Source organism: Equus caballus, chromosome 8, assembly GCF_041296265.1.
Source record: "Equus caballus isolate H_3958 breed thoroughbred chromosome 8, TB-T2T, whole genome shotgun sequence".
In the NCBI taxonomy this organism is placed as follows: Eukaryota; Metazoa; Chordata; class Mammalia; order Perissodactyla; family Equidae; genus Equus; species Equus caballus.
In genome coordinates this window covers 23,768,299-24,229,125 of record NC_091691.1, presented here as the reverse complement: position 1 = coordinate 24,229,125, position 460,827 = coordinate 23,768,299, and the positions used below count along the sequence as shown (strand labels likewise).

Here is a 460,827-nt window from a genome sequence, read left to right as displayed (position 1 = left end):
TACACACCACTCATCAAGCCGTGCTATGGAGGCATCCCACATACAAAATAGAGGAAGATTGGCACACATGTTAGCTCAGAGAGAATTTTCCTCAACAAAAAAGGAAGAAAGAAAGAAATGAATTCACTATGATAATTGGAGACTTCAAGACCCCTCTCTCAGAAATGAACAGATCCAGCAGGCAGAAAATCAACATGGACAGAGCTGAACTCAACAACACCATCAGACAACTGGATATAGTTGACGTCTATAGACTGCTTCATCCAACAACAGCAGAATACACATTTTTCTCAAGCTCACATGGAACATTCACCAAGACAGACCACAGTCCAGGCCATAAAACACACCTTAACAAATTTAAAGAATGGAAATCATACAATATTTGTCCTCCAAACCACAATGGAATTAAACTAGAAATCAGTAAAAGAAAGATAACTGAAAAATCCCAAAATATATAACTATATAAGGTGAATGCTCATGTATCACTCAATAATTTATTAAAAGAGATGAACTGATTGTTGATACAAAAGGAAATACAGACTGTATTGATGAGAGACAATAGAATGTCATGGGAGTCCAGAATCTGAAACCAGGGGGCTCGGATTTGAATTTTAGCTTTCCCACTTATGAGATATGTAACCTTGGGCAAGTTACTTAAATGCTATTTTCTCATCTGAAAAATGGGCACAATAATAGTACCCACTTCCTACGGTTGTGAAGATTAAATGAATGAACATAATGTGCTTAGAACAGTGCCTCACATACTAGTAAATTATATGTTTGTTTTTAAAAGTGCTTTAAACAGTACCTAACACAATTTACATTGATAACTACTATCATACGTGGAAATACGATTTGGAATTAATTCTATGCGTAGCATTATACTAAGTAGGAAAAAATGTGAACATTTAAACCAGAGTGTCTCAACTTCAGCAGCATTGACGTTTTGGACTGGATAACTTTTTGCGGGGAAGAAAGTCTCTCCTACTCACTGTAGGATGTTTAACAGCATCCCTGGCTTCTAACAACTAGATGCCAGTAGGCCCCCCCCCAGCTGTGACAATCAAAAGTGTCTCCAGGGGACTCGCCTGGTGGCTCAGTGGTTAAGTGCGCACGTTCTGCTTCAGCCACCTGGGGTTCGCCTGTTCAGATCCTGGATGCGGACCCAGCACCGCTTGGCAAGCCATGCTGTGGTAGGTGTCCCACATATAAAGTAGAGGAAGACGGGCATGGATGTTAGCTCAGGGCCAGTCTTCCTCAGCAAAAAGAGGAGGATTGGCAGTAGTTAGCTCAGGGCTAATCTTCCTCAAAAAAAAGTGTCTCTGGACATTGCCAAAAGTCCCTTGCTAGACAAAATCACCCAGTTGAGCAGTGCTGATGTCAAAGTCTCGTGTGGACCACAACTCTCTTCCCTTGGATAATTGTCCCCCACTCCCAGGTTTCCCTTCTACCTCTTTGAGCTGTTTCTTTTCAGTCTCCTCTGCCCACCTTCGCACTTTGGTATTCATAAAAATATTGTGAATCTCTTCACTTCTCACTCTACAGATTCTCAATGGATGGCATTGCCCAGCCCAGTGTCTCCCTATATCATAGTCATTCTAAGGAATCCCATGTCTAGAGCTGCACAGCGTTCTCCTGAGCCCCAGACCGCGTGCATCTTCACCTGTTGATCAGATCTGTCCCCTCATTACCCTCTTCCCTACCCCTTCTGCTCCTTTCCCTGGGTCCCCATCTTGCTTTGTGGCACTACACCAGAGACCTGGGAGTCATCCTTGACTTTGACTTCTTCCTAAATCCCAAAGCCAGTCAGTTCTGTCCCCTACTTTCTGCTCAACTCCATCTACTTCTCCAATCCCTCAGCCATGGCCGGTGCTCAGGCCACATCTTCTCTTACTTTATTGCAGCTGCCTCCTAACTGCCTCCCTGCTGTCAGTCTTGCCCACTTTCAATCTATTCTCCACCCTGGAGACAAATTGCCTTTCTGTATCATAAGTTTGACCTTGTCTTTTCCTGTTTAAAATCCTTTAGGGCTTCCCAGTGGCTTCATGATAACCTCCAAACTCATTAAATTATCTATACAGGGCCTTTCCTGTTTTGTTCCCTGCTCATCCCTCCAGCCTCATCTGCCACCAACCTCACCTCACAACTTCCTCTCTAACCATAGTGAACTGCTTGCAATGCCCCAAATGGGTCACACTCTCTCCTGCCTCTGGGCCTTTGCATATGCAATTTCTCTATTGGAAAGAGCTCTTCACTGGCTTCTTCACCTGGTTATCTTCAATCAACCTTCAGGTACCAGCTCTGCATAGTTTTTCGGGGAGAATTTCTCTGAACCCCCAACACTGTGCCAGGTACCCTGATATATGTGCACATCACACCTACACTTACTCTGTCATAGCATTTGTCACACAGTATTGTAATCGCTTTTTGGGGAGGTTTTTTGGCTTCTGCTTCTTTAAAATTGAGGTGCAATTAAGATATAATAAAATGCATAATCTTAAGTGTTCAGTCCAGTGTTTTGGTGATTGTATATGCCCATGTAATCACCACCTAAAATAAGATATGGAACATTCTCATCACCCCAGAAAGTTCTCTTGTGTTCCTCTCTAGTCAACACCCCCTCCTGCCAGCAAAGGCAATCCACTGTGTAACTGTTTATTTGTCTGGGTAGACCATAAGTTTCACGAGGGCAGTGACCATGTTTACCTTCTTTATACATTTCAAAACCTAGCACACAATAGACAACTGGTAAAAATGGGTGCATGAATGAATGCTTGGAACATTGATAGAATGGATAGAAAATTGGAGTGATTGCATTAATTTATTTGGGCATTTTGAGGGTTAACATTGCTAATTTTACGAGCAATAGTACCTGAGACAATTTTCTTTGAATAATATTTCCTTTCTGTTCTATAGCTAGCTTTAGCTATTCTCTTGATCTGACCATACTTTTTGCTTCTGCTAAACACCCACACACTTAGTGAGAACCATCCTTCCAGTTTACAATTTAGAGGGACTCAAAATCAAGGGTCTCTGCCTACTTTCATAGATTTTTTAAAAACTTTTTTATTATCAAATGCTTTTGTAGATGTTTGTTAAACCTCATACAGCAGTTATTAACATATGGGATCAGGTGAAACGAAGGAGAACTAAGTGTTATTTACCAAGTCAGTAACGAATGGAGCAGAAAATAGAAGTGCTCTCTCTCCCTGGGCCTTTGTCCAGGTTCTACACCTGTGCTGGTAATGAGACCTTTCTCTTGTTTAGGTTAAAACTCAAGGGTTAAGCATTCCATCCCCAGTAACAGTTATTAAAGTCAAAATAAAGCTTTGTAATTCTTCATTTATTTGAAAGCACTTTGAATTCCACAAAATTCAAATTTCACACTAAAGTGAATCAAATTTTAAAACATATTTATTTCAAGTTGCCAAGTATATATAATAATATCACATCAAACAGCTACAGAAATGTGAAAATATAACATTTCAGACTGGATTGTTTTCCAACACCACCAAACCACTCTCCAATTCTCAGTGGACCTTGAACTGGGTGCCCTAAAAATTTAACTCAATTCTGGCACTGTCTCCCTGGAAATAGCATCGGATCCCACAACTTAAAGGCTCAGTTCCACAAGACTGCCCCCACTTCAGATGCCCATTGGAAGTCCAGGTTGTCACCTGGACTTCTGACTGACCGGCTATAAATCGGGGTTCCCATGATCCCCTCCTCTGGTCTGATAATTTGCTAGAATAGCTCACAAAGCTCGGGGAAACATTTATTTACATTCGCCAGTTTATTATAAAGGATATTATAAAGGATACAGGTGAAGAGGTAAATAGGGCGAAGTCTGGAAGAATCCTGAGCACAGCAGCTTCTGTCTCCATGGAACTAGGGTTCCACCCTCCCAGCTCTGCCCACGGATGTGTTCACCAGCCCAGAAGCTCATAAAATCTTGTTCAAGAATTTGTATAGAGTTTAATCTCCAGCCCTCAAGTCACTTGGTCTTCTGTTGACCAGTCCCATCCTAAGTCACCTCCTTAGCATAAACACAGGTGTGCTCAAAAAGGGCTCCTATGAGTAACAAAGCCACCCCCATCACTCAGGAAATTCCAAAGGTTTCAGGGGCTCTGTGCCAGGAACCCAGGGACAAAGACCAAACATACTTATTATACCACACAGACATTCACCAATAGATACCACTGGTAGGCCTCAGTTGTTATATTCTGCATGGGCTTCCAGGCTAACCATGTGGGAAAAGTAGATCAGGTCAACTTTCCCCACTCTTGAGAAGTGCTGGCACTACCAAGAAGGCAGTAAAGGGGACTAAGCCTGCTTCCAAGGTCATAATAAATACATTTATTAAATCCCTAATTGCGTGTGGTGCTGTGCCATGCTAGATGATTCACAGAGAGAATTAGCTAAACCTTGTCTCTTCTAATACTTTACAATCCAAGGCAGACAGGCTGATGCTCATTCACATTTACCGACAAATTGGACAGACGCAAACATTAAGTCAACTCATAAATGAACAGGGTAAACATTCAGAGATGGGGGGATTCAGATGGTTGAAATAGGCAGAGTTGTCTTGAAAAATTCCAATTTCAGGCTATGCAAGATAAAAAGCTTGGTACTTTTCTCTCCTCTCCACCACCACATTCATTTACAACCGTATAGTATATGTAAGTGCCTCATAATTGTTCTCTAAAATGTCAGTCTTTCGCCCATCATCCCAAAAGGAAATCTCATACCCATTAAGCAATTTCTCCCCATTCCTCCCTCCTCTCAGTCCCTGGAAACCACCAATCTGCTTTCTGTCTCTGTAAATTTACCTGTTCTGGACGTTTCATATAGACTCAGACAATGTAACCTTTTGTATCTGGCTTCTTTCACTTAGCATAATGTTTTTAAAGTTCAGCCATGTTGTAACACATATCAGTACCTTATTCCTTTTCATACCTGAATAATATTTCATTGTGGATACATAGCACAATTTATTTGTCCATTCATCAATTGACAGACATTTGGGTTATATAGATTTTGGCTGTTGTGAATAGTGCTGCTGTGAACACTCATGTACAAGCATTTGTTTGAGTACCTGTTTTCAATTCTTTTGAGAATATCCCTAGGAGTGGAATTGCTCGTTCTTTAAACTTTTCCAACTGCCTATAGAATTCAGCATAACCCAGCTCTGAGCTGCTTGCTGAGGGTGACTGTTTTCTGGGAGAAGCAAATGCCATTATTAGGGCAGAGGAATTCTATATATTAAGAACTAGACTCTTATATATTCATCAGACAGTAAAAAGAAAAAAAAATCTTAGGAGATGTACATACACTATATTTTAGAAGGTATTTGAAAATATAGTTATTTAAAATTTGGCAGGTATAGGAGCTATCTTTTTATATTCAAGAGTCAGTTCCAAACCAGTCAACTTTGAAAGCCTGTTTATCCATTACAAGATTCATTTGCCCCTAAAATATATAGAGACTAAAATGTTTGGCTTGATGAAAAAAATGTTCAACTCTACCAGAAATAAAAGAAATGCAATAAAAACAAGAAAGATACCATTATTTAGATACAATATTAGCAAAGATTTAATAAATTGATAAATAAATACTAGTCAAGGTGCATGGAATCAGGGCCTTTCTTTACAAGACTAACCCGTCACCATTCATGTGTGCCCTTTACCCCTTTTGCCCACCCCAGCTTCCCCTCTGGTAACCACTAATCTGTTCTCTTTATCCTTGTGTTTATTTATCTTCCACATATGAGTGAAATCATACAGTGTTAGTCTCTCTCTGGCTTATTTCACTTAACATAATACCCTCGAGATCCATCTATGCTGTTGCAAATGGGATGATTTTGTCTTTTATTATGGCTTTGGAAAAATATCTGTTCATATCCTCTGCCCATTTTTTTTCTTTTTGTGAGGAAGATTGGCCCTGAGTTAACATCTGTTGCCAATCTTCCTCTTTTTGCTTGAGGAAGATTGTTTCTGAGCTAACAACTGTGCCAATCTTCCTCTATTTTATGTGGGATGCCGCCACAGTATGGCTTGACGAGTGGTCCTACGTCAGCGCCTGGGATCTGAACCTGCAAACCCCAGGTCACCAAAGCGGAGAACATGAACTTAACCACTATGCCACTGGACTGGCTCCCTTAGCCATTTTTTGATCAGGTTGTTTGTCTTTTTGTTGTTGAGTTGTACGAGTTCTTTATATATTTTGGAAATTAACCTCTTGTTGGATATGCGATTTGCAAATATTTTCTCCAAGTTGATGAGTTGTCTTTTTGTTATGTTCATGATTTCCTTTGCCTTGCAGAAGATTTTTAATCTGATGTAGTCCCATTTGTTTATTTTTTCTTTTGTTTTCCCTTGCTTGAGTAGACATGATATTCAAAAAGATGCCGCTAAGACCAATGTCAAAGAGTGTACTGCTTGTGTTATCTTCTAGGAGTTTTATGATTTCAGGTCTTATGTTCAAGTCTTTAATCCATTTTCAGTTAATTTTTGTGTATGGTGTAAGACACTAGTCTATTTTCACTCTTTTGCGTATGGCTGTCCAGTTTTCCCAGCACCGTTTATTGAAGAGACTTTCCTTTCTCCATTGTATAATCTTGGCTCCTTTGTCAAAGATTAGCTGTCCATAGATGTGTGGTTTGGCTTCTAGCTTTCGATTCTGTTCCATTGATCTATGTGTCTGTTTTTGTGCCAATACCATGCTGTTTTGATTACTATAGCTTTGTAATATATTTTGAAGTCAGGGATTGTGATGCCTCCAGCTTTGTTCTTTTTTCTCAAGATTGCTTTGGCTATTTGCGGTCTTTCATTGTTCCATATAAGTTTCAGAATTCTTTCTTCTATTTCTGTGAAGAATGTCATTGGGATTCTGATTGGGATTGCATTGAATCTGTAGACTGCTTTAGGTAATATGGACATTTTATTTTATTTTATTTTTGAAGACTAGTCCTTAGCTAACTACTGCCAATCCTCCTCTTTTTGCTGAGGAAGACTGGCCCTGAGCTAACATCCATGCCCATCTTCCTCTACTTTATATGTGGGATGCCTACCACAGCATGGCTTATTGCCAAGTGGTGCTGTGTCTGCACCTGGGATCCCAACCAGCGAACCCCAGGCCACCGAGAAGTGAAACATGCGAATTTAACCACTGTGCCACCAGGCTGGCTCCCTATTTGTTTTTTTTTAAGAGTTTTGATCTCTTTGGTGAAATATTCCTTCTGCTCACTAATTTTATTCCTGAGCTCATTGAACTGTCTTTCTGAGTTATCTTGTAACTAATTCAGTTTCTTTATGATACGTATTTTGAATTCTCTGTCATTGAGATTGTAAGTTTCTGTGAGTTCAGGATTGGTTTCTGGAGACTTGTTATTTTCCTTCCGCTCTGAGGTGTTAATGTAGTTCTTCATGGCGTTTGATGAAGTGATCCTTTGCCAGTGCATTTATGGTAGTATTAGGTCACAGATTCCACCTGCCTCCTCTGGAGGGTTGGCAGGAGCTGTGTTTTTTGATCCCATCCCATCTGATGGAAGTTGTGTTGGTAGGGCTGCTGTGTGTTTGCCCAGACTGACTGCAGCCAGTCTGTGGTTTTTGCTCATGTGGGTAAGGTCTCTGGGCTAGGTGGGTGGGTCTGGCACCATAGGTTGGGCCACTGTTCTTGGCAGGGGACTGGCTGAGCTGCCGCATGCTAGGTAAGAGGGGCACCTACACAGGGGCTGAGCCATCACTTGGTGGGTCCCATGGTCTGCTGTGCTCTGCAGGGGGTGCAGGGGTACCTTCTTGCCTGCACTGCACTAGTAGGGTTGGGTGCCCACATAGTGTCTGAGCCACTCTCACTCAGTGTAGAGTGTTCCCATAGGTGAGGCCACCATGGCACATTGCACACTCCTGCAGCCAGGCTGCAACTCTGAAAGTGTTCGTGTGGGCTGGGCTGTCCCCACCTCCTCTTACAGTCGCACACGAGGCTGTTGTGTGAGGATCCGCCAACTGGCTTGCTGCCGCCAGGGAGAGGGAGGAGTGTGCTTACTTAGTTTCACTGCTTCCCAGGGATGAAGCCCACCCACCCTCAGATGTCTAGCTGTGTGGATCTCTCAGAAGTCCTGTTGTGCCGTGCAGGGAGTCCTTTGCTGGTTAACAAATCTCCATTTAGTTGTAACTTAAATGAGAGAGACAGAGGGAACAACTCACTCTGCCATAATGCTGACATCACTCACTCTACAAGGCCAAGTTTTATAAAATGGATCTATATGCATAGAAAAAAGTCAGTTTCTTTCCTCTATAAAATGAGAATAATAATGTCATGCACCTATCCTGACATCTGTAGGGGGAAGCCCCAGGTTTGATCTTAGTCTCCACTCCCTGCTCATTCCTCAAATCTGGTCTACTCTCTTCTCAGCCTGAGTGATACTGAACAAAGAGCATTCAGAAAATATTTTGGAATGAATGAATAAATGAATGCAGACGTGACAAATGAGTGTTGAAGACTGTTGCTCCATCAACTCCGAGAAGGAAGAAATCATTCCAGCGGGAATGTCAGGCACGGTTCCAGCTCTGGCAAGTCTAGGCCTCTGGAGGAGAACCTCATATAACCTGAGCTATCGTGTGCCTCCAGGCCTATCTTTACAGTTGTCCTCATGGCTTCTCTTGTAGACACTGGGATAGAATCACACTTCAGGTAAAACCAAAGAAACTCACAACATTATCCTTCAAACTGGCGTCCTTCCTAAGTTGCACATCACAGCTGATGAAAGGGCTGGCTGACCCCTAGGCTTAAGTTTGGGGGTAATTTAACATTTTTCTTGATCCTCACTAACTGCTTTATAATATCTTCCTTCAAAATACCTCCAAGAGATCTCCCATTCCTTCTATTTCTGTCTTTTAAAGACAAATTATATAAATAATGCATTGTGTTTGCAGAAACTTGGAAAATGAAAAAAATATATATCCTCATGATGTGGACTGAATGTGTCCTCCAAAATCCACATATTAAAGACTTAAACCCCAATGTGACGGTATTTGGGATAGAGCTTTTAGCAGGTAATTAAGGTTAGAGGTCATAAGAGTGACCCCCAATCTGATATGACTTGTGACCTGATAAGAAGAGGAAGAGAGATCTCCCCATCCCCCTCCCTGGTCAGGTGAGGCCTCAGCAAGGAGGCAGCCATCTGCAAGCCAGGAAGAGAGCTCTCAGCAGACACTGGATGGGCTGGCCCCTTGATCGTGGACTTTCCAGCGTCTGGAACGCTGGAAAGTAAATTTCTGTTGTTTAAGCCCCTGAGTCTGTGGTATTTTCTTATTCCAGAATCTTTTAACACAGAAGACAAGTACTGTTAACACCATTTCCTTCCAGATTTTCTTTTTCTTTCTCATCCAACAACTATCTTTGCAGTCTTGTATACTTTCCTTCTCATGTTTCCCTCTTCTTCCCAAATTACAGCTCTTTTACTGGACTTAAAATGTTTTCACTGATCAAATTCACCAGACTCTGCCTACGCTTGAGGCCTTTTTAGTCTGGATTCCTTCAGCGTGAGGCATGAGGTTGAAAAAGATGCTAGAAATCTTCTTGTTCAAATCCTTGCAAGAGCATAAATCCACACTAGTATTTTTTTATTTTTTATAAAGAACATTCACATCTATCACTTTATTTAGTTATCAATAAATTCCATGAAGTAGGTATTGTTATTTTCTTTCTTTTCTTTTCTTTTTTTTTTGAGGAAGATTAGCCCTGAGCTAACATCCACCATGAATTCTCCCCTTTTTGCTAAGGAAGATTAGCCCTGAGCTAACATCACACTAGTATTTTTTGACGTAAAATGAAATTATGACAATTTGTGTGGATTTGGAAAATGGCTGTCTGAATTAGTGAAAAGTCTGAATTATGATAATTTTGAAAGAGATGTGATTTTAGCACACTCAAGTATGTGCAATAAATTTGAATAGGCCAAACAAAATTTAGCAAAATTGAAACTCTTGGAAATTTGCTTTTATGAATAGATAAAGATGATTTCCCGTGCATTCAATAACAAGTTTATGTTTTTATAGTACTTTATCACTTTCAAAACACTTTGCCTTTATTATGTATTTTGATCCTCAGTCTCAGAAGTAGAGGAAGCAAGTATTATATTTTCCATTTTAGAGATAAAAAGAAAGCTAGTGACTGACTTGGAATGGGTCAAAAATCCTCTAGCTTATCAGTATTTTTAATGCAATAAAAATAACAGCTAACATTTATTGTGGTTTATTAAGTCCTGGGCACTATTCTAAGCACTTTAAGTGTATCTTCTTATTTAATGCTTATTATTTCCGTTTTCTACCAAAGATGCATCGCAGCATGATGACCTGCTTAGCAAGTTCCCACTAGGCTTTCATTAGCACTCTCCCCTAAGGCACTGGAAAATTTATCCAACATCAAAAGACTTACCCATCACTTTTGATGAACTCTGCTTTGGGGAAGAATAAGAGTCTTGACAATCCAAATCACATACCAGAGGCTAGAAAACGTTAATGCAGCTTCCAAATCAGCAAGGGAAATTGCCTTCATATGTGAGATGTGGCCGAGTATATTCAAGTAATGAAATGTTTTAGAGTACCACTTCTGAAGTGGATTCTAAGTGGATGGTTTAAAAGAGGCCGCTCCTTGGCTTGGAGTCCCCTGCCTCTTCTCTGTGATTTGGATCTGTCTGTAGTACTTCCTCAGAATTCTGAACTAGAAAATTGAAAGATACTAAGTCAATACAGTGATACTCATAGTCTCACTAATTTTATGGTAAAATTTGCTTGGTTTAACTCAACAGAGAATATCATTAATGTCCTTAATGAATATTTATCATATGCTAATTATATGTCAGGTGCTGCTATATGTGTGGAGATTCAGCAGTGACCAAAGATAAGGGAAACATACCAAAGTGACACAGAAGTTATCACTGGGTTGTGATGTGATAGTCAGTTTTGCTTTTTCTGCTTTATCCTTTCCTATATTTTTCAAGTTTTCTACAATGAGCATGTATTACTTCCATAGTCTGAAAAAATATATAGTTATGTAAAGTTTTTTTTGCGGAGGAAGATTCTTCCTGAGCTAACGTCTGTGCTAATCCTCCTCTATTTTGTATGTGGGTTGCCACCACAGCATGGCCACTGAGGAGTGGTGTGGGTCCATGCCTGGGAACCAAACCCAGGCCACTGAAGCCAAGCACGCTGAACTTAACCACTAGGCCATGGGACCAGCTCTGTAAACAGTTCTTAATAAATATAGTGTCATGTCAGTGTTCAGTATAAGTTTAATCTGAAGGTGGAATAGTGATTTTTAAAGCTGTTAAACTATTATGCTTTTATTACAGTTTTTCTACTGCAAAAACTGCTTAAGAACTATATCTCAATCAGGATAACAAGGTTAAGCATTAACATGTACCTTATAAAACCAATTAAAAAGTGGAAATTGACCTATGGCTCTTCCTTGTGTGTGCAACAAGGAACTAAAGGGACAGATTGTTTGTGTGTCCCTTATAGAACCCAGCCTGGTTAATTTGCAATAACACTACACACGTATAAATACACAGATATGCAGTCATAATGATTGCAAAATGAAATAAAATATACTCCTGAAAACTTTAACTTTTGAGTCTTTTTTTAACCTTTTTAAAAGTGTAACCTAGAGTAAAGTGTATAATCTTAAGTGTACAGCACAGTTTTTTTTGTTTTTTTGTTTTTTTTTTTAAAAGATTTTATTTTTTCCTTTTTCTCCCCAAAGCCCCCCGGTACATAGTTGTATATTCTTCATTGTGGGTCCTTCTAGTTGTGGCATGTGGGACGCTGCCTCAGCGTGGTTTGATGAGCAGTGCCATGTCTGCGCCCAGGATTTGAACTAACGAAACACTGGGCCGCCTGCAGCGGAGCGTGTGAACTTAACCACTCGGCCACAGGGCCAGCCCCCTACAGCACAGTTTTTTAAACCGAGGTAAAATACACATAAAATTTACCACTTTATTTTTTAATTTTTAATTTTTAATTTTTAAAATATTTTATTTTTCCTTTTTCTCCGCAAAGTCCCCCCAGTACATAGTTGTATATTCTTCGTTGTGGATCCCTCTAGTTGTGGCATGTGGGACACTGCCTTAGCGTGGTTTGATGAGCAGTGCCATGTCTGCGCCCAGGATGAAACACTGGGCCGCCTGCAGCGGAACGCGCGAACTTAACCACTCAGCCACAGGGCCAGCCCCAAAATTTACCACTTTAAAGTGTACAATTCAGTCGCATTTAGCACATCCACAATGTTGTGCAACCATCACCTCTATCTAACTTCCAAAACATTTTCAACACCCCAGAAGAGATCCTGTACCCGTTAAGCAAGTACTTCCTTTTCTCCCTCCCCCCAGCCCCTGGAAACACCAATCTGCTTTCATTTCTGTGAGTTTGTCTATTCTGGACGTTTCCTGTAAATGGAATCACACAACATGCGGCCTTTTGTGACTGGCTTCTTTCACTTAGCATAATGTTTTCAAAGTTCATCCATGTTGTAACGTGTATCAGTGCTCCATTCCTTTTTACGGATGAATAATATTCCATTACATGGATACACCACATTTTGTTCATCCATTCATCAGCTGATGGACATTTGGGTTGTGTCTATCTTTGGGGTCTTGTGAATAGTGCTATTTTACGTGGACATGTTTTAATTTTATTAGGTTCATACCTAGGAGCGGAATTGCTGTGCCCCATAGTAACTCCGTTTAGCTTCTTGAGGAACTGCCACAATTTTCCGTTCACACCAGCAGTGAATGAGTGTTTCAGTTTCTCCGCATCCTTGCCAACATTTGTCACGAACCATCTTTTTGATTATAGCCATCCTAGTGGGTGTGAAGTGGAGTCTCACTGAGGTTGTCCCTGTCTATGGCTTGTCTGTGTCTGAACTAGACTGTGACCTCAGTGTGGGCCTGAGCTGAATTTGTCTCACTCACCACCATTTTACCGCGTCTAGCTAAGTACCTCACACAAAGTAAATGATAACAACATATTTGGTGAATAAAAGAATTGATAGACACTGCTAGTTTTGTGCAATCCTCCTAACATTTCCTCTCGTATACATTTTGCCAGGGCTCACCAGAAACAGCTTTAAACATAAAGCAGTTGATAAAAGGAATGAATTTTTGTGTTAAAGTCCCCAAATCTAGTTTTTATTTCATAAATTCCTCATATAGTGATATTAACATTGGTTTTGGAAGAATTCTAAAATTTGTTTTGCTGATTGAAGATTTATTGATAATCTTGTTGTCATAGATATTGACTAAGTTAAACAGCTTTCTCGAATGCCCATTTCAAGGGTTACACCTATCCAGGTGTTGGGTAGTCAGGCCAGAAACATATCATAAATATATTAGTCTATTTTTAACACACTGTCTAAACAAATTAAGCTCATCTTTTCTCTGGGATAATACTTTTTTTCTCTGAAACTTTTCCCTCTTCTTAAAGATGCTCACTCTTTTATTCATTAATTCATACAAACTAAGATCCTGAAGAAGAATTTCCTTCTTTTCTCTCCCACACACACAATGAATAAAATACCTGTTCAAAAACTTAAAATGAACAAGATATTAGAGAAGTTCTCTGGCAACTTAATTGTTTTTGTGGTTCATGGCCATTAAGAGCCTGAATATAAAGAATGAAAGAATCATACAGTTTCTAAGACTGAATAATAACGCTCAGAAGTTCCAGAAGCTTATGGGAAAGATGACCTCTAGTGCTTTGGCTGGGAAGCATGAAGCCACTTTTAATTTTCCAGTAAATCTGGCTTGACAAGAACTGGCTATCATTCCCTCAAGCTTTAAGTCAAGTGAAGCTTTAGATCAAGGATATATTATATCCTGAACTCTAGTAGAAATAGATTGTTTCTAAAAACTAAATAAGAAATGCTGTGGGTACGTTTCCAATTTATTCTGATCAATCTCTGAGACTCCAAAGTTAAGTTCTGACTTTGATTTCTAATATTAGGAAGTTTTATTCACAGCTGGCCTCAATATGAAGTGAGAGATGTATGTGGGGGAAAGAATTAAAAAGGAAGGAAGATACTAAATCTGAAATTATTAAATTTAGCTCATGCTATGGACTAAATTTTGTCTCTCCTCCAAATTCACATGTTGAAGCCTAACCTCCAACATGATAGTATTTGGAGAAGGGCCCCTGGGAGGTAGTTAGGGTTAAATGAGGTCTTGAGAGTGGGGGCTTCATGATGGAATAAGTGTCCTTATAAGAAGAGACATCAGAGAGTTCGCTCTCTCTTTCTGCCGCATGAGGACATAGTGAGAAGGTGGCCATCTACAAGCCAAGAAGAGAGCTCTCACCAGAAACTGAATGGACCTGCACCTTGATCTCGGACTTCCCAGCCTCCAGGACTGTGAGAAAATAAATTCCTGTTGTTTAAGCCACTCATCCATGGTATTTTGTTATGGCAGCCTGAACAAACCAAGACAGCCCATACATCTATTTATATAATTGTTTGGTGAGATTAAAAACACAAAAATCAGTAAAATCTATTCCTCTTGCACCAAATCTTCCCTTTGTATAAACAAACTGAGGTTTAAGAATGGACTGCACAGGGGACGAGAAGGGACTGCCTTTAGTAGATTGCACTTTTGGCCTCGAGTCTTCACCTCTCCCTGTGTCCACACTTGTTGCCATGCGACTCTGCAGTTCCTCTTGCTAAAGAGGCAGAGTCTATTTCCTGACTCTTGGATCTGGGCTGGTCTTATGCTTTAGCTAACGGAATGTGACAGAAGTACTGATGTGTGCCACCATTGAGCTTAGGACTCTAGGACCTATTTGTTTCCACTTTCTCTCTTGCACCTCTGGCTTCACTGCAAGAACATTCTCTGGGGCAGCCTGCTAGAGGAGGAGAGATACATAGATAGAGCCACTCCAGTTGTCCCCAGTCACATCTGTTTTAGATCATCCAGTCAGCCAGCACTCAGATGATCTGTGATGGAACCTCAACAAGATTAGCAGAGCTCCCCAGCCTTTCACCTCAGATGTGTGAGCAAACACACTTCTTGATCTAGTTCTGATGTTCTGTATTTATGAAACAGTGTTGTTGTTGCAGTGGAGAACTATACATTGCCATTATTAGGCACTAGATGTTCATCAAACATTACAGATCCAGAAACTCTTGCAAACTGAAATGTATGCAATTTTTACAAACCAAGGAATTAACATCCTGCAAAGAAGGAAAAGCAATGAGCAAATGTAGTTTCTGCTTCTATTACTGATATTGGCCACTTCTACTGGAAACTGCCATTAAGTATTGAGAGTGAGTCAGTGTATCCATAAAGAAATGAAAATGGTGAGTGTAAGATGTACTCATATACTTGTGAAAATTACGTAATGTATATTATCTTTCGCTTACTAGCACTAAGAGATATATGAAGTGGGTTCAAGCAAACAAATGATGAGAGTTGACAATAGAAATGTAAACTCGATCCCAATTAATTAATTTGTTCATTGATCCTTCCAGCTACAGACAGTGATGTCTACTTGGGATGAAATAGAAGGTCCAGAGACAATGAGAGTTTCTTTCCCCAGGGAGCGAGGTCACTTTAGTTCATGAGCTTTGAGAAGCTGGAATGTTACCTTGAGTCTGGAAATACTTAGTGATGCTTGTCAGGCTAGAGATCAAGTTTCCCCAGCAGCTCAGTTAACTACCCAGAACTTTTCGTATTGATTGGGCCCCGAGACTCTGCATGACTCTCTCAAAGTCAGCGCTCATTTTACTCAATAGGAGATATTTTCTTCTCTCTCAGCTGGATTTTCTCAAATTATCAAAAGAGAGTGTTTATGCACGCACACTGGAGAACTGGTTCACACATTACATTTTCCTTTTTCAGAGCAATCAGCGCTATTATCTATTTCCTCTAACATGATGTCTTAGAATTGGACAAAAACCAGTTAGGTTTTTCATTTTCACAAGTTTTGCATCTGATTAGCAGGTAAAGCATGCATTCTGTGACACTCCTGTGACACTTTCCCATCTGTGGTGGGAGCTGCAGATGATGTGCCAGCACTTAGCTGCTGGTGAGCTACTGTCTAATGAGCAATGCGGAAAATTGGTTGTACTTGGCACAATTCTACTTAGGTTGTACAGTGTTCAGAGATACATAAAATCATGAATGCCATCATCCATTACTCAGAATAACTTAAACATCTTTGATAATTATTCAGTTTTTTTAATAATCATGACATTGCTAATCATGATTCATAATGAAATAGCAAGCTGGGTTCCTGATCCTTGTTAAAACGTAGAGGCTACCCTCATGCATTGCTGATGGGAATGTAAAATGGTGCAGCCACTGTGGAAAAGAGACTGGCAGTTCCTCAAAAAGTTAAATATAGAGTCAATATGACCCAGAAATTCCACTCCTAGGTATATACCCAACAGAACTGAAAACATATGTTCACACAAAAATGTGTATACGAATGTTCACAGAAGCATGATTCACAACAGCCAAAAGGTGGAGACAACCCAATGTCCACTGACAGACGAACAGATAAACAAAATGTAGTCTACGCATACAGTGGAATATTATTAACCCATGAAAAGGAATGAAGTACTGATACATACTACAACATGGATGAACGCTGGAAACATCACACAAAATGAACACAGAAGACCACACATTGTATGAATCATTTATACGAACTATCCAGAAGATGTAAACCTACAGAGACAGAAAATAGATTAGTAGTTACCACAGGGTGGTGGGATCGGGAATAGGGAGTGACTGCTAATGGGTGTGGGGTTTCTTTTTGGGGTGATGAAAATGTTCTGGAATTAGATAGTGGTGATGCTTGCAGCCTTCCTTTCCAAGCGCCTGAGTCAATTGGCGGGGTTGAACTAATAGGAGCCTCTGGAGGGAGGTTGGAGGGTGAGAGAAACAGAGAAGCCACGGTACTTCTTGCCCTCTCTCTCAGGCAACATCCTCCTGCAGTGGCTGTGTCATTCCTGCAGCTCCACTTCCCACCCAGTGACTTCAGCTTCTGGGCTCTGGTCACCACCTCTTTTCTTTGTCCCTTCTGTCCTGGGAGTGGTAGCATCTTCTTGTTGCTAATCTCTGTCCCACTTGGCTTCTCAGGTCTTCTATCACCTGTAGAGCCAATTCTCTGTATTAATTTCCCTCTTTTTGAAACATCTAGAGCGGCATCTATTTCCTGCCTGGATCCTTCTAAGGGCTACATCAGCTTACATGCCTTCCAGTAGTATGTCACCTGCCAGTTTCCTCCAAACCTTACTAATACCGCATAATATCATTCTAGGATGAATGGGGAGTTATTGCTAACGTACATGGGTTTTCTTTTTGAGGTGACGAAAAAGTTCTCGTAGTAGATAGTAGTGAAGGTTGCACATCATTGTGAATGTACTTAATGCCACTGAATTGTACACTTTAAATGGTTAAAATGATAAATTTTATGTTTTTTACCAGAATAAAAATTTTTAAAAATAAAAGTAAAAATAACAAGTCATAAAATTGTAGCACAGTAGAGGACTTAATGGGTCGTCCAGTTTAAACTTTTCATTGCTACTGTGCCTGATCCAAGTTCAAGGGAAGCCTTAGTGGCTGCCTAAACCACAGAGCTGATTAGGCAGATCACTATTAATAATAATTCAGGCTATGAGAAGTAAGTGTCTTGGGAAAGGTACAGATGAATGGAAGGGAAGTTGTGAAAAATCGGATTGAAAATATTGTCTAGGAATTGATTTTGGAGGGCTATGAATGCCAGACTATGGATTTTGTAGTTTATTAGGTAGGAAACAGAGACTCACCACAGGGAGGTGATACTATCTTCTTTTCCACGTTGGGATACGTGGCCACTTGCAACCTGATCTGGTTATCTGCAAACGGCATTTGTGAAATCCTGAGAAAAAAATGTTTATTATTTAAAGAACTTACTGAAACTCCCAAACCTCGAGGTTAAAACTTAACATAATGGGCTAAAAACTTTAAAGGTGTAAATTTAGTTTCGTTGCTTCTAAATACAATCATTTTAAAATTCAATTTTAATTGCTTTCAAATTAAATGAACAAACGGACAGCCCCCGGGACCCTTCAGCCCTGGCCCCCAAGCGTCGACTCCTTTTCAACCCATGCCAGTCCACGTCGCCCGGGAACCTGCTCTCCTTCCGCAACAGTTTCTGTGGGGACGCAGTCTTTAGGTGCACCGCCTTTGCCCCACCCTCCACAGTGCCCCTGGACATTCTAATTGGCTGTAGCCCTCCCAGGTGCTCAGCTCTGGTTCTCTGATTGGCCCACGGCGTGCCGCGAGCGCGAAGAGCCCGGTTTCCTGGGATACGGCGCTGGCGAGTGGAGGCGTAGGGGCGGCGGTTGTGTGCCCTGACCAGGAACCCGGTGGGCGGCTGGGGGCCGGCTCGGGGGCTTCGTCGGGCGCGCCATGGCCAGCGTGCACGAGAGCCTCTACTTCAATCCCATGATGACCAATGGCGTGGTGCACGCCAACGTGTTCGGCATCAAGGACTGGGTGACGCCGTATAAGATCGCGGTGCTCGTGCTGCTCAACGAGATGGGCCGCACGGGCGAGGGCGCCGTCAGCCTCATGGAGCGGCGGAGGCTCAACCAGCTGCTCCTGCCGCTGCTGCAGGTGAGGGGCCCCCGCCAGCGCCCGCTCCTCCAGCGAACCCCGCCCGAGCACCTGCGCTGTGCCGGACGGCTCCCTGGGCCTGGGGGCAGGCGGTTCATCAGATAGTCTCCGCTGCAGGACCGCGAAAAAATAAAGATTCTGAATATCACCAGCGGACGCTCAATGAGTGCTTAAGGCGGGCCAGGCGCTTCACGTGCGTTTTTGTTTGCAAGTTCATATCTGGCCCCAGCCTGCGACTGGGGGAAGTGTTATTTTCTCAGATCCTCCGTCTCCTGTAGAGTGGGGCTACACGTACTCTTGAGCGTGGGAGACACAGATGGATCATAGAGGCCCCGTACCCTGGAGGACTGTAATAAATACTAGTAATGACATAAAAGTAACAGCGAACATTGAACCCCTACTGTGTGCTAAGCACTTTACGTGTTTTATTTCATTTTGCAGACTGAGGTTGTAGCTCTGCCACTTACCAGCTGTATGGGGCTTACAAGCCCCGTAACTTATTTAGGTCTCTGTTTTCTCTCTAAAATGGGAACAATAATAGAAACTGGCATGAAATGGCTGTATTAAATTAGAAGATCCATGGAAGCACTTAACAGTATGTGGCACATAGTAAATTCTCAATCAGTGTCAGCAGTTTTCATTTTAATGTGTTCTCGTAGGGCATGTACCTCCCCTTATATCAGTTGTGGTTTGTCCACTTATTTGCGTGATTATATGGCTGATGTCTCTCTCCCCTACTAGACTAACCTCCATGAGGGCAGTACTTTGTCCTATTTTTGTTCACCCTTGTATTCCTCAAAGCCTAGTACAGTGCCTGTACTGTACATTCATATGTGGAATGAGTGAAATGTGACATGCCCTCCTTCTGGTGGATGGATGTACTCAGGTGAATGGGGAGGACTTCTTAGGGGAAGAGTAGTGTTAATCTGGGGCTTGAAAGATGAGCAAGTGTCTATTGAGGAACAGTGGGGGCAGAAACAAAGGTCAGGGGTCTTGGGCCCCCAAATTATGGGATATGAAGAGGTAAACCTAATAAAATTGTACCCAGTGTTGCACATCTGCAACTCAGTATAGTTTATAAAGGGCTTTTTAAAAATCCATCACCTGTATTTGTTGGGAGGAGAAGGGGTACTGAGGACACAGGTTAAGTGGCTTCCCCAATTAGTTAAATAAAAGGAATGAGGTCTCTCACTTGGAGCTCCTGGTCCTGTGTACATTGCTATTATTATAAGTGCCTTTCCCCCGTTATTCAAATGAAAGTTATAACACTGAAAAATTTGATGAGTAGAGAAAAGGAACAAAACAGTAATTCTGGTGTCTTCACTCACACACTGTTCTCCCTTTGCTCATGTTGTTTTTCTGTCTTGGATTCTCCTGTCTGGTTCTTTGCCTGGCTGACTACTATATGGTTGTAATCAATGTGCATACAGAATTTGTCTAGTGAAGTTTCAACCAGACCTCAATGTCTTTACTTACTGTTTGGCTTTAAAAATTAGCTGATTTCTAACTACTCAACTAATACACAGAGATTCATTGTAAAAACTTCAAATCGATGAAGTGAAAAGTTATGGTTCTTCTGCATGCTCTCCAGTCCTGTTCCCTGAACAGTTAACCTCTGGTTATCACTGTTAATGTTCGTTTGTTCAACTATTTGTTAATAGTTCAGAATGGATCTTTCTAGATCTTTTACTATATTTTTGTGTCTAGAGATAGGTAGATGCGTATAATTATAAGTATATATACATGTATCCTTCTACTTTAATTTTGCCTTTTTTTAAACGTAAGTTCTGCTTCTGTTCTACACTTACTCCTGTCACTTAATGAGTCTTGAAATCTTTCCATGTTGGCACTTTTGAATAGCTATACCTTATTCTTTTTAACAGCTGCATTATATTCCACAGTAAGAAAAGAAATGTAATTTAGCTCATCATTTTAACTAATGTTAAAATTTATAATTTATTAAAAACTCTTTATTGACAAATTTATAGGTTCCTTTCAGCTTTTCTTCATTTCAAACAATGCATGCTGAACATCCTTTTCCAGAAGTGTAATTGCTGGGTTATCCACATCAGAAATTGGCATATATACTGTCAACTTACTCTCCAAAAAAGATTCAGTTTTTAATTTTAAGCCTCAACTAGGTGTAATCTTCTTGATGGCTGAGGTTGCATACTCTCTGTCTCTAATGGTACCTCTTATGGACTTAGGCACGTAGTGTGTCTGCCTACCTTACAAGGTTTTGGGAAGGATCAAATGGAATTATGTTTATGAAAAATAGGACACCTGTGTTTGTATAATGTTTTCCAGTTTACAAAGCACTTTTCATTATCTTACTTAATCTTTGCCACAAACAAGAGAGATAGTCATTATTATCTCCATTTTACTGATGAAGGAAACTAAGGCCCAGGGAGGCTACAACTTTGCCGTGATTATAAAACTAAGAAGGAAGGAACAGTGGATCCCCAGACTACAGATTCTATACCTTTTTTTTTTTTTTTTTCAATTTTAAACCATTCTGCCAATGAAGGGAAATACTATGCAAATGTAAAATATTACTTTAGCATTTTATGTAGATAGATTTTTTTCCTTTCCTGATTTGAGATTTCATGTTTGGAATGGTTGTTAAAGCAGTGGGGTTGATAAGTGAATTCATGTTTGCAGCTGTTTATCAATCTCCAACTCTTTAAAATTTATCTGTAACCTTCCTCTCTCTCCTTTACCCAGGGCCCGGATATCACACTGTCTAAACTATACAAGTTAATTGAAGAATCTTGTCCTCAGCTGGCAAATTCTGTACAGATCAGGTAAACTTCATTTTCTTCTGTATATATGAGAAGATGTCAAAGTAGTTGAAAATTAGAAAAGAGTACCCAGTAATTCCTTAAAAAAGATATCTTTATTATTCTAGGTTGTTTTCCAAAGTACCTTTGTTTGTTTGTTTTTAAAAATAGAGAACATTAAATATACTGCTTCAAAATTTAGTGTTCTATGTGGGTCTACCTCATTATTTTTACTTGTTGCGGAGAATTCCATTTTTACTGGCTGATGTGTTGCTTTGAGAAATGTTTTGATCAAGAAAACGTCGTCAATGATACTTTTCAGAATATAGGAGTGACATTTTGGATTATCAAGTTTGTTTTATGTGCTGCCATTTTATGAATCTCTGAATTGCTTTTAAAATAATTTTAGATAATTGTGGAATGTGAAATGTGGCAAGATGTTCAAAGGGCCTTCCTAAAATACACATCTCAATTTTCTCATTTAGAATCAAACTGATGGCTGAAGGCGAACTGAAGGACATGGAACAATTTTTTGATGACCTTTCAGATTCTTTTTCTGGAACTGAACCAGAGGTTCACAAAACAAGTGTAGTAGGTATGAAGCTCTTCTGAGGAGAGCAGACAATGTTTTCATCAAAGTGAGCAGCTTTCTAAATCACATCTATCCTTACTCTGCTATATCTGAACAAACACAATGGGGATGTTGGACGTGTTTTAGTTTGTATTTATTGCCTTGCCAATTTGATCTATGTTTAAATAGTTGTCTTGTGGAGAAGCATCTTCTGTTCCGTCTACAATCGTCACAGTATTAGCGTGGTTCTTGAGGCTTTTAGGGCTTCTCAGCTCTTTCTCACAGTCCTCTGGATCACTTGTCTGCTTCGTACAGCTCTAAGTCAGGGTCACCAACTAAGCTTTTATGAAAAGAGGTAAGTAGGAGTATCTCATTGATACGGTTTATAAGACGAGGGCATACCTGAAATTTCTTGACGCTTTTCTGTTATCTTTACATCCATGCTCCATCCATATGGCTTTTTTCACATGATAGTTTTATGTTATTCAACATCCATTATTTATTGATCTCCTCTGTGCCAGGCTCTGGACTTACAAGATAAACACAGACCTTCGTCCTGTGGGGATTACACTCTGGTAGTGGGAGCCCAGACGATAAAAAGTAAACAAGATAATTTCAGATAGTTACAACAGCCATGAAAAAATAGATTGGATGGATAAAGAGTGGTTATGCAGGTGATAGGACTGAACCTTGAATAAAAAGAGGAAATCAGCTTTGTAAAGGATGGGGGAAGAGCATTCTAGATAGAGGGAACAGCAACCACAAGTGTCTCTTTTTGATTCTTTTGAAGAAAGAATTGTGACAAATAGTCATCAACTTTGTATAGCTTGGATCTCAGTTAATGCCTTCACCTTGTCTGTGTCATATCTTGTAGGTTTATTTCTGCGTCACATGATCTTGGCCTACAGTAAGCTTTCTTTCAGTCAAGTGTTTAAACTGTACACCGCCCTTCAACAGTACTTCCAAAATGGTGAGAAAAAGACAGTGGAGGATGCTGATATGGAACTGACCAGCAGAGAGGAGGGCGAAAGAAAAATGGAAAAAGAAGAGCTCGATGTATCTATAAGGTAACTTGAGTTTTTCTGACAGGGATCCCTTTCCTGCAAAATAGCATCAGTGTGGGCACAGTAAATCCTCATTGGTTCAGAGTTCGTGTGCTGGCCGTCATCGTTTTGCCCCTCCAGATCTGGGAAGTTGACTTATACAGGCTGCGTCAGTGGGCTCCTTGCCCTCTGACTTCTGATTGGGAGGCACTGGTGGGAAATCCAGAGGGCCAAAGAGAGTGAGGTCAGCGTGCTGATTCGCTGGCTCCCTTCCTTTGGGGTCATGTTGGGCTGACTGTAGGATCACAGCTTCTGTCAGGTGATCCTCTCTGTGCTCCTCTGAGGTATAGTAACTAGGAACATTTCCCAGGCCTGGTATGTTAAGGTGCCCCACTGTTACCAGCCCTGGGGGACTGTGTTGTCCCTTGGGGCTTCTCTATCCTCTGCTCCTATTTTTGTAAGTGGTCCTTTATTAAACTCTTCTCAAATTACCCCATTTGAATGTGCCATTTGTTTTCTGCTGGGACCCTGACACATAGCATTTATTACATCTGAGTGAATTAACAGTTGATTAATTCAGGGAAAATGTATTAAATCCCTACTAAAGTTCAAGCACTGGGGATGTGGTGCCACTCTCACCTCGTTGTTCAGGCTCAAAACCTAGGAGTGTCCTTGGTTCCTCCTTCTCCTTCACCCCGACAGGCAGTCCTTCCTCCACAGTCTGTTTGGAGTTAGTGCAATTCTCTCCATCGCCACTGCTCCCCCCGTAGTCTAAGCACCGAATCTCTTTACTGGATGACTGCTCCAGCCTCCAGCCAGCTGGTCTCCTTGCCTCCACTCTTGTCTCCCTACAGTCTGTTTTTCATGCAGCATCCAGGGGAACCTTCACATATGTAAATCACGCACTCTTCTGCCCCAAGCCTCATTGACTGTCCTTGGAATTTAGACAGAAATCCAGGCTTACCATGGTCTTGGTGCCTATGTGGCCGGGCTCCTGTCGTCTGCCCTGCCTGCTTCTCCCTGCTCTGCCTTCACTCTCAGTAGTCTGACTGCTCTGGCTCACTTTCAGTTTCTTGAATACTCCAAGCTGATTTCTGCCTCAGGTTGCCTGGAATTCTCTTGCCTAGCTCCTCGCTTGCTCTCTTTCGCCATTCAGATCTCAGCTCCCATGTCCTCATACAGGCCTTCCTTGAAGTAACCTCCATCCCAAATACTTCTAGCTTCTTTATTTCCTTCATAGCTCTCCTCGCTATTTGCTTATTCATTTATATCTGCTTCCTCTGCCTTCACACCCCTTCAGAGCTAAGACCCTTCTCTGACTTGTTTCACCAGATTTTTGTCGGTGCTTACTATAGTGCCTGACTCTTAGAACGTGTCTGTGAAATGTGTTGGATGAATGAATGCAGAGAATGAAAATATGTAGTCCATTGCCCACACTGGTAACTGGACTCCTAACACACTTTTTACTGACTTCCTCCCCTTTGCTGTCTCATTTCTCCCCTCCCCAACTGTTACCTGGGATCACCTCCCAAATAAACTACTGTTACTTGGAGGGAAAAACATGTATGTGTGTATTTCATATTCCCTGATCTCAAGGAGCCCAGTGTGGTGAGGAAGACTGACACGTGAACAGACCATTACAGTACACTGCGTTCAGAGCTCTAAGAGAAGGAAGCCCTGCCTGCCCTTAGACTGCCTGACCCCCTGGGAGGTGGGGGACGACTGTGTAGACTGAGTGCCTCCATGCACTTCCTGTGAGTGGCCTTTGTACTGTTGCTGGATTTGTTCAGCACTTCCTGGGAGCAAGAAGGTTGTAGTACCATTCGGTAACACTTAGAGCTGCTTACAAATGCTTCTCATCTAGTGGAAAGACAGTACCGTGCAGGGTTAGGAGTCTGGCTCTGGAGTCAGACCACTGGGTTTGAATTCTGGCTCCTCCACTTATTCCCTCTGAGACCTTGGGCAAGTCACTTATCCTCTCTGTGCTGCAAAATGGGGCTCATATCACCTCCTCAGAGGGCTGTTGTGAAATTAAGTGATAAATCCATGTCATATAGAGGGTTTGGTGCCTGGTGTGTAGTAGACATTCAACAAATATTTGCTCTTATTCTTCTATTATTTCTCTTTTAGGCAACAGTGTAGTCTTTGTTCTAGTTACTTTATATACTTAAAGTAGCAGAATGATACTTGTTCAGAAATGTTAAAATTCAGACTTTACTTATTTTGGTTTGACTTTCTCCTAAGTTAATCTGGTTTAATTAGGTCTAATGGCATCTTTTTGTTTTTATCCTCTTCTAAGAATTCAGTTGTCTGTAATCTGGTATTTACTGTTCAGGTGTATGATTTCAGAAAATAGTGTATATTTAGTAAACTGAATTTTATCACTGTATTGAAAGAAATGTATTATTCAAGTGTAGTTCTAGTTAAGTATTATAATTCTTTGTTCAAAAAGAAAGGATTTTACTTGTTATAGGATTTTTAAAGTTTTATGACATGTATATATATTTCTTGATTCTTTTAAAAAGGAAGATTTAATTTTTTTCTTTTTGTGATCTTTTCTAGTGTTTTATTGTGTTATAAGTGTCTCGCTTTAGTTCTTTGTCTTTTTGTTTTTTGTGTTTTTTTGGTCATTGGAATGTTTTTAGGTCTCTTTTCTTCAGGGAAATTATTTTTCTTGCCTTAGGAATTTGTATTAAAATTAGAAAGGGGAAAGTCACGTTGAATAGCTTGCAAACCCCCCTCCTACAATGAAATTATTCCTATTTGAAAATGGGAACCCACCTGTTAATTTAGAAGAGAGGAAGTAAATATTTGGTTAAAAAATGTTTATCAGATGTTTTTTAAAATCCAATTACAGAAGAAAGTGCAAACTGAAATGTAGCTTCAGCTTTTCACCTGCTCCTTGTTGCTAAGTGGCATCGTTTGTGTCCTGCGGAAAGAGAGCAGGCCTATAGGGTTATATCACGTGAGTTTCCAGTGGGGACTGCTAGTCTGCAAGCGGCTGGAACTGCATCTTCTCTTTGCTTCTAAAAAGACCTAGCATGAGTAGAAATTCTCTGGTATTTCTTCACTTGCCTGTGATTTAATGTAAATTTCTCAAATTCATTAATTTGGTCAACAGTACTTACTGAGTGCTTCCTGTGTGCCAGGCGCTATGTTAGGGGCTGTGCTGTCAGCGAAAAGGGGACAGTCCCTGTCCTCATAGAATTATGTGGGGACAGTCAGATAATAGGGAGGAGCTAAATAAATAAGTAATGTAGTTTCAGAGAGTGTCAGTGCAGTGAAGAAATGAAGTGGGATACAAGGATAGCGAATGACTGTGGGGTGCTGTCAGGGAAGGCCTCTGTAAGCCTGGGAGCTAGGCGATGCAGGAGCCAGCCCGGAAGAGGTGCCAGAGTGCATTGCAGACGCAGGGCGCCCAAGACAGTTCAAGCTGACACGTTGGAGGGGCAGACGGAGCACAGTGTGGCTTGAGCACATGAGGTCGGAGAGGAGGGCCTATCATGCCCTCTGGTTGCATACCTCCAAAGGGCTCAGGTCCTCGTGGCCTCCTTGGATGTTTAATAACTGTTCCCTGTCTCAGTCCCTCCCCTCCCCTGCTGTTGTCCTCTCACTGCCCTGCTCAGAAATCTCCAGATTCCACAAAGTCTCCCAGCCTGGGTTTGAGGCCATCCATAGTTGACCTCTCTGACCTTGTCTTCTGTCTCTCTGCTTGGATCCTTTACGCCAGCCAGTCAGGTCTGCTTGTATCGCTCTTTTCCCAGGCCTTTCCCCATTCTGTCTTTTGTTTTCTTTTCCTGGAGTGCCACCTTCCTTCCTCATCATTTTCTCCACTGCTTCCCAGCTTTCAAGTTCCCTATGTCTCCAGCTGGAGTGATTCTCCCTTTTCTAAGTGCAGAGATCATATTCGTAATTGATATTTATTGTTTACTGCCATCTTTCCACCTGGGCTGGGCTTAGCCCTCACCAAGGCCATAAGCCTGTTAAGACATTGCATTTTCCTCCAGGACCTAGACTTGTGTTTTATGCATTACAAGTGCTAAAAAAAATAAAAAAGTTGTTGATTGATTAATCCTATATCATATTTTTAAAATTTCAAATATAGTGATTTAAGCCCTTTAGAGTTCCCAGACTCCTTTTGGGGATGTGATGAATGCCATGCTCTGCCTCCATGTTAAAAAGCGTATCCATGCAAGCTTTTGATGCAGTTTTGCAAGGTTCCTGGACTCCTTAAAGTCCTTCCATGGACCCAGGGGAAATGCCCTTTCAATATAGCACTAGTAAGTCTAAAATTCTGTCTCAGCTGATAATTAGATTCATAAATAAGGTATACTTGAGCCCTGTTCCTAAATTGAATACCTCTGACTTCTTAAGAGTTACTTTCTCTCCAGGTATTTATGAGGACCTGAGGAAGGAAAGGAGAAATGAGTAAAGGGTGGTTTGGGCCATGGCATTTTTACTTGCTCTTCCCAAGCTTGTTCATATCGGTTGCCACCATGGAAGCCAGAGCCAAATTTAATCTTCATTTATAGTAACTGTATTTCTCTTCATTTGTAACAATTCCACTTTGGGTGATTATGATTTTCTCTTTCTATTTTATTAACTTTATTGCTTTTGTGTCCTTTATCATAAGATACCTCAAGTCTTTTTTTAGGAAAAGGTGTAAGTAAATAAAGCATTGGTAACAGTGAGCGTCATGGAGTTTAGAGGAGGATAGGGCCAGCAGAGGCGCATCCAGTTTCATTCCGATTCTCATCCGTCTCTCTCCTGTTTGTGTGCAGCCGTATTTCTTTCAAGCCTTGGGCTTACTTTCTTTAAGTGCTGTGTTAGGAGAAAAGGGCTTTTATTGCCTTAACTGTTTTCCATTTGAGAACTTGGCCTGTGCATTTTTTTTCCATTTCCCTCTAGGTCACTCAGGGCTGGTCCTTGGCAGCTGTGATAGTTGCAGAATCTGATACACTGCCTTGTATCAGCAGTGAAACCAAGAGAATATTAGAGCAGCTCTTCCCGAAGTGTGTTCTGTGGAACACTGGTGCTTCTTGAGAGATGTGAGGAAAGGATTCTTTGTTCTAATGAGTTTAGTAAATGGTACATTAAACAAAAGTGAATAAAGTTTCTTTCTATTGGATTTCTCTACTGTGCATCATGACTCTCCAAGCAAAATAGAGTATACAGCTTTCGCTAAATAATTTAACTTCAGAAGCATTTTTTTTCTTTTAGACTACCCATTTATATACTGTTTGCACGAAACAGTTTGAGAACTGCTGTATTAGACAAGGAATGCTTATAAAAATATTATTGATGAGTAAATTGATATTATGCTTATCATAATCCTATATAGAGAAGCCATTTCTTTAGAGTCATGTGACAAAAGGATATTATTCATGCTTTGCTCCCAAAATAAGTGTTTTGTATTGTGCATGTATAGATTTCTCAAGTCTCAATTTATATCAGCGCATTTCTTTTTTATTGATTCTGCGTAATCTAAACTTCTAGGCAAGTGGTTTTTTCTTAGGTAAAGCCCCTTTTTCCTGCTCTCTACATGCTCTATACAGCACCATCTTATATCTGTAGCAAGGAGTTAGAACCTCTTCATTCATTCATTTCCCAAACGCTGAGTGCTGTGTGCCTGGGCATGGACTGGGTATTCATGTACAAATACAAGTGAGAACCACCAAATGTGGCAAGGCCTAGGTGCTGTTAGAAGCATCTCTAGGAGACAGTGGGAGGTCAAATGAGAAATGCCAGGAGAGATTCGTGGAGGATATGCCACTTGAGGTAATCCTGTATGGTGGAGGGTGTACAACAGCCCAACAGTGGGTGGGACCATGGGCTCTGCAGGCCGAGGAAGCAGCGGGGGGTATCTTGGCATGACAGGAGACCTGTACGTAGTTCATCAGGGCTGGAGTGTGGCTAAGAAAGACGGCAGAGGAGAGCGTGAAAGGTAGGACGACCATGAAGCGTCACAGCTGTCCTGCTAAACAGTAGGGGCTTTATTCTAGAAGGTGATGGGATACCACTGAAGGGCTTTAAATCAGGGCTGGCATGATAGATTTGCATTTTAGAAAGATTACGCTGGGAGCTGTGTAGAATTGAGATCTGTGTCTGTCCGTAATTATATTGCATGAACTTTGGCAGGTCATTCAACATCACTTTTTAAGTATGTTTTTTCTATTCCTGTGAAGAGAGAATTTCGTTTTGAACTGCTCTGATGAAGAATGTATTTGACTTTGTAAGCGTTACCATTTTCACTATTGTGTAATTCTTTATTATTTTAATTTTATTTTTTCTAGAGAAGAGGAGGTGTCTTGCAGTGGGCCTCTGTCCCAAAAACAAGCAGAATTTTTTCTTTCTCAACAGGTATGTTTTGTAATTTATCATGAACTTTTTTTAATCCTTTTAAAAATTTTCTATAATGATATAAGGAATTAAAATAGAATTTATTAGTGATAAAGAAAAATTTAGGTAAAATTGAAGGATCTAAAACCCAGTTAAGTACTAATATTAATTTGGAACTAGTTTTCTACATATTTTCTGTGACATTACATGTCATGACATATGCCTGTTACGTTAGTAGGCTTATTAGTGAATCTGCATTATTCCTTACTCTCGGTCCTCTTTTCTTCACTAACAATGCAGTTGTAGTTGTGTTCCTTCCTATTTTGTGTGTGATTGTATTTTTCAGTTAGAGTTATAATGGAGGTTCATTTAGTAGTGGTGTGTGACTGACAGCCCAAAAACATGATTTAGAAGACCGACTTCCCTTCTCCCAGCATCTTATTGTGGACATTTTCAAACAGAAAGAAAGGGGCTGGTCCCTTGGTGTAGTGGTTAAGTTCTCATGCTCTGCTTCAGCAGCCCAGGGTTTTGGTGGTTGGGATCCTGGGCACAGACATGGCACTGCTCATTAGGCCGTGCTGAAGTGGCATCCCACATGCCACAACTAGAAGGACCCACAACTAAAATATACAACTGTGTACTGGGGGGGTTTGGGGAGAAAAGGCAGAAAAAAAAAAAAGATTGGCAACAGTCGTTAGCTCAGGTGCCAATCTTAAAAAAAAACACAAAAAGAAAAATTGAAAAGCATTCTACAGTGAATACCCATCACCTGGATTCTATAATATTTTGCTCTGTTTTTATCATATATCTGTGCATCTAGCCACTGTTTCATTTTATTTTATTATTTTTTTTTTGAGGAAGATCAGCCCTGAGCCAACATCTGTCAATCCTCCTGTTTTTGCTGAGGAAGACTGGCTCTGAGCTAACATCTCTGCCCATCTTCCTCTACTTTATATGTGGGACGCCTGCCACAGCATGGCGTGCCAAGCAGTGCCATGTCCGCACCCGGGATCCGAACCGGCGAACCCTGGGCCGCAGAGAAGCAGAATGTGTGAACTTAACCTCTGCGCCACCGGGCCAGCCCCTCATTTTATTTTTTGATGCATTTCAAGTTGCAGACATCAGTACACTTCACCCCATACATTTCCTGCTCGTGCTTTTGAGCCTTGCTTTTTCCTTTTCTTGGTGACATAAGGTGAACGTTTTTCTCTCATGTTTTCAGCATAGAATTTGGATTTTTGCTCTACTTTTCTAGTTTTCTCTAATTTTGTCATTAATTTTCTTTCTACAGAAAGTTGTAATGTTTAAACCTAGATAAAAGTGATAGAATCGCCCCTGCAGATGAATTTCAGATTAGAAAGACCCGTGTAGACAATTGGTTAACTATTGAGGAGAAAATATACCTGGGTCCTCACCTCATCCTCACACCTTGGAGCATTACAGATAGATTAAAGGATTAAATGTAAATATTGAAAGCTGTAATTAGACTGGAAGGAGCTACGTATTAACTTTTAACAGATCTCTATGTGAGGAAAGACTTTCTAAACATAAAAGCTGTGGGAGAAAACACGTAGGAGAAGATCATTTGATTTTTCAGCATAAAAATTAAAAACGTCTGCATGTCAGAACCTGTTTTAACAAAATTAAAAGGCATACAACAAAAGGTGAAAAAGTATTTGCAATAAAAACGACAAAGGGTTAATAGTTTTGCTTTAAAAATCATATTTTCAAAGACTTTGAGAGAAAGTTTATATTAAAAGAGCAGCAAGTAAAATTACATATCATATTCTAGTTTTATTAAAAATATAGTAAATATATATATATATACACACATATACATATCTGTATACACACACGTAGAAGAAAGGCTGGAATAAGATACACTAATGTATTAATAGTGTTATTTCTGGGTGGAGGTTTACAGATGATTTTTTTTCTTCTGTATACTTTTCCATGTTTTTGGAATCTTCTTCTAATGATATAATTAATTAAAATAAAATTGGAACTTGGGGCTGGCCCCGTGCCCAAGTGGTTAAGTTTGCATGTTCTACTTCGGTGGGCTGGGGTTTCACCAGTTTGGATCCTGAGCGTGCACCTAGCACTGCTCATCAAGCCATGCTGAGGTGGCATCCCACGTAGCAGAGCCAGAAGGATCTACAACTAGAATATACAACTGTTTACTGGGGGGCTTTGGGGAGAAAAAGAAGAAAAAGATTGGCAGCAGATGTTAGCTCAGGTGCCAGTCTTAAAAAAAAAAAAAGAATTAGAACTTATTACTTATAAAGAAAAATGTGTCTAGGTAAAATTGAAGGGTTGAAAACCCAGTTAAGTACTTATATTAATTTGGAACTAGTTTTCTATGTATTTTATATAGTTGTTGCTGGCATCATCCATAGGAAACATATAACCAAGAATAGGGCAACTGTGTGCTGCCTGGCTCTTCGCAGTGCTGGACGTACACACTGCCTGCCCTGAGGGTGCTTACAGTCTGGCATGGGGTCAGACTGGCACTTTTTTTTTTTTTTTTTTGGTGAGGAAGATTTGCCCTGAGCTAACATCTCTGCCAGTCTTCCTCAGTTTTGTATGTGGGATGCCTCCACAGCATGGCTGATGAGTGGAGGAGGTGTGTGCCAGGGATTCAAACCTGCCAACCCAGGCCACTGAAGCAGAGCTCACAGAGCTTTAACTGCTTGGCCATGGGGCCGGCCCCTAGACTAGCACTTTTAGTATAGTTTGATAAGTACTCCAGGAAGGGTTAGTGCAAGGGGCCTATGGGAGCATGTAGGCATTTATATGGGACCCAGTCTACAAGGTGGTAGAAGCAGGTGGCTGAAGTCTAAATTGGGGCCTGAAGGATGAGCAGGAGTTTGCATGGGGGAAGTGTGTGGTGGTTGGGAGGCTTGTGTTTCAGGAAGAGGGAAAAGTGTTCTGTATGGTCAAGAGGAGAGTAGCTATGGAAAAGAAAATAATCAGGTGATGCTATTTAGAATTCATTTCCACATGTTTATTGGCCCTTTCTTTCTACTGAATTGTCATTTTTAAATTTTAGGCTTCTTTGTTAAAGAATGATGAAACTAAAGCCCTCACTCCAGCTTCTTTGCAGAAAGAATTGAACAACTTGTTGAAATTTAATCCTGATTTTGCCGAAGCGGTGAGTTTTTCCCAGAATTTATTGTGGAGTTGGAAAGCAACGATGAGACTCCTCTTCATATTGAGCAGCCCTGCAAATGAGGACTGGTCCATTGGCTCAGGTTCTTGGAGGGAAATCACGTTGTTGGCAAGTCAACAACTCAGCCTAGGTTGCAAAGCTTTTTCCCTCCCCCCCCTCATCCCCGGGCCAATGGGAATTTCTTCAATCCATTGATGTTCCCTTTATTCATCATCTGTCTGATGTGAACTTTGGGTGGGAAGTACTAGAATAGACTGATTTTTTTTTGTTTTGGGGCTAAAATTTCTTTTCCTTTCTTCAGTCAGTTTTTATTTTTTAAATTTAAGTAATTTCATTATTCAATAAGAATTCAAAAATCCTTATTGGATTTTTACCCTGAAAACTTTTTTTTTTTTTTTTGAGGAAGATCAGCCCTGAGCTAACATCTGCCAATCCTCCTTTTCTTGCTGAGGAGGACTAGCTCTGAGCTAACATCCGTGCCCATCTTCCTCTACTTTCTATGTGGGATGCCTGCCACAGCATGGCTTGATGATCGGTGCCATGTCCCCACCTGGGATCTGAACCGCTGAACCCCGGGCCGCCAAAGCGGAACATGCGCACTTAACCGTCGCGCCACTGGGCCGGCCCCTTGAAAACTTCCTTAATAGTACCTGGATTTGACGTCTGACTTTGTTCACCTCTAGAAATGTGTCTGTTTTGCTTCTTAGTAACTGTGATCTGCCTTCTGGAGGGAAGTTTAACAGTGAATCAAACAAAATGAAAAGAGTGTCAAAGTAACAAGATAACTCAGTAAACTGGTAAAAGTCTCACTGTTTCTTAACTTGGACATTCAGAAAAATTAATTTTGTAATTTTTATGTGATTCAGGTTTTAAAATCTTTACTTCTGAACTCGCAATATTCCTTAATAGCTGAGCTAGCTGAGTTTCCCCCTCCACCCTTTCTCACCCATGGGTCTGAACATCATTAGTGGCATAGCGGATGTATATTTAGGATAAACACTGGCACAAATGCTGATGGAACTCCCGTTTTTCATTTGGGGACTCCCTGGCGAGGGGACAAACCAGTGTATCCTGAACCTGTTGTATTCTGCCTGGGGAGAAGAGATTAAGCTAAACTATGACCATCCTGCTAGAAGGGTGGGGGATGCACGGGGGTTTGCAGCCCGTGGAATTCTCTGCATTAGTCTTAGCACGACACTTGAAGTACGGTGCTTGTTTCTGTTTTAGCACTACCTCAGCTACTTAAACAACCTCCGGGTCCAAGATGTTTTCAGTTCAACACACAGCCTCCTTCATTATTTCGACCGCCTGATTCTTACTGGAGCCGAAAGCAAAAGTAACGGGGAAGAGGGCTACGGCAGGAGCTTGAGATACGCCGCCCTGAACCTGGCCGCCCTGCACTGCCGCTTCGGCCACTAGTGAGTTTATGTTTCACTCTCAAATGGTAATTGAGATGCATTTTTTAAAAAATGCTGTTTTAAGAAAAAGAAGAAGAAAAGAAAGAAAGAGACTGTTCAAGCTGGGCTTGTCCATAACTTCCAAAGAGGGAAGCTTTTCTGCACTGGATGAGAGTTCGTGAAAACCTTCTGCCTGAGTGGTCTGCCCCCTGCTGTCTCGAGCTAGCATTGCTCTCTTAGTTCGCGGCCTCTTTCTTTCATTACTTCTAAGAACAACAGCCATTGAATTAAAAGGAAATTAGGTCATTAGGGCAGAGATTCCCAGAAGGATTTTTCTGAGGTAATAATGGGGATGTAAAAGCTGTTTTGAGTATTTTGAAAAGCCAGAAGGAAGTTGTGCCTTTACTGGGTGAAAGACCAAACAGTTTACTGAAAGTCACGTGTTTGCACTTGTGGACAGAATTCAGGCGGCTCCGTGAGGTGATGCTGGCTTCTCCCGTCGCTGAGATATGCCTATGATTTTAATGACTCAAAATAGGAAAATTGACCAATTATTGTTTAGAAAGTAAAGCTAAGTGGATAAAAACTTTCAAAATATGGAGGCTATTTTGAAAACAATGAAGTAATATGAATAATGATGAAAAGGTAGGAAATTCTAATTGAAAGAGTCTCTCTCCCCCTCCCCCAGTGGCTTTTTCCCATTTGAGAGAAATGTGGCTGCTACAGGCATCTTTGAATAGACTCTGGCGTGTATTAGTGGAAGCATAGCGTCTAAAGTTCGAGAATTGGGACTTCTGCCCCTTGCTGTCTGGGCCGAGCAACACCTGGTTGTCACATTTTGAAAGAGACGTGGACAAGCTGGCGCTTGTGTGGGAAACAGTGTTGTTGGAGGCACTCACAGCCAGGTCACATGGATAGTGTGGGAAGGACGTGAGCACGCTTAGCCTAGAGAATAAATGATTTAGCACAGCATGTGTTTGACATCTTCCTGAGGTCAAAGGTCATGTGAAAAGTGCTTGGATTAGTGGAGGATGTGACTACTAGAGAAGGTGGAGAGCTCGTGAGTGCAAGTTAAAGGGCAAAACATTTTTGTTCTTTACAAGGAAGAAGTTTCCTTGTATAGACCTATCGGAGGACGGGGTCAGTGGAGTGCTCAAGCCTACAGCAGGGGCATCATTAAAGGAATTCAAGGGTCAGATTGATGCTTGTGACAAAAAATGTTTAAGGCTACTCTAAAACTCCATGATTTTGTGAGATTCTGTATTATCTCTCTCTCTCTCTCTTTTTTTTTTTTTTTGCTGAGGAAGGTTTGCCCTGAGCTAACATCTGTTGCCCGTCTTCCGCTTTTCTGTATGTGAGCCACTGCCACAGCTTGGTCACTGACAGGCGAGTTGTCTAGGTCCGAGCCCAAGAACCAAACCTGGGCCGCTGAAGCAGAGTGCACCGAACTTAACCACTAGGCTACCGGGGCTAACCCCCCGTGTTATCTTTTAATAGTCAACTTCTTTTTGTCTGCCCAGCTTTAATAACCCCTTTGATCATGGCCTTTCATTTTTTATGTACTCATAATGAGTAGCAAAGCCATTTGTAATATTTACTAATAACCTATTTCTGTGTTACAAACAGCTTGTTCTAGGGTTTGGAAATTTGTATACAGCCTTCTAGATACAAATAATCTGTTGATGTACAGAATTTCTTTATGTTTACAACGTTATCAATAGATAGGCAGCTAACTGTATGGAATTAATTACTAATTAATTCCTGATTTACTCAGGTCCAGGCTTCTTTTTTTAGTCCTGAAGCTATGGGCCTGTGTAAATCTCTGTCACTTAGCTAGCAAAATTGTAGAGGGTTCTTAAAAATCTTTATAGCTGTTTATTGAATATCTACTGTGTACTAGGTACTCTTCTAGGTTCTGGGGATACAGTAGTGAAAAAAGAAGAAAAAAACCCTGTTCTCATGGATCTCACAGCCGAGGAGATAAACAATAAACAGCACTCAACACAGTTGTCTCAGGTGGTGACAGGTTGGGATGGGGGCTTAGAGAGTGATGATGGGGAGTGCTGTTGTTTTCATAAGTAGCATGCTTCCTCCAGCTTTGCGCATAGATCACTCACTCCTCAATTGGTAAATCTCTTTAACATTGAAATTGGTTTCAATGTTAAGGGGGCAGTTCAGCCCTCCCTAACCTCTGCCATCTTAATATTTGAATGGAGATTTTAAGGATTTGAGGGAGTGAGTAGTCTCTGTGTGTATGTGGAGGAAGAATGTTCTAATCCGCTAGAACAACAAGTGCAAAGGCCCTGAGGCAGGGATTTACTTGCTATATATGAGGAGGAGCAAGTGTTGTGGTTAGAGTGCTATAAGTAAGGGGGGAATAGAAGAGAATGAGGTCATAGAGGTGGCAGGGGTCAGCATTTAGGGTCCTGTAGGCCTAGTTAAGGACTTTGGCTTTTACCCTGAATGATATAGGTAAGCCATTGTTTAGAGGGTACAGACCTTTCTACTCTGGCATTTTGAAAAGAGTAGATAGCCAGTGCATTCCAGATATGACAATCATTTTGCCTCCTGCTCTTGTACTGAAAATTTTTCTCAGAGGCTTTTCCAGTTAGCAGTAATGGAAAACCATAAGGTCCTTCAAAGATTTGCCTGACTTTCTTGAAGTTTCTGTGTTGGTAGTCTACCATTTCTTCCTACCTTGGAAAAATAATCTCTTTAGTCCTGTTTTGGCATACTATCTGTACAACTATCCTAAAAGCCTTTTTTCTAAACATAAGATTATCTATTTGGTCATCAGATTTTTAATAAAGTTAAATCAACTGATATTTATTGAAGGCCTGTGTGTGAAGATATTTTTCCTGCCCTCAAGTGGCTTATGTTCTGGTGCATCTCAGCATTAAAAGAAATGTAAAATAGGTAAAATATCTTGTTTCTTTATTCAAACAATTAGTTACTGAGGAACAGTTCAGCTCTCCCCAATTAAAATTAATTGTGTGAGGGGACCAGCCCAGTGGCATAGTGGTTAAGTTCATGTGTTCCGCTGCAGGAGCCTGGGGTTCACCAGTTCAGATCCCAGGCGTGGACCTACACGCCACTTATCAAGCCATGCTGTGACAGGCGTCCCACATACAAAATAGAGGAAGATGGGCACCGGTGTTAGCTCAGGGCCAGTCTTCCTCAGCAAAAAAGAGGAGGATTGACAGCAAATGTTAGCTCAGGGCTAATCTTCCTAAAAAAGAGAAAATTGTGTGAGGCTGTTGCTTGTATTGAAAGAAAATTTGTTATGTAAATTTTTCCCTAAATAAGTGATACCCGTAGAATTTCTGATTCTATTTGAGATTCTCAGTGACCCAGCATTAATAGGACTACTATTCTCTAACTTGCCACTGGGAAACCCAAAGTTTCAGGCATCGCCCGTGACCTCTACAGGTTTATAAACTAGTTGAAGAAATAAAATTAACACAGATTAAATAAATAGGAGGTGATACACAGTAGTATTTGAGCACCATAAGGTGGGGTACACATAGCATTTCTGGGGCATTTGCGGAAGTGAGGGCTAAGTGGGGCCAAGAATAGTTGGCTGAATTTCCATGGAAGTTGAGAGGCTGGGGGAGACATTCCAGATGGAGGGGAACCACATGAGCAGAAAAAAAATCTTAGAAATGGATATCCTCAAGCTACTTTATACAACTAGTTTTGAAAAAATTATAAAAGTGTCAAATGCCACAGTTAAAAGAAATTTAAATAATGCAGAAAGGAATGCAATGAAAAGTAAAATACGGTCTCCTCTCCTTGCCCTTCCCCTCAGTGATAGACAACTAAAATAAAAATCTTAGGGGCTGAGATCAAGGAGAGCCGTTACTGCATGCCCCTTTCAGTAGAAACGCACCTTAGAAGGGACATGTTCTCTGTCTCCACTGTTGATGTTTCTCGCTGCTGGGGAGGGGAGTGCCTCTGAGGGAATAAGCCCACAGTTACAACTTCCAACCCAGAGGCCTACACCCTGGTGAATTACGCTACCGATGACTCCCTGTTACCGTCGCTTGCGCGTGTTTGTGGTTGTTAATGAGAGATTAATGTTCCGTCTGTCGTTAGTCAACAGGCAGAGCTCGCCCTGCAGGAGGCTATTAGGATTGCCCAGGAGTCCAACGATCACGTGTGTCTCCAGCATTGCTTGGTGAGGCCACCCTCCTGTCTTGGAAATTGTGCCTATGGGTTGAATTGGCCTTTGGAAGGCCCCATTTGTACTGAGTTATTTTGCAGGTGGAAGCTTCTTAGCAGTGATGGCAAATTAGTTAAATGGTCATGGGAATTAAGGAAAAGCAACCCATATTTATTTATCTTTCTTAATTCTTTTTATTTTATTTTATTTTTCCTTTTTCTCCCAACAACCCCCTGGTACATAGTTGTGTATTTTTAGTTGTGGGTCCTTCCAGTTGTGGCATGTTGGATGCTGCCTCAGTGTGGCCCGATGAGCAGTGCCATGTCGGTGTCCAGGATTTGAACCGGTGAAACCCTGGGCCGCTGTAGTGGAGCGCACAAACTTAACCACTTGGCTACGGGGCCGGCCCCTACCTTTCTTCATTCTTGACATCTGTTTTGCACTGGGGGCATTTCTTCTCTACAAATTTTAAAGCAACTTGCCACGCAAAACTACCGCATTAAACATTAGCACTAACAGAAGGGGTATCCAACACCTAGTAACTGCATGAGATGTTGTTCTGTAGAGGCATAAACACCAAGCACAAGCAGAACACAACTCAATCATCACCTGAGAATCTCGCTTTCTCAATTACAAGCCATATGGGGGCTTCGTGCTTTTTTTCTGGAACCCTTGCCACTCACTGCTGTCAGAGGTGAAGATCAATGGCTTGTTTATTTCAGTCTGATAGTTTTAATGTTTGATGGGTTTCATTTAGGTTCATAATTTGTGAAAGCATATTTCAGAGGATTTATTTTGTCCCTTGTTAATTCCTCCTTACAACCACACTGATATTTCAGTAGAACATTAGCCATCATCATGGAATACTTTGATGCTTTCTCTTGCCAGAGCTGGCTTTATGTGCTGGGGCAGAAGAGATCCGATAGCTATGTTCTGCTAGAGCATTCTGTGAAGAAAGCAGTCCATTTTGGGTTACCGGTAAGGCTCATCTTTCTGTGAGATTGTTTAAATAAATGGTGTGGTTTTTAATTCTTGGTAGTTGCATGTGACCTTAATTATTAATCAAACCACTGAATTCCTTTGATAGGTTTCTCCCTGTTCCCTTTATCCTATAACATCTGTGAAAGTTGCATTTATCATTTTAATGAGATCTTTGTTTAGTTTATTGATCAACATTAACTTCCACATAGTCACTTAGAAAAATTTAAGAAAGGCTCATTTTTAAACCAGGGATTGGCAAACTCTACAGCCCGTGGGCCAGATCTGGCTCACTCCCGCTCGTGTATGGCCCTCAAGCTAAGAAGGGGCTTTACATTTTTAAATAGTTGGGGGACAAAAACAACAAAGAGGAATATGCAACAGAGACCAAATGTGACCCTGCTAACCTAAATTATTTACTGTCTGGCCCTTTATAGAACAAGTTTGCTGATCCTTGTTTTAAACAATAAACAAAGCCAGGAACCAGTAAACCTGATGGGCAGATTCGTCCTTTCTCATTTGAGTGACAGGGAAGGACCTGAATTATAATCCTCAGTGACACGTACTGGGGGGCATTGAAAGGGCATAGTCTCCACACATGAAGTAGTAATGACTGTTGGAATCTGGATTATTGTTGCTCAAAGAACCTTGTTCTGTCTCAAAAACGTCTGCTGAAAACTTAACCATTGACAGTGAAACTGCTTAAGCATTCTGTCTCATAAAGTTTGCAACAGAGTCCAGTAAGATCGAAAGTAATGTGTCTAATAATTTAATGTATATGCTTTTTAAATCTGTAAATTGTCCATTTGACTCATTTCTGGGAAAGGAAACTTACATGTACAGAATTGATCATAACAACAAAAGTAAGTGGCTCCTTAAAATAAATGATAGATTTCTTAAGGACAATTTTTATTATGGATTTAAGCTGACTTTTTTTAATTGAGCTTTCATCCTTGAAAATTATACCAGAAGTTAATGAAAAGATAACTATGCTCATAACAGGCATCGTTTTAAAATCTCCTACTACATAATGTGCCCAGCACTGTTTGCCATATACAATTTCATTTTAATCCTTACAGTAATTCTTTACGATAGGTTTGATGCCCATTTTACAGATGAGCAAGCTGAAGCTTGGCTAAGAAGCTAAGTGACACAGTAGCAGCAGAGGCAGTGTGTAAGTCCAGGTCCATCAATGTCGAAGCCCTGGCTCTTCTCGGTGTACCATTAGCCTCTCCCACCCCTAGTTTTTCAGGAACATGCCTCATATGGGGCAGGGGCAGGGGCAGGCGGTTGGTACTTTCCTTGTAGATAGTGCTGTCACTGTACATGTGCTGGAATGTGAACTAGGCCAGATTTCTGAAGAGCACAACAAATTCCGTCATGTAATCTCTGTCTTGAGTGGATATGTCTGTCCCCTTAGTACCTCGCCTCCCTGGGAATACAGTCCCTGGTTCAGCAGAGGGCTTTTGCTGGGAAGACAGCAAACAAACTTATGGATGCCCTAAAGGACTCCGACCTCCTACACTGGAAACACAGCCTGTCAGAGCTCATCGATATCAGTATCGCACAGAAAACGGCCATCTGGAGGCTCTACGGCCGCAGGTGGGTCTTCAAGCAGACTGTGAAGGCTGTGGGGGCGTGAATCCTTGTAGAGATGAGCAGAAGCTAATAAACTGGTTCTATGAAGGCCAAACAGACAGTCTTTCCTCCTTTGATGGAAGTTGTTTGTGCAGGGGATTAAAGACAATGCTTTCTAGTTTAAAGTCATTCTGTACTTTGCTCAGACTTTACAAAGTTTTTTCCTGTGCCCATTCTTATTTACTCCTCCCAACTGCTCTGTGTGGTGACTGGTGGCTGATGTCCATTCTAAGATTCGTAAACCAGGGCGCAGACTGGTGGCTGATGTCCATTCTAAGATTCGTAAACCAGGGCGCACACATCTGATCTGCCCAAGATCACAAATGAGTTAACAGTGACAGAACCAGGATGCAAACCCAGGTCCTCTGACTCCAGGCGCTGTGCCTGAGTGCTCTCAGACAGGAACCTCTTCTCGTTTGCAGGAGGCATGGGCCATGGTCGCTCAAGTGGAGCACCCCCTGAACCCCAAAGCTATTATGTAAAGAAAGTCGCTCCCAGTTAGCCAAGGTGTGTTCTAGGGGATATCTGCAGCCTCATGTTTAATTTCCATTTAGCCTCCTTTAGCTTGGAAGTAAGCTTCTGAACCAGAGTTTTAATCCTGGAGCCCTGTCACTACCTGACCTCTCACCTAGACAGTCTGCTGTTCCTAGGAATTCAATAATGAAAGGAAATGCCTATTTTACAAGTCTTGTTTTTGTACTTGAGATAATTTTTTGGCATTATTTGGTCTGAAACAGCTGCAGACCCTGGCTGCTGCTTACACTGCCAGAGCATCTGGTGCCAGGATGGCATCCGGTCTGAATTTACCCATGAAAACTAATTTACCCATGACCACAGGGAGAATTAGAGGCAGCGGGGGGCGTCTGGAGCTTGGAGCTCCTGGTTGTGCTGTAGCTGCTACATTTCCCTTAAGGCTGCACACCCAGGATCTTTTCCACCCTGCTTGTTCTGAGGGTGGGGAACCAGCGCTGGGAGGCAGCTTTCTGACAAAGCCGGAGCCTAACTTCCGTCAGTTTCCACTCAAGATAGCTGTAGGGCGTGGCTGAGGGTAGCCTGGGTCTGTGGACTGAAGGGGATTCCTGTTCCGTCTCCTCACCCAGCACCATGGCACTGCAGCAAGCCCAGATGTTGCTGAGCATGAACAGCCTGGAATCGGTGAATGCGGGCGTGCAGCAGAACAACACCGAGTCATTTGCCGTTGCGCTCTGCCACCTTGCAGAGCTGCACGCGGAGCAGGTAGGCGGGTGGCCGGGCCAGTGTGCTTCTGGAGCAATGGAGGCTCCACCATTTCTTCCCTCTAGAGCTTGAGAAAAGCACTGGACATGTCTGGGACAGGTCTGATTGGATGCAGGTGGCTGAAGAGGTGCAATCCCGCCAGTGGAAATGGACTGGGTGTAGAGTCTGCAAAGTTTGTTGAACTTGGATCCCTTTGGGCATCAGTGAAGGGAATAAGAGGCTAGCTGTTTCCATGTAACATGTAGAATAAAGAAGGATCTTTGAAATTTAAGGTAATAGAGCTGTGTATGTTTATAGGAAAAGGGAGAACATAATAAAAGTACAGCTAAAATGATCGTAGCTCATGCTCGTTGTACATTTATTCTGGGCCAGGCCCTGTGCTCAGTGTTTTACGTGTATTATCTTACTGAATCCTCACCATAGCCCCTGAGGTCACCTTCATCATTATCCCTGTTTTACAGAGCAAGAAACGGAGATCCAGGTAGCTAAGTCCTATACCCATAAGCAGTAAATGCCACTTAGGTCTCCAGCCCGAGTCTGATTGACTCCAAAGAAGGACAGTGGAATTGGACATAACTTTGATTTATAGCCCAAGTAATTTTACCTGATTCTCTTTGGAGGGGATTGATTAAAACAGCTCTCAGGGGCCAGCCCGGTGGCACAGTGGTTAAGTGCGCACATTCTGCTTTGGCAGCCTGGGGTTCGCTTGTTCAGATCCTGGGTGCGGACGTGGCACCGCTTGGCAAGCCATGCTGTCATAGGCGTCCAGCATATAAAGTGGAGGAAAATGGGCACGGATGTTAGCTCAGGGCCAGTCTTCCTCAGCAAAAAGAGGAGGATTGGCAGAGATGTTAGCTCAGGGCTAGCCTTCCTCAAAAAATAAAACGAAAAACCACAGCTCTCATGCTGCTCTAGTCTTTCTTCTTCGCTCAGAATTATCTCCTTTCATGGAAAGAGGTCAGGGAAACCTCTTACCTAAAGCCCTCTGTCTCACTACAGCTTTGGCTGTAAGTACATTTCCTTGATCAAATTATTTCTCTCCACCTTTTTGTGGTACAATGATGATTGTTAGGTTGTGTCATAACACTCAATATTCCGTAATCTGCAGCCTAAAGATCTTTGGGTGGTTTCTACCCCTCTCAGAAGTCTATAAATACCTCCCTCTGCTAACCCTATTTTAGCATTTTACAGTCCGCTAGGTAGCTGTGTAAACCAAGGGGATGGCTGGCTCTAGCTGCTGGGTTCTGTGTGCGCCATCATCAGCCGCTTTCTTCCTGTACCTGGGAAGCATGGCCAAGCTTTCTGACGTCGAACAGTAGGCCAGCTGCACTTGCTGTTTGCTTTCCTCCAGAAATGTTGCATGCTCATCACTTTCTTGTTTTTTTCCCCTCTTAACGGCACTGGAACCTCTTTAACATTGCTTCTTTCCCTCTTCTGGCTCCGTGGTTAAGTGGAGCAGTTGATAACAAAAGAGTCAGTGAACACTCAGTTGGATATTTGATGTGAGCCCCATGTGACTTTTTTACCCCAATAAGTTTATTGAGATACAATGCACACTCCATACAGTTCACCCATTTAAAGTGTCTCCGTGTGGCTTTTTGAAGTAGGATTCTCCCAACTGACCCCACCCTTAAACAGTGGAATGACTTTCCTTTAGTTCTCTTTGAGTTATGTAGGATAGAATTGATTTTCTTTTCTACTGGCATGGAAAACTACTTGACAGAAATCTTGTCTTGGCTCAATTCTTTTTTTTTTCTTTAATCTTATGGTTTTTTTTTTTTTTCTTCTTCTTCTTCTCCCCAAAGCCCCAGTACATAGTTGTGTATTCTAGTTGCACGTCATTCTAGTTCCTCCTTGTGGGATGCCTCCACAGCGTGGCTTGATGAGCGGTGCTAGGTCCACATCTGGGATCCAAACTGGTGAACCCTGGGCTGCCAAAGTGGAGCACATGAACTTAACCACTCAGCCACGGGGCTGGCCTGTTGGCTCAATTCTTTAGCCTTGAAATTTTTTACAAGGTCAGTTGTTAAGAGTTCTGTGATTTTTCCTGGGAGTAAGACCCTGAAAGTTAACCATGCTTTGGATCTATGTTAATATTTCCATCTTCATCCACTTTTCATCTCTGGGCTCATGTGAAAAACCTGCTGTCCCCATCATTGCCTGGCTCGATGGCCAGGATGTGTCAGGAAGCCTTTTAATTGCACAGCTGGAAGATGGTCAGTGGCCTCTTTATTTCAGTTCAATCCCTTCCCCCCTTTCCTCAACCTGCCTTCGAAAGACCTAGCTTCTAGTGTTAGAACATCCACCATGTAGATATACTCACTGGGCTGGTGACGGTCACCTTTTAATTACACAGAAAGCAGCTTTATCATGAGTTTCCATTTGCCCTTTGATTTCCCTTGTATGTGCTTCACATTGTGTTCTGAAATGGATCTCCAGATAAACTGGATGCTGCAGTTTGGCGTGGCAGTGACGGGGGCTCTGGAGAACCTATGAGGGAGTCAGGGGCTCTGAACTGCTGTGTCTGAGCTTCCTCCTGCGTCCCAGAGGAAGTACTGAGATAGCCAGCCGCCTTTGCTCTTTCTGCGTAATTCTGGGCTGTCATGTATCATTCCGCTCCCAGCCTCAGGACTGGCAGGTCACAGTGGGAATGGTTTGGGGAGTACTGCAGCGTGTGCACTTTTCTCGCTAGTTGGCCGGAATGTTTGACGACAACCCATGTAGGTCCACGTGCCCATCTCCCTATGGCAGTGATGAAAATAATTGGCAAGATTGGCCAGTTAAAATCACAAGAATAAAAACATTAGTGACCTTTTATTGTAATTCAATGTAATTTCCACTTATGTTAGATGAAATTCACTTGCACTCTGAGCAATACAGACAGAAGGTATATTACCTAATCAAAGGAGTGGGACAAATTGAAAAGCTTTTGGAGTCAATAAGATAAAGATAAACATTCCGACAATATAAGAGTATAAAAAAGACATGAACATTTATTCACAGAAAAAACATAAATGGCCAAAAATCATGAAAAAACTCCAATCTAGTCATTAAAGAAGTTCAAGTCAGTGTAATGAAATAGCAGTTTCACCAGTCAGATAGGCAAAGATGCTTAAATTTGGGGGAGGAGAAAGGCATGGAGTGCTGGTGTGAAAGTACTTGGTACGTTTCTGGAGGGTAGTTTAGTAATATATATCAAAGGGCTTAAAAGTGCCTCCCATTTGGCCCGGCAATTCTAGTTGTAATGTTTTATCCTAAGGAAATAATAAGACAAGTATGCAAAGATATATGCACCAAGATATTCATTGTAGCATTTTTTTAAATGGAAAAAATAGGAAACAACCAAAATATCTCAAACTAGGAGATTATTTTGATGTAAAACATTATAATGATATAGATTTGTATTTGTCGACACTGCAAGTTGAATTCGCTTAAAAAATATTTATTGAGAGCCTACCATGTAGTAAACAGTGTTATAATCAATTTACAAAAATAGTATATGTAGACCTGTTTTCGGAATATTTATATGTTTTATATTTATGTGGATAAAAGAAGTGTAGAAGGATGCGTGCCAAAACATTACTGTAATTATCTTTGGTGGGTTAAAAAGTAATTTGTCTTTTTCTTGTTTACATATATTTTGTAAGTTTTTTTCTAGAGTGAACACGTATTACATGTATGATTAAAAATATTTTTTTAAATAAGCAAATAAAATGTATTAGAACTTAAAAAAATGGCCCTTGGATATTTGACAGTCTTTGCCTGGTGTCTTCCAGGTTGCCGCACCAAGGACACGTGAATCATATCACATCTGGTGTGCGGTGCAGCAGGTGTGGTTTCAACACAGGTGTGCTAATCAGATCGCATCTTTCTATTTAGGGCTGTTTCGCTGCAGCTTCGGAAGTGTTAAAGCACTTGAAGGAACGCTTCCCGCCTAATAGTCAGCATGCTCAGGTAACTGCCTTTTGCGTGGCATTGGATGTATCTCTGAAAAGAGTGTTTTTACTGTATTGTTGTCAAAATGGAATATTTTAGAGTCCCCTCAGTTTGTTGTGTCTTGGTTCCTTTCTATGACATCTGTGCAGTGAGGTCAACATAGGTCCATATGAGACTCTGAGAGCTCTGTTCAAGAAGGCTGAGAGGGGCCGGCCTGGTGGCATAGTTGTTAAGTTCGCATGCTCTGGTTCAGCAGCCCAGGATTTGTAGGTTTGGATCCCAGGCATGGACCTATACACTGCTCATCAAGCCATGTTGTAGCAGTGTCCCACATGCAAAACAGAGGAAGATTGGCACAGATGTTAGCTCAGGGCCAATCTTCCTCACCAAAAAAAGAAAGAAAGAAACTAAATAACATCAAAAAAAAAGAAGGCTGAGAAATAAACTCTAAGATTTAAAGTAGGGTACAGGCATACCTTGGAGAGATTGCAGGTTCGATTCCAGACCACTGCAATAAAGCGAAGTTCGAAATAAAGTGAGTCACACAAATTTTTTGGTTGCCCAGCACATACAAAACTTATGTTTACACTATACTGCAGTTTATTAATGTGCATTAGCATTATATCTAAAAAAACTATGTACCTTAATTAAAAAATACTTTATTGCTTAAAAATGCTAATCATGATCCAAGCCTTCGGTGAGTCTCATCTTTTCGCTGGTGGAGGGTCTTGTGAAAAATGCATTATCTGCAAAGCACAATAAAGCAAAGTGCAATACAATGAGCAATGCCTCTACTTCTTTTCTTCCTGTCTTCCTGGCTTAAGTTAGTACTCCTTGTATCTCTGACTATATGGGAATAAGGAAATAAATCATCAATGTCCTTGGATAGATCAAGAATTAGGTTTCAGTTTTGTTGTTTTGTCTCTTACTTGGCAACTCTAATCTTTTCCTCCCAGAATTGAATAACTTCTTGGGAAGATGTTGTACCCAGAAGGAGTAAACTTTATAAAAGAGTCCTAGGCCCTCTGTTCCTTATTGTACCAATTTCCAGCCCTGATGAGACCAAGAAAATTGTTGTAAGACCCTCTTTCTCTTCCTTCCCTTACCAAGTTTAGTCTTCACTGGATTAGGGAATTTGATATTGGAAGAGACCAGGGCCTGGGACTCTGCCACTGCTGGTCCCTGAGGCTGCCATTCCCCTGGGGTGTTGGCCCTGCCTCATTAGGTTTATTTCTCAGCCTTCTTTTTTTTTGATGTTATTTAGTTTCTTTCTTTCTTTTTTTGGTGAGGAAGATTGGCCCTGAGCTAACATCTGTGCCAATCTTCCTCTGTTTTGCATGTGGGACACTGCTACAGCATGGCTTGATGAGCAGTGTATAGGTCCATGCCTGGGATCCAAACCTACAAATCCTGGGCATGCGAACTTAAGAACTATGCCGCCAGGCCGGCCCCTCTCAGCCTTCTGAGCCCATGGGCATGGGAGCCGAGCTGGGGTCTCATTGTTGCTTTTCAGCAGGCTGCGATCTGAATTCCAAGTACCCAGGTAGCAAGGTGGTTAGCAAACAAAGTAAAAGAAGATAGCACCCAGGGATGCTGTGGGGAAGAAAGAATTAGGTGTGGTTCTGTGGTAGTTCTAATACGATGGGACATTTTTGGTTACAGTTCTAGCCATTTTTTTTAAAAGGTGCACAGTAAAAAAAAAAATTTAATTCGCAGTTCACAACAAAAACATGTATGGCCCATAAATATATGACAAGATGGTCAACCTAACTAGTGATCGGGGAATTGAAAATTAAAACAACGGTGAGATATTTCCTACCCATCAGATTGGCCAAAAATAAAATATCTGGGAGCTGGCCCCGTGGCCGAGTGGTTAAGTTTGCGCGCTCCGCTGCAGGCAGCCCAGTGTTTTGTTGGTTCGAATCCTGGGCGCGGACATGGCACTGCTCATCAAACCACGCTGAGGCAGCATCCCACATGCCACAACTAGAAGGACCCACAATGAAGAATATACAACTATGTACCAGGGGGCTTTGGGGAGAAAAAGGAAAAAATAAAATCTTTAAAAAAAAAATAAAATAAAAAATAAAATATCTGACAATACCAGTTGTTGGTGAGGGTGTGGATCAAAGAGTAATCCGTTACTGGTGGGAAGTGTAAATTGGTATAACCTGTTTGAAGAACAAATGGGCACTATATTAACGTGAAGGTGCATATGTCCTACAACCCAGCATTTCCACTGCTTGCTGTATAACTGAGATAAACTCTTGTACAAGGAGAGATGTATAAGAATGCTTGTTGCAGCACTGTTCCAGAAGAGTGAAAAACCAGTGCTACCTAAATACCCATCAACACAAGAATAGATAAGTTGTAGCATATTTATATAATTGAAAACTATATTCATTGTGAAAAGGAATGAACTAGAACTACTTGTATGAACATGTGTAAGTCCCAGAAAAATAATCTTGAGCTTAAAATCAAGTTGTGAAAGGATGTGTACAGTATGATACTATTTATTTATACAAAGTTTAAAAACATACAAGATCATACTTTATATTGTTTAAGTATGCATGTTGTAAAAGTTAAAAACATGAATGGGAAAGGTAAACACCAAATCCAATGCTTACTTTGGAAAAAGAGGGGAATGGAATTTGCAAAGGACTTCAATAGCATGTAATAGTATCTGAAGCAAATAAAGCAAAATGTTGTGATTTGACAAAGTTGTTGATTGGCACACATGTTTGTTATTTTATTCTCACTGCTTGTTCATATACTTGAAATATTTTTTTAAATGTTTTAATCTCAAAAAAAAGGATATGTGTGAATTGTTATAAGGATGTTTGCTAAGCAAGCCAAAATACTTTTATATCCCTGTTGAATAATGAGAACATTTGCCTTTTTGTCCCTAATCGTTTTTTTTCTCATTAGTTATGGATGCTGTGTGATCAAAAAATACAGTTTGACAGAGCAATGAATGATGGCAAATATCATTTGGCTGATTCACTTGTTACAGGAATCACCGCTCTTAACAGCATAGAGGGTGTCTATAGGTAAGAAGCTTTGAGAACTTCAACCCCAGAATGAAGTCATTCTCAAATGGGTTTATTCTTATTTGTTTTATGTGTGAATTAATTTATTAACTTTAGCTTAGGAAAAATACTTTTTTTCTATTTATTATCTGTCTATTATAGGAAATTAGAAAATACAGATAAGCAAAATGGAGAAAATAAGTATCACCCAGAGATAATCACTAACATTCTGATGTCTGTAATTCCAGGTTTTTTTCTTGCATGTGTGTGTGTATGTTGGTGTATACATGTCTGGGCTTACACACACAGACACACACACACACACACCCTTTTCTTTCTTTTAACGAAAATTATATCAGGCACGGTTCCTCCTCTTGGGAGGTTTACAGTCTAATTGAGGGAATAGAGATTCTAACCCTGAAAGTGACTATACTTATAACGCTTGCAAAACATCAACATAACCAGTTGTCTTTCTTTTGTTTCTGTACCAGAAAAGCCGTTGTACTACAAGCTCAGAACCAAATGTCAGAGGCACACCAGCTTTTACAAAAATTGTTGATTCATTGTCAGAAAATTAGGAATACAGAAATGGTGATCAGGTAAGGGGTCTCTCGTGCGTCTCTCATGGATGGTCCTCTGTGCTGGACGTTCTCATCCCGTCTTTTCCTCTTCGGGCAGCGTCCTGCTGTCCGTGGCAGAGCTGTACTGGCGCTCTTCCTCCCCCACCATCGCGCTGCCCGTGCTCCTGCAGGCTCTGGCGCTCTCCAAGGAGTACCGGCTACAGTACTTGGCCTCCGAAACGGTGCTGAACTTGGCTTTTGCCCAGGTAAGCTGATCTGTTTTTGTAGCACAGGTTTGTGCTCAAGAACTGGCGAGTCTGTTAGTACTTTTTGGTTTTTGAAAGGATAATAATGAGCTTTCACTTCTTAATATTGAAGTCTGGGGACGTAGTGTCCTTGTGAGAGCCCTCCACGGAAGTCCGGAGTTGTGTACTTGGTGACACATGACACCTCCCAGTGGCATTGGCTTTACTGAGCTGTGTTTAGTAAGGGGGACTCGCCACTCCATTGAGGACATCTGCATCATATTAGTGACTAGCTGGGCTGGAGCTAGGCTCGATTGAACAAGGGGATGAGTAAAGAAATGAGGGAGCTGTGTTTGTTGAACGGTTTTGGAAATTGAATTGTATTTTATGTGGTTTTCTGTCTCCTCTTGCAGAATGTAAAGGCATGAGAGAAGGGACTCTGTTTTTTCCCTGCTGTATCCTGTGGTGCCTAGTAGGACCCATACATAGTAGGCTTTTAATAAATGCTAATTGAATGAATGAATTTTGAACTCACTAGAGGAATTTCCTAGCTAAAGCAGAGGTTCCCCAAACTGTGCATGAGAATTGTTGGGAAGATTTAAAAAATATCCATATATCTGGCCTTGCCTTGAACCTGTCAGTCAGAATCTCTAGAGGAGGAGCCTAGGAATCTGTTTTCCTTATCAGCTTCCTCAGTTTCTTTTTCCTCTTTTTTTCTTAATTAAGATAAAATTCACATAACCTAAAATTCACTATTTTAGCCATTTTAAAGTGTACAATTCAGGGGTTTTTAGAATATTTACAATGTTTTTGCAGCTATCACCACTGTCTAATTCCAGAATATTTTCATCACATCGAAAAGAAACCCCATACCCATTAAGCAGTCACTCCCCCTCTCTGCCGCCCTCCTTCCCCTGGCAGCCACGAATCTAGTGTCTGTCTGTATAGATTTGCCTGTTCTGGATATTTCATATAAATGGAAACATACAATATCTGGCCTTTTATGTCTGGCTTCTTCACTTAGTGTAATATTTTCAGGGTTCATTCATGTTGTAGCAAGTGTCATTACTTCATTCCTTTTAATGGCTGAATAATATTCCAGCAGATGGATGTACTGCATGTCATTTATCCCTTCATCAGTTAATGGACAATTGGGTTGTTTTCATCCTTTGGCTATTATGAATAGATGCTCCTATTATTATTCCTGTACAAGTTTTTGTGTGGATATATATTTTCATTTCTCTTGAGTATACTTAGGAGTAGAATTACTAACATGATAATTCTGTGTTTATCTTTTTGAGGAACTGCCAAACTGTTTTCTACATTGTAGAAAATCTTATATTCCCACCAGCAATGCATGAAGGTTCCAATTTCTTTACATCCTTGCCAACACTTGTTATTTTGCCTTTCTTTTTTTTATTGCACACATCCTAGTGTGAAGTAGTACCTCATTGTGGTTTTGACTGGCATTTCTCTAGTGACTAATGATATTGAGAATCTTTTCATGTATTTATTGGCCATTGGTGTAGTTAGAGAAATGTCTATTTAAGTCCTTTGCCCGTTTTTCAGTTGAGTCATTTGTCTTTTTGATGTTCACTTGTAAGAATTCTTTATATATTCTGGATACTAGACCCTTATCAGATGATTTGCAGTATTTTCTCCCATTCTGTGGGTTGTCTTTTCACTTTCTGTTTCTTTTTTCTTTTTTTTTAAAGATTGGCACCTGAGCTAACAGCTATTGCCAACTGTTGCCAATCTTTTTTTTTTTCCTTCTTCTTCTTCCCAAAGCCTCCCATACAACAGAAAATAGTTTTATATTCTAGTTTCAGGTCCCTCTAGTTGTGGCGTGTGGGACGCTGCCTCAGCATGGCTTGATGAGCTGTGCTTGGTCCACGCCCAGGATCCGAACTGGCGAAACCCTGGGCTGCCAAAGCAGAGCGTGTGAACTTAACCACTCGGTCACAGGGCCAGCCCCTTCACTTTCTTGATAGTGTTCTTTGATGCACAAAAGTTTTTAATTTTGATGAAGTCCAATTTATCCATTATTTTTGTTGCTTGTACATTTGGTAGCCTATTTAAGAAACTGTTGCCTAATCCAAGGTCATGAAGATTTACGCCCATGTTTCCTTCTAAGGATTTTATAGTTTTAGCTCTTACATTTAGGTCTTTGACCCATTTTGAGTTGTTTTGAATATGGTGTGAGGTAGGAGTTCAACTTCGTTTTTTCACATATGGATATCCAATTGTCCTAGTGCCATTTGTTGAAAAGACTATTCTCATTGAAGGGTCTTGGCACCCTTGTCGAAAACCAGTTGATCATAGATGTACAGGTTTATTTCTGGACTGAGTTCCATTGATCTATGTATCTGTCCTTATGCCAGTACCACACTGTTTTGATTACTGTTGCTTTGTATTCAGTTTTGAAATCATGAAGTAAGAGTCCTCCAACTTTGTTCTTCTTTTTCAAGATCGTTTTGGGTATGAGTGTTCTCTTGCAATTCCATATGAATTTTAGAATCAGCTTGCCCATTTCTGCAAAAATGGTAGTTGAATTTTGATAGGGATTGCTTAATCTGTAGATCAGTTTGGAGTATTGCCATCTTAACAATATTATAGTCTTCCAACCCAGTAACACAGGATGTCTTTTATTTAGGTCTTCTTTAATTTCTTTCATCAGTGTTTTATAGTTTTCAGTGTACAATTCTTGCAGTTTCTTAAACTTATTCCTAAGTATTTTATTCTTCTTGATCTATTGTAAATGGAATTTTGAAAATTAGTTTCATTTTTGGATTGTGCATTAGTAGTGTATGCTGATCTTATATCCTGCAACTTTGCTGAACTTGTTTATTACCTTTTACAGTTTTTTGGGAATTCTTTAGAGTTTTCTGTATATAAGATCATGGCATCTGCAAATAGAGGTAGTTTTATTTCTTCCATTTCAATTTGAATGCCTTTTACCTCTTTTTCTTGCCTAATTGCCCTGGGTAGAACTTCCAGTCCAGTGTTGAATAGAAGTGGCAAAAGTGTACATCCTTGTTTTGCTCTTGATCTTAGGGGGAAAGATTTCAGTCTTTCATCATTAAATATGGTGTTAGGGCCAGCCCCGGTGGCCTAGTGGTTAAGTTCAACGTGTTCCGCCTTGGTGGCCCGGGTTCAGTTCCTGGGTGCAGACCTACACCACTCGTCTCTCAGTGGCCATGCTGTGGCAGCGGCTCACATACAGAAAAAAGAGGAAGTTTGCCAGCAGACGTTAGCTCAGGGCAAATCTTCCTCAGCAAAAAAAAAAGAAATATGATCTTAGTTGTGAGTTTTTCATAGATGCCTCATTATTAGTTCAAGGACATTCCCCTCAATTCCTAGTTCATTAAGTGTTTTTATCATGAAAGATGTTGGATTTTTGTCAAACGCTTTTTCTGTATTAATTGAGATGATCATGTTGGGTTTTTCCTTCATTTTATTAGTATAGTGTATTATGTTGATTGATTTTTGTATATTGAACTACTGTTGCATTCCTGGGATAAATCCCACTTGGTTGTGGTATATGATCCTTTTAATGTGCTGCTGGATTTGGTTTCTAGTGTTTGTTGAAGATTTTTGCTTCTGTATTCATAAGGGATAGTGGTCTGTAGTTTTCTTGTGATAGCTTATTTTGCTTTGGTGTTAGGGTAATAGTAGCCTCAAAAATAGTGGCCTCTTGTATTTTTTGTAAGAATATGAGAAGGATTGATGCTAATTCTTTAAATGTTTAGTAGAATTCACCTGTGAAGCCATCTGGTCCTGGGCTTTTCGTTGTTGGAAGTTTTTTGGTTCCTGATTCAGCCTCTTTACTTGTTACAGGTCTATTCAGATTTTCTCTTTCTTCTTGAGTCAGTTTTGGTAGTTTGTGTCTTTCTAGAAATTGTTCATTTCATCTAAGGTGTTGGCATACGATTGTTCATCGTGTTCTCATTAATCCTCTTCGTTTCTGTCAGGTTAGTTAAGTACCCACTTTCATTCCAGATTTTAGTCATTTGTGTCCTCTCTCTTTTTTTTTCTTGGTCAGTGTAGCTAACAGTTTGTTAATTTTCTTGGTCTTTTCAAAGAACCAACTTTTAGTTTCATTGATTCTCTCTGTCATTTTTCTGTTCTCTATTTTGTTTATCTTCATTCTAATCTTTATTATTTCTTTGCCTCTGTTAGCTTTGGGTTTATCTTCTAGTTTCTTAAGGTGGAAGTTTGGCTTATTGATTTGAGATCTTCTTTCTTTTATAATATATGTCTTTACAGCTATAAATTTGCTTCACTGCATCCCATAGGTTTTCACTGAATCTCATTGGTTTTGGCATGTTGTAGTTTTGTTCATCTCAAAGTATTTTCTAACTTCCCTTGTGATTTCTTCTTTGACCCATTGGTTATTTAAGGGTTTGTTGTTTAATTTTCCTCTGTTTCTGAATTTTCCGGGTTCCTTTCTGTTATTGATTTCTAATTTCATTCCATGTGGCCAGAGAAGACACTTTGTATGATTTCACTCTTTTTAAGTTTATTGAGTATTATTTTGTGGCCTAACATATGGTCTATCCTGGAAAATGTTCCACGTGCACTTGAGAAGAATGTGTATTCTGCTGCTGTTGGGCGGAGTGTGCTATAGATGACTATTAGGGCTGGTTGGTTTATGATGTTGTTGAAGTCTACTATTTCCTTGCTCATCTTCTGTCTGGTTGTTCTATCCTTGATTGAAAGGAGAGTATTGAACTCTCAAACTTTTATTGTTGAACCGTCTATTTTTCCTTCAATTCTGTCAGTTTTTGCTTCATATATTTTGGGGTTCTGTTTTTTGGTGTATATATATTTATAATTATATCTTCTTGATGACTTGACCCTTTTATTGGTATATAATGTCCTTTGTCTCTTGTGACAGTTTTCAACTTAAAGTCTATTTTGTCTGATACTAGTATAGTTACTCCAGTTCTCTTTTGATGACTGTTTGCATGGAATATCTTTTTCTGTCCTTTTGCTTTCAGCCTATTTGTGTCGTTTAATCTAAAGTGAGCCTCTTGTAGACAGCATATAGTTGGATCATGGTTTTTTTTTAAAATTTTTTTCATCTATTCTGCCAATCTCTGCCTTTATTGAAGTTTAATCCATTTACATTTAATGTAATTATGGATAAGAAAAGACTTTTTCTACTTTGCTATTTTTTCCATGTCTTACTTTTTTTTTGTTCCTCCATTACTACTTTCTTTTGTGTTAAACAGATGTTTTCTAGTGTACCATTTTAATTCCCTTGTTGTTTCTTTTACTATATACTTTTGAGTTATTTTCTTAGTGGTTCCCCTTCCCACAATGATTCTTACATGGCTAATTCAATTCTTGAGAATCACCAATTGAAAGAATTTTGATGCTGAATCTTTTGGTAAAGATAAAAATCTTGGGGCCGGCTCTGTGGCCGAGTGGTTAAGTTCGTACTCCGCTGTGGTGGCCCAGGGTTCGGATCCTGGGTGCGGACATGGCACCGCTCGTCAGGCCACGTTGAGGTGGCGTCCCACATCCCACAACTAGAATGACCCGCAACTAAGATATACAACTATGTACAGGGGGGGTTTGGGGAGATAAAGCAGGGAAAAAAAAAAGAGAGAGAGAGAGGGATTGGCAACTGTTGTTAGCCCAGGTGCCAATCTTTAAAAAAAAAAAAAAAGATAAAAATCTTTCCATAGTGTGAATAACTACTCCCTACTGTATCTATCATAGTCTGAAATCAGATTGTCACACATTCTATTTTCTAGGAGTGTGGTGCATATTATTATGTAGTACATGTCGGGGACAAGGCAAGCCAGACATGCCGTTCAGCAGAGAAGAGCCAGAATGAAGGCCTTCCTTTGTGGGCAGCGGGTGTGGGTGTGTGCAGTGCCACGATGTTTCTTTTTCAGCTCATCCTTGGAATCCCAGAACAGGCCTTAAGTCTTCTCCACATGGCCATTGAGCCCATCTTGGCTGATGGGGCTGTCCTGGACAAAGGCCGGGCCATGTTCTTGGTGGCCAAGTGCCAAGTGGCTTCAGCAGCTTCCTATGATCCACTGAAGAAAGCAGAAGGTAGGAATCAATAGAAAGATTGTTACTGTTACAGAAAACTTCTAAAACTTCGGACCCAGAAGATTTAGAAAAGACTTTAAATTGGGGACAGTATTTAAGTTCTTAGTGTTCACAGATATATGTTAAAATTTCATGCAGCATTTAAAGTGCTTTCACATGCATGCTTGGCATGAAGGTTGAGGACAAATGATGGCTATTTTAACTCTGTAGAATCAGGTTCCAGGCTAGAAATCAGGACTAAAGACCTTTTAAAAACCTCACCCTAGTATATATATGTTTTTCCTCTCAAAGAGTAGAATATAAACGTATCTGGTTCATGTCAAATTAATAAAAGTAGATATTAAGTTTTGAAAACTGTATGTGAAGTGTTCAGTTAAAAATGTGTGGTATTTTCCCCACTTTCCATCAGCTCTGGAGGCCGCCATTGAGAACCTCAATGAAGCCAAGAACTATTTTGCAAAGGTTGACTGCAAAGAGCAAATCAGAGATGTCGTTTACTTCCAGGCCAGACTCTACCATACCCTGGGGAGGACCCAAGAGAGGAATCGGTGTGCAATGCTCTTCCGGCAGCTACACCAGGAACTGCCCTCCCATGGGGTGCCCTTGATAAATCACCTCTAGTGACAACAGCCCTGCTGGGCTGCTGTGCAGAGTATAAGACTTTGGACTTGTTCACACCCCCTCCCTCCACATAAACGATGGACTTGATGTCTGTCCTGTCAATAAAATTGCATTCTGATTAGTTTGTCGTATTTCGTTGCTAGAATATACATATTTGTTTTGTTCTCCCTTTTTTTTTTCTTTTGATAGCAAAAGACATTAACTTTTTGTTAATAAACAGTTTATAAATAAGTTAGTGCAAGTGTTAAAGATTATTTTTTCTCTGGACAAAATTGCCAGTATCTTTTTAGAAATTATGCACACTCTCTATCATTATGTGAATTCGTTTAACACCTATGCTCAGACAAGAGCTATTTAGGGTGTTGGTAGGTCTCTCTGGGAGGTCAGCACCGGTTTTTCTGAGGCTTGGATTTTCCTTCTGGAGCTCCCCTGCTTTGTTGGACTGAACTGGTGTTTGTGGTGGGGCTGTGCGTGCTTGCAAGTACATGTTGGTTCCTGACTGGAGATTAAGAAGGAAAAGATCTTTTTATCGTTTTTGGACCAATGACAAGAAGCATATTTCAATCACTTTCTGGATGTTGGCTTTCTTATATCTCTTGCGTGGGTGTATATTTTCTATATTTAACTATATAAATGAGGGATGATGATAACTTAAGTCTAAGGATTCATCATGAATAAGGTGATTATAAATTAAGAAAGAGTCCGGAGCTCAAGGGTATGGATGCCGTCACTCAAGTAGACAGTGTATGTTTAATGACATCTCACCCCTGCAGTCAAACAGAAGCCAGTTATTGCTTTGTCTTCATGAATTTATCTTACCCTTGAGTATTCACAGAAAAATCCCTATGTTTCGAGTCTAAAAGAGCAACAAGGAACCAACCAAATTTTGCAGCTTCTATCATTGGCTCTTTTTCCGTTAAATTTAAACCCTCTGATGGGAAATAATTTATCTCCAGAGCTCTTTGAAACAGTGTAAAACAACTCCCACTCATTAGGATGGGTTTGCTGGCCAAAGACAGCTGCTCTGGAAACAAGAGACTCAGTGTAGAGATAGAGATGCTAATTGGTATGTTGATATTTAAAAATCTTTCCTTAAATTTATTTGAAAGGTTATATAAGTAGAGGGTAAAAATTAAATATTCTTTTTTTTTCTTTTGAGGAAGATTAGCCCTGAACTAACATCTGCCGCCAATCCACCTCTTTTTGCTGAGGAAGACTCGCCCTGAGCTAACATCCATGCCCAGCTTCCTCCACTTTATATGTGGGACACCTGCCACAACATGGCTTGACAAGCAGTACATAGGTCCACACCCGTGATCTGAACCAGTGAACGCTGGGCCGCTGAAGTGGAATGTACGAACTTAACCACTGCACCGGGCCAGCCCCCAAATTAAATATTCTTAAAGGCTGTATAGTAAAAAGTAATTCCTCCTCCCAGAAAGTAACCACTATTATCAGTTTCTTTTTATTCTTCCAAATATATTCTTTCATCTGATGTCAGTTTTGATCAATGTGTTTAAACTAAGATCCTTCCAATCGAAGAAGTGATCTTAATCATTCTGCCTTATTAAGGTCCAAGAGATGGGGCAAGCTTGCGCAGCTGATCCCACAGGTATCAACATAAAAACCAGACATTAAACCTGACCAGGACTGGCTACATAAATTGTGGGGCCCAGTACAAATTAAAACCATGAGGCCTATGTTAAGCAGAGCATTAGACCAGGTACGAGGCCCTTATGAGCATACAGCTCTGTGCGACTGCAGTTTGCATGCCTGTGGAGCCAGCCTGCCTGACCCTGCTCTCAGCCTGCACATTCACCTTGGGAGGACTGAATCCCAAGCTAATATAGTCTGTGGCCCCCCTGCCATCTGTGACTTAGATTTGTTGGCTGGGGCCCATCTCCTCCAGGAAGGAATAGTGGGTCAAATGGAAAGTTGGAAACATCAGAGTGACCCCAAAACTCAGAAATGTCTGGGTCACAGCTAATTGGGTTTTTTCCTGGTGGAGCATTTGGTGGGGGGAGGAAGAGTCAGGCTGGTGTAGTTACGGGTGGTTTAATTCAGGGGTGTAAGTATTCATGAATGGTTAAATGGAGAAAGGGTTTGGTGAGGAAGGAATTGAAGCGAAATAGCCAGTGCGCATTCAGGCCTATCCCAGAGACCTTAGGATCTATCCTCAAAGGGGAAGAGAAAAACAGTGTAGTGACCTGAGCCAGTGGCTTGGCGTGGTGGGAACTCTGTACCTAGTGGATTTGGTGTGGGTGTTTCCAACTGTGGGGCAAGGGGACAAACAGCTAACACAGAGTGCCCTGTGGTAAGTTATTTATGTATATTAACACATTTAAGCTTCATAACAATTCTAAGAGTTAGGCAATAGCATTAATCCCATTTAACAGAAGAGAAACTGAGGCATAAGGAGGTTAAGCCATTCACCCAAGGTCACACAGCTAGTAGGTTGCAGAGCTGGGAATCCAGCCTAGTTGGTGCATTACCCTAAAGCAGCCTGTTCTCAGTTTTGAAAAGTACTGTACTGTCGTTGTGAATATTCTTCTTCAGTTTGTTGAATGCATAATTGATAATATGAGTCGTCATTTATCTAGTGCCCAATATAGGCCAGCCACTGTGCTAGGTCCTTTCACACATACCATCTCTAATGCCTGGAAGCCAAATACCATTTTATAGGTGAGGAAACAAAGCCCCAGAGATCCAGCCTGATGGAGCCCCCTCACTAGTAAGGACCAACGTCAGGGTTCAGTTCTGGGTGTGACCGGCTCCTCACCTACAGGCTCTCGCATCACCAGACCACGTTGTGTTCCTCTGTTACCCCGAATCTTTCTACTGGTTCAGAGCGTATGAATTTTGTCCTGACGCGTTTTGGTGGTTACACTGACTTTTTTCTTTCTTGTAGTACATCTAAGACAAATGAAGAACTTTATCTACACCCCAGCTGCCTTCTTTTATGTTGTTAGTTATTTTGGGGACTCACAAACATATTAATCTCGTTGGTTGAAGGGAAACTTCTCAGGGTCTTTTTTTTTTTTTGGCCAGCATTTTTCTACTGTTTTGTTGAATGGGAAAGAATTCAACAAATAAAATAATCAGTGTGATCAATCCTGCTGTCTCTATCCGGATGCTCAAGTTTTGGGAGGTGGAACATTCCAGTGAACAACATGAGTAGAACACAGAACAGTTCAAAGACGAAGCGCTGGCAGGAGCTTGTGGCGCCATCCTAGTGGGCGGGATAATTTCAAAGTCTTACCTTTCAGCCCTTCCCTTGTACTGTTCAAGTTTCCTTTAAAAATAAGATTCAGATGCTTTGTTTACTTATTTTCTTGGCAATCTGTGTTGTCAAGACAACAAGATCTGTTTGCCTAGAATAGGGTTTTCTGGTGTTCTTGGAGGAGAAAACTCAAAAAACAAAGCCAATTCTTAGTTTCCTATCTCTAAGACGAAAATGGTTTCCTAAAGTGGGATAATTCCTATCATAAGAGGGGCTGAATGACAAGGAAAGACAATTGTGATGTTCTCTGCTTTGTTCTAATTCCCCTTAATAAGACAAGCACATAATTGATGGGGTTTTTAGCTCTGTGCTAAGTATATTCATAGTTAGCTCCATTGAACGTTTATGTGCCAGGTACCAAGCCATTATCTTTATACACATTATTGTATTTAAACCTCAAGCGCAGCCTGTGAGCTCGAGTGCCATTACTGACGACATTTGACAGCTGATGAAACCAAACCAGGAGAGATCAAGTCACTTGTCCAAAGCCACAGGGCTGGTAACAAGCAAAGGTGGGATTTGAACTAGGTCTCCCTGACTCCAGAGTCACTGCTTTCAGCCCCAATGCTGACAGTATACAAATGTTTCAGATGTGGTACCTACCTATACTCCAGGAATTTACAGCTCTATTGGCAAATCAAAGCACATGAGTGAAAAAAGTAAAGATTAGGAAGACATGGTGGCTGAGCATCAAATAAGCTGCAGTCTTTGCTATAAGAGATCAGAGAGGAGAGACGTCAAGGAGGGTCTGGGTCATAGCATTTCAGGAAATTCTTCCAGAAAGAAGAGAATCTCAGGCTAGGGTTTCAATGGGCTCCTTCTAACCTTTCTTACACAATTGGTTTCTAACTTTACACAGCCATCTGTATATCTAAGTTTCTGCCTGTGTTAGCTACAGCGTTCTAATAAAACAGGCAATTTAGTAACATGATGTAAACATATAGAATTGTATATTTTAACAAGTAACAGGAAAAGACATCAACTAATATCTGTTTTGGTTTCCTTAGTAAAGCAGGGGTTGCCAAACTATTGCCCCATGGGCCAAATCTGGCATGCCACCTGTTTTTATATGGCCTGCCAGCTAAGAATCAGTTATTCATTTTTAAATGGTTGAAGACAAATCAAAATTCCTATTTTGTAGCATGTGAAAGTTACATGAAATTCAACTTTCAGCATCTGTAAATAAAGTTTTATTGGAACACAGCTATGTCCATTCATTTACTTTGGTCTATGCTGCTAGAACGGCAGAGTTGAGTGGTTGCAACATACACGGTACGGCCTGCAAAGCCTAAAATATTTACTATCTGGCCCTTTACAGAAAAAGTTTGCTGACCCCTATCCTAGAGTCATAAATGTCCAAAATGCTCCCCATCAGCCCCACTATGTATTTTTGGGGAGAAAATAGAAAAATACAGAACTACGCATCCACCATTCAGAATTGACTGTTAACATTTCGCCATTTGCTTCAAATCCATTTATAAGTAAAAGGCATAAAACTTGACAACATTGCTTATGCTCCTCCCTCTCTGTTCTCTGTCCCTACTTCCTTTTTTGGGACAGACTGTCATGAATTTAATTTGCACCCTTCCCCTTTGACTTTTAAAACACATATGTAAACACGTGTCCGTGAACAATATAGACTGTGTGGGATTTAAAAACAGTACACACAAGTTGTGCATCATATTGTCTTCCGCAACTTACTCTTCAGCATTTCCTTTTTGGGAATCTCTTCATGTCTGTACACACAGATCTAACGTATTCCTTTGAACTGTTGCATGGTATTCCACCAAACGACACATCTCATTTATCCATTCCTCTAATGAACATTTAGGACGCTCGTTCCCAGGTCCTTGCTGTTACCAACAAATGCGTGCATGTTGAACAACATCAGAGAGGCGAGGAGAGCTGTGAACCTTTCATTAATATGGCCCTTGACTCTCTCAACTCTTGATTCCCTTTTGGCTGCTTGGCAAGGTCGGCGAGACATCTCCTGGATGACTTTCGGTTCAGGACTGGGTTTCGAGACCACCCAAGGACCGCGTCCGGCAGCCCTTGAGGTCTTCTCCCCCGCCCCCTCCCTCGCAGTGCTCTTGCCCAGTTGGGAGACTAAACACACACTTAAGGCTCCAGCAAAGCAGGGCGCCAAAAGGAGTAGAATGTTCGGGAAGAATATGATGTTATCTCACAAAAAGCATGTAAGCAGTCTTCGGGAAAAGCCAGAACTTCACTGGGATTCGTGTAGTTTGGTATATCCTGGTGGAGTCGGGGTGGGAGAGGAACACCGGCCCCCAGCCTTTAGGGCGGGCCCCGAGCAATGGTCACTGGGGAGGGGTGTGCGGAAGGGGTTTCTCCAAACCGGTGGTGACCCGAAATCCAGGTCACGTCCACCGCCGGGCAGGGGTTGCAGCCCCAGGGCGGGAGTCGGGGAGCGGGGCGGGATCCCGGTGTCCCGCAGGCTTGGGGAACTTTCAGCCGCCGCCCTGCAGTCCCCGCCTTTGGCTAAAACAAAGCGAGCGCTGCCGGCGCGTCCGGCCGGCCCGAGGGCGCCGCGGCCGCCGCGCAACGAACGGGCCAGGTGCGCGTCGCGGCGCCAGCGAAGTTGCAGCGCGGCCTCCGGGGCTCGTGCGCCCGGCAGGCCCCCCTCCCCGCGGGTCGGCCACCTCCTGGCCCCCCCGCGCCGGGCCGCACTTCCCCTCCCCGCCGCCTCGCCCCCCCTCCCCGCCCTCCCCTGCCTCCGCCCCCCGTTACTTTCGTCTCCGGCGGCTCCCCTCCCCTCGCTCCCGGCGCGCGCCCGAGCCGGCGGGGACGCGCCCGGGGTTCCAGCGGCCGCGGCCAATCCCCGCGCAGCCCGCGGCGGCGGCGCGCCCGAGCCGGGCCCGGCGGCTCCTCCCGCCCCGCCCGCCGCGCCCGCCGGGGCCGCGGAGAGAGCGCGCCGCCGCCGAGCCGGGCCGAGCCGAGCCGGGGGCGCCGAGCGCGGGACGCGGCGGCGGCGCGGAGCCCAGGTGAGCGGCGGGAGCCGGGCGGCGGGCGGGGACTGCAGCCTCCGCAGCTCCCGGCGGCCTCGCGCTCTCGGGCGGGGACCCCTGCCGGGATGCAGACAAAGCCCCGAGGCCGGCTCCGGGCTCCCCCACCCCGGGGACCCCACGTGCGCCGCCAGCACGCCCCGCCACGTGGGGAGACGCGGCCCCCCGGCGCCCCTTCCCCGCGTGCTCGGGCCTGGGGGTGGCCTTCTTGGCTGGGCCGCGCCCGGCCCGGGGTGGCAGGGGCGGTCCCGGAGTTTGGAACCGTTGTCGCCGGGGGCGGGGGCAGTGAAGGATGTTGGAGGCGGCCTAGGCCCACCCCCACGTTTGACAGGTGGGGAAACTGGAGCGCGCAGGGGTGAGGGCCACGGGACTTTGAGCTGTCCACCCCCGCACCCCGCCTGTCTTGGGGGCTAACCCAGGCCCTATGGGTTGGACACCAGGCGGCAGGACCCCAGAACAGCAGTTGTGGGGCGGGGGGACTTTGCCCCCGCCCCGCTTCTGGCAGCCGGAACCTCACGGGCTTGGTCCTTTTGACCTAAATTCACCTCGGGGCCGCAGCACGCTGTGAACGCAGCGGTGCCTTCCCTGGCACCCTGCGCCTGACTCTTGGGGACGCGGGGTGCTGGGCCCAGCCCCGCTCTGCATGCCTGGGGTTCCACTCGCTCCAGCCTCGAGCTTTTCCTGGCTTCCCCCACCCCCTGCACTGCCCAGTTTGGGAAGCCGGGTGTTTTCACAGCTCTGCCAGCCGCCCTGCTGCTCTCACTTGGCGCTGAAGAGGTTGCACCTCCGCCCCTCCTGTCTCCCCCAGAAGGTGGGGGCAGACGGAGGGTGCTGGGGGCGGGGATCTTAGTGCCGGTCAGCAGGAGAGGGGCGCGCTGGCTTCGGGGTGGGACATGCAGTGTCCACCTCCTGAGAGGCAACTTTTACCTTCCTCGGTCTGGAAGTGCCCACAATCCTAGAGATAGAAACTTCTTGCGCCCTAGAGCTGCGCTGTCATTCACCACTCCCCCGCCCCTGGCCCTGCCCCCAGGGGAGAGAGAAGAGGATGGATCTAGGTCCCCATAGGCTCCCTTGCTCCTGGGGGGAGGCAGGGGCAGCAGCAGGGGGACGGCTTTGGGGGAGTTAGACCCCTTCTCCCAAGCCACCCCACAAAAATGTGCAGTTTGAGAGTAAACAGTGTGCATGCTATGCAAATACAGCTTCCTAGTGAGTCTGGAACCCCCTTCCATATTGCTGCTCATACCCCTTCCTGTAGAGAAGCAGCCATTCACAGCGAGAACGCGCAAGATATTTTTGTAGTAAGAAGTGACAGCCATCATTCGATGAGCCGTAACTTGGATAATAATGCTGATAATGTTAATAACTCATATTTGTTGAGTTCTTGCTGTGTGCCAGATACTGTGCTATGTGTTGCATGCGTTATCTCATTTAGTGCCTACCAAAATCCTATGAGGCAGATTTTTGTCCCTATTGTAGAGATGAGGAGATTGAGGCTTGAAACAATCCTGCAGTGTTGCTAGGAATTAGCCCCATTTTATAAAAGGGCTCAGAGAGGTTAAGTAACTTGCCAGGGTCACTCAGCCGACCCAGGCATGTCAGGCTCTAGAACCTTTGCGCTTTACCACCTGTTTTAGAGTAGGGGCCCTTGCAGGCTGCCCTCAGCTTCTTGAGGGGCCCAGATTTGTTTACTAGAGTAGCCTATGAAGACACAGATCTCCGCAGGCATCGTGGTGATGCTGATCAGCTTGGGCTTATCTTTCCTCCCAGGTTGTTAGGAGGCTGGTAGCCAAATGTATTCACTCATCACTATGCAGTGGCCCTCATCAGGGGCTGTCTCGCCTTCCTGGTGAGCATTTGGAAAAGTCTGGAGGCAACTTTTGGTTGTCACAATGATGCTGAGCACCCCTGGCTTTTGGTGGGCAGGAGCCAGGATGCCAAATATCCTGCAAGCAGGCCAGATCCTCAAGCAGACATCCACAGTAGGCATGAAGAATTGCCCTGTCCTAAATGCCAGGAGTGCCTCTGCTGAGAAATACCAGGAGGGATGAGTGCTGTGGGATGAAGGAGGCAGAGGTCAGTGGGGGTTCTGGAGAAGTCCCTTCTGGGTGGTATGAATCCAGGAGGCTCCCTGAAGGAGGTGTCATTTGTGCTGAGCCTTGAAGGATGGGCTAAAACGTGGAGATTGGATGGGAGTAGGAGGAAGGGAGATAGGACGGGATGACCTGGCAGAGGGAACTTTCTGCAGGAACCCAGAGTTCCCTCCTTGAGAACCTCAGTCTGGATCCAAGATGAGCTGGTGGGTGGGGGGCACCTCCCTCCGGAGGAAGGGGTGGGCTGCGTGGGACAGGCACTTTGGCTCAGATTTTAACATGGACCACAGCGTCGCCCTTACCTCTCCATGAACCCGTTTGATGTAAGGGCTCAGAGAGGCTAAGTAACTGTTCGGCGTCACCTGTGACCTTCTCCCCAGTGTTCCTTCTTCTGGTGGCTGCGGGAAGCACATGGTTCCCATTTCTTTTCCTGATCCTGGAGATTTGGGGCAAATGCTATTTCAGATTTTCCTTTGGGTCAGAGGGCCTTCATTGCTATTTTCTCCAGATGCTTTGCTTTTCCAGTGGCTCCTCCTCTTTGGACCGGGTTGAAGAACCCGGATGTGGGGTGCGGGGTGGCCTGGCTCGGTGGTGCCGCAGCTGCTGTCACCCAGCTTCTGTGCCTTCTTTCCTCGAAGTTGAGGCATCTGCGCTTCCCTTTTGGAATGGACTTTTCTTCTTTCAGGCTGTGCTTGTTACCTTACTGACCTGCTAATAATATGTGACCTGTTGTGTCTGGCTTCTTTCATTGAGCCTGATATGTTCAGGGTTCGTCAGAGTTGTAGAATGTATCAGCGCTTCCTTTCTGTGGCTGAATAGTATTCCCTTGTGTGGATACACCATGTTTTGTTTATCCATTCATCCGTTGATGGACATTTGGGTTGTTTCCTTCATAAGGGCTTCTTAAGGCCAGTGTGTCCATTCCTCTGCCTTGGCAGCCCCCAATTAATAACCCTCTGGGCATAAGACATTATTTGTCACTCTGTTTGCAGAGAGGGTGATGGAAGGATGGTTCTGTGAAATCAACTGGGGACCAGCTTCCCGGAGCAAGGTTTTCAGGACTCCCTTAATTTCACCGCCACCTGCCCCTCCACAAGAACCCTAGCTCCCTTTCTAAGCCCACTGCCTCCCGGGTCGAGTCACAGGTATCATGTGTGATTTTCAGAGACAGTCTGGATTTCATTCAGTTCCATTCTTTTCAGTGATGACGATTTGTTAAATGTAGGTCCCCGTGTGATTTTATTTTACGTATTTTGTGAGACTTTTTCCAGGTAAGTAAATCCACAAAGTAGAGAGAGCCTCACCAGACAGATGGTGCCCTAACTCCGTGCCTGGGCGTGGAGTCAGCTCCGTCTCTCCCGATAGCTTTGCCAGAAATGCCCACATGGACCGGACATGGAGCAGCGGGAAAATGGAGCCAGGAGGGGGACCCAGAAACGACCAGACCCTCAGCCCCTTCTGATTGACCAGGGGATGGTGGAGCTCAGAGAGGAAGGGAAAACGTGGTCTTTTCAGAGCGTTGACTAGGAGGTGAGCTGTGTGCTGGGCACCGTCATACAGAAGACGGACCTTGGGGACCACCCGCTAGGTGAGCTGAGGTGGCTCCATTTTACAGAAGGGAAAACCGGCGCTCAGGTCCCCTGGGGTCCTGACATACCTTCGGGTCCTGCACCCTGTGTTTCCCTTGGCCTCCTTATGCTGGCCGGGAAGCCCATTTTCTCATGCGGTAGAACCCACGTTCTCCAGGATGTTGTGGCGCAGAAATAATTTCCAAATGGTTTTGCTCTCTGAAAAATAAGATTTTGAATGATTCTTTTTTCTTTCTTCTCTGATTGGATCGCTTCCTCAAGAAAACCAAGAAACAGAGCCTATCGAAAAGGAGGTGGGTGCCCCTTGACCTCGTAGGGAAGCCCTCTGGCCCTGGCCTTCCCCGGCGGGGGATGTCACTGACCAAAATGGGGACGGGATTATTTTAGCCGCCAGTGTTTTCCGTTTCAGTCATGTTTGTAGTGTTGCCACCAAATTTTTTTCTCCAATTATGAAACATTTTAAGCATAGAGAAAAGCCAAAGTTCTGTTTTGTTTTATGTTGTTTGACTGGCTGGTTTTTTTGGAAGGCTGGAAGGAGGCCCAGGAGGTGACGGAAACAGGGCAGAGCAGGGCGCTGCGTTGTACTTAGCGATGGCCCTGGAACCGTCATGATCTTTCACTGAACCCATACTTCTCGGGGGGGCTGGTGACAAGCCCTGCCCTGGGAACTGAGGAACGCTGGGACTTGATCCCTGTCCCCAAGAAGCTCCCAGCAAGTGGTTTGTGAACTGTCGGGGTGCGCTTTGGAAGAGGTAAACAATTCTAGCCATTTTTTCCTTTTGAAAAGGAGAGAAAGAAAACTGGAAGTGTCTGTGTTGCGCCCCCACCCCCATCCCATCCTGAAAGCTGCTGAGCAACTATTTTTGTGTTGTCTCTTTTTATCCTGTTGCCTTCTGTAAATAGTTGAGAGATGGCAGTTGCAGAGATAAAAATGCTAATTCTAACCTGGCGAGGAGAGACGATGGTCCCCCAAGAAAATGCCCCTCTCCCCAGGCCAAAGTCTTGCCCCGCTGCCCACATGGCTTGGGCATGAGACAGGAAGTGAGTGAGTGGGGAAGAGGACTTGTGGGTGGTGCCCAAGAGAAGCCTCTGCTGGAGAAGTTTAAATGGGGAACCAGTGGTTGGGGTAGGGGCAGGGTGTGGAGGAAAGGACGCCTCCCTTATGGGTCTTTTTAGGTTTTTATTCGGATTTTGCCTTCAAGGCCTCTGGGGCAAAGAGATTTTATTTAGATTCATTTCAACGGTTCTCTCGCCCTCTGGGTCCAGGAGTGGGGCACAGGGTTGGACCCGCAGAGCCGGCTCCCAGCCCCTCCTTGCCCCTGGCTGGGGGTGCTTTGTGCTGGAGGCTGGGGAGGGAGGGAGCGAGAGTTAGCATCTCCTCCAAGTGGCAGGGAAGAAGGAGGGAGAAGGGCTGTGGGTGGGCAAGGCCCGGATGCCTGTGGAGGCCGAGCCAGCCCCCTCTATCTCTGACGTGCCAAGCTGCAGAATGTCGAAGTCAAAGTCTTTTTCTTTTCATTATAAATTGAAAATTCCAGTTGTTTCTCTACCTCTTCCTTCGGTTCAGTGAAAGACTGGGGGGGGGATTCAGTGGGAGAAGAGGAAGGAAGCAAGATGGTTCCGACCTCCCTTTTCTAGATAACCCCCCACACCCACACCCACACCTTCACACTTCCTTGCTCTTCAAGTCAGGGCCACCAGTGCACACCTGGCCTTTGATACCTGGCTGCTCTCTCTGCCATCCTTCACTACTGACGGACTCGAGACCCTAAAGATGTGGAGTTTCTTGCTCCGTAAGCATCCAGGGCGGCAGGGGACACTATTGGGCTGCAGGGGTCAGGACGCCTGCTTCTCGCCCTGGCCTTGCCTCGAACTTGCTGGACTGCCTCCGAGAGGTCCTCTCACCTCCCTGGGTCCGAGCGACTCCCTCTGCAGCCCTGGTGCATGGCTTATGGAAGCCATGTGAGAGCATGCACGAGCTCTTACGACACAAGTGAGGCAGCGTGCAAAATTATATGCATGCTGTTTTTAATTTTATAAAAAGTGTTGCACGTGGACGGGGGTTAGAGAGGAAGATGAAAAGAGTTAAGTTAGTGTGGTCAGATTAGAGATGAAAAAATTTTGTTTTCATGGAAATTAAAGCCAGTCAAGGAGCATGAACTTGACAGGTGCTGAAGTGCTTTCTTGGCAACAGCTTCCATTTGGGGAGCACTCGCTGCGTGCAGGGGCCTGTGTGGTAGGCAGCATTGTTATCCCCAAGGTCACATGCTAAGGAGAAGGGGGGGTGCCCCTGATCACGTGTTCCACCTCTTTGGAGCCTGTGATTTCACACCTGTGCCCTCCCAAACTGTGTGATTGTGCACGAGTCCCTCGCACTCCCTGTGCCTCAGTTTCCTCACGGTGAAATAAGCGTGATGATGGTGCCTAACTCATAAGGTTATTAGGATGATAGAATGAGGCAATACACGCACAGTGCTTGGGATAGTGCCTGGCACTTGGTGAGCACTGAGGATGGCGAGCCGGCAGCCATTCCTGCGTCTGCGGCTACTCTGGCTGCTGCAACTATGAGGCAATCCTTGTGTCGAAAGTGCTGGTCAGTTTCTTCCCTTTACTCTGTCCTATTCCTCAGCCCTGCCCTTGCTTGATTTTTTTCTTTAAAAAAACAAAAGGACTTTGGAAGTTCTGGTCTCTGCCTGACTGTCAAGGTGAAGGCTGTGCAGGTTGCCAGAGGACTTGCAGCTGCCTAATAATTTTGCCTGGTTGGGAGCCTTACGGTGTAGAGAGCTTAGGGAAGAAGTTTTTCTGTTACTCAGCTCTGTGATTCTGTCAGTCAGGACCCTTGGGTGTAAGTGACAGAAAAGCAGTCGCAAACTAAGTTAAGCAAAAATGGGAATTTATTAGGTCATGTAGTTAAAAATTCCTGGGGTATGTGGGCTTCAGGCGTGGCTGCATCCAGGTACCCAAACAATGTCTCCAGCCTCAGTTCTTCTCCATCTGTTGTCTCTCTTCTCTCTCTCTGTCAACTTCATTTTAAGGCAGTATTCTCCCCAGCCCCTGGTAACTCTAGAAGTAGATACTCATTGCTGTGCATTTCACAGAAAGAGACATTCTTCTCAATACTTCCGCAAAATCCTAGAATAGGACTTGGTAGACTGACTTGGGTCACACATCTACTCTTGAATGAGTCAATTGACCAGAGCAATTGATGTCCAGTTGACCAGGCTTGATTCATATGGTAACCCCTGAAGCTGGTGGTGTGGACATCTCCGTGGAGTCACCTTTCGCACAGAAGGTTAGGTTCCCAGACATAAATTGGGCTGCTGTTCTCAAACTGAAGGAACATAGATTCTAGGTAAGCTAAAGAAAGCATCTGACCTTCTGAGCAGCCTTGGGAATAGTGAAATAAAGTGACCTCTATCCAATATTTATTGAGGGCCAGCAGTGTTCCAGAAAGTTCTAGGTCCTGGAGTTCAGCAGTAAACAAGAAAGGCAAAGGCATAGCTTTCACAAGTTTGGTCAAGTTGATATCACTGTGCCTGAATCCTCTGCATTTCTTTTCTGAGCACCATAAGGCACCGTGCCTTCACACTGTCCCCCTAACACAGGAAGATTAGCCCTGAGCTAACTACTGCCAATCCCCCTCTTTTTGCTGAGGAAGACTGGCCCTGAGCTAACATCCATGCCCATCTTCCTCTACTTTTTTTAATATGTGGGACGCCTACCACAACATGGCTTTTGCCAAGTGGTACCATGTCTGTACCTGGGATCCAAACCCCGGTGAACCCCAGGCCACCGAGAAGCAGAACATGTGAACTTAACTGCTGCGCCACCAGGCCGGCCCCGAGCCTTTGTTTCCATATTGGTGAAATAAAATGGTTGGAGCAGGTGACCACTGATGTGTGCCCTTTTTAGCACTAACATTTGATGAGTCTCAAAGGAGGGCCCGTAGGGGTATAGTAGGTCCTGGGATGTGGAAAAGGGAGGGCATGTAATGCCGCACTCAGCCTGCCCTTGGCATTGGGGAGGCAGTGGGGAATGGTGAGGACTGTGGCATGCTGGCGAGTGTATCTCATGTTCAGAGCTGCCCAAGTTGCTGCCAGGAGAGAACACAGGCCCAGTGCCATCAGAGTGTCCAGTTCTTCAAGACACTCTGGAAATTTTTATTTTTATCTGAAATCTCCCAGCTCTAAAATGTTGGCATGTCATTCAAATGGTTTTAAACACAATGTAGGCCAAGCAAAATACATCAGTGGCCGGATGTCACCCAAGAGTCACCATTTGCCACCTTTTTGCTTGAGGGCCTGTGATGGGGTGGGTCTGTGCACTCTAAAGGGAGAGCCTTTGTCTCTGAGGAGACAGTCAGTTTCAGTGACTCCAAACTGGTTCAAGGAGAGACAGTCCTAAGAGTTGATGTCACTCAATCTGATAAGACTGCTTGGCTGGGCCACGGCCCCGAGTCTGGAATATTCCAACTGGCGTCCAGCCTCAGTGCTGCGTCGGCTGGTACAGCTGAGCCTCCCGGGTCTCCCACTCAGGCCTTGGGGGCTCCTCCGAATCCCTGGCCTCCGAGGCAGCAGCCTCTCTGGTTGGGTGGGGAGCTGTGTTCCTTTGCCAGGACTGGCGTGATGACATCCCACAAAACGGGCGACTTCAACCACGGAAGTGTATTCTCTGACAGTTCTGGAGGCCAGGAGTCCCCGAGCGAGGTGCGGGCAGGGCTGGTTCCTTCTGAGGGCCCTGAGGGAGAACCTGTGCCCTGCCTGTCTCCCGGCGTTGGTGGCTTGCTGGCCATCTTTGGCGTTCCTTGGCCCATAGGTGCGGTACCTGGATCTCTGCCTTCGTGTTCTCTTGGCGTTCTCCCTGTGTGCGGCTCTGTCTCTGGGTCCAAGTTTCCCCTTTTTATAAGGATACCAGTCACATTGGATCAGGGCCCATCGTAGTGACCTCGTTGTGCTTATAGAGTCACTTGTGTGCCTATTTTTAAGAAATCACATCTGTTTATCCCGCACATAGTAGGTCCTCAGCAATTACTTGTTGAAGAACAAATGGGTGAGTGAATTTCCTTTAGGACCTCCCTGGGCCTCAGTTTCCCCACATGAGAGAGGAGGCGGCTGGCTAAGCCTATCATCTCAGGGAGGACATTGTCCCTGTCCCTGGCAGGATCCTCACAGCTATTTTGGGCGATTTTGGCCCCTTTGTTGTCTCATGGTGCCTGGGACCTCAGGGGACCCTTTGCAGGGTGTGTCTCGGTGTGGGCATGTCCCTGGCATGCTGCAGCTCCCGCGGTGGCTCTGCATTTGGTGAGCAGGCGCCGGCTGGAACCTGCCCCCAGGAAATGGGAACGCGCGTTTCCTAGAGGCCTGTGCCACTTGGCTTCCTGGCAGAGGAAGGAGCGCTTCCCTTCATCCTGGCCCCAGCCGGTCCATCTGCTCCAGGAAGGGTCTGGTGGGTCAGCTGAGCCACCCTGCGAGAGGGGATGGGGGGGAGCCCGGGCTGCTGGCCAGGGTGTGGGGGAGGCCTCGGGGCAGGGGAGGGACCCCGGGTGGAGGCAGGAGGCTCAGAGGAAAAGGCTCTTGACATTTTGTCAAACCCACGCAGCTCTGCAGAAAGGTCTTCTTACTCTGGGGCCCCCTGAAATCAAATGCTTAGCTGTCCCTCCCTCTCGGAGGGCCTGTGAGTCTCAAATGACCAGGGCAGAGCAGTTAGCCATGCTTGGTGCATGGTACATGCTCAGTTGGATGCTAGCTATTGCTGTTATGCAAACCATTGTCCCTCTGTGTGATTTTTTTTATTCCTGGGATGAATGTTGGTAACTTTCATCAGACCCTTAAAGGGCCTGTGACCTCATAGGGTCTGTGACCCCAAAACTGTTCAGAATGCTGGCTCAGACTCTGTAGGGGTCAATGGTGGAAGATCTTCCATCAGGCTGAATGGCTGAGACCTTGCCTGCCAGGCCTCGCTGCAGACCTGGGGCATCCAGGTAGCTTTGAGGCGCTGAGGTCTGTGTCCCAGGGGGCTGTCTTTCTTGAGACCTGGACACACCTGCCCCTCCAGCACAGAGGCCCCCTCGGTCCCAGCTGGCGCATTTCTCCTCTCCGCCCTCCTCCAGACCTCAAGGGCCAAGGCCCAGGCCAGATGCCAGCTTGTCAAGGAGACTGATTAAAAACAGCTTTGCTGGGGGCGGATGGCTTGATGTCCTTGGCCTGGAGTGGGGATCGATAAGCAATTGTTTTTCTGTTGGCAACAAAGAAAATTCTCCATTAACTTTCTCGGATGCTGCCAGACTACTTTTCTTTTCAGGAACTCTGTAGCCCTGTCAGAGGTGGCTCTGGGAGGGAGGACGGGCCGCTGGAGCCGCTCCCTGGCCCTGGGGAAGGCAGGCCCACACCACCGGGGCTGGTGGAACACACACAAGAAGAGGAACATTCTGGAATACAACCCGGCAGGTAGCCGGCATTCAGTAGGTATTTGTTGAAAGAATAGCTTTCTGAGCACTTAACCATGAGCCAGACATGATATTGAGTGCTTAGCTCATTCAATCCTCATGGCTACCTGGTGAGTGTCCATTTTGTAGATGAGAAAACCGAGGCTGAGAGAGGCTGAGTCACTTGTCCACTGAGGGCCCAAGCAGTCATCCTTCAGGGGCCCTGCCTATCCCCTCCTGGGAGATGAGGATCATAAAAAGGCTATGCAAAGTCACAGAGAACGCTGAACTTGGGTCGTGTATTCTTTCACTGACGGGGAGGGCAAGACAGGAACACAGTTTAGGATTTCTTTCTCAGACGCAGTAAGGGGGGATAGAGGATTAGGAGATGGGACCGCCTCTGACTTCTATCATGGTTACAGTTATTTTCTTTCTTTTAAAAATTCATCTCTGGGGCCTAGCCCAGTGGCTGAGTGGTTAAAGTTCCATGCATTCCTCTTCAGTGGCCCGGGATTGCGGGTTCAGATCCCAGGCGTGGCCCTACTCCACTCACCAGCCATGCCGCAAAGAAAATAGATAAAAATATAGGAAGATTGGCACAGATGTTAGCTCAGGGCTAATCTTCCTCACCAAAAGAAAAAAGAAAAGAAAAGAAAAGAAAAAATTCATTTCTGAATGGTTACTGTTTGCACATGGTACAAAAATAAAAGTAAATACAGTAAAAGTAGGTTCCTCCCACCCTGTCCTCCCACTTCCAGTTGTTTTGTCATGAGGCCATTGTTACCATTTTCTTGAGTACCTTTCCAGAAATATGCTATCCATGTGCAACTATGTATACATGTTTGGCTCCCGCCCCCCTCCCCCCCCCCCCCCCCCCCCCCCCCCCCCCCCCGCCCATGGGCAGCACACTAATGCTTAAATTATTTTCCATGTAACAATGTGTCTTGGAGGTAATTCACATTAGTATGTGTAGAGTCATCTCTTTTCAAATAGAGGCATGGTTTTCTCCTGGGATACGTGTACCTCATTTTATTTACTCAGTCCCCTTGGATGATCATTTCAGACCACACTACCAAAATGATCTTGTACATACATCATTTTTTACGTATAAAATTGTTTGTAGAATAAACACTCAGGCGTGGAACTGCTAAGTCAAAAGTATGTGCATTTGGAATTTTGTTAGATATTTGTGAATTTCCCTACATAAGGATGGTACCATTCGTACTCCCCATGGCCTCACCAAAATAGTGCTATTATTATATATTTTTGTCTTTGCCAATCTGATAGTTGAAAAAAAGTTTCATGGTAGTTTTATTATTATTATTTTCTTAATTTTGGTAAAATATATATAACATAAAATTGGCCATTGTAACCATTTTTAGGTGTACAATTCAGTGGCATTAACTAAATTCACAATGTTGTGTAGCCGTCACCACTATCTATTTCCAGAACTCTTCATCACCCCAAACAGAAACTCTGTACCCCTTAAACAGCGACTCCCCTCTCCCCCAGCCCCTGCTAACTTCTACTTTAACCTTCCGTCTCTATGAATAAGTGGAATCATACATTTGTCCTTTAATATCTAGCTTGTTTCGCTTAGCGTGTTTTCAAGGCTCATCCGTGTTGTAGCATGTGTCAGAGGTGAATAACATCCTATCGTATGGCTAGACCACATTCTGTTTATCCCTTCATCTGTTGATGGACACGTGGTTGTTTCCAGTTTTTGGCTCTTGTGAATAGGCTGCTGTGGACATGGGTGTCTGAGTATCTGTTTGAATCACTGCTGTCAGTTCTTTCGGATAAATACCTGAGAGAGCAATTGCTGGGTCAAACTTAAATTCTACGTTTACGTTTCTGAGGACCTGCCAAACCATTTCATTGTAGTTTGAATTTGCACTTTTCTTACTATACTCGAGGCTGGGCATCTCGTCACATGACTAGGTTCTTTGTCATCCCTTTACAGTGAACTCTGTGTTCATAAACGGTGCCCGTGTCCAGGCTGGGACACTGTGCTTATTTCCTTAGTGCCTTTCCCATTGGTCTCTCTCTGCTCCACAAGAGCAAGGACCCCATCAGCCTACGTCACTGTGCGAATTGCCTGACGTAGAAGCTGTGCCATAAATACTTCTTGCAGGACTGTCCCAAAAGGGCAAGTGGAATTTGTCTGTCCCTCAGCCAGGTTCCCTGGGGAGCACAGGCTTTCTGCTCCCATCTGTACCCGCCTCTCTTCTCCCTCACTGCCACCCAGTGTCATTGAGAGATATAACTTTATTCATTCATAAAATCTCTCTACTCGGCACTCACGGCTTTCCTGGCACCTTCGTGATGTGGGTGATCAGCATGGAGCCGCCACCATCCACATCCTCAGATGTACTCCCTGAATTCCAGCGGCACCTGTGACATTTGTCCAGTAGAATTTGTCAAACACATGAACCAAAGGTTAATATTCTGTCCCAGAGACGGAAGGAATTGACAGTCTAAGGGACTGAGTCAGTTATTTTTTCTTTTAAATTCACATAACATAAAATTAACGATTTAAAAATGTACAATTCGTGGGGTGGCCCAGTGGCGCACTGGTTAAGTTCCCACGTTCCGCTTCGGCAGCCTGGGGTTCGCCGGTTCGGATCCTGGGTGCGGACATGGCACCACTTGGCAGGCCATGCTGTGATAGGCGTCCCACGTATAAAGTAGAGGAAGATGGGCATGGGATGTCAGCTCAGGGCCAGTCTTCCTCAACAAAAAGAGGAGGATTGGCAGAAGATGTTAGCTCAGGGCTAATCTTCCTTAAAAAAAAAAAAATTCAGTGTCATTTGGTACATTTCCAGTGTTGTGCAACCACCACTTTCATCTAGTTCCACAACATTTTCATCACCCCAAAGGGGAACTCTATACCCATTAGCGGTCACTCCCCCATGCCCCCAACACCTCCCCAGTCTTAGGCAACAACTAAGCTACTTTCTGCCTCTATAGATTTGCCTATTCTAGAAACTGCATATAAATAAAATCACACATATGTGACCTTCTGGCTCTGGCTTCCTTCACTTAGCATGTAGTTTTGAGGTTCATCCAGATTGTAGCAGGTGTCAGTACCTCATTCCTTTTTATGGCTGAATCATATTCCATTGTGTGGATGGACCACATTTTGCTCCTCCGTTCCCGTGGTAGACGTGGAGGTTGTTTCCCCTTTTGGCTTTCGTGAATAGTGCTGTTTGGGTGTATACCTAGGAAGAGAATTGCTGGGTCATATGGTGATCATCTGTTTAATTTTTTGAGGAACCACCAAGCTGTTTGACGTCAGCCTTTTTGACCTCATGTTTGCCTCATGTCTGGCGACACCAGCTGGGGGCTGAACTAGGAAAACTTTCGATAATAGATATGTCGAGCCCGGCTCCTCAGACAGCGCAGACTGCCCTCACTCACGCTCTCGGGCGCCTGCCTGTCCTTTCTCTGTGTGACCCCGACCCGACCCCCCTCCTCGGTTGAGAACCATTGGCCTGAGGCCAGGCCAGGAGACCGGACTGCTGTGCGCGGGCTTTGCTGTAGGAGTCCTTGGACAAATTCCTTTGTTTCTTTCAAGCCTTGGTTTCGCCATTTACAAAAGGGGGGGTATAATAGCCAACCGATAACCTAGGGTGCTTGTGAGATTATGTCGACGTGTGGAAGATGTTTTGTAAAGTGCTGTCTGGGTCATTGCCATTGTGAAGCAATGTAGGCCAGAGGTTGCCATGTGGAACTATTTCATTTGGCCTGCCCAGCACTTAAAAATATTTGAAATAATTGCTAATTAAAAAAAAAAATGAAGCCATCTCACCTAACATCTTGGATTTAGGGCTTCTCTTGGAAAAAAAAAAAAAAAGGGAAAGCCAGGCAATAGCAGGCCGGGATCCCTGCTGAGCAGCAGTCGGCTTGAGCTGAGCAGCTGCTGTGGCTTAGCCAGCGTAGGGCTCTGTTTGGGGTGTTTTGTTTAAAAAAAATTTTTAATTGCTTTTTCTCTCCAAATCCCCCCAGTACGTAGTTGTATATTTTAGTTGTGGGTCCTTCCACTTGTGGCCTGTGGGACACCACCTCAGCACAGCCTGATGAGCCGTGCCATGTCCGCACCCAGGATCCGAACCCAGGATCCAAACCCGTGAAACCCTAGGCGGCAGAAGCAGAGCCCACAAACTTAGCCACGGGACTGGCCCCTGTTTTGGGGTTTTCTCCTACTTGGTTCCTACAGGAATTGAGTTTGGACTCTAGTTAAGAGTGTGAGGAGGGGCTTTTAAAATAAGGAAACGTAGAGGATGCTCTTCTGTACGACTGAGAGCAGATCCCATATTTGGCAAGATTGTTTTGAGGACTCAGCCCGAGGGCAGCAGGAGAGGCCCCTTCGCTGGCCCTGCCCGCAGGCTGGGGCGGCTGACCCCCCCTCTCTCTGCAGGTGTCCGCTGCCGGATGGGACTGCCCCGGTGTGTCCGCGAGGGGTGAGGCCCGCACCGCACCATGTCATCATGCGTCTCTAGCCAGCTGAGCAGCGACCGGGCCGCCCCCCAGGATGAGCTGGGGGGCGGGGGCGGCAGCAGCAGCGAAGGCCAGAAGCCCTGTGAAGCCCTGCGGGGCCTCTCGTCCCTGAGCATCCGCCTGGGCATGGAGTCCTTCATCGTGGTCACCGAGTGTGAGCCGGGCTGTGCTGTGGACCGTGGCTTGGCCCGGGACCGGCCACTGGAGGCTGATGGCCGAGAGGTCCCCCTCGATGCCTCCGGGTCCCAGTCCCGGCCCCACTTCTCCGGTCGCAAGCTCTCCCTGCAGGAGCGGTCCCAGCTGGACGCGAACGGCCGCTGCGTGCACCCGGGCCTGCCCCCGTCACCCGTCGGCTCCCCGCAGTTGTCCCCGCGGCTGCCCCGGCGGCCCACGGTGGAGTCCCACCACGTCTCCATCACCGGCATGCAGGTGCGTGAGCCGGCGCCCCCGGGGCCCGCGCGTCTCCGCGTGGGGTCGGCCCGGAAGGATTGCAGTGCACCCAGTTGATCTGGGAGGTGACCCCAGGAAGTCTGGGAAGAAGTCGGCAAAGGGCGTGCGATGGTGCGGGTTCCCACCGTGGGCAGCTGGGCTTCATCTCTGGGACCCCGTGAGACAGCGGAGAGCCTGAGCCCCAGAGTTATCCCACCCGGGGCCGAGGGAGCGCGGCCCTTCACCCCTCCTCCCGCAGTCACTGGGAGGCCCGGGTGGGCGGGGCGGCTGCGGAGCCAGAGTGAGCCCCCAGCGGGGAGACGCAGGTGCCGGCGGCTCTGGAACGGGGATGGCCGGTCAGCGAGAGGCCCCCGGCCTGAGAGCTGGCCCCCTGGCTGGGTGCGCACCGGACACTGCACTCAGGGCGCTGTGTGCGTTCTCATCCCATCCGCACCGTAACCTTAAGGGAGGGAGGGAGGTTAGAACTCACCTCCCCGCCAGGGTTCCCAGGGCCCCGAGTGACCCCGCGTGACCTGCTTCTTTTCCCGCCTTCCTGTGACTCTCAGGGCTGAGTCCACACCCACTTCCGTAGGCTTCTCAGATATCCGAGCTCCCTCCCTCCCTTAGCCTTGACTCTTGCTGTCCAGTCTCCCTGGAACCTCCCCCATCTTTGCAAGGCCACCTCCATCTGATGCCCAGGTCTCAACTCAGATGTCGTCTCCTCTGAAAGGCCTCTGGGACCACCCTCTAAGCAGCCCTGGGTCCCCAGCCCCTCTCTGGCCTGTTACCCTGTTGACTTTTCTTCCCAGTGCTCACCACCATCTGATTATGTGTGTGTGTAAGTTGTGTGCTGCCTGTCTCCCCCAGCTGGGATGGAAGCTCTGTGGGAATAGTCTATTCCACCACCATCCCCAGCTCCTAGCAGGGTGCCTGGTGCATAGTAGGAGCTTGAAAATATTTGTTGAAAGAATGAACGAATTGAATTGGGAGCAGCCTGGAAATCAGGAATGGCTTTCTTAGGAGACTGATGTTTCGCTGAATTTTCAGGGCTAGGTAGAATTTTCAGGGCTAGGTAGAATTTTCATAATTGGAGATGGGTACACAGAGAATTCACTGCAGGGGGAGTACACAGCATGAACAAAGGCCCAGAGGTAGAAGGCATGATACGGGGGAAAGGGCAGTCAGGGATTCAGTTAGCTAGAGTATGGGGCCCATAATGGGAGCTACTGTGGCAACAGGGCTAGAGGGAGAGATTGGGTTTATATCAATCAATATCAATAGAGAAACAAAGGAGCCCCTCCCCGCCCCCCTGACAACAGTGGCTTTAACACAATAGGGCTTATTTATCATGTAAAATAAATCTGGAGCTAGGCATTTGAGACTGGTTAGCCTCATGGTCTCAAGATGGCTGCTGTGGCTCTAGTCTTCACAGCTCCATTCCAGGCAGAAAGAAGGAGCAGGGAAGAAGCGCAAAATGTGTCTGGCTCCTAAGTCAGTCTTCTTTCTTGGAAGCTCTACCCAACAACTTCTACCTACCTCCCACTAGCCAGAACTCAGTCACGTGGCCACCCCAAGCTGTAAGAGAGGCTGTGAAATGCAGTCTTCTAGCCCAGAACATTGCCCCCAGAGTTCCGTTAAAAGGAAGGAAGGGGAGACTGGTATTTGATGGGCAACTAGGTGCTCTGCGAAGGTCAGAGCTTTAGAGGGCCTCGAAGGCCAGGCTTGGAGTCAGGATTTGCCCCTGGAAGCCGCAGGGAGCTGGGGCTGACATGGTCAGAGTGGACCCTTGAAAGCTGAATTTAGCAGTGTGTAGGGGTTGGATTAGAAGGCAGTGAGAGCCCCCAGGACAGCTCCACAGTGTCCCCTTCTGCCTGTCATTTCCCTCCAGGACTCAGGGGGATAAAAGCGACACTGGAGAGAAACATTTGAAACAACCTAAAATGTCCACCAGTGAGGGGCGGGCTCTGCGTGCCGTGGAGACACACGGACAGCAGAGACACGCGGACCTGCTCTGTGTGTACGTTCTGACACGGAGCTGTCTCCAGGGACACTGTTGAGTGAGAAAAGGAAGTTGAGAAATGATGTAGTGTGACACCATTTATGTCTCTCCAAACCCCATCCCCAAACAGTGCCCTGTATTTTCCCCGGGTGCGTGTGTGTGCATCTGCACAGAAAAGGGCCTGGGTGTGTATACGCCAAGCTGACAGCAAGGTCTGGGGAGAGGGTTAGAATTGGGAGAGGCAGTTAAGGGAAGTTTTGGGCTTATCTGTCACACTTGAAGTTTTCTCTCGTGTTTCTTTTCCCAGTTTTACTTCTTGTGATATTCTCCCCCTAACTATATTGAGGTATAATTCATTTCAAATGTATGATAATATGGTCAGCTTTGATGTATGTATATCTGCAAAACCATCACCCCAGTCAAGGTCGCGGGCATTTCCAGCACATGCAATGATGCAGCCCTCTCCCCGCTTTCCCTTTCCCAAGTACCCACTGACCTGCTTTTTAATAGATTAATTTGCAAGTTTTAGAATTTTGTATAAGCGGAATCATTTAGTGTGCACACTTTTTTAGCTCAGCTCCTTTCACAGCACAATGATTTTGACCTTTATTCATGTTGTTGCATCTGCTAGTAATTCATTCCTTTTTACTGCTAGATAGTATTCCATTGTATGGGTGTGCCACGGTTTGTTTATCCATTTACATGTTGATTTGTTTCTAGCTTTTGACTGTTACAAATAAAGCTATTATGAGCTTTTGTATACAAGTCTTTGCTGGACACGTGTTTTCATTTCTCTTGGGTAAATACCTAGGAGTAGAGTGGCTGGGTCGTATGGTAAGAAACTGCCAAACTCTTTTCTAAAGAGGCTGCACCATTTTAAATTCCTCCCAGCAGTGTATGAATGTTTTATCTGCCCTACATTCTGACAACACTTGGTTTGGTCAGTCTTCTTGGTTTTACCAATTAATGGGTGTGGTTTTAATTTACATTTCCCCTCGATTAATGATGTTGAGCTTCTTTTCATGTGCTTATTGATCATTTGTATATCTTCTTTGGAGAAATGTCTTTTCAAATCTTTTGCCTATTTTTTAATTGGGTTGTCTTCTTAATTTGTTGTAAGAGTTCTTTATATATTCTGGATACCAGTCTTTTCTCTGATATATGTGTTACAAATAGTTTTTTTCAGTCTGTAGTTTGCCTTTCATTTTCTTAATAGTGTCTTGAAGAGAAAAATTTTAATTTTCTTGAAGTTCAGTTTATCGTTTGTTTCCTTTTATGTTTTATACTTTTTGTGTATTGTCTCAGAAACCTTTGTCTGTCTCAAGGTCACACAGATTTTCTCTTGTGTCACTTTATGTTTTCACAGAAGAACATAGTCATAGATTACTTGTTTAATTTAAAATTAACTTCTAGGAGCCCGCCCGGTGGCGTAGTAGTTAAGTTCATGTGCTCCGCTTCTGTGGCCTGGGGTTCACAGGTTCAGATCCTGGCCTGGACCTAGCACTGCTCATCAAGCCACGCTGTGGTGGCATCCCACACACAAAATAGAGGAAGATTGGCACAGATGTTAGCTCAGTGACAATCTTCCTCAGCAAAAAGAAGAAGATTGGCAATAGATGTTAGCTCAGGGCCAATCTTCCTCACACACACACACACACACACAAATAAAATTAAATTAACTTTTAAAAGTGGGCACAACCTTTTAAAAAGTGGGCATTAAAAGAGTACATACTATTTGATTACGTTTTTACAGAGTACAAAAGCTGAGGTGTTAGGAGTCAGGATGGTGGTTGCTGTGGAGAGGAGCCAGTGACTGGGAGATGCTTCTGGGCAGCTGGGAATGCTCTCTTTCTTGACTTGGGTCCTGGTTGCATGTTTGTTTAGTTTGTGAAAAATGTATCTGGCTGCAAACTGACAATTTGTGTTCTGTGTGTTTCTACTTACTTTCCAGGATTGTGTACAGCTGAACCAGTACACACTGAAGGATGAAATTGGAAAGGTAAATATGCCAGGAGCCAGGCTGGTTTTCCATGCCTATCAAGGATGTCTGAGATACTATGGAGGGAACCCACTAGAGGTGGGAGTGGGAGGTGAGGCTTTGGAGACAAGGCTATAGGGGAGAGTTTTGCCATTCATGGTCCATTTATTTTGTTTTATTTTTATACTGTCATATTAATACGTTTCTGCAAAAGCTCAGAAAGTTTAGAGAAATCACGTATCATCATGGTGATGGTTACATCCTCCCTAATTAGTGTTAGTTTTTCCCCCTCTCAGGTATTCTCACTTCTATTTTTGCTATTGTTTCAGCCAATGAGCAGTGTCATTGCAGGGGTCAGAAACTCAAATGCCAATAGAGAAGAAGTGAGTAATAGAAATGACTAATGCAGGATAGGTGTATAGTAGGGAGTGGTGAGGACTGTGGCAAACTGTTCACATACAGAAATGAGGGCTCCATATCTTCTCATTTTTTCAAAAGAAGCTGGGAATCTGGATTTTTATATTCAATCTTTCTGTTTTTAAATGTTGGCAACTAATTCAAACTTTGTGAAAACTGCAGGTCCGACAGAATACTATTTCAGGGCAAATTCGGCCAATGAGCTATTGGTTTGCAACCTCTGTATGAGGGTCCTCATTTTACCAATCATAATTTCTGGATAGTATGTCATGGGCATCTCCCTTTATCCAGGGCTCCTATGGCGTGGTCAAGTTGGCCTACAATGAAAATGACAATACCTACTATGTAAGTATCCACATCCCCCTCCCACCCCCATCCTTGTCCCTTGTCCAGAGGAAAAGCCTCCTGTCCAGCACTTGGCTTCCTGGACGGTTTTCTTAGCTGTTGTCTCATTTTGTTCTTGGATCATGTCCAATTTGTGCACTAGGAAGGAAGTAGTGTTCCCATTTTACAGATGGGGAAATGGGGAAGCAAAGTGATTGGCTCAGGAGGAAAATGAGTAAATCCAGCAATGTCTCATATCCTTGCTCCGGCTGCCATTTCTGCATCCTCCATAGCACCGGTAGCAGGTGGAAGTGAGACAAATTGCCCTTATAGCTGAGGCTCCAGCCTCAGTCCAATGTGGGTTCAAATCCTGGCTGTCCCATGTGAGAACTGTGCGTTCTTGGGCAAGTGACATAACTGCTGAACCTCAGTTTCCCCATGGGCAAAATAGCCAGTCATACCCCTTCCTGCCCATCACTCCAGCTCACTCATGTCTTGATTCAGTGGTAGTGAGTCCTAAGGCTCGTGATCCCCCAGCTTGGAGAGCTGACCTGGAACCTTGGAAGCACCCTTAGGGCTGGAGGGGCCCCGGGAGTTCAGCCTCCACACGACCTGTAGCTTCTTGACCCACTCTGATGACGAAGTGCTCACTACGTTGTCCTCAGGCGGCCAGCGCACCAAGAGCTGGGGCAGGCCTATGCGTGGAGCGAGCTCTCCCTCCACCCTCCTCTCCATTTTAATCAGGATGTGGGGTCTTTTCTCCCACAGGCGATGAAGGTGCTGTCCAAAAAGAAGCTGATAAGACAGGCGGGCTTTCCACGTGAGTTTGGTGGGCCAGGGCTTTGCTCTTAGGTGCAGGGGCTGGGGCAAGACAGAAGATTCCACTGAATGGTGTCTCCTACAAAGAGTGCCCTGGGTGGATGACCCAAAGACAGCACTGGGCCTCCTGCTGAGGTTTTTAATTCATTTTCATTAAAAAAAATTTATTGAAGTAATATAGGTATCAAGTCAAAAAATCCATTAAAGGAAAACAGTTTGACAGTTCCTCAAAATGTTAAACATGGAGTTACCATATGACCTAGCAAATCTACTTGTAGGTCTATATACCCAAGAGAATTGAAAACATCTGTTCACACAAAAGCTGGTACACAAGTGTTCAAAGCAGCACTATTCATAATAGGCAAAAAGTGGAAACCACCTAAATGTCAGTGGATGAGTGGATAAATAAAAGGTGGTCTGTCTATCCAATGGAATATTATTCAGCCACAAAAAGGAATGGAGTATTGATATAAGACCTTGAAACATTATGCTAAGTGAAAGAAACCGGACATAAAAGATCACATCTTGTATGATTCTGCTTATATGAAATGTCCAGAATAGATAAATCCATTGAGACAGCAGATTAGTGGTTTCCCGGGGGCTGGGAGTAAGAGGGAGTGGGAGGTGACTGTTAATAGGTATGGGTTTTTTTTGGGAAGCCATGAAAATGTTCTAGAATTATATAGTGGTGATGGTTGTGCAACCTTGTGAATGTACTAAAAACCATTGAATTATACATTTTAAAATGATGAATTAAAGAAATTTAAATACCACAAGGCATTACACTTGTATCTACAAAAAAAAAAAAGGCAAAAGACCAGGAGGACTTAGAAAGGAAGACAAATTCCTTGCTATACTCCTCCCTCTCCCTACAGGCAGCCCCCACTGTTAGCTCTTTTTGTGGCTGGTAATTACTCTGTGTGGTCAGATGATAGACCTGTGGGTGAGCATATCTGAGGCTGCTCCAGCATGAGCTCCCTGTCAGCAGTGCAGGGAAAAATGTATTCTTGGACCAAAAAGAGAAAGTCAATAAGGAAAAACATAAACCCCATCTTAGCACCCAACCCTGGTTTATCCTGCTTATCCGAACTCTGAGCCAGATAATATCCTTGTGCTGTTATTTGTTATCTATTTTTGACATTTTCTTCTGACTTCCTTTGAGGACAGCTTAACCCACTCCTTACCTCCCTTTCCCCAATCAGGCAATGTTGTGTTACTACACTTGTCACTTTCTTCCTTGTTCCAGCAGGTGTAGCGAGTGGCAAGTATCCTTTCCTTGAACTTATCTTTCCTCTTTTTCTATCCCACTTATGACACCTGATCTTGCTTTTACTTTTCCAAGGCTGACACATCTACGTTCAGTTCTGTTCATCACGGTTAGATCCTTACATGTAGTGTGTGACGTGAGTGTCTTGACTGTGGGCCTCTCCATCCCCGACCTGTTGACTCTTAGTCACTGCAGGGCCAAGCTGGGAATTGATTACGTCTCCCTTTTGTCATAGTCTTTTGTATTTTTCTCTCATTGGCTTTTCCTTCTTTTCCTATCTCTGACCTCATTTGATATCTCTACTATTTCCATGAGTTAAGGAGATGAGGGGAAATGTTTTTGTCTATCTTATGGAGTGGGAAACCTGAGCCCCAGAGAGGGGAAGTGATTCATGCTCCCTGGGATGTTGAGATTGCCACACAGACCGCAGACTTCTTTTTCTCACATCTCAATGTATTCCTGATTTTCACTGAGGCCTGGGGCATGCGATGGGAAGGAGGGGATTAACAGAGGGCTGAGCAAGGGGCTGGGTCTCTGGTCTCACTGATTTCCAGCAGCAGAGGAGACAGATGAGAAAAAGGATGTGTAAAGCCCCTGGTAGCATCAGCTACTCTAGCCCTGCTGAGACCCTTCCCTTTCAGTTGTCCTACCTGTAGCTGCGATCTGCAGGGGAAAATCTCTTTGCCCTGACCCTGGATGGTTCATGTCTCCTTCAGGTCGCCCTCCACCCCGAGGCACCCGGCCAGCCCCAGGGGGCTGCATCCAGCCCAGGGGCCCCATTGAGCAGGTATACCAGGAAATCGCCATCCTCAAGAAGTTGGACCACCCCAACGTGGTGAAGCTGGTGGAGGTGAGGTGGGGGGACATGGAGGAAGGTGGGAAGAAGGGTCCAGCCCTGCCTCTGTTATTAATGAAATGTCATACCACTAGTCTCCAGGGACAGCCATGTCACCTCAAACAGCTCATTGCAGGGCTGAGTAGTAATTGCTGCAGGCTCCTTCCTCCCTGTTATTTCATGTAATCCTCACTCTTCTCTAAGACTATTTATTACTCTCATTTTACAGATGAAGAAATTGAGAGTCAGAGGGATACTGAGGGTGCACTTCACCCATTTCTGTCTCTTTGGAGCTGGTTCACTTTCTACTACACCTATGTGTAATAACACAAAAGCAGCCATACACAAGTAAACAAATGGGCTGTGCTGTGTTCAAATAAAACTTTATTTACAAAAACAGGCAGAGGGCCGTATTTGGCCTCCACACTGTGGTTTGCCAACCCCTGCTCTAGAAGAGCAGTTCTCATACTTTTTGGTCTCAGGACCCTTTATGCTCTTAAAAATTATTGAAGACCCCAAGAAGCTTTTGTTTGTTTGGGTTACATTTGTTAATATTTACCGCATTAGAATTTAAAACTGAGAAATCTAAATGTTATTTATTAGTCCATTTAAAAACAACAATAATCGTACTACATATTAACATAAGTGGTATGTTTTTATGAAAAATAACTTTTCTGAAACAAAAAATATAGTGAGAAGGATGGCATAGAATTTACCTTTTTGCAAATTTGTTATTGTTGTTAATGTCTGTCTTAATGGAAGACGGCTGAATTCTCGGATCTGCTTCTGCATTCAACCTATTGTGAAATCCCATGTCGTGGTTTCTGGAACACCTCTGTATAGTAGCAGAGAATGGGAGTGAAAAAGGAAAATATTGTCTTAGTGTTAAAGGGAAAATAGTTTTGATCTTATGGACTCTTTCAAAGCATCTTGGGGACCCCCAGAAGTCCCCAGACTTCGTTTGGCGCACCTCTGGTCTAGATGACAAGGGTTTGTAAACTGTGTATGATAAAGTACTTTATTGGTTGTGTGTTCAAAGTGCTGTGGGCGTGCGGAATGGGAGCAACCAGCCCAGCCTGACGGGGCGGGAGAAGGCCTCTCAGGGGAGGTGATGTTTGAGATGACCTTGGTTGTTCCTTGGATGGAGAAGACAGGGAAGGAATAGGGAAGGGCATCACAGGGGAAGGAACAGCATGTGCAAAGGGCTGGAGGCCGCTATTTGGGGGTTACATCCCTGCCTTTGGTAGATATGAGGGTTAGCAGCCATGACTTGCCTAGGGCCCATCAGGTGGAGAACTCTAGGTGGGCCAGGCCTTGGGTCTGATTCTACTCCGCAGAGCAGGGCTTTGGGCACAGGGCTCCAGGTTGGCTGCCCTGGGCCTCTGCCTAGAGTGCATCCCTTTCTCATGGCTCTTGTTCCGTGGATCTTGGGTGGCTGGGGAAGGCAAATTTGATGTGGGAAGAGGTGAGAGGGCCAGTCTACCTGAGAAGCCTGCCTTTGTTTCTCCCCAAACAAGAGAGATGGTGGCTGCAGGCCATCTCCACCTGTCACGCTGAGTTTCACACTCTCAACTCACTGCTGCTTGAGTTGGCCATCTTGGAGGAAGCCCAAGAGCGCTTGGTTAGCCAGCGGCTCTGGATCCTGGCGGGATCTCCCTTCTCCCCGCTGCCCTGTGGCCTGTGACCTCTCCACCCAACAAGACCGTTTGCCGGCCTGCCTGTCTGTGCATTCATCAGACATTTCCTGAGCTCCTGCCATGTGCCTAGTCCTGTGCAGGGCACCATGGAGGCAACTGAGGTGGATCCGCCTGCCACCTGCCCTTGGGAGAGAGGGAGAAAGTGTGATAAAGCGAAAGCAGGAGGGCCGTGAGAGAGGGCGAGAGAGGAAGTGCTGGGGCGATTCCAGGCAGGGAGACGTCATTTCCTGGGCAGCAGGGAATGGGGGCACTTCATGGAGGAGTCCATAGAGCCCAGACAGGGTTTGAATTTTCACCCTGAGGATCAGTCCATTGTCTCCTAGGAGACAGGCGGGATTCTTAGTAAAGCTGAGACATTTCCCAGGGGAGGAATTTTTGTAACCTTCCCTTTTGTAACCTCCTTTCTGGGTGTTTTGGACCCTTGAGGATTGGGCTAGAAGGTGCCTATTTTCCAGATGGCCATTTGGATCACACCCTCTGGGTTCTCTCCAGTGCCCTTCATCTTAACTGGGAAAAACAGCGGAAAGCACAGCCCTCCCCTCGGCGATGCAGGCATGCGGATGCTGCTTCCTCTCTGCTCATATCTGTTCTCTCTCTTCCTCTCCCCTGCTCCTTATCGCCTGCCTGTTCCGTGGGGCTGCGCCAACAGGTCCTGGATGACCCCAATGAGGACCATCTGTACATGGGTAAGAGAGCCCTTGCCTTCCGCTGCCCTCGCTCTGGCAGCTGCCAAAGCCCAGGGGCCCTCTCGAGGCACCCTCTGTCCCTGGCCTCTCGCACCAAGGACAGCTTCCCCTTTTGCGCTCTAGCTGGGCCCCACAGGGAGCCACAGAGAAGGCCATACCCCTGGTTTGAAGCAGGAGGTGGAAGCGTGTTCTTGCTGGGCCTTTATCTGGATGGCCTATTCATTCATTTGTGAACGCTTATTGAGCACCTACTGTATGTTGGGCACGTTCTAGACACTAAGGATGCAGTGATGAGTAGGAAAGACAAGGCCCCTGCTCTTATGAAGCTGTTATTCTAGTCGGGCAAGACAGATAGTCAACAACTAAATAAACTGGATCATCAACTTCGGATAGATGTTCTGAAGATGATTAAACCGAGCAATGTGAGAGAGAGAGATGGAGGGGCCATTTCAGATAAGAGGTGACCATTCGGCACCTGAGTGGTAAGGACACAGCCCGGTTACATCTGGGGAAGAGCATTCCAGGCAGAGGGAACAGCAGGTGCAAAGACCCTGAGGCTGGTGAGAGCTTAGCATGTTTGAGAAAAATATGGCTGGAGCAGAGTAAACTAAGGAAGTGAGTGGGGATGAGGATGGACCTGAGAGGTCATGGTGGGGCATTTGAGTCTTAGGGGGCCATTGAAGGATCTGGGCACTGCACATGGAAATGGAAGGACTCAGGTGTGTCCTCAGACACATCATTTTTTTTAAATGGTGAGGACATGAGGCAGCCCTCAGTCAGCTCTCAGCATAAGTGCTGATGAGGGAAGGAAGGGCAGGACTAATTCAAAACTGGACAGCGGACTGTCAGGCCCAGGAATGTCTGATTGACAGGTCACATGTCCCGGTAACGTCTGGCTTCGGTGGGTGTTCAGACGAGCCTGCGCATTCGAGCGAGTACAAACGACAGCAGAGAGGGGTATCAAGGAGATGAGGGAAGTGGACATGGCCAAGCTCAGTCTAGAATCCAGAAGTCTCCTGGATGAGCAAAGGGATGATCCTTTGCTGCACAAGGACTGATTGATCATAAAGGAATGGGTCTGGTTTGAAAATAGAGCTCAGAGCTCAATTTCCCCTAAAATAGTTGCTGTGGTTCTGTTCTGAGGATGCTGTTGTTGTGCAGGACATTTTATTTCCCCCCAGGGTATTATTGTGAAAAATGCTAAGCCTACAGAAAAGTCGAAAGAACAGTACAGTAAATCCCTGTATACCTACCACCCGTATCCAACAGTTAGTAACTTTTTGTCATATTTGCTTTATCAGTCTAGCTGCCCACCCATCCATTTCTCTGTTTTTTTATTGCTGAACCGTCCAAAAGGAGCAGACGTCTTGACATGTCAGCCCCTAACCCCTCAGCGTGCATCTCATAATAAGGACATTCTCCTATAGGACCGCAGGACATTGTCACATCTGAAAAAGTTACTGCCGCTTCCTCGAGAGCATCTAGTGTGCAGTCCAAATTCAAATTTTAGAACTTTTAAAACCTTCCCTTAGAAACAATTTAGAAGCGACACAGTAAATAACATCAGGTATGTTAACTTAAAAAAATTTTGAGACAAGGAAACATTGTAAAAATGTGAACATTACAGAATCACAGTATTTCTCAAAATGCGGTACCACCCCCACTTTGCATCTGCGAGATGATGTTAGGTGAGATATGGACAAACATTAAAAAAAAAATTTTAGATTTGATTTACCATTGTATAGGAAAAACTGTCACCAGCACAACACTCAACTCATGATTTCATGGATATCATTACCTACAATAAGGCTAAAAACTTGAGTTGATTTCAAGAAAAATATGAGACAAATAATACTTTACCTGGTTTATAGATATGGCCAGATTATAAACATGGCAGGCAAATGAGAGAAGTTTGGGGAAATACAGCAGAAGTCACAAAATGTAGATCGTTTTGGGCACAGAATGGCATCCCCCGCATAATTACCACCCTTGGGGCCCCGGACCTGACTCTGCATGGCTTTGTTTCTGAGGTGGTTGTTTGTTCATTCGACAAACATCACAGTTTGTTGGGCCCTGTTGTAGCTTCTTCAGGGAACAAAACTCAAAGCTCCCTGCCCTCAGGGTACTTTCTTGCTGTGGTGAGGACAGACAGACACACTCAGCGATGTGTCTGCTTGGGTCTTAAGCGTAGGCCTCAAGGGGACGACACCATGGGGAAAAGCAAACCTGAGCAGGCTGAGGGGAGCCAGGAGTTCCGAGTCAGGGGATTGGGAAATGGAGTGGCTCCTCGAGATGCCTCACTGAGGGGACGTTTGTGCAGGACGGTGGGAGCCGGGTGGCAGAGGGACTTTGCCTTGTGCTGAGCGGGAAGGCAGCCATTGGAGGGCTTTGAGCAGAGGAGTCAAATGCGTATGGAAAGAACATGCCCCAAGCTCCGAGGGGGAGGTGCCGAAGCCCTTTGAACCAGGCAGTTGCAGGGCCAGAGTTGTCCCTTCTCAGGCGGCCGTGTGGAAGGGAGCCGTGCTGACTTTCGGTCTGCAACTCCAGTGGTTTTGAAAATCTTTCCAGCCGCAGCCGTGTGTGGTGAGCCTGACCCTCAAACGGTCATGAACATGATCAGTATTTCTAGAGGTTACGACCTTCCTACCCACCGCTCAGCCCCGGGAGTGGTTAAGCTGTTAGTGACTGAAAACAGACCTGTTTCAACAGGCCGGCTTCTCTGGGCGGTGCTTGGGTGGGTGGGAGGAAGGTGCAGAAAGTCGGGAGGCAGCTCTTGAGAGACTGGAGGGGCTGGAGGGGCTGGAGGGGCTGGAGGGGCTGGAGCAGAGGCAGCCTGCGTGCCTGTCTGGGGAAGCCTTTCCCTTGGTGCTGCCGCCTTGGCTTCTGACCACAGGCTGAGGCCGTGGCGGATCTGCTCTGCCGCAGTCTTGCCCGAGCTGGTTGATGAACCTGAGGACAGGGAGGGGCCCCGGGGGAGTCAAGTTCCTTTTCTGGTCAGAACCTTTAAGTTTTCTTTTTGTCTGAGCAGGCGGCTCTTTGTCCTTGGGCACCTCAGCCCTTGGAGAGTTTTGAAACAACACTTTGGTTTCTTCCTTAAGAAACTCCAGTGTGGGGAGATGATTCCAGAACCACAGACAACTCCAAAGTTATTCTCCACTGGATTTTGAAATCCACTGTGCTATTTTCTCACTCCCTAAAGTGCAGCCTCATATTCCCAGTTATGTTTGTCTGAGCAGAACAAAATTAGAAGAACTATATCCCACGACCCAGCAGGTCCACTCCTAGCCATATACCCAGAAGAACTGAAAGCAGATATCCACACAAATACGCGCACGTGAATGCTGTCCACGCGTGCTCACAGCAGCAGTGCTCACAAGAGCCAGACTGTGGAGACACCCAAGTGTCCGTCAGCTGATGAATGGATAGTCAAAATGTGGCACATCCACACAGTGGAGTATGTTTCAGCCGTAAAAAGGAATAAAGTACTGATCCGTGATGCCACGCAGATGAACCTTGAAAACGTTATGCTAAGTGAAAAAAAGCCAGTCACAAAAGGTCACGTGTTGTGTCATTCCGTTTATATGAAATGTCCAGAAAAGGCAAATCCGTTGCAACAGCACTCAGAGGAGTGGTGGCCAGGGGCTGGGGAGGAGTTACGGGGAGTGACTGCTAATGGGGTTTCTTTTGGGGGGATGAAAATGTTCTGGAACTAGATAGAGGCGATGGTTGCACACACAATATTGTAAATACTAAACGCCACTGAATTATACACTTTAAAATAGTTAATTTTATGTTACAAAAATTTCACCTCAATTTTCCAAAAATGCAAAAAACAAACAAAAACACCCCAGCAACAACAAAATACTGCATTCCCTGAACATAGTTTATCTACTACTTGGTGGGTGGGTTCCCCACACGCAGGGCTGGCAGGAAGCTGGCGGGCAGTGGGGCATGTGCGTGTTGGGTGGGCATGTGGGTCAAAAAGGGCCCTGTTTCAGAGGAATGGGACGAATTGTTCTTTGAGGCGATGAGGAAACCTCCAGCCCCGCCTCTAGGTCCAAGTCTTATTTTGGATTGAGAGTCACAGGAAAGTGTCTGAGGGCCAGCTGACCACAGAGCATTGAGGAGTTGTAACAAAATTATCCAACCTTTCTTGGTCTGTAGCCTGACACCTCCTGGCAGCTTGGAGAATGCGGGAGGCATTGTCAAAACCTGTTCTTGCTGTTTCTTGAATTGCAACTTCCCTAGGATTCCGAAGACCGCTAGGGCTACTTTGTCCCTAAGTAAGATGATGTTTGGGTTGTGTCCCCTTAGACCTGTCCTTTGGCATAAGATGGCTCAGGAGCTAGGTGTGACTAAGAGGACATAGGTGAGCATCAGTCACATCCCTGGCACCTCCAAGGTATGAGTGGAGAGATGAAAGGAGCCCATGAGCTTTCCCGCCTGTCTGTCTCCCTGCTTTGTTTTCTCTGGCCAGATGGGCCTCAGCTGTTTTAAGGACCAGAAGTACGGCTGGGCTAGGATCCCAGGGACACCGGAAATCTCTGACCCCTAGCCTCGTGATAGGAACTTAGAAAAGCAGGACCGTGAGCGGCTTTGGTTTGGTGGGCTGTTCCTCGCCCCAGCCCAGTCCCAATTTTAGTTTCTGTGCTTCCCGGTATTCCTAGGGGTGGTCGTGAGGTGGGGCGGATCAGGAGGAAGACAGATTTCCCAGTGTAACCATTTACCCCCTTCTCTTCCCTGCAGTGTTTGAACTGGTCAACCAAGGGTGAGTGTCCCAGCTTCCGGTGGGCGTGATGCCCAAGGCTTCTAGAGCTGCAAAGCCAAGCCAGGCGGCACTGGGCTCTGCTGGCGAGAGAGGGCAAAGGCCGGTGTGTCTGGTTTGCTTTTCATACCTGTGTCGACCTTTCAGGCCTGTGATGGAGGTGCCCACCCTCAAACCGCTGTCTGAGGACCAGGCCCGTTTCTACTTCCAGGATCTGATCAAAGGCATCGAGTACTGTGAGCGGGGCCTGTGGGAGGACTTGTGCCCCGGGGGGTTAGCATTCCCTGGTAGTGGGTGGAAAGTTTCTCATTTTCCTCCTGGAGCTCAAGAAGGTGGGAGGGAAACAGAATTGTCTGAGATGCAGAGTCACGGACAGCCGCAGAGAGCCCTGCTGGGGCCGCCGTGCCCCTGGTGAGCAGAAACCCTTCTTCCGGCCACACACAAAAATGAAAAGCAATAACTATAGTGACTAATTATCCAGCATTTTCTATGTGTACCAGGCACTGACAGGCGCTTTATTTGCATTGTCCCTTATTCCTCCCAGCAGCCCTGAGAGGGGATCTTGTTAACCTCCTGGAACCTTAGTTTCCTCTCCTGTAAAGTGGGAATAAAGAATCTGTCACCAGGGCTGAGATCAGCTGCTGCCCATCGGTAGTTCTGACTGGCGGGTGTCCTTTCTTCTGCTGGTTGTTAAGCATCTTGACTCTTACCCTTGCCGATCACATCGGATTGTTGTGAGATTTAAATGGGAAGCACTTAACACAGGGCCTAGGGCCCAGGACTGGACACTCAGCAATGGGCGCTACTCCTCATCTCCATCATCATCCTCATCATCACCACGGGAATGCAGTTGGGTCTTCCACACCATAGGATTGTCCCCTGCCATGGCCTGACATCTGGGCAGAAGAGTTAGCCAAGTCCCCAGTCCTGCTGTGTGGGTCACACTTCACGTCAGCCTGCTCCAGTCCTTGTTGGTTTGGTGAACAGGTTGAGGGTTGGCATTAGTAAGTGAAAATATGTTTGACTGTCACAAGTCTTGAGGCTTCTAGCTGGGAGCCAAGCTTAACGAGAACTCTCTATACACTGTCACACCTACTGTAGCAGGCGGTTACTAATTGCTATTGGCGTTTGATTTTTCACTCCTCTTTTTTTTTTTTTTGTGAGGAATATTGGCCCTGAGCTAACATCTGTGCCAATCTTCCTCTATTTTTGATGTGGGACACCGCCACAGCATGGCTTGATGAGCAGTGTGTGGGTCCATACCCAGGATCCGAACCCGTAAACTCTGGGCCTAAGTGGAGCACACTAACTTAACCACTATGCCACCAGGCTGGCCCCTTACTCATTTTTGAAGACTGGAGAACTTCCTTAAAGACACTCTTTTCCCCTCATCCTTCAGAGCTGTGGGTGTTCCGTGGGTTTGGGAAGGGAGGGCTGGGAAGGGCCTGGGCTGTGGGAGAACAGTATGGTCCATGCTTGTGTCTCCGGGCTGTGCGGGCCATGTGGAGCTCCTCACATGGTCTTCCTGTCCCCTCTCTCCCATCTGGTGTCTACCCCACCCCCAGTGCACTACCAGAAGATCATCCACCGAGACATCAAACCTTCCAACCTGCTGGTTGGAGAAGATGGGCACATCAAGATTGCCGACTTTGGTGTGAGCAATGAGTTCAAGGGCAGCGACGCGCTCCTCTCTAACACTGTGGGCACGCCCGCCTTCATGGCACCCGAGTCGCTCTCGGAGACCCGCAAGATCTTCTCTGGGAAGGTGGGTTTGGACCTGCCTGAGGTGCTGAGTTCTGTGCCTGTGTTAAGGTCCTTTTAGTTGAAAGCAGCAAAAGTCCAGTTTAGACAGGCTTAAACAGTAAATCCATTGGATCGTGTACATCAGGAGTGGGGCACCTTTGGCTTCAGGCTTGGCTAGGTACAGGGATTCAAATAGGAGTCTGTCTTTCCATCCCTCAGCTATTTTCCTGAATTGGTTTCCTCCCCAAGGGAGGATGGGTTGTGTGCCCATCCTGAACCAATCACTGTGACTGGGGGAAGTCGTGCTCTCAGTGGCCAGGTCTGGGTCATGTGCCCATCCTTGAACCGATCACTGTGGCTGGGGGAAGTGGTGCTCTCAGTGGCTGGGTCTGGGTCACGTGCCCACCCAGAGGCCAAGGGGCAGGATCAGCCCCACCCCAACTCTATAAACCAAGAGTCAAAAAGAGGTGGTTCCCCAAAGGATAGCTGGAGGATTGGTTGCTGGACAGGCAAAAACAGTAGAAGCCCTTCACTGCCCTGTGTCCCCTCACGTGAAGCTCTCTTTTTCTTGCAGGCCTTGGATGTTTGGGCCATGGGTGTGACGCTGTACTGCTTTGTGTTTGGCCAGGTAACAGGGTGGGCTGTCCTGTCTCCTGAGTGATGCTGGGTGGTCCCCTTGGATTAATAGTTACCCTTGCAGGGAGACAGTATTTATTCATTTAAAAGTCATATCATTTTATTTCCACAGCTAGATCTGAATATGAAAAAGGGTGCCTTCCCAAATGTATATATCTGTATATGGTAGTCATATCTGTGAAAAAATGCTGTGATAAAACAGAAGGATTGACAGAGGCTCAAAAAGGTTATAAATAGTTGATGCATTTAAGGCAAGGACAGCAAATGTGCCACCTCTTCCCACTCCTAACTCCAAGACAGACATCACTAATCAATAACTGCACTCTTTCCTCTTGAGCCCAATACTGCTTTGATGTTCTCGCCGGAGCGTTCCTAGAAGCTGTTGCTGGAGGGATGGAATTGGAATGCAAGTTAAAGTCCATGTGGCGTTATTGATTTAGGGGTGCCGTTTCGTCTTTTCTTAATTGTTGTTCTTTTGTTGTTGTTTTTATATTATCGATATTTAGGGGCTTCTATTTTTAACTCTGAAGTTCTGATTGATTATGCGAGCAATAAGAGCATGAATTTTTCCTCTTCATGAGCTTGTGCTCCTCTTAGCGAAAACTTAAGAAACTGGTCCTGTGAGGCAGTAAAGGAGTTTATAATCTCCTCCCCCACAATGTTTGATTAGGACATTTTCACTCATATAGCAAAGCTGAAAGAATTATACAAAAAACACCCATGCAGCAACCACCTGGATTCTACCGTAAATGTTTCACTGTACTTGCGTTATCACATGTCCATCCATCCTCGATCTGTCTTATTTTGTTACACGTTTCAGAGTGAGTTGCCGACACTGCTACACTTCCTTCCAAATGCTTCAGAATGCGGTCATTAGTTACAGCTCACTATTTGTTTATGGTTCTTTTTTTTTCTTTTGGGGTGGAATTTACATAAAATGAAATGCCCAGATCTTCAGTGACTATTTAGTGAGCTCTGTCAGTTGGATCCACCTGGGCAATCCAGACTCCCATCTCAAGTTACTGCTCTCATTGAAACCATTTTCTTTGGACAGGAGTGGACCAGGTCACTTTCTGCGACCTTTTCCAACCTTCTGAGCACCCCACATAAAGATTCTTTTTTCCGGCACAATACCTGAGCTCCTCCTGGTCAGGCTCTCTGCTGGGCGAGAGCATCACTTTGTCACCTGGGAGGTGGCTTCAGAGTCAGCCTAGTCTAGGCTCAAATCCCATCTTTGCACTTCCCGGTACACATCACCTGTCTTAGCTTCTGTTTCTCTCTTCCGTAAAAGGAGAAGAATACTTAATTATCTCTTACGGCTTCTGAGAAGATCGACAGAAATAATTCAAACATTCATTAATTCCACAAGTATTTATCAAGCCCCTCCTATGTGCCAGGGATGCTCCTGGCTCTGGGGAGTCAGCAGTGAGCAAGACGGACGAAAATCCCTGCCCTCTTGGGGCTGACCTTCCAGTGCAGGAGTTAAACAGTGAACAAATGCACGTGTAACATAACGTCAAGAATTGGTGCTCCGAGGAGAAGTCACAGGGTGGTGGGAGGGACTGTCTGTCTGAGACAGAAGCTCAGGAAGGCCTCCCTGAGAAGCTGGGCTGTGATCAGACACCTCAATGATATTGTGCAGATGCTGGTGGGAAGAACATTCCGGGCAGAGGGACCAGCCAATGAAATGTTGGTCCTGAGCGACCTCAGTCCAGGGCCTAGCCCAGGCTCGGTCCTCACGAATCATCGCTGTTGCCACTGTGTCTTTTGTGTTGTTCTTAGCGTTATTGTTGTTCACCTGACAGGTGAGCGAGGAAGAGTGCTCGCTTTCGTATAAGCAGATAAATTACAGCACAGCTACAGAGGAAGGCTGCTGTGTGTTTGAGAAGGGCTCTAGCCCTTCTAGAAGGACGTGCCTGGGCCTTCTAGAACTTAGGAGGATGGGAACTGCTTCCTCCCTAGACCAGGCCCCTGGGCTGTTTATTTCTCGGCTGTAACCCATGCAGAGTGACACCAGCACAGGGCCGCCCTTGCAGGACGCGTGTGTCAGCCGCTGACAGCCATCTGTCCTTGACCTCTCTCTGCAGTGCCCGTTCATGGACGAGCGGATCATGTGTTTACACAGTAAGATCAAGAGTCAGGCCCTGGAATTTCCAGATCAGTGAGTATCGCCTGTCTATCCCAAGGCACCTCCCTCTCCAAGCCCTCGGTGGTCCTGTGTATGTCTCCCACCCCTGATGTGTCTCCTACCCCCAGGCCCGACATAGCTGAGGACTTGAAGGACTTGATCACCCGCATGTTGGACAAGAACCCTGAGTCCAGGATTGTGGTGCCGGAGATCAAGGTACCTGGGGGTCACCACTGCCCCATGGGGCGTGCACCAGGGGCTCAGCCTGCATCCTCTGCTTGGAATTGTTTGGCTCAACCCTGCCTTGGCCAGGCCCCACACCCCTCCGCCCACAGTGCTGTGCCCTTCTTGGCACCACTGCCCTCCCATGCCCTGGGGCCTCTGGGCTGCTGGGGCTGCTGGGGGGCTTGGAGGAGGATTTAGGACTTGTGTTCACTCTGGTTGTAGAAGTGGGATCTGTTGCCAGCCAGGCAGCCCACACTCACTCGGATTGGCTTGGGCTGATGCATCCACCCTCCCTGGACCAGACCAGACTGGGGCCTCTGTGTGCTCCACGGCCTGGCTGCTGAAGTCCTGGGTCCTTTCCTTGACCCTGCCTGTCCCTTTGAGAGATTGTAATGAAGGTGGGAGGAAGTTAGTGCACAGTTTGACCCCCTCCCACTCCAGCCTGCTGAATTCCACCTAGTTGCAGAAAGCACTGTTAGGAGAGACCCTCGTCCACCGCCATACCCCACCAGTGCCACACTGCCAATGCCACATGCACACATCTGGCCCTTTAAGAAACCTAGAGATTTGCTGTGGGAGCTCCTAGGCACCTAGATAACTAGCATTTGAAGAGGCAGCAGCCCCAAAGGTTACAAATAAGGAGTGGGTAGTGGGGGACAGACCCCTGCTGGGTCTTCTCCTGATTGTCCTTCTGACTGGTCAAACTGAGCCTCCAATTCCCCTTCTGTGGAATGGCGAGGATGCCGCCTGCTCTGAGCTGAGCCTTCTGGGCATCAGGGAGAGTTGCTGAGGAGTGATGGGTGCTCCTCAGGCAACCGTGTGAGGCAGATGCCAAATTCCAGTTACTTCTGCCAAGACCGGGAGCCAGATGGAGAATCCGGTCCAGTGTACATCCCGGCCTTGTAGCTCCCTCCCATTCTCTGTCTCTCGGCCTTTTCCACGTTTCCTCCCATCTTGCTCACCCCTACCCTCTCCTGGCTTGCCAGCTCTCTTGCATGCCTGACCTCAGGTCACTGCCTCTCCCCTCCCGCATTCCCTCCCTGGCTCTGCTCGCTGGCAGGGCCTTGGTGTTGCTCTCTGGCCTCTGAGAACCAGCTGTGCCCACCCCTCACCCCTCCTGTCATTCGTTGAAGCTGCACCCCTGGGTCACGAGGCACGGGGCGGAGCCGTTGCCATCGGAGGACGAGAACTGCACGCTGGTCGAAGTGACTGAAGAGGAGGTCGAGAATTCGGTCAAACACATTCCCAGCCTGGCAACCGTGGTAAGGCGGGACGAACCGCTGGCCGAGATAGAGCTGAGCTCAGCCTGGCGAGGACAGGCTGGGACCCAGGCGGGTGTCTCAGAAGCAGACATTGGGCCTGAGAGTCAGAGGATGGCTGGGTCTGCCCCTAACCCATAGCCACCAGCCTCTGGGCCTTGGTCACACATCCGGCCAGGTTGCCCCTGCATCTTCCAGCTTTATTTCTGTCTACAGCCAGGTCCCATGTTACCGTAGAGAGGGCTGGTCCCTCTCTAAGGATCCCATTGCCTCTTTTGGAATCCCTGCTTTCAGAGCATGTCACGGGGAGCAAGGGGCGGAGAAGGACCAGGGCAGCTGCCAGGGATGGGAGCTGGAGCCAAGGTCTCTACCATGGGATTCCCACCTGGCTGGATCTTAGTCTCCAGAGAGGACGGCTTAGCTCGTCTCACATCTGCCATGTGGGCAGCTTCCAGGGCTAGGGGCAGGGGCTCCCACTTCACATGCCTCAGAAAGTTCTTCCTGACACCTGAGGGTGAGAGTTTGCTCAGGAGCCACCAGGCCCCCTTCTGTGGCCTTACATTTGGGTCCTGACCCCAGAAGAAGGAGCCAGAATGTGGAGTCCCCAGGCCTAACCTCGGAGACTCTGGGAATCACCCAATTGCCAAGCCTCTGCCCAAAAGAGTATCTGGTTCAAGGAGGGAAACCAGGACCCTCAGGGGCCCAGGCTCCAGGCAGCAGTCTGAGGGGCAGAATCCAGCTGGCCGCCCCACCATAAGCACCTGTAAAGCCCCAGGGTGCATTAGGCCAGCCCCAGCACTAGCAGACAGGCAGGGCCTGACTCTGGGAGGGGATCAGTGGGACTGTCTACAAAGGCACAGTGTCCGGCCTCGAGTGACTGCCCTTTTAGGAGCCCAAATGCTGGCTCCTTCTCCCCCAGCTTTGCACTTCTCCCTCCTGCTTCCCCACATACCTTCTCTCCTCCTTCCAAACCCTGAGCCCCGGGGTGGGGCATCCATTTACATCTTCCTCCTCCTCCCCGACCTGGGGCCTCTGCATGACCTTCTCTATTAAAAACTCACCCGCACCAATTCACTCTTTCTCATCCACCAACTGCACCCATGTCCTGTGTCTACCATGGGGGCAGCTGGCGTTGGACCCTGGTGCCCACCATGGGTTATTCTGTTCCAGGCTGGATATGTTCTTGGGAGAAGGCAATTGACCCTAGAGGTCGGTATTAATCATTGATTATTCAGGAAGCACTTCTTGAACACTGAGTGGTTTCTGAGGCCTGTGCTGGGAGCAGGGGGTCCAGTGATGAATAAAACCAACGTGGCACCTGCTATCCTGGAGAGGCAGATGCTGGGCAAACAGCCAACAAATAAATGTACAGTATAACGGGCTGCGAGGTGTACCCCGGCCCTAAAGGAGGGGCGCGGCCCAGGTGAGGGGTTGGAGAAGGCTTCCTGGAAGAGGTGGACGTGCACTGAGAGGATGGCAGGGTGTTAACCGGGCCGAGAGAGAGTGGAGGGCGGAGGGTGTTCCCGGCAGAAGGAACAGCACCTGCAGTGATGCTCTGGTGGGAGGGAGCTAGGCCAACACGAAGCCTCGAGGAAGCCAGGGCCACTAAAGCAGAGCAAGGAAGGAGGAGGGAGGGTGGCATGAGGCTGGGCAGGAGGTGGGGCAGTGGCAAACATTTAAATCTTGGTCCCAAGAGGTGTGGGAAGCACCTGCAGGGTTTGAATTGGGGCAGCAGCACGGTCAGAGTTGGCTTTGGAAAGATCCCACAGGGAGGATGGACTGTGGGGGCCAGGAGGAAAGCAGGGGCTACTGCAGCCATCTGGGGGGGGACGGGGCTGGAATAGGGAGGTCCAGGCCCACTCCTGACACCCAACATGCACTGGGCACAGGGTTACAGAGATGAACTAGGTACAGCGCCAGCTCTCATGGGGCTCCAGCCTCATAAGAAAGATGGACTCAGAAAGAATCACCCTCTTGTGCCATCACACGGCGACAGGCCAGCGCAGAGAGGAGTAAGAGTGGAGGCTTCACAGAGGAGGAGCTCCTTCCGCTGGGTCCTGAGGGCTGGAAAGTGTTGTCTGGCTTGACAAGGCCCCAGGGGAGGGGCAGGGCAGTCTCCTGAGGGAGAGCGACACCTGCAAAGGCCCACAGGCAAGGGGCTGGTGTGTTCCAGGAACCCGGAGCACGGGCCTTGCATCATTCTCTAAGTCAGTGTTTTTCTTTTCCTTCTTTTTTATTGAGATAGAATTCATGTAACATAAAATTAACCATTTTAAAGTGAACAATAAAGTGGCACTTATTACCTTTACAATGTTGTACAACCATCATCTCTGTCGTTCTGAAACATTTTCATCCCCCCAAAAGAAACCCTGTATCCATTAGTAGTCACACTCCATTCCCTGACCACCCCCACCACCTCCACCCCAGCAACCACCAATCTGCTCTCTGTCTCTCTGGATTTGCCTGTTCTGGACATTTCACATCAATGGAATGGTATAGGATGTGGCCTTTGTGGCCGGCTTCTTTCATTTAACATCATATTTCTGAGGTTCATCCATGGTGTAGCATGTCATTCCTTTTTATGGCTGAATATTATTCCATTGTATGGATAGACGACATTTTGTTTATCTAGTCTGCAATTGATGGACATTTGGGTGTTTCCACCTTTTGATAAATCAGTTTTTTTTTAAACACTTTTCTTCTTAGCAGCACACCCTTAAAAAAAAAATTCAGAAGCTCAGTTAGTACATGAAACAGCTTGAAGAGGCACCACACTCTGCTCGAAGTGGGTGGGAGCCCAAGTTTGGCTTCTCAGTGACTCTTTCTCAGGTGTTGAGACCATTTCTTTGAAAATTCCTTCCCAAGATACAGCAGCCAAAAGCACTCCCATGCTCTAGAACCTTCCATGGCTCCCTAGCTGGCAAGAGGATAAGTTCCAAACTCCTATGAGTAAAGGATTTTTGAGTCATAGAGGGAGTGGAGTCTGGGTTTCCGAAACCGGCCTTGTCCACTGCCAGGGGTGGGAACTCTCTGTTGCCCACCCCACCCCTGGGGTGGATTGAGGGGGTGAGGCAGGGAGAGAAGCTGAGCAGTGGCTGAGGAATGTGGTCATGGATATTACCTTTCCCGAAGGATCCTCTCCTCAGGCAGGTGTTTCCCAACCAAGCTGCGGACCTGGTCTTTGTTAGAGTGGGTGGGGGGGTGGGCAACAGAGAGTTCCCACCCCCGGCAGTGGACAAGGCCGGCCCCCAGGGTCTCTCAGACCTAGAATGACCTTCAGGACCTCTGAGCTCCCTTGCCCTCACACCACCCCAGCCTGTGGACTGGCCATCCTCAGTGTCCTGGGATGTTTCCTCTGCTCCTTAGACTTGGACATGTGTTCCCCTCCTCCATCGAAATGCAGCCCCCTGAGAAACTGGTACCCTTGTATGTTGCTTGTGGGAATGTAAAATGGTTCAGCCACTGTAGGAAACAATCTAGCAGCTCCTTAAAATGTTAAACATAGAGTTAACAATATGATCCAGAAATTCCACTCCTGGGTATATACCCGAGAGAAATGAAAACATTTTGTGTGGAAAACGTACATCCACGTAAAAACTTACACACGTGTTCATAGCAGCATTATTCATAATAGCGAAAAAGTGGAAACAACCCAAATATTCACCAGTGGATGAATGGGTAAACAAAATGTGGTATATCCATACAAAGGAATATTATTCAGCCGTGAAAAGAAATGAAGTACTGATACAACATGGACAAACTTTGAAAACATTATGCTGAGTGAAAGAAGCCAGACAAAAGATCGCATACTATGTGATTCCATTTATATGAAATGTCCAGAATAGACAAATCCACAGAGATAGAAGGCAGATTGGTGATTGCCAGGGGCTGAGGGGAGGGAGAATGGGGAATGACTGTTAATGGGTACCAGCTTTCTTTTTGGGGTGATGTAAGTGTTCTGAAATTAGATAGTGGTGATGTGAATATACTAAGAGTCATTGAATTGTACACTTTAAAATGGTGAATTTTATGCTATATGAATTATATTTCGATAAAAAATGTGTAGCTCCCCCCTCTCCCCAGTTATACCTGGGAAGCAATAATTAGTTTCTTGTTGGGGTGGCCGTAGATGGCTTTCATTGAAAATAAAGGCCTGGGCTTGAAGACAAGACAGGTTGATGGGCCAGGAGGACATGTCTCAGAGGAGACAGATGGTACCAGGTGTGCTTAAGGGAGAGTACAGGCCAGCTCTCCTGGAGCACAGGGTCCCTTGGTGTCAGATAGGCTGAAACTAGATTATGACAGGCCTTGAATGTCAGACGAAGGAGTTTAGTCTTGTCTTGTTGGCAGTCAGGGAGCCATGGAGGGTTTGGGAGCAAAGGAACAGACCAGTCAGACTTGGTGATGGCTTCGGCTGCTGTATCCCGGGTGGGAAGGATGCTGTCCAGTGTCTCTCAAAGACCTGCCATCAGCCACAAGTCCTGGGAGCTGGCAGGGGCTGGGGGGAGAGGAAGAAGGAGATGGTACAAGGGAGGACGTTGCCCGGAATGTCCCCCAGGTGGCCGAGCCTCCTCTTCTCTCCTTCAGATCCTGGTGAAGACCATGATACGAAAACGCTCCTTTGGGAACCCGTTTGAGGGCAGCCGGCGGGAGGAGCGCTCGTTGTCAGCACCTGGGAACCTGCTCACGTGAGTGTCCACCTGCCTTCTTCCTGGCCGGGAGCTGGAGGCTGCCTACAGGGCAGCCCTGCCTAGCCCACCCTGCCTGGGCCCATCCCTGGAGCGGTACCGTCTGGGAAGTCTCAGACCAGACCCGCCGGGCACACTGGGAAAATCAGAGCAGCTGCTGGCTTTGGTTTTGCCCCACCCTGTGCGCAGCATGCCTCCTTTTGCTGACAGCTAATCCACACTGAAGGTTTACCTTTCTCAGGGGATTTGCACTTTAACTGGGAGGGCTCTTGACAACCACAGAGCGCTTTTGTGGTACAGAAGCATGCGTGCTCGATAGTGGAATTTTCAGCCCTGTGATGGGTGAGCAAGGCCAGTCTCACTCCCAGGACCCTACGTGTCACAGCAGAGAGGTGTTCTCCTCATTATTTCCCTGGCAACAGCTCTGTGAAGCTGGTGTTTGGGGTCTGAGTGTCTCTGGGGTGGGGGACAGGCATCCCATGGATCCCATGTGTCCCTTCTCACTTCCCTTTTCCCTCCCCTCTGGCCATTCCAGCAAAAAACCAACCAGGGAATGTGAGCCCCTGTCTGAGCCCAAGGTAACGCCTGCCTGCCTGCATAGCCTCTGCTGGGGCCTGGGGGCGGGGGCAGCTGCAGAGCACGGGGCATCCCCACCCAGGCGGAGGTTCCTTCCAGCCTGTGCTGCTGTGCCCAGGCTCTTGGGCCTCTGGACCCAGGGTGAAAATGAGGGGCATCTAGGGGCTTGGACCCAATGGCGGGTCGTGCATGTGGGCTGGGGCTGCGGGTGCATGGCGCTCCACCTGGAATGCCTGTGAATTCACCCAGGTCCTATGGCCCAGTCTGGCACCCACATATGCTCCGTGCACGTCAGTGGCCTTGAAGCTCTGTCACAGGGCCCCGTGGCTGTCCCTGCTCTGGGTCCGCGTGGTCAGAGCATAGATCAGGCATGCTGCACTTGGTGGCTCTACCCTACCCAGCATCTACCCTTTCTTCTCTGATGGATTAAGACCTAGAAAATAAGTCCCCTTCCAGCCTCTGTCCCTGCGGAGGATCTGGACCTTTTCCTTGAGACCACCCCTCTTTCAAACATATACCCAGGTCAGTGTTACCAGCACCTCCCAGGACAGATGAGAATTTTTGTCACTATAAGACCAAGATGACAAATACTTGGCACCCCTGTGCCACTCATCACCCCAGTGCCTGTGGCAGAGTGGAAATGCCAGTACTCTTCCCACTGAGCCCGACCTACCACGTCTTCCTCAACTGGGAGCTCCAGGGAGCTTTTTCTATGTGTTAGGAGCAGCTTTATTGAGAGATAATTCACATACCATACATTTCACCCATTTGGAGTGTATAATTCATTGGTTTTTAATATATTCACAGAGTTGTGCAACCATCACCACAATCAGTTGCAGTACGTTTTCATTAGCCTGAGAAGAAACCCTGCACCCTTAGCTATCACCACCAATCCCCTATTCCTGGAAATCACTAATCTACTTTCAGTTTCTATAGATTTGCCTATTCTGGACATTTCATATGAATGGAATCATACACTGTATGACCTTTTGTGTCTGGCTTCTTTCACTCAGTGTCATGTTTTCAAGGTTCGTCCATGGTATAGCATGTGTCAGTGCTTCTTTTCTTTTTATGGCTGAGCTATATTCCATTGTATGGATAGACCACTTTTTCTTCATCCATCCATCAGGTGATGGACGTCGTTTCTACTTTTTGGCTATCATGAACAAATAATGCTGCTGTGAACATTTGTGTGCAAGCGGCAGCCATTTCTATTTGTTAGGAGTTGGCTTATGAGATGAAATTTACTGGCCACCCATATGTAGGAATCAAGGGCATATATGGTAATGTAGGAGGAACACTTGTTTGGGGGTTATTTATGCTTTTCTGGAGCAGAGAAAGCAGCAATTAGCAATCAGAGCCAGTCCACAGCTGGAGAAGCCTGCCGGGTTGTTCCCAGATCCACTGCAGCCAGGTGACGGGGTGGCCCCACCTAGCATTTGAGTCTCACAGGGTGACAGGTAGTGGAAGCCTAATGGGCTGGCCTTTGCTCCACCTTTCTCATCTCAATCTCAAGTTTTAGGGTTTGTCTCCTGTCTGTGTGCAAGTCTGTCGTTTGTTTCTTTTCTTATTTTCAATGAGATCAAAATTGCAAGACACTGACAGACTGAGATTGGGCCAGAGGGCTTTTATTGCCCCTTTATTCCCTCACCTGTAGTCCCAGCAACGCCTGAGGGTTCCTGCACTTCCTTTAGCCTGCACGTGAGATGCTCTGGTTGTCCAAATGGTCCAGCACTTGGGAGCTCATGGGGCTTGTTTAGTCGCAGGTCTTGAGTCCACGGCTCGCCAGCTGTCTGCTGTGAGAGCCAGCTGGTACGAGCAGGCAGCTGCTAGGGCAGAAATCGAGGGCCTGATTCCACATCTAGTTACAGCTGTCGTCCCTGGGAGATTTGACGCCCCTTGTTCTTTGGCAGAAACATAAAAAGCCAATGAGCTAGTGATTTTTAAACAGAGGGATTTCTTCCTAGGAATGTACAGACATGGTGCTTTCTCTTCCTTTGTGTAGGTGAGTTTTCCTTATGGACATGAGTCCTCTGTGGCAACCCCAGTGGCTTCCCTTAGAAGGGGCAATCTTTGCTTGATGGTGGCAAGGGGTTTGGACCTTTCCTCTCTCATCACTCTCCCTCACATCTCCCATCACTCTGCCTATGTCTGTCACCTCAGGCAGCTCTAGCTGGGGGTGCTTCAGGATATGGCCTCTCGGGGACACAAGGACACTTCCTCCCACTTCCTCAGTCTCTTCTGCTCTGATCACTCACATGGCCAAGAGGAGGGCCCTTCTCTCTGTGCGAGGTGTCCCTTGGGCCTGTGTGCTGGGGCCAGTTCTGTTAACAACCGTTTCTGGAAGGCTATGTGCCAGACCAAGCCCAGGTGGTCCTGCTCGTTGCCCCCAAGAAGCTCACCTTCAGGTGACTGAAGAATCTTCAGTCTCAGCCTATAGTTCTTTCCATTTTTGGCAAATGATGCTGGTTTTCCATTTACAGAGGGGCTACAAAGTCTCCTTTGAAACTTTTGTATAAGCAAGAAAAAAGGGGAAAGAATCTAGAAGAAGTGGTTAAGTAAATAACGTCCCAGGCAGTGCGGGAACGGGAGACGCTGGTTCAGGCTGTGCCCGCATGGCCCCGGTCTTAATGCTGGTTTTCTGTTCGGCGAGCAGGAAGCAAGGCAGCGAAGACAGCCTCCGGGGCCCCGACCCGCCCCCCGTGGGGGAGGAGGAAGTGCTCTTGTGAAAGGCGGTCCCCGCGTGGAGAGCTGGGGGGCCCCGGCCCCGGGCTCCCGCGCACGCATGCCTCCTCTGCGGCCCGACGAGGCGATGGACTAGCTGCCCGACCGCGCGACCTCGCATGCAGGCGGCTCACCTGCCCCCCTGCGTTTCCATAGCAGCATGTCCTACGGAAACCGAGCACGTGTGGAGAGCCTTGACCGTCATCTATGGTTTTTTTTTCCTTTGTTGTTTTAAAGGGGACGAAAAAAAAAAAACTTGACTCCATGACGTCGACCTTGGCCGCTGGCTGGCTGAATAGGCGGGTGTGAGGAGTTGGCAGACCCAAACCTACGTGCATTTTGGGACAGTTGCTTTTTAAAAACGTTTTTATGCCAAAAATCCTTCATTGTGAACTCAGAACCATGTCGGATATACCAAGTGAATGTGTGTGGGGTTTGAAAATCGTGAAAAACTGGCAGAAAACTCCGGCGACGTGGTCTGAGACCACAGTTAGTTACTGCATTTGAAAGGGACAGAAAGAGAGTGACTCCTCGTGCAAACCCTAAACCTTAGCACCTTCCAGAACCGTGGACTCAAGGAGTCGGGAGAGGGTTAGCCCTCAGTAGCTGCAGGGAGCTTCAACACAACTTATTCGTAAGAAAGACTTTTCCATTTTTTTTATGGGTAGAGTTGTTGTCAGGAAAACGGAAAGGGCTTGAAGTTTAATCGCTTCGCAAAGGGGTTTTGCAACCCTAGAAGGGCATTTAGTGGTTTGGTGGGAGAAGTTTCGCCTAAAGGACCGATCGGGTTTCTTAATGACAGCCGCTCAAAGCCGGTTTCTGAAATAGTTAAATCTCTTGTTCAGTGAGAAAAACTTCAGGGTGAAATCCTACACTTCCATGTACATTACATGGCTCAAGAGTAAACAAAAAAACCATTTTCAGTTCTCTAGGCTGAACTCTAGAGGGGTTCAGAAATCATTTAGAGCTTCCAGGATATATTCCACGGCTTCAGGTATGTGATTGGAGTTAGAGCCAATGAAATCTATGCCTGTATATTAGCAGCTTAGCTTGTTTATAACCTGTGTATTCTAGAGACTGCTAAGGTTTGTGTTCTTCTTAAATACTAGCTGATTGTTGTAGTCAGTGAAACTTACCCAGTTTCTGGAGGGCCAGTTTGGAAATACTTTCATTCAACAGAGACAGAAATGCTTGTCCTTAACTGGCAAAGCTCTGTTAGGATCTACAGAGTAACTTTGGGGCAACTCCCCCCTTTTTTTTTTTAAAGATTGGCACCTGAGCTAACATCTGTTGCCAATCTTCCTTTTCTTTTCTTCTTCTTCTTCTTCTCCTCCCCATAAGCGCCCCAGTACGTAGTTGGATATTCTAGTTGTAGGTCCCTCTGGTTGTGCTGTGTGGGACGCCACCTCAGCACGGCCTGACGAGCGGTGCCATGTCCACGCCTAGGATCTGAATCAGTGAAACCCTGGGCCGCCAAAGCAGAGTGCACAAACCCAACCACTTGGCCACGGGGCCAATGGGACACCCTTTTAGAGAAGATTGTTGGAACCCAGAGCATCCTCAGGTTCCAGAAGAACTAGGGTCTGGCACAGGAAGTTCTCCTTTGTGGCCGAAAGTCCAGAAAGAAAAGGTTTACCCTTTTGACTTCCAACTAGTATTGAGAAGTTTGGTTGCAGTTCAAGTGGGACATCTTCCAGAGCCACACGCGTGTGAACGTGAAGTTCAAGGAGGAGGAAAATGGGACGGACTTTGCCCCGGGAGATTCCCAGTGCTTTTTGGAGTCTGGCTTGGGGGAAATAGTGTTGGTAACTGGGCTCAGAAGGACATGCTGTCCTATAGTTTCGCCTGATTAGCGTTGATCTGAGGACTTTTTGCAGAGAGAGAGAGAAGCAAGGCCTTGTGCCCCCCTGCTCGGCACTTTCACAGAGCCTGAGCGTTCTTGGCTTCCACAGATCTTCATAAGCTCTTGACTGTCGTTTACCTAGCCTTTTCTCACTATCCTATAAACAGTACAGAATTAGGGAATGCTGGTTTCCAAGAGCAGAGGACATCTGTCTGATGGAGGGTCATGTGGCCTGCTCTCTTTCTTTTTGTAACCCAGTACTTCCTCTTGCCCTCCTGTGCTTGTTTACATTTATGGGTTCCACCCCTCTGGGAAGAGATGGGGTCTGGTTAGTTTGCAATAAGCACCTTGCAGTGGTTAAAGTCAATGGGTCTTTAGTCTTAGTCCCAGCCTGTCTGTGTGGACTCCAGCCTGGCTGAGTGGCTCACGTGGCTTGCCTGGGGAGGGCAGGCAGCATGTGGAGCTTTGGCAAAACAACTCGTGTTTACACTGCTGCATTGGACAACGCCATTTCTCCCACCACCAGACTCTCCGTGTAAGATTTCGTATGTGGAATGCCAGCGATCAGGCAGCACCCAGCTGCTTAGGTGGGTGGGTTAGGGGAGGCCCAAGTTCATAACATTTTTTTTTTTTTTTTTTTACAAAGAAACACCAAAGAAAGCTATAGAAAGGAACTGCCACCCCCGAAGTATAAGCAGAGGGCTAAAATGTAAAGCATTAGAGCTACCACTCTCTTGGAGCACATACTGATTTTTTCAAAAGCCAGTTCTGTCAGGAAAGGGGAGCTGTCAGGAGCGGCTTTTCCAGGCGAGCAAAAAGGATGGCCATCAGTTTCTTCCGTCGCTGGCTCATCTGTGGGACCAATGTGGTGTAAGCAGCCTGTGGCTTGCACGAGTTCTCTACCCATCTTTCCTCCATCCTGTTCCAGTTCCCTCATCTATTCCGCAGCCTTGCCAGTGGCTGCTATAAAGCCTTATCTAGCCCCTTGTTGGCACTTGGGGCCAGAGAGGCCATGCCCCCACTGGTCTGGCCTTTCCCTTTGAGTTAGGGCTCCTGTCCTCAAAGCCTTTCTGAAACAAGGAGGCCAAAACCTGTGCATTTAGACACATAGGTCAACCTGTTGCTCTCACCCATCTTCCAAAAGGGAGCTTCATGTTACGGGGGGAAGAACCATGACCTCCACTTGCTTCCAAGGTGCTAGGGAAGGTTTCAAGGTTGTCGGTTCCCATCTTCTCTCCAGCTTTATGGGCCAAGTTTCGTGGGACTGCTGACTTTTCTATTCTGTGATTGATTTAATGCCGGATGCTTCTGTTTTATTCCTGATCCTTTCTACTATGCATTTTCCTTTTATCAGGTGTATAAAGTTAAATACTGTGTATTTATCACTTAAAAGTACATGAACTTAAGAGAAAAATAAGACTTTGGTGTTTTCCACAGATGTTTAAGCTTCTCTGTAAACTTGAAATAAACGGACAGCAAAATGGTGCAAAGCCTGGCCTCTTTGGGAGTTTTTGTTGGTCATTGTTTGAGTCAGTGCTCTGCAGGTGGTCTGTCCTTATGTCTGTTTTCCTTCCTTAGGCTGACAGCAAGATCAGGTGTCCAAGTCGGGGCTAGTGTCTTCAGCATTACATTATTCATCCCTAATTTAAGCATGTGCTAGTACCTCACTACTCAAAGTGTGGTCCCCAGATCCACAGCATCGGCATCACCTGGGGAATGGGTTAAAATGCAGATCCCCAGGCCCCGCTTAAACAAGATCCCCAGGTGACTCGTCTGCACGCTGAAGTTTGAGAAGCACTGCTCCAACAGGCAGGTCCTTGCGAGATTCTTCTGGTGGAGAGCAAACAGGTGAACAGCTACAGGAGCAGTTTTCATCACACATGGAACACATCCTACATGACATTTCACCCCATGAAGTAGGTATTAACCCCATTTTATGGATCATCACCTGTAAACTGAGACTCAGAAAAGTTACGTCAGTTGTCCAAGGGCTCTGAATTTGTCAGCAAATTCAGTGTTCTACAGAACCTTGATGGTTGCCGGTTTTCATGGCGTCTGGAAACTGTTTCAGAACTGATGCTTTCTCCAGACTAGAGGCTGGGGTCCCCTGAGCTCCATATGCGAATCCAGCCCATGCCATTGCTTTACTGGCTTTGCACTTCATTTTTCTGTTATCAAAGGACAGTGGATGAAGTCTGAAAGATTCCTGTTGTAATGCTGCAGAAATACAACATTGAGATACTGCCTTTTGAGAGTCAAGAGCAGGTGTTCTTATTCAAGGATCCACTGAGAATCTGATGACAGCTACAAGAAATGCACACAGGTGCATCACTTTGCAGAGTTTTAGGGGTTTTGGAGCCTCCTGGAAGCCCATCCATGGACGCAAGGTTGAAGGACCCCTCCTTAGGAGGCAGCACCAGGCAGTGCCAACCAGTGGGGATGGAGCTGAATGCAAGATGACTCTGGTGAGTAAAATAAGCAGTGCCACCCCCAGCCCCCATCCCTCACCCCAGCTGGCCTTAGCATCTATGTTAGAAAAAGGGAGGCCAAGGAAGTCTCCCCCACTCCAGGAACCGATACTCCTTAGCCTGAAAGCTAACAAGCCATTCCTAAAAATTCCAGCTCCATTTAACCCATGGGTTCAAGCAGGCATTTTTCAAAGAGGCAGCATGAACCAGAGCTTTTTCAAAGGGGTTCAGTAATTTTATTTCCCCCAAAGAAAGAAAAGCCCAGGTTTGTCGTTTATCCAGCAGAAGCAGAGCACTTCTAAAATAAACATTTCCTTCAGTACTTGGAAATGAATTCATGACAAGCGGGAGGGGCAAGCTGCTTTCTTTCTTTCTTTTTTTTTTTTTGAGGAAGGGTTTGCCCTGAGCTAACATTCACTGCCAGTCCTCCCTTTTCTGCTGAGGAAGACTGGCCCTGAGCTAACATCTGTGCCCATCTTCCTCTACTTTATATGTGGGATGCCTGCCACAGCATGGCTCGCCAAGTGGTGCCATGTCCACACCCGGATTTGAACTGGCGAACCCCGGGCTGCCGAAGCGGAATGTGCGAACTTAACCACTGTGCCACTGGGCCAGCCCGACAAGCTGCTTTCTTTAGGGAGATCCTGAACACCTGATGCAGAATTAAGTCGGTGTGAAGGCTAAGCTAGAAACAGCTTCCTTGACATTTCAGTCCGCGGCAAGGTGGGTGAAGTGGTGCTGCTCTTGTTGGAGACTTCTGGGAAGCAGATGGGGAGGAGGGAGGAAAAGCCATTTTCACGTTACCTAAGTTTGTGTTCCCTATAGCGTAGAATCACAATTTAATGTAAAATCTAAGCACAGGTAAGGCAACTAGTCACCACAGGAAAAAATCTGGTAAACTTTATAGGAATACAGTCTAATGAAGATCAAAATTCCTAGGCCTTTAAGAGATGGTTAAAGTAGAAAAAAAAATGCCTAAGTTTCAGCAACAGACTGCTTCGGGAACCTTTTCTGGAGCACAGTGAGCTGGGACAACAAATGCATTTACTGGATGAAGGAAATCTAGCACACGCTATGAAACGACACCCACAAAGATTAAGAAAATCATTTGTTTTAATGTTTGGTCCTCAATCATCTGAACATAGCTCTTCTCAGAGGAGAAACACTGACTGCCTCACGATTGCAGGGACGGACGAAATCTCTGGTTGGGGAAGAGGAGCAGCAGCCCAGGCACGCTAAAAGTCTAGCGACCACGCCCAGGGTCCTTCCTTTCGTTATAAAGAGCTTGAACAGAGCTGCTGGGCCTCAGAGGACTGGACCTGCCTCGACCGGGGCTGGAGATGGCAGTTTCTGAGGAAAGCCAGCCCTAGAGAAGACTCCAGGCCTGTAAGCCACTGTGGCGTCACTGCCCTTGGGCCAGAGCTCACCCCAGTGACCCCAAGTTGAAGGAAGAGCAGAGGTAACCCAGCCAAGGACAGGGGGTCACCTCTGTGCAGAGTGGTTTACTGTGCAAACCCCCCACACAAAACACAGGAGCAGCTGGGCAACTCCGAAGTGCTTAGGGACTGGAGACTGACTCAGAATCTGGAACTTTCTCTAGACATAGCAGCCTTTTCTCCCTCCTTGCTTTGCTTTGATGAGGGCTGTGGGGAGCCCAGGTGTGAGGCAGGCATCACTGGTCTGACTCACTGCCAAGACCCTGCAAAGAACAATATGTTTATCATTAATCGATATGCTTATGGGTAAGTGTACACCTACCTCGCGCCTGGACCATTTGGAGTAGGCAAGAACCAGGCACTTCTCCTGAAGACTTTGGACAGCTCTTCACAACAGAGCACACTCAAGTTGGTCTTAGTGCGGGGGTCTCAAAGCATGGTACCCAAACCCTCTTGCTACGCAAGGCGTGTGTGTACATAGACTTTGTCATAATATCCATTATCATAACTAACTCAAATGGGACTAGTTAAAATAAGACTAGATTTTAAAAAGTGAGTCCATTTGAAGAAAAGTATGAAATAAATACTAGTACAGATGGTCTAGAAGTGGAACAGATGACGAAAATGGCGTGTGCCTGCCTAGGTTGATGACACACCCAAACGGTGCCCACCTTTCTATCAGGGCCTTTCCCAGACAGGCTTACCGCCCAGGGTTCTCCCCACTGGTACGAGGTCTGAGCACCTTACCTCAGGCAGATGCCTGCTGGAGCTCAGGGGGTGGCATACCTGATCGTAATCTGCCACATATTTATATTTCTTCTCCCGATAGTAGTATTTTTTCTTCATGCAGTAGAGGACTATGACGTCACACAGCACTGTTGCCTGAGTGGAGCACAGGGCGAGAAAGAACGAGCCAGGATGCTTTCTCCCTGTTACTCTGTGTGTGCCCCTTCCCACGAAGCCTGGAACCTTTCACTGGAAAGGAAAGGCTCTTCCATCTCTCCAGAGAAGGCCGGGCCCTGAGGGTTGTGGTCTTGGGGAAGGGGTCAAGGGAAACAAGCCCAGAGGGTCAAGTCTAGAAACAGTCTAGGGTCAAGGGGAAGGACCAGGCCATCAGCTGAGGATCTCACCTCGCTGTACTAACTACCGCTGAGGAAGGCGCCAGCCCTGGGGGGACGGAGAGGTCTGAGTCACTCACCACCCCTAAGAGCGCCAAGCCAGAGCCAATGTTGATCATGGTAGGGATGATGTCAAACTTCCCAGCCTGCAAATAACAGAAGAAAAAGAAAAAAGAATTGTGATAGGGGTGGGGTAAGAGGAGAGAGCAGATACAGGGTCGGGTGAGGGCCCCTTGTCCCGGCCAACCCAGAAGAGGACTAGTCGGGTCTGACGAGAGGAGCCAGCAGCTAGCGGCCAGGCTACCTTTCCAAACACGATGATGTCGAAGCGGATGCCGTAGGCCTTGATGAGTGTGCGGTGCTCTGTGCCTGTCAGGTCATTGTAGTACTTGGCAAACCTGGGGGAAGGAGGACGGGTTAGAGGGAGACAGCACAGGGCAGCGAGTGACAGTGGCTGGATCTACCACTCTGGGTCTGGGTGAGGGATGTTAGAGCAGAACTCCCCAAAGGCCCTGGAAGAGTTGGCACTGGCTAAAGATTTGCTCTGCCTGCTGAACAGACCACACTTGAGCACTTCAGGGCCTCTCCTGGCTACTGTGGGCTGTGCAGCAGGAGGACTGGCCTGGTGACGAGGACGGCCCAGGGCCCACAGAGGCAGAGGGTCTGGAATGCTGGCAGAAGGCACAGGAAGCATTCCTTTCTCCATCATCACTGTTGCCTCCTACAGCTTAAACCGGAACTTCTTGCTCTGAAAGTCTTTCTTGATATAGCTGAGCCACCTGCCTCTCTCAAGGAGACCCTGGCCACTAACAGAATGTGGCCAGCCAGCAGCAATCTCCAATACTGCTTTGTGAGTAAGGGGACCGAGCCGGCCATGACACTCACAGCATCAGCATTGGACTTTTTTTTTTTAAAGAACCATTGATCTGTCACTGGATGAGTGGATGAACAAAATGTGGTATGTACACACAATGGCATATTCTTTGGCCATAAAGAGATGAAGGACCGATAAATGCTACTACATGGATGAACCTTGAAAAGAACAGGATGCTAAATGAAAGAAGCCAGTCACAGAATGCCACATATTGTATGATTCCACTCATCTGCATGTCCAGGATAGGCAAATCTGTAGAGACAGTAGATTAGTGGCTGCGAGGGGCGGTGGTAGATGGGAGGACAGAGAGGTGACAGTGAAGGGTACGGGATTTCTTTTTGAGGCAATGAAAATGTTCTAAAATTGACTGTGATAATAGTTGCACAGCTCTGTGAATATGCTGAAAAAGATTGAATCCTATACTTTAAATGCATGAGCTGTGTGGTATGAAAATTCTATCTCAGTAATGCCATTAAAAAAAAAACACGAGGGGGAGTGAGAACACAGTAGGATGAGAACTGCTGAGACACGACACCATTTGCAGCCCTGTGTTATACAGGGGATCTACCAGGAGCCTCAACTCTCAGCCCCTGATCTATCTGGCTCACGACTGGTCCAGGCCAGGGGAACTGAGGCAGGCCTGATGCTGGTGGAGCTCGGGGGATGGGTTCCATCAGCTTTTCTCTGTTCTGAGGTTCCAACCCACGCTTGAGGTTTCCTACAGTGGTTTCTACAAGAACTCTGTAACAGCAGAGAAAGAGCAACACAAATCTAACTCCCTTACTAGGAAAAAGTTCAAATATCTGCCCTCCTATCAGCGGGTTAGATGGTTCAAAAGGATAGCAGAGCCACGTGCATTTGATTCCACACGCCACCACTAGAGGGAGACAGGTGCAACAGAAAGCGCCATTGGCCTACTCAGCAGGTCCCCGTGGGGCCTAATTTTAAGAGTGGCTAAGTGTGAAAGATGCAATAAAGGACACATGAAAATGTACCTGGTTATAGATTTTACTGCCTTGAGAAAGTGGAAAACAACCCTAACCCTAACCCTAACCCTAACCCTAAACCCCTAACCCTAACCCCCGAACCCTAAACCCTAAACCCTAACCCTAAACCCTAACCCTAACCCGCACCTCAGCCCTTGCATCAGATTACCAGCTGCTACTAGGTTGAATACTGTCCCCTAAAATTAACGTCCACCTAGAACCTGAGAATGTGACCTTACTTGGAAATAGGCTGTTTGCAGATGTAATTGGTTAAGATGAGGTCATACTGGATTAGGGTGAGCCCTGAATCCAAGATGACTGGTTCCCTTATCAGAAGAGGTGAAGACACACAGTGACACAGACACACAGGGCTAACGCCATGTGACGACAGAGACTAGAGGGATGTGTCTACCAGCCAAGGAACACCAAGGATGGCTGGAGCCACCAGAAGTTGGAAGAGGCCAGGAAGGAGCCTGGCCTTGCTGACACAGTGATTTCAGGCTTCTAGGCTTCAGAACTGTGAGAGAATAAGTTCCTGTTGTTTCAAGCCACCTACTTTGTGGTAATTTGTTATGGCAGCCCTAGTAAACGAAAACACAGCACTTCATCAGGGAAATAACAGCAAAGGCTTTCCTGGAGGCTAACACCTGTATCCCCTGCACCTCGGAGATTCCAGGAGCAGGACCTGGCTTTGAGAAACCAATTGCTGTGTCAGGGCCCAGAGGCCTTTGGACTGGAGGATCATGAGCTCATCCACTCCTCAGAACTCGTGAGTGGACGTCCTGCCTGAGGCTGGCCTGAGAAAGCTCAAGCAGCCAGCCTCTCTTGGCTCCTCTGAAAACTGTCTCAGCACGTTTCTTGAGGCAGGAAAGGGCAAGGGAGGCTCTTATGGGCCAGGATGCCACAGGGCAAAGCCCTCCCTGGGACACTGTCCCTGGTGCACGGCCTTCCCACCTGCTCTTGGGGTGCTGCCCGACTGGCTGTGGAGCCCTACTGGGAAGTGATCCAGCCACCATCACCCCCAACACATGAGAAATGGGGCCCAAGCTCATGCCCACCTGAAGTTGTAGCCGGGGGACACATTGTGGTCCACATCCCGGGTATCCAGGCGGCGGAAGGAGTACTTGGGCAAGCAGAGGGAGGCAGCTCTATCCAGGTTGCAGTTCCACTTGATCTGGATGCCCATGATGCCTCCCTGTGGGTTGCAAGCAGAGACAGAGCACGCTTTCCTCAGAGCCCATTCTAGAACAAGATGTCAAAGACTGTGCTAGAAAAGCCAGGATCTGTGCATGAGACAGGAACCAGCCTAACGAGACAGGGCCATCTGCAAGGCCCCTGCCATAACAAGATAAGGCCCCTAACCAATTGGAAGCTAGGAGAATCAGACAGAGGCCACCAAGACCCACATTCCGCAGCCTCCAGACCTTCCTGGGCTCACGCATGTGCCCTAGCACCCAGACGTCCACTGAAGGTGACCCCAGCCCCATTAGCATAATAAGAATCACATCCAGAGGTGGAGAGCTAGGCTGCTAATGATACATGCATTGCATATGGTAACATGCTACGAGACAGCATAGGCACAAGCACAACCCCACCTCTACATGCCATGACAAGGCCCTCCTCCCCAGCCTTTGCCTAATAAAAGCCCCACAATCCTACTCCCTAATGAGCTGGTCACCGGTCCCTTTCCTTTCTGCACTGGCTCCCTTGTGCCTCTCCTTTGCACAAGCTAATGAACTTTTACTTTTCTACTCCCATTTGTTGTCTTTCTCGATTTTCATCCTGGAGGACAATAAGAACCAATGTGCCGGTAACACACGTACCTCGACAGCCATGTCCTGGAAGCTGTGCCCTGCGTTCGCCACTATGTTGCCAAGACGGAATATGGGGCAGAAGGGATCTGTTATGGCATCATAAATGCACGATTTGAGGTAGGTCGTGGTGATGTTGGATAGGATATTCCTCCTAAAGTCGGGAGGAAGCAGAAAACAGGAGCGAAGAAAACTTCAAAGAGCCAGAAATTTCTTCAAGACATTGATGAACTCACACGGCTGGCCACCACTTACTTGCTGAAATTAAATTTGGGATACCAGATGTTGTTCTTAACCAAAAGAGTGAAGTTTTCTGCAGCCTTTAAAAGAGCAGGTCTGAAAAAAATTATAACATATTGTTAATAAAAGTACAAATACATGTAAACTTGCATACTTATGTAATATTTTTTAAAAGCATATACACATCTTACAATGTCATTTGTCAAGAAGTGAAACATTTCTAGCATTTTCTACTCTGCTCTGCATGAACTCTAGGTCAAGAGAGGAGACGGTAAGCAAGCCTTCCGGGTTCTTCCTCTCATGGCCTCTTGCCCAAGGCAGCAGGAATTTCAGAGCCCAAGGAATAGCTAATAAAGGGTGGTGCCTGGTGGCCTCACTGGAAATCATTCAGCCGGCAGCTGTTGGGTTTCAGGGCCTGCCTCCCTCAGGTGGTCTCAGGGGAGTGCTCAGCAGATCTGGTTTGACAAGTGAAAGCAAAGGGAAATCCACCTACAGGCTGGATCCTGACCTGTCTCAAAAGTACACAAATAGTGCTGGCCTGCTGGTGCACAGTCTCTGCTTGGAAGTGCCATGTCAGCTCCTGGCTAACAATGCGAGTGGAATCTGTCCCCAAAGGGACTCCATTTCTTTGGTGGATTTCTACAGGAGAATCTGGCACTGTAGGCAGGCCCCTCCCTGGGGGAAGCTTTGAAGTTATAAACAATATCAGCAGTTTTCCCAACCCTGAGACAGGAACAAGGCCGATGACAAGGCCACACAATGAAGTGAGCTGAGCCTGATGACAAGCACAGGCCTTGACCAACACACTTCTCTCGGGGCTTCAAATTCCCTCATCCCTGTTTCAAGAGGGATGGATTATATCAGGGTTTTTCAAACTTTTGTCATTCCCTATACCATGACCTTTCCCCCACATCTGTGTATTTCATATGCAATACTCTTAACTCACCTTTTTAAAAAATTGAGGTGAAATTCACATAACAAAGTTAACCATTTTGCAGTGTACCATTGTGTCATTTAGTACATTCACAATGCTATGGTTACAATGCTATGTAACCATCACCTCTATCTAGTTCCAGAACATTTTCATCATCCCAAAAGGAAACTATGTACCTATTAAGCAATTACTATCTATTCTTTCCTCTCAGCCCTTAGGAACTACTAATCTGCTTTCTGTCTCTACTGATTTGTCTATTCTTGATATTTCATATGAATGGATGTTTCATACATGGTCTTTGTGTCTGCCTTCTTTTGCTTAGCATAATATTTTCGAGGTTCGAGGTAGCATATATCAGAACTTCATTCCTTCTTTATGGCTGAATCATATTCCATTGTAGGGACATACCACAGTCTCCCTCTTCACCTGTTGATGGGCATTGTTTCCACCTTTAGGATCAACTCACTTTTCTATTGACATTCATTTTGAAATGAAACTTTCCATCATGGCCATAAAAAATATCATTTACTACAAGTCAGAGGTGGTTATTCAAATAAATGTAACCAAGTCAAAACAATGTTACTGAAAGTTGTGGTTAATATTATTGTCTGCCCAAGGTGCTGAATCTAGGGCTTGTCCTTTGTGAGAAATGGAAATCAGCAAGTGACAGAAGCGTATTAAAGACACTCCAAACCAGGAATTCTTCCATGATATCAGCTAAGGGGCTGAATAAGAATGGCAATGAGTATGTCTTTCTCTCCATGTGACTCAATGTTATTTCATGTATCAGTGTACACTTAAAAATCATCTTATATTAGATTATATCTTTAATCACACTGTCCAATGAAAATATACTGCAAGACATAAACCATATTGTAACTTAAAACTTCCTAGTAGACATATTAAAAAGTAAAAAGAAACAAGTGAAATTAACTTTTCTATAATCACCCAATATATCTAAAATATTACTTCAACATGTAAACAGCATAAATATTATTGAGATATTAATATATATTTTTTTCATAACAAGTCTTTGCAATCTGGAGTGCGTTTTACACTGATGGCACATCTCATTTTGGACCCAGCCATACTTCAAATGCTCGACAGCGACACATGGTCAGGTCAGTAGCTCGTGTTGGAGCTACTGTGTTGGAATATTGGAGAAAACAGCTCCATGAGATCTTTTCCAGCTCTAAAATATTAGGACTCCCTTTCTTTTAGTATTTCCTTCCCTAGCCTGAGCTACTGCCCTCAGCAATCTCTAAATCAGTGGTTCTCAACCTTTTCTTCTGTTGCAATGCACCCTGGATAAGGTTCACGTGGCTGCCTGCTCCCCCAGGACTTATCTAGGTTTCAGTCTTCTGAACTCTGGGTAAGACAGGCTGAGGTTGCAAGCAATTCTGAGAGCTTACCTCTAACTCCACCCACTCAAAGCACAGCAAATTACAATGGAGAAGAATGTTATTCTAGGGCAACCTGCTCTAGTTGATAAAACACACTTTATAGTGGGCTTTAATTATTTTCCAGCCCAGAATTTGTTCCCCCTTTTTCTGGTAACAGAATCCCAATTTTCCTTTAGAAGCCACACCTCCCCTACTCTCAGCCCGTGTCATTTGGATGGGCTGACTCCGCCTCTAGCTCCAGAAGTGGGCATGTGACCCAGGCCCAAGATGATAAGCAAAATCCATCACCCAGTCACAGTGATGGGTTGGCCTCAGGTGTGATGACAGACAGGTCTAGAATCTCAGTGGACAACTGGGCAAGGAGACCCGGCCTTGGGGGGATGTAAGCCCAGAGCCGCCTCCTGGGACTACGCCAGGTCCTGCAAATGATGCCAACGTGAAGGCAGCAGAGCCAAGAGACGGAGGCTCTGATGTTGTCCTTTGAGCTCCAGATCTAGCCATGCTGGGATCTCTGTGGTTAGTTAAATAAGAAACTGTCTCCATGGCATGTGCACACGCACATGCACACACACACTTAAGGCATTGGGAACAGTTTCCTGTCAGTTACTTGCAACTGACAGAGTCCTAACAGAAATAAGTCATCTGCACTCTTATCATGAGTGACGAATACTGTGGCTCACCTCACCGCTGATGGTTGCTGACTTGTGGTTGAGAACCGTCACCCTAGAGAAGCCTGACTACACAGACACCAAGAGCACAAAGCCACAGCACACAGGCTTAAGTCCCCTGCAGCCTTCTCTCAGGCCCGAGAATCAGAGTTTAGGGCACTTCCTTCCCTCGGTCAGGACTCACTCTGGCGCACGTGCATCATACTCCACAGGGCACCAGGCTGCCACCTCGCACGTCTTCACAGTCTCATTGAACAGCACACATCTTCCTGTTGCGACTCCTACAGGGGTGAGGAGGACCCAGGCCCACAGGGATCTCTTATTTTCTATTTTTGTGAGGAAGAGAATGGAAGCCCCACCACAGCATCCTATGTGATCCATCTTGAGCTATTCCGATTCTGGGATTTAGACAGTGTCCAGAAATAGGAATTGGAGGAAAACAGTTGCCTGAGCTCTAGCCATGTCTCTGTTTTGCCAGTTGCAGGGCTAGGGTGATGCCAAGCCACAGCACAGGGCAAGATCTGGGATGGCTTCTGGATGCAGATGACAGGTGTGTGTCAAGAGGGTCCTGCGACCCCAATCTGGACATCAGGCTCACCCAGGGTCATGCAAGGGCACTGGGGGATGTGCGAGATTTCTTTATCCTGGAGACTTTGCTATCAGAGGAGCCCCACAGGGGGCACAATCTGGCCAGGGGCTGCCCTCCCCAGGCTAAGCGTCTACTGTGGGGTCACAGCTGTGCATTCGTACCGCTGCTATGGGTGCCTGTGGAGCCAGCAACACAGTCGGCATCTGACTTACACACATTCGTCTTATCTGGAATCTGGAAAAAGAAGAACGAGTGAAAACAAGGTCCATGTGGTCCGGGTCCACATCCAGCTGATAGGCATGGACGCAGGGGACGTGAGGTCCAAGGCTCTTTCCAGGAGAAGCTGCCTACCTCAGGACAGAGGCCCTGGGTCTGGTTCATGGTGATGATCATGTTGGTCATGACGAAGAGGGAGTTTTCCTCCTGTAGAGTGGGCAGAGGGGAGAGAGTACTGCTCTGTTACCTTCAGAGGAGTCACGCAGAACCACAAGGAAGGCCAATGTTCATTTAATAGGACAGCACCTTTCACTTCTCCCACATGCCACACAGAAAACAATTTAAAAAACTGATCTTATGGTCTCCCATTCTCTTCTATGAGAGTTTATAACCTAATCGAAAACAGGAACTCAAACAAATACTTGTATATGCGTGTTAATAGCAGCATTATTCACAATAGCCCAAAGGGAGAGACAGCCCAAGTGTCCGTCAACAGATGAATGGATACACAAACTGTGGACTATACCTATAATGGAATATGATTCAGCCATGAAAAGGAATGAAGCACCGACACATGCTACAATGTTGACGAACCTCAAAAACATGATGCTAAGTCAAAGAAGCCAGACAAAAGGCCACATGTTGTATGATTCCATTGATATGAAATTTCCAGAATAGGCAAATCCATAGAGACAGAAAGTACATGTGTGGCTGCCAGGGGATGTGAAGGAGGGTGGAAACCAGAGTGCTTAATGAGCATGGGGTTTCCTTTTAGGGTGATGAAAATGTTCTGGAACTAGTTAAGGTGATGGTTGCGTAATATCATGAATGCACTCAATGCCACTGAATTTTTCATTTTGAAATGATTAATATTATGATATGTGAATTTCACTCCAATTAAAAAATGTCTATAACCTGAAATGGTTCCTTAATAAAGTTTGATTTGTTGAGGGAAAAGAGCCAAATGCTCTAAAGTTCTCTGCCGACCAGATTGCCTCAGAGGTAGAAAAACACGAGGCCCTAAAGGGCTCATATTTGGCTGTCTTCTCTCCTAGCTGGAATTAAAATAAAACATTTTGGAAAAGACTCAATCAGGGTCAGCAATTGACACTTCTCCCTTTGTGAAGGTTCAGTTTTCTCTTTGTGAGTATGAAGGTGCGACATGGTTGACGTGAGTTCTGGAGAGCAATTCGCTGGGGATGAGACTGAAGAATTGCTAATAATGACCTCCTGATATAAAGACAAAGACCTCAAAAGACTCTAGCTGGACCTCCCGTTCACTGGGTGCTGGCATTCTAAAATGAAACGCCAGAAGCTTTCTCTCAGCGTTTCATACTCCTTGGAAGAGCGGAATCAGCGCTGTGAGCCATCTGGGGGATGGACTCCGGGTAACTCGGGGATCAAAGGTGAAGATATCTCCACCTCCAGGTCTGACAAGGTGGTGGAAGCTCAGGGAATAGCTGGCATCTTTCAAAGAAAGGCCTAGAACAAATCATGTTGGGAGACGAGGAAATGGCCACAACACAGGTCACAAGGCTGTGGCATGACGCCCGAGTCTCTCCCAGCACGGGTGTTTCATATATAAACGCACTGCTTCCTCAGTGTTCACACAAGGCTGCTCCCGTGACTCTCTGGAGTCAGAAGGGAACATTCCGTACGGTCTACTTTTGGTTGCCTATTTCTTATCTATAGTCAGGCGCTGCACAACTTACGACGACACACCACATATACGACGACCGTGGTCCCAAGAGATTAGTACCGTGGAGCCTAGGTGTGTAGCAGGCTATACCATCTAGGTTTGTGTAAGCACACTCTATGATGTTCACACAATGACAAAACTGCCTAACAATGCATTTCGCAGAACGTATCCCCAAAGTTAAGCAATGTAAGACTGAATTTTAAGTTTAGGGAACTTTCAGTCTGGAGATGAGCCAAGTAGATGTGGTGCAAACAGATGTTTGATTCTCATCTTCAGAGAAGCAGAAGGACACCATGAAATCTCATGAAGAGAGCCCTGTGGATCTCATACAGCCCCCTGTCCAGATCCATGATGGAAGGCAGAGTTGCTGCATGTTCCCTCCACTGAGGGACAGAAGCAGGTGGCCCGTACCCTTCCTTGGTTCCAGTAAACAGACTGAGTGTGATATTCCCAGAGCCTGCCAGGACGAGGCCGTGCCATCCCAGGAAGCAGAGGTCTCTCTGTCCAGACAGGTGCATGCCTACAGGACCACCCACCTCCCACAAACTATGAATCCTCTGTTCCATTTGATGTTTACAGCTCATTCGCTCTGTCTTCTCCCTGGGCACCCCTCAAGACCCTCCTCTGGGGAAGGCAGGGAGAAAATGAATAGACTTGAAAAAAGAGAGAGATTCCGAAGTCCTTGCTTTCCCTTGCAGAGCTGTGAGCCAAGACTTGGCAGCTTATCTGCATTTGGCCACCCCTAGTCACCCTCGCACGTAAGCCATCTGGAGGGATATGTCGGGGTTTGGCTGCGTAAGTCAATATTTAACTTGGAGTTTTGTGGATTAAGAGACTGGAGACTAGGATGCTGCGCCAATTTTTTCCCTTACCTTTGTTCCTGAAGGAATCCTATGTGGGTATGTCTGTTTCGTTCTTGTTTTTGGTCTCTAATTGCTGTTAAAGTTTTTACACTGTCTGAAAAGATTAACCTTGTGAGTTTACAACAATAAAGCAAATACAAAATGTGGAAAGACAATATTTCCACCTGAATTTTTCCCAGGATTTAAAACATTTGCTTTTTTTCACCTTTCAGGGTTTGAGACAGACTCAGATGTGCACATGGAAAGCTTCCTGTGTTTAAGCCAGCCATGTTTCAGATCTGAAGAAATATAGCTGATTGAATATTACCTGTTAGACCCTGAGCACTGATTTCTTGACTAAGATGATCAGTGTGGGCCCTGGTGATGTTAGAACTCTGCCTGTGCCATTCGTTAATCAAGTGTGCCAGGTCAGGAATGGGAAAGGAGCTAATCAGAAGCTTTACTGCTGGACAGATGTCACAGGTGAAGCCTACCTGAGCTGGAATCACATAATCAGCCACATCCCAGATCCGGAATCCAAGTGCAGAAGTGTTGGTGACAGTCACACCCTTGGCTTTGGCAGTAACTGAGCTGACCACTGAGTCCGTTTCCTGGTATCCTTTTTCCCACACAAACACCCACCTACAAAATAAAACAGGCCTCTTAAATTGCCATTAGGATTCCATGAATCTGAAACGATGCTAGGGAGCCTCTGATAGCCAGAGGCTGAAAGTATGACACTTAGTAATTAAGTGACTTTACAAAAGTAGCTTAACATATGGGGGCTCCATTTCCATTTCTGGAAAATGGGGATAATAACACCTAAACCACCGAGTGGTTTCTGGGAAATAAATGAGATGATGCAGGTAAAGTACTTAGCACAGTGAATAACATAAAGAAAATACTCGGTGAGTGCTGTCTATGTTACTAGATATTTGAGCACTTTTAAGGAACTATGACTTGTGGAATCACCAAGAGATAATAAAAATTATGATAACAATGGTTACCATTTGAGTGTTTTTAGGTGCCAGGTACTGATCTAAGCTCTTTATATGTATTAACTAATTTAATACTGACCATTTTGTAAGGCAAGCATCATAAGTATTCTCCATTTCACAGAGGAGAAAACTGAGAAACAGAGAGGTTAAGTCACTTGCCCAAGGTAACACAGCTAGTAAGTGACAGAGTCAGGATTTGAACTCAAGCCTTTTGCCTCTGAAGCCTCTTCTCTTGCCCTCTATGCTGTCCCTCTAGAATGGAGAATCTCACCACTTAAGTAACATTTTATAGTAGTTTCTTACTTTTTCCCCAAGAATTCAGGTCACATTAATGCTTCTCTCCTCTGAAGTAGGGGCATTACTACCAGCCTGAATAATTAAAAATCTAAAAGCAATAGTGCATAGTGGTTAGGACACTGGAACACAGACTGAAGCCATGAACACAAGTTCATGTCTCAGCTCCACCACTCACTAGGCATAACTTTGGCCAAGTTGCTTAACTTCTCTGTGCTTCAGTTTATCCCATCTATAAGATGGGAACGATGACAGGACGTCACAGGATTGTTGTGAGGTTAAATGAGTTAGTGGATGTCAAACGCCTAGAACAACGTTTGTGAATCGCCATCCGTAGGCTGAAATTGGCCATGATGGGAGTATTTACACTATGGAAGTTGGCCCATACTGCAGATCAGAACTCCTCCCCACCAGAGCTGTTGTTAAACATCTCCCAACAACTTATTATTTCCAGAACCAAGGAATGCTAGCAGCCCTCTCCCCTCCTTATAAGCCCTGGATGCTGAGACTTCAGAAATTCACTGGTTTTGGTTACTTATTCATGGGTTTGTCTGGTCTGAGCAGTTTCCAAATGCATTGCCCATCCCAGAGATGGGCTTTCCCGCTAACAAGTCCTCTTCTTCAGGGGTTCTAGGAATTCAGCTGCAATAGAAGCTTCCATTCAATTCTAGTTGGACGCACAGAAGCTTAGGGCAGGAAGATCATTCTCATTTTACCACCGAGGACAGTGAGTTGCTAAATCAGAGACACATGGTTTCACAGGAATCACTATGAGATTAACCGTTTCCTCATCATGTGATGATAATGGAAATAAACGAGAAATACGTCTTCAGTCTCTTTTTTTCAGGAAGGACTGCTGTAGGTCACTATGGGAAGAGACCACAATTTCACCAAAATGAACTGGGTCAGGAAGTTAAGAGAAAAGTTAAAAAAAAAAAAAAGTCCTTAATTCAGATCCTGAGTCAGTTTTGATCATAGTAAGATGGATAAAAGCAAAAAGCAAAGCATTTACAGCTTTAAAAATCCACCTGATCAAGGTAGAGAACACTCGTAGGAACCCTAGAAAGCTCGCTGCCCAACAGAAATATAACACGAGCCATATATGTAGTTTAAACATTTGTAGTAGCCATATTAAAAAGTAAAAAGAAACAGGTAAAATTAATTTTAATGATATATTTTATGTAACCCAATATGATCAAAACATTTTAACATGTTACCAATGTAAGATGTATTAATATGATATTTTACTTTGTTTTTGTACCATGTCTTTGACATCTGGTGTGTATTTTAGTGACAGCACATCTGAACTTGGAGTAGGAACATTACAAGGGCTCGACAGCCACATGTGACTACTGGCTACCATATCGTGCAGCACAGATATACATACTTTCTGCAGTCTAGAACTTTACAGACAGCTACCCTAAGGTAGATGTAAACTGATCCTTCCACGAGCATCAAAAGCCGAGAGGGAAAATCTGAGAGAGTGCTCCTGATTCCAAATGCTTCAGGTCTGACCAAGCAATGTGAGTTTAGTTAACCCGCTAGCAGTGGGTCTCAAAATTTAGGATGCATCACAATCACTGGGGGCAAAAAGTTGGTAGTAGTGGTACTTAATGAGTCCAAACCTGGGGGAGATCCAGGTGGTTCTGATGTAAAGTCCATGCCTGGAAAGCCATTTTATTGAATACTGTCAGAACCTACTGCTGCTGGGCAGATAGAAGCCAAACCCACCAGAGCATGCAAATTCCCTGGGGCAGTGTTAACAGATTCCAGTCCCATCCCAGGGTGGGGGAATCTGATACTTTTAAACAATTCCTGAAGTAAGTCATGATCAGGTAGGTTTGGGAAACTCTAGGACACTGGTTCCCAGACTTTGGTGCACATCAGAATCTCCTGGAGAGGGGCTGGCCCAGTGGCACAGCGGTTAAGTTTGCACGTTCCGTTTCTTGGCGGCCTGGGGTTCACTGGTTGGGATCCCGGGTGTGGACATGGCATCACTTGGCAAAAGCCATGCTGTGGCAGGCATCCCACATATAAAGTAGAGGAAGATGGGCATGGATTTTCAGCTTAGGGCCAGTCTTCCTCAGCAAAACGAGGAGGATTGGCAGTAGTTAGCTCAGGGCTAATCTTCCTCAAACAAACAAACAAACAAACAAAAAGAATCTCCAGGAGAGCTAGTCATACTCCACAGCAATCAAATCAGAAGGTCTGGGGATGGGTGCCAGCAATCAGTAGTTTTTAAAGATTCCAAAATGGTTCTAATGCGTAGTTGGGGACCACTGCATTAGGCCTTTTAAGAAAAGGAATGACCAAGCAGATAACATCTGTCAGCTTAACAGGTGTAAATACCAGAACACTCCAGGTGGACCTTACCTCAGCTGCTAAGTTAATGTCCACCTCCTCTCGTAAGTTTTACTAAATTGCAATGCATGCATTCAATTAAAATTAAGCACTTGGTGAGGACTGAAGGTGGCAGGGCACACAGAAGCGTAAGAGGGCAGCATGGGGAATGATGAGGCTAAGGCAGGTACCTATACAAAGAACCTCAACGACCCGACAAAACGAAGCGAACTTTAAATGCTTTTTGGAAGCGTAACCTCTGTATTATCCTGGGTTACCAAATGGTGCTGAAAGCACCAGAAGCCACAAACCCAAAATGAACCATGTGGAAATTCGAAATCTTGGTTTCTGTCAGCAGATAGATCAGAATGGGAAGTGAGGAGCAAAGATTAAGATGTTTAGGGCACAGCCGCACCGCCCCCGCCCCTCGCCCCCGCCCCATTGCCAAAGGACATCATGGAGCACGTCGGAAGAAAAGCAGCAGGAAGGGCGAGGATAAAGGTCTAGCCAGGCTTTATCCTTAAAACACAACGTCAAAGCACCCTTCTGCCCCGGAGCCCGGCACAGAGCCCATTCCCCCCGTGGCTAGGGTCCGGAGAGGGGTGTGTCACCGGCCTCGGGTCGCCACCCGCGGGACCCCACCTGGAGGGCGCCCGCGGGGCTCATCCGACGACCTCGGCCAGGAGGAGCAGGTGCACGGCCGGGTCCCAGAAGGAGGAGCTCCCAGGCCTCGGGTCGCCCCCAGGCCCGGGGGTCACCGGGCCGGCGCGACCGCGCTCACCCGATGACGTAGGCCAGGATGAGCAGCTGCACGGCCCGGTTCATGAGCCCCACTTTACGGCTGCGGATGAGCACGATGCGCGGCGTGTCGTACTCGAACAGGAAGGCGGCCAGCCCTGCGCAGCAGCCCGCCATGGCCCGCGCCCCGCCGCCGCCGCCGCGCCGCCCCGCTCCGCGCTCTGGCCTAGGCCCGCGCACCCGTCGCCTCGTCCCCGCTCGGGAGCCCCGCCCAGGCGGCCCGGCCAGCCCGCGGCGACGCCATTCACGGGGGAGGGCCCGGAAGGAGGTGGTGCTAGCCCTCGGGGGAGGGGGCCAGGCGGAAGGCGTGACCTCCCCCTCGGGTACGAGCGACGCCTGGGAGGGCCGGGGGAGCGACCCCTTCAAGTGGGATGGGCTCTACGGGCAAGGAGTGACCTCCCCTTTGGGAACGAATGACCCCCTCAGAGGAGCCGGGGCCAGGGGAGTGGGGTGTGAGTGACTTCGTCAGGAGTGGCAAGGAGAGGGAATGACCCCTTCAGGAGGGCCCGGGAGAACGAGTGACCCTCTTAGGGGACATAGCGCCCTCCGGGAGTTACCTCCTCAGGGGGGCCCTGGAGGAGGGGTAATGAGCGACCTCCTTAGGGGGTCTAGGAAGTACGAGTGACTTTGTAGGGGGGCAGCCTAGGAGAAAGAGCAATCCCTCGGGAGCTCCAAACTTGTGCAGGCTCTAATGAGGGGGAGCTGGGGGCAGCCTGCCTTCTCGACCTCTGGGGGGGAAAGCCTACATATCAGGTGCCCTAGGAGCCTTTGGCTGGAGCGACACATCCTAGAAAAGGCCCCTCTTGGAATCGAAGCCAGGCCACATCCCTGCTCTAATTCAGATGCTTCCTTAGCTGCAGGACAGGGGAGGAAGCAGCCAGAGGCAGGTGAGGGGTTTCCGTGGCCATCCTTTCAACTGAGAAAGTTTTATCACAACTTTAGGGAAACTTGGAAAATAGAGGGAAAGTGGAGGAAACACCCAGAGTTCCACTACTTGAACGTAATTTTCCACGTTTGTTCATTCTCTTCAGGTATGTTTTCATAGATACGTTTTATATTTAGTTTCATTAATTCATTCAACAAGTATTAGTCAGCACCTTTGTATGCCAGGCACTGTCCAGTGAACAGAACAAGCCCAAACATCCTGCCTTCGTGGGGTATAAATTCTAGCAGATAACTGAGTATAAAATTTTAGTTTGTAGTCGTAGTCAATGATGGTGCTTTTCATTTCCTGACTCACACTAGTTATTTTCCATGTTACTGCAGACTCATCATAATGATCCTTTTTAATCTATGGATTACTTCTTCCAGAGGGTTTGCCCTGATTTCCCTAACTGTTCTCATCTGATTGCTTCTAGTTGGTGGATCCTATGCATAATCTTTGATACAACATTTTAGTTCATTTCCTGGGGGTGAGATTCCTAAGCCACTTTGTTTTTCCAAATATAGAAAGGTGAATAATAAGACAATTTGAAAAAAAACAGACAGTATCTGTCTCTAGAGATGGAATTATTGAGTTAGAGGGAGGACCAGAGCTGCCACCTGCCTCAGTCCAAAATGGTCCCAGGAAAAGGTGATGACAAATTAAGTGGATTTTATTCATTCATTAGACAGATATTTACCAAGTGCCTGTTTTGTGCTTGGCGGTGTTCTTGATGCTGGGGATATAAGGGTGGACAGAGAGATGAACTCTCTACCACAGTGGGGCTTGGTGCGGTTGGGAAGGTTTAACTTCTATTTAGAAAAGGAAAACCTAGTCACTAAATTCTCATTGGAAGGGGACTTAGAAGTGCTTTTCCTTAAGAGTCAAAACACATTTCTGGCTCTGTTTAATATTAATCCCATAGTCATGAGATGGTCCTAGCCTTAGAAATCTTGAATTTAAATGGTCTGCTTGCACTTTGGAACAAAGTCAATTAAGAGAAATGTAGAAATACAAGTTTTCCTAAATTACTAATTGATACCATATCCTTAGGCCCAACCAAAGAAACTGGTCCTGAAAAATGATCAGGAAAAGAAAACTGTTTCATTTACACTTTTACCCCTGGTTTATCTCTTTAAAAACAGCTTTCTTGGGGTATAATTGACATAAAATAATCTGCACCTATTTAAACTGTACAGTTTTATAAGTGTGACATGTGTACACCCATGGGTCTGTCACCACAGTCAAGATAGTGAATATATCCAACGTCCGAGCCAGAGTAATCTTAGTTTATGTAAAGTAAAAGTAACTGCTGATTACAGTTGGGACTTTTCACACACATATGTCTTAATTACATTCGGTTGCATATTTGTTTTATAGCTTGATTGAGTATAGTCAGTTATTGAGTAACCTTGGGAATTTAGTTTAAAAAGAAAAGATTTTCAGTAAAGATGCCAATTCAATGAGGAAAGAATAGTCTTTTCAACAAATGGTGCTGAAACAACTGGATATCCACATGAAATGATGACATTTGACCCCTACCTCTTACCATATATAAAGATTAACTCAAAATGGATCAAAGACCTAAATGTAAGAGCTAAAACTAGAAGAGTCAGATGAAAAGATAGGTGTAAATCTTTGTGACCTTGGATTAGGCAGTGGTTTTTTTGATATGACACTTAAAGTACAGGAGACACAAGAGAAAATAGATAAATTGAACTTACAATTTAAAACTTTTGTGCTTCAAAGGACACCAAGAAAATGAAAAAGACAACCCACAAAATGGAAAAAATATTTACAAATCATGTATCAGATAAGGGTCTAGTATCTTAGACATCTTCACTAAGAATTCTTGAACTCTTATAATTCATCAATAAAATGACAACCTAATTAAAAATGGGCAAAAGATTTGAATAGATGTTCTACAAAGAAGATACACAAACGGTCAATAAGGACGTGAAAAGATGTTCAATGTCACTAGTCATTAGGGAAATGCAAATCAAAATCACGAGATACCCCTTCATCCTACTAGCATGACTATAATCAAAATGATAGACGCTTAAAAGATGGCAAGGCTGTGGAGAAACTGGAAAACCCATACGCTGTTGGTGGGAAAGTAAAATGGTGTAGCCGCTTTGGAAAACAGTTTGGCAGCTCCTCAAAATGTTAAACAATTACCACATGACCTAACAATTCCATTCCTACATATATACCCACGAGAACTGAAAGGATATGTTCGTGCAAAAACTTGTGCATGAATGTTCAGAGCATTATTCATAATAGCCAAAAATGTGGAGATAACCTGAATGTATCAGCTGATGAATGGATAAATAAAATGTGGTATATCCATACAATGGGATATTATTTAGCCATAAAAAGGAAACTGATACATGCTGCAATGTGCATGAACCTTGAAAATATTATCCTAAGTGAAAGAAGCCAGGTACAAAAGGACACTTATTATATGATTCTGTTTATATGAAATGTCCAAGATAGGCGAATCCATAGAGACAGAAAGTACATTAGTGGTTGCCTAGGGCTGGAGGAAAGCAAGAATGAGGAGTGATTGCTAATGAGTACAGCATTTCTATTTGGGGGGATGAATATGTTCTGGAAAATAGATAATGGTGATAGTTGCTGAACCCTTGTGAATGTACTAAAAGTCACTGAACTATGCATTTTAAATGGGTGGATTTTATGGTATATGAGTTATATCAAATTAAAAAAAGAGAAGAAACAGGGAGTAGACAACGAAGGCCTCAGAAAAAACAAGCTACATACCTCACAATAATGGGGCCAAACCTCATGTTCTTACTTCATGGGGAGCACCTCAGGCCCTTTGTTTTAGACAAAGTTCTAACAGTCTGGGTTATCTGACTCCTTCTTTGCGTATTAAGCCAGTTTGCCACAAAGTTCTTCCTCTGAAAACTGCCCTTCCTCACAGAGGTGCCTCAGCAGCCATTTTTGTACTGTGTGACCTTGTCAATTGGAGCACAAGGGGGAACCGAACCCAAAAGGGCCCATCTAGTTCTGTCCTCTGGGACTGTGGCACTGGGAGAGAGGCAGCCTTTTGTTTTCTGCAAGTGACTGGAACTGAGTTGATGTAACCTCAGGGTTTGCGGCAGAGTTGTGCTCAGGGAGAAGCCGGGAAGGGGAGTCTGCAGAAGCAAAAGAAAGAAACAGACGTGCAAAGGGACCCAAAGGTGAGAGAGACTAAGAAAATGGCCTCTTTGGTTTCTGCTGAGTTCCTGGTTCTGCCCCCTTGGTTCACTTTTGCCCTTAAGGTACCCCTATAACTGTATAATAAATGTTCATTTTTTTTTCCTGTAAGCTAGTAGGCTTTTGAAACTTGGAATTGAAAGGACTTTGGCTGTGGTGCTAGGTTCTGAGAGATGAAAAATGTTCTGTCACCAGTAATGTGGGCATTAAAATAAATATTTGTATGAATAAACATTTAGAATTAGATTAGAGGTGGGAGGCACTGCCTGAGGCCACCAATACTAAGATCAGCAATAAATAAATTAACAGCCTATAAAAAGGAAAAGTCCCTGTGGAAAGCAGAGCCAAGAACTCCTAAAAACTCATCAGTCTGGGACCATTTAGTTGACAGGCCAGCAGTGGCTGACCTCGGTGCACCTTAGGGTGTCATTTGGTTATAGCATGGTAAGAATGATGTTTGTTACAATGGCCTCAAGCCGCAAAAGGTCAATCAGATAAGTTCGGGAGTCTCTTCTGTGAAAAAATGTTTAAACTTTCAAGCATTTAAAGATGTAGGATTCACTTACTTGGCACATAGACATTGTGAAATACGTCATTGTATAACATAATGATAGATACATGTGGTCCAAATGTTTAATTATATATACCTCCAGAAATAGCACATCCTCTAAATAAAGAACAGCTTGGTAGCAAAAGTGAGGAGTAATTTATTTTATAATTTTGCTGTTGCTTTCTCCGTGGAGTCCTTGAGACTGAAGCTGCATTGGAACATAGAAGAAAAGAAAACCTGACTTAGCTAAGAGGCCGTGTGCTGATCACAGATAATCCTCTGTGCTATCTCCTAGATCGGTGGATCTCAACCCTATCAGATGCAATGTCCCTTCAAAAAGAAATATTTTCTAATATCCTGTTAGGAGCCCTGAAAGAAATTAATATGGAATATAAACTACCTACACTCCATTAAATGTGTATGTATATGTAAATGTGTGTATATATACGTTTGGTTTGTGTTTTTGTAATGATTAATGATGTTGAGCTTTTCATGTGTTTATTGGCCATTTGTACATTTTTGAAGATCCTTTGCCCATTTTTTAATTGAGTTATCTCTTTATTTATGTTCTAAGAGTTCTTTATATATTCTAGATACAATTCCTTATCAGGTATATGATCTGCAAGTGTTTTCTCCCATTCAGTGAGTGGGGGATAAATTCCAGATTATTGAAATGGAGAAATTCTGGAATAAGTCCCAGATTATTGAAATGGAGAAAATGAGGGCCAGCCCGGTAGTGCAGTGGTTAAGTTCACACGTTCCACTTCCGTGGCCTGGGGTTTGCCAGTTCAGATCCTGAGTGCGGACATGTCACCACTTGGCAAGCCGTACTGTGGCAGCTGTCCCACGTATAAAGTAGAGGAAGATGGGCACAGATGTTAGCTCAGGGCCAGTCTTCCTCAGCAAAAAGAGGAGGATTGGCAGCAGTTAGCTCAGGGCTAATCTTCCTCAAAAAATAAATAAAAAATTTTAAAAATGGAGAAAATGGGAAGTATGATATTCTTGCAGATGAACTGGACCTATTCCTGGAACTGTTGTCTTGAAATCCCAGCACATTTGACATTTGGTCTCTAGGATATAAAAAGACCTTGGAGACTGCATCTTTTGATAGGCAACAGAGAATAGAGGATGGATAGGGAAAAAAAGCTATGAATACAAGAGGTGGGGGCCAGCCTGGTGGCATAGTGGTTAAGTTTGTGCCCTCTGCTTCCATGGCTCTGCGGTTAGCAGGTTTGGATCCCAGGTGCAGACCTATATACCGCTCATCAAACCATGCTGTGGCGGCATCCCACATACAAAAAAGTAGAGGAAGATTAGCACAGATGTTAGCTCAGGGACAGTCTTCCACAAGCAAAAAAAAAAGAAAGATGATGGAGCAGTTATGAGGTCAGCCTGTGGGGATTGTGTCTGCTATTACTGAAAACAAAGGTGTTCAGGAGTAGATACTGTGGGTGCCAGGCACTGGGATATATATAAGATTATTTACTAGTTGTGCATCCTTAGACGAGCTATTTACTTTTTGGGAGTCTGTTTCTTTATACGTGTTATTGTGTCAAGTATGAAATCGTCTTTAGGATAGTAAAAACAGCAGCTAAGACACTGCTAAATGCGTTATAGGCTTCATTTCATTCACTTGCACATGAACCGTGAGGTAGACACCAAGGAGTAAAACTGAGGCTTAGATGATACAAGCGGTTGGGTCAGGATTTGAATCCATGTCTGTCTGATTCCAGAATCTTTGCTCTTAACTGTTTCATTATGTAGCCTTAAAATGCTATGAAATCATTTGTCCACTCTAAATCATTGTGTAGTATTATGTGGGACGATTTTTATGGTTTCATTGCTTGGAGTGTACCAAGATTAAGAGATAATGAGGATTGTCGGGGTCACCTTGAAATGGGAGAAATCTTGTTGGTGGAGATGATAGTTACTGGAACTCCCATACATTTCATCATGTTTCCTGTTAACGTTGTTAACATACAATGTAATCAAATATCTTTTCAAATTTACTTAGAAATTATTAGATACCTAAATATTTGGAAGGATACCCAACAGACTCAGAAAAATAAGACCTAAAGATACAGTCCCATTAGTGTCACATCTGAGAACTTTCTAAGATGGCATCTTTCCTCAGCGTGGCCTGATGAGCAGTGCCATGTCCTCGCCCAGGATCCGAACCCTGGGCCGCCTGCAGCGGTGCGCGCGAACTTAACCCCTAAGATGGCATCTTAACTACTGTGGGAGGCAGAATAATGACCCCACCCCCAGGTATCCAGGTCCTAATCCCCGGACCTGTGAATGTGTTACCTTATATGGCAAAAGGGACCTTGCAGATTGGTTGAGTTAAGGATTTTGAGACGGGGAGGTTGTCCTGGATGATCCTGGTGAGTTTAATCACAAGGCTCCTTAAAAAGTGAAGAAAGGGGCTGAAGAATCAGAGTTGGAAAAGGCCTGAGACAACAGAAGCATGGGTCAAAGTGATGAGATTGCCAGCTGGAGGCCGTCAGCCAAGGAATGAAGCTGGGAAAGGAAGAATTGGATTCCCCCCCTGGACCCTCCCGAAGGAATGCAGCCCTGCCGACACCTTGATTTTAGCCCGTGAGACCCATTGTGGATCTCTGACCTCCAGAACTGCGGGATAGTATATTTGTGATGTCTTAAGCCGCTAAATTTGTGGTAGTTTGTTAAGCATCAATAGGAAACTAATACAGTTACTAACTCCATGGAAACAGTATAAACATAAGATTCTTAATTCAGATTAAGCTCCAGAGAACTTCATTTACTGTCTCTAGTCTTTAATCTTGGGACAGTTTGATTTCTTTTCTTTTGGGAGGGTTTTGGTGTATGTTTTTCTGTGTACGCTCAGTTACTTGGCAAGGGGCCAGGGCTTGAGAGAGAAATACAAAGCTAACTCATTAGGTAAATAATTATTCCATCACAAAATAATTTCTGTAAGTACAGAAAATAAATCACCCCAACAAAACAAGACCTTCAAAAAAATTCATGGCCATTCATGTGAATTTAGATTTTTTTCCCTTAAAGAATATGTGGAAAAATAAAGATTTGTAACAGTAGAAACATTTGCCTCATTTGATGTTCTTAATGCTGCTTTTGTGGTAACTGGGTGGGAATCCTATGTAGTGGTAGAAAAACATTGATGCTGTGCTAGGTGGTGCAAAGAGACAAAGGCTGCAGAGCACATGGATTTAACTTGAAAAGTTTATAGCCATTTGAGTCCCACTCAGGATGTCTTGTTTGTATACGGTACAGCTTCAAGCAAAGGAGGTAAATCTTTAGGTGATAACTATCCTGCTTGCCGGGAACCAAGAAGTTTCCCAGCATGTGGGACTTTCAGTGCTAAAACTCGGAAAGTCCCTGGCCAATAGGATGAGTTGGTGACCTTGGAGGGATTAAGTCAGCTAGCTGCTGGAAGGCTCACGGTTGCATGGATTCTGAGCCAGGCCCCTACAGGCCATTGACACCGCTTACCCTACTCTCCTTGTCCACCCCACCCCAAGCGGACCCCTTGTCTGCTTCACTCTGGAGACTTGCACCGGTTAGACTTGAAGCAGATCTGTTAGAAAAGACAAGGGCTGTTGCAAGAAGCAGGGAGGCTTTCCAAGAGGTGTAGCCTCTAAACCGCACTTCTCCTCATCTTACATCAGACAACTTCAAGCTTGCTTGGAAGTCTGAATAAAAACTAAACAAAACAACAACAAGAAGCATCAAAGGTGTACTTTTTTTTTTTTTTGGTGGAAGATTAGCCCTGAGCTAACATCTGCCGCCAATCCGCCTATTTTTGCTGAAGAAGACTGGCCCTGAGCTAACATCTGTGCCCATCTTCCTCTGCTTTATATGTGGGACGCCTACCACAGCGTGGCTTACCAAGCGGTGCCATGTGTGCACCCGGATCCGAACCAGTGAACCCCGGGCCACCGAAGTGCAACGTGCACACTTAACTGCTGCGCCACTGGGCTGGCCCCCAAAGGGTGTACTTTTATGTGACTTGTCTTGTAATGAAAAACCCATCTGCTTTGTTCTCTAGTGAAGACAGAGTTTTCTGGAATACACAGACTGTGTGTTAATCTTTCCCAGCCCCCAGCAGTTACTGGATTATAAGCCAAACAGTCTCTAGTAGATCTAAATCCAGCACAGTGGGAATCCAGGAGTTTTGGCTTTGCATAGCCATTTCTATTTTGAAAACCACCTTCACATGAGTGATACTCAAAATCCCATTTTATAGTTGAGTAAAAGCTCAGCCTCATCAGTGTTTGCTAAAACATTCTGGAGGTCTTGCCTCTCTGTCATAAGAGATTTCTGTTAATAATAATTGGTGGCTAAGAGCGAACGAAAGCACAAGGGGAAGGACGCGTCAGACTCCAAAACCATCACCCTAATAATAATAACAGTTTGAATTTCCGTTATCTGGAATAAGAATAACCTCTAAGGGGCCGGCCCAGTGACCTAGCGTTTAGGTTCACGTGCTCCGCTTTGGCAGCCCAGGGTTCACTTGTTCGGATCCTGGGCGCGGACCTATGTGCTGCTCATCAAGCCATGCTGTGGCAGGTGTCCCACATATAAAGTGGAGGAAGATGGGCACAGATGTTAGCTCAGGGCCAATTTTCCTCAAACAAACAAAAAAAAGGAATAACCTTTTAAATTCATGTAAGCAAATCACAAAGCATTCTCGGGATTTTCCCAATTCTTTTCTATCCTTAAGTGTAGCCCCAAAAACTCAGCGAACACTGTGCGTCTTAGGTTTGTAACTTTCAAGTGCCAGGTGTGTGTGAGACATAGGCTATGCTGAGATATGAGATGTGTGGCATGCAGTTAGAAGTTAGCACAACCAACAGGAAGTGTTTGTGGAGGGTAGCATCTTGTCTCTTCCATAGCTTCCCTTTTCCTGGGTTTTCCATTTCTCACTCAGTAGGAAATTCCACAGGAAGTGGGATGACAAACTGAAGTCACTTTCTTTGGGTCAGTTGAGGGTAAAGGTTGCCTCTTTCCTGCCTTGAGAATTATCCAGAATGCTCATCTCCTCCTGCTCCCTATGTCTAGCCTCTTTACCAGGGGTGGATGCCATCAGCCTCAGCCTTCCATTTGGCCCAAGTCTGCCATTTGGCTTTGGTTTGGGTCTCAGCCTTTGGAAGGCCACGTAGTCAAATGACTACTTCAACATCATTTCTGGCCTCTCTGAACTTGTACACGATCCTTGAATGTGGGATCACATAAGTAACCATCATCTCAAATTGGAGTATCTCTGTCAGTGATACGAATGAGGCCTGTCTTTGGGATATGTCGTTTATATGTGAATATCCACTTTCGAATGTAAGTGAGCATTCTAGTTGCAACTGGAGTGAAAGAAATTTCCTTAGGTACAGTATGTTGAAATTTTGTCAGTAGTTTATATATTTAGATATATTATTGCTAAAATAAAATAATGATTGGAAGCCTTTATTTTCAAAAATAAGTTTCAAATAGTTTAATAGAAAAATCGATGGACAGACTATTAGGAAACATTTTTCTTGGCTAGATAATCTGAATAACAATAAAGGTCTAAAAATATTAGAAATTTAAAATATGAGTGAAGAAATAATCTTAATTGTGCTCTTGAAAATGCTCAGAACGTATCTTCAAGCAGTGCACAAAGCTTGTTTATGAGGTTGTTTCAGTGAAATTACATCATTATCATTGACCCGGTTTTCAAGTACAGAAGCTGAAAAGGACATTACTCTTTACTATGGTTGTGTAGTATCTAGGAGGAAGGAAAATTTAATGATCTGGTGGCAACATCACTATCAACAGTGTCCTGTTCTGGCAGAGCAGCCAAAAAATATCTTAGCTCCCCCTTGAACAGTTGGAAGTGAACGTCTGTCTAATCAATGTCCAAATGTTCAATGGAGTAATCGCAGGAGCAGTCCTAAGGAATTAATGCCCTTGTATTATAAAAATCAAACTTTAAAATTTGATTAGTAAATGTAGTAAAATTGAAATAATAATTAAACTTTTGGAAATTTTTCAAATTTACTCTTGTGCTATGGCAGTAATATTAGGCTTTGGTTATTGATTTTAATACGCTGCTGTTTGGCCAAATGTGTATTTGGTACTACTCCTTTACTCTTTTTATTAATTAATTTATTTTAATTGATGTTAAATTCACATAACATAACCTTAACCATTTTAAAGTGAACAATTCAGTGACATTTAGTAAATTCACAATGTTGTGCAACTACCCCCTCTGTCTAGTTCCAAAACATTTTCATCACCCGAAAAAGAAACTTGGTACCCATTAAGCAGTAGCTCTCCATTTCCCCTCCCCCCAGCCACTGGCAACCACCAATCTGCTCTCTGTCTCTATGGATTCACCTAGTCTGCATATTTCATGTAAATAGAATCATATAACACGTGACCTTTTGTGTCTGGCTGCTTTCATCTAGCATAATGTTTGTAGCATGCATCAGTACTTCATTCTGTTTTATGGCTGAATTATATTCTGCTGTTTAGATATATCACATTTTGCTTATCCTCTCCTCAGTTTAGGCATTTGAGTTGGTTCTACCTTTTGGCTATTGTGAATAGTGCTGCTATGAACATGTGTGTACCAGTATTAATTTGAGGCCCTGTTTTCAATGTTTTGGGTTATATACCTAAGAGTGGAGTTTCTGGGTCATATCTTAATTCTATATTTAACTTTGTGAGGGGCCACCAAACTGTTTTCCTCCTTTACTCTTCCTACTCAGGATATGTGGACAATTGTAGCCCGCTGAGCCAGCAATTCATAGTTTCTTTGAGTGGCTCCAGAAGTAACCAAGGTATGGTAACACTGTGCCCGTAACACTGTGCCATTGGTATGATCGGATCCCAGAGACCTTTACTGGGATTCCTTTGCAGTTGTCCTTGTACCTGGGCAGATCTGTGGAAGACAAACCAAAACACCTGTATTGGGAAGAACTTATCTGACCTCATTGTGCTGGCTTACTGGGGACGTTCATCTGTGCCTTCATCAAATAGTTATTCGATGTTTGGTGTTTATCTAGAACCAAACAGACAAAAATCTCTGCCTCCAGGAAGTTACATTCCAGTGACAGGAGACAAACAATAGACAATAAAAATAATAAGTAGACGGGGCGAGAGGTTAAGTTTGTGCACTCTGCTTCAGTGGCCCAATGTTCCCTAGTTCGGATCCTGGGTGCGGACCTATGCACCACTCACCAAGCCATGCTGTGGCCGCATCCCACATCGGAGAACTAGAATGACCTACAACTAGGATACACAGTTATGTGCTGGGGCTTTGGGGAGGAAAAAAAAAGAGTAAGATTGGCAATAGATGTTAGCTCAGGGCCAATCTTTCTCACCAAGAATAATAATAATAATAATAATAATAATAATAAGTAGAAACAGTCAGAGAGATCCCTGGAAATTTACTAGCAGAAGATTGTTTGTAATAGTCTTAATATTTTAAAAAATCTATGTTGTGACCATCGTTGTGTTCTATGTTTTATTTTGTAGTTTATTTGCTTTTTTGTTTTTCTTAGATATACCTCTGGCAAGACTTCTGTCTTATTATTAATCTTTCCGTAGAACTAGCTTTTAGTTTTGTTAGTTGTCTCAGTTCTGTACTTCATAGATTTCTGCCCTAATAGTTATTTCCTTCTTTTTTCTTTCAATTGGTTCTGCTACTCTTTTCCCAATGTTTTGAGTTGAATGCTTAGCCCATGTCTTTTTTAACCTTTCTTGTTTCCTGATAAATGTATATAAAGCTATAAATTGCCCTTTAAAGTGGTCTTCTTGCTGTATCCCACTATTTTGACATATGGTGTTTTCATTATCATCCAGTGTTAAATATTTCTAAGAGGCATTTAGCAGTATTTTATTTAGTTTCCAAATATTTTTTAAATTTATCTTTTAAAAATTAATTTCTAATTTCATTGAAACGTGGTTGGAGAACCTGGTTTGTATCATATTGATCATTGGGAATGTATTGTAGGAAATACATGCTCTAATGCATGTCTGTTTTTGTAACTATTCCATGTGTGCCCTAAAATAATATTCATTCTCAGTTGGATGTTGAATTCTCTATGTATCTATTAGCTTGAGGGAGGCCCAGTCTAAGGAAGCACATTTGAGCTGAGATCTGAATATCAGGAAGGAGCCAACTCTCTGAAAATCTTGGGGGAAAGGATCCCAGGCAGAGGGATAAGCAAGTGCAAAGGCCCTGAGATAGGAATGAGCTTGGTGTGTTCCAAGAACAGAAAGAAAGCCAATATGAATGGAGCATAGTAGGCAAGGAGGGAGTTGGGTGAGCTAAGGTCCTGAGAAGTAGTCAAGAGCCAGATCAGGTAGGGCCTCAGAGGCCATGGTGTGGACTTTTGATTTTAACTAGCACAGTACATTCGTTGACCACTTAGCAGCTGATATGCCAGGCACTTTATATAAGCATAATGCCAAGTACAAACCGACCTCATTTTATACAATGGAGGGAGCATTTTGAGATTAAAAGTACCTTAGAGATCATATTTAGCCCAGACCTTTCCTTTTGCAGATAAGAAAACTAAGATGAGGTCTGGAGGGGTCTCACAGCCGGTCAGTCAAAGCCTAGGCTCTGGACAGCCTGCTCTTTCTTTGGTAGATAAGCTCCTAAAAAGGCTCCGTTTTTATATAACTTCATTCAAATGTTGTTGAAAGGAATCTTACCTTGTTATGAACCCGTTTATAAAACAAAACTCATTCTCACCCATCATATTTACTTATTTTGTGAATCTAGATTTTTATAGATTGGGTTTATTTAAAGTGAGTTTCCTACAGGGACTCCTTCCCCCCCTGAATGTTCTGCTCACTCTAATTTTATCCGTCGCTGCTTCACTTCGACATTTGGATCTGTTTCTATGAGGCAGCAGCTTCGGCCCACTCTGTATTCTCCTGGGCGTCACCTTCACTTCCAGGATGACCTGTCCCAGCCCTTTTTGATGAGGCTTCTGTGGCACGTTTGCCTCCACCTCGCAAAGACACACACAGTAATTACCCTTGGGCACGGCCTGGCTGCATGTGAGTTTTCTCACCTCACCCACCGTGGAGGCCGAGCCACTTTGCTCTCCCGGTGGCACAGGAGCTAATGCGGACAGACACTGAGCTGGAGAAAGCTGATTCCAGGCATTGGGTCAGGCAGTCTTCAAGCTGAATGGGCACGGTGCACATTCGGTGTTTGCTTGCAGAAGAGCCTGGCTCAACACAGGGGTCAGCAAGTGCCTTTGAGAGCCTCGTCTGTTGCTGCTTTATCTGAAGTTGGAGCAGACTTATTCCCATCAGAGCAGTAGAAATAGTAGTGGATGACAAAATCCATGCCTCAGGCAAGGTCTCTACCTTAAATTCTACCCTACGAAAGCCAAAGGTAAGATTTATATCCACCGACCACTGGCTTATCCCTGCTTCCTTGCAAATCCTTCCAAATAGCTGTTCTCCTGGCTTGCTGGCCGTGCTGGAGATCTCCACTGGAATATTTTCTTACAAGACATATTTATATGCATTCGGAGGGCACAAGGAAATATGAACAGCAAGCTGCCCCAAGCCTCCAAATGAGACTCCGACTGTCTAGACACTGCAAAAAAAAGTATGTATTGTTTAATAATACAAAGAAATCTCCACAAAATATAAAAATCCCACGGTTGCCTAAGTGTTAGTTTTAGTTTTGGGCAATTTAAAAAATTTTGGTAAATAAACATAAATTTATGATTTTAAGTATATGTGTACAATTTAGTGGCATTAAGTACACAGTGTTGTGCAACCATCATTATTATCCATTTCCAGAACTTTCTCATCATCCCAAACAGAAGCTCTGTACCCGTTTAAACACTAACCTCCCATTTCCTTCTCCCCCCAGTCTCTGGTAACCTTTATTCTACTTTCTGGCTCTATAGATTTGCCTGTTCTGGATATTTCATATAAATGGAATCATAAGGTATGTAGCCTTTTGTCAGGTCTGGCTTATTCACTTAGCATAAGTTTTTCAAGCTTCATTCATGTTGTAACATGTATCAGAACTTCTTCTCCTTCTTCTTCTTTTTTTTTTTTTTTGATGAGGAAGATTGGCCCTGATCTAACCTCTGTTGCCAGTCTTCCTCTTTTTGCTTAAGGAAGATGGTTGCTGAGCTAACATCTGTACTAATCTTCCTCTATTTTGTATATGGGATGCCACCACAGCATGGCTTGATGAACAGTATGTAGGTCTGTGCCCTAGATCTGAACTGGTGAACCCCAGGCCACCGAAGCAGAGTACGCAAACTTAACCACTGCATCACTGGGCTGGCCCCAGGACTTCTTCTTCTTCTTTTCTTTTTCGCTAAGGAAGATTAGCCCTGAGCTAACATCTGTGCCAATCTTCCTCCATATTTTTATATGTGGGACACCACCACAGCATGGCTGGTGAGTGGAGTAGTTCTGTGCCCTGGATCTGAACCTATGAACCTGGGCCACTGAAGCAGCGCACGTGGAACATTAACCAGAGGGCCAGGCCCAGAGCTTCATTTTTTTAGTGGCCAAATAATATTCCATTGTATAGATATACCCCATTTTATTTAGCCATTGACCTGCTGATGGACACTTGGATTGTTTCCATCCTTTGGCTATTGTCAATAATGCTGCTATGAATATTTGCATACAGGAATCTATTTGAGTCCCTGCTTTCACTTCTTTTGGGTATATACCTAGGAATGGAATAGCTGGATCATATGGTAGTTCTGTGTTTAAATATTTGAGGAACTGCCAAGCCCAGTGTTAGATTTCCTATTCAAAATATATTTGTCACAATTAAAAAGAAGAGGTGTATTTGGTAGGGCTGCCACAACAAAGCACCCCGACAAAGATGGGATGACTTAAATAATAGGAATTTTTCTTCTCACAATTCTGGAGGCTAGAAGTCCAAGATGAAGGTGTTGGCAGGGTTGGTTTCCTCTGAGGCTTCTCGCCATCTTCTCCCTGTATCTTCACGTGATCTTCCCTCTGTGCCTGTGTCCTAATCTCTTTATAAGGCCACCGGCAGATTGGATTAGGGCCTACCTGTGTGATCTCACTTTACCTTCGTTGCCTCATTAGAGGCTGCATCTCCCAATACAGTCGTATCCTGAGATAATGGAGTTGGGACTTCAACATATGCGTTGGAGGAGGGGGACAAAATTCAGCCCATCACAAGAGGCACAGAGCCAGCCGCATTCCGAACAAGTCATGGTAGGAGAAAACCCAAAAGCAAGTTTTTAAGCTTGGTTTCTGGATTTCAGGAAATGCCGGTTACCTTTTCTGATGTCTCTGGATAGTTACAGTTGTCGTTATCCGTGATATATTCCAGTGATGTGGTTCTTCTTTGTCTCCACAAATGTACATTCAGGGCTAAAGGTTTTTAATAAGTACTGTCTTTGCAGAAAAAAAAAGTGCTAATTAAAGGCTCACATTCTCCTTAAGCAAGAAATATCATGCAGATTGTGTTCTGCCTTGAACATCTTTCAGTGTCATTTGCCATCCTTCTATGGCGTCATTTAAAATAGCTGCATACCGTTCTAATTTATTTAACCAGTCCTCTATTGTTGGACTTAAAGGAATTTAAAAAATTCTTTCTCAGATTCTTCCTTTTCTTTTTATCACGACCATTCAATTAGTCCAGGTTGCTTATTGAGTCACTCTTATGTGATCCTTGCAGACATCTAAGTAATCTCCCTTCCCAGGGTTTCCCCCTCCACCCAACATCCTCATGGCTGTCTGAGAGGTGTTCTCTTTTGTTTTTTTTTAAAGATTGGCTCCGAGCTAACAACTGTTGCCGACTTTCCTTTTTCTTCTTCTCCCCAAAGCCCCACAGTACATAGTTATATATTCTAGTTGTAAGTCCTTCTGGTTGTGCTCTGTGGGATGCTGCCTCAGTGTGGCTTGATCAGCAGTGCCATGTCCATGACCAGGATCTGAACCTGTGAAACCCCCGGCCGCCAACTCAGAGCAAGAACTTAACCACTCGGCCGTGGGGCCAGCCCCATGTCTGAAGGATATTCTTTTTTTTCGTTTTTTTAAGATTTTATTTTTCCTTTTTCTCCCAAATCTCCCCAGTACATAGTTGTGTATTTTTAGCTGTGGGTCCTTCTAGTTGTGGCATGTGGGATGCCGCCTCATGTGGCCTGATGAGCGGTGCCATGTCCGTGCCCAGGATTCTACCCGGCGAAACCCTGGGCCACCAAAGCAGAGCGTGTGAACTTAACCCCTCAGCCACGGGGCTGGCCCCTGAAGGATATTCTTAAGTCACTGCTTTCCTTGTGTCCCCTATCAGCCCAAGAATGCTTCATCTTGACTTTGCAATTGGTCCAAACATCTCAGCCTTTTTTTTTTTTTTTTAAGATTTTCCCAGATCAGTCTCTATTTAATCTTTGTCTACTTCCTTCCCAATCTGGGGAGCCAGCCAAATCTACTTATCTCAGCACATACCATATTCATTTCTTTCTGGACCTAGCTCGTGCTACTGGTCCTGTTGGGAATGTCTCTTCTCATCCCACTGAATGTTTCTAGTTTCTTCATCCGGGAGGGCCAGCTCACGTCTCATGAACTTCATAAAGCCCTATGTGGTTACTCTTGCCTGTATGGATTTTATTTTGCCTTTCTTTGAGCTTCTGTTTCACTGAGATGGGACCAAACAGTTTATGAAGCAGTAAGAAAACAACTAAGCCTGTATCCTTTCCTGGCTAGACTTAGAAGGTAGGGACCTTGTCATAAATGTCCCAGTCACACTGGCAATCTGACCATTCTTGGAACACACTCATTTCTTTTCTACTTCAGTGCTTTGTGCTTGCTGTGCCTCTGCCTGGAGTGCCCTTCCTCCAACTCGTCACAGCTGGCTCCTTGACATTTAGATCTACTTAAATGTCGCTTCCTTGGATAGGCCACTCCTGACCCGTCAGAGGTAACGCTATTGTTTCTATCACAGCATGCAGCTTGTTTCTTTCAGACCCTTTATCACAAGTGATTCTCACCTCATTTCTTTACACATTGCTTCCCTGCCCGAACCCCCCCACCCCCACCCCAACACACACCTACCCTCCTGGAGAGCCTGTCTTGTTCACTTGTTTATACTGGCACCTGCACAGCCAGGGTGCTCGATAAATGTTCGCTGAATGAATTGGTGAGATTGGATGGATTGGGGAAGGAGAAGGGAGATGTGAGACATTGAGGCTATCTTTTGGATTTCTGGCTTAGGAAATTGAACTGATGGCAGGTGGTGCTACTAAGGGAGCTTGGGAGTTCTAGAAGAACATGTGGGTGGGGTGGAGGGAGCAGAGATATGATTTCTGCTTTGTACCTCTTTGCATTGTCTCTAACCTATTTAAGTAAAATATCTTCAGGTGGTTAACTATATGGGCCTGGAGCTTAGGAGTGATGCTTGGGCACCGTGCAAATAACAGTAATACCCAGCATTGTTAGACCTATGGTTAACAGTTTAAATAATAATAATATCTGACAATTATTGAGTGCTTACTCTGTGCCAGGCAGTGTGCTAAGTGCTTACATACGTTTAACACTTATATCATGTGATAATTAATACAACTCTGGGACACAAAGATACAGCTGAGGTTTCTAAGGATTGGGTAAACTGCCTGAGGCCACTGAGCTAGTGGGTGAGCTAGGATTTGAACCTGGATGGTCTGTTTCCAGTGTGCCAGCTCTTCCCCACTGCACCTCTGCTGGAACAGGCGTGTAGGGACACAAACCCAAGATGAGGCTTTTGCCTTGGAGGAGCTTATTGTTTGCTTTGGGAAATATAATGTAACTCATAACTTACTATACTCAGCAGGCTTGCATAAGGCCCCTATCCAAGCCTGTCAAGTTTGGCAATTATTTGGTGAGAATGGCCAGTCAGAGTTGACCACCTCCTCCTCCGATTCCTGAAGACTCAGGCTCATGTGACTTTCATAATACAGTGATCATTAAGAGCAACTAAGGATGTCGGAAACACAAAATCATCATTCATTTTGGAAACATGTTTCGTAATCCTTCTGGGCCTGGAAAAGAGGAAACTGAAAGATCACAGTAAAAGTGAAAGAGGATAGTGTGTCTAAATCTGTCCATGAGAGAGCAGAAGGTGTTCAGTCGGAGCTCAGAGATTCCCAGAATGTGGACTGCCTGGGGATAGAATATGGGCTGAGAAACGTACAAGCAGCAGAAAGTGAAACCACTCCCAGTGCACTCTAGCGGCTAATTTGAATAAGTGGGGGAGTCGTCCCAGTTTCTTGTGGGCCCTAGGAGGCAGTGCTTTGTGCAGACAGTGACTCTGTGCAGAAGCCAAGCCTCTAGTTTTTGAGGACTGAAGGAATTAGGACCTTCATCACCTTCTCTGCACCCCGTTGGTGAGGGAGGGGTTCCCACTCCAGGGTTATGGGGTTGGCCAAACACATGACACCCAACACTAGACAAATGAAATTGACAGCAATTTATTAGTCACATATACTCACAGCTTGGGGGAGAAGGACACTACATGCCTTGCAGTGTCACAAGGGGATAGCATTTAGGAACAGAGTGAATAAGCAGCAGCAGTGGAAGGCAAGCTTGCTCTGTGGTGTCAAGAGAGTGAGCTGCCCTGTGGTTCCCACAGGAGGATGTGATTGGCTCTTTTGGATAATTCCATGGCCTGGCAGGAAACTCAAACCCACTACTTAGTGATAAGCAGGAAGTGCATCTGGTCCGTTTGATGAGGAAGATTTTATTTATTTATTTATTTTATTTATTTTTTTATTAAGATTGTGATAGTTAACAACCTTGTGAAATTTCAGTTGTACTTATTTATTTATTTTTTAAAGCGTGGCTCCTGAGCTAACAACTGTTGCCAATCTTCTTTTTTTTTTCCCCTGCTTTTTTTCTCCCCATATCCCCCCAGTACACAGTTGTATATTTTAGTTGTGGGTCCTTTTAGTTGTGGCATGTGAGACACTACCTCAACATGGCCTAGTGAGCAGTGCCATGTCTGCGCCCAGGATCCGAACCCTGTGCCGCCGAAGCAGAGCATGCCAACTTGACCACTCAGCCACAGGGCCGGCCCCGAGGACGATTTTTTTTTAACTAGGCTACCTTTTCCATGGGAGCAGACTGGGGAGAGGAACTTGCAGTTAAGCCATTCTCGGCCCTCCTGATTTCACCAGGTGTCAAGGCAGCATGTAATATTAGACCTCACTTTTAGGCCTTGGATCACAGGATGGAATGCATCAGTAGGCTCTGTTGACTGACTGCCCTTTCTCTCTAGATTCGGCACATTCCTGCCCCTGACTCAAACCTCAACAAGTGGTCTCATCCCCACCAACTTGGGATGGGGAGATATTCTAAAATTCAAGGCACACTGAGCATTTCCTCTTTTTTTTTTTTTTCAACTTCCCAAGGAGAAGAGGAGAGAAAAGAGGATCAGTCCATTTTGCTGCGTATTTGGGGCAAATGTTTCATGGAGTAGGGAAAGACTGAAAAATGAAAACTATATCTACCACCTCTCCTAGTTCATTCTTCACACAGTGATCAGAATGATCTAAAAATCAAATATAATCTCGCCAGGCTCCTACTTAAAACCCTTCAGGGGGCCGGCCCCATGGCCGAGTCGTTAAGTTCGTGCACTCCGCTTCCGTGGCCCAGAGTTTCGATGGTTCGGATCCTGGGCGTGGACATGGCACTGCTCGTTAAGCTATACTGAGGCAGCGTCCCACATGCCACAACTAGAAGGACCCACAACTAAAATATACAACTATGTACTGGAGGAATTTGGGGAGAAAATGCAGGGGAAAAAAAAAGATTGGCAACAGTTGTTAGCTCAGGTGCCAATCTTAAAAAAAAAAAAAAAAACCTTCAGTAGCTCTCTGTTGGTCTTTCTTAGGATAAAGACAAAACTCCTTGCCATTACCTATAAGGTTCTATGCAGTCCAGCCCCTGGCTCCCTGTCCAGTCTTTTCTCGTGTCTTACTTCCCCTTACTGTTTATGGAACAGTCATACAGGTCTCCTTTAAGTTCTGCAAACCTGCTATGCTTTTTCTGCCCCAGGGACTTTGTATGTGCTATTCTCTCTGCCTAGAATGCTGTTTCCTCCCCTATTCACCTAGTTATCCAGTACTTATCCTTCAGATTTCAGCTAACTGGCTGTTTCCTCAGGGAGGACTTTTCTGATCCCCCCAAATTCCCTTATTGTAGGCTCTCAGACCATCATTTACCTTCTTCATTATGATACTTATCACAAAGTGCAAGTTTACATTTGTTTGAATTATTTAATATCCGTCTCCTCACATCTCCATGACAGCAGCAACTTTATCTATCATTGGTCTCTTATGAATGCATTAAAAAAACCCTCCTGTTTTCCTATACTCTACTCACTTTTGATACACACACCACAATTCTCCAAGTCTCCAGACACCAACTGGGTGTCCTACAATTCAGTTATGACATTAACTACCTGGAGTTAGCCGCACAGATTAAAGGCTCAGTCCCACAAGATTGTCCCCTACTTCAAATGCCAGTCACAAGTCCCAGGTTGTCACCTGTACTTCTGAGCAACTGGCTATAAATTGGGGGTTCCCATAATCCCCTCCTCCGTTCAGTCATTTGCTGTAACAGTTCATAGAACTCAGGGAAACCCTTACTTGTATTTACCGGTTTATTATAAAGGATATTATAAAAGATACACATGAACAGCCAGATGAAGAGGTACATAGAGCAACGTCTAGATGGGTCCCAAACACAGAAGCTTCTGTCCCTGTGAAGTTGGGGTGCACCACCCTCACAGCATGTAGGTGTGTTCATCAATCCAGAAGCCCTCTAAATGTCATAGTTTAGAGATTTATATAGCTTCATCATGTCAGCACAATCCATGATTAACTCAGATTCCAACCCCTTCCCATTCTGGAGGATGAGGGAGTGGGGCCAAAAGTTTCAAGCTTCTTATCATCGGTTGATCTTTCTGGTGACCAGCCCCCATCCTGAAGTTATCCAGGAGCCACCAAGAATCGCCTCATTAGAACACAAGACATTCACATCACCCAGGAAATTCCAAGGGATTTAGGAGCTCTGTGTCAGGAACTGGGAGCGGAAACAAAATATATATTTTATTATATCATAGTGCCTCAATGAATATGTTGAATGAATGTATCAGTGAAGGAGCTAACTGTGATTTGAGGATCTTCTGAGGTAAGAAGTAAAAGGAGCACTTCAATAATCATGAATTACACATTATTTTTTATTATCATAGTAGTGAAGTTAAGATGTATACATTGCCAAGCTAGAATTAGAAGGGTTTAAAACATGGTTCCCTCTAAAGAGAGAAATGCAAGTCCATTACCAGTTCTATGTGAAATCAGCCAACGTTAAAAGAAAGCAGATGTCCGATACAGAGGGGAAGCGGTGAATACTGTGCAATTACCATAACAGAAGAATTGACTTAAGTACAAGAAAACAGATCCTACAAAATGTGATTCTCCTTGGGATGCCTTTGGCAATGACATTATTTTATGCAGTAGACTAAAAATAAGAATACAAATATGATGCATGTTATTGTAGGAAGTGTCAGACATTTTGCACAGTTGGCATAACACATCACTCTCTCACCCTCTCACCCTCAGCATCTGTGGGGAAGGTGAAGGAAAACAGTAGGTGGATCCAGTGATATTTGTCATCCCAGATTCTATCTGGGGCCTCCACGAGGTGATAGAGACACACTAGGAATAAGGCACCAAAAAAATAAAGATATAAAGGCTCAGGCCATCAGAATGGAAATCTGTAGCAATTACATAGAATTCTAGGAGTATAAATTTTCATTTCCGAAGAAGTCACATATAATCCACTTTTCAAAAATATCTCTGGATGGTAGTAAAAATGAAAGTTGAATCTGGCCTAATTAACTTGTTTCCTGAGTTTAAAGCCAGATAAAATCCTGAGTCAAAAAAATATTTTTGTTCACACTATTTTGCATTAATACAGTAGAAAGCTGCTGGTTTTAAAAAGTATCAAAATGGTAAGTCTTAGCGTATGTATAAAAAAACTCATAGATCCTTCATCAGTCACAGTTTTGAATAGTGGTCTCTATTTATTCTTTGAAATAGCTGTTGTTTAGAAATAGATGACTAGTCAATTCTATTGCCAAAACTATCAAAAGGAAATTCTGCAGGAGGATCCTAACACCTAACACATCCATTTTCATATTCTTAGCAGTTGATGTATAGACATGGTAAAGGTTTGGGTGGGAGTTGCTTTTTAGGTAGCATCCAGACTACATCCATTATAATTGGCTGCAAAGTACAGGATGTTAAAGGCATAAAGGTGGCTTTTTCCGGTTTTTAACAGCAGTAGTTACTTCCAGTCATAGAAACATGAGGTGGATTGGATTGTATTGAGTAACTTGGCAGTTAGATTGGATGGATTCCAGGGCTGGTCTGCTGAGTTACCTGATTCGGTCTGCAGCCCTCCTAGAACTGCCGAATAGAAACCTAAGCCCTGAGGGGGTCCAGGGGTTGTCCAGGCTCCCTGAGAATCTTAGAACCAGGGAGGTTACGGGCTGAGTCTGTGTCCCCATGAGTCAGGGTTGCTCTCTGTCCCAGTTATTTGTTGCTGTGTAACAAACAACCCAAAACTTAGTGGCTTACAACAATTTTGTTCCGTGGGTTCACTGGGCAGCTCTCACTTGGGGTGTGTCATGCAGTTGCAGCTTTATGTTAGCAGGCTCTGGAATTATCTGAAGGCTTCTCTCCCATGTCTGGTGACTGGGCTTGGATGGCTTGAAAGCTGGGGGCTGGTCAGGGGTCTCACCTCTCCACGTGGCTGCTTGGGCTTCCTCGGGCAGGCAGGTCTCAGGATAGTCAGACTTTTACCTGAGGGCTGACTTTCTTCACAGCAAGAGTGTCAAGGGACAGGAGGTGGAAGCTGCCAACCTCTTAAAACCAAGACCCTGAAGCTGACAAAGTGTAACTTCCACTATTGGATAAAGCAGTTAGAGCTGCCCAGATGCAAGGGGAGGAGAGACACAACCCTCAGGTCCTGAGGGACAAGTGCCAAAGAATTTGTGGCCACTTTTAATCTTCCACATTCTCCAGCTAGAACCCAAAGGTTTGTTCATAGCTGGACATTATCCTAGTGTGACCTCATAATGAGCTGCTTTGCATTCATGTAGCTGTTCACGCATTAACGAGAAAGTTCATGTACACTGTCTCAATTTGTCCTCCCAATATCTCTGTGAGATAGTACATTGGATAATAAGGTGACTGAGGTACAGAGGTTAAAGGCATAGGATCATACCACTTCCTAGGGACAGAATTAGGACATAAATTTGAATCTCTTGACTCTTAGTCCATGCTGAGGGACTCTGGTTTGTTTGTTTGTTTACCCAGGTCACTCCGCTCTCTGACACATATAGAGCTGTAGGAGAGGAAAGCACATTTCCCTTTGGCTGAAAATCTGGCCACAGATCTTTGCAGGTGAAGCTCAAGGTGCAAGCAAAGGTGATGTTCATATGCCTGGTCAGCCCCGTGCCATCAGTAAGGACTCTTGAAGCCACTGTACTGGCCTTCACTCCTGGGAAACTCTCTGCGGATCCTCCAGCGGCAGCAGCTGGGCAGGATAGCAAAATCAGCCAGGTCCTGGGAGCCAAAGCGCCAGGTAGCATAGCACCTATAGGCACAGTGCCGCAGCTGGCTGTTGGTGGAATCTGCATCCAGCACCAGCAAGGGCTCCCGGTAGAGCAGGAGGAACTGCAGGACACGTCTGGACAGGACGAGCTTCCTGAACGGCTCTGAGGTGGTGATGCAGGCACCCATCTTTTTCCGACAGCACAGCTCCTCCAGGCATCTGTGGCTCTCGGGAAGCTGGGACGGGAGGCAATTTCCACACTGGCACCAGTGCGGGCTGTCTTTATGTCTAGGAGTCACCTCTTCACTAAGCAGCTGGATGTCCTCTGGTTGTCCAGGAGTGACGTGTGGGTCTTGGAGAGACAGGGGCAGCCTGGACAAGTCTGTGAAGTCCATCGAGGGCCTCTGAAAAAGTCAAGTTTCCAAACGAATCAGCAATGACAATCCGTAGAATTCTAGGTTCTTTAATTTTATTAATTTATAAGATTACATTTAATATATTATCAGTAGTAGCTATCATTTATTAAGTGTATGTATCAGGACCGTACTAGTGTTTTACAAGCATTGCCTCATTTAAGCCTTCAAAGAACCTCATGAGATATGTGTCCTTATGTCCATTTTACACATTTAGAAAGTAAAGTTCAGAGAAGTCAGGCCTCCATGCAGATAACACCTCTTCAAAGAGACTTTCTTGCCCTGACCACCTGATTTAGGTAGTTCCCCTCCTCCCAGGTCATTCTCTTAGCCCATCATGAGATTCTATGTTCTTCATAGTATCTATCACCATCTGAAATGATCTTATTAATCGATATGTGTACTTGATGATTCTTCTTCTTCCACTGGAAAGCAGGTCCCTGTCTGCTTTGTTTATTCCTTATCCTCTTTACCTAGGACGGTGCCAAGCACATAGTAGGCAGTAAATATTTGTTGACTTAGCTTCACTCTCTCCTTTCCCACCAGTCTCCCTCTTCTGGCAAATCTGTTTGTTATCCTTCAAGAGAAGTTGCTGTAATTGCCATCACTTATGTCTATTCTTTGTGACAAATACCTTCATTCACCAAAGAAAGTGTGAGTCAAGTACATTAAAACTGAATAGTTCAGGGCCGGCCCCGTGGCCGAATGGTTGGGTTCACGTGCTCTGCTTCAGCAGCCCGGGTTTTCACTGGTTCAGATCCTGGGCACGGACATGGCACTGCTCATTAGGCCATGCTGAGGTGGCGTCCCACATGCCACAACTAAAAGGACCCACAACTAAAATATGCAACTATGTACTAGGGGGATTTAGGGAGAAAAAGCAGGAAAAAAAACCCTGAATAGTTCTTGTATGTGAATGTTCACAACAGCACTATTTACAATAGCCAAAGGGTGAAAAGAACCCAAGTGTCTATCAATGGATGAATGGATAAAAAAATGTTATGTCCATACAGTAGAGTATTATTCAGCCACAAAATAGGAATGAAGTACTGACACATGCTACAACATGGATGAACCTTGAAGACATTATGCTAAGTGAAAGAAGCCAGACAAAAAAGGTCAAATATTGTATGATTCCATTTATACAAGAGGTCCAAAATAGGCAAATCCATGGAGACAGAAAACAGATTAGTGGTTGCCAGGGGCTAGGTGGGAATGGGGAATGGGTGCTGAATAGGTACAGGGTTTCCATTTTGGGTAATGAAAAAGTTCTGGAACTAGATAGTGGTGATGGTTGCACAGCATTGTGGATGTACTAAATGTCACTGAATTGTACACTTTAAAATGGTTAAAATGATAAATTTTATGTTATATGTATTTTACCATACATGCACACATACACACACAAGAATTCACTTTCTACCTAAACTCAACAAGGACATTATAGTCATGTGTTGCTTAATGATGGGGATACATCCTGAGAAATGTGTTGTTAGGCAATTTTGTCATTGTCTGAACATCACAGAGTGTACTTACACAAACCTAGATGGTATAGCCTACTACACACCTGGGCTATATCGTACTAATCTTATGGGACCACTGTTGAATATGCAGTCCATTGTCGACAGAAATTCTATTATGCGGCACTTGACTGCAAGAATGGAAAAATTTTGGCCAGTCTCTCAAGAAGAGATGTAAAAATCTTAGATGTTAGTGAATTGAATCCAGAAATAAATACAAAGAATAATAATACATCACATTCAAATTGATTTTATTGCAGGAATGCAAGGTTGGCTTAATATTTGAAAACCAATCTAATTCACTACATACCAGAAAAAAGAAAACTCATTATTTCAAAAGAAGCAGGAAAAAAACCCATTATTTAAGAATTCAATATCCATTCATGATAAAAATTCTTAGTAAACTAGGAACAGAAAGGAGTTTTCGTAATCCGTTAGAGCGTTCTTGAAAAACCTACAGCAAATAGTATAATTAATAGTGAAATATAAAAAGCTTTCTTCCTGAGCTAGGAAGTGAGACAAAGATGCCTGCTATTACTGCTTCTACTCAGTGTTGTACTGGAAGTCCTAGCAGATGTAAGTCTTAGCAGCTGTAGTAAACACCTAGAACTGGAAGAGGCAGGGAAGAATCCTCTCCTAGAGCTTTCAGAGGGAGCACAGCCCTGCCCACACCTTGATTTCAGACTTCTAGACTCCAGAGCTGTGAGAGGATAAATTTCTGTTGTTTTAAGCTACTTAGTTTGTGGTGATTTCTTATGGCCACTGTAGAATACTAAAACAGTTTAGTGAAGATGTCCAGAAATCAGAACTGCTGGGGAGAGTGTGAATTAGAACACCCACTTTGGAGAACAGTTAGGTAGTATCTACTCAAGCTGAACATATGCCTGTCTTATGACTCAGCAGTTCCACTTTTAGGTGCCATATGTTTACCATGGCAGCATTGTTGGCATGAGCCCTGAACTAGAAACTACCCAAATGTCCGTCAACAATAGAATGGATAAATTGCATGTTTATAAAATGAAAATTATTTAACAATGAGGACGAACTATTGCTATATGCAACGTTGTGAATGACTCTCTCAAAAATAATGAAAGAAGCCAGACACTCAACAGAGTATTACTAAGTATATACTTTAGGATTCATTTTTTTTTTTTTTGGAGATTGGCACCTGAGCTAACAACTGTTGCCAATCTTTTTTTTTTCCTGCTTTTTCTCCCCAAGTCCCCCAGTACATAGTTGTATATTTTAGTTGTGGGTCCTTTTAGTTGTGGCATGTGGGATGCTGCCTCAGCACAGCTTGATAAGTGGTGCCATGTCCGCACCCAGGATCCGAACCAGCAAAACCCTGGGCTGCCGAAGCGGAGCACACGAACTCAACCACTCGGCCACAGGCTGGCCCCAGGATTCAAATTTTATAAAATTCTGGAAGAGGTAAAACTAACCTTTGGATACAGGATAATGACAAATTTTAAGCAAGGGTAGTGATTGGGTGGAGGCATGAAAGGACTTCTGCTAGCTAATCTTCGCTTTTTTAATCTAGGTGCTGGTTACATGTGTTTGCTTTGTTAAAATTCATCAGTTGTGATTTGCACAAATTTCTAGAGGTATTTATATTTACATTTTATTTTTATTTTTTACTTTTATTTTTTTGGAGGAAAGTTAGCCCTGAGCTAACATTTGCCACCAATCCTCCTCTTTTTGCTGAGGAGGACTGGCCCTGAGCTAACATCCATGCCCATCTGCCTCTACTTTATATGTGCGACACCTGCCACAGCATGGCTTGACAAGTGGTGCGTAGCTCTGCGCCCGGGATCCAAACTGGCGAACCCCAGGCCGCTGAAGCAGAACATGTGAACTTAACCACTGCGCCACCAGGCCGGCCCCAGAGAGGTATTTACATTTAATAGTAAGCTTAAAAAAAAAAAGACTAAATGTCTTAACTTACTGGGACTTTTTCACCCTTGACATCTTGTAGGCTTCTCCCAAGTAGCTGCTGGTCCACCATCCTAATGTGGGATTCATCCACAAAGGACACATATTTTAATGTCTAGGAAAATAAAGTTAAAAGCTTACCCATTTTTGTATAGAATTATCAAGAATTGCATATCGGAACATATCTAAAGGCAGCTGTTACTCCCATTTACCAAATGACAAACTGTTAAACAAGCTAATCAAAACCTCTTGCTAATCAAGAATGAATGATTTTGAGTCTAAAGGTAAATCCGAAATGGAACCCTAAGCACTTTGTTGGTAGACTCAGAGTATCCACAGCTTACTGCCTAACAGTTTTAGGTCCCCCAGGAGCTATGTAAAATTCCTATATTGTGTTTCCTCAATTTCAGTTATTCTAGATTGAACATCTCCAGAAAGTTATATTATTGCAACTTAAATTATTTACATTTTCATTAAATTTCATCCCATCTTGGGCCATGAAATGGTGATTATTTTTAGTTGCAAAGATGAACTTTTATTTTAAATTGCAAATACGTGTACGACGAACAATGAATTGTGCATTCAGCTGCTAGAAAAGGACAGTAATGTTCTTGTATGAGGAAAAGACAAAGAAGCCCTCTTTGTTGTTTTTAAGTACTAGAGATTTCTCTTTGATTGAGGGAAATCATGGAAACAAGTGCAGAGGACCTGCTTAGGAAAGTCCAAATTAATCGAATCAAAGCCATACAGATGAGCTAAAATTTCCTTTGACTAATCCTGCCTCCTAGACTCCTTTCCAGAAGCAATCACTCGTATCACTTTTGTGTATATCCAATAGCTCTTTGTATACATATATTACCCCCCATACACACATATATGTGTGTGCATGTGTGCATATAATACATGTAAAAAATGTATAGAATATAAAAATATAGAATATATGTGTATATATACACATATATAATATACATGTAGAAAATACATGGAATTAATTTATATGTGCAGTTGTTTTTTAACCTATAAATCATACCATATATATTGGTCTAGAGTTTTCTTTTTTTCCTCTTGACCAATATCTTGGATATCTGCTCCTCCAGTACCCATAACATAGTAGTTGGGAATATGGATTCTGAACCAGCCTGCCTAAATTGGAATTTCAGCTCTGCCACTTCCTAGCTGTATGATGACTTTGGGCAAATTATTTAACTTCCTTGTACCTCAATTTCCTCATCTATAGAATGAGGTAATAGTAACACCTACCTATAATGCTGCTAATAATCACATAATCACATAAACCTATCAATAGAGTTGTTGTGAAAATTCAATGAGTTAATGTATACAAAGTGCTTCAAGTGCTATATAAACCTTTGCTATTTTTATTATCTACCTCATTCTTTTAAACTGGCGGCTGGCATTCCTTACTCTGGGTTTATCATAGTTTATTTCACCATTTACCTATTGGACATTTGGGTAGGCGCTCTTTCTTCCCTCTTACAAACAGTGCTGTGATGGGCGTCTTGTACACATGTGCCACTTGAGTACCCATGTGGATGTTTCTCTAGGGCAGGTATGGAGAAGTGGAAATGCCAGGCTGTAAAGTATGCCCTGTTTAAATGTTATTAGATACTGCCAAATTGTTGTCTAAAGTCATTATACTATCTGGTTTTTGGCTGTATCAATTTAATAAGTCTGTCAAAATTGAACATAAAAGTTTGTTTTCCCTATATCTTCCTCTCTATTCTTGTTTCTATTCTTCCGTAAGGCCAAAGAATTCGTCTGAGAGATGGTAGATTGGAGTCCAGAAACTTGTCTACCATGGGATTACACTTGTGGTTTTGGCCTTGTTTTTGCACATTTCTCAGTGATCTAGCAGACTCTCTGGGTGTTTTGACGGCCTGTAGACACCTTGAGCCTTACCGGCTTTGGCTCCACAATGGACTCACACTTCTTCCTGTAGTAGTATTCATTGACTGAGCAGGGTTCGCAGTACTTGCAACAGGGATAAATACTGGATCGACAGAATTTACTCGAGTAAGTGTTGATGAGAAAGTCGATGAACAAGGTGGCCTGGGAAAAACCCAGACAAGTGCCATGTTAGTGGAACTTCTTTTTGCCAAATTGTTTTCATCAAGCGTGGGAAAGAGAATCCCTTACCAAACCAAAGTAGGAGAGAGTTGAGCCGACGAACACGATCAGCTGGATAATGTCAAATTTTCCTCCCTAAAAACAGAATGGGAAAGGTTACTCAGCTGAAATTCAGAGCAATGCTCTTTTGCTCTAACATGTAATTGTTGGTTCAGGCAGAGGAGGGAGCCCAGTGCCATGACTTTGATAGATGCATGTAAGGTGTTCACACAGCAACAGACACTGTGGAGACTGGAAATACGACTCCCACTCGTCCTGTTTGTGCCTTGGATGTGCTTGAAAACACGAGTGTTTTAAACAAAGAAGCACTGGAACACACACATTCGGAGGAGAACCCTTGAAGGTTTGTTGTTATTCCACTCAAGGTGAGGGTTTCAGACAAGCTTTCCCTAAAGTGAGTTGAGATTACTTTGGAAGCAGAGGGCTGGAATGTCTGCACAAATTCTTCCCTTAGGTGTCCTTGTGGTTTTTATTCTCAATGGTCTTTCTATCCTTGCAGCTTATCTCATTGACTCTTGTGCTGCTTATCACCATGTTACATAAGTAATACCTGTTGGACAAGGTGGTGTGGGCGTCTATTGATTTTTGCATGCCCAGCATCCCCTCCTTCTTTCTTCTGGAGACAGCACCCAAGTTTTCCTTTGGAGCACCATCTCTATCCATACTCAGTCTATGTAGTTTGAGGGTGAGGGGCTGGTCCAGGGCTGGTCCAAGACCAGCCATTGGGAGTACGGCATGACCTTGATCACAGTGATTAGTTCAGCACTGGGCATGTGGCCCAGATTGGGCCAATCAAAGCTAATGACATCTGCCTGAGGCCTTTGCTGAAACTTCCAGCAGAGATGTTCTCTTTTCACTGAGGTTGCTAAACTGGTGAGATATAAGGAGCTACCTGACACCACCATGTAGAGATGGCCAACTGAGAATGAAACCAAAACAGAGGAGAACAGATGGAAAAGATGGAGGGAGGCAGATTCCTGATGATGTTGTTTGAACATCTGGATCCAGTCATGCCTGAAGCCTGAAAATTGCCCCTGGGTTTTTCAGCTATATGAATTAAAAAAGAAAAGACTTTTCTTCTTAAGCCAATTTAAGTTGGATTCTGTTACTTACAACCTATTTTTCAGAGGGATTTCGTCATCCTTTTTTTCCCCAAACATCAGAGTATTTTTAAAGTTGAGTATTGGATTTTTTTCCCAGTCCCATTCTTGTACTCCTCAGATGACTTATTCATGGACAGAACCCCCAAGGACATTTCTTCTCCCTTTCTTATCCTACATACAAGATGCACAATGCCAGCTAACAACTGTGACCAAAACACTCACCCCTTGAGGCGCTACAGCAGTAATTAGGACACAGTCAGAGGAGTAGAGGTGCCAGTGGCTGGGAGAAGAGACTTACGGTGCCAAAAACCAGGATGTCAAAACGGATCCCAAAGACTTTTATCAGAGTCCGTTTTTCAACATTGTTTTCCTTATAGTACTTGGCATATCTGTAGGAGGAAAAGGATCCGTATTTATAAAGCTCTATCTGAAAGTGCTGTTACTTTATGAAAAGAGAAACCAAAACAGCAGCCGATCTAGTCTTCCTTGTCCGTCTTCTAATTCTGCTGTGGTTCGCAGAGGCAAGAACACAATCCAAACCCATGAATTACTCTCTCTGCCTGCCTGGAACTGAAGCACCACTTTCCCACGTCATCTCCTCTACTGCCACCAACACCGAGCGATGGAAAATCTGCTTTTCATTTAAGATTGAAATGAACAATTTTTAACCAATACAGGATTAACGACAAGCAGAGACATTTTTAAAAATAGCTTCAAGCAATCCAATTATTCCTTAAGAGGGAAAAATAGATTTGGCTTCTAGGACAAATGGAGGGGAGGTGAATCTTAGATTCCAATTATTGGATTGGGGACAGATACTCCTCAGCAATCTGTTCTCATTGTATTTTCTTAGATTCTGTATTTGTCTATTTGGCATCTGTTATCACAGGACCAAACTAACAGCCAAAGTTGTTTGCAGCCCCCCTGTGATCCAGCTTTTGTCAGTGTGTAAAAATCATGTTACAAACCATCCAACCGATCCTGAGTCCGTATCCCCAGCCACCTCCTTTATCTAACTGTCACACAGCCAGCCAATATTTCCTCTGAGCTGAATCACGCAGGGCCCAGTGCCAAAGAGGCAGAGACCACCCTATAGCCCAGAGCCTGCCGACATTGCTCAAACTGACCAGTCCTAAGCTGTTTCCCCTGTCCTGCCTTGCCTGTCCCACAAAAAAACACAATAAAGGTTCTGAGCCATGCTTTTCTCTCTATCCTTCTACCTCCTGACCAAACCTAGTGCTTCTGCCTGTGGCCCTGTGTGGCGTGGCCTGCCCCCTCCTCTTAGGAATGTAAGTAATAAAATATTTTCAATGGCATTGACCTCTTCATGTCGTTGCTCAGTCACCTTTATAAATTAAGACTCAGGCACAAATCATAATCAGCCCAAATATGCGACTTTCACCAGGGCTGCAGTCAGGAAGGTGGTATGTTTTGCTTTTTATGAATAATTAGGAAGGTTTAAATAACATGTCTCAAGAAACTTTTAAATCTGTCCCTCCCTCTTACCGCCTTTTGGTGGTTGTTTTTAGGTAAGGGTATATATTTTCTTTCTGAGTTATTAATTCACAGTCTATTTATAGGTGTGAGGAAAGAAGAAAACAGAAGACAGACGCTCTGCCAGAATATACTATGGAACATCTGAAACTCTTTTTTAACTCTGAAAATCTGACGTTAGGATTGGTTAGATATTCTCAGGTGCTTCGATGCCTGTTTTTGGCCAGAGGGGTTTTGATTTCTTTGCAACTGATTGTTCTCATTTCATGACAGTTCCTTCTTCTGCTGCTCTATCGAATGATTTTTTTTTTTTTTTGAGGAAGATTAGTCCTGAGCTGACTGCTGTCAATCCTCCTCTTCTTGCTGAGGAAGACTGGCCCTGAGCTAACATCCGTGCCCATCTTCCTCTACTCTTTTTTTATATGTGGGACGCCTACCACAGCATGGCTTGCTAAGCGGTGCCATGTCCGAACTGGTGAACCCTGGGGCCACCGAAGCAGATTTGTGAACTTAACTGCTGTGCCACCGGGCCGCCCTGGATTTCTTTCTTAATACCCAAAGCAAGCATGCATCCCCACTCCATGCCCTGGGGCTGGCGTTCTCTATGAAGCTGGTTTGCCTGGGAAGGTTAACATAGAGTAAATACTTGAGTTCCTGCTTTCAGGGTCTTGGTACAGTGGTTCTCAAAATGAGGGCAAGAATCACTTGGGAAGCTGTTCAAAAGGCAGTTTCTGGGCCTCAGCCCCAAAGGGTAGTTTCAGAAGCTCTGAAATGTTTCTAGGAATCTGTATCTCCAGGAAAGGTACTAGGTGTTTTTCTGCAGGTGGACAGTGGGCCACACTCTGAGAAACACCAGGCCCTGGACAAGGATGTTTTTGTACACTATAATGGGTTGAATAGTGGCCCCTAAAAGATACATCCAAGTGCCTAACCCCAGTACCTGTGAATGTGGCCTTATTTGCAAATAGAGTCTTTGCAGATGTAATTAAGGGTCTCAAGACAAGATCATCGTGGATTTAGGGTGGGCCTAAAAAAATCCAATGACTGGGGACCTTATAGAGAAAGGAGAGGGAGAGTTGAAAGAGAAACACAGAGGAGGAGGCCATATGAAGATGGAGGCAGATACTGCAGTGTTGCAGCCACAAGTTAAGGAATGCCTAGAGCCACCAGAAGCTGGAAGAGGCAGGGAAGAATCCTCCCCTAGAGCCTTTGGAGGGAGCATGTCCCTGTTGACACCTTGGTTTGGGGCTTCTGGCCTCCAGAACTGTGAGAGAATAAATTTTTATTGTTTTAAGCCACCAAATTTGTGGTAATTTGTTTTCGCAGCCTCAGGAAATGAATACACACATATACCCGTTCTGAACAAGATAAGTGCATCGGGCTTTCTGTGTGGGTCTGCCCTCCTTTACACGTGCTGTAAATAAACTGAATCGTATGTTCACTGAATAAGGACCTTTTGCCATGGATCTTTCGGTAAAGGATGAAATTTTGTAATGTGATCAACTTCTTCAATTCCTATGTTTTAGAAAGTTATATTTTCTCATATAGCTATTATAACCTGTAATTTCCTTCTCTTTTGTGCAGCTATTTGAAAATAACTTGTCCAGTTACCCATCAGATTTCAACAATTTATTTTTGGCCAAAGATTTCTTATGGTGCTCATTACAGACAACAAATGATCTAACACTTTGTTCTAAAAGAATATTAACATCATAACCACCTCAGTTCTTCAGAAAGCTCAGATCTCTCCAAGAGCCAATGTTCTTAGGCTTAGCTGAACAACTCGAAGGGGGTTTGCTAATGTCTGGTTGGTACATTGCCCTGCATGCTTCTGCTGCTGGCTAAAAAAACAACCTGCAAGGGCAGTCAGGGGACCACTGATCTGGTCCTCTCTTCTTGCTAATGGCCGTGAACTTATTCAGCAGAGCAGCAGGGGATGATCTAAAAGTTCCCTAAACTAGGAGCTGGTTTCAGGGCCCTGGATGAAACTCCAGTGATACAAGAGGCAAAAAGCCTCTTGTGTTTTGATCTCAGCCAGCTTTTTGTCAAGGATTTCAAACTCAAATGCCTACAGGGGCCAGGCAGATAGCACAAATGAGTGATTTGAGCCAGGTATAAGACAGTAAGGAGTGGTGAGGACAGTGGCAAACCAAAAAACACATAACTTTTCTTTTTTCTTTTTGCTGAGAAAGATTCGCCCTGAGCTAACAACTGTTGCCAGTCTTCTTCTTTTTTTCTTTTATGTGAGCCACCCCCACAGCATGGCCACTAACAGATCAGTGGTGTAGGTCCACACCCAGGAACCAAACCTAGGCCACCGAAGCGGAGAATGCTCAACTTAACCACTAAGCCACTGGGGTTGGCCTGACATGTAACTTTTCTAAAGGGAACCACTGATGTTCAGCTCTAGCCGAGTGCTGCCATGTGAGATATGAACCCAGAGTTGTCACATGGCTTAATTTTTTTTCAAATAGTTTAACTTTTCAAGAAAAATAGAAGTCCAGATTTTTATGTAGAATGTCTCAACTTTCAAAACATTGTGTAGGCCCAAAACAAAAATAAAAATATAGTTGAAAGCTGCTTGCCAGTTTATGATGCTGCTTTAAATAAAATATAACTAGACCCAATTGCTTGAGCAGACCCCTCCAGAAATCAGTAAGAATGCTAGCAGCAGGGTTAGGAAGCAGTCGATATATGTGTGTGCATACGTGCACTTTTACATGCATTCACATGCACAGATTAAGTAGACACATCATTTTATTCTGAATCGGCATGATGTGGGAACTCATCAGAAATGCAAATTCTCAGGCTCTACCTGGACCTACTGAATCAGACACTCTAGGGACTAGCCCAGCTACTTGTTCTTCACAAGCCCTCCAGGTGATTCTGATGCACACTCAAGTTTGAGAACTGCTGATCTAGAACCTCGATACTCAAAGTATCTGCATCACTCATTTCTGTTACAACCTGGCTGTAGAGACGAAATGTAGTCAGGTGAAGCATCTAAGAAGGAAGTACATTTGGGATGCTAGATGATGTAGTATAGACCACGCTTCTCAAACTTTAATGTGCACATGAATCTTCTAGGCATCTTAAAATGCGGGTTTTGATTCAGTAAATCTTGAGTGGGGCCTGAGATTCTGCATTATAACAGGCTCCCAGGTGAGGCCCATGGTGCTGGTAGTATTTTATTACATAAATATACCACAATTTATTTCTCCAATCATCTGTTGTTGGGCATTTGGATTTTTTCAGGATTTGGGCTCTGTGAACATTCATATACAAATCTTTGTGTGGACATTTTTTTCTTTCTTTACCGAAGAGTGGGATTTCTGGACTATAGGGTAGATATATGTTTAACTTTATAAGAAACTTCCCAACAGTTCTCTAATGCAGTTGTACCATTTTACACTTCCACCGGAAATCAGGAGAGTTCTAGTTGCTGTTCCTCTCTGCCAACATTTGGAATTGCCAGTCTTTTTTAATTTTAGCCATTCTGGTAGATAAATAGTTATATCTCATTGTGGCTTAAATTTGCATTTCCCAGATGACTAATGATGTTGACTTGTCGGAGTTTTTTATTTACTTATATTTTTGTCTTATATGTTATACTTGTAATATATTCATGTCCTACTAGGATATAGCTAAGTAGTAACTTTGTCTATCCTGTTTACCAACATATAGCCAATTGGCACAACAATATTTTTTCTTCATTATATATTTGATGAATGAATGAATGAGGGATGCCAATATCAGTTTCCTACTGGCTTCATAGGCAAATTGTATAGCCATTATTCTAGGGATATCCCTGGCAACTCTTTCTGAAAGGGGAACAGCATATGCCTACTTTGTGTCTGGAACCAGGGTGCAGAATGCCCATAACCACAGTCACAGAAACCTGCCTGGCTCCCACAGGCAACGATAGGTCATGGAGACTGTGTGGTAAGCCTCAAACTGAAGGGCCAGGTTAATGTTGGGACAGAGTTGTAGGAAAAGGCAGAAAAAATGATCCAGACGTAGGAGGTAATGTGGAAACTAGATCAGGATGGCACAGGACCACCAGCAGGCAACAAGAGCAGAGGAGTAAACCGTGCAGAGGTCAAAACAAGAGTAGATCAACAGCACAAAACCAGCCCCAGCCAGCTTAAGAATGGAAATGAACCAAGATTCTAGTAAGTTTGTAGGGTTGAAGTCCAGAAGCCAAAAGCATACACGACACACTACAAAGAACTTTAAAAGTCAAGACTGCAGTGTGGCCCAAGGGATCAAGAGTCTGTAAGCTGTTCTTACTAAACGGACTTCCAATCAAAATGGCAGCCTAAGCCAGTACAGGAAGCCCCACCACCTCCACTACCACCCCCAACTGCATACGTCTAGAAATCTAAGATAAAATTTTTTTTTAAGTCGTATCAATATATTAGTGAGCTCAGAACAGGGAAGAGCGTATTCTAGGTGCTAGAGATGAGTGGTGAGTGGGGGCTGAAGCCATGTGACCCCTAGGAGTACTCAAGCCAGATCTGTATCTGAGGAGTTGGAGTCTTACACTTCTAGGGAAGGGAGCTGAGGCTGCAGAAGCCCTTTATCGCGAGTGAGCTGGGGTGGGATAGTTTTAGCAGAGTGAAATAATCCAGCACCCAGAAATTAAACCAAAAACTGGTTCATAATGGATAGATGTCATACAGACCCAGCAGGCTACAAAATTACATAATCATCCCAGAGGAATATCTCCATATCCCATGGCACACACAGAGCTTTGCACAAGATCATTCCTGATGAAGCCCACCAACAAAGCCTCACAAGGAGAAATTCCATCCAAGTTACTGCAGATAACAGGTCAGTGTGAAAGGAGTTATACTTCTACTGTATAACTTGTACATATATGGACAAAAGAAGTAGGATCCATATGGTAAGAATGGAATTCATTCAAACAACTATAGATGGCCTTGAAAAAGAACTGACTATAAATCCAAGAAATGAAAAATAGAGCCATAGAAATTTCCTTTTAAACCTGAAAGCATATGGTAAAATGATCATAACCTTTGATCCAATAATTCTGCTTCTACAAATTTATCATAAGGAAATAATTCCAACAAAGATTTATGTACAGAGATGTACGCTGCAGAGTTATTTATAGTAGAAAAACTGGAAACACCCCAAATGTCCAAGAATGGAGGGATGGGTGAGAAAATCATGAGATGGAGGGAAAAGGGTGTGAGTGTTGGGCACAGAGGGACCTAGGTTAGGAGTATGGAGCTTCTTGGGCAAATCATGTCACCTTTCTCAGCTCTCCCCTGGAACACTAGTATCTTCCTTCCAGGGTCATTGTGAGGTGTAGAGGTGATGACTAGAATGCCTGGTTTATAGAAGTCCCTCCCTAATCTGTAGCTATTGTTAGCATTACACTCACACAAGGGGATCATTAATGTGATGGTCACAAAGAATTCTGAGTGACCAGGGCATGAAAAAAACCTCACAGAATACCAAATTGTAAGTGTGATATGGTCTCATGTAAACCTCAGGAAAGAATTGGTTAGGCAAAGGAAAATTCACCACAGGGTTATCCCGATTATCTCAGGGTAGAGGAATTATGGGTGATTTTTATCCTCTTTTCTGTGTTTTTCTCTGTTTCCCATTTCGTTTTTGTTTTACAAAGAGTGTGCATCTCATTAATAAGTAAAAAGAAAAAGAAATGCTTACAAAAATCCAGTCACTGCCTAGTTCTTAGAGAAAGTCTTTTACACTCATCTTGTTGCCTTGGGAACCAAAACTAGTCTTACTGGCTGCTGGAGATGCAATTCAGCCAGGTGGGAAGGTACCTGGGGAGCCAATGGTGGCCAGTCTGACCTGGGGCACTGTTACCTGAAGTTGTAGCCAGGGTACGAGGACTCACTGGCGGTCTTGTCGTCAAGGCGACGGAAACTGTATTTTGGACGGCAATGATGGAACCACCTGTCCAGATTACAGTCCCAGTAGATCTCAATGCCCATGATTCCTCCCTGGGGAAGACAATGAGAGACAATCTCTAAGTCCTGCTGGACGCGGGTTACACAGCCACCAGACATCTCCCTGCATAGTGATGATCACTGAAGGAAAGGTTTTCTTTTTAGGGGAAAAATGCCTATTAAAGTTTTCGGAACCATAAGCACAGTGCTATCTAACTCACATATATCTAATATCTAATGTGGCAGCTGCAAACGCATCTTCCTGCTCCTCCTCCCATGTGGGACACACCGCCATTAGACTTCCTAAAATATAATTTTCTACAAACCATTACCATAATCAAACACCATAAATACTCCCCTCATTAAAGATTAAGTTGAAACTTGTTAGACTGGAATTCAGGGCGCTCCATCACATATCTTCTCTCCATCACATATCTCCCAATATTACCCTAGAGAAAGCTCTTATTCCAAACTCTCTACACTTTTTCCTAAACACATTTGGCACTTGGCATTTCTTTTTTTTTTTTAAACAGCTTTATCGGGATATAGTTCACCTACAATTCACTCACTTGAAGTGTACGATTCAACAGTGTTTAGTATATTCACATATACATGCAACTGTCACCACAATCAATTTTACATCATTTTCATTACCTCCAAAAGAAAATCTGTAATCTTTAGTTATCACCCCCTTATCCCCTCTCAGCCCTAAGTAACCACTAATCTGCTTTTTGTCTCTGTAGAGTTCCTTTCATATGAGTGAAATCATATAACAATGTGATCTTTTGTGTCTGGCTTCTTTCGCTTAGCATAGTGTCTTTAAAGTCCATCCCCATAGCATGTCTCAGTACTTCAGTCCTTTTTGTAGTGGAAGAATATTCCACTGTATGGATATACTGCATGTTGTTTATCCATTCATTATTTGATGGGCATTTGGGTTGTTTCCACCTTTGGGCTATTATGAATAATGCTGCTATGAACATTTATGTGCAAGTTTTTGTGTGAACATATGTTGTCATTTCTCTTGGGAATATACTTAGCAGTGGAATTGCTGGGTACTTTGAACTTTTAAATCTTGGCCCTTGACCTTTCTTCCAGTAAAATGTTTCTCCCATCCACCTGTCTAGCTAAATTTTCCTCATCCTTCAAGACCAAGTTTACATCCTTCCTCATCCACTCAGCCAGTCCTATCCTCCTCAATTCAAGGTGAGCTTTCTCTCTTCTAAACTTCTAAGGAATCTCTTAATCTCTTACCTGTACTTGGTACTTCTTTCTTTCTACCAACATTCTTTGAGCATTGACTATCATATTTCATTGAATCTTAGACACCATTGCTTATAAGACATATATATTTTTTATGTTCCTCTAAGAAAAAATGCTGTCAAACTGTGAGACGCTATCAATTGAAAGCATTTCCTGACTTCAAAACTATTAGAATGTGGAAAAAAATATATATCTTTGAATCAATGAAATATGGCATTTTAAGACAGTATGCTAGATGCAGGGGATACAGAGATGAATAACAAGCAGGCTCTGACTTGGATAAAGGGGAAATAATACAGAATAATCACAACTGTTATTTATTGTCAGGCATTAAGCCAAGCACTCTACATACTATAGTGAATATCTAATGTTTTTGTCACTCAGTATCCAATTCTCCTTCTTCTGGTAAAAGCACCTGGAATTTTTTGGAGGAAAAACCCCTCCCCACTCTCTGTGGTTTGAATGGGACTGTCTCCTCTCTCAGGTCCAGGAGTGTGCACATGAATCGGGATAGTGAATCAATCTGGACCTGATGATTGGTTCAGGGATAGGTCTATGGCCCAAGGTAGACCAATCAGAGCCCTCCCTGCAACTTCTGCCAACTATAGAGTGTGAAAGTCCAGAGCAGCATTGTCCAGTATAATTTTCTGCGATGATGGAAATACTTTATATTCATGCTGCACGATATAAGAGCCACTGGCTACATGTGGCTCATGAACACTTGAAATGTGGCTGGTATGACCAAATAAATAAATTTTTAATTTCATTTGATTTTAATTAATTTAAGTTTAAATAGCTGCCTGTGACTAGTGGCTACCATATTGGACAGCACAGTTCTAGAGCTTTGATGGCTTTGCCTCAATGTGTGGAGCATCTGCCTGAGAATGACATAATCCTTGAAGAAACAACCAAGAGTCAGATTCCTGAAGACATCATTTGAATTCCTGGATGCAGCTATGCCTAAAGCTCTCATACCCTTCATTCAGACAACAAATATTTGTTGAGTGTCCATTATGCGTTGAGTGTTACACAAAAATTAACCAAAAAAAGCCAAAGATCCCTGCCTCATGGAATTTACATTCTAGTCAGGGATGACAGACAACAAACAAATAAATAGATATATATTTTAAATGGATATTTAAAATATATAGTGTGTCAGATAATGCTAGGTGCCAAGGATAAAAATAAACCTGGGAAAGGCCATAGGACATGATGGGATAGGGGTGGAAATTATCATTTTAAATGTAGCGGTAAAGGAAAGCTCCACTGAGCTTGTATGGAGCAAACGTTGGAAGTAGGCAAGGGAGAGAGCTAATGCTTTGTCTGGGGCAAGACTGTTCCAGGCAGAGGGAACAGCAGGAGAAAACACTCGAGCTAAAAAGATGCTTTGGGTGGATTAGAAGGTCTGTGCCCCCGGTCGTTTTATACAAGCTGATATGGTTCCTTTGTTGCTTAAGCCAGTTGAGTTTGGTTTCTGTTATTTGCCCTCAAAATTACTTTATTTATTTTTTGCTTACTCATTTGAGTTGCATTTCTATAACTTGCAACTAGAAGAATCCCAATTAATCCAAGTATGGTAGTCTGAATAATGGCCCCCAAAGATATTCCTAACCCCTGGAATCTCTGAATATGTTACCTTATATGGCAAAAGAGACTTTGCAGCTGCAATTAAATTAAGGATTTTGAGATGGGGAGATTATCCAGGTGGGCCCTAAACGTTCCCTGTTTATAAGAGGGACGCAGAGGAAGATTTGATGCAGAACAAGAAGTCAATGTGACCACTGAGGCAAGATGCTCTGCTGCTGGCTTCGAAGCTGGAAGAAGGGGCTGTGAGCCAAGAAATGCAATGAATGAAGCTCTAGAAGGGAGAAGAGGCAGGGAAATGGATTTTCCCCTAGAGCCTCTGGAGGGAGCATGGGCCTGCTGATACCTTTTTTTTGGGGGGTGGGGGGTATTTTATTAACATGTTTTAATATTTTAGGTTGGAATTTATGGATTTTTGCTGAGATTTATTTTTTATTTTGCCCCCAGTTTTATTAAAAATTGACATACATCACTGTATAGATTTAAGGTGGATACCTGCTGATATCTTGATTTTGGCCCAGTGAAACTGATTTTGAACTTCTCACCTCCAGAAGTGTGAAAAAAATGTGTGTTGTTTTAAGCCATTAAGTTTGTGGTAATTTGTTCCAGCAGCCACAGGAAGCTAATACACCAAGTATCTCACTCATAGGGTTGTTATAGGATTAGATGAGGTAATGCAGGGAAAGTCTTTGGCATCGGCCGTGGATTTAGTACATGCTCAATAAAGGGAGCCACTTTATCAAGACCCAGGGGTCCAGCCTCTTGCCTGTTTGACGTCTTCCATCTCCCAGCACACACCCCCACACCTCATGGTACAAAGGCACCACCAACCTGAATTGCCACATCTGAAAAATGATCTCCTGTTTCTCGGAAGATATCTCCTAGTCGGAAAATGGGACATTGTGGATTCTGAGTCTTGTGAAAGGTGCAAGTGATGTTTAAACCTGGCAAGAAGTTTCTCCTGCACATAATGAAAAGCAAACAAACATCTCTGTTGAAAACTAGGATCCATCTCTTTCATAGGTGTGAGGCAGTGTGGTAGCTGGGCTCCATGAGGTGCCCTAATGATCCGCCCCCACCTGGGATTCACACCCGTGTGTAGTCCCCTACCACATTGTACCAGGGTTGGTCTTTGTAACCAATAGCTTATGGCAGAAGTGGTGATGTGTCACTTCCAAGATTAGGTTGTAAAAGACTGTGGCTTCTATCATGATTCTTGTCTTGCTTGCTTGTTCTCTGTCCCTCTTGGGTCATTTGCTCTGGGGGAAGCCAGGCACCATGTCCTAAGGACACTCAAGCACTCCTAGGGAGAGGTCCCCGTGGTAAGGAACAGAGCCCACCTGCAGACAACTGCATGAGCGAGCTCAGAATAGGATTCTCCAGGCCCAGTCAAGCCCAGAGATGACGGTCGCTCCGGCTGACAGCTTACGTGCAGCCTGAGAAACCCTGAGCCAGAACCACCCAGCGAAGTCATTCCCAGATTCCTGATCCTCAGAAACTGAGAGATGATAATTGTTTGTAGTTTTAAGCTTCTAAATTTGGGGGTTATTTGTCCAACAGCAGTAGACATCTAATACAGCCAGACATTCTAGGCACTTACGTGGTATAATTGTGGCCAGGGAAGTCGATGTTATTCTTGATGAGCACAGTGAAGTTTTCAGCACTGTTCAAGAGCGCAGGCCTGAGAGAGAGAACAGTGGGCCAGTGGGACCAGAGGCTTCTGGTTTCTTGTCTGGGTCATTGTGATGAGTGAAGAGAAATGCAATCTAGTTGGCCAAACCATCTAAAATTCTCCAGCTTCTCCAGGAATAATTTCTCCCTTCTTGAGACCTCACGGTATTTATTATAACACTTCTCTGATGTAATTATATGTTTATATGTTTAGATATATGCAGCGGTGTGCTGGTAAATATGTAATAACCAGCTCTCCAGGAATAAAAAACAAGCCCTGAGATGTAGCATTTACTGATTATTGTGATATAAATACTCCCATCACGCCGATTTCAAGCTACTAATGGGACATCACTGAACTTGGAGTTGTGAAGGGATGAGCATAATTGGCTCAGAGCTGGTACAAGCCAGCTCCAGCACAGCCCTGTTTGTATTTTTCCTAACAGGCGTGGTATTCCTTCAGGGCCGGGACAGTAATTTTCTTATTTTGGCATCCCCAGCCTTTAGCACAGGGCCACACACACGTAGTTGACTCTATCAGTCATTCTCTAGAGGCTCCGAGTAGTGTAAAATTCTCCATGAGTTAGAGGAGCACAAATTCTAGACTGCAGGAAGGTTCACTCACCATCCATCCATCCCTTCATTCAATAAATATTTATTGTACTGAGGATGGGGCGGGGCACTGGGGATGTAAAGTGGTGATGGGTGTGTTGAATGAACGATTAAATCCCTTCATGTAAGACATGAGAAAACTGCAGTTCAGGGCGTTGCTTGCCCAAGGTTGTGACCAGCACAATGGAGATGCACAGTATTTATTGAATAAGTTTGTGGCAGAACCTGGACTGAAAACCACAGGCAATCAAGAGGCCCCTGGCCTTGAAACAGACTACTTGAGTGTAGGTCGAGGTCCCAACCAGGCCTTGGGCAATTCCTTCTGCGACAAAGAAACTTCCCTGACCTAGAAATGAACCTGGGTGGTGCCCTTAATGACGGAGGGCCAGACAAGCTGACACTGCCTAGTGCTTCCCACCCTGACGTGGGGAACCTTTGCCTGAACCTTCTAAAAAGTCAGCTTTTTGGGTGGTCTTCTCTTTGCCCCATAGATGCTGATAGTGTGGTCCTGAGTCACATTCATCTAGAGCTGGACTCTCCAATTTGCATCCCCTAGGCATGTATGGCTGTTTAAATTGAAATTTAAGTGAATTAAAAATTCAGTTGCTGTGTTGCAGTAGCCACATTTCAAGTGCTCAACAGCCACATGTGGCAAGTGGCTACTGTATTGGACAGGACAGGTACAGGTGGACAGTGCTGGTCTAGAACCACCACACTTCTGGGGGCAGATCATTTGTGTGCACGTCTGTGCGTGTGTGTGTATCTGTCAGTGTGTCTCTGCGTGTATGTGTGTGTTACTGAGCACTTTACTATAAGCCAAGCACATGGCTCACTTTACAATCACTGTACAAGTATCATTTTATTAAATTCTCACAAGAGCTCCGTGTGGTCAGTGCAGTTATTATCCTCATTTCACAGATGAGGAAACTGAAACTCACAGAGGTTATGCCACTTGCCCAAGGTCACACAGCAAGGATGTGTTAGAGCCAGGATTTGAATCTAGGTCTTTTTGTCCTCTTCAGAAATGCAGCAGTCCCTATGGTTTCTGTGATTTAACAGTAATTTCTGCCTTCTGAGCCCGACCTTGTGTGGTAAAGAAAATAATCAATACAGGGGACCACCCAATCTGTATGTCACTGTGGCCATTTAATTTAAGCAGACTTCCCTTCCTGCCCTCCTTCCTTTCTCTTCCTTTTCCTTCTCTTTCCTTCCCATCCCCTTCCTTCCTTTTCCCTTTCCTCCCTCCCACCTTCCTATTCTTAATCACTCAGTATGGACACTGACCAGTCAGAATGGACGCCACTGTAGCACCAGAGGTGCCCTGGAAGGTGCTAGGACAGCCAGGGGGGCAGGAGCACCCAATAGTGCTTTGGGTGATAGCTATTTCCCAGCTGGTACAGAAATATTTCAATATTTTTACAACTGGCATGGCCCTCCCAGAGACCATCACTGGTGTGGCTGGCAGTGAGTCACCAAGCTATTAGGACCCAGGACTTTGCAGGAGTTTGCTGAGAAAGGAATCCAGAGCAACACCTGGCAAGGCCTCATCTGTGCACTGCTGAGGGCCACCGTGTCTGTCCCCAGCCTGCAACTCACCGGGGGGCCTCTTCCACTGCCTCGATGGGACACCAGGCAGAGACTTCACAGGTCTTCTGGTTCCCTTTATACACTATACACCTTCCGGTCTGGATTCCTGTGAGGGTCAAGGGGTGGTAGAAGCACTTGATGTGTGAAAGAACTGTGGGGAGGAAACTCTCCAGGAGGCATGTCATTAACCCAACCCAAGCACAAGACTATTTATGCTTTTCAACCTAAGTAATGTCCGTTTCCAGGAAACCCCATCTGAACCACAAACTTACATAAGGCAAACCAAGCAAGCAACACATCAAATGGTAAGCTTCTAGAACTTGGTTTCTAAATGGTTATCCGAGTCCCTCTAGGGGTGTACAGTATGTACCAAGGAGGTGCAAAGCCACGGAATAAATGTAGCACCTTGTCCTGGAGCATCAATGTCATTAACAGATTTCCGGGTGGGACTGTAATGTTAAATAGTAAGTAATGTTAAAATGATCTCTATACCAACTCAGACACACGTGTTATGGAACAGAATGTCACATTCATGTGCCTTTTTGTGTGTGTGTATGTTATAAGCACTGATGGTTTTTTCTTTTCTGTGGTAATTTTTTAATTGTCATGTGCCTCTTCAAGTTAAAACAAGAGATATGGAAATTCTGCAGGTTAATACGAGTATTGCACCCACGTGACCTCAGGGTACAATTCATGTTCCTCAACCTTTGGGGAAATTCAAGAGGGAAAGTTTAGAATACTGAGATGAGTATTTTTTATCAATTAGATTTTCGATTACCATGTGGTTTTTCTATCGGTTAGAACCCTGTAGGTGCTAATTCTTGGAGGTTTTCAGGAGCTGCCCTCAATGGGGAATTAGAGTCACATTCATTGCAGCTGGTCCTCTGGGGGCAGAGCCGAGTCATGCAGGGGACACACGCTCTCCCGTGGCCTGATGATGGTGGAAGAAGGCAGCTGAGAGCCAGAGCTAAAGATCTGAACTTTAGGGCATTGCGAATGTCACCAAGATGCCAGACAGTCCACCCCTGGGATCACAGAAAAGAAACAGAACATACCTTTGCTCTGCGGGTCCATCCATCCCTTTTTACAACCCCGGTCAGAGGAACAGAGCGTCCTGCGGGTGGGATACTGCAGGGAGAAGGACAGGATAGTGGGGAGTAAGCAACGTGTGTCCCTAAGATATGGACAAGTGGGCGTCTATGTCCACACAAAAACCTGTACTCAGGTGTTCATAGCAGCACTATTCACAGTAGCCACAAAGTGGCAACAGCCCAAATATCCATCAACTGATGAATGGACAAATAAAAAGTAGTACGTTTATACAATGGAATATTATTCAGCCATAAAAAGGAATAAAGAACTGACCCATGCTACAGTATGAATGAACCTTGAAAACATGATGCTAAGTGAAGAAAGTTAGACACAAAAGGCTACATACTGTATGATTCCATTTATATGAAATGTCCAGAATAGGGAAATCCATAGAGACAGGAAGTAGATCAGTGGTCGCCAGGGGCTGTGGCAAGAGGGGATGGGGAGTGACTGCTAATGGGTACGGGATTTCTTTTTGGGGTGATGCTAATGTTCTGGAATTAGACAGTGATGCACACAACATTGTGAATATACACTAAAAACTACTGAATTGTACACTTTAAATGGTGGATTTTATGGTATGTGAATTATATCCCGATAAAAAAGAAGAAGAAATAAAAATCTAAAAAGCAGATGTCAGGGCAGCCAGGGACCACTTTCAGGGAGGGCCCTTGGGGTGGTGAGCAGGGGGCCTGCTCCGAGCAACCCTGTGGCTGCAGAACTGAGTGAAGCAGACAAGCACAGAGGCTCCGCAGGAAACATGGAAATAAGGGATGCCAGTTACTCTGTCCTGGCCTGAGAAAACGAGGTCAGTCAGGTCTCAGTGCTGAGGACAGAATAAGGAGAAGAGAAACGAGATGACTTGGTTTATGCATATTCAACTGCCCATTTTCACGGGAGCGGGTTAATGGCAAGTCTTAGGAAACCAGAACATGACATAGGTGTGAAAATAGCCTCTACTCATGATCTTCCTCTGACCCGTGCCTCCTCCAGGAACTCTTGTCACCTGTCCAACCACTCTGGGTCCCCTCCTTACCTCAGGACACAACCCCTGCTCTTGGCCTTCTGTCTTGAGAAAGTTTGTCATCACAAAGAAGGAGTTCCCCTGCAGAGAAAAGGAGAGAAGGCAAATGCAAGGCTTTGAGAACAGAACTACTTAATCATAATAATCCACTTTGCTGAGTGCCTGGGGACGAACCTTCCCACTCTTCTGAGCTTCAGTGTAGAAATCAGGGTCCAGGAGCAACTCGGACTACGCCAAGGGCTTAATATGAAAGCTGGACTAGCCGCCCTGCTGAGCCGAGGGAGAGAAAGGAACGTTCAAACTGATTGACTATTCATTTTCCATTCCAGCCTCAAAAGCAGCCTTTTCATTTTTTTGGACACAGTAAAATCCTGTTAAATTGCAACTCAAGAGACCTGGGGAGGCGGAGGTGGGGTGTGGGCTTCCATCAGAACGCTGTTCAGATTATCCAGGACTTTAATTAAAGGGCAATAGGGCATCTCGCCACCTGGGAAATAGCTGGAGATTTTAATGACCCACTGTTAGAAACAAACAGATAGCAGCTTGGGTTTTATGGTTTTGCAAAGCATTCCAGCTCCCAGGGGCTGCACATGTGCCCTCTTTTCCCTCCCGCCCCACATCTGTTCTCGGGTGTTCTCAGTCCCACTTCCATTTTTCCTCTTTGACAATTCGACTTTCATTTTCTCCCTTTGCAAATTTAGACAGTCACATGCCCTTTCTCTGTGATCCATACCCTTCCTTTCTTTGTCATCTATATCCTTCCTTTGTGCAAAATCTTATCCAAAGTGTTTTCCTAGAGACATTTTTTGTTGATGAAATGCCGCGCAAATGATATAGAATGGCTGGTTCTGTCTAGGCAGAAAGTTCTTTGCCCTTCTGAATCCAGGCAGACTTGATGGCCCTGCTTCTAAAAAGCTGTGCATAAATCAAGCGTGAGTGAATCAAATCATGTTTTAAATGCACTAGGGCACACTGCTATTTTGAGAAACCCTGTAGGACTTGATAAAGCAAGGAATCATCTCCTTTGAGCTGCTGGATCTGACCCAATTTTGCAATTTTTAGGTTTTCTCAGTTGGGATTTTCACAGAGCTTTTTAAATAGGGCCAATGTTTTTCTGGAGTGAGGCTCTAGGTCCCAGGGGAAGGGGGCGAGTCCTGGGAGGATGCTGACAGGTGCTCACCTGCAGGGGGAAGGTGTAGTCTGCGGTGTCGAAGACGCTCTGCACCACCTTCTTCGCTCCGCTCTCTATAATCTCCTCTCTCACCTCTGCTATTCCTTTCACCTTGGTGTGCACAGAGCTGATTAGAGGCTCTTTCCGCTGGTACCGCTTGTCACTCACCAAGGCAAAGCTAAATGGCAGACACAAAAAAGCATCAATGGTTTTCTCCAGGGAGGCACAATGCAGTGGTTTTGGATGCAGGTGCTGAAGACTTCCTCTAGTCAAATCCTAGCTTGGCATGCTGTATTTTATTGAAGTATAATTGACGTACAATATCCTATTAGTTTCAGGTGTACATCATAATGATTAGATATCTATATACATTACGAAATGATTACCACGATAAGTCGTTACCATCTGTCACCATGCAGTTATTACAATATTATTGGCCATATTCCCTATGCTGTGTGTTGCGTCTCCACGGGTCATTCCCTTTATAACTGGTGGTTTGTACCTGTTAATGTCCTTCCCCTATTTCACCTCCGCACCGCTTCCCCACTCTGGTAACCCCGGGTTGTTTTCCGATTCTATGAGTGAGTCTGTTTCTGTTTTGTTTGTTCATTTGTTTTGTTTTTCAGATTCCACATATAAGTGAAATCATATGGTAATTGTCTTTCTCTGTCTGCCTTATTTCACTTTGCGTGAGTGGACTCTGTGTCCATCCATGTTGTCACAAATGGCAAGATCTCCGTTTGTTTTTGATTTCAACAGACTCCAACTGAACTCTCCCCGTTTACATTCCCTGCCCATAAGTGCAGCCTACCCCAAACCCTCAACGGACTCGCCTGTAGCTTCCTACAGTTTGCATGTCCCAAATTGCAGTTCCTCTGTTATTTACAAATAAACTCAGCTCTTTGACAATTTCAAGCTTGCCTCAGTTTACCTCTTTATTTAGGTCGACAGCATGCAAACTCCTTAGCACTGAATGCTCACTACATGGAAACTACTGCCCCCAATACCAACTTCTAATATTGCCTAATACAGATCCTAATTCACAGGACAGCTTCTGAAATACCGAAGTCCAGCCCCAGGTTGGTCCACCAGTGTTGTTCTGGGGTCCCAGCAGAACATCAGCACCTATCTAAGAGTGTGTCCAGCAGGTCAGCCACCTGTTTTCCAAGAACACCCACCAGTATATAAATAATTGATAATAGCAGTTACCCTTTATTGAACACTTAGTCTGTGCCAAGTGCTCTACATGCATCATCTCCTTTAATCCTCACAACAACAAGAGGAGATAGTTCCTGTAATCATGGCTCTTTTGTAGATGAGGGAATGGGCTCAGAGAGGTAAAGGAACTTGCCCAAGGTTACACAGATAGTCAATGGCAGAACTGAGACGCTCCACTGGTTTACCTTATAGCCCAGAGCCAGACCTTGTAACCATGTGCTATACTTATTCATGCATAATATAGGGCTCTGCCTCTGGTTTCCTGCCTTTCGGTCAGTTCATTAGCTGTTAATACCTTCTTTAGAATATGATTCTAAATTATTATGGTAGAGGGAAGAAAGAGAGAAAGTGAAATTAATAATTAAAAATGGTAGATTGCACCCCAATTTATCTGTTTTCCCTGTCTCCTATTTCCCTGAATAATTAAGAGTTTATTTGGCAAGATGAAGTACATTCGAAGAAGAGCAGTCCGTATGACCCAGCAGTTCCACTCTTAGATGTACGCCCTAGAGAAATCCCATACATGTGCCCAAGGAGTTAGATACAAGAATGTTTATGGCAGCATTTTTTGTAAGAGGGAAAACTGAGTAACCTAAATGTCCTCAAACACTGAGTGGCTAAATAAATTGTTGGATTCATACAATGGGACACTCTATAGCAGTGAAAATGAAAGAAGAGCTATTTATATCAACATGGAAATAACATAATGTTGAGCAGACAAAGCATGCTGCAGTATGATATACAGTTTAAAGAAATCCAAAACAATATTATATACTCAGACAAATACCTGTCCATGCATGTTCATAGCAGCACTCTTCACAATAGCCGAAAGGTGGAAACAACCCAAATGTCCATTGGTAGATGGATGGATAAACGAAATGTGATCTATCCATACAATGGAGTATTATTCAGTCATAAAAAGGAATGAAGTACTGAGATGTGCTGTGCTGTGGATGAACCTCAAAACATGATGTTAAGTGAAAGAAGAGACACATTCAATATCACATAGTCTATGATTCCATTCACATGAAATGTCCAGAATGGGTAAATCCATAGAGACAGAGAGTAGACTGATGGTTGACAGGGGCTGAAGGAAGGGGAAAATGGGAAGTAGCTGCATTATGGGTGTGGGGTTTCCTTTTGGGGTGACGAAATTGTTCTGGAATTAGACAGAGGTGGTGGTTGCACAACATTCTGAAGGCACTAAATGCCAGTGACTTGTTCACTTTAAAATGGCTAATTTTATGTTATATGAATTTCATCTCAATAAAAAAAGGAAAAATATTTTTTATAGATACAGACATATTATAGAAAACAAACATAGAATGACAAACACCAAATTCAGGATGGTGTTTATAGGGGGCGAAGAAAGGGAATAGGATAAATGCTGGGTTTGCTGGGAGCTAAAACTGGATTAGTAGTGTTTTGTTTCTTAAGTCGGATGGTGGTACTTGAGTGTTTACTATAGTATTCTCAACATATTTTAGTATTTCTGTAACATTCACTAACCAATAAAGCTCATGAAGAAAGACATTAAGGCTGGAGATCCAGATCTGAGATCCAATCAGCATATATGAGACAGAGTTATTAAATATGATTCCATAGACAAACATGCAACAATATCTTTCAGCCTAGCCTCACAACATGTTCATGGTATGCGCAATGTTTCTTCATGTTAGATATTGCAACATTCTCCCAGAATAACACTGGGTCAGTTTGGCCCACCATTTGGGAAGCTCAATTCTGATCTCTCTTATTCATTCCAGAATGCACAACATGTTATAGGTCAGTCTTAATGGAATCCAACCCTCTTATAAATCAGAAAACTTGTCTTTGTGTAGTAATGAATATATCATTTTAAGAATGAAAATGCTTCAGAGCTGCATCAAAGGAAAGAAGAGGAAAAGAAACAGAGTTTGCAGTATCCTGCCCCATGGAAAGAACATTCTAATGACCATCCCAGCAGCTCTCTCCCAACTCGCTTGGTGACTCAAACAAGCCATGCCATCCCTCTGGGCTGTGGGTTTAGTCCCTGAACGAGAGGATAACTGCCTGGCTCCCTAATCTCTACGACCTTTCGGCTCCAAGAAGCTACAATTCTGTGTGTTCAGAAGATGCAAAACCACTGGTGCCTGGAGCAAACGGGCATGAAGGAGTTGGGGTTTGGCTGGGCCCTGTAGCATGAGTAGGTTAAGCTGGCGGAGAGGAACGCTGCAGAGAGTCTGGGAAGGTGGAAGAGGGCTAACATGAGAGAAGCCTGGGCACTCACAGGGAGTCTGGCTGTGGGGGGCCAGGGGAGGAGGGAAGGAGGGAGAGCGAGATCAGCCCTGGAGCCCTCAGGCTGGCACACTGCACTCAACTCACCAGATGCAGACGAAGGAGCCCACCATAAAGAGGTTCTTCAGAGTCCCGAGCCACGTGTTCTGACTATGAATGGCTTTCACAGTCTTGTAATGGCACCTCAGGGGGGGTTGGCTGCATGCCAGCATGGCGGGAGGGTCCTCAAAGCACCGTGGGGAGGAAGTCCCCTCAGCAAAGCCCGGCTCTCCCTCACAGCGCCTGGGCTCACGGAGCAAAGGTAACACTGAAGTGGAAGGACGGGACCTGAGAATGAACTGCCCTCGCATCTGGTTAACTCACGCCCAACCCAGGGCCAATAGACATTTTCGTGAGCCCCTAGAAGAACTGTGGGCCCTGGGCACTGTGCCCGCTGTGCTTCTTGGAGAAGTGGGGCCTGCAGCCTCTGCTTCTTGTATTTAAAATCCCAGGAGGTGAATCTGATTATGTCCCTCCCTGGTCCACTCAGCTGTGGTGGGAGGCCAGCAAAGGGCCAAGGGCAACAAGACGCATGCTGAGAAGAAAGCACAGCACCCCCCGTGGAAAGTTAAATACCAATTGTATTAGTTTCCTATTGCTGTCGTAGCAAATTACCGTGACTTCAGTGGCTTAAAACACCATGAATTTATTCTCTTACAGTTCTGGGCATCAGATGCCTAAAATCAGTCTTACAGGGCTAAAACCAAGCTCACGACAAGGCTGCTTCCTTCTAGAGGCTCCATAACAGAATCTGTTCCTTGCCTATTCCAGCTTCTAGAGGCTGCCTTGGCACTCCTCAGCTCATAGCCACGTCACTCCAACCTCAGCTCCTGTTGTCACATCTCCTTTTTCTAACTTTGACCCTCTTGCCTCCCTCTTATAAAGACTCTTGTCCTTATTATTACACTGGGGCCACTCAGATCATCAATCTCCTCATCTCAAGACCTTGAACTTAATCTTATCTGCAAAGTGGCTTCTGCCATGTAAGATAACCTATTCACCGGCAATTAGGTGCCAGGAATTAGGACACAGAGATTTTGGGGGAGCCATTCTTCAGCCAACCACAATATAGTAAGCCTGCTGTAGCTGTATAAGAGCCCCCATTCCACCCTACCCCAGCTTTCCTTGAGCTCACCTGAGGGGGTTTCAGTTTCTTGTCACCCACGGCTTGACTAAGACATCGTCTTCACTTCTAATTCCCTTTAGCTCTCGTCCTTCTCCGTCATCTAGCACATACTTCCCAAACTCTCTTTCCATACTTCCCAAACTCTGTCTCTGTCTCGTTCGAAAAACTCCCACTCCGGAACACAATACTTTCTACACATTCTACTATATGGAGAGTAGGGAGTGAGTCCTAATCTATTGGTTAATGTTTACCAATTAGAGGAAATATAATGGATACATGTAAAGTCCTGGCCTTGAGCTCAAAAGCTCAATTATGCACATACAAACTATGGACCACGCAAATTGGCAGAGGTTTATGTTAAAGAGGCTGGAAAATTTTAGAAAACCTTAAGCTTGTATGAAGTGACGGTTGTGTTATATCATCCAGATTAAAAAAAAACACAACAAACTAGTGTTGTCTTAAGCTTCAGTGAGAGTAGAATATTCCGCTCTGGGTAGTGCTAGGCCCAGTGACCTATGCCCTGATCAGGCAGCAATAGGAGCCCCGTGTTCAGGTTTTATGAGCCACATTTTTAAAGAAAATCCCTTTTGTTGTTGTAAAGGTGTAAATTTCACAGAAAAGCACAAAGAACATGAAAAGCTTCCAACATTTTCCCTCTGAGAGGTTAAACTTGAAACTTTGAGAGTAACTTCTAGAGAGCTGGACACACAAACATGGCCACACTCTACATGCTTTTTTATAACTTGCTATTTCTACTGAATCATATGTTATTAATTCTTCTACAACTGTAATGATAAATTCATGATAGAGATAGATTTATGATAGGTAATCATTTTTAATGGTTACAGAGTATTCTAGTGTTTAGATTGGAATGTAAGAAATTACCCACTTTGTGGCGCTAAACAGTAGGATATTGGCAGGTCTATATGGTTCAAGCTAAGAGGTAAGTTGTGATAATTCACCAGCCAGGCTCTTACTGATGGATACTTAACTGGAACTTTTGTTTGGTTTTTCCCTATCGTAAACATTTTTTCAGTAATTCTGATATCGCTTTTACTATGTGTCAAGCACTCCTCTAAGCGTAGTTTAGTAACATATTAACTCTTCCAATCCTCACCTCCCCAAAACAAACCTGTAAGGAAGGCACTGGTATTACACCCACCTTTTAGCTGAGCAAACTGTGGCTTAGAGGAATGAGCCTAAGTTCACAGAATGCTATAGCCTGGATGTTTGTGACCCCCAGCATTCATATGCTGAAACCCAGCCCTCAATGTGATGGTGTTTGGAGGTGAGGCCTTTGGGAGGTGATTAGGTCATGAGGGTGGAGCCCTCATGAATGGATTAATGCCCTTATATAAGAGGCCCCAGAAACCCCTCACCCCTTCCACCATGTGAGGACACAGCAAAAAGACAGCCGTCTGTGAACCAGGAAGCAAGTTCTCGCCAGACAGTGAATCTGCCAGTGCCTTCATCTTGGACTTCCAGACTCCAGAAGTGGGAGAAATAAATTTCTGTTGTTTATAAGCCGCTCAGTCTGTGATATTTTGTTATAGCAGCCCGAACAGACTAAGACACACAGTAAGTAGCAACACTGGCTCCACAGCCTATGCTCTTTTGGATGCTATTGTAAATGGAATTGTTTTCTTAATTTCTTTTTTGGATTGCTCATTGCTGGTGTATGGAAACACAACTGATTTTTGTGTGTTGATCTTGTACCTTGAAACTTTACTGAATTGGTTTATTAACTTTAACAAGTTTTAAAAAAAAAAATTTATTTTTTAATATTTTTTTGAGGAAGATTAACCCTGCACTAATGTCCGCTGCCAATCCTCCTCTCGGCAAACCCTGGGCGACCAAAGCTGAGCGCACAAACTTAACCGCTACGCCACCACAGGGCTGGCCCCATCTTTAACAATTTTTTTGTGAATTCTTTGGGATTCTCCATAAATAGGATCATATCACCTGAGTATAAAGATAGTTTTACTTCTTCTTTTCCAATTTGGATGCCTTTTATTTCTTTTTCAAGCCTAACTGCCCTCCCTGGCTAGAATTTTCAGTACAATGTTGAATAGCAGTGGTGAAAAGAGGCACCCTTGTCTTCTTCCTGATCTGTGGGGGAAGCATTCAGTCTTTCCTCACTGAGGCTCAGTTTATTCTCTTAAGCACTATACTTCGTTGCCTCTCGGCCCTCCTCTTCTATGTTGTCGGGCATGTACTTGCACAAGAATCTTTTTACGTCTAAGGTGTTAAATCCTTAAGATGAATTTCGAGGCACAGGATGTGCACATTCTATATCTCAGTTCATTTTGCCAAACCGCAAAAGGTCAAAGCATTTCATGCTTCCACCAGCAAAGCAAGAGTGCACACACTGCCTTTTAAGAGGGCCTTGACAAACAAGAGTGGCTGTGTGGGCTTGGCTGAGAAAGCAAAGGGTCTGGACACAGTGTTGGAGGCACATGGCTGGAGGGATCAGAGTTATTATTTTGAAGAGGAGAAATGCAGTAGGAGGGTATAGTTATTTGAAGAGTGTCAAGTAGAAGAGGGACCACAGAACAGAACTCTAACCAAAGGGGAAAATTACAGGGAGACAGATTTTCACTTAGTATAAGGAGGAAATGTCTAACAATTAGAGCAATCCCAGAACAGAACAGGCTTTCCTTGTGGTTGTTAGTGACAGTGATGACGATGACTATGATGATAATTTCTATTTATCTCATCATCTCTTGCTCTCTGGTCTTCTCTCCATCTGCATTTTAACATCACTTCCCATCTTAAAAATAAACCCTCCCTGAACCCCGACATTCTTCTCCTACCACCACTGGATGCCTCTCTTCTCCTTTGTAGCCAAGTCCTTTGAAAGAGTGAGTCACCACATCCGTTTCCGCATCTGCATTCACTCCTCTGCCCACTCCAGTCTGGTTCCCGCCCCCATCACTTCTCTAAAGCCTCTCTTGCCAAGTAAACAACAACGTCATCATCACTAAATCCAATAGACATGCCACAGACCTGATCTTCCTGGAACTCTCAGCAGCATTTGACGCCAATGACCATGCACCACCTCCCTCCCTTTCTTCCCGTAGCTTCCTGGAATCCACTTCTCCTGACTTTCTTTGGATCTCTATGACCATCCCTTCTCATAATCCTTCGGGGACTTCTGTGCTTCCCATCACTTAAAGGTTAGCATTCCTCAGGGTCTATTCAAAGCCCTCTTGCCTTCTCACCTACATCGTCTCTTTTTTTTTTTTTAAAGATTTTATTTTTTTCCTTTTTCTCCCCAAAGCCGCCCGGTACATGTTGTATACTCTTGTATACTCTTCGTTGTGGGTCCTTCTAGTTGTGGCATATGGGATGCTGCCTCAGCGTGGTTTGATGAGCAGTGCCATGTCCGCGCCCAGGATTCGAACCAACGAAACACTGAGCCGCTTGCAGCAGAGCGCGCGAACTTAACCACTCGGCCACAGGGCCAGCCCTAGATCTACATTGTCTCTTGCTGATCAGTTGCAGCTACGTCCATAGTTCTAGTTGCCATGTATATGCTGGTGATATATAAATCTATATCTCCAGCTCCAGATCCATATATCCAACTACCCACTAAGCATCTAGATTTGTGTGTCCCATAAATATGTCAAACTCAATGCCTTCAGTTCTGACTTCATCTTCCACTCCAAATGGGCTTTTTCTCCCACATTTCCTATGCCAATAAGTTCTTCCACCACCCACCAATTGCCCAAGCCAGAGACATGGCATACTCCTTAACTCATCCTTTCCCTCATTCCCCCTCATCCATTCAATTTGTCAAATCCTATTGTTTTATCTTCCTAGTGTTATTCAGATCCATCTACTTCTCTACCACTGTCACCTGCTCAGTCCAGGTCACCATCAACTCTCACCTGGACTACCCCATAGCCTCCTAAATGGTCTATCTCCCTCCACTTGCACTCCTATCGCCTCCATTCTCTACATTACTTCAGTAAGAGCTTGGACTCTGGAGTGACATGCTTGGGTTGTGTGTTACTACTACCACTCTACCACTCTCCCTCTTACTAGCGACACGACCTTTTGTCAGTCACTTAACCTTTCTGGGTCATCATGTCTTCTTCTATCATAAGGGGATATTAATATTCTATTGGACAGGATTTCTGGTTCTAAACAACAGAAATCATTCTGCCAAGTTTAAGAAGAAAGATTGTCTAGAAAAGGCAGATCTGTAGAGGTAGAGAGTAGATTAGTGGTTGACTGGGTCTGGGGAGTGGGATGGGGAATGACTGAAAATGGGAATAAGGCATCTTCCTGGGGTGATATAATATTCAAAAACTGGATTGTGGTGATGGTTGCATAACTTGGCAAATTTATTAAAAATCATTGAAGTGTATGCTTAAAGTGGGTGATTTTACAATATACAAATTATACCTCAAAAAAGTTGTTAAAAAATAAAGGAAGAAGGAGATTTTGAAAGGATGTTAGGCAGTTCATACAATCTCATGGAGGACCAAAAACCAGGCTCACTTAGACACCACACAGTCAGGAATAACACCCAGGGAACAGGAACTATTCCAGAGAAAAGACTGTCAGCCACTGCTAAGCCCTAAAGTGGGAACTCAAACATGGGACAGCTCATGCCAATAATGTTTGGGAATGAGAGCCAGGACCTCAGTCACTGCCATTCTCCAATGAGCTGGATGCTACTGGGGCCTCCCCTCTGATAATAGGCTGAATGATGGCCCCAGAGCTATCAGGCCCTAATCCCTGGGACCTGTAAATGGTACCCTATTTGGGAAAAGGGTCTTTGCAGATGTGATTGAGGATTTGAGATGATGAGATTATCCTGGATTATCCACGTGGGTGATCACATGTGTCCTTAGAGAGACAGAGGGGGCTTTCACACACACACATACACACAGGAGAGAGCTTTGTGAAGATGGAGCAGAGACAAAGATACTGGCCTCCAAGATCAGGGTGAGGCAACCACAAGCCATGGAACACCAGCAACCACCAGAAGCTGGAAGAGGCAAGGAAGGCTTCTTTCCTAGAGCCTCTGGAGGGAAGGTGGCCCTGCTGACACCTTGATTTTGGCCCAGTGGTACTGATTTTAGATGTCTGGCTTCCAGAACTGTGAGAGAATAAATTGGGTTTTTTTGTTTGTTTGTTTGGTGAGGAAGGTTGGCCCTGAGCTAACATCTGTTGCCAATCTTCCTCTTTTTGCTTGAGGAAGATTGGCCCTGAGCTAACATCTGTGCCGGTCTTCCTCTATTTTGTATGTGGGTTGCCGCTACAGCATGGCTGCCAACGAGTGGTATAGGTCCGCACATGGGGACTGAACCCAGGCCACTGAAGAGGAGCACATGAAACCTAACCACTAGGCAACAGCGCCAGCCTGTTGTTTGAAGTCACCAAGTTTGTGGTTATTTGTCATAGCAGCCACAGGAAACTAACACCTGGGCAAGAGAACAAGTGGAGGCCCATATACCACGTTAAACATTTAAAAGCATAACTGACTTAAAATAAAATGTGCCCTCTTGTCTACTTTGACATACCTTCATTACAACCTGATTCAAATTTAGAATTCTTAGACTCCTCAGGATTCTGAGCTGGAACGTGGAAGCACTGGCTGAAGGGACCCCGGCCCATAGCCCACACCCCTTCTCATCTCACTTCTGGTTCCTTCCAGCTCTGTGAGGGGCCTCATGTACGTGTGTGTGGATGCCCTGCACTGCATGGCCAAACTCCCTCCATACCCTCCACCTGCATACAGCATCCCCTTGGACACCCCTTGGTCTTAGAAGCATGCCCACGGGTGCTATGGTCATCTCTCAAGAGGATAAATCCACAAAGAGGTTCAGGGCCATTTGGAAAGTGAATTCTGGGGTCCTGCATACCCAGAGCTTGGTGGGATGTGGGGAGTGCAGCTCTGGATGAGCACATTCTGCCCTTATGGCAGGCAGACTTCTAAGATGACCCCAACATTTCCTGTATCATAGCATTCACATCCTACCTAATCCCCCAAACTTTGAGTATGATGGATATACTTCCAACATTAGGTTATATTATACAATTGACCTTAAGATAGGAAGATCATCTGGGTAGGCCTGACCCAATCACATGAGCCCTTCAAGAGCAGAGAGTTTTCTTTGGCTGATCCCAGAAGAGAAGTCAGAGATTTGAAGCATGAAAACAATTCATTGTGTCATTGCTGGCTTGAAGATGGAAAGGGCCACAGGGCAAAGAATGCAAGTGGCCTCTAGGATCTGAGAGCAGCCCCTGGCTCACAGCCAGCAAGGAAACAGAACTCTCAGTCCTATAATTGCAAGGAATTGAATTCTGCTAACAAGAATGAGCTTCGAAGTGAATTTTTCCCCAGAGCCCCAAGGTTAGAACTCAGTCCAGCTGACACTTTGATTTCAATCATGCCCACTACTGACCTATAGAACTGTGAGCTGATACACGGGTGTTGTTTTATGCAGCTAGATGTATGGTAATTTCTTACACAGCAATAGAAACAAACACAGCCCCTCTTCCTCCAGGGGAAGCTTGCAGCCAGCAGAGGGCCCAAGAGGGGTCTCTGAAGCATGGGGTCCAGGGAACTGGTCCCTATTGTGTAAGTCAAGGCTGGTCCTGCCTCCATACATTCCTAAAGATGAATTCTGCTCACACTCACTACCTCATGTTATTCCCTGTGTACCAAAGTGTTGCATGGTGCATATGTTTGAAAAGCTTGGGTCTCATGCCTATGTCCTAGCTGCAAGGGAGGCTGGGAAATTAAGCTGTGACATATAGTTGAGAGGTGGAGCCCATAACACAGGAATTTCCCTATAGTTACGCTGTTCAAATCATGATTTCCCACTATAAGAACCAGTCTTGTAGGATTATTTATGATGATGAAACAGGCTAATACATGTCACAAGCTAAGAACAGAACCTGGCCCATGCTAAGCGCTCAAAAGTACTCAGTAGGCGTTACCGTATTGAAAGCAGAAAGCTCTCTCTCAAACAAAAATATGAGCAAAAAACCCTTAATGTTTTCTGGCTGGTTGAAATTTTTCATAATAAAATGTTGATGGTGGGCTGGGGAAGACTCTTCATGCTTTCTCAGTGTCCTCAAGATGAAGTTCAAGGTTGTTCACAATCTGATCCCTGCTGGCTTCTCCAGTCCCACCTTTGCCTCCCTTTCTCTGGCATTTGGCACACCAGCCAGGTGACACACATGCAGTCCTGTGAATAATCCATATAATCTGGTCCTTGCTCTTCCCAGCACTGTGCTAAGAACCCAGGAGATTCCTGCCCCAGGTGAGAGGCTGAGCTGGAGCCCTGGCACCCAGAAGCCTATGGGTGCATGAGAGCTGGTGCTTAGAGAAGCCTCCACCATCCCACAGGGAAATGAGAAAACCAGGACAACAAGGCAAGCTCTTCATAAAGCAAAATTCAGTTGTCTGAAAGGATCGTGCTTGTATTTTTAGAGTATGTGCATCCATCTTTTTTAACATTTTGGTTTAGACATTGATGAAGGGATGCTGATAGATGGTATAGTTGGGGTATTTTAATAGCTTGCTTGACATAATTAACAATGCTATGTTAGCCAGCAAGCTTGCCTCTTCTTGTTCTTCCTCCTCTCAGTAAAAGGCGTCATCATCCACCGAGAAAGCTAGAGTCATTTTCCACCTCCTATCAAATCCATCAGTTCTGCCTCCAAAACATATCCCAGCTTTGCCCGCTTCTCTCCAGCTGCACCGTCCCATTCTGGTCCTATTCTCCATCTTCTCTCATCTGAGTGACTCCAGCAGCCTTCTCACTGGTTCCCTCACTGTCACTCCCACCCCCTACAGTTTATATTCTTCACGGTGGCCTGAGAGCGCTTTTAGAAACGTGAATCAAATGGCTTCACTTCCCAGTGTAACACTTTTCAGTGACTTCACATGGCATTGAGAAACAAACTCTAACTCTTCCTGTGGTCTGGCCCCCGCCTACTTGTCTGCCCTGGGCTCCTGTTCCTCCCTTCTCCCTCACCAGATTCTGGAACATGCTGTCTTTCTGGCTCTTCCCTTCTTTTGCTTCCAGACCTTTGCATTTGCTATTCCCTGAGTCTCCGTCCCGTGTGTCAGGTGGCTGGATTCTTCCCCTTCTAGAGGGGATCGCCTCCTGAAGTGGGTCTTCTCTGGACCCTGCCGTCTTTATCACGTCACCCGGGGGCCCAGAGTGGGATGAGAATGTGGCACCGAAGTGCAGGGGCCACAGGGAACATGCCTGGGATGGATTTGCCCCTCCCCGGCCTCTGGTGCCTCCCTCCACCTCTGTGAACTCACTTCCACTCAGCTGGAGGAGGCCCAGCCTCACAGGTGTGTGGCTGTCCTCCCAGGAAACAGGCAACCAGCCATTTTAAGGATTACAAACTAGCCCAGCAGCACCGTGTCCATGGTGACAGACAGCCTGCGGCTGTGCAGGACAATATTGAGCTTGCCGCTGGGCCAGGTGGGGGTTGACTGCGTGGCAGAGAAGCAGTTGTGAGTGGAGTTTGTTCTTCTGTTTCTCTCTCAACCTTCCCTACTCTTCTGTATTCATTAGAAAAAGCTTCTGAGAGGTCTAGCCTCCAGGAAGAGGGAAATCTTCACAAGAGAATGCAAATATCTTTTACTTCTCTGCATAAAATCCTCCTATGGCTTCTCAACTCATTCCGAATAAAATCTGAAGAACTTAGAGTGGCCTTCAAGGGCCTGAATGATCTGCCCTCCCTCCCCGACTCATGTTACCTCTCCAACCCGCCTACTACTACTTCTCATTCTCTACCTAGTCCACTCTGCTCCAGCCACATACCTCCTTGCTTTTCCTTGAACAGCCTGTCAAATCCCTACCTCAGGGCCTTTGCACTTGCTGTTCCCTCCACCAGAAACACTCTTCTAGATACTTCATGGTTTGTTCCCTCTCTTCGTACAGATCTCAACCCAAATGTCTCTATCACACATATGCTTACATATGCCCTTCATCATTCTCTATCCTCTACCCTGCTTTATTATTCTTCATACCACTTATCACCATCAGACATTTTATTATGTCTCTTTGCATTTTTGTATCATGTCTCTCTCCTCCATTTGGATATAACCCCATGAGTTTCAGGAACTTTGTTTTGCTCACTGTTATAGTCTCTAGCTTCATTGAATGGTGCTTGACTCATAGCAGATACTCTAAAATTTATTTGAGGAATGAATGAATAATGGAGGACAAGCTCATGGGATGCTCATCCCAGCCTCCCTCCTTGTTCACTTGCCCTGGCCAACCCAGAAGGACAAGATCATAGTGAAGAAGGAAGAATGATGGGCCAAGGAGTGGCGAGGCCCAGTGGCTGGCCTTTTACAGTCTGACAGGTAACCACTTCAGCAGAGTGATTTGTGGGTTAAGAACATTGGCTTTGACTCAAGTCCCTTTCAAAACCCGCTTTCTAACTGGATGATCTTTTAGAATTTAGCTCCATCTTTCATAGCTTCTGTTTCCTTATCTGGGAAATAATGAAAAGAATACCTAAGTCCCAGCATATCAAATGAGATGATAGAAATAAAGCCAACAATAAAAGGAAGTTATCTTTATTGTCATTTAGGTTTTCGAATCTCAGGTTCCTGGGAGTATAATCATCATTATCCCATTCTTCCCATCTCATTGAGGCCAGAGAATAAAACAGAATCATGGGATGGAAAACTCTATGGAATTCCAGGAACTGATTCTCAGAGGAAATTTCTGTTGAGAATACAAGGGCCTGGCCTTGGCAATAACCTGGGGCAGAGTCTTCACAGCCCAGGTACAGGGCTGAGACAAGCCAGGGGCAGAGGAGTAACCTTCAGAAGTCCCTGGAATTTCTGGCTTTTGTAAAGACTTTGTAACAGATGCTTGTTTTTTGTCTGTCTCTCCCACCCCACCCCTCACTTTCTTTTCCCATTTCTTCTGGCAATCGAATTCTTCTTTCTTAAAGAAAAGCCACTGGATGTGGTTCAGATCAGGCTCATTCAGCTCTGCCACCCTCTCCCTACTTCCTGCCATAAGAGTGAGCACATGACCAGGGTTGGCCAATCAGGTGACACCATGCCTGTAGCCCCAGCGATTTGCTCAGAGATGGATATGTAACTCAAGCCCATCCAATCAGAGTCTTTCCTGCCAGAGCTATCAGGAGAGGCTCGTTTTTTCCTCTGGGATTGCTAAAGTGGAGGATGTGAGGATACGAGTGTGCTGTCTTGCTACATAGCCTATTCAAGAAGAAAGCCAAATAGAGCCAAGATGTGGGGAGAGAGACTCAGCCCTGATGACACAGTTTGAACCTTTCTAACCATCCATGTCTGATCTCTTCCACTGCCAAATTATGTGGTGGCAAATTCCCCTGTGTGGTTTCGTGGCTATCTTGAGTTAGGTTTCTGTCACTTACTATCCAAACAATTCTAACTAACACAGACCTAGTCAGCATCCTGTCCATACGCTCCTGCAACCCTGGAAGCTGGAGCCACTTGATCCCACCTGTAGCTGCAGCGTCTGCCTTTGACTCCAGATCTGAAGTTGGCTGTGAGGGACTGTGAGAAGCTAATCAGCCCCTCGTTTTATTTCCTCTGTTGCCAGCCCCTGTCTTGTACTCCAGTCTCAATAACTGAGGCCCTGTCTTACTTCATTATCCTGGATCTTTGCTTTTTCACCTCTAGAATGGACAGCATCTGAACCCAGAACCCCATGGCCAGAACCTCTCACCTGCTGCAGTGTATCCTGAATATTACCTGAGCCTGTCTGGACTTCTACCTATGGTCCGTACCAGTCCTATTTGATGCAAACTATGGGTCTACCCATTTCACGGGTGGCCAAGTTGCAGTTACATCAGCATGAGGCCTCACAGTACAACTTAAGGCAGCATTTCCCAAGCTGTGTTCTGTGGGACTCCATTCAGTGAGATGCAAATAGACGTTCCATTAACATAGAGGAAAAAAGCAGAGTTGGCAATATTGTTTCTTCAGTTTTGTATTTTAAGATATAAACAATGGAGAAGCATTTTACATGGCAGTTATCTTCTAAAGTCAGCGCTTAGGGTGAAAATTGTGTCTGGTCAAAACTGCCTTTGGTAAACCCTGAAATTTTCCACAAGCCATAGCAAACAGACCTTCCACCTCTCAGTGATTTCATCAGAACCAATTTTTCCTCCAGCTCTGGAACAAGTTGCTGTTTTTCCAGTTTTGCACCAGGTGAAAGTCAAGGAGTTGGATTATTTTAGGGGATATGTTAGGTGGAAAACATGTATCTAGATTCTCAGGTAGGGCTGCAAGATTCTCATTCTGTGAGAAGCATGTGAGAACAGAGACTGACTGAGGGAACCGCAATTCAAGCATCCATCTCATGCTTACACCCAATCACTGAATCACTGCATTGTTTAAATTGTGCTCTCGCTCGATGCCCTTGTGGAACCCGTGTAACTGAATTTGAGGGAATTAAATGCATGTAAGATAAGAGAAGATAAGATCCCACCATATGAAAGAAAAACATTTATCATTTTATAGATAAGGAAACCAAGGCTCAAAGAGGTGAAGAATTTTTGAATCCACGTTTCCAGATCTCAAATCCCAAGATTGGGCGCAGTTACTTTGACAGTCAAAGGAGAGGGTATATATGAAAGTACCCATGATATTCAAAAAGATTATTTTTATAAATAGCTACCATTTGTGGAGCTCTTACTCTATGCCAGGCATCGATAGGGCTTGTCATGCCTTTTCTTGTTTGATTATCACAACAACTCTATGAACAGATGCAGAAGCTGAGGCTCAGAGAGGTTAAGTGACTTGGCCAAGGAAATTTAGGCAGGATTATAAAATAGGTTGCTCTAATCCTTAGCTAGTAGACTACACCATCTTCCTATATAGATGCAAGTTATCATCATCATCATCATCATCACAAAGAGTAAGGGGGCATTAGCTATTAGGGAAATGTGAATCAAAAGCACAATGGAATAGCACTCAAAACTCACTAGGATGCCCATAATCCAACAGGCAGACAACAACAAGTGTTAGTGAGGATGTGGAGAAATGGGAACATATGTTGCTGGTGGGAATATGAAATGGTGCAGCTGCAGTGAAAAACAGTTGGATGGTTCTTCAAAAGGTTGGAAATAGAGTTATCAAATGATCCACCAATTCCACTCGTAGGTGCATACCCAAGAAAACTGAAAACATGTTTATGCAAAAATGTGTACACAGATGTTCATAGCAGAATTATTTGTAATAGCGGAAAATTGGAAACAACTCAGATGTCTACCAAAAAGTAGTATATTCATACAATGGAATATTACTCAGCCATAAAAAGGAATGAAGTAGAGATACATGTTCCAACATGGATAAACTTTGAAAACATGATGCTAAGTGGAAGGAGCCAGTCACAAAGGACCACATATTGCATGATTTCATTTATATGAAATACCCAGAATAGACAAATCCATAGAGACAGGAAGTAGATCAGTGGGTGCCTGGAGCTGTGGGGGAATAGGAGGGTTGGGAGTGATGGCATGATGGCTAAGGATGTGGGGTTTCTTTTTGAGGTGATGAAAATATTCTAAAATTGATTATGGTGATGATTGCACAACTCGGTGAATGTACTAAAAACCACTAAATTGTACACTTTAAATGGGTGAATTGTACACTATGCAAATTATCTCTCTCTTTTTTTTTTTTTTGAGGAAGACTAGCCCTGAGCTAACATCTGCTGCCAATCCTCCTCTTTTTGCTGAGGAAGACTGGCCCTGGGCTAATATCTGTGCCCATCTTTCTCTACTTTATATGCCTATGTGAGATGCCTAGCACAGCATGGCTTGCCAAGCAGTGCCACATCTGCACCTAGGATCCAAACCGGTGAACCCTCGGGCCACCGAAGCGGAATGTGCACACTTAACCGCTGCACCGCCAGGCGGGCCCTGCAAATTAAATCTCAATAAACAATAAAAAAAAAAAAAAAAAAAAGAGCAAGGGGAGGCTTCCTGACACTGGAGAGCACCTAAAGTTACATTTACAAGTCCAGTCCTATTCCTCCCCCTAAGTGGTGATGACTCAGACAGATGCCAGCATTACCACCAGGCGTGCCCTGAATCCTTGCCTCCTCCCTGGGAATCCAGGGTGTTGCCCTGCATTTCCCACCTTTCCCAGCCTGCTCTGCCTGGCTTGCCTCAGCAGGCCAGGATAGAACCCAAAGTGTCACACTCACCTCCCGTGGCTTCTTTCTGCAGCAGACTGGTACTGCTTCCTCCTGCCTGCTCCTTCCTCCCCCCGCAACCCACCCCGACCTTGCTATGAGGTGCACAGCTCAGATTTTAAAACCACATGGAATTCAGGATGTGCACCAGAAGCTGCGCCTTGGGATTTTCCGTGCCATCAACCACTGCAGAGATTTGGGGTCATCCCCACACCCCACTTACATAACGTAGGAAAAGACGATCAGGTGGCAGATCCACTTAATGGTGCCATAATTCATGCTCTGGATCCGGGTGACTTTGTTTGTCTCATACTGGAAAACATCGTTCCAGCTGCAGCAGGCTGGCATGGTGAGATGCTTGCTCTGCTCACTCGGGGCTGGACCAGGGCTCAACCCTCACAGATGGGCCACAGTGGTCCCCCCAGTAAGAAGAAAATGAAACCACTTGATTCTTAGCAGGAGCCTTTTAAGTTTGAGCTCCTCCAATGACAGCAGAGTGGGGGCGGGCCCTGGCAACTTCCCCAGATGTGGCTGGAGATAAACAAGAAAAGCCAAGTCTTACAGTCCTGGCTGGCAGATTACCCCGCCCCAGCCGGCCTCCCCCGGTTGCCTGCACAAAGATGGTGTTCAAAGGGGGGCATTTTTAGAATTCTGTCTCTCCCCTTTTTCCTTTCACTTTTTTTTTTTAACTCATTTCAGTGGGAGGAAGGGGCAGCCCTTCACATGTCAGGAGACCCAGTGCCTCCATCGTGCCTCAGTTAAGGGCCTCGATTTTTTCCATTGCCTCAAGCCCCACTCAAGAGACTGATTGATTCATTTCTACAACCCTTTATTTAGACCCAGCTGTGTAAGAACACTGGGTGAATGAAGGTTTCTCCCTCTCCGACTTCCTAACAACACTCCAGTCTGTAGATGGTGGGGGATTCAGGTTTATCGGGGGAGTGGGAGGGGAGGAGGACTTTATTTCTATGCTGGATATTTCCTGCGTGACCCTCTAGATCCGCTCTCCATCCTGCTCTGTGCCCCAGGAGGTCCACCCATGACCTGGGCCAATCAGCCTAAGACTGCCAGAAACAAACCTGCTGTCCAACAAAATGAGGTTTACTGACCCATTCAGTGAGAGAGAGTATGTGCCAGAGGGGCCATGGGGCCTCATCAAACAAAGGGTCCTCGGGGATGTGGAGTTTAGGTTAAATTGAAATGAAAGTGGGTTTTAATAGGTTCAAAGCAAAGCAGGTTTGTGTAAAACAGTCAACTTCAGATCTGGATTGCAGAAAGGACCCAGGGCCTTGTTTCCCTGGAAGCAATAAAACTGTAAGAGATGTTGAATGCTATGTCCAGAAATCCTTTATCTGAAGCTCCACACACAAGGTGCATGCAGATCGAAGCTGCTTCTCTGTGTCAGGGACTTAGATCCTCCAGGCAAAAATGGAGTATTTTATTCCTACTGATGCAATTTCAAAAGCAAAGTTTCTGATAGCCTCTGATTTTAGAGGATGACATTTCTCAGAAAGTAAGAAAGCAGCAGCCCCTCACTCAAAGATGGGGGTGCGTTATCATTTTACAGCTACAGAGAAATATCGTTTCCTGTTCTCTTTGTGGCGACCTTTATCCATTTCTGTTCTTCCAGCCTAAGTGGCCAGGCCTATTTTTGCTTTTCCAGTCTAAGCTAAATTTTACTTTCCCATCCATGTGAGCTGTGTCAGGGGCTCCCATACCTCCTGGCTGCCAGGTCAGGAGACTGGAGGGCAGGAGGGCAGTGAGGTTGGATGTGAATTTTCCTGGCTCTTTCCTGCCAGGTGCATGTGGTAGGGTTTCTGGGCACCACTCCCTCCTTCAGGCTTATGGGTGGTAAGGGCTCCCTGCTGTTGGTCAGCCCCAGGTGGCTCATCATCCCTTACTGCTTTTTCTTAACACTGCCCATACCTTTGTAAATGGCTCCATCATTAGTTACCCCACTGGAGTACACTATCACTTTCCTACCAGGCCTCTGAGTGATACAGTAATCTTCATCTGGATCACAGAAGAGATCCACAGGGCAGTAAAGTCTGATGGTTAGAACATCGGTGCTGAGGAACTAGTTGCCTGGCTTCCAATTCTGGTGTCACATCTTACCACCTCTGTGACCTTGGACAGCATTGTGCATGATGTTCATTCCCAAAAGCACCAGCCACTAGCAGATGTAGGAGTGAATAGGCAGACAACCCAAATGTTCATCAACAGGTGAATGGATAAATAGAATGTGGTATATCCACACAGTGGAATATTATTCAGCCATTAAAAGGAATGAACTACTGACGCATGCTGCAACATAGATGAACCTTGAAAAGATTATGCTAAGTGAGAGAAGCCAGACACAAAGGGCCACATATTATATGACTCCATTTATAGGGAATGTCCAGAATAGGCAAATAGCTTCAGTACTGGCCTTGCCACCACCTGAAGACACATATTTCCTCCTAGTCTTTCTGCTGAGCTCTTACACTGATCCCTCATGCTCTTTCCTCTCTGCTTCCTCAGCCCTACTCTTTCCCCACCACCACCACTGCATGGATACTGTTATCAATAAGCTTGCCAATGAATTCTCAATTGCCAGATTTAGTGGATATGTTTTATTCATTATTTTACTTGACCTCTTGGATGCATCCAACACCATCGACTAGTCTCTACTTCTTGGAGCAGTTTCTTCCCTTGATTTCCATGACCCCTCTGAGTCTCATCATCTCCTAGTTTTTCATTTCTACCTCTCTGACTCTTTATCTTATCATTCTCTGGTTCTCTTCTCCCCTTAAATTTCAGTTCCCATGAATTCTGTCTCAGCATTTTTTATATTTCTATCAGTCAGGTTATGCTGAAATAACTCCCCAAATATCATAGCTTAAAACAATGACAATTTATTTCTCATCCACACTAAATATCCATCATGGGTCACCCAGAAGGCTCTGCTTATTCTAGTCTCTCACAACCAAGACTAATGGAACAGCCACTATCTTGAACTCTTGAATGAGAAATCTGGAAGTTCCCACAGCAGCAATTAAATGCTCTGACCTAGAAATGATGCACTCACTTCTACTCCTAACTCAGTCAAAACTAGTCACTTGGCCTCATCTAACCACAAGGGAACCATGAAATGCAATCCCACCATATGTCCCCCATGTCCCCAGAAACAGAAGAAGCAGAAATTTTTGGTGAATAGCACTAATGACTTTTACATCTTCTCCCTGGGAAATTTCATCCACAGACATTATTTGAAGAATTACCAAATGCTAAAAGAAAACGGAGTGGGAGGAGGGGCACATGTGTATATTATGTGTTTAACTCTGCATGGAATACAGCTGGAAACAGGACCTACTACATAATTTGTGGGACCCAGAGCAAAATTAACATGTAGGGTCCCTTATTCAAAAATAAAGAATTTGAAGATGGCGACAGCAGAGCATTAAACCAAGCTCAGGTCCCTTCTAAGCGTAGCTCCCTGTGTGACTGTGCAGGTCCCATGTCCAGGAGGCTGGCTGTGTCTGGAAAGATGATCTCTGGGGCAGGAACTGGGGGTTAGTCAATGTTTGTCGAGACACTTATTTATCACCTTTCTATAAAGTTTTTTCTTCCATATGCAAGCATTATTATTTTTTTTAAATCACTGATAGAGTTTAAAAATCTGTATCTCCAGACCAAACCTGCCTTCAGGTCTCCATACCTGTAGTCTATGAACCTCCAGACTTAAATATCCCACAGACACTTTAAATCACTTCTTCAAAATGAAACACCTTCCTACAGAATAATAGCGCAAGTAAGGAGCAACTAATAAGAGGGAGAGAGTGGAGACAGCAGATGCGGACTACTTTTCCTGCAGGCTTGGCTATGAGGCGAGAGAGATAAGGCTGGTTTTTAATGGAGACATAGAGTCAAGGGAAGATGGGGGTGCTGGTAGTTAACCTGGAAACATTTGAGCCATTCAAAGATGTTCAAAGTGGAATGTCAAGATTGGTGCTCTCTGTTTGTGAAGTAGGAAGCCAGGTCAGGATGGAATGGGACTGGGGGGCTTGGGTGAATTTCTCTTAGTCAAGGTTTTCTCTGTGTGTGTGTGTGTTTCTGGTTAGAGGTCAGAAAATCAAGTGACTTTCTTGGGCAGGAATGGGAGTTTTTTAAGGAAACGCTGGATCTCACAGAACTTAAGCATAGGAAATGTCGGCAGCCTGGCAAGAACTTAATAGAAATGGAAACTAAAATGTCCTGCGCCGAGGTTGCTCTTTCAGTTTGCCTGAAGCTGTGCGGTGCCACCTCTGCTTGTCTCTCTGCGCACCCACTGTGTCTCTCTAAACACTGGGCTTCTCCGCTGCCCTGAGGGCGTGAGCCAAACTAGGTTCAAGCGAAAGCCCAAATCAACTACCCCAATTCCAAGATCCCAGAGGAATGAATCTGATTGGTCTAGCTATTTATCTCTGGTCCACTATGGCTGTGGTTGGGGCCACAGGACACACATGGCGTCAGGGCCCTCCCCACCCCCACCCCCCCACGCCTGCCCTCAGTTTCCCGAAGGAGAGGGAGGAGGAAGGAGGGAGGGCTGGGAAGAAGGAAGGAAGGGATGGAAGGAAAGACAGAGGTGGTGTGGCTCTCAGAGAATAGAGGCTCCTAAGCTGGGAGACTCTGGTTAGAGCTCCTCTCTCTCAGGCGGCACAACTCTGAGGCACGGTTAGGTAGTCTCCCAGGGGTCCCTAGTGGAATTGAAGCCCGGATGCCCACAGCAGTGACCTGCTCTTGAATGCTTCCTGTATTGGCTGCCTTCCCTCCCTGTCCCACTTTCCCTTCCTGGCCTCACCTCCCAAACAAACTACTTGCTCCCAAATCCTTGTTTCAGGATCTGCTTCCGCGAAACCCAATCTATTTCAGCTTTCTGTGCTGTTGTTAAGGAGTCTGGAATTTATCCTCAGAGCAATAGGTGGATTCACAAACAGAGTCGGGGCATGATCTCTTTTGCACTTTAGTGAAATCACTCTGGCTGCTCTGTGGAAAATGGATAGAAAGGGCAAGGCTGGAAGCAGGGGCTCTGCCTGGGGAGGGGGTATAGTGACATGGAGGAGGGCTGAGGATGGATGCCTGAAGGATCTGACACCAAGGAGACTAAGCTAGGCACCAGGGAAGGAGAGGAAAACCAGGAGGGAGTGTCTACCCAGAAGCTATCGGTTCACAAAGAAGCCAATGGCCATAGCAGATATTAAGAGCAATTACAAAGCTGTGTGATTAAAGGGCGCTAGTGAGGGAACTGACAGATACACTAATGGAACAGGATAGAGTCCAGTATTAAACACAAAGATAAGTGGGAACTTAGCATATGATAAAAACATTTAACATCAGGGGAGATAGAAATTACTTCCAGTATGATCTCAGAGCAATTGGCTTAGCCATTTAGAGAAGGGCAGTGGAGGGAGGGGGATATGGTATTCTAACTTGTCATATTTAAAAAGATGTGTAAATGTTTGAAATGTGATAGAATCATCCACAGTGAGCAAAATCAGGGCCGGCCCAGTGGCGTAGCGTTAAATTCACGCACTGGGCCTTGGCGGCCTGGGGTTCGCAGGTTCTGATGCGGACCTAGCACCGCTTGTCAAGCCATGCTGTGGCAGCATCCCACATTAAATAGAGGAAGATTGGCACAAGTGTTAGCTCAGTGACAAATCTTCCTCAAGCAAAAAGAGGAAGATTGGCAACAGATGTTAGCTCAGGGCCAATCTTCCTCACATACACAAAAAAGTGAGCAAAATCAGCTACACAAAACAGGACATGCAACTTACTGATATATTTGTGTTGTGCACATTTTGCATTATGGTGGAAAGTGCGAACAGAGATAATGGATTGTTATTTGAAATACCTCAGCTGATAAGGACACTGTCACCTGGCTGGTGTTTGGTTCTTCCTCCCACTCAGACTCTGTTGGTGTCAATACCAGAGTGGATTTGCACAGTGACACAATTATACCAGCCTTACTCTCCTTCAGGAGTGCGATATTTCAGCCAGGATTCACTGTAGTTTCTTTCTTGGGAACCAGAGCTACTAAAAAAGCATGTCACAGTGATATTTTTTCCTATTTCTCCATAGCAATTCCTCATTAACGTGCCTTTCTAACCCTCTCTTCTTTCCTTCTCATCACCTAATTCAGAATCCTTATAAAAAATTCACTGAGTCTACTGCTTAGGGATGTCACTGAATTAGGAGAAAGCCCAGTGCCCTGATATTCAAAAAATGTTTTTGGGGGGCCTGCCCCACGGCCAAGTGGTTAAGTTAGCGCGCTCCACTTCAGTGGCCCAGGGTTTCACCAGTTTGGATCCTGGGTGCGGACATGCCACTGCTTGTCAGGCCATGTTGAGGTGGCGTCCCACATGCCACAACTAGAGGGACCCACAACTAAAATATACAACTATGTACTGGGGGGATTTGGGGAGAAAAAGCGAAAAAAAAAAAAAAAGATTGGTAACAGTTATTAGCTCAGGTGCCAATCTTTAAAAAAGAAACCCACATTTTTCTTGGAGTTACACTGAACCAGTGTTGTCTATCATGGTGGGCACTAACCACATACGGCTATTTAAATTTAAATTAAATGAAATTTAAAATTCAGTTATTCAGCCACACTTCCCTAGTTTCAAGTGCTCAATAGCCACATGTGGGTAATGGCTACCACAATGGACAGTGAAGATATAGAACATTTCCACCATCATAGAAAGTTCTATTGGACAGCGCTGCTGATAAATCTGTGGGATAGAGGAAAAGGTGAGTACGGTTGCAGATGAGGAAGGTGAGGGTGGGCCCGGTCAGATGGCATCTATTTTCTGTGTGAAATAGGAGGAAGTTCCCTGATGAGAGAGAAAGGGAAGGCAGAGGGGTAGGAGGTTTGATGAGAGTGAAGAAAATTCAAAACAGTTGCCATGGTGAACAGGAGACGAGAGCCAATAGAGAAAACAGGAATTCCAGGGTGGTGTTGAGAATTAAAGATCATCAATTTGTTTTTGCAACAGTCTGCGTGACTAAGATTATGAAAGAGGCTGGGGCCTTCCCACCTCCAGAATCTACCTCCCACGTCCACACCCAGAGACCCACCAGGTCTTGCCAAGTGATTCAAATAGTTTTAGAATTTGTATCATTGATATCTACTACGTTTATTCTGGTCTTCTACATTTGTTCCTGAAACAGTGTGAGCAAAGCTCTATCTCTTGCCCTCCTTCCTCCTAAGTCACCCTTCCCTGGGGCTTGTATCCTTTACAAACAGGGCAAGAGTCTTCCCTTTGTCCCCTAATGCAACCCAGGCACTAGGGAATGACTTGGTTCACTCAATTTATTCTGGGTATAATGGTTCTATCCTTCTTATGGATGCTAGATTTCTTTGAATCTTGGGGTCTCCCCTCCACTTCACTTCACCCAAGCCCAATACACATATTCTTCTTGGGAACTTTTCAAATCCATTTCCAGGCCAGCCATGGTGGCCTAGTGGTTAAGTTCGGCATGTTCCACTTCAGTGGCCTGGGTTCCAGTGGGCGTGGACATACACCACTCATGTGTCAGTGGCCATGCTGTGGTGGTGGCTCACATACAAAAAGAGGAAGATTGGCAGTGGATGTTAGCTCAGGGTGAGTCTTCCTCAACAAAAACAAGATAAAATAGAATCCATTTCCTAGTCAAGACAGCTGGCCACTTTAGGTAGTAACTGAGGCCTTCTGCAGCCCTAAACACAGAGGCTGGGGATGGGTGGGGAAACTGGGGTTCTCCTTCTAATGACAGACGGTAGCAAGGTGTCTGAGATTTCTAGGGGACCAGGACCCGTTGTTTTCTCCATCAGTCTCAGCAGGACAGATATGAAAACTGAATAGAAGGAAATTTACATTGATTGAGGGCTGCTTTTGCTGGGGGCTGAGAATTATGTCATTTAAGGTGCTTTTGTCTGAATGTAACAGAATGCCTGACTCAAAGTGGCTTGAATATGAAAGAAATTATTATCTCATTTATAGGATATGCAGAGAGAGGACAAACTTCAAAAGGGGTTGATTTAGTGGCTTGACGACATCATCAAAGGTCCAGGTTCTTTCTGTCTCTCTGGACTGCCACCCTTGTTGTTGAGTTCATCCTCAGAAAGAAAGACCATCAATTCTTTTGTCTCTTTCATGGAAAAATCTTGCCCAGAGCCCCCCTCTCTTCACCTCACCCTACCGTCTAGTTCTGGAAATGAATCACATGCCTATTCATCCCCTGACAAGAGAGAGGGAATCACCATGACTGGTTTGGACCAATCGTCTGAGTTGGAGTGGATGTTGGGGTGTCATCCACAATGTCCACTACTTGGGCACTGGCAAGAAAGTGGCTAAAATGAGGACCAAGGAATCTATCCTGGATAGGGAAGGAAGTGGAGGAAAGAGGGTCCTAAGAGGGAGAAAGTAGAAGGGTCAAGGGATTCTGGAGTTCAGAGAACTGCTAAGCCTGGAATAACTGAAAGAACAGAGCCTGTAATGAGAGGAGTTGCAGACTTCAGAGGAAGATTAGTTCCAGCAGCAACTGAGGTCCCGGACACAGTCTAGGGAGGCAGTGGCTGAAGTAGAGTGAAGATCACGGAATGAGGAGGGAGAAGAGCCAAGGGGCCCGGAGGCTGGCCAGGTCTTAGGTCATCCTAATAGTCATTAAAGTCATCGATATGGTGGTAGGAACTGGGGTGGGTAGGAAGGATGAGCCAGATGCCCAAGTCCTCTGAGAATAAGGGTTGACTGTTTTAGTAGACACCAGCAATGAGAAGGCATAGAAGGTGGCACGGCTAGATGCAATGAACCTCAGAGTTTACTCAAAATGGAGGACCATTGATCTGGAAATAGAGTTGGGGAGCATGGAGGACACTGTGAGAGTGGAAGAAAGATTAGCATCCTCTGGGGAGGACCTCCAGGATTCTCAGAGGAGAGCCAGGTTTTACTTGGGCCAAGGAGTAGAAAGAACTCTGTGTACTGAGGTCATGACCTAGAAAAGAAAAGAGAATGCCCTCCACTCTTCTCTTTCTCCTTCCCACAAGCTGGAATGAAATCTGGAGGTGAGCCATCTCTGACCCAGAGTATAGGAACTCATACTCTCACCCACTAGTTCATGAGAAAAGCAAGTCCAAAACAACCCCTCCCAAGTGCCCATTAAGCCCCAGAGCTTATTGTATCCGAGGGTGTAGCAGACATTTTTGGTTGCCCATCCAAAATCCATTCTCCTTTTCTTTGCTAACAGAATCTCCAATTTTGTTCAGGTTTCAAACCCTCAGGCAAGATAACTCTATCCCCTGCTCAGGGGTATCATGTTAATCCTGCTCTACCAATGGGTGACTACTTTAGGTAGGAATGGGTATGAAAACCCATTTTGGCCACTGAAGCACGAGGGAAAGTTTGTTAGGGTCTTCAAAAGAAAGATTTCATTCCTAAGAAAGAAGCATGAGAAGAAATGGTCTTTCTAATGTGACATGCTCAGGATGGCAGAGCAGAATGAAGGAAAGAATTTGTTGGAACTGCTGAGTTAACTAACTCTTGATCCATCCTTCCTGGGACTTATTCATTCACCCCGTTGTTTAAGCCATTTTAACTGGGCTTTCTTTTACTCATGGCCAAAGCATTGTGATTTAAGCATTGCTGGGGAACCCTTATAAAGTTCATCAGGAGGCTGGCAGACAACATCTCTGAAGCACAGAACGGACAGAGATAGAATTTCTGTGGTAATCAAAGATATTGGACAGCATCCCTGAAGCAGAGACAGGCGGGGACCCAAGTGCCAAGAGGCAGACTGCTTGGGTGCTGGGATGCATTTTAGGTCCAGCACCTCGGCAGGCCACCCCCTTTGTCATCTTTTCCTTGGTGTCCTTTCCCTGGCATCTCCTGGTCATACCCTGAACCATAATATTGGAATGTGGCTCAGTATCTGCGACCTTGTATACCCAAGTCTCAATTCCCTTCCCTTTCCTCATTCCCTGTGCGAGTTCTGCCAACTTCTCCTTTAGACCAGTTAACACAAGAGATGCTCTCACTTGAATAACGGATGGGTTGACTACCTCTAACTTTCCAAAACCCAAAAGCTTTTCTAAAAAACTGTGGTAAAATATACATAACAAATTTTACTATTTTAACCATTTTTAAGTGGCATCAAGTACATTCACATTGTACAACCATAAGCCCCGTCCATCTCCAGAACTTTTTCATCATCTCACACAGAAACTCTGTAGCCATTAAACAGTACCCCTCCATTCCTTCCCTCCCAGCCCCTGGCAAACACCATTCTACTTTCTGTCTCTATGAGTTTGACTACTCTGGGTGCCTCATAGAAGGAAATCAGACCATATTTGTCCTCTTATGTCTGGCTTATTTCACTTGGCATAATATCTTCCAGGTTCATCCATTTTTGTAACGTGTCAGAATTTCATTCCTTTTTAAAGCTGAATAATATTCCATTTTGTATATACCATTTTGTTTATCCATTCACCCACTGATGGAGATTTAGATAGCTTCCACCTTTTTGGCTATTGGAAATAATGCTGCTATGAACATGGGTGTACAAATTTCTGTTCATCCTGTTTTCAATTCTTTTGGGTATATAACCTGAAATGAAATTGCTAGATCACATGGTAATTTTATGTTTAATTTTTTGAGGAACCAAGTTGTTGGGTGTTTTTTGTTGTTGTTTTTTTTTTAACCTACCAGGCTATCCACATGTGCTTGATAGCTTCTTCTTTTTTAAGGCAAAATCTGAATTCGTTACCCTTGGGAAAGGAAATACCTTCCTTATATCAGTGAGTTACCATCTCTCTCATTAAAGTAGAGATAAAAGCCATTAGTTTAATTTCAACAGGGCATTCTGTTACAGAGAACAGAGGGGGAAAACAGAATAAACTTATGCCAAGGGGCTGGCCTGGTGGTGCAGTGGTTAAGTTCGTACATTCGGCTTCGGCGGCCCAGGGTTGGCCGGCTCGGATCCCGGGTGCGGACATAGCACTGCTTGGAAAACCATGCTGTGGCAGGCATCCCACATATAAAAAGTAGAGGAAGTGGGCACGGATGTTAGCTCAGGGCCAGTCTTCCTCAGCAAAAAGAGAAGGACTGGCAGCAGATGTTACCTCAGGGCTAATCTTCCTCAAAAAAAATTAAAAGATAAAAATAAAATTATGCTGAATAGATGGGAATTTAGCACATGAGACAAAAAGCAGAAGCAGAGAGAGAGAGCAGACAGAGTGGAGCTGAGGGTGGGGCTGTGGCATGAAGACCCACCGGCTCCAAGGTCCCTAGAGTGATTCTGAATAAAGAATTCCTCCCTCGTTCTGGACTCCAAGAAGACTGACCCAATTACATTTCTGGCTTTTTTTTCCCCGTGAAATCCTATTTTCCATATTTCTCTCTGAGCGTGTGCATAACGAACCCTTGTGCGACTAAAAGGAGAAAGCTCCGTCTCCCTCAACGCTCACACCACTTCTGACACCAAATGTGTGGGTTTTCCACATCAACCAATTCTCCAACTCTCTGGACACCAACTGGGTGTCCTACTATTCAATTATGACACTAACTTCCTGGAGTTAGCACAGACCCCACAGGTTAAGGGCTCAGTCCCACAAGATTGTGCCCACTTCAAATGCCAATCCCAAGTACTGGGTCCCCAGGTTACCCACATTTCTGTCTGACTGGACTACAAATCGGGAGTTCCCACAACCCCTTCCTCAGGTTCAAGAATTTGCTGTAATGGCTCACAGAACTCAGGGAAACACACTTACTGGTTTATTATAAAGGATATAATACAGGATACAGAAGAACAGCCAGATGAAGAGGTACATAGGGCGAGATCTGGAAGGGTCCCGAGCACAGGAGCTTCTGTCCCTATGGAGTTGAGGGGTGCTACCCTCCCAGCATATGCATGTGTTCACCAACCCCGAAGCTCTCTGAACTCCACAGTTTAGGGATTTTTATGGAAGCTTCATCATGTAGGCATGACCAATTATTAACTTAATATCCAGCCCCTCTTCCCTACCCAGAGGATGGGGGATGGGACTGAAAGTTCCAAGCCTCTAATCATGGCTTGGTCTTTTTGGTAACCACCCCTCATTTTGAAGCTATCCAGAAGACCACCAAGAGTCGCCTCATTAGGACAAAAGATGCTCCTGTCACTCAGAAAATTCCAAAGGATTTAGGAGCTCTGTGTCAGGAACCAGGCGCTGCGACCAAATATATATTTCCTACTATATCATGGTGACAATGTGACTGAGTATTTATTACTCACAATCAAACAAACTTAACCAAAACACAGCCTCATTGTCTTGGCCTCCACCAAACTGATATCACCTTCATGTCAAAGATGTTGACTCACTTTGGCCCTTTTTGTTGAGCCAGTGACGTGGCATTCATCAGGGTAGTCTCAATCCAGCTCAAGGGCTCCAAGCCAAATGAAGAAGCCAATGGAAGGGGCAGGAACAGGGGTCAGGTCACCAGGCTGAAGCTAGACACATGGACATGGGATAGAGCAGTACAGGAAACAGGAAGTGAGAGCCAGAGCCCAGGGGCAGGCCAGGAGGCTGAGCTCAGGGTCTCTGGAGGCCCTGGAAGAGGGTAGGGAGAGCACCCTTGTTCTGCTCACTTGCTGGAAGAAGGAGCGGGTGGTGGTAGAGTCCATGATTTGAAGATCTCTGTACTTGTCCCTGCCCATTTCATTGCTCTTACCAAAACTCACTGTCCATTTTATCCAGTCAAACCAGATTTCCCTTGGCTCTCTCTCTCTCTTGCTTTTTTTCATACCCACCCCCATTTCCCTTATGCCTGGAACAGTCTCCCACTTAGCATCTGCCTGCCCAGGGCCTTGCCTTCCTTTACAACTCCACCTACCACTTAGTGTCTCTGATTAAGTGAAAGTTGAATAGTTATACTTCTTTCCCCAGAGCACACCTCTTAAATCCCCAATGCCCCTAAGGCTGCCATATATGATGAAAAGTGTCTGACTGACTGATTTTCTTTAAGGGAATTAAATGAGATTACTCATTAAAAGCTCCATCCTTGGTACATAAAATACTGTCCAGTGAGTTGCCACTATTAATTAATAATGAAATGTTATTAGTAATAGTATCAAGAAGAAGAAGAGGATATAAGCTCTTAGAAGACAAGGAGAGTGGTTACTCTATACCCAGGTTCAATAACCCAATATTCAAATATTTAATTATAGCAGAGATTAATAGACTTTTCTGCCATGCCTAACTTCTCCTTTTAGCTCAACCTGAAATCAGCAGGCCTTTATATCCCTAACCATGGCTGATTGGACCAGGACCTGCATCTGCCCAGGAGAGCCAGACCATTGGCTGGCAAGTGGCCAACTGGGATCTCTCTATCAGGAATATTAATTAAGAGACAAAGACACTAAAGGATCAAGTAAAAAGAAGAGGACTAGAGTGAAAGTTCTCTTCTCCAGCTCTAAATGATGTGGTCCCTGGAACCACTCTGATTCTTGCCCTTCCTGAGGCCATAGCTTTTCTAGAAGATTCCATGAGAGCTACATCCTTATTGTGAAAATTATTCTCTGGAGTTAATTTAAATAAGTGGTTCTGAGCTCATATCACAACTCTGCCACTTCTATGTGACTTGGAGAAAGGTATTTAACTTCCCGGAGCCTCACTTTCCCTATCTGTAAAAGGGGCTGATAATGCCTATTTTATGTTTTCCTGATGATTAAATGAGGTAGTGCTCTCTTGTACTAGCATTTATCAAGGGTGTAGCATCTTTATTTCTTCCCTTTCTCTTCCCTAAGGACATTCGCAATGTCCAGATACAGGCATTATATCAGTTAGGATATGAGTTCAACTGCATGCAATAGAGATCCCAAATAACAGTGACCTAAATAACATAGAAATTGATTTCTTTCTCACATACAGTCTGGATGAAGATGGTCTTAGAGCTGGTATGGCAGCTCTGAGCAATGAATTCATCCAGGGACCCAGATCTGCCATCTCTAGAGTCTTGCCCCTATTGGCATGGTCCAAAATGGCTCCCCACTAGGATCAAATTCCAAACAGAAGTCTGGCAAAAGAAGGAAAGGAGAAAGAAAGGGCATGTTCCTCCCTTCAAGGACATGACCTGTCACTGCCACTTGCAGCACATTGGTCAGAATTTAGTCACATGGCCATACCTACTTGCAAAGGGAGGTGGGAAATGTAGTCCTTATTTCTGTTCAACCATGTTCCTTGCTTAAAAACAAGGATCCTCTTACTTTTATTGAGAAAGGAGAATGGATATTGAAGGGCAAACAAGAGTTCATGCCACTGGTACCGATGAAACAGTCCTCTGACCTGGAACCTCTCCCAAACGTGAAAGGAAATCTTTGTGTTCACAGGGAACCTGGACAGCTATAAGGCAGATGAAACAGCCCAGCCAGGGAAGAGCTCCATAGAAAAGAATTTATTTTCCCAGGGATATACAGATAAAATGATCTGTTTGTGTTTTTCCAGAGGGAATGGGCCCATACAATTTGGTCTATCTAGCTTGGCACTGATGAGGGCATCTGAAGATCAGAGTCTCAAGGATGGAGTATTGCTCTGACAATCTCCTAGGCTATGTGTCCTGGAAATGTGCTGGGTCTCTAGATATCCTCAAAGGTCACTGATTTCACAAGATCCACAAAGCCTTCCCTGATCCACTAGCTAAAAGAAATTGCTCTCCCCTTTAAATTCCCATTATACCTGGCGTAGACATCTGTTGGTTTTGATGTCTGGCTTTACTTTCTCTTCTGGTTTTCCTTTGGCAGAACTATGCCTTCTACATTCTCAGTTGATTTGGTTCACATTGAGCTGTCCCCATCCAAAGACCCCAGGGGTGGACCCAGGACCCAGTTCTGGACAATCAGAGCACCACTTCACCATGGCTGCTGTGCTGTGTTCAGGAGTGGATACATGAATCCAGCTGGTCTGATAAGAGTCCTGCAACTTTGGTTAAAATTATTGAAAAAGTGGTGCTCTCTTTAGGCTGGAGTTGCTAAGTTGGTAGGATAGAGGCTTAAAGCTGTTGGCGGCCATCTTGCCAGCAGGGAGTAAAGTTAACTCAGAGAAATCCAGAGGTAAATGACGGAGTGATTCCTGATGATGACATCATTTGAACATCTTGATCAAGCCATGCATGTAGCCTTGACTAGTTTCAGAAGCCACTAACTTCCCTTTTTGGCTTACGCCAGTTTAAGTAGACATTCCTATCACTTTCAACCAAAAGAGTCTTGACTAGTACAGCATCTAGGTGCATCTTCATGACAAAGATATTACCTTGTATGTGATGTTGCAGTTGTGTCTGAATGCATCCCGTGTCTCCTGCTCGACTATGAGATCTTGAAACCAGAATCTCTCCTAGGTGCCAGGCACAACCTATGTGTTCGGGGAATGTTTGGTGAATGAATGGATGGATCAGTGGAGAGATCAATGTATCAATGGCTGGATGAATAATGGAAAGAAGTAAGATAATACATGTCCTTCCTGAACATCAAGCTCCAAAGAAGCAGCCTATGCTTCTCCAGGCCTTTCTCACAATCCTTTCCCCATTATTTTGTTCATTCATTTAGACAACAAATATTTATTGATCAGATCACCTAGTATGTGCAAGGCTCTGTGCCAGGGGCTGGGAATATGTAGTTTGGTGGTGAGGAGCTCATGCTCTTGAGTCATATGGAGCTGAAATTGAACCCCAGCTCTGCCCACATATGTTCAGTGTGGCCTTAGACAAGTTAACATCTCTGAACCTCGATTTCTTCATCTGTAAAATGGGCATTAATGGTTTCTTCTTCAGAGGGTTGTTGTGAGAGTATTTAAGATGAGAGACTTAAAGTGTTGACCATGGTACTGCTTCATAATAATTATTATTATAACTAAAATTAACACTATGTGCCTTTACAAATGTTAGCTGTCATTGTGCTCTCCCTTTCCAATTTAACTAGCAAGAGAAAGTATATATATATAAAGAGAGACAGAGAGAGACAAAGAGAGAGACAGAAAGAGGGAGACAGAGACACAGAGAGAAAGACAGGGACAGGAAAGATCAAACAGCAAAAATAATTTTGAATGCATTTTTTCTCTCTGATAATTGTGGTTCTATCTGCGTTTGGGAAAAATATACATACTTATCTGGACCAGTGGTTCAAACAGGAGTGACGGTGCAGCTCCAGGGACATTTGGCAACATCTGGAGACATTTTTAGTTGTCATGACTGAGGGAATGCTAACGGCTTCTAATGGCCATGGATGCTGCTAAACATCCTACAACACACAGCTCAACCCCACCATGACAAAGAATTGTCTAGTCTGAAATGTCAGTGGTGCTGATCTGAGAAACCTGGGTTTACACAGTGTTGGCACCTAAACTAGAAATTCAATTGTAAACTGTGAAATCAAGGGCAACAGTGCAAGGCACAGAGTCTGGCACACAGTAGGTGGTCAACAGATGTTTGATAACCACATGAATGAATGAATGATTATATCTTTCATTTGTAATTTGGCCATGTGCCTGGTACAGTGCTATGCCAGAAGAGCTGTTCAGTAAATGGTTATTGACTCCTTCCTCCCCTCTGAAGAGCCACCATGCAGCGGCTGGGATGATGTCCTCCTGGCTGGGGGATAGGATGGCCTCGGAGCAGTGGTTTGAGGTTACGATAAGTTTCTGTGGGAAGCCACAGAGCAGCAGAGCAGTGCTTCTCCACATCGTGATGGATTCATTGTCTTCTCTCCTGCCCCTCTGCTCTCCAACTCTCCACAGAGAGCTCAGAGGGCTGAGCCGAGTGAGAACCTGTGGATTCTGCTCCTTAGGAAAAAAAGAGCCCAGGTTGAGGATTATTGTTAACATGCTTGATGATCAAGAGCCCATTAGATTAGAGCCAGGGGTGGAAGACTCGGGGGTGAGACTCTCCTTCATCACCACACTCTGTCTAATTCACTTATCCAACAAATATTTACTGAGCACCAGGGACTTTTTGGGGATTTGTGAGTGAACAAAAGAGACCAAAATCCCTACCCTCTTGGAGCTTATATCCTAAAGAAACAGGATGAACAGTAGGTAAGTAAGTTGTATAGACAGTGTGTGAGAGGGCCATATGTCCTACAGAGAGAAATCAAGCAGGAAAGGAAGATAAGATGTGTTTGGAGTTGAACTTTACTGGTTAAATTGAGGTGAAATTCCCACAACACACAATTAACCATTTGAAAGTGAACAATTCAGTCGCATTTCATGCATTCACGATGTTGTGCAACCAACACCTCTCTCTAGTTCCAAAACATTCTCATCACCCCAAAAGGAGAACCCATTCCCATTAGCAGTCACCCCCCCGTTTTCTCCTCCCTTGCAACCCCTGGCAACCACCAACCTGCTTTCTGTTTCTATGGATTTACAAGTCCCTGGTAACCACCAGTTTTCTTTCTGTCTTTGTGGATTTACCTATTCTGGGCATTTCACATAAATGGAATCATATACTATGTGGTCTTTTGTGACTGGCCTCTTTCACAATATGTTTTTGAGGTTCATCCACATTTTAGCATGTATTAGTAGTTCATTCCTTTTTATGGCTGAATAGTATTCTGTTGGATGGATATATTACATTTCATATGTCTATTCATCAGTTGATGGACACTTGAGTTGTTTCCACCTTTGGCTACTGTGAATAATGTTACTGTGAACATTCTGGTACAAGTATTTGAGTTCCTGTTTTCAATTCTTTTGAGTAAAAACCTAAGTGTGGAATTGCTAGGTCATATGTTTAACTTTTTGAGGAACTGACAAACTGTTTTTCACAGTGGCCGCACCATTTTACATTCCACCAGAAGTGTACAAGGGTTCCAATTTCTCCACATCCTTGCTGACAGCTATTTTCCGTTTTGTAAATAATAGCCATCCTAGTGGTAAGAAGTAGGATCTTATATGGTTTTGGTTTGCATTTCCCTAATGCAAATCATTAGGTGTTGAGCATTTTTTTATGTGCTCATTGGCCATTTGTATATCTACTCAGAGAAATGGCTAAGTCCCTTGCCCACTTTTGAATTGAGTCTTCTTGTCATTGAGATATAAGAGTGGGGGTTGAACTTTTAAATAGCGTGATCAGAAAAGGCCTCCCTGAGAAGATGACTTTTAAGTGAAGACCTTAAGAAGATGAGGGAGCAAGGCACTGGGATGTCTGGGAAGAGCATGGCAGGCAGAGGGAACAGCAAGTGCAAAGGCCCTGAGGCAAGTCATTTTCACTTGTCTGTAACTGTTTTCCTGTCTGCAAATGGGGGAAAATATGACCGTGAAGACAATATCACATAGAATGTTAGCAAACTATCAACACCTGGGCTCGCCTGCACACTTGAGCAAGATAACTTCTCGGAGCTTCAGTTTGCTCATCTGAAAATGGGGATAATAATCACTATCTACCTCACAGCGTTCTCGCAAGAATTAAATGAAATAACATACCCAGCCAGGGCCTGGCACATGGTAGTGCTCAGGAATGTGGGGTTGGAACCCAGAGCAAGAAGGCTTCAAATCCTGAGGCATCCAGGAGGGAAACGGCTTACAGGAGAGTTTGAGGGGTGGCATAGCTGGGAGCCTGCAGGCCAGCCTGACCCAGACTACCATATACTTTCCTCTATTTGTGGATTTGAGAGCATAATTTATTTGTATACTAATAGCAAACAGGAAGATTCGAGAGTCTGAATGCTGGCTTTCGCTGAGTGACCTCAGGCAAATTTTTTAACCTCTTTGAAGTCAGTTTCCTCATTCGTGCCTCAATATTGTGGACGGGATTCAAGATCATATAATTGTCAATAGAAGAATTAGCAGCTAGTGTACGTGAATGTCACTGGCATGTGGTAGGTTCTCAAAAGATTTCCCTCTCTCATTGTTTCATCATGTGTCTGCTCAGTATTCAAAAAACCAACATTACCTTTAATCCTATCTTCAACACAAGTTGCCATGACATTTTGCTTTGTTTTGTTTTTTGGTGGCAGGTAGAATGTGGGCTTTGGGGTCCCGGGCAAGAGTTCAGATCCCGACTCCCATGCTTACCAGCTATTGGACCTTGGGTAAGTGTCTTACCTCTTTGAGCTTTAGTTTCCTGGGCCACCTTAGAAAGCAGTTGTAAGAATCTGAGATCGTTTTTGTAAAGCACCCAGACCAGAACTCTTGGTCTCAGGGCCAACGATGGCTGGCTTGGTATGAAGAAAAGGACAGGAGGTCCATGCAGGTTGGGTGGCAAGGGAAGAACAGGAGAGGAAAAACCCTAATCAGACTATCTAGTAAAGCTCCTGAAAGCCTAGCAAGCGTGAAACCATAATAGGTGAGTTTCCAGTCCTCGTTTTTCTCCCTCTGGAAAGAGCTAAAATTCAGGAGTCCCAAATGCTCTGTCCAAGGCTAGCTCCACACCCTCAGGCAAGTCCCTTCCCCTCTCTGACCTCAGTTTCCCAGGGGTCCCTCTCCAAGGACCCTCTTCTCTCTATAACCATCTGTGGCACCACTACTGACCAGCAGAGGGCAGCGATGCACCAGCATCCGCTATGGAGTCTGTGCCTCCAAGTCGGGTTTGCTGAGTTGCTATTGTCCGACCTGGAGCCAGAAAACTGTAGTGAATTAACAATAGTGGTATGTTTCTCTTTTTCAAGGAGCCTTATTTCATCGTCAATGCACAGTCAGAATGAGGCCTTGCCACAGTATACAGATGAGGAAGCAGAGCCTCAGAGGCATAAGAAACTTAAGGCCACATATAAACAATAGACTGACAATTTTGGTCACACCAATCCTCAATTCATTCCCCACACTGCTGTATATCTGGTCTGCTTAGTATTGATAACCCATTACCTGCTTTATGATTCAGGAAGTATTTTCTGATCCTCAACATCAGAAGATTCTCATCTTGTTCTCCCCAGCTTACAGATAAGCAAATTGAGGCTTCTAGAGGTTATGCCACTTGGCTCAGCATTTTCTTTTCTTTTTTTTTTTTTAAAGATTGGCACCCGAGCTAATATCTGTTGCCATTGCCAATCTTCTTCTTTTTTTAATTCTTCTTTTCCCCAAAGCCCCCCGGTTCATAATTGTATATTCTAGTTGTGAGTGCCTCTGGTTGTGATATGTGGGACACCACCTCACATGGCCTGATGCCATATCCGCGCCCAGGATCCGAACTGGCAAAACCCTGGGCCACCAAAGCAGAGCACACAAACTTAGCCACTCGGCCATGGAGCCGGCCCCAGAATTTTCTTAATCAGCTCCGTCTTAGAGGCTGTTTGGTGAACTCCAAGAAATATTAGCCTAAAAACTACAGAACTTGGTGTTTTGCGGCAATTTTCATGTGATAGGACATAGTGGGTTCTAGGCCAAATATTGCTCCTTGTTTTGCAGAAGGAATTAAGCCCCCCTCTCTGCCTCAGCATCTGCACAGGTTATTAGCAGTTATTCCTGGAATTGGAATAGCTTTTGATCAGTAGTGATACTCAAAAGGGACTCTCAAATGATACACCTGTCCCCAGCTCTAGATTCTGATATCCACCCCCAACCACCCAGCAAATCACTGTTTTTAATGGTCGTTTTATTCATATGTGTATGCAAGGCCTTTTTACAGACCCCTGGGTTGGTTAACACACTGTAATAGAACGGCATGACTCAAATTAGCTTGAACACTTAAACATTAAGGAAAATTTTACTTCATATATCAAATAAACTCCAAGGTGGCTCATGCAGCAACTCAACGTCTGCAGAATTATCCTGCCCCAAATGTCAGTAGTGCCGAGGTTGAGAAACCCTGGCTTAGACCCAACAGGATTTAGGATTTACCCTCTAGTGCAGGGGTTGGGGCTGGGTTTGCTTCGATGAAGCACATTGCAGTGAGGAGGAGGTGGGAGGACACTGCACGAAACCGGGGTTTGGAGCATCTGAAAGAGGAAAGGGGGACTGGCTTCTGGGAAGGGAATCAACAGTCTCTGTTATAAGCCTGGATTGCTGTTAATTTAGCTCCCAATGAGCTCTAACTGGCTCTTACACTGTGTGTGCCCCGCTGTTGGGAGTTAGGGGGCTATAACAGGATCAACACTTGGTCCTTACCCCCACCTTGCTTATAATCTAGCTGTTTAAACCAGACTCACATTACTTCCATCTCACTATTATCATTTTGTTGTCGTTGTTGTTTAATTGTAGAAAATACTGAAAGGAATAAACCCAGAATTACCCATAACCCGTCAGGATAGCTACCACTAACATTTTTGTTTCTTTCCTTCTCGCCTCTTTTTTCTAATTATTGCAGTTGGTGCGGATTATCTCCTCATTCATTCATTCAACAGCTATGGAGCTGAGTGCTGCTGTATATGGTTCAGATTCTCTCTGTACTAGGAGTTCCCAGAAAAACGATTTCATTGTAGCCTTGAACGGTTGAATAGGGGAGGCTTAACCTGGGTCTTGAAATCGATTTGAATGAGGAGAGAGGATACAAGGACAGCCTTCCAATGAGAGGAAGGGCAGGTCCCAGGAACAAAGGCAGGGCAGGTTGGGGTCGAGGAGAAGACTAGTGTATACTGGAAGGCTAGAGAGAAGGAGTGAGAAGTAGGGAAGATTCTGGGTGTAATGGATATCTGTTTTTTTGGCCTGTCCATCATTGTCCCCCCTTCTAATAACAATACCTGCTTTTTGTTTGGGGAGTCACCCCTTCTCCATTCCAGCTCCTATTTGGGTGTAGCTAATCCCACCTTCTTATTTAGAGGTGATCACATGACTGAGTCTGACCAATCAGAACACCACATTGCTCTGGCCAGTGATTGGCTCATGGGCGGGCACATGACTAGATCAGGCCAATCAGGACCAGTGAGACGCAATTCTGCTTGTTGGGACTGTCTGGAAGGAGAACTTTTCTTTCCAGTTGGATTGGAAGCTACTAGGATGAAGTCTAGAGCTGCAAGTAGCTGTCTTGCCATCATGAGGGGAGAGGCTGCCTTAGAACAAAGCCAACAGAGTAAAGAGTAGAACAGAGAGATGGAGAAGGATTGACAGAGTCCTGAGGACAACGTTTGAGCTCCTAGATCCAGTTGTTCTTGAAGCCCATGGCTCCTTTTGGTCGCCCAGTTGCATAAGCTAATAAGTTGCATTTTTTGTTTAAGCAAGTCTCAGTTAACTTTTTGTCTTTTGTAACTAAAAGTTGTAATACACTTTAGAACCTAGGGTAATGAAAAAAGTATTGGACTTAATGTCAGAAGGACTTTCCTCTGCCATCTATGTCCTTGGCAAACCACTTCATTTCTCCAGGACTCAGCTCTTCTCTAAAATGGAGGCAATAATATGTGCCTCTTGGGTTGTTGGAAGAAGTGAATGACAGTGCTTTGTGAACTGAAGGGAAATAAAAATATGAAGGATTCTTATGAAACCACAGGGATAATTTTAGGCAGGGGATTCCAGAAAGGCTTAAAAGAATGACAAGCTTAAAGGTAAACTTGGATGCTGCTGATGCCAGGCAGCAATGTAAGAGGGTGAAGTGGGACAGGTACAAGAAAGATCATAGGCGTCGTTGTCTACCTTTCCCATTTGATAAATAAATAAGACAAAGGAATATTATTCCAAGAAAAATGACAGCATGACTATGATGATAATCAGTAACTGACACTGGTTGCAGGATCACATATGATAGGGAGTGGTGGGGACTGTGGCAAACTGGACAGTAACGTGTCCATCTGAAGCAGGCAGCCTCTTCTCAGCTCCAGCCAATCTGCCACACAGTATATCCAGATTTCCTAAATTTTCAAGGGAACCCAGAAATCCAGACAGTCCCAACAAATGGAATTGAATCTCATTGGTTTTGATTGGCCTCATCTTGAAATATCTCAGTTTTCAAATGGTTCACCCTATTTGTTTGTTTGTTTAGCACCCTGTGAGCCAAAGACAGCTTGTCTATCTGTCGAACTTAGTCGTGGGGATGCTGGTTTGTTGTCCCCGTGTGGGTGCCAAGATGAATCTTAGTTTGAAGGATGAGAGGCTAGCAGGGAGAGATTCATACAAAATCAAGGGATGGGCAGAAAGTTTGTGCAGGAGGACTTCCATCTTCTCCTGAAAAGCAGTTCCATAAATATTCATTCAATCCTCACATCAGCCCTATGAGATAAGGCAGGTTAATTCCATTATGCAGAGCGGGGAAACCAAGGCTCAGAGAGTGCCCACATCCACAAGCTACACGGTAGCCCCTCAAGGCTGTGCTCTTTGCCTCCTTGCTGGTTGTACCCAAGTGAGAGCTGACTTTGAAGATCACCAAGAAACTTGAGACATTGCAAGGAAAATGGACCCTTTTGCTTAAAAGATGCCAGCCTGGCTTTTTTACCCGCTGCATCTCTGGTGCTTTTTGTGTCTTCTTGCCTTAAGGCTAATGTAACTACTGGGCAGCACTTCTCTGATGATGTGGCAGCCATGGGGTGCACCGCTCAGAACTCCTTTGAGAGATTCTGCTGTGAAGAGCATGGTTGACTGACAGCCCTAGTTCCTACCACTCTCGATCCACCAAGTTCATGCCAAGGCCCAGGCTGCTCCCAACCAATGAGTGAGCACAGTGCGGGTGCTAGTGCAGCCCCACGGCTGCCTGACCTGGGATTCCTCTTACGGCTGACTTTGGCTCAGGAACTCCCGGTGAGTATGGCCGAAACCTTCTCAGGACTGCACTGCTCTTCAAGGTCTTCCTGCCCACTCCTTCCCTCCCCCTCTCCTTCCACAGGCATCAGACCAGCATTGCAGTCTGAATTCTCTCCTGCCTGCTCTCACTCCCTTCCCCCTTATGCTTCATAGGCATAAATAAAAAAATCCTCAGTAAATGTCTTGCAAGTCTAAGCCCACCTTGGTGTCTCCTCCTCAGAGGATCTGAACCAGCACAGATGACTTCCATTTTGTGGAATGAGCTAATGAAGTCTACAACCATCCAAAACCACAGTCATCTGTTGTCAAGGAAACAGGGTTTCACATTGTAATGGTTAGGCCCACGGGCCTTGGAATCAGAATGACTAGGGTATAAGTCCTATTTGTCAGTAGTACGACCTTTAGGAAGTTTCTTAACCCACCCAGAGCCTTGACTTCCTTGTCTGTTGAATCAGTGGTTCTCAACCAGGAGTGATTTTGTCCCCTGGGGACATTTGGCAATGTCTGGGGATGTTTTTTGGTTGTCACAGCTGGAGGAACCTGAGGGAGAAAGGGTCATTGCTACTGATGCTTAGTGGGTGGAGGCCAGGGACGTTGCTAAATATCCTACAGCGCATGGTGCAGCAGCCCCAACACACACACACACACACACACACACACACAAACACATACACGCACAATAAAGAATGATCCAGCCCAAAATGTCCATAGTGCTGCGGTTGAAAAACCCTGTATTAAATGGAGATAGTGATGGTAGCTAATTCAAAAAGCTGTTGTGAAGGTCCAATGGGATCACTTGTTCAACATTTGTCATTTCTAGTCTCCTCCACACCACTTGCAATCTCCACAAGGGCAGGGACCAGATGATTCTAGATCAATGTTCTGTATTGCCAACGAGTAGAAAGTGAAACATATTAGTAAACTGTTATGAATTGAAATATTTATCAGATGAGTGCAAATCAACAAATAGTAACTATTGTCATCATCATCATCAATAACAACACTGTCTTCCCAGCGTCTGGCTCAGAGCCTGGGGCATAATTGGTCCTCACTGTTTGTTGAATGAATGAATGAGAAATGAAGGGGTATTTACTCATTAACTACTAATTTATGTGCTTTGGAGAAATATTGGAAAATCTTGGGAAAGAGGCCCCAGTCTTTTCCTTGTTAATTCCAGAGACGAATCTTGTTCGTCAAAGAAATGACTTTAAAGGATTGAGACCTCTGCCAAGCCAGACTTGGGGGCCCACCTCAAAGTCATGGAGAGCTCAGGACGCACATCTTGCTCCACTTAGGCAAAAAAGGAAAGCGGGCCAGGCTTTGTGCGAACTCGCCGTGAAACAAGAGCTGTTTTCAGGGCCCAGGAACACGCTCTGTCCCATGTTTAATTTCTTCCATCTGTCTGGTATCTGACCTCTGCTGCCCTCTAAGCCATTGCCACACATTGTCTGCGCACGCTCCCATATAAGGTGATCTCTCTCTCTCTTTCTCTTCCTCTCTTCCCCTCTCCCTCTCTTTCTCGGGGTTGGACTGCAGCAGCACCAGCTTCCTCCTCCCTGCTCTCCCTCTCTCCGCCTTCCCTGGCAGACTCTGCTGTGAGGATGGATGGCTGGAGAGCGGGAAGGGGCAGGGGGCTGCCAAGGAATGTGGCAGGTTTATTTTTGTTCGAGCTGCATTCTTTGCCAGGCCTGCAAGCCCCAGCCACTTGGGGATGTCACATGCTGATAAGACAGTGGGGGGTGACTGAGACCTGTGGCTCAAATCTGCAACACCCCAGGTGTGAGCCGTCGTCACAGAGTCGGGGGCTGGGGGTGGGGCCAGGCAGGGATTCTGAGGTCATGGGACTTGCCTCTTCCCACTGCCGTGTGTCTGATTCCCAAAAGAGAAGTTCGATCCTTCAGGGAAGCAATTGCAGGAACTGAGATTTGTAACCAGTCAGGCCCATCTCTGGGTAAAACCCAACATCTGTGGCAGAGTGGAAAAGAGCCAGGTATCAGGGTGAAATTATTAGCTGTGTGACCTTGGGCAAATTGCCTGACCTCTCTGACCCTCAGCGTCCTTATCTGTCAAAAAAGTATCAACAAATCTGCTTGGTACTGTTCTAGCATCATAGCAAAATGTAAACTCTGTGAGGGCAGAAATTATGGTCTATTCTGTTCATTGTTATTTCACCAGCACACAGTAGGAGCTCAACTGTGTATGTGTGGAATAAGTTTAATGAGATAATGCTTTTAAGTGCTCTGCACTCATAAATGATAGCTATTATTTCCTATTCAACAACACAGATGTTTATTCAGCACCCATTAAATGCCAGGCCCTATTAGGTGCTGAGGATACAGCCATGAACAGGACAGACAAGGTCCCTGCCCTCAGAGAGGTTATATTCTTTATTTTTTTTGAGGAAGATTGGCCCTAAGCTAACATCTGTTGCCAATCTTCCTCTTTTTGCTTGAAGAAGATTGTTGCTGAGCTAATATCTGTGCCGATCTTCCTCCATTTTATGTGGGATGCCACCACAGCATGGCTTGACAAGTGGTACTAGGTCCTCGCTGGGGATCTGAACCTTTGAACCCTGGGCCATGGAAGCCGAGCACGTGAACTTAACCACTATGCCACGGGGCTGGCCCCGAGAACTTATATTCTAATGGGGGAGATGTATAATAAATTAGGTTCAGAGAGTACTAAGTGCTATGGAAGAAATTTTAAAAGGGATGTGAAAGAAGCGTGTTTTTCAGATCTTTTGACTGTGACTCAGCAAGAAATATGTTCGCTGCGTGGCCCAGTGAACACACGTGCATGGTTATTAAACTGAAGTAAAACTTTCAAAAAACAGTTGTGGTAGATTGTCTGCAAAGATGTCTGCCAACAATTTGGCAAACATCATTCTTGTTATGCACATGCCACTCCTCAATCAAGAGGTAGAGTCTATTTCTTCTTTCTTTGAACTTGGGAGTGTCTTATGACTTGCTTTGACCAAGAGAACACGATGGAAATGACACTGTGCTTGTTCTGGGCCTCAGCTTTTTTTTTTTTTTAAAAGATTGGCACCTGAGCTAACATCTGTTGCCAATCTTCTCTTTCTTTCTTCTTCTTCTTCTCTCCAAAGCCCCCCAACACATAGTTGTCTATTCTAGTTGTGAGTGCCTCTAGTTGTGCATGTGGGATGCCATCTCAGCATGGCCTGATGAGCGGTACCACGTCCGCACCCAGGGTCTAAACCAGCTGAAACCCTGGGCCGCCGAAGCGGAGCACGCGAACTCAACCACTGGGCCATGGGGCCGGCCCCTGGGCCTCAGCCTTAAGAGACCTGGTGGCTTTCACCTCTGTGCTCTTGGTACAGTAATCATCCCTTTATCCGCGGTTTCACTCTTCCCTGTTTTAGTTACCTGTGGTCAACAGAGGTCTGAAAATATTAAATGGAAAATTCCAGAAATAAAGAATTCATAAGTTTTAAACTGTGTGCAGTTCTGAGTAGCATGACGAAATCTCACGCTGTCCTGCTCCATCCTGCCCAGGATGTGAATCATCCCTTTGTCCAGCGCATCCATGCTGTATACGCTACCCACCCGTCAATCACTTAGCAGCCGCCTCGGTTATCAGATTGACTATCATGGTATCGCAGTGCTTGTGTTCAACTCACCCTTATTTTATTTAATAATGGCCTCAAAGCACGAGTAGTGATGCTGGCAATTCAGATGCGCCAAAGAGAAGCCGTCAAGTGCTCCCTTAAAGTGAAAAGGTGAAAGTTCTCAACTTAATAAGGAAAGAAAAACAATCATACGCTGAAGTTGCTAAGATCTACGGTAACTTTTAATACAGTATATTGTTATAATTTTTATATTTTATTATTAGTTATTGTTTATCTCTTACTGTGCCTGATTGGTAAATTAAACTATATCATGGTATGTGTGTATAGGAAAAAACAGTCTATATAGGGTTCAGTACTATCCGTGGTTTCAGGCATCCACAGGCAGTCTTGGAACATATCCCCTCAGATATGGGGGGACGACCATACTGTTAAATTACTTTAAAAAGAAAGCCATTAGACTGATGTGACTGTAATGCCGTGGTGGCCTATGTAAGCAAACCAAAATCTAACCCTGTAAATGCCTCAAGGTTACGAAATCAAAACACTAAGGACAACCAATCAGAAACAGCCAACCAGGCTTTTAGCTCTAGCCCATCCAATAATTTCCTTTCTTTGCTTCTGCGCTTTCCTCTATGTGAGCCTTTCCTGTGGCTCCTGTCCACAGAGGCTCCTGCCACTTCTGGTTTGGCACTGCCCGACTGGAATCGATTTTTGCTCAAATAAACTCTTAAAATTTTGGGGCCTGGGGCCGGCCCCGTGGCCGAGTGGTTAAGTTCACGTGCTCCACTGCAGTGGCCCAGGGTTTCACTAGTTCGGATCCTGGGCGCAGACATGGCACCGCTTGTCAAACCAGCTGAGGCGGCATCCCACATGCCACAACTAGAAGGACCCACAACGAAGATATACAACTATACCTGGGGGGATTTGGGGAGATAAAGCAGAAAGAAAAAAAAAGAAGATTGGCAACAGTTGTTAGCTCAGGTGCCAATCTTTAAAAAAAAAAAGAAAAAAAATATTTGGGGGCTGGCCCGGTGGTGCAGCCATTAAGTGTGCACGTTCCACTTCAGCAGCCCAGGGTTCACCAGTTCAGATCCCAGGTGCAGACATGGCACCGCTTGGCACACCATGCTGTGGTAGGCATCCCACATATAAAGTAGAGGAAGATGGGCATGGATGTTAGCTCAGGGCCAGTCTTCCTCAGCAAAAAGAGGAAGATTGGCGGCAGTTAGCTCAGGGCTAATCTTCCTCAAAAAAAAAATAAATTTTAATGTGTCTCAGTTTATCTTTTAACAGAACCAGCTGCCAATGAACGACGAGAGACCACAAGGAGAAACAGAGAGTTCACATGAAGGAGAAATGGCAGCCAGCACTGAGGGCCAGAAAGGAGGGAAGCCATCTTGGATGTTCTAGCCCAAGAGAAGCTCCCAGCCGAAGTCAGCCACGTGGTGACCCCAGCAGATACCACGTGGAGCAGAAGGACTGCCCAGCTGAGCCCAGATAACCCACAGACTTGTGGAAGAAAGGTATTGTTTTTAAGCCAATAAACTTGGACTAGTTTGTGACACAGCAAAAAACAGTTCTGACATAGAATATTTACCCTTATTCTGTGAGATATTTTCTGTTCCATTTCATTTCAGCTTCTTCAAATGTTAATGAAGACCCACTAAACTGATTTCAATACTCACTAAGAGGCCATAGCTAATAGTCTGAAGAATATGGTGACGGAGAATGACTGGTAGGTGGGTTACGTTAAGTAAGAGATTCAGCTAAGGTCTCCCTGAGGAAGTAGCATGTGAGCTGTGGCCTGAGTGAGGAGAGGAGCCAGGCTGGGGAGGATCTGGGAAAAGAACAGCCAGGCAGAAGAAACAGCAGTGCAAAGGTCTTGAGGCTGAGATGGGTTTGGTGTGTTTGAGCAACAGAAAGGAAGCCAGTGGTGGGGGAGTGGAGAGAGAAGGGAAGCCTGGAATGAAATTAGGCCTCACACCAAGCAGCGCCTGGGATGTCAGCTGTGGAGAGCAACGACAGCTCGGGAGACTTGGGGCGGACAATTGACCTCCCAGGGCCCTGACTACCCATCATTTTTTTAAAAAATTGAGGTGAGATTCACATAATATAAAATTAACTGTATTAAAGGGAACAACCTGGGGCCGGCCCCATGGCCAAGTGGTTGAGTTCGCATGCTCCACTTCGCCGGCCCAGGGTTTCACTGGTTCAGATCCTGGGCATGGACTTGGCACTGCTCGTCAGGCCACGCTGAGGTGGCGTCCCACAGGCCATAGCTAGAAAGACCCACAACTAAAAATATACAACTGTGTACTGGGGAACTTTGGGGAGAAAAAGGAAAAATAAAATATTAAAAAATAAAAGGGAACAACTTAGTGGCATTTGGTACATTCACAATATTGTGCAACCACTACCTCCGTCTGTTTCCAGAAGATTTTCATCTCCCCAAAAGGAAACCCCTACCCATGAACCAGTTGCTCCACATTCTCCCCTTCCCCAAGCCCCTGGCAATCAGCAATCTGCATTCTTCTCTATGGATTTACCTTTTCTGGATATTTCTTATAAGCGGAATCATACATTATGTAGTCTTTTGAGTCTGGCTTCTTTCACTTAATGTTTTCAAGGTTCATCCATGTTGTAACATGTATCAGTGCTTCATTTCTTTTTATGGCTGAATAATATTCTGCTGTATGTTTATACCACAATTTGTTTAGCCACTCATCTGTTTGTCCGTAATTTTGATTCTATAATTCCATCTATAGCACACTTAGAGACCTTGATTTGACGTCATCAGCCCAGGAGGGAGAAAAGGCCTTGGCGACATGAAAGAGAAGGACAGTTTGTGCGTGCTGATCTTGGCCTTTTCTTGTTCCCTCCCATGAACCTTTTCCTCTGTGATTCTGAGCTTCCTGATGGCCCAAAATGCAGCTCCACTGCTGGTTACCCTTAAATACTCCCCCTGAATTCTATAAATACACCAGCACTCAGCTGGGAAAAAAGGAACTTGAAAGGCATCTGAAATGAAAATACACTTTTTTCCCATCATCGGCCAAGTGTTTTCTCCCTGCCTTCCCTCCCTGTGATTCTGGGGTAAGCACTTGGATTTCAAACCGTCATCCCTACCTGGGTAAGAGAAGAGTTTCCTTGGCAAAGCCGTTGTAGGCAGAGAAAGCCAGACAGTGTGTTAACACTGGCCCTCCCACACAGAAAATCCCTCTGCCTGCCACCTCAGCGGCCTGATTTATAGTCCTTCTTCCAGACTCGGCTGAGCCGGTTTTGAGCCAGTTTAGTAGGTTGGTGAAAATGACTTTGGGATCAGGCAGACCTGTGTTTGAATCTTGGCTCAGCAGGCTGCCAGCTGTGTGAACTTGGGCCCTCTATTCACTCTCCAGGCCTCAATTTCCTTAATTATAAAATGGAAAAAACAATACCTTCCTTGCAGTCTCGTTGTGAAGATTAAATGAGATGGTGTGAGTGTGGGCAGTGTGCTGAAATGAAATTAGGCCTAACTCCATGTGATGCCTGGAACTTCAGTTAGGGAAGCCAGGGCAGCTTGGAGATGTGGGTGTGGTTTAGTTGACCTCACAAGGCCTTTCTGCCCGGCATTTTGATTGTATAATTCAACATATAATTCAATTTATAATTCATTCCATCTGTCTGAATCCTCCAGATCCCCACCCCACCATTTTCTTCCTTGCTCTGTGTCTTGGGAATCCAATCTACATGGATGATCTCAAGGTGTTGCCTGCCCCTTTGGTGCTCTGTTGGGTTTAGCCAATGGGAGGCCCAGGCAGGAGATCAGAGGGTGGGAGGAGAGTGAGGTCAAGACTGGCTGCATCTAAAGGCTCCCGTTGGGCAGCGTTCTCTGTACAGTTGCTCTGTTGGGCTTCTGGTGCCTGTTCCCTTCTCTTGCTGCTTCAGGCTTAGGGCAGTAATGGCTGCCTTTGTCGCTGGACCCGTGCTGGTTTCCCTAAACCCTGCCCACACCTTTATAAATAGTCTTTTATTAAGTCTCCTCAATTGCCCAGAGTGTGCCATCTGTATTCTGCCAGGAAGCTGACTAATACAGAGGGTATTCATTTTAGTCCACGACTCAGATTTGCCAGAGGAAGGACATTATTTTATAATCAACTGACATCCAACTCGGAGCCCCTATCCTGTCCTTATTGGGCATCTCCCCCTCACACACACCTTGGGGGATGCCAAGTCCCTGGGCTCTTTTGCAGTGACAAAGCTTCGGAGAGTCATTTGCACTCTTCTGTCAATAGCCCATCCTGGTGACTGCTTGGTCACCCACCTATCACCCCAGGCTGCCTGGTCCTTTTCTGTCCAATGGCATTGCTGCGTCCATGTTAGGCCTAGGACAAGGAAAGCTTTGGCTACACTGAAAGCCACTGGATTAATGATGTGGCCTCCCCAGCGTATTTCCCCCTTCTCAGGAGCTGCCCCAGAATTATCAACTTGTGATCCTTTCCCAGTCTTCTTAGCATCTCTCTTCTCTCTTCTTACTTTGGAAGGAAATCCTCTCTCCACTCCCTCTTTGAGGACAACGGGTATAATCTCCCCCAAAGACCTCTACAGAAGACAAGAATTATAGCTTCTGATTTCAACCTGCAAAACTTCAAGCAATGCAAATTATTTCAAGAGGAGGGGAAATGGAAGGAGTACACACATAAATTAATGTTTTAATAAATTCTGACATATAGGTGGTGTATTTAACAAAGTTCCTGACATACACTAAGCACTCAGTAAGTGATAACATAATTATTAGTTGAGCCCAGTAAAAATGTTAGGTACATTCTCTATTTCAATCCATACTTATAACCAAGGAATTAACATGGATTGCATGTTATTTTGACTCCTCTACATTGCCCATTAATCTCAAAAACACATTAAAAAACTATTTGACAAAGATGTAGTACAAGGCACACATTTAATAAGACCTCTGGAATCTCATCCATTCAGTTGAATGTTTCGCGTATTATTTATCTTTTCACCTTTTAGAAAAGCCCATTCTGCTACTAAACATACCCACAAGATTAAATTGCCAGAGCAGAGACAATTTAGGATATCTGCAAAACTCAATTCAGGCTTCCATTTAAATTTAATTTCTTTCATCTCCAAGTAACCTAGATGGCAAAAGCATTAAATGACAATTAATGGCTAACAGAATAACCCACTTCCGAATTTGTTCCTGCGTCTGGGTTGTTTTTCCCAGGTTTAAAAGAATGAGATAAAGTGGGCAGTGTTAAGAGTGGCCCCAGATGGGATAGCATCTTGAAAACTGGCATGCACTGAATACTCATGCAGAATCCAGAAATATCTCATGGTCAGGATGAAAGGTCTAAATTTAATACCAAAAACAGAAAATTGGCGTGGCTTCCCTGTACTCTGCACAGGAAAGTTCTTGTTCGGAAGTTCTGAAAAGAGAAGGGGCTGGAGACGTTATGTTCACGGCATACTGAGATTTTTGGGGGGATCTGGAGGGTCTGATGTTATCCCAAGACATCATATGGCCCATGATGGAAGCCTGCATTGCAGAAAGATAATTCATTGGAAAGAAATTAGGGAGAAAGTTTTCATTGATACAGATACTCCCTAAAATAAGTATAGGCTTATTTCTTCCTCTTCTGGTTTTGCTTAGCCAGCTTTCAAGATTTAACTACCTTCCCTGACCACCTGTATGAGACATCTGTTGTTCTTGTTGGCATTACATCTCTGCCTCTGGTAAGAAAATGCAGCCCTTTGTTTTGGGGAGCCACTCTCACCCAGTCTGTTACTATGTCCATCAGAGTCCTAGCAATTGATTCAAGAATGGTCTGACACCTTTCAGACCATTGAGAGTCAGCTGTGGGAATTTGCTGGAACTATTGGAGAAAAGATTTTACTTTTACTGAGGTTGCTAGGCTGGCAGAATGTAAGGCTGTTGCTACTAGCAGCTCATTCTGGGGAAAGTAGGGATGGGAGACGGAGAGATGGAGGGAGAAAGCATGTCAAGATGACATCATTGAGCTTTTAGATCAAGCTATACCTGAAGGTAATAATATCCTTGGATTTCACAACTGCATGAAATAATGACCCCTCTCCTTATTTTTTATCTTGTACTAAACTGAGTCTTGAAAAATACACCTGACGAGGAGTGATTGTTTTCCCCTCTGAATAACCAGAGCAGAGGTTCACAACTGTGGCTCGTCCTTTCAGTATCTACAAGGTTAGGTAAGGGAAAATCTTCCAGTTTCTCTCCCACCTCCTCCATTCCCTTCCATCCTCTCCTCCACTAGAGGCTGGTGAACACTGAAAGGACGATTCCATATAGCAGCATCTTCTCATCAGAGGGCTCATCAGAGAAGCAGACTGGGAATTTTAATGGTTTGGTAGCAAGGGACACGTAGGTTTCAACAGCTGTCTGTTGTTACAGTCGAAAACTGCTAAGGAATCCACATCTTGGGTCCTGTAGTCTACAACCAGGGGCCCCCAAGAGGCCAAACTTAATAAGAACTGCAAAGAAAAGACAAACTCAGGAATGCATGGCCACCCTCCCGCCGCTTACCCGTGTTCCTGATGTGCATACCATGTTCACCTGACTTAGCCAATGGAAGTGCTTTATATAAAGTGGAGGAATGTACATGAATGTTCATGGCAGCATTGTTCATTACAGCCCCAAAGTGGAAACAATCCAGATGTCCATCAACAGATAAATGGATGAACAAAAATCCGTACAATGGAATATCATTCTGCCATAAAATGGAATGAGGTACTGATAAATGCCCCAACATGGATGAACTTTGAAAACATTATACCAAATTAAAGGAGCCAAACACAAAGAGCCACGTATTTTATGATTCCATTTATGTATATGAAATGGCCAGAAAAGGCAAATCCATAAAGAAGGAAAGTAGATTAGTGGTTGACAAGGGCTGGGAAGTAGTGGGGTTTTTTAATTGCAAATTGGGAGATGATGGCTAAAGGGAATAGGGTTTGTTTTTGGGGTAATGAAAATGTTCTGGGATTAGATAGTGGTGAGGTCGCATAACTTTATGAATATGCTAAAAGCAATTGAATTGTACACTTTAAGTAGGTGAATTGTATGTATGTGATTTATATCTTTTTTTTTATGAGGAAGATTGGCCCTGAGCTATCATCTGTTGCCAATCTTCCTCTTTTTTTTTCTCCCCAAAGTCTCAGTACATAGCTGTGTATCCTAGTTGTAGGTCCTTCTAGTTCTTCTATGTGGGATGCCACTACAGCATGGCTTGATGAATGATGTAGAGGTCCAGGCCCAGGATCCAAACCCACAGACCCAGGGCCGCCAAAGTGGAACATGCGAACTTAACCTCTGGGCCACCGGGCCAGCCCCCGAGTGATTTACATCTTAATAAAGCTATTTTTTTGGAAAAAGAGAAAGAGTCAGGGTAGGAGTGGGAGTCTTTCAGAAAGGCTGTCTCATACAAATGGGACTTCCCTTCACCTAGTAAAGATGTCAAATATAGTCCAGCCAAGAGGTATCTATCTTGAGGGGTTTACAAGGAAGACTCAGCATAGCATCTAAGGAAAAAAAGTCTTCAAGTAGGTGGTTTGACTTGGGATGTAATCAGCAATGCCTTCACTGTGGTGAAACTGTGCTGAGAAATTCCTCTCGGATCCCTCCACGAATCCATCCACGGTTTTATCATAAATGAATCAGGGAGTGGTAGCAAATCTTCCTTTGGCCTGTGTCTGGGCCCTGTAGATAGGCAGGGACCCAATAAGTGCAGGCCTCTCTACGTCTCTCTTTTTTGCTTCAAGTTGGAACATAAGCTTCTCAGTATATGGATCCCAGGAAGCATAGTGACTGGCCTCAGATTCTTCCCTGTGTTCCAGAGCAATCACAATAAGCATAAGATCCCTTCAAGTTTGAGCACAAAGAGCAGATTCCACTGCTTACTTGAATTTACATAGTTTGCAGTCTCATAACGGAAAAGTACAGTGTTTCTATAACAGCTGCAACAGGCAGAAGAGGAACTAAAAACTGTTAGATAAGCCACTCTTCTCTTTCCATAAGTTACATCTGTAGACCCTACAGAAGGAATAAATCTAATCATCTCATTTTTTTAAAAAGAAGAAAGTGGTAAAATGTCCTTAGCTCTTCCAGTGTCAGACACTGTTCTAGTCATTTTATCTGTATCAACTCAATCCTCACATCAACTCTTTTGGGGAAGGTATTATTACAGCCACATTTTACGGGTAAGGATACAAAAGCTCAGAGAGGTGAGGCCACACAATGGCAGACCTAGGATTCGAATCTGGGCAGCCAGGAGAATCTCCCAATACACTAAACAGGATCAATTAATTATTGTAGTCCCTTATACGAATCTTTTATTGTTTTTCCCAGAATTATTTAAATTATTTAACTTTTCAAGGTTTTAAGTGTTTCCTCCTCCAACTGGTTGTGAGCATCTATGATCTGGTATCGGTCTTCATTTTTCACCAAGTGTCTCGCAGAGTGCCTTCGCTTGACAGTTCAATAGTCAGAATGCAGAATGTTCTGTTCCCTCTGACCAGAAAACTCTCCCCTTTCCTATTTGGCTAAAATTTTTACCGATACATAAACATCACTTTGTCCAGTGGAACTTCTCCTCATGGTACGGTCCCTTCAGCCCCAAATAAGCTTGGGATCCTTACTCTGGGCTCCCTCATCATCGGATCCTTTTATGATAGCATTTATCACAGTTGTCTTAGTGTTGCCCATTCAATTGTCTCTCTTCCTGCACTAGACTGTCAGCTCCATGAGGACAGGGGCCAGGTAATTCCTGCCCTCCACTGCATCCCCAGCAGCCAGCATAGTGCAGGGCATAGAGGAGATGTCCACTATGGAATTTGTTGCTATTATTCTTATTTTTGTAAACCTGATGCTAAATCTGTAGTTGGTTTCTTCCAAGATGTTTGAGCAGACAACAAAGTTTTCAAGGTGCGAGGAATTTCGTGTTTTTCTTCTTTTTATTGCCAGCTGCCATCACCAAGTACAGTGGTCTCCAGTCTAACAGAAGTGGGTTCAAAATACCATTCACTAACTAAGGTCTCCCTTAAGTCAGCTAGTGCAATCCTGGGGTCTCTAGTTCCCTAGACTTCCGATCCTCGTCTGTGATCTGGGCACGAAAATCTTCCTCCTGCCCACCTCATAAGATATGAACTCCAAGACGACGACAAGGAGGACTTCATTTCTGCTGGTGCCTAAAGACACTTTCAAAAGGAGTCTTAGGCCATTTACTTTTTTTTTTCCCCCAGGCTCTCAGCATATTAAAAAAATTACCGGATTTAAAGAAATTTAATTCCCAGTACAGGCTACGTGGCCCAATAACGTGAGAAAGAAGCTGAAATCTCTGTGATGAATGTGTCTTCTTTTAATCCTGCCGGAGACTCTCCAGCTGTTCCCACCTATAACCTAATTTGTAGATATTTATGTCAAAAACTTAAATTTGAAGCTCAGGCCAAATGCTTCCTCAACCCAAATCCCACTGGCCCTCAAAGAAGTCATCACCGATGCTTGGTGAATGAATGAAAGGGCACACTCACTTCAATGGGTTAATAATGAAGAGAGTATTTTGTAAACTGCAGAACGTCCGGGAAAGTTTATTGCCAGGGTGATAACCGCGCATTCCGCAGGCTGCCCGCAGGGGCTCGGAGGCCCTGAACCCGCTTTGCAGGGGGCGCGGCGCCGGCTCTGCGCTTCGCCCTCCCGGGCCTCGGCCCAGCGCGCGCCCAGGGGCCCAGCGGAAACGCGCCCGCCCTCCCCGCCGGAAGTGAGCGAACGCCACGGCCTAGCAACCGTTGCCAAGGAGCTCGTCTCTAGAAACCCGCTGGAGCCCGGATGCCTCCTGGGGGGGGGTGGGGGGTGGGGGGTGGGAGGAGTGGTTTCGTGAGGAGAATTTGAGGTAACCTCCCCAGCCCGCGGTCGGAAACTCCCCCGAACCCCGAAATAGAGGAGAACTCCCGCCCCCTCCTTCCCAGGGCAGCGCCTCGCAAGTGGAGGGGTCGCAGCAGGGAAGCCCTCAAATTGGGGGTCGGCCCGTGTGGGGCCGCGCGGTGATCCAGGCCGCTCCCCGGCGGGGTGAGCCGTCGGGGAGCCCAGATCAGCCCCCGCTAGGTGCCCGGGGCGGATGTGGGGTCCCCTGTCCCTCTCCCGAGCTCCGGGGTGGGGAGGTGGGGACACTATTCTGGGGACTCTCAGGAGGCTGCTGGTCCAGCGCTCGTGCCAGCCTGGGACCAGAGCGGCGTCGTTTCTGTCCCGAGTTGTGCCAGATAAACGCACGTCCTGGTTTTCGCCCCCTCCCCCCCCGGGTTCTTACGTGGGTAAGTGCTTGTGAATCAGTGGGGCGACTTTCCGCTGCAGGAGGGAGAGTAATTGCTTTTGCTAATTTTAGAGCGCAGAGCCCACTGGGCATAGACAACCTACCTGTTCAGAACATCTTTGTCCTTCGCGGGTGACCGTCTGAAAGCTGGTGGGCCGCTAGGGGGGACGTCTCCTAGTTTCTTTTCCTCTCCTGGCAACGTTGTACTTTTTATCCAAGTGTTCTGTTTTTGTTTTTTTGAAAAAAAGAATATGTATGTGTGTGTGTATACATGTTAAATATTATATATATTAAAATTTTAAATCGTTGAAGATTAGATACATGTGCGAAGATTGTGACGTGGACTTTTACTTAAAATACTTTTAACTGGAAAATTTGCATCTCCAATGTGAATTTGTACTTAATTTATGTAAAGATTTCCCTTTAATAGTTTGAAGGAAACTTCAAATTTTAAAACCACATTGGTTATCCTTTCTACCGTCTTTTGACTTATATGTTTAACAATAATAATCATTTACTCATAGTTTTATCATGATTATGGAGAAAGGATAATATCTTCACATTTTTATGTTTTCTAAATATCTGGCTCCACCCACCCAATTTTAAAAACCTATTACAGAGCAAGATGCATGCAACCCCACAAATGTCTTTGGGTAAAATAGCATCTGTCCATTTCATGGTTAAAAACTACTGGAGCACTGAAGTAATTTTTTTCTTTGTTTCTTTTTTAGCATTTAATTTTTAACTCATTTTTTAAATTGCTAGTTTAAAACATTGCCTGCCTGCAAAATTTATACTGCTTCTTCCCATACTAAACAAGTGACATCTGCATGGAGAAAACACTTGGAACCTTAGTAAAGCTGTTTCAGCAATTAAATAATGAGATAGTTTTTTAAAAAGTTATGGTCTTTTTCACTGCCAGCCTGCTTAGGCTTACGTTTTTTCTGGCCTTGATCCTGTGAACAAATTCATTCATTCTAGTGGAAGAAGTCACTGTTTGAGATGCAGTGGATGTTCAGAGATGGAATTAGGCACAGGTGTGTCCTGGTGGAATTTACAGTTTTGTAGGGAAGACAAAAATGTACATTAGTAACTAGTACAAAATACAAAAGTAACTGTAGGAGAGCAGTGCAGATAAAGCGTGGTCAACTTGGAGGAGCAGGGGCTGTTACTCTTGCAGAATGTGGGGACTAGCTTGAGAAAGATTCCCCTGGAGGGACTTGCATTTGGAGGGCTCCAAGGACAGTTAGGATTTGCACCTCTGGTGACCTGGAAAGGGAGAACAGTCCTTCTAGGCAGAGAAAACAGCATTAATTGAAGGCAAAGGTGGAAACACTATTGAAAGTCAACTGAAGTTTGAAAAGGTGAAAGGTAACAATTTGGAAATAAACTTGGGAAAGGCTAAATTCAGCTAGATCTTAAACAGTCTCAAAATCCAAGAAGTTTTGACTTTATTTTGTATGCAATGAGAAGCCTACAAATGATTTGGAATGGGAGAGTCAGAAACTAGAAAACATGAGGCTGTTTCCATGTTGAAGGCAAAGGAAATGGAGGTCTGAATTACTCTAGGGTGGTGGAGGCGATGCCTCCAGGGCTAAGCTGACAACACAAATGGATGGAGAAGGCTTGGTGGAGGAAGCCAAAACAAAACCGAAGAGCGCATACCCAGGCTGAAGCTTGCAGCCTACGCTCTGCTTCACTTGGATGTGGCCCGGTACCAAGTGGGCCCAGGGTTGCCAGATCTGATTTTCAAGAGAAATTGGTAATCTAGATTAACATGGGTTACTAATAAAAAAAATTAGAAGTATGTCTGCCGGTTAACAAGTTTTTACCCCTAGATAGAAGTTGTGGAGATGAATGGGAGAGATGTTAATGTAGGTGGGATTTATTATTCATTTGTTCATGTTAATTCAGATGATTGCTATCACAGCAGTTGCATATGTAAAAACATTTGGCATTAAATATTAACAGTATGTACAGTAGGATCCATAATAAAGTCTTCATACTCTGATTTCTTTCAACAAAAGAACCCTTCTCACAGCATTTTGTATGCCATGTGGAGTTATACTTTTCATGCCTACTTCCTATCAACTTAATGCTAATTTTTTCCGGAACTTTTGTTACCAACATTGAGGAATTTTTCTGTTTTTTACTTTTTAGTTTATTTTATAAGACCTAATTATGAGTGATCAAATCAAATTCATCGTGGACAATCTCAATAAGGAGCCTTTTAGGAAGAACTATAATTTAATCACATTTGATTCCCTGGAGCCAATGCAACTATTACAGGTTCTCAATGATGTTCTGTCTGAGATTGACCCAAAGGTAAGAGTTTTCTTTTTTTCTGTGATGAAAAGGGTGTCAGGAAAGCCAGTTTCTACCTCTAAATATTTGTCAGTCTGGGGCAAAGTATTTAACTTCTCTGGGCCTTATTTTCCATGCCTGAAAAGTAATAGTAAATGATCTTTAAGGTTTCTCTGTTGGCTCAAAAATTAAATTTTCTACTTATACCTTATTTAGAAATTATTTCTCTACTTCCAAACATAAATAGAATGAAAATGCTTTTACAAAAGGTTTTATTGTGTTGCAAGTTACCTCATATCTCTCATACACTTGTCTTTTTCATAAGACTTTTAAGCTTGATGTTCTTAATAAGAATCCTGATCTGACTTGTATGTACCCTCACTTGGAACCTAGGAGCCTTCATACTTAATCTATTTTATGAAGAGACCATTGTGCCTGTTGTGTTCTAGCAGAACAATTTTGTCAGTGAGTTTAAATATTGTCTTTGTTAGATATACAATAATAACGTATTTTTTCCAATTTCTTTATTTGTTAGCAAGTTGTTGACATCAGAGAGGAGATGCCAGAGCAGACAGCCAAACGGATGTTGAGCCTTCTTGGTATTCTTAAATACAAACCTCCAGGAAATGCCACAGACATGTAAGAATCTGAGAGTGTGTTGCTTTATTAAAACTGTGCTTTAATATCTAAGCCTTCATAGGCTACAGTCAATCTTTCTAGGCAATACCTGGTCTCCCTAAGCCAGTGGCCTCAGAACATCACTAAATTTCAAAATAATCTTGAACTTTTAATGTTATTTGGTCATGCACAAGTCTTAAGTGAGTCAGTTCTTTCTCCTAATCAAAACAGTCAGATAAAGCCACTATTCCGTTTTATCATTTGTCTGTCATCCTAGATAAAAACAATAACTTAAACTTGCCTAATTAGTGAAGTATTAAAGCTGACTGTACCAATTAATGGTTCCAATACAACCTCCCCCTATATTCCAGTGATATATTGAGGGCCTAATTTTATGTTTATTGTTAATATACAGATTTACTTTAGAATAGCCTTGGTTTTATCTTTTTTAAATAGTCATGGAAAGCAGTCATGAAATTGTAAGTAGGATTTTGAACAAATGTTTCAAGGTTTACTTATAAGCCTGTGTGTATGTGTGTGTTCTTTTCATAGGAGCATCTTTCGTCAGGGTCTCGTGATTGGAAGTAAACCTGTAATTTACCCAGTGCTCCACTGGCTTCTTCAGAGAACTAATGAATTGAAAAAAAGAGCATATTTAGCTCGTTTCTTAATAAAGCTTGATGTACCAAGTGAGTTTCTTCAGGATGAAACGGTTGCTGATACCAATAAACAGGTATACAATACATAAATGGTAATTTAAACTGTCTGTAATGGATTACAAGGTGCACATGTTCAAATACGTTTTAATCTCTCTCTAGTTTATTTGCTGTCTCTCTATTTCCAGGTGACACCAAAAGGTAAAACAGTTATCAGCAAATGTTCAGCTGTAATCATGTATGAAAATATTGACTTTTGCACACAAATACCATTTCAGTGATAGTGGTACGTGGATAGAAAAAAACTCTGAAATTAGGATTTTAGAATAATTTAATACTTAAGAATTGTGTATAGAAAGGATACTGGGCTTGGGACTGCAGAGCACTTTGGCGATCAGTTAGGTCTATACAATTTGTCATCCAAATCAGAGGGAAAGGGATTGTCATCATAATTACATTAGGACACAAGGTATAAATTGACACTATCCCAGGCAAATCTGGACATGTGAGCCCCTGTGAGGGTTGTGTGTAGGCAAAGAAGCTTGGCTTTGCATTTCAAAGGACTTCTCAATCAGGCAGAAGATAGAGAAAGGGCCTGGAGTTTGAAATATCAGTATACTTTTCTCACCAGAATTCTGGGTAATATTAGGCTTTGGCCTTAAGATCCTAAAGCTCTTAACTACTGAGGATTCTGGATGATCGGGCTCCTGGTCCTGGGATTTCAAAGCACATTGCTGATCAAAGACTATGAAAAGAGAGGATTCGCTTGGCACGCCATGCTGTGGTAGGCGTCCCACATATAAAGTAGAGGAAGATGGGCATGGATGTTAGCTCAGGGCCAGGCTTCCTCAGCAAAAAGAAGAGGACTGGCAGTAGTTAGCTCAGGGCTAATCTTCCTCAAAAACAAAAAAAAGAGGATTCAGGCTTAAGATTTCAAAGGACTTTGATTAAAAAACACAAAAAGTACCTCTGTTTAGCACTTTATGCTTTTATTCCATAGTAGGTACATAGACTGATTTGTGCCAGTTTGTTGTGAATGGCTTGTCAATCTGTCTCTCTCTCTAGATTGTGAAGTTTATGAAGATAGGTATCATGTCTTATCCATCTTTTTTTTCTTCTAGAGTTTTGTAGAGTTGCTTCTATATGGTATGTGCTCAAAATTTGGATTGAGTCAAAACAACCAACTAAATGTTTTTTCATAGATTTTGTTATTTTGGGTAGCAATAGCAGGCGCTCAGAGTCAATATTGATCTCTTAAGACATTTCTGCAGTTGAAAGGTTTCTGCAAATAATTATGTCAAATGTCACAGAAGATGCCATGGGAGAAGTACAGCAGAATGAGACCACACCAGCCCCTACTTTTGAAGGCTTTATATAATGTAGGAAATAGGGAAGTGTAACTGTGAAATATTTTCTCCTCCCTACCCTCCTCCATCAATAAATTTGATAAATACTAATTCTTCTGAAGGAAGTTTATTAATAGTTTTTACTAAATATGCCCAGTTAACTAATGGAAGAATTAATGATAATAAAGACATATTTGTTCTCGAAGTATATTTGAGGTGTGTATATATAAAATGACTTACATGTTTAGCCAGTCATTTAGCAGAGAACCTAATAAAAAATTCACCTTGTCTTTCTGAATAAAGAGTCTTTGAATGAATGATTTACAGATTTGTAGGATATGATCAGTCAAGAAAAATATTATTAATTTCCTGTCATTGCTCACAAAAAATACTGTTTTTTAAAAATTTTGGGTAAGAGTTGTGATTTTTTCCATTCATTCAACTACTTTTTATTGAACACCTAAATGGGTTATGCGCTGTGCTAGGCTCCAGGGATGCAAAAGTGTACACGATCAATATGATTTTTGTCCTCTTGGCTCTCACTGTCTAGAGGAGGGAGACAGGCAAATAACTAGGCAATTATAATTTTACATGATATCTACTCTGATATCATGATACTCTGATATAGGATAGGTACAGGGCTGGAGAAGCTTTCTCTGAGGATAGTGGTATCTATGCTGAGACCTGAAGGATGAATAGGAGTTATCCAGGTTAGAGATGAGGGCGTCAATAGAGTATTCTTGGAGGGAATAAGGTGCGTAAACTGGAGATGAGAGTATGGAATGTTCCAGGAAGTGAAAGAAGATCAGTGTAGCTGGAATATAGACTGTAAGGTAGAAAAGTAACCAGAGGGGCCAGCCCCGTGGCTGAGTGGTTAAGTTCACGCGCTCTGCTTTGGTGGCCCAGGGTTTCGCCAGTTTGAATCCTGGGTGTGGACATGGCACCGCTCATCAAGCCATGCTGAGGCAGCATCCCACGTGCCACAACTAGAGGGACCCACAACTAAAAATACACAACTATGTACCAGGGGCCTTTGGGGAGAAAAAGGAAAAATAAAATCTTTAATAATAGATGGAGTAGGATGAGGGGAAGAGAAAGAAGAGGAGGAACAGATAGAGAGAAAAATCCAAATTACTGCAATTAAGAGCCTAGATGAGATGGGAGTTTTTTTTAAATAAAAAAGGAAAGAAAAGTAACCAGAGAGGAAGCTGGAGAAGTATTTAGTGACCAGATTATACACACTTACCTTGTTGTGTCCCATATAAATGTTTAGGATATGTTTTTAATACTGTTCTATAATGATTTAAGTAATCACCATAAGTTAATTGATAACCTGATTAAGAAAAGCCTACTGGACCTAGTCATTAGTTTATAATTTTTTAACTTGTTCTTTTAGTATGAAGAATTGATAGAAGCCTTTAAAACTTTGCATAAAGAATGTGAGCAGCTCAAGACATCTGGATTTTCGGCAGCAGAAATAAGAAGGGTAAAGAAAATAAAGCATAATAATATTTTTTGAATGATATTAGATTTAGTATCTTTGTTAGTTAATTGAGTATAAGTCTTAAGACTATATAGAAACTAGTGACAGCAGTTGACAGATTTTCTTTTGTAGGACCTTTGCTAGTTCTTTACTGAAGAAATTAATGAGGCCAGAGTAAATTCATAGTGAGTTCTCATAGACCACTATCATAGATTAAAAAGATTACGTTTTGGGTCTTTATCTAATATATATACATCAGTTATATATTATAGAAAATAGAGAAAAGGACAAAAAAGAAAAAAATCATCCAGTTGTTAATGTGTTGTATATCCTTCTAGGCTTTTTTTTGTATGTATGTGTGGATTTGGGCTCACGCCATACATAGTAATTTGTATCTTGGTTTTTTAATTATTACATTGTGAATATATTCTCATTATCTTTCTATAGTATGAATTTTAATGACTAATATTCCGTAGTATGGATAGGTAAATCATTTTTTGTTTTTATTTTTTGCTATTAGAGATAATGCTATGATTATCTTCTACGTGAATTTATTTTTGTGTAGCTGTGATTGTTTCCTTAGAATAAATTCCTAGAAATGCAATTGCTCATTAAAGCGTCTGGAAATTTTTAGGATTTTTAATGCATGTTACTTAATGTTCTCCCAAAAATATTTGTACATTGTCATCAGTCGTATAAGTTCCTTCTCTAAACACTTGGTAATTTTCACTTTCATGGATTTTGTGTTTTTAGAATTCCTGAGTTATCAACACCGTCTTTATCTTATTCAGTCAGGAGACATTGGAAGCTGCTTCCTTGGGGAGGCCTTTCCTGATTCTCTAGATAGATTAGTTTCCCAATTCTTTTTGTCTAATAACACTCATTACACTTATAATTACTTTAATGTCTATCTTCCCAACTACCCTGAAGCCCTATGAGGGCAAGAACTATGTCTGTATATCTTGTTCACCACTGTATCCCCAGTGCCTGTCACAGTGCCCTGCACATGGCACGTTCTTAATAAGAGTTTGTTGAATGTATTAGGAATGAAAGATGAATTCACATCTAGTGGGGGAGAAAGACCCATAAGTTGATACCTATAACATAGTTTGGAATAAGAATGATAAATGTCCGTCTGCTGTTCCTCCATTATGTCATGTGAGTAAACTGAAAGATAAAATAACCTAGAGTCTATAATTTTAATTTCATTAATTATTACCAAAGTATTTTTGAGCGTATTCTTTGTAGAAAATATGATTAAGCAAGATATAGAAACTAATTCACTCATAAACCCATTCTCTAGAGATAATTACTATTGACATTTTAGTGAATATAGTTAAATCTTGATATTATACTGTAAATAAATGTAATCTGCTTCTTTCAAGTAATGTCATATCATGACTTTTTCTCATGTTATTAAACATTCTTCTGCATAATTTTTAATGACTTTCATTGTATTGTGCCATAATTTATTTAATAATCCTCAGACATTTGGGTCATTTCCAAATTTTAGATATACTTAGCATTTATGAGAATCCTTATAGAGAAGTCTGTGACCTTTCATGAGTATTTTTTTAGGACAAATTCCCAGAGGTGGAATTACTGGGCTAGAGGGTATCAACATTTATTTTAAGACTTTTGATATTGTCCTTCAATTCAATGCCACCAGTAATGAGTAAGAGTGCCTGTTCCCTCAAATCCTATCAATACTGACTACTATGTATATTTTTACCTTTAGTATTACTATGCTGGATAGGCTATTCGTTTTTTAGGTTTAGGAAGGAGTTTTTACTTGTTTGTTTTCATTAGAAAATATGGAGCTGGTTAAAAGGAAGGTGGCTTATTTTTGAAGTCCTTATTTTTAGGAAGGGAATTGGTTAATTGACAAAACCAGATACAAATTTATGTCTTGAAAACACCATAGCCTTAAAAATAATTTTGATGGAAAATTGGCAGAATATATAGTTTGGTATTTAACAGAGCAGATGAGATGTCAGCAGCTGTTGTTCATGTTTTTAGACCTGCATACTTTCCATTATAGAAGATTTTTGAAAAATCGTGTGGCCATATTTGGAAGCAGAACACAAATGTGCTGGTTGGCAGCTTTACCTTGCTACGTTATAACCTGTCCTAGTTGCTTTTCTAGATGAACACCAAGCTGCCAGATAAATTACCCTGCATATAAAGAAAGAAAAAGAAAGAACCCTGGGGGGGGAATAGAAATGCCCTTCACGCAAAAGAGGATCTTTGTTCCTTAATACTCTGGTTTAAGTGATAAAAATGATAGATGCATAATCATATAAAACCTTATCTGAAGTGTACAGACAAAGAATACTTTTTCTTATAATAATTTCTTGACTAATTTTTAGGATATCAGTGCAATGGAAGAAGAAAAGGATCAACTCATTAAGAGAGTCGAACGTTTGAAGAAAAGGGTAAGGAAAGAATTAGCACTGTTAGACTTTGGCCCTAAGTCTCAACGACTTGGAAAGGTTTAGGAATGCAAATGAAGATTAAGCAAAGCATGGGTATACATCTGAGGATAGACTCAAGTAACACTGATGGAAAGAGAATCTCCCTAAGCAGTAGCCCAACACTTTTAAGGACCTGTAGTCTAGAGCTTTACTGTCATCTCTAGGGAGTACTGTTTACCAAAAGGAAATGATGAGTGGATGTCTGAGTCACGTGACTTGCTGATTTCTTTCTTAAATTTGACAGTAACATGTACTACTTATTCCCTTACTGTAGGTGGAGACAGTTCAGAATCATCAACGGATGCTTAAAATAGCAAGGCAACTTCGGGTTGAAAAAGAGAGAGAAGAATTTCTTGCACAGCAGAAACAGGAACAAAAGAATCAGGTATCCACATAAAAGTTTATATTCTCATGATGAAAGAAATAATTCCTTCTGATAATTCAAATGTAAAGAAAGAGAATTTTAGAATTGTAGAAGTTCATATTTCCCTTTCTTAACACTTTGGAATACTCTTTTAAGAGTACTTTGTGGTGCCAGTAGCAACAACAATACCACCTTCGGGTTCTGAACTCTGTGTGTATCTATACGATATCTTTTGACCTTTGTTTAACTCATGTTGTTCCAACATTACAGAACATTCATTGTAATGCTAAGCAGCACGGTCAACTGCTGATAAAACTTCTAGAATCTCTCAAGGGTGTCCTGAGATTCTGTGGCTATGAGAACCTCCTTTCTATTCCACTGACCACAGTACCCTCTACACTTTACTCCAGTGGCAAATAAGCAAATCATGAAAAGGCTCAAAATCACCCACACTCCACATTTTTAGACTTTGTCTTAAAGAAAAAATAATTTGTCCAGAAAGTATTACTTTTATTTTGTTAAAAGTCTATCTTAAAACTAAGTAGACTTAATACATTAAAAATATAGTTCCTGAGCTGGCCTGGTGGCGTAGTGGTTAAGTTCGTGTGCTCCACCTTAGTGGCCCGGGTTCATAGGTTCAGATCCCAGGCATGGACCTAGCACTGCTCCTCAGGCCACACTGTGGTGGCGTCCCACATAAAATAGAGGAAGATTGGCATAGATGTTAGCTCAGCGACAGTCTTCCTCACACACGCTCAAGTATTTATATATATAGTTCCAGTCGGTGCCATTTCCTACAAAATAGGCAGTTTAGATGTTTGGCTCTTTTGGAACTTGAGTTGGCATCATAGGAGTTCCACTGCAGCAGTAAGCTGCATTGCCCAGGCCCGGAGTGGTTACTTCGCATCAGTTTCTGATTCTGAGACATCATTTGTGAGGATGCTTGCAATCCTTATAATTAAGAAAACTATGTTATGACAAGAAAAGCCTGGTACATATATTTTTTTGACAAGTATTTTTCCTTGATCACCAAATTCAACAAATAACTAAAAAAATTTCTTAAAACTTTTTTTTAAGTTTTACGTGAAAGCGTATTGAGTTACATTTTGGGTTTAATATAGTAATTTTCTTATTTGTTCCTTCTGAACAATAAGTAACAAATTTTATTATTTGTTCCTTCTATATCACAACAATTATGTGCAACTTGTGTTTTTCATTGCTTGTCTATATGAGTGGTAAGTTTCAATAGACTAAGCAAGTAATGAATCTAATTGTATTTTAAAGCTATTTCATGCAGTGCAGAGACTGCAAAGAGTACAAAACCAGCTGAAAAGTATGCGCCATGCAGCAGCAGATGCAAAGCCTGAAAGTAAGTAGAAGTTGTTATATCATATAGGTGACCAGAAAATATTAGTTTAAATCACTTGTCTTCCTTAAAGTAATCGACTAATGAAAATTAATTATCATCAAGTGATATCTCAGCATATTGGAGCCTCATTTCCTAGCTAGTAAGTGAGAGTCCTAATGAAGACATCCTTAAGTTTTCACCTGGGGTTTTATATTCCCCTTCAGTGTTTCATCAGAAGGTGAGGGTAGTGGAAAGCACCATGGGGGCTGGCCTGGTGGCGCAGTGGTTAAGTTCACATGTTCCACTTTGGCGGCCTGGGGTTTGCTGGTTTGGATCCCAGGTACGGACCTACGTACCACTTGTCAAGCCATGCTGTGGCAGGCATCCCACATATAAAGTACAGGAAGATGGGCACGGATGTTAGCTGAGGGCCAGTCTTCCTCAGCAAAAAGAGGAGGATTGGCAGCAGGTATTAGCTCAGGGCTAATCGTCCTCAAAAAAAAAAAAAAGAAAAAGAAAGGAAAGCACCATGGAGGGAGGAGGAAGGTCTCCTGTGTGTGAGTATATAAAGTACTTAGGATGGATGAAAAAGGTGGATGGAAAAAATGTGAATCATTATTTTAGAACCAGGACTACAAAGAAAAAGACTAAAATACTGAACCCTTAAAACTGAGTGTTTTTACATATTTTTGGTTGTGCTGATGGCATGGATATCCCTGACTCTGTTGTCCCATTAGCTTTCTATAGAGGATAAATTGTTCTGATATCCCAGATTACACCACCAAATCCATCCTAGGCATTTTTAAAGTGTTTTTGCTCATCAGAAGGGACCACGTAAATTAGAAGAACAGTGCAAAGCTCTCATTGGTATTGGAGAAATATTCCAATGTAAATTTCCAGCTGTTAGAGGGGTAATTCATCTTTCTGTAGTATTCTTTGGAATCTACTCTAAGGTATAATATATAGAATGACTATAATAAAGAGAAACAATAACAAGTATTGGCAAGTATATGGGGAAATTGGAATTCTCATATGTTGCTGGTGGGAATGTAGAATGGTGCAACTCCTTTGGAAAACAGTTTGGCCTCAAACGTTAAACATAAAATTATATTTCTCAGTATCTGCCCAAGAGAATTGAAGACATATGTCCACACAAAAACTTGTACATAAATGTTCATAGCAGCATTATTTAGAAACAACCCAGTGTCCCTAAACAGATGAATAAGTAAGCAAAGTGTGGTGTATCCATACAATGGAATATTATTCAGAATAAAAGGAATGAAGTATTAATGGATGCTACAGTATGTATGAACCTCAGAAACATGTTAAGTGAAAAAAACTGGTCACAGAAGACCACATATTATATGATCCCATTTGTATGAAATGTCCACAAAAAGCAAATCCATAGAGATAAAAATCAAACTAGTGATTGCCTTAGAGTTAGGGGGTCAGCTGTTGGGGTGGGTGGGGGGAGGAAGTGATTGCTGATGGATATAGAGGCTTCTTTTGGAGCTGATAAAAATGTTGTAAAGTTGATTGTGGTAATAGTTGCATAAATCTTGGAATAGACTAAAAACCATTGAATTGTATACTTTAAATGGATGAATTTTATGGCATATAAATTATATCTCAATAAAGCTGTTAAGAGATAATACAGTATTTCCTTAATTCTAGACATATATTCTTTCCCATTTTAGTTGTTTTTATAATCAGGATGTATCTTACATTCTATATGTTCATTTAACGTGGTATTTGTAATTTAGTTAATGGCACATTAACTAAAATTGTTGGCATCTTAAAATCAAGGAAATATGGTATATTTAATTGATATTTAAGAAGCCAGTACAGTACTCCCTACAAGATGTATGATTAATACGTTAACTAGTAGCTTTCCATACAATTTCTCACTCCTCTCAGTCATTATAAATTCAGATTCAAGCAATACCTGGGAGCTGCTATGCATTTAGTTATTGGTGTTATTTGATTCTTTATTTGCTAAGTTTTCACTTTTTAGGAGAAAGTTAATTTTCAGGACAAAATAAAATAATTTTTTAATGATTTTTTCCCCTTAGTATAATATGTATCTTTTCAGTGTATGTTCTTTGGATTGGATGTAGATTCCTTCACCACATCTTTGTTATAAAAAATTAAGATGAATCTTCAAAAGAAATTCATTAAATTATAGCCATTTAAAAATTAATATCAGTAAGCAATTTTTAGGCCTACTCTTGTTAAGAAATTATTAGAACTTATTATTAATAGTGAATTTTTGGAAATGAAGATAATGAATATAAGAATTGAAAGATTTGGTATGCAGAAAAATAATTGATTGATCAGTACAGTTTAATACCATTTAAAATGTTAGCCTGAACATATATTTCTGCAATATCTATTATCCTTAATTTTATTAGGTTAAATATTTCTTGCTATTATGTTTTAGTTCTGGCAACTAAACAGAATAACCAGAGATATTTGTAGTATTAGTAATATTTCATTTTTTATTTGAGTTAAGAGTCTTTATTTTGCTTTGGCTTTCTAGCCTAAATAGAAATTGTTTGGGCCAGGAAATATGTAATTATTTAGTAATAAAATAGACAAATAAAGTTCTGTTTGGGGCATGTCTTGGAATGTTGGTTTAAAATATTAATGTAAGTAATATGTTAGTAGATGCTGCAAAACAAAATCTATTGCATTGTTTAGTAATAAAAATAATCGGCTCAAAACCAATAGTCCGTTAACTCAATATTTATTGAACATCTTCCACATATCAGGTACTATGCTAAGTTCTAGGATTAGAAAGAAAGATATTTCTATTAAAGTACTCACAGTCTAATGGAGGAATGACAAACAGCGGACAATTGTAACACAGCACGACGATGGAGCTCAGGATAAGGTTCTGTGAGAAAGAAGAGATAAAACAAACCCTAACAGTGTCAGATGGCTTCCTGCACATGGTGGCAACTGAGCTAAGTTAAAGTTGGAAAGATGAAGGAGTAGAAGACATCCCATACCAAGGCACGGTGATCTGAAAGAATGTAAATACAGTATAGTGGGCTGAGCAAATGATAGATGAAGTAGAGATAATAGAGTAGGCTTCTTCTGACTGCTTGTTTTTGAAAAGAGGGTAAGAGAGGGAGTGTGCAAATGAATGAGAAAGACAGTACTGTGCCTAGGTTGAGGGAGGGTAGTAGTGTAGTGGTCTTTATATGCTGGAAGAAAGAGTTAGACAAATGGAAATTTGAAGATTCAGAAGGAAAAGGTGAGAACTGATAGCCTTTCCTGTGTGCTCCCATTGTACTCCATGCATTGCATTGAATGTTCTACAGCAATTACCATGATATGTTAATTGTTGGCATATCTGACTCTGACTCAACTAAATTCCAGGCTAGTCACCAAGTCATAATTGGTCTATTTCCAGGCCCTAGCACACTAGGTTACACATGGCAGGTATTCAATAAATATTCTGTTAAATTGTTGGGAGGTGAGAGTAGAGACCTTAACCCTGGATAGGAAGAAAATTATCTTTTCTACAGGTAGGAAGGGAATCAAGTAAGAAAAAATGGCCGAAAATATAAAAATAAGCCATTATGTGTGCAATATGTGTTTTTTTCTGGGTAGAACGGGAGTAGGGAGCAAGAAGTTAAGGAGTTCTTGCCTTGTTGACATCTTTCTGGGAAACAGAGTCTCAAGGGTTGTATTCAGCAGCCTAGGAAAAGAGTAGATTAAACAGATGTTTAATTGATCTAGGTTTTTAGTTTAATAAGGTCTACCTAAATTTTTTACTAAGAAAGAATGTTACAAAAAGTTTCTTTCTATTTACTTAAATGACAAAAAGTGTTTTTAGTGTAACGATGTAATTTGTATTTTTTCAGAATAATGACCATATTATAAAGCATTCATTGAAGTTAATTCATCTTTATACTCTACACATTCAGGACATTTATTATATAAAAGGACTCTGCATTCAGTTATAGTAGGATCAGTGAGATGTTTTCAGAGGGTTTTTAATCAAAAAGTTTGATGAGATCTTAGTGACCTTATTTTTAATTTCATCAGGATTTTGAAAGATATTTTTTAAAAAACTTTAGAAACATATGACTACTTTTCAAGGTCTAAGTTGATAGTTTTTTTATTTTATTGAGGTTGTATTGGTTTACAACATTGTGTAGTTTCAAGTGTATGTTATTTTGTATCAGTTTCTACATAGGCTGCATTGTGCTCACCGCCAATAGCCGAGTTTTTATCCATCAGCATACATGTGCCCCTTTACCCCTTTCACCCACTCCCGCACTCCTCTCCCCTCTGGTAACCACTAATCTGTTTTCTTCATCCATGTATTTGTTTGTCTTCCACATAGGAATCAAATCATATGGTGTTTGTCTTTCTCTGTCTGGCTTATTTTGCTTAATATAATACCCTCAAGGTCCATCCATGTTGTTGCAAATGGAAGGATTTTCTCTTCTTTTATGGCCAAGTAGTATTCCATTGTGTGTGTGTATATATATATACACCACATCTTCTTTATCCATTCATCAGTTGATGTGACTTAGGTTGCTTCCACGTCTTGGCCATTGTGAATAATGCTGCATTGAACATACGGGGTGCATAGATCTCTTTGTATTGTTGATTTCATGTTCTTTGGATAAATAACTAATAGTAGGATAGCTGGATTGTATGGTATTTCTATTTTTAATTTTTCTGAGAAATCTCCGTACTGTTTTCCATAGTGGCTAAGTGAGTTTGCATTCCCACCAGCAGTGTATGTGGGTTCCCTTTTCTCCACAACCTCTCCAATGTTTGTTGTTTTTTATCTTGGTAGTTATAGCCATTCTGATGGATATGAGGTGATATCTCATTGTCGTTTTGGTTTGCATTTCCCTAATAATTAGTGATGTTGAACGTCTTTTCATGTGCCTGTTGGCTATCTGTGTATCTTCTTTGGAAAAATGTCTGTTCATATCCTCTGCCCATTTTTTGATCAGGTTGTTTGTTTTTTTGTTGTTGAGTTGTGTGAGTTCTTTACGTATTTTGGAAATTAACCCCTTGTTGGATATATGATTTGTAAATATTTTCTCCCAATTGGTGTGTTGTCTTTTCATTTTGTTCATGGTTTCCTTTGCCTTGCAGAAGCTTTTTAGTCTGATGTAGTCCCATTTGTTTATTTTTTCTTTTGTTTCCCTTGCCTGAGTAGACATGGTGTTCAAAAAGATACTGCTAAGATCCATGTCAAAGAGTGTACTGCCTATGTTTTCTTCTAGGAGTTTTATGGTTTCAGGTCTTACATTCAAGTCTTTAATCCATTTCGAGTTAATTTTTGTATATGGTGTAAGATAATGGTCTACTTTCACTGTTTTGCATGTGGCTGTCCAGTTTTCCCAACACCATTTATTGGAGAGACTTTCCTTTCTCTATTTTATGTTCTTGGCTCCTTTGTTGAAGATCAGCTGTCCGTAGATGTGTGGTTTTATTTCTGGGCTTTCAGTTCTGTTCCATTGATCTGTGCATCTGTTTTTGTGCCAATACCATGTTGTTTTGGTTACTATAGCTTTGTAGTATATTTTGAAGTTAGGCATTGTGATGCCTCCAGTTTTGTTCTTTTTTCTCAGGATTGCTTTGGCTATTTGGAATCTTTTGTTCCATATAAATTTTAGGATTCTTTGTTCTGTTCCCATGAAGAATGTCATTGGGATTCTGATTGGGATTGCATTAAATCTGTATATTGCTTTAGATAATATGGACATTTTAACTGTGTTTATTCTTCCAATCCATGAGCATGAATATCTTTCTATTTCTTTGTGTCTTCTTCAATTTCTCTCAATAATGTCTTATAGGTTTCATTGTATAGGTCTTTCACCTCCTAGGTTAAATTTGTTCCTAGATATTTTATTCTTTTTGTTGAGATTGTAAATGGGATTGTATTCTTGACTTCCCTTTCTGTTAGTTCATTATTAGTGTATAGAAATGCTGCCACAACTCGAAGGACCCACAACTAAAAAAAAACATGCAACTGTGTACCAGGGGGCTGTGGGGAGAAGAAGGAAAAATAAAATCTTTGGAAAAAAAAAAAGAAATGCAACTGGTTTTTGTAAGTTGACTTTATACCCTGCCACTTTCCTGTAGTTGTTGCTTATGTCTGATAGCTTTCTGGTGGATTCTTTAGGGTTTTTTATATATAGAATCATGTCATTATTCTGGCTATTTATTTCCTTGCTCGAGGTTTTCTAAACCTTTCCCTTTTTGTTACAGGTAGGAGGGCTTCCTTCCTCATTTCTTGTGAGGGAAGTCTAGTGGTGATGAACTCCCTCAGCTTTTGTTTATCTGGGAAAGTTTTTATTTCTTCATCATATCTGAAGGATAGTTTCAGTGACTAGAGTATTCTTGGCTGAAAGTTTTTGTCTTTCAGTATTTTGATTATATCATTCCATTCTCCCCTAGCATGTAAGGTTTCTGCTGAGAAATCCTCTGAAAGTGTGATAGGGGTTCCTTTGTAGATTATTTTCTTCTGCCTTGCTGCCCTTAATATTTTTATTTGTCATTGACTTTTGCCAGTTTTAATAGTATATGCCGTGGAGTGGGTCTTTGTGCATTGATGTAATTAGGAGTTCTATAGGCTTCAAGTACTTGTAAGTCCAGTTTCTTCCCCAGGTTTTAGAAGTTCTCGGCTTTTATTTCTTTGAACAAGTTCTCTGCTCCTTTCCTCCTCCCCTCTCCCTCTGGAATACCTATAATCCTTATGTTGCTTTTCCTAATTGAGTCAGATCTTTCTCAAAGAATACCTGCATTTTTTAAGAATCTTAGTTCTCTCCCCTCCTCCACCTGAAACATTTCTATATTTCTATCCTCCAAATCTCTAATTCTGTCCTCCATAATGTCAGGTCTATTTTTTATGAATTCTAGATTATTTTTTATCTCATTAATTGTGTTCTTCATATCCAGAATTTCTGTTTGGTTTTTTTTTTAGAGTTTCAATCTCTTTGGTGAAGTATTCCTTCTGCTCATTAATTTTATTCCTGAGTTCACTGAACTGTCTTTCTGAGTTTTCTTGTGACCTGTTGAGTTTCTTTATGATAGCTGTTTTGAATTCTCTGTCATTTAGATTGTAAATTTCTGTGAATTCAGGATTGGTTTCTGGAGACTTGTCATTTCCCTTCTGCTCTGAAGTGTTAATGTAGTTCTTCATGGTGTTTGATGAAGTGATCCTTTGCCAGTACATTTGTGGTAGTGTCAGGTCACAGATTCCACCTGCCACCACTGCGGGTAGAGGGTGCAGGCAGGAGCTGTGTTTTCTGATCCCACGCTGTCTGCTGGAATTTGTGTGGGTAGGGCTACTCTGTGTTTTCCCAGGCTGGCTGCAGCCACTCTGCAGGTTGCACTCACGTGGGCAGGGCCTTTGTGCTGGGTGGGCACATTGGGTACCATAGACAGGGCCTCTGGGTTTGGCAGGGGACTCACTGAGCTGCTGCATGCTAGGCAGGAGGGGCACCTATGTGGGGTCTGAGCCGCCACTTGGTTGGTCCCGTGGGCTGCTGTGCTCCATGGGCGAGGCGCTTTCTTGCCTGTGCTGCTCTAAGTGTGAGGGGTACCCACAAGGGGGCTGAACTGCAACTTGGTGGATCCCTGGGGCTGCTGTGCCCCATCGGTGGGGGCATCTTCTTACCTGTGCTGCACTGCGGGGAGGAACACCCATGCAGTGGCTGAGCTTCCATCACTCGGTGTAGAATGTTCCCACGGGTGGGGTCACAGCAGCACATTGGACACTCCCGTGGGCCAGGCTGCAACTCCAAAAGCATTGGCTCAGGCTGGGCTGTCCCCACCTCCTCTTATGGTCATGCATGGCTGCTATGTGAGGATCTGTGAACTGACTCACCACCGCTGGGCAGGGAAAGGGGTGTGCTTACTTAGTTCCACTGCCCCATCCACCTGCCTTCAGATGTATAGCTGCACGGATCTCTCAGAAGTGTTGTGCTGTGCAAGGCATCCTATGCTGGTTAATTAATGTCCATTTAGTTATAACTTAAAGGGGAGAGCCTGAGGAAACAACTCATTCTGCCATGATGCTGATGTCACTCCTAAGTCAAAATTTTTAAGAGAGGAATTGAAAATGTGATGGAAATCTGTTTTTTAACAGCTTTATTGAGGTAAAGTGGATATAAAATAAACTGCACATATTTAAAGTATGTACCTGATAAATTTTGACATATGTATGCACTGGTGAAACCATCAGCCTTAATCAAGATAACAGATATGTCCATCACCCTCAAACATTTCCTTATGCCCCTTTGTAATGTCTCACTCCTGCCCTCTCTGCCCCTCTACCCATCCCCAGGCAACCACTGATCTGCTTTCTGTCACTATAGACTAGTTGGTATTTTCTAGAATTAGCAACTTTTTTTTAAATAGGAAAAATAATATTTAAAACTTTAAATCTTTAAAAACATTTTAGATTTTGGTTCCTCATACCTCTGATTACATGCAGTATGTTTAAGAACTTGAAGATGGAAAAACTAGTCATGTAATAGCCCAAGAAGCCAGGATGTAGATTTAATCAGAAACTACAGAGGAATGACTGCCTAATTATAGTGTGATTCATTAAGCGTTTTCTCTTGCCTCCCCTTCTCCAGTCCCTGAAAAGGGGGGAATATTGTAGGGATGAATGGAGAACTTGTGAATTTGCCATTAATAAATTTTTACATGTTAATATATGGCTAGCACAACAGAACTAAAAATAATTTTAAGGCTTTGGTCCAGATTTATTATGCAATCTACGCACGCAGATTACTTAAACCGGAAATCCAGTGTTTTAAAAAGTCAAGCCAGAATTTGTAAATGTGTAATGGAAAGATCTGAAATAAACTTTGTAAAGCTCTCTAGGCTGGGAATTTATAACAAAGCCATTATTCACTGAAAATCTGTGTGTGTGTATATTTGTGCACTCTGCCAAAATAAAACTATTAAGTCTTAAAAATACAGTTTAAGTTGCCACATAACTTTAAACGAATACTTTGCAAAAGCAAAACGACCAAACATGGAAAACTGCAAACATTTATGAATGTAGATAATTTCTCTTTTTTGGATTTTTAACTTGTACTTTTAGTAATGTCTTCATTGGTTTGAAGCTGACAAATTATAATGTATTACCATTTGTGGAGTATTAAAATAGATATAAATTGCTTCAGAAGTATTGCCAAAGAAAAAGAATAAATGACTGCTTATAGAAGAAAGAATCTGGGTTAGATTTCATTTTTGTTGTCATTTGGTTTGTGGATTTCTTAAATACTTACAAGGCAAAATGTGACCCGACAATATATCTGGCTCTGCAAATGTTATTTTTGCATATTGTAGAGTATGAAAGAATTAGGTGGTAATTTAGAAGATCATAATATAACTTTTTCTGTAATTATTTAAATATTCTTCTTTGTAAATTGTCCTCCTTCATTATCGTTCTAATTAACCTCAAAAGATTTCAATGGCCAATCTTTTTTTGTACTATGCTAGATATTATACAGAATGCTTTAGACAGATATGCCCTACTACCCAGGTCTTATATTTTCAAGTGTACAAAGTATCAATATACCTACTCTCTTGAGCTGAGTATACATTTATTTTATTTTTAAAGGTTTAATGAAGAGACTAGAGGAGGAGATAAAGTTTAATTCATATATGGTAACTGAAAAATTTCCTAAAGAATTAGAAAGCAAGAAAAAAGAATTGCATTTTTTACAAAAAGTGGTTTCAGAGCCTGCTATGGGCCATTCTGATCTTCTTGAACTTGAATCTAAAGTAAGTGACAATCATCTTCTTTTTATAGATCCCAATTTTATCTCATCCACAGTTCTGTGAAAATTATGTGAACTGCTTTCTATAGTGTTCTACTCTTGACTCTTAAGTTGACAGCTCTTATGAACAGTTGTTCTTTATGAGAAATTATAGCATATAATTCTTTTACTTAATCCACATGATGTTGTAAGAACCTAGTCAAATGATTAGGTAACTAAATAACTTGGATATATAAATTAATGCATATGATTGGCTCATAGGTTTATGTATTCATAATGGGATCATTTAGAAGACAAATTTTAAAATATTTTAAATATCATTAATTTTTATTTCTAAGAATAATATTATAGCAATTTTATATTTAAAGCTAATATTTTTTATTAGCCTTTTATACTTGCTTTGCAATTACTAAACTTTCTTGTAATGGTCATTGAAACCTGGTAACATAACATTTTTGTTCCCTAGAAGTAAAATGCTAATCAGATGTATATTTCTTAAAAGTAATTAAATATCATGAAAATTGATTGGAAGGTTTTGACTTGCAAATCCTTTAATGTGCTTACTATGTGTTTAATAGCCACTACAATTAAATATATAATTCTGACCATTTTATTCTTGTAATTTACTTATAGAAATTAGATGTACAAGTCATATTTGGCTCAATTTTAATGTCATAGAATTGACAGGAGAACTCTAGTCTTTTCAAAGGAAGGATATACTGAAAGCCATGTAATTTTTTTTATTTTTTGAGGGACTATATGCTTCTCTTGGCTTTATTCAGTTTTATTTTATTACGTTTGGGAAAGGTTTAGATTAATGAGTATGATAAATGACAGCTATGATAGAATCACAGATCATTAGAACAGGAAGAGTTTTTAGATGTCATCCATGTCACCTCCCAGCTGGGTTCATGAATTCCTTGTACTAAATCCCTGGGGAATGTTAGTCCAGATTTGCTTTATCACTTGCAGTGACTTGAAAGTCACAACCAAGGTGAGCGGATAACTTCAGATTGTTAGAAATCATCTTTTTTATAATAATGCATAAATATTTCACATAGAATATTTTAGGATAATTTAGACATGGATGGTTGAATCCATATAAGTAATCAAATTGTGTGAATATGTATCCTGAGCTGTGAAATGTAAATTGTTTTTAAAAGTAATTGTTACAACCCACATTAATGGAACTGTTCCTCCCATGAAATCACTGATAAGAACTGTAAATTCAAAGCTTGGTTTGGCCAGATGTCCCTTAGTTTATATAATCATAGGAAGAGTTTTAACCTTTTCTACTTTCATACTGTTTTAGATAAATGAAATGAACACACAGATCAATCAGCTGATTGAAAAGAAAATGATGAGAAATGAGCCAATTGAAGGCAAACTCTCACTATATAGGCAACAGGTAAGACCACTCTTTTGGCCCACATAGTTAGATCTGTATTCTTATTGGTGAACACCTTCATAAACACCAGGGGCTGTATTATTGATAGTCTTAAAGGGAGAAGGCAATAAAGAATAAATGTTCTTCTGTCATTGCTAGTCTCCAGGTTATAACGGAATTTGTGGAAAAGCCACAAAAGATGCCTGTGTAAGTTTGAAATTCAATATACCTGATAATGCTTAGTTTCTTTAGTGTCTGCCAACTGTGGTGACAGAGCTGTTGGTGTTTATATCTGTGAGTGTGGAATTTGATTTTTAAATGAAAGCTTACCTTAAGTGATATAAATCAAAATATTCGTGATCTTTAATGAATTAAGGTAATATAACTTTTTCAGATTTCAAGTTAGTTTGCAAGTATAGAATAAAGTAAATTTTAGTACTAAGGCGTTTATCATTTTATCCACAACTATTAGATTATGAGAGTATATATGTTATTATGTATTTCTAGACCAAAGATTCAAATGAAAGCCATGGATTATCTGAAAAGAACCCAGGTTGGGGGAGTTTAGTGTGAAGAGAATTCTATGATCTCAGAAAATACTGAGCTACATGACAAAGCATTAGTCAAGGATGCTAGAATTTTTAAAAACCTTTTTATAATGGAAAATTTCAACCATATACAAAGGTAGAAAAAATAGTTCAATAAACCCTCATGTGTCTCTAAACTATAGCAATCATGGCCATTCTTGTTTCATATGTACCCTTGGCCCTGACTGGATTATTTTGAAGCAAATCTTAGACTTCATATCATTTCATCTGTAAATATTTTATAACGTATTTCTAAAAAAATAAAGGCTTTTAAAAAACTTAGCAACATACCACATCTGAAAAATTTAATAGTTCCTTAATATTGGCAAGTATCTAGTCAGTGTTCAGATTTCCTTGATTGCCTCTTTCTTTCTTTTTTTAGTTGCTTTATTTTAATTAGAATCCAGACAGGATTCATACACTGCATTTGGTTGATATGTTCAAGTCTCTGTCTTTCTTTTTTTTTTTTAAGATTTTATTTTCCTTTTTCTCCCAAAAGCTCCCCTGGTACATAGTTGTATATTTTTAGTTGTGGGTCTTTCTAGTTGTGGCATGTGGGACGCCACCTCAACGTGGCCCCTGATGAGCGGTGCCATGTCCGTGCCCAGGATCCGAACTGGTGAAACCCTGGGCTGCCAAAGCAGAGTGCACAAACTTGACCACTCGGCCATGGGGCTGGCCCTATTCAAGTCTCTTTTTATCTATAGGTTCTCTTTCCCAGTTAGTTATTTGTTTATTTAATAATTTTCTTGCAATTTATTTATTGAAGAAACTTGTTTATTTATCCTATTTCGTTTCCTATAGTTTGTAGTTTACTGATTGTGACCTTATGGTTTCCTTTTAACATGTTCCTCTGTTTCCTGTATTTCCTATATATTAGAACAAGAAGCTTGAACAGATTCTAGTTTGATTTTTTTTTTTGGCAAGAATATTTTCTAGGTGGAATTATGTACTTTGATTTAGAGGTAATAATGTCTGGTTGTCTCTCTATGATGTTAGCAGCCATTGATTATCATTGCCTATCCATTAATTTCATTAGAGATTACGAAATGTTGGTGCTGTGATTCCTTCTTCGTTTATTAGGTGGACTACTTCTGCAAAGAGAAACCTCCTCTCGTCAACTATGTGGTTATCCTGCTCTCTAGTTCATATAGGAAAGGCAGGGTACTTGCTTGATTCTTATTTTTATCAATTTTCAAAATAAATTGGTTTTCTCCAACTCGTTTTCTTCCTCCAACAGTAAGTGTGATCAATAAGGGTTAGTTTTTTATTTTTTGTTTGCTTGTTTATTTAATGTCATTTTGAATCATAGATGTAATCATATTTGATAAGTTTCAAACATTTTCTTTAATGATGCTCAAATTGTCCCATTTTGGGCTAGTAGGAGGCTTTTCAAGTTAACTTCTCAGTTCTTTTAAGATTCTATTTGTCTTTGATGATGTTCTTGCTTTCTGATATGATTAAAATATTTCTAAGCTCGTTTTTTACATTTCCTACCCTAGACCTGGAATTAGACTTTCTTCTATGAGTGTGATTTGTTTTAGTAGGAAATTATACTTAGAGACCACAATCTGGGCTTTGCAGGACCTTTAGTCCTGTCCAAACGTCCATAAGACGTGTGGTCCGTAAGACATTTGGTCTACGCCAAAAGGTCCTTGATATCTGGTCATATTTGGTCCTGTCCAAAACGTCCATGGAGAAATTGGGTCTACACCAATAGGTCCTTGGTAGTTGGTCCTGTCCAAAACCGTTTGGCACGGACCAAATGTCAAGGACCTTTTGACATGGACCAAATGTCTGCTAATCCAATCTGGGTAGTATTAGGATTTCTCCTTGCTACTGGGGTGGCCAGTTGTTTTTAGGTCTTTTCAGTGGACAGAGCTAGGAAGTAGTTTTTCTCTTTTTTTTCTCATGAAGTACACTGTGTACATCAAAATGTACTAAAGTACACCATGTACTAAAGTACATCATACTAATCCTTCCAGTTCAGATTCAAGACTACTGGGTTTTTACTTAACCTCATCAATCTCACATCTTTCTCCTTATGCCACAATGAAAATTCTGGTTCTCAGTAACACCAGCATAATTTAATTTGTTCTCTGCTTTAGTCCTTTGGCACTGTCATAATTTGTCATTTGCTTTAATCCATACTTTACAGATAATAGTTTCAAAATAGAAGTACCAGTACTACCACCAAAAATATGATTACTGCTGAAAATTGTTCTTTAGTTTGTTTTTTCTTTAGCGTATATCCCACTAGGGACATAGAGTCGAAATACTGTTTTAAAGTCATTTAGAATAGTTCTTCTGTGTGGTTATGCCAAAAATTAAACTGGATACATAGATGTGTTTTTTTATATTTTTAGGCATTATTTTTTAGGGATTAATTTGTTTTATAATTATTTAAAATATTTACATGATTCCAAGTCAAATCTACAAAGCAAGAAATATTCAAAGAAGTTCCTAGCATCTACCCCTGTGCTATCCACCCTATTCTTTCCTTTCCCCATAGGTAATTATTTTTTTAACTTTATAGTTTATTATTCCATTAAGAAATAATGTTATATATTCATGTATCTCCCTTCTTAGGGAAAGAAGAATATATTATACACACTTTTATTCTCCATGCTTTGTTTATTCTTAACAATATATGCTGGTGAATAGTAGAATAATCCTTATTCCTGTTTTTTATAACTTTATTGAGATACAATTCACATACCATACAATTCACCCATTAAGGTGTACAATTCAATGATTTTTAATATATTCACAGAGTTGTGCAACATCACCACAATCAATTGTGGAACATTTTTATCACCCCAGAAAGAAACCCTAAACCCATTAGCAGTCACTTCCCCTTACCGCCTGAACCTCCAGCCCTAGACAACTACCAGAGGCCAAACTGTCTCAATAGATTTGCCTGTCAGGGACAGTTCATATAAATGGAATCATGCAGCATGTGGTCCTTTGTGACTGACTTCTCTCACTTAGCGTGCTGATTTTGTAGTTCATTCAAGTTGTAGCATGTGTCAGTACTTCATTCTTTGTTTATTACTGACTCATATTCCATTGTATGTATATATCACATTTTGTTCATCCTTTCATCAGTTAATGGGCATTTGGGTTGTTTCTACTTTTTGGCTATTATGAGTAATGCTACTATGAACATTCTTGTATAGGTTTTTTTATGGAAATATGTTTTCATTTCTCTTGAGTATATTCCTAGGAGTGGAATTGCTGGTTCATGTGATAATTCCTTATTCAAAATTTTGAGGAAATGTGTGACTGCTTTCCAAAGCGGCTGTACCGTTTTACATTTCCACCAACAGTGTAGGAAGCTTTTGATTTTTCCACGTTCTCGCCAGCACTTGTTATTATATGTCTTTTTCATTAGAGCCAAAGTAGTGGGTATGCTTATTCCTGTTCACAGTCACGTAGTACTCCACTGAGTGGGTTTTCCACAGTTCATTCAACCAATCCCCAGTTGGTGGACATTTGGGTTGTTGCCATTCTTTTGCTATTACAAATCGTGCTTCCATGAATAGCTTTTTGTTTATGTCTTTCATGTTTTTTGCTAGTGTATCTTTAGGATATAGTACCAGAAGTGAGATTGCTACATCAAAGGGTAAATGTATATGTAAGTTTGCTAAATATTGCCACATTCCTCTCCATAAGGGTTAGAGCATTTTACATTCCCACCTGCAATGGAGGAGAATGCCTGTTTCCTCACAGCCTTGCCAATAGAATATGTTGTTGAACTTTTAGAGTTTTGTAACCAGAAATGATATCTTATGATAGTTTTAATTTTCATTTATCTTACTATAAACAAGGTTGAGCATCTTTTCACATGAGCAACAGTCATTTTAACTTCTTTTTATGTGAATTGTACCTTCATATATATATATCCATTTTTCTATAGGGTTCTTGGCCTTTTATTCTAGTTTTAGAAACTCTTTATGTATTAGGAATATTTACTTTTTGCCTAGCTAATAAGTGTAGCATTTTTCCCCAGTTTAGTATTTGCCTTTTTACTTTGCTTATGGTGTTACTTTGCCATGAAAAAGTTCTTCATATTTATGAAATCAAATTTATCAATTCTTTCTCTTATTACTTCAGATTTTGAGTCGTATTTAGGATCATTTTTTCTTCTTGCAAGTAAAAAAATTTACTCATATTTTCTTTTCAGACTTCTACAATTTAATTTTTTATATCTCTGATCTGTTTAAAATTTTTTCTGATGTATGGTATTTATCGTCTGTGGCTATCCAATTATCCAGTTGTCCCAACACCTATTAGTAAAAAGTCCATTTTTTCCCCTGTGGATTTGAGATTCTACCTTTGTTTTATTTTAAATGTAAAAATGCTATTGGATTTATTTCTAGATTTTCTATTGTTCTACTGGCCTGTCTGTTTATGTACTCATATTAACTGTTTTATTTAAAGAAGCTTTATAATAAAGTTGTAATATGTAATAAAAGTAGCCACCTTCACCCCAACTGCTTTACTTTTTCAGGGTTATTCTGAGAATTCTTGTTAGTATGTTTTTCCAAATAAGCTTTATTATCAACTTGTCTAGCTCTGTTAAAAAGCCATAATTTTTTAATTATTGGATTTGCTTTATATTTATTAATTACCTCAGGACTTACATCTTTATGATATTGAGTCTTCCTGTCTAAGAATATGGTGTGTCTCTCCATTTGTTTATTTTTGTGTCTTTCAGGAGTGTTTAATAGTTTTCCTCATAATGTTTTGGAACTTCTCTTGTTAAATTTATGGTTACATACTTTATTTTATTTTTTGCTTTTATAAGTAAAGAGTTTTTCTTTCCTTATGTCTTCTGACTGATTTGTTTGTCTATGAAAGCTATTGATTTGTTTATTGTAGTTTTTACATAGATTCATTTGTTTTTTTAGGTACGTAATCTCATATATACTATGAAAATTCCAATTTTTCTTTTCAAATTCTTATACTTCTTATTGCTTTCTCTTGTCTAATGGTATGAGTAAATACCTTCAACATGATATTAAATTGTAGTGGAGGGGCTGGCCCAGTGGCATAGGGGTTAAGTTTGTGTGCTCCACTTTGGCGGCCCAGGTTTCTTGGGTTCAGATCCCAGGCACGGAGCTACACACTGCTCATCAAGCCATGCTGTGGAGGCATCCCACATACAAAATAGAGGAAGATTGGCACAGATGTTAGTTAGCTCAGGGACAGTCTTCCTCAAGCTTGGCAGCAGATGTTAGCTCAGGGCCAATCTTCCTCAAAAAAAAAAAAAAAAAGAAAGTAGTGGAGATAGTGGGCATTTTTATTTTGTTCCAGACTTTAGTGGGAGATAACCTCATGTTTCCCTATTAAAGAAGATCCTGGTTTGGACTGAGGTTTATATTTATTTATTCTCTCATGTTAAGGAAATATATCATCAATTCCTATACAATTCCAGTACTCTTATCATTTCTTCTCTCCCTTTTTTTTGGTGGAATAATTCTATAGAGAGAAATATTCCTTCCTCACCTGTCTTTTCATTTTTTAAACACAAAGGACAATGGAATTTTTTAAAGGATTTGTATTAGAGATTTCCCCTCTCCCATCAAATCTTTTTGAAGAAAATATTTGTACTATTTCACCTAAGAAGGCACTTTGGTTAATGTTTTTGTTAAATTAGTATAGCCATGATTCATTTAAGGAAATCCCCCAAGAGTTGCTAACTAATACAAAATGCGGCATTCATGGGTAAGAGCAGCCATTTGGGTTTGTAAACATTTGCATAATTCTGATGAGTCAGATGTTTGGTTTTAAACCTGCATTTTGTTCACTAGAATGCCCCAAATATAATAGATGTTTTAATATTTCATTTTAAAAGTATAGATGTTGAACTTAGATAAGATGACCTGTGTTGTAGTTGTGAGAATAAACCATTCTTGTTTTCTTTCAATAAAAAGAAACCCACCAGGCAGAAAAACAATAGACTTAGTGATAGCTTCTATTTACTTACCTAGAAGGTATTTTCATTAGCATTTGAGTGTTACTTGACAAGATCTTAATATTTTTATTACTATTGCGTTTTTGTTTCTCTGCTGATGTGCCCTATATTTCCAGTGCTTTTGTCTTCCAAAATGTTTTTAGGTTAATGTTTAACATATATTGCATGCTCATTCCTAAAAATATAACTGGTGATGATAGATGGTAGGACAAGAAGTATTGGTCAGGGGAAGCCAAACTGATATTAAAAATTTAGCTCAGTAAAATCTAAAAAACAGATAATTTCACAAGATAATAGAAAGTTAATTGTATCTTATTTTACATTCATTTTAATGCTCAATTAGGCATCCATCATTTCTCGTAAAAAAGAAGCCAAAGCTGAGGAACTTCAGGAAGCAAAGGAGAAGTCAGCCAGCTTGGAGAGAGAGGTGTCGGTGAAGACAAATCAGACCCGTGAATTTGGTGGCGCTGAAGTTTTGAAGGGAGATGAGGTAAGTTGGGCTAACGGGACAGAGATATAAATATGGTTTTTGTTTGAAACAGTTAATGTTTTTGACTTTTTTAGTTTTAATATCAATAATGGGAAGTTAATCTTATTTTATAAAACCTTTTTATTTAAAACTGAAAACTCTTTGCAATAATATTGAGATATTCTTGATGTATAATGAAAGAGATCATAGTGATTTTTTGAGATAATGTCCCAGATTTTCACTTTTTAATTAAGTGGATTTATATATTATAAGTATTAAGTTATAAAAGTGAAACAAAGTGAGTAGGAACTAACAAATAAGACAAATTTTTTTTTTTGAGGAAGATTAGCCCTGAGCTAACTGCTGCCAATCCTCCTCTTTTTTCTGAGGAAGACTGGCCCTGAGCTAACATCTGTGCCCATCTTCCTCTACTTTATATGTGGGACGCCTGCCACAGCGTGGCTTGGCAAGCAGTGCCATGTCTGCACCCGGGATCCGAACCAGCGAACCCCGGGCCACCGAAGCAGAGCGTGCGAACTTAACTGCTGTGCCACCGGGCTGGCCCCAAAAGAAAAATTTTTATTTGTTGATAATTGTAATTCCATAAAGGGCTGAGAAAATATCACTGCTAAGTTACTTGTCAAGAGTGTGTATTTGGCCAGTGGGACTGGCATCATTAAAATGACTTCATTGTAGATGCTTACAAATTGTAAAAATACAGTTATATCTTATGTTGCTATACACTTTAAATTTTGAACAATGCTTTAGCAGCTGTTATTTCATTTAGGCTTCTGTTAGACTCATGAGGTTACTAGGGCAAGTAATATTGTTTATAGATGGCTAAACTTAAGCACCAAAAATATAATTTCCCATCTCCTTTTCATAAAGTTAGCTCAAGAAAGAGTAAATGAATGAAGCAAAATATCTTGTCTTTAGCTCAATACGTTTTTTTAGCAATTCAACTAATAGGTCTTATTTTAATTCCTAGACATTGCCTGTACTTTACCACCTCTTAATGGCTTTTTAATTTTATATTAGCTGCTAGGCCTCAGCAAAAGCTACTTGGAAAATCTGTTCATGTCCAAACCTCATTTTTGGCTTTGAACAGTTATCGAATTCATACTGTTACAAATTGGTAGTGAACCTTGCCTGTGCCAAAAACAAATGAATTGTTCCCACAGCACCACTTTTCTCTGTGGTGCTTCTGATTGTAGCCTCGCAACATGCCTTTTAGCTGATCGAGGAAGTAGTAGATTTCAGAAGTCAAGACTTGATTGAAAAATTCCTTTGGCTTTCAGCATCTACTTCCAGATTGCTTTAAGACATGGGAATATTTTTAAATGATACTTGGAAGCCAACAGGATGTGCTTCGTGACATCCTTGCTATCCAAGGAAAAAAAGATTAATTATATAGCAGTTTTGATTTATGATCGATCATGCTACCTCCTAGCATTTTATATTTTCTTAAGAAAATGCTGCCCAATTGACAAGAAATACTAATTGCTATGGCTGCATTTAGCATGAATAGTGCTTAGAATTCAGTATTAGATATTTCCTCCATGAAAATGTGAGGGAAAAGAACCTAGTGCCAAGCTATTACCTTTTATTTTTGATAAATTATGGTGAATAGGAGAAGTGTCTGATGACAGAAAAAGTAATGATTTTTTTTAAAGGGTAAAAGATAACTTTGGAAATGCTAAGGTCAACTTAATTTTTAAACAATGTCTGATCAGAAACTAGAACAAATCAAGTAAATCATTTGGCAGTTACCTAAAAGAACAGAAGGTATTGGGGAACATTTAGCATAATTTTATAAAGAACAAATCTTGGTAGACTAATTTTATTTTTTACTTTGATAAAAGTGATAGACCATATGGACAAAAGGGAGGAAGTTTATTATACTTAAAATTATATAATATCGCTGGACTTCACTGAGGTTTTATTTGGTGTCACATGGTAACCACCAAAAAATAATGTTCTTTGCCACCCAACTGTTAACATAGTTGGTAAGAGGGTATCAAGAAGTAGTAGCATGGTGTTTGGAAAGATTACTATGTGACGAGTCACAAATAGGAGAGTGAGGTGGGGGGGGCTGACATTTACTGAGCACTTTATATGCAAGGCTCTGTGCTAGATGCTTTGCAAACAGATGCTTCTTTACCTCTTGTAAGAGATGTTATTGTTATGTACGTTTTACACTTGAATGAAGCTCAGGGAGATTATAGATTCACACAGCTAATAAGTGGCCAAGATGGGATCCACGTCTCTCTTATGTGTTCCTATTGACCTTAAGTAAAATGGGGGATGTCACAGCTTCCAAGAAACTCACAGGTTCAGTCAACATATAGTATCTGGCATCTGAAAGTAATTATTCCTGTGGGCTACATGTTACTACATGTGTGAGAGGCAGTATAATGGAATGGTTAAGAGCACAGATTCTAGAACTTGGTTAAGTGTAAATCCTGGTTTTTGTCAAGTTAACAGCTGGGTGACTTGGGCAGGTTCCTTACCTTTTTGTACTCAGCTGTAAAATGTGACTTGTTACTAGTATATACCTCCTAGAATTCTTATATATATATATATGCATATATATATATCACATATATATGATACATATGTATATATATATACACACACACATACATATGTATATTAGAAAATATCCTAATTCGTCTTCTCAAAAAGCCTGTGAGGTAAATATTATCTCCGTTTTTTAGTTGACGAAACAGGCTTAGAGAAACTTAGGTAACTTGCCTAAAGCTACACCGTTAGTGATTTGCAGAGCAAGGCTCTGACCCCAGTTCTGAAAGTCTCTGCGGCTGTGCTCCTAAGTGAATACTGTTGCTATTCTCCAAGTCACTATTAGAATGAATTAATTTCAAGATTCACATTTGACTCTAAACAAGACTACATTGTAGAGTCATTAATTGGAAATGTTAGCTTGCTGGAAACTGTATGACAGCCATTTGTTTGCATGTAAACCTTATTTCTTTGATTATCCATATGTAGTTGTTTGATTAATCTTTTGGAAAAATTTAGGGATATAACTGTGTTAATAAGGATAAATGTAACCAATACTATGCATATAGTAATTTTTATTACTTTGTCATTTTCTTTTTAGAGGTCAGATAGCAGTTTTTAAAGTTCAGTGTTGAAATATGCTTTTTTTTTTTTTTAAAGATTTTATTTTTTCCTTTTTCTCCCCAAAGCCCCCCAGTACATAGTTGTATATTCTTCATTGTGGGTCCTTCTAGTTGTGGCATGTGGGATGCTGCCTCAGCATGGTTTGATGAGCAGTGTCACGTCCGCGCCCAGGATTCGAACCAACGAAACGCTGGGCCGCCTGCAGCGGAGCGCGCGAACTTAACCGCTCGGCCACGGGGCCAGCCCCTGAAATATGCTTTTTGATGCTTTTTGATGCTTCTGCTGCCATTAAAGTTAATATTCTAGATGTTTAATTTTATCTAAGAATTTTAGCTCTTCTGATTGCAGATGACAAGTGCTACAGGCATTTGTTCTTCACTAGACTTTTTCATTAGTATTCCCTTGGTTTTTCTTATTAATAAAAGATAAAGTATCTAAAAATGCTCTTTTTCATTATACTTTGGTTATCATTTTAGCATTTTATTTTCATTGTGTTACTTTGTTTAAGGCAATGCACAGTAATAATCACAGGAATGTGTTTCTCTTATTCTGCCAGACTTCTGATATAAGTAGGAATTTCTTGAAGAGTTGAAATTCTCTTCTCAGTGATAGAAACTTTCTTGCCAGTCTAGGCTATCTTCATTTCTTTCTCTTCACACCAGTATTTGGTAGGTGATAAAAAGGTTAAGTTTAGAGACTGCAGTCTCTTAACATAATTAAAAATTGATTATAATGAATATCTTTTTTTTATATCTTGAAGTTTCTTATATTGGGTTTAAGTATATTATAAAGTATAAATCTGGTTGAATTGATATTCTCAAAGAATTTTGGTTGCTGTCATCTCTGAGAGAAGTCACCCAAAAAATGCCATAAATCTTCGCCCTTGATCCTGACCTGTTTATTATTCTTATCAATAATTTAGATAAGTAATAATAATTGTTTATTATATAATTACAATGTGCCAGATACCATACTAGACTTATTATATACATTATCTCATTTATTTCATTGAATGACTCTGTGAGATAGATATGATTATTATTCTTAGTTTTTATAGATAAGGGAACTGTGGCACACAGAGGATTTATGCTAACTTGCCCGAGATCACATTGTTATAAGTAGTAGTACTATGATTTGAATTGAGGTAGTCTGGCTCCAGAACCCTGAATAATTTTCACACGACAGGAAACTAGAAGGAATAGTCAACCTGAGACAGACGATAGAATTACGATTCAAAATGATCTTGGTCAGTAGGAGCATTGTGCTTAAACTTACAAAATGCCTAATGGGACTATAAATATAATGTCATAGAACTCGAGTTTTGTCTGCCAGCTCAACATATCACCCATTAGTAATGCAGCTTTAAAAAACAAAATATTAAACTCCATTAGTAAAAATGTAATATCCTATTTATGGTGAAATTATGCCTGGAATATTAGTTTACATTTTTGGCTTCGTGTTTTAAGAGGGACGTAGTCAAGCCAGAGTGCAGATGAGGGTGACCAAAACAGATGAAAAGTCTGGAAACTTTCATAGAAGGAGTTGATTATATATTAACTGAGAACAAAAAACTGAAGAAAGACATAATAGAATTTCATTTAAATATCAAAAGGATTATGCAAAGGATGCTGTGCAGAAAAGAATTAACATAGCAGGCCTGAACTGCTATTCTTAGAAAAGCTTGCTTGCAGGGTTGGCCCTTGACTGGCATCTGAGGACTTGGATTTTAGAAGGATTCCCACCATTCCCCAATTAGAATGGCTCACTGTGCCTAAATTGAATGCACAAAGAGTGTGGTTTATATTGAACGTCTGCTTTCCTTTTGGGAGTCTGGAATTTTAGTATGGGCTAGACAAGTGTGCCTATGTGACCAGCCCCCAGTAAAAACCCTGGGTGTTGAGTCTAATGAGCTTCCCTGTTTGGCAACATTTCACACGTATTGTTACAACTCGTTGCTGGAGGAATTAAGGGAGAAGATTCTTGGAAGCTTGCCTCTGGTTTCTTCTGGGCTTCACCCCATGTGCCTTTTCCCTTTGCTGGTTTTGCTTTGTATCTTTTCACTGTAATAAAGCGTAGCCAAGAGTGTGACTGTATGCTAAGTCCTGTAAGTCCTCCTAGGAAATCATTGAGCCTGGAGATGGTCTTGCAGACTCCCAATACAGATGGATTAGTATTATTCATTCTTGTTTGCTTGACAGAGGGCAGAATTAGGACCAATGGATGGTGGTTAAAAAGAAGCATTTGATTGACTATAAGGAAAATCTACCATTTAAGCTTTTTTTCAGTAATAAAGCAGGGTGAAGTAGAGTGCTCTACCATTTAAAATATTCTAACAGAAGCTGGATAAGGGACATTTTAGGAGTAAAGTGTGCATTGAGTAGAAAAAGATTTTACTGGATCAGTGTTTCGAGTTTTTTAATCTTAAAAAAATGTGATTATACAAGGAATACCTGATTACATTCTTGTGGTGTGAAAATCAAACATACACATAAAACCAAAGTCCCCCTTGATTGCCTCCCACCCCCAATCCCAGTCCCTCAGTCCTTTTTCCAAAGAGAAACCACTGCTACTAGTTTTGTATATCTTTTCAGTCCTTTCTCTGGAGATAAATACAGATATAGATAATATGTTTTGGTTTTTTTAAAAATAGGAATGGTATTATACTGTGTACATTGTGCAATTTGCTTTTAATAATGTATCTTGGAGATTTTTCCATGTCAGTAAATAAAGAGGCTTTTCTGTAGAGGTTAAGAAAATCAGCTTTGGAGCCAGAACCCCTGTGTGCAGATTGCTGTTCTGCCACCTGTTAGCTGTTCAACCTCCACGTGTTACCTAACTCCTCTGTGTCTCAATTTCCTAGTCTATAAAGTGGGGATAATAACAGTACTCACCTCATATGGTAGTTGTGAGGGCTAATGAGTTAATATAAGTAAGCAATATACAACAGTGCCTGGCTTATAGGAAACAATAAATATTACCTGCAGTCATAATAATAATTATTGTCATGTACTTCTTTTCATTTAACTGCTATACTGTGTTCCATGGAATGGATATACCAAATTTATTCCAAGAGTGTACAAGAGTATCTGTCTCCTCTGTTAAACTCTTTACCAGCACTTGATCCTCAATCTTTTCATTTTTTGCCATTCTGACAGTATTTTTTTTCTTCTTTTTTTTTTTGGTGAGGAAGATTAGCCCTGAGCTAACATCTGTGCCCATCTTCCTCTACTTTATATGTGGGATGCCTGCTACAGCATGGCTTGACAGGCGGTGCATAGGTCTGTGCCCGGGATCTGAACCTGCGAATTCCGGGCCACCAAAGCGGAGCACACAAACTTAACCACTACACCACTGGGCCAGCCCCATCCATTCTGACAGTATTTTGTTTTTATTTTCATTTTTCTCGATTAGGAGTGAGATCAAGCATCTGTCCACATATATGTTTGGTCGTTTATATTTCTTCTGTCATGTGCCTGTTTCTTTTCTTTCTCCATTTTTTTCTAATGGATTGAATGTTTTTTCTTATCTGTCATATTTTTACATATATTCTGGATATTAATCTGGGTAATTGTTTTCTTCTAGTCTGTCATTTGTCTCTTATCCTTGTGTACGGTGTCTTTTGTCACAGAGTTTTCTTTCTTTTTCAAACAGCTTTCTTGAGATGTAATTAACATACAATAAACTGCATTTATTTAAAGTGTAAATTATTGCTATTATTCCAAGTTATGATAATATTAAAATCCTGTCCCAATGTTTGAAGTTAAGTGACCTTAGTGTTCCATAATTTGGAGTGTTTTAAAAATGTTTACGTAGAAATATCTTACTTTATGCAGGATTCAGTGTGAGAGGAGATGGAAAAACAGAGTATTATAGCATAGTATAATAGTTATGGTCATAATTATGACTCTGAGTTGTCAATAAAAGGTTGCTGTGATCATTATGATCTTTTTAAGATAAAAGAAAGAGGTTAAGTAGCATCTCTTCCAGGAAACATACCCTGTTCTTTTCCCAGCTCACACCTACAATCTGAAATGTGTTCCCATAGCACTGTTTGTGTGTGTCGTAACATACAGCATGCTTAAGATCGCTTGTTCAGTTTCTGCCTCCCCTGAGAAACCGGTAAGTTCCATGATGGCAGGAGCATATCCCTTGTTCACCACTATTTACTTAAAAGCTGGCATGTAATAGGCATTTGGTAAATGTTTAGAAAACCTGAATGAAAGTGTATAATCTAATCTAGATTTTTTTCCGTTAGAAAAGTGATAACGTTAAAAATGTCTTGGCGCTTCAGTTGATAAGAAGAATTGTTTATTTGTAACTCTTCGTCCTATAGTTGTTTATTTTATTGTGTAAAGTTATTTTTAAATGCCTGACCACAAACCTATTTGCCATTTAATATATAGCCTCTGGTCAATCCTTTTGGTAAGTTTGATTTTTGCCCTTTCATAAACAGCGATCTGAGTTTGATGACTTTGTCTCACTTAATGGAAGAGCAAAGAATAGAGCCTATGCTTCCTGTGGTGGTGCCACATAGCTGCTGTTCTTTACGGTCCGGGTCACCTTGATATCTCTGAATCTCTGCTTTAATTATTTGAAAAGCAAACAAAAAGTCATTCCTAATGATACAGTGCTAGTACCCTTCCCAGAGCTGTCATTCAAATGAATGCATGCTTTTTGGGTCTGAACTTTTTAATAGCAACAAGTGAACCTCTGGTTAAGGTTCCACTGGCACTTCATACGTTGAAAGGTCACTCCAGGTTTATGGTGTATGGGAACAAGGTCCATTGTGTTTTCTTCCCTAACCATTACAAGAAGCTCAGCTGTTTTTCAGTTAATGGCTACTTTAAAAATGTGCTGGGTCAAATAATATTTATAAGCAGCTTTAGAAAGGGCCAACCAATTCATTCTACAGCTACCGAGAGAAATCCTAGAGCTAAATTGCAAAGATTATGAAATCTTCTTTAAATACTTCAAAGAGAAGCACAATGAAGATAAGGGAATCCTGGCAAGATTTGCTGCAGCTGTCAGATACTGAAAAATTAGGAATCAAATTTTGACACTTGTAATTGAATCATCCACCCTTCTAAGTGAGCCCAGACAAACCTGTGGTATTTTTAGAACCTTTCAAATCACATTACACTTTTCAGAGTTCATAGCAGGACCTGAGGCCTCTAACATTTCCCAAGAGATGGAACAAAACAGAATCAAGTAAATTTGGCTCAAATTCTATTCACTGTAATAGAAGTAGTGTATTCTGCATGCAATCTAAGTAATGCCACAATTTTAACCCAAAATTTGAAAACTTTTCATAGACCTTTTTTTGAGAGGTAACTGCTTGGACAGTAGTTGAAAACCCACTGGAGATATAGTGACAGCTGTGCGGTGGTGACTTGATTTATAATAGAAGCACAGAGACCTTGGATGGTGTGATTAACTGTTTCACAGATGGATGTTCCTGTGCCACAAGTTTGTGTTGAGACAGATTCGTACCACATATATCATAGCGCTTATTATAGACCCCTCAAAAGGATTAGCAGGTAACCATTCTCTACCATGTGTAGGTAATTACATTGCTTATGCTTGACTTAGTGAGATTTTCCACTTTAAAGTTAAAAATGTAATGCTAACAGGTTGTAAAAGGTTAGAATAGGACTTGTACGTGTGTTTATATATATGGTACTAGTTATAATGGGTAATTTGAAAAGACTGTCATTTTAGCAGAAAACAAAGGTTGCTTTGAAACATTTTTTCCTGCTTTAAAACAAATAGCAGCTCTGAGACCAGGCTTCAGGGAGTTCAAATGATTTATGACATGAAGCGTGACATAAAAAGATGGCCTTTTCAGGTTTTTTGCAAGTCTGAATTCAGACAGAATACGAGCCACTGACAAATGGGCAAAAAAATTGTGACCATTTGAGCATATTCATGCTACTCTTGAATAGTTGGTGTTCTCTCTTCTTACACCTAACTCCCTTGGGCCTATTTCTATAGTTTTCTATGCTTAAAAATCATTTCATGAAATACTTGACAAAGATGTGATTTAATTAAGAAATGGAAAATAGCATGGATATTGGACTAACAGGATTTGAGGACAAAAGTACTCAGTCTAGTCCTGTTTTTCTAACTTGCTGAACTTTGGTGAGTTGCATTAATTTCTTTGTAAGTAATTAATTGCTCTGTAAAAGGGGAATAGTACTTTTTTTAAAAAGGAGCTCTTTCTGATTCTTCACAACATGAAGTACTTATCATATGGTTGTCTTGTAAATTCTTCACAGCTAATTGCTGTGGACGTAGTTTTCATGTCAGATACTGAGGTGGAAAATTTGCAACAGGAGCAGAGATTCTTGTTTCCACGTACGTATCCAGAATGAGGTCTGGAATCCAATAATAGTTTTGAGTTCCAGATAAGCTTGAAAAGCATTTGTAAATGGTTACATACTTAGGGAGAGAAGCTGCCTTGTGTGTTTAAAAAGCTAGCCCAGATTTTGATCATTACTATTAAAGGTTCTAAAACATGGTAAATGGATAAAAGGAGAAAGGACATCTGTCAAGTTCCATTTTGATCACAAAGGACCCTGAGTTTGTAAAATTGGTCCCTAAACCAGAAGCTAGCACTATAAAGCATTAAGATCTCAGCATCTAAAATGATGGCTGCTCTTTCATAAATGACCAATTTAGATTACAAATGTATATTGGTCCAAATGATTAGTAATAGTGGCTGTAATGGGCCTTCCTGCACAGTGGCAAGCTTTATAGTTCACTTTAATTTGCTTGATTGACCTGCTATTGTGCACTATAGAAAGCTTTTTCCTTAATGTTCCGAGGATTTATTGCTTATCTCCTGTGCTATAGTTCCTTTAAAAATGTTTTTTGTTCCACTCTCGCTGTTTGCAGACGACATGATCTTATATATAGAAAACCCCAAAGAATCCACTGGAAAACTCTTAGAAGTAATCAACAACTACAGCAAAGTTGCAGGGTATAAAATCAATTTGCATAAATCAGTAACATTTCTATACTCCAATAATGAACTAACAGAAAAAGAACTCAAGAACACAATACCGTTCACAATCGCAACAAAAAGAATAAAATACCTTGGGGTAAATTTAACTAAGGAAGTGAAGGACCTATATAATGAAAATTACAAGGCCTTTCTGAGAGAATTGGATGACAACATAAGGAGATGGAAAGACATTCCATGTACATGGATTGGAAGAATAAACATAGTTAAAATGTCCGTTCTACCTAAAGCAATCTACAGATTCAATGCCATCCCAGTCAGAATCCCAATGACATTCTTTACAGAATTAGAACAAAGAATCCTAAAATTCATATGGGGCAACAAAAGACCCCGAATTTCTAAAGCAATCCTGAGAAAAAGGAACAAAACGGGAGGCATCACAATCCCTGACTTCAAAATATACTACAAAGCTACAGTAATCAAAACAGCATGGTACTGGTACAAAAACAGGTGCACAGATCAATGGAACAGAATTGAAAGCCCAGAAATAAAACCACACATATATGGACAGCTTATCTTTGACAAAGGAGCTAAGGGCATACAATGGAGAAAAGGAAGTCTTTTCAACAAATGGTGCTGGGAAAACTGGAAAGCCACATGTAAAAGAATGAAAATTGACCATTCTTTTTCACCATTCACCAAAATAAACTCAAAATGGATCAAAGACCTAAAGGTGAGACCTGAAACCATAAGGCTTCTGGAAGAAAACATAGGCAGTACACTCTTTGACATCAGTATTAAAAGGATCTTTTCAGACACCATGCCTTCTCAGAGAAGGGAAACAATAGAAATAATAAACAAATGGGACTTCATCAGACTAAAGAGCTTCTTCAAGGCAAATGAAAACAGGATTGAAACAAACAACCCACTAACTGGGAAAAAATATTTGCAAGTCATATATCTGACAAAGGCTTAATATCCATAATATATAAAGAACTCTCACAACTCAACAACAGAACATCAAACAACCCAATCAAAAAATGGGCTGGAGACATGAACAGACATTTCTCCAAAGAAGATATACGGATGGCCAATAGGCACATGAAAAGATGCTCATCATCGCTGATCATCAGGGAAATGCAAATCAAAACTACACTAAGATATCACCTTACACCCATTAGAATGACAAAAATATCTAAAACTAATAGTAACAAATGTTGGAGAGGTTGTGGAGAAAAAGGAACCCTCATACACTGCTGGTGGGAATGCAAACTGGTGCAGCCACTATGGAAAACAGTATGGAGATTCCTCAAAAAATTAAAAATAGAACTACCATACGATCCAGCCATCCCACTACTGGGTATTTATCCAAAGAGCTTGAAGTCAGCAATCCCAAAAGTCCTATGCACCCCAATGTTCATTGCAGCATTATTTACAATAGCCAAGACATTGAAGCAACCTAAGTGCCCATCAACAGACGAATGGATGAAGAAGATGTGGTACATAGATAGAATGGAATACTACTCAGCTGTAAAACAGAACAAAATCATTCCATTTGCAATAACATGGATGGACCTTGAGGGAATTATGTTAAGTGAAATAAGCCAGCGAGAGAAGGATAATCTGTGTATGACTCCACTCATATGAGGAATTTAAAATTATGGACTAAGAACAGTTTAGTGGATACCAGGGGAAAGGTGGGGTGGGGGGTGGGCACAAAGGGTGAAGTGGTGCACCTACAGCACGACTGACAAACATTAATGTACAACTGAAATTTCGCAAGATTGTAACCTATCATTAACTCAATAAAAAAAAAAAAAGAAAAAAAAAAGTTTTTTGTTCCAAGGATTTGTTGCTTATCTCCTATGCTAGAATTCCTTTAAAAATGTTTTTAGGGGCTGGCCCAGTGGCACAGTAGTTAAGTTCGAACGTCCTGCTTTGGCAGCCCGGGGTTCGCTGGTTCAAATCCCGGGTGTGAACCTATGCACCACTTGTCAAGCCATGCTGTGGTAGGCATCCTACATATAAAGTAGAGGAAGATGGGCACGGATGTTAGCTCAGGGCTAGTCTTCCTCAGTAAAAAGAGGAGAATTGGCAGCAGATGTTAGCTCAGGGCTAATCTTCCTCAAAAAAATATATATTTTTTTAAAGATTTTATTTATTTTTTCCTTTTTCTCCCCAAAGCCCCCCAGTACATAGTTGTATATTCTTCGTTGTGGGTCCTTTTAGTTGTGGCATGTGGGACACTGCCTCAGCGTGGCTTGACGAGCAGTGCCATGTCCACGCCCAGGATTCAAACCAACGAAACACTGGGCCGCCTGCAGCGGAGCACGTGAACTTAACCACTCAGCCATGGGGCCAGCCCCACGTCCTAGTGGTTAAATTCTTCGTCACACTCTGCTTTGGTGGCCTGGGTTTGGTTCCCGTGGACAGACCTACACCACTCGTCAGTGACTATGCTGTGGTGGCGACCCACATACAAAATACAGGAAGATTGGCACGGATGTTAGCTCGGGGCACATCTTCCTCAAGCATAAAGAGGAAGATTGGCAACAGGTGTTAGCTAAGGGTGAATCTTCTTCAGCAAAAAAATATATGTTTTTTAAATTTTTTAAATACTTAAGAAATAAATCTCAAAGAATTCACTCATACCCTACCTGCCCAACACAATAATTAAGAATTATTTCTTAATTCTCTCCCAGTATTGGTTTATAGACTTATATACAAAAGTTTTACATAGTTGTACTCAGAGTATGTAGATCTGTAGTTGCTTACAGTAGTAATTATTCTGTTTTAGTTTTAAAGAGCATCCATCACACCTAGATCTTTACTTTTCTGTTCATTCTAGTTACTTGACATTTCTTTATTTCTTTAGTATTTAGAAGGAACAGTAATTATCTCTTATTTTCTAGGTACTCTTTAACTGTATTCAAACATAATGACAGACATTATTAATCATTATCCATTAGTCAATTTTTATAGAATTTTAGTACATTCTATAGATCTTATTTTAAAACTACCTAGTTTTATTTTAGGAAAATAATCATTCATTTTATGATGTTTAATATTGTATGTTTTGATCCTCAAATGTTATTTAAAAAACCCTTTACACAGTAATAAAGTATAATGAAGAATTGGCTACTAAACAGTGGCGGTTATGATTATTAATAATTGCAGACATTTAAGTCAAGAATTTGCTTCATTTTATTAAAACATTATAGCATAATTAATTATAACAATGAGAGCTTCTATTTATTGTATGCCACACTAGGCATTGCCTAATTGCCTTACATACATTTTCATGTCTGAGGTAAGTATTGTTAGCTCCCTTTTTGTTGTTGATGTTGAAGAAATTGATATATAAAGACAAACGTAACTTGCCCAAGTTCACTTTACGTGGTGGAGCCAGGATTTGAAATTACTTTTCTGTGACTCCAAAGCCCTTGATCTTAACAACTCTCTGGACAGTTTCTGTGACCTCGTTGTACTGTTGCTAGGACCTTTAATGACTAAGATCTAAATGAAATTATTTGTGAATTTTTGCTCATATAAGTTATTATAACACAGAATTATGAGTAAATTTCTTTTTTAATACTCAAAGTCTATTCAAAATAAAATCTATCAGCTATTAGGTTTTTGTTGGTGCTGAGCTTTTTTAGTTGGGTTGTTCTTTTAGTTTAATTATAATTTTTTAAGATTAATACAAATATGTAGTTTAAAAAGTAAAACAGTACTACAGAATTCATAATGAAAATAATGATCCTGTTCTATACTCTGAAGTCATGCTTCCTTGAGGCAACCAATCTTAATGCTTTTAGTTATTTCTTCTAATATTTACTTCTGTATTTCTTTTTTTTCTTTTTGTTTTTTTTCATTGCAGTAACATTGGTTTATAATTTACTTCTGTATTTCTAAATAACATGTTTATACCAAAATTTCTTGATTTTTTTCAATCTTGGACATACTACCATGGGAAATGAGGATTTAGCTCTACACTCCACATTCCCTGCCTACTCCCCCATTCCCATCATTCCATTCTTTATAGCATCTCAATACAATTATAATTTTTGGTTAAATCATTATTTAGTATATTCATTATGATGATTGTATAAACCTATTATTTACAGCTGAGCCACATAGTATACTATGATTATATATCCTTTCCTGTACACTTTTTTCCTTAAATTGATACCTCACTTTTTTTCATTTTTGTTTAGTTAGGTTTTTTATGTACTTTTCACTCACTCAGCTCCAGCCCTTCTGATAGAACTGTACAGTTTCTCTTAACATGGCATGTGGTCATACACAGTAATCTTTTAATTATGTTTTTTAAACCTTGGATTCGTTGTTTCTGGAGCCCTTGTCATTCTTCTGTTCCAGTCTGGGAAGATTAATTTCTAGGCTTGTTGTACAGCTGTAATCTGGGGCTTCACAATCATCATCCTGGGAGTTTCTCTCACTACTCCCCTACTTTAGATCCCCTGTTTCCTGCATCCCAAGTCTTCTCTTTCTTGCTTTATTTCCTTGTTGTAATAGAGAATATTCCTGAAAAGGGGGACTTGGAAGATAAATTTTTGAGACTCTTGCTTGTTGGAAACTGTCTTCGGTCCATTCTCATATATGATTGATAGTTTGACTGGATAATAATTCAGGTTGAAAACTTTTTTCCCTGAGAATTTTGCAGGCTGTTCTGCTGTCTTGCAGTGTTCGCTGTCGCTGTCTGAGGCTGTTCTGATCCCCAGCCTTTGATGTGACCTTTGATTGTTGTTATTGTTGTTATTTTACCTCTTCTTGAAACTTTTGTAATCCTCTCTCTACCTCTGATTTTCTAAATTTTTAACATTATGGGCTTAATTATAAGTCTTTTTTTCATTCATTGACCTCGGTATTCCGTCGGCCATTTTAATTTAGAATCTTATGTCCTTCAGTTATGGGAAATTTTCTTGTATTCTCTCTACGTTTTTTTTTTCTCTTCAGACTCACTGGTTAGATTTGGGACTTTCTAGATTGATTCTTTAATGTTTATTTACTTTTCAGAATGCTTAATTTTTTAAAATTGTGTTAAGTAAGAGTAGGTGAAAATGCGTTTTTATACGTGTGTGTGTTATATGTGAGGAGTAAAGAATAATGAGGTCATGAATATGTATATACTTATCACTCAGCTTAAAAAAATAACCTTTGAGGTTCCGTGTGTGCGTCTCCTCTATCCCATCCAATTTCTACCCCTCTCAAAGGTAGCTACCATCTTGAGTTAGATATTTATCATTCTCTGACTTTTATTTACTGCTTGACCACATATTTGTATCCCTAAACAATATATTATTTAGTTTTCATAAGCAATACTCACGGGAGCATACTCTGTGTGTTCTGTAACATACTTTTTTTGCTCTACGTTATTTCTTGAGCCTATAATTATCTATTTTAATTATATATATTGTATGAATATACAACAATTTGTTGTGGCTTGTTTTCCAATTTTTTGCTATTGCAGTGTTTCTGTCAATGTTCTTATATATATTTCCCAGTGACCATGAACAAGAATTTTCCCAGGGCAGTGTTTCCTAACTTTTTTCATGGTATGACACTTAAAGAAAATGATCATTGTTTAGCATATGAGGTAAAAGGACAAGGCTGCTTATAGCTGAGAGTGACTGGCTTGAGAATTCTTTATACTATCTTGCCCAGCTGCTGCAAAGTCTAAATGGATTAATATCTTGGCACACCTGTAGTATTTGTGCCATCTGAGTGTTCTGGAGCATATCCCATTTAGGAAACTCTGCTCTCAAGCAGTGCTACTCAGAAGGGTGGTCTGAAGACCACTTCTAGTCCACAAACGGTTAGTTACTAATCCACAACCTTCTAAGTTGAAAAGAAGCATTTAGAAACATTTATAGTAATTTGCCTAACCATTTTTATTATTTTATAAAAGTATCCAGTCTACAAATGATCAGAAATTTTTAAAAACTCCCCCATCACCATAGATAAGTTTGTTGAAGCGGAGTTGGTGAGACATAGAGTAAGCACAATGTCAACTTCAGTTGATACGCTAAGTTGTTTTTCAAACTTGTTCTAAATTGTATATCCCACACTCCCAGTGGTGCGTAGCTGTTCCACTTCCTCCACATCTTCATCAACACCTAGTATTGAAGGATGTTTTATTTTTGCTAATTGGGTGGGTATTAAAATCGTACCTTATTGTGGTTTTAATTTATATTACTAATTTGATTACTAATGAGATTGAGCATCTTTTATATGTTTATTAGCCATTTGGGGTTTTCTGTTCTATGAAGTGCCTATTCAAGTATTTCATCCATTTTTCTGTTGGATTATTTGCCTTTCTCTCACTGATTTGTAGGTTGGTTTATATGTTTTGGATACAGATTCTTTATTGGCTTAATGTGTTTCAAATATGTTCTCCCAATGTGTGATTTATATTCTTTAAATTTTTTTTTTTAAATATTGGTCCTGAGCTAATATCTGTTGCCAATCTTCCTCTTTTTTTTTTCCCTTCTCCCCCAAACCCCCAGTACATAGTTGTATATTCTAGTTGTGGGTCCTTCTAGTTCTGCTATTTGGGATTCCGCCTCAGCATGGCCTGATGAGCGGTGCCATGTCTGCGCCCAGGATCCGAACTGGTGAAACCCTGGGCTGCCAAAGCGGAGCGCGCGAACTTAACCTCTCAGCCACGGGGCCAGCCCCTGTGATTTATATTCTTAATCTCTTAGTATGTATTTTGATGAATGAAAGTTCTTAATTTTAGCAAAATTAAGTTTATCAGTCATCTATTTTCAGTTTGTGCTTTTTTTGCCTTTTTTTAAGAAATCATTTCCTATCTAAAAATCATAGTATTTTCCTATGTTCTAAAAAATTTTTAGGTTTATCTTTCACTTCTAAGTCTATAATGCAGTTAGAATTGATTTTTTATTGTTATGAAGTAAGAGATCCACTAAATGAAAATTCTATTCTTTTCTCTCAAATTTACTCTGCCAGCAGTCTACATAAACAAAATCCCTTTGAGATCTTCAATAGTTTTTTTTAATGATTTTGTTTACTTTTTTTTTGCAAGGAAAGATTCACCCTGAACTAACATCTGTTGCCAATCTTCCTCTTTTTTTTTTCCTCCCCAAAGCCCCGATGCATGGTCGTATATCCTAATTGTAAGTCTTTCTGTTTCTTCTCTGTGAGCCATTGTCACAGCATGACAACTGACAGATGGGTGGTGTGGTTCTGCGACCAGGAAATGAACCCAGGCTGCCAAAGCAGTGAGAACACTGAGCTTTAACTACTAGGTCATCAGGGCTGGCTCTTCAATAGTTTTAAAAATGTATAAAGGGTTCCTGAGGGGTTGGCCCAGTGGCGTAGTGGTTGGGTTCGTTCATTCTGCTTTGGCAGCCCGGGGTTCACTGGTTTGGATCCTGGGTGTAGACCTGTGCACCACTCATCGAGCCATGCTGGGGTAGGTGTCCCACATATAGAGTGGAGGAAGATGGGCACAGATGTTAGCTCAGGGCCAGTCTTCCTCAGCAAAAAGAGGAGGATTGGCAGCAGATGTTAGCTCAGGGCTAATCTTCCTCAAAAAAAAAAAAAAAAGTAAAGGGTTCCTGAGATCAAAAAGTTTGAGAATCACTGTTAGAGATCCACAGGAAAAAGTCAAAGGCTCCAATAAACTTGGACCAAAGACAGGCAAGTCATTAAAAAAAAAATCCCCACAGATGTACAATGAGCATGACAAAAAAGTGATGACCCCTAATAAAGAAATGCAAATAAAAAGTAAATATGCTATTTTACTTATCAAATTGACAATTATAAAAATACTTATAAGTAGCCTTTGAAAGGCAGTTTGGCAGAATGTATCAAAACCCTGTTTCCTTCCAGCTATTTCTGGAAATATGTCCTATAGAAATTATTAAGAATGTATCTGAAGATTTAGCTTCAGTATGTTCATCATGGTTTTTTTTTTTAATTTGAAAATTCAGAAATAATCTAAAATCCAAGTGATAGAAGAAACTTCCAGTGGAAGAAAAATATTGATAATGGGTTTTCTTTCCTCTAATTCATTTGAGGTAGTAAAGCCCCTGGAGTGCTTTGATGGCCACCTGCTGCTTTGTTGTGTGGAACCGTCATTAATCTGACCCTGACTACCCTCCCCTTTAGAAGTTTGTCCAGTAAATGTCAAATAATAACCAATCAGCATAGAGCACATTAAGTAATTGGTGGGTTTGTTCTTTCACCAAAAACATTTATAGCTTTTAGCTTTTAAAAATAGTTTTGGAGTGCAGCAAGACAGAGAAGGGGAACATTGGCCTAGATGATACAGAGGATAGCAGATGAACAGGGTTGATTTCATTTTGGGCACTTTGCCCAGGACACTTTTAATAGAACATATAGTTACTCTAGGGATTCTGAGTCTGTGGTTATGTCAGGCTTACACATTTATTCTTTAAAAGGAAAAATTGCACCTTATGAGACTCTAGGTACACCCATATGACTTAAAATCTTAAAACTGTTTCTACCTGGTGGCACAGCGGTTAAGTGCTCACATTCCACTTCAGTGGCCCGGGGTTCCCCGGTTCAGATCCCAGACATGGCACCACTTGGCAAGCCATGCTGTGGTAGGCGTCCCGGATATATAGTAGAGGAAGATGGGCACAGATCTTAGCTCAGGGCCAGTCTTCCTCAGCAAAAAGAGGAGGATTGGCAGCAGATGTCAGCTCAGGGCTAATCTTCCTCAAAAAAAAAAAAGTTTCTATAATCCGGCCATTAATAATTTGCTGTGTGTAGGCTGGATTCCTTAATATTAAAACTATCTTAATCATGGGTAGAAAATATTTTGAACTTCCTTCCTCTAAAACACAATGTGTTCATTTCTTTCAAAGTTTAAGTTCAAAAAGATGTCTAAACTAGGAATTGGAAGGTTATTTTTATGTGAAGAATTTTTAATCTTACTATATTTTTAAGGAATTTTTGTATACTCAAGAATCAATCAATTTAGAATTGCTGATCTTAGATTTAGACCTAAAAATTAGAAGGAAAAATACCAACATGGTAATAGAGCTTGTGTTGGGATAGTGGCTTTGAGTGAATTTCTCCTTTTTGCTGTTTTCCAAAATTTTAGTAATATGTTCATTACTTTTATTATTTATAGAATTATTTATAATCCTCTCCCCAAAAAATTAGCCTTAAAAAGGATGTGACATTAAAAAGGCTAAGATTTTCAAAGAATTATCTCATATTAGGTAATATGGAAGTCTACTTTTGTTTTGAAGTGATGTGTTTAAATATAATGGGCCAGATTCTTACCATGGAAATATTCTTATAATTTGGTTAATAAAAGGATAGTTAGAGTAGAAAAAAATTATTGTATGTGGTAAAAAACATCTGGGAATTATTAGTTCTAATGATACATAAGAGGAAGTGACTTTTTATTTATTTATTTTTTTATTTCTTAATAAATTCTTTAGTTTGTTTTTTTCTTCTTCTTCTTCTCCTCCCCCAAACCTCCCAGTACCTAGTTGTATATTCTAGTTGTAGGTTCTTCTAGTTGTGCTATGTGGGACACCACTTCAGCATGGCCTGATGAGCAGTGCCATGTCTGTGCCCAGGATCCGAACCAGTAAAGCCCTGGGCCGCCGAAGCAGAGCATGCGAACTTAACCACTCGGCCATGGGGCCAGCCCCAGGAAGTGACTTTAAAAAGTACTATGTTTTGTTTCAGAAATACCAGAAATTTCTCACATTTGCTTCTCATATTGAGCAGTACAATACTTTTAATGAGCCAGTGCCTCAGGACCTTTATACCTGCTGTTTCTTCTACCTGAAATACTCTTCCCTGCTTCTTCCTCCTTCCTCTAACACACTCCTCCTTCTTCAGTCTTGGTTTAAATATAATTATTTTGACAAGCTTACCATCACCCACCTCCCCTAAATCCCAACCCCACCTTTTCTATCTCCCTCAACCCAGGTTAAACTATTCTTTGTTTTCAGGCCACTCCACTTTTTCACAGTGTTCACTGTGGTTGTAAACATCAGTTCAGTTTGTTTGTTTTCCCCACTATTCCTTAAGCTTGATGAGGGCAGGACCTGTGAATTTCTTATTTAGAGTTGTGTTTTCAGTGTCTGGCACAGTGCCTAGTACATAATAGTTAATAAATAGTACTTATGAAATGAATTCCTTTAAATATTCATTTCATTTCCTTTTCTAAACTCTAGTTGGTATTACTTAATAATGGAGTCTTTCCATTAGAGTAGAGTAGTTATAACTTTAATTAATCATTAGTAAGTAAATAGCTGAAATAAGCAGCTGTGAGTTCCCACTAACTTGGAATATTCTTAGCTTTTTAACTTTAGGGATAAGTTTCATCCCAATGTCTCCGATGCTTCTTAGGGTACACGGTCACAGTACATTTCTTAAATGATAGATCGTAGCTACAAGTGTTGACTCTTCTGATTAGCTGTATTAATCCGAGTAGATCCAGTGCTGCCCAGATAGTACAGTACATAAGAAATACAATACCCCAGCCAGAACTGGTCTCTTGCTTTTTCTTCTTCCCCCTTTTCTTTTTTTTAACCTTTTTACTTTTATAGGGTTGAGTTTCTGTTTTCCTAATCCTTATTTGTAAAGCCCAAAATGAATAGCTTTTATATAAGGATTTACAATATTTAGATAAAATAAAAACATACACAAAGTATTTTAATTGAGCTGTTAGTCTTTTCAAGTTTTCTGATAAAACTAAGTTATTGTATTCTTGTGACACACGTGTTGGACAGTATAAAAGAAAATTTTTTCTAATGTTTTTATATGTGATCTTTAGCAATTACTTTTCTACTCATTAGGTTACATATTGTTTTCTTTTACAGTTCAAACGATATGTCAGTAAACTTCGAAGCAAGAGTACAGTTTTCAAAAAGAAGCATCAAATAATAGCTGAATTTAAAGCTGAATTCGGTCTCTTGCAGAGGACAGAAGAACTTCTTAAGCAGCGTCACGAAAATATTCAACATCAACTGGTAATACAATATTATCTTGGGGTGCTAGAAATACAAATGCCAGGAGGTTTATGGGTTCCAGCTTTATCCTGAGGTCATTATTTTTACTGAAAAAAACATAAAATTATTAATTTTCTCTGATTAATTACAGAGATGTCATATAAGCTGATTCATTTATTTTTAATGTAGCAGTAAACACTAACTTATTTTTATGTGTGCTGACTTTGGGTTAATTAATAGAAGTTGAATTCCAAGTAGGTTTTTCTTTTGTTTAGCTATTAATATGAGCAAAATTATCATACCAATAACTGTAAAGTATTTATTTTTCCTGGGCTGGTGGGCAGAAATTTCTAAGCAGTCACTTCTGTGGAGCTTTGGAAAGAAATATCAGGGGAAGGTGCTGTACGGGAGTTTGCCTGCAGGCTCGTTCCGCATGTGTCTGCGCCTTCACTGTCAGAGAAGAGTTAAGCCCAGAGCGGTCCCTCTGACAGCAAAGCTCTTCTCATTGTGGATGCCAGTCCTCTGACTTCTCTTGGTTTCGCTTTTTTTTTTCTTTTACCCTGGGGCAATTATTTCATTAGGATGTTGGTTTCCCAGCTAGTAATAATTTGGAGAGGTAAAGAAAGTTTCAACCAGTTGTGGTTAGCTGGCAATATAACTCTTTCTGTCTCGTGCTGTTGAATACTGTTTGCTTCTAGGGAACTTAAGATTGAAAATTTACCTGCATCAAACATAGATTCTAATGGCAGTTCTAAAATATGTAGTAACTGCATTATTGTTCACTTCAAAATATTTTCCAATTTCCATTGTGATTTCTTTGACCTATGGGTTATTGCTTAAAACCAAGCATTTGGGGATTTTCTAGTTGCCTTTTTGTTGTTGATTTCTACTTATTTCCGCTGTGACCAGAGAACATGCTCTGTGATTTCCGTCCTTTGAGATTTGTTGGGTGTTGCGTTACGGCCCAGCATATGGTCTGTTTTGGTAATTGCTCCATGGGCAGTTGAGAAGAATGTATACTCTGCAGTTGTTGGGGATGGCATTCTATATGTGTCAATTCTGTCAAGTGTGTTAACCATGACATTCAAATCTTCAATATTCCTATTGATATTTTTGTCTGCTTGTCCCATCAGTTATTGACAGAGATGTGTTAAAATCTCTAAATATGAATATTGTTTTGTTTGTTTCTCCTTTTAGTTCTATCAGTTTTTGCTTTCTACTTTTTCTTAAGTTGGGTTCCCTAGAAGCAGAGCCTGAGAAGGGAATACTTTGTACAAGTGATTTATTGAAAGAGGGAGAGCCTTCAGAAGAAGCAGACTGAGGGAAGCAGAGGGGACAGCAGAAAAAAACAAGCAAGAACATAGCTCTGACTGAAGACAGCTTCATTTTGAGCCCATGAGGAACTTTAGAACACAAATTGCACGATGGAGTTGATTCCATCTTGAGGCAGGAGGCTGGCCTTTTATACTCCCATATTAGTCAGTCATTGGCTGTGGCAGGGTGTAACCTCCTAGATGAGGCAGCTCCCAGTGGGCTGAGGGCATTCTCTGGAGAAGCAGCAACTGTGAGACATTAGCAGTCAACACTCATAGCAGCTTGCAGATGAGGTCTGAGTGGGGCACCAACCTGCTTGTTTATCATGTTAATTCACTCCATCCAAGTATAGCTTCTATAGGATTCTGGTTGGTCACAATTTCTAGGAAAACTTAAAGGAGGAGGGTTAGTGGGACAAATTAAAACTCTCATTGCTACATTTGGTCCCAAGGATATAACTGATACTCAACATCCCCTTCTTCTGCATTCTAGATTTCCGTCACCTTTGGCTAGCACCTCCACTGGTCTTGATGACTTACTTGGTGGGATGACCCAGTCCCTCATCTTTAAGAGGTCTGAGTTTCTAATAATCATACCCTTATTAGGCTGAGGTTGCTGTATTTACCCGTATACTGATAAAACTGGGCATAGGAATACCAAGATACATCCTCGTGGCACCTGAGTGCCAAACATATTCCTATCTGCCCTCATTATATAGCAGCATCTGTATCGTCTTATGATGTCCTGCCAATATAATAACTCTTTTCTTTGCCCACTTGTCCACATGCATGACAAGCCCAAGTGACAAGATGATAGCCAGAGCTTAAGTTTAGAGGACCTCTTAATGTACCTTCTAGTGGAAGCATGCCCACTCTGGAAACCAGAACATCTGTACCTACAGAGCATAAAGTTATCAAGAAGGGAGGTGTAGGGGCCAGCCCAGAGGCACAGTGGTTAAGTTCATGCGTTCCACTTCAGTGGCCCGGGATTTGCTGGTTCGGATCCCTGGTGCAGACCTATGCACTGCTTGTCAAGTCACATTGTGGCAGGCATCCCACATATAAAGTAGAGGAAGATGGGCATGGATGTTGGCTTGGGGCCAGTCTTCCTCAGCAAAAAGAGGAGGATTGACAGCAGATGTTAGCTCAGGGCTAATCTTCCTCAAAAAAAAAAAAAAGGAAGTATAATTCCCTAAGTGGATAAGTGGGAATCCTGGTGAGTAGTGACACTGACACTTTTATCTCCAAAACCCACGTGTTCTGTCTTTTTGGAACACAGCACCATAGAATGGGTATTGGTTTAAGATGTACACTCCATCTTGAAGAATAGAACCCATTCTCATAGGCGATCAGTTCCAGGCTGACACCTTAGCTGTGCCTTCATGAGGCTCTTCCACTATTCTGTCAGGCCGTTAGCTTTCTGGATGGTGTGGTATGTGGTACAGTGACTGAATCCCATGGTCATATGTGAACTACCATACCTCCTTTGCCATAAAGTAGATCTCTTGGGCTGAAGTGATATGATGTGGAATTCCACATCCGTTGACCAGGCACTCTGATCCCTTGTTTAGTAGTGCGGGCTGAAGCACGTTGGGCAGGAAAAAGTCAGAATATGAGTCAGTCCTAGTCAGGATGAAATGTTACCCTCTTCAGAATGGAAAGGATCTGATGTTATCAAATTGCCACTAAGTAGATGATTGGTTTCCTCAAGGGATGATTCCATACCCGGAGCTCAAGATTGGTCTCTGTTGCTGCCAGGTCAGATGTTTGGTGATGCCAGTAGCTAGATGCATATTGGTGAGGGAGAGCCCGTGCTGTCTGGCCTATTCTTGGCCTTCATCTCTGCCAACATAGCCATTCTGTCCATGAGCCCATTGTCCAGGCACTAGGTGGCCAAGACAGAGGCTGGCTGACATCTACTGGCGAAATCATCCTTTCTACTTGGTTGTTTGGTGCCTCTTCTGCTGTGGACATTCTCTGGTGGCCATTAACATGTGATGAAAAGAACTTCATACTTAGTGCCTACTCCTATAGGTCCATTCACATACCTCTTCTGCAGACCTCCTTGTCTCCAATCTTCCAATCTTGCTATCCTGCTTTTTCTAGGCCCTGACCAACAAGCTAAGCCACTTGCCACTGCCCAGAGAATACAGGATGATCTGAGGGTTCAGCGTTCTCAAGTGAATCTATCTAGATATCCCCACCCCAGACTCAGCACCCTTTCTCTTCCCTATCAGAGCTCTGACTTTGACATAGAATATATTCAGCCTTCTGTGAAGTTTTACTAATCTTACATTTAAGTCCTCTGCTTGGTTTCTAGCTCTCTCTGCCCCTGAGCCATAGGAAATGAGAGTTTCTTTAAAGCTCCTAAGGAGGTTCTCTGACCTTATCACTTTGTTTTAAATTACTGATTAATGGATTTGAGCCTGTTATTTTCCCTCTTCAACTATCAGTGGAGCTTAGCAACAGCCACCTCAATTCCATAGTGCTTATAATTATTATTTCTCCGTACTTCTCAAACACCAGCAACATTGCACCAGCTAGTGCATTAGCCTGTGACAATTCAAGTTCCCCAAGAAGCAGATACCAAGATAGGATTAGATGTACAAGAGAATTATTGGAGGAAACACTTGTGAATGATAAAGGGAAGGGAGCAGAGAAGGCAGAGAAAGCCTTTAGGCTCTAATGCAAGTCTGACATCTGTAAAGGGAGAAGGAGAAGGAAGGAGGATTGGACAGGAAGACCTCAGACTACAGCACAGTTTTCAGAAAGTTTTGGTTGGGATGATGGGAGTTCCTGACACAGTCGCCAATTAAGGGAGTCCTCTTTCAGGCAGGAATGGGCTAGCACTAGTACTACTGCCATGCTCGGTCATTGGCTGGGAACAGCCCAGGGGAAGCATGGCCTTGGAGCAAACATGATTGAGCCAGAGAGGCAGCACTTATGGCTGTCAGTCAACTCTGTTCCTCTCAGCAGGCTCTCTTGAAGGAGATCTGAGCAGTCCATTTTCATAGCCACCACAATCCCCTCCCACTTATATTGTGCCCCAGTTCACCACAAATCTTAGCAATTGCATTGCTAAAACATGCCTCAGACTAACAATACTCTTAAGTGCCACCAGTGGTGAAGCCCTCAGTTCAGTCATCCAGTAAGTGACCCCACTCTAGAAGTCCATCCTTATAGTTTGGTCAGATTCTCTAGAAGCAGAACCTGAAACAAGAATTCTTATTCCTCCTCACATGGTTAATTCAGGCAGTGCTCTTAGGAGAAAGGAAGTGAAGGAAGCAGATGAAGCAGCGGGGAAATGGATTCAGTTGGAGTCCAGTTTCAGTCTGATCCCATGAGGATCTCTGGAGTACAAATTGCATCACCGAGTTACTCTCATCTTCAGACAAGAGGGCTACCCTTCTGCACCCCTGTGTCAGTCAGTCATTTGCTATGGACATTCTCAGTACCACCCAGAAGGTGGTGTGATACAGTTTGTGTTTAGCCCACAGCACACTTTGAAGAAAGGGCAACTGTAAGCCATTAATAGCCTATTCTCATAACAGCAGAGGGGATGAGTATATTGGCTCAGTAAGTAGATCAGGGCAGAGGACCCACGATATTGCCTGCAAATATCCTGAGATTATGTTATTCATCCATACAAATTTAGTATTATTATCTTACTGTTAAATTAGCCCTTTGATAATTATGAAATGTCCTTTTTTATTTTTTTGAGGAAGATTAGCCCTGAGCTAACTGCTGCCAATCCTCCTCATTTTGCTGAGGAAGACTGGCCCTGAGCTAACATCCACGCCCATCTTCCTCTACTTTTTTTATATGTGGGATGCCTACCACAGGATGGCTTGCCAAGTGGTGCCATGTCCACACCCAGGATCCGAACCAGCGAACCCCAAGCCACTGAAGCGGAACGTGTGAATTTAACCACTGCACCACTGGGCCGGCCCCTGAAATGTCCTTTTTAATCTCTAGTAATATCTCTTGCCTTAAAATATACTTATCTATTATTAATACAGCCACACAGCTTTCTTTTAGTTAATGTTTAAATGACGTATATCTTTTGCATCCTTTCAACCTTTCTCCATCCTTATATTTATTGTGTATATCTTGTAAGAAACATATAGTTAGGCTTTATATTTTTATACAGTGTGGTAGTCTTTGTCTTTTAATTGAAGTATTTAATCCATTTATACTTAACGTAATTACTGATTTTTCAAAGTTTTCTATTTGTCCCATCTGTTCTTCATTCCTTTTTTCTCCTTTCTTCCCTTTTCTTGTATTAGTCAAGTATTTTTGTCTTCCATGTGTTTCTTCCTTTTAGCTTACTGGTTATAGCTTCTTTTTGTTATCCCTGTTAGTTTTTTAGTGCTTATGCCAGAGATTACAACATGCACCTGTGACTGATTACAGTCTTCCCTAAATTTTTCATTTTGCTCTATCCTGGGCAATGCAAGAACCTTACAACACTTTAGCTCCATTTACCACCTCCTCATATTTTGTGCTATTGTGGATATATATATTTTAAATTCTGTATATGACTTAAATTCCACATATTATTATATTTAGTGTTATTCTAGATTTATCTATATATTTACTCTTTTCATGCCTCTTCTTTCCTTCCTGCACCATCATTATTCTATTGGGATCATTTTTCTTCTGTAAAATGAGCTCATTTTCAGTATTTCATTTAGTGTAGGTCTGCTGGTGATAAATCCTTTCGGTTTTTGTTTTTCTTGAAATATCTTTACTCCACCTTCATTTTGAAGCACATTTTCACTGAATATAAAATTTTTGGTTGGCAGCTATTTTCTTTCAGTACTTCAAAGATTTAGTTCCATTGTCCTCTGGCTTCCATTATTTCTTTTGTAAATCTTGTTGTTTTCTAAGGTAGTGTGTTATTCCCTGGTTGCTTTTAAGATTCTCTTTCTGTCTTTGGCTTCTCAGCAGTTTTACTATGATTTTCCTAAGTGTGATTTTCTTTTTTGTTTATCTGGCTTGGAGTCTGTAAAGCTTCTCAAATTTGTGGCTTAATGTCTTTTGTCAGTTTTTGGAACGTTCTCAGCCAATATTTCTTTGAATATATTATTGTCTCATTCTTTCCTCCCTTACTTGAACTACTGTTACAGTTAGATGTATGTTAAACTTTTTCACCATTTACCATGTTTCTTATGGGTTTTGTGTTTTGCTCTTTTAACTTTTTTGGTTTTTTCATTTTCCTTTTTTTGTCCTTACTGTGATTTAATCTGGATTTTTTTTCGTCCGTGCAATCTTCCAGTTCATTAATCCTCCTTTTTTGTTGTGTCTAGTCTGCTATATAATCCATGTATTGACTTCTCAATATCAGTTATTATGTTTCTCAGTTCTAGACTTTCCATTTGATTCTATTTTATAGATTTCAGTTATTTATAACATTCTCCAACTTTTCGTTTATTTTCTTGAATATATTAATCACAGCTATTTTAAATGTCCTGTCTGATAATATTCATCTGAGTGTCTATTTCTCTTGTCTATATTTTTTCTCCTGATTTTCAGACATTTGTTCCCATTACTTTGCCTACCTAGTAATTTTTTATTGAATGTCAGGCTCTGGATGTATTTGTCTTCCTTGAAAGAGCATTTGGATTTTTTTTCTTGTAGATTACCTTGATCCAGTTTTGTTAGAGCTGGCACTTTTCCAATCTTCTTTTACTCCTAAGATGCAGCCCTTATTACTGTGGCAGAAACATTACTCCTGGAAAGTAATCATTCCTAGGGCCTAACTCTTCCTCCTAGGATATGGCCCTTACTCCTAAGGAGTAGCCCTTCTGAGGTTTTAGATGATAGTCTGGGGCATTTACCAAGGCCCCTAAAGTTTGACAAGTTTTGAATTCCTACGTCTATCTATCTCCCTGGCACTATGAGACTGCTGAAATCTTTGCTCAGCTCTTTAGCAACCTGTCTGCTGATTTCCACTTATCTTTTGGGAATTTTACCCTGCTTCTACACAGCTTAGGATTTACTAGTGCCTAAAGAGGAAATTGCATACAAACTTTGGGCTAATACTCTTTAGTCCCCTCTATTTCTTTCTTAGGAATCCCAATGTTGTTGGCAGCCCTAAATTCCAACTCTGCTTCCATTCCCTCTCTCCTTGTCTTTCTTTCCATTTGGTTCTTCCATCCTCTTTTAAACCCTCTCCAATCAGGTTTTCATGCCTACATTCCACTGAAATTTCCCTTGTCAATGTCACCAATACATTCATGTTGCTAAATCCAATAGTCAATTCTTAGTCCTTTTCCTCCTTGACCTGTTAGCAGTATTTGACATAGTTGATCACTCCCTCTTCCTGTAAAATTTTTGTTTACTTGTTTTCCTGGGGTTTTTTTTCCCTTATTAACACTCCTGTTCCCACTCCATGGCTGATTTCTTCTCATTTCTCCAAGGTCTAAATGTTGGAGTTTTCTAGGCTTAACCTTTGGATCTCTTCTCTACCCTCACTCTTTTGATGATCTTATCCTGTCTCATGGCTTTAAAGACCTTCTATATGCAGACAACTCATGAATTTATATCTCCAGCCTAGATTTCTTCTCAGATTCCAATCTTGTACATATAACATCTTGACCTCTTTATTGGATATCTGCTAGACATTTGAGATTTTTTTCCTGAGGAAGATTAGCCTTGAACTAACACCCGTGCCAATCTTCTTCCACTGTATATGTGGGTTGCCACCATGGCATGGCTGATGAGTGGTGTAGGTCTGCACTTGGGATCTGAACCTGTGAACCCAGGCTGCCAAAGCAGAGCATGCTGAACTTAACCACTATGCCGTGGAACCAGCCCCATTTCAGATTTTTAGCATGTCCAAAACTAAGCTTCTGATCCGTACTACTCCCTCAAACCTGGTCTTCTCAAGTCTTCTTCATTTCAAAAAATGGCAACTCCATCCTCTCAGTTCTTCAGGCCAGAAACTTTGGAGTCATTTTTTACCCCTCACTTTCCCTCACACCCTACATCTAATCTGTCATGATTTCTTATTTGATCTATCTTCAAAATGTATACAGAACTCCTCACTACCTCTGCCGTCACCACTGGGTTCACACTACCATCGTCTCTATCTTGAATTATTGTAATAGTCTTCTACTGACTTCCCTGCCCTGACCATTGCCCCTCTATAGTTTGATCTCTGCACAGATGTTCGAGTGATCATTGAAAAATTCCTTTATTCTGAACCTTCCAGCAAGCATCCCATCTCATTTAAAATAAGTCCAAGCTCTTTCATTGGCCTAAAAATAAGGTAACGGTATAATTTATATGTAATTTATCATCTAAACTAGGATACTTGAAAATGCAAGGACAATAGACATAAACTGTGACTATGCCAGCAAACTAGCTGTGTTCTGTATGATTCCTCCCCCACTCCTACCTCATTCTTAGTTCATTTTTAGCTCTACCAATCTCCTAGCTGTTTCTGGAAAAGGCCAGGTGTGCTCCTGCCTCGTGACTTTTGCACTTGCTGTTCCCCAGGTGTCTGTGTGGCTTGCTCGCTCACTTCCTGCGGTGCTTTGCTCAGGTGTCATCTTCTCAAGAAGACCTTTTCTAACCAGCCTGTTACTTAAGATTCCAACCCCACTCTCACCTCACACTATATGTATTTTACTTGTTTACATATTGTTTATTTACTCTCACTAGAAGTAAGCTCTTTGAGGGAGGGATTTTTTTTTTTTACACTCAACATCACCAAATAATTTAAGAACATTTGACAGTTGTGAAATTTATATTTATTCTGATACTTCCCATCAGCAGTACAACTAATCTAGAGCAAATTACCAGGTAAATTTTAAATTATTTCTTCAGGACTGGGTTTTGTCAAAGACTTCAAATTTGAGAGATCTTCAAATTTGAAGTTAGGGAACGTGTTCATGTCTGCTTTACCGTACATTTGCTTAAGCTTAAAAAGCTCCCTCTCCAGATCTTGCTGATACTCTGGGCCAACATCAACAGGTGAGGGAGGGGATTTTTTTCCCCTATTTTGTTCACTGCTGTATATTTTGTGCCTGTAGCTGTGCTTGGCACATTTATGTATATAATAAATTTTAGATAAGTGAGTGAACACAAGTGCAATTGATCACCTGAGAATTAATTCATTCACCAAACATTTATTGAGTACATCCTATGTTTTTGACTCTGTGCTCAGTACATAACATTATTCTAAAGTCTAAGATTAGATATGTACCTGAAGATACCATAGTAAAATTTAGTGTAAGTTTATAACATATAAAGGTATGTAATTATTGTTGAAGTCAATAAAGATTGTCCTTTAGGATTTTAAACTGATTTATTTTATTTACAACTTTATTGTTACATATTAAATCTGGATACTTCTTATGGAATCATTGAGGTTTTGACACCCATTTTCTGGACCCCTCCCCCCCTTTTTTTTTTTAAGATTTTATTTTTTTCCTCTTTCTCCCCAAAGCCCCCCGGTACATAATTGTATATTCTTAGCTGTGGGTCCTTCTATTTGTGGCATGTGGGATGCCACCTCAGCATGGCTTGATGAGTGGTGACATGTCTGTGCCCAGGATTCAAACCAGCAAAAACCCTGGGCCGCCGCAGCGGTGCGCACAAACTTAACCACTTGGCCACAGGGTTGGGCCACTGGACTCCATTTTTTACACCTATTTTTTATCTTTACTTTTAGCAAGCTATTGAGGAAAAAAAGGGTATATCTGGATATAGTTACACCCAAGAAGAGCTAGAAAGAGTATCCGCATTGAAGAGTGAAATCGATGAAATGAAAGGACAAACACTGGATGACATGTCTGAAATGGTGATTACATATTTTTTCTTAGTTTTGTTTATTGTGTAGCTAAGAGGCAAATGCTTTTGTGTTTGTTCTGTTTCCAGTGAAACATTCAAATTTTCATTTCTGCAAATTGTTTACTTTATATTCTTTCATCTATCTTTATCAACATCTTTTGAATTTTTCCATTTAGTAAGATTATTCAACTTGTAATCGTTTATGCATTTTGTGGTTTTCGAAGTGTGTAAAAGTTATATAAAATTAAAGAAATACTTAAGATAAAAAGTAAGTTTTCCCAAATCATATCACTCTAACTAATAAAATTACTTCATTTTTGTGTACATCCTTAGTATCTTACCATATTCAGGACTGCTTTTCAGCCAGAATGCACTGATCCAGCTTCATTAGGCATTAAAATGTTGAAATCTTTCCTTACTTTTTCGTAAATAGCTGCTGCCCCAAACTCTCAGAGTACCCATCTCCACCTGTCGTGTCCACATTGGCCCAGAACCTTCTGGATCTCACCACAATCTAACTCCTAGAAAAATTAACATTTAGCACAGCAGAGGCCTCCAAGACCCTTTTCATCTCTATAGCTGGTGTCCATTCATCTCTATGGCTGGGTCATTACTTATGCCATTTGGATTATTAAGTGTTTTGACTATCACTTCATCCATTTTATATGATCTACATAATTTTTTATATAATACAACATGATTGTAGTTGTATGCAGGCAACTTTGTAATTTGTTTTAGTCATTCAGTGTTAGATTATATTTTCCCATAATGGTTTGCAATATTAATAATTGACATTCTGAATAGCTAAGTGTATTCCATCTTACTGAGGAATCAAGATTTACTAAATCACTTCCCCAATGTTTGACTGAAGTAATTTATAGTTTTTTTACTCTCATGTGTAGCATTTCAATAAATGTCTTTATGCATATAGTACTTTTGTTCTTTTGAATTCTTTTTTTAAATTTCATTTATTTTGTTTAAATGATAGGTAAAAAAACTGAATTCACTGGTATCTGAAAAGAAGTCAGCTCTAGCCCCAGTTATAAAAGAACTACGACAGTTGCGTCAGAAATGTCAAGTAAGTAAATTTGATTTTGTGATACTTCTGGTATTCTATCTTGTTCATTTGTACTAGTTATAATCCTGAATATTTTACTTGGACAATTTTAAAAAATTATTATTATTATATTGACGTGATTCTGCAAAAGACAGTAGTAATGTGACCTACAAAGGTTTTTGTTTGATTTATGCTATTTGTGTTGTCATAAATTATTGGGGAGAGGAGAGAAGGAGAAGACAGAGTTTAAGCTGGAATCACAAGTGCAGCCAGATGAGATTTTTTTGCTTTAAATCTATGCATGTCAGAGCTATAAATGTGAAGTCACATTCTTCGGTGGCCAGGTAAAAGCTCAGAGTCTCCCAATGAGTGGTGACAAATTAACTTTAGATTAATGAATTTGCTTTGCTGGTGAGCAGGGTGGGGGGCAAACTCTGATATCTTATGATAAGTGATGAAATACCATCACTTGGGAGCTAATTCTAACCACTACTTTAAAGTTAAACTGTTAGAAGGTAAATGCCCTCCACAAATACAGATCAGGTGGCCTCTGCGATTTGACGTTAGAAGTTGTTATTTTATCACTCTCCATGTAGTAATTTTAGGTTTGAATGTGAGCTGTACTGCATGTGCCTGAGGTTGGAACTATAAAATTCTTCTGAATGCCATCCATCAGAGTCAGAGAAGCAGAGTGAAAAACCATATGAACTTTGAAATCAGATAAATATCATTTCCTTTTTATAGAAAATGCCATGGAGTCTGAGACAGGTTTAGTGACTCATCCAAATAGACAAGCAGGAAATCAGAGAGTTGGGGCTTGACTCTAGCATCTATATCATCTTATTTCAAATCTCCTGCCTGTTCCATTACACACCACTGCGATCACAAAGAAATGGAAGAGACAAGTCGTTGTTCTCTGAAGTTCATACTGTAATAGGTCAGACGGGATACACACATGAAGAGATTCAAGAAAAACTAAGATAACCCAACTTAAGAACAATGTAGAAAAAACTATAATCATAACCACATACTTAAATCATGAGGAAAGAAGACGCAAATGAAGAGATTGTTAGGAAGGAAAGGTTTCAGAAAGGAGATTTTTAAGCAAGGTTTTCAGACTGAGGACATCAAGAATTGTTTTTGTGAATACTTTCTAATTCATTGATTTTCTTAATGCTTTTCTTAAGTAAACAACTTGCAGACAAAAGGGACTGGTCTATCTAGTGATGAAAAATTTTTCCCTAATAGTAAGCTAATAAATCTGTTTGTATTTAGTTCTTTTATTAAATCCATTTACATTTTAAATGAGTTTTATTGAAAGGATATTTTGGACAATAAAGGAAATGTTCTGTCATGGAAATCCAAGACCAGAACCATAGTCTACTGTAAGCAGAGAGCATTTTGGTTCAGGGAAGCTTCAGGAAGCTTAGCATCAGGAGCTTATGGATCATGATGATGAATGTGATAGTAACAACATTTATTAAGTGATTCCTATGTACCAGGCACTATTACATTACTCAATTAAGGCTCACAACCACCCAATAAGATAGGGACTGCTCTTTACACAAATAAGCAAATAAAGGCACAGAGAGGTAAGGTACTTGCCCAAGGTTACACAGCCAGTAAATGGCAGAGCCCAGTTCTTTATACTAAATACTATATCAATAACGTGATTCAGTGAATCTCTTTGTATTGACTTCTCACTCTCTTCCTGCCACCAGCCAGGTTTTTCACCCCTGTTCTTTCCTTCTGTCCTCTGTCTTATAGTTTCTCCTTACTCTTTGGATTAGCATCCTCATAACCTCGGCTTGCTTATGGCTCCTCATTGTTCATGTCTCACGTTATGGCCTTTATATATACTTTGTGTTGAATTTTTCACTACCAACTGCCCTATTTTCTCTGCATTTTCTAATTCAAATTCCTGGTGCATCTCCTCTCTTTTTTGGGCAGTTCTTCATGCCAGACTACCTCAGAGACTATTGGCTATCCTCAGGTCAGGTCAGGGGTCCATCGTTAGTTCAACCAGCTATGCTGGTAGGTAAGGGTGGGAAGAAAGGAGAGTGAATATGGTACCAAGTATGGCCGCCTAGAGAATTTTTCCCTCTGCAAAGGCTATGGGTATATCAGGTATTTCAATTGACATTTTTAGTACACCACCCATTATCCTATTACTAACAGCTGAACAGCATTCATCTTTGCATTTTATCCTTATCCTTTCATTTATACTTTTTTACATGGTTGCAATTGTAGTATCCATTGCATTTATAGTCACGCATCGCTTAATGACGGAGCTACGTTCTGAGAAATGTGTTGTTAGGCTATTTCGTTGTTGTGCAAACATCGTAGAGTGTGCTTACACAAAGGTAGATGGTATAGTGTTTAATGGGTATGAGTTTCAGTTTCAGTCTTCAGCTTTCAAGCTGAAGAGTTCTGGAGATGGCTGGTGTTGATAGTTGCACAACAAGGTAAATGTGCTTAATGCCCCTGAACTGTACACTTGAAAATGGTTTGTCTTAATTTTTGTTTTATGTCTATTTTGCCATAATAAAAAGAATCTTAAAAAACAGTTCAGGGCTTGCCTACATTTGCATTAACTGGTTCTGAGTTCAATGCAGTTGGTGAGTACCTGATACTCATTTTGCTTATCTCCATATGCCAATCTCCTACATTCCTGTATAGTTTTATTTTTACCCAGAAACCTTTTGTAATAAAAAGTATACTGGAAAAAAAAGCCACTTCGTTGACTTTAAGCTGTTTCCAAATATTAACTGAAATTCTTAATTGTTCTCTACTTTGAATATTATTTTTTTAACTTAAGTATATTTAATACTCAAAACTACATACATGTATTATCATATTGTTAAAGTGCAGCAGTACTTAAAAAGACTTTATGCTTCTTGCTTTAATGAGTAACTCTCAAATATTTAGAAATTTTATAGTGAAGTGCTAGTACGTTTCCTTTCTATTGTATTTGCGCTGTTCTAAATTTGAATATTAACAACTATTTTAAAATTAAAGACTCACAACTCGAGATGTGTAACTTATATTTATCTAAATCTTTTGTAATTATCTAAAATTAGAATAGCATCTTGAAAAGTTTCATGTTTATCATCCTAGGAGCAGTTCTGTAAATTGTGTGTAATTAAATGGCATAATACATATAATTGCTAATATATGGGGAAAGGCTAAAATACTCATTTTGGAGTATACAATCTGATAATTATTGATTTCACTGAAATATTTCTTATTCATTACTTTTTCTCATAAAATTAAAATCATGCTCTTAGCAAGAATTCAAACTGTAAAGAATTGTTTAAGGGAAAGAATAGAAATTATTTGTCTCTGCACACCCCCAGCACACTCCCCAGAGGTAATAACTATTAAGAGTTCCTTATGTATTTTCTAGAAATTTTCTGAGAATTAATGAATGGATAATTATTTATTGGCTACCTAAAGTTTGTTCTCCACATCTTTGTTCTACTCTGAAAAAACAGGCTTTCTTTAATTTTTGGTCAGAATTCAACTCTGATACTAAGATCAAAATGCTTCCTTTTGTTTGCATTTGCCTGCTATGCTTTTGCCCATCCTTTGCTTTCAAATTTTTAAAAATTACCTTCTTTTACATGTGTCTCTGAATAGATCTTGAATTGGGTTTTGTTATGTGATACCATCTGAAAAGTTTGTTTTAATAGATAAGTTGAGCCCATTTATATTTATTCATATGCAGACATATTTGGTCTTAGTGCATTTTATGTTTTGCTTTCGATTTTAAAGCCTGTAAAAAATCCTCTGTTCTTCTCTGCACATGTGTGTGTGTTTTGGAGCTTGTGGTTTTGCTCTAGCGGTTATATTTGTAACTCCAACATTAACCATCCATTTCTGTAGATAGTATCTATTAATCCCCACTGTGAGCAGTGATAAAAGTAGCATATTTCCTCTGACTTCTCGCCCCCTTCCCGCTCCTTTAGCACCTGATTTTAGTCAATTGTATTGTCTTTCTTTCTGCTTGCCTTTATACTTTGAATTTGCTTTTACTATGACTTGATTCGTCAGCTTTAGATTATATCCTTTGACGTTCCCCCACCCATTCCTAGCAATTAAAAATTGAAGAAACCAGCTTACTTATTCTACCTTCCACCTTCTTTTCTCCTTCCCCTCCCTGCAGGTCCTCTTGTATCACTTCTACGTTGTCAGGGCATGTAACATTTACCTTCTGTTTTGTTGCCCTAGTTCCCACTTTTGTTTTAGTGGTAGGCTTGTAATTATTAGATTCAATGCTCATTACCAATCCTTTCACTGCCCTTTTTCCTACCTTTTTTATTGTCTGTGATTTGTCCTATAGTAGAGTTCTCAAAAAAGGCTAGGAACAATATTCTCCGAGTTCTTGCACGTTGTAAAGTTTGTTGCCTTAAGTATTTCAACAACAGCTTGACTGAGCATAAAATTCTTACCTCATGCTTTCTTTCCTTGAGAATTTTTTTTTTCAAGATTGGCTCCTGAGCTAACATCTGTTGCCAATCTTTTTTTTTTTTTTCCTTCTTCTTCTCCCCAATGCCCCCCAGTACATAGTTGTATATTCTTGTTGTAGATCCTTCTGGTTGTGCTATGTGGGATGTCTCCCCAGCATGGCTTGATGAGTGGTGCTAGGTCCACACCCAGGATCCGAACCAGCAAAACCCTGGGCCACTGAAGTGGAGTGCATGAACTTAACCACTCTGCCATGGGGCCAGGTCTCCTTGAGAATTTTTAAAGTACAGCTCCACAGTCTTCCAGGGTTAAGTGTGGTCATGGAGAGATCTGAGGCCAACCTAATTTTTTTAGTAACTTGATCTGGAAGAGAATGTGTGTTTTCCAGTTCTTGAGTACTGGGTTCTCCATGTGTTCATGAGATCAAGCTGCTTAAATGTGTTGTTCAAAACTTCCTGGTAAATGGAGGAGTTATCGTGTAATGGGTACAGAGTTTCAGTTTTGCAAGATGAAAAGAGTTCTGGAGATTGGTTGTATAGCAATGTGAATGTACTTAACACTACTGAACTTTACGCTTAAAAATGGTTAAAATGGTAAATTTTATGTTATGTGTATTTTACCACAATTTTTACAAGATTCCTGGTTTAAAAAACAAAATTCCCTTGTAAATTATTTGTTTATCATTATTTTTTGACTCTTTTAAAAAATTCTTGGTAACATTTTTTTGTCTAGGGGTCTTATCCTGTCTGCTATTAACGTAGGTATACCAGCTTTCTTGTGATTAGTATTGCTTGGTATATCTTTTTATTTCTGTTGCTTTCAGCTTTCTGTATCCTTATTTCTGTCGTGTATACATATGTCTCATAAATAGTATGTAGCTGGACTTTGTGTTAAGTATAGTTTCTTACACCTAGTTTGAGAATCTGTCTTTTAATTGGTGAGATTAGTCTCATTACATTTACTCTTATTATTGGAATTTATTTCTATTTTGTATATCCTATTTACTATGCTTTTTCTTGGCTGTTTTTCTTCTTTCCTACCTCCATTACACCAATTCTCTTTTCTTTTATCTTCTTTTTTCCCTTTATTTCCTTTTCAATCTTTTTCTATTCTGATATTGTTTACTCTTAAATTTTTAACATATTTTCCTGAATTAACAAAGTCTAAAGTTAGTCAGCATCTCCTGAACAATACAGGGGCCTTAGAATATTTTAACACTGTCTCCTGCCTTACATGTGTGATTTTTATGCTCTGGTATTTTATTTCCACTTTCTTTCTTTCTTTTTTTTTTTAATTGTTTTTGAAGGTTGGCACCTGAGCTAACTAACATCTGTTGCCAATCTTTTTTTTTTCTTTTCTTCTTCTTCTCCCCAAAGCCCCCAGTACATAGTTGTACATTCTAGTTGTAGGTCCTTCTGGTCGTGCTATGTGGGACACCACCTCAGCATGGCCTGATGAGTGGTGCCATGTCTGCACCCGGGATCCAAACCAGTAAAACCCAGGGCTGCCAAAGCGGAGTGCGCAAACTCAACCCCTCAGCCATGGGGCTGGCCCCTCCACTTTATTTCTTTATCTCTAAAAGTAGTTGTTATGGTGGTCATTACTGTTATAATTACTACATTATACAGTCATTTCCTGTTTGGATTTATCCACATATTTAGCAATTCTAAGCATTGCTTCTTGTCTTTTAATCCTTCCTTCTAGATTCAGTTTCCTTCTTCCTGAAATTAAATGTCTGTGTTTTGTTTTATTTTAGTATATCTCTCAGTAAAGAATTATTATGATAAGTAAACCATCTTTTCTTTTCTTCTTGAATAATGGTTTGGTCAGAAAAAAATTATTTTCATTGCTTTCTAGTTTCTCTTGTGTTGAAGGGTCTGCTATCAGTTAATTATCATTTCTTTTTAGGTAATATCTCCCCTAGATAGTCATGGGCTACATAAGGACATTTCGGACGATGACACACCACACATACAATGGTGGTCTCATAAGATTAGTACCATATATCCTAGATGTATAGTAGGCTATACGATCTAGGTTTGTCTAAGTACACTCTATGGTATTCGCACAACAGCAAAATCACCTAACAACACATTCTCAGAACATATACCTCCTTGTTAACTGACCATGACTGTAATTGATTTTAATATTTTTATCTTTGTCTTTGGTGTTGTCTAGTTTTACTACTGTGTTCTAAGCATGAATTTAGTTTTATTTGCTCTGCTGGAATTTGTGCTTTTTGTCTTTCATTAATTCTGGAAAAATTCTACATAATATCTTCAAATATTCTCTCCCATTTTTTTTCTAGCCTGTTCTCTAGCAACTCCTATTAGATATATGTTAGACATATTTATTCTCTTCCCTATTGCATAACCTCACTTTCATATTTTCATGTTTTTTCTGTCTGTGATGAATTTTAAATAATTTCTTCATCTCTATTTGCTAGTTCATTCTTTTATCTCCTGAGCTGTGTCTAATCTTACTGCCGTCTACTCATTTTTCAATTTCAGTGACTGTTTTTTTTTTTCATTTTTGTGTGTTTTTACTCACTGCACCTTTTTTTTTAATCTTTTGTTTTCAGTTCTTCCTTCATCACTTTAAGTATTTTAAGCATACTTATTCAGTAGGCTTATTTCTAGTATCCAAAGTTCCTGGAGGTATAGTCTTACTGTTTTTTATATCTTCCGGTTCTCACTCAATGGATCAATCATTTCCTCATCTCTTTATACTTTGGGATTGTGAGCTTCTCTTTAGTACAGTGTTGTCTCTTCTGTCCTGGTAGCTAGGATGGAGAGTGTGTCCCTTTAGAGTGGTTTTGCAGTTGTTCTGCCAGGTGTTTTAGGAATACCACAAGCTTGGAGCTAATTTTGAGTTAATGTCTCAGCTTGGGAGTTCTTCCACCATTTAGTAAGATAAATTCAAACCCAGACCTGCCTGGGGACAGGCTCCCTTTTCCCATCTGCCTCTGCAGCAGCATGGCTACATTTACTAATCAGTTTGGCCATCAGACTTACAGACCAAAAAAAGGCTTTCATCTACTCTAATGCCTTCATCTCACTGAGAGGCCCAGCAGCTACCTAAGTATACAGCCTCTGTTGCCCCTTCTCCCACTTAGGGAGTGTATCACTGTCACCCATGGGAGCCTTAGGTGTCTATAGGTCATTTTGATACTTAAAAGCCACAGCTCCTTTTTCCCACCAATCTTTTATACTGTGCTTGTCACCCCAAACCAGATGCAGTCTCACACAACGAAGGAAGCACACACAACATTACCCATTTATGTTAACTCTCAAGTTCCCGAGAAAATGGTGCTATGTGAAACCAAGGTCCTTCTGAGGCTGGCCTACATCAGTCCAGGCCTGGTGTTAACCCTTTGCTCGCAGGTTCCCAAGTTAAAAAACAGCTTGGATTCTGTGGGGTTCTCACTTCTAATTTCCCACTCTGCCTTTTGTCCTGCCTGGACATTATAATCATTCTGTCACCAAGATTGACTGTTCCCGACTCCCTTCACCAAAGGGTAGCCACAGGGGGTCATCCTTTGTTTCTGATCCATAATACCTCTTACTTCCTTGAGAATTCAGGTTAGCTCTGGATTGGAAAGGATGTTTGGTCCACCTTATCAGGCGTTTGAAGATACTTGTAGCATTTCTAGGTATTTGTAGTTGAAGATTTTCAGATTACTTAATTCAAAATGTTATGTTAGAAGAAAGTTTGAAACTACTCAAACAGCCTGAATTAAAATTCTGACACCCTTTTCCATCAGTGTATTTTTGGTGAGGTACCTGGCCTCCCTGAACTTTGTCCAAGCATGATATGAGGATATTAACACATACCTCAGGGGGTTGTCATGAGATTTAGTTACTGTCAAGAGGAAAGCTCAGACACCCTAACATGGTTTACAGAGTTCTGATCAGGACCCTTCCGAAGTCTTCAGCCTCTTCTCATACTTCCCAGACACACTTCAGCATAATAAACTACTTGTACGTCCTAAATTGTTCTTCTTCTCTCCAGCTTCCAGCCTTTATACATAGTGTTCCTTTTTTCTGAACATTCTCCTCCCCTGTCCACCTTCCCCCTGGCTATTCTTACTAATCCTTCGTACCTCAACTGAGATATCAGTTTCTCCAGGAAGTTGTCCCCGCTGATCCCCAAGCCTGGGTTAGGTCCGGTGAAAGTCCCATGTGCTCCCATAACACTTGTATTTTCCCATGATAGCATTCTGCAGCCTGTTTACTTGTCTGAACATTACTTGAGGAGAAGGGTTTTTGGCTGTTTTGTTCACTCTTGTATCCCTAGCTCCTAATAAAGAGCCTGGCACACAGCTCATTACATGGTAGCTATTATTTTTATCAGCACCTTCATCTGTCATAATTCTCAAATGTCTGATTGTTGTATAAATAACTCTTAAGTATGGCAGGAAGCTTAGAGTTAAGTTACAAGACTGACAAGGGCATGCATTGTTTCAGAGCCACATTTTAGACCTTTGTTTTTCACTTATTCAATCATTTACCCTTTTCATATTAGGAACTAACCCAGGAGTGTGATGAAAAGAAATCCCAGTATGATAGCTGTGCAGCAGGCCTCGAAAGCAATCGGTCCAAATTAGAACAGGTAAGAAGACAGTTTTTATTTTAATAATTTAGCAGAAACTGCCTGTGTGTGTGCATATTTTCACTACACCGATGTCAAAAGATTCCCAAATCTTTACCCTCATCTTCTGAGTCTGCCTCCTAAGCTCCAGAGATCTTTATTTCTTCACACTGGATGTGTACACACCGAATTCTCCATTTGTACCACTACTGCAAAGTCCAGGCCGGCATCATGTCTTTCCTAGACTCCCACAGTTACCACCACATGCTTCCCACCTCTACTTTTGCTATCCTAAGGTTTTTTCCTCCATAGAGCAGACAAAGAAATCTGTATAAAACTTAGGCGACCCTTCATTGGCTTCCCGTTCCTCTTAAAATCAACTTCCAAACTGTGGTGTACAAGGCCCCACCTGCCTTATGAGCTTCACATCCATGTGCTCCACTCCTCATCCATGGGGCTCCAGCCACACTGCCTTCTTCTTGTACTTCAAACAGGCCAAGCTTGTTTCACCTCAGGGCTTTTGTTTGTGCCCTTCTCTCTCTGGGACACTCTGCCCCCATCTCTTTGCCTTGATCTCTCCTTTTCATCTTTCAGATCTCAGCCTAAATGTCACCTCTTCCTAGAAGTCTTCTCTGATCACCCTATCTAATGTTGCCCATGCAGTCACCCCATCACACTCTACTGCTGAATTTTCTTCATAGTCCTTATTCCCGTCTGAAACTATCTTCATTATGTGTTTCCTTGTTTATGTCTGTTTTCTCTACTTGAATGAGAGTGGAGACTTGTCTCTTATTCACTGCTGTGTCCCCAGCACCTAGCACAGAGCTGGGCACACAATGGGTACTTAATAAATCAATAACTGAACCTGTAGGTTTTAGAATGGTATGAGCGTTCTCTAGAAAAGATTGCAGCCTAGGCTATTATAGTAAAGAAAGTTACAATTGCAGAGGCGGAAATGACCCTGATGGTATTTCTTTTGTTGTACGTTTAAAGTCATCCTCTCCACATCTGATTATTCTTTCAATAATATTTCCCATTTAAAATTATGTTGTAGGAAGTCAGAGGACTCCGTGAAGAATGTCTTCAAGAAGAAAGTAGATACCATTATACGAATTGCATGATTAAAGTAAGACAAAGGAAATGAATCAAAAACTTTTCTGAGATTCCTCTGTATTAAGGACATAACCTAAAACTTCGTCTTTCCACTTAGAACCTGGAAGTACAGCTTCGTCGCGCTACTGATGAAATGAAGGCATATGTCTCTTCTGACCAACAAGAAAAAAGAAAGGCAATTCGGCAAGTAATTTTGTTGTTTTTATATTGTTACTTAAAATTTTCCCCTATATAAGATTTGTAAATAAGATAGAATTATAAAATTTGGAGTACTTAAATGAGCAAGACACTAAGATATTATTATTTAGGGTTAAATCTTGTTAAGCATCATCTAGATAGTCCAGCTCTGCTAACTAAGTCGGAATACATATAATTTTTTTTCTTGCTTGCTTAATTTTTTTATTGTGGCAAAAGATATATATGTAACATAAAATTTGCCATTTTAACCATTTTTAAGTGTACAGTTCAGAGCATTGATTACATTCACAATATTGTGCAACCATCACCACTATATTTGACCAAAACTTTTCATCACCTCAAACAGAAACTCTTGTAATCATTACCCAATAGCTCTCCATTCCCCCCTCCCCAAGAATACATATAATTTCATAGTTGCTTTTTTATAAGCACTAAGGGTGGTCTATTTTTAGTCCCACATAGCCCGGACTCTAATCATCTGCCTACTTATTGTGCAGTGTGAGTGACTGCATTTCAGCTAGAAACTGTGTCGTTGCAGAGTGCCAGCCTTCAAAATGAGGCAGGGTGTGTAAATACCACTAGTCCTTATATGGTGAATTTTTTTATAATCCTAGCTTGCAGCCTACAAGTAATATATCAAATGCTGCCTTAGAAAATACATTTATATTTGAATTGATAGCTGTGATAAAATGCAGTAATTGAACAAGAGAGCTTTTTTTGTCCCTTATGATAATTCAAATATTTTGCTTTTATCATACAGTAACACCTCAAAGTGTTAGAATTCACATTTATTTTATATTGCAGTTGAGATTTTTAGTGTCATTATACATTAATGTTACAAAAAGGAATCTAAGAAATACAATGTCTTGCAGAGTCTAAATTTTTTTATATATAGTGCATTGGAATGCAAGCCAGACTGAAAATATCCTATAAATAGAACAATATTTTTTAATATGCTAACATCAAATGTGTTTATTCAGATTCTTTCATTGAATGTAAATTTTGCTCAAATAAATCTATATTGTCAATAAAAAAACTATATGATCAATGCTAATATTTCACAAATATGAGAAGTTAATTTTGTTCTTGAAAAGTAAAACGTTTTAGAAATTGTTTCATTTCTTCCAAAGTTATCAATATAAATAGTAAAGAAGGAACTATTGCTCCTAAACTATTGGTTTTCTGATCATTTTTCAAGCTGGATATTCTTATTCTTCATTTTAAAAGTTATAAATTTTACCATTCCTTAGTTTTCCTGTAGACAAATATTGTGCCCTGACTAGAGTAGTACATGATAAGAATATTTTGAATAAAATAGAGTTAATTGTACTCTAAACTCACTGATACATGTTTAAAATATTATTACTATAGACATAATATTTTACTCTTATTCCATTTTCTACTTTTATGATACTTTCTGGTAAGGCCAAAGGTCTAAGAAATTAGCTTGATTTGAAAGATTGTCTGAAAATTTTAATTTTGTTTGAAAAGGCATCATGTTTTATTTCAGAGTACTAGAGAAGGACTCATAAAATTTTGTTTCTAACCTGGTTTTTCCAATTCCTAGTTTTGTGACCTTGAGCAAATCACTTGCTCATCTATAAAATAAGGAGAACAATATATACCACAGAAGATGAAGTTAAATATGATGTATGCAGCAGTGTTTTGGAAATTATATAGCATGAGTTCCTGGAGGGCAAGGACCCTGTCCTGTTTTCTTCTTGAAACCCCAGGGCATGCTTAGTACATAACAGGTGCTCTGTAATTATTTCTTAAATAAAGTTCATTGAATAAATTAAAATTACATATTAGTGTTATATAGAAAAAGAGCGCGAGCCTGTTGATTTCTTGAGAAAATATAAATGAAATTCTAAAATAATTTGGATGTTTCTCAGGCCTACGGTAATAAATGAATTATTTAAAGCCATCTGAACTATGACCATGTGTTCTTCTTGAGCACTATGTCATTTACATCCTCCTAGCTGTTTTTCATTGGCGAGCTGGAGAGGCAAACAGTTTGACTCAGTGTCTTATAAACTTTAAGGGCACAATGAAGATTTGTCAGGACTGTGTTTGTTCCCTTCCACCCTGTTCCTGTGCATACGTTCTGCCTTCACTTCAGCTCTGTAAGGACTTTGGATACTTTTGATTGTCATTTTCTCTATTCTAATCACTTCTACCTCCCTTTTTGCATAAATGCGACTCTTCCTTCACTTAGGCTGCTAGAGTTTCTCTTTGTGGTTTATAACTAAGATCCCCAAATTTGTGTTGTTTAATTTCTCCTTAAATACTACAGTTTAGCTTTACGTGGAAACATAGGCTGTTTCCATCCAAATTTGAGGTCTAAATTCTCTCGTATCTTCTTTGTCATTGGTTCTTTTGTCTTCATCTTTGTCCTTAACACTTTAAGTCTCACTTTTTCTCTTACGTAGTGTTAAAATGTAATTATACTTTTGTTTAAAAGTGCAATATGGTGTTATCTGTGCTTTTTATTTTTACATTAAAAACTTTTAGGTTTTTTTACCTTGCATAAGAAATACTTGTAAAAACAAAAAGGTAACCATTATGAAGTATAGTACAAAAAAATTGAATGTTGTCCACATTGGCATGCCTCAGAAATGTCTACTGTTAATATTTTGATGTACCTTATTCCATATTCTTTTCCCATGCATTTGCTAATATGTCTGTATATGTATGTGTGTGTGTTAGCAAATGCATGGGAAAATTTTATGTGTGTGTATAACAAAAATAAGATTAAACTACATATACAATTTTTCTCTTAATAATTTATCTAGAATTCTTTCCACTTCAGTATTTATAGATCTACCTCATTTTTTCTTTTTACTATTCTATATTATTCCTTTGAATGGATGTACTATAATTTATTTAAGCATTTCCCCATCTATCAACATTTAATTTGTTTGCAAATGTTCACTATTACAAGCAATCTTGAATTAAATAGTCTTTGCTTTTGTCTTTATTAACTTATGAGAGTTTTTGTGTAGGATGACTTCCTAGAAGTGGAATTGCAGGGTTAAGTGCTGTTAACTGTTTATTTAAAATGTGTATCCAAGGGCCAGCCCTGTGGCATACTGGTTAAGTTCACACACTCCACTGTGGCACCCCAGGGTTTGCGGGTTTGCATCTTGGGCGCAGACCTACACACCACTCATCAGGCCATGCTGAGGCAGCCTCCCACGTAAAAATAGAGGAAGATTGGGGGCCAGCCCTGTGGCACAGCAGTTAAGTTTGCACGTTCCGCTTCAGCTGCCTGAGGTTTGCCAGTTTGGATCCCAGGTATGGACGTAGCACCGCTTGTCAAGCTATGCTGTGGCAGGCATCCCACATATAAAGTTGAGGAAGATGGGCATGGATGTTAGCTCAGGGCCAGTCTTCCTCAGCAAAAAGAGGAGGATTGGCAGCAGATGTTAGCTCAGGGCTAATCTTCCTCAGAAAATAAAAAATAAAAAATAGAGGAGGATTGGCACAGATATTAGCTCAGGGCCAATCTTCGTCACAAAAAAATAAATAAAGTAAAATGTGTATCCTTTCTCCTGTCTGCAAACCTCTTCAAAAACAAAGTGTAATTTAAGCAAATGAGTTGCCATTGTTTTAAGGGTAGATTAAGTAGAAATAGTACTTAACATTTTAAGTCTCTTAATTTATTATGCAATCTTTTGCCTTTTTTCCCCTTAAATTACTATTTACCAGAACAACTGACTAAAGATGGGGAAAGAAAGTATTTGCTAATGAGTTTCATTCTGACTCCAGTACTCTAAACTATATTGTCTAACATCTTTAGAGAACTATGTTAATTTATAATTTAGTTGTGTGGTGAAATCAATTGAAGTGAATTGAAACTAAATCATTATGTTGACTCCCTAGGGAACAGTATACCAAAAATATTGCTGAACAGGAAAACCTTGGAAAGGTAAGAATGTATTTGTTATTTTTAAAAATTTGTCCAATATAGGTTTTCAGTACGTGGTTATAATATTGTCATTCTTTTTAAAATGTTATGGTACAGTTTTCAAGGGGAAATTGGATCCTTAATCCCTTTTAAAGATAAAAACTCCTCTTTAGGAATTTAGTTTTATAAAAGTAAAGGCACATGGATTTTTGAAAAAAATCTAGTTTTAAATAACAAAGAGCTCATGAGAAGGTTCTGCATAACAAACAGAAATATTATGTGTAATGCACTACAAGTTTTCAGATTATTCTCAGGTATCTCTGTGTATGAGATAAGCATAAATGTATTCATTTATTTTATTTGATAAATACAAAACTCTTACCATGAGCCAGGCACTGGTCTAAGCCTTTTACAAATATTGATTCATTTAATACAAATAATCGAAAAACCTTACTGGAGATATTCAGCTCCCTCCCTGCCAATTTTATATGAGGGCTACTGAAAATAGGAGTGTGTGATGGAGTGTTGTTTTCTCAGTTCTCTGAGCCACTCCTAGTAGAAGACATGGCAAATAGTAAGGGCCTTGACCATCAAGCCCAACTAATGACCAACTGGTTAATTACTCTAATTGATTTCAGAAAGCAACACATTTTGACAGTCATTTTAAAGACACTGGCTCTGTCATTCTTTTTTTTTAAAAAATACCTGCATTTATCAACAACTCAGGACCAGTCGTCAAGTACACTGACTTCAGTCCTAAGTTTGTGATTCTGGACAAACCCCTTAACCACTTTGGAGTTTACTTCCTCATATTTAAACTGAAATAGGTAGATTAGAAATTTAAAAGTTAAATTGCCTAAATGAGTTCTAAGATCATCTTTGGTGATTTTAGGTCCATGTTGCATAGTGAGGGCTAACCATGCTTCACTATACACCTTTTTATCCATTTCTTATTTAGTTTTACCAGTGAAAATTGAGGTTTCTTATTACTTTTTATAATAAGAGTGTCAAGTTTGTAGCATCATAGTTAGGGATTGTTTAGCTGCAATTTTTCTTTTAAAATATCGACTATATATAGGTGTCTGACTTCACTGTTCAAATATTCTTGAGTCTACAACCTGGAAATGGTTTTATATATACTGTATTAAAGCTTGTCCATTCTCAAAGGACAAATGAAAAATATGGCTTTGTTTCAGTCTAATGCATTGTACAGTTTAGCTATTGGTCTGACTAAATAAATTGATGATAATGAAATTATTCATCTTCATTTATATTTTCTGATTTGAATCATTATTTAAAACATACATGTATCTATGCTTTTATATGAAAGCTGAATTAGCTCCCATAAACCTAAGTAGTAATATTCTAAAGGTGAACCTCAGAAAAACAAATCGTATAGAAAATAATGGAGGGACCGGCCCTGTGGTGCAGTGGTTAAGTGTGCACGTTCCACTTTAGTGGCCCTGGGTTCACTGGTTCAGATCCTGCGTGTGGACATGGCACTGCTTGTGGTAGGCGTCCTACATAGAATAGAGGAAGATGGGCACCGATGTTAGCTCAGGGCCAGTCTTCCTCAGCAAAAAGAGGAGGATTGGTGGCAGATGTTAGCTCAGGGCTAACCTGCCTCAGAAAAAACAGAAAGAAAGAACATAATGGAATAATTGCTAAATAAAGTGGATATGTTCTCTGCTCTATCAAAACAAAACTTTTTATTATGTAAAATTTCAAGCCTATATAAAAAGTAGAGAAAACAATGGAATGAACTCATGTGTAACCACCACCCAACTCCAATAATTAAACTCATGAACAGTCTTGTTTTATCCATGGTTCCACCCCTTTCCCTCTCCACATCATTTTTAGGCAAATCTCTGGTCATAGTTCAGTGTGTATCATAAAGATTCTTTTTCAACATAACCACAATACCGTTATCATGCCAAAAATAATTTAATAATTGCGTAATACCCAGTTCCCAGTCAATGTTCAGACTTCACTAGTTGTCTCATAATTTCTTAGTGGTTTATTTGTTTGAATCAGCATCCTACTGAGTCCATACATTGCTATTAGTTAACATATCTCTTCTCTCTTTTTCTCTAGAATTTTTTCTTTACAATTTATTTGTTGAAAGAAAAAGAAAAAAGAAAGTCTGATCATTTGTCCTGATGGATTTCTAAATTCCTGAACTTTGCTTATGGCATCCCTGTGGTATCAGTTAGTGTGTTCTTCTGTGCCCAGTATGTCCTGTGAATTGGTAGTTAGATCTAGAGGCTTGATTAAATATGATTTGATATTTGGGAAGCACACTTCATAGGTGGTAATATATACTTTTATCAGGAGGTTCTTCTTGTAATGTAGGCAGCCATTGATAATCACTTCCTAGATACATTAATTCATTAGAGGTTGCAAAATGGTGACATTCTAATTATGTTGTTCCTTCTTCGTTGGCCTGGAATAAGTCTGTAAAGAGCAACTTCTTATCAAATAGTTAACCCTGTGATACAGTTTGTATAAGAAAGGCAGAATAACAACTTGATTTGCTTATTTACTTGTTCTCAAAATGATGAGTTGGTTCTTTATCACTCTTCAAAAGTATGTTTATGACTCCCAGATTTAACATATTTGTTATGTTTTGATCTATTACAATTATTGTACCCATCAGTGCTCAAATTGCCTCATGTTTGGCCAGTGGAAACTTCTTGAAGTCAGCTTCCGAATCCTTTTGAAACAATCCCGCTAGACTTTGATGCCTTCTTTATTTTCTGGCATGACAAAATGTTCTAGGCTCATCCGATACATTTCCTGTCCAAAACCTAGAATCAGCTATTTCTCTAAAAAGTGTTCATCTGTTCCTTCTGTATGATTTGTGAATAAATGTCCATCATATTAACGATAGTAAGTGAAAAATAAAAGGAAACCTTCTTAAAGATGATTTCTCCATTTTATCAGAGAGATTGTGAATTCTCTGCACATTATTCCATTGGTGAGATGACATGCCATACTCAAAAAGGAAAAAAATAATTTTTATGTTTGAAAGCATATATTTGAATCAAGTTGTAAACATTCATTTGTACAATATTTTAATTGGAGATTTTTGGGTTTTTAGGATTTAGTATGAATATCAGTAATTGGCTTTCATCCAGACATTTCATATGTTAAGTAATGTAATTTTTCACATGAAAACATTTCTGTTTCTTTTGTTTTGAAAAGTATCTGGATGGATGCTGTGTGTCCCTCTGTATCTGTGGGTTCTGCATCCGTAGATTCAACCAACATAGATTGTGTCCTATGTCCATGATCTGTGGTTGGTTGACTCCTCGGATTTTGGTATGTGCAGGGGGTCCTGGAACCAATCCGCTTTGGATACTGAGGGTTGACTGTATTTATAACCTTGAATCCTTTCAAAAACGCAAACTTTCTTGTTAAATCTAATTCAAGATTATTATTTTCCCTTCCAGTGTGGTGTTTTACTGCAGAGTCTTTGGGAAAAGCGGTAGCAGCAATCTGACATCAAGTATATTTCAGAGAAATGAGCTGTTGACTGGCTCATTCCTCAATGCAGGCAGAATCATTTAAGCTCCTCGATCTTCACACTTCTGGAGTAGATCTAAATTTTCAAGACAGAGAACAAACCTAGACTTTCAAAGTAGTGATAGCCTGAGCCTTCCAAACTAGCATAGACTGGACATCCACAGACCTCCTCACACCAACTGAGTTTCTGAAATTACATCAACCTATAGGGCTACAATTCACACTACCGTATGCTAGATGTTGCCTTACCAAGTACTCTGGAATATCGATCGTACTGAAAGTTGCAACCTTCCCCCCTACTATACTGCTTCCTCCTTTAAAGAACACTGAAATCTGTGACAAGTATTTTCTGTACCTTGAAACTATCAGCAAAATAAATCTGTATTAAGTGACAGTAACCTTAAAAATAAATTTATACTCAAGTCAGTTGTATTCATAAATATTTTAAACACACGTGGTTGTGAAGCAAATTAAATTTAATATTCCTGACACAGACAGTGCCTACATTGTATCTTTGATTCTTTAAATAACTTTTATAGGTTGTTAGGATTTTGACAAGGAAACTGTTCCAGTAATATAAGAAAAGTTACAGTTTAAGTGGGACCTTAATCTTAAAATCATGCTCAGAACTCTTAAAATTCTTGATCTGACTTACTATTTTTGTTTTAGGTTATGAGGATAAAAATATTTGTTCTAAGATACTTTATTTGTAACATAGACTTAAACAGATGTATTTGCCTGCCAGGTATTGTCTTAAAACTGTGCTGATTATATTTCAATCGTATTTTCTTCATTGTGTTTTGCTTCCTGTTGCTGTTTGCTGTCTGCTGTGCTTTCATTGGCCATCGCTGGGGAGGGCGGTCTTCAGAAAGTGGTTTGAATCTGGTCCTCAGCTCAGTTTAGTCTCTTATTTGGGCAAGTATCAGCGACCAGCTTTCTCATTTGTGTGCTTAGATCGACTATTAGATCAACCATATACTAAAAGAGGAAAAGCTGAGGATGTTCCTGTGTAATCTGTTTCTGGGTCTTAGCTTGTTTTTCTGTCCTTATTGGTGATTTCTCACACTCAGTGTCAGTGTGTGAATTTCTGTCACACTGTTTCCTTATGTGGGCACTATCATGTTCTCTGTTTCCCTCTTCTTTGCTTCCTTCTTTTCTTTCTTTCCTCTCATTGTCTCTGACTTTGTGCTACACCTCCATTCAGTCACCCTTCCTCAGTTTGCCATAATTTAGAACCAAAGTATATTTTTGCAATTTATTGAAAGTTTTTCTTATTCCTGTTTATAATTTTAGAGTCAATGAGTAGAACAGTTTTGGCAGGTGGAACCATATAGCCTATTAGTAAGAAAAACAATTCTGATAAGGATTTGGGCCTATTTAATAATGTACTTTTTAAAAAATCACTAGACTTTCTTCCTGAGGATTATCTGCATACAATTTGATTTATTTGGATATACATAGAGCATACACTGATTCAGGAAATAATACAGTATTTAACAATAACATATGTAATGCATGATAGTTTATCAACTTTTCCCATGTCTATTAGGTCATGTGAAAAAAATCTTATGAGGCAGATACGTTTATAATTATCCCCTATTATTAGCCTTAATTGACAATTGAGAAAACTGAGGTCCAGAGAAATAGTGTCTGTCTTATAGCTAGTCACAAAGCTGAAGTTGAGACTCAAGTCTTCTGACTTCCAAAATCTGCATTTTTTTCTACACCGTGATACTGTTCCACTTTCCTGATTCCCTTTAGTTTTTCCCCCTCGTTTTCTTTTATATTTTTTCTGTTCTTTTTAACTTCAGGTTGTCCTATGCCTATCATAAGTTTAATTAACTCTTAGTTTTCATACATCGTAGGAGAACCTGGTTTAGTTTACGTTACTCATCAAGTGTACATAGCATACCATGTTCTTCTGATTATACCAATAGGAGTAAATCCCTATACCTGAGATTTAATTATTCTTGATTTTTTTTTTTTACGATAGAAACTCCGGGAAAAACAAAAAGCTGTACGAGAAAGTCATGGTCCAAATATGAAACAAGCAAAAATGTGGCGTGATTTTGAACAATTGATGGAATGTAAGAAACAGTGCTTTCTGAAACAACAAAGCCAAACTTCCATTGGTCAGGTAATTCAGGAGGGAGGAGAGGACCGGCTGATCCTCTGAATTCATGTGCCATCATTTGGGGTTTCAGTTGATACTACTAGCTATAAGCATAATCCCATGTGTCTTTCTTTTCTTGAAAGTGATTTGTACAACATTTTGCTTTCGGATTAGCCATTCCTGTTAAGTTTTCTTGGAAAATAATGTTAAAGGAGATTTAGGTTTTAAAGTTTTTAATATGAAAAAGAGACTTTTATGGTTTTGCTTAGTTTAAACATCATTGGTGTCTTCTGACTTTTATGAGAGAAGAGACTAAGTTTGCTATCTGTAAACATAAACCTATGTCCATTAAGAAATGTAGTTTTTTTTAAATGTAATAACCCAATGTCTTAATGTTTTTCTTAATCTTTTTTTAACTTTAGAGGAATCTTTTAGGAGCTAGTATCTCTTGTTTTGAAGAAACATTTATCTGAAGTTCAGCAGTTCCTACAGTTTCACTTCAGTTTCTTTTTCTTCTGTAAAACTCAAGAAAAATTAATATTTTGAATAACATATTTGTTCTATTTGTATTATTTAAAGACAAATAAAACTTGATGTGCATATTATGGCTATTTAAAAATTATATAGTGCGTCAAAATTGATTATTTTTTAAGTAAAGTATTAATGTTATTATATTATATTAAATTTAAGAATTATTACTTATTTTCACCAAAAATCTAATATAGTGTTTAGGTCTTGGGGACTATTATTTTAAATATAAAAAATTGTCATGGAATATAGATGTTATCATGTGCTGAAAAGTCAAGCACAAGATTCCAAGTGAAATTTGAAAGAGTTCAAAGTGCTTCCAATCTCTACTTCATCTGAACAAGATACTTGAAGATGTCTTTGAATTTGTCCTTAAAGAAAGAAATTAAATTCATATGCTACCCTTTACTTCATTTCAGTTTCAGTATACTTTTCAAAATGTCTTTCCTTTAGATTTGAAAGCCAAGATTTCACATTGTTAGCATGTCCATCTTGAGTTAGTTCTTTCTACCTTTCCTGGGGAAAAAAATTTTAATGAAGAAAATTGTTTTTACCCTGTGTGAAATATACAAACAATCTCGATTATGGCTTTGGATCTCTTTGTTTCCAAGTATGTTCTACTCTTATTTTTTGTTTAAAAGCTGCTTTTTTGATAATCAGAGAACCTTACCAGCATTGAGATATGTTGCAAGAAGAGATGGGATCAATCAGAGCAAGGAAGGACTGGACTTACCAGGAAAGTGTAGAAAGAAATTTCTTTTAACAAAGGTTAAGAAAAAAGAAGCATCTCAGTGTTATTATTGGTTTGAATCTGGTCCTCAGCATACTTTAGTCTCTTATTATTAGTCAAGTATTAGCTACCAGCCTTCTCATTTGTGCCTTTAGATTAACTATTGGATCAACCATATGCTAAAAGAGGAAAGGCTGTGTTTCAGTGTGGAAACAAACCCTTAGTAATTCAATAATCTGTTTGTGAACATTGAGGTAGATATATTTGTTGAGTGTTGGATACTGGCTTGTTATTTTTTTTTTTTTTAAGATTTTATTTTTTCCTTTTTCTCCCCAAAGCCCCCAGTACATAGTTGTATATTCTTCGTTGTGGGTGCTTCTAGTTGTGGCATGTGGGATGCTGCGTCAGTGTGGTCTGATGAGCAGTGCCATGTCTGCGCCCAGGATTCGAACCAACGAAACACTGGGCCGCCTGCAGCGGAGCGGGCGAACTTAACCACTCGGCCACGGGGCCAGCCCCGTGGCTTGTTATTTTTAAGACAATAGTAAATGATGTTTCTTTAACCAGAGTATTAATTCCTTTGCAAATATTTGAAAAAGACTAGATGCCCTTCAGAGAAATATTGTATTCCCAAAGAAAAGTCAACTTGCAAGATTAGTAAGCCTAGTGATTCATTTTTTTAGCCTTCACCATCTTTGGTGCTCTTCTCTCAATTTTTGAAATTGTTAACGACAGATACTCCAAGGAATGCTTGTGATTCTGATTTGATTATTGCTTGCCATCCATATTCCACACAGAAAGAGTATGTGGATTAAACCCTAAGGCAGCTCCAAAATGACTTTATTAACTAAAGCAGAACATCATTAGTACTTCAAGAAAAGCAAATTGGAAAAAAAAAATAACCTAAAAGTACAAAGTTATTTATAGTTTTTATGTAACGTTGGACATTTATTAGTGCAGCTTAGTGGGTTTTGTGCAGTGAGTTTCCACTCATTTCATGATTTGATTGGAACATTAAAAAGCTTTGACTAACTCTAACAGTTTTTGACAGCTGGCACTTACAGAACAAGAGCTTACGACATTTTTCCTTCAGGATTGATACTCTAGCTGGCTAATTGATGAGAGTACTTAATCATTTTGGAAAATAATCTGTCTTCCCTGTAGCCCAAATAAAGGAGAACGATGCAGCCTGTGAGATCTGCTTCTGTGCCCGTGGAGCTCCTCCTCCTGGGGCTCAGGGCTGCCGGCTGTTGCACGGGACTGACTGTACGAACTGTAAATTTCAAAAGGCTGCTGCTTATCTCGCGTTCGGTATTAGTTCGGGAAATAATCCAACGTTAAAGGTTGTCCTTTAAGAAGGATCTTGTAATAGGATAATGGCTTTTCTGTTTTAAATCTGTTAACAACTGAATCCAAGATCATGTGTTTTCTCAGTTCAGAGAGTGTACCAGAGGGTCTTAGGACATCATTCAGAGGCATGTGGAATTCAAACCAGATCTCAGGAATTTGCGGAACACTTAACTTTCTTCTTTAGATTAATACTTTCTGTCATTTTACTTTAATTCAGCAGGCAGGAATAATAAAAGAAGCCATTTCCAAATGTATTATTTATTCCAAATAAATCCAGATGTATTATTCTGCCTAATTCATTTGTATAACATATGTAATTTTTTTGGAAAATGTTAAGCTCTGTGCATTTTCCATGTATATTTGTTTCTTAAGATTTTAGGCTAACATGATAGAGAGCACTTTTTGATAATTTGAGTAAAATAAGAGACTGAATATGTTGCTAAAACTAAAAATACATAAATTTGCAGAATTCTTCTGAATTAAATTTGAAAATATGCACAAATGGGTAACTTGCCAAAGCTACCTTTACAAAGGCAAAATCAAGGTTTGTATTGAAAAGTGACTTCGTATGAATGTGTGTGTCTTATAGAAAGCTTCTTGTCTTATGTAGGCTTTCACCTAATGTTAGTGACTAATGAGTATGAATCAAAGACTTGTTTCTACGAAGGGTGCTAGGCGCTTACATCATTCCTCTTGCTTGTCCTCAAGGAGTGTTTAGCCCTAGGGAGTGGGTAAGTTAGCACCCAATGATTAACTTCCATTAAACTTGGTTATAACAATAGCTTCTCCATTGTTGTAGTGCGGGTGAGATCTAGATTGCATATATGATGAATCCTTCTTTTTAAAAATCCATGGCAGACAGGAGAGAAATAAAGTTAAATATGTCATTGTTTTTCTGCTCAGGAGGAGCTACTGCCATAGCTCCTCCTCCCTTTCCTTTTAATAAGAGCAGTTTAATTAGAGCTGTTTGACGTGTGGCAGCCAGGCATGAGGCGAGCATTTTATCTCGAGAGGATAGAGAAGGAGCATTCCAAGTTATCTGTGTATTTTCAATCTTTGACCCTCCTGTCTTAAGACAATCTTAAAAAAAGAGAAAGCTGGTGTTATGTCGTTTAGTCCCATCCTAACCTTGCAAAAGAAATGAAACCAACATTCTCTTGGATACAGAATCAAACAAGGCTTTTTTTAAAGACTTGGACAAACATGCTTTCTGCTCCCATGCTCCCTCTTATGGCAAACTGGAAGTACTTTCTCAGCAAACCATGAAATTTCAGTTTCCTTTCTAGAATTGCTGAGAGACTTGAGTCATCAAACTTGGTTTGCTGCTGTGGAAATTCACTATTCAGAACTCAGGAGGAAATTAAAGATTTCTGTTTTTCAGTGAAAGTATTAGTTTCCACCTCAGTTCAGAGTTTAACAGCAGATTCCTGGCAAGGCTGCTGCTTAGCACTGCACGTGATTTACCTGGTAAATAGTCATAGCATTTTGGAGCTTGAAAGGAACCTCAGAATGATTCGTGTAATCATTTGTTAGATTGGGACCTTTGAGGGGTCTCTTTCCACTTCTCTTCAGGGCAGACATCAGTACTGTAGTGCTCATAGCAGATTGCTTTCCAGCATCAGGAGAGTGACCGCAATGCAGTTCACTCCTCAGGAGGGAGCCTGTTCCATTGTTAAAGAGCACAGCCTAATTAGTTTCTTGGTTCTAAAGGTAAAGCAAACTTAGAGGAAGGAAATTCTTTTAAAGCAGCAGCTAGGCAAAGCAAAATTGAACAAATTTTGCTCCCTGAAATTCTATAGTCATAATAATCATAATCATATGATGATGATGCCAGCGACTAACCCATTATTGAGCACTTGTTATGAACCAGACACTGTTCTAAGTGCTTTATGTGTAGGAACTAATGTAACTCTCACCATAACCCTATGAGGTAGGTACTATTATCCTCATTTTATAGATGAGGAAACTGAGGCACAGAGAGGCTTCCATGGCTAATAACTGGCAGAGCCAGGGTCCAAGACCTGTGCTCTTAACTACTGTACTGTACTGCATTGTGATTCATTTATATACTAGTTGTATGTATGCAGACAGGACATGTACATATATGATGTCCATTTATGAGCTGTAATATATATATGCAATTATTTTTAATGCTTCTTCTAATTCTTTTTTTTAATGTATTTGCTTACTGTACCTGAAGAACAAACTTTACTAAGTGATTAAAAATAAGCTCTAGCAACAAGATCAGGGAATTATACTAAAAATGGATGTCAAGTAAATGCATAAAAGGAATGAGTAGTAGTTTTAAATACAGAGCAAAATTGGAAGCTTTACAGGTTATAATTAAATCTTTCTCTGTGAAAGTATTAAAATCGTATACATCTCCTGTTGCTGGACATTTAAATTGATTCCAGTTTTTACTTTATGAACAATGCCGCACTGAAATAAAGATTGAAATGTAATAGAATAGTAAGCAAAACCACAAAATTTATTTAGTCAATTCTGGAATCTACTGCGTCCTCTGTGAAAATGCCAGGGCTAAACCAAAGAAATTAGCAAGATATTACTTGATTAATTGGAGAATGAAATTGTAAGTTCATTCATTTATTTACATATGAATATTTATTGAGCCTCTTCTGTATGCCTGACACTGTGCTAAGTGCTAAAATATAAAATGAACATGACCTGGTTTTTGCTCTCAAAGAGCTCATAGCCTAGAAAACTAATGTTATGTAGCAAAAATAAAAAAGGACTATGTATAAAAAGAACAAGGAGCTCAGAGGAATAAGCAATTAATTCTGACATGGGGGATTGAGGAAAGATTAATGGAACAAGTGGGACTTAAGTTGGATTTATAAGGATAAGTAAAGGTTTTGATGGGCATAGGAAAAGTGGAAGACAAAGGCATTGGAGAACATGGCATGTTCAGGAAATGACAAGAATTGTAGTATGGCGCAATAAGTTGCCCAGTTGTGTGGAGGAGGGCAAAGAGTTTCTTTTATGTGCCAAGCTCTTATGCTCTATAAGTTAGTGTGCAGGGCACTTAGCTAGACTCCATGAAAAGGGACAGTAAAGTATAAGACACGGCCCCTGTCCCTAACTGGCCTACCAATATGTTAAACAACAGTAAACGCACCAAAACCTAATAACCAGGTGCTGAATTTTGTCGTGCTAAGTTCAAACAGAACAGGGATCTAGGGAAGACCAAAGAGTCAAAGGAGAGTCCAGGAGACTTTGTTGAAAAGGGCCTGGGAAGATGAGTGAGATTTGGATAGATGAACGGGAGAGCATGAAACTGGCAAGTATTCATTAGCCCTCTCCTGCCTCCAGCTCTGTATTGAGCATATCAAGCAGGAAAAGGCATGACTCCTCCTTTCAGGGAGCTTAAGTCTAGTTACCAAGACGAGAAGTGTAACCAACAGTTGGAGCAGTTTGTAGGCAAGCAGATGCACCCTGAATTTTCTGAAAGTATCTGATATTTCAGAAATCAAAGAAGTTTTCATTAGAAAAATCGGAACTCAGACTTCTTTACACTCTTTTTAGGATTTAGGATCTCTAAAAGTTTCAATTCAGTTTTTTGGAATGGGATCAAGAGTTAATAGTCCTAAGGAAATTCAAAGGAAAAAAAAACACTTTGGACTGAAGCAATCTGGGCAGGCTAGAGAAGGAGATGATACAAAGTTAAAACCCTTCTGGAAGCATGGGTAGAATTTGGCTCAGGGAGAGAGCAAGAGCTCCATGGGGAAGAGGAAGCCCCAAGGAAGGAATGCCCTAGGGAACAAGCCAGACAAGTCTGGAGGGAATAAGGGAGTTGAAGCTCAAAAGGGAGTTGGAAACCAAATTGCTGAAGGTTTTGAGTTGATGCAATTGCGAATCATTGTCTGTTTGATGTGTAATGGTCGGAGTTGTTCTTAATATCCCTGCTTCCTTTTAGACCCTTGATGAAATGATAGATTGACACCTTTGTAGAGAATGACAAATGATCATCTCCACGAGAGACTGCTATCATGGACTAAGTTTGGTTTGCTTTTTATGACAAAGGAGAGCAATAGGCAATAAGCTAGTTATTTGTTTCATTGTATTTTGGGAGATACTTTTTACACCAACTCAAAGATTCAGCATTTTGTTCTTTGATTCAGTTTACAATTCTATATCATCTATACCATCACTTTTTTATTACATGCACCATCTTCAGATATGTGAAAAAGATTTGATAATTCCAAGGCATTTAGCTGAGAAACAGAATATTTAAAAGTTATATTTTTGTTGGGAGACATTTTTATAAGTTTATATGATTTCCTATATATCAAAAAATGTGATAAAAAATTCAGAGGCGGTGGTTAACTGTGCTTAATTTCTTTTTCTTGAGCATAGGAAAAAGAACTCCTTTTTGTTGTAATAATTGCTGAGTTGCCAAGGAGAGCCTCAGCCCTTGAAGAGACCCACTTGCTAGTGACTTGGCAGTGTCAAACAAATGTTCAACTTTTATTCTGACACTTCTTGAAGAATTTGATTGAAACTATATATGTCCAGATAACACTCAGCAAAGTGCCCTTCTTGCATTTGTTTCAAGATATATTTGGAAACAAGAGAGATGACCTTGGACTCAGCTGCTTTTCCAATTTAGGACTTCTCTCTGGGTCTACTGAATAATATTCCCCAACGTTGAAAATCCAACGAATGGAAAAACATTTTAGTTACTATATGCTATAAGTCATATGATAGAGGATTTTTTTCCCCCAGCAATATGTTCTGCCTCTAAAAGAACGATAAATTTAGACCACAAACTCTATATTAGCTTTCTAACCATCTACTTCAAAATATATTTAGGGACACATTTGCTTTTCATCAGAGTGCCTTTTTGTAATTTAAATTGAGCTGTCTTTGCTTTTTAAAATATTTTACCACGTAAGAAATAAAAAATAAAGAGGAGTTAACCCTTTACTTTTGCTTTCTGGCATTCAAAATTTGTTTCTAAGCCAGGGTTCATTGTAGCTTGATGTAAGATCTAAAAGAAGACTTTGGAGGCTCTGACATCCCCGTCTAAGGTTATTGCCACCTGTCCAGATGACAATAGAAGTCCTACTAGTCTAACCTCAAGCCTGAAAGCCAAGGTTAGCTTCCACTTGTATCTACATTTAGCCCATGGAGATGGATGGTTTTAACTGTCATTAAAGTGATGTTCTTTCAGTTACCATTTTGCATATTTTGGAGATTTAAGCAGTTCCATTTTTAATTTGTTCTCACAGTCAAAGGACAAGACTTAGGTAACCTTTTTAATAAAGCAATTTTACTTTTAAACAAATAAATAACTAGTAATTATAGTCTGATCATTATCCTACATGGCACATTACCAGGGATAGTAAAGTTTTCTATTTTCATGTGGTTTCCTAAGATGTTATAGTCAGTCAGAGCATTTATAGAGATGATTATGTTGTTGGCAACAGTCCCAGCATGCGCAATACATTAATTCCCAATAAAATGTTGTGTTACACACGTGCACACACACACATGTACATGTAGCAATAGAAAAACACACCATATTCTAAAACCTCAAAGGCTAGCTTGTTCTCGAGGATTCCTTATTGCTTGATTTGGTATCAAGTGTTACGTCAGCTGTTAGCCATGGGGTGAGTGGTTTTTAACAGTCAACAGGTTTTAAAGCTGTTACCACTTAAGATACTTTTAAAGATGATCCGTCCCATCAGATAACAGACTGATCTTGAATCTTTAATTGTTATAAATTATTGCACCAGTGTTACTTTGCAGTTTCCTAGTTTAAAAACTGGTGACTTTTATTTTTAATCTGACATTTACTCCTCTGTAAAAACAGGTTTTGCATGGGTGTGACTATACTGTGTACATTTCCATTATTTTATTGATGTTGAACTTGACCAATTGCTGCAGTCACCACATTGCCCTAATTAAGTAAATAAGAATTTGTAGTATCCAAGCTAATTGATTTTGTAGGATAAGCAGTGAAGTTTGCTTTTCCTGGTGCCAGAGACTCCTCCAACTGCATAATTTTGAACTGTGCTTTTTAAAGATATGAAAAAGGAAAATAAGGTGATCTTCTACAAAATGTTCCTAAGATCTGTAGTGCTCAAGGAAGATTTTAATGAGGGAAAAGTCTCAGAGAAAAGTTAATTTTCTTTTAAGTAATACAGAGATTAAATATGAGTTTTGCTGAGTGTTTTCATAAACCTTTAGCTTTCAAGTGTATGTTTTCTCATCTTTCTAAATACATACACAAAACTTTGAGTCAAAGAGTCAGACCAGGGGCCAGCCCTGTGGCTGAGTGGCTAAGTTCACAGGTTCAGATCCTGGGCGCGGACATCACACCACTCATCAAGCCATGCTGAGGCAGCGTCCCACATGCCACAACTAAGAGGACCTACAACTAAAAATATACGACTATGTACCAGGGGGCTTTGGGGGGAAAAAGGAAAAATAAAATCTTAAAAAAAAAAAAGCAGCAGACTATTCATGCATGGTTTGTGCTTATTAATTTTGTCAGTATGTTTCAGGAGCCCTTTTCTCTCTTATCGGCTCTCCTTCTCAGAGACTCTTAACCAAATCAGAGCATCATTGATGTTAATGAGTATTCATTGCTTGAAGATGAGTCTCTCTCTGTCAGCCTTCCTAAGACAGGAGAGATTTCTAACAACTACAAAGTAAATATATTTCTTTCTTTCTTTTTTTTTGAGGAAAATTAGCCCTGAGCTAACATCTGCCGCCAATCCTCCTCTTTTTGCTGAGGAAGATTGGCCCTTAGCTAACATCCATGCCCATCTTCCTCCACTTTACATGTGGGACGCCTGCCACAGCACGGCTTGCTAAGGTCCACACCCAGGATCCAAACTGGCAAACCCTGGGCCACCAAAGTGCGAACTTAACCGCTGCATCACCAGGCTGGCCCCTAAATATATTTCTTTAAACTCTTTTTATCTGTGTCTTCCGTAGATAGAATTCATATCCAGCTGTCTGTAGATTTATATAGAATCTGATTTATCTAAATATTTGCAGTACCATCAAGTCAAGGGTTTCTTTCTTTTCTTTTTCTTATCATGCCCAAATATCTTACCTTGATCTTTGTGTTACAAAATCCAGATGTGTTTATTTGATGAAGGCAGATCTAATATGTTTCTAGTTAAAACTCATTTTAACATATTCCTTTTGTTCTGTCTCTGACCCTCTCCATCTTTTTTTGTTCTCATATTTTTTTCTTCCTGTTTATGTGTATCATTCCCTTACTATTCAAACTTTTTCTGACCATGTCTCAAACAGACATTCTCTTGCCACTGGTAAGTTCACTTTTGGAGCATCTTTCAAAAATATTTTTCATTTAAAAAAATACATGCTGTCATGATGATTGTACAACTCTGTGAATATACTGAAAAACATTGAAAAGGTGAATACACTGAAAACCACTCTAAATTGGTGAATTGTATGTTATGTGAACTATGTCCCAAGAAAGCTGTTAAAAATAAAAATACATGCTCAATGTAACAAAATTCAAAGAATATCAAAGAATATAAGTTTAAAAAAATAAAAAGCCCTCACCTACCTCAGTCTTCTCACTTCTCAGAGGTATTTCCAAGTTAGGTTTAGAACATTCTTCCAGACATTTTAATTGTATTCACAAGCACATATATGTATTTATAGCCTTTTAAAGTTGTCTACAAAAGGAGTTATATCGCTTTTCTGCAACTTGCTTTTTGCACTAAACAGTAAATTATAATCATGTACATACAGAGTTACCTTATTCTTAACAGTTTCAGAATATTCCACTATATGGATATAGTATAATTTAATTAACAAGTTCTGTATTGAAAATTCTTCTATACATATCTTAGCACCCTTATGCAAGTATATCTATAAGAAAAAAATCTTACAGGCTGGCCCAGTGGTACAGCGGTTAAGGTCAGACGTTCTGCTTTGGCGGCCCGGGGTTCGCTGGTTTGGATCCTGGGTGCAGACATGGCACCGTTTGGCAAGCCATGATGTGGCAGGCATCCTACTTATAAAGTAGAGGAAGACAGGCACAGATGTTAGCTCAGGGCCAGTCTTCCTCAGCAAAAAGAGGAGGATTGGCGGCAGATGTTAGCTCAGGGCTATCTTCCTAAAAATAAAAAAATCTTAGAACTGTTGGATTCAGAAGTGTGTGCATTTAAAATTTTGATAGATATTGCCAAATTGCCCTCCAAAGAGCTGGTGACAGGGGCTGGCCCCGTGGCCGAGTGGTTAAGTTCACATGCTCCGCTGCAGGCGGCCCAGTGTTTCATTGGTTTGAATCCTGGGCGCAGACTTGGCACTGCTCATCAAACCACGCTGAGGCAGCATCCCGCATTCCACAACTAGAAGGACCCACAATGAAGAATATACAGCTGTGTACCGGGGGGGCTTTGGGGAGAAAAAGGGAAAAAATAAAAATAAATAAAAAATCTAAAAAAAAAAAGTCAACATTAAAAAAAAAAAAAAAGAGCTGGTGACAGTTTGTAATCCCATCAGTGTGTGACGGTGCCTAGCTTGCTCTTCCCTCACCAATACTAGGTATACTAGGATCTTTTTCAATATGATAGGTTTAAAGAATTATTTTAATTTGTATTTTTAAAATTATGGGTGAGGTTGAGTTTTTTATGGCCTATTTTTAATTCTTATGTAATATTTTTTCTAATTGAAAAGTCTATAATATTAATTATAGAAATTTTGAGTAATATATAAAATAATTAAAATCACCTATAATCTCACTACCCAGAGATTATTGCTGTTTACATTTTTACTTCTAGTCTTCTTTCTATGAAATTTATCTTGTGATATTTTTCAACAAATAATGAGAGTTGGTAAAGGAGCTTATTTTTGTATTTAAAATACTCCATTTACAAAATGAAGTTATAATTCATCCAGTTAGAATATTGCTTTGAGCTCTTTTAATCAAGGTGCTGTATAAATATTCAGTGGACTGAGCTCCTCTCTGCCAAGCTTTTGGGATCAGCTAGTGGAAAAATCATTAGCATTCTTTCCTTGACGCTGTCCTATCACTAGCAGGGCTCAAACTGGATGAGATTTCCTGGGAGCTAATAGGTCTCTTAGCAGAGGAGATGGAGCTCTTATGATCCCTTAATGCCATGGAAGATAGGGGAATCCTGTACTTTAAAAAATGAACACACGTATTTCCTTTAAATATATCTATATGTATGTGTGTGTATATATATATATATATATACACATATATATTCGTTATTCTCACACACACACACATAAAACAGGAGCTGAGATTAGTGAACCAGGATAGGAACATGCAGAATGTGTGGTGGACACCTGGGGAACAGTAAGGGTCAGACATTCAAAGACAAAAGTCCTGTATGATAATCCCATGTTTCCTTATCTGATTCTCCTTTTGGACTGTAAGAGCATGGGATGCAGGATTGGTTTCTGTTCACCTTTGTGTTCCCTGTGCCTACTTAGGCAAATAGGCAGCTTTGATCAGTAAATACTAGTTAAATGAATGAATGAATGAGAGTGAAAGAATGTGACCTGGAGTAAATCACTTAATTGCTTTGGACCTCAGTTTCTTTCTCTGACAACTTCAAAGAATTATTGAAAGAGTCAAATAAGGTACTGTATGAAGGTGGTGGGTGAGACTGGGAGCCCTCTCCAAGCTGTCTCCTCATTATTTTTACAGAGCTATATACAGTTGCCATTCAGACCCTAATCAAGGAGGCCCTACCGTAGCAATGCCTGAGTATCATCTTCTTGGTTAACCAGACAGAGAAAAAAGTAAATATAACACAGGTTTTTTGGGGGGTTTTTTTTGAGGAATATTATCCCTGAGCTAACATCTGCTGCCAATCCTCCTCTTTTTGCTAAGGAAGATTGGCCCCGAGCTAACATCCGTGCCCATCTTCCTCTATTTTATATGTGGGACGCCTGCCACAGCATGGCTTGATAAGCGGTGCATAGGTCCACATCCAGGCTCCAAACCAGCAAACACTGGGCTGCTGAAGTGGAGTGTGCAAACTTAACTGCTGTGCCACCGGGCGAGCCTCATAATGCAGCTTTATAATTAGAAATAATCACCAGTATGTCCTGGAAACTTTGACATCTTAACCACTGCCTCATTCTCAGTATCCAAGAGTATCTTACATAAATCTAATACTAGAACATTCATCAAGCTTAGGATAAAGTTTATAGACAACAGATGCTATCATGCCTTTAACATGCTTAGAAACGCAGCTGTGTAATTATTGTTTAAAAGCAGAGATGATAACTCAGGAAAGCACGTGGTATATGTATGAAATAGTAGCTGCTCTCAGAGTTGACCTGTTGTACGTGATTATAATGAACATCTGTCCTTTTTGGCTTATCTTGTATCAAATTATCAGAGGTAGTTCCAAGCAATGGTTACATTTTGGAGTTAATGTGATGAAATCAAAAAAATTTATGAAAGATTTTGTGTATTACTCAAGATAGAGTCTGTGACCTTTTAAGTTTGTTGAAAGAGGAAGCTAGTGTGTTATAAAACCAGTTAACAAGAATACACTGGAAATATAAAATAACATCAGCTTGTAGACCTTAGGGGAGATACCTTTCCTAATGGCCCAGCCCCCGAAATTCCAATTTATTTAGAAATAAGTTTTTATAAATCTTGATATAATAGAAATATTTCCCAGTCCAATTCTCTTTAATGTTAACACCATAAAAATAATAGACTAGCACATAAACTTTCCTTTTTTTCTATTTGTAACCAAAAGCATTGCATAATCAGGCAGGAACCAGGAAGTAAAAATAATCACAAAATTAAACCAAGTGATCTGTTTTCATTACGCCAACAGAAATAAAAAGTAAAGATAAACACAGCCAGCAAGTTTCTTTATCAAATTCGAAAATTCTTTCCATGTCAGTTATACCTTAATAGCAGAATAAAAATGAAATTTATATTGACTTTTAATTCAATACTGTCTTTTAAAAAAATTTTTTTAAATTGTGGTGAAAAACATAACCTAAAATTACCATCTTAACCATCTTTAGGTTTACAGTTTAGTAATGTCAAGTATATTCACACTGTTGTGCAATAGAGCTCCAAACGTTTTCATCTTGCACAACTGAAACTCTGCACCATTAGATGACCCCCATTCCCCTTCCCCTTGACCCTGGCAACCACCGTTCAACTTTCTGTCTCTATGAATTTGACTCCTCTAAGTTCCTCATGTAAGTGGAATCATACAGTATTAATCTTTTTGTGACTGGCTTATTTCACTTAACATAACGTCCTCAAGGTTCATCCACGCTGTAGGATGTTACAGGATTTCCTTCCTTTTTAAGACTGAACACTATCCTTTTTAATATCACTTTTATGGTACAGTCTATTCTGCTCTTAAACGTGTTTGCAAGTATTGTCTATTTTAACGTCCCAGAGCATGATCAAATAGAGAATGATGAGGAGGAAGTTGAAATGCGCGTTTGACCGTCCAAAGTCTCTCGTCAAGAATTCAAAAGAGGTCATAAAGTAATTAAACAACGTAGTACTTCCTCGGTGTGAGAAAAACTATTTGATGCTAAATTAGCAATCAGGCCTTAAAGACCTTTTGTAAGTCCCTTTTATTGAAGGTTTTTAGTTGTTTTCTTTTTCCAGAGTTGTATTTGACCTATTACAACTTTTTTTGAAGTACCTTCTAATATATCTCTACTGCTGGGTTATTTCTTTCCTTCAAGTCTGCAGACATTCTTTCTCACTTCTTCAGATTGAGTCAGCTGGATTCCTGTTTGTGAATTACACTCCTCACTGTTCTGTCTTGTCAACAGCCTCATGTTCCACAGTTCAGTAAGAGAATGCAGTCGTCAACTGTAGATCACAGAATCTAACAGTAGTAATTTTTAAAAAGAAGCAGAGTTCATTCATTTTCAGTCTTCCTACCTTAATTTCTTAACAGCTTTATTGAGATAAAATTCACATGCCGTACAGTTCACCCATTTAAAAATTCAATGGTTTTTAGTATATTCCCAGAGTTGTACAACCACAACTACATTCACTTTGAGAACACTTCATCACCCCCAAAGAAACCCTGTACCCATAAGCAGCCACTCCACAATTCCCCAAGATTCCCCAGCCTAAGGCAACAACTAATCTACTTTCTATCTCTATAGACTTGCCTATTCTGAAATTTCATCTAAATGGAACCATACAATATGGGATCTTTTGTGTCTGGCTTCTTTCCCTTAGCATAATGTTTTCAAGGTTTCAATGTTTTAGTATCCATCATTACTTCATTCTTTTTTTAAAAAATTGTGTAAAAATACACAAAACATAAAATTTATCATCTTATTTTTAAGTGTACACTTCAATATTTTAAGTACATTCATATTGTTAGGCAACCAATCTCCAGAACTCTCTTCTTGTAAAACTAGACTCTATTCCCATTAAACAACAATTGGCCCATTGTCCCCTTCTCCCAGCCTTTGGCAACCACCATTCTACTTTGTCTCTATGAACTTGACTATTTTAGGTACTTCATATAAGTGGAATCATACAGTATTTGTCCTTTTGTGAGTGGTTTGCTTCACTTAGCATAATATCCTCAAGAGCTTTGTCATTCATGTTGTAGCATGTGTCAGAATTTCCTTCCTTCTTCATCTTTTTTTTTTTTAAGTTTTATTTTTTTCGGATGTACATCGTATTTCGAATTCTGTATACATTACATCATGTTCACCACCCGAACACTAATTAGAGTGCATCCCCTCACATGTGACCCTAATCACCCCTTTTGCCTTTCCCCCTCCCCCCTCCCCCCTTCCCCAATGGTAACCACCAGTCCAATCTCCAATGCTATGTGTTTTGTTTTGTTTTTTTTTGTCGTTTTTATCTTCTAGTTATGAGTGAGGTCATATGGTATTTGACTTTCTCTCTCTGACTTATTTCGCTCAGCATAATACCCTCAAGGTCCATCCATGTTGTCACAAATGGCCGGATTTCGTCATTTCTTGTGGCTGAGTAGTAGTCCATCGTGTATAAATACCACATCTTCTTTATCCATTCGTCCCTTGATGGGCACCTAGGTTTCTTCCACGTCTCGGCTATTGTGCATAATGCTGCAATGAACATAGGGGTGCAAGTATCTTTATGCCTTTGTGTTTTCAAGTTCTTTGGATAAATACCCAGCAGTGAAATAGCTGGATCATATGGTAGATCTATCCTTAATTTTCTGAGGATACTGCAAACTGCTTTCCATAGTGGCTGCACCAGTTTGCACTGTCACCAGCAGTGAACAAGGGTTCCCTTCTCTCCACACCCTCTCCAACATTTATTGTTTCCTGTTTTGTTAATTACAGCCATTCTGACTGGAGTGAGGTGATACCTCATTGTAGGTTTGATTTGCATTTCCCTGATAGCTAATGATGTTGAGCATCTTTTCATATGCCTGTTGGCCATCTGTATATCTTCTTTGGAGAAATCTCTGTTCAGATCTTTTGCCCATTTTCTAATTGGATTGTTGTTGTTTTTCTGTTGTTGAGCTTATCCTTTTTTGTGTGTGGTTTTCTTTTTTTTTTTTTGGTGAGAAAGATTAGCCCTGAGCTAATATCTGTGCTAATCTTCCTCTACTTTGTATGTGGGATGACTCCACAGCATGGCTGATGAGTAGAGTAGGTCTGCGCCCAGGATCCGAACCCACAAACCTAGGCTGCCGAAGTGGAGCACACAGAACTTTAACCACTTGGCCAGGGAGCCAGCCCCTACTTCATTATTTTTTTTTTTTAAGATTTTATTTTTCCTTTTTCTCCTCAAAGCCCCCTGGTACACAGTTGTATATTTTTAGTTGTGGGTCCTTCTAGTCGTGGCATGTGGGATGCCACCTCATCATGGCTTGGTGAGTAGTGCCATGTCCACGCCCAGGATCCGAACAAATGAAACCCTGGGCCGCCGAAGCAGAGCACACGAACTTAACCACTCAGCCACAGGGACTGCCCCTACTTTGTTCTTTTTTATGACTGAATAAAATTCCATTGTATGGACATACCACATTTGTTTACCCATTGATCAGTTGATAACATTTGGGTTATTTCCACTTTTTGATTATTAATAATGCTACTATAAACATTCACATACAAGTTTTTGTGTAGACATGTTTTCAGCTCTCTTGGGCACATACCTTGGAGTAGAATTGCTGAGTCATATGGTAATTCTATGTTTAACATTTTTGTGGAACTTCGAAACTTTTCAAAGCAACTGCACTATTTTACATTCCCACCAGCAAAGTAGGAAGGTTCCAGTTTCTCCACATCCTCACCAAGGATCTTAGAGGAAAAGATATTGTCATTGTCCATCTTTCTTATAGCCAACCTAGTGAGTGTGAAGTAGTATCTCATTGTAGTTTTGTTTGCCTTTCCCTGATAGCTAATTTTCATGTATTTATTGGCTATTTGCATATCTTCTTTGGAGAAACATCTGTTCAGATCCTTTGTTTTTTATTTGGGTTATTTGTCTTTTTGTTGAGTTGTAAGAATTCTTTATATATTCTGAATACAAGTCCCTTATCAGACATGTGATTTATAAATATTTTCTCCTATTCTTTGGGTTGCCTTTTCACTTCTTGATGGTGTCCTTTGAACCACAAAGGTTTTTAATTTTGATGAAGTCAAATTTATCTGTTTTTCCTTTTGACACTTTTACTTTTAGTGTTGTATCTAAGAAGGCTTTGCCTAACCAAAGTGCACAAAGATTTACTCCTGTTTTCTTCTAAGAGTTTTTAATAGTTTTAACTCTTATATTTAGGTCTATGATCCATTTTTAGCTAATTTTTGTGTATGATGTAAGAAAGAGATCCAACTTCATTATTTTGCATGTGGATGTCCATTTGCCCCAGCATCTTTTGTTGAAAGACTATTCCTTCCTCATTGAATTTTCTTAGCACCATTGTTGAAAATTAATTGACCATAATTGTGACAGTTTATTTCTGGAATTTCAGTTCTAGTCCATTGATCTATCTGTCTATATGTATCCTTATGCCAGTACCACACTGTCTTGATTACTATAGCTTTGGAGTAAGTTGAAATCAAGAACTTTGAGTCTTCTAACTTTGTTCTTCCTTTTCAAGATTATTTCAGCCATTCTGAGTCCTGTGCATTTCCATATGAATTTTAAGATTGGCTTCTCAATTTCTACAAAATGATAGGGATTGTATTGAATCTGTAAGTCAGTCTGAGTAGCATTGCCTTCTTAACAATACTAAGTCTTCTAATCCAATAATATGGGATGTCTTCATTTGTTGCTTTCAACAATTTTTGTAGTTTTCAATGTTCAAGTCTCTCACTTCTTGTATTAAATTTATTTCTAAATATTTTATTCCTTTTGATGCTATTGTAAATGGAGTTGTTTTCTTAATTTCATTTTCAGATTGGTCATTGCTAACAAACAAAAAAAATGGTTTTTGTATATTGACCTTGTACCCTGAAACCTTGCAGAATTCTTTTATTAGTTCTAACAGTTTTTAAACGGATTCCGTAGGATTTTCTGTATACAAGACCATGTCATCTGCCAATAGAAATAGTTTTACTTCTTCCTTTCCAATCTTTTATGCCTTTTATTTCTTTTTCTTGCCTAATTGTCCTGGCTAGAACTTCCAGAGCAACGTTAAATAGAAGTAACAAGGGAGGGCATCCTTGTCTTATTCCTGATCTTAGGGAGAAAACATTGTCTTCCACCATTAAGTATGATCTTAGTTGTGGGTTTTTAGTCGATGCCCTTTATCAGATTTAATTTATCAGATTAAGGAAGTTCCTTTCTATTCCTTTTATTATAACAATGGTGTCAGATTTTGTCCAATGCTTTTTCTGTATCTATTGAGAATAACATGTGGGTTTTGTCTTTCATTCTATTATGATGTATATGTTAATTGATTTTCAGATGATAAACCAACCTTTCATTCCTGGGAGAAATCCTACTTGTTTATAGTGTATAACCATTTTTATATCTTGCTAGATTCAGTTTGCTAGGTTTTTGCCGAGGATTTTTTGCTTTGAGACTTTTTGCTTTGTAAGTGATACTGGCCTATAGTTTCTTTTCTTGTGATGTCTTTGTCTGGTTTCCTCTCTTACTTTTGTTCCTTGCTGTTCCTTTTAAACATATGTTACATGGGATGATTATACTTTTGACTTGTTCATTCATTTATTTTATTTATTTTTCTCTCCTCAAAGACCCAGAACATGATTGTATGTCCTAGCTGTAAGTTGTTCTAGTTCTTCTATGTGAGCCATCACCAACGCATGGCAACTGACAGACAAGTGGTGTGGTTCCGCAACTGGGAAATGACCTGGGCCACCAAAGCAGTGAGAGCATGGAACTTTAACCACTAGGCCATCAGGGCTGGCTCCATTCAGTTATTTTGTTGAATACCTGTTCTGTGCCAGACACTATTTTAGGCACTGGGATCCCTTATAGAAAAGACAAAGTCCTCTGCTTTTGTGAAGCTTATACACTAGTGGGATAAGACACTAAAATGTTAAATAAGCCAAGAAAAAATCGCATAGTAATAAATTACCTCATGCCCACTTTAGATTAGATGTGCAGGGAAAGTTTCTCTGAAGATGTGTCATTTGAGCTGAGATATAAATAAGAAGCCAGCCATAGACGAATATGTGGAATGTGCATTCCAAACAGAGTATACTACCAGTGCAGAGGCTACAAGATAGGAAGAAGCTCTGTGTGTTTGAGGACCAATAAGATGGCCAGTGTTGCTAGGACAAAGTTGGGGAAGAAAGATACAAGATGAGATGGGAGAAACATACAAAGTCCAGATTATGAAGTGCTTTGAAGCTAGGGTAAGAAGATTGTATTTTATTCTTAAAGTACTGAGAAGACCTTGGAAGCTATTAAGCAAGAAAGGAAATGATCTGATTTGAATTTTAAAAGATCGCTAACTGAACCATCCCAGTGGCATAGTAGTTAAGTTCACCAGCTCCACTTTGGTGGCCCAGGATTCACAGGTTCGGACCCTGGGCCTGGACCTACGCACTGCTCATCAAGCCATGCTGTGGCAGCATCCCACATACCAAATAGAGGGAGGTTAGTACAGATGTTACCTCAGTGACAGTCTTCCTCAAGCAAAAAGAGGAAGATTAGCAACAGATGGTAGGTCAGGGCCAATCTTCCTCACACACACACACAAAAATCACTAACTACTAGGTAGAAAGTGGATTAAAGGGGTTGTGTAATAGAAGTAAGGAGGTCAATCGAGGAGGCCATTGTAATATCCCAGATGAGAGAGAATGATGGCTTCAACTAGGACAATGGTAGTATACATGGAGAAAAGTAGACAAATACAGGACGTGTTTTGGAGATAGAGGCAATAAGATTTTCTGGGGCCTACCCGGTGGCACAGCAGCTAAGTTTGCACGTTCTGCTTCTCAGTGGTCCTGGGTTCACTGTCCAGATCCCAGGTGCGGACATGGCACTGCTTGGCACGCCACTGCTGTGGTAGGTGTCCCACGTATAAAGTAGAGGAAGATGGGCATGGATGTTAGCTCAGGGCTAGTCTTCCTCAGCAAAAAGAGGAGGACTGGCAGTAGTTAGCTCAGGGATAATCTTCCTCGGAAAAAAAAAGATTTTCTGCAGGTAGGGGATGAGGGAAAAGGGGTATCAAGGATGACTTTGAGATTTTTGTCGTGTACTGAGTTAGAAAGATTAAGAGAGAAGCAGATTTAGGTAAGGTGGGTCAAATGAAGAGTTATACTCTGTCCATGTTAAGTTTGAGGTGCCTATTGGACATACAAGAGGAATTGTCAGGTAGGAGCTACATTTAGGAGTCTGATATTCCAAGGAGAGGTCAGAGCTGGAAATCAAGATAAAGACTTGAAATTATAAACATATAGGTCTCATCACTCCTTCCCATGCACTTCTCCATCCCTCTGTGCTCTCTTGGGTTCCCCCCAACAGTCTTTCTCAAATTATTTTCTTACAGCTTCATAGGTGCTCCAGACCACAGAGTTTCTCCCCATGTTGTCATTCTCTGGAAACCTTTCTGTTATGGAACTGCCTACACCAAGGCTGAAAATCTTTACCCCTCAACCTTTCAATTGTGCCTTTTCATTTAGATATTAAAATATTCGATTACCCAGGGAAACCAAAAGGGATGAGTAGGTTTGGGGAAGGGGAACTTTGGAAAGAGAGGTGTTTATGAAACTGATTCAGATTTGGATTGGCCCAGAAATCATTGCTAAGTAGTAGGGATGGTGGAGCCTGAAACGAAAGTGGAATGGGGAGTCAGTATTGCATTACTACTCTCCAGCTTGATATTTCCAACTCTTCCAGCTCAAAAGGACTTTTGGTACCTTTTAGGAGGCTTATTATAGTTTAAGAGAGAAAGACGTCACAAAAGAAGGCCAGGAAGGGCCTTCCCAGGGAAATCAACACCTTGCTGAGATCATCACTTTGCAGAGTCCGAGTAAAAGTTTTGTAGATCTAGGACAGTGGTGATGGTTGCACAACAGTGAGAATGCACTTAACGCCACTGAACTTATGTTTAAAAATGGTTAAAATGGTAAATTTTATGTTATGCGTATTTTACCACAATTTAAATGTTTTGCAGCTCTGGAAGACCAATCCTTTTCTTTTTTATTATCTATTATGGAAACTTCTTTTCTGTTATCAAGGGATCTAAGACACCTAGTTGGTAATCAGAAGCTCTTATAGGGAGACTAGAAAGTAGCTGAAGACTCTGAAGTATTTTTACTTCCAAGGATGTAAGTGTAGTTCTGCAGTGGCTGGAAAACTGACCAGGAGACTGTGTCTCTGCCCTGGACTGCACAATGCTATATAAACAGTGTCAAATTCTTGTTGTGGATGGAGGTCTCCTTTTGTCAACATCCTGTAGGCCATCCTTCCATTTGTTGGTACACATCCTTGAGTCTAATTAGAGGATAGATGAATAAGGTGCAGTTTCCTTGGGTTATCCATGGTGGGGAGGCCCCAGCTGTCATGTATAAAATGACCTAAAGGATGGATAGAAGTCAGCCTAGTAATTGGAAGTTCACAGTCACTTCAGCTACACATCTTTTATGATGTGTCTGCCTTTAAATGGCAGACATTATTATTTTTGGATTCTTAGTAGTTTTCTTCTGAGAAGTTAACCTTATAAAGAGGTTCTGAGGGCTCTCTCCTATCTGATCCTTTGCTCTGGGTCCCAGTCTTCCTTTCTGACTTCTTCTCACCAATAAAACCCATTTCTCTATCTTTTCATGCCTGTGTGTGCATATATCTAGCATATGGGAAGGGGATTCGGGAGCACTGGGCTGTTTTTATTTTTTTTTAATTTTTATTTTTTTTTAATTTTTTCTTAAAAGATTTTATTTTTCCTTTTTCTCCCCAAAGGCCCCTGGTACATAGTTGTATAGTTTAGTTGTGGGTCCTTCTAGTTGTGGCATGTGGGATGCTGCCTCAGCGTGGCCTGATGAGGGGTGCCATGTCCGTGCCCAGGATCCGAACTGGCGAAACCCTGGGCCGCCGAAGCTGAGCACACGAACTTAACCACTCAGCCAGGGGCCAGCCCCAGCATTGGTTATTTTAAGTTTAAGGCTAGAATAAGGTTGAAGGATAGTCAACCAAACCCAAACCTGAGTCCACTAATGGCTCAGACTTTACAAAGCACTAACCAGCCTTTCCAAGTGCCACGTCCCGCCAGTCCTTCCTTCTGTCTTGTCTTGACATCTTTGGACCTCCATGGTGTTGTTTTGTCACATTCCTGCATTCAGATTTTGAGGGTCATTGACTTTGCCTTTGTCAGCTGCCATTTTCTGCCCTCTAGCTAACATGACACAGGGTCCATGTTGTGGTTCTGTCTGCTCTGGGCCCTTAGGAAAGGCACCTGACAATATCAGCTTAATTTCTACATTAAAAGATTTTAAGTCTGAAATACTTAAACCAAATCACTCCATTTTCCTTTCTTTATAGCTTAAAGAAAAGAGAGGGGAATCCTTTCATAGTCTTTGAGAGTCACAAAATGTGGGCAGCAAGAAATGAGGGTGGCTCTGCAGAGCGCTGTGTGTGTGAAGGGGCAGTAGAAATGGCAGACAATGTGCAGAGCTTCTCAGCATTCATGCTGAGCTGTGGGCATTGACAGTTCTGGCTCCTGAAGCCTCAGCAGCTATTCAGTATAAGCCAACTCAGTCCCCTTGCCGTGAGTTGGGGGAATCAATCAGCTTTGCTCCTAAAGTTAGATTCTAGGCTGTCTCAGAAGAATTGTAGATAGAGGAAGAGGAGGAAGGATGAATGAGAGAGAAGCTAGAAAAAGATTTGTATTGATGGCAAGAAAAAAATGAAAGCTCTTCATAGGTTTACTTACCCAAGGTAGAGTGCAATGCCTTGACCTGTCAGTTGTTTCACACCCCTGACTACCTTCCAAATTCACACACACACACACACACCCCAGACACACAGAGCAATTCAGAGCTCTGATCTGGAAAATCTTCCCAGTGGGGCATCAATAGTTTGCCTTGTGATGACAGGTTTAGTGGTTTTATATCTCTGCATTCCACTGAGACCACCTACCCAGAGGCTCCACCCTACTGACCTGGTTAGCCAGGGCCTGAGACAAAGCATAAGAGCACAAGGGCAGTGCCAATCTGGGAGTCAGGAGAGCTGAGTTCTGGTTTGGTGAATCGCTCTGACTTGCTCTGTGACTGCATCCATGTTGCTTGCCCTTTCTGTAATTCAGGGTCCCAAATTATATAATGGGCCTGATGGTTCTTGTCTTCTAGAAGTATGAGACAGAGTAAATTATGATATTCAAGTGCTTATGCTTGTTGAGATAAGGTTTGCTAGACTCTCTTATGCAATCCCTTAGAAGACATTTAATCAGATAATAGTCTGAAAAAAAGTAAACCTGCTCACAAAAGAAAAGAGCCTTGAGTCTCTTTAGCTTCTTCCAGACAGACGTCCAAGAAGTTCTTCAGTAGTTTCTGGCCAGCAAACTGGAGTAGGGGGATAGAGGTGATTTATTTTTCTTTCTTCCCGTTTGCCTTTCTGGTTAGATCTCTCTTTGAGTGACGCTGGTTGCGGGGGCAGGGGCGGAGGAGCACAGATTATGCGAGAAAACAATATCCCAGCTGTCAAGTCTACCTATTGGATAATACATTGATCAGCCTGCCCTGTCAGTGGGTTTAAAAAGAAAAAGCAGTCTTTTTATTGTTTTGTATTTATTTGATTTGTTGTTTAAAGGAAGCCATGATATACGAGAGTGAATCAGCCCAGCTGATTCAGTGCCCCCTGATGGTCTGGTCATCCGTGGTCAAGTGCATCAAGAAGGAAACACCTTGGTTTCCCTGTCATCTGCCTGCAGTGCTAGAATACAGAGTGCCCAAGAACTACCATAGGTTTCTTGTCCTTATAAGAGATCCTTGCGTTCTCAGTTGCTGTATCAGTCTCCTATTGTTGCTTTAACAAATTACCACAAACTTAAAACAACACAAGTGTATTTTCTTACATTTCTGGAGGTCAGCAGTCTTATGAGGCTGAAATCAAGGTATCAGCAAGGCTGTGTTCCTTTTGGAGACTCCAGGAGAGAATCTGATTCCTTGTCTTTTCCATCGTCTGGAGCCACCTGCATTCCTTGGCTTGTGGTCCCTTTGTCTGTCTTCCAAGTACATCACTCCAACCTCTGTTTCTGTCATCACATTCCTCTCTAACTCTGATCCTTCTGCCTTCCTAGTACAGGGACCCCTGTGATTAAGTTGGGCCCCAGCCCTCTTTTGTCTTGGGTTTCTAAGGACTTCTCAGGAATAGGAGTTCTAGTCATTGTCAGGGCTGGGAGCCAGGGGGCAGTATATTGATTAGAATCTTTAGAACTTTCCTTAGGATGAGAGGCAGCCTGACATCGCAGGACCTTTGAGCCTCCTGCCTCCATAAAGGTGTTGATGACCATGGAAAGAAATTAAGAGTCTAGGAATAAAGAGAAGAAGGGCCCAGGGTCAGCCCAGTGGCATAGTGGTTAAATACACGCACTGCACTCCAGCAGCCCAAGGTTTGCAGGTTCGGATCCTGGGTGCAGACCTATGTACCACTCATCAAGCCATGCTGTGGTGGCGTCCCACGTATAAAATAGAGGAAGATGGAATGGACATAGATGTTAGCTCAGGGCCGATCTTCCTCAGCAAAAACAGGAGGATTGATGGTGAATGTTAGCTCAGGGCTAATCTTCCTCACAGAAAAAAAGAGGGGCCCAATATGTCTGGATTATAAGAAACTTGGTAAATAAGCATGAAATCAGGCAAATGGGCTGATGCAACAGGAAAACAGCCTCGTTGATACCATTCTCCTCCCCAATTTTGGAATTACTTCACCAAAGCACCACCACACTTTCCATCCTTTAATGCCTTTATTTTTAGTTTGGGGTATTTTCTATTGTTTGAAGGTTGCCTTGCAACCCATTTGCCTGAGGGTTTAAACAATATAGAGTTTCTTTGCTGAGCAGCAACGGTAGCCAAGAGAGACTGAATATAAACTTTTAAGTCTATTTTCTCAGAGTTTGTGCATCAGCAATGGCTTTAAACAGAATAGCTCACGCCCCCTGGCTTGCCTCTCCCTGGGGGAGGGGAGGAGGGTGGCTGGTGGAGAACATTTTGTGTTCTCTTATCTTTCATGCTAGTGGAAGGGGATAAGCACCAGAATAGGAAAACAAAATATCTGGCTATTAATATACCCTAAGTCCTCTAGCACATGGATTGGATTTGTTTATTTGTGAAAGAGAAGGATGCTTCTCTCTGACCGTGGGCTCCCCTGCCAGCTGGAAGGAAACTGGCAGGCATAGTGCTCTCCATAAGGTTAAGGGGATAGAGAAGCAGGGCCTAACTCCTTACTTAAAAGAGAAAACCCTCAGACTTTTCTCAAGAAAAGGTGCTTTTCTGGCCCAACCTTTCTCAAGCCCTAGCAGCATCATTCAGGGAAATTAAGAAAAGAAGAAAGAAAGAGGAAAAAAAGCAGGAGGATTTACCATGAGAGAGCCAAAGAGTGCCCACACCTCCTCAGCAGATATGTGTGTCCATCACCCTCCTTGTGTCCAATCTGGGGAACCAAAGCACTGGAGAACCTTTCCGGAAGAAAGAACACACAGGTTCCTCAGGATGACACTTAATTGGCAACCAGAGGACAAGCAGTGCAAAGAGGAAAGCAACCTGCTGAGCTCAGATTGGGGATGCTGTTCTTTACTATGATCCCTTGGACCCCTAGTGGGTTTGAATGAAGGAGTGCCCCAAAGGAGATAAAGAGTTTTCTAGAGGAGCAGATAGCTAGTTAATGATAAGCCTTCCAGCTGGAAAAAAGCCAGAGAGGAAGAGATTTCTTTTGGAGACAGGAGGGCACACACACCTGTGAGCTGTGCCCCTGCCGTGTCTTGAAGGAGGTTCAGAGCGCCCTTTGACTGCCTGAAGAGGTCTCTGCTTGCCACCCACCAGGGTCAGGCCCTCTCTGGTCCCCAAGAACATTTTGATTAGCCAGGAATCCCAGGCAGACACCGAGTGAGGAGAGCAGCATTGGCAAGGCCTGCCCTCCCCAAGAGCAAACAGGGACAAAGGTCAGTGTACTTATGGCTACCTCTCCCAGCCTGCCTGCCAGCCTGCCAGGCCAGATGCCCCAGGTTGTCCCGGCGTTGCTACATGATGCAGGAATCTGTCATCTCTGTGCCTGCTGGGTCACCCATTACCCCAGATCCAATTCCCTGGCAGGGAAGGTTAGGACACCTGAGCAGAAGTAAAGGTTTTGGCCTTCAGTAGCTTTAGAACAGAGATGCTATCGTGTCTTTACCTGTTCAGTTGGAAGCCAAACGTGTTTGTTACGCATGTTATGACGCTATCGTGGAAGTATGTTTGAGAGGAAAGAAGTTGTAAGCCAGCTGCCCTGCCTGTGTGCAGAAGGGGGCTCTCTGTGTAAACCACAGCTCTTCAGGCACTCTTAGAATTTGAGCAAACTTTCTTTGCGATGATTTCTTATACTACATTTCACTGCCACCCTAGCGCATTTAAATTTGTCTCTGCTCCAGCAGGTCTAAGATCTGTTGGGATTCTCTGTGAGAATAAACAAGTTGGAAGTCACAGAAGTTGCCAAGTATAACCAGGTCTGGCACAGATTTGGCATGAGAGTGAGCAGGAGAAAGAAGCTTTGTTGAGTTATGAAATCATTGAGGCTCTGGCCCACAGCCCTTACTGTTTGGGACTAGAATTAGAAGTGGTATTGTTTGTTTGTTTGTTTGTTTTCCTTCTTTGTACCTGGGAATGGCCTTCAGCCAATAAGATGATGATGATATGGCAGCTAACAGTCATCGAGGTATTAGCCTAAGCACTCTCCTTGAATTACCTCATGTAATCTTCACCTCAAACCCAGTAGGTGGACATGACACGATCCCCATTTGTAGGTGAGGATTGAGGGTCAGAGAAGTTGAGTAATATACTTAAGGTGATCTGCTATATTCATCTGCAGTTGTGACTTGCTAGCACGCTATTCTGAACATAGAGGAGGAAAGAATATGAGAACAAGTATTTCTGAGGGCTGCGGTTGTATACAAGTTTCTTGGAAGCTAGGGCCCTCTTGATTTATATTCCATGGGGCCATCTGAGGAAGTTGTTTAGCTTCTGAGGTGATAGATGAGGGCTGGGTCACTTCTGTTTGCGGAGCGTGGGTTGAAGGGTAAGTCAGGACAACATTTCTTCTCTGGTCCTCATCAGGGACTCCACAGGCTGACTTCTGTGGCTATGTTTATATCATTATTTTTAAGGCACCAGCACAGCAGCTCTAATCTCTCTCTTCCTTTAGCCATCCTCCATATGGAAAGAAGCCAAATGGGAGAATTTCCCCAACCATTTCCCCTCAGTGCAGCTGGTACCAACTTGAAACCTAAGACATATAACACTGCAGCCCAACTGAAGCCTGGCTAAGCCGTTTTTCTTTAGACACAGCAGGAAGCCATTCCGTGCACTAGCATCAAGAACCATCTCAGGCCCAGCGGGGCTCTGCTTCCTTGGTTTGACCCCAAGGGCTCAGCTGGCTGGTGAAGCCCGTCAACAGTGATTTTGTAGACGGGGACCGTCAGCAGCAGCTTACTGGGAGAGAGGGAAGAGGATGCCCAGAATTTGCGTATTTAATTTAGGGCCTCTTCGTGAAAAATAGTCTCTTTGGAAAGGAGAGATGATAGAAGAGTTCCTGTAGTGTGAAGAGATTTGTTGCTCTGAGAGGAGAGTGTGGATCCAATGCCTTGTCCCACCCCAACTAGGATTCCTCCAGCAGCCTTCAGAGCCATTCATTATCCTTTGTCCTGGCTGATGGAACTCTATTACGGACAGACAATGTTGGTAGTGAGCCCCTGGCTCCCTTGGCTGCCCCCACAGGTCACAGGACCCTCCAATCTGATGCTTCAGCATGGTGACGAGAGTCTGGTTCCGTCCTGCCAGGCTACCTCTGTCACGTAGACTGCACGTGTCAGCTTTGCTTCCCTCTCTGTTTCTGAATTACTCTCGCTGGCAACTGGTACCAGCTCTCCCCTCCCAGTGTCTTGATATCCTCTGGTTAATAAGCAGCTCACATAAAGACACCAAGAACTGTTGCAAGATGGGGAGAAAGGCTGAGGCTCACTGAATACAGGCCAGCAAGCCCTGGACTTGGCCCAGTAGCTCGGTACTCGGCCAGTAACTCGTAACAGTAACTCGGTAGCTGTTTCCATTCTCTGCCTTTTAGTAGCCTTCCTCAGGGGTTGTAGAAAGAAGAGAAGCATGAATGCTTCACCTAAAGCTGTAGTGGACCATAAGGCAACAAGGTATCTGTTAATCAATGAGAGACGCTGAAGCCTGAGGTCCCTTCCTGGAGGTATTAGTCCTCTCTAGAAGAGACCAAATTTCTGCCCTTTATTCTTTCAAACCTATTTCTAGAAGAGTCTTAGGCCCCTGTTAATTAAAGCACTGGTCTCCCCCATTTCCTTCTCTCCTGTCTGCCCAGATGGCACGCTTCTCGCCAACAATCCCCATCCTCTGTCTCCTATACTGTGTTTTATCCTCCAGGGTTTAGAGATGTCCTTGAGATGTCTCTGTGGAAGGAACCAGTGGGGAGTGTGTGCCAGACTCCACCCCCCTTGTTGTCACTTTGGTCTGAATACAACCCCACAAGGGGAGCTAGAGCCCTCTCCCTGGGCCTGCCCGTTGTCAAGGTCCTGGTCACCTTTAAAGCCTTCTGCAGGGATCCCCATTGCCAGCGGAGCCTTTCTGTAGCACGGCACCATGACATTTTAGACTTGGAAATCCCTAGACAAATATGTCTCACTTAATCCTCACCCCTAGGCTGGCCCCCAGCAGAGACTCTCGCTTGGCCAAACTTATCAAGTACCACTAGTTCTTGCAACAGACGTTCCCTTTGTTCCACGCATTGTGTTCGGGGCCAGGAATACAGGATAAACAAGGTAAGGTCCCTGTCCTTGAGGAGCAACCAGACTATCAGAAGAGACACACATAAATCAGGGGCTCCTCTCGTTCGGAATGCCTCATACCCAACGTTTCTTTACTTTCCAAGACTCTCCAAGGCCCTACTCTCTGGCCTTTTACCAACTCTGTAACTTTAGCTTAATTGCTTATTCTAAGCCTCAGGTTGCTCATCTGTAAAATGGGGTTATTAATAGTATCTACCTTGTAGAGACACTGTGAGGATTAAGTAAAACCACTTAATTTGTAAGGCACATAGGGCTGAGTAAATGCTGGCTGTTATTATTTTCCTCCTGAGGATAACGTTGGCCAGGGAAAGTGGTGGAAGCAGGCAGAGCCGGATTTGAACCCCAGTTTTACCACCCACTGACAACTGTGTGCTGACAGGCAAAATCACTGTTCTCTCAGAGCATCAGCTTGGTGGGTGGTAATAACTTACTTAATTAGAGTAAATTAGTTGATATATGTCAAAGTACCTAACATATAGCAGGAGTTCAACATGTTGGCCTCTTTAAACTTTTTAAAGATCTGAAGACCCTCAAGCTCCAGGAAGCCAGAGGAGACTCAGGAAGATACTAGCGCCTCCTTTAGGAAATAGCCCCCATTCTCCTGGCTTGACCCTCCCTGATTTGGTTCTCATTCTCCCAGAGGGGCGTGCTCCGTGATCGACTGTGTTCCCTCCCTCTGTCCTCTGTGCTTCTGCAATAAGTACCTGGAGGCCCTTGTCCTGTCCACACTCAGGCATCACTTGGCCCAAGATATCCATTCAGCTCCTCTAATCTTTCCCCACAACTCAGCCTCCCTCTCTCCTCACCCCCCACTTCATCCCTTGTTCCCCTAGCTCCTTAATCAAATTAAGGGAAAGAAGAGGATTTAGATAGGGTTACTAAATATATTTCTGTTCAGGGGAGGGAGAGAAAGAGAAGAGCTTGGAGGAGGAGGCAGAGTGTGAAATTCCTTAATGGAATGTGCTCTGAGAGCCTCCTTTCTCTAGAATAAGCCCCAGAATCACCTATCTGGATAGAGTTTTCTCTTTGGCAAAGTGCTTTCACAAACATTATCTCATTATGATACAGGCCTGGGTGGCAGAGTGCCCACTCCCCGGAAAGGTCTGCCGAGGCCATCGTGCCTCACGAGCTGGTCTGACCCTGGTCTATATATTTCACAGGACACCCTGGCCCCACAGGGGTGACTCGGCTTTCTGTAGAGCATGACACCAACAGAGGGGCCACTCACAGCTGGAGGTCACAGTTTTCCCTTCTGTATTCTTCCCACACCAGATTTGGAATCTTGAAAATTTTTACTTTTTAAGAACTATAAAGTGCTTATCGTAGAAACCTTTGAAAATACACCTTGTATAAAGGAGAAAACAGAAATCACCCATAATCCACAACTTAACTACTGTTAATATTTTGAGGTAGCTCCTTTAAGTGTTTTTGAAATGCATGCATATATATGTGTACGTGTGTGTGCATTTGCAAAAGTAGGATTATATGCACACATGTTGTCTGTATTCTGCTTTTATATTTAATGTTATTTTTGTGTTCCATTTTATCAAAAATTCTTCTGAAATGTTATTTTAAAATAACGTGAATTAGGATTTTTTTCTTATTAAAAAATTATATGTGTCCATCATGAAATAATCATTGCTCATGTTGACTGAGTCTTATAATAAGCTGGGAACCCTGCTACGCACTTTCCATACAGTATCATATTTAATTCTCACAGCAACTCTCCCAGGTAGATACTGATAAACTCATTTTACAGTAAAGAGAATGAGGCCTCAGACAGGTGAAGGAACTTATCCTAGCCAGCAAAGACTTAAAATGCCACAGGATTTCACACACATTTTTGGATCAAGTTGCCTATACCAATGACCATTTTTAATTACTACATAATATTCTCCAACATGGGTTTATCATGATTAACCGTTCTCTTTTGCTAGACATTTAAATTGTTTCCTTTTTCTTTTTTGCTATTACAACAAAGCAGTGATCGTCTCTGCATAAAATCATCCTTATTCACTTCTCTTGTTATTTCTTTAGAACCATTTCCTAGAAGTGGAATTACTGAGTCATCATGTCTCAAGTCTTGTTACTTATTACCAAGTGACGCTTCAGAAAGCCAGTATGTGCTCCCACCAGCACGTGTAAGAGAAGGCCCTTTTAAAAACAGTTCAGTTTGGTAGGTGGAAATTGTATCTCTTAATTTGATTTACATTTCCTTGATTAGTAGGGAGGTTGAACTTCTCTTTCATGCTTTTATTAGTTGTAAATCTGTGAGTAATTAGGACTTGTCCCCATTTTGCCCCCTCTCTCCCTCCTCCCACTCTCAGCCACACTGTGTAGCTCCCTCAGAATTGCCCCACCTCAGAGGCAAGGTCAGAGTTCAGGATTGCCCTTCAGACAAACTGAAGTTCAATCTGCAATCTCAGACCATTCTGGAGGCGGTATAGTTTTATTCAGGGTGTAACTGAGCTAGAGCCAGGAGCCCCATGCACTCTGCTTTCTCTTTCCAAGAAACTTCAATTCCTTTTGTTCTCAGGGGAGGTGAGAAAAGGATGGGAGCCAGAAGCAACTGGCTTTCTCATGAACCCCATGGCTGAGGCTGCCTAAGTGCCCCCTACTGAGCTTTTTGTTTGGGACCTCCATCTTTGAAGAACCCCTGCAGTCCTTTGAGCTAGACAGGAATGCACTGTCATCTCCAACAGATTGTATAGTCCCCTTCTGCCTGGAGCATGAGGAGGACAGAAGTGCAGCCCGGCACTGAGGAGAGGCAGGTAGTAGCTGGTAAGTCATGTGCACCTTCAAAGTCCAGAAGGAGTTTGCACAAGAGTTCCTTGCTTCAGGCTCTAGCGTGTTCCCTTTGGGTGGGGCTCCTGCACTGCAGTCACCCTGTCCTGCCCGCTTCTCCAGGACCCCCTAGTGCTGCCTCTCAGGCTTCACATGGAGTTGTTCTCTCGCTGTGATTGGAGAACTTGGGAATCTCCCCTCTATGGACTCTCTCCTCTGCCAGCCTCCAGTTTTTAGCCCCCATTTCCTTCCTTGTCACCTCCACTTAGGAACTTTGGCTCAGGTTGTTGGACATGCAATTCTGTCAGGTTTTCCCTGCATTGAGCCAGAGGGGACTTCAAATCCCTGCAGGTAGAGGAATTGGAAAAAGTGAAACTCTGGCCTGAAGACAGAGCAGCAAGACCTTTCCTCAGCCTCTTTACATAACTCCTATGTGTTTCTACATCAAAATCAGGTCTTTGGCTCTATTCCCTATTTGAATCATGTTTCAAAGGGCCCCCTTCTGTTATTCTAGCGTACCTGAGCCCCAGAAGATGGGTGGGGATGCTCCACACCCTTAAAAAGGTTGGCACCTGTGAAGGGACAGGAATTATGAAATGCATCAGAAAGCTAAAGAGGGCCCTCTGCTTATGCTGGTAGAGCTTCAGTAATGTCTGAGTATATTCTTTGGGTAGAGCAGCAGTTAGGATTAGGGAAACAAAGATGTAGAAGTCATGGTTCTGGGGGGCAGGCCCCATGGCCAAGCGGTTAAGTTCACATGCTGTGCTTTGGTGGCCCAGGGTTTCACGGGTTCGGATCCTGGGGGCGGACATGGCACTGCTCATCAAGCCATGCTGAGGCGGCATCCCACATGCCACAACTAGAAGGACCCACAACTAAAAATACACAACTATGTACCAGGGGGCTTTGGGAGAAAAAGGAAAAATAAAGTCTTTCAAAAAAAAAAAAGAAGTCATGGTTCTGACCCTTCTAGGGTTATAGCAAGATAAAGTCGGTCTGCGGGCCAAATGAGTGGTCACCCGCAATGCTGTATGAATTCAGAAGAGGGAGCACTGACAGATCTGAGGCAGCCAGGAAGGCTTCACAGAGGCAGCTCTTCAAACTGGTCCTTGAAGGCAAGATGTGAGACTTGAAAAGTGGCCTTGTGGAAGAGGACATTCCAGCAGCGTGTAAGGAACAAGCTGCAACACAGAGGTGGAAATGCCGTTGGCACATTTGAGGACTATGAGATCATTCTAGCTGCTCCAGAACACGCATGCAGGGTACTGTGTCAGCCAGGGTTCTACCAGAGAAACAGAACCAGCAGGGGACATGTAGTAAGAGATTTATTGCAAGGACTTGGCTTATGTAATTCTGGGGGCTGGCCAGGAAAATCTGAAATCCATAGGGAGGGCATCAGGAAGGGCAGGTTGGAAGGAAGCTCTTCAGCAGAAACTGAAGCCGCTCGCCACAGGCAGAATTGCTTTTTCCTCAAGGAAGTCTCAGTGCTCTTAAGGTCTTTCAACTGATTGGATCAGATTATCCAAAATAAATTCACTTTCTTAAAGTCAACTGATTTTTTTTCAGCTTTATTGAGGTATAATTGACAAAATTGTTAGATATTTAAAGTATACATCATGATGATTTGATTTACGTATACATTGTGAAAAGATTCCTCCCGTCTAGTTAATTAACGCATCCATCGCCTCACATATCTAGCTATCTATATGAACATTTAAGTTCTACTCTCTTAGCAGACTTCACTCATACAGTGCAGTGTTATCAACTATAATCACTGTGTCTTACATTAGGTGCTCAGACCTTATTCATCACATAGCTGAAAGTTTGTACCCTTTTACCAACCTCTCCCTGTTTCTCCCACCTCCAGCCTCTGGGAACCACTTTTCTACTCTCTGCTTCTATGATTTTAACTTTGATTTTTTTTTTTTAGATATAAGTGATACCATGCAGTATTTGTCTTTCTCTATCTAGCTTATTTCACTTAGCATAATGCCCTTGAGGTTCATCCATGTTGTTGCAAATGGCAGGATATCCTTCTTTCTCATAGCTGAATAATATTCCGTTGTGTGTATATATATATATACACCAAATTCATCCATTGACAGACAGGTTGTTTCCATATCTTGGCTATTATAAATAATGCTGCAATGACCATGGAAGGGCAGATATCTCTTCGATATCCTGTTTTCATTTCCTTTGGATGTATACCCAAAAGTGGGATTGCTGGATCACATAGTTGTTCTACTTTTAATTTTTTGAGCAACCTCCATACTGTTTTCCATAGTGGCTGCACCAAGTTACATTCTCACCAACAGTGCCTAAGGGTTCCCTTTGCTCCACATCCTCGCCAACACTTGTTATCTCTTGTCCTTTTTATGACAGCCATTCTAACGGTGTGAGGTGATATCTCATTGTGGTTTTAATCTGCATTTCCCTTATGATTAATGATGTTGAACACGTTTTCATGTATCTTTTGGCCATTTGTATGTCTTCTTTGGAAAAATGTCTCTTCAGTTCCTCTGCCCATTTTTTAATCAGATCCTTTTTTTGTTGTTGAGTTGTGTGAGTTCTTTACATATTTTGGGTATTAATCCCTTATCAGATATATGATTTGCAAATATTTTCTCCCATCCCCTAAATTGCCTTTTCATTTTGTTGATTATTTCCTTTGCTGTGCAAAAGCTTTTTAGTTTGATATAGTTCCACTTGTTTATTTTTACTTTTGTTGCCTTTGCTTTTGGTGTCAAATCCAAAAAATCGTTACCAAGACTGATGTTGAGGAGCTTACCCCCTATGTTTTCTTCTAGATGTTTTACAGTTTCAGATCTTAAATTTAAATATTTAATCCATTTTGAGCTGACATTTGTGTATGCTGTAAGATGGGGGTCCAGTTTCATTCTTCTGCATGTGGCTGTTCAGTTTTCCCAATACTATTTATCGAAGAGACTATCCTTTCCACATTGTATAGTCTTAGCTCTTTTGTCATAAATTAATTGACCATAAATGCATGGGTTTATTTCTGGCCTCTCTATTCTATTTCATTGATCTATGCGTCTTTTTATTCCAATAGCATACTTGTTTGATTACTGTAGCTTTGTAATATAATTTGAAATCAGGAAGTGTGCTGCCTCCAGTAGAGTCAATTGATTATGAATATAAATCACATCTACGAAATATCTTCACAGCAACAACTAGATTAGTGTTTGATTGAATCACTGGGAACTGTAGTCTAGCCAAGTTGACGCTTAAAACTGACCATCACGGGTACCAATCAGAAATGAGAATGGAAAAAGAGAATGGGGTTAACATGGTTTTTAAAAGCATGAGACTTACCTCCCCCTGGAGTCAGATTCCCATTATCTTTCCCTATTCCCAAATTCTCCAACAGGATGTCTCTTTAGTGGAACCTTAGGATCCAGAGAGGGAAATTAGATTCATCATGAACCCCCTTTAGAGATGAAACCTCATTTTTCCAGGGCTAAATCAAATAGGTCAATTAATTGATACAGGTTCCAGCCTACCCATGTTTCCAGAAGACATAGCGTCAATAAGTACTCGGCCCAAGAATTCATGAGCTGAGAAGGAAGACCATTTTGAACCTTTTCTCTCTTCTCTCTTTTCAACTTTCTCCATCACTGAAACTAGAAAGTACAGTTCCAGAGGGCAAGAATAATGTTTGAAGGTTTTTGTGTCTCCTTCCATACCTGCCACCCTTCCCCACAAGTCTAATGTGGACCTCTGAACACCAACAGGTCAAATCTACAGCTGAAGCCAAATGAATTAGGCGCAAGTGGGAAGCTGCCAGTGCTAGACTGACCCTGGTTAGAAGATGATTCAGGACTCAGAGCTCAGGACTAGCAGTGAGCCAGACTGTCCACTGGTGGGGTGGTTGTACAGAAGAAGAAATAGCCTGTAATTTTCTTGTCTGATATAGAGCTTAAGGGGATGATCTGAGCAAGGACTCCATCCTTCTGTGACTTGGGAATTGAATCATTCATGACTCTGAGCCTTTCCCTTTAAGAGCTCAGTGCTATCAAACCCTTAGAGCCACAGGTGACCCTGAGGAGCAAGAGAACTGGGAGGAAGGTTCTACTAAATGTTTAGATTCTATGTACCTGGGCTTCTGAGAGCCCGTTTCATCCACTTCAACGGCCTCAAGAGCACAAAAACAACAGAATGAGGCCGACAGACTCCCTCTGACAGTTACATCTTCCGTCCTAGAAGAAAGAGGAGGAAAATAAGAGACAAATGTCAATGCTTCCCAGATTTAGAAAGAAAATAGCCCATAGATGGTTTGGTCGCTGGGACCTCAGGTCCTGCGCCTGAGCCCTGCTCCATCTGGAATCACTCTCGGAGGCCTAACCAAGGGAGCTGAACAGAGTGGAGCTGCCGGAGCTGCCGGAGCCCCGAGCAGCTAGTGTAACCAGAGTTGAATTAGCAGAATAGAGAGCACGGGTAAAAGCTGAGCTCAACAAACTAGGGGGCAAAGCAGGACAATATAGCAAGGATCAGAAGAAGGTAGGGCACTACTGTTGGTGGGAATGGAAAATGGAGCAGCCTCCATGGGAAACAGTATGGAGATTCCTCAAAAAAGTTAAAAATAGAGTTACCATGTGATCCAGCAATCCCACTTCTGGGTAGAGACCCAAAAGAATTGAAAACAGGATCTCGAGGAGATATTTGCACACCCGTGTTCATCGCAGCATTATTCACAATAGCCAAGAAGTGGAAGCCACCCAAGTACCCATCAACAAATGAATGGACAAAGAAAATGTGGTATATACGTACAATGGAATATTTTTCAGCCTTAAAAAAATAAGGAAATGCTGTCATGCTACAATGTGGATGAACCTTGAGGACATTATGCTAAGTGAAATAAGCCAATCGTAAAAAGACAAATACTGCATGATTCCACTTATATGAGGTATCCAAAGTAGTCAGATGCTTAGCAACAGAAACTAGAATGGTAGTTGCCAGGGACTGGGGGGAGGAGGGGAAAGGGAAGTTGTTGTTCAGTGGGTATAGAGTTTCAGTTTTTCAGGATGAAAAAGTTCTAGAGATATGTTGCACAAAAATGTGCATATAGATAATACTATACTGTACACTTAAAAATGTTAAGATGGTAAATTTTGTGTTATTCACCATAATAATTTAAAAAAAGGAAGCTGGGCACTATAAAATCCAATTGTGTGTATGCCAAAGGTTAGCTCAGTAACAATTCTTGGGGTGGAAGCCTGTCCGCTGTGTGGGTATACTCCACCTCAGCAGCCCGCCTGTCCACCCCGGAACACATTATCTGAAGACCCAAGCATCATCTTTGTAAGCATTGACCGTTTTCCATGACGCCTCAAACGGATTTTCTTCTTCCAGAATTCTTGCAAATCAGTTATATACTTCACCTCTCTAATAATAGCAACAATAATAACTAGCATTTACTGAAAACTTAAAGGAATGACAGCATATGTGATGAGTAAGGTGAAAATTAACTATAGTCAAAACAACCTCTGAAAGTTCCTTAAATTGCCAACAAAGTACAATATATATGATTTAGGGTGAACAACCCTCCCATACAGTAATTCTCAGGCAAACTGAAGAGTCTGAATTATTGAGGTGAGTTCCTATGCAGATGTCTGGGTTACGCATCATTTGTCCTTAAAATTACTCTGAAATATTCCTAATGGAGAATTGGGGCGAGGGGAGTGACAAATTCATGCTGACCTGCAGGTTTTACTCAATTCTCTTTTAATATTAAGGCTGTATCAAAAGTCTGACAATTGAGAAATTGCCATCAGCCAGTACCCTCACAGTGCCAGACCCCACGGCAATGCTGGCTTCAGCTTTCTTCAAGGTAGGAGCAGCCTTCACAGTCTGAGAGAGGGGGTGGGACCTGACTGTCACGCGAACATAAATTCTCTACAGTGCAAACTAGTCTATTTACAGGCACCTGCAGTGTAAGATTTGACAGCCTTAAATGAAGTTTCATCAATTTTGGAAGCCAGGGGAAAAACAGAGCTAAGTGTTTTAGGGAAGAGAGAGAAAGTGAAATCCTCATCTTTGATTTTATCTGGGAAACCAAACGTTATAAACTACTTATAATATGGACTACAAGGAAAGGCAACAATGAGACTTTCAGCTTTTCCTGTGTTGTTTTGTTTATTTAAAAAATATATAACAACAAAAATGAAGGAGTGGATCTACATATATCTATGTGGATAAACCTACAAAAGAAAAAACCATAATGATGAGTAAAAAAAATGCAAGATATGCACAGAATTGGTGAGATTTATGTACAATTTGAAAAATGCAAAACAGCACAGTTTGAAAAATAGTTGGTGGTTCTATATATCTGTAGTGAAAATATAAAAATATGCATGAGAATGACAAACTCCAAGTTCAGGATAGAGGTTACCACTGGTAAGGCGAGGAGGACAATGAATTCAAGGAGCACACAAGGAACTCCCACTGTACCAATCACAGATTTCTTAAACTGGATGGTGGGTATACAGGTGTTTATTGTTATTATTATTTTTTATATGTCTGTCATGTTTCTTACTGAAAAAAGGAAAAATATGAAGCCTCTATATCCTCAATAATGTTAATGAATGTGTTTGCTCTTATGAGATTGAACCAAATGAATTATTTTCAGAGGGCTGGATCTTAAGATGAGCCTAAGATAAGGTCTGTCTCTCTACGAGCTCTGAGAGGCACTGTGCGACGCGCTTCACATGCCTTCTCTCATTTCACCTTTGCAAAAGCTGCATGAGCTAGATTCTGCTATCCACATTTGAGCAATGAGGAACTAGGGACTCGGGTTAAGTACTTTCCCTAAGATCACACATTCACACGTGCAGGTGGCTGCAGTTCTCTGAATTTGTTTCCCTACAATTCCCAAAAGGTGATATTCAGAAGACCTATGATAACATCAAATCATGTAAGTGGAAGAACAGAACAAATCATGTTAAAACATACCTAACGTCTGACATGTAGCGAGTACCCTCTGAGAGTATCATTAGCCTGAAGTCTGGATCTAATGCACTAAGCCCTTTCAATTCTCTCCCCATCTCATCATCTTTTTAATTGACATTTATGCCTGCGGTTAGATCTCTTTCAATTCCAGTGCCTAAGGCCCCTCATTTTGAGGGACTGGGAGAGCTGGACCTATCTTTTCTTAGATTTCCACTGACTTCTCAAGTTATTATTCCTGGTTACAATGGGCAGCTCCATGTGCACATCTTGCTTTATTTCCCTTGTTTGTGAGCATACTGCTTCAATTGGGCAATCATAATGCCTTTCTCCCATTATCGTTGGTGGGAAAGTGAGTAATCAAGCTCTCGATTTTAAACTTCGGTAAGATAAGGTCAGCAAGATGTGTGGTGTGGAGATGGCACCCCGCAAGGGAAAATGACTCTCGGTGGCTCATATTGTTTTGGGGCTTGTTTGCGTTGCTGTGCAGTTGTAATGGAAAACGAATAAAAATAAAAATGCCGGGGCCCGTTTTGGCTAGCGCTTGGGAAGTTAATCCCACTGTCCTGGCAGAATTCCAGCTCAGGTCACTGCATTCTGCTGGCAGAAACTTCGTGCGTTTTTAGTGGACGTAACTCTCTGCTTCGCCTCTCTCTCAGCTCCCTGTGCAGTGAATTACACAGCTGTCTCTTCCCCACCCTGGGGAGACTGCAGTTCTGCTGGACTCAGAATGATCCCCTCCCCTTACCACAGTGGAGTAGGGACTAATCTGGGACCAGGAAATTAACCTGGTCAGAGGACCAGCTGCAGAGATACTTGCTACATTCAAGATCTATGTGCATGTGTCTTTCTCTGAGCGCTGTAACACAGTCATGCAATCGCAGATCCTTGCATTAAAAGATTTTTGCAGGAATCATCTAGTTTCTTTCCAAAACTCTGTGCATGTATTTCCTCCATTTGTTTTGTAACATTTTGTTATGCAAATTTAAAATGTTTCTTTATCTGAAGTACTTAGAAATTTATCTCCCTTCCACACATTTATGCTTTTGTTGCTTCTTTTCATTGTTTTACAGATTTTTTTCCCCTAAAATTTAACTCTTTCCCATAAGAAATTGATGCATTTCATGGTGTGAGGAATGGGTCCTCTCTAACTCTTTTCCATACAAATAATCTTCTATTCCCAACACTGTTTATTGAATAGTGATTTCTAATTGTATGACTTCAGCAAATGACAACATCTCTGAGAATCAGCTTTCGGTATCTAGGAAAATAGGAACGATAATGATACCTACCAGACAGGCTTGTCCTAAGCATGGAGTGAGACAACCTGTGAAAATTCCTAACATATCGCAGGCATGGCAAGTACATGTTTAATAAATGATGGCTTCATTTTTGTCTCCTTTCCTTCCTTTTTATCTGCATCTGACTTTTTTTTTCTGGAACCCTTTTATGTACCACTGAAATCAAGCCTAGCTGGAAGGATGCAAAGGTTGTCTGTCTCAGGTTTTATATTAGGAAGCTACTAAGTAGGAAGGTTGGGGGAAGGGAGTGGGGGTGAAGGCACTTTTCTTGAAAAGAAAGCGACACATGCGCTTTCTTTGCTTGTGAATGATCCTGCTGTTTCTGTAGCACCCTCTTCTCCCAGGTCAGAGAAGACCCTTGGAGGCTGTTCTGAGGCCTCAAAATGCTCCCCTCCCCAAGTTGCCATGTCAGATCTTTGAGGGAAATCTCAATTTGAGGACAAGGCTCTATATGTGGGTTGTTTTATTTTGGGGTGGGGTGGGGGTAGGAGTTGGCCATGGGTTTGCTGCATTCCAGGAAGAGGGAGGACTCTGATCTCCTCCGATGAGTCATGGAAGAGAAACGTCTAATGTTTGCAAACATCTCCAGCCAAGCTTCTGCTTTCTTGTACGCCACCCATCCCCCATCTATTGGACCCACCTGAGAAGATTCAAATATTGAGCTTGAAAGCTAAAGCAGAGGCCAGGGGTTCTACCACCATTTGAGATGGAAAGCAGCTAAGAGAAGGGGAGGCAGTTGTCTTGTACCTCTGGACTCCAGCATATAAGACACAGGACCTTACAATGGGTGTATCTGTTTCCAAATCAGGACATGATCTGGGTGGTGCAGGAGGACTGAGTGAATGAACAGGGCTGTCCCGAGGGCCGTGCGTGAGAGCATTTCCAATCAACCCCACATCTGCAGAGGGGTGGGAGATGGAGAGAAGCCCTGGCTGAGAGAAAGGAGCAAAAGGAATTGCAGAAAAGAAGGCAAGGGCTTAGGAAGAGAGGGGAAGTCTTGCAACTGAGAGATGCCAGAGCTGCTGCTTTCAGGGGAAGATGAAGGCTGGAGAGGGACGGGAGCAGACGAGGGTGTGCTGGGAGAGGACCGTTGCCTCAGCCTCAGCAGACTGCTGGAGCCAGATGGGGCTCATGATGCATCCTCTCAGATGGAATGGATCAGGCTTGTCAGACATGCTTCCCTCAGGATACACAGTGTCCCCCTGCCTCCCCCTCCAAAATCAGGAGAGAATCACAAGGTGACTTGGGAGGGCAGCCAACCTCCTGGGATCTTTTGTGAACTATCAGGTAACTACAGCAGGATCACAATAGGAGACCTAAACATGCCCCTGCCACCACCGCCCCCTTTTTTTCTATTGTGGGACATCAAGGGATTGAGCTGGTCAGCTTGGGAACAAAGATCCTATTCTAGGAATTTGTCCACTGCAACTCTATCCACTGCATTCACAGTCCTTGGATTTCTGCCCGACGGAAACTCTACCTGCTCACTGTGCTACCACTACTGCTAGAGCAACGCCCTGGCACCCGGTGGGGAAGGGAGAATCTGAGTAAGTCATCATTGAAAATTTAAATTGCATTTAATCACTGTGCATTTTTCTACAGGCTCAGGAGGCTGTATCATCTCTGCATTTTAAGCATTTTGCTGTTTAAGGTCTGAGCACCTTGGGGGTGAGGAAGGAGGGCAGTGGAGGAGAACTTTTGAAATCTTTCCACAAAAATCAAAGAACAAACTGACTGGAGGGAAAAATAGCTGCTATATTTAAACTACATTATCCCATCAGGGAGCTATGGTTTTGAAAACCATTCCACAGTACTTTGTTTGGCACTGCTGTATGGGTTTCTTTAATTTTTTTTTTAAAGGCAACTTTTTTTCCCAGAGCAGTAGTTGCAAAGGAAGTGAAGGGCCTCATTAGTTAATTTAGTAGATATGTACTGAATACATGTCCCACACTGTGCTAGGCACTGGGGACAGAAAGCAAATAAGGGAACAGAGTCCTCAAAGCAAATAATTATCATGCATTCCTTCATTACTGTGTGTCTTCTGAGTGCACAGGATCCCTGTTCGTCTGGAGTTTATAATCTGGTGGAAGAAGATGAACAGTAGACAAATGATGAGCACCATGAAAGAGGACTCTCCATATGTGTGTTTGCCTCTTTGCTTGTCCTTCTGCCCCAAATGCTGTTCTTCTCAGGTCTGAATATACAAATGGTGTATATTATTCTTGGCTCACTTCTCAGAGGAAGGTGTTCATCATACTGCCCCGCCCCCCACCTGTCACTCTCGCATGAGTCCAAGTGGCGAGGCCAGGTAGACAGTTGGGTATAGGAGTCTGGACATACAAGTGTGTATGTTATCAATATTTAGGTGGGGTTTAAAGCACTGGGCCTAAGGAAAGATTGCAGATAGGGAAGAATGTCAAGTCCTAAGTCCTGAGACACTCCACAGTTCAAGTTGAGTAGAAGATGGGGAGGCATGTGAGAAAAAGGCTGGAAAGGAGGCAGACCTGAGTTACTATACTATAGTTGAGTGATGTACAAAGTGCCGTGTGGGACACAGAAGAAGTAGCAACTAATTCTGGGTGGTGAGGATGGAAGTGATAGAAAGGGGCATTATAGGGGAGACTTCCAAGCTGGGATGGGATTTGAGCCTTTTGAAGGATGATTAGGGGTTCACCATGCAGATCCAAGTAGCAGGAACAGCCTGAGCAATGGGATGGAGGGACGGCTAATGGTTTATTCTGGCGGAAGCTTAGAATGGGAGGGGAGGTCGTGGTGGATATATGTCAGATGGGACTGAAAACTGCAACGGAACAATCCATGGCCTCTCCAAACAAGGTTTCCAGTGTCCTGTGCTGGTTACTTCTGCTTCCTCCATACCAGTTAGAGCTTTGACTTTCCTCAGTGAAGTGGCCACCTTTTGTTTTGCCAACCCAACGTTCATTCCCCTCCTTCTGGTAACGGCACTACTATCCTTTGGGACATCGTTTTCCAGGGTGTGGGTCCTGAAATAACAGCATCAACATTACTTGGGGACTTGTTAGAAATGCAAAGTCTGGGCCTACCAGGTGGCGCAGTGGTTAAGTTTGCACATTCCTCTTCAGTGGCCCAGGGTTCGCCAGTTCTGATCCTGGGTGCAGACCTACGCACAGCTTGTCAAGCCATGCTGTGGCAGGCATCCCACATATAAAGTAGAGGAGGATCAGCAGCAGATGTTAGCTCAGGGCTAATCTTCCTTAAAAAAAAAAGAAAGAAATGCAAATTCTTAGGCTCTATCTCAGACCTACTGAATGAGAATTCTGGAGGCAGCGCCCAGCAGTCTGTATTTTCACGAGCCCTCCAGGTGATGTTGATGCACGCCAAAGTTTGAAAACCACTGCCTCAGGGAACCACTTCTTCCCCACTCTCAGTCCATGTAATTCAGGTGGGGCTGACCACAGTCTTTGCGTCCAGGGTGGGCACGTGACCCAGAGAAAATATTAGGCCTTTCTCTCCATTGAAATTGTTAAACTTGGTGCATTGTAAACTGGAGATGCTGGTGGCCATGTCTGCTCCCACCTGGAGAGAGCCCACATGAGACTAAAGAGCAAAGGAAAGTAGCAGAGCCAAGAAACAGAGATTCTCAGTGACTTTGTTTGAGCACCTAGATTAAGCTGTTCTGAATTTGGAGTCTACTCCCAATAAGTCCCTTTTTTATAAGCAGAAGCTAGTCAGTGGCTTTTTGACACTGAGCCATCAAAAGAGTGCTTATTAGTGGAGGCAGGGAGGCGAATTCTGGAAAAGACATTTTGTGAAGTTTGGTTAATTCTCAGATATTAAAGTTATGCAGTAGTCCCCCCTTATTTGTAGTTTCAGCTACCCACGGTCCGCCACGGTCCAAAAATATTAAATGGAAAAATTCCAGAAATAAACAATTCACAAGTTTTAAATTGTGCATGTTTTTTGTTTGTTTTGGGGGTTTTTTTAGATTTTATTTTTTAATTTTTCCCTTTTCTCCCCAAAGCCCTCCAGTACATAGTTGTGTATATTTAGTTGTGGGTCCTTCCAGTTGTGACACGTGGGATGCCACCCCAGCATGCCCTGATGAGCGGATTCGAATGGGTGAAACCCCGGGCCGCTAAAGCAGAGCGCGCAAAGCCAACTACTCGGCCACGGGGCCGGCCCCAAATTGTGCACTGTTTTGAGTAGCATGATGAGATCTCTGCCAACCCCTCTTCTTCCCACCTGGAGCATATCGTCAGAGGGTCAATAGGAGCCTAATGCTATGTTGCAACGCCTACAACACTCACCTCACTTCATCTCATCATGTAGGCATTGAATCAGCTCACATCATCACAAGACGAAGGGTGAGTACAGTACAATAAGATTTTGAGAGACATTCACATAACTTTTATTACAGTATATTATACTTGTTCTATTTTATTATTAATTATTGTGACTCTCTTACTGTGCCTGATTTTTAAATTAAACTTTATCGTGTGTATATATATATATATATAGGAAAAAACATAGTATATATAGGGTTTGGTACTATCCATGGTTTCAGGCATCCACTGGGGGTCTTGGAATGTATTCCCCATGGATAAGGGGGGACTACTGTAGTTTGTGGACTTGTAGAAAAAGTGGTGGTCACTCAGCACTGGCATGTGTTCAGTAACACAAGCCATGCCAAACTGGACACATTTCCATGAAAAGATCACTAGAATGTGGACTTGGAGATTGTTGTAGACATTGTACCTAGATCTTAGCAACATGTTTGACAGTCTTCTCGTTAAGTGCTCATGGACAAGTAGAGAAATGTGGCCTAGATCATAATGCAGTGGACTGACATCCCATAATCACCTTAAATGATTCAACTTATATTAAATAATTATTTATATTAAATAAATTATTATTATATCTATTAAATAAATAAAAACAAAGAATTGAAATAGTGCAGACAATTCTACCCATCATTTCAGAGTCAGTAAGAGATGGCAGATGTGACTAGGTTGGACGGACTTAGTGCCCACCTGCCTCTCAATATAAAATCTTACTGTGCTAGTTCTGAGTCTAGTATGTAAATATGTATTTTTCACCTAACATGATTCTTAAGTCAAGCTGACTACATCAGGTGCTCGACTAAAAGAATGATCTGTTCCAATGCTGTATAATCAAGTATTATGGGAGATAAGGAGGCAGGAGAATGCATTATAAGACTTTCACTTTCCTGACTTTGGAACCTGTAGTCAAGTTGATTTATAGCAGTTGAACAACTAAATCCAGTTGATTGGTTATTTTCTAATCTGGAATGAATGTCTAGAAGTTCTGTTGTATAAAGACATAGAAGTCATAAGTCATGCTTATCAAATATGTGTGTAACCCAAGCGGAGGCATATAGCTAAAACATCACTTAAAGATGAAGACTCCAAAAGACCATAACAGACTGCAAAGATGGGCCAAAATGAACATAAGAACATCCCATCATAGTCAGAGTTCAGTGATTGGGTTAAAAAGAATCAACAGTGCAAGTACACGATGGGAAGATTTAACATGGCTATGGTTTATACATACAGGCCTCAGACTTGAGTTGATTGTTAACACCAATCAGCCATGCGTGGGGGAAAGCATCCACAACCAAGGTGGGCAGTGATAACTCCACTGTGAGACTGTGCCAAGACTTTTGTGTTCACTATTGGGTGTCTCCAGGACTGGACAATGAGGATGCCAAGGGGTTGCAGACTCCTGCTGTAGGAGGAACATCCAGGGACTAAACGGTTCTTTTCCATTGAGAAAATAGACTTTTATAAGATATCCTGAAATACTCAAAGCGATCTCACACAGAGGAGGGATAAAACTTATTCAAAGTTGTTCCAGAGGGTAAAACAAGAATCAATGTATAGGAGAAGTTAGTTAGTGGAAGGTGGATTCAGTCCAGAATGAGACTACTTTAATGATTAGAGCTGTCCAAATATGGAACAGACTGCCTCTTGCAATCTCCATGGCTTTACAGAAGGGCTGTAGAGGGCTGGGAAGTTGGCCGGGGCCTCTTTCAAAAGTCACTCTTTTCTATTGGGACTTTTCTGTCTGCCTAGCTTCTTAAACTAGCCTGCTTATTACCAGCTAATGTCCTCCTTTATTAATTCCTTTGTGGTTCTTTGATCAAATCATCCATCTTTCTGAATCACAGTTTCTCTTCTTTTTCCTCTCCCTGTCCTCAACTGATTGAGTGTAGCTGCAATCCTTGGTGAAAAATAGGGTATTTCTAAAAGCCATTCTTACTTTGTTTAACCTTGTTAATAGGAAGCATGTATACTTCATAAAATAAATTGAGCATAAGTTTCTTTTTACATAAGAGTGACTAGATCTTTCTGCTTTTGGGAGGTTGTGTTTATGCTAAATTTTGGCAACCTTTAAACAATAGTTTTCAGAGACACCAACAGGTTGAGGAACCAAGGGCATAATTGGTATGTGATGTAGAAGGGGCCAACTCCAGGCTAAAAATCACACTGTCTCAGGTTAAGGAGTATTCCAACCTCCAATAAATGGGAGACTTGCAAAGAACAGTCTAGGAGAGTGATGACACTGTGGCAACAGTACCAAAGAACTTACGCAGTACTCGTCTCTGAGAAATCTATAATACTGCCTAGCTTTGTATTTGTTTATTTGTTTTAAATCTGACTCACCTTCACAGCCATTCTCATGAAGCAACAGTTCAGAGGCCCTCCTGTTTATTTCACAAATTGCAAATCAGTGAACTTGAGTTCAGCAAAAATTTGCTGAGGCTTTCCCATGGCGAGGCCCTTTCCAAGTCCCTGATAGATGAGGGATCCTGGGACTCTTTCATTCACTCAAACAGTAGGCATTCAATAAATGACAAGTGTATAACAGGGACTGTTCTGCATCCTGAGGATGGACAAGCTAGACAAGCTCCTGTTCTCACGGAGCTTATAGCATAGTAACGGGAGACAAGGAGTAAACAGCTAAACAAAAATACAGTATCAGAGATAAGTGCTGTAAAGAAAATAAGACAACATTATAGCGAGGGTGACTTGGGAGGATAGCCACTTTAAGTAGTCAACCAAGACATCTCCGAGGAGGTGACACGTAAGCTGAGATCTAAATGATAAAATGGAATTAGGCACTCGAAGATGTGGGGAAGGACACTCAGTACAAAAGCTGAGGTAGGGAAGTCCTCAAGAAGCTCATAATCACACCAGAGGTGCTTAAAACCCCCAGCAGAGAGCGCACCATGGAACAGAGACCCAAAGCCAAACGCCCAAGATAATTTCCATGCTGAGAAAGGTAACAATCCTTCTGCCCATAGTGCTTCTATCATTGCTGAAAGAGACGAGGTGAGGCAGAAGACTTGGTTGGAAATGGTGCAGACCTGTCTCAGAGAGAAAAGAACCACCAGCCTTCCATTACCAGATCCCCACCGTGCAGCCACGTGTCCCTCCTGGAAGAGGCTCTAATCTTGTGACCTAACCAGTTTCCACCTTGTTTCTCTTCGTGCATTGCCATACACTAGAATTCGTTTCGTGTAGGGTTTTGTTGGTCCTTTTCCAAGTATCAATCAAACCTGCAAGCCTGCCTCCGCTCCTTGGAAATAATTAAAGAAATGACGTGCCTGATTTTTTTCAGCTGGGTAATACACTGTGCTTTGCATCTGTTGAAGAAATGCATCTCAAGTCCTGAGGCTGAACCATCTGGGACAACTGAGGCGATTTTTGCTCTGTTTTGGCTCATGTGGATGGTACACTGTTGCCAAATACAAAAGTGGACTAAATGGTCATTCTGCGACATACTCCCTTAAGAATGCTGCTCTTTGTGATGCGAATACGTTCACCTTTTGTTCATGAATTCAACGCAAAGTTCCCTTCCCCTGTTAAGTAGTCTAATTTCTTTATATTGGCAAAATTCCCTTTACCTTGCTGTTACCTAGGTTTTGTACAGACCTCACAAGCAAATTCTGTGTGGCTCAAGAATAGGTTTTTGATTAAAGTCTTTTTCTATTGAGAAAAGTGGGAATCTAGAAAATAGCCTTGATCTTAACGTCCAAGTGAAGCACCTTCTAGCACAATTGTCGCTGCTACTTAGCAGTTACAGTAGCATAACCTGTGACTTCTATGGAGACATGCATTAAAGGCTGTGTGGGCTCTTAAAAATAAAATAAACCCCTCCTCCTCCCCCGCAGTGGGATTTCCTCAGGCAGGGAACAGAACCCGCTGGGGAAGGGCTGATATTTGCATGCGGTGGCGCGCTCGGCTGGGGGTGTGGGATGCGGTGTTCTCGAGGCAACAGATGAGGGATTTTGGCCGTGTGGGAAGTGAACTGCGGAATTCCTCCCCTTGGCTCCTGAGGGGAGCTCTGAAGGAGACAGATTAGGATGCAGAGAGCGGCCTGGAGGCGGAAGGCGAGGGGGCGAGCCAAGGACACGAGCCCGAGCGCGCTTCGGGGAGGCTCGCGCGGACCCAGTTCCCAGGCTCCTCGGCCTCGCCCTCCCAGCCACCCGCCCCGGCCCGAGGCCGACCCCAAAGGGCCGGCGGTTCCCTAGGGACGGCGAGCGCAGGGAGCCCAGCGTGAGACCTTCACCCCCGGGTTTGCCGTCTGCGGGTGGGTGGGGATTGAGAACTGCACGAGCGGAACAGGGACCCGGGGCTCGCCCTCCCAGCGCCCGCCGAACCTCCAGCCGCACGAGCGCTACGCGGGCGCGGCGTGGGACGCGCCGGCCTCGATCCGGGTTCCTGGAGGCGGCGCGCGGGAGGGGGCGGGGCCTGCGCGGCCGCGAGGGCGCGAGTCGCGCGGGAGGGAGGGAGGGAGGGAGGGAGCGGGAGGGGGCGGAGCCGCGCCGCCCGCGCCGCGCTGGGCCCTCTCGGCCAATGAGCGGCGTCCACATGCCGCGGCGGCGGCGAGAGGGGAGGCAGCGGCCGATAAATGCTATTAGAGCAGCCGCCGCGGAGCCGTCCCCGACGCCACCTCCTTCTTCTCCGCCGCAGTTTCCTCCGCCGCTGTCGGGGGTGCGGAGCTGGGGGAACAGGGCGAGCGCGCCACGCGCCACCCAGCCGGCTCGCCTCCCTCGCTCGGTTCCGCCCTCAGGGTCGGCCGGGCGCCCCCTCCTCCGGCCGGGCGGGGCCGCGAATCACCTCAGGAGAGCGAGGAGGGGGCTCGGGGGCCGCGGCCTGCGCTCCGGGCGGGCGGTTGAGGGCGAAGGAGGGCCTCCCTTCTGACGAGGGGAGGGAGAGTTGGTAGCCCCCCGCCGCCCACCGCAGCCCGGGCGGGCGCCGGCAGCTGGAGGGGCGGTTGTCTGGGGGAGGGGGCGCGGGGTGATTCAGCGCCCGGGGAGGCGGAAGCGGCCGGAGGCGGAGGGGAGAGGCCCGGTCCGCGCCTGGGCGCCCGGGGTGGCACGAGCCCGCGGCCCGAGTGCGAGGCGGAGGCCAGGAGGCCGCGGGCACGGGAGGCGAGGCCGGCCGGGCCCCCGCAGCCATGGAGAACGCGCACACAAAGACGGTGGAGGAGGTGCTGGGCCACTTCGGCGTCAACGAGAGCACGGGGCTGAGCCTGGAGCAGGTCAAGAAGCTCAAGGAGAGATGGGGCTCCAACGGTAGGTGCCCGGCGCCGGGCTGCGGGGCCCCGCGCGGCCGGGCGCGGGCCTGAGAGCCAGGGAAGATGGCTGACCGGGCTCCACCTCGTGGGGCTCGGCTCCGCGCCCGCCGGGGCTGCAGGCGGCGGGGAGCCCGCGCCGGCCCCGCGGGAGAGGGGCTGCAGGCGGGGGCGTCGGGCCGGGGCCGCCCCCTTCTCGGCCCCCGCGGGGGCCCCCTGGACGGGACCGGGGACCCCGCTCGCCTCCGCCTCGACGGCTTCGCACCGGCAGCCGCCGGCCGGGGAGGGAGGGACGCGTCTCCGCGGCCGGGTCGTCGCCCGCCGGTTTACGAGGCGTCGCTGCAGTTGAGAATGCCGCCGAGCGCGCCCGTGCTGCCCGGAGCTACGGTGGCAGGAGTGACAGGCCTGGGACGACTCCTAGTTCCGGAGCCCCGTTTGCGTGGCCATGACACCTTACGCTTCGGGGTAGACCTGAGGCCGTGGGTTACGACGAGTATTGCATATTTTCTCGGGGTACCATTTTAGCATGGTTTCCATTAAAAATGGTTGAAAGTCATCTGTCTAGGTGTGTCTTTCAAAGACAGCGATGATTTTAGGAATTCTTTTTAGAAAGATAGAGTGCTAACGTGTTTTTTTCCCCCCCCTCTGGACACGTTGCCTGGCGAATTTCTACATCCTGCAGAGTTACCGGCTGAAGAAGGTGAGCGATCTGAACGTGTTCTTCCCCCGCTTTGTGCTGATGTTAAGATGACGTTTACAACAGATGTTTGTTTCTAACAGGGAAAACCTTGCTGGAACTTGTGATTGAGCAGTTTGAAGACTTACTAGTTAGAATTTTATTGCTGGCAGCATGTATATCTTTTGTAAGTATAAAGAAATTTATTTTGTCTCCAAAAAGTTGGGACCGTTCCATAGATGAAAAGCGGGGAAAGTAATGTCTATTGGATGAGAACATTGTATTTGCAGGTTTAAGCCGGGTCTCCATGCTTTTTTTCTTTTTAAACTTAAGTATTTTAAAATTATAAATAAAACACTTGAAGCCGTTCGTGTACAGAAGATAAATGGATGCCTGACGTTTACGGTGCAGTTGGAAACAGTTCCTGAAGGCAGCAGGGTCTTCTAAATTCTTGTGGTTTATCAGGTTTTAATATCAAAAAGTTCTTTATCGGAAGGCCTTTTCTGTTTTGGGTTCTTCCATTGTGTAAGATCCTACTGACATGATGTTAGGCTCTTCGTAGTCTGTAAATAGAACTTACAAAAGGAATATTGCAGTTGCTCTCCCTTCCTGGTAATGGCAAGGTGACAGTTGTTTCTGACAGTGACAAGAATGATGACAGCAGTGATGGCACCACTGTTGACCAAATTTGGTCACTGACCTTTAGGGTGGTATATTTATCTAAATTAGACCCCTGTCTTGAGTGACTCCTAGCTTGAGAGAATAAGGTTCAGTATGTTGGTTCTAGATCTTAAAAGAAAAAAAAAACCTATAGTGTTTTTCTTGTTTTGTATGTGCTTACCTGCTTGAGTCCTATATGGTTGCTAAGAAACTGGTGAAATGCAAAGAGCTATGGAAGAAAGGTGAATGGGGGTTGATGAGGATATTTCCACGGTATTAATATTTTTTTGTTGTTCCATATTAATTTTTTATGGCATTTTTTGTTGGGCAGTGGATTTCTTGGTAGTTTTTCTTAAAGTGGTCATGAATAGGACACAGATGTTCCTAATCCTAACAGTGTGAGATGCCTTTTGTTCTTAAATTATCTTTTGTTCTTAAATTACAGCATATTATTATAAAACCATTCTGGGAAGTGAAATTCACCCAGTGCAGTACTTTTTTCAGGCCTGGCAAAGTTGACATAGCTTCAAGGTTTCGTTTTTCTATGTTTGTACGTATACAAGCCCCAGGGCTTGCGTCAGTCTTTATGACCACCATGGAGGGCTCTTTTGACGACTAACTATTCGAAGCAGTGGGCATTTCTTTAGGTGAGGGGAAAAAAATTGGCAACAGACGAACTTTTTTGGAGTAATTTTTGGAGTAATTTACACAAATTACGCTTGAGACTTTAATATATTGTGCCATGTTAGCCAAATGATGTGCAGCCATTAATAATTCAGTCCACAAATCTTTTGTATGGTTTTCGTTGCATAAAATTAAGAGAGTGTCATAGCAAACCATTCAGCATCCTGGATTAATCACTCCATATCTCTTACATGTCTCTTTTCTTGATTTACACCCCACCCCCAACTTCCCAACCCCCCCGGAAATGGCTGCTGCTTTACCAATTAAGAGTAGAGCCGCCGTTGGGTTAACTAGTTTCAATAGATTGTCATGGGGCCAAACAAATGATATATTTGGGCTAGTATGTTTAAGCTGGCTATGTAATTCTGAAATAGTCTCAGCTTTAGTAGTTAAAATAACTGGGGTTCATTAAGGTCATCAGGGACCTCCTAGAAGTTAATCAGCTGATGAGTACAAGTCAGAGATAAAATAAATTTTTGAGTTATTCTGTGTGTGTTGTGACATCAGTGCATTATTTCCAATAAACAAGCTATTGACTGCTTGAGTTGTATAGGATCTCTTGAGGGGCCAGTTTGACTTTATATTAATATTTTGAATTAATGATGCGTGTGATTTTTACTTTGAAGTAAGGAGTTAGTTTCTAGGCATTTTCAAATGGGTTTTGAATGCTTTCGTTTTGTTAGAAGGTAGGATGTTGGTTTTCTGTAGTTTTTATAGAGCTGTATTTTGGAGTTGCAGTTTGAGATACCTTTTTGGTGCAACTACTTGGAGTTATTATTTGGGAAATGAACTATGTTACATTTTTACTCTATGGGTTGCTAAACAGAAAAATAATAAATGTTTAGAAATACTGTTACTTAATTTGCTTGAGTTGTTTGATCAAGAGTGCGGATATAAAACCTGTTGATTTTCTTCACCTGGGCTTGGCACTGCTCCTACTGTGTACTTGACCTTTTCATTTCTTTATCTTTTGAAAGAGCACTGAGTCTTTTGGTGTAGTCAATTTATTTCTATTAGTTTAACCAGAGAAATATGGGGGAATATTCATGTTATTTTGGAGAAGTGAGTAGGCAGTTCTTATATGTACATGATATATCATCAAGTTTTGCTCAAGTTAAAAAGAAATATTAGGCTTTAGTGATTTAGTTCAAATGTCAAACTAAGTAGTAAACTGTTAACCACAGTTAATATTTTGCAGTGGCAGAAAGTAGGAAACTGCATTAATGTTTTACACTTGTGGCCTGTGGGGATAAAGTTTAATTAACTTGTAATTAAATATTGTAATATTCACCCAAATAGGTTTTTTTAATTGAGGTAACATTGGTTTATAACATTATGTAGATTTCAGGCGTGCGTCGTTAGAATTCAGCTTCTTTGTACAGTACATCATGTTTACCCCCAAAACTCTAGTTTCCATCCTTCACTGTAAAATGTCCCCCTTTACGTCTTTCACCCTCCCCTCACCCCTCTTCCCCTGTGGTAACCACAAATCTGTTCTCTGTATGTGTTTGTCTGGGTTTTTTTTTTTTTTTAATCCTCTACATATGAATGAAATCATAAGATATTTGTCTTTCTCCATCTGACTTATTTCACTTAGCATAATACCCCCAAGATCCATCCATGTCGCAGTGGCAAGATTTCCTCTTTTTTTAAGGCTGAGTAGTAGTCCTGTCTGTGTGTGTGCGCACGCGCGTGCGTGTGTGTTTATACATCTTTATCCATTCATCCATCACTGGGCACCTAGGTTGTTTCCATGTCTTGGCTATTGTGAATGATGTTGCAATGAACATAGTGGTGCATATACCTATTTGAATTAGTATTCTCATATTCTTTGGATAAATACCCAGAAGTGGAATAGCTTGATCATATGGTAGTTCTATTCTCAATTTTTTGAGGAACCTCCATACTCCTTCCCATAGTGGCTGCATCAGTTTACATTACCACCAGTGGTGTACAAGGGGTCTGTTTTCTCCATATCCTCTCCGACACTTATTTCTTGTCTCTTTAATAGTAGCCATTCTGATGGGTATGAGGTAATGTTTCACTGTGGTTTTGATTTGCACTTCCCTAATAATTTAATGATGTTGAACATCTTTTCATGTGCCTGTTGCCCATCTGTATATCTTCTTTGGAAAAATGTCTGTTCAGATCTTCTGCACATTTAAAAAAAATTTTTTTTTTTTTTTTAAGTCATCTGGTTTGGAAGAAGTGTCTCCCTTCACTTATGAAGTAACATTAGAAATTCCTTAATTTGACCTTCAGGAGCTTCTTTCCTTTTGCGTTGTCTTCCTATCCTCCTTGCTCACCAAATTTGCTCTTCGTATAACACATCATGTACTTGCTTAACTGGAATGCTTGTCCTTTCCTCTTTTTCATTGCTTCATTAGGTACTTATTGAGCACTTGGTACATGGCACAGACACTGGGGATACTGCATCCAGCAAAATAAATAAAATCTCTTACCTGGAGCCGACATTCTAGTGGAGACAGATAATAAACAAGCAAAATATATAATAATCTGTTGGACGGTGATGCACTGTGGAGAAAAATAAAGTGGAGGAGAGTGGTGGTTGGTGGTGGAATAAGGGAGTATGGGGAGGGGAGTACAGTTTTCAAATAGAGTCAGAAAGGCCTCTAAGAAGGTGACATTTGACAAAAGACCTTGAGGAGGTGAGCATGAGGACCATATTTCTCTTCTCTGTCTGAATCGTGAAGTCCTCTGGTATCACAATTTGGATAAGTTTCTCTACCCTCCACCCCCATTTCCCTACCTCAGCTACTTAAGTTGACTGTAAAATGCTAATAAAACTTTCTTAGACCAAGGCACTTCTCAACTATTCACTTCCATGTAAATAATTTGTCTTTTCTTATTGGACCTTTTAAAGGGATTCTTAATTGCTTTAGGAGCCTAGGTTATTGCGTTTGATATAACAGATATTTGGATGAGTTTGTGTTGGTAGCATTTTCAAAATATGAGCTCCATTTACTTTGGTTTTCTCAGAAGAATATATTCAAGAAGTATTTGGTAACGTGTTATGTAGTGACTTAATTTCGTATTTTAAAAAAAGGATAGGGGGCTGGCCCCGTGGCCGAGTGGTTAAGTTCGCGCGCTCTGCTGCAGGCGGCCCAGTGTTTCGTTGGTTCAAATCCTGGGCACGGACATGGCACTGCTCATCAAACCACGCTGAGGCAGTGTCCTGCATGCCACAACTAGAAGGACCCACAACAAAGAATATACAGCTATGTACTGGGGGGCTTTGGGGAGAAAAAGGAAAAAAATAAAATCTTTAAAAAAAAATAAAAATAAAAAATAAGAAAAGGATAAAATGGGGCCTGGCCCCAGAGCTGAGTGGTTAAAGTTCTGCGCGTTCCACTTCAGCGGCCTGTGTTTGTGGGTTCAGATCCTGGGTGTGGACCTTCCCCCCTCACCAGCTGTGCTGTGGAGGTGTCCCACATGGAAAAAAATGGAGGAAGATTGGCACAGATGTTAGCTCAGGGCAAATCTTCCTCAGCAAAAAACAAACAAAAGGAGGGGGTGGCCTAGTGGTTAAATTTGGCACACTCTTGTTCAGTGGCCTGGGTTTGATTCCTGGGCACAGACCTACATCACTCCTCTCAGCAGCTGTGCTCAGCTGTGCTTGTGGCGGCTCACATAGAAAACAGAGGAAGATTGGCAACAGATGTTAGCTAAGGGCAAATCTTTCTCAGCAAAAAAAAAAGGGGGGGAGTTGCATAAAATGGGTAGTTTACTGATTGGTTTAACTGATTTATTTAGAGTCTTTAAAATATGGCTTGAGAGGAGAAGACAGGTGCCGGGGTTTTTTGTTGTTGTTTTGAGGAAGATTAGCCCTGAGCTAACTACTGCCAGTCCTCCTCTTTTTTTGCTGAGGAAGCCTGGCCCTAGCTCACATCCGTGCCCATCTTCCTCTACTTTATATGTGGGACGCCTACCACAGCATAGGGTGCCAAGTGGTGCCATGTCCGCACCCGGGATCCGAACCAGCGAGCCCCAGGCCGCCGAGAAGCGAAACGTGCAAGCTTAACCGCTGCGCCACCGGGCCAGCCCCTTGTTTTAAAGAAGATTGTATTCTCAAATCTGAAAACATTGAAAAATGTTTCTACATAAGCTTTGTGTCTGAATCAGAAAAGAATGTAGTCTAATTCATAGAATTTTTTTTAATGGTTGTATTTGTTTCCCACCCCAGAAAATTGCCGTAACACTTGTGATGCTTTTTTCATTCTTGCGAAAAGCCTAATTTCCATTTCCTCTTTAAAAAAATTTTTTTGATGTAAATTTCTTCATTCATTATTGAACAAGTGTTTGAGTGCCCAAAGGCATCGCAAGTTTCTAAGGATACAAGGAGGACTGCAGCCCAGGCCCTGTGTCTTAAAAATGTGCTTGTGATTGCTCTCATTTTCTTTTTATTCTCTCAGTAATAGCTCAGCACATTATCCCAACATGTAGATAAGATAACTGACTCACAGTACCAGGATTGTCTCCCAGTTTATACCGGAACATGCCTTTTTACCTTGGATTAAAATTTACTTTATTCATTAAACTCTGCTTTCCAGCATCTTTTGGCTGTCCTGTCAGAATTTTTACTGTGCTGAACCAGAGACCAGTCTTACAGATAGAAATTAGAAGATAAACTGCTACCTTGTTTAAGCAGTTTAAATTGTAGTTGAGGGTTCGTTAGCAAGTGATTACTTTGAATAGGATTGGCAAGTTTGAAACTTTGAACTTGCTGGAGAATATAAGCCCCGGAAGACAAGTAATGTTAATAGATTAATATTGCAAAGTAATGGGAAGAAGAAACACTGTTATCCCCAAATTATACTGCAGTAGCCTTTTCTTCCACTTTCCTTTGATGTTGATGCGCAGTTGGTTACCTTTTTGCTGTCTTAATGTTTAAATTCATGTACTGCCACTTAGGGTCTTGTACCGTGTATGAGATTTTGTTTCATTCATTCATGATCTATTCAATAAATATGTAGTGAGCATCAACTGTGTACCAGAGACTCTTCTAGGCCCTTGAGGATACCACAGTGAACAAAAGGCAATCCAAACATAATCCTTTGTGTTCAACCTATTCTCTATTTTAGAAACATTTCCCCCCTCTCCTGTGTGAATATATTTTGTATAACTTCTGGTAAACCATAATTATGAACTGACTGCACTATAATGCCAATAAGGCATCTTGCTTTTCAGTAATAATGTGTCACTCATCTAATTTTCCTCTGTCCCCTTCCCCATCTTGTGGAGTCTTTGATTTGTCAGCATCATCTTCCTCCCTTCACAGGAGAGGTTTTCTTTTCGGTAGAACAAAACCATGAAGGACTGCACAGTGTGATTTGAACATGATTGGCTGGGTTGGTTCTTACCAGTTAATGAAATATGATTGATCTTTATTTTGGGCTGTAGCATTCAGTTCTTTGGGTTTTTTGTGGTTTCAAAATAGACATTTTTCAGAAGTGTTCAGGAAATTGTTGGTTGTTAATTTTAAACAGGTTCAGCACCATCCTTCCGTGCTAAGAGATTTGCCCCTGGTTTCTCTTCAGGCAGTAATTGGTATATCGGTAGAAACTTCAAATAACTATGAATGCTTGCTTGTTACACCTAAACATTTAAAGTCATGTAGTGGAAGGAATGGCGACTGCATTGTACAGATTAGGATTACTACATTATTAACGAATACCACTTGTGCAAAGAGACCACACATTTCTTAAAAAGTAGAGGTTTACTCTGATAATCCTGTCACTGCTTGCCTTAGCCTTTTCCTTTGCTCCAGCTGTTAGGGGATATTGCGTTGTTTGTTCCTCAGGCCTAGCTGCCAAGAGGGAAATTCATACCCCCTTTAACAAGGTGTGAAGCTTATCTTAAATTGCTAATGCCTCACTGACCTTTTGGAAAGGTCCTAGTTACTCTTCAGTTGAGCATTTTTTCTCCCCCAAGAGCTAATTAAGTTTCTTATTTCTGATATGCTCTCTTTGGCAAATGTTTGAAAGTCTAGTATCAAAACAGCTGTGATCTTGCATCTATCAAAATTTATAACTTCCTAGAGAAGTTTTTATTCTGGCATTAGGCCTGACCTTAACACCAGGAATTCCCTGTTGAAAGCTTGCAGCAACATTTATATTCATTCTGGTTTTCTGCCTACCCAGACTTATTAGCTGTCAGTGGTGATTGGCATCTATCAGGACCTGCTCCTGGTGTCTCCTGGGTCTTTCCTGCTCAAATTGCTATTTCTTGTTAATTCATCATTACCTTCTTTTACTTGGAAAATTTATCTTGGGCCTTGCCTTAAGCATCTTTCTGGTTATTTGCTATTTGTGTAAAAGCTCACTTTATAATATTCCACTGAGTACAAACAGTATTTATATAGTATTCCACTAAGTACAAAAGTCGATGGTTTCATTATTAACAGAAATCATATCTGACAATATTAAAAAGTATCAAAAACAGTTCTTTCATTGTTTGCCAAATAGATCTTTTAAAGGAAAGGTTCTGTTGTGAAATATGCAAACATTTTAGGCAATGTGAAAAAACAAAGGCAAATCTTAACTGTAAGATTGACTCATTAGATATGTTTAACGTCTTTTCTGGATTGGCAGTTTTCCACAAAAATTGGTTGTTACATTTTTAACCATTTAGATGACTCTCTTACTATATTCTTGATTATTATTTTGAGATTCATTGTGTTGGATTCTCTCTTACCACCTTAGGGTTGCTTATTTAGGAAGTACAGTGTGGCTCTCTTAACTTGCAGCTTTTAAATCTTAAAGATAGGGTTGTCTGAGCCAGGATTTCTCTGCTCATTTTTCTTGGGGCAGTGTTCTGTGTCCAGTTATAACATTTTTGGACTTATGTCATCTCTAAAGTTCTGTATTACTGTACTAGATGTCATATGGAGGATCACCTTCAAGATACATTCCTGATTGTGGAACAACCTTGCAGTAGTTCTGAGATGACCTTCAGCAATGCTGCTGAAAATAAGTGGTGCATTAAGTTTATATACTCTAAAATTTTGAGTCAGTGATCGTTATTTTTACTATGAATTTGTGCCACATGGATATTGTTTGATACAGGTATTAACCAAATCATCCAAGTTGTTGATGATCACCTTTAACAAAATCAAGAATTTAAGTTTTCTTTCTTCTGAATATATACATATAAAATGAATGGGATTTATTTCCCCAAAAGTATTTTATTTGAATTTTGAAACGGAATTGTTACATGAAAAAATAAATTAGCTCTTAAGGGTATTGTTAAGAAGTTGTATAGTTTTGATTCTGAAGAATTATTATGAACAAGACATAAGCTGGTTATTTATGTTGTTACATTTTGCCACCATTTGTTTCCAGGGATGGTAAGAAAAGAGATTTTTTATATCATAATTCCTTTAGTGCAAGCCACTTCTGTTATAGTAACACTGAGCCTAAAAACAAATTACAATTCTAACACATGCCATTTCTCTTTTAGGTTTTGGCTTGGTTTGAAGAAGGTGAAGAAACAATTACAGCCTTTGTAGAACCCTTTGTAATTTTACTTATATTAGTAGCAAATGCAATTGTGGGTGTATGGCAGGTAAGCAAAAATTCCTACAGTGCTAAATTTAGTAGTTTATGTAAATGATTTAAACTAAGTTAACCTTTCTGTTACCTATTTTTCCCGATGTGTTGACTAAAAGTATCTCTAGAATGTCTATGTGTGTTTTGGGGGGTTTTCCCGTTAGTTTATTTAATGGCAAAATTTTAGACTTCTCATGCATATATACTCTGCTGTTAAAATTGCTCATCCTTCATGGTAGCAAGGAGTTAAGAACATTGAATGAGAGAAGCTACTTAAGGAAAACCAGAAAATTTGAGAGCCAGTATCTGTCTTGATGTTTCCTAGCTGCTTCCTGTGAAAAACTTTGTGAACTCAATGTCATTTTTATTCTCCTTAGATTTTTTCCTGTGGGTGGATGGGTTTAACTATAGAAATTGTTTAAATCCTAAATTGTTTTCCCTTTAGACATATTCCTGGCTGTCTTCCCTCAATTGTCCAGGCCTCTCTTACTTACAGAATGGAAGCTAATTTACTACAGAAACATAATGGAATTCCTCCCTCCCACTGCCCATTCACATATCTGCAGATACCCAGAACTTTTCTAGGACTGTTGATCTATTTGATTTTTTTGAAAATGTTTTAACAGACTTTGAGACTATACTTCAGATTCATTTTAAGTACTGATCTTTTAGGTTTCTGATGGATATAGTTACCCCTTTGAGGACTAAAATTGAGTGCATCTATCGTTCTTAATGTGGAAACATCTTATAAACATAATCCTGTTGAAATTGTTATCTTCTGACCTTATTAATAAACCCTGAAGATCTTCGTGGTGGGCTTATATGGAAAAATGGCCTACTTAGAAGAAAATTTTAATTGTGCTGTATTCCTATTTTGATTTTTTTGTAAGAAATTTGCTTATATTTAATTAGAAATGGTCCTCTTGTGAATAATTTAGGCAAAAGAAACAATACACAGCAGTAGATTGTTCTTTTCAAACTAGTCTTATGTATTTTTTAATTAAATTTATGCTAGTTATGTGGTAGATACTTCATGTACATTCCCATTTCATCTTTACAGTGATCTTATAAGGCAGGTGATATTCCCATTTGACAGATGGTGACATTGAGCTTCAGAGTGATTAAGTGACTTATCAAAGGTCATACAGGTAGCTCATAGAGTATCTGAGTTTTGAATCCAGGCCTAGGCTGATCTGAATTCCAAAGTAAAATTTTACAGCAGTTTTCGCAGGACTTTTATAATGTCTTAATTTAAAAAAAAAAATTCTTAGGTTTTAATCCTATTTATGTAGTATACAGAATAGAATGGACAATACTGAAAGGTTCTTGCCTTCTGGAAGTAAGGGAAATGATAGTTATTTTGTAAGGTAGTATTGGGAGTGGGGTGGGCACATGTTTATGATCAGTGTTATCAAGTAAAGATTTTAAAAGAAGGTGACAAGCCGTTGGGAACTATAGAGAAATAGAGTTTTGTGTGTGAAGGCTGGGGAGAATATTCCAGAGAGGGAGTGGCATGAGTGGAAAGGTACAAGGTGAGCAATTTTGGTTTGAGTGGAGGAGGTGGAAGTTTCGAACTGTTAGAACAAAGGAAACCTTAGAAGGTCCTCTAAGTTATGCTTTTGTTGATAGTAAGTTAGGCATACTTATATTTCCCTGAGTTGACGTATTTTTGATGTAACCTATTGGAATCTATGATCGTTCGCTTCCCTTTCCCACCCCCTACACTCTTAATGTTCCTTTTGATAGTTTGAGTTAGAGGGAGGGCTGTTAAGTGATTTTAATTGGCATCCTTGTCCTTGGTATCTGAGAGAATTTATCTTGTAAGTTTGTGCTTCTAATTTAAATGGACCGTTGTTAGTTTTTAGTAGGAGCCAAATAGACTGCTCCTGGGATGTCTCCTTAACCTTGAGCATCCAGTTATGAACTGTCTGACATGACTTGAAGGAGAAAGGAAATAAGACTGCCATAATTCATAAATTGGGCGGGGGAGGGGGAGTCCTGTGCAGAAAGTGGTTTCAAATTTGATTAACTGAATGGCAACAACACTCAGAATTTGTTCTTTCCACAATCAGTAACATTTGAACTTAATATGAAGGACCTTTAGGAGTAACATTAATTAAGGTTAAATATCCTAACATTGCTGTTAATTATAAAGTGATGCAGATATGCTCATTCTTTCAGCAGATCTGATAGGGGATTAAAATTACTATTATGAATTTCCAAAATTTAAGGTTTCCTAGACTCTTTCAGGGATGCATACACAAAACGTGAGACACACATGCTGTTAGCTTTCAGGTTTGTGTCATCTAAGTTCTCTTTAAGCAGGTCTAGAGATTTTTCACAACAGACTAATACTCTTACAACAAGGTGAGAAATGAGATCACATGGTACTGCGTTTGTATTCTGTTCAAGTAGAGGTTAAATTGAAGAGCTTCAGATTGGAAGGCAAAAATGTGAGAAATAAAAGAATCCTTTCCTTTGTCCATTGAGTAACCTCACCTGGGCGTGCACTTCGTAGATTCACCCCTTGACATCTTTTTTCTTCTTCTTTTTGTTCTCTGCAAAGCCCCCCAGTATCACAGTTGTGTATATTCTAGTTGTAGGTCCTTCTGGTTCTGTTATGTGGGACGCCACCTCAACATGGCTTGATGAGAGGTGCCATGTCCATGCCCAGGATCCGAGCTGGTGAAACCCTGGGCCACCAAAGTGGAGTGTGCAAACTTAACCACTTCGCCATAGGGCCAGCCCCCGCTCCTTGACTTCTAATTGTTTACTCTCTAAAAGGAGAGAAGACAAATTTGTCATATGAGCTTTTCTTTGTTTCTTGTTTTCCTTAAAAGAACTTTGCTATAGCTTCCCCCTCCCCGCAACATGACTCATTTGGGTTCTACATCTTTCATCTTGAAATTAGGAAAGAAAACCTGTGTGGCTGAGTCTTGATATGTTTGTATATCGTATTATGGTAAACATGGCATGTGACTGGCAGTCCTGTGATGATATTCCAGCTATTTGTTGGTCATTACCACTGGAGAGAGATTTCTTAGAGTTTGTGAGATTAACCTGATTTTAATTCATCACTCGCAGCATTTACTATGTGCCAGAACAGTCTAAGCATTTTACATATAGCTTGTAAATCTTCACAACACTTGAAGTTTAGGTGCTATTACTGTCCTGGTTTTGTAGGCAGTAAACTTGGTTTTGTAAGCAGTAACTTATCCACGATCACGTAGCTGATGAGTGGAAAAGCCTAAATGAACCCAGGCAGCAGGCCCAGGCCATCGTCTTTCACATGAGACAGGATCGATTTAAATGGTATGGGTGTGGCTGGAGGTGATGGCATGTTTCACAGCGTGCTTAAGGACAGCAGATTCTGTAACTGCTTTTTCCCATTACGATTTTATCCCCTTACCCTTCTTAGGGTGCTTATTTTTTAGTTTTTAATAAAAAATCATGAGAGCTTAGTGTTTATCAACAAAGATGTGAATTGTTTACTATAAATGCCATTGACCTGCTTCTCTTTTGTCTTTTTTATTTATTTATTTATTTATTTATTTATTTAGATTAGAACTCTACGGTTTAATTCCTTGGGCTAGAAATACTTGCAGTGGCAGGCATATGTTAACTACTTTTACCTTCTTTTTTCTTTTTTACAGGAAAGAAATGCTGAAAATGCAATCGAAGCCCTTAAGGAGTATGAGCCTGAAATGGGCAAGGTATATCGACAGGACAGAAAGAGTGTACAGCGGATTAAAGCTAAGGACATAGTTCCTGGTGATATTGTAGAAATTGCTGGTGAGTTGAGTTTATCATTTTCTTTTATTCTAGATTGTATATCTGAATACAGTTCTTTTCTCAAGGCTCATAAATAAATGTTTTAAAAATTGTGCTCATGTATATCAATTATAGTAACAGATTTTCATGCCATCCAAACAAATATGGTTTTCCGTAAAATTATTTCTTAAAGTGTTTGGCACCTCCATGTCATTGAGGTTTTTTTTTTTTTAAAACGAGATGTTTTGAATTATTGTGCCTATTACTTTTGGTACATTGTAGAACACTAATGCTGGTGAAATAATGAACTTAATCTTGATTTGACAGTTAGTTGTAGTGAGCAGTTTGTTAGAATACTAGTTAATGACTATGTAGTTTTTCCTGTTTCAGTTCTTGTCGCAAATGTTGTCATCCTTGTAACCGTCAAACTAAGTTGTTGAAGGGTAATTTTGTGCATCTAAATCTGCTTAAAAATACTTTTACGTAACACTGAGCCAGGGGTCTTAGCCTGGGCTCTTTGGATGGGCTTCAAAGAGTTTGTAAATCCACTGCAAGGCCAGAGCTCTCCACAGATCTCCAAGGGGTCTGTATTTTCATTGCTCTAGATCAGTGCCATGTTTCAGGCCGCCCCAAATGTCTCTGCAACCAGTCAGAACAGTCTAGTCTTTTTGCTGGAGAGTCGTTACATTGGGCAATTCGAATCAGCATGGTTTTTCTTTTTCACACCCTCCTAAGCTCAGCATACTTTTTACTTGTTTTCTTTTTGTGAATTGTTTTACACTGACTTGTGGGGAAAGTATGCTTTGTCTTTATTGTCTTACTCATTTTAATGGTGAGAATTCAGAGCGCTTCTCTTGGCCTATCCCCTACAGTGTTGACCTCTGATAGGAAATTGCCTTGTTATAGGTATTCTCTCATCCATAATTTTTGTTATTATTCGTCCAGAAAAAGAATGTTGTTGCCTGTGTATCCACACGTTTATTACTTAGGACTGCAAACTGTGTGTAATTGACCCAATAGCTTACTTAATAGTGTTAACAAAAGTACAACTCTCAATGAAGTATTTTGGCCATTTGATTTTTTTTTTAACTTATTTTGACATAATTTCAGACTTAAAAGTTGCAAAAAATTGTGAGAGTTCTCATATAGCCTTTACCCAGATTCTCCAAATGTTAACATTTTATCACATGTGCATTATCCCCTTTAAGTCTGTATCTGTACATTCACACATTTTTGTCTGAACTGTTTGAGGTTAAGTTGCAGGCATAGTGCCACTTTACTCCTAAATACTTGAGTGTTTATTTTATAAAATCAAGGGCATTCTCTTAATATAACTCCAGTATAATTATCAAAATCAAGAAATTGATACAATACTGTTATCTAATATACAGACCTTATTCAGATTTTACCATTTGTCACAATGGATTTTTATAGCAAAATATGAGTTAGAAAGGGAATTCTGGGGGCCAGCCCCGTGGCTGAGTGGTTAAGTTCTCGCACTCTGCTGTGGTGGCCCAGGGTTTCACTGGTTCGAATCCTGGGCGCAGACATGGCACCGCTCATCAGGCCACACTGAGGCAGCGTCCCACTTGCCACAACTAGAAGGACCCACAACTAAAAATACACAACTGTGTACCGGGGGGCTTTGGGAAAAAAAGGAAAAATAAATCTTTTAAAAAGAAGAATGAGAGAAAAATTTTGAGTTTATAAAGAGTGGTTCTTAAGCAGGGTGCACATCAGAATTATCTGGGGGCACTCTTTAAAAAGTTTTTACCAGGTCTCAACCCAAAATCTTAACTCTGAATCTCCCTTGGGCTTGGAATTGTGGTCATGTATAGTTTGAAAAGGGAGCTTCAGATTTAGATGCAAAGCATGAGTTTTGATCACCGAATGTATATGGGAATGGTTAGGAGTAGGATGTAGAATCAGAGATACTGGTGGGATTTCAAGTGGAGGTGAGTGATGGTGGTGCTGGTAACTGAGGAAGGAAACATCACAGGAAGATAGCTTGTCTTTCCACAAATACATACATGGTAGGTGTGGTTGCAGATAATGTTGCCTAAATATGTGTACAAGATCCTGTTGGACTTTGCATGTTTTCTATTTCCACCTTAATCTGGTGATATACTCTTCAGCTTCTCAAATTAAGAATTTTTATGCTAGTTAGGCTTTCAATGTATTGAGTCTGTTTGAAAACCTTGAGAAATTACCCCCAAAGTGTTGATCCTTAGTTTGCATCAGTAGATGGCAGTGGTAAACAGTGTCGGAGGAAACTAGTCTTTATCCTGAAGGCATCTTCCCTTTGGGAGAAATAAACTAAGGCCAGCTTCTCCTCAGTGCTAGTAGTTTTGATTTCTCTTTTCCTCTGAATCTTGGATCTCCCCAGTCTCTCCTATCTCAGTAAGTCACTCTAACCACCTACATAACTAGAGAAACTTGAGAGTCATCTTGATTCTTCCCTCTCTCATTGTCTAAGACCAGTTGATTCTGTCTCCAAAACACACCAAATTTGTGAACTTCTGTTTCCGCAGTCCCCACACAAGTTCCACCATCACCTCAACACGCACTGTCATTGTGTTCTAACCAGGCTGTGGCTTCTTTTGTCGTCATCTTCCAGTCTGTTCTCTGCACAGCAGCTAGAGTGATTTCCTCAAAGTCATGTTGTTAGTCACCTGCTAAAAACCTACGGTGGCTTTCCCATTACACCTGAAATATAAAAAAGACCTTGAGTAGTGTAGCTCCTGCTTGCTTCTGTGATTTCATCATATGCCACTCCCTGTGCTCTAGCCATACAGCCCTCTTTTCAGTTTTCAATACTGCCAAACTTTCCTGCCCTTTTTTAGGATGTTAGGCAAATTTTATATAATTTGTTAATTTGCCCAGTACATAGATCTCACAGTGGCAATGTTTGGTTATAACCCTGATCTGATTTTTCTTGCCCACTGTGAAATTCTATTCCCTGTATGTAGTGTTTTGTACATTGCATTTGATAGTTTAGGAAGGACAAATAACGATTGATCGATAGTGTATGTGACCTAAGATTTCCAGTCTTCTGGAGTATCCCTTTCTTATTTTATTTGTTTATATTGTGGTAAAATACACATAATATAAAGTTTACCATTTTAACCACTTAAGTGTACAGTTCCATGACATTAGTACATTCACATTGTTGTGCAACCGTCCTCACCATCCGTCTCCAGACTTTTTCATCTTCTCATACTGAAACTGTCCCCATTAAACGGTAACTTCCTTTACCCACTTCCTCCAGCTCCTAGCAACCGTTCCCTTTCTTTTAATGTTCAAAAAACAGTGACTTTAATATTAAAAGAGGAGTTTAAATCCCTCATCTTAGGTAAATATACTTATTACTAATAGTAACTATTCTAAGCAATATGCACATTTAAACTTGTTCCAGCTTCACCTGTTCTGAATCCTTTGTGGGGAGTACTAACAGGTCTGATAGTTAACACTTTTTGCTCTAACTCTTCCCCCATTGTATCCAAATTGCTAAAAGCGTATGCAGTACTTGGACACTGGGTTCTTGTATACTATTTCTTCTTGAATTTTGACCATTCCAAGGGATGCAGAACAGAGGTGGTTAACTAGTTTTAGGTAGATGGGAACATTTTATTAAATACTGTTGTCATACCACTAGGCAGTGAGCACCTTAAGGGCGGAACTATGTCATGCTGACCGTTGTAATCTTGCTGAGCATGTAACAAGCTCTCAGTGAATAATAAGTGAAACTTGAAATCAAAAGTATGGGGTTAGGTTCAGCTAATGTAGACATGCTTATTATGCAACTTCTGTGCAGAACAGATAATTTGAAGTCTATATGCATGTGTTTGATAATAGCTGAACTTAAGATTGTGTGCCAGATACTGTGGTAAACTTGCAAGTGCTTGGTTTTTAACCGTCCACCACTCTAGATATTGTGTACTGTTATTCACATTTTACAATTGAGGAAACTGAGTCTTTGTGATTTGTTGCTTTTGTCTTCAACTGCAGCTAATTTGCTAGAGATGACAGGATATTCAGCAAATGTATAGATAGTATGTGTATCAGTCATTGCAATTTGTCGGAGGCCCAGGTCACAATTTTTTTTAAACAGTTTTATTGAGATATAATTCACATGCCATAACATTCACTCTTTTCAAGTGTATGATTAAGTAATTTTTAGTATATTCAGAGTTGTTCGATCATCATCACTATCTAATTTCAGAACGTTTTCATCCTCTAAAAAGGAAACCCCATGCTCATTAACAATCACTTTCCCTGTCCCCCTTCTCCCAGTCCCTGGCAACCACAATTTACTTTGTTTTTATGGATTTACCTACTCTGGACATTGCATATAAATGGAATCATACAATATATGGCCTTTTGAGACTGGCTTCTTTGACTTAGCATACTGTTCAGGATTCATCCATGTAGTAGCATGTATCATATTTCATTCATATATATGCATGTATATATATATAATGTGTTTCATTTCTTTTTATGACTGAAGAATCCGTTATTTGGATGTACCATATTTTGTTTATCCTTTCATCAGTTCATCAACACTTAGGTGGTTTCCCCTTTCTGGCTGTTACAGATAGTGCTGCTGTGAACATTGGTGTACAGGTTTTTGTGTGACTATATGCTTTCACTCTCAAGTATATACTTAGGCATGGAATTGCTGGGACTTATGGTGACTCTATGTTTAACATTTTGAGGAACTTCCAAACTATTTTCCAAAGTGGTTGTATCATTTTTCATTCCCACTAGCAACAGATGTATGTTCCAATTTCTTGACATTCTTGTGAATACTCATTATTGTCTTCTTTTATTTTAGCCATGAAGTAGTATCTCATTGTGATTTTGATCTGCACTTCCTTCATTTCCTAATGATGTTGAGCATCTTTTTATGTACTTACTTTCTATTAGTATGTCATTTTTTGAGAAATGTCTATTCACATTCTTTGTCTATTTTAATTGGGCTGTTTGTCTTTTTATTGTTGAGTTGTAAGAGTTCTTGATGTATCCTGGCTATCAGATATGATTTGGAAAAAATTTTTCCCATTCTGAAGGTTTTCTTTTTACTTTTTTTTTTTCTTTCCTCTCCAAAGTCCCAGTGCTTGGTTGTATATCCTAGTTGTAAGTCCTTCTAGTTCTTCTGTGTGAGCTGATCCCACGGCATGGCATCAGACAGATGGGTGGGTGGTATGGTTCCATACCTGGGAAATGAACCTGGGCTGCCAAAGCAGTGAGAGTGCTGAAATTTAACCACTGGGCTATCAGGGCTGGCTCTCTTTTTACTTTCTTGATGGTGTCCTTTGTGGCATAAAGGTTTTTAATTTTGATAAAGTCCCATTTGTCTGTTTTTTCCTTTTGTTGCTTACACTTTTGCTGTCACATCTAAGAAAATCTTGCCTTAATCTAAGGTCACAAAGATTTTGTATATGGTGTGAGGTGGGGGTCCAGCTTCATTCTTTTGCATTTGGATATCCAGTTGTCTCAGCACCATTTGTTGAAGAGACTTCTCCATTCTGTTGATCTGGCATCCTTGTCAAAAATCAATTAACTACATTTTCCACTACAAATTAACTTGTTCCATTGAGATCTGTATGTCTTTCCTTATGCCAGTACCACACTGTCTTGATTACTGTAGCTTTGTAGTAAGTTTTGATATCATTAAGTTTGAGTCTTCCAGCCTTGCTGTTCTTCTAGATTATTTCGGGTATTCTGAGTCCTTTGCATTTTATATAAATTTTAAGATTAGCTTGTTAATTACTACAAAAAAGGCTGTTGGATTTTGATAAGAATTATATTGATTCTATAGATCAGCTTGGGGAATAGCTATCATAACGATAATTAAATCTTCTGATCCATGACCACAGGGTGCCCTTCCATTTATTTAGGTCTTTCATTTCTTTTAACACTGTACAAGTCCTGTAATACTTTTTAAGTTTATTCGTAAGTATTTACTGTTTGTTTGTTTTGGGGGTAAGCTGTTTGTAATAGGAATTGTTTTCTTAATTTTGTTTTCAGATTGTTATTTGCTAGTGTATAGAAATACAATTCATTTTTGTGTGTTGGCCTCGTACCTTGCAATCTTGCCAGACTCTTATTAATTCTAATAGTTTTGCAGGGGTTCCTTGAGGTTTCCTATATATAAGATCATGTCATCTGCAAACATGTTTTTATATCTTTCCAATCTAGGTGCCTTTTCTTTTTCTTGTCTAATTGCCTTGGCTAGAATCTCCACTAGAATGTTGAATAGAAGTGGCCAGAGCAGACATTCTTTTCCTTATTCTAAGGGAAAAGCATTTAGTTTTTACCACAAAGAATGATGTTAGCCATAGGTTTTGTAGATGCCCTTTATCATGTTAAGCCTTGATAATTTTAATTTTTAGGTTGTCAATATAGTCTTATTTGGTTATTTTGGTGACTTTTCATGGTGGTTGTATATTTATATTCAAATTAGAAATGATAGTTTTGCAGGATTACTAGGAACAGTGGGTCATTGAATTGGGTAAGATGTAATCCTATGGCATTTACAGTGAATTATATACAACATTGTGGAAAAACATATTGTGACTGCTTGACCTGGGCCCAATAGATAAGTGTTTATTTCATTAAGACTTTAAAGACTATACATGTTGAAGCTTTTTAAATTCAACTTTTATTAGGTTTGGTAATCTAATTGACCGTATAATTTGCTACTTAGCCCAGTAATTCAGTTCTGTGAAACTATAGAAATGAACTTCAATTCTAAATGTAGATCTACGATGTTTCTTGTGAGTCAAAATCTTAACTCTCTACATAGCCTGAAGGGATAAATGGCGTGAATTGGGCTTTTAGACATGGTAACTTTTATACTTCTATTTAAATTATGAAATTGAGTGTGAAGGGTTCTTCCTGATGAATTGGAAAACTGGAGAATATTAGGAACCATTTTGAAGATGAATGCAAGTATGGAGTTGCTATTTTGATACTTGCAAAAGGAAAGAGACCTGGGGCTGGCCCCGTGGCCGAGTGGTTAAGTTCGCGCGCTCCGCTGCAGGCGGCCCAGTGTTTCGTTAGTTCGAATCCTGGGCGCGGACATTGCACTGCTCATCAGACCACGCTGAGGCAGCATCCCACATGCCACAACTAGAAGAACCCACAACGAAGAATATACAACTATGTAACGGGGGGCTTTGGGGAGAAAAAGGAAAAAATAAAATCTTTTAAAAAAAAAAAAAAAAGGAAAGAGACCTTTTTGCGTCATTGTTTGGAGGTAAGGATCATCTCCTAACTTCAGGTGATAAAAGTTGTTTTTGCTAGCTTTTGGAAGACATCTGATAGGATTAGTCCACTGGACTTTCTAAAGGCTAGACTGAACTGGGTGGTTTTTTTGGGAAGAGATGTGGGGAGTTGTTAAGGAAATTAAATTTTAGATGTTGCTATATCAGCTAATAACCTTTCTAGGAAGATGTTGTGTAAGCATGCATAGCTAATGCTTATGTAAACCCTAGAAGTATCTACAATACAAGAGTCAAATAAAATTGATTTGGCAAGTAAAAATAGGAGATAGTTACCCACATGTTCATCTTCTGAAGCTACAGTAATTTTGTATAATCTTAATGCCAGAAAATACTTCTCTGGATGGGTGGAAACCAAAAGAAGTAAAATCACATCCTCTTTTATGAGGAAAGAACATCAATGTTTTTAAGCTTCCCGTATTATCTGCTAATATTATCAAAGTGAATCAAGCTATGATAGTCACAAAAGTCTTAACTTTAGAATTTTAGGGGTTTCACTATATGCCCAGGGAGCAGGGGGTGTTATTTACTGACTTCTTGAGGTCACTGTTTTCAAGATTGTTTAAAACAAACTTCATGTAACTTGGTAACCTGGAGTTGACTAATAGCACAAGGACATAAATATCCTCAGCTGACTTCTGTCCTGTAGTATACTCTGGAGCAAATCATATTTTAAGATTATGTAAGTGATAAACATGACACAATCTTAACATAAAATTGGATTTGCTTCAGTTCCTAAAGAAATTGATTTTGTATTTCCTAAAGTGAAGAGTAAATGTTCAGCAGTAGTGTAAGTAATTTTGAGATTTATTCAATAAAAAAACTGATTCTTAAACTTGGTAACTAAGGGAAGGAAAGTTTTGTTTGATATTCCACTTGAAGTAATGAAGTTTAGTAACATGTATGAAGTGGCATTTCCAAGCAGTCAGGGAAAAGGAAAGACAAAGCTGTAAATAGAAAGATGACTGATTCATGTAAGAACTTGGATTATTGTCCTAATTCTGCATGACACTGGACAGAGTAAATTAACCTCTGTAGAACTGGGTAATTGGAGCAGACTCTTTTGGAGCTCTCTGGCTCTAGAAGGTGTCTGATTAGATAATGTGGGCACATCATCTGTTTGCCTGGGCCATGAGTCTGGGTGGACTTCTTTTGCTTCTGGAAGAAAAAATTGGAGCAGCCTGACTGAATAGTCAGCAAACACTTAATCCATACCTGCCGAGCTCCCTAACACAAATATCAGAGAAGTCAGTTCTAGGCTGTAGAGCAGAGAGCTTGGCAAACTTTTTTTTTTGTACAGGCCCACCTAATAAATGTTTTGGGCTTTGTGGGCCCCAAACTGTCTCTGTCGAAAAATCTCTTTTTGTTTTTGTTTTTAAAACAAGCCTTTTAAAACATGTAAAACTCTTTCTTGGTTCAAGGGCTGTTTTTAAAACAAACAAAAGCAAGCCTTTAGATTTGGCCTGCTGCTTAAAGCAGTATTTCTCTGACTTTATAAGCATGGGAGTTTTGTTGAAGTGCAGGTTTTGATTCTGTAGGTCTGGAGTGGGACCTGATGATTCTGCATGTCTGCTGAGCTCCCAGGTGGACCACACTTTGAGAAGCAGAGCCCTGGAGCAGGAGTTCTAAATCATTTCTAGATCACAGTCCCTTGAGAATTAATGGAATCTATGGACTCTCTCCCCAAAAACACACATTTGAAATCTTTTGTGTAATTTCAGGGGTTTATTTGCCCTTTTCTCCAGAAATCCACCTCAGGATTCTAGCTGTTTGGTTTTTAAAAATGAAGTAGTACACCATATGATCCAGCAATTCCACTTCGGGGTATGTATCTGAAGGAAACAAGATCATGATCCTGAAGAGAGATCTGCACACCCATGTTCCTTGCAGCATTATTTCCAACAGGCGAGACATAGTCACAGCTTAAGAGTCTGTTGGTGGATGATGGATAAAGAAAATGTGGTGTGTATATATGTAGTGTAATAATATTCAGCCATTAAAAAAAAGGAAATCCTGCCATTTGTGACAAAATGGATGGACCTTTGAGGGTAATTATGCTAAGTGGAATAAGTCAGACAGAGGAAGACAAGTACTGTGTGATCTCATGCATATGTAGAATTTAAAAGAACCCAAACTCATAGAAACAGATCAGGTTGGTGGTTGCCAGGGACCGGGGAGTGGGGGAATTGGGTGAAGGTGGCCAGAAGGTATAGAATTCCAGTTATAAGACAAATATGTTCTGAGTGTGTAATGTACAGCATGATGATTATAGTTAAAGTATAATTAAGTAAAATACTCTCTGGTTAAGCAATTTATGTAGTATTGCTGGAACACTGTTAGAGTAAACAGTTTTCACCTGTTCCTAAAATGATAAACATGGATCAAAGAAGTAGAAGCAAAGATGTATGACTAAGTGAGGTGGTGAGTAGGTTTGTTCTTCTTTGCTGTTTCCTCCATATGGAGTTGTTTCACAGTGAGAAGGATGAGAGAACAGGGCTAGTTAGAAATGTAAATCTGAGCCCATCTGTATCCAGATAACAATAGAAATCATTATTTTAGTTCTTGTAAGTTATATCTCTGTTTCACAGAGATCTAAGTTCTTAATCTTAAGAACTTGGATATAAAAGGAAGAGCAAATAATCTAAAACAGAAATCATTGAGACCTAGAGCCCTTCATTTGTCACTGTCAGGGTAGCTAAGACATTAAGAACCATGAGAAATGAGGAACTCAACAACATCTCCCCAACCATCAGAGCATGATGGACCAGTTGCTCTTGAAGCCTGACCTGAATTTCATGGGGCTGGCGTTTCCTAATTTCTTGCAATCACCTCCTCCCCACTCCCCATGACTCAGTGATAGTCACAGTACCAGTAAGTGTCCAACCTTTCCATCGTGATTAAGATTTTGGAAAAGTTAAAAGAAACCACGTGGTATAGGGAACAGTTTCCTGAGTGTGACACAAAACCACTGAGATCACCAGATTTGATTATGTAAAAATATAAAACAGCTTTTATTTTGAAGATGATAAAAGAATTTTGAAAAATACAGTGCTCAATGTTACCAGTGCTCAGAAAAATACAAGACTGAGGAAGTATGGGGAAATGGCAGGAATATAAATTTGGTGGAGGTATACATTTGTAGGGAAATTGTGCTTCTGTGAATCTATCCTCCAGAAGTAATCTAAGTGCACAAAGCTGATATAATCATATAACATCATAATAGGAAAAATTAGAAACACCAGATGGCCATGAAAATAGTGACTGATTTAGTTTGGAGTATGGCTATAAAACACTGTGACCTTGAGCAAGTTTGCTTTCTGTGCCTCATTTTCCTCATCTGTAAGCTGGGGATGAAGATGATCACACCTTCCTTAGAACTGTGAAGATTAAGAGTTAGAAACCTTGGGCCAGCCCCGTGGCCCAGTGGTTAAGTTCACGCGCTCTACTTCAGCAGCCCAGGGTTTCGGCAGTTTGAATCCTGGGCACAGACCTAGCACTGCTCATCAGGCCATGCTGAGGCAGCATCCCACATGCCACAACCATAGAAGGACCCACAACTAAAATATACAATGCTGTACTTGGGGGACTTTAGGGAGAAGAAGAAAAAATTTTTAAACTCCTAATAAAAAAAAGAGAGCGAGAAACCCATAAAGTCCTTACTGCAGTGCTTGCTGTAGAATAAGCATTTTCCAAATTTACATGGACATTATTACTGTGTAGCCATTCAAATAAGTATATAATAATATAAAATGAGGTTTGTGATTTTTATTTCAGTGAAGTTTTAGTTAAGTGTTATCCATAGAGAAAGGTCTAGAAGATAAATACTGTTAACAGCTTGATGTATATTTTGTGGGTGAGGAGCACGAGAGATGTCTTCACCTTTTAAAAGCATGCTTTACTTTTGTAATAAAGAGAAAACTATATTGGTGGGTATACCAGATATCGTACACTTTAACCTTGCCTGGTGATGGGCTGCCTCTGCAGCATCTAATGAGTGGTTATCTTCTACCTCTAGTAACTGGAAACTTGCCTGCTTAGGACCAGCTATGCCATTTTTAGTGAGTTTTATTATAAAATGTTCTTCATAAGGAGCTAATATATATTTATCTGTTCTGTATGTTTTTTTGCTTTGGAGCCACATAGAAGTTTGATTCCTCTTCCTTTGATGGCTTGTTAAGTAGTTGAAGGTAAATTCACCACCATTTTAGAACTAGAGGGGAACTTACCTAAAATGCAGAGTTTGCAACTTATCCAAGAGCATGTGGCAGTTTGTGGTAGAAACAGGAGGCTTGAGTGTTAACAGCGTGGTGTAGCCTAAAAAAAATTTTTTTTTTAAAGGGACCCTCTCCCCGCCCCCCCCCGCCTTAAAGATCGACACCTGGGCTAACAACCGTTGCCAATCTTCTTTTTTTTTTTTCTGCTTTATCTCCCCCAACCCCCCGGTACATAGTTGTATATCTTAGTTGCAGGTCCTTCTAGTTGTGGGATGTGGGACGCCACCTCAACGTGGCCTGACAAGCGGTCCCATGTCCGCACCCAGGATCCAAACCCTGGGCCGCCACAGCAGAGTGCGCGAACTTAACCACTTGGCCACAGAGCCGGCCCCAGACCCTCTTTTTTAAATTAACTTATTTTTTCTTCTTCTCCCCAAAGCTTCCTGGTACTTAGTTGCATATTCTAATTGTAGGTCCTTCTGGTTGTGCTATGTGGGATGCCACCTCAGCGTGGCTTTATGAGTGGTACCATGTCCACACCCAGGATCTGACCCAATGAAACCCCAGGCTGCCAAAGTGGAGTGCACGAACTTAACCACTCGGCCATGGGGCCAGCCCCTAAAATTTTTACTTCCATGTTAGTCTTAGCTCTGATGGCTTTCTTTGGTGCCCAGAGTTGAATTCAGTTATGTGAATGGGGTCTGTTTGATATTCTAGACACCTTGTCTTGTGCTCTTACAGCCTAAGGACATTTCTTTGGCAGTCTTAATTGCCCTACCAGCTAAAACCCCTGAGTCTTTGTCACACATGCCCTTTTCCACCTAATCCTCTATTAGCATTCATGTTTTTTGGTTTTCATCTAAATGTATATAAACTACAATCACGGTACAGCCCAATGAAGTCTGAGATCTCTTTGGATCCTGTTTTTTTTATTGTTTCTAGCCTTGTGATATTCTTCAACTGGATAATTACCGTCTCTGATGATTGTTGATTAAAGAAATAATGTGTTACAAGTACTTCATTCATTGATAGATATTTTGACACCCATTGTGCGCCAGCACATAGGAACTAGGAAGTTGGTGGTGACTGAGTGACTCTCTTCCCTCATGGAGCTTTTGGTCTAGTGGGCAAGGTACATCAAACACTGTAGTATGATGAGTGTTAGGAAAAGAAAAGGACAGCTCTGTGGGCACATTGTAAGGGATAAGAACCTAATCTGAGAGTTCACAGAAAGCGTTGCTATTTGGGGGATGGGGGAAGGAGAGAAGAATGCATGTAAAGACTCAAAGGATTTTGAGGAACTGAAGACCATTGTGTTTGAAGTTTAGAGGGAGAAGAGAGTGGTAAGAAGTAAGCAGCAGTTGAGTCGTGGAGGGTGTTACAAACCGTGGTTAAGATACTAAACTTTATCTCAAGTCTAGTAGGAAGAAGCTGTTGAAAGGTTTGAAACAAGAGAATATCACATTTGCCTTTTTTTTTAATTGGAGCGATGTTGGTTTATAACATTATATAAAGTTCAGGTTTATACATCATCGTATCTCTTGACTTCTATATACACTACATTGTGTTCACCACCCAAAGTGTAGATTCCATCACATTTGCAGTTTTAAAAGATGGGTCTCGTCATAGATAATACTCCCAAAAAAACAGATTGGTAGCAAACAGTGTCCTGTTTGTAATGTTCCTTCCCTGCTCACCCTGAGGCCTGGAAATAATTTTAAGTAGGGCTTCTCAAGTGAAGAATTTCATTCATTCTGCCTGACTACAAAATTTATGACTGAAATTGGAAACGTAGTGAAAATGTTTGAGTCACAGTTAAATGTTTAAGTAATGTAGGTTAATTAATTCTATTATGGCTTGCTTTTTCCAGGAGCCATTTAAACTCAAAAACAATAGTGGTATTTAAGAGGTCATTTCTGATCTTGTATATAGTTTCTCTTAGAAAAGTTAAATAACTGGTGGAATTTGCCAGAGTAAGTTAGGTTTTTTTCTTTTTTACATATAACCAATTCATAATAAGGCTTTTTCTGAGTAATGCTGATTTTAACCATCGCTATTTATTTTTGACATAATGATGTAAACGATGTTTAAGTATCATGGCTTATAAACTCTCCTTCCTGGATTTTAAGGTAAAGAAAGCTTGTGTTCAGTTCAATGTGGTAAAGTAATAATTGCCTTTAACTGACTTTTACTTGCATTTTCGGTAATCTAACATGAAGTATACATTGTGGATTTTGTTCAGAGTGGAAATCTCTATTTTCATAGCATGTTAAAAAGCTACAGACTTAAGGAGCCAAGAGCTGAATTTGAAAAGTGTCAGATGTTGAACAAATGGAAGGTAGTTTAGAAGAGTTTATTCTTTTATTACACCACCTGAACCCAAGAGACAGAGAAAAAAAATTTCGAAGGAAAAAATTGCAGAGCATCCCTTTGGCAAGAGTAAGAATTTTCCACTACCACTTGCCCTAAAGGCATTGACATACCCCATCAGGGAAATAGTACTGGGTGTGCTCATCAGAAGAGTGCCTAGTCCTCAGGCACAAAACCCTGTCTGAAATTCACAGAAGCCTGCAGACAAAAGAAAATGGTCTTAGTTTGAGAAGTATTCATTGAATCTTTACTTTCATACATCTTTTACTTCATTAGAGAACCTGCTTCCTAATAGATTCAATCCTAAATCAACTCTAACAAACAAAAAGCACAGTCACACAGCAAGATTCCTTTTACTTCCTAGCTTTAGTTTCCTGTCTAAAATGAGGACATGGGTTGGTCGAGATAATGTATGTGTCTTTCTAGCTAAGAGAATGCTAGAATATGGCAGGTTTTTAAGACCAGTTTGGATTTATGCTTTTTTAGTACCTTTCCACAGAGTTCAGTTTTGTGTTTTTTGTTTTTTGTTTTTTTAAGATTGGCACCTGAGCTAACAACTGTCGCCAATCTTCTTCTTCTTTTTTTTTTCTTCCCCAAATCCCCCGGTACACAGTTGTATATTTTAGTTGTGGGTCCTTCTGGTTGTGGCATGTGGGACACTGCCTGAGCATGGCCTGACGAGCAGTGCCACGTCCATGCCCAGGATCTGAACCGGCGAAACCCTGGGCCACTGAAGTGGAGTGCACAAAGTCAACCACTCGGGCATGGGGCCGGCCCCAAGAGTTCAGTTTCTAATGGAAGAAAATTAAATGTAAAACTTGGGGGGAAGTAAATGTAAAACGTTCAGGGACTGAGGGTCATCTTGGCCTGAAGTTGGCATACTTGGCACATGAGAAACAGCACATAGTAAAGGCTGTTGTAAACAAGCCCTTCACAGGATCTATGACCCTAGTTATTATGCTTGTGTTTTTTTCTTGTATTAATTTTTTAGTGTGTTTGGAGAACTTTTTAAAATATGGACCCTCACCCGAAATGTATTGAACCAGACTCTTGGAAGAGCATGTCCTGAGATTCTGTAAAGGGCCCCAGATCATCTTTTTTTTAATTCCTAAATGTTTAATTTCCTCCCAATTAAAATGGCTGTTGTAAGATGAAAGAAAAGTTAAGGAGAACTTGAGGTCGATTTTTAAGGGCTTCTCAGGTCATTTGTTCCACTACATTTGACACTGGAGTTATTCTTGAATATTTGGCCAATAATTAAACGTATATCAATCTAATTTTTCTACAGCACAGAGACAGCCTTCATATTTTTAAAATAGACGGTTAGGGGAAAAGTAGCTGGTTTCTTTATTATGCCAGTATAAATGTAATTTTTAATGCTGCGTATATGTAATATTGATCCCACCTTAAACTAATAGCTAATATGTTTACTGTGTTAGCCAGGAAAGAAATTTAACCTTGGTATTTATTGCCTCAAAAATACATTTTCCATCCATTTTACATTCTGTGAGCTTTCACTGAAACACAGCAAAATAAATGCCAGGATACTGCTTGTGGGTCCTCTTGTAGTTTGTCCTCAATTTGAGTATTAGATTTGCTGGCCTTAAATATGGCAGGTATATGAAAGTATGAGCTAGGGCTTATATAGGAAATTGTTTAAGTAGAAAAAGGGATTCAACTTTCAGTATAAAATGAAATTTCTGCTTTTAGATTGTTGGTGTATGTTCACCTAGCTGTTACAATGCAGAAGTGTGACAGTGCTTTATAGATTGTGGGGATCTCTGTCCCACATTAGACAGATGTCTTCTGCTCCTATAGAATCATGGACATAAGTTGCCTCAGACATCAAAGGAACATTGTCAAGTAAGTTTTCCATTTAGGGTCATATACTTGTCATTGAGCTTGTATTCTTTTCATGTTTAAGGTCATGTTGAATCAAATTAATTATGACAACCAGAAATAATACAGTAAAAAATAATTTCCAGTTGATTGTAAATTTTCATCTTGGTGGGGCATTTTTAGCTGTTGAGGGTCACTAAAGTTTAGGATATGGTTACTTTATTGTAAGTACGAGCAGAATTATATTAAAGTGAAAGGTTCTAGTTTATTCAGTTTGATTATTGCTATTTGTTGCATAAGCATTTCCAGCAGGAGTTTCATCTTAACTTAATCCGTCCCTGCAGTCAAAGGCAAGGATGATCTTTGCCTCTTGAGATTATATATTGACAGTCTCTTTCTGTGCTGCCTCGTGGACCACATTTCCTACTTAGACCATAGGCTTGTTTCATGAACTAGAGTTCAAAAAGTAAACCATACTCTCCTTGAATTTAAAAGCTCTGAAATGCAGAAAACTCAGAACTAAGTTAAAGGTTTAACAAGTGAAATAAATCTGCTTCTTGGACAGGATGGCTATTTTGCCAGTTTATATATAACCAGTGACAGTTAGAATGGAATTATGGAAAATGAAGATTTGACTTAAAAATACCATATGCAATTCTAGGGGAGACTGTACTAATTTGTTACAATTTTTAGCTGTCCTTGTGTAAGACTTCCAAAACTACCTTAGTTCCTTTTCAGAAAGTCAAGGAAAGCTATTGTACACTTATTTTTAATGTCGAATTGCTTTGGCACTGATGTGTGCTCATGTAACAGTATTTGAACACCTGCAAGTGTGCTGGACGCTGTTCTCAAAGTGCACGTAAAGCAATGGATTTATCTCTTCCTGGGTCTGCGTTGTGGCATTTGCTTTATACTCATCAAGGAAAGGGGCTGAGACATGGGCCTTTAAGAGCTATTCAAGGAACTCTTTGGCACAGAAAAGAAGACTCAGTTGACTTGAAGATCTTCTAGAGGTTATGCAAGAGATTTATTCATTTATTTGATAGTTCAGATTTCAAAAGGTAACAAAGGGTACAAGGTTAAAAGTCTCCCTCCACCTGTGCCCACCTACCTAGTGTTACCAGTTTGTTATACCTTCCCAGAGGCATTGCCTTAGACCAGTGGTAGCTCCATACACTTGATGCCTCACTCTTGTGTTTTCTTCACTTAATACACAGTATATCTTAGAAATTGTCACTTTAGTATGAATAGAGTTGTCTCATCTTTCTACTATTAATTTACAAAAACTGTGCGGGACTAACCATATATTGTGTGAGTATATCTGTAGAATAAATTCCTCGTAGTGGAATTTGTGGGGTAAAAGATTGTGCGTTGCAGTTTAGATATATACTGCCAAATTGCCCTCCAGAGATTTTGTAACAGTCTTTTCTTACTCAGCAATGTATGCAGGGTGGTCACAAAGCCTGGAAGCACAGTTGAATTATAAGTACTAAATGGACTGTTAATATTACATGATATGTTTAGTGACGTTACACACATTCAGTTTGCCCTTGTTAGCAGTGCACTAACATAGAATTTTCATTACTCTGCTCAGGCAACTTGCCTATGAGTGATTTATGCCTCTGGCTTGGTTTTGGGTTTTTTTTTCTTATTAAAACTAAAATTTCCAGGGGCTGGCTCTGTGGCCAAGGGGTTAAGTTTGCACGCTCCACTTTGGTGGCCCAGGGTTTCACTGGTTCGGATCCTGGGCATGGACATGGCACTGCTCTTGAGCCATACTGAGGTGGCATCCCACATGCCATAACTAGAAGGACCCACAACTGAGAATATACAGCTATATACCTGGGGGCTTTGGGGAGAAAAAGGAAAAATAAAATCTTTAAAAATTTTCAGATCTTATAGTCACCCTGTATAAGAGTCCCTGTTTCTATACATTGGTGCATTTTCTCAACTCTCGTTTGTCAATTTGAGAGTTTAAAAGTGGTGTCTCCGTGTAGTTTTATTTTGCATCCCTCTTATGAGTGAGATTAGTTGAACATCTTTTTAAAGAGCCATTTGCTTCCTACTCATGATACTTAGCTTTTCGTTTGGAATAAACCATGGCATATGTATCTCAGTCCCCTTCACTATCTCCTCTGTGTGTGTGTGTGTGTGTGTGTGTGTGTGTGTGTGTGTGTGTGTGTGTGTGTGTATGTGTATAAATAACGTATACTTAGAGGTTTCCTCAAGCATCACTCTCTTTCTTCTTATGTAATTCAAATCTTGTATCTATCCAGCAAGAATTTTTATGACTCTGAGGATAAGTTATCTTGCTTACTCTAACAGATTTTTATGTATTTGTGCTGTATATGGGCTATTTATTTTCTTTAAAAATTGTGTTTTATTTGGAGACAGATTCATCTCTTCAAAACATGATTGCAAAAGTCCCTTATTTTAGCTGCCTTTTTTCTCTCCAATTAGTTGGTGACAAAGTTCCTGCTGATATAAGATTAACTTCCATCAAATCTACTACTCTAAGAGTTGACCAGTCAATTCTCACAGGTAAATATTATGTATTGGAAGGTCATTGAGTTTCTTAAGCCTCTCTCACAGCCCATGCTAATAGAGTCAACTCTTGCCGCACTGTCCCTTTGTAGTATCCCATCTTAATCCTCTTCAAGATAGTTATTTTTTAGTGCTTTATCAGTTAGGCTTTTTGCTAACGTATGGAGTTTAAAGGCATGATTTAAAAGCAAAACGAACTTGGCTTTCGTCTCATAGGGCTTCTATCTTTTAATTTTATCAAAAATTAGTTTTTACCAAAAATCACCATTATGTTTTTACTTTTTTTTAAAAGGTTACACAAATTCCTTCATTAGCAGAGGTAATTATCTTTAGGTCAAAGTATTGTGTCTCTGTTTTGTGGAAACTTCTTTTCCCAGGCAAGGAAAAATGGCTCCAGAGCTGTAATTTTTTTTCACTGAGGGAATGCTAATCTCACATCTAACAGACTTTGCAATAATCAAATGTACAGTTAACCAAAGTTAGCAAGCCCAAAAATGGTGAATGTTTTACTACCTAAAGTTTGCACTCTTAGATTTGGGATTGTTTGGAATATTTTCATATTTCTATTTGATAAAGGCACAGTCTAGGGTGGAGGGTTCATATTAACTGGAAGGAAGGTGGTCAGAAGATAAACACTGTACTAACCTGAATTAAATAGAGAGTAAATATAAAATCCAAAGATGATCAAGATTTATCTGATTATCAGTTTTGAAAAGCAACTAATGTCATAGAGGTAGTAATGTGAATAACCTGGGCTCTGTATTTTTTATTGTTTCTTTATGAATAGCTTATCTACTAAGACTCCCAGTAGCAGCAACAAGCTGGAAGTTGATTAAGCCATAAAATGTTGGGGAATTGGTTGGGTTATATGTATGAAATTCTCATAGTTTGCCTGAAGAAATAATTAGCATTTTAAAACTTTTCACCGAGTTTCTTGAATGTCATTTTTTTGTTAAAATAATCATACTGTAGTTTTAGGCTAGATTGAAGAACCAGATTCTTTTGTTAAATATCGAGAGTGAAGTTTCCTGCCTGAAATTTAAATTAACAACTGGAGCCATTTTCACATCACTCAGACTGACCCTGATTATATATTTCATAAGTGATATTAAGTAAAATTGAAACCAGATTCGATAAGACATTGTAAAAGTTCTAAGTAGTCCTTTATACCATGTGCTCTTTTTAGTGCAACTACTGATTGCTGTTTTCTAATGTTACTGAAATAGAATGGTCTGATTAGTGCATGTAAATATTTCTAAAACAATGTTTTCATTTTTCACCTTTGGCAATATTGAACAAAAACAGGCTTCCCAGCGGATGATCCTCATTATTCATACACTGTATCTATAGTTGAACTCATTAAAAATAAATATACTTTCACTTTTTTTAAAGTATTAGAGTGTATGTATATATAAGTATACAACAAATATATATAAATATATATTCACAGTATTAGAGTGTAAAATGATACCTGAAAATAAACTAAATTTGAACAGTTACTCCAAAAAATAAAGGTAATTGACTGGGATTTTACTTCAAAATTAAGTTCCTTTATTTTGAAATTGTATTGATTTTAATCCTGACATTCCTTGCTCTGAAATTAGTTTCTAATACTAAATTTTACTAGTTTACCTCTGAATAAATTGGGCCTTTTATTCCTTTTCCTGAGAGTAGTAGTGGCATAAGTAGATGAGGGTTCCCAGATTCTAGGTGTGGATTGCACAGGTCTGACCATCCCTTCTGTCTTACCACCTGCTTAGGTGAATCTGTCTCTGTCATCAAGCACACTGACCCTGTCCCTGACCCACGGGCTGTCAACCAAGATAAGAAGAACATGCTCTTTTCTGTAAGTAATACTTTATCAAATGTATTTTTATTTGGAGACATTCGCAGAGTTTTAAGTCTACAGATTTTTTTTTTCACTCCTTACCTTCTAGTGGTCAAACTTAGGAAGTGTTGGCTGTTATTCCAAAGGATAATCCTACTCTTTGTGATCACTCTCAGCTGTCAGAATGGTAGAATGTGTGACCTAGATGTTTTTTGTTTTAATTGGCAAGTTTTTGAGGATTAAAATAAAAGATCAGGTCAAACATCTTTAAACTCTTTATCTGTAAACCTAGTGGAAAACTTGATTTGTTTGGAGAAGGCTTAGCCTATAAAGGATGTTTTCAAAATGTGGATGATACGTGTATGTGGTCCACAATAAAAAAGGTATGTGTTTAGAGAGAAAGCAAATGTGGCACCATTAATAATTGGTGAGTCTGTGTGAAAAGTAAAATGGATGTTCATTGTACGTACTGTTTCAACTCTCCTGTTAAATTTTTTTGAAATAAAAATTTTTACAATTTATAAATTTTGCTCCTTTGGAATTTAAAATGTTATTTCAAGTGGTAGGCTTTTGTGGGTTAGTATAGGAGCCTAACCACCCACGGTAAGTAAAGTGCTATAGAGTTACAATGAAAGTAATGAAGCAGTGTCATTCCAACACTAGCTGAAGTGGGGTGAGGAGAGAACTCTCATACTTCATTGATTTTTGAATGCCAGTGCGTGAGTGGAGGTCCTCAAGGGAACCCATGGTGCTGGCTTCCCTTCTTTATTATAGGTGATAAAAGGAGGGGAGGTTGAGCTGTTAGAGCCAGAGGTGGAGAATGCTTAGAGTTGAGAGCTGTATGGAGTTTAAGAAACTGGGCGGGGAGCTGGCCCCATGGCCAAGTGGTGAAGTTCACACATTCTGCTTCGGCGGGGATGTGGCACCACTCATCAAGCCATGCTGAGGCAGTGTCCCACATAGCAGAACTAGAAGGACCTTCACTGAGAATCTACAACTATGTACCAGGGGGGTTTGGGGAGAAGAAGGAAGAAAAAAATATTAAATTGGCAAAAAAAAATTAAAAATTAAAGAAAAAGAAATTGGGAACCCAGAGGGTTTAGAACGGTGCTCCAACCCAAATCTAGCCTATAAACCAGTCTCAATGTTGTGAATCGAGATTCCAGGTGGGTCACTGTAGAGCTACTCTGGGGCAAGTAGGTCCCACATGAAATGAGAATCAGGGAGAGCTATACCGCACCATCCTGCATGAGGTATTGCGCATTATCAAAGTTGGATGGTTGGTTCTCTGAATAGTAGCCTCTGGCAGGCCCGGTAGAATGTAGTGAGAGAATCTGGATGCTCTAGTCAAAAGCTACACTAGTCTGAGTTTACTAGTCAGTATTTAAGTGTGGTGTGGTATTAATCTTGTAATCAATTCTCTACTTCTGTCCTAGGGCACAAACATTGCTGCTGGCAAAGCTATGGGAGTGGTTGTGGCAACTGGAGTTAACACTGAAATTGGCAAGATCCGGGATGAAATGGTGGCAACGGAACAGGAGAGAACACCTCTCCAGCAGAAACTAGATGAGTTTGGGGAACAGCTTTCCAAAGTCATCTCCCTTATTTGCATTGCAGTCTGGATCATAAACATTGGGCACTTCAATGACCCAGTTCATGGAGGCTCCTGGATCAGAGGTGCTATTTACTACTTTAAAATTGCAGTGGCCCTGGCTGTAGCAGCCATTCCTGAAGGTCTACCTGCTGTCATCACCACCTGCCTGGCTCTTGGAACTCGCAGAATGGCAAAGAAAAATGCCATTGTTCGAAGCCTCCCCTCAGTAGAAACCCTTGGTTGTACTTCTGTTATCTGCTCAGACAAGACTGGTACACTTACAACAAACCAGATGTCAGTCTGCAGGGTAAGTGGGAGTAATTTAAGAATCTTTCCTGGTGGTGGTGATTTATACATACTAACAGTATGCCCTTATGCCATCAAAACCTTTGATTTATAATTTGATAGCTTTTTCTGTGCTTTAGATAAATTGAGTTGTATATGTAGCCTGAGCCCAAGGAAATTTGTAATACTTCAGAAGAATTAATCATTTAATTTCTAAAACTATTTCATGAAATAAAGGATATCTGCATGGCTGATAAACAGTCGTGGGCCACATAATGACACTTTGGTCAATGACAGACCACATATACGACAGTGGTCCCATGAGGTTAGTACCACATAACTGGGGTGTGTGGTAAGCTGTACCCTCTAGGTGTGGATAAGCACTCTCTATGATCTTTGCACAACGATGAAATTGCCTAAAGATGCATTTCCCAGAAGGTATCCCTGTTGTTGAGCAGTGTATGACTCTACCTGTATTGGGGCAGTCTGTAAATGTGTTAAGTCACGAAGCTCCCTTTATATTTCCCCGTCCCTCTGTCTCTAAGTGTATGTGTGTCCCTAAAATTCTAATTGGTATTTCCATAACACATTGAATGAGACATGCTTTCTTGAAAAGTAAATAATTGCCTTTAACTTCATTGTATATTCATCCTTCCTTAGGTTGTTTTGACCATCACTTGGGGGTAGAAAAGGAACTGTTTAAACCTGCCCTTAGAAAAGTAAGAACTAAAGAAATAATATAATGATATACAGCTGAGTGAAGTTCTTCCATATAATTCAATTTCCCTAGGTTTTATTTAAACAACTTTGTATAGGTCAAAGTATAATTTTCCAAAAGGTAGACGACTCATGCAACCTGAGTGGACACATGTCAAAGAGTCTGTTTGGTTCATTAATTAATGAGGAAATCAGTAAGATGGTAAAACTGATTACAAAAGCATTTGAGGAAGTACTCAGTCTTAGAAGAGAATTGCTGTATGTTAGATGACCAAAACTGGTTAATATCCTTTAGGGAAGTACTACAGGTTGTCTTTTCTACAGGACACAAATCCACAGCTTCACATAACATGAGCCCTTAATTAATAATAAATAGCACAGTGAAACAATGTTACATTTTTCTAGAGTACTAAATCTTTGAGTGGGCCTGTTACGTAATGCTTCTGAATGACATTGAAAGGACGTGGAGTCATCGTCTCCAGGTTTTGGATAATGTTTTTTAGCATTAGAAATTGTTTTTGTTTTAATAGAATTAAACCCTCTGAATCTTTATCTTGCCAAATTTAAATCTGTGATGATGGTTTTAGATCTACATACCCTCAACTCTTTGTGTAGTGCAAACCCAGATTTAAGATGAATGAAGAGATGTTTAAAACAGATTGGGGTGTTCTGTCTCTCCAGTGGGTAAGCTTCTAGTTTGTCTTGGGTTTCTCCAGTAGATGCAGGGTTCGACTGAGCTACCTATGTTCTCATTCCTTGGAACCAGAAAAGGTTGGATGAATCAGCTAAAAGCTGATTGTTTTGGGGAGAAGGGAATTTCATGTTTCCTGTTTGGTTCCCCACCTCCGCCCCCGGAAAGTGTTTAAACTTTCTGAAAGCTTTAATTCCTCAGAATAGTCGTTATATCCATGAAAGTAGGCAGTGTGTTAAACTGTAATCTTTAAAAATTTTTTTAATTTCGGGCCTGGCCCCATGGCCAAGTGGTTAAGTTCACGCACTGCTTTGGTGGCCCAGGGTTTCACCAGTTTGAATCCTGGGCGCGGACATGGCACCATTCAACAAGCCATGCTGAGGCAGCATCCCACATCCCACAACTAGAAGGACCCACAACTGAAATATACAACTACGTACTGGGGGGATTTGGGAGAAAAAGGAAAAAATAAAATCTTAAAAAATAGATAAAAATTAAAAAAATAAAAATTTTTAATTTCAAAGTTGTGGCAGCAAATCAGAGATCAAACTAAGAAGAAAACGGAGTCCATAATAATAAACAATTTTTTGGGATGCTGGCCCCGAGGCTGGGTGGTTAAGTTCATGCACTCCTCTTCAGCAGCCCAGGTTTTGCTGGTTCGGATCCCGGGCTCGGATGTGGCACCACTCGTCAGGCTGCGCTGAGGTGATGTCCCACGTAGCACAACCAGAGCCACCCACAACTAGAATACACAACTATGTACTGGGGGGCTTTGGGGAGAAGAAGGAAAAAAAAGAAGATTGGCAACAGATGTTAACTCAGGTGCCAATCGTAAAAAAGAAGAAAAAACTGGTTTGATTTAAAATGTTTTCTTCTATTAAACAGCCTGGCTCTTTGTTCTGTTCTGCCTCAGCGGCAGAAAGCTGATGCTAATCAGTCTCCTACAGGAGGCTTCTTGCAGAGGATTGCATAACTGCCCTTAACTTAGGGGTACTTTCATCATGCAGCTCCGAAATGTTCTACTTGCTTGAAATCTAAAATGCCCAAGTGCATTCAGATTTAGTTAATGTGGGTTAGAATTCTGAATATCTCACAGTATTTTGGACTCTGGTATAGACGTAAAGAGTTTCACTTTTTATAAACAGTATCATTAAAGAAGTGGCATGATGTGTAGCAATGATAATGCCAACTTGCTTTGCTACGCCTAGTGCACTTAATTTGTTTTTCACATGTGACTTTATCTGGATCATATGGTAATCCTGCTCAAGAGGTTAGAAAACTAAGGCTCTGAGAAGTTAAGTGACTGAAGGTCACAGAACTTAGTAAAGTTCTGTTTTCTTATAGGAAAGATTGGTAGTTAAACCTGGTCCTATCTCTTCCACTTAATAATTGTGTAACTTTGAGCACATCCTTTAACTTCTCTGGCCCTTTATTTCCTCTTCTATAAAATGTCAAACATCTTTGGAAAGAGCCCTTTGACAAGCTTCCCTTTTTTAGGTGTTGTATCTGTTAGAAAAAAAATTGTAGGAGTACGTGATCTTGCGGCATGTGACCTTGGACATGGATCTTTTTCCTCATTTGACACAGTGGTTGTATGTGTTTGAATTAGAGCCTTTTATCAGGAGTCATTACAGTTTTTAAATCCCATTATATATTTTTATTTTTTAAAAAAGTTTTGTATGTCTTATAGCTTTAGTTCGGTTCCAAGGTTGGTTGATTTAGTTCTGGCACTCCAAAAGTATGGAATGAAGCTTTTGGAATTTAAAAGTATATGCTATATAACAAGCAAATCTTGTGAGGCAAAGAAAGTTATTTTAAAATGAAGGCGAGCTGATTTTCTTATTGAATATGAGTTGGAATGCTCTGAAAAGATGTTTTTAAAGCATTACATGGCTCTTTTTAACTTGAGTTTAACACTTTTAAAATTCCTTATTGTAGAATGGTTTGATCATATTCTTAATTGCTCATATTTCAGAGAGATCTTGGTATGATAAAGTGTAGTTGAAGTATCACTTTGCCTGTTTTTGTATCTTTTGTTTTAAGAGAAGGTTTTACAGTTTCAATTTGCAATGAAAACACAAAGCTAAATCTCAGTCTTCCAAACTGGGCTTCTGAATTATAATTGGAAAGCAAACCAAGAAAAAACCTCATCTTTAAGAAACTTAATTCATGTCACTTTATTATTCTATAAAATTTAGAATTCTTTCCTAAGCATGCTTCCATCGGTATTGTCTTGGTAACATCAGGTCATTCAGCTCTGTGGGCTCCTTACTGTATACGTGTAGTTATGCAGCTTCATAGAAAATGAGCTATTGCCACCATAAAAATAAGTGGGAAGGAGCAGAGAAGCAATCTGTCTTATTTTACTCAGGGACTGTTTATGCAACTCTGAAATGTGAGTTTATTCTTCCCAGCTTGTACTCTTAGTCTAAGGCAGGACTCCCTAATATCACTTTCTCAGCCAGCCATTTGAAATTTGGAATTCTGAGCATTCTAAAGAGTACTGCTGAGTCTTTGGAATTGACTGACCCAGAGTCCTCGTAAGTCAGGTTTCATGGGGGGGGGTCTTCTGTGTCTTTGGGGCCACTGCTGCTTACTATTTATTCAGCACCTCAGTGGTGCTGTTTCTCAGATGGTTAGATGGATGGGAGAGGCAGTATTAAATAGTATCTAGTTGGAATAAGGCACAATACTACTCATGCTGAGCTTCAATTAATAAGTTTCATTAAAACTTTTCTTAAATGAGAAAAGCTTTTTTTGTCTTAGGAAAGATTATTTTTTCTAGCATATTTATTATACCTTGTAAAGACTTCAGCTTTTTTTTTGTTTCTGTAGATGTTCATTCTGGACAAAGTTGAAGGTGATACTTGTTCCCTTAACGAGTTTACCATAACTGGATCAACATATGCACCTATTGGAGAAGTGTGAGTAAACCCTCCTTATCATTTAAAGGATCCATTGTGGCCGTTTGGTACTTGTATAGATTTGCAGTGTATCTAAAAAAGTTGAGGCAGTTTTCCAACTGTAGCTCATGTCATCAGTTACTGGCATAGTAAATTTTTTTAAAAACAAATGTAATACACACTTAGAACACAGGTCATAAGCCAATGACCTTTTTCATCTTTATTTAGCTCTCTTTTGAAGCCTACGTTTTGAAGTAAGGTTTCTGTTTGCTCTTTTTTGATACCAGTGGTGGAGGAATTTCATGAACTAAGAATTTCTAATCTTTACCCATTGATTCCTGATATCAGAGACACACTTTCCTGTCTCCAGCATCAGATTTCTAAGAGCCATCCTCAGTTTTTTTGAATACGTGCCAGTCTCTTGTCCACAGATTCTATTTATGTTATTAAATAATTAAGTAAAAATCACTAGAGATGGCCACACTGTGTTCTGAGTGTTTTTTCTTTCGATAGGCATAAAGATGATAAACCAGTGAAATGTCATCAATATGATGGTCTTGTAGAATTGGCAACAATTTGTGCTCTTTGTAATGACTCTGCTTTGGATTACAATGAGGTAAGACTCCTCATAAATGAGAAACTAGACCTGGCTGTTCCTCGTTCAAGGGTGGGGTGGGTGGAATGAAAATCCAGCCTTCCTTCCTCCCTTTTGAAAGTAAGGGTTCCTGATTTTATTTCCCCTTTCCATTCAAGAGCCTATCTCAATCAGAGTCAACATGACCTAGCCAAAGAAAGCTGAGAGCTTTTCATATACCCTCTTTGAGCATTGCAGCTACTTAACTAAGAATTGTAGTATACATCATGTTCTCAGCTATTTATAGTTTGGTTACTATAAATGAATAAAATCCAGGATAGAAAATGTTCTCCTGGAAGTGTATAGGGTATCGAACTTGCTTTATAAGATATCCTTGAGGACACGCTGAGGCTCAGAGGGTTGTTTTGATGATGATGGTGGTAAAATACTAATATAAAATTTAACCAGTAGAAAGCCTTTTTTATTCCCTTTATAATTATAAATAGATAACCCCTTTGGTTTCTATTTAAAAGGCAAGCTAGTCCCCATCAGAAACAGAATGTAAATTCTGTAGAATAAGTAATGACATGGAATTACAAATACTATTTGAAAGCTCTGTTTGAATTAATACTGCTTCTTGTAGTTAAGGGAAATGAAAAACCTATTATTAGAATAAGATAAAATTGAACACCTGTGCTTCGAGTATATTTTTAATTATCTGGATCCTGTGCTCCAGAATAGGATAAAAATGGCCCACAGAATCATCATGCAACAGAAGACAGGTTGTCCTCCTATGGAAAAAAGTCTGCATTAAGAAAAAACTTACTTGTTTACTACTTTTCCCTTTTTGCACTTTCTGTGCCTTTAACCAATACAGGCAAAGGGTGTATATGAAAAAGTTGGAGAAGCTACAGAGACGGCTCTCACTTGCCTGGTAGAGAAGATGAATGTATTTGATACCGAATTGAAAGGTCTTTCTAAAATAGAACGAGCAAATGCCTGCAACTCGGTCAGTATTTGAGCTTGGTGTATTGTTCATGCTGCCCATCACTCATACCAAACATCCGTAGTCCATTCACTCTCCTACTATCTTAGACAACTAAGTTTATACCTTATCTTCTCAGACTCGTAATATCTCCTCCCCATAGTCACACTCAGGTAAAATGATGAAAACCAGCTGCTCCTTGTGCAGTGAGCCCCCAGCACCTCTCTCCTGCACCCTCCATTTTCCCTCTGTATTGGATCTTCTTCATCAGCATAGGAGAAATAAGAATACGTTCCTCTTAAAACTTGGTTTTGATTCTACTTCCCACTTCAGTCCCTTACTACTTTTCTTTTACGGTAAACTTCTCAAAAGGGCTGTTTTTATGTATTCTCTTGTTTCATACCTCCCATTCTCTTGAATTCATTCTAGTGAAGCTTTTGACTCTTCAGTCTGTCAAAACCTCTTGTCAAAGTTCCCCATAACCTTGTGCTAAATATAAAGTCAAGTGATTTATGTGTATATACCTAATAGCACATTTAAAATACATGAAGCAAAAATTGACAGTAATAAAAGGAAAAATAGAGAAATCCACAATGGGAGTTAGAGATTAACATAACCTATTTCAACTGATAGAACAAGCAGATGAAAGAAAATCAGTAAGGATATGGAAGATTTGCGCGATGCTATAAATACACTCAACCTAATCCTTATTTCTATTATGTTCCTTCTAATATGCTTTTCAGCTGTATAAGGAATGTTCACCAGAATAGACTGTATTGCTGATCCATGAAGCAAGACTCAGCAGAAGTACAAAGGGTTGAAATCATACAGAGAGTTGCTGTATAACCGTCACAAAAGAATTAAACTAGAAATTGATAACAAAAAGATAACTAGCAAATTCCCCAAATATTTTGAAGTTAACACTCTTAAGTAATCCATGGGTGAAAGAAGAAACCACAGTGGAAATTAGAAAATATTTTGAACTAAACAATATTGAAAACACAACCATATGACAATTGGAGGATGTAGCTAAAAGCATCATTTCAAGGAAAATGTATAGCTGTAAGTGCACATACTATAAAAGAATGTTAAAAATCAATGATAAAAGCTTCCATCTGAAGAAAACAGAAAACCAGCACATTAAATACAAGTAGAAGGGAAATAATAGGCAAGATCAGAAACCTCTCATGAACTATTTTATACCAATAAATTAGACAACCTAGAAGAAACTGACAAATCCTTTCAGTCGCACGACTTTCTAAACTGACTCAAGAAAAATGGAATAATCCTATATCAAATTAATTGAATCTGTAATTAAAAATCTACCCCCACAAAAATTTACCAGGCCCAATTCTGCCAAACACTTTAAGAAATAAATTCCAGTTTTACACAGACTACAAAGATTTAAGAAATATCTGTTTTACACAGTCTACAAGAAAGTGTAAAATGAAACCCTTCTCAATTCATTTGATGAGGCCTGCATAACCCTAATACCAAAACCTGATGTGGATGTGACAAGAAAAGGAAGTTACAAACTAATATCCTTCATAATAGAGATGTAAAGATTCCCAACATATTAGCAAATCAAGTCTAGTAATATATTAAAAGTATATATAGTAATATAACAAGCAGAATTGCCATGACTACAAGGCTAGCTTAACAAAGGTCAGTCAGTGTGGTGGCAGTGCAGGTGTGTCTGTTAGGTGTGAGAACACTGGACAAATGCGTGGCCCCTCAGTCCTTTCCCTCTGCCTGTCAGAGCCTTTGATTCCTGGGCTGAGCAAAGAGGCAGGCAGGAAAGGATGGACTAGTCTGTTGAAGAGATCCAGGTGCTGAAGGCTGAGCAGATGGCCAGTGTCTGCCAGCAGCTGTTGCAGATTGTCTTAACTCTGGTCTAGATTCCCCACACATGTGAGGCCACACAATCCAGTAGCATTTTATTACAAGACAGATGCATCATAGTGACCTGGGAGGGCAGCAGCTCCTTGACAGGGACCTCCTTCAGGCTGCTGAGCTCAGGTCCAGCTCACTGCTGACCAGCTTGTTTTTGGTCGTGGTGATGCTGGTTGAACGGACCTTAGTGATAACCTCCTTTGTCCTGGCCAGAGTGTGGTGAGTGAGTGCTTGGATGAGAAGCAGTGTAAGCAGCCTGCAAACAAGATGTTACAGTACATGAAGGTCAGGAGTGACAGGCAGCAGCAAGTGGAAGTAGAACGAGGGGTAGAGAAGAAGCATGAGGCCAAGAGGCAAGCTAAGGAAGCTCAAGAATGGGAACCACTGAAGCCAGAGAAGGTGCATTAAGAGACTGATTGTCCTCACAGCAGCCAAGCAGGAGGAGAAGAGATGTCAGAAAAAAGTCAGACCCCAAAGTCTGTCTGGTCCCACCCACTCCCAAGCCACCACCCCAGAAACACACCAGCCCCTCTGCACATGGTGAACACCATACCATCTTCATGTAGTCCAGGGTCTACACAGCTATAAGAACCTAAAGTGGGTCTTCCAGACCAATTCCCAGAACCTCCTGCCTCAGAGCCTTAGAGCTTAGATGCCTACAGAATTGAGTTCTGCTGCACATAACCTCTTCTAGTGTCAGACCTACCTGTCATCACCAAATGGCTGCCAGTTGGTACTGGAGGTACCTCTTTATAGCACTTCTTTGTTCTCAGTTAGGGTTTTCTGGTGGAATAAGGAGAAATGGGAGGTAGAAATACAGCCTTTTCTAGGGGCTGCCCCAGTGGTGTAGCGTTAGGTTCACACTCCACTTTGGTAGTCTGGGGTTTACCGGTGTGGATCCTGGGTGCAGATGTACGTACCGCTTGTCAAGCCATGCTGTGGTAGGCGTCCCACATATAAAGTAGAGGAAGATGGGCACGGATGTTAGCTCAGGGCCCGTCTTCCTCAGCAAAATGGATTGGCAGCAGGTGTTAGCTCAGGGCTAATCTTCTTCAAAATATACATATATAGCCTTTTCTAGTTATTGCAAAAGCAAGGCTCATGTGTACTAGATGGTTAGCTATCACTACATTTAGGCTTTTATGTGTCACAGACCCTTTCTTTCATCCTTCCCTGGGAAACCATGGCAGATTAAGAGGCAGTGTGGTACTGGGGAGGAGGGTAGCATCACACTTGTCACATCCACCCTAAGGTTGGGGAGAGCACATCTATTTTCTTAAGGACTTTAGCTATATAAACTTTTTAGTGACCACACCAAATCTCAGGCTGTGAAAGGGATTTCAGGACTATCCAGTCCAGTCTGACACAGGCAGGGAAACTGAGGCTTTCAATGGCTTGGGTACAGTGTTGGTATAAGGCAGAGCCAGATGCCTGCCCCAGTACTCTTTCCTTCACCTTGTTTTGCCTCCTGTACGTTGTCCTGAGAAAACAAAAACTCACACCAGAATGGAGGATGTCTCAGCTGAAGTATAGAATCTTTCACAGTAGACCAGTTCATGCTACACAACTAGCAATCTCATAGCCACGAGGGTCTTGGGCAGCTCCCGTGGCATCCTGCCCCGACTTAGCAGCTTTCCTAAAACAGAAGTCCACGCCCCTTGTCTCCATTTTAGAGCCCTCACTCCCCTATTGTCGGTAAGTCAGAGGCCGACCCTCGCAAAGCCACCTTGTCTGACAGCTCTATTGTTCGTTGGTGTGACAAAATCCTTCAGAGGCAACTTGAAGACTCAGCTTCACAGAGACTGAGGTTTAGAATTGTTTGATTCTAGACCTGTAACTACTCAATAGAGGGAGACAGGTAGCACTATGGAGTTTAAAAGGGGTGCGTTAACTGTAGTGATGACCACAAATTAGGATAGATTGTTCTCTTGTCTGCAGACTAAGCATTTTCTTGTTCCATGGCTGCCTTTGCCACAACAGCTGAGCAAAAGGATCAGAAATGACTGTCACGATGCTCATTCACTGAAAATTCTCAGATAAGGACTCATGCCAACCCTCCACCCCCTAGAAAGCAAGAACTTTTCATAGTTCAGAGACAGAGGGCAGGACCCAGGGCTTTTTGTTTTGTTTTTCCTGAGGAAGATTAGCCCTGAGTTTATATCCACCATCGGTCCTCCTCTTTTTGCTGAGGAAGATTGGCCCTGAGCTAACATCTGTGCCCATCTTCCTCTCTCGTATATGTGGGACACCTACCACAGCGTGGCTTGAGGTATGATGCATAGATCCATGCCCAGGATCCAAAACAGCGGAGCCCCTGAACTTAACTGTTATGCCACCGGACTGGCCCCAGGACTCAGCCTTGTAAGGCCTCAAGTCCTGTTTAGATAGGACTACCGCTCTTGACTGTCCTGAGAGTGGAATACACGGCTTTGTTCTTTTCTCCCCCTAGGATATATCTGGTGCCTAGGTCCACACCTTACTCAGAAACACTACACGTTCCTTCAGTCTGCTAGAGCCATTGGTACAAATGCTTAATGGAAACTAAACATGTAAGAAAAACCTGAGTCAGATAACGCAGAATTAATGGTGATTGTCCTTTTGCCGCTTAAGTACGGCAGCTCTGGCTGAGAGGACAGCTATATAGTACACCCAGCCTGGCTGAGCAAACCCACAAACTTCAGTCCACTCATAACTGCCCACATTGGATGCTGGGGTTCTTTGGGATTTCTACAATTATCATTATATGTGTGTCTGAATAGGGGGCAAAAAATGAGTGTAATTCACATAATTGAATAAAGGCAGCCATAAGATCATTTAAGTAGATGCAGAAAAGGCATCTGATAAAATTTAATCTCTGTTATGATAAAAACTCAGCAAACTTGTCTTCAAGCTAATGGTATGTTTACACAAAGCCTCTGTTAATATATGGCAGCACAAGAATTTCCACTTACCATTTCTACTCAGTGTTGTGCTGACAGTCCTAGTCCATGCACTAGGGGAGAAAAAGAAATCAAAAATATAAAAATAGAGAAGGATAGAGTATATTTTGTAGGTAACATTGTATATACACAGACAATCCAGCAGAATCTAAATCTAAAAGTTAAATCTCAGTCCTTGTTTTACCTGAGCTGTCAGTTGATCCTGTCAGTCTCCCTCCTTGGCACATTGCTTCACTCATTCTCTTTCCCTCCCTGACCCTCCGCTGTCTCTGGCTGGATCTTCCACATCCCACCAGGGGTAGGAAGGCCCCAGGGGCCAGTCCTTGAACTTTTCTGTCTGCAGGTACTCTCATGACCTCTTCTGGTCTCATGATTTTAAGCATGTCAATGTGCTAAAGCCTAATACAGTAGCCATTAGGCACCTAAAGCTATTTACTTAAAATAACAGTTCCTCGAGTGGACTAGCCCCACTTCATTCAGATGCTTACTAGCCACAGACGACCGATGCCTGAAGAGCACTGACAACATTTCCGTCACTGTAGAAACTTCTTTGAGGCAGCAGTGCTCTGGACCACTTCAGTCCACCTCCAGGGCTGTTGCCCTGGCCCAAGTCACCATCATCTCTTGGATTATTTGTATTCAGTGGTGTTCTTGCCCTCCTTCAGCTGATTCTTAACACAACTGCCAGAGCTTGAAATCTTCCACTGTCTTCTTCCCCTTCTCACTTGTTATAAAAGCCACTATGCCACCCCTGCCATTAGACCTCTCACCTCTCTCTCTTGCAAACTTTGTTCCAGCCTGGAGGCTCCTTGACACCTGCCACGTCACACCAGCCTGCACTTCTCTCTGCTCACACTCCCACATCCTTCATGTTTTACTCAAGTGTTCTCTTTTTCTGACCACTTTATGTAAAACTGCAATCTTTTCATACACAAATTTTCCATCCCCCTTCCCTGCCTTACTTAAGACTGTTTTTTCTCCATAGCCCTTATTATAATCTACTTCTACATTCTCGTCTATCTTTTCCAAACTAGAGGGCAGGTTTCCTGAGGGCGAGGACTTGTTTTGTTCATTGTCCGTTGCTGTGTCCCCAGTGCCCATTACGTAACAGGTGCTTAGTGACTATTTGTTGAACAAGTGAAAAGTTTACAGAAATTGTTGTCCAATAGTGTTCCATTTATGTTTTCTTTATAGGTCATTAAACAGTTAATGAAAAAAGAATTTACTCTAGAGTTTTCACGTGATAGAAAATCAATGTCAGTTTATTGTACACCAAACAAACCGAGCCGGACATCGATGAGCAAAATGTTTGTGAAGGTGAGTACAGCAAATTGCCTTTGAGATGTTCTTACCAGGATTAGGACCCTGGGTGAGCCAGTAAATACAATTATTGGTCTAAATCTGTAACGTTTTCAGGGTGCTCCCGAAGGTGTCATCGATAGGTGCACCCACATTCGAGTTGGAAGTACTAAAGTTCCTATGATCCCTGGAGTCAAACAGAAGATCATGTCTGTTATTCGGGAATGGGGGAGTGGCAGCGACACACTGCGATGCCTGGCTCTGGCCACTCATGACAACCCACTGAGAAGAGAAGAAATGAACCTGGAGGACTCTGCCAACTTTATTAAATATGAGGTTAGCTAATGAAAAGTTTATTTACCCACATCCTGCACGTTCATTGTGTTTAAACAGCACTCCTTCAGTAAAAGGTCAAATAAGTCTTGCTTTTGCCAAGGAAGAGGTGAGGTTATTTGTTTTTCTGCAAGCCGGATGGCATTACCTTTATAATTTAGGTTGCTGCTTCAAACATATATCGTTAACAATTTAATACAAATCTGTTACCCTCAAAGTAGATTAATCAATAGGTTTTACAATTGAGTTAAACTGTAAAACCTATTAAGATATTTTAAAATTTGGGAACATTTTTAAAATGTTCATTAGTTATTGAAGGTCAAAATATCCAAGTTGAGAGCCTCCTTCTACTTTTCTGCTCATAGAATTCTTTCATATCAGGTACGTAACTTCCTGAAGTGCTGAATGAAAGGAACTAAGGTGGCCAATATCAAAATGCTCTTATTCCTCATGAAAATGATTTGGTAATAGAATGTAGTGATGTTTTTAATCGTTTCTGATTAATTAGAATTAATACTATTCTTGATTGGATTTATATCAGTAGTGTGAATGTTAATCTTAGATAAGAGTCAAAGTTAGAGAATTTAGCATAAGAAAATGCAGAAACCTTTGTTCTCAATGTATAACCTCGCCCTTGTTCCACACCAGGGGAAAAACCAGAATTTCCTGTTTGAACAGAAGGTGATTCTTTTTTTGTAGACCAATCTGACTTTCGTTGGCTGTGTGGGCATGCTGGACCCTCCAAGAATTGAAGTGGCCTCTTCTGTGAAGCTGTGCCGGCAAGCAGGCATCCGGGTCATCATGATCACGGGGGACAACAAGGGCACCGCTGTGGCCATCTGTCGCCGCATTGGCATCTTCAGGCAGGACGAGGATGTGACGTCAAAGGCTTTTACAGGTCGGGAGTTTGATGAGCTCAGTCCTTCAGCCCAGAGAGATGCCTGCTTGAATGCCCGCTGTTTTGCTCGAGTTGAACCTTCCCACAAGTCTAAAATTGTAGAGTTTCTTCAGTCTTTTGATGAGATTACAGCTATGGTGAGTGTCTTTGGACATGTACAGGTGACTCACACTACACACACACAGCAGATGCTAAATTTGACCATTAAATTTGTGGTCATAGCTCCCAAGTTTGGAATTTCTAGATTTTTGTCATGATTTGAGCTATTTCTCTAGGATTCTGTTGGCCAGTAGTTCGCATGCTGGATGTTGCATGCAGTGGAGATTCTAGAGTAGTTTAAGATCTAGAAGTGCCTTCTGAATCAGTTACAGGAGAAATATTTGGTGGTGTCTAGTCTTTGTCTTGGTTAAAGTATGCATGTTTGTATCTCAAGTTTTATAAACACTGATTTAAGATATAACTAATTTGCACTCTGCCACCCCATCTTTGGATACCCCTACCTGAAATTAGATGTACTGGTAAAGCACTGTGTAAGAGCTGCCTGTTGATGGAGCCTTTTCGGTATTCTTCCCCTCACGTGATTTTTCACCCACACACGTTAACATTGTGTTATACTTCCTTTCTCTTACTTGTCTATAAAACTTTACTTTAAAAAAATTGAATTTTGTTGTTTGAAACCAGGTATTACAGGTCTCCTCCTCCCTTCCTCCTTCCTCTCCCTTCCCTTCTCTTCCCAGAGGGAACCACCATTCTGAATTTGATGTGGGGTGTTGAGTAAAAATATAAAAAACATACATGGGAGTGATAGTTCACTATCTATACAGAATATTTAGTATTTTTGCATATTTTTGACGTTTATAAATGGCGTATTGTAGTTTACATATTTTTGCAGTCTGTACCTGTTCTACTTGAGGGTTATCCACGTGGACACAAGTACTTCATCTTGACTGCCATATAGGTTTTTTGTTTTATAAAAAGTAATACAAATGAATTTGAAGTCCCTTGGTTCTACTTCCCTCTGAAGTCTCTTTGGTAAGCTTATTGACAATTTTACATTTCCCAGGTAAAATGTGCTTTGTGCCACCAACTTATAAAAACAAAATTTCTCCTCTAACTCTTCTGCCCAGGGCCCCATTGATCTCATTGGTTCCATTCATTTCCCTTGCTTCAAGATGGCCGAGCCTTTGTCCGGGATGTGTGTGTTAGTGGTCACGTGTGTGTAAACCAGGCTTCGGGTTCCCTTTCAGACTGGGGATGGTGTGAATGATGCTCCTGCCCTGAAGAAATCCGAGATCGGCATTGCCATGGGCTCTGGCACTGCAGTGGCTAAAACCGCCTCCGAGATGGTGCTGGCCGACGACAACTTCTCCACCATCGTGGCTGCGGTGGAGGAGGGCCGGGCCATCTACAACAACATGAAGCAGTTCATCCGCTACCTCATCTCCTCCAACGTGGGCGAGGTGGTCTGGTGCGTCCCTGTGACAGACCCCTCGTGCTCCTCTATCGAAAAATCAGGGCTTGTCATGACCAGTTTTCCACGTTTGCTCTTCATATGGTAGCAGCGTTGGTCTTTGTGCACGAGTTGGGAGGGAGGGTCGGGCAAGACAAAGGAAGCCCTCGTGCAGCCCAATGGCGCAGCAGTTGGGTGCGCACGTTCCACTTCAGCGGCCCAGGGTTTGCCAGTTCGGATCCCGGGTGCAGACATGGCACCGCTTGGCAAGCCGTGATGTGGCAGGCGTCCCACATATAAAGTAGAGGAAGATGGGCATGAATGTTAACTCAGGGCCAGTCTTCCTCAGCAAAAAGAGGAGGATTGGCAGCAGTTAGCTCAGGGCTAATCTTCCTCAAAAAAAAAAAAAAAGCCCTTGAGAAGGTAGGGGTACTTCCGGCCTTCAGGAGGGCTGTCTGCAGCTGCCCCAGAGTACAAAGGACGCCCTTTAACAAAGAGATGAGTAACTACATAAAGGAGCAAAATTCTTGACCTTCTCAAAGTTAACTTTAATTTGAAATTGGTTATAATAGATGTTTTATGATTGCCCAAAAAAACTTATTTCAAGCAATCATTGCTGTCCATTGATTTTTATGGAGGAGGAGAGGGTGGTGGTCCTATTTAAATAGTGGTCAAAAATAATTGGGGTCTTTCTCTTTCCTTGGGTGGAAACAGTATTTTCCTGACAGCAGCCCTTGGATTTCCTGAGGCTTTAATTCCTGTCCAGCTGCTCTGGGTCAATCTGGTGACAGATGGCCTGCCTGCCACGGCGCTGGGGTTCAACCCTCCCGATCTAGACATCATGAACAAACCACCCCGGAACCCGAAGGAACCACTGATCAGTGGGTGGCTCTTTTTCCGTTACCTGGCTATTGGCTGTGAGTACAGTTTGTTATATTGTCAATTTTTAAACAAAACTTTGTGAGCCCAAATTTTGTAAAATCATCCCTAAAAAGCACATTCTTCTATTCTCCTGTTAGGGTAGCAAAAAATGGAGGCTGCCTTCTTGCAATTTAATGAAGTGTATACCCAGTTTACAGTGAAGTTAGTCCTTATCCTTGGGCATTTGTGAGTGAGGCTCTCAGGTTTAACCTGTGGGCATAGGGGTTACAGGGGCATCTCAGGTGATATAATATCAACAGAATATAAAACTTAGTCCCCCTTTCCCTAAGTGAGAGACGGGATTTTGTGTGTTTATCGGCAATTGTTGATAAATGCGTGGAGGCCCTGCCACAGGTCAGGTTCTTCTCCATACGTCATCTCCGTGGACCTCATCTTCCCGTGCCGCTTCTCTTCCCCATGTCACAGATTAGGAAAGTGAGGCCCAGAGAGGTTAAACGACGTTCCTAGGGAACCACAGGAAGGTTTTAAGACATTCACATGACTTCAAATTCAAAAAGCACACTATGGCATAAAGTAGGAAGGCCCTTAGCCAGTCAGCTCCCCTCAGCGTTAACTGTTTCTCATGTGCCCTTCCAGAGATACTCTAGCTCGTAGAGTTTGTGTGTACTCTCGCAAGCGACGGCTGCTATACACACCTGTGTGCTCAACCCCATCTTTGTATTTCTCCCTATTTGTTGGGTGATTCCATGTGAGCACATGTACAGCTGCCTCCTCCCTGTGCACCAGCTGCCTACTGCTCCGTTGTCATTGCTGGGTGAGGGGGTGTGTGTGCTTGTGTTTTCTGGTGGAGGCTACCACATTGGGCCATTCTTATTCTCAAGTCGTGTGTTCTCCACTACCCCTTGTTGCTTCTTTGTAATAAACTTGATGGATTCACAGACACTGGTTGGGGGGGTGCCCATAATCAGCTTCAGGCATTGCCATGTTGCTCCCTGTTCTGTACTAACTGCTCTAATGGTGTTTTCATATAAAGGTTCTGCCAGGGCTTTGATGGGTCAAATAAATTAGCATATAACTGGTAGCATCAGTGTACCTAAAAATTATGGATGGTGTGATCTGCTCCTCCAGCACAGCATGGCCTTATGTGGAGGACACATACCTGCAGCCTTAATGTACTGGCTGCTGGTTAGAGAAGGGCATGGCTAGTATAAAGGTCCGACCAATTCCAGTAGGTACTTTTTCTCACAAATTTTGGAGGAAAAGTTCCCCGGTTCTTCTGTACCACAGACACCCCCTCTCCCTTGCAGAGACCCTCCATCTGGCTGCTTTGGCTGATGCGAGGGAGCAGTTGCTAGTGGCAGCACAGGCTCCAGTTTCTCCCAACACACCGTGTCTTTCATCTCTGTCCTGGGGATTGGCCCACAAGGCAGCACCTGCAGTGGACGCTGTAGGCTGCCAGCCCCACGTGCATCAGCGTCGGCATGTCTGTTCCAGGTTACGTCGGCGCTGCTACTGTGGGTGCTGCTGCATGGTGGTTCATTGCTGCTGACGGTGGTCCAAGAGTGTCCTTCTACCAGCTGGTATGTAGCCACCTTTCTTTCTGTACCTTAGAGGCAAAGCATTGTAAGCCCTCACAAACAAGGTTGTCCTTGAGCTTTCTGTGGTTTGAGGGTTGTGTTTGTCAGATAATCTTAAGGCTTGAACAATAAGCAGTTGCATTTAAGATTATTCTGAAGGATCAGGGCTTCTCTGGGAAATGGGGTGAGATCTTGTGTGTGTGGGCTTCATGTGGAATTGTTGTGCCGTCTTTGGAAATGTACTTGGCTGATCAGGAACTTGACTGGGCTTTTATTGCAGAGTCATTTCCTACAGTGTAAAGAGGACAACCCAGACTTTGAAGGAGTGGATTGTGCAGTCTTTGAATCCCCGTACCCGATGACAATGGCACTCTCTGTTCTAGTAACCATAGAGATGTGTAATGCCCTCAACAGGTCAGTGAGTCTTCTTGGCAGGCTGGGGCAACAGCTCTGACAAGCAGGGTGCTGGGGGATTGTGTGTGTCATGGTTGATTGAAGATCACAGGAAAGCTCTTCCCTTCCAAAAAGAAAGAGCAAGTAGCACTGGTTTTAAAAGCTTACGTCGTCACCACCTCCAGGAAGTAGTGGGAGTGCTTAGCCACACGTTCCTTAAGAGACAGTGGAAGCCAAAAATAGGGACTTCACTACTTTAGTATGCCAGTGCCCACAGGGAAGGAACTCTTGCCCTTTAGCATTGAGACAAATGGTATCACCCAATTAAGCCAGTGACAAAAATGGAAATTTCAAAATAGCCTGAGTGTCAAAGGCAATTGAGAGCAGCTTAAGGCCCAGTGAAATGAAATCTGCTGTGCCAAAGCCTAAATTTAAAATGGGAAGTTTGTCCTACATCTGAGCATTCTTCCTTAACTTTGCCCCAGTAGAAATATTAGTAGAATTAGGTCAGTGGGCAATGCTAGGTTAGCCGCTGCCTTATTGAAGCATAGTTCTGAACAGTCTCACTTGTGACATATGCCTTTGCCTTTTTCACAGGTATGTTTCATGTACCTCTCCTTGTTTTGCAGCTTGTCTGAAAACCAGTCCCTGCTGAGGATGCCCCCTTGGGAGAATATCTGGCTTGTGGGCTCCATCTGCCTGTCCATGTCGCTCCACTTCTTAATCCTCTATGTGGAACCCTTGCCTGTAAGTGATGTTGGGGCCTGGGCCGGGCCCTGGCTGCCTCTCCAGCAAGGCTGGGAGCTTGACGAGGCTTCTTTGTGTTTCAGCTTATCTTCCAGATCACACCGCTGAATTTGACCCAGTGGCTGATGGTGCTGAAAATCTCCTTGCCTGTGATTCTAATGGATGAGACGCTCAAGTTTGTGGCCCGCAACTACTTGGAACCTGGTAAAGAGTGTGTGCAGCCTGCCACCAAATCCTGCTCGTTCTCGGCATGCACCGATGGGATTTCCTGGCCGTTTGTGCTACTCATAATGCCCCTGGTGATCTGGGTCTATAGCACAGACACTAACTTTAGTGACATGTTTTGGTCTTGACTGACAGTTTTACATAAAGAAGATGTTTAACTTAATCAATTAATTTTTTATTGTTTAAAGCAACTGTCTACTTCTGCTGAATTTTCACATGAACATATTGGCTGGTGAAGGTTTCATACTCTAGATTTTGTTTCGCTTTTTCTGACTCCAGTGGGGCAAGATTTTCCTTTTTTATACACATAATTAAAGTGTCCATTGACATGTACAGAGAACTAACACTATTTTATGCAAATATTTTTTTGTAGATGAAAAAAGCATGTACAGTGTTCTGTTTAATACTCATCCTTGTATAAAAAAATAGTTGAGCCAGCAGACATTGTCAGCAAATTAATTGGCAGCAGATTTTAGGAAATGAATGTGTGTGGTTTTTTCTAAAACTAAATAGCATGTATTGTGTCTTTTGCATGATCATCTGGATTTAATCTGAGATCACAGTCTAATTTTTATTCATAAGCCAATTTTTCTGCACTGAGCAGAGTACTGCTACCTCAGTCAGTATTTTTTGGTTTGCCACTCCCCTCGCCCACCTCGGCCCTCACTCACCCCCACCCCCACCCCCACCCCCACCCCGGTCCTGCTCGGCTGCTGCTCCTGTAGGGTTTCGATGGTTCTGTTTACATCAGTCTTAACAAGAGGTATGCCTGTTCTCGCTTGTGCAGAAAACATTGTTCCAGATTCAATCGACTGGGCTCATGTCCCCTCACATAGTTTTTAAGGTTATTTATTTAAATGTCTAATGTATTTTATTGTAACAGACATTGTTTTGCCAACATCGCCTATTTCAGTGGCACTTCACAATCTAGTTTAAAAAGAAAAATAAAACATTTTAAATGGACAGAACAATAACTGTCTTGTTTTTAACTCTTAAGTGGCTTAGCTTGAACTCTGTATTGGATGTGTCCAACTTTCTCTTAATTTGTTAGCTCAGAACTTTAGTTTTACTTTGCTTCAGGGGAAGAAGGATCCTGTTCTGCTGCATAGGTAGTTGTAGGAATTTTATTTTTTAATGTATAGGCAGTAATTGTCGTCTGTGATACATTTTGTGCAAGTTTCTGCTGGCCTGTTTTAGCCTGGTGTAGAGAACATAAGGGGCAAGCGTGTGTGTTTGTATGTGCGTGTGTTTTGTAAAATCTGTAAATAGCACATGACCAAATGAACATATTGTATAGAACTATTTTTATTTGAATGTGGCACTAACCACCACCATTGTTACTATGATAAATGTTTGCGCATGTTCGAGATCAGTCTTACCGACAGTGTATGAGTCATTAACAGTCCTAACTGTGGTGTTTTCCTCCAATGCCTTCCAACATCCATCAACTAACGTGAGTATTCCCTGGAATCTGGATGCTTTAGCCTAAAGGTGACTGCCACCAAGTGAGTTAGCTGTATGACACTAAGGAATAAGCCCCTTGTGTCACAAACTGCGGTCTTCTGTGACTGTCCCAGAGAGCAACAGGCACACAATGCATGGAACCTGTACACACATGGACCAGGTTAGCCGACCCCGGGTGTGATACCCGGAGACTCCACACTCTGCCAGGACAGTGGCACAGCCAGATGTCAGGGAGGACCTGAGGGAAGAGAAACTCATTCTGTTTTGGTCAGACTGACAGGCTGAGGGGCTGTCCCGCGCTAGTGCCAAGATGAAGAGTCACAAAACTTCCTGTGGTTCTTTTGATCTGTTAGCTGCAAGAACGCATCCCAGAATCTCGCTACCTGGTTCATTAAAAAGCAAAAAGCTAGTGAAAGCAAGTAACCAAACCAGTGAACTCATGCACCCATAGGTTCATCTTAAATAGGGCACCTTTCTGTACGTTCTGGGTCATATCCTTTGCGGCTGAGGCTTGTCTTCTCTCTCCAGGGTACAGGAAAGCACAGTTATGAGGACATGGCTCTGCTCAGCCAGCAGACAGCCAGCCTAGTCATTAGCCAGGGTGAAGGAGGCCTAGGCACTTCCTTCCTTGTATTCAGTGGGCTGGCAGCTCCCTCCCTGTGAGGCCGAGTGTTCTTGCGAAGGCATTTGGGCCCTGCTTACTGGGCCAGCCAGAAGATGTGATATAAATGCTTGGAATTTGGGGGGAAAGTTAATGGGTCTCAAGCAGGACAAGGTGCTGCCAAGTTCAGAGGTCTTGAGTGTAAAGGGAGGGCAGTGAAACATGGAGACTGACTCTAAATGCAGAGTCCTGGCCTGGCTCACCGAGGCCTCTCTCAGAGGAAGGGAGGTTGGTTTGCTTGGCAGAGAATGGGGGATAGGTTTTGTCAGTTTTAGTATCATGAGGCACAAAAAGAAATGGGTTGAGTGGATCAAATGCAAGGAGTGCGTCTTGGCTGCACACCAAAACAGGATGTCTAAACTTGTTAGGTGCTGTGCTATTCAGTGGCAACCAAACTAACCAAATAGTCAGCTTTTCCTGATTCAGTTCTTTGATTTAGTGGCCTGTACAAAATAAGTGGAATGGTGTGGGCTACTATAGTAGGAGACATGCACAGCCCCAGATGGCCCCAGGCTGGCTGTTGCCTTGTCGTTTGTCATCTTCAGGCCCGTCCAGCCCACAGAGGTGGTTTGGGCGCCCACTTCCCTCAGCCCAGACAGCTGGGAGTGAGGAAGACCCACTGCTGCCTCTAGTAGAGTCCCTTTGTCCACTCTGCCTCAGGCTCTGCCACTGAAAAACATGTCCGAATTGGCGCCGCCTCAGCATTCGTGCCACTGCAGGCACATCCCTGGCCTCGGGCCTCCATCATGCAGTGAGCGGCAGGGACCCAGCCCCATCCTCACCCAGCACCTGCAGGAGGGCACTGTCAGACTCTGCTTTTGCTGCCACCAGTAACAGGATGGGGCGGCGGCGCCCTCAGACCCACCATGCATGTGCTGTCAGGCAGCTGTCACCTGAAACTCACTCCAAGTTCTTTCCCGATGGGCAGGTGGGCCAAAGGCCCATCCCATCGGCATTCTGCTTTTTGCCGTCCCCCATGCCTCACCCAGTCTCTTGGACAGAGCTTGGTCTGGAGGGTGGCAGTCTCCCACCTCCCCTAACTGGGGTACCACTCCAGCAGCTCATCCTGCATCTGCACAGTGCAGGTGATGCGTCCTATTGGGAGAACCACATGAGCTCACAGGCACGCAAGGCAACTGCCAGCCTCTCCCTCACAAGCAGCTGCTACCACATTGCCCTCAAACTGGGGCCTCAGCCCCCTAAATGTCTGTGTGGTGGGCAGACCTCAGAAATAGCTGTGACCACAGGCATTAGCTCAGTGTCTGCCAAGCACCTGCCCACTACCTGGAGCCAGAGCCTGCTGTGTCTGCAGTAGCCATGAGCTAAGTCAGCATCCAACACATTTTTAATTGAACCATCAAATTTTGTCAGAACCACCGCCCTGCAGTTAACAGTGAGGGTTGTCTCCAGCCTTCTTTATCGAGAGGGAGCGGTGAGAAGCGGCTGAGGCGCAGCAGTTCCCCTTCTAGGACTTGGCGGGGTTGCCTGCAGCCCAGAGGCTGATAGCCAGGGAAGGGAGCAGGGCGCTAGAGGCTTGGCGCTGATTGCTACACTACTCACTGCTGCTTCGTCTTCCTTACCCTCTGCACTGCTAACCAGGAACTTCTCCTCTTGCCCATCTCACTTCTGTTACGCCAGGAGCAGGCCAGTGTCTGCCTGCTGGGATGCTCCTGTGAGCCAGGGGCAGCCTTTGCTCTGTAGCCGGACAACGAAGGGTCTGTATTGCTGAGCCACTGCCCCCTGTGTGGGCAACTCCTCAGAGGCAGTTAATCAGGAATCCTGGTCTTAAAATCTTAAAAGATCAAACAACATTCCTTTTCATCTGTCACTATTAATCTTAGTCTTAAATAGTTATTCTGACATTTCCTCCCCATATTTCATAAAGCTGATTTCCTGTCTCTTTCCTTTTCAGCAATACTGGAGTAACCGCTTCCTAAACCATTTTGCAGAAATATAAGGGTGTTCGGTTGCGTGCATGTACGTTTTTAGCAACACATCTGCCAGCCCTCTGCATGATTGATGTTGGGGGAAACGAAAAGTAGAAAAAAGTCCCCAACTCATTGTGTGCTATGTGGAGGAGACGCATATTACCAATGGGGTTTTTAGCTTTTAAATCAAAATAATAATTATAAATGTATAATTTAGCTTAATGAATCAGAAAGCCTCTCCAGAGAATTTTGGTTTCTTTGCTGCAAGAAGAATGAGGTTTTGAAACCTTATCCAAGAACTTAGAAGCCATCAGCCAAGGCTCCATATTTCTCTGTACAAAATGTCATAGTTTATATAAATGTACAATATTAAATTGTAATGCATGCCTTCAGTTGTAAGTAGCCAGACTTCTCTGTGGTGTCATTGAAACATGCTACTTTTTAATTGGCCCTGTACAGTTTGCTTATTTATAAATTTATTGAAAACACTACAGGTGTTAAATGGTTAAAATGTAGGCCTTCAGTTCATAACTTCAGTTATTTTTCTGAGTGTGCAAACAGCTATTTTGCACTGTATTAAATGTAACTTATTTAATGAAATCAGAAGCAGTAGACAGATGTTGGTGCAATACAAATATTGTGATGCATTTATCTTAATAAAATGCTAAACGTCAACTTATCACAACGCATGTTTGACTTTAGACTGTAAATAGACGTCAGTTGTTTATTTCTGTGCTGGTAACAAAAAGCATTGCACAGACATGGTTTCAGGTAAATAAATCTATTCTACGATAAGTCCAGTGTGTGTCTACTGTTGTGCGGGGGGGGGGGGGGGGGGGCGGGTGCTGTACACTGAGGGCCCCAGCCTGTGCCCTGAGCAGTGTGCCCCTCATATGGATTTAAAAAACAGGAAGCTGGGGCCAGCCCTGTGGCCTGCTGGTTGCATTTGTGCACTCTGCTTCGGTGGCCTAGGATTTGTGGGTTCGGATCCTGGGCGCAGACCTATACACCACTCATCAAGCCATGCTGTGCGGCCTGCGTGCAAAGTGGAGGAAGATTGACATGGATGTTAGCGCAGGGACAATCTTCCTCACCAAATAAATAAATGAATGATTTTTTTAAAAAAAACAGAAGTTCTTGGACTTGACTTTCTGGGTAGGAGAGCAGGGTGGTAGAAGGTCTGGTGTGACACAAGATCTATGAAATACTCCTTCCCTGGCTCCACTGTCCACCCTCAAGCGTGAGGAAAGCTGAGTGTCATCAGTGGGTTTTTCAGAGGTAATTAAGATGATTAAAAAGTTGTCAGCAGTGTAGAGACTGCAGCAATGGAGAAATGCTTGTAATACTGTTCAGATGCAAAATGTAAAATTCTACATTCCTGTCGTTAATAGATACAGGAAAGAACTGAAGCAGGTACTGGAATCATTCACTTGATGGCTATTTAGTGCTCATCTGAGAGGGCTGGGTTTGGGGGGCAGTTCTCTGTTTTCTAAATTCAGAAAGATGGTTCTTATATCACAAAGAAGAAGCAGGGATGCAGTGATAGTTGGGTGATTCTGTAAGTTGATTATATAAGCCTCATAACAAATACAAGTCCTGTTGACTCTAGATATGGCAAAAATATTTGATAAAATTTAACATCCATCCTTGATTTAAAGAAAAAGACTTAGGGGAATTACGGATACTACAACATAATGAAAAATAAGGCAGAGCTATTGAAACACCAGAATTCCACTCACCGTCCACTCTGCCCACTAGTTAGCACTGTTCTGGAGGGTCGCTGCCATCAGACAAGAGAAGGGAGAATGCCTAGGAGTGAACAAAAAGCAGCAAGCAAGGGTCACGTTGGGTCAGTGGGAACATCTTGTTCTTAGGAGAGTTTAATCAGGGCAACTGATACCTTGATGTGAATGATAAATAATGCCTGTATTAATGATACATGAAAATCCAACAGGCATTTTAATCAGACTGATTCTAACGAAGGAAGAATAGCAAGGAAGTAGACCAAACCTCTGGAACATAAAGCTGTAGTCGTTCAATAAACAATTTGAGAAAGGTGTTGCGGCTTAGTAGGTAAAAGTTGGGTTGTTCGTTACGTCAGTGGTCATCTTGGGAAAAATATGGCTGTATCTCTTACACCCAATCATTTGCAAATGGATCAAAAGATTTGAAAAATTAAACTACCTTCCAAAAGAAAAATGGCTAAATGGTATAAACCATTAAATACAAAAAGATGTTCAAATGCACAAATTAAAATCACAGTGAGCTACCATTTGTGCCTATCAACTGACCAAAAAAATGGGTCTTCTAATACCAAGGATGCAGAGAATGGGCCCTCCTTACATGGTAGAACAACTGGGTATCAGCTAACAAATTTACAGATGCTCTGAACAGACAAGCCAGCGGGTCCATTCCTAGATTTACCTTAGAAAATTCCTCACGTGTGCTGCAAGAGCTGTACCACGATGTTTATAAAAGAACAGCAGTGGAGAGCCAGCCCTATGGCCTAGTGGTTAAAGTTCAGCACACTCTGCTTCAGTGACCTGGATTTGGTTGGGTGCAGAACTACACCGCTTGTCTGTCAGTAGCCATGCTGTGGCAGTGGCTCACATAGAAAAACCAAAAGGACTTAGAACTATACACAATTATGTACTGGAGCTTTGGTGGGCAGGGGGAGGTTAGCAGATGTTAGCTTAGGGCAAATCTTCCCCTCCAAAAACACAAACAAAGCATCGGAGGAGGCCAGCCCCGTGGCCGAGTGGTTAAGGTCGCACATTCCGCTTCAGCGGCCCAGGGTTTCACTGGTTTGGATCCTGGGTGTGGACATGGCACCGCTCATCAGGCCATGCTGAGGCGGTGTCCCACATGCCATAACTAGAAGGACTTGCACCTAAAATATGCAACTATGTACTGGGGGGATTTGGGGAGAAAAAGTAGAAGGGAAAAAAGATTGCTAACAGTTGTTAGCTCAGGTGCCAATCTTTAAAAAGAAAAAAAGCATTGGAAACAATCTGAATGACCAACAGCAGCAAAAAAATGGATAAGTACATTTGAGGCATGTTCAAATCACAGCAGCAAGGAAAATTAATAAATTAGAACTGCAGGTATCAACAGAAATTCCCACACACACACAGTGAAAATAAGTGCAGTGTATATATCAAGTTCAAAATATGCAAAATAATACTACGTGACAGTCTCTAACCTGGCCCACGGGCCAGCGCCCGTCTGTGCTAAGGTAAGTGCACCAGAAGGTTAACACACAGCTTCCTTTGTGAGAAAGTCGCCCACACAAACACAGTTGGCTAACCAGTTACGAGGTGGATTTATGTTTGACTGCCAGCTCCTCACCTCTGCATGGAGTAGTAGCGAACGGATCAGTAGCAGCTCGCAGAGACCAGCCACAGGGATGGGAAACGGCGCGTTGGGTAGTGGTTGGCTCCAGGAGGGAGGAGGGGAGGGAGGAGGGAGGGTGGAGGGAGGGCAGGGCTTCGCCTCTCAGTAATGCTTGGGTGCTCTGCGTGCAGGTGTCCATTATGCCTGCTTGCATGTCTGAGATTCTTTTTTTAAGTAAACCATAAAAATAAAAGTACATGGAGAAAATATGGAAAATAAAAAGCCTTTCTAAGCATGACACAAAATCCTGGAAGAGTAGTGAATAACTGACTACATAAAAATGTAAAAATTTCATAGAATACCCCTCTCTAGAGTTAGGAAAATGGATTTGTGTTACACACGTAATGAAGAGTGACTTCCCTTCACGTGTAATTGGCAAAGATCAAAGTTTGACATTCATCTCTCCTTCACAGCTGGCATTAGGAACCAGGCACTCGTGCTGATGGTAAGAGTATAAAATAGCCAGTCTCTGGAAGGTAATTTGACGGTATCAGAGATTTTTTTAACATCCATAGCCTTAGATCAAGCACTTCACTTTGGTGAAATCCTCCCACATGTTCCCCAAAACAAACGTAATCCTGCTGCACCGTTGTAGCAAAACAACCTGGATGCCCGTCAATAGGCAAGATGTTGACTAAACTAAGAACATTCACGCCATGGAGTATTACACAGCCATTCAACACCACAAAGCAGATCTGTGCAAACTAGCAAGGGATGGTGTCAATATATGCTGTCTGCCCAGTGGAATATTCAAATACAGAGCAGTTTGTATAATATTCTACCACGCATTTTAAAAAACAGGAGGAAGTTATGGAAAGTTCCAGGTAGTTGCTGCAGATAGTTGCTGAAGACACTGTGATATAGATGGCACGTGGTGGGAGCCAGTTTTCTTACTATTGGCATGAGAGGTTACAGATAAGCCAGGGGAGAAGGCTAGAACGATCCACATGGTAATGAATTACAGTTGGAGACACCAGGATGAATGCATATTTGGCTTCATACCAATACAGATGATTCTGTAGAGAAATATTTATGGTTATGTGTATTTCCTTGCACCGTCAGCTGGGAGGGCCTAGAAGCAGGAACACTCCTAGCAATGAGCACACTTAGCTCCCAGTTTTAGGTTTCTAATACCATTTCCCAATAAAAGGAATCAAGTCTCCTTGGAGAAATGGCTGAGTCTCCATTGACGATGGCTGATTCTAGGGCTGGGGCATAAAACGTACAACACATGCCTGGAGAACACTGTAGTGCCAGAAGGTAAAGAAGTACTGAAAAACACAAATGGGCCAACCCTGTGGCCTAGTGGTTAAGTTCAGCATGATCATCTCCGGCAACCCAGGTTTGGTTCCCAGGCACAGACCCACACCATTTGTTGGTAGCCATGCTGTGGTGGCAACCCACATACAGAACAGAGGAAGATTGGCAACAGAGGTTAGCTCGGGGCAAATCTTCCTCAGCAAAAGAAATAATAATAAAACAAATAAAATAAATTTTAAAAAATAATGTTAAAAGATAGGGTTATGTCAAAGGGACACAGAAGCCAACTGAAAAAGCTCTCAATGGCCAAAGCTGGAACAATTTGAGCAACAGAATAAAGTAGTATTGGATCATAATCCACAGTATAACATAAATATCCATGAGTCTATACTGATATAAATAAGGGGGAGAGACTAGAATTTCCCCATGCAGAAGAATTCCAAGTAATTTCTGTAGATCCTCTGCCCTCAAGGAAGTGAAGCATTACTCCCGTTCCTTAGGTGTGTGCTGCACAGAGTGACTTCTTTCCAAAGAGTACATGCAGTGTGGACGTGGGTAAAAATAACCCCCACTGGAGAAACCTGCCAAGACACTACCTCAGCCAAGTGACGTCATCTTGAGATGATGTACCTTTGACATGAAGTGATGAGAATGGCATTTTACCTGTGGTCTTCTTCCCAAAAGCACATAACCTCTGTCTAATCAAAAAGAAAACATCTGACCAATCCCAAAAGGTTCTGCAAAATACCTGACCAGTAAAAACTGTTAAGGTCATCAAAAACAAGGAAAGTCCAAAACTGTCAAAGCCAAGAGGAGCCTAAAGACACGAAATGACCAAACGTAATACGGTGTCCTGGATAGGATCCTGGAACAGAAAGAGGCAAAAACTAAGGAAATCCAGGGCTGGCCTGGTTAAGTGCACACGTTCCGCTTCAGCGGCCCAGGGTTCGCTGGTTCAGATCCCGGGTGCGGACATGGCACCGCTTGGCAAGCCATGCTGTGGCAGGCGTCCCACATATAAAGCAGAGGAAGATGGGCACGGACGTTAGCTTAGGGCCAGTCTTCCTCAGCAAAAAGAGGAGGATTGGCAGCAGTTAGCTCAGGGCTAATCTTCCAAAAAAAAAAAAAAAACTAACGAAGTCCAAATAAACTATGGATGTTAGTTAATAATAATGTATAAATCTTGGCCCATAATACTGTGTAAGTATCGTGACAGATGTACCATATTGTTGTAAAATATCAATAACAGGAGAAACTGGGTCTGGGGTATGTGGGAACCTTCTGTACTATCTGCTCAGTTTTTCATAAGTCTAAAAATATTCTAAAATAAAAACTTTATTTTAAAATGCTGAGATAAACATTTTTTATTGCTTTTTCTCCCCAAATCCCCCCAGTACATAGTTGTATATTTTAGTTGTGGGTCCTTCTAGTTGTGGCATGTGGGATGCTTCCTCAGCATGGCTTGATGAGTGGTGCCATGTCTACGCCCAGGATTCGAACCAGCGAAACCCTGGGCCGCCGAAGCGGAGTGCGAGAACTTGGCCATGGGGCTGGCCCTGAGATAAATATTTTTTGAAATCTTCATAGAAGAATCAAAGAACTACAAGTTAGTACAGAATCTCCAGGCCAAAATCTAAGAGAGAGAATCAGAGCATCCACAGTCACTTTTCCCCCGTGGCATCTACCTATCCACATAAACTAAGCTGTGAAACAAGTGAGGGTTTGAGGGCTCACAGAGCGAAAAGGCACAGTCAAAATCCAGGGCCCAGCAGAAGTGGGAAGTCTCAGAGGACACTGAGCTGTGACCCCGGAGGACCAACACCTCAGTGTGAGGGTGAACCAGAAGGGAACCCGCCCTTTCCCAAAACTCAAATGACACTGAGCAGCGTTGCCTCGGTGCCGAGCAGAACCAGAAGAACGTGCACACCCTCGAGAGAGCGTCGACATGGCTCTCGAGGATCTACAGCCCCAGCCACATCCTGGGGGTGGCCTGTGGAAGCTCGAGGCATGAACTGAAAGTCGCTGGCAGTACCCCTGAGCGCCAGGCAGAAATAAATGTACATCCTCTCTAGAGGGAGGCACCTTCATTTCAGGTCTTGGGAGATCTACACAATTATTTCTCAAAGCAGCACCCAGTAAAAGATAACCAAGTACACAAAAAAACAGGGAACCATGAGTGAGAGCCAGCGAAATTAAACATTACAAACTCATCCAGATTTCACATATTGAAAGTAGGGTCATGTGTCACTTGACCAGTGTACGTCCTGAGAAATGCGTTCTCAGGTGACTTCATTGTTGTGTGAGCATCAGAGAGGGCACTTACACAAACCTAGATGGTAGCACCTACCTACACACCTAGGCTGTGTGGTACTAATCTTAGGGGTCCACTGTAGTATATGCAGTCTGTCGTTGACTGAAATGTCGTTGTGCAGTCCATGATTATGTAAGATACAGATCATAAAACATCCATGCTCGCTTTGTTTAAAGAAAAATAGACATGCTTGAAAATCTGCAGGAGACAGGAAATGATAAAAAGTGAACATAGCAGCTATGAAAATTAAACGGAATCCTAGAACTGAAAAGTACAATCACCAAAATTAAAAACTTGATGGCTGGATGGGTGTAGCACCACAGTGGACACAGCAGAATAAGGAAGTGGAGGACAGATGAGAAGATATTATCCAGAATGCAGTGGAGACAGGAAAAGAAAGTTAGAAAATATGGAAGAAAGGTTGAAAAACCTGGAAGATAAACTGAGAAAGGTGACAAAGTCAAACATACATTTTATCATAGTTTCAGAAGACAAGTATGAGAGGGGTTTTATTTGAAGAGATAATGGCTGAGAATTCTCTAGAACTGATTAAAGACAGCAATCCACAGATGCAAGAATCCCAACAAGGGGCCAGCCAGGAGGCTCAGCGGTTAAGTTCACACATTCCGCTTCTCAGTGGCCCAGAGTTTGCCGGTTCGGATCCTGGGTGCGGGCATGGCACCGCTTGGCAAAAGCCATGCTGTGGTGGGTGTCCTACGTATAAAGTAGAGGAAGACGGGCACAGATGATAGCTCAGGGCCAGTCTTCCTCAGCAAACAGAGGAGGATTGGCAGTAGTTAACTCAGGGCTAATCTTCTTCTTCAAAAAAAAAAGGAATCCCAATAAATCCCAAACAGGATAAATAAAAAGATATCCAGCCCCAGACCTAGTATAGTGAGGTGCAGAAAAGCAAAGAGAAAAATCTTAAAAGCAGCAATGGAAAAAAAAAAAAGGCACTACCTGTAAGGGAGTAACAGATCCCTGCTGACTTCACAATAGTCAGTGGAGGCCAGAAAACAGGAGAATGACAGCTTCATGTGCTGCAAGAAATCACTGGCAACCTAGAATTCTAAACCTGGAGAAAATATGCAGTATTTAAAGAATCAAGGTAAAATAAAGACGTTTTCAGACAAACAAAAACTGAGAGTTCTTCCCCAGCAGACTCAAGCTCCGGGAAGTTCTAGATGGGGACAAGGTAAACAGTCTGAGTGATCCGCAGGAGCTGGGCCAGGAGCCCGGCTGCTTCAGACGTAAATATACGGGGAAGGATGTTGCTATTGTAGGGCGACCACCAAAAGACAGAAATGGAGGCAAGACTAACAAATCAACAGAAGGAAAAAATGAAGGAAACCTGAAAAGAACTAATAGGAAGGATAATAGAAGATAATAGTCAACCCCAAATATAACCAATAATACCATTATGAGAGTTCACTAAGCATGTGATTCTCTGTCTGAAAGAGCGATTTCAGCACGACCCAGGTGTTCCTGTTTTGAACTGTGATTCCTGCAGCCGGAAGAGACAAAGACGGCCAGGAGGCAGCCAGCAGTGCTTCGGAGGCTGACATTGGTTACTTTTCCATCAGAGTTAGTGGAAATTATAAAACATATTTTGTAAGTTCTACTCAAAATGCCTTGTTTCAGGACTAAAAATGTACAGTTTAATGTTTATATCTCTGAAATTTATAAATCATAAACTGTTAAGAAACAGATTTCAATGAAAACTGAGAGTTTACTTTTTAAAGAAACTCTGCTGATGAACTACGCAACTACAAAAAGGGGGGTGGTATACACACACAAACTTATGCAATTTCAAATTATTTCCGGAAAAATACACAATCTAGTAACTATGCTTGCTTTTGGGGAGGAAACTGGAAGAAGAAAGGCAGGATGGGGAAATTTCACCATACGCCCTTTTGAAAATTGTGAATCTAACTTAAATAATATATTAGACCATCTGATACTAACAATTTTATGGAAGTACAAGGAGCTAAGAATAGTCAAAACAGTGCTAAAAAAGGATAAGGTCAAGGGGTCTTGCTCTTCCAAACATGAGTAACTTTTATAAAGCTATAGTAATCAAGAGTGCAGCCATGGGTGCTGGGATAGAAAAACCGACCAATGGTGCAGGAGAGAGAGCTCAGAAACAGAGGTGTTCTACAAACACCTGATTTTTGACCCAGATGGCATTACAGATCAGTGGGCAAAGCAAGTAATTTTTCAATGACTGGTGGTTTAGTATGTTTAAACATAAATTAAAAAATCAGGTGGCATGGTGGTTAAGTTTGGCACGCTCCACTTCGGCACCCTGGGGTTCGCAGGTTTGGATCCCAGGCGCAGACCTACACCACTCAACAAAGCCTTGCTGTAGGGGCGTCCCACATGCAACATAGAGGAACATGGGCACAGATGTTAGCTCAGGGCCAATCTTCCTCACACACACACACACAAATCAATAAAAGGGGATCCCTACCTCATACCATACAATATAGGAGAATATATTTTTGACCTTGGGATGGGGAAGGATTTTTTTGTTTTTTTTAAAGGAAGATTAGCCCTGAGCTAGCATCCACTGCCAATCCTCCTCTTTTTGCTGAGGAAGACTGGCCTTGAGCTAACATCCATGCCCATCTTCCTCTACTTTATATGTGGGACGCCTGCCACAGCATGGCTTGCCAAGCGGTGCCATGTCCGCACCCGGGATCCTAACTGATGAACCCCGGGCCACTGAAGTGAAACATGTGCATTTAACCACTGCACCACCAGGCCATGCCCAAGGGAAGGATTTTTTAAGAATTAGAAAATACAACCATAAAGAAAAAGATTAGTGGGGCCGGCCTGGTGGCGCAGTGGTTAAGTTCGCACATTCCACTTCAGTGGCCTGGGGTTCGCCGGTTCAGGTCCCGGGTGCGGACCTATGCACTGCTTGTCAAGCCATGCTGTAGCAGGTGTCCCACATATGAAACAGAGGAAGATGGTCATGGACGTTAGCTCAGGGCCAGTCTTCCTCAGCTAAAGAGGAGGATTGGTGGCAGATGTTAGCTCAGGGCTAATCTTCCTCAAAAAAAAAATAAAGAAGAAGAGGGGCCTGGCCCCGCGGCTGAGTGGTTAAGTTCGCACGCTCCGCTGCAGGCGGCCCAGTGTTTCGTTGGTTCGAATCCTGGGCGTGGACATGGCACTGCTCATCAAACCACGCTGAGGCAGCGTCCCACGTGCCAAAACTAGAAGGACCCACAACAAAGAATATACAGCTATGTACTGGGGGGCTTTGGGGAGAAAAAGGAAAACAAAGACAAAAAAAATCTAAAGTAAACTAAAAAAAAAAAAAAAAAAAGGAAGAAAGAAAAAGATTAAATTCAGCTACATTTGGGGCTGGCCCCGTGGCCGAGTGGTTAAGTTCGCGCGCTCCGCTGCAGGCAGCCCAGTGTTTCATCAGTTCGAATCCTGGGCGCGGACATGGCACTGCTCATCAGACCACGCTGAGGCAGCGTCCCATATGCCACAACTAGAAGAACCCACAACGAAGAATACACAACTATGTACCGGGGGGCTTTGGGGAGAAAAAGGAAAAAATAAAATCTTTAAAAAAAAAAAAAAAAAAAATTCAGCTACATTAAAATCTGCTAATGCAAAGATTAACAGGTCTGCTAACCAGAAGAGAATGAAAAGGCAAGCCATAACCTGGAAGAATATACTTGCAAGTCATATTCTGAATTGTATCTAGAATACATAAAGAACTTCTGTGAATTAATAAGAAAAAAGATAACAAAAGTGGGCAAAGAGAGGAAATTCACAGAAGAGGAAGTACAAATAGTTCCTAAACATGAAATGATGTTCAATCTTGTTATAAAACAGAAAAATGTGCATTATAATCACTACTTCATCTCATAGCCACTGTGTTGGAGAAAATTAAGGTTTGACAATATCAATGCCGTGAGGCAGTGGATGAAGGACCGTGGGCACACATGTAAATGTGCACAACTTCTTTGGAAAACAGTTTGGCAATATCTGGTAAAACTGAACCTGCACAAACCCTACACACTCAGCAGTTCCACCTCTGGGGATAATCCTACAGAAATGTGTGCTCATGCACACCACACGACACAAAAATACGTATAGCAGCGCTGTTTGAAAGAAAAAACTGAAAACAACTAAAATGTCCATCCATGGCAGAGTTAATAAGATGGGAGCACTACGTCCATGCAGGTGAACGTTACAGAGCAATGAAAAATGAATGAGGTAGCCTACAAAGTCACTGAGCAGTCCTCCCTCAAAACCATCAAGGTCATCAAAAACCAGGAAAGTCTGAGAAACTCACAGCCAAGAGGAGCCTAAGGAGACATGACGAGTAAATGTAATATGTGTCCTGGGTGGGATCCTGGGACAGAAAAAGGACATTAGGTAACAACTAAGGAAATGTGAATAAACTAGGGACTTTTGTTGATAATAATGTATCACTATTGCTTCATTAATTGTAATAAATGCACCATACTAATGTAAGATGTCAAAAATAGGAGAAACTGTGTGCAGGGTATATGGGAACTCTCTGTACTATCTACTCAATTTTTCTGTAAATCTAAAACTATTCTAGAAATAACATCCATTAATAAAAATGAATAAGTTATAGCATATTAATATGGATCAACTTTTAAAATAATGTTAAGCAAAAGATATCATGGAAAAATACAGACAACATGACTCCGTTTACATTAAGTTCAAGAACAAGCAAATAAATGTGTTGTTTAGGACAAAAACATGGTAAAACTAAAAATAAAAGAAGAATAACAGTATTATTTTACAGGTGAGAAAAACGAGCTCACCATCTGCCCACAGTTCACAGAACTTCCAAGGTCAGAGAATGAAGGACGCATACAAACAAAACTCAGAACAGCGGCTCCCTCTGGGGGCAGGGCGGGGGGCAAGAGGGAGGGAGTGGGCGTGATCAGGTTTGCGCACACAGGGGGCTTCTGGGATTGTGGAAATATTCTATTTCTTGTCCTGGGTGGAGTGTACATGTGTGTTTTATGTGGTTCTTTAAACACTACGTGTGTTTTCATATACTTCTATACGTATGCTATATTTCACAAATTTTACATTCTTATTAGAAAACAGAAGAAATCCCTGTCCGGCCTTTGGGCAGTTTCTGGGCCCTGGCGCACTGGCAGAATTATTCTCCGCAGGAGGCTGCTATCCCGGACCTCCTTAGGGCTCTCCACCCGGCCTTGACCTCCGAGGTGGCTCCCGCCAGCCTCCTCTGAGCTAACAGAAGCTGCTCTCTTGGTCGAAAGCTGGCTTGACCACCACTCCATAGGGGTCATCTCTGTCCCTTCACGTCACACACTGTCAGGCTGAGCAAAGTAGCAGCATGGGAGTGAGAAGCAGCCTGGGCCCGCAGGGCTGATGGGGGTCAACTTGTTTCAGCCCGCCAAGGATGGAGCTTCAGTCTGGGTACCACTGAGGTCATGGGTGAAAGATGACCCAAAAATTTAAAAATAATTTCCCTGAGCCAGAGACCCATGCAGGACTAGAGGTGCCTCTGAGGGAGGCTCAGGGCAAATCTGTTGATCCAGTGCCAAAGGGGGCCCAGTCTGAGGACCACAGGGCAAGGCTCACGTCCACAGGGCCACTGACCCCAAAAGGATCAAGGTGTAGCCCTGGGAAGCCACTCCCCTCCTACACGTCCCACCCCAGGGCTTGAGTGCTGATATCCCTGCCACAAGGCCCCCCACAACCAACAACAGGGAGAGGGGACGTGACTCTCTGAGCTCTCTTCCAAAGGAACATGGAGGCACAGAGAGGCTAAGAGAGCTGCCCATGGCCACACAGCGAGTGACAGGCCATCGACCTGAGGCTTCCACCTGGTAGTGGAGAGAGTCCTTCCCTGCAAGACGCTCAGCCCTTCTAGTGAGGACAGTGGGATTCCTCCAAGGGGGCCCCGAAGGAAGGATGGGAACTCGGAGACGACACAAGCAGTCAGCAACCACCTCCCACACACAATATGCCTCGTCAAGCACAGCCTCCCTCAGCCCAGGAAACTCCCCAATCCAGAGCCACCAAGGGCTAACCTACGGGGGAAAAGTTCCCAAATCCCCAAGGCATGAGAAAGCAAAAGCAGAGGCCTCGGCGGACCTCACCCGAGTCCACCACAAGCTCCCAATTCCAGTGACGGGAAGTGAGGTGGGAGTTTCAGCGACTGGGGAGCTCCTGGTTCATCCCTAACCTGAAGCCAATGGTTGGACTCCCTGAGTAGATAAGGGCAGCTGGGGGAGGCTGCAAGGCTGGCCTGGGCTTACAGATTCACTGTACAGAGGGAGGACCAGCCAGCCCGCCCCCTTGAAAGTTCCAAAAAAGATCATTATACCCTTTCGCTCTGAAATCTGCCTCGTGGGAATTTACCCAAAGATGGAAAAAGTGTGAGCACAGAGTGTTGTTTATGAAGAGACAGACACTGGAAGATTTCCAAGTGGCCAGTGGGAGCTACGTCGTGATGGTGCTGCCCTTGCCAGAAGGCCTGGCAGCCTCTAAATCCGGCAAGGCTGAGGACCACAGAGGAATGGCGAAGTGCGCTTAGGGAGGCCTGTTTCCTCTTTAACAGACTATAAAATTGTGTAGACATCACAACTGAAAACATACTAAAGCTCCAGGGCTAGAATCCCAGACAGACAAAAACAGCCATCAGACTCACCATCAGACTCAGTTTGCTCATCTTTGAAATGGGGCTAATTCCACCCATGCCTCAGGGGTGTGAGGCTAAGATGTGATAACATGTGCATAGGGCTTGCCTCATGGCACGGCCACATGAATGCTCAAGAAATAGCAGTTCAAGCAACTCAAAATGATGGAATATTTCTCATATCTAAGGCTGGTAAAAAACAAAAACACTTAAAAAAAAAAACAAAAAAAAAACACTTGATGACAGCAGCATCATTGAGGGCGCAGGAAATAAGCGCTCTCACCCATTGTTGGGGAGCAACCTGACAGCATCCCTTCAGAGCCTGAAATGCACATACTGAGACCCAGACGTTTCACTACCAGCAACTCAACCTCTGCCTGTCTTTGGAATATTATGCCAAAATATGTTCATGACAGTGCAGACTGTAATAATTATATACGCCACTGGAAACAACTGTCCACCAATAGCAGAAGGGTTACAGAAACCGTTCCATCCATAGAATGGGATTCTGAGGAAGTGTCGAGACAGAGGAGGAGGAGGGGTAGGTTGACACTGCTGACAGGACTCTAAGTGTGACAGCGTGACCACTTTAGTCTAACTTACAGATCCGTACCATTAGGTACAAGCTCGAAACTGCTTTTCCAAACGTGGTACCAGAAACAATTTATTTTGCAGAGAAACACTGGGATTCAGTAGAGATTGGGAAATACATGTATTTTTAATTTTACACCTTTCTTTCCTTGATTTTTTCCCACCATGTACGTCTATATAACACATATGTATGACAAATGCATGTGTTAGTGGGGTTAACTGGATGCCAGGGTTATGGGCCATTTCTTTACTGTTTATACATATATAACAAATTCGCCATCTTAACCATTTTTAAGTGTACAGTTCGGTGGCATTAAGTACACTCACACTGTTGTGCATCCATCACCACTATCCATCTCCAGAACTTTCTCAATATTCCCAATGGAAACCTGTCCCCATTAAACCCTAATTCCCCATGCCCCTCCCTCCAGCCCCTGGTGCCCCCATTCCACTTTTGTCTCTAGGAATTTGACTACTCCAGGTACCTCATCTAAGTGGATTCATACAGTATTTGTGCTTTGTGACTGGCTTATCTCACTCAGCATGTTCTCAAGATTCATCCACGTTGTAGCAAGTGACAGGACTTTCGTCCTTTTTAAGGGTGAATACTATTCCATTGTAAGCACACACATTTTGTTTATCCATTCATCCAAGGATGGACACTCGGGTTGTTTCCACCTTGTGGCTATCGTGAATAATGCTGCTGTGAACATGGATGTGCAAATATTTGTTTGAGACCCTGCTTCAATTCTTCTGGATATGTACCCAGAAGTGGAATTCCTGGATGATACGGTAAGTATTTAAATTTCTGAAGACCTTCCAGGCTGTTTCCACAGCGGCCGTGTCACTGTACATTCCCGCCAGCAGTGCATCAGGGTACTCTGCTATCTTTAAACTATTTTAATGGCTGCTAAGGAGACCCACCTGGGGGCTTCTGGCTTATTCCTGGTGTGGCTGGCACCGTTTGGTTTGTGAAATCAGTGACATGTGCTGTGCTGCCAACAACTGACATCTTCCACAGCGATCTGGGAAAACCTCACACACCATGGTGTGGCCTGGGCTGGTGGTGGCCCAGGTGCAGCTGGGACAGGTCGGAAGCATCTAGACAGAGGCCTGCCCTTTGTGCCCCAAGAGGGGAGGTGGTGGCTGGTGCTCCCTCCCACTGCCTGGGGCCAGGGAGGCTCCTGAGGTAAGTGGAAAACCTTAGTAAGACACTTACCTCTACAGGCCCTCCCTGGCCCTGCCAGGGATTCCTGGCGAGCCGGGCTGTGGCCGCTCTCCCCGGAGAACGTGGTGAGCTGCTTGTCGAGTCAGGCTCACTGCCTGTTGTCAGCAGAGAATGCGGTCACTGTGTAGCAGGCAGTGCCCACGACCTGGTGGTTGGCGAGCAGGCCCGGGCATGGGAGTTACTTCCACTCAGACAGCTGCAGAGTGGGAGCCCCCAGGTCCCTCTGAGGTCAGGTTTCAGCCTCTAGCACCCTCTAACCCCCTCTCCCTAGTTTCTCAATATTTGGACAGGGAACACCTGCATTAGAATAGAAAGTCAGGGCAGGAGTGATGGAAGGATGCAGACTCCTGGGCCTGGGCCCTGGATTAAAGTCTGGTGCTGGGCCTGGGAATCTGCATCATTGAAACGCATGCTCAAGTTTGAGAATTATATTTTGGGCAAAAGATGGCCTCATTCTCTGAGGAAGAATGCAATGGCAGGAGTGTGGCCCCCAAAGTAAGCCTGGCAAGGAGAGCTCCTGCCATCAGCCCTGTAAGGGCCACATCTGCCAGGTCCCTGGCACAGAGCAGGGCTTCAGAGTGTGAAAGCTCAAGTTGGAGGGCAGGGAGCACATCTCCTTTGGACCCAGCCTCCCTGCTCAGCTGAGGGGCCTCCAGGAGAGAAGGGCACGGCGGCTTCAGATACTACCAGTCCCTGGTACCTGTTAGGGAAGGACTAACAATCTGGCATTTACTCGGGTGAAAGCAATGACTTTCACAATGGGCATGAGGCTGAACTCCTCACTGGCTCATTCAGGCCTCAGCCCCGAGGCAGAGGTGGAGCCCAGGCCACGAAGGCCAACTAAGCGGCCGGGACCTGCAGCTCGGATGGGGGGAGTTGGGGCTCTTAGAACTCAGCCTGGTCTCTGATTCCAACCTGTGCCATAATCTCAAAGCCAGGGGGAATGACAGAAATCAGTTAAAACATCCCCGTCATGGCTGTGTGAAACTCGACGCTAGAAGGCACCTGTGGTGACCGTGGGCACCTGGGAAGCCGACCCTCGTCAGGTTGGTCTCCTGGCAGGTTGCGCAGTGTGACAGCCAGAGCTGAGCAGCCTGATTCTCTCCCTGCTTTCTGGGAGGTTTTCTGTTTGTGAGAGCAAGTGACAGTGGCAGTACCAGGCAAGGTCTTCAGCACCTTCCAAGTCAAACTCCTCCCATTCTTTGACGTGGACCGAGAGTGTTTTCAGTCCTACCTCAGGTGCTCTAAAAACATGGCTTCAGTTGTCTCTTCCAACCTGGCTGTCACCTCAAGCCTCTCAAGGTGGAAACACTGGAACTGCAGGTGGGAGGGGCCTGAAGGATCCAGCCCAGGGTGTCACTGGCATGGAGGGGCCTAGGATGGACAGGCCACATTGATGTAGAGGCTCCCAGCAGAGCTGAGGGAACCAGCCCACGACAGTACGGACGGAAGGTGATGCCCAGGGACTGGCTCCAGGGCACATCCTCACCCCATGGGAATCTCAGGGGTCATGGTGACGAGCCTGGCGTGCAGGAACAAGATTGGGAGGGTGGAGCTGGGCTTCCTCCCCGAGCCAGGAAAATGGCAAAAGCTTTCGCCTTTTCTCCCAATGCACTGACTGGTAACAGCTGCTCAGAGGCGAGCTGAGGAAGGACATGAGACTGCATCCTGGAGAGAGGACTAAGGCCAATGAGCAGCATCTTCTCTGGGCCGCCCATCCACCTGGCATGACCCCAACGGCCTGCTGGCTCTTTAGAAACTGCTCGATCAGATGCTGCTGCTCAGGCTTTGGGTCTCATACTGAAAGACACTAACAGTAACTTTCTGCCTATTTTAAATGGCAGTTATCAGATGATGTGAGCTCCTAAACTTCCATTGTTCTTAGACTTCCAAACTTTCCATTTACATCAAAATCACATTTTGCATCACCTTTGACTAATTTTGTTTTTGTTTTGTTTTGGTGAGGAAGATTAGCCCTGAGCTAATATCAGCCACCAATCCTCCTCCTTTTGCGGAGGACCACTGGCCCTGAGCTAATCTCTATTTTATATGCAGGATGCCTGCCAAAGTGTGGCCTGATGAGCGGTGTGTGAGTCCGCTCCCAGGATCCAAACTGGCGAACCCCGGGCCATCGAAGCAGAGCACACAAACTTAACCACTACACCACTGGGCCGGCCCCTAACTAATTTTGCTTTAATGAGAATTTGAGGTTACCTGTGCCATCCTTCCCCTTCGCCTCCAAGTTAACTATATAGTCAAAGGCATCGCATCTTAAGAAACAAGGGGAAGGATGGCTGAAGTCTCCCAGCACCCAAGCCCAGGGAATGAGCCCCCTGCTGACCCCATGACAGAATGCTGAAACTGGATCTCAGCACTGCTCACTGAGCCGGGCAAAGACTAGTCTAAACTCCGACCAAAGACTCTTGCCCAGGGAAACTTACGAACTGAAAAAGCAAATGGATGAACAAACTCAGTGTTACCTGAGGTTCCCAATCCTCCCAGCTCCCAATACTCTCGGAAGAAAGGGAGTCTATTTATGGCAAATAATTCTGGGGCTGAATCAATGTATTGTGAGTATGAGACCAAAAAAAGTAAAAATCTACAAAGGGTTTCCATTCTGATCAACCCAACACCATTACTGTACAAAAAACAGTTTTATTAGTTAATTACCCCAAGTGTGCCTCTGTTCATGCTCTAGGTCACACCTGTTTCTCAGACCCAGCCCAGGCTCATAGACAAGTTACGAGATTAGCAAGTTGGAAAATTGTTCTGCAAAATAGCAACTGTCGGCTTAAGGCATTACTAACATTGCAGAAGGAAGCAAGGTTACTAGGGAAGTTTGGACAGCCCAGGACGATGACTTCTGGGACAGGAAACCCTCTCTGAAAGGGCCAGCTCGTGCTGCTATCTGACTTGGCAGATGTCACACTTGCTCTGGTTGACTGGTCACTCCTTTAAACCCATCCACAACATCACAGACAAAACACTACCTATTCCTTGAGTTTTCAGATGTAGAAATTAGTTGTATAAAAAGCACTCTGTCCCAGAACACTGGGCACATCTGGTGGCCTCCCAGAGTGCTCACTCAGTCCTCCCTGGCTGGAGCAAGGGAGGATGGAGATATGTGGAAGGTTGGTCAGGCTCAGTTTTTAAAAACGAAGTCATTACTAGAAATACGGAGCAAAGGGGTAGAGACCCCTGCTGCAATCACATGCTGAATCATTGTCCTCCCAGAGAGCAGGCTCCTACGGGCTCCTTCAGTCCACGGAAGCGCTCAGAGCAGGGCAGGCCAGTGTGGCCACGGAGCTGCCGCCAGCCTCACTGCATGCCGAACCACTGCTCCTGGTCAGCCCACTGGGCCGCCTCACTGTCGCTGCCCTCCAGGTCCCCTTCTTCCCCACTCCCTTCCATGTCGTCCACATCCTCCTCCTGAGTGGCATCCGTGGGACTCTCCTCCTTCTCCATCTTCTGCATCCCCTCTAGAGACTTCTGGTCATTGGGGTCCAAACTAGGGGACAACAAAACAAAGGAGAGGCCTGAATCTCTGCCTTGTTTCTTGCTGGCTGAAGCGTCATCTCCCTGGCGCGGCAGTGAAATGACCACCCAGTCACAGAGAAGCTGCTAATGCCTGGCCTCTCCAAACAACTCCGGTTCCACAGGTGAGAGCGAGGGAGTCCACCACTAGAAGTGAAAAAAGGCGTCTTGTCCTAATTTTTACAATTCTCAATTTGAGTTTTTCTCCATGTATTTCTTAAACCTTTTCACACTTATCACGTCTAGCAATCTGCTAGAGGAAGATACTAGATAACACAAATGAAAAAGTAGCAAACAACCATTAACAGAAAAATTCAAATTTCTTAACAGTATCGGGTTTTTAAGCTACAGGGTTACAAAAAAGTTATTTTTCTATGAGTAAAACTGTTGCATGTTCTTATGATATAATTAAACCATATCAGCATTTCAGTAGTCAACCAAAATCATCACGCTTATAATCGAACAGATTTGTCAACTCCTAGGTTAGTCCCCAGGACCCAAAGCCACCCCTCCTCAGACAATCGAGTGCAGCAGCTAAGAGTCATTACACGTGCCAAAACCCTCAAAGCTCGGAGGCTCCAGAATATTTATTTTCTTGGCTCCTAAGCCATCTTTCCTCTTGCCTTTGGTGACCACCACCTAGGCCAGCAGGTGTCCAGTCTCTAGCAAATCCCACCTCTAATGCAAGTCTGGTATTTTATTTTCTCACTTGTTTCTGGGCTTGTGAGAAGCAGATAAAACCCATGTCGGAATCCTGTTCCTACTTAAATAACTGTAGACCGATTTGTAACACCTCCTCTTCTCTGGAACCTTCCATACAGCTCTCACCCACACGCAGGGCCCCCCGCCCTTTGGACTCCCACCTTGCCTTCTAGGGACTGCTATGAAAGAACTTAGCACATGGTATAGATCAGTCTGCATGTCTGAGACTGAGAGCTCCGGAATCACAGCATCCCCAGTGGTTGCTGAGATGCCAAGCATACAAGTCGTGCTCAACTGCTGATAAGTAAATGGATGTGATCAGACTCGATTAAAAATAGGCCTTCACCATAACCTTACAGACACAGAGACAACCCTCAAAGAAATCACTTCTGTATTAAGCAGTAAGAATACCACTATTTATTTAGTATTTACTATGTACCAGGCACAGTGCTAAGAGCTTTACATGGAATAAGCATTTAATCCTCATTTAATTATTTAATACCTAATAAGGTAGATATAGACAAGGAAATCTGTTAGTAACTTGCCCAAGATAACATGTGGTGAAGGTAGTATTCAAACTGCAGAGCTTAAGTTCTTAACTACTACAGCAGGTAGAAACATGGGAAAGTACTTACAATACTTTGATTTGAAAAAGAATATAAAATATATACTACATGTAACCCTATAAAAATATGTATATGTGTGGGCAAGCCAGGAAGATGATCTACACAAATGAAGACAGATGTTATAGTGGTGTGGGCTGGTGATGAGTGAAACAGTTCTTTAATGTTGTTAATATACTTTAAGAAAAAAATTTTAGACATGAATTCACATATAACTCTTCTACCATTACTATGTTTTCCACTGTGGGCACAGAGTGCGTGTGTTTCCAGAGTTCCTGTTACACAGTTCCCTGCCTCCTCTACCCCTCACCGACCTTCCCCCCACGGGAGGCTAGGTGCCTACCTTAGTGCTATACTATACTGGTCCATTGCTTCCTGATACTCATTGACAGCTACAAGGAAATCTCCTAGGATCCGATGCAGAACACAGTCACTCTGATTAGCTAGTGCATTCCTTAGCAAAGCAATTCCATCTTCATATTTCTGTTCTCTGCCTGGAAAGAAAAAGATCCTCATTTTCCTACTTACCCAACATTTTGAAAATACATTCCCATCTCAAGTCACATACACAAAACCACAACAATGACCACAATCTGACAATCCATTTGCAGATGTCAAGGGAACAGTGGTGGGGCAGGAAGTCAGAACAGCTCATCTGAATTCATTCCATCAAGATATTCGCAGTTTGAGTTCTGACTACTGAAAACGTACTCTTAACCTAAGTTCAAGTAAAAACCAAGATGCATTTTATTTGCCAAATTAGCCCAAGCTCAGTAGTTCATCATATATCAAGACTAAGAAAATCAAGGCTAAAAGGGAAGTCCTAAGAGGGTCGAGATGGGTTAAAACAGTTCAAACTGGCTCAAATTGATTATATTTGGCCCGAACTAGTTCAGGACAACTAAAATTAGATCAAGCCGGTTTGAGCCACTCCACAAAAGTCAGCCACTGCCATTCAAGAAGGCCTAAGGCAACTGCGTCTGGTTGTGGTAAATGGAACCAGTCCACACGAGCTCAGACCTGCGGTAAAAGGCACACACCTGTGCGTTTGGTTGTGCTGAATGGAACCAGTCCACACGAGCTCAGACCTGCGGTAAAAGGCACACACCTGTGCGGTCATCTGCAACCAGCTGGGACTGGGGAATCCAACTGAGATCAGGCTTTATATGATTAGCAACGAACAGGGAAGTAAATAAAATACACTTACTAAGTAGTTCTGCTTTTTTCACCACTGCCTTAATATAATCCGGCCTTTGGGTCAGGGCTTTATCTAATAAAGTTTTGGCTTTCTCCTGTGTCACTGGGTCTTCAAGACAAACGGTGGCTAAAAGGGTAAGGGTCTGTGCATTTGCTCCTAGAGTTTTGTAAACGTTGTTAGCCATTACCATTGCTTCACGAATACTGTTGGAAGCTAAGTAACATTCGATGAGGCCTGAAAAAATAAAACACAGAAAGTTCAACCACATTACCATTCCAAGCCATGCTTCCACTCTGACAGCCTTCCAAATTGCAAACCTTCAAAGCTGCAGACAAAGGGCAGGCCAGGGGAAAACTTTGATGGTAAGATTAGACTGGAAGGTATATTGATGGAATAGCTAAGAAGCGCTCTTCGCCAGAGCACTTGATGGATGTGGAAGAAGCTTGCACTGCAAAGGTACCTTCAGTTTAGCAAGAGAAACCAACATGCTTAAGTAAACCGAAGCATGTAGGCAGCCCAGCTGAATGTTAGAGGAACACACATGACAGTAATCACTAGTTGAAATAGAAAGATGATGAATCCAACACAACCCAAAGTTTTGCTCTTAACAAGCTGTTAATTTCTGGCTGTGTTCAGTCACCTTTAATCCTAGGTTTAAGGAGGAGAGAGAGCTCCTATAGTCCAAAGTGAATGTCCACTTCTACAAACTAAAAGACCTAGGGAGCAACCTAAGGAGAAAGGAAGGCTTTTTCATTTGAAACATTAAAGTTATCTCAAAAGGCATTTGCTGAGGGCTTCCCCAAACTAGATGGAAAACAGATCGGATATACCGAGATTGGCAGCTCCTGCCTCTTTTCATACCCACAACAAGATGCCTTATGGGGACACTTCAAGTAGAGTCAATTCTCAACTCTTTATGCCAAGAAGTTGAGGAGAACAGAGGAAGTACTTTTTGGCACAAAGCATTCATCCAAACAGAAAAACAGCTTAAACCCCAAACCCACACAATCCCTGGCAGATTTTCTCTGTATACTCCTCCACCCTAGAGGCATTTATAACATTTGTGCACATTCTACCACACACTATGGTTACTTAACCAGAAATTACCTAACTCCTGAGGGCAACATGTTGGATTCAGAATTTGGTTGTTTGCAACTACTTAGTAGTTTTACTTCCCTGCTAAAGCTCCACTGGAACTTCTGAAGGAAATGGAAGGAGCACACTTCACGAATCCAGCAAAGAAAGCTCAGCTAGAGGCTGCAAGAAGCACCAGACAGTATACCCAGGGTCACCCTGATCCGAATCTCCAAGTGGTAGTGTGAGTGAAGGTAGCCCATGAAGCCTCACTGGCCAAGTGGGGAACGTCATCTTCTGCCCAACAACTCCAACCACGCTGTGTGCAAGCACTGTGGTAGTGGAGTTATTCAAACACATTCCTGGGCTCTTGTAAAAGAGGCACGCAGCAGAAAGGAACTAGCGTGACCAAAGCAGCTGGGAAGCTTGGGAAGTTATAGTTGCACGACCAAGAATTTAACCTGAAACCAAAAGCTTAGTTTGGCAGTTTCTTTAAAAACAAACCCACAACAAGCATAACTCTCTGGCTACCTAAGCAGGTTTGTCCTTTACCCCAACTTCCAAATTTTATTTCTCAAGTTTGAACTCATCTTCCTGTGAAGAGCTAACCCACTCTCGACTCCTGGGCTCATTTGCAATTGCTTTTGAAAATAGGCTTTGGAGGAACTGCATCTTGTAAGATTTATTTTAGCGTCTGTGACCGAGTCACCAAATGCTGCTGGAGCTGGCACAGCTCCTTTGAACTTCTAGGGTCAGTTCACGTGAACTTCAAATAGTATATAACAAAACAAAGTTGGACCTTGATTGTGCCCACTCTGGATCCAGCTCACAATGAACTGACTGGTTCCCACAACCAACACTGTCATATGGATATGAAGTTACTCTATGAGTAATCTTTCTGACCCAAGGTAAGACAACTGGAAAATAACAAAGACATAACCAAGCAATCTAGCACAATGCTAGCACAGACAGAGTCACATTAATGAGTGGGCCATGTTTGAAAAATAAAAAAAAAGGACAAAAAAACGACACCAACTACTCTCTTATCAAAAAAAAGAAAAAAAGAGAGAAAAATGAATTCTGAAAGTATAGAGTGAAAAGTCCAGTAAAAGTCCTTAACGAATTTAACATGCCTAGTGCACTGGTTCCCAAACTTGTCTGCACACTGGCATTACCTGAGATCTTCAAAAAATACTGATGCCTATTTCCCAACCCCAAATATTCCGATTTAAATGGTATTAAGTGACCTGGCATCAGGATTTTTAAAAGCTCCCCCAGAGGACTCTAAAATACAACAAAGTTAGGGAACTGCTGGTCCAACAAAACCTTCCATCTCAGTGCGATCACCACACCTACAGATTCACACTATTCATCTATATTTTTTATCTTACCTTCATAACAATCTAAGCGACAAGGTGCAAGTCGTATAGCTTCCCGAAAGTGGATAATTGCTTCTTGGACTCTGCCCATGTTTCTGAGTGCTGCTCCCTTAAGTAGCAAAGCTTGAACACTATTACTGTTAAGCTGAATGGCCTTGGCTCCTAAATAGAGGGCCCGGGAGTAGCGTTTGCTATAGAAGCTATGACACCTGGAGAAAAAACACCACCAGAAGTTGTCTGAGAGGAATATAAAGAAACTTCATCCAAAAATCATCAAGAAGGCCCTCTACATGAGCCTTATTACAAACCACACCTATAGCTTTAACCTAAGATAGTGAAAAAACAGAACAAACAAAATCTACTAAATATTTATTTTTAAGGGGGAAATCTTTGATATTGGAGGGGAAAACTATGGAAAAGAACTTGATCATCTGGCTGTGTTATCAGATGAGACACATACAGAGAATTTGTAAAGTCAGGTCAGTAACAAAGCAGCAGCTCCTAAGCTTTTCACTGATGGCTTCCAGTGCTGAGCATGACACATTCACTATCTCAGTTAATACCTACCCCATGAAGCAGGGGTATTAGCCTCATTTTCCAAGTGAGAAATCAGACTCAGAAAGGTAAATAATGCATCCAAAGTCATAGACAGACCATGATTTAAATCCAAGTCTGATTATCTCTTAAACCTGTGCTTTCAACCTACAGTCTATTCAGGAGGAACCACGATTTCCTAAAGAACCTACTGAAAACTAAGGAGAAAAGGGAAAGCATAAACATACCCAGAGACCACCCAGGGTTCTGCATGCTGATCAGAAATATTGAAAAGGCGGCAACCGAGGTTCTCCACATCCTCCAGCCGCCCTTCCCGCGCCAGGAGGTAGCCATATACATCCATGCCTAGAAAGGAAGCAGCTCTTTACAGCAGAGCAGCACCAGCACCAGGGCAGACGCTGAGACCCCAGCTCCCAGAGGGTCTGAGCCCTTTCCACCATCATGAGCTCCTCCCACCAGCACAACCAGTTTCCTACAAAATAACTAATAAAAAGATAAAACACATCCAAAAACTTAAAAAAGCAAAGGAGAAGGACCTACCTCACAATTTGAAAGCCTGTTATTTTCAAGAACTGTTTGTCCCTACATCCTGTGGCATGATACACAGCTATCCTAACTCATAATCAGAAAAAGTCCAAAAAAGGCATCAAATAAGTTCTCTCTTCCAAGAGGTCTAGGCACAGACAGGGCACTTAATAATGCCAGTTAGTCTCAGAAAAAGTTAGCCTATTCCAGAAAAAGCATTTAGTTCTTTCTGGAGTCTAATACATTTAAGATCAGCCCTCTCCAACTTATTCTCACTCATCTTCTATAAAAAAGGCTCCATGCTCGCTGTCACCATCTCTTACCTCCAATCCTTGCTATCCCTTCAGATTCCCAGGAAAAGCCTCTCAAGCGAAGATTACTGTAACATGCCCTGCTGGCCCCCAGACGTGCGTCTGAGCTTCTAACTCCAAGCTGCCAAACTAATATTTCTAAAACACCATTTTCATCTTGGGCACGGGCAACTTGGCGAAGAGAAATAAGCACTGGACACGAGGGAGACCTTGCGCAAATGAAATCATCTTTCTGGATCTGTTTCCTCATCTCCCTACTCTGTCATTCTCGTCCTTAAAAATCTACAAGACTGTTTACTGTCACAAGGTCATATTTTTCTGTTGGCCATTTTTGGGCCTTTACAAGCAGACTTTGGCTTATCTATCCAATCTTATTTCCCACTACTATTCCTAAGCATGCATCCTTCAGTCACTCAACAGTCACCCTTTGGAAGTCCCTATGGCTTACCCTTTCAGCTACACTCTTCTTTGAAATCAATGATCTTTTGTTTCTCACTCCTAATTACTTCCTTTAGTCACCTTGCCCTTTTCTTAGTATCTGCTGTCGCTCCCTTTTACCCATACTAAGGACACAGTGAAGCTAGATTCCCTAAAAGGGTATCCTGGCTCTGGGGATGCCGTCCAAATCCCAGTCAGGCAATCATAAATTCATAAATCCTGAGGAGGAGCTATGACCCCTCTCAGAAGAAAAAAAGCCAAATAATGATCTGTGGGAAGATGACACTTAAATTCAAGCAAAAACAACTGCTTAAAATGGAATTACCCAAGTGTTAGAGATGTGTCAGGACCTAAAACAATGTAAAAGGCTACTGTAATAAATTTTACAAAACAGATCTATGAAAAATGGTATCAGAAGATCATGTCACATTTCCTCCCTGTCTTCTCTGATCCGCCTCAAGCCACTTCCACCCTGCCCCAAGCATTACTTACCTTTTATCAGATAAGGATCCAACATCTGTGCCTGTTCAAACTTGAGGACAGAGTTCTTATTGTCTCCAGCTCTGAAGTACAGATCCGCTAGGCTTCCCAGGAGGTCCACGTTATCTCGCAATAAGGACTTTTTCTCTAGTGAACTTTAAGACATTAAACATTAAACTTTAGAATCCATTACAAATCCTTATTTGTTGAATCTGGGTGGGCATATAGGTACTATCTTCTTTTCTGTGTGTATGAAAGTTTTCGTAGTAAAAAACCATTTAAAATAAACTGTGTATACTAACTAGATTTTCTTACTGTGAGCTTATGATTGAAAAGAAAAAGTTACACAGGATAAGATAACAACACACAGAATAAAGCAGAAATCTCTCTCATTACCTACAAAGAACTTTCTGGCTTCAATTTTTCAGAGGACAGTATACAGCATATGGCATTAAATACAGTGTCTATATGGTCATTCACGAGTGACAGCTATTTATTACTCAACCAAATGACTGCGTAACACAAAAAGCAGTCTCTTGTCCTTGAACTTTACTTTGACTAGAAAGAAAATCCCAGTCCTAAGGAGGCAACCCAGGACAGATGCTGCAATAAACTATGCTTCTGGGACGACCAAAAAGATGTTCTTCCAAGTTCAAGAACGACACAATAAGGCAGTCTGCTTTGCAAGGGTTACTTCTTTTCTAAGTACAGAGCTGAACTTGGTCCAAGTTTACATTTAACAGGTCCTCAGCAGAGATTATTACATTTGGGACCGTTCAGTACATTAAGAGACTATCGAAGCCCTGGGACAACAGGCTGCAACACCAAGAGATAAGCATCTCACTCTTCTGTTTTGCTAATTTAGAGACATAAAACCTCTATACAAGAAAAGGGCCTCAAGAACACTGAAATAACTCTGTGACTCTCACCAGATGGTATTGATTGCTCTTGAGTTGTCACCAGTGTGCACAAAAGCATATGCTTTGATCCACACAGAGAGCCAATCCAAGTTAGGCACAGTCTGGATCACGTTCATCGTCATTGATGCCACCTCTGCACCTTTTACAGAAAGGGAGAGCAAACCTAATCCAATAGAAAGCAGGAGAAAGAAGGTGAGGCACAGCACCCCTCTTCCACAAGGCAAGAAGTAATAGGCTACCCTTTCCCTAGGCTACAGGACAGCCTTTTCCCCAGTCTAAGCAAGACGCACATGACAGAATGACCATGATTTAACACCTCTTGATCAGGGAAAGAATACATGACAATAGAAATCTACTGAATCACTCTCTGGGCGTGAGGCATGGGTAACCTTTAAAAAAATAAAGCTATTCTACTGTATAGCCAAGATTAAGAACTACTATCTTAGTTGGGGCCGGCCCTGTGGCCGAGTATTAAGTTTGTGCGCTCCACTTCGGCGGCCCAGGGTTTTGCCGGTTCAAGTCATGGGCATGGACATGGCACCGCTCATTAAGTCATGCTGAGATGGCATCCCACACGCCACAACTAGAAGGACCCACAACTAAAAATACACAACTATGTACCAGGGGGCTTTGGGAGAAAAAGGAAAAATAAAATCTTAAAAAAAAAAAAAGAACTGCTATCTTAGCAAACACTCCCTGAAAATAGGCAGAGAATGATCTGCACCTAGAATGGCATCGAGGGCTAATGGGCACTGCCTCAGCACTTCCTTATAGCTGGTGACTGAAGGGCGCTCCTGACCGGCCTTCTTGTACAGGTTTGCCAGCATCATGTTTATCTGTAACAAACAAAAACAAAAGACAGTAAGATAAACATATATTGCATATAAAATATCTCACCATCAGTAAGTCCTGATTTTTATTACCAGCTACCATTCTACTTTTTACTGGAAAATTTACCCAGAGCTCTGTGGAAATGAACAAAGACCAACCCCATTCTTCAAACAAATAGGACACTACTACTCTTGCTTTTCCTATGTCCTCTCATTTCTAAGAGGAAAGTCAAATTCCTCTCACTTACCCAACCAAACGGTCCAGTGACAGCTGGACCGAAGATGCTGCTTCTGGAAATGGGAATAACATTCATTTGAGAAATGTTACAGAAAACCCACAACTAGAAGGACCCACAGCTAAGATATACAACTATGTACGGGGGGGTTTGGGGAGATAAAGCAGGAAAAAAAAAAAAAAAGATTGGCAACAGCTGTTAGCCCAGGTGCCAATCTTTAAAAAAAAAAAAAAAAGAAATGTTACAGAATTCTAATTACCTTGATTCTTTCTTGATCTTAAGACAGAGGATAAACTATTCTAGAAGTGCTCAAGTTTACATATTTTAAATGCAATTAATATCAAGGCATAAGAAAGTGAGGCATTCTTAACATAGCTAGTTAAGAAAATGAGATGAATTTTCCCCAAAAAGGAAATGACAAACACAGACGTAACATACTTGGCTTCTCTCTGACAATCAGTCCAGCAACTAGGCTCTGGCCTTTCTAATGGTTAAAGCTTTGACCCATTCATACTGTCTGACTCATCAAAGTAATGCTACCAAAACCACACTCTTAACTGACCCCTGGAGGTGACAATGATCCAGAGACTAGCTACACTATTTAAACCCAGTGAATGCATTTTCAGCACAGTTCAAATATGTAACTCAGTTGAGCTCTATTAAAATAACTCTTCCCAAAAGCACAACAGGGAGAACTTGAGAAAATCTAAAAGTTCCAAAGAAATTAGAGGGAAGGGATAAATGATCTTAATATTACAAGGAGAAAAACACAATATCCCAATTTAAAATTGATAGACCTTAAATGCAACACAGTGTTTGTCAGATCATTAACCTGAGGAAGCAGTCAACATGAGGACACAAAAGAAAAAAAAGCCAATCCTCAATCTTGTCAATGATCTATAGCTTGGTATGCCAGATATTTACTCAAAAGAGTGTCTCTGGAGGAAGAGCATCTGTCCACTGAGGGACTTAGAGTATGTAAAACGATCTAGTATGGCATTAATCCATACTGATTCAAACAATGAAACAATGAAATACTACCAATCAGACTATTTTTTCTTTTTCTTTTTTTTTGAGGAAGATTAGCTCTGAGCTAACTACTACCAGTCCTCCTCTTTTGTTTACTGAGGAAGCCTGGCCCTGAGCTCACATCCGCGCCCATCTTCCTCTACTTTATATGTGGGATGCCTACCACAGCATGGCGTACCAAGTGGTGCCATGTCCACATCCAGGATCCAAACCAGCGAACCCTGGGCTGCCGAGAAGCAGAATGTGTGCACTTAACCTCTGCACCACCGGGTCAGCCCCCAGACTATTTTTCATTTGGCCTCAGACTTACCATTTTAGGCTATGTTGAAAATGCAAAAGAAGGTACTTCAAGGAAAACTCCAGTATTGGTGTCAATACTTGAAAAGAATAAAAGGTTAAATTTAAGATCCTTTCTTGACTGCTTGTTATTAACTATGACTGACAGACCATCTGTCTCAACAAATATGAAAATTCCCTTTAAACTATCTATCACTTTGAAAGAATGAGTTTTGAGTACTACCTAGTGGGAAAATCAAACCTTTTAATACAGATCCTTACTTGGGAACATCATAAAGCCATATTCCACCAGTTATAAACACAAGCAGTCATCATTTTCTAAAAATGGAGTGAGAAGTGGTATGTTTACTCTTAAAAGTTGAAGATTTACCAAGACATAACAATCTCACACTGGCATTTTCCTTTAAAATACGAAGAAATGTGTGGCGGTGTTTACCATACACGAACAGATGTTCATTTAGACGCATTGTGATTCACTTCCTTGTCCTTTACACAGACTGAGAAGCCAGTTAACTCCCCAACCGACAAGAAAGAAAAACTGTAAATATCAAAGGTTTATGTTTGAGGCACATATCTGTTTGCTCCTGGATATAACCTCTACAGAATGAAGGAAATGTACTCCTAATAAATACAGATTCTGCTAGTCCCTCTTAAAATGACGGCTGTAAACACTAAAGTGTTGGATACCACAAAGCTGAGCTTCTTTGCCATTACTCATTTTCAAAAAATGTCTACAAATTCTCTCAAGCATTAAGAAGGAAATTATAGTACATTCACAATAAGATAAGGAATAGGTATCATTCACAGTTTAGAATAAAAAAATCTTCCAAAAGGAAGACACTCTTCATACGCAAAAAAAATTAATCTTGGGTAAGACTTTCATAGGGTACGGAACACAATTTAGTATACAGCATCCAAGCTTATTATGAGACAGGTTAGTCTATAAGATGCTTCCAAATGTTTTTAAAGGCAGTCACCACCATAAAATATACTGGGGAAATAGCTTAATTTTAAAAACTAAAAAAACAGTAAATAAATCCTCAATATGAAGAGATGCTTAAACATTCTCATCAAGTTTGACTGGTTACTTTTAAAACTCAGCAATACTTGGGTGAAAAAACACTAACTAAATTCACCAGGTCCCTATTGCTTAGATTCCTTTTAAGGGCAAGAGGATGTACACAGACATCTTACACATAAAACTCCTTATTGTTAAGCATAAGTTGCACAGTTTTTCAGTGAAGTGAGGAAGGCAGGTGACATGAGAGTATATGTTAGAATATTAACTAGTGACATGAATTCAATCCTAAGAACAACGATTCTTATTGCTCTTCTAAACTAGACTTGAAAAAAAACTGTAATCAAAGATGCCCAATATAACACTACTTACAGAATAGTACTTTTTAAAGTATTGTCACATACATCAACTTATTTAGTTTTTCCAAGAGTAAGCAGACAAAGTATTATTACCCTCATTTTATAAATAAGAAAAAAGTACTGCTCAGATTGGTAACCTGCCCAAGTCCACACTGCACACACCTTTTTGTCCTAAACTCAGACAAGACACCAGATCTTTTCAGTTGAAGGTATTCTATTCACTACAATATGTTGCCAAATCAAGCACAAATACATATCCCCCTCACAAATAAGTACACAAGGATCTTATAGTCTTGATTTTGAAAACAAAGGGATTAATAAAACCATTCATATTATCAAATGGGCATTCCTACAGAATGCAAAAAATGAAGTTCTAAAAAAGCGTTGTTGCCACCTGGAAGTGTATTGCAAATCAGTATTTCCTACAGCAAGAATACAAAGAATAAGGGCTGGCCCAGTGGTGCAGCAGTTAAGTGCGCACGTTCTGCTTCAGCAGCCCAGGGTTCACTGGTTCAAATCCCGGCTGCGGACACAGCACTGTTTGGCATGCCATGATGTGGCAGGTGTCCCACATATAAAGTAGAGGAAGATGGGCATGGATGTTAGCTCAGGGCCAGTCTTCCTCAGCAAAAAGAGGAGGATTGGCAGCAGTTAGGTCAGGGCTAATCTTCCTCAAAAAAAAAGAGAAATACAAAGAATAAGCACGTGTATCGTTCTCCAGCTACCATTTTCATCCACTGAACATTCAGGGTCTCAGAAGAAACTCACTCTTCTATCTCTCTGAACCCTCACCTCATTAACAGGGGAACAAAGTGAGAATTAAGAGTCAAGAGTAAAATGTTCAGATGGACTCCCTAATGCATAGAGAAAACATAGAGGAAGAGGGTTGGAGGAACTGGAGAGGAGAAATATATGTAACAAATTGTTAATTCAACTCACTTTGGGAGTTCTTTGTCTTGAAGGGATCCCATCAAGTATAGCAATGGCATCTTTATCTTGTTTTAGCATCGTATAACATTCAGCCATTTTGTATTTCACTTCAATTTCAGATGGAAGACACTAAGAAGCAACGAAAACATCTCTTCAAAATATTACTTCAACAGTACGGCAGTTCTTCAAAACGTTAAACAGTCACGACCCAGCAATTTGCTCCTACATATACAGCCAAGAGAACTGAAAACATATGTCCACATAAAAACCTACACACAAATGTTCACAGCAGTATTTTTTTCCCCTGAGGAAGATTAGCCCTGAGCTAACATCTGTGCCAGTCTTCCTCCACTTCATATGTGGGATGCCACCACAGCATGGCTGACAAGAGGTATAGGTCTACACCTGGGATCTGAACCGGTGAATCTGGGCCACCGAAGCAGAGCGCATTGAACTTAACCACTAAGCCATGGGGCTGGCCTCTAGCATTACTAATAATAGACAAAAAGTAGAAACCCAAATGTTCATCAACTAGTTAACAGATAACACATGGCATAACCACACAATGGAATATTACTCAACAATAAAAAGGAATGATGAACTGATTCAGGTTACAACATGGATCAACATTGAAAACGCTACGCTAAGTAAAAGAAGACAGACACAAAAGGCCATGTGTTGGATGATTCCACTCACATGAAATGTCCAGAATAGGTAAATCTACACAGACAGAAAAGTCAGTGATTCCCAGGGGTTGGGGAGGGGGAGATAACAGGCACCGGGTTTTTCTATGGTGATGAAAAGGTTCTGGAATTAGATAGTCGTGATAGTTGCACAATTCTGTGGATATACTAAAAGCCAGTGAATTGTGAATTTTATGACATGAATTATATATCAACTTTTAAAAAATTCCTTAGAGATTAAATGTATTTAATTCACATGAAAGGTTTGGCATGGTGTTTAGCATACTGAATGCTCAAAAAAAGTTAGTTACTTCTATGAATGATCCTATATGGATGATATACATGACTTCAATTCAGTGTCAAAAAAACAGAAAATCCAGGCAATCAGCTCTTCAATAACAAAAAACAAATGTTTTACAAAAAGAGAAATAAAACGAGATGAAGATCTACAAGCTTTAAAAAAAAAAAAAGAGCAACTACACTGGGGCTGGCCCCGTGGCTGAGTGGCTAAGTTCACGTGCTCAGCTTCGGTGGCCTGGTGTTTCACTGGTCCAGATCCTGGGTGCGGACCTAGCACCACTCATCAAGCCATTTTTGAAATGTGGTGTCCCACATAGCAGAGCCAGAAGGACCTACAACTAGAATATACAACTATGTACTGGGGGGCTTTGGGGAGAAGGAAAAAAAAAAAGAGGAAGGCTGGCAACAGATGTTAGCTCAGCGCCAATCAAAAAAAAAAAAAGCAACTACATTAATGTGTCTTTTTTTTAATGTGGAAAAATACAAAGCAGAAAAAACATGACTTATAATTCACTCCCAGTTCATTCTACTGACATTCTTTTTAAATATAAGTTGTGGAGCCGGCCCCGTGGCCAAGCAGTTAAGCTCGCGGGCTCCACTTTGGCAGCCCAGGGTTTCACTGGTTGGGATCCTGGACATGGACATGGCACCACTCATCAGGCCATGCTGAGGTGGCATCCCACATAGCACAACTAGAAGGACCTACAACTAGAATATACAAATATGTACTGGGGGGCTTTGGGGAGAAGAAGAAGAAGAAAAAAAACGATTGGCAACAGATGTTAGCTCAAGTGCCAATCAAAAATAAATAAATATAAGTTGTATGTTTAATTTAAAGACAAGTTCAACTTTAAAAGTAAAAGTTCCCCTCTTCCTAAAGCTTTCCACTGTGAAATTCATTTCCTTTACACACTAAGTCTTTCATGGCATATTAGCCATACATATTCTAGGCATCTATCAGGATATATTTATACTTCTATAAACTATCCCCTTTAGACAAAACAAGTTTAGATACACTGCTTCAAACCTTATTTTCTTTACTAATATATACAGTTCTTTCCAAATCAGCACATATACCTGCATCTCATTTTTCATTTCTTTAATAGTTTCATCATATTCCATCTTACGGCTATATTATAATTTAACTAGACCCCACTGATGAACACTTTTGTTTTAAATTCTTACTATTATAAACAAAGCTGCAACAAGCAGCCTTAGTTATGTATCCTGTAATCCTCTTGTGAGTCTGCTATTAGGGTTAATTTCTAGCAATGAGATGACTCCATCAAACAGTGAAATTATTTCCCTTTATTTATTTATCAAGCAACCAAAATTGGCAGGAATTCTTAGACTATTTCCCATAAATTTCCTTCCCTAGGTACTTACTGTTCTAACAACTGACTTACATTTTAACAGTTGTACTTTCATTAAACTTACAAAGACACTTTAGATTTTGAATTTTGTTTATATAAAAGGGAGGAACAATGCATGACTTGGTTAGAATCCAAATAATTCATGTTTAATTCCGTTTTCAGATCTATCCATGGAGTGAATTCTGCTTTTAGCCCTTAATGTTTGCTTAGATACATTCTTGCATCTAAGTGGTTTTTCATCTTTATTTCTCCAGTCAGCTCCCCTTTAAAATTACTTTTTACTTTACCATCTTCAACATCTAATCAGCAGTCTTGTAAATTCTTTCAGTCTCTCTCACATTTCTATCTCCAATTACCTGACTTTGCGGAGTGGATGCAGAATTTCCAGTTGAAGGTCTCACTTTTGAAGTTTTACTTAGGGCTTTCTTCTGCTGTAAAGCCATGGTATACTTACTCACAGCATTCCGATATTCCTTATCATGAAAAAGAGAATCTGCGTGATACACCAAAAGCTGGTACTTCTGAGATGGGGAGAATAACTCACTAGAAAACAAAGAAAGTATAGCCCCTACATGGGTTACTTTGAAACGTTACAAGAGCACCCTCCCTAGGGTCCATATAAGCCTAGCACAAAGCCTTGTGTAATGACAGTTTACAAAAGTCAACGTACCTTAAGGACTAGTCTCTAAAATAAGAGGCATGAGAGTTGTAGTCCACGCTAACATGGTCAACACGTTTAAGAAATTACCTTAAACTGTTCTGTTTTAATATGCTTTTTTCCTTTACTTACTTACAAAAGTAATGATAGCTCTAAATCAAATTCAATAATATAGCATACAAAGAGAAATGTAATAAATCTTTTCCTTCCCTTCTTTAACCCAAGCTCTCTTAATTTAATAGTTTGATATATATCTATACTCTTTTATTTTAACCTCAATTCTTAGGATAATACACACAAAGGAGAACAATCACAATAACTAATACTACCAGAGAAGGCTCGAAGAATCTGGAAAAGAGAAACCTCACCACTTTGGATCCTTTTTAGGAAAGTGCTGAACAAAAAGAGGTTTGGAGGGAACTGAAAACTCTTCAAATACTGAAGAAAATGAGAATACTGAAATACTTAAGTATGGGACTAGAATAGGATAGGCCAATGAGATAGAGTGGGATAGAAAGGAAGAAGATTAGCCTAATTTGAAGAAAGTGGTTTTTTTAAATTTTACACACAAAAGTAAACTTTACTTGCACTATAAAAATTTTTATCTCCTTGAGTCTCGGGGCTTAAGGATAGTGTAAAGGAACCAATATGTTTCAAAACTTTTTCTTTAACATTGAATATTGCTCACAAGTGTTATAACTGCCTAGAAGCTGGCCACCAATCATTTTTTGGTTTTTTTTGCTGAGGAAGATTTCTCTGAGTCAACGTCTACTGCCAATCTTCTTCTTTTTGCTTGAGGAAGATTTGCCCTCAGCTAACATTCATGCCAATCTTCCTCTATTTTTCATCTGGGCCGCTGCCACAGCGTGGCCACTGATGATCCAAAGCATGGCCGCCAAAGTGGAGTGTGCCAAACTTAACCATTCAGCCATGGGGCCGGCCCCAGATAATTCATTTTTAATCTCCAATCCTACTCCTCCCCAAATTGAGCAGTTTACATGTCTTTGACAGATAAAAGCTACAGCCACTTAAAATGGAAAGTCAGAGTCAAAGAACTCTGCAGATAGTTAATTTCTCAACAAATGAAGGTTACTCAAGAACAGGTACCATAGATTAGTGGTTGCCAGGTACTGGGAAGAGTGGGATTGGGGAATGACTACTAACAGATACGGGGTTTCTTTTTGGGGTAATAAAAATGTTTTGGGGTCAGCCCTGGCGGCCTAGTGGTTAAGTTCAGTGCACTCCACTTTGGCGGCCCACATTTGGTTCCCGGGCATGGACCTACACGGCTCTGTTGGCAGCCATGCTGTGCTGGTGGCCCACATACTACAAAACACAGGACGGTTGGCACAGATGTTAGCTCAGGGCAAATCTTCCTCAGCATAAAAGAAAGTTTTAGAATAAACAGTGGTGGTAATGGTTGCACGACACTGTGAATATACTTAAAACCACAGAAATGTATTTTTTAAAAGGGTGATGAATTCGATTGTATGTGAATTTTGTCTTAAAAAAAAGCAGAGGTAGGCTAAACGCTGGATATAAAGTTACAAAGGAAAGTCAAGGACAAAGCTATAGTACAGGTAGATGTCTTCCAACTCTGAGATTCTATGTATTTAGTGAGAAATAAGATTTGATAGAAAATATTACTACACTCAGAGAAAGCATTCAGATACTTACATATTGTAACATACATGCCTACTTACGCATGCATAAGTCACCTCTGGAATGATACATGAGAAACTGTTAATAGTTGCCTCTGAAGAAGGGAAATGGTGGGGTGAGCTTCAAAACTCAGGCACAGACACTTATCTGCATACCCCTTTTGTACTGTTTGAACTTGTTCTACCATGTATATTGCCAATTCAATAAGAAATTTAAAATATAAATGATAAAGATCAGAATTTAAATGCCTCCTAAAGCTGCGAAACTGCTAGTTTAACCTAGTATGAAGCAGCAAGGGCTAACTAAGTCTAGTCCGAGTATCAAACTGCTTCTAACTATCCTGTAACATCTTCCAGGACGAAGAGTAATGACTAACTGGTGTATAAATTTCCAACGGTGCAAACTGTGTGCCTTGACAAATCACTCAGAACCAAGTGAAAGACTCCAGAATAAACACAGAAGGCTGACAGAGACCAGGCTCCTCACCGTCAACACTAGGTGAATGGTGGCAAAATGATGGGTCTCACGTAGCGAGGCCCAAAAGCACACTAATGGAAAAGAAACAGGGAGCAGCGGCTGCATCTCAGGCACTTAAGGAAAGGGGCCTTTCCTTTCTGACCCAGACAGCTTCTAGAGCAGGCCAAATGGAAATGCGTCCACCGAGTAGGAGATTTAACTATAACCCATTTAGAAGCAGTAAACTGTGGTGGGTCAGAAGGGACACTTTACAGTCAAGACCAAAATCCAGACGTGTGTGAAATAGGACAGTATTTCACCTCCCTCAAGTTGTATGCACTTCCTTACCACGTTCAAAAGACGTGTGAATGCTTACTGCACACAGGACTGCACTGCCTTCATTAAGTGTTAACAGTCATGTAGGAAGACGGGCACGGATGTTAGCTCAGGGCCAGTCTTCCTCAGAAAAAAAAAAAAAAAAAAGAGGAGGATTAGCAGATGTCAGCTCAGGGCTAATCTTCCCGGGGTGGGGGTGGGGGGGAAGAGTCATGTAGAATATAGATCTTAAAAGTTCCCATCACAATAGAAAAAAAAATTGCAACTCTGTGTGATAGTGGAAGTGAACTAGACTTACTGTGGTAATAATTTCGCAACACATACAAATATCCGATCATTACGTTGCACACCTGAAACTAATACAATGTTACATGTCCATTACACCTCAATTGAAAAAACAGGGATGTAGAACATAAAACAGGGCAAAGGGATAGGACAGCAAGGGTTAGGGCCAATTCTGACAGAGAAGAGTTCTCTAGGAGGGATCTGAGCTGACACCCGAAAAGAGGAGGCGGCCCTGGGCGCGGGACTCCCAAGCAGAACAGCAAATGCAAAAGCCCTGCGCTGAGAACGAGCTTGGCGCGTTCCAGCAACAGAAAGAACAGCCGGGGAGGCTGGAGCACAGGCAGCAGAGTAGATAGGATCAAGTCGGGGAGAAGAATGTGTGGCCTGGTAGGCCACGCGAAGGAACGTGAATTCAAGCCCAACGGAGAAACTGAAGCAGGGCAGCGACGGGCACGCAAGGCTCCTCCGCCCTAAGACTCAATGGACGGCGGCTCTGAAACCGCGAAAAGGGCCCTGCGAGTCCTCAAAAGACGCCACTCCCGCCCATCAAGGGAGCCTCCGTTGGGAGGGGTTTGACGAGACGAGAAAGTGCACCCTCCGGATACACTCGAGGGGAAGAGCAATCTCAGATGGGGGACGGAGGGACAAAACCAGGAGCCGGGAAGGGAACAGTCAGCCCAGCGATGTGACATTCGCTGTGCCCGGCGACAGGTGCCTGGGGAACCCCCCGCCAGGGTCGTCCTCAGAGCCTCCGCCTTCACATCCCCCGCAGGGAGCGCGCCCCAGCGCCGGGCACGACGCGGGGACCCAGCCCGAGGCCATCGCAGGCGCGGGGCTGCGGCTGGGCCCGCGGCCGCTCCTTCCCGCCACGCCCCGGGCCCCCGCGGTCCCGCTTCCAAACCGGCGCCGCTTCCTCCTCAGCCCCGGCCGCTCCCCGCCTCAACTCACGGGTTATTATTACTCATGGTAAGTAACAGGCTGCTGAGGAGCCGCACGTTGGAGTGCAGCCCCGCGGCCGCCATGTCTCGCACGTGGTCTATCACATTCATCCTGCCCGGCAAGGCCGCGGGCAGCGGCGACAGCGGCGCGAAAAGCCGGTAAAGGATCCTTAGCGAAGACTCCAAAATGGCGGCCTCGCCGGGGTCCATCGGGTCCACATGCAGCACCGCCCCCGGGAAAATAGGCAACTACTGAAGTGCCTGAGCAAAAAAAAAAAAAAAGACCCCAAAACTCAGTTTCTTCCCCTAAGGTCCCTCTGAGGTGGAATGATTTGGTTTTGGGGATTTTTGGTTTTGTTAGCAAAAGTTGCATCATCATTCTAAGCTGCAAACTTTATTGAGGGCTTACAATAGGCTGGAGACAAAAGGCACCTCAGTTTGAATATATGCTCAATTGAAATGAGTCTGAGAGGAATTTGCGTCTCACAAATTAATAAAAACAAATGGACAATTATAAATAAGAGTATAGTAGGTGGTTGGGGGAATCCTCAACAGCTGGCATTAAATATTTTAATCAGGCGCCAGGGGCAGTCCTGAGCGCTTGCACCGTCGCTCTCGCGCACCTGGCTGAAGGTGCCACGCCTCCTCCCCTCAGGTGTGCGTACCTGTGGGCTTCTGGCTTCAGCTTTGGATGGACGCCCTGGGTGGAAAAAGGACCTGTTTTTACCCTGTGATATGACTCAGGGTAAGTTCACTCAGTTCAGAGTGGATAAAGACCACGTTGAGTTTTAGCCGTCCTAATATGTGTATAGTGGTATCTTATTGTTGTTTTAATTTGCAATTCCCTAATGACATGTGACTGAACATCTTCTCATAGCCCTATTTGCTATCTGTATATCTTCTTTCGTGAGGTATCTGTTCAGACCTTTTGCCTATTTTTTAATCAGAGTGTTCGTGTTCTTACTGTTGAGTTTTAAGATCTCTTTGTATATCTTGGATAACACTCCTTTAACAGATATGTGTTTTGCAAATATTTCCTCCCAGTCTGTGGCTTATTTTCTCATTCTCTTGATCACCCCCTCTCTTTTACAAAAAAATTGCTTTCAGTAATAATCCTGAAATGAAGGGACTAATAATAATAGCCAGAAAACAAACAGTGAAAATATTATTTTATTAAACTTCATCTAAATAAGGATGCCAGTAAAAACTTTAATGAAAAATAAAACAAATATTACGGTACAAAAAGGCAATGGATTAATACTTTTAAATTACATTAATGTACTTAAAAAACAAAACTTTTATCCCACATATTGGATTAATAAAGAAATGAATAATATACAGTTTCTGGTTTTGACCCTTAAATTCTGCAAACTTGTCATTGACTATCAAAACTGATCAT

General features: G+C 42.2%; 7 protein-coding genes and 4 long non-coding RNA genes across 66 annotated transcripts; 5 read left to right on the top strand and 6 right to left on the bottom strand.

Annotated features, from left to right (window-relative positions):
• Positions 1 to 16,676: 16,676 nt before the first annotated feature.
• On the bottom strand, positions 16,677 to 18,244 carry LOC111774657 (uncharacterized). The gene is made up of 2 exons (XR_002809745.2): positions 17,821 to 18,244; positions 16,677 to 17,143 (listed from the first exon to the last, which is right to left on the bottom strand). It is a non-coding gene; the product is annotated as an uncharacterized lncRNA (long non-coding RNA).
• ANAPC5 (anaphase promoting complex subunit 5) lies at positions 18,214 to 56,546 on the top strand. Of its 2 annotated transcripts, XM_001495879.6 has the most exons (17): positions 18,214 to 18,652; positions 21,377 to 21,456; positions 21,918 to 22,027; positions 22,878 to 23,070; positions 29,340 to 29,406; positions 32,435 to 32,536; positions 33,782 to 33,972; positions 38,047 to 38,128; positions 39,002 to 39,091; positions 40,512 to 40,693; positions 41,830 to 41,965; positions 45,845 to 45,919; positions 48,830 to 48,951; positions 49,422 to 49,529; positions 49,609 to 49,756; positions 55,642 to 55,804; positions 56,214 to 56,546. In XM_001495879.6, the coding sequence occupies exons 1-17, from the start codon at positions 18,446 to 18,448 to the stop codon at positions 56,423 to 56,425; spliced, it is 2,268 nt and encodes a 755-aa protein (XP_001495929.1). In that variant the 5' UTR covers positions 18,214 to 18,445; the 3' UTR covers positions 56,426 to 56,546. The 2 variants fall into 2 exon arrangements, with proteins under 2 accessions (XP_001495929.1, XP_070076297.1); XM_070220196.1 differs by lacking the exons at positions 55,642 to 55,804; positions 56,214 to 56,546 and adding an exon at positions 50,149 to 50,297 and having other exon boundaries at positions 18,283 to 18,652.
• Positions 56,547 to 62,568: 6,022 nt separating this feature from the next.
• CAMKK2 (calcium/calmodulin dependent protein kinase kinase 2) lies at positions 62,569 to 109,856 on the top strand. Of its 34 annotated transcripts, none has more exons than XM_070220204.1 (18): positions 66,104 to 66,348; positions 66,669 to 66,700; positions 77,249 to 77,757; positions 81,708 to 81,755; positions 82,443 to 82,496; positions 83,244 to 83,295; positions 85,278 to 85,411; positions 87,743 to 87,779; positions 92,526 to 92,547; positions 92,692 to 92,780; positions 94,110 to 94,309; positions 94,862 to 94,915; positions 97,011 to 97,084; positions 97,180 to 97,267; positions 98,410 to 98,538; positions 103,123 to 103,223; positions 103,759 to 103,801; positions 106,456 to 109,856. In XM_070220204.1, the coding sequence occupies exons 3-18, from the start codon at positions 77,311 to 77,313 to the stop codon at positions 106,618 to 106,620; spliced, it is 1,737 nt and encodes a 578-aa protein (XP_070076305.1). In that variant the 5' UTR covers positions 66,104 to 66,348; positions 66,669 to 66,700; positions 77,249 to 77,310; the 3' UTR covers positions 106,621 to 109,856. The 34 variants fall into 34 exon arrangements, with proteins under 34 accessions (XP_023502949.1, XP_023502948.1, XP_070076327.1 ...); XM_070220212.1 differs by having other exon boundaries at positions 66,182 to 66,348; positions 106,761 to 109,856; XM_070220213.1 differs by having other exon boundaries at positions 66,191 to 66,406; positions 106,761 to 109,856.
• On the bottom strand, positions 74,123 to 78,336 carry LOC138915212 (uncharacterized). The gene is made up of 3 exons (XR_011420833.1): positions 78,248 to 78,336; positions 75,919 to 76,049; positions 74,123 to 75,611 (listed from the first exon to the last, which is right to left on the bottom strand). It is a non-coding gene; the product is annotated as an uncharacterized lncRNA (long non-coding RNA).
• LOC138915213 (uncharacterized) lies at positions 105,412 to 106,456 on the bottom strand. Its single transcript, XR_011420834.1, has 2 exons — positions 106,202 to 106,456; positions 105,412 to 105,703 (listed from the first exon to the last, which is right to left on the bottom strand). It is a non-coding gene; the product is annotated as an uncharacterized lncRNA (long non-coding RNA).
• Positions 109,857 to 111,929: 2,073 nt separating the features above from the next.
• P2RX4 (purinergic receptor P2X 4) lies at positions 111,930 to 128,241 on the bottom strand. The gene is made up of 12 exons (XM_023647186.2): positions 128,064 to 128,241; positions 124,145 to 124,292; positions 121,245 to 121,316; positions 121,055 to 121,127; positions 120,489 to 120,585; positions 117,315 to 117,395; positions 117,072 to 117,213; positions 116,307 to 116,443; positions 113,693 to 113,786; positions 113,469 to 113,534; positions 113,057 to 113,152; positions 111,930 to 112,533 (listed from the first exon to the last, which is right to left on the bottom strand). The coding sequence occupies exons 1-12, from the start codon at positions 128,195 to 128,197 to the stop codon at positions 112,507 to 112,509; spliced, it is 1,167 nt and encodes a 388-aa protein (XP_023502954.1). The 5' UTR covers positions 128,198 to 128,241; the 3' UTR covers positions 111,930 to 112,506.
• Positions 128,164 to 313,880, top strand: IFT81 (intraflagellar transport 81). 9 transcript variants are annotated; one of them, XM_070220199.1, is made up of 24 exons: positions 128,268 to 128,403; positions 129,023 to 129,111; positions 213,749 to 213,823; positions 223,276 to 223,505; positions 223,620 to 223,717; positions 234,474 to 234,638; positions 235,153 to 235,256; positions 235,788 to 235,968; positions 238,634 to 238,723; positions 241,090 to 241,155; positions 241,469 to 241,579; positions 242,843 to 242,927; positions 252,523 to 252,686; positions 253,995 to 254,090; positions 260,980 to 261,126; positions 282,067 to 282,216; positions 292,189 to 292,317; positions 293,296 to 293,385; positions 302,356 to 302,442; positions 303,476 to 303,547; positions 303,632 to 303,717; positions 307,618 to 307,663; positions 313,161 to 313,304; positions 313,703 to 313,880. In XM_070220199.1, the coding sequence occupies exons 6-24, from the start codon at positions 234,495 to 234,497 to the stop codon at positions 313,751 to 313,753; spliced, it is 2,043 nt and encodes a 680-aa protein (XP_070076300.1). In that variant the 5' UTR covers positions 128,268 to 128,403; positions 129,023 to 129,111; positions 213,749 to 213,823; positions 223,276 to 223,505; positions 223,620 to 223,717; positions 234,474 to 234,494; the 3' UTR covers positions 313,754 to 313,880. The 9 variants fall into 9 exon arrangements, with proteins under 9 accessions (XP_070076299.1, XP_070076301.1, XP_070076300.1 ...); XM_070220198.1 differs by lacking the exon at positions 213,749 to 213,823 and having other exon boundaries at positions 128,164 to 128,403; XM_070220200.1 differs by lacking the exon at positions 223,620 to 223,717 and having other exon boundaries at positions 128,175 to 128,403.
• P2RX7 (purinergic receptor P2X 7) lies at positions 149,978 to 195,278 on the bottom strand. The gene is made up of 13 exons (XM_001495572.5): positions 195,000 to 195,278; positions 176,939 to 177,107; positions 175,771 to 175,839; positions 174,698 to 174,770; positions 173,652 to 173,748; positions 171,373 to 171,453; positions 170,604 to 170,733; positions 166,843 to 166,979; positions 159,788 to 159,878; positions 158,396 to 158,461; positions 158,159 to 158,308; positions 156,255 to 156,356; positions 149,978 to 152,780 (listed from the first exon to the last, which is right to left on the bottom strand). The coding sequence occupies exons 1-13, from the start codon at positions 195,122 to 195,124 to the stop codon at positions 152,283 to 152,285; spliced, it is 1,788 nt and encodes a 595-aa protein (XP_001495622.2). The 5' UTR covers positions 195,125 to 195,278; the 3' UTR covers positions 149,978 to 152,282.
• A 40,953-nt stretch (positions 313,881 to 354,833) lies between the features above and the next one.
• On the top strand, positions 354,834 to 361,389 carry LOC138915211 (uncharacterized). Its single transcript, XR_011420832.1, has 3 exons — positions 354,834 to 354,936; positions 357,390 to 357,732; positions 361,010 to 361,389. It is a non-coding gene; the product is annotated as an uncharacterized lncRNA (long non-coding RNA).
• Positions 361,390 to 362,689: 1,300 nt separating this feature from the next.
• On the top strand, positions 362,690 to 421,641 carry ATP2A2 (ATPase sarcoplasmic/endoplasmic reticulum Ca2+ transporting 2). 3 transcript variants are annotated; one of them, XR_011441261.1, is made up of 21 exons: positions 362,696 to 362,969; positions 363,651 to 363,668; positions 363,749 to 363,831; positions 372,468 to 372,572; positions 376,210 to 376,348; positions 394,497 to 394,577; positions 396,341 to 396,426; positions 397,845 to 398,309; positions 402,531 to 402,619; positions 403,112 to 403,214; positions 404,050 to 404,181; positions 410,184 to 410,306; positions 410,406 to 410,624; positions 411,321 to 411,656; positions 412,767 to 412,987; positions 413,684 to 413,886; positions 415,346 to 415,431; positions 415,709 to 415,842; positions 416,451 to 416,568; positions 416,652 to 418,246; positions 420,831 to 421,641. XR_011441261.1 is itself a non-coding variant. In XM_023646608.2 (21 exons), the coding sequence occupies exons 1-21, from the start codon at positions 362,852 to 362,854 to the stop codon at positions 420,842 to 420,844; spliced, it is 2,994 nt and encodes a 997-aa protein (XP_023502376.1). In that variant the 5' UTR covers positions 362,696 to 362,851; the 3' UTR covers positions 420,845 to 421,641.
• Positions 390,170 to 459,661, bottom strand: ANAPC7 (anaphase promoting complex subunit 7). 12 transcript variants are annotated; one of them, XR_011420831.1, is made up of 13 exons: positions 459,439 to 459,651; positions 455,450 to 455,636; positions 452,747 to 452,866; positions 448,763 to 448,874; positions 448,048 to 448,201; positions 447,131 to 447,273; positions 445,592 to 445,709; positions 444,822 to 445,018; positions 442,366 to 442,590; positions 441,502 to 441,652; positions 422,586 to 422,655; positions 409,002 to 409,042; positions 390,170 to 390,395 (listed from the first exon to the last, which is right to left on the bottom strand). XR_011420831.1 is itself a non-coding variant. In XM_070220189.1 (12 exons), the coding sequence occupies exons 1-11, from the start codon at positions 459,636 to 459,638 to the stop codon at positions 422,601 to 422,603; spliced, it is 1,662 nt and encodes a 553-aa protein (XP_070076290.1). In that variant the 5' UTR covers positions 459,639 to 459,651; the 3' UTR covers positions 421,216 to 421,881; positions 422,586 to 422,600. The 12 variants fall into 12 exon arrangements, 10 of the variants coding, with proteins under 10 accessions (XP_070076290.1, XP_001915582.3, XP_070076294.1 ...); XR_011420830.1 differs by lacking the exon at positions 390,170 to 390,395 and adding an exon at positions 404,098 to 406,833; XM_070220189.1 differs by lacking the exons at positions 390,170 to 390,395; positions 409,002 to 409,042 and adding an exon at positions 421,216 to 421,881.
• Positions 459,662 to 460,827: the final 1,166 nt, after the last annotated feature.

Bases quoted from the DNA above. Each gene is read 5' to 3' on its own strand.
- ANAPC5 (XM_001495879.6), top strand. From the start codon at position 18,446: ATGGCCAGCGTGCACGAGAGCCTCTACTTCAATCCCATGATGACCAAT. The intron at 21,457-21,917 runs GTAAACTTCATT...TTTCTCATTTAG, and splicing joins GCAAATTCTGTACAGATCAG to AATCAAACTGATGGCTGAAG. The intron at 33,973-38,046 runs GTGAGTTTATGT...GTCTGTCGTTAG, and splicing joins CACTGCCGCTTCGGCCACTA to TCAACAGGCAGAGCTCGCCC.
- CAMKK2 (XM_023647180.2), top strand. From the start codon at position 77,311: ATGTCATCATGCGTCTCTAGCCAGCTGAGCAGCGACCGGGCCGCCCCC. The intron at 97,085-97,179 runs GTGAGTATCGCC...TCCTACCCCCAG, and splicing joins GCCCTGGAATTTCCAGATCA to GCCCGACATAGCTGAGGACT. The intron at 98,539-103,122 runs GTAAGGCGGGAC...TCTCTCCTTCAG, and splicing joins TTCCCAGCCTGGCAACCGTG to ATCCTGGTGAAGACCATGAT.
- P2RX4 (XM_023647186.2), bottom strand. From the start codon at position 128,197: ATGGCGGGCTGCTGCGCAGGGCTGGCCGCCTTCCTGTTCGAGTACGAC. The intron at 124,293-128,063 runs GTGAGCGCGGTC...TTTATTTTGTAG, and splicing joins ATCCTGGCCTACGTCATCGG to GTGGGTGTTTGTGTGGGAAA. The intron at 113,535-113,692 runs GTAGCCTGGCCG...TGTTATTTGCAG, and splicing joins ACATCATCGTGTTTGGAAAG to GCTGGGAAGTTTGACATCAT.
- P2RX7 (XM_001495572.5), bottom strand. From the start codon at position 195,124: ATGCCAGCCTGCTGCAGCTGGAACGATGTTTTCCAGTATGAGACAAAC. The intron at 175,840-176,938 runs GTGAGCACCTGT...TTTTCTCTGCAG, and splicing joins ACTACACCTTCCCCCTGCAG to GGGAACTCCTTCTTTGTGAT. The intron at 170,734-171,372 runs GTAAGTGCCTAG...CATTATGTGCAG, and splicing joins CCTGGCCACAATTATACCAC to GAGAAACTTCTTGCCAGGTT.
- IFT81 (XM_070220198.1), top strand. From the start codon at position 234,495: ATGAGTGATCAAATCAAATTCATCGTGGACAATCTCAATAAGGAGCCT. The intron at 238,724-241,089 runs GTAAAGAAAATA...ACTAATTTTTAG, and splicing joins CGGCAGCAGAAATAAGAAGG to GATATCAGTGCAATGGAAGA. The intron at 303,548-303,631 runs GTAAGACAAAGG...CTTTCCACTTAG, and splicing joins ATACGAATTGCATGATTAAA to AACCTGGAAGTACAGCTTCG.
- ATP2A2 (XM_023646608.2), top strand. From the start codon at position 362,852: ATGGAGAACGCGCACACAAAGACGGTGGAGGAGGTGCTGGGCCACTTC. The intron at 394,578-396,340 runs GTAAATATTATG...CCACCTGCTTAG, and splicing joins TGACCAGTCAATTCTCACAG to GTGAATCTGTCTCTGTCATC. The intron at 402,620-403,111 runs GTGAGTAAACCC...TTCTTTCGATAG, and splicing joins TATGCACCTATTGGAGAAGT to GCATAAAGATGATAAACCAG.
- ANAPC7 (XM_070220188.1), bottom strand. From the start codon at position 459,638: ATGGACCCCGGCGAGGCCGCCATTTTGGAGTCTTCGCTAAGGATCCTT. The intron at 448,202-448,762 runs GTGCAGATCATT...CTATTGGATTAG, and splicing joins AGCCCTCGATGCCATTCTAG to GTTTGCTCTCCCTTTCTGTA. The intron at 447,274-448,047 runs GTGAGAGTCACA...AATGTCTTAAAG, and splicing joins AGAGCAATCAATACCATCTG to TTCACTAGAGAAAAAGTCCT.